This window comes from Phyllostomus hastatus, unplaced genomic scaffold (genome assembly GCF_019186645.2).
Source record: "Phyllostomus hastatus isolate PE091 unplaced genomic scaffold, TTU_PhHast_1.1 phas_contig_159, whole genome shotgun sequence".
Classification (NCBI taxonomy): Eukaryota; Metazoa; Chordata; class Mammalia; order Chiroptera; family Phyllostomidae; genus Phyllostomus; species Phyllostomus hastatus.
In genome coordinates, this window is record NW_025333640.1 from 6369808 (window position 1) to 6779970 (window position 410163).

Here is a 410163-nt window from a genome sequence, read left to right on the forward strand (position 1 = left end):
TTTGGTTAGTTCACGGAATCAGGGAGCTTTCCTGGCTTCCAGAATTTAAGTTACATGCCCACTCCTCTCATTCAGACATACCTGTATTACAGTCTTATTTTGATTGCCTGTGGAAAAAAATAATCTTTATTTTCAATATTCTGGCTCTGCATGTTTTACTACATTTGTTAAACTTGAACCTGATGTCCAAGCATTTCTTTGAATATTTTCTGGGGTTTGATAATGGGATATTCTGTAAGATAAAGCAGATAATCCTAGAGTGATTTAATTTATATTAACCATCTAGTTTTTCTCTTTCTCTACTCCCTCCCCCAGTTTTGAAAAGGAACTGTATAAATGTCTTCCTTCACTCCTTTATTCCTGCCTCAGATAATTTGCCCCCCAAACTACTCTTGTCAGCAGAAACATTTAATATGAAATAATTCTATATTTCTGAGACAAGAACAGCATAGTAGTTCTTTACATTATGTTGAGGTGAATATGTACTTGAAAATAATATATTTTCTTTATACGTGAACTTAAAATTATTTTTAAAAATTATAAAAATAACTCTGTGAAATTGTTAGTCTGGAAGTTCTCTTGTTATTGGTGCTATTTCTACCTTAGCTGTGAGTTATCGGAGTAAATCTGAATCCTTGTCTTTTTTTCTAACTTCAACTCTAAATTATCCCATTTCACATACACTTAACACTAACTTCAAACAACTGTTCTGCTTTTATTTTCAAATGCTAAATTGTATTTTTGAGAGTTTTATTCATTGATGTTTACTTGGGCATAATAAAGGATATCACCATCCCTCTCCCCCAGCCATAAAAAAAAATAATAATTTGACACTGAAAAGCTATTAAATTGTCTTATTTTTTGTTAATTGAAAGAGCTATGGAAGCTGTTTATTCTAATTTAAAATTTTTAATTAAAGAAAATACTAACTTTGCTATGTTTTAATTCGATAGTGAAATTGGGGGATTATTTATAGCAGTTTATATATCTACAGTTAATAGTAATCAGTGATTCCACTTTTTGTAATATGCAGTACCCACAGCTCACACATATTTAATGGGAGCTTATTTTAAAGATATAAACATGGATATTTACTTAGAGAATATAACAATTTTAAAGGCTGATAATCACAAAATCTCAAAAATATTATATGTGCATTAATGAAATGCCTGCCATACTTCTCTCTCTCTTTTTTTTTCAGCCTTTTTTTGTTTTGTCTTCTGTTCTTAATGCTGCACAGCATTGCACATGTTAGTTTGTCATCGTCATCTCAGCAGAAAGCTCCAGTACATGAACTGTTTTTTCTGAGAATCAGGCCAAGGAAATTCTTACTCCATGGTCATAGTTGGATAATATCATTCTGAATTATGTGAAATTGATGGTTTTGTTGGTTAAAAGTAATCAAATGATAGCAATTTTGCAATATATACTTAAGAAACAACCAAACAAAAGGTCTTTCAGAACAGATGTGTTGACTTCCCATCCCAGCTCTTCTTAGCAGCCTCTCAGAGGCTTTGTGAGGGACACTCAGACGACAGACAACCACAGGTCTACAAGAAAAGCTTCGTTTCATTGTTAGCTTGTCCAGTTTTCAAATTTATTTTATCAAAAAGACTTCAGTAATTGAAGCAAATGCCTTCTGGGCACACACACGGTACATAGCTTCCATGAAGTCTGTGTGCAGTTTTTAAGTTTCATCACCTGAGATATTGTCATATATCAATGAATTATTCTGTAAATATCATTTAAAGACAACCCTCCCCCACCTTGTATCTAATACGGACTCAAATTTTCCGAATTATAGATTTTCATCTTGGTAGGCATTCTAAAATAAAACTACCATGTTATGTAGTCAGTGTTTCCCTTAAAATGTCATTTAAAGATTTTTCTGTACCTGTATTTGTATTTCAGCTTACAAGCATAAAAGCATATAAGTATTATAAACGTATAGAAATATGAAGCTTCTACACTGGGAACCCCCAATTTTAGGTACAGCTATGATCTGAAAGGTAAATTAGCTTGTTTCAACTCAAATGTTGTTACATTTACTCATATAAACGATAATATGAATAGTAAGGGTAACAGGTTAGCTAACAAGAGCTGATCTAGTGCACTCCTGTGTGAGTCTAGGTGCCTTGGTTTTGGATAAATTTTTAAAGTGCAGAAAGCTTACTTTGATCCCTCAGTACCTACTTGGTACACTTCTTCCTGTGTGACACTGTGAGCCCTGCCCAGGTACACACCCTCTCCTTTGCATTCCCCTGATCTTCCTTTTGGCCTTCTATATCCAGTCTTCCTTATCAATACTTATCTCAAGTGCTAGGAAGAAGGAAATTTGCTTTAACTAATTCATATTAAAGTGTTAGTGACCACAGCCCTTTTACCTGTCTTAAAGAGAAATCTGCATTTAAGAACAAACACAATACTGTTAGCCCAAATTACTATCAATTAAGAGACTATTAAGCTTTAAAACAAAGTGAAAATAAGTTAATTAGTGTTGGTGGGACTATTGTGAGGCAAGAGAGATCATTAAATGACCTGACTTGGGAATGCACCCCTTTCACCAAACCCATGTGACGTCTAAAAGTGCTGTGTATTTTTAGTGACCTTGAAGGAGGGAGCTAGTCCTTTGTATTTATGGGTTATATAAAGTCAAGGCCTTGCTGATCCTGTGTTTTTCAGTTTAAGGGCTGTGTCTGGAGCATCCTAGATACCCATCACCCACACTGTTCTTCCGAGATGGGCTGTGTTTCCGTCCCGGACAACCCTGTCTTCCAGCTCTGCTCATTGATATCACAGATGAACACCGTCCATTCTTGTGAAAAATAATAATAAAGTCTTCATTTTACTGTTATTGACAACTACCACCTCTTTTTTTCAAGAGCTATAGAGGTAGAAAAGATATGCCTTTTTCATTATTAAAAAAAAAAAAACGATCATTTTTAAGTAGCCGGCACTTAGCAACTTAGTTTTCAAACCTATTTTGAATGAAATTGATGAGGTGATTCTAAAATTGATTCTTAAACTGGAATCTGGCTTTATCATATGAACCTCTAGATAGAAAGTGTTTATGCTAAAGACTTGTGTTCTGTGGCATTCGTCCTTCATGTCTCCTTACCTTGTGTCTAAGATCGCTCATTCGTTCCCCGGTGAGTGGGAGTTGCCGTTGTGGAGCCGTGTGCGGGCCTGCGCCCTTGACTAGAGCATGAACTGTATTTTCACATTAGCCGACGTGCTGTGCACTCTGCGCTCGTAGATTTATTTTGTTTACAGTAGACGACTGTCGGTTTTTGTAAATGTTTTTACTTAGCACTTTAACTGTGAGTGTACAAACTGATTTTCAATGTAGTGGTTGTATATTTTGGTTATAAATTGGAAATTTTTAATAAAAAGTAATTTGTTCTCCGTCTTGTCATTAGTACCTGATTGAATATAACTTTTAAAGCACCTTCTGGACTCTTTAAGGTATTACATGGCTACTTTTACATTAGGATATTCTTGTGATATTACTTTTTATTCAGAATAACATAGGCTTCACATTAACCTAAAACATAGAAATACATAAACGCATGCCACCCTGGAACACGTCTCTTTGTCTCACAGCTGTTGTCAGTGTGGGCGAGACCCACCTCTGTTGGTCGTCACGCCCTCGGGACCTGACACTATGGGGCACACAACAGGGGCCCAATAAATATCTGTTGCAAAAAAACGAGTACATTAAAGTGTCTCTGTAAATTTCCCAATAGCAGATCCTACCCACATAAGCAAGTCAGTTTTGGGGTTTTGGGGGGTGGGGTGGGGATTTCTTGTTTTGTTTGTTTCATAATTTTTTATTGACTGATTTTAGAGAAAAAAAGAAACATCCATTTGTTGTCTCAGTTATTTATGCATTCATGGGTTGATTCTTGTATGTGCCCTGGCCAGGGATTGAACCTGCAACCTTGGCGTGTCGGGATGAAGCTCTGACCAACCGAGCTACCCAGCCAGGGCTCTTGTTTTGTTTGTCCCCAGAAGGCAGACCAGGATTTAAACTACTATTAGAGTTTCTTGCCTGGATCATACAGATTTTAGTTAGAAGACACCTTAGAAATCATATGGTCCAGTGCAAAAATTCTGGAAAAGCCACAGGTTTCATAAACCTGTGCTTGAATGGCTTCAGTAGCAGGAAGCTCACTACTCTAAGGCCTTCCGTTCCATTTTGGGGCAGCTTAATTGTTATAAAAGGCTTTCCATATATTGAGTGGAAAATGTATTCCTTTGCTGTCTTCACACACTGGTACTGCTCTACAGATACACAGTAATGCCTTCACAGTACTATGTTCTATGCATTTAAAAAAAATTGCTATTTCCTCCATTTTTATCTTTGGGCAAAATATGTCCCATTCTCCATTTCATGTCTTATTTTCCAATTCTCATGATTTTCTGTTAGCTCCTAACTGTTCCCTTCCAAAAGAATCCAGTTGTGAATAGTGTCTTAAAATTTTTTCCACAGAACCGAGTATGTATCTCCAGATCCTATAAAACCAGTGAAGAATTCAGTGCACAGTATGTTCTGCACCTCACACTTCTGTTAAGTTCTATCACAGAACAGAGCTGGGTTTTTTTAACCGTCTTCTTCAGTCATTGAAAGGAGATGAAGATATGTATATATACATTGTCATTGATTGTTCAAACTCGAATGTTTACCAGTGAAAGTCAAACATTTCCTGGAGGCACCGACTGATCACTGTGCCAGGCAATCAACTACATAACGTCCTTCCTCTCCTGACAGTTCAGTTTAGGTGGAAAAATACCCTAACATACTGTTACGTGGTTGCTAAATTTAAGGAGTTCACATTCAAAGGGAAGGGAGGAATTTTTGCATGGTGTATTTTATGTTTATTATTAGCTAGCTTTGTAGATACACTGTCCTTAGCTGACTGTGTACTGAGCACAGTGTATGTGCTGGAGCTCGTAGACACACATGCACACAGTTTCTCCGCCAGTGGTTTTTAGCTATGGGATTCGTCATTGGAATAATACATTGAGTCTTAGCCTATAAACAAGCAACGACAGGCTGTGTAAAGAGAAAGTGCCTAAACTCCAACTGACTTGGCCTCGCCCGTCTCCCTCTTCACTACAGCATCCCTTGAGGGACCTGGGTGGAACTTTCCTTCTAAAAATTACAAAATTGTTCTGTGGTGGTCACACACATCTACAAGTGATCAAGTGCATAGAACCGCACACCCAGAGGAGTGAGTGTAAAACCGGTGAAACCTGAATCGAATAGAGGGCTTACATCCATGCCAGTGTCTTGGTTTTGGTACAGTACTGGGTGAGGGTAGTATTTCTTTAAACTGCATGTAAATCTGTGATTATCTCAAAATATGCTGCTGACTCCTGATCCAACCCAAGACACAATGAAACCGAGGCCCAGGTAGCTTGAAGGAAAGCTGGGACTAGGAAGCCACTTCCCCCGAATTTCAGAGGGCGCACAGATCCACAGGCGCACTCATCAGAGACTCAGATTCATTCATTAGGTCTGAGGTGGAACAGGGACTGATTTAAAAGCACATGTGACTGACTCTCATGCCCCAGTGTGGCCAAAGGACCACACTTGGAAAAACAGTAAATCCTCTGCATCACAGACGGGCAAATAAGCAGGGGGTGCTGAGTTGTTTCGAATACTTCATTAGATTCTTTCCCCTTCCCCTTTGTCACAGAGTCCCTTGCTCAGCCGCAACTCCCCTGTGCCACAGGGTGGGCGCATGGGAAGTGTGGAGGCACCGGCTGCTAGGCTAGTGTGCGAGGTGCTCCCCGAGGGAGGTGACGGGCGTTCTGAGTCAGCTCTACTAATGAGCATCACCTGTTGACTGACTCCAGGGCAGGAACCCATTATTCATTCCTGGCCCAGAGCCTTCTCTGGTAGGATTGCAAATGAATAGAGATGCTGTGGGGCTCCCATGTTCACCTCAGTGGGGAAAAAGTGGAAAGATCATCAAAGCAACAATTTAGTTCATGCTTCTCATTGGAAGGGTCAGCTTAGCTGGAAGGAAGCTCGTGAAGGCTGTTGGGGATCGCATTTTCACACTTGATCTGTTCCTTTCTTCCTCAGTGCATTACCCCCGCCCTTCCGTCCCACCTGATCCTTTGAATGGGGACATTGTTTGCTCCAAGCCATCTGAAAGAAAGCCTCTGTTCTTTGGAGCAATTCCTGCCCCCCAGCCCCCAGATGCTTAGGAAATATAACCCCTGTAAAAACAACAGGAGGTTGACAACATGATGTCAGGAGCCCCTATTCCTGTAAAGGGGCGGGCCTCTTCCGGAATCTTCGCTTCTTTTGTTAGCCCTGCTTCAGACTCCCTACAGTACCTTTCTCTGGTCGCTCTTCATCTCCTGGTAAGAACTCAAGAATGAAAACCCTAGAGCCAAGTGTATATATTTGGAGTTAAACATTAAGTTGGAAAAATAGGCTGGCATTTATGGAGCCCAAGTCCACAAGGCTTTCCTGGGCCATCCCCGCTGACTCTCCAAGGAAAGGGAAGCATCTCGGGCAGAGATCAGATTCAGACACTTGACATTGATGGTTGCAATGTGGATAGCCACCTTCTTTAATCCTCAGACCACTGGGTGCAGATGCGCGGACAGGGAGATCCCTCCCTCCCTCAGGAAGGGGAGGTTCCTGCCATCCCTTCCCCCGTACCCACAGCCCACAGGTACCTGAAGAGAGAGAAGGCTCAGCTTGCCCTTCTGACAGCCTTTGCTGCTCCTGCTTTCTGTGTCCTTGACGCCTAGGGCTTCCCCTGACCCCTGGACAGCTCTGTGCTGCTATCATAGGGATCGAAAATGTTTCCATCTGTGTGAATCCCTTCTTTGTAGGGATTCACACAAAGGAGAGGTGAAGGACCTGCTAAGGTGACACTGCCCAGCAGCGTGGGTGCCCTTGTGCTGTTGCTCTAGGATGGGCTGTGTCAGTACGCGTCAAGAGCACCATGCTCCCCTTTCACAAGGGGAGCGCATTTGGATGAGAGAAAAGACGGGCTGGGGAGATGAGCCGGCACCGAGGAATGCTCATCTTCGAAGGTTAGCCCAGGGTCAGCCGCGGTACATGGGCGGGGCCGGGGGTGTAAACATCCAGCCCCTCACTCTGCTCTCACTTCCTTTCCTTGGGGTGCTTTCTCTCCATCTCTCCATCTCTCCACCTCTCTGCACCCTTCTCCTTGCCCCACTCTTCTGTGGCCCTGTGTAGACCAGGGGTTCTCAACCTGGAGTTGGTGGGTCCCTGGAATACGATATACAAACATATCCACTTTATGGGGGAGGGCCTACAGTTTCTCACATTCTCAGAGTGGGCTGTGGTGAGAAAAACGTGAAGAACCGTTATTCTAGGCTTTCCCCCGCGTCTTCCCCCGTAGGACTCTGGCTGTAGTGTGGTATCACCTCTGTCCCCCTGCCGGTATCTTTCCTGTCTCCTTTCTCTTGCCTTCTCTCTTTCCCCTTCTCTTTGGTTTCTGGACCCATGCTATCTTTCTGGGTTTTTTTTTTCTTTCTGAAAACTGGCCATAATATCAAACTGAATACTAATACCTGGCATGTACTGAACCATGTTCAGTAAATAAAGGTTTAGGTTCTCTAGTTATGTTCCTAATTTTAAAAACCCCGAAGTTGGATATTTTATATTTTCCTCTCAAAAAATTTCATGAGGAGTAGTTGTTGGCTGCTTTTTAATGTATCTGTGGTAACTGATTTACCCCTCTATGAAGCCACCACTGGGAGTGAAGCCACGCTAGAGCTCACCGACCTGGGTCTAGTTAGACATCTGGAGCATCATTGCTCCCCCTAGTGTTGTATTTTGAGATTGCACACGGCGTGGATGAGGAAGGTTAAGCGGACGGGCAGGAAGCCTAATGGAGCTTGAGTCCACGGACAGGAACGATTCTCAGCGGCTTGCTGGGCCGTCAGAACGGGTGGCTGCAGAGAGACAGTAAAAACCAGGAAGGCCTGACACTGTCATCTGAGCCATGTGAGACTCTCTTGACTGACCTCAACAATTACAGCAGATCTTTGACCGTCAAGGGTATATAGATCGCAACTCCACTTTTTGGTGTTTTGATGTTGTGATATATTAACATTCCGGCATTTTGTTGGCAGAATGCTGAAATCATTTTTTTTTCATCTGAAACATTCACATCGTGAGAAGTATTTAGAAAGTTGGACACTACATTAATTCTCAAATGGAGTAAATGTTCTTTTATGCCTTCTTTGATGTGATCTATAATGTTCAAGAAGAGAAGAAAATAATTGATCAAGACTTGCTTGTAAGAATGAGTCTTAGTTTTCAAGACTTTTGAACAAGCAGAATGTGAACACTACACTGTTGAAATCAATATAGATAATTTTGTGTTAAGATCTCCAGCTGTCCTTGACAAAAGCGATGAAGATAAAGTAATTCAGACCAAAGCTGTGACTCAGAGTAAGTAAAATGATTAAGTGATTGCAGTCACTGAACAAGTACACAAGGAATTTTTCCTGAAGAGATTTTTAAAGAGATATAAAACAACCAAAAATTATGTAATTTGAAGATGGAGTGAGAGAAAAGTATGTGGAAACAGCTTGTAACTATTATTTTCTCTTCCCCTAAGAAGTGTCAAGTTAGAAGATGCTTTTTCAGCAACTGGGAAAATTTGTACAAAATATACGTGTAAGTGAATAATGATACTAGTGGAGCATTTTGTTTTTTTAATGTTTCATGTTTTAAAGCTGAAATGATATTATTTCATATTCAAGTTTTCATGATTATTTTAATTTTTATTATTTTAGAATAGTAAAATGCCACTTATAAGTATACATCCTCTAGTTGATAGTTATATGTTTAGAATTTTTTAAACTTGAAATGTGGGAAAGTTTTGTTCTACTGATATTTCATTTCATAAATGCTGGACTCTGAGAAAGCACTGTGCTAAATACTTGGACTGTATTGACTCATGTCATCCTCACAATTCTATTGTCATCTCCATCCCATAGACAGGGGACACAGAGGACGATTCAGTAAGATTCGTAAGGTTACAGCCTTGGTATTGTAGAGCTAGGGTTTGAACTTTGCAGGCTGGCTCCAAAGTCTGTGCTCTTAAACACTACATTATACTGTTTCTTCAAAAACCAGAACATTCGAAGCCCTGGCTGGCGTAGCTCAGTGGATTGAGCACAGGCTGCGAACCAAAGTGTTGCAGGTTCGATTCCCAGTCAAGATACATGCCTGGATTGCAGGCCATGACCCCCAGCAACCGCAAATTGATGTTTCTCTCTCTCTCTCTCTCTCCCTCCCTTCCCTCTCTAAAAATAAATAAATAAAATCTAAAAAAAACCCCACAAAAACCAAAACATACATATTTCAGTGTTACGTGAAAGAAATATCCATATTTTGCTTTGCACCAGAACTGTAATCAGCAATTCAAGAGAAATATATTCCAAAAGTTTCACAAATTCTCAAATTCTCAATTCACAACTTCATTTGAAATACAGTTTATAGATCATCAGTTCAATGCTTAAGAGATTCGCTTCTAGCATTTATAGGCCAGTAAATAAGGGCAGACAGAGTCATTGCAATCTTATCTATTTATTCTTCACAACCACCTGCCGATGAAGGAGTGATCATCCCGTCAGAAACAGTTCGCCAGGCAGCTCTCGGAGTCCAGAGGGTAAGTCTGAGGATGGCGCTTGGGTGGTATGTACCCGCCCTGTGTTCACTGGCTGGGCATCTGCGTTCTCGCTGTGTTCAGTGAATGTGGGAAGAAGAAAGGGGGAGCTGTGCCCAAGGGGCACGGTCTCCAGAGAAGCCTCTTCCCCATTCTGCCTGCAGGTATCGGCCAGATGTTACCCTAGCATTCAGAGGTGGGGTGACGACCCAAGGCAGGGGTGCCTCTTGTCTGTTTGCCCACGGACAGTCTCTATGCCAGAGATAAAAATGTCCGCTTCACTTCACATTTCACATTTCACATGGTTTCTCCTTCATTTCTCTGACCCTGAACACTGTCCCCTTTCCTCCACCCTAGTCACCTCCATCCCTCTTTCCCAGGTAAGAGCCCGAGTCTGCTGACCCCTGGACCCTCCTTCTCTCCACGGGCTCTCCTCCCGCACACAGTTCCCTTTGCCTTTCTCACCCGTCTCTCTTCGGTGTCAGAGGTTCTGTCTGAGATATGAAACTGCTCCTGAGGACTTGGGATTTGGGATCTTTGTTCTAAAAGTCCTGGCACTCCCTGGGCCTGAAGATCCAAGTGAGACTGGTGCGAATGCCGGGGGAGGAGGAGGCTCAGAGGTTTGCCCCTGGTCCTCGGAGCCCCAACTCTGACCTCTGCCCCCCCAGGAGTAGTTTAGCTCACTCCGAAGTGCTGTCTGTACTCCGCCCTATATCCTGCACTCAGAAATGAGGTTCGGCTTTCCCCTCTGTGGACACCTAAAACCTACTTACAGGGGGCATTTGTGGGAGGAGCAGACTTGACTGAGTGGTCAAGGGTGGGGGGTGGTCAGAACGCTCCAAGGCAAACAGCTTCAGATGCACATCAGACATTTCTGGGTTTGAGAGCAGATCGATGGTTGCCGGGGGTGTGGGGGGTTGATGGGTGAAGGTGGTCAAAAGGGTACGAGCTTCCGGTTATCAGATAAATGACATACAGCAGGGTGACCACGGTTAACAATAGTGTATCATGTATGTGAAAGCTGCTGAGAGAGTAGATCTTAAAAGTTCTCACCACACACACACACACACACGGTAACTGGGAGACGAAGTCCGTGTTCACCTTATTGTGTACCCTTTCCACAGTGTACGCACGTATCGAAGTGTCGCACTGTGCGCCTCACACTGGCACAGTGTTGTATGTCAGTCACATGTCGACAAAGCCTGAGAGAGAAAAACTCTGTTTTTAGAAGTCCCTCAGCCAGGCTGTCTGCCAGTGACTCTTGGCCGTTTCACCTCCTCTCCCCCTTTTATCTGGCCTCAGGACAGCGTCCCTGCTCTTCTCTCGTCCCGTCTCATTCCTCAACTCTTCTTCACATGCTTGCCCCGGAGCTACTGATTTCTTTTCCCGGTTTCAGCCAGTGCTCCAGCATTCCGGCCCGCTGGTTTTCAGACCGTCATCACCCATTCGTGGGCCATAGAATCACTCCAGAGGGCCACAACCAGATCTCATGTTAAATGAAATAGAATAGAAAATATGAGTGTGTGCATGGCAAGAATAAATATTACTTTGAGAATATGTTTTGGTCATACTATTATATAAGTAATACAGGTTGTGGGGTGGTTGTTTTCAAAGAAGCAAACACAGCACAAACAACAACATTAGTCTGTAAGCACTCGCTGGCTCTAATGGGTACACGTAGCTCTAGTGGCCACCTTTGCTTGGCCATCACCACCAAATAGCTCAGCCGGTTAAAAGGACCTGCCTTTGAACATGACCCGTTCTTCCTGAAGGCTGTTGGAAGACAGTTTAAAAATACACCCTACACAGGACCCCCGTGCTCTGAAGCAGTGACAACTCTGCCAGTCTCTAAATGTGACTGTGATAAAGCAGCAGAAACTGTGGTCACACCTATTTTGCAGCTGATTGGATGTTGCTGTTTGCCTGAGGGACCTTGTAACATAATTCAGCAGTGTCCAAACGTAAAGTTGTTGTTGGCTTGTCTGCCTGTCTTGTTACTGAGGACCTTGCAGAACGGACACCCGTCCGGGGATGGGAGGTGAGACCCACCCACGGGAGTCTCAGGGCAGCAGGGAGACTGTCTTCCTCACAGTATTTCGTGATGTTTCTTGAGGCATTAAAAAACAAAGATGCTCCTACATCAAAATGCTCTTCCATCAAAGCAGCTGTGCCAAATTGTCAAAAAACTAATAGAATATGGAGGTACAGACAGGCCACCAGGCCTCAGCCAAGGTGGCCCTGCCCACGAGGGGGCAACATGTCCTGATTGCTGGCCAGGTGGTCTGGGGGAAATACACTGACCAGTGCATGGTGTTTAAGGGCTGTGGGCTGGGGTGGGGTGGGGTGGGCGTGGGAAGAAACCAGTATTCACTGAGCACTTGTGTCTGGCACTGTGTCTCACTGAGCCCTCCAGACAGCCCTGCTGGTAGGTACTACCACACCTAATTTTGAAGATCTGGTAACTGAGAATCAGGTTAAATGGCATGATTTGTTCTGTGTTCCTATCGTGGATTTTCTGAGTGGCCCGACAACAATTCCCTGCAGAGCAGAATCAGAGGCGGGGCCATTGCAGTTGTGTAGACACCAGCTGTAAAGAGTGCCTATACCTTGCTGGCAAGGTGTGAGATGGAGGGTGTTGGATTCCCAGCACTTCTCGGCGGGGGCGGGGGGGGGGGCAATAAATAACTGGAAGAAATATTAGTTGATGGGCTGCTGGGCATGGGGTAGAGTTATGAACCCCCACCCCACCCCTCGCTTCTAGATGGCCTTCCGGAGTGTGGGGCACGGTCTGGTTAACACGGGCTTCTGGTTGGTGTGCAAAGTTAAAGCTCGAGCTGAATCTTCAGGACAGCAGAGGAAAGGCTGAGCAGCTGCCACCAGAGGGCGCCCTTCCCTTCCTCCCTGCGGCCCGACCGCTCCGCCGCCTGCCTCACTTCCCAGGATTGGACAGGTAGTTCACGACTGACAGTTCGAGCTCTTCCCGTTTCGGGACCTGCCGGATCCAGTGCAAACATAGCCAAGTTCAAGGGCACACTACGTACAACCAGTTCCGAAAATGGCACAGAAATGGCATCAAGAAACCCCAATCACAAAGATACAAAACTGTTAGGGATGGACCCCAGGTTCCTGAAGAACACGCACTTGCCGAGAAGCGCAACAAGAAGAGCCTGAAGAAGGCGCAGGCCAACGACGCCAAGGCCATGAACGCAAGTGCAAGTGCCGGGGCCATCAAGTCCCTTGTAAAGCCCAAGGAGGTCAAGTCCCAAAATCCCAAAGGGCAACAGCCTCAAGCTCAATCAACTTGCCTGTACCACTCCCTGCGAGCTTGCGAAACGCGCCTGTGCCACATCGCCAAGGGTCTCAGGCTCTGCTACCCAAAGTCCAAGGCCAAGGCTCCAGTTGCAGCTCAGGCTCAGGCTCCCATAGGTGCCCAGGGACCCACGAAGACTCCAAAGTAGAGGCCTCTGCCTGCTGGTGTGACCCCTGGGCTGCAGTCTGCGTGGGGCTGATGTCCTCTTGTGCTGTTTGTACAAATAAACCCGAGGCAGGATCTGTTAAACACACACACACACACACACACACACACACTATGGGCTTGAAGGCGAGGCAATGACTAGCCCCCTGCCATCCTGCAGCCCAGTCTCCACGCACATCCTTTCCGTTCGGTTCGTCCCGTCCAGCCCTCCCCCAGGGAAGCTCGCCCTCCCTCCGCCCGCACCCTCCCACGACTCTCTCCTGTGGGTCATACCCAGAGTGTAAGGGAAACAAATCTCCCGCAACGCGTTCCTACTACTGTGTACAGAAATTACTGGGTATGTAAATTGAGGTCACTTAGAAACTTTAGGTGACTTTCACTTTGAGTAAATCTTTTCAGAACTCGATAACAGTGTTGCTGGAAGTGGTTTTCCCGAGGAGAAATCAGCAGAAATCAGCAAGCCCACCTTACAATTCCCACGGGCTTTGTTTTCATAACTTTTAGAGCGAGAGCCATGCAGTTTTAAAAATCAGATTTCTATGTAATAATGTGCACATGAGTTTATCTTAATGGGAAAGCTGTTTTCTAAAAGAAAAACCAGTTTTTCTCCAAATTCCTTTAAAAAATTAATCCAAAATGCTGTAGACAATTCTTAGATCACTCTTGACTATTCTAGATGAAAGAAATGAGTGAGAAGAGTGGGGGGAGAGAGGGGATCACAGAGAGGCGTGGGGCCAGGAAGAGAAGTGGAAAGCGCACCAGGAGGACATGGAGGAGGATGTGAGAAGAGGGTCGCCCCGGTGAGGAAGAGGAAGAGGCCGGGGCAGGTGCAGAGGCGTGATGGGAGCTGCACCCCAGGCCCTTAGCGAGCTGCACGGGGAGAAGGAAGTCAGCATCGCGTGTTGGAGCTTTGAGGGGGCGTTTTCCTGGACTCTGAGATCGAATGTGGGGGTGAAATCGGGGAGAAACTCTTTATTCCACCGTCTTCCACAGGCGCATCTTCCACGTCCGCAAACGGAAGGTCCAGACTGACTGCTCTCAGGAGGCGAGGACGTTTCCACCTGCCGAGCTGTCCGCCGGCTCCGCACGTTGCCTCCCTCCCGTGCTGGGCTGACGGCAGCCGGCACGCTGCGGGGGTGGGGGTGGGGGGGCCGCAGGGCCGAGGGAGGCAGAGGAATCAGATGGGGCGGGGAGAAGAGCAGAGCTTGCTTGCTGTTTTGCACTTTGTGGTAACACATGGGCTACTTTATTTCTTACATTTTAATCTATTTCCTTACATTTGATTTGAGGTATAACTTACATAAAGTGCATTAACTCGACAACTCTTTACATTGCGTCTGGACCGTGTAACCACAAACCCTGTTCAGGAAGCATCCCTCATGCTGTCTCCCAGTTAGAGCCCCCCAAAAGTAACCACCTTTCCAGCCTCTAGCACCATACAGTAGCTTGGCCTGTTTGATTTGCACACATGGAGAAATAAATAGATAGGTACTTGTTTGTTTGGCTTCCTTGTCTCATCACTGGCTTTGAGATTCAGCCAGGTATCCTGTTCAATAGGGTGGTAATTCATTCTTTTCCTTTGTTGTGTACCATTCCATTATGTGATATATCACAATTTATCCATTTTGTTGTTAACGGGAGTTTGGTTGTTTCCAGCTTTTGCTTATTATGAACAAAGCTGCTGTGAACATTCTTAGACAAGTCTTGTCTCGGCTGGACACTTGTTCCTCTGCTGTCCGTACCCAGGAGCGGAACTGCTGAGTCAGAGGGTATGTGTGTGTTTCGTGCTAGTAGGTACCAAATCCACTGACCCCTGGTCACTTGAATCCGAAACGCCTTGGAGGGAGAAGAACCCTCTGTGGAGATTCTGGTCTGTGGTTTGTGGAAGGCCCAGGAAGTTGCCGGAGGGTGGGAAGCAGTGGGGGACAAGAAACTGCAAAGGAAAGGAAACGAAGAAGGGAAGACGGAAGGGTCCCGCACTGGGAGGGAAGACTCGGCCGGGGGAGGGTGAGGGCTAGGAAACGCGGGTGCTGGGGAGGAGGCTGGCTGTTGGAGGGTGGCTCTTCAGATCTGAATATTCTCTAACTGATCTCAAGAGAGAGAAAATGGAGAAGACGGCACTCTTACAAAAGGTTAACATCTTTTATTTTTTTCCTTTGTATTGAATTTGTTGGGGTGACGCTGGTCAACAAGACTGTACAGGTTTGGGGCGCACCATTCCACAACACATCATCTGCACACTGCTTTGTGTGTTCCCCACCCCGATGAAACCTTCCAGAGCAATGCCATTTGCCCATAGAAATGAGTAAATCCATTGTCCCGAAGACAAGGCTCTTCTGTCTCCACATACCTCCCCCAACTCCTTTTCTCTCACATCTTTTTTAATCCTCACCTGAGGATCTGTGCGTTGATTTTAGAGAGAAAGCCGGGGTTGTGGGGGGGAGAGAGAGAAACATCAGTCGGTTGCCTCTCACGCCTGCCTTGGTAGGGGGTGAAACTGTGGTCTTTGGTGAGCGGGATGATGCTCCATCCAACGGTGAGCCTCCTGGCCAGCACTGCAGTTATTGATATTTTTCTCTTCTGTATTTTATTTTGTTTTCTAAAGTGTTGTTCTATTAGAGTTGTCCCAATCTTCCCCTGTTGTTCTCCCCTGTCCCGCCTCTCCCCCACCCCTCCACAGTCAATCCGCACCATGTGCTGGGCGCATTCATACCAGTTCCTTGATTAGCCCCTTCCCCTTCCTTCTCCCCTCATGCCTCTCCCCCCCGCCCCTCTGGTCCCTGTCAGTCTGCTCCTTGTCTCCATGCCTCTGGTTCTGTCTGCTCATTTGTTTTGTTCATTAGGTTCCTCTTATCGGCCTACATTCATTGATTTTTGATTTGTTACCCTGACCCCAGCCTTTGTAGACATAAACACAGAATAAGCAAATTTCACTGAATTTACCAGCTGGGAAGGATTCCAAAATACCAGATAATACCAGTTCATAATGCCCTATTTCTTGGATGGAAAAATTGACTGTAGGTGGATTTAGTTTTATGCTTCTCGGTGACAGAGGCAAACACTCAGTCCACTTCGGGTGCTCCTGTGCGGGGCGGCCAACCCCGAGGCACCAGAGCACACCCAGTGGCTCTCCCATCGCCGAGGCGACCGGATGCCTGCAGGTACACTGCCTGCTGCTGCCGCCATTGGGACCAGAGCGAAGAGTGAGAGCAGGGGTTTCTGAGCCCAGGCATTGAGGGCTGCTCCGACACTGGAAACCAGAGGAAAAGAAAATAATTATTGAGCAGTTTTGTGTGGCAAGAACACGCTTTGTAGGTTATTGATCTTAATTCCCACACTGGTCCTGAGCAATGGTTTTTACCACCCCCACTGTCCGGATGCAGAAGGAGGGGCTCAGACTGGTGACATGTCCTCTTCACGTCTGGCGCCAAGCCCAGGTCCTGCATTGCCTCTCCCGTCCTGTGACCTCTCGGGCCCGGAGGGTTCCACTGGTTAAGTGGGATGTGGAAAAAGTCATTGTTATGACCTCAGCTAGCTCTCATATTCTGGATACTAAGTGCATTTAATTGGGTTTAATTTTTCAGTTTTCTAAGCGAGAGTTTTGAATCATACTGTACTGAAATGCCAGAGTGTGATGTTCACCCCTTCGTGGCGAGAGACGATAATGACCTTGTGTTTAGAATGCCTGGCACAAAGGGATTTGTGACGCTGACCCCAGAAGTGAAAGACCACTTAGAAACAGAAAGGATACTGTCATAGCTTCTTTATTCCCTTGTTTCCAGCTCTTGATTTCTTCCTTTCTTTCTTTACCTCTGGAAAAGGCTTCTCATTTTCTAAATCTGTATGCTTTGAAGACTTATCTGCCAAAAAAAAAAAAAAGTCAAAAGAGCCACAGGGTTAAATACAGAAGTGATTCTGTTCCCTTCTAGCTGCACAAGTCTGCCACTGTCACCCCAGACCTCATTGTCCTGCCTCCATGGTGAGGGCACCGTCTTGGCATCCCAGGGTCATCACACCCTTGGACTTGGCCTGCAGCGGAGGGCAAAGGGCTCTTTCTGAATTGCTGTTTGCCTGCCTGGGCCCAAAAGAGCATTCTGACGGCAGAAAGAAAAAGCGGCACCAGTCTAGGGGCATGTTTTGGTCAAAACCTATCTTCAGTGCCGAAGTTATTGGGTGTTTTAATCTTATATTATACCCTTTTGATAGTTGTCCATTTATAACATGTTTTTAAAACTAGTAAGGAGAGTCTTCGCTCAGTATTCTTGACCAACTATTTACCCGGGTGAAATTTATTATCTGATTGATTTTTTTTATTCATTTACTTTTTATTTAAGAGAAAGACTGGGGAAGGGAGGGTGAGGATCATCTTAATGTGTGTGAGATACATGGTTGCCTCCCTCATGTGCCCAACTGGGGGCCTGGACCGAAACCCAGGCATGCACCTTGGCTGGGAATCGAACCAGCAACCTTTGGGTTTGCAGGCTGGTGCTCAATTCACTGAGCCACAACAACCAGCACCTGATTGACTTTTTACAACAGATTCTACATGAATTTTAAAAATCATGAATGGGTGTTGGATGTTGTCAAATACTTTTTCTGCATTTATTGATATGATCATACGATTTTTCATCTTTAGCCTGTTACTACACTGGATTACATTGACTTTTGAATGTTGAAGTAGCCTTGGCCCTGGAGTATAATTCTTTTTATACATTGTTGGATTCAATTTGTTAATAATTAGTTAAGGATTAATGATATTTTATTCTATGTTTATGAAAGATAATTGGTTTGTAGTTTTCTTGTAATGTCTTTGCTGATTTGGGTAGTAGGAAAATGCTGTGCTCACAGAATGAGTTAAGAAGTGTTACCTTAGCCTCTACTTTCTGGAAGGGATGGTAGAGAATCAGTATAATTTCTTCCTTAAATATGTGTTAGGAGTCACCAGTAAAACCAATCTGAGCCTGGCGCTGTCAGTTATAGAAGGCTATTAATTACTGATTCAATTTTTTAATAGAAAAAGGCCAACTCAGATTATATGTTTCTCCTTGTGTGAGTTTTTATAGAAATGAATTTGGCAGAAAGACTTGTGTCTTTCAAGAATTTGATCCATTTCGTCTGAGTTGTCAAATTTGTGGGCATAGAACTATCCATAATATTCCATCATTGTCTTTTTAATGTCCCTAGGATCAGTGTTTGTATTTTTAGTATATTTATGTATATAAATATACATATTTAAATATATAATATTAATATATAATATATACTTAAATAATATATTTATGTGTTTTTAATGTACATCAAATCTTTCATTTCTGATGTTAGCAACTCATATCTTTTCTCTCTTCTTGGTTATCCTGACCAGAGGTTTATCTATTTTATTGATTTTTTAAAATCAGCTTTTGGTTTTGTTGATTTTCTCTATTGATTTGCTATTTTCAATTTTATTGATTCCACTCCAATTTTTGTCATTTCTTGTCTTCTGCTTACTTGGGATTTAACTTGCTCCTCTTTTGGGGTTTCCTAAGGTACAAGTTTATATTATTAGTTTTAGATCTTTTTTCTTTCCTAAAATACGCATTTCAATATTATAAATTCCCTCTAGCACTGCTTTCACTGCATTCTACAAATTCTAAGTTGTATTTTTGTTTTCATTTAGTTCAAAATATCTTTAAATCCCCCCTGAGACTTCTCTGATCCACGTGTTGTTTAGAAGTATGTTGTGTAACTTCCAAATATTTCAGAATTTCCCAGCTCTCTTTTTTGTTACTGATTTCTAGTTTAACTTCATTGTGCTTGGAGAGCATACTGCATGTGGTTTCAATTTTTTAAAATTGTTGAGGAGTGTTTATGGCCCAGAATGTGGTCTACATTGGTGAATGTTTCATGTGGGAGCTTGAGAAGAATGTGTATTCTGTTGTTGAGTGAAATAGCCAATAGCTGTCGCTTATGTCCAGTTGGTTGACAGTAGTGTTGAGTTCAACTGTGGTGTGTCCTGCTGATGTTCTGCTCACTGTGTCTGTCCATTTCTGATAGATGGCCATTGAAGTATTTGACTAAAATAGTGGATTCGTCTATTTCTCTTCAAAGTTCTATCAATTTTGCCTCATATTTTGACATTCTCTTGTGAAGTGTATAAACATTAAGGATTATTAAGTCTTCTCGAAGAATTGACCACTTGCCCTGGCTGGCATAGCTCAGTGGATTGAGCACGGGCTGCGAACCAAAGCATCGCAGGTTCGATTCCCAGTCAGGGCACATGCCTGGGTTGCAGGCCATGGCCCTCAGCAACCACACATTGATGTTTCTCTCTCTCTTTTTCTCCCTCCCTTCCCTCTCTAAAAATAAATAAATAAAATCTTTTTAAAATTAAAAAAAAAAGAATTGACCACTTTATCAATGTGTTTATCATCATGCAATGGCCCTCTTTATCCCTGATAATTTTTTTCCTCTGAAGTCCATTTTGTCTGAAAGTCATGTAGCTATACCAGTATTGTCTTGATTAGTATTAACATGGTATATCTTTCTCAATGTCCCAGATTTAAAAAATATTACATTGGATTATTGATGAAATTTTTACTGCTAAATAATTACTGATGAAATTATTACTTTGGAAAATGTAACTACTCTTGCAAAAGTCAGTATAATGAGCTATTTTCAATCATTCATACCTTTGTATGAATTAGTATATAAGATCCTTTTTAAAATTGATTTGAGAGAGAGAGGAAGGGAAAGAAAGAGAGAGAAAGAAGTACTGATTTGTTGTTCCATTTTTTTCATGCATTCATTAGTTGGTTCTTTATGTGCCCTGACCTGGGATAGAACCTGCAACCTTGGTGTATTGGGATGACGCTCTAACCAGCTGAGCTACTCGGCCAGGGCTAAGATCCTTTCAGTAAACAGGTAAAGATAATTTTATATGGAAGCAACTGGGGAAGTTGTAAGAGATTAAGAGTCAGTAACTGAGGCAGGAGATGGAATCCCCACAGAGAGGAAGGAGAGGCACTCAGATGTAAAAGGCAGATCCTATGCTCTCCGAGACTTCTGCACAAGGCTAACGGTGTCTGGATGCTTTGGTGCTTTCCTTTCTAAGTGAATTCGTTAGCAGCCGTGCACTGTGTGTGGACCTGGACGTGCAGGGGGAATCAGGAATACACAAGGGCTCCCAGGAACGACCCAGGGACCACAGCACGTAGTGGCTCCTCATAGTCTATCTTAGAACGTGCTATGGTTTCTCTCGCTAGGCTGAGGAAATTGAGGGGAAGACAAAATTGATTTCCAGGCGTATTCTCCAGGGCTCCTCTTTGCTTCCTTCTTTTAGCTACTTCCACTTTTATCATCTCCAACCCTTTTTACTCAGGCTGCATCAAGATAGCACCACATGCCTGGCCGGCACAACCCCAGGAAGCGGAACATTCTTTCAAAGCCCACATCCCATCAGAGTGTGTCAGTCTTGAGAGAATCTGTCCAGGCAGGACTGGCCTGTCAGCCAAGCTGAGTATGTGGTGTGCCCTGATGGCATGACTTGAGGAGTGGCAAGGCTGCCACATCCAAAAATGTGCTTTTCCACGCATGCCTAAAATTCTACCCTTAATGATTCATATCTGCTGTTAACACTTGGTGCCTGGAGGAGAAGACACAGAAAGAAGGTGCTGGCTCTTTACTTGATAATTTTGCTTGGGGACAGCCCAGGACTAGAGTCGTACAGGGACTTCAGAGTGTGCAAATTGGAATGTCTGACAACTTCTGAGTAAATGCTAACAGAATTCAATACAAGGCCTCACAGCTTCGGGGCGGGGAGAGGAGACCACAGAGGCCTTCGGTGACTACTCCTTAGGAGGTAGACTGGCAGCAATGAGCTGTGTTTGGCCAAGTCAGGCCAGACCGTGGTGTTTCACACATGCTCAACTGCTCACCCTGGTTCGTGTTCAGGATGCTATATCACTTGTGCTCACTTAAAAGCAAGTGAAAGAAACTTGCACGCTAGCATCCCCACCTCTCTGCTTTGTCTTTGTTTGACCAAATGTATTGTTGTTGTAGTGATTTGCCAGCTTGTCTAAAGTTCTGCTGTGTGTTCACGTGACCCCTTACTAACATCTCTCTTCTTCCCATCTTCCTCCCATTCTTTCTACTCTCCTCCCACCCACCAGTCTGCCTATGCACGCTCCACAGCAACCCGCGCTTGCCGTTTCTTCCTGAGAATGGCTGCGTGTGGACATTTATGAGTATCAAATGCGGGTCCGTTTGTAACCCCCTTTGCCCAGCCCTGTCTCTAACTGGCCTCTTCAGGCTCCGCCACCCTCAACACTCTCACTTGCTCACACAGCCCATGCGAAAAAGCCTGTAATTCAGATACATTCCTGGACACAGATTTGAGTTTGGGCTCCTGTCCCACTATTTCCTACTTACAAAGGGTTCTCTAAGGTAAATAGAAGGTAGCCGAGCTACAATAGAAATAAGCTCTTACCATGTGGAGGGGAAACACTTGTGACGTGTATAACATTTGGGGCGGAATTATTCAAGGTAGCCCAAAAGTGGACACAACCTAAGTGTCCATCAATAGATGAATGGATACACAAAATAATGGTATAGCCATACAATGGAATATTATTCAGCCATGAAAAGGAGGTAAATTCTCATGTGTGCTAAGTAGAAAAAGTCAGATGTGAAAGGGCAAATATTGCATGATTTCATTTATATAAAATATCTAGAATAGGCAAACTCACAGGGACACAAAGTAGATTAGATATCACCAGGGGCTGGGTGAAGTGGAAAGTAGGGAGTTATTTCTCAATAGGTACAGAGTTTCTGTTTAAGGTGATAAAAAATATGGAAGAGTAGCGAGGGTTACACAGCATGGTGAATGTGATTAATGCCACTAAATTCTATACTTAGAATAGTTAAAATAGCAAGTTTTATGTGGTATGTATTTTGCCACAGTAAAAATATAGTAAAAAAAAGTAACCTAGGTGTCTAATAATAAAACTATGCATGTGGCTGAAGATGCCAGACCTGGAAATAACCCCACAGAGCCTGGAAAAGAGGACAAACTCAGAGGAAAACCAAATAAGAAGGCACAGAGTCGAGCAAACACAGCTTGTTTGGGAAGGGCAACCTCGATAAAGTGAAGTGACCAGCAGCAGAGTAGCAAATAAAGATGGAGAGATGAGGAGAGGTCAGATCAGGAAAATAACTGTCTCCTGTGCGAAAGAGGGAACTCTACCCAGGGAGGGGCTTTAAACAAGAAGGAACACATGTATAACTAGGTTTGCCTGTGAGAAAAATCACTCTGGCAAGTGTGGTGGACATACTGTCCAAGACCAATATGGAAAGCAGAACTCGGGTGGGGCAGGCTGTGCAAGAAGTGCGGCAGTGCCCTCCCCTTGTCCGAGGTTTCACCTCCTCTGGTTGCAGTTACCCGAGGTCAACACATCATCACAAGAAGTGTGAGTAAGTGCAGTAAGATATTTTGAGAGAGAGACCACATTCACATAAGTGTATATATATATATACATATATTTTATTGATTATGCTATTACAGTTGTCCCATTTTTTTCTCCCCTTTATTCCCCTCTGCCCTGCACCCCACCTCCCACCAGCATTCCCCCACCTTAGTTCATGTCCATGGGTCGTACATGTAAGTTCTTTGGTTTCTCCATCTCCCGTACTATTATGGTTATAATTGTTCTACTTTATTATTAGTTCCTGTTGTTAACCTCTTTATTGTGCCTAATTTATTAATTAAACACTATCTTAGGTATGTGTGTGTAGGGGAAAAACATCATATATAATAGGGTTCAGTACTATCTGTAGTCTCAGGCATCCACTGGGGGTCTTGAAATGCGTCCCACCCATTGAGGGAGACAGGACACCACCAAGTTGCCTTGGCTTTGTCACCTGCCTTCGCACAAGCTGGACCTGTTCCAACGGGAGCCCACCTTGTCCTCCAGTGCGCTCAGCCTGCCACCGCATCCCTAGCCTGGGAGCGAGTCCAGGTGGGATTTAGCTCAGTGACAAGAATCGTCTGTGCGAAACCTGGGAGCGCTGAGCTAACTGTCCCTCCTCCTAGCAAGGTCCTCTCAGGAGAATTCCTGTTCTCGGGAGAATGCCCTAATAAGGGAAATGAGAACAGGATGCCGCCATCCAGTCTGAGAACATCCTGATTGACTCACCTGTTCTCGTCCCCAGGCTGCCTGAGCTTCTCTGAGCTCTGGAAGAATCCACTTCCTTCTGCCCGGTCCCCACCCCGACTGCCCTGGAGGCTGCGTGTGGGCCCTGCTTCTGCCGGGGTCACCCCACGGCCAAGCTCCCCACTAACACTGCCGCCTACCCAGCACATGCCCCTTCTGTCTGCTGCTCACGGTGCTCCCAGCTGTGGCTCCCTGCCCGCAGCCCGCTGAGCTGAGACTGTGAAGCCGTTTGCCTAGGGTTGGTGGCGTCCTGGAGCTCTGACTCAGACTCCAGTGACCTCTTGTCCGTAGAGTGAGGTCAGCCACGAGGGGAGTGTTGACACCACAGAAATCTGCAAACATCACCGATCAGAGCTCTTCTTTCTGGAGAGCCAGTGGTGGTTTTGTCAGTACACTGCCATCTGCACTCCTTGCTCCTCCAGAAGAAAAACAAAACTGATCTGAAGTATTAGGCAGGACTTAGTTCATTTCTCTCAGAGATCCTCTGGGTCCCCGTCAGAAGGCAGGAGGCAAGGCTCAGTAAAGATCTAAAGCTTCTCATCCCACCCATGTGGCATGGCTAACTAGCAGAGGCTTGCTCAGGTCCAGAAGACTGGATTTCGCCTTGGTAGGGCACCCCGCCGCGCCCCCCGACCCCCGCCCAGCTGGGAGGGCTCTTATCAGCCCCTTGAACTAGAGCTGAGCTCTTCAGCCAAAGGGTATTTGTGTGTGCCCCCTAGTGATGGGGATCCTGCTTCTTATAATTGTCAGCCCAACGTCCCTTATCTGTCTGTCTATCTATCTATCTATCTATCTATCTATCTATCTGAAAGATTTTATTTATTTTTAGAGAGAGGGAGAGGGAAGGAGAAAGAGAGGGACAGAAACATCAATCAGTTGCCTCTTGCACGCCCCACACTGGGATCCTGGCTCGCAACCCAGGCATGTGCCCTGACCCAGAATGGAACTGGCAACTTGTCAGTTTATGGGACAATGTCCTGCTGACTGAGCCACACCAGTTAGATCCCATGTCCCATATTTAAATGCAGGAAGTGCCACCCTGCTCCCAAGCATTCGGACATGTCTTTTCAGCACCTCCTGCAGGAAGCCAGACGCAGCAGATGTAGACTCGTAAGTATGTGACTCATATGAAGCCTCTGAGCTACCTTATCTCATCCCTGATTTCAACTGGAAAGGCCTGGAAGGTGTTAAAGGACAGAAAGAAGAAAACTGTAATCAATTTGGTTTTACTGTGTTTAAGTTGTTAGTATTTTGATATATTTGAGATTATATAATGTACCTGATTATTATCTTTGTCACCCAGTGGGTGCAATTTTCGTAAGAGTACACTTCGACTCCCAAGCTCCTGTTCCCTGTTATGGGCTGAACTGTTACTCCCCTCTTCCCCCTCCAGATTCATAGGCTGAAGTCCCAACCCCCAGTACCTCAGAATGTGACTTTATTTGGAAATAGGGTTGTTGCGGGTGTGATTAGGTAAGATGAGGCTGTACTGGAGTAGAGTGGGCCCCTGATCCAATATGACTGATGCCCTTATAAAAGAGGCACTAACCCAGGGCGAACACCCTGTGAACGTGAAGGTGGCCATCGGCCAGCCAAGAGAGCAGCACTTCTGGAACACTTCTTTCTTCACAGGCTTAGGAAACAGCCAGTTTTATCAACCTGTTGATCTCAGACGTCTAGCCTCCAGAACTGCAGGACGATAAATTTCTGTTGCTAGACTGCACCCACTCTGTAGTACTTTGTTGCATTAGCTCCAGCAAACGAATACACTGCCCCGTAAATATACTTTTCTCTTGCGCCCCGCACTAGCATTTGCAGACAAGCAAGACTGTCATGATTCCCTAAATCCCCAGAACTTTTTTTAGGTAAAACTTTTAATTGTTTGTTTCTTATTATTTATTTTTTGAAGTTTTTTATTTTATTTATTTGTTTTCTTTTAAAAATATTTATTTATTTATTTATTTATTTATTTATTTATTTATTTACGAGATGGGAAGGGAGGAAGAAAGGGAGAGTAACATGGATGTGAGAGAGAAACATCACTTGGTAGGCACCCTCACCCGGGTCCAAACTGGAAACGTAGGACTGTGTCCTGACCTGAAATCGATCCGGCGACCTTGCGCTTTGTGGAATGCGCCCAGCCAACTGAGCCACGCCAGTCAGGGCATAACTTTTTTTAGTACTTGGAGTGAGGGGTAGCTGAAATATTGCAATGTCACCCAAAATTAGAAATGGTCCCAATGACTTAAAAATGTTGGAAAAGTTATTTAATAAAAAATAAGAGAATCTTAAGACTCATTAAACTCTATTTCCATTGCTCCAGTTTCATTTTACATTTGCTAGCACACATACTTTCACATAGTTGGTGTCATCGGCCACGTGCAGTCTGGTGTCCTGTGTCTTTCATTTAATGTAATAGAAATATTTCTGCATGGTGGTAGTGTTCATAGTGTTAGTTAAATAGCTACTATACATATTTCTGTGCCTTTCACATATTATTCATCATTTGTTATTTTCCAGTTTTCACTGTGAATATTTTTGCATAACGTATCTTTTTTTAACTCCTTTTGAACTATTTCCTTGAGGTATGTATCCAGAAGAGAAAGCTCTGGATTACACAGTTTTGTAGTTCCTGTTAAATATTAGCCATTATTCTTAAGACAAATTGAACCCACCTGTGGTCTCCCTAGAACTAAAACTGTGCAGATTTGTCCATAACCTTGACATTATTCAGTCTTACAGTTTTCCCTGGTCTTAAAGTTGCTTTAATATTTTACTTATGTAGGAGGTGGTCCCAGACACTTTTAAGAGAATACGGTTTATTTTTTATTTAAATATTATTTATTTATTTTTAGAGAGAGGGGAAGGAAAGGAGAGAAATATCATTTTGTGGTTGCCTCTCAAGAGCCCCCTACTGGGGGCCTGACTTGCAAACCACACATATGCTCTGACTGGGAATTGAACCAATAACCCTTTGCTTTGGAAGTCAGCACTCAGTCCATTGAGCCATATCAGCCAGAGCAGCATACAGTTTATTTTTATATCTTACTAAGATATGGGCGTTTTGCAACAAATGATATAGGTTTCTGAAGTAGCCCTAAGTGGTCAACCCTTCTTAGCTGCAACTTTTCACAGTTCCCGGGCGCGGCGTCCGCGTTCCCTTTGGAACTGCGCCCACTAGGGGTCAGCGCAGGCTCAGTTTTGGGCTTGTCTTCCCACAATGCACCGGGCTCTGTAGTCGCGGCTTGGGTTGTTGACGGAGCTGCGGCGTGGACCGCGGAGCCCTGAAGGTGCACGAGGCGGCGACAGGGCGGGCGGGGGGCGGGGCTGAATGGGGGCGTGGTCAGAATCTGCAGCCGCCGCCGCCGCCGCCTTGCTAGTCCTTGGTGCGGGCTGCCGCAGGGGCTTAGGTCGCGCCCTCCCCAGCTCTGGAGACTTCTCCACCTGGCGCAGTGACAAGGTAGGGAAGTGGGGGTGGGGCCGGTATATGAAGTCTTTTTTAGTTGTGCAAACAGGAGAAGTCTTAAGTTGCTAACATTCAGAGCTGGAGCAACCAGGTTGGTTCGGAGGGAATCTTATTTTAAAACTCTTTTGTCTGCGTCCCTTTGTCCCTGTTCCTCCAGTCTCTGCTGGGCTCAGGGGAGTCTGATTTTGGGAGTTAGTGCCAGGGTAATTTCAAGCTCTTGGTTCATCCCTTCTAATGTACGGATGCAAGCTCCGGGGTGGGGTTAGAATGTGTGAGAACTTGTGTAGGTGTGGGCTGGATTTCTTCAGGTGTGTATGTATATGTGAGGATTCATGAAAAATTAGAGGTAGGTCTGGATCTAGTTCACCGTCTGGGTGAGGGTCCTGAGTCCAGCTGTTTCAGGTACTTAAGTGAGTGGCGTCTGTCAGTGTCCCACCTGCGCCAGCATATCAGGTGTTGGCTATCCTGTGATTTAAGCTAGTGGGTGCCCTCAAGTTCTAGTAGACCCAAACACACCGCACCCAAGACTACTCTCCAGGACACTGCTTACCAAAAATCCCTGCTGCCACCCTCCAGAGCGCCTCACAGCACAGCTGACCCTAGTTTGGGGATCCCACACCTAGGGCTTTTCAAAAAGTAAAGTTTGACAGGTAGAAGCACTGGAATACGGGGCCTCTGGGATAGCCTAAGGTTATTGGTGCCTGTGCTCCTCAGCCTGTTTCTGGGTCACAGTGCACGGCTCCTTCTATTCAGTCTGCTTTCTGTTACCCTAGCACCCCTTGGCAATAACACCCATCTGTAGTAATCCCAACCTGAAAGCTCCAGGCTGCAGTTCTAAGGTAACTCCACCTTTGTCCACTTCCAAAGGCTCAGGAAAGCACTTTAGTCCTCTGATCCCTATCCCCAGTGTAGAATACATTATATTTTTTTAAGATATATTTTTCTTTAAAACCCTCATCTTGTCAATGCCCATTCCAATAAAATTGGTAGATTTTACTTGTGAAATCTAAGTAGTTTCTTTTATTGTTAAGTACTAAAGGTTATAATTAGGAAAACTACCTAAACAGTATATTCTTCAGGTGAACATGATCCTGATGATCACATTAGCTGATAGTAAAAGGCAGCAGATGGGAAATCAGGCAAGCTTGTTCCAAAACATTTCTGCTGTTAAGAAGAGGTTGGACAATTAAATTAGCTTTATTGTTCCTTTCAAATGTAAAATGTTATGAATAACACAGAATCCTTTTTTTGCTGGTCACACCTCTTGAACTTCAGATAACAATAAAATATAAGAACATTCTTTCAAATTATTTCAAAATAGGTATTACCACCTCACCTATGCCCAAGGAAAGAATCTAGGAGTTGTTAGGATTCTAAATCTTTGTTAAATAGAATTTCTTAATTATCCTGAACTCTATCTCTGGGCACTTTCCTTCAGAAGTGTCAGTTCTCTATCAAAGTACGAAATTATAAATTGCTCTTTATGTATAATCTCTATTTGGAAAGTTTCCACATCTGACATTAATATTCATTCAAAAGCATTGTGTATTTGTGAGTAAAAAGGTACAGGCCTTTAAAAGATTAAAAGCAAAAAGAAAAAAAATTGTCTTAGCTACTAGACATCCTCAGTTAGTGGCAATAGACACAAAAGATAAAACCAAAATCTAGTAAGTCATTAAAAGTCAGCAACACCCATGAGAGCTAGAGGGCACTGTCTGAAGCTTAAAAGAAGCAGTGTAAAGACATGTCCGCGATAACTTTGCAGAGTAGCTAGAAAACATCAGTAAGCTCGCAGCCTCAAGAGAGTCACGTGGAAACACACTGACACCCATATAAAAAAATTTATAAACAAGTTCTTGGACTCCCCCAAAATAAGCAGGTCAGGTGTTTCCCACATTAACCATAAGTACTACGCACATTAGGTTAATTTAAACAGTTGGCCCATTGCTTTTATAACCTTCCATTGCCTTTATTATTTCAAAGAAGGCACAGCTGACATAGTTCTTGCTTCCAAAAGAAGTAAATTAAAAAAAAAAAAAAAGCTGACCTCTAGCCACAGACTGGGGTTTGCAGGAGTTAGCACAAACAAGCAACTCATAATTTACTCAATTCTTGAGCAGATATTTGTCAAGTACCTAGTTAAGTACGAGACCCATTTCTTCAGCCCATTCCTAATGAAAAAGAGCCACCGGTATGATTTCTTATTGGGGGCTGTGTCACCAGGACCATACGAGTAGGGTCCTCGGAGATTTCTCAGACGCCGAGGAACAAAAGCATCTCTCGGAAGAACCATGGAGACATGAGGAGCTCAGTTGAAAAACACACAACTTATTTTGGAGGGAAAAAGGAATAAAGTACCTCAAAATAGTTCCTTTTGGCTTTCATCTTTGTGGTACCAATTTTTGAAAAGCTGTTTGTTATATTATGATACTAATTGTAACATTAACTAATGATAGCATTAACAAAATCGTGGAGGTAAAGTGGCAAGATGTGAGGCCCGGGAAGATAAGAAATAAGAGTGAGGAGAAAGGTAGGGGTCAGGTCGCAGAAGGTCGTGCACGGGTGAGGGGTGTGACTGAAAACGAGGAGAGTGACAGGGTCACAGCTGCTGTGGATAGTTCACTCTGAAGCCTGAGTGGAGGACAGAGATCAGAGGCCAGGATGCTGTAGCAGTGACTAGGAAAGAAATGATTATGAGGGCCTATTTATAGAATGTACTACCAGTTGCAGCTTTCTCATACGTTATTTCATTTGGTTTTCACAACAGTCCTTTGCAGTCAGTAAGATTCACATCATCATTTTGTAGGTGCTTACCTCAGTGCTTTGTGTACACCATCCCTAACCTTTACAAAAACCCTATAAATTAGGTGTGATTAGCCCACTTTACAGAAGTTGATACTGAGGCAGGGTAAGGAGCAGCCCCAGGTCCAGTGTCTAGTGCAAAGCTCATTTTGAATAGCAGGTGAGTCCTGCTTCTTTAGAGAATAAAGCACGACAACCCTTCCAGGCAAACCTATACCCTGGAAACACCTCTCAGGACTCAGAATGGCAATAAGACTGCAGTGCCCAGCTTCTTAAGCATTTCTGTCTCTGCAAGAGTCCCATTGAACAGAACAGTGTGGCAGTTCCTCAAAATGGTAAACACAGAATTACCATGTGATCCAACAATCCTGCTTCTAGGTGTGTACCCAGAAGAAGTAAAAACAGGATCTCAAACACATAGCACCCTTATGTTCATGGCAGCGTTACTCTAATACCCAAAAGGTGAACACAACTGAAGTGTCCATTGACGGAAGAACGAATAAACAGAATGTGGTTTGTGCCTGCAATGAAACAGTATTCAGCTCACAAAGGAAGGAAATTCTGACTCAGGCTACAGCACAGATGAACTTGGAGGACATCTAAGTAAAATCAGCCTGTCATAAAGGACAAACTGTAATTACACTTGCAATAGTCAAATTCATAGAAATGAACAGGAGAGTGGGGTTGCCGGGGGCTGGGAGGGGAAAGGATGGGAGGTTGCTGTTTCAAGGGTAGAGAAGTTCAGTCTGGAAAGATGAAAAAAGTTGTGGAGGTGGATGGTGGTGATTTTTGCGTAACAATGTTTATGTGCTTGATGCCTCTGAACGGTACATTTTAAAATGGTTAAAAAGGTAAACTGTATGTTATGTGTATTTCACCTTCAAAGCCAAAAATCATGTTGAGTGTCATGTTATGAACAGATGACCAAAGTACTGGTACATGTGATAGATTAGTGATAAGGAAGACTAGGAAATGCACTTCCAAAAGTAAAACAGACATCTTGTAAAGCCCGGCCCAAGAAAAGAATGCTAGCTAGATTTCTAGAGACAGGTCACAGAAGTGTAAGACTGGAAAGTACCCAAGACACCATTGAGTGCAATCTTCATTCTTCACAGATGCAAACTGCAAGGCCCAGAGCTATCAGGTGATTTCCCCAGAGTCACTGAGCAAGTTCAGGCAAGGGGAGAATGCAGAGCGAAAACCTGGCCTCTGCCAGATACTCATACCTGAGAGGGACAAGGACCCACTTGCAGCTGACAGACAGAGGTGTGCTCTGGATTTCTCACGTAAGCAGAAAGAGAAACCAAGTTTTCCATCTTTATCAGCCTTGCTGTAGCAAATTCATAGGATTACAATTACTGAAGAAATTTAGGTGCTTAGCTTTTGGTCATTCATTTGTTCTCAAATATTTGAGGGGCTGTTGTGCCAAATATCCTCTCCAGTTTCCAATTTTTCTATCCAGTAACAACTATCTGCCCACTTTATTCTAGCTGCTCTGCCAGTCACCCTTGGACATAAACTCCTAAGTCATGTAAACCTGCATTGGCTTCTGGAAAGGTGCTGGGAGAACAGGTAGCGTTGAAGGGGAGGTGATGGGAGATGAAGTGGCAGGGTGTCAGATGCCAAAGAGAGCTGTGATTCCAGTGAGGAAGCTACCCAGAGCTAGAGGGTTCTCAGTAGGACAGGTGTCCAGGGCTACAGGTGCAGAAAGATCGGGGTCCTGCTCATGGAGCTCACCCTGGGCACAGTCCCAGCATGGGGACTGCCTGGGGTTGTTGACGCCTGCATGGAGGATCAGAGTGATACACGGAGACAAGCAGAGGTGCAAAGGAAGGGGAAGGGATGTACAAGATAGTGCAATCTGGAAAAACCCTGATTTTCATGGAATAACATCCCCATCCTGTAGGCTCTAAGGATAAAGCCAGATTGGTGCTGTACAACTATATGCATAAGTGAGAATAGAACCCCTTTTTAGCTATGGCTGGTGTGTCTCAGTAGATTGAGGGCCAACCTGCAAACCAAAGGGTCGCTGGTTCGATTCCCAGTCGGGGCACAGGCCTGGGTTGTGGACCAGGTCCCCCAAGAGGGGGCATGTGAGAGGCAACCACACATTGATGTTTCTCTCCCTCTCTTTCTCCTTCCTTTCCCCTCTCTCTAAAAAATAAATAAATAAAATCTTTTTTTTTAAAAGAACCCCTTTAAAAAAATTAAATATAGGGACCTGACTACTTCCAGGAGAACTGAGGTATAGGATATAAGTAAAACAACTTACAAGATAAGGCATTAGGGTAATTTAGTAAAACAAGCACCATATTTGAAACCACTTAAGAAGGGAGGGCACAGCAGGACAGGCACAGAGCCTGGCATATAGGAGGCACACACTACTGGCTATTTTTAAAATTGTTCAACAGAAAATGGTCATAGCAGTGAAGCAGAAATAGATCCTACCAGGTACCTGAGATGAGACATTTTGTCGTGGAACTTGGCTTTACATTTCTTTCGAAGCCATGATATAAAAAGGAAACAGGTTGGGTTACATCATTTTCTTATTCTGGCAAGGTAAAATACACAGATTCAATTATAGAGACTTTTTTTTCCCCCGGAGCTAAATTCAGAGAAGGATTTATCACATGGGCTCCTTCGAATATAATTTTGAAGCTGTGTACAATGTCTTCAACAACATTTTATGGACAACTCTGAAAATGTCATGTAGATGAATGGCTTTTATGCAGCGACACTCTTCGTACCTTTCGTGGCAGCTATCTGGAGTTACCATGAATGTGTGAAGTGTTTTTCTGCCAGAATACTGCAGCGGCAGGATTCTAAGAGTGTCGCCTTCAGAAAGCTACCTAAGGCTGAGTCATCAGGAGAACCTGGAGATTGGGCAGAATTGGACATCTGAGTGGGGAAAGGTCCAGTTGTCTGTGGAGCTCCGCCATCATTACTGTTCTCTCGGGTGGAGGGTCCCTTGGCGGGAAACAAGAGCGAAGTGGTCCAACAGACTTTTAAGCTTTGGAGCAAGAGTGGATTAAGCCCTATGCTGCTCTCGACACAGATGGCAGGCCCTAGGGACATAAACAACTGCGGCTGGTGGGTAGACCAGCGGTCAGCCGCCAGCCGGTGAACATACTTCGGGTAGAGGGGAGGTTGCATGGGAGTGGGGAGGCCGTGGACTTTGAAGTCAGCTACGTCTGGTTCAGCTCCCAGCTCTGCAACGCATTAGATATGTGATTTCACAGATGACTTAATTTTCCTGGTCCTCAATGGGATATTTACATCTACCTGGTGTGAGTCATTTTACTGATCAGAGATAAGATATATAAACAGTAATAAAAAGTAGTAGCCAACAATTATTGATGCTTAACTCGGTTGAAGTAGTCTGTTAAGTGCTTTACATGCATTATTTCATTTAATCTTCAAAGCAGCTCTCTCTGGTACCTACTGCCTGGTACTTAGTAGGTGTTCAACACATGATATTTATTAGTATTAGTAGTATCAGCTATAATAATAAATCGATCAGGTAAAAAAGGCCATCTTTGCCCTGGAAATTAGCAGCTGGAACAGGAGTCAGCAAACTCCTGGTCAGAGGCCACATCTGGCCAATGTGTGTTTTTGTACAGTTGGTGAGCTAAGCATGGTTTTTCCATATTGAAACAGTTGAAAAAAATTGAGTGCTGCCTGGTGTGACTTAGTGGATTGAGTGCTGACCTGCGAATCAAAGTGCTGCCGGTTCGATTCTCGGGCAGGGCACAGGCCTGGGTTGCGGGACAGATCCCTGGTTGGGGGTGTAGGAGAGGCAACCAGTGGATGTATCTCTTACACATTGATGTTTCTCTCCCTGTCTTTCCTCCTACCTTCCCATCTGTCTCAAAATAAATAAATAAAATCTTTTTTTTTAAGAAAAGGATTGAAAGAAGAATAACATTTCATGACATGTGAAAATGATACAAAATTCAAATTTTAGTGTCCATAAAAATTTTTTTACTGGAACACAGCCATATCCTTCTGTTCACATACTGTCTGTGGCTGCTTTCATGATACAGTAGCTGGGTTGAGTAGTTGTGACAGAACTGTAAGTGGCCCACATTGCCTAGGATACTGACTGCGTGGCCCTTTATAGAACGCATTTGCTGACCCCTGACCTGGAACAGACCTCCTGGGGCCAGGACGGCTGCAGAGCAGGAACTAAGACAGCCTCAGGATAAGCAGGACTGCCCCAGGGTGAGTGGTAAGCGATGGGATCCAGAAGGAGCAAAACTCCCATTGGCCTCAGTTTTGGGCCCGTGGACAAAAGATGCGGTCGCTGCTGTAGGGCCAACGTGGGCAAGCTGAGGAGCGAAAGGGGGCTTGGGCCGGGCCATCTCTCTGCAGGTTCTCCAAGCTCAGCCAGCCTGGGACTAGAACCAAGTAAGAAGCAGACAAAGAAATCTGGGATCTGTGAGCTGCTCTTTTTTTTTTTTTTTTAATGTTATGGGTCACCATCACAATAAAATCACATGATGAAAGCATAACCTGGGTCTCCGTGTAGCCACATTAGCCGTTTCCAGACACCACGAATAATACTGTCCATTTTCATGTAGGCTGAGGCTTGTGAGTCGTTCATTTTTATGCTTTGGTATGTTCGCTTTTCCCTTTGTGTTTTAGCGAAAATTCCCTTTCACATATTCTAATCTCATTTAAGCTGGCTAGGGGAAAAACGATTGATTCACACCTGGGCCAGGATAAAGTCCAAACTTCTTAGCTGTTCTTAGCCGTATGGTGTCTGGTCTGGCCCCTCCTCACTTGTCTAGACTCATCTTCCGACCACTCCCTACACACCCTGTGCCCCTGGAAGGAAGCCTGTTCCACAGCTCAAGTTGTTTTTTTTATGCTCGGCTGCTCCCTCTGCTTTCCAGCTTTGTACGTCTTCCCTGTCCGCAGAAGTGTCCTCCTCCTCCAGGACTGCTGCAGTGTCCCTGCCTGTCCTGGAGGGGAGGGTCGCGTCTGCCTCTCTGCCCTCCGCCTGCTGTCACAGCACCTGTCCCTGCCATTGGCATCCGTTGCTGAATCCTTCCGGATTAGGAATGATGAAATCTTAGCACATCCCCTTGCTTCCGGGACGTGGTACCCTAAGTGTGTGAAGGAGAATCAGCGTGCCCTGAAGGGCCAGGAGCAACGGACTTTTCTGGCCAAGTTCCTGCCTGGGTTTTTGTTTTTGATTTTGTTTGCTTTTCTCTTAAGAAGAATATTGAATAATTCAAGAGGAGACACCCTCTACTTTAAAAGACAACACTATTCAGAGTGTTTGTGTTGTGCCTCTCTCAAGATAGGTTTCACACGACTGCATTGCAGTTCAGAGAAGACACATCGGGAAGGGCTGAGACGATATGGTCCCAAATCCTTGTTGCTGATGAAAGTAAATGTAAGGACAGAACTTGAAAATACAGGGTTGGGCAACAGTACGGTTGCAGACGAGCACATGAAACATAGTTTGTCCTCGTATTATTATTTAGTAACTATTATATTCTTCATATGGAGCGCTGTAAACCTACTTTTGCCCCACACTGCATAGGCGGCTGACATGGCCACGTCCCATGGGGACTCTTATCGCCCTCAACTGACAGTTGAGAGTCTTGGCGCTGTGAAGGGCCTTGTGGAGTGGCCTCTTGGTGTTTGGTGTTTGCTCAACCCAAGGGTTGTATCTGCACTTGAGGGTTTGTTGCTGGTGACTTTGATCTCTTAACTGAGTGACCACTATGATATCAAAACATGATTTCCCAGGCACAGTTTGAGTCTTGTCTTGGGTTGTTTTTTGGTTTTTTTTTTGCTTTTTGTTTTTTTTTTAAACCCAGATTCATTATCACCTTCTGGCCTGCTGAATCTTATCGGCCAGTTCGGGCTGTCACACCATTTGTGCGATCTTCTCTGTGCGGCCCATCTGCATCAGGCCGGCAGTTTGCGGTGCGGAAAGGCCGAGAGTCCTATCAGCAAACCCCAAAGTTCCTCTTTGAGAGCACTAATGAAAACCACCCCAGCACTAACAGTTTTCATTTACGAAAGAGACCTTTTAGAGACCAATGGTCTCACTCTAATCAAACATTTACTTTCTGATTCTGTCCTTCCTTCAACTCACCAAATTTTGCTAAGGTGGTGGGATGGTTTCTGCCGTCAGGTGTGCCCTTGTGGCCTCCAGCCAGTTCTGTTTTTTCCTACTCTCTCTCCTATCCTGCACAGCAGTCTTTCAAACAGCCTCCATTCTCTCCAAAACTCCCACCCTTGGGTTCTCCTCACTCTGAGCAAATGACCCTGCCTGCAAGTTTATGGAAATGATAGAGGCTGTGAGGCAGTGACACCTTCAAGTTTCTGCCTCTGTGCTAAGAAATCCAGCATTCATCTGCGTGCATTCCTTCTGCAGGCATTCCTGTCTGTCCTGTTCCCACCGAAGAGGTAGCCTTCCCTTGCCTTAGGACCGGCCTTTAAATCCGTGCCTTGACCTCCTCCACCTCGCTTCTCGGGGACTTCTCCCAACTAATTATTCCATCTCCTGCATCCTCATTAGCTTTACAAATTCTCCTCTCATCCACCTGAAAACATCTCCCTGTGGCAGCCTCCCCCTCCACAACACAGCTCCTTGACTTAGAATTGTTTCTACTCCCTGACTGCGCTTCCTCACCTCCTCAACCTTCTTCAGTCGGTCTCCATGCCCATCCCTCCACTGAAACCTTCCTCACAAAGGCTGCCAGCCACCGCCTTGTTGCTAAAGCCAGTGCCTGAGTCTCAGTGACTGTCCCACTGATCTGGCAGTGGCATCTGACTTCGCCAACCACGCGCTTCTCTTTGAAAATCCTCCTTTGTCGGCGCTGCTCTTTCCCAGGTTCCTCCTCTTGCTTTCTCCTGGGGCTCACCTTCCTCAGTGTCACCTCTTCAGTGCTGGTTGTACCCTGGGCTCTGCTCTCACTGTCCCTGCTCTTCCCACAGAACACAATGACAGAACCCATACTCTTATTGAACTAAGTGACCAACCCACCAAACTACCACCAGCAAAAGCCACAGCGAAGGAAATGCAGGATTCTGGTGCCTGAGAAGTGCAGGGGTGGGTCTGGGAGAGCGGGTCCCGAGACGTGACCCGAGGCTGTCACAAACAGCCTCACTCTGTCTCTTAGCTTTGCTTTCCTCTGTGTTGGCTCCATTCTCAGGCAGTCTCTTTCTAAATGATGGCAAAATGCCTCCTGGCGACTGTAGACATGTAGCTGATCCTCTCAGCAAACACAGTGGAAAATTTTCTACTCAATTTCTTAATCTGGAAGTTGGGGAATCATTTTTGACTCCTCTCTCCCAACATCTGCTCAATCACCAAGTCCTATACAAACTTCTAAATAACTCTCCACCACTGCTGTTCATGTTCAAGTTCAGGTCCCCCCCTTCCATCCAGATTCCTGCAATAGCCTCCCAGTGATGTTCTGTCTTGGGTCTTGCTTTCCTACAATCTATTCTTCACAGCACAGCCCGTGTAATCTTTTGGAAATGTTTGTCTGATCCCATTACTTGCTTACACAAAGCTTTGCTGGAAAGCTAAAGGCAAAACTCCTTGTTCTTATGTAAGGTATTGCGCGATATAGCTGCTGTTTTCTTCTCTTTCCTCTCTCTCTTTTCATCTTCACCCGAGATCATGTCTTTTGACTTCGGAGAGAAGGGAAGGGAGGGAGAAAGAGAGGGAGAGAAACCTCAGTTTGGAAAACTTCGGTCAGTTGCCTCTCCTATGCACCCCGACTGGAGACTGAACCTGCCACCTGCTGGGGGCCAAACCTACAACCTAGGCATGTGCCCTGACCAGGAATCGAACTTGCTACCTTTTGGTGCACAGGACCATGCCCAACCAGCAGAACCACGTCAGCCAGGGCCTCCCTGCTCTTTTCACTTCTCCTCCCCTGCCTGGTTTTGGACAGTTCAGCCACACGTGCTGGGTTAGCCGGCTCTGCCCCTTTTGACATAGTGCTCCCCTTCCTGGACCCTGTCCCCCTGTCCCCCTTCCCAAGGAGCTGCTCCGTGTCCTTTCAGGTCTCAGGTTGGACAGAGCCGCACCGAGAAAAGCCTCCCATACTGCAGTATGTACACACTCTTCCTGTTGGACGTTCTCCTTTTTCCACGTTAGCACTCAACACACAATGTATTGTGGTTGCTAATTAAACGTAGCAAGGTCTGCGAAGGCAGGTATTTCCCTTGTTTTGTGAAATGTCCCTAGCATCACAGAGTAGATACTCAATGAATATGTGTTGAATTGTAAAATAAAGTGAGATGTGGCTGTACTAGGTAATTTTCCCATTCTCTTCCAGACTGATTCGATTAGCTACTGGAACATCTAAAAATATAGTGCCTCTTACTCCTCTTTTTTTACCTGCTTGTGGGTCCTCCTTAGAGAATAGTCAAGTTTTAGAATCAAAGAAGATCTTAGTAATCATCTAGCACTCACTCACTTCATTCAACAGACTAGGTAGAGGGAGCTCAGAGGAGCTCAGTAACTTGCACAACCCACGCAGCCATGTCCAGCTGCGTCATTGGACCAGAACTCAGAGCTCGTGACTTCCAGTCCAGAGTGGCTTATGGTATCAGCACTTTCACCAGACTCGTGCTGTGTGATTTTGATATTAATTCAAAGGAGTCTTACTGCCTGTAGCCTCACATGTTTTACTCTTTAAAATGTGCTTCTAGATCCTGTACAGGACAATTGGTTCCATCAGTTTTTTAGGGTGAAAAGTACTCACTGGTCCAGAGATGCCTCGAGCATCCCCCAGAGCCTGTCCTCGCAGGCAGGGTCAGTGCTGAGTGCCGTGGGCTCTCGGATACCGCCGCGGAAACTGGGAGTTGCACCTCTGATTTATTTGTTCCACCCTTCACCTCAGGAGGGTCGTTACTAAGGAGATGCCATCTGGATTCGATCTGAGGGACACTCATGTTGTGTAAGAGAAGTAACAGACTTCCCTGTTTAGCTCTTTGTGTGAACTGGCCTCCGGGCCTTCTGGGAGGCTGGCTGACGGATGTGCTTCACGAGCTAGGATGTCCTTCACTCTCCTTTACAGAAGAGAATCACTTCTGTAACAGCCTTGTTGATGTTTGGAAAAGACTGGATAGAGGCGATTTTCTAAAACTAATTATAATAGAACTGGGTATGGGGGAGAAAACAAATACTGGGAACATTCATTCATTCATTCATTCATTCATTCATTCATTTATTTTTACAGAGGGAAGGGAGGGAGATGGAGAGAGAGAAACATCAATGTGTGGTTGCTGGGGGCCGTGGCCTGCAACCCAGGCGTGTGCCTTGACTGGGAATCGAACCTGCGATGCTTTGGTTCGCAGCCCGTGCTCAATCCACTGAGCCATGCCAGCCAGGGCCATTTTTTGATTTTCAAAGAAATTTTATTTTTAAATTTAACTTGTTAAAAATTAAAAAATACATTTTAGGAAAATCCAAAATGGAACCTCTTGACCAAAGCGTTCAATTAATGGACCTATTCTAAAGAACATTCCTTGAAAATTCAGAGGTTATACATAAGTGTCCTTCAAGCATTCGTTTACAATAAAATGTCCAATGTATCTTTTCATTATGACTCCTTGCTCGAACTGATTATTTCAGTTAACTGAGTTCCCTACCGTTTTACCTGCTGTATGTGGACTTGTTATGTGCTTCTGAGTCTTCTTGTGTAGTTATGATTTTGCTTTTGAACGAAAATGTAAGCTTCCGTAGGGCTAGGACTAGACCTACGTACTTTATTTCTTCCAGATCTTACCATGGGGCCTCGTCAGTGTTCTGTTCATGCCTCCGATGATGGAATTTTACTTCCCTAGATATCGGTGGGGGCAGCCAGTCTTTTCCACTCAGGGTCAACATTATTGTTTTGTTTTCATCTTTTCTCCTTCCTTCTTCTTAACTCAGGGACTTATTTTTTTTCCCTGAAAGGAGAGAGAAAGGGGTCCGTTTCTCATATAAAGAGATACTCAATCACCAGTCTCTCCTGGGGGCTTGTGTGCATTTGGCATTGTTCTTGTTACTTAAAAAGAAACTAAAAATGAAGTGAAACACAAGTTAAAAATACATTTAAAACAGATGTTTGTGCTTAAATTAAAAAATTCCACATACAGCCCTTTGACCCAGCAAGTCTACTTCTGGAAATCTGTCCCATGGCAGTAATTAAACACAGGCGAAAAGGTTTAGCTCTAACGTACTCCTCTCAGCCTTGTTTATAATGGGGAAGAGTTAGAAACAGCTCGAATTTTCATCCGTGGGGACCTCACATAGGAATACAATGGAACTCCTCAGTTAAAAACAATGTGTTTACTGACATAAAGACAGTTACAATTTATTAATTGGAAAGCTTAAGCTATAAAATTGTACAGTTTTATCCCACTTTTGTAAAAGAAAATATACCAAAATGACTAGGAGGATACACACGTAGATTATGTGGTGATGATAAAATTAATGTTTTTCTCACCAGCGTTTAAAATTTTTCTACAGTAAACTTTTATGAAGTTATTTTTAAGGTTATAAACTACTCCAGCCAAAATGGTTTCTATTAGTGTCATTATTTTGTATGGCTTTTTCTTCAGAGGTAGTGGGTTGTAAACGAATATGCTAACAGTTGAGGGCGGTCTCAGGGACAGGGAGACATTGCCTCCACTCCCTCGTCTCCATGCCATGTTTTCCTCTGTGCCGTGGGCCACGCCAGTCGGGGCGGCCACGCAGCGCTCTCAGCTGCTGCGAGCATGCACTAAACCGTCAAGTTCATGCCCAGTGATGGCTTATTAATTGATTCAACAAATATCTGAAAACTGACAAACTGGATTTGAATTCTGGCTCTCCCATTTAACTCAGTGAGCTTGGGGTAGTCAGTTAACTTCTCTGGGCCTCGGTTTTCTCATTTTTAAAATGAGTACTATCATGCATTGTTGTTATAAGGATTAAATGAGATACAAAATGTATAATTCCCAGAAATGAATAGTATAATAAATACATTGTTATTACAAGGATTAAATGAGGTACAAAATACATACATGCCCAGCACAGAGCACACTCCCCATAAAAGTAACTTTTAGATGCCCAGTGTGTACCAAATACTGAGATTCATGTTCACTCCATTCACAAACATTTATTGAGTGCTTAGCACGGGCCAGACATGTACACAGACCAGTGTGGTGATAGCCAGAGGGAAAGGGGGTGTGAGGTAGTTGGCGGTAGGCAAAGGGGGAGAGAGTGGGGATGGAGAGAGACTTCACTTGGGTGCACAGTGCAGTGTGCAGATGATGTTTTATTGAGTTGTGCATTTGAAACCTGTATGGTTTTGTGAACCAATGTCACTCCAATAAATTCAATTAAAAAATACGCCCCTTCCCAAAAAAGAAACAAGTGGAGAAGCTGGACGTGCAAATCCAGGTGTCTGACTCTGAAGTTCACTGCACCACCAAACCTCCCTGCCTTCACTTGCTGAGTCATTGGTTTTAATTTTTTTATTATTCATTAATTTTTCTACTTCTGCTTATGCTTTTTATTGACATTCTTGCCCACACTTTTTGCTCTGCAGCAGGAGCAGCGAAGGAAATAAAATTTGAGTCTCCTTATTTTGCATGAAAATACTTAATTATCTCTGCAGGAGGCGACCCGAGAAGGAACACAGGACAGCTCTGCTTGGAGTGTGTCTTTGAATCGGTGAGGAGTCACAGCTGACTCTCCTCCCTGTGCAGGAACGAGGTCGCAGTTGGGGGCAGGGGTCGGATGCAGCCTTGAAGGAGGCACGCCCAGAGGGCAGGGGGAGGCTCCCAGGGGGAATTCCTTGCACTGGCCATCCTCCTGCTCAGGTGAAGGAAACAGTTGATGCCTCCTGTATACATCTCGTGGTGCTGTATCTTTGTTTCCTGGCTCAGGGTCTTTGGGAAAGAAACGGTTGCCCCAGCCCAACCCATCCCTCTCCCTCTGCTGGCCCACAGTTGCCCAACCGTCTGGAATGTTCGTGTCTTCAAAGTAATGCTGGATAAGTACTGCTGGAATTTGAAAAATTATTATGAAATTTTTCAAGTATTCAAAAAAGTACAAAGAATATCATGACTTACAACTTAGTTTTGTCAAATCTCAATGTCTCGTTTTTGTGCTCCTGTTCCTTTTTTACAATAAAAAATACAGATATAAGTCACACAGAGAAAAAACAAATACCATGTGATTTCACTTATATGTGGAATCTGAAAAACAAAACAAGAAAAACCAAAATGAAACAAACTCCTAGATACAGAAAACAAACTGACAGTTGCCAGAGTGTCGGGGTGGGGGATGGGTGGGAAAAGGGAGAGGGATTAAGAAGGGCAAACTTTCAGTTACAAAGTAAGTAAGGTAGTGATGCACCTCGGGGAGAATATAGTCAACAATAATACAAAAACTGTAACGTGACAAATGGTTATTAGACTTGTAATAGTTGTGATCATTTCACAGGGTGTTAGATTTTGAATCACTGTGTCGTACAGCTGAAACTAATAAACTATGATATGTCAACTATGTTTTTAAAAAATTAGAAGTAAGTGTATCAGAAACCATCCGTGAACCCCTCCCCAGTTTCACTGCTCTCCCTCCCTCCTTCCCAGAGCTGCCACGGCCCAGAATTTCCATCTCTGTGCGTGCTTTCCTCCTGTCACTTGCTACGGAGACATGCATGGACCAATACCCTCACACAGGATGCCCTAAGGCACACCCTTGCACCTGCGTCCTCGTACACAGGTGCAGGAGTTTCTCTGGGATGCTGACCTAGAGCTACAATTGCTGGGTCATAGTGAATGCACACTGATGTGGCCACACTTCTGTCCACAGTGGTGGTACCAGTTGGCGGTGTGTATGACAGCTTCAAGCTTCTGCCTGCCTCAGTCATGCTTGCTGCCGTCTGACTTAAGTTTTTTTGCCAGTCTGATCCATGTGAAATGGTGTCTCAGAGATGTTTGTACTTTCCTCATTACTGATGAGGTTGAGCGTTTCTTCGTGTGTTTGTTGGCCATTCGCATCCCCTCTTTGTTATCTGTTCATAGACTTTGCTTTTCCTGGTTATTGTGTTGTCCTTTTTTTCTTCATGGTTGAAGCAGTTCATTGTTTTATCAGGTTGCTACTCTCTTACCAGTCATATACCGTGCCGAGTTCTTAATGCCTCTTGTCTTTCTTTGACTTCGTTTGTGGTGTATTTTGAGTATAGACAAGTTTGATTTTGATGTAGTCAACTATTTCACAATCTTTTCTTTACTATTTGTGCTTTCAAGTTTTAGTTTTAAAAATTCCCCTATCTCACAATCATATGTATATTTTCCTATATTTTCTCCCTAAAAGCTTTTAAAATTTTGCTTTTTCACATTAAGCATGCAATCCATCTAGAATTTATTCTGCAATTGGTGGAATGTAGGGGTTCGTTTTTTTCTTCCATACAGATAATCAGTCGGTCCAGCACGTTTATTGGATAGTCTGTTCTTTCTGCACTGACTTCGTGTCTGTTTGCTGCCCAGTTTCCATAAGTCAGGGCTTGACTGACCTGGGTCTCTGTTCCTGGGCTAACATCGCACTGCCTAAATACCGCAACTTTTTTTTAAAATACATCTTGACATCTCATAGGGAGTGGTGACTGACCTTGTTTTTCTTTTTTCAGATTATGTTTTGTTATTCTTAGTTCTTTGTTCTTCCATGTGGATTTTAGAATCTGCTTACTTGTGCTTTAAAAACTAAGAGGTACTCGATCTCGACTTCTTGGAGACCACCATGCTTCTGCTGGCACCGACATTATAACGTTATCTTTCTTAATAAACTTGCGTAACTGTTTGTAATTGCTGTGTTCATAGGTCCGTTAGCATAGGTTACTTTTTTCTTTTTAAAAATAGTGGTGATAAAATTATGTAACGCAAACTTTGCCATTTTAACTCTTTTTATGTGTTTATCTGAGCAGCACGGGACACGTTTATAATGTGCAAGCGTCAGTGCCGCGGCGGAACTCCGCAGTCACGGAGCTGCAGCTCCCCATCCCCCCTCTCCAGCCCCGGCAACCACAGCTCTGCTTTCTGTTATGGATCCGCCTCTTTCCGGTAGTTCGTATCCTGGAATCATGCCGTTTGTGTGATCATACACTTGGTGTCTGGCTTCTTTCACTCAGTATGATGTCTTCAGGGTTTATCCGGGTCATATCGCGTGTGAGAATGTCACTCCTTTTTAAGGGCGAGTGACACTCCATTGTGTGTGTTCACCTCACTCTGCTTCTCCCTTCGCCCCACGTCGGACACTCGCGCTGCGCCCCCTTTGACTGCTGCGAGCAGCGCTACCGTGAACGTGGTGCACGAGTGTCTGTCTGGTCCCCGTTCTCAGTCGTGGTGTGTGTGTGCGTTCCCAGAAGAGGAATCGGTGGGTCATGTGACAACTCTGTGTTTAACTTCTGTAGGGATGGCCAAACTGCTTTCCACAGCTGCCGCACCACTCGACATCCCACCAGCAACGCCTGAGGGGCCCAGTTTCTCGGCACCCTTCCCAATGTGTTCTTTTCCATAGTTTTAAAATAGCCACCTTAGGTGTGAAGTGGTACCTCACTGTGGTTTTGATTTGCATTTCCCTGATGACTAATGATGCTAACCATCTTTTCCCGTGCTTATTGGCCTTTTATTTTTCTTCTTTAGAAAAATGTCTGTTCAAGTTCTTTGCCCTCCCGACTGCCCCCCCTTCAACTTTATTATTTTTGAGATCAGTTTTAAGTTCACAGCAACTTGAGTAGAAAGTGCAGAGAATTCCCTTATACCCCCAACACGTGCAGACTCCCTCACAATCAGCAACCCACGGACCTGCACGAACACACCGTTGCCACCTAAAGTCCAGCTCATGTTAGGGCTTATCCTTGGTGTCCACGCTGTGGGTTTTGAGAAATGTACAATGGCACGTGTCCACCATTATAGGGGCTCGATCATATAACTTTACTGTCCTAAAAATCCTCTGTGCCCGGGCTCTTTATCCCTCCCTCCCCTCCGGCTCCTCCTCACGCCTGTTTTTAAACTGGGCTGCTTGTTTTCCTGCTGCTGAGATTCAGGGGTTCTTTACGTACTCTGGGTGTCAACCCTTTATTGCGTGTATGGTGTGCGGGCATGTCCTTCATTCTCTGTGTTGTCTTTTCACTCCTTTTATGGTGTCCTTCGATGCACAGGAGGCTCTAATTCTTTAGGAAGTCCAGTTTAACTGTTTTTTTTCCTTATGTTGCCTGTGTTTTTGGTGTCACATCTAAGAAACCATCGCCAAATCCAAGGTCATGCAGATTTGCCCCTATGTTTCCTTATAAGAGATTTGCAGTATTAGCTCCGAAATTTAGTTCTTTGATTCATTTTCAGTTAATTTCTATTTATGGTGTAAGGTTAAGAGTCAACTTTTTTTTTCCGTGTAGATATCCGGTTTTCCCAGGGCCATTTTTTGAAGAGATTGTTTTTCCCCTATTGAGTGGTTCTGGCACCCTTGTCGAAGTCATTTGGCTATAGATGTGCAGGTGTATTTCTGAGCTCCAAATTCTATTCTGTTGGTCTGTATGTGCATTCTTATCCCAGTACCACAACTTTGGTTACTGTAGCTTTGTCATAAGTTTTAAAATCACGTGTGAGTCCTCCAACTTTGTTCCTCTTTTTCACGATTATTTTCAGTATTCCAGGTTCCTCGAAATTTCATGAGTTTTAGGATGGATTTATCATTTCTACAAAAAACACCCCTGAGATTATGATAGAGATTGCATTGCTTTGGGTACTATTACTTAACAACATCTAATCTTCCAATCCATGAACACAGGCTGTCTCCTCATTAATTTAGACCTTTTAGAATTTATTTCAGCCATGTTTTATATTTTTTCAATGACCACATTTTATATTGGTTGTTTGCTGATCCTCTAGGAAGGCAGAAGCATGTCTCCAGAATACAATATAAGAGGGTTTTTTCCTCAGATGTAGAGTCTTATAAATTTCACCCATAAAGGAAGAAAGCGACGTAGTATTTTTAGTACTAGAATCGATTTCCATAGTCATGATCTTTTAGCCATGATCATTTCCTTGAACAAGGAGAAAGATAAACGCTCCTTGGGTTGACGCCCTCATGCTCAGTAGGTCACAATGAGGTTCATTTAACCTATGCTGAAGTTGACTCAAAAAAATTGTTTTAGGAAGATTTCATTGTGGAACCTGTGTTCAGTATTGTACTGTCTTCTCTAGTTCAATCTCCTATCATCATGTTTCTGCTACAGTCTGTACCCCATAATAGCAGTGGACAAAATGCATCAGGTTTTGGCCTCCTGGAGCCCTCCCTTCTCTGTCATACCCCAGTTCAATCACCGTTTTCCAGACAGCCAGCTCTGCCGGAGTACGCAACACACCTTTGCCCTCCTTGTTAAGTTTAATGATATGTTGTGAGGATGCCTTACGTTACTGACATTTTCCTAAGTGTTCAGGGAATTAGCATTCCCAAAGTTTTCTCTCTCCTTAAATACAGAGTCTGGCTATACCCAGTCCCAAGAAAGAATGACTCCAAAACTTCCCTCATAATGTTCCGCATAGAAACAGTGCTTAACAAGGAGAATGAGAACTGTTCCTTAGTCAGCACTTTCCGGCTTATTGGGAAAAAATGGCCGATCTTTGTTTGGGCGTCTAAGCAAGACAGCAGGAGGGGGCAGAGTTAGTCTTCTGGTTCTCTGCACTCCACTTGCGCTTGTCAGCTGGCCTTTGTGAGGTCAGCACAAGCCCTCTAATATTAGCAGCATATGTGGGACATTTTCTTAATATTCTGGGCACTTTAAAATCTGTCACCTGCTGGTATGCCAAGGGTGTGGGTTCCATCCCCTGTAAAAATCCATGTAAGAATCAACCAGGGAGGCGGCCATGAGTAGAACAGATCAATGTTTCTCTCTCTCTCTCTCTCTCTCTCAAATCAATAAAGATATTTTTTAATCTGTCACCTGATTTAATCTTCATAGTAAGTCTGCAAGACAAATGTTATGCATATTATATAAGAAAATCAGCCTCACAAAGGACCTGAATAGAGACTTCTCCTAAGAGGGCATACAGGTGGCCCATAGATGTATGAAAAGATGCCCGATGTCCCTAATCATCAGAGAGATGCAGATTAAAACCACAATGAGGCATCACCTCACTGGTCAGAATGGCTGTATTCAATAATCCACAAACAACAAGTGCTGGTGAGGATGTGGAGAAGAGGGAATGCAGACTGGTGACTCCACTGTGGAAAACAGTATGGAGTTTCCTCAAAAAAATAAAAAATAAAAAATGGAACTGCCGTTTGACCCAGTGATCCCAATTTGGGAATATATCCTAAGAATCCTGAAACACTAATCAGAAAGAATATAAGCACCCCTGTTTTCATAGCAGCATTATTTACAAATGCCAATGCCTGGAAAGAGCCCAAGTGCCCACCAGCATATGAGTGGTTAAAAAAGCTGTGGTACACTTTCACAATAGAATTATACACAGCTGTAAAAGAGAAGGAACTGTTACCCTCTGCAGAACATGGACCTGGAGAATATTATGCTAAGCATGGATGGACCTGGAGAATATTATACAAAGCAAAATAAGCCAGTCAGAGAAAAACAAATACCATATGATCTCACTCATATGGGGACTCTAATAGCAAAATAAACTGAGGAACAAAATAAAACCTGAGGCATGGATACATGGATCAGACTGATAGATCTCAGAGGGGTTTGGGGGGGCTGGAGATATTAGCCAAAGAACACACATGCCTAGCCCGGGGGTACAGGCAGTGTGTGGGGGTGGGGGTGGGGTAAGGAAAAGGGGAAACGGGGGACATTTGTAATAGTGTCAAAAATAAATAAATGAATGAATAAATAAATATTTTTTTAAAGGAAAAAAGTCCTTAATTGTTTTTTTCTGAAAGAAGAAGAAAGTTCAGGTTATAAATTACAAGTCATGTGTGCTCTTTTTCCTCTTTCCTAAAATACTCTAATTTTCAGAGCATAAAGACAATATGTGGTGTTTCAGATAACCATCTTGATTCATAAGGTACAACTTTCCCATTTTGCATTAAATGAGTCCTACTGGAAAAAGAAAAGGAAATCAGCCTCAGAGAGACTGAGCAATTCACCGTGGCCATGCAGCAAGCGAGTGCCAGGGCTGGTGTCAACCCAGAACGTCCTGGTTCCCAAACCCATGCTCTGTGCTGGTCACTTTCTTAGTCTGGGCTTCGTTAGTCTTGTGCTTTGGGACTAAAGTAAGATATTTCATTCCTCAACAAGTATTTGGCAAATAAGGACCAAGGATATTTCCCTTTCTACCATTATGTACAGAATAAGTCAACCTGGTCATAATGGGGGCCCTCGTGTCCTAAAGGGGGACAGAGATAGGCAGAGGGTGGGGACTAAATGGCGAGTTGTTGTTGATGCAGGAACAAGAGGAGTTCGTGGGTGACTGAGGGGATGGGAAGGAGCAGGTGGCCAAGATGAGTCAGGATGCAGGCTTACCAAGATCCATTCTCCTTTTTATATATAAACTTATTCATTTTTAGAGAAGCACCTGCCATTAAAAATGCTTTTCTCTGAGGCATTCTAGACCCTGGTTATTTATAATTTACCAGCTGTGAGCAATCGGAAGGCCATGGCACAACAGTTTGGACTTTGCTAAGGTGGAATGACCTTGAACTGCATGTGCTGTGAGGTAGGTGTATAGGAAGGAAGCACCAGCCTGTTCATCTCACTGCATAAAAAATTTAAAAATCACTCTCATAAAGGTCCAAAATGTCCTTTACATTCTTCACTCTTACTTGCTCCTTGTTTCTGTTTTTGGTCCCTCCAGCACCTGCCTTGTTCTGAGAACTGCTGCTGGTTCACTTGAACCATGTGGTTCCAACAGGAACTGTCCTAACAGCTGATTGGTCCTGGGTGGACGCTTGATCTTCATGGGCCAATCAAAGACTCTTCTCAGGACTTTTGTGCTTACAAGCAGAAAAAGCTTGAGGAAATCCTTGCCAGTGGTGATTCTTGACCTCCCCATGGCCACATTTCCTGCCTTTGGAGAAGACAATGAAAAGGCTGGCAGTGAGATCCGTAAGGGAGAGATGGACAGGGCCCTTCCTGGTGCTGCATGTGTCCCTGGGTTCCATTTCCAAGGAAGCCACTGCACCTGTCTTTTCCTAAGTTTGGCTGTCTACCCAGTCTGTGAATTCTGTTCTCTAATACACCCCCCTTTCTGCCATGTAAGTTCCTGTCATTTCTATCAAGAGTCCAACTCAGCCCTGGACAGTGTGGCTCAGTTGGTTGGATCGTCGTCCCACCCTGTAACCTGAAAGGTGGCAGGTTTGATTCCCGGTCAGGGCACATGCCTTGGTTGTGGGTTCAGTCCCCAGTTGGAGCTTGTGGGAGAGACAACTGATGATGCTTTTCTCCCTCCCTTTCCGTCTCTCTAAAATCAGTAAGCATGTCCTCTGGTGAGGATTTGAAAAAAAAAATCCTGATTAATAAAGGAGGAAGTTTTGTGCAGTAGTGTCATGCCACCTTTGGGATTCAGGGAGGTTTTAGGGTCGGTCCCTTGCAAGGATTGGGGGTCCACTGTATGTTTTTCAAGCATCGGGGGGCTGGATTTTGCTTCTAACTTTACCGACTTTCCTTTAAATAAAACATTTGTTAAGTGGTAAGAAACTGTTAGCCTCAGCTATGCCCAACCCTACTCAAGTAATTGAGATGCTAGCTTAGTTCTCCCATGATTGCAAAAGAGCTGAGGAAAAGACTGGCCAAGTTTCAAAATGTGGTTGTTAAATTTCTGAGACGAATAGGACCATCATCATTATTTGGGTTTAGAGCGAGTGGAGGGAGCAAAGTGGTTTGGAGTGGTGGATATCAAGTTTCAAACCCAGTGGGAGGAAGGCTGTGGGGAGGCCTGGCTCCTGGCCTGTGCAGGCATCCCTTTCATGACTGCCCTTTTCTGCCCTCGAACCAGGGACACTTCCACTCTGCCTGGCCTGCCTAGGCAGGTCGCCCTGACCTACAGTCAGGTCATATTGTCAGCATTAAAGAAACTTTTTGAAAGTATAGTGTTTTGCCCTGGCTGGTGTAGCTGAGTGGATTGAGCGCAGGCCTACAGACTAAAGGGTTGTTGGCTCAATTCCCGTTCAGGACACAGGCCTGGGTTGCAGGCCAGGTCCCCAGTAGGGGGCGCTCGAGAGGCAGCCACACATTGATGTTTCTCTCCCTCTCTTTCTCCTTCCCACCCCATGTCTCTAAAAATAAGTAAATAAAACTTTAAAAAATATAGTATTCTGATTTTTATTGTTTACAATGTAAAAGTTTTATGCTACCTATCTGAGCTTCCTCTTTCAGTTTCTGTACTATGTAAAAATAGTGGTTTGATTTTATAACTTTCACATTGTATGCAATATGTTTTGGTTTTGAAGAGTAACCTATAGTCATTAACATTTTTTATTGGAAAGCACATCAAGGCACACACACCAGGGGAAAAAAAAATCACCCATGATTGTACAACTTGAAGCCAGAAGCTTTCACATTTGGGCAGATTTCGCTGTGCTATCTTTGGGGAGTGTTTTCCAAGCCTGACTTGGCCACCGGCCAGACATCTGTCCCAGGCTCTTTGACCTCCTGTGCTCCACCACTCCTTTCATAGAAGTTACTTAATCGACCCTGCCCTCCCACAGTAAAAATTAAAGCCAGCTGCTTGTGGATTTCGGTAACTGGTGCGCATGGCTGGTCATGAGCATCCTGGCGACAGGGAAGGAATGGTCTGGTGAAGCAGAGGCACCTGGTGGGGAGGCGTTTCAGCTGGGCAGTGGCTCAGAAACCCTGGCACGTGTCGCCCCGTAGAAACAGCCCAGTGCAGCCAGTGCAGACACCATGCTCTCCTCGCTCCTTTCCCACTGTTCACGGAGCCCACCAGAGCTGCGGGCCTGCCCCACGCCGTGGCGGCCAGACGGAGTCCCACAGGAACCAGCTTCCTCCTCATTATGCTAGGCCTCCTGGGGCCATGCCTTAAAAAAAAATCGTTCTCTTCCTAATTGTTTTGAATAGGAAGACATTCATGTGACTCACAATATATCCATGCATCTTAGAGAGCTGAAGTCCCCCTCCCTGCCCCTTCCTCTCCTACCCTGTTTTCACCCGCCGACAGGCACTTCAGGTAACCAGTGTTTAGGAGTTGTGTGTATTCCTCTACGGTTTACTTATGAATATTCGAGCAAATGCAATTATGTTCTGTAGTTCTGTTTTTCCCTCCTTGTAAACAAAAGGATGCCTTGTATACACAGTTTCTACATCTTGTCGGATTGTTTCTTTCCCACTTAATATATTTTGGAAACTTTGTTGTTGTTTTTTAGTCAATATCTGTGTACATCCCTGTGTTCATTTAAAAAAAGAAACAAACCACCCTTCTCTTTTCTCTCTTCCTTAAACCCTTACCTGAGGGTGTGTTCATTGATTTGAGAGAGAGAGGAAGGGTGACAGACATCAATGCATGAAAAAAACATCAGTCGGTTGTTCTCCGTTCATGCTCATGCTGTGCCTGCCGGGATGGAACCGGCAACCTTTCGGTGTCTGGGGGCGGTGCTCCAGCCAGCTGAGCCACCCAGCCAGGGCCACCTTGGAGACTTTTAAACATATCTGTGCATTGAAAGCTTCCTCGTGTACTTTTAAACTTTTCAAAATACTCCATTATATATATAATGATTTCTTTAACTAGTCCCCTATTCAAGGGTATTTGAGTTCTTTGCAATTTTTTGTTATTTTGAATAATGCTGCAATGAGTAACTTTGTATATATGTTATTTCTTAAGTATCACAGAAGGATAAATTCCGGAAGTTAAATTTCTGGGTCAGAGGAGATTTTTAGTTCTAATTTTGATCTTTGTGCCTGAATTCTTTCCACAGGGGGTTGTGTTAATTTATACTTCCACCCAGAAGGAATGAGAACACTTGTTTCTCTTGGGAATTAGAACATACATCTTACATGTTGCTTTGAATTGTTCTAAAGTTGTTTTAATTTGGAAGTTGTCCTCGCGTTTAGAAGGCAAATTTATGGAGAGCAAGGGCCAAGCACTTTACTGCTTTTGAATTATCTGCATTTATGAATAATATAACATGGCACCCTAGGAGCACAGTCGATTTATTTCCGATGCAATTTGGGAGAATAAGCCAATTAAACCTTAATGATAAGAAGTCCTTATACTTGGTTAGAGTTCTGCTGAGCCGATTTCTCCCCTGGAGGAGGTGTGAGGGGCCTTGTGTCAAGCAGCTGCTGGTGAGCGCTGAGAGGAGGCGCTGCGACTCGGCCTGCAGGGACTGTCTCGCCCACGTGCGGGTGCTCTCCCCTTCAGTGCAGCGGCTCTGCGTCAGCAGGTCTCATCGCCTGCCTGTCCCGTCACTCCTTTTCCACAGCACGTGCCAGCACCTGCCCCGTGCTGAGCAGGGGAACAAAGAGCTGCTTTGAAACCTCTTCTCTCTGCCACGTATGCAAACATTCCGTCACTGTGATTTAGTTTGCCTATATCCTCATAGCAAAAAAGGGACTAATTGCAGCTTTATTTTCTCAGTTTCTACTGAAATGTCAAGTTCCAAATGTCCTTTAAAGGGACCTGGGTAGAGGTTGCTGGAAATAATGGATTTAATGAAATATAAACAAAAGCAGGAAACAGGTGACTTAGAAAGACATTTTTGTCCAGTGCTGTGTTAGCGAGGAATCTCATGCGAAACAGAGCCAGCAGATATGTACATAGACATATACGTATGTGTGTATATGTTCTATAAATACATACACGCAGTCCCCAACTAATGATGGTTTGTTTGACTTAGGATTTTTCGACTTTACAATTTTGACCTTTCCCTGGCCAGCCGTATGTGGTACCATATTCTCTCACGATGCTGGGCAAGTGACTATGAGATGCTTTTGCCCAACAGGAGGCCAATGTCAGTGTTCTGAGCATATTTAAGGTAGAATAGGCTCAGCTGTGGTATTTGGCAGGTTGGGGGCATTAAATGCATTTTTGACTTGCGATATTTTCAAATTACAATGGGTTTATTGGGATGTCACCCCCTCATACGTTGGAGAGCATCTGTATATACATGTATGTAAAGAGAGTTATTATAAGGCTTGACTCGTGCAGTTATGGAGGTTGAGAAGCCCTAAGATCTGCAGCCAGAGACCGAGGAGAGCTGATGATCCCAAATCCTATAGGCTTGAGATCAAAAGAGAGTCATTGTTTCAGTTTGAGTCTGCAGGCAGAGGAAAGGCCAGTGTGCCAGCTCAAGGCAGGCAGAAAGACTTCTCCGTAACTGAGCTGTTTTGTTACATTCAGGTCGATCTTCGACTGATGGATGAGGCCCACCCACGTAGGGAAAGGCAGTCTGCTTTACTTAGTCCGCAGATTCAACTGTGATCCAAAAAGACCCTCACAGACACACCTGGAATCATGTTTGACCAAATATCTGGGCCCTATGTCCCCTTGACCCAGTCAAATTGACACGTATAATTAACCATCACAAGTGCCTCCTCCTCTGTATTATTTTGGTATTTAACGGTATTTAATTCCCTTCACCTTTCAGAAATGTACACCTGGAGGGCACAGTGTGAGAGCAAATCCTTAATTCTTTTCCTGACAGCGCCACAGCTCCTGCCTCAGATGTCGGTTGGGTTCTTTACTCAGACTCACCGATGTTAACGCAGCAGTCACTGAGGTGGGGTAGGAGTCGCGGTCACTCAGATCTTCTTCCCACTGGAACCCCAGGACAGTGGGGGCTGCGGGAGGGGTTTGTTTGTATGTGACGTGTGGTCCTCCTGTGCTGCAGTTACTTTTCAGAGAACAGAATCCAGAGTGTCAGAACCTGGGTTCCTCCTGTTTTTCCAACACACAGTTTTTACATAGTGTTAGGGGAAAGCCCCAAAAGTCTAAAATCAGGAGCTATTCTGAAGAACTGACATGTAGCCTTATTAAATTCATAAGAGCTTTAGTAGGAGAAACTTACACACACGGGCAAAGCAGCAACTTGGTCCCAGTGGCAGCCTCTGGGAGTAAATCCACACCCTTCCAGGACAGGGTTTCTTTTTTATTGGGGGTGGGGGGAGGGGGGAAGGGTTAAAAGTAAAACCATGTACTGGGGAGTCACGTACACCACCAGAAAGAAAACAATGCCTTTCTAAGTTAACAGATAACATCAGGCAGTTATCCAGGCTCCATACTTTCATTAACCTCCTTCCTGAGGGCATGACGTTTATCTTTAGACAGCATTCGGCTCTCTGGGTAGTCAGCCAAGCCTGGGGCCGCAGAGAGTCACAAAGTCACAGAAGGTTAAACAGAGTCCAGGGTTTCCCAGATGAGTTTGCTGCTGGAGCCATATCGCTAACTTTCCCTACATGCACCTGGCTGACATTTTCCTCCCTTAAGTAGCTCGGTGGGGGTGGAGGCTGTCGAAGTAGCTTTCCTTACGATCTGGTTTTCTTCAGGCAGGTCAGATTAGTCCCTCTCGGTGGTAAAGATTGTCTGGTTCTCAAAATGTAGAGCCTGGTCCAGCAGCCTCAGCATCACCTGGGGAATGGTCAGAACTAGAGAAATCTCAGCACCACCCCACAAACCTACTGAATCAGAGCCTCCAGCCGTGGGACCCAGAAATCTGCATTATTACAAGCATCCTGGGTGATTCTGATGCCTTCTCAAAACTTGAGAACTGCGGGGTCTAGTCCCTTTGCAGTTAAGATGGTTGGTGGTGATGCATTATCTTGAAATTCAGCAAAAAGCAAAAAAGGCCGCAAACCGTAATCCCAGAGAACGTCGACGCCCTTTAGTGGTGTATTGAAGAAGATCAGAACCAGACTGCCGAATAATTGAAACACAGGTTGTACTGAGGTTCAACTGCTGTGACGTGGAGGAGGGAGGAGAGACGGGTGCATGTCAACTAGCTATTGCGGTTGTGCTGTTCAGCATTTAGCATTGGCTGACAGAGCTTCTCAAGGTTAGGCTACAGAAGCTCATGAAGTGTGACAGTGTCTGAACCCACTCATTGCTAGTGTCAGCAGCCAAAGGACTTACTGCTTCCTTGGCTCTGTTTTTAAAAAAACTTCGAGGGGCTTCTGCTCACCTGCATAGTGGAGGAAATCATGTGGAGAAAGTTATTTTCATGTTTTTCCTTCTCAGAATCAAGTAGAGGGAGGCAGATTTACTGTGGGCCAGGTGCCCAGTTGGGGGCCTATAGGAAGCAACAGAGCAACTGGTCCCTGCTTCTCTCACACATGGAGATGTTTCTCTCTCACATTGATGTTTCTCTCCCTCTCTTTCTCCCTCCCTTTCCCTCTCCCTAAAATAAATAAATAAAATCTTAAAAAATAAAAGCCAACAAAAAATCCAAAGCCCCTTGGAGTAAGATGATTTTCTTGTAGCTTCTCCCTCTGCGTTTTTAAAACTGGCAATAACAACAATTTGATATTGTGATATTCTTTAAAAATACAGGTGACAATGTTTTCTTGCAGATCCAAAGACTCTGCCTGTATTAACAAAGTCACAATACGATTGCTCAAAACTGGATTAGGTGTCCCTCCATGTAATTCCCTACGCTTATCCTTGTCACACAAGTAAGCATGCTGTAAAAATCATCTGTCTACTTGTTAGTTTTCTGATTAGACGATAAACTCTTGGAGGGCAGAGCTTTCTCATTATATCCACAATGCTTCTCACACAAGACGTGTTCAGTAAATGGTGGTCGAGTGATTGAATTTTGTGAGCCCTTCAAGGTGTCAGGGCCTATTCCTGGTGCTGGCTGTACAAAAGCAAATGAGGCAGGCCCCGGCCAGCAAGATATCACAGTCTTACAGGAGAGAGAGATGCAGTACGTACTCTATAGTGTAAGGACAACTTCTTGGAGGAACTGATGTCAGTGAGATTGTGAAGGACAATTCAAAGTTTGCTGGGAAGACCAGCTGAAGTGGGAAGGAGTGTGGAAGGAAGGGCATGTTGGAATCAGGCACCGGCGTGTGCCAAGATGCGAAGTTGTGAAACAGCACGCACTGTTCCAAGAACTGGAGGAAGCCAACATGACTGAAAGACTGTCAGCTGTGTGCTCAAGGAGGAGGGGAAGGGAGGGGGTACATTTGGAGTTGAGTCCAGGTTCAGGGGCTCAGGAATTATCACATAAACAGTGGGGATTTGGGAAAGGGATTTTAACCAAGGGGTGATGAAGTGGCAGCAGGAAGGATGAAGTGGTCAGGAAAGGTGAGAGTTGACAGGGCCAACCCCGGGGCAGTGGTGGCCGCAGGACTGTTGGTACTTGGAGACCCGGCCGAGTGGGCGTGGAGAAGAAGGTTGCTAGGGGTTGAAGGTGGCTGCGTGGGTGGCAGTGCTGCCCTGCAGCCCAGATCGTTCAAACAGATGCAGGGCAGGGGTGGGAAGAGACAGTGGGTTGATTTTAGACATACCGAGTTAATAAAACTGCAGTATTTTAGCAGAAAGGTCCAGAAAGCAACTGGACATTCTGGGGGCTCGGAGAAGAGGCCAGGGAAGGAGCGATTCTCGACTTCAGCATACCCATGTTTAAACAAACAAACCACCAAACCACCAAACCCACCTTTGTGTGGCTGAGATCGCTCAGAGAGAGGCCCCGGCTCCAGAAAAGAGGAGGCCCGGCCGAGCCTGGGGAAGCCGGCACTGAAGGGACGGAGGACGAGGCCTGGGTCCCAGCGGCTCTTCCCCAGTCTGCATGCCTCGGAATCGCTGGAGAGCAGCTGGAGACAGAGATCAGGCCCCCACCCACAGAGATTCCGATTCAGTGGGTCTGGGGTGGGCTGAGAATTGCCTTTCAGATGCACTGCCACGCAACGCTGATGCTGCTGGCCCATGGCCACACTCTGGGGGACACTGGCATAGGCCAGAGAGTGGTCACTGGAGGGTAGTTTGCAGCTTTTGTGGGTATAAAGCCCTTGGGCGCGTGTGCAGGTTGAGGTGAAGGGGGAAGCAGACACACGCAGAACCGGGACATCATGCGGAGAAAAGGGATGATTAGTGAGGGCAGTGCACAGGCAAGGTGAGAGGAACAGCGCAAAGGGAGAGGGAGTACCGGGGTGGTCACAGTAGAAATATTAAAGGGCTATAGAGTCAACTTTAAAAGCCCACACCCTGACTGGTATGGCTTAGTGGGTTGGGCGTCTTCCCATGAACTGAAAGGTCAAAAGGTCAAAAGATCATCAGTTCCATTCGTGGCCAGGGCACATATCTGTGTTGCTAGGCTGTGGGCCAGGTGCCCAGTTGGGGGCCTATAGGAAGCAACAGAGCAACTGGTCCCTGCTTCTCTCACACATGGAGATGTTTCTCTCTCACACTGATGTTTCTCTCCCTCTCTTTCTCCCTCCCTTTCCCTCTCCCTAAAATAAATAAATAAAATCTTAAAAAATAAAAGCCAACAAAAATCCAAAGCCCCTTGGAGTAAGATGATTTTCTTGTAGCTTCTCCCTCTGCGTTTTTATGTCCTGCCTCCTCCAGCTGCCGTTTACTTCACCTTTGGACTTCCCCACGGGGCCCAGCAGCCTTTGTCCCCGCCAGGATGCTCCAGAGCTGTCACCTCCGTGTTCAGGCACATAAAGAGATGACTTGCCACAGATGAATGATCGGTAATGAATAGGCTTTCAGCAACACAAGGCATTTCAAGGATAAAGGAAAATTTCAAAAGAGATGTTTGATCATTATTGCTAAAATTGTGTTTCTGCCTCCTTCCTGCTAGAATTGCTGTCAAGCTGTTTGACAGCTCCCCTGGGACATCACTCCCTGGCATAGCAGTCATGGAAGGAACAAAGACACAGCTCTCTCTCCTTTGCTCACCAAAGCCTGCCTCCTTGTAGCCTCAGAGCCCTCAGACAAAGTGGAGAAGCTTCAAAAATCACTTTGTATGATTAAAAAAAAAAACCCACCACAAAGATGATGGCCGTGAGCAGCTCTTTGTCTGTGTGTGAGACACTGAGTGAGCTTGACACAGCAGAACTTTATGGAGGGCTATTGTAGAACAAGCACCCAGGAGGCACCGAGACCTAGAGCTTAGTAAAACACTGTTGGGATTCTGAGGTGTCCTTCCTGTCCCTGTCTTTTCTGAGTCCTGCACCAGATGATAGAGTTAGAGGAAACGGTCCAGGATTAATATGTCATCTTTCTTGCTGCTTAAAGCTGAACTGGAGAATGTAGCTTGGACCTGAGGCCCAAATAGGCTTCCATGCATTTCTTTCTCCATGAATTAAACTTTCTCCCCCTGGACACAGATGCAGTCACTGGAAACTGTCTTATCCATTACTGCACGAAGGAGAGAAGAAAACACGTGGCCAGTTGTACAGACATCTCCGAAAGAGAAATTCACAAGCAGCCGGGGCACTGAGTGTATAATGACCGTGTGCATCCTCTCATCAATTCTATAAGTAATTTTTTTCTTCCTTGAGGAGGAGAGAGGAAGAGAAGTGGCAGAGAGAAGGATAGAAGCTATTTCAAAGCTGTGGAGCGAGAACACTTTCTATATTTTTTATCAGGGCAAGAAGCGCATCGTTTCTTCTATGTTGTCCAACTGTTTGATCTCTTAACCCGTGGGTTTTTATAATCAGACCTCTGGCCAATGGAGGATGGTACCACCCTCCTGTGATACGTGTGTTGGAAGTGATGAGATAGATGTCAGGGGGTTGAATTCCAGACGTTAGGAGCTATTTGGTTCCAACTTGCATGACAGCTCACTCTCTTCAACGTAACACCTTCCTGTATCTGCCTGAGGCCAGTGGTGGGTTTTCAGCTTTGCCTGAAGAAGGTTCCATAAAGGGACAGGATGGTATGTGGCTTAAATAAACTCCAGCACTACACCATGTTCCAAATCACAGGTTCATTTCTGTTCTGGTTCTCATTTCAAGATGTCCAGCCCTGTTTGGCTGTGAGCTCGAATTAGAGCAGCAAAGTGTTCCAGCCATATTGAACCATGCCAGCAACATTAAGTTGCCCTGAATTAGAATACCCCTCCCATTTTTAAATCCCAAAAGGCAATTCAGGTTCCTGCCTGAAGAAGCTCTCAACCTGATAGAATAAGACAAACACTTAAACAAATAATTACAACCTGCCCTGGCTGGTGTAGCTCAGTGGATTGAGCTTGGGCTGCAAACTAAAGCATCGCAGGTTCAATTCCCAGTCAGGGCACATGCCTGGGTTGCAGGCCAGGTCCCCAGTGGGGGCCACATGAGAGGCAACCACACAATGATGTTTCTCTCTCTTTCTCCCTCCCTTCCCCTCTCTAAAAATAAATAAACAAAATCTTAAAAAAAATAATTACAACCCAATATGAGCATTTGAGGGTAAAATTTAAAACACAGCAGCTTAGAGAAGGCAACATTAATTCTATTTGGGAGAGTGAGAAAGGTTTCACATAAGTAAAAGATATATTTTTTAATTTATTTATTTTTAGAGAGGGGAAGGGAGGGAGAAATAGAGTGAGAGAAGTATCAATGTGCGGTTGCCTCTCACGTGGCCCCCACTGGGGACCTGGTTTACATCCCAGGCATGTGCCCTGACTGGGAATCGAACTGGCAACACTTTGGTTCACAGCCTGCACTCAATCCACTGAGCTATGCCAGCCAGGGCGTAAGTAAAAGATTTTTAAGAAACATTTTATTTTGAAAAATTTCAAACTTACAGAAAAATTGCAAGAATGGTAAACTAACTCAGATTGTCAGTATTTTGCTATATTCTTTATCTCTCTAGATACACATTATTATTGTTGTTAATTTTGCTGAAACATTTTAAAGTTGCACACATCATAACTCTTTGCCCCTAAATACCTCAGGATGTATTTCTTAATAGTGAGGACATTCTCTTACATATAGCCTAGTGCAGTTTTTAAATTCAGAACATTTAATATTGCTATAATGCTCTTCAGTAATAAAGAGTCCATTTCCGAATGTCACCACTTGTTTCAGTGATGTATTTTAGAACAGATCCTCCCCCTGACCCCCCGTAGAAATCTAACATCCAACCCAGGGCCACACACTGCATTTAGTTGTCATGTTCCTTTTCTTTTTCTCCTTCCCTTCCTCCCCCCTCCTTCCTTCCCTCCCTCTCTTCCTTCTTTCCTTCCTGCCTCTCTGTTATTTGAGCCAAAAGTGACAATTGCCAGGAAGCAAGATCTCAAATTCTCCCAGTTGTCATGTTTCTTTAGTCTCCTTTGATCTTGGACATTCCCTCAGCCTGTCCCTCCCACCGTCCTTCCCTCCCTCCTAATGTTTTTTTCATGACTTTGACATTTTTAGAGTATAGGCCAGTTTGGTAAAATTCCTCAACTTGGGTTTGTTTGTTACCTCGTGGTTACATTGCCTCATACATTCTTTTCCTTTTGAAATAATTTTAAACTTACATAAAGCCAGAATTCTATAGTTTTGCAACTTATTTTGTGATTTTCAAATGATTCTTCCCTATATTCACCAATTTTTAACATCTTGCCACATCCACATTAATTACATTGTTCTCTTCCCCTCTCCCTTTTTGTGTGTGTATAGAATAGCTTTTTTAAAAATCCAAACCAGTTAAGTATCACCCTTTAAGTAATAGCATAAAATTAAATAAAATTTTGAAAAACGAAAACTGTATCTATACCTGAGGTGTACATGATTTAATATGCATATACATGCCGGAACGATTGCTGCAATCAGGCTAATTAACATATCCATTTCCTCAACCCAAAATAGTTACCCTTTTTTCTTTTTTTTCCTATGGTGAGAGCACCTGAAATCCAGCCTCTTAGCAAATTTCCAGTATTAAATCCAGTATTATTACCTGTTGTCATCATGTTGTCAGAGCTCTCGACTACTCACCCCACACAACTGCACCTGTGTCCCCTTTGGCCAGTGTCTCCCACCCCCTCCTCCACGCCCCTGGCAACCACCGTTCCACGCTCTGCTCCTGTGTATTTGACTTTTCTAGATTTCACATATTAGTGACATCATACATTAAAAATTTTTTTTTTTATCTGGCTTAATTCACTTAGTATAATGTCCTTCAGGTTCATCCCTGTTGCCACAAATGGCAGAGTATTCTTTTTTAAGACTGAATAATAAATGTTCTATTGTCTATATTTACATATATATAATACTACCATTTCTTTACCTATTTATCCATCGATAGATGACTAGTTTATGGTAGTTCTGTTTTCATTTTTCTGAGGCACCGAACCTGCAGACTGTTTTGCACAGAGGCCGCACCGGTTTGCAGTCCCGCTGACAGCCTCCAGGGGCTCCCTTTCCTCCACATCCTCAGTGCTCTATGTCATCTCGTGCCTTTTTGATAACAGCCCCCCTAACAAGTGTGAGCTGGCGTGTCACGGGTGGTTTTGGGTGCATTTCCCTGATGGTTAGTAATGTCTATGTAGGTGTTTCCCTATTTTTTAAATTGGATTGTTTGTTTTTTGACACTGAGATGTAGTTCTTTATATACTTTGGATATTAATCCCTATCAGATATATATGGTTTGTAAATATTTTTTCCTAATCTGTAGGAAAAAATCCTTTTCATTTTATCAACTGTTTTCTCTGCCACACAGAGGCTTTTTAGCTTGTCTTTGCTTTTGCTGCCTGAGCTTTTGTTGCCATAGAAGTGACAGCTTTTGAATTGGGGCTTTAGGGGGATGAAAAAGCTTGCCAGTTGGACAAAAGAACTTGGGTGTGGGGAGGGAATTACAACCAGAGGGATCAGCATGTGTGAGATGCAAGCCAGTAAGTTCATGAAGGGGCTGGGGAATGGCCACTTTTTTGGAGTAACTAGGCTGGGGCAGATGGGACCAGAAAGGCTGTCGGAACTTACCATGTTAAGGAATTTGAACTTTGTTCCATAGATAAAAGGAAAATGTTGAAGATTTTACAGCAAAGAGATGATAGAACCACATTTTGTTTTCCTAGAAAAATTAAGTCTAGAGCAACTTGGAGGTGAAAGGGCCGGAGAGCCCTGCCCGGCGACCGTCGGGTCACACAGGGCAATGCAGACCTGAAGGGCGGGGCGCGGGGCAGTGTGTGCCGAATTCCTGCTGTGTGCCTTCCATTTTGCACTTGATCTCTCATTTAATGATCCCCAAAACCTGAGGTCAGAGAGGTTAAGGAATTTGGCCAAGAACAGTCACAGTAAGCGTGTTGCACAGTTACTGTTCGAATCCAGACCCACGTGACTCTAAAGCCCGCTGTGAGTCCCAGTGGAGTCATGGGGGCCAGAGCAGGACTGGGAGGGAGCCGGAGGGTCCCAGAGGCAGCATCGTCCGATAGCCACTTGGACACTGCGAGCAAGGGCGACAGGAAGGATAACAGCTGACGTTCGTTAATGATGCAAATGATTTCCAGGGGAAGGAAGGACTTGGGGAAAGTAGAGAAAATAATGATTTTGTTAACAGGCTCTGTGAATTTGGTTTGGTTGGCTGGGTGTGTGAAACACCCAGGACAAGATATCCAGTGGGCAGTGTGGCTCCAGAGTTCAGAGGAAACGGCTGAGTTCAAGTTCAAGACTGGGCTGCTGAAGGCGTGCATATGTTTACCCACGAGTGCCTAATGAGAACAGAAGTGGCTAGGGCAGAATCCCGGGCACACTGTAACACTGAAAGGACGATGGAGAGAGGAGAGTTTGTGAAAAAAGGAGAAAGAGTGGTGAGAAAGCAGTGTCATGGGAAGCCAAGGTTGGACCATTTCAAGGCGAGCGACTAGAACTACCAAGCACTGCATCAGAGTTCCAGAAGGAGGCCTGTAAACATTCCCTGGGAATAATGAATGAGGTTACTTTAATGACAGCAATTTCCCTGGATTGGCAAGAGCCAACCTTCTGGGGATTAACGAGTGAATGGTGGGAAAGGAAGTAGACATAGAATAGAGATTATTCTCTCATGAATTTTAACCCTGGCCGGGTAGCTCAGTTGGTTAGAGCATAGTCCCGATATGCCAAGGTTGCATATCTCTGGTCAGGACACATACAAGAATCAACCAATGAATGCATAAATAAGTAGAACAACAAATTGATGTTTCTCCCCCTCCCTCTCTCTAAAATCAATAAAAATAATTATGAAAAAAAGAATTTTAGTGAATGAAGATGGTAGCAGTTAACATTAACAAGGGCTTACTATTTGCCAGGCACTGGGCTAACAGTTTACACTCACTATCTAGAATGATCCTTGCAATGCTCCTGTGATGTTGGTACTATTATTATCCCCATTTTCTGATGAGGAAATTATAGCCAAGAGAGTATAGAATAGTTAAGTAATGTGTCCAAGGCTACACCACGAATAAATAATAGAACCAGGACTCTTGAGTCCTCCTGAGCTCAAAGCTGGGATTGTTAGGGGGCTGTGGTTTGGTCTGAGCCTGTGGATAAGCAGTGCGGGGGCTGGGGGGGGACCCTTGCAGTGAGGAGGGTATGACTCACACTGCCTCTCCATATCAAAGAGAATAATTGATGGAGTGGGATCTAAAGGATGGATATTAGATCACATTTAAAAAAAAAAGAGTGCCTTGTTTAGAACATTCCTTTGTCAAAGGCCAGAACTCGGGAGAGAAGGATCCATGAATCTGGACCCAGGTGTCAGCTAATGTAGTGTCTTTTGAGCTGTAAGTGAAATGGGCTTAAGTCTCCCTTTCACATCAGTTTGGGAATTTCAATGCCAAGATTTTTGTTAATTCCTGGAAGCTCATCTTATGGTGTCTTTGGTTTTTGAATATCTGCTTCCCCTAAATTCTTCCTCTCCGTTGTAACTCAATTCTTATTCCTTGGTTCCATGCTGACCCAGCTGTAAAACCCAGACCTGCCTCCTCCCCCAACTTTCCCTCTTGATTTTACCCCAGACCACTCACGTTAGGCATTCATGCATGTGTCGGATATCACTGAAGGCTTAGGGGTTTTCTGATCCTTAGCAACACAAACAACGTTAAGTCCAGTGACAGATATTTCTGTTTCAAACATGCTTGCAGCTCCCCCATCGCTGGGACTCTGTCCTCGAGCTCTAACCTCCCACGCTGTTATTTGAGCCGCATCTCTCTTGACCACCCCCTCCCATTTCCTCTCCTCTCTGCTGTCTTTCAGTGCTCATATTCTTGGTCTCTCTCTTTTTTTTTAATGTGAAGTGTTTAGCTATTTCTTTGTTTCACAGTTTTATTGTAAGTCAAACTTTCTTCTATACTTCAACTGTCATATCAAGGTAGTTTCCTCAATAAGGCATTTTCTATCCCTAAGAGGAGCTCTGGCATCTGCCACTAAAATAATAATTATTCGCCCCAGTACTTATAAATAGGTGTAAAGGTAGGAAGAGGGAATTGAAGAGATCGTGTCTGTGGCATTTGTTTTCTCAATGTACATGAGATGTGCTCCTCTACTGAGGTAGGGGTGGTTCTGGTGAAGATGTGACAGCTAAGGGGAGGGATTCTGTCAATGGAAATTTACCAGATTTCTAAAATATCATAAAATACCATATTTACATAGAATGATTCCTTTAAGTCAACTACTGTGTAGAATGGACTCCTTTGCTAGAGATGGATTATTCAGTTTTCTGAGTATTCTAGTCAACGTGAAGAAAGAAGAAAAAGCAAGGAGAAGGACAAAATCAGTGCCCATAAAGCCAGGGAACTGGAGGTCACGGCTCTTGCTAATCCCCCCTCCCAACCTAAGCAGGGATACAGGCACCCGGGTTAGAGAGCTGTGCGTCTGCAACTGAAAAAGGATAGAGAGTTGCGTTAGTTATTTCTTGTTCCATAACAAATACCTTACACTTAGTCATTCAAACACAACCCTTGGTTATCTCCCGATGCCTATAGGTCAGGAATTCAGGGGTGGCTTAGCTGGGTGGCTCCGGCTCAGGGTCTTTGTGAGGCTGTGGGCCTCTGTGGGCTGCTCTAGAGCTTGAGGATCTGTCTCCACTCTCACCCCTGTGGTTGTTGGCAAGAAGACCCAGTTCCCCACCACATGGGCCTCTGGAGTGTGGCTCGTGGCATGGCAGCTGGCTCCTTCCAGCGCGAGTGATCGAAGGGAGATATTTATATTTATACAGAGAGAGAAATTTTAGCATGATTACTTTTGGAATTATGATTACTTTCAGTTTTGATTTTACAGCTTAATTGTCTAAGAAGTTAATTGACGTTCTTTAAGCAGTGCTACAACATCTAGCCAGTTCTCAGTTGCATGCCTTCTTTACACGAGACATTTTGATTTCTGGTGCAGGGGCCGTCCTGGAGTCGGGGAGCTGCCTATAACCATGGCCTCAGAACTCAGCCATCAACATTCTGCATACATTTTCTTCTTTTCCCTAGTTACAGCTCTCGTTATGCTGAGTTCTTCAAACAGACTGACAGCCCACGTTGTGCCATCTTTTGTTGAATCGAACACATTTTCGCTCCTCACCGGCATAATGTAGGTGAATGTTAGGTGCCTCTATGTTTGTCTCTGGGGACCTTTGAGCCTTTATTTGGAACTTCCAGGAGCAAGTTTAGGAAATTTTGGTAACATTTTAATAACTACCGATCATCAAATATGACTGCCTCTGCAAAGCTGTGCTGACGTGGTGGGTGGAGAATAGAAACTCATGGGGGAGACGGCTCTAGGAGGAAGAAGGGGCCTTAGAGACAGATACATTACATTTTAGGGACAACAGCTGATTTTTAGAATCTTAATTGGTCATTACCAATTAGGTGTCTTATGTAGATAACAGGTTTGAGTCAGGCTAAGCTTCCAATGTGGAAACTAGTACAAAAATTTTTTCCACAGCCACATGCAAGGTAGTTAGTACTATGACATGAAGCGATGAGTTAACAAATCTGTTTTTGATAATAATATGTGCTTTGGAGCTGATGTTAACTCAGTGTTTTTTTTTTAAATCCTCACCCAAGGACATGCTTATTGATTTGAGAGAGAAGGGTAGGGAGGGACAGAGAGAGGGAGAGAACATGGATGTGAGAGAGAAACATCGATTGGTTGCCTCTTATATGCACCTTGATCAGGAATCAAACCCACAACCTAGATATGAGCCCTGATTGGGAATCAAACCCATAACCTTTCAGTTTATAGGACTTGAGTTCCAACTAATTGAGCCATACCAGCCAGGGCTCACTCAGTCTTCTTACTACAAATTATGTGCATACCACCCAAACTGTATGTTCTTTTGCCAGCTAAAACACAGCCTCTTTTATTTTTTATTGTATTTTTTCCCATTACTATATATATCCACCCCTTAGAAGCCCCAGCCTCTTTCCTTTAGAGGGTAACATGAAAGCCAGGACTTTCAGGATGAGCCTCTTGGCAGGCTAGGAAGTGCTATCTGTGGGGCCTTGGAAGATGACCTTCTGTCTTTTTGGTATTGATGGACCAAAGAGAAGAGTAACCTTGGAACTCTAATCTACAAATTGTCATGCGTTGTTCTAATTATAAACCACAAAACTGCTCAGTCATTTATATATAGAAAAAATTTAGCTGAGTGGCTGTCAGCACTTTTGTTTTAACATCAAAGCATTACAGATAGACAAGTTCTCATCTGACTTGAACTCGCTGATAATTCCTGAATCATACTTTCTGAAGGTTGCTGGGGGTCACCAATGGCTTGGCTGTGATTGATGTAGAAAGACAGGCTGAGTGGACTGTGGGTCTGGTAGCTGTCACCATGGAAAGTGACCACTGGCACCTCCCTTCTTAGGACCCGAAGTAACTTTTGTCATCAGTTTCTGCTTCCAAAGGACTGAAATCCCTTCTCCTGGATAGTCCCACTTCAGGAAGAAATGACAATCAGTGGGGACCCCCTAAGAGAGGGTTTTGCTTAAATCTATAAAGTGAACAATTTCCTGGTATAAGAACAGTCTTCTTTAATATATTTTGTCACACTACATGCATTTTATATTTCTTTAACATCTCTAACTCAAACTTATGAAAGAAAGAAATGCTTACCAACTTATTGAGGCAATCTTTTAACCTTTTCTATATTTGATCTCATTTCAAACAAAATCAGGTGCCAAATCCATGCATCCATGTGTCCATGGATGTAACATATAATTCACATGGCCACTCAGCATTTCTCTTGCTTTGCAGTGTAGTATAGTTGTTGAAATTTCAGGCTGTACAGTCAGACTGCTTGTGCCCAAATCCTGACACCATCACTTCTCAGGTCTGTGATTTTGGCAAGTTACTTGTTACTGCTCTGGGCCTTGGTTCAGTGAAACCTGGAACCAAGGTGAAATGGGAGTGTGTGAAATGGGAGTCATTGCTGTGTAGGGTGATTAGAAGGACTAAATGAAATAATGCATGCCACAAACAGAAACCTATTCATACTAGCATAAATATGTAAGGTTTTAAAAACAATTATTTATGTACGTGTTCATAATTGTAAGGTTGCATGAGCGATCTTGTGAACCCGCCCCCCCCGCCCCCCGTGGCAGCTGGAACACGTGTTCAGGAACTGGAAGGGCAGCGGCCTTTGAGGCCTCTCCTCCATCTCCCACAGCTTCGTTTGCTTCTTTCTGTGTGTTGGCTCTGCTTCCTGGAGACCGGTTTTCTTGGCTTATTATCATTGTGCGTATGTCCAGAAATTCTCTGCAACTTATTAGATGAACCCCTCTCTATCACCTGACTCAGCTGCACAGTGTCCTGCTCCCAAGGGTCCCAGTGAGAGAAAGTCCAGTCAGCTGGGGCTGGAGGGGGTGAGGCCATGCGGTAAGAATGGAGGCTCTTTCCAAAGACCCCCGGTGGCTTAGGGTCTTTAACTAGGAGGTGTAATGGTGGGGGTGGGCATGGCAATAATTGGCAACTCTAGGTTAATCATGGGACAATGATTAAGGACAATGTTTAAGGGTGATTAAAAGCTCTTTGCTTTGGTCATTAATTACTTATTTTTAAAAATCTTTTTATTGAAGGATCATATATATATATATATATATATATATATATATATATATATGAAAGGACATATATGGTAAGTGTATAGCTTGGTGAATTTTGACAAACTGAACACACCTGTGTAACCAGCACCCAGCTCAAGATACAGAAGCACTGGCCCCCACAGGGCTCCTTTTGCTCCCCTCAAGTTACCACTCTTAAGGGTCAATTAGTTTTGCCTGTTTTTATGTTTTATATTAATGGAATCATAACCTATATACTTTTTTGGGTCTGGCTTCTTTTGCTTCACATTATTTGTAAGATTCATCAGTATTGTATATATTTGTGGAACATTCATTTTCATTGCTGTATCCCGCTGTGTGAATACACTCTTCTTGATCCTGTCTACTGCTGATAGACATGGGGCAGTTTCTGTGTTTGTCTGTTCCCAATGGTGCTGCTGTGAACTTGCTGTTGAACATGTATGCATTCCTACTAATTACTTTTACCAGCTCAGGCTCGTGTAGGATGTGGTGAATTACCTTTCATCACATGTAACTAAACTGATGGTCTTTTATGGATGAGTTTTGATTGTTATGCTTTTTATCTGGTGATTTTTTATCATTTTATGTTGTGACTTTCGTGATATGAGGGCAGGGTATTATTCTGGACATTTTGCATACCTGAAAGAACCCTGACATATTTTGATAGGTGCTCAACTGTTTGTTGATGGAAAGAATGAACAAACAGATGCATGGCGTATGCCGCTGCCTTCTTCTGGGAACAAGCCCTGAGTACAGGAGAGGTTCCAACTGCCATGTTCAGAAAAGGTCGACCTGCTGTTTAGCCAAAACTCATTGTATGAGGGATGGACAAGGGACCAAAGCCAGGCCAATCATGTCTTTTTTGGGGGAATTTAAAAGCTGTAACTAAAAGAAAGAGACTGCGTACTGCTGAGTTCCTTTGACTGTTCCTGGAGAGGAGCCCCCATAGGCTCCAGCTGTTTGGTGCCAAAGGTATGCCAGTGTCTACTCTTTTCTGCTTCCTTGAAGCAGATACGTGTCTACATATATGACTGTTCAAAAACAGTGCAAGACTATTTTGATGAAGTTGCAAAATGTAAAGTAGAGACGGTAAGTGTTGTAACAGGTCAGTATGGAGAGACCGGTGAAGACTAGCTTCATCGTGTATTTGCCTTGGCTTGCTTTCCTGAGAAGAGCTATTGTAAATGTGATTGTAGTTTGTGAGCCAGAAATTGCAATATTAAGGCAACAGTTCAGGAGGGGAGTAATGAGGACTAGAGCTAGGGAAGCAGTTTGGAACTGCAGAGGAGGGATGGTAGAACCCTTCCAAGTAAAGGCTTTCTAAGTGTTAGAAACAGATTTAATGTGGGGGTAAAGAGAGAAGTAGGAGATGACGCTAGGTTGTGAGTTTCTGTGTGAGGAAGGACAATGGCAACACTACTAGAAATCAGGGCACTTGAGGGAGCAGACGGAGAAGGGATAAAGATGAGTTCAGTGTGGGATACAGTAAGGTCCTGGTGAGACAACCAGATTTTTCTGGTCAAGACTATTGCCCTTGGAGTTAGGAAGGCTTGGAGTTCCATCTGTACTTTACACCTTGCTCTGTGATCTTGGGCACCTGATTTATTTAGCTTCGTTAGGTCTCAGTTCCCCATCTATAAGCTGATACCTTGCTGAAAGGATTAAAGTGGGGCAATGCCTATAAAGGGTTTTGCTTATTGTCTGGCAACTAAGTATTCATAAAATATGTATTAATAGGATGATGATGGAATGATGTCTGGAGTGCAGTTGAAGAACAGGGACTGGAGTACAGCAATGAGGGATCTGCTTAGAGGTGATGATGATGGTACAAAGAAGCTAATTGAAGTTGGCAAGGAAGAGAGTGTGGAGAGGAAAAAGAAGGTAGACCAAGTCACGTCTGGTTAGAAATATGAACTGTTTGAGCTAGAGCTGTTTGAGAGGAAGGAGAAGCAGGAGAGGACAGGCACAAAGGAGGAGGTCAACAGCAACCAGGGCTCCTGTGAAGTTAAGGATACATCCAATTTCAGTTGGGTGTCCTTTTTCTTTCTAAAGTTTGACTATCATTAGAATCAAATAGGTTGCCCTGGCTGGAGTGGCTCAGTGGATTGAGTGCCGACCGAGAACCAAAGGGTCGCCAGTTCGAGTCCCAGTTTAGAGAACATGCCTGGGTTGCAGGCGGGTCCCCAGTGCGGGGTGCAGGAGAGGCAACCACACATTGATGTTTCTCTCCCTTGCTTTCTCCCTCCCTTCCATTCTCTAAAAACAAACAAAATCTTAAAAAAAAAAGAATCAGATAAATTGACATAAGGGGCAGCACTGTGTTAAGTCACTCGGAAATACAAGAAGACTTAGGCTGGGTGCTCTAGGGAGCAGCTGCTGTCTGCAGGCCCTCTCTTGCACAGGGTGGAGATGATCCAACACCTGGTCATTCTCCCTGTGGCTTCTGGGCTTCTGTTGCATCTCCTCCCACACTGTTAAATTTCTGTCTGCTGCACAGATCTCTGGAGGAGAGCCAAGAAGATGAACTGTAGAGAGAGACAGACATTCAGACAAAAGGACAACTTAGGCCATTCATGATACTGGTAACAGTTTTCCCCATTTTCATTTCTCGGAATGCTTTTGATTTTTAAAATGTGCTTCCCTCTCTCTAATGTTCCTCAACAAAATTTGTAAAGGTTAGACAGGGGTCGTTTTGTACATATGTGGTGACGGTAGGACTTTGTTTAAGTTACATCATAGAAATAAAGGGGAAAGGAGAGAAGAGAATGAGGAGGAGGGGAAAGAAATTAGGAGAGGGGACATGTCAGGAAAAAAGCAAAAGGAGGATCAGAAAGAGGAGGGGCTGATGGGGGTGGAGAGGTAGAGAGGGTGCTCTGGAAAACAGGTTAGTAGGTTTTCTAAAGTTTTGTTTTGCAAACGGAATCCATTGTCCAAACTGTCCCCTGTGGGAAACTAAGCAATCTTCAGTATTTTGCCGGCCTTTTAGCTAGAGCATGGGCCTGGGATCCACTAAGAACAGCGTGTAGATGGAAACTGGCAGCTGTGGAGCCAGGCTCATGGGTGCACTGTGTCTGAAGCACCAGACCGCCCATACCTAGGGATAGGAGCCAGCTGGTGGCCTGGGCCCTCCCCAGTTTCTCCAGGTCCTGGTGTGGTTTGAGTTCCCTGGTTACAAAACCCTCCAGCAGAAGCCCTGCCTTTTGGGGATTAAAAACAGGTAAAAAACAACACATTGAAGCAAAGTTGATCTTAGATTATATTGCAGTTATAGATTTTAAATAATGGTTTTAACTCATTTCCGAATTAACAATAATGACCAGGTGTGTCTTTAGGATAGGTCGTGTTCCTTCACCCATCCCCATTCGTTCAGTTACCCAAAAAGTCTTCTCCTGGCTTTACAAGTGTGGAAGTAGACAGCCACATGTCTCTGAGAACTGTAGAATATGTGCATTTTTTGGTTCACAGGGGTTGGCTCTAAGAATTTCAAATGGTATTCCTTCTTCCTCCCAGTTTTGGTTGATTATTGCTACGCGTCTGGATTAAACTCTTGTTTTTGCAAAGCCCTGGGATATTTCCCTAAGCATTCACACCGAGCAGTTTTTTTTTTCTTTTTTTTTTTTGTTAAGTATTCAAAGTGTTGCAAAACTCCAGACCATTGCTGGAGACCAGTCAGCTCATTTAGGAAGCCCTTTTCCATGGGAATGGGTTTATTTTTAGACTTGATTTTCACAGGCTGGCTCCCAGCAGCGGAGGCTCTGGAGTGGGAACCTGTTCCAGAATAGCCGGGGGCTTTCTCTCTGTATTCCCTGGAGAGGGTTTTCAGAAAGGGCGAGGTGCGTTGGGAGGACTCTGCGGCCCCTGCCCCTCGCTGCCTTTCCCAGGCTCACCCGCTAGTGCCCCCGCTTTCCGCCGTGTTTCCCACAATCCCTGGCGCTGCCGCTGCTCCCGGGCCGGCCGGGCCAGACCCGCGTCGGAGTCCAGGCCTCGCCGGTCCTTCGGGCGCCGTCCGGAAAGTCTCGAACGCGCGCCCCGCTCCTCGGCTCCCGAGCCCGGGTTCGGCCATTTCCGGCCCGCGCGCTTCGGCAAGTTCCGCAGTCACTTGTCGGAAATGGCTGGCCGCCGGCAGGGGGAGCGGGGGATCCGGCGCGGCCTGGAAGGCGGGCGGCAGGCGACTGGAGCGGCTTTTGGGAGCCCGAGTTTCGCACAGCCGGCGGTGGCAGCGGCTTGTTCCTGAACTGAAAGCCGGTAGGACTCCTGGCGGCAGCGGTGGCTGGAGCCCAGAGAAGCCGGGGGCGGAGGCTCGGAAGGGGCTCGCGGTAAGGATCTCATGGCTGGCCCCCAGCTCAGGGCACCGGGCGGGCAGGCGGACCGGGTCTGGCAGTACTGGGGCTGCTGGAGCCCGCGGGAGGCTCCTGCCCGCCGCGGCGGAGGCATGCAGCCTTGAAGTAGGCCTTCCTAGACGTCCTGGGCACCCAGGGAGGGGACCTCTAGGGCCTTAGCCACAGACGAGAAGGGTTATCGGGTGTCTGTGGGGCTTTAAATACGAACTCCCCACCCCCACACGCCCCCTACAGCCCCGGTTCTGTTGCGTCGCACCCACTTCCACTCCTTTTTCTGAAAGCTCGGCTTCTGCTGTGCTGCCTCTTCTGCGCCTTAAAGCCCTACACCCTTCCTTTACCCTCACTCCCGCTCTGTATTTGTCCATCGGCTTGTGTAAAGCATCTGCTGTCGATGAAGCGGCTTCCCCCACAGCCCCCCCCCTACTTTCCCTGTGCACACACTCCCACATCTGCTTTGCACTGCTTTCAGACACAGTCGCCTGCAGCTGCTCTTCCTTTGGCTCGTTTTGCCGGGCTCACCTCCTTTCATGATGAACCCTCAGTCAGAATAGCCACTTCCTGTCCAAGGGTCCAGGTGCCGCTGTTTTGTGCATCTGGGGATCTGGTGCCCAGGCCCAGGCTCTGTGGCGATCGGCCTAGCGCTGCTAGGGCAGGAGAGGGGCTTCTGAGGGTACGTCTATGGTACCGAAATCCTAGGCGAGACCGGACCCACGCCGCGGGAGATAGTACAAATCCGGAGCCCTTTGGAGATAGGCAGGGCTGCCAGACTGCAGCTAGGGTGTTAATCTCTTCTCCACATTCAGTGGTTCAGTTCCTTTTTAGATATCTGTGGCGATCCCAGGACTTGAATTGGGTAGATTTCTTACCCTAACATGGACTTTATCTTCTTTCCTTTCCAAAAATTCTAAGCGCTTCAGCAGGTCCTCTTCTTTGGACTCCGGAGGGGGAGGAAACACAGAATAGCACATGTCCATTTCTTCCCCCACATATGATTTAAGAGGCGTTTTTAGCATTTCTTCTGACTTTGTCTTATTCTTCCAATTTAGTAGCTTCATTTTGAAGGCTGGGCTCGCCATGCGTTCTTTTGTTTTTAAAAAGCCTTTGTGTGTTTACAGTCATGCAGACTGCACTTTCCCATGTTTTGCTCAACAATTAGGTTTTTAGTTAGTCAATTAGTCTCAACAGTCAGAGTGCCTGGGATAGTAACCTGTGGGGCCTTGATAGTCTTGAGTGAAGCTAAGCATTCTCAACAACTTACTTAGCAGGGGAACTTTTAAATATTTTATAATGAAGGAAGAGCCATCTTCTTAAACTCTTATTTGCTGTGTTAAAAATATCTTATCCTGTGGGGAGCATGAGGAATCCTCAAAGTACTCATAAGTTTGTGGGGAAACGAGCTTAAATGCTTTCTGGAAGAGAATTGGAATCATGGAGATATGGTTGATGCTTTCCATTTTGCTGAAGTCTCTGCAGGCTTTACTCATTTACTTCACTTGTAGGGCCTTTGTAGTCATTGAGCTAACCCTCCTTTTCCTAGGCCTTCTGTTCTTTAGGCTAAATATTCCTGTCTCCTACAGATGTTTCTTACTTGACAGTTTCAGATCCCCTTCATCAACTTGTTAGTCCTCTGCCCTCCATTCACTTTATTATGCCCCTGAGCACAGCATACAGTATTCAGTATGTGCAGTCCCACTAAGAGTACAGAGGAGACAGTAACCTTAACTCCTTCATTTTTGAAACTATGTTAAAAAAATAAGGTCATAGTTTCTGTACTATTCAGTCATTTATTCTTCACTCACTGAAACCCTAGTCCACTAAAAACACAACTCTGTGTGTGTGCATGCTGCTGTTAAACTCAATCATTTCCACGTAAGCAGTGTGGGGATCTAAGTGCCGAACTTTGCCTCTCTCGATGACTTTTATCTATTCAGATATTCCAGATTCCAAAAATGTTTTGTACCCTGGGTTTTCCCAGCCTTGACTTATCCTTCCTAGCATTACTTCTTTTGTCTATTTCTGAAGTAGAGCTGTAAAATACAATATAAAAAACACTGAGAAGGGAAAAAATGGAAAGCTAAGGGGTACTTTCGAGGAAGGCACTATGCTTGGAATCTCAGAGGTGGAACAACAGGTCTTAGGAATGACCTTGCTGCCCTGAGTTGATATGTTGGCAGTATTTCCCCCCAGAAAGCAAATCTGCGTGTGCTTTCTGTGTGCAAAGCAGTTGTAAGTTGGTGGGGTCCTAGAATCTAAAAGGATTTGGGGACCGTCTAATCCAACCCTTTAATTTATGAGTTCAAAAAGGGTAAGGAGCATTTGAGTTAAGAAGGAGAAGGAATTGTGAAGTTACAGGATCTGATGAATCAGAGGTAATGATAAAGGATGGCAAAACTGAAGCCTTAAGATGAATTCACCCATGAAGGTTGAAGCAGTGTGCCTGAGTCATGATGCTGATTTATGTATGCCTTAGCAAACTTTTACTTCATTTTTTTGTCTCATATAGAGGGAGTGGCCTCGGGCACCAGTGCCTCCGTGGCATAAAATAAAAATCATATCTTCTTGAGAAACAGGAATCTTAGAGAAGTTAGTTCACTCTCTAAGCACTTGCACATCAAATTGACTATTCCCAATATGGTAGCACAATCCATCTGAAGACATTTAAAGGTGTTTATCATTCGGGCCTCTGCTTTTTAATCTCCTGTTTATTTCCTTTGACCACTGTTGTATTGCCTTTACTTTTCTTAAAGCAAGGTCATGTTGCAAATGCTTCCCCTACTTTTTAATTGCTTCTAAACTTTTAAAAATTTTATTAATTAAAAAAATTATATTTTATTGATTATTTTATTAAAGATGTCCTGATTTTCCCCCTTTGCCCCCCTCCACCCAGCATGCCCCACTCCCTCATGCTATCCCCCCACCATTGTTCATGTCCATGGGTCATGAGTATAAGTTTTTTGGCTACTCAATTTCCTATACTGTACTTTACATCCCCATGGCTGTTCTGTAACTACCTATTTGTACTTCTTAATTCCTTTGCCTCTTCACCCATTCTCCCCCCAATGTCCCTCCTATCTGGCATCAGAGACCATCAAAATGCTCTCTGTATCCACGATTCTATCTCTGTTCTTCCTGTTTGCTTAGTTTGTTTTTTAGATTCAATTGTTGATAGATTTTTTTTTGCCATTTTATTGTTCATAGTTTTGATCTTATTTTTCTTAAATAAGCCCCATTAATATTTCATATAATGATAGTTTGGTGATGATGAAGTTCTTTAATTTTTTCTTGTCTGGGAAGCTCTTTTTATGCCTTTCCATTCTAAATGATAGCTTAACTGAGTTGAGCAATCTTGTCCGTAGGTCCCTGTTTTCCTGACTTTGACTATTTCTTGCCAATCCCTTCTTGTCTGCAAAGCTTCTTTTGAGAAATCAGCTGACAGTCTTATGGGAACTCCCCTAGTAGGTAACTAACTGCTTTTCTCTTGCTGCTTTCAAGATTCTCTCCTTATTTTTAAACTTTGGCATTTTAATTATGATGTGTCTTGGAGTGGGCCTCTTTGCCTCCATCTTGTTTGGGACTCTCTGTGCTTCCCAAACTTGCATGTCTATTTCTTTCCCCAGACTAGGGAAGGTTTTTTTACTATTTTTTTTCAAATAGATTTCCAATTCCTTCCTCTTTCTCTTCTTCTGGACCCCTATGAAGTGAATATTGGATTTCTTGATGTTGTCCCAGAGGTTGCTTATACTTTCCCCATACTTTACTTTTTTTAGATTTTTTCTTATTCTGATTGGTTGTTTTTTGCTTCTTTATGTTCCACATCATTGATTTGATTCTTCATCCACTCTACTGTTATTTCCCTGTAAATTGTTCTTTATTTCAATTAGTGGACCCTTCATTTCTGACTGGATCTTTTTAATGCTGCTGAGGTCCTCACTGACTTCCTTGAGCATCCTTATGACCAGTGTTTTGAACTTTACATCTGATAGACTCCTTATCTCCATTTCATTTAGCTCTTTTTCTGGAGTTTTGATCTATTCTTTCATTTGGGCCATGTTTCTTTGTCTCCTCATTTTGGCATTCTCCTTGTGTTTGTTTCTATATATACTAGAGCTGCTTTCATTTTGTGTCTTGGTAGTGTGGCCTAATGTAGTGGGTGTCTTGTAGGGTCCAGTGGCACAACCTCCCCTATCAAGGTACACCCTTCTTGTGGGCTGAGTACACCCTCCTCTTGTAGTTGTGCCTTGGTTGCTATTGGCAGATCAATGGGAGGGATTTACCCAGGCCAGTCAGCTGCAAGGATTGGCTGTGATCACTGACCACTAACCTCTGCCCTCTGTGGAGAATCAGCTGTGCAGGGGCAGAGTGGTGGTGCTCTGAAGTGGTCTGTAGCTGGGTATGCTGGCCCTGGGGTTTCCCAGGTAATACAGGCAAAGTCAGCCCCTACCTGTGTTTTGCCTGGGTCACCTGCCTGAGCTGTAAAGCAATCTGAGATGACTGCTACTTGTGTTGGAGTTGGAGATTCCCAGGTGAAGCCAAGCTGTGAATTTAGGCTGGCTGCTGCTAGTGCTGGGCTTGGGGCTCACGGAGGCTAGCTATGGCTTGTTTGATAAGATTTAGGAAGTTGTGCAGCATGAGCCAAGACCAGGCATTCATATGGAAAAGCACTTGGGTGGGCTTCTAAGTAGGGTGGGGCGGAGTCTCTGAGGATGTCTAGGGTGGGTCAAACAGGGTTACCCAGGTTGATGGAGTCTCTGATATGGCACCAGCTTGCCAGCTCTGTGGGGGGAGTGTTTAGAAAACGGGCAATGGCCTCTAGTGGCCTTGATGCCAGACACTTCAGTTTCTCCCTATATGCACTGGTGCCTTTCTAGCTGCTATGCTGGTGCTGAAGCTTGGAGGGAATGAGTCTGAGTAGGTGAGTCTGTGTGTGGGTTCTTGAAGAGGAACTGCTTGGAGTTCCAGGAATTTCTTCCAGCAACTCAATCCCCACTGGTTTTTGCAGCCAGCAGTTGTGAGGACTTACCTTCTTGACACTGGAACCCTGGGCTGGCTGTTTGGTATAGGATTCCTCTCTCCCAAGATATCCTTCCTGAATTTTTATCCACCACACGTGGGTGAGAGACCAGCCTGTCCTGTGTCTGTGCTCCTCCTACCAGTCTGGATGGATGTGGTTTCTTTAATTCTGTAGTTGTCAGACTTCCATTCAACATGATTTCCGATGGTTCTGAGTGGTGGTAGTTCTATATTTTAGTTGTAATTTTGATGTGGTTGTGCAAAGAGGTGAGCCCTGTCTGCCTACGCCCCCATCTTGACCGGAAGTCCTAAACTTTTTCTTTTATATAGAAGCCTTTGATATTTATGTAGTCAATCTGTTTTTTCCCACTGGGGTTCTGCTTCTGCTTGGATTGCTATAAAAGCAGCTGTACTTTTCTTGAGATCAAATTACTTGTATGTTTTCTTTTTGTTCTTTTTATGGTTTAATTTATTATAGTTACCGCTTGAATCCATCTGGGACTTAGTTTTGGATTTGTTTTTTCCTGTAGGAATCTGACTTTATTTTTTCTCCAGGAGCTAATTGTCACCTTATTTATCGAAAAATCTAGTGTGCTGTACTTAATTATTTTTCCCATTTTTGTAACTTTTTATTTTCACATAATTTAACACTTATTAAATTGTAAGTTGTAAGAGTATTCAATGCCAACAGGAATCCCCAGTCTGGGGTGTGGTGATGAGGGAAACTTTATTCAGTGCAAACAGCTCAGTTGTGAGACAGCACAGCTGTGAGAACAGCACAGCTGTGGAGCAGCTCAGTAGTCTTACAGCTCAATTACGGAGCCGCACAGCTGCCAGGCAGCACTGCAGCCCGGCCCCTCTCTGGCTAGACCGCTCTGCTCTGCCCTGCTTGCCCCACTCCGCCTGCTCTTCTTTGCTCCGGTTCAGCAGGATATCTTTTGTGTTGCATCTCCAGTGCTTCAGTTCAGCCAGGTAAAGGCAGTCTTCTGTGGAAAGGGAAAATGTGGTCTCTGAGCCAGAGAGGAGCTGGCTTATATACAGGGTCTGGCACAAATAATGCCCCTAATAAGCGTGTAATATTTAATAATTATTTAATAAATAGAGAAAAACAAATGTGTATACTATTACAAATGTGTATATTTATTTATGACATGTTAGGTGAAATGTTCAAATTGCTGTCCATTTTGTGCGAGACAGTCACGTACCCTACCAACCACACTCAGTGATGTTACTTCTGCCAGGCCCTGTAGATAAAAGGCCCTGTCCATGGCCCCTGATTGGTTTGTTCTCATGCAGATGAGGACTTAAAATCCTCACAGTTTGGTCCATAAGGCAGTGTCCTAATTGGTCAGAATGGAGCCACTCTGCTTGGTTGGTGAAGATGCCCATAGGGTATATAGCTTTGCAGCTCCAATTGGATAGTGAAAGTCTCAGTCCTGCAGGTTGAAATATAATTCCAGGAGCTCCTGTATAAGGGCTGTTGCAGATATGGAGCACACAGTGCAGGCGGGCAGTCCAGTGCAGGTTTCTCTCGGAAGTGCGCTTGATGTGAGAGGCCCTTGTTCAGAATCAGCAGCTGGGCTCTGGTTTTAACTTGGAGACCAGTGAGCCACTAGGAGCCTTTCTCAGTAGGCGTCTTCTTTCTCGGGGTTCACAATAGATAATCTTTATTCCCTTTTTCTCATCAGCGTTGTACCAATGAATCTTAGCGTTCATTGCTGAATCTTTCTTGAAACAGTTATTAATTTGATTGTCACTAAATGGCAGTTTTAAAAAATCTCCATCATTCTGTCATTCCGGTATATTTATTTGGGAAAATTGTACTCCAAATGAATAATTTTTCCTTCTCCCTCATTACATAGTTAATCATTTATTTAAATATGAATACATGGTTTCAACATGTATTGGGTGAAAATTTTTTGGTATTGGTATTTGTTGGGAGATAATTTTTTGGTATTATTTATTTATTTAGATAGCCATAGTGTCCCAGATTTATCCAGTGGGAGCTGGAGCTCTTCAGACTGGATTCTCTGTCTTTTTTTTTTTTTTTTTTTTAATATACCCTACTTTTCTTTGAGTACATCTTCTTTCTGCAAAAGAAGATTTTCCACCCTGGCTGGCGTAGCTCAGTGGATTGAACACGAGATGTGAGCCAAAGCATCGCAGGTTCAATTCCCAGTCAGGGCGCATGCCTGGGTTGCAGGCCACGGCCCCCAGCAACCAACCGCACATTAATGTGTCTCTCTCTCTCTTTCTCCCTCCCTTCCCTCTCTAAAAATAAATAATAAATTAAAAAAAGATTTTCCAGGCTCACTTTTACTTTACTTGTCCAGTCCTGAAATCAGCTGATAATTAAATTATTCAAGGAGCCACCTTAGGTCATGAATCCAGACTGATACCTCCCGTTCCAGTGGAACACCCTGGGTGTTATTCTAGCCTTTCCTCATTTCTATATCTGTAAGACATTATTTTAGTGGTGTGAAAGCCAGTTAGATCTTCTCTCTGTATCACTAAAACTCGGAATCAGCAGTGAGGCTGTTTTACTTTCTTATCGTTCATATGTTTGCTGGAGCACAGTGTGCTGCACTTTAAAAGTGACTGCAGTGAGATAATATTTTTCTTAACTACAAAAATTATACATGCTTATTGTAAATTGAAGACAAAGTTAGTCTTTTAAGTAAATAAGTAGTAAATATATGTGAGTAGCAGAGTACAGGTCAGACAGACTTGGATTCGTATCTGGGCACCTCAGTTGAGCTTGCTGTGTGTACGGCCTTGAACAAGCTTTACCTGCCTCAGTGATTCACACTTCTTTATCCGTCAGTGAAATAACAATACCTACCCCCCCCCATGGTTGATGGAGGATTAAATGAGATAACATATGTACAGTGTGTTACCTCGAGTACAATATAAATATAAACATAGTTATAACAAGTGGAAAGTTCCTCCTACCCTCCACATTTTCCAAAGGTGTATGGTATAGTCTGTAGACTTCATGTGTGAAATAGATATATTGTTGTTTGTCTTATTTAGTTGTAATTACATTGATTCAGATGTTATCAGTCAGGGGGTTGTCATTAGTTCTTTGTTAGACCAATGCTTTTATGTTAGAGTTGTGTGCTCTGCTTAAAATCACCTGAGAGCTTTGTCAAAATACAGGCACCTGGGCCCCATACTTAGGAATTCTGAATCGGTTAATGTTGGGTGGGTCTGCCTGGGTTTACCATTTGAAAAAATTTTAGTTGAGTTGTGCATCTGAATTGTAACTCTAGTTGAAAACTGACTGATGAGACAGTATGATTTGGATTTGTGGGATGTTATCAAACTGATGGAAGGGGAAAACAGAAGATGGGTCCTTATAGGATCTATCCTGGGAGGTGAGATGTCCAGGTTCAGGTTTATTGCTGAAGAAACATGACCTAGGTTAATCAGTAGTCTTGATTTACTTTTTACTACCTGTACACAGCTGAGCAGTGGAAAGAATGCTTAAAACTTACTGATGAGTTCCTTTTGTGTATTTTACAGTGATTTGCTTGCTAGTGACATTTGGAACGTCTTTGTACTTAGAAATGTGCTCTTGAGCCCAAAGAATACTGGTTTTTCCCTTTCTAAACGCCTTGTAATAATTAGGGTGGCTCAACTCTTGTGGTTCTGTGATTGTATCGCAGTCTTCACTCTCAGCTCAGTATGTCGGTGTGTAGTCCGCTTTCTCCCTGGTTCCTGGGTTTAATTGCTGAAGGTTTTGTACAGACATACCTTGTTTTATTGAGCTTTGATTTATTGTATTTCACAGATGTTGTGGGTTTTTTTGTTATTTATTATTCATTCATTCATTCATTCATTTATTTATTACAAATTAAAGCAAGACCCTCCACCAGCAAAAAAGATTACAACTTGCTTTATTCTGGAGGTCTGGAATCAAACCGGCAGTATCTCTGAAGTATGGCTGTATTTCCCTTATTTTAAAACTAGGTTAAATTTATTCAGTAAAGAGTGGTTATTGTATTTTGAAAAACACATGGCTTTGGTCTCTTATAATTGTAAATTGCCTAAATACAGTTCTTACAAGTTATTCTTTATCTGCTGTTTTAGCTTCCTTTGAAAGTATAGTCTGTTATTTTGAATAGAAGAGAGAAATCAGAGTCTTAAGGATAGTATAGTGTTGGGAATTTTGTTTTAGTGCTTCCAGGTTTTTGAACTAGGTACTACTTTGCCAAAACAGGCTGTTTGTCATGCTTATGCTTAGTAAGGAATCAGGAAATGATGTTCTTTTGGGATGTCTGCATTTAAAAACAAAACCAAACATCTGAAATACTGCTTTCAGCAACCTTGCTGAAATGATTTTCTGTACAGAACTGTCTTTACCCAACTTGAAGGGCTTGTGGGCAGTGGAGTAACAGTTACAGTGCACATACAGTTCTGTAGAACCTGCACCTGGGTTGTAATGGAATTGTGCCTGTTTGATGGGCCAATTTTGGCTTAAATGAAAAAGAGAAGATAGTATCACACATGCACAGTTGCACAGGTAGGTCATAGGAACACAGGCAGAGATACTTACCTCTGAGTATTTTGTTGTTTAGCAGATGTCAACGTAAGAAACGTTCAAAACTGTAGGGAATTTTTATGAGTTCATTTGGGCCAAACTGATGACAATTACTGGGAAGCAAAATCTTAACTGATTGAGAAAATACCCTTAAGGAGGGTTGTATGAAATCCACTGGCAGTAGATTTAAGGAGGCGGGAGAAAGCAAAGCAGAGAAATTTCTGGGATTGGATGACAGCAAAATGGAGAAACATGTACTTTCGCACTGATGGGTACAGGATAGTTAATAAACATTGACAGCACTTAGAGATGGTCTCTGGGGAACAAGATAATGATGACGGTTCTGTGGTCTTGTGCTCTGGCGCAGCGGTTGTGCCCTGAGGGGTCTGGGAAAGAAGATTACTCTTATATTTCAAAAGCATGTTCCTACTACATTTCAGAGGTATGTTATCTTAGATGCAACAGGACAATAGACGGGCTTACTTACAGTAAAGACTGACCTCTGTCAAGGAAGCTACGGGCCTGGGACATGACTGTCTGCCATGACCTGCTTTTAGTTAGGAGTTTTCGTGTTCAGACCATCCCATGTGGGTGCTTCCAGTCTCTGAGTTTGTAAGGCCACCACGCAGGCCTCCCCTGGTTTAGTATAGAGCCCTTTTTTTGTCCACATAGATAAATATTTTAATTATGATTATAGTGGCAGCTTTAGGTTTTAGAGTAGTATTACTATGTGCTTTAATTTTAACTACTCGTTGTCCGTGGCTGCAGTGGGGCAGCAGTAACATGGATAATCTGAAGTAATCTTGGTGTGATGTGCGTGTGCGCTGTGTTCCTTGAGTTAATATCACAGGCTACCACAATGATTAAGACACTGGAAGTGTGGGCCTTAGAGATAGAGGGGCTTTGATTTGAATCTAACTTTTACCCAATATGGATGACTTTGGGCACATCACCTAAGCTCTGTGTTTTGGTTTCTTTATGTACAAAATGGGAATAGTAGCAGTGCCTACTTCACAAGATTGCTGTGAAGATTTAACTAGCGATGTTCAGGTGTATGATAGGTTTAACCTGACACACAGTAAAAATTCAATAACTTTAGCTATTATAATTGTTTAAAATATTAAAGTCAGCCCTGGCTGGTGTAGCTCAGTGGATTGAGCACCAGACTGCAAAGCAAAGGGTTGCTGGTTCGATTCCCAGTCAGGGCACATGCCTGGGTTGCGGACCAGGTCCCAAGTAGGGGGTGCACAAGAGGCAACTACACATTGATGTTTCTCTCCCTCTCTTTCTCCTTCCCTTCTCTCTCTAAAAATAAATAAGATCTTAAAACATAAAATAAAATAAAATATTAAAGTCAGTCAGTTTCATTTCGGAACATCTGGAAAGTGTCTAGCTTCTCTCTTTTTCTCCCCATTTTCCCTTCTAGTCTTTCAGATGTAATGTGTAACAGCAACTCCCTTATTTCTTCCCTCTGCTCTTTTTCTCTTCCATAGAATGCTTTACTTCAGGTCAGTTTAGTTTTGCTTTTGTGTGAAGAAAATTATACAACTTTTTTGAAAGGCATTAACCCCTAAGTTAACAGAAAAATATCTCAAGTCCATGAAAGGAAGTTTCAGTGTCAGAGTGAAAAGTCAGTAGAATGGCTGTTATGTCAAAAAACTCTTGAAAGCAAGGTCCTGACCACAGGTAATGCTCCCGTGATACAGAGTTTGCCTTTGTGATAAGGAATATGAGAAGATTCTGCAGAGTAGAGGAGATGGCAGAGGACCTTGGTGCGCTGAGAAGATGAAGGGGGAATGTGGTATACGCAGAATTCTGAACTGCAGCTCTTCTCCAGCTGACTTCTCAGCTTACTGCTTGGACTTCTGAGTTATTTACCATTTTAACTTTACAGGAACACAGTGTGTTTTCAGCCTTTAAGTGAGTGGGTAGCAGATCAAGAATTCTGCTTTCCATTTATGAGGAAACATTACTTTTGACTAGGGAAAGAGTAAAGAGGAGTGCATCAGCCATGATCTGAATGATGAATCTCTAACTGTGGATAAACATTTTGAAAATGTTTTTCCTCTCTGCTGGGAGAAGACACTACTGTAACTGAAGTGGGGAGAGTTGGCATTTGTGCTGCCTGTCACTACTGGAACCGATAAACAGAGACTGGGTTCTAGCTCTACAGGCACTTCACATGGCCAGCAATCTGAGAGGACAGTAGATTATGTATCATCTGTATCTAAAAGACCATCTTTTCATTTCAAGCTGACCTTTTTTATAAGGAGAAAAAGAGTGTAAGTAAGGGGTCTGGAATCCAGGAAAAAGGTAGGTAAGGAGTTTGGAATTCAGAGAAAAGGTTAATCAGATAAAAGCTGCAGTTCAGTTTCCCTAGCATTCTTTTGTTGGCTGACCACAGATTCTTTTTTTTTTTATGACTTTATTTAGAGAGAGAGAGAGAGAGAGAGAGAGAGAGAAACATCAATGCGCGGTTGCTGGGGGCCGTGGCCTGCAACCCAGGAATGTGCCCTGACTGGGAATCGAACCTGTGATGCTTTCGTTCACAGCCCGTGCTCAATCCACTGAGCTACGCCAGCCAGGGCTTGACTACAGATTCTTTATCTGTGTCCTGGGCAGCTGCCACCTTGATTGCTTGCAGGCCTCCTGGGGCACAACAGTTGGATTGCTTGTGGTCTACAGGGTGGGTCATTCCTTCAGGTCCTGAAACAGTAGCTTTTTACATGTATTACGTACCTTTGTTGCCATTGGGGCACTAAGGTGTGGATGTTTGTATTGCTCATCATTGTAAGAGATAGCTCAGGAGGGAGGTCCAGGTTAGAGAGGTAAATTTGAGTTTCCATTTAGGGCAGCTAATTGAAGCTAATTGGCAAGCTCTAGTAGTGAAAACAGAGAAAGAGGAAGGCGAAGGACAAGCCCATGAGAAACAACTGTATTTAAGAAGTGGTGAAAGGAACTGGAGACAGAGCTGTTGGGATGGACAACCAAGAGAATGGGTGAGAAAAAAATATAAGATACAAATTAACTTAATATGGGATGTGGGGTGGAGTGAATGACAAAACACTGGTAGGAGAAATAAAGGAAGGTATGCATGAATGGAGAGACCTTTCATGCTTCTGGATAAGATTAACTACATTAAAAAAGCATTTTCCTATTTAGCACTCCTCTCTTAGAGGCAGTGTAATTTAATTCTCTTTATATGTTATTGAATTTTGTTCATTAATTTGTTAGGTATTTTTATGCCTATATTTATGAGAGATAGTTGCATATAGTTGGGTGTTTTGTTTTGTTTTTATCTGGTACTGCCTTAGTATGGTTTTTGTATCACAGTAATGCTAGGTTTATAAAGTGAACTTGGAAGTGTTCCTTCTCTGGAAGAGATTGTATAGAATAGGTGTTTATTCTTGAAACATTTAGTAGAGTTCTCCATTGAAAACATCTGGGACTGGAGATTTCTGGGAATTGTAAAATTATGAGATCAATTCATTGAATAGCTACAGGCCAAATTATATAATTTATATTGTGGGAATTATGATAGTTTACATTTTTTAAGGAATTGGTCCATTTCATTTAAGTTGTTAAATTTGGGTGGGGTTATTCATAGTGTTCCCATATTATCTTTTTAATGCCTGTATTGGGGAAGAACAAACTTTCCTCTACCCTCAAGTTTCCTTTGGCTGTTCTAATAATCAAATAGACTTGAAGGAGGTTAACAAGAGAAAATAATCAAATTTAATACATACATTTGTAATGCAAACCTGTATGCACCAGAGAGCCAGAGGCCCTACATGCAGGAGAGGTTCAAAGATAGAAAGGGAAAGTAGTTACAGAAGACATCGAGAGCTGGGGATGAGGTAATGCGCCTTGGGGGCTTCAAAGGATAATCCCAGGGTGGTAAGAAGAACGTGTTTAGTAAATAGAAGTTCCACCCTGCCCTATAGGTAGATCAAAAGAGGTCATCTCTGATAATCTCTATTATGGGCAAGGCTCTTAATTAAAGTTCTTATAGGTGGTTAAGGGAGGGGCAGAAGTTACTCTTGAGCCTGAAGCTAAAATTGCCCTTAGCTCAGAAGGACTGGCATGCCACAGAGGCATATCTTGGGGTGACTGGTTCTGAGCCCGCACATCTGCAGGGGCTGTAGTGATAGTCCTTGTTTCATTCCTGGTGTTGGTAATTTGTGTCTTTTCCCTTTTCTTTTTCTGTGTCAGTCTTGCAGGTTTGTCAGAACTCTTTCTCTCTTTCTTTATTTTGTATTGTATTTTTTTTCCATTACCATTTATCCTCTTCCACCTCCACCCACCTCCTCTCCCCAGCAATCACCACACTGCTGTCCACGTCCATGAGTCCTTTTTCTTTTGTGCTGGACCCCTCCATCCCCTGCGCCCAGAGCTGTCAGCCTGTTCTCTGTCTCCGAGTCTGTCTCTATTTTGCATGTTAGTTGAGTTTGTTCATCAGATTCTACATATGAGACCATACGGTATTTGTCTTTCTCTGACTGGCTTATTTCACTTAGCATAATGTTCCCCAGGTCCATCCATGCTGTTGCAAAGGGTAAAATTATCTTTGTTACAGATGAGTAGAATTCCATTGTGTAAACATACCATAGTTGTTTTACCCACTTATCTACTGATGGACACTTGGGGTGTTTCTAAGTCTTGGCTATTGTGAATAACATTGCAGTGAATTTAGAGGTGCTTATATTCTTTTGAGTTAGTGGTTCAGGTTCCCTCAGATAAATTCCCAAAAGGAGAATCTCTGGGTCATAAGGCAGTTTCGTTTTTAATTTTTTGGGTAACTCCATACTGCTTTCCACAATTTCTTTAACTGATTTTTCTCTCTCTTTTTTTAATTTCATTGATTTCTGCTCTTTATTGTTTCTTTGCTTCTGCTTTATTCTTTTTTACATTCTTGAAGTAGGAGCTAGCCTATAACTCAGTAATCCTATAGCAGGGTTATTGTAGTAGAACTAAGGTAGAATTTCTACTATGATAACTCTAGAGTAGTAGGGTTGTTGATTTGAGACTTTGTTTTTATTTTTTATTGTAAGTGTTTCATATGTTGATTTCCCTGTCAGCACTGCTTAGCTGTAGTCCACACATTTTTGTACTATGTCCTATTCAGTCCCCAAATAACCCTGGATGTAGGTAGGGATTTTCTTTCTTTCTTTTTTTTTTTTAAGATTTTATTTATTTTATTTTTGGAGAGGGAAGGGAGAGAGAAAGAGAGAAACATCAATGTGCGGTTACTGGGGGTCATGGCCTGCAACCCAGGCATGTGCCCTGACTGGGAATCGAACCTGCGATGCTTTGGTTCGCAGCCCATGCTCAATCCACTGAGCTACACCAGACAGGGCAGGGATTTTCTTTTTTTTTTTTAAAGATTTTATTTATTTATTTTTAGAGAGGGAAGGGAGAGAGAGAAAGAGAGAGAGAGATATCAATGTGCGGTTGCTGGGGGTTATGGCCTGCAACCCAGACATGTGCCCTGGCTGGGAATCGAACCTGGGACACTTTGATTCCCAGCCCGCGCTCAATCCACTGAGCTATGCCAGCCAGGGCTGGCAGGGATTTTCAATATCATTAATAGGAAGAAATGATGCAACATTCTTAAATTCTCAAGGTTGTGTCCTGAGCCAGAAAGTCTAGCTGTATGTCCAGTGGCCTTCAAACCTCTTCTTAGATGTGGAATTCTTTTTATTTTACAATGTTTACTTTTCTTGAACCAAGACTATATAGACTCCAAATCTCAAACTTGATTGAGAACGCAAATGCAAACTGAGACTTTCAACAATCGTTATGTGTTGGGCAGTTACCTGGTACCCAGAACTCTGCGGTATTCTGTAGAGGGATTTCAAAAGTGGTGATAAAAATAGTATTTTCCTGTAAGGAGTTTTTAATCTAACTGGAGAGAAATAAATTCTTTAAATGAAACTAATGAACAACGAAGTTCTGCATTCCCTGATACTGGGGGTTTAGAGAGTTGAAAAATCCAGTGTAGCTGCAGCAGGCTTTATGACAGAGGTAGGGCTTTAAATGGCCCCTTAGAGTAAGTGGGTGAGTGGAAAGGAGGAGGAATGTCATTCCACGTGTCGGTCAGTGAGGCTGCTGTGGAGCGCTATGGGAAGACTGGAGGAGGCCCCGCTTGAGCCAGCTCCTTTCATGCATGGGGTAGTGCTTGAAAAGTGTCACGATTTGAATGTGCACGGCCCAGTTCGCACAGAGCGGACGGGTGGAGCAAACCTGGAGGATCTTGAAAGTAAGGCAGAAGACTGATGTAATCAGGGGACTAATGCGGTAGAGAGCAGTTTTAAAAATAGAAAAATTGGCAGAACATGTGAACTGGTAGTACATAAAAAAGGGAAATACAGATGATCAATGAACAAAAATTGTTTGACCTCCAGTAATAAAGAAGGTAAATGAAAACATAGAATGACATTTTATCAATAAACTGTCAAGTTAAAAAATGGCATTCAGCCCTTGCTGTTGGCTCAGTTGGTTCAGCACTGTCCAGTGCACCAAAAGGTTGCAGTTTGTTCCCTGGTCAGGCACATGCCTAGGTTGTGGGTTCGAGCCCCGATCTGGGCACTTGCAGGAGGCAACTGATTGATGTCTCTCTCTCACATTGGTGTTCCCTCCCCCCCCCACATCCCCCTCCGTCTCTGTGTAAAAATCAGTGAACATATATACCCTCGAGTGAGGATTTTTAAAATATGACATTCAGTTGGATTAAGTTAATTAATGCTTAACCTTAGCAGTAGACTCAGAAATCTTGGTGACTTAACATAAAAGTTTATTTCTCTCTCACTTCACAATTTGATGTGGGGTGGTGGCTGTCCTCTCACGGTGACTCAGGGGTATGAGTGGTTTCTCTCTTGCCACTTCAAGTTTTAGAATTTTTTGCTTTTAGTCTCTCCAGTGGTGGGAAGAAGAGTCCTTACTTGTTTTTAGCTGCCTTGTACTAGAAGTGACACGTGACTTGTGCTCACATTTCTTTTGGTGAGAACTAGTGTCATGACTCCAACCAAAGTACACGGCAGAGTGAATGAGAAATACAGGGGAGCAAATGGATTCATGGGGAGTAAGAACCGTTTTTGTCACACTGTGACTGGCGCACTGTTGGGCAATGGACGCTCTCTGGATTGTTGGTGGGAGGATGAATGGTCATCTTTCTAGTAGACAGTAATTTTAAAGATGGTAAGATCTTCTTGCTCTGACCCAGCATTTCACGTTAAAAAATTCTAAGGAAATAAGCAGGGGTATCTGCAAAGATAGCTGCAAGAATAGTTGTTACAGCATTGACTACAATGAAAAATTGGAAAAAACTTAAATGTCTAACAAAAGGGGATTGGTTAGGTAAATTATGGTCTTTTGTGGGATGATGCACAACTATTAGTGATCATGTAGTAGACTGTCTAATGATGTGGGATGTTAGACTGTTCTTAATGCGAGTGAAAAAATCAGATTACAAAAAAGGACAGCAGATACATAGTCATGCATAGACAAAAGACTGGAGGAGATCTCTGGTTTTGGCAAAACAGCAGACTAGATAAATACATATAAAAATCCCCTGCTACAACATGCACATTGTGCTCTCAAGGAGCTCGTTAAAATAAAAACAAGTAAGGTGGGGTCAGGGGAGCCTGGGGGTTGCGACGCTGAAGAGCAGTCTGATGAAGAGCATTCTGATGCGACAGCCTCAGAGGGTGTTTGCCAGTCTCAAGTGACTTGCGATTTAGTTTTCCCGGAGGCAGGAACAAAAGCCTTGGGCCTGTGAGTGTTAGTGCTGAGGCGCCAGAGAAGAGGGTGGCCTTTCAAAGGGCTAAACCTTCACTGAAGGAGTAGACGGGCCAGAAACACATTTGGCCGTGAGCACGCACAGATGGTTTTCTTCTCGTGCATTCGGAACTGGTTGTTGAAACGAATAACCATTGAGAACTCATGACTGTGAGTTTCCCTTCATAGGGGTTTTGTTCAAATTTATAAATTGTACAGTACTGGTAGGGTTGGGACAAGCAAAGTGGTCTAAGGTGGGTGACGGCGCAGAAGTGACTGGAAAACACAAACTGTTCCAGAGGGACAGATCCCCAACCCAGACCACATAGGTTTCCCAGAAATAGAAGCGCTGCCCAAAGTGAACTTAATGCAGAATTAGCAACCATGCGAGGAAACACTCTACCACTCCTTCTAAGTAAGAATCAGCTGGTTAAACAACCTACACACGTGAAGAGAAGGGATAAAAAAACATGAGAATAGGTGCCATCATAAAAATAGGGCATTTAAAAAAAAAAGAGCCAGTAGAGCCTCTGCAAATATAAAACAGTCACTGACATTAAAACCCAGTGGGCAGGGTAAACAGCAGCTTAGATACAGAAGAAGAATTAATGAAGTAGATCAGGAGTTTCAAACTGTGGCTTGTGGGGTGAATCTGGGTTGTGGCTTGTTTTTTATAGCCTGCATGGTAAGAATGGTTTTTACATTTTTAAAGGGTTGTTAAGAAAAAACAGACAAAAGAAAATATTCCACATGTACTGTATGTGATCCCTAAAACCTGAAATACTTATTTTCTGTTTACTGAAGAATCTCCTGACCTCTAAACTGGATAGATCTGAGGGAGTTTCCAGAAGATAGCACAGAAGACAAAGAGAAAATGTAAAACACAGGTTTAAAGGCATGGAGAATGGAAAGAGGAGATGGGACTGATATCTGGTCATCTCCTAGGAGTTCAAGAAGAAGAGAATGAGGGACGTAGATATTTGAAGAGACAGTGGCTGAGAATTTTCTAGATTAGTGGGAAACATGAATCAGAAAGCACTCAAGAATCAAAGTACAATGAGAGCTGAGTGTCTCTGCTCCCCCCCCGCCCCAAATTCCACATGTAGACAGGTGCAGAACTCCGAAGATGAGAAGATCTTAATGAAGAGCAAGAATGAAAAGTTAGATTATCGACAAGGCACACTACTTAGACTGACATCTCATTTCTCAGCAGCAGTGATGGAATCCAGAGGATTCTGCAGTGTCGGTCTAAGAAAAGAATTGAATTGTTAACTTAGAATTGTATATTCTGGTAGATCATTATTGAAGATTTACTGATAAAATAGAGAGGTTAGCACCAACAGACTCTCACTGAGGGAACTAGGTCAGGGAAAATGCAACAACCAGAGGGAAGGAATGAAATACAAAAGGAGTGGAATTCTGAGCAAGGAAATTGGTAAATATATGGGTGAATCTAAACAAGCATGAATTCTGTTAATAATAAGGGTTAATACTCAGCATAAAAGCAAGGTGGAGTTAAAATGTCAGTCAACAATGACATAAAAGCCAGGAGATAGGTCATATTACTATTATATATAAATATATATTTATATAATTACACATATATTAATATATTTATATAACTACACATATGTATTAACCTGCATTGTATTAGATGCTGTGTAGAGTATGTTTTATTTACTGTTTCTAATTTTTATAGCAATCCTGAACACGAGTGTTATCTTTTTACTGATGAAAAAGCGGCATCTCAGAAAGGTTAATCGACCATCTAATAGCTTACAGACCTGGGATTTGGTTCAGGTCTGGTTAGTTCTGGGGTCTATACTCTTTCCCATGTATCATATTGTTTCTAGTTTATGAGACTGCAAGAGTGTAGTATTGCGGGCGGAACTGAAAGTTATTGGAAAGAGGAAGCTTTTGCAGTCGTCACAGAGTAACCATGATATATCCTTGGAGAAGTATCCTTCAGACGTTGGCAATACTGGTCTACTAGGGCAAAGCAGAAAAACTTTGGAGTAGTAGCTTTGGTAGCTGAAGCCATTTACGTGATTGGGTTCATTACTGGATGATGATGAAAGCCTCGGGAGCACTTTCTATATGAGACAGGAGGAAGACTGGGTACCAGCAAAGCACAACAGGAGAGTAGGTCAAGGAAATAGGTTAAACACCAGGAAGTAGAGTTTTGTGGGAAGTCAAGGGAAGAAAAGCAGAGAGCTTGTAGAACGAAGATGTGACCCGCGATATAACTCATTCATGTACCAGGTATTTACGGAGCACTCACAGTGTGGCAGGCCCTGCACTTGGATGCAGCGGTGATCCACCCAGACAGTTTCCTGCCCTCAAGGATTAGGTTTTGGTGAGGAAGGTAGGTAATAAATAAATAAATGAAAAGATAGTACTCTAAAGAAAATCAATAGATTGATGCTAGAAAGTGTTTTTTAGTGCACGCAGACCCAGGGAAAAGCCATGAGAGCGAAAGTCTACCTCTGTAAATGGAGGGCAGCGAGGGAGTGAAAGAGGCTGGCTACTCCAGTCTGGTAATTCATTGACGTCATTGAGAGAAAGTTACAGACCAGATGTGTCTTGGGCAGCTGCAAGATGCAATGGATCCCTGCGCTGCTTGGCAGGTGCCAAAGAGTTATATAGGTGAAGGGGGGAATAGTCACAGGTACTAGTACATGATGCTGCAGGGTACAGAAATTACTTCAGTTGCTTGACCAGGTCAGGACAACAACCTGTTCCAGGAAGCAGCAAGGGAAGGAGGCAAGGGAAGGGTGCTGATTTGTGTCAGAGTGAACATCAGTTACCATCAGACAGCCTCTCAGGGGGTTTGTGGAAACCGGCCTCTGTGCTGGACCAGGTCCAGCTTGCGAGACAGATGGTGAATCCACCATGCAGCAGTATCCCTCCGTAGCGTCGGCGAGGAAGAAAGGCTACTTTAAATGGGAATATCAAGAAAGCTAAGGTCAGAAGGATGAGAGTAACCAGAGAAAAGTCTAGGGAAGAGCATTTGAGACTGGAAGAACGGTAAGTATAAAGGTTCTGAGGCAGTTAAGAGCTGGTATTGTGGAGCAATTGAAAGGAGGCCCATGTAGCTAGAGTTGAGGGAGCAAGTGGAACAGTGATCGCAAATGAGATTAGCGGGGTGGGCGGCGAGGGGCTGGTTATGAAGAGCCTGGGAGTACAATGGGTGCCTTTGAAAGATTTAAGGAGGGGAGAGTTGTGGTCTAATTCATGTTTTGAGAGGATGATTCTGGTTGCTGTGTGTGGAATGCAATGCAGGGGCAGGCTGACAAGTTAGGCATTCAGTGCTGCGGCAGATGACTGAGGGTAAGGTGTTACGTTGCTTTAGAAGTAAAAATCTAGCGATCGCTCCTTATCAGTGCTCCAGTGACATTTATTCCTACATCCTGTTACCTTCACTGTCATTTTCCGGAGAATGACAAAAGAGATACTGAGGGTTTTCTTTTTCTTTTTTTCTTAAAAAAGTATTTATTATTTTTAATAAGCATTCCATTTTATTTTTTAAAACTCTTTTTTAAGGTTTTATTTATTTAAAGAGGGGAAGGAAGGGAGAAACAGAAACATCAATGTGTGGTTGCCTCTCGTGTGGCCCCCACTGGGGACCTGGCCTGCAACCCAGGCATGTGCCCTGACTGGGAATCGAACCTGCGACCCTTTGGTTCACAGCCCAAGCTCAATCTACTGAGCTACACCAGCCAGGGCTCTTCTTTTTCTTTTGTGCTTGAACTAATTTAATTAGCTGTTTAGAAAAGAGAGTTCATACTATTGGATGTTAATGACACTTTCATCTTGTTTTGGTAAAATCTTGTTTGGGAATCTGGTGGGGATAAATTCTTTCAATCACTATTGAAATACTGGTTTCCATTAGAATATTTGTTTCTACTTCTAGCTGTTTATATACAAGTTGGTGGCACTAGCAGTATGAGATGAAATATAGTCTGTTTCCAAATGACTTTTTAAAAACGTTTTGTTTAGACCCTGTGTAATATACCTTTGAGCCTTCAACAAGAGAAACTCAGACATCTCCACAGCAGAGAGCGCAGTATGGAATGCACCCTCACGGACCCCCACCCGCCAGTGCCCCAGCAGTTCCCAGCTGGCTGGCTTCCTCTGCACCTCCAGCACTTCCCACCCCTGCCCTGTGGATTTCAAAGCCCATTCCTGCTAAATCATTTCTTCTGTAAATGTCTCAGTGTATACTTCTTTATTTTAGTGTTTTGACTTATTCCCTCTTAGAGCACAGAAATAGATAACCACATTTGTGGATGGTTTGCCTTTGAGAGTGCCAGTTTATGCCTGTTGTCCCAGTGTGTTTATTAATCATGTGCCTTCTCACTTAAGTGTCTGTCTTTCTTTGGACATTAATATTGTCACCTTGTATACATAAGGGAAGCCTTTTCATAGTGGACACAAAATAAATTCTTTAATAGAACCTTGGTTATTAAGTATTTTTCTAATAGCATGCCATTTTTTATTTTCTGTCAGGACAGCAAGACCTGGAGTTTACTATGTCAAGAAATTACATGCTAAAATGTAACGCAACATGAGTCAGAGAAAGGAAGGATCCTGAAACTTGTGGTAAGAAGGGGGTGACTCAGTTGAACTGCTTGATTATACCTTTCCTGTTTTCTTCCAGTCCACTCTGTCTTTGTTATGATTTGATCATAAATGCAGAGAATATTCTTTTAGAGAGAGATTTTAACACCTGAATTAAAAGGACAGTGCTTTTTGGTTAATATTTCCACATTATTAACCAATTTGGTTAATACTAAACCAATATTAAATGTGGAACCAATGTGGAAATATTAACCTACAGTCTTTGGGATATTTGGTCAGCTATTAGTTATCCAAGTTTAGATCATCCAAATTTAGCTTTTTCCATGACTTATATTGTTTGGTTTTTGCTGTCTTTATCTCTTGCTCAACTTACTCAAGCCTTCTAGTAATATTGTCATCAACTTCTAATTTTTATTTGAAGGGAGAGAAAACTATCAAACCTTTCATAGCTATTTATCCTCAACAAAGGTAGAAGCCGGAGCCAGTGAGTGCTGGTGAAGTACTACTTACTTTATGCTGCCTTCTGGTGGTGCCCTGCTCTTGTCTGTGTCTCATCTCTCAGGCTAAAGGAAGTGCGTGAGATCAAGGAGGACGTTAGAGTGTCCCACAGTTATATGTGTTTTACACATGTTAAGGGTATGAAATTGGAAGTATTCTTTGGCACAGAATATTGTGAATTCAGTTCTAGATATGTTGAGTTGGAGGTGAAAGTACATGCAAAAGCTTCTGTAGCTTGCGATAGTGAAGTTCGGTAAGAGAACAGGACTGGGAACGTTGTTCCCTTGTTTATTACCCCGAAGTACCCTCACATCCTCTGTCCTTTATTTTCATAGCAACACAATGTATTGTCGTTATCTTCATGCACTTATCTCCATTTTGGGAGTTCAGGAAACTGAGGCCTAAGGTCTGATAGCAAATCTGCCTCTGAAGGATAAGAAATAGTGCCCTTCATTTCTAAGTATAATGTTCTTTCTAAAAGACAAAGTTACTATTTATATTCTAAGAAGGAGCACATGATGTCTACTAACAGATGATAAATGAGAAGCAAACTGGGAAATACATTTGTCTTTGGATTACTGCATCTACTACTGGGTAAAGCTCTAAGGAGTTCTCAATTCTTTTCATCTCTGAACATAACAAATGGAGCTCATGAAGAGGTTTTTTTTTTAATTTTTGGGTTTTTTTTTTGTTTTTAAGTAGTTCAGTAGGAGACTTTCATGTTAAGAATGAATGTAGCTACCAAGGCTGGATAAGAAGGTGTTTCTTGTCAACTAAAGATGCTGCCTGAGTCTAAAATAATGCACTGTTGCGGCCATGTCGGCCTGCTGTCGAATGTAGTTGACCGTGATTTTATAGGGTTCTAATACTGCTGTACGTCCAGTTAAACAGGAAGAAGGGTGTGTGAGGGTGTGTGAGAGTGTGTGTATGTGTGTGTAAAAACTGAAGCTGGTTTTGGACTTATCCTTATCCATTTCTTATTAACCACATGTAAAAATATCCATATTAAGCAAAACCTACAGTGGACTTAAAATGTTCTGTGAGACACATGCTAATATTCCATCTTACAAGATTTAAGTATTTTCTAGAAATGCACTGGGGGAGGGCAGGGTTGTTGAACATAATCTCTTCAAGACTGACGTGCTTCTCTTTCTTTTGCAGGCCTGATTGTGGGCGACGACATCGACAACAGGCTGGCAGGCTGGCATTTATTTCCGTCCTGACCAGCTACTTCATAACTGTGAATAGTGACTATGCATAGTCGTTGGTCAGCAAAACCAAGGAACAAGAGCTATGGCCGTTGAAAAAGTCTGTCCGATTCCAGGATGTGTTTCCTGGGGTTCTGCATCAGGGACTTCCTCCTTTTCATCTCATAAGCTATGCGGTACCTTTTACCATTTGACAAAGATTAAGGACATGTTCTTTGATCAACAACCAGAACTTAACATCTGCTGGAATAGGGTCAGAGACCATTTCAATTACAGCTGAGAAAAATGAAATTTCCATTTTATTTGGTGCCTTGTACAGGGAGCACACTCACTCTTATGGAAACGTGTGAGTAAAAAGAGATTGAGTTTTGTCTAATACAAACTCACGGTTATGGCGAGTGACCCAACGTGATCAGAGGGGGCAGGAGCCACAGAGGAACTCATGACAGGTTATACCATGTTGCGGAATGGGGGAGTGGGGAATGGAGGTCAAACCTGGATGTTACGGTGGTCCAACCGTATCCGACTCACGTGGCTCAGTTTTACGCTCTTCATCATTCTGGTTTTCTTCCCTCTCATTGCTCACTATTATCTCACCACCCTGGATGAGGCCGATGAGGCCGGCAAGCGGATTTTTGGCCCACGGGCTGGTAATGAGCTATGCGAGGTAAAGCACGTGCTGGATCTCTGCCGAATTCGTGAGTCTGTAAGTGAAGAGCTCTTGCAGCTGGAAGCCAAGAGGCAAGAGCTGAACAGTGAAATTGCCAAGCTGAACTTGAAGATCGAAGCCTGTAAGAAGAGTATTGAGAATGCCAAACAGGACCTCCTTCAGCTTAAGAATGTCATTAGCCAGACTGAGCATTCTTACAAGGAGCTGATGGCCCAAAATCAGCCCAAACTTTCTCTGCCCATCCGATTGCTCCCAGAGAAGGATGATGCTGGCCTTCCTCCCCCAAAGGTCTTACGAGGTTGCCGGCTGCACAATTGTTTTGATTATTCTCGCTGCCCTCTCACCTCCGGATTTCCAGTCTATGTTTATGACAGTGACCAGTTTGCCTTTGGCAGCTACCTGGATCCCTTGGTCAAGCAGGCTTTTCAGGCCACAGTACGAGCCAACGTCTATGTTACGGAAAATGCGGACATTGCCTGCCTCTACGTGGTATTGGTGGGAGAGATGCAGGAGCCAGTAGTTCTGCGGCCTGCTGAACTGGAGAAGCAGCTGTATTCTCTACCACACTGGCGGACAGATGGACACAACCATGTCGTCATCAGCCTGTCTCGGAAGTCAGACACACAGAACTTACTGTATAATGTCAGTACAGGCCGTGCCATGGTGGCCCAGTCCACGTTCTATGCTGCCCAGTACAGACCTGGCTTTGACTTGGTAGTATCGCCACTAGTCCATGCCATGTCGGAGCCCAACTTCATGGAAATCCCACCACAGGTGCCAGTTAAGCGCAAATATCTCTTCACCTTCCAGGGTGAGAAGATTGAATCACTGAGATCCAGCCTTCAGGAGGCCCGCTCCTTTGAAGAAGAAATGGAGGGTGACCCCCCGGCTGACTATGATGATCGTATCATTGCCACCCTAAAGGCTGTGCAGGACAGCAAGCTGGATCAGGTCCTGGTAGAATTTACCTGCAAAAACCAGCCTAAACCCAGTCTGCCTACTGAGTGGGCACTGTGTGGGGAGCGGGAAGACCGCTTGGAGTTACTGAAGCTTTCCACTTTTGCCCTCATTATCACTCCCGGGGATCCTCACTTGGTGATTTCATCCGGGTGTGCAACACGGCTCTTCGAAGCCCTGGAGGTCGGTGCTGTCCCAGTTGTGCTGGGGGAGCAAGTACAGCTTCCTTACCAGGACATGCTGCAGTGGAATGAGGCAGCCCTGGTGGTGCCCAAGCCACGTGTTACCGAGGTCCACTTCCTGTTACGAAGTCTCTCTGACAGTGACCTGCTGGCTATGAGGCGGCAAGGCCGCTTTCTCTGGGAGACTTACTTCTCGACTGCTGACAGTATTTTCAGTACCGTGCTGGCTATGATTAGGACTCGCATACAGATCCCAGCCGCTCCCATCCGGGAAGAGGCAGCAGCTGAGATCCCCCACCGGTCAGGCAAGGCGGCTGGGACTGACCCCAACATGGCTGACAATGGGGACCTGGACCTGGGGCCAGTGGAGACTGAGCCTCCGTACGCCTCACCCAAATACCTCCGCAACTTTACTTTGACTGTCACTGACTTTTACCGCAGCTGGAACTCTGCCCCAGGGCCTTTCCATCTTTTCCCCCACACACCCTTTGACCCGGTGTTACCCTCCGAGGCCAAATTCTTGGGCTCAGGGACTGGCTTTCGGCCGATTGGTGGCGGAGCTGGGGGTTCCGGCAAGGAGTTTCAGGCGGCACTTGGAGGCAACGTTCCACGGGAGCAGTTCACAGTGGTGATGTTGACTTATGAGCGGGAGGAAGTGCTGATGAACTCTTTAGAGAGATTGAATGGCCTCCCTTACCTGAACAAGGTAGTGGTGGTGTGGAATTCTCCCAAGCTACCGTCAGAAGACCTTCTGTGGCCTGACATTGGCGTCCCCATCATGGTAACAAAAATGAGCAGCTTGTTTTATTGCATGAGATGGTATTTCACTCTTACTCCCTTGTCTATACGTATATAGGTATATATACACTTTTTTAACCTATCCAGTTTCTTTCCCAGTGAAATTTGTTTGCTTCCTTTTCAGTCCTTTCAGGCCTTGCCCATTCCATCTCTGCTACTCCCTAAATCTTCTAAGACTCTCCAGAACGGAAATTGATACTGGCTTCTTCTGTGTGATAACAAAGGTGATGATGAGATTGATGACGAAAGGCCAGCATTTAAGAAGCACTTGTGATCCAGGCACTGTAATTTAGCATTTCTAGAACTTATATCATTACTTGTGATTTCTTTATATGTATTCAAACCGAGGGATAGCGAGGTTAATTATTTTGCTTAAAGTCATGATCAGTAGCTGGGGGATGGAGGAGCTGAGCTTTAGTATGTCTGATTCCAGAAGCTGCAGTTTTAATCACATCCCAGAGGATTTAGGAAGAGAACCCGTGTCATTCACCAGGATATTATGGAAGTCTTTTGGAAGACCAGAGGTGGGGTTTTTATGTTGCGGGGTTGGAGATCCTGAACCTTTACTGTAGTTTCTTTTAGATTCTTTCTCAACCTTTATTTGTCATGATGAGGATGCTGTGTTTTACAGGAAAAATAGAGCTGAATATGCAGGATAGGGCTTTAGTTCTGAGTACTTTGTTTATCCACCTTCTGATGTAAATTTGACAGTCTACAAGTTTGCCCATTTCTGTTAAATGTGAGGTCTTAGAGCAAGTCTTAAGAAAACTGCTAATTATTTACCCTACAATACAGGTACTTTCCAGAAAAAGATAACAAGGAAGGGCAGGAATTCTGGTGGGTCATATATTGCTAGAAGCTTGCTTAAGAAAATTAGTGTAGTTTTTAGGAAGAATTTGTCTGGAAGGGAAACATTTGGGTTTGATCAATTTTTTAAAAATTTATTTCATTGAGGAATTAATTCATGTGAAATATTGGGTTAGCCAAAAAGGTCCCCCTGCCCACCACCCCCACCCTTGGCTAAGATGGCTCTAGTAGCGCTTAATTGTCTTTAACTTCATTCGAAACAGTTTTGTTAGATTGTATTGTGACAGCTGTCCTCAGTGTGCATTTAAAAAAACTTAACCAAAATTGGCGAATTTTTGTGTAGCCATTTTAATATTGAAGATGGAAGAAAGTATGCAACATTTTTGACATATTATGCTTTATTCTTTCAAGGAAAGTGAAAACACAACTGAAACACAAAAAAAATTTGTGTGGTCTGTGGAGAAGGTGCTGTGAGTGATGGAGTGTGTCAAACATGGTTTGCGAAGTGTCTTGCTAGAGTGTTCTTGCTGGATGATACTCCACGGTCGGGTAGACCAGTTAGAGTCGATAGCAATCAAATCAAGACATTAACTGAGAACAATCAACATTATACCATGTGAGAAATAGCTGACATACTTAAAATATCCAAATTAAACAAAGTTATTGATGAAAAATATGTTTCATCATATTTTATTTTATGGAAAAAACGAAATGGACTTTTTGTCCAACCCAGTATTTTCTAAACAGCAGCATATTATAATAGAAAAGTATGGGTTTTGACCTGGGATTAAGTAGTCATTTTGTGACCTGGGTAAAGTAATGAACTTTGATGTCAGGATTAAAGAGGAATCCAAAATAATACAACTATGGGATCTAGAAAGACACCCAATTATTGGTTCCTACTTACTCCTTCACGTTGAAGGAGTATGTGTATGTTGCCTGTATTGCGGACAACTTTAACTCACTTCACCGATCAAGGCTTCTGGTATCCTTTTCTCTTGGCGTCATAGCTGTGGCTGCCTACTTTTTTCCATGCAAATCTTTATTTTAAGTTTTCTTTCGTACTACTGCTGCTATTTGCTTAATACTGCTGCTAGTCTTTTCTTGTATTTTATTTAATTGAATTTAAAATCCAAGTCTATTCAAGACTATGTAGGGTTCTAAAAATATTTGATCCCAGAACTCATCTTGTATATCAAGAGAAGTATTATGAGATTTCTTTATAGACTTCTTCCTGATTTCACTTTTTTAACTTTCTCAGTTACAACTTTTTGAACGTCGTTGCAATTAAAAAAAAATTGTTCTGTGAAAGGTAGACACTGCTCAAGTAGAATGATAAAGCAGCCTTTGTTTTTCATTTCTCCTGAGTTTTCTTTGAATTTGATAGGGATGCAGAGGAGCTGATGCCACCCCCGTTAACAATGACTGAAATTCGTCAGGGAACTTACCAGAACTAATCCTTTCTTTTAACTCTGGTGGGAAATAAGTAGACCTCTCTGATTACTGGCCAGCTCATTGCAATAATATAATACAATACAATACAATACAATACAATACAATACCTAGTGGGAAATGCCAGACACTTTCTAAACGGACACCATTCTGAATAGCTTGCTCATATTAGAGGTACAAGTTTTTTCTAGTTCCTTGAAAAACAGGAAACAGTTTCAAACTAGAGAATTTTAGTTCATTCTCTAAATATTTTGACTATGTTTTCTATTAAAGAGAGGCAGGTGTTTGGGGCAGCAGTTGAATTGCTGACCTCTTGGGCATAGAGCCAGCACTACCCAGGTATCAGGGCTAAGAGGGAATGGCAACTCTCTCCCCTGTGGAAAAGTGGTGTTATTATGAGACATCTCAGACTGATTTTCCTACCTAGGATGCAGACGTACCCTATCCGTTACATTATAGTTAACAGATCTTTACAAAATTTCCAGCAGGGTGGTTCCCAGGCAATCTCTCAGATTTCAGTCCTTCAGGAAAAATAATTTTTTTTAAATTTATTTTATTTATTTTTAGAGAGGGAAGGGAGGGAGAAAGAGAAAGAGAAACATCAGTGTGCGGTTACTGGGGGTCATGGCCTGCAACCCAGACATGTGCCCTGACTGGGAATCGAACCTGCAACACTTCAGGAAAAATAATTTGAAATGAGCATATTGGCTGAATGAATCAACTCAGGAACCTACATGTCATTTCAGAAAATGCTGGGCCATTTGTGCTTCTCTTATGCTCAGATTCCCATGTAAGCAGTGGGAATAAATGCTATTATATGTTGGGTAGAAATCTATTGAGTCTTAGGTGTTCGAGTAGAGGGAGATTATCTTAGGGTTACCTACTGAGATTTATATGTTAAAATTCCCCATTCTTTACCATAATTTGCATAACAAAGGGGATACTTAATCAGATCTGGCTTGGAGTAAATGTGATATTCACTGACACCATTCTTGGACACTCTTGCTCTAAATGTTTTGTGTAAAGACAGTTTCAGTTCAAATGGGATGGGGCCTGGGCAAGGTGACAGGATTCCACCCAGAGAGATGGAGGTAGTGTCACCAGTTGAAGTGAATCTCTCTGAATGGTGTGGGGCTTCTGAGCAGAGGTGGTATTGGTGGGTGACTGCTCTTTCTATCCCATGCCTGTTTTGTAAACAGTCGAGTCAGGTTCCTTAACTCCTGGAGTGTAACAACAAAGCCTATCTAACAGAAGTCAAATGGAGAGTAGTATTGTGTCAAGGGATTTGAAGGCTAGCCTCGAAAAAACCCCTTAATTGCCTGGGGACCAGCACTCTCATACATCTTGAAGTTCCACTGTTTCCAGGCCACCATTGTTTCTGATTATATGTCAGTGGATTTCAAATCTTTGTTTCCCTGTGTTTCTCTGGTTGTTTTCAAGAATTCTTTTTCTTACGTTTGGTTTTTAGCAGTGTGAGTATGATGTGCCTTGGCATGGTTCTCTTTGATTTTTATTCTGATTGGGGTGCACTAAGCTTCTTGAATCTTTCAATTTATGTTTTTCATCATATTTTGGGAAAATTGTATGCATTATTTATTTAGATTTTTTTCTACCCCATTCTTTTCCTCCTCTCCTTCGGGGACTCCATTATATACATGTGAATGACATTTTGATCTCCCCCAGTTCTCAGTGTCTCTGTTCATTTCTTTAAAATATTTTTTCTCTTTTTTAGTTTTGATAATTTCTGCTAACCCATCATCAAGGGCACTGACTTTTGTGTCCACTGTTAATCTAGTCAATTAAAATAGTCCAATAAAGTATAAATGTCAGATATTTATTTTCCAGTTCCCAAACTTCAGAGCTTTTAAATTAATAGTTTCTTTTTTCTGCTGAGATTTCCTGTCATTTTTTTCCATTCTGAGTATGCTTTTTACTTCATCAAGCATAGTTAGTGATAGCTACTTTAACATTTTTGTCTACTTTAACAACTAATTTTAATGTATGGGTTACTTGGGTATTTGTTTCAATTGATTTTCTTTTTTCTTGAGGTCTGTGTCATATTTTTCTGGTTCTTTGTGCATCAAACAACTTTATGTTAAACCTTACATGGTATGAATATTATGTTGTGAAGACTTTGGATTTTGTTTTATTTCTCTGAAAAGTGTTGATATTTTAATTTAGTAGGCAATTAATTTAGACTTCAGGTGCTCTGCTTACAAACAGCACCAAGCATGCCTGGTCTAGGTGGGCCAAAGACTGGGCAGTTTGTACACAGTTGGAGCTCCTTCTGTCTGGCTCTCTCCTTTCTGGAACCTTCTTTCTTCCAGGGTCTGTGGTTGCCCCAAACTCTTCCCTCTTATATTCTTTAGACTAGAAAGACTTGTCCTGCATGGTGACAATTCTGGCCTACTCTCAGGGTAAAAGCAATAGTGATTCCCCCCAGGGTTGGTAATTTCTTCTGAAATTTCAGCTCCCCTTTATATAATTTGCCACCTCTGTTCACTATTTAGTACCTTCAGGTAATTGTTTTTTTTTGGTATTTTTTCCCAGAGTTTGTGGTTAGCATTGTAGGAGGATTGGGTCTGGTAGGAGCTTATCTCTTGTTGAGTCTTGGTCCCATCCAAAATTCTGCTTCGAGTTACTATTTTATTCTGATCAGCTAACACGTCTTCCAGACTCTGCTTGGTATTCTGGAAAATAGTCACAAATAGAGTGGCCTTGTGGAAATGAGAACATCAGAATCTGTCCTCTTAGAGTTTTAAAACTTGCACTGTATGAAGCAGACATCTTTCAGTTCCTAACAGTGTAGCCCTGCTCACTGAAAACATTGCTCATCTTCACACTGTGTACTCGTTTCTCAGTTTTGTGACAGCCAGTCCCTTGATTCTTAATTTTTATTTCTTTTCTGCATAGAGGTTACAGCTGATTTACACAGGGTGCCTGGGAAGGCCTCTTTGAGGAGGTGACATTTGAGTGAAGCTTGAATAAAGTGAGAGAATGGGCCACGTAAATTCTGGAGGAGCACACAGAGAATGGCAGGCGCAAGAAGCTTGTGATGTGCAAGACACGGCAAGAATACCTAGTGTGCCCGGGGTAGAGGGGAGAGTTTGGGAGAAGGGTGGAGAAAGCAGAAGCTGGCACACGTAGGACCACATAGGCCATGGTAAGGGGTCTAGATTTTATTTCATGTGTGTTAGGGCGCCACTGGATGTTTTTGCGCAGGGAGTAACAAGATGTGTGTGGGGCTCTGGGGAAAAGAGCAGGAACAGTTCAAAGGCTATTGCATTGGCCTAGGTGAGGGGTGCTGGTGGCTCGGATCAGGGTAGTGTTGGTAGAGATGGTGAGTTCAGAGACGAGCAGATCACACCTCCTAGCAGACTCCAAGGCCTCTGTGGATGTGTTAAGACCATAGTGCACCGTTGTTTTCCAAATGAAAACATTAGGTCCAAGATTATTTTTCACTGCCGTTTTCCCTCCCTTTTGTCCCTTAATGTTAGAATTTAAAAAGGAGAGTTCATTTGGGGAACTTAATGTCAAGCCAGGGTAGTGATTTTTGTACTATTTCCCTCATAGTCTACTAAGGGAGAGAGAAGGAAGACTGAAGGGAAAGAGACTATGTAGTAAACTTTGTGTTGTTCATATTCAGGCTTGGGCCTCTGCCAGCTGGGCTGTGAAAGGCTTTACCTCTGGCTGGGCCTCAGGCAAGAGGGAAGACTTCTAAAGGCTTATTCCTTAGAAAGGTGATATGCATTTTTTTTACATGTGTCCGCTCTACTTTTAAAAATATTATTTGAATATATCAGATGATAATTTGTTAAAATTGTGATTTTTAAGTAAATCTAAGAGGAAAAGCCTTGACCAGTTTCTTGGGTCCAAGATTGTGCAAGGTTCAGTAGACCTCATTAAATATTGGTGTATTGGGTGGGGTGGGGGTTTGTGACAATATTTTACTTAATAGCTTGGTGACCAGTGCTATGTTTGTTTTTCTGTTGGAGAATGGGCTGCATATAAAGTAAAGCTACGCTGAATTCTAAATTGATAGCAAAAACTCTAGATGTATAAAGGAATCACCAAAGTCATGTTACATAAATGATTTACTGATCGCAGCAAATCAGTTCTTTAGAGAATGTCTGCCTCTTAGTTTATGGTACTCTTTTTACTAATTCAGAGTTAGGATTCTGGGCCGGAGGATTTTATTGCTTTAGATCACTCGACTAGTTAATACCTGAATTAGAACTTAGGTGTTAGGACTTCTGACCATACTTCAGTGGATGGTTTTCTTTTTTAACCAAATCTAAGTTTCTTGGAAAGGCACTGTGTGTGTGAGAGAGAATATATATATATATATATATATATATATATATATATATGGATAGATTGATGTACACATGTACATAAATACACACATACATATACAGATATAAATAAACTGATCACAGTTTAGGAGGAGGTGGCACTAATCTCATGTCACAGGAGCTCCCGTTTCCGAGCACTTCCTGTGTGCCGGGCGGGCACTGTGTCTCGGGCTCTCCCCTATGATGGTGGGCCTAGAACGTGGGCCGTTTTACCTACAGCGTCACAGGGCTCTTTGGCACCTTCTTCTCTTGTAGGTTAAGCAGACATAACTTACAATGCGCTATTTTTTTTTTTTTTTTGCATTAGACCCAAATCTAAACTAAGTTATAAATGAAAAGCCATTTCACTGTGTTCCCTTATCCCTTTCCCTTCTGTCTTTGCATTTCCTAACGTTTGCCCCCACTGCTTGATTGAATGAATGGGTCCCTTGAAAAATTAAGAGGTTTTATGCTCCTTTTTCAGTTGTCTTTTCTCTGTGGGTCACCTTTCCAGCCAGTCACCTCAAGCTCTGTTTCTTTCTTTCTTCTTTTTTTTTGAACATTTAGATGACTGATATGGCGTTGTGGAACTTAGAATTTTTTTTTTAAGATTTTATTTATTTGCCCTGGCTGGCGTAGCTCAGTGGATCGAGTGCAGACTGGGAACCAAAGTGTCCCAGGTTCAATTCCCAGCCTGGGTTGTAGGCCATAACCCCCAGCAACCGCACATTGATGTTTATCTCTCTCTGTCTATCTCCCTCCCTTCCCCCTCTAAAAATAAACAAATAAAATCTTTAAAAAATAAGTAAATAAAATCTTAAAAAGATTTTATTTATTTATTTTTAGAGAGGGAAGGGAGGGAGAAAGAGAGAAACATCAGTGTGAGGTTGCTGGGGGCCCTGGCCTGCAACCCAGGCTTGTGCCCTGACTGGGAATCGAACCGGCGGTGCTTTGGTTCGCAGCCCGTGCTCAATCCACTGAGCTACGCCAGCCAGGGCTCAAGGTCTGTTTCACACACCTTACAAGTAGGTACATGGGATGGTGTGCTTTTACCTGGAGCTCATTTCTTGATTCCTAAGCTCTATGATGGGTTACTAATTTCGAAAGGGTAGGATGGAAGACAAAAGTTAGTGGCTGTCTCTCTGCATTCCTGTGTGATGCTTGATATGAGGTGGATTCATTACCATTATGCACGTGCATGCATTGCTGGAGACTGAGACTGTTGTGTCTGGTTGGGCAAAATCTGATCACAGAAAGAAAAAGGACTATTAAGTGTATTTAAATTGCTGAATTTAGTAGGTGGCATTTGTGTTTGTATGGCTTTATATTGTCCACATATATTTCCTAATCTTATTACCTTTCAGGTATGTTCCACATTTTTGTGTTTTCTGTGTTTGGTCTACTTTTTGACTAGGGTTAATTCACTTAATTGCTTCATGTCCTATTTTTCTAGCCTACCTAGACCTGCTTATGACTAATCATGAGCTGCATTCATAAAAGATTTCTTTTTTAAAGTATAAATGCCTATTTTATTTTTATATGTTTCCAAATTATATAAAAGATTTCTTATTTAGGTGGTTCCTCCATTTGAATCCAGATTCATTATTCTGCTTCACTTGAGCAACTACCACTTACTGAATTGTTGAAATGTTCCTTTGTTCCTTGTTAAGAGCAATAACTACTTACATTTCCAATCCCTTAGATATTAAGAGACATTTGTTAAGTAATTGGGAATCAGATTTTTCATGGTAGTTAGTTTATGATGTGAATTGATACTTGGCTAGTTAATGTGAATTTGCTGATTCTGCTTGGGTTTAGAAGCCAAATACCATGTTAACATACTAGGAGAAAGGACCCGATAACAGTAGTTCTTTTATTATTCATCAACTCCAGAATCCCTCAAGAACCAAAATGAATGTTAACTGAAGTTGCTAATTCTGTTTGGATCCTGGATACACTTGAATGCATTTGCATATGGTAGGGTGCTTGGCTGTGATTGGTGTACCGGTCCATGGTGATGAGAAGAGGGATACAGTGAGAAAGTCAAGGCTTTCATGAATGATGGTTTAACAGAACTAATGAAGCAGGATCGGGGAGCATTGTATGTGAACAAAAAAAATGAATTGCTCCTGATTGTTGCAGGTTGATGGAATTTTTTTTTTTTGCTATAGAAAACTAGATTTAATTCTAAGACATGTCAGTATATTGAATACTTAAGAGTTTTTATATATAAACTTTTCAAGTCTTTAGTCCATATTTGAAAATAGAATGAGCAGGGCCGAATCAGATACTGCTTCCTACTCATTTACTCATTGACTTATGAAACATTTGTTGGACAGCTATGCTGGGCATTGTGCTCTCTACGTTCTCATCGATGTTATACCAGTAGTTAGGTCAATACATTGAAGATAAGTCTTCATGTTCACACGTTACTAAAGTGTCATCAAAAGGCATGAAAAAATAGCCATCATTAAGGAAGGAGGACCATTGTTTTAATCAGAAACAAAATGTCATCAAACAATGAGAATATTACTAGACATGAAATACTACTCTGGCTGACTCATTTCTTTAACTTTCAGATCTGCCGATTCTCAAACACTTAGCCACCAATGCTGATTGGCATGTCTGCATTACAAATATTTGTGCCTTTTGTCCTTTTAATTTTGGTGCCAGAATGGGTAATGGGTGGCTTGTTGGTCTTTTTCTAGCCTTTAAGCAGTATAGCATTGAAGTAAAACTGCTCGCAGAAAGCTTCCCCTCACCTTCATCCTAGTGTGTGTTTGCAGAGTTGGTGAGGCTGGAAGTCTCCCCGGTTGTGGGGAAGAGGTGGTTTTCCTTAACTAATGAACTGCGTTTACTCCGGGAAGTTCGCTTTACTGTCTCCTGGTGGTTGACTGTAAACCATGGTCTCAGCAGTGGTACCTGTGACATTTTGGGTTGGATCCTTCTTTGCTGTGAGGGGCTGTCCTGTGCTTTGTAGGATTTAGCAGCCGCTCTGGCCTCTGCCTGCTAAATGTAAGTAGTTCACTTCCCATCCCCCAACCCCTGAAACCAAAAATGTTCGAAGATATTATCACATGTCTCCTGGGGGGCGAAAACCACTTCTGGCCAAGAACCACTGCTCTAAATTTTTAAAACAGACTCACTGACCGCAGTTATTTGTGAGCGGACCACATGTAAGCCGCTGCGTGCTGGGCGCTGTGTTTCTGTGAATCCAGAAAGCTTTTTTTTTTTTCTCTGATGGCTGTTGCTTCACTTCCCTAATCCTGAAAATCTTGCTGTCATCCAGCCCAGATGGGCTGTTCCAGGGCAAGCAGAGGCAGTGCGCACACTCTGCTTATTCCTGGAACCCGGAGTAGTTGCTGTTCTTAATGGACTTTAATAAGCTTGCTCAATGAACTGGATATGAAATCTAGGCCAGAACACATTTGGTATTTGACCTTTTGGTCTGTCTAAGTCTTCAAAGGACAAGCAGGTCCTCTTGATTTTTATTTTCATTGTAAATTGGACAAAAATTTTTGGATACATTCTAGGCACCACATGATCATTTTAGGTTTTTGTTGCTGTTTCTTGTTTTTAGATTAGAGTTAGGTTGTTTATAGGATTGTCAGGTTTGGTTGATAAGCAGCTTCAGCTTTTGCATAGGACATGGTGCTGTGCTGATTTAGCAAGACCTTGCTACTCAGACATTCACACCTCTAGTGAGTGGTGGACTTGGGGTGTGAACTCAAGCTTTTCTCATTGACTTCAAAGCCAGGCTTTTAAAATCCTCCCTACCAGCGCCTCTCAGAATTTTGTGTGCATAGGAATCACCTGGGGATCTTGTTAAACTGGCTTCTGACTTGGTAGTTTTGGAGATAGGCCTGCAGGTATGCATTTTAAGAGCCCCCGGGGATGCCCGCATTGCTCCTCTTTGAGTCACTCGGAGTCCTGAAGCTCTGTGCTCTGTTCCTGGGTTACTAATTTTGCTGTAGCCAATCCTCCTGGAAATTGACCCACGACATTGGTAACCCACAGTGGAATACTCAAGAATTGAAGTTTTTAGTTATTCTTTCCTTCATTTTAAGCTGTGTGTATTCACTACTGGATTTTAAGTGTGTGCCTTCACAGTTGGAGTCGAGGGGCACCTTTGCCCACCCGAACCCGCAGAATGGCAGTTCTGTATGAAATGCATGCTAGGCATTGCTGGTGAAGCAAAATGGATGCTCCGGGGCTCGATTGTTGGGGGCGTTTGAGTGAACAGCTGACGCTAAGGTGGACATTGTTTTACATTTTAACCTCCTGAAGTCGGTATGTCTTAAGATACATGGCCTTTTACCATTGCTGCGGTTGGCTTTTGGCTTCTACCACGTCTGGCCACCCTCCCACTCCCTGGGGAAGGGAGCCTGGTAGCTGCTGCAGTGTGTGCTTGGCCGCCTGCCCCTGCTCTCTCCCCTGGCCCAGGCTCAGTGCCTTCATTCTGTGACTGCTGCACCTGAGCCTGGGAGACCTGGGCCGCCAGCTCAGGGGCTCTTAAATGGGGCAGACAGGCTGAGGGCAAGATGGATTTCTGTGTCTACTGCTTGGCTCTGACGTGTGTTCTGTGTGTGAGCAAATCTATTACAGATCCTTCCTTGTCTTGATTTGGGAGGAACTCCTCGGGGCTGAGGCAAAGTCTTTAAAAGCTCTTTAACAAAGTAAACATTGTAAGTGATAAACTATTTCATGAGTTTTCTTATTTAACAGTATTTTTCTTCCTTGATGCTACACAAATTAATCATGCATTTGCCATGGGGCTTTGGTTTAATGAGATTTATAAATATAAGATTAGCAGAAAAAAAAAGAGTGATTTGAAGTTAGAAGACAAGAATTAAGCCTAGCTTTGCCGCTTGCTAGTTGTCGGTGTATAAAGCATAAAGTGAGAGGTGGACCAGAGGATCCCTGAGGCCCTTCTGCCTCTTGACTCACTGGATTTGGAGTGTGCTAGAATGATTTAATTGAACTAATTCAAGTAGGACCCTGTTTGAAGAACATAGAAGTGATTAACTTTAACAAGGGGCAAGTAGTGGCAGGGAGCCTCCGAGCTGGGTCTCCAGGGAGAGGATAATTTTGGTAGAAAAACAGGAGAAAGAGTATGTTAAGTTGCAGAAACAATCCTCATGAAGTCATGGAAGTGCCTTTGAAATCACTCAAACTTCTGACCCCAAATATAATTACATTCATAATGCTAGGTAGAGGTTATCCTCAGCTCAAGTAAAACATTCCGTTGAAAGTAAGGTGACCCATCCTGGCTTTCCAAAAGACCACTCCGCTCTTTGTTTCTGGTTTTTGAGAATACTGTGACAGTTCCTCATTAGCTGGATTCGTTAGCTGTGGAGCCTGTGCGAGGGAGAGGAGCCGTCAGAGTCCCGAGGGTGGTCGCCCTCGCTGACCTGAGAGCTGGGGAGCAAGGTGGGCGACGAAGCTGCTACCTACTCTGTAGGAAACTATGCTTATTTGAGATGTGGCTTCAATACAGTTTTAAAGAATTATAATCTAGTTCTATTTGGGCAGTAATCTTTGTTTTATGAAGAAAATACTGCATATTTTTTGCATATACAGGTTAATTTGGGTAGAGATTCTTTGAATTGGGATATGCTATCGACGCAGAAACTGTCAGTTTTATTGAATTTGGGTGCACCCTGAAAGAAAAAGCTTTTTATGTGTAGTCAGTACAGTAGGGCGAAATTGCAAATGTGAAGTAATTAACCTCAATAGAATAGGCAACCTTTTAAAAAACACACACACGCACAAAATAAAAGCTGTAAAATTGGTCAGAAATGACACAGACTCCAGAGATCTCTGAGTTTGGTTTTAAACTGCATGAGCACACGGGGGACCCCAGAGCAGGGGCCACCGTTTCAGCGCGTCTCCGCCACCCTGTGTTCCCCTGGGGACAGCGGTTTGTAACCTCCCCAGGCTGTGTTAATCCACGTGTAACGTGATCTGCAGCTTTAGCTTGTCTCACAAGAAAATCAGTCAGCAAATGAATAAGGCTTAAAATGGGAATCCTCATTCATGCTGAATTCTATGGCAGTGTTTGTTCCAGAAAGTCACGTGCTAGATTTTACAAGTGGTGGGTGACCAGGCACAATTATTCCGTGCAGTTAGCTGCAGTCTCTTCTGCCCTGAAGGCGGTTTCCGTTTGCGTTTTACAACGTAGCACTGACCTTGAGTGTTTTTCCTTCTCCCAGGTGGTGCGCACTGAGAAGAACAGCTTGAATAATCGATTCTTGCCCTGGAATGAGATCGAGACAGAGGCCATCCTGTCTATTGATGACGATGCCCACCTCCGCCATGACGAGATCATGTTTGGGTTTCGGTGAGGAGCTGGTTTTGAACTGAGAAACACTTTCATTCGCAAGTGACAGAAAACCAAGTCAAACCTGAATCAGGCAGCCAAATGAACTTCTTGGCTGATAGTAACTGGCTGAGGAATCCTCAGAGGCAGGGAGGGCTGACTTCAGACAGGCTGGATCCAGGGTCTCAGGTGATGTCGGAGAACTCCACTCCTCTTCGTCTCAAGGTTCTGTTTCCTCTGTGTTGCCTTTGCTTTCAGACCGGCTCTCCCTCTGAGGCCAGGGAGCTGGAATCTGTGATGGGGGTTAGCTGCCTGCCCCTGGTGTGGATCCTTCTCTAAGCGAAAATCACACGGGCTGAGAGTGGAGGCAGAGGGTAGTTTCCTAAAGGAGGCACTGCAAGGGTTTTGTGTTTACAGGAACGGGGATTCAGTCCCCGGCAGGCAGAAGCAACATGTTGCTGCGTACTGGGCAGTGGGGCCGTGCCAGATACCTGGGGCCTGATGAGTTTGAGGAATGCTGGGGTTGGATGCAAAGATCCAGGAGGGAAAGGAAGGGGAGGGGGAGGTGGCTGGGATGACTGACATTTGTTGACTCGGTACTTTGTGCCAGAGACTGGCTAGCATTTCGGTATATCTCACTCATCCCCCAGAACTTGGTGATGTAAGTTGTTGTCGTCTCCACTTTACTCGGGAATAAAGTGAGATCTGAGAGACTAAAACCATGAAACTAGAAAGTAAGTGGCAGAGCTGGGATTCTAACACAGGCTTGTCTACTCCAAAACTTCCACTCAACCACTAAACTGTACCCTTTACTAAAAATGGTAAAGGGCACAGTTTACCATTGGTTTGTTCTTGGGCTTAACTACTCCCCTGAGGGAACGTTACAGGGAGGAGAGTGGACTGGTGCGCCGGCCCCTGGGCAGCATATTGCCTGTCACTCAGTTTTGGGTGACTCCAAAACTGTGGGTCAGCGTTTAAAAACTTTTGAAACAGTTTGACAGTTATTGTGACATCCAAGTGATCATTTATGTTGCAATTCACTATTGGGTAACATTTACTGCATTCATACATCCTATAATTCACTCATTTAAATATAGCATTCAGTGGTTTTCAGTACATTTACAAAGTTGTGCAACCAGCTTCCCAATCTATTTTGGAAATCTTCATTATCACCAAGGGAAACCCTGCACCCATTGGCATTTCCCTGCAACCCCTCTGTTGTGGACATTTCATGTAGATGGCACCACAAAATACGAGCCCTTTCGTTAGTGGTTTCTCTCATTTAACACAGTGTTGTCGGGGTTCATTCATCTTACGGTGTGTGCCAGTCCTTCGCTCACTGTGCGCGGATAGACACAGCGTGACCGCTGGTCCATCGATGCACACCGGGTCGTTTCTGCTGCTTGGGCATTGTGAATAATGCTGCTCGGACGTGCACGTACAGGTTTTTGTGTGAGCGTTTTCTTTCCCTCGGGCATACACTTAGGAACGGACTCGCTGGGTCTCACGGCCACTCCTTGTTTACCACGTTGAGGAACTGCCGGGCTGTTTTCAGAGTGGCCGCATCGTTTTATGTTGCCATCAGCAGTGCACAACGGCTCCGTTTGTTCACATTCCAGTCCGCACTTATTTTGTGTGTTTTATTCATAGCCATCCTACGAGGTGCGAAGGGGCATTTCAGTGCAGTTTTGATTTGCATTTCCCTGGTGTAAACGATGTGGAGCCTTTCTTCATGTGCTCAGTGACCATTTGTGTGTCTTTGGAGCAATGTCTCTGCAGATCCTTGGCCCACCATTACTTGTCTTTTATTCCTGAGCTGTAAGAGTTCTTTACATATTCGAGACACACGTCGCTTATCCTCGGTGAGATTTGCAGATATTTTCTTCCATTCTTTGGGTTGTCTTTTCACCTTGATGGCACAGAAGTGTTTTTTTTTAATGAAAGTTTATCTGTTTTCTTTGGTTGGTTGTACTTTTGGTGTCATCTTTGAGAAACCATGCAATTCATTTTTTACTGTATCTTACAAAAGTGTTAATCCAGAATAAAAGGGAGAAAATCGCTTCTGCACCGCAGCGAGTTTGAGAAGCACCGGAGTAGCTTTCCTTGGGTGGCTTGTTCAGATTCAGAATGGGCCTGGGACGGGGAGCCCCTCTCGGGGTGTGTTCCCCGCACTACAAACCCGGCCTCCCAGCTTGCAGGCTTCCTTCGGTTCACGTTGGTAAGTGCAGGTGCTTGGGTGGAAGGAGCAGTAGCTCCAGGTGTTTGCCTCAGTGCATCTGTAAACACTGATTTGACACATTGCTGAAAAATTAGAACATCTGTTCTTTCTCTCCCTACCCAACTCTCACAGTACCTTTGACCTTATCTTCCTATATTATCGAGGCAAGAGTCTGTTGTTAGCTCTGATAAAAACCCCGCTGAACTGGAGTGTGTTCCTTCGTACCTCCATGATATATAGCCAGCTCTCCTTCCGTTGTTGTGAAAGGAGGAATGCCGTGTGGTGATTGTAGACATGGTCTTTGTCGTTGTTGCTCGTGGTTTGGGTGGGGAGGCGGTGTATTTGTGGTCGAGTGTGTGCAGTTTAGATCGCACTGAAGGACTGGGAGCAGTGAACAGTGTTGTGGGAGGTTAGCATGAGACCTGCCATTCACCCCTAGATCCCAAGAATGGTTAAGATAAGGGTCTTGCTTTCATGGGTTTGCAGCTTATTAAGATAGCTGGCACCATCAGCTGTGTACTTTGCCTCTTGATTTGGGAAGACTTTTGACCTTTTCTGTTTGTTAACATTTCCAAGTGGTGAGAGAATAAGAGGAATCCTTTCAATGGCTCTCTTAATGAGCATTGGAAATTTGAGGTTTAGCCTCCAGTGATGGAACTGGCAGATTATCTCTGGCTGCACAGTCAAGCCTTTCCTCACCCTGACTTTTCTCATTTTTCTGGGCATCTTTTGATCTAAAAGCTCTCTCTTATTAATCTCCCCATTTCACCTGAATGGGATGAAACCTCTCCTAGGTTCAAAAGGAAAGGGCAGGTATAACAAGAATTCTTCCCTCTGGCAAAAGGTCTTATGGATCTTGACTGACTTCAGCTCACATAGCAAAGAAAGAGGTGAACGTGTTCTTAGGGGACATGAAACAAAGGGGCCCAACAGAACTGAAAACACATGTCCCTACAAAAAGCAGGGCATGAATGTCCATTATTCGTAATAACCAACATGTGTAAACAACGCAAGAGGACTGATTTTACTTCCACAGGGCACCCGGCGCCATCAGGTTCAGAGACAGAAAGTGGGGTGGTGGGTGCCAGGGACGGGGGGACGACAGGAGTGGGGAATCAGTGTGTAATGGGGACGGAGTGTCAGTTTGGGGAGATGGGAGGTTCTGGCGGTGGGTGGTGGTGATGGCCATGCACCAGTGTGAGTGCGCTTAACGACACTGAGCTATGCGCTTAATGTGGTTAAAATGGTAAGTTTTATGTTACATACATTTTGCCACACAAGAAAAGTCAGTTGTCAACGAAACAAAAACAAAGTGTAAACAACCCAAATATTCATCAGCTGATGAGTGGATGACCAGCATATGATAATATATCCATGCAATAGAATGTTATTTAGCAAGAAAAAGGAGTGAGTGCTGAACCATACTGTGACATGGGTGAGCCTTTAAAATGGGCTCCGTGAAGAAGCCAGGCACGAAAGGCCCCCTGTTGTATGATTCCATTTATGTGAAGTGCTCATAATACGCAAATCCATGGAGACAAAGCACATTAGTGCTTGCCGTGAACTGGGGAGATGGGGGTGACTGCTAGCGGTTACGGAGTTTCTTTGTGGAGTGGTAAAAACGTTCTAAAGTCAGATAGCGGTACCCATGAGGTGAACGTTTTTAAATGAGTGAATGTTATGGTATGCGACTTATGGCTTAATGAATTTTATTTAAAAAAAAAAAGACATTGTGAGCTGAAGAGATGGGGTGGGGTTGTGGACTAGAAGGTGGGTTCCCTTTTTGGATCCAAGTATCTGTTATCTTGAACCTAGAATTTTTGCGTTTCACAACTGGATCCGACAGTGATCTCTTTCTTTCCACTTCATGGCTCTGTTTTATGAGTTTCATTTTCCAAAAAGAGTTAACAAAAACATTTTTCTATAACATGGTTTGGTGTAGGTTTTTAAAATATTTTGGGTAGGAGAAAAGGGCTTATATGTTATCATAATGTAAGAGACATGGGATTTGGAAAAGAGACTTATTTTAGATAGTCAGGAAACAAAACAATCGCACTTTACATTTTTAAATACATTCTTTGATTATTAGTTGATTGTACACCATATTTTCTTGCATTTCAAATTATTTGGTTCTTACTGGACCAAAGGGAGGAACATGGAAGTATAATGAGCAAGGATAATGAACAAAGAATGTCTCTTTGTATGGTAACGTCCACATTACTTTAATGTCCTGTAATATCTTAAGTAGTTAGTGATCTTTACTCCCATTTTGCCTGTTTGATGATCAGAAAATTAGTTTTAAATTAAAGATAAATAGTAACGTGACCTTTTGCTTCAGTCAGGTAACTCATTAAAAAATTGTTTTGACACAGACTTGCACAAAAATATTTAGTACTTAGGCTGTCAATATACGTATATACATTTACTTAACCATATTACTTTTATTTATACGGTAAATAATGTTCCAGGGTTCATACCATGAAAAGGCTGAATTGATGCACTTATTTTGAAGGTGGTAGTATTTAAATTTGAAATGTTAACAGAAGGATATTTGTCGGGATTCAGATTCTTCAGTGAAATCTTAATTTCATTCATTTAAAAAATTTTCTTTACTAGTTTGGTGAAGTTGTGTAAACCCAGTGAATTTTCTGTTTTTAAGTTTGAACTATGGAATTATCTCTGAAACTTTTCCCCCTCACACAATGTACAGGTAGTTATTATTCTTTTAACACACTGAGAGAATAATTCATTAAAGGGAAGGTTTGCCAAAGCATGATCTGTGCTATAGCATATCGATTAAAAATATTTAGTGCAGCATAGGTTTGAATATCACGTTAGGGAACTCATTGTGTACAACACTCTCACATGTAAATTGGGAGCATTACATACGATCACCGTTTTTAATGCTGGGCTTCCGCATGCCCACTGAGACCAGACTACCTAACACTCTCGATGCGCTGTCCCAGGAATTTACTTAAGCCTTTGAGTTGAGTTTGCTTCATGTCAGTGTTTCAAGTTGATTTTTTGTTTATATTTTGTTTATTATTTAATAGAAAATTAACACCTGATCAGTCATGGTTGACAGCCTTTAACAAATGAGGTATGTTACCTTTTGATATTGTGTAGCAAATGAGGTTGTGCTTTATTAAGAGCTGTCTACATTATTGACTGAAATCAGCCAAATCAGATGACTGAAATACTCAGTTTCCCATTCTTCCTTCTGGTGATATTTCAGGACTGGTAGGAGCAATAGGCATTGGAAGAGATCAGAATTTTTAGGAGTATGGATCTAACATTTGGTTATGCTAGTGGTTCTCAATAGCAGTCCTTAAATCCTGGATATGTCAAATTATATCACAAAAATGTAGCTTTCAGGTGAGTAACTTGGAGTCTGTTTTAGGAGATAAATTAGGGTAGAGGTAGGGACTTTGGTAGGAGGTGGCCGAAAGCCCACCTAAAATACCTTTACGTTGTGATAGAAGTGTGGTTTCTCATCTATTGGACTAGATTACTTGCTTTTGAACTTAATGGGAGAGAAATTCTTTTGAGATGAAATCTGTGTGTTTTAGGAATTGAAGTTCCATGTAAGTGATGAGGGAGTTTCTCAGGCAGTTTAAGCCCCCGTCTGGGGGCGAGGTGCAGTAAGACCCCTGAAGCACTCTGAAGGGCCGCTGGGACTTCTGGGTCCCGTGGAGCAGAAGTGCTTTCAGCTCTACGATCTCACCCTGGGAGACTGGGGAGCTGGTTTTGTTCTTTTTCGCCTATAAATTTGTGGGTGATGTAAAGTTTTTCCTGGAAACACTGAATTTTCAGTTTATTTCTTGCATGTATGAAGTTAGTCACTTACGTGGCCCTGCAGACCACTTCTTGTTATGGGGCAGGTCTCTCCCTCAGTTCTGCCCAGATCAGGAATCAGGGCCGGCGGACCTCACTCCAGGTGGCAGCCTCCTGTGCTCACGCCAGCGGCCCCTAGGCTTCTACCGTGTGCCCTCTCAGTAAAGGAGAGTGTGCGCTGTGCCTCAGTTCTGTGCAAGTTGTAGTGTGCTAATGCAGCGTGCTCACTAACAACGAAACTTCCTTTTAGAAATTAAAGATGAAAATAAATAGAAGTAGAAATTGATATCATCTTCCTGCTTTTTAGCAAATTCCTGTGCACAACCCACTCTGGAGCCCCCTGCCATAGTTCCCATGTTATTCCAGGCTGGAGGGACACTGGCCGTCAGGAACTAGAGGAGCAATAATGATACACAGGTGCTTGATCAGGAGGTTACATGTGATGCTCTATTTGTTTTTATACTGCTTGGTTTGTGACTGATGTTATTTAAGAAAAAAAAAAAGCAACAGCCTAAGAACCAGAGCCTGCAAGGTAGAGGTAGTCATTTTAAGTGTCTAGGATAATCTTGGAGCTTTGTACTTAAGTGTGTGCATATCCTTGTGGTTTTTCCAGGGTGTGGAGGGAAGCACGGGACCGCATTGTGGGTTTTCCTGGCCGGTACCATGCGTGGGACATCCCTCACCAGTCCTGGCTCTACAACTCCAACTACTCCTGTGAGCTGTCCATGGTGCTGACAGGTGCTGCCTTCTTTCACAAGGTGAGAAACGGTTTGGTAAGGATGGCGTGCGCTTGGTAAGACTTGAGCCTCTGTGTGGTAGTGAAATGCTGCCCTCAAGACGGCTTTCCTAGTGCTTCTTATATGTCTCTCCTCTTCTAGAATTAAGTTATTTCTGTTTTTAAAGACTGATCAAGATGCTTAGAGCAACTCTGGAATAAGAAGTCAGGATGAGAAAGCTGTCTGCACAATTGCATGTAGGCCGCTAGGAAAGTACGTCCGTCTTTCTGGGCCTCGCCCCTCCCTCTGTAGAAATTGGGGGCACAGTGCTAAACTGCCATTCAGTGTCGACATTGCCGTTCCAGATGGGGCCTGGCCCACAGAGGGCCAGTTTGGCCCTCTGACGCAGGCTGGCCACCGGCATGCCAAGCCTGCTAGCAGCTTCTGTGTACTGTGGGTCGAGTGCTGCTTCACTCCTCAGCAGTTAAAGCTCTCCCCGTGCCTCACACCCCGGTTTTCACTGCATGTCCAAAATGCAAAACCTCCAGTTCTTGCTCCTCTCCTGCACTGTTACCACTAACCTGTTCTTTTTTTCTTTTTTTTTTTTTTTTGCTCCTGACTCTCTTCTTTCCGCTTCTTGTCTATTCTGTAAAGTAGCCCCCAGCCACATGTGGCTGTTGAGCACTTGGAATGTGACTGGTCAGCACTGAGATGTGCTGTGAGCGTAAAGCGCACACAGATTTTGGAAACTTAGGGTGAAAGAAGGCAAACCATCTCAATAACTTTTTATATCATTGTATGCTAAAATGTAGTTATTTATTTTACTGTTTCTTTTTGCTTTTAAAAATGTGGCTACTGGAAAATTTGAAACAACAAATGTGACTCACATTATATTTCTACTGGACAGCGCTGCTCTTACCTTCCCTCCCAGACCCTTCCTCCAGGCCCCGAAGAACCCTGTTCTGAGATAACAAAACCGCCGGCACCCCCACGGAGCACCTGCTCTGTCTCCCTGACCTGACTGAACTTGGCTTTTCTGAGGACAGAGCTGCCCCTTTAGCCAGTTCCTGTGTTTCTTCCATGAACAGGGATGGAGGCTACGTGTGTCCCCAGTTTGTGCTTCAGAGCAGGGGAAGTGTAGAGAACTATTGTCACTGCTTACCAATGACACTCCTAGACAATTCTCAGCTGTCACATAACGCCTCATTTGAGGCTCACAGCATCTGTCTTGTTGCTGCCACCCTCCAACCTCGTAATCCTTCCCTCACGGTCATCAAGGATGTTGGCACCTGGCTTGTCATCTAACCTCCACTCCATGCTGTCTGTCATTCTGGGTGACTTCATTGCCTGTAAGGGAGACCCACCCTCTACCTTGCCCTCCCCATAAATGTTGAAGTAGCTCCGGGGTCTAGCTTCACCTAGTGCCCTCCTTACTGTGTGTTTTCCTGCGACGTTCTCTCATCCTCTCAAAGTCTTGCGGCTTTTCTTAGCACCTCTAAGCAGATGATTTCTGTATCTGTGTTCCAGCCTTGGCCCTTCCTTGAGGTCTGTACTCATGTATTTGTTTTCAGGACATTCCCTGTGTGTCCCTCTGGTACTTCAAACTGACACTTTTCCAAAAACCCCTCATCCTCTCTCCCCCTCCCTTACTGTCCTTCAGATCTTGTGTCCCTCATGGATTGCATATCTGAGATGATGGTATTTTGCAAGTCATCTTAAATAGAACCGTGAAAGTCATCTTACTAGGGACATTTTGAACCAGCCAAAGAAGTCACTAAATTTTAGCTCTTTTTTTTTCCTTTTTAAAATGTAATGTGAAGCCGATGTGCTCATCTGATTTTTGAACCTTGCCCTTATTCTTATTTTCCAAATGAGGGTGGGCCTTGGTTGGGCTGGGGATGGCAAGTACGGTTAGAGAACCTCTGGCTGGACAACCATACCTACTTGGGGGTCACTTGTTTTCACGCTGGTCATCTGAGAAAGCCAGTCATTTTAGCAGGGTCTGCTCCTGCCTTGAGAATTGGTCTGCCTCTCAAATTCTCTGATCACTCTTTAAAAGTTACAGTAGTCAGCCCTGACTGGTGTGGCTCAGTGGGCTGGGTGTTGTCTCATGGACAAAGGGCCACTGGTTCAATCTTGCTTAGGGTACATGCCTGGTTTGCAGGCCAGGTCCCTGGTTGGGAGTGTTCTAGAAGGAACTGATTGATGTTTCTCTCCCTCTCTTTCTCATTCCCTTTCCCTCTGTTTAAAAATAAAGAAATACAGTCTTTAAAAAAAGTTATAGTACTCAGATCCTTCTACATTTAAGTAATAAATGAACAATGAAACTTGAGGGTTTTTTTCTGTTTGAAAACCTCAAGTATAGTGGTTACAAACTAGCATCTTCGGTGGCTGACAGAAGTATTTATGTAGCCCTCCACCCCCATGCTGTCTCACACACTTCCAGGGTTTAAGAATCGGAGGAGCTGACACAAGGACCTGGACCTTAACGGAAGTGAAGGTGGGGCCACACCAGCCATGTGTCTGCCCGGCACCGCCGGGCTGGAGCTGCGTGGCCGTGGTTCCCCGTGTGCGGGCGTGTGTGTACTGATTGGCCCCGTGGCTCTGTCTTACACCTGTTTCGTCACTCCTTTATTTGCCCTACTTGTTTGATCCTTGAGAGCAATTAAGTTGTTCATTCCCTAATCTGGAACAACTTTTTTTTCAACTACAGTCGACAGTCAATATAATAGTAGTTTCAAGTGTACAACATAGTGGTTAGAAATTTATGTGCCCCCCCCCACCCATAAGTCTAGTACCCAGCTGGCACCATCCATAGATATTACAGTATTATTGACTGTCTTCCCTGTACTGTTCTTTGCATCCCCACGACTGTTTTGTAACTGCCAATTAGAATTTCTTAATCCCTTCCCTTTGTTCACCCAGCCCCCAACACCCCACCCATTTGGCAACTGTCCGCTTGTTCTCTGTGTATATGAGTCTGTTTCTGTTTTGTTTAGTTTGTTTTTCTAGATTCCACATATTAGTGAAATCATATGGTGTTTGTCTTTCTCTGTCCACTAATTTCACTCAGCATAATGCCCTCTAGTGGACAATCGTTTTTTGATTGTAAGTGCTGATCAATAAAGTTTTGAACCTGCACCTCACAAATAGGTATATTTATTTATGAAGTATATCAATATTTATATGTGTGTACTATCATACTTACAGGAATTTTGTAAGGTTGAGATAAAAATGAAATAAAGTTTCAAAGTATTGTCACTAAATTCTCACATTTTAGTGAAGGCAGTGTGATTGAATATGCCTTATTGCTTCTGGAAACCTTGATGTGACCCTGCGTCACGGTGAGTGAGAGGTCGGTTTCCAAGCTGAGCATATTTCTGATGCTTGGTTTGAATCACTGTCCTTGGGAGAAACGCCTGTTTCTGGGCTCGCTGAGTCACGACCTTCGTCTGCCAGTTTGGGAGCGTTTTGCTGGAATTGACTAGGCTTTCCATCGTCTATGATGCCATTCAGCTTTTTTGCAAAATAATGAGAAGGTTTTATGTTTTTTATATTTTAGAGTAGGCTCTAACTTTATTGCAGCTTTTCATTTAGGAGATTTTTAAACAGGTTACAGACGTTTCTTCTATTTTTTAAAATATGTTTTTTAATAGACTTTCATAAATTATTTTTGGCATCAAAATTACATCATAGTGAAAATACTTCTAAACATTTGTTTTCTTTTGAGTTCACCATTTCTTAAGTACCATAGTTTGCCACCAAACCAGCAAACTCCTGTGTGCTACAAAAATTTTATGGTCAGTTTTTTCACTATGTACATTCTACATTTATGGTAATAAAATACACAAGTCTGTTTTCTTGGGCACCTCACCTGTTCATTCCTCATCACCATACTGCAGCGCATCACAGTTCACACGTGCCCTGCTCCACAGCACTTGCCCATTGCCGTGGTGTAAACATTCCTACTGTGGCTGGTTTCAGGTTACTCCGTGAGTCACTGAACATGGATTTGGGAAGGGATGGGCATTTGCACATCTTGTATAGTGGTTTCACCATATAGCTGTGATAGACATAAATAACATCAAGCTAACAGTAAAGTTTAATGAGTAATAGTAAAATAGAACAAATTAATTAAGAAGTGATGAGCTTTAGGTTTTTATCGTTTTTAAGTATAACTTATTTAACTGTGCAATTATATTTTTAATAATGGCTATTTTTCATAATGAGCTCACAAAAATTCCTGAGTAGTCTCACATATTTCTGAAAACTCAGCAGTCCACATTCGTGAGCAGGTGTGGTCACGAGTGCAGGTCCTGAATGCAGGGCATTCAGAACTTAGGCTCTTGGTCTGAAGGAGACGGGAAGCCGCGGAGGGTTCAGCAGTCATGTTCACTTGCCCACCTCACGGCACACAGAGACTGACTGCTAAAATTGGGCGGTGCACCAAAAATATGTTTTTTGCCGATCTGACAGAAAAATAGGTATAATTTTGATTGTTCCACACTGGATGGCTGTTGTAGTATTGGCTGTTGTCATTTCTTTTTTAAATTTGACAATCTAAGGAAAACGAGGTCAGCACCCCTGACTAAATGGTCAGCTATTGCATGTTTAAAAAATTTTTTTTCAAGTGATATTCTTATATTTTTAAAATATTTTATTTATTTTGAGAGAGAGGGGAAGGGAGGGAGAAAAACATCAATGTGTGGTTGCCTCTCGCCGTGCCCCCCACTGGAGACCTGGCCTGCAACCCAGGCATGTGCCCTGGCTGGGCATCGAAACAGCCACCCTTGGGTTCGCAGGCTGGCACACCAGCCAGGGCTGTTTTAAAAATTTTTGCGGCACATGGTTGGAAATCTCTGGTGTAGCATAGAGGAGTGACGGGACTCGTGTTTTAACATGATCACAGTGCTGTGCTGAGAACGGACCGCAGGGAGGAAAACAGGGCAGTGGGGAGACTGCTTAGACAGCAGGAGTGCTCCAGGGAAGGTGGCGGCCCGGAGCAGGGAAGCCACGGCACTTGGAGAGAAGTGAGCAGGTTCTAGAATCTGTGAGTGAGGCACGGGGAGATGGGCAGTTCATGGCTCAGCGACTTACCGAGCACCCTGATGGGTAACCAGGCTCTCGCCCTCACGTATCCCCCATTGCCATGGTCAGAGGGAGAATGCTGTCCAGTGGAACCAGTGTCTGACCTAAGTACCAAGGAGATAAAACTGAAATTGTGACTCTCAGAGGGGGTTATAATGGCAATTTGGAAGGGGTAATTAATTATTCACCGTAAAAGATCTGCCTTGCAGGATGTTAAGCATCCCTGGCCCCAACTCCCTAAATGCCAGTGATTGCTCCCTCCCTCCCCCCACTTCCTACCAGCCTACCTGCACATTTTTGATGAAAGCCAAGAGAAGTGTGGCCTGTAACAGAGTGTGTGATTGTTTTTCCATCCCCAACAGTATTATGCCTACCTGTATTCTTACGTGATGCCCCAGGCCATCCGAGATATGGTGGATGAGTACATCAACTGTGAGGACATCGCCATGAACTTCCTTGTCTCCCACATCACTCGGAAACCTCCCATCAAGGTGAGGGTCCCGCTGCGGAAGGGGCTGGGGTGCATGTGGACATAAGTGACTCAGTTTGCAGTAGCGCAGTGTGTGGCCCCATCTGGGAGTCCTCCCCTGTAAGTGGGGGTGACGGTGCTGCCCCCTTGAGAGTAAGTGAGCGGTGAACAGCAGCTCCTCACCCCTAGGGCGTGAAATGGACAGAACTCGGAGAGTTGGAAACTTGGGGAAATGTTACACCTTCAGTTTTTACTGATCTCTAACTGGAATCTAGCATTTTCATCAGTTAGGAAACGGGCTACAATTCATGAGAGCATTTGCAGTAACTGATTTGTCACCGGTAGAACTCACATTTTCATACCACATTTGCTGCCATATCTCAAAGTATCACCTGTGTTAATCACTGCTTTGGAATTTTGGTAGTTATTGTTAAATCTCCTTAATTTATTACTAAATTATTATCTCCTTACTAAAGGCATTTATTAAAAAGCCTTTATATTACTGTATCTTAGTATAGCTTGTTTCCTTTGTAACCTCATGTGGTCATTTTATGCATTTAAAGGCATTTCAGGGTGGAGCCTACAGACTTTGACAGATTGCCAAACCAGCGTGGAGGGGAGTCCATGGCACAAACATTTAAGAATTTCTGAGTTAGTTTATGTAAAGCTCCTAGAATAGTGCCTGGCACATAAAAAAGTACTATATATGAGGTGTTTACTTAAAAACCAAAAGAAAAGTGCTCTCAGAATTCTCTAAATTTGAGTTTTGTTTCTGAGTTCTGAATATATTTGACCAGAATACCAATTTCATGCTCAACGCACAGAAAGACCAGTTCTGTCACCCGTTCTCGGCCATCATTGCAGGGGAGGGTTCCGTGGGCCGGGCAGGCCGTGCAACCATGAGCACCAGAGAGCCTCTGTGTCCATTCAGATCAGTGGTACTTATGACTATGCTCGTCGGGGTTTCTGCTGTAGAATCACAGCTGGTGTCCTCAGGAACAAACTAATCAGGTCTTTTTTTTAATCCTTACCCAAGGACATTGTTTCATTGCTTTTTAGAGAAAGAAAGAGATTAAGGTCTTATTTTTATTACTGTTTAAAAGGCAGATTATTTAATATTATGAAATGATAAATTGCCTTTATGGATATCATTAGTGCTCCGAGCAGGTAGTAATTGGGTGTGTATTTTTTTTTTTTACATTGTGAAGGTAAATTCTAGACTAAGCAGCCAGCAGCATCCTAACAGTGGTGATCACACCCTGCCTCTGGCGGGAAGCATGTAGTCACCAAAGGCAGCGGGTGCATGCAGCAGAGGGGAGCAGAGGGGCCGACAGCACTGGGGCCCTGCACCCAGCGCCCGTCTGCACCCTGGAGGCCTTCTCCAAGCCAGGCTCAGGGACTTAAGGTTGCTCCTGACTACCCCATAGTTTTCTGTATCCCCAGCTTTCTGCCAAAGTCTCACAAAAGGATAATTAGCAAAATAATGCGTTCAATTGTATGGGTTTAAAAAAAAAAACAGTTGAGAATGATAATAGCCACAATTATGTCAGTAAAAGTAGTATGATTGCCAAGTACAGTGGTAGATCTGCTATAAAACAATGAAAAACATGCTTCTTTGTAAACTTTAAGGTTAGGGAGGCAAAAGTCTTATAAAGAAATGAATGATTGGTGAAATTTTTATTCTTTATTTCCTTTCTTATGTAGCCAGGGACTGGACTTCGGCCAATACACATGCTTCTCTTAATACCTCCTGAGTAGCTTAGAGACATCTATGAAAACTTAAAGTCTCTGAGTGATGAGGTGATGAGGCACCTCATGCTGTCATAGGTCACCTGGAGCTCTGACAGACATGATGAATTTTTCACCTTCGTTAAAGTGTGTTTCTTTTACTATGTCATCAGGCCCATGTTTCATTAGCTAAACCATTTCTTTAGTGTAGAGACAGAAGTAACTTGCACTTGCGATACATGCTTCTCACCAAGTGGAAAGTTAAAAGTGAAGTATTCTGTGAATTTTCTCAGTCTTACGGGAGTATAATAGGAGTTCAATTCAAGATTAGGATACCTTTTTAAATCAAAGGCTTAGTAAGTTAAGGATGTCTTCAAATTCTGAGTTAATTTCTTCAAATTCCAAGTCCAGTTATGTAGTTCATAGTATAAAACCAGTTTGTACTACATTTTTATGAACTTACCTAATTTTTTAAAAAGATTTCATTATTATTTTTGGAGAGATGGGAAAGGAGGGAGAAAGAGAGGGAAAGCAACACTGATGTGAGAGCGAAACACTTATCAGTTGCTTCTGGTATGCCCCCATCTGGGGACTGAACCCACAACCCAGGCATGTGCCCTGACCGGGAATCGAACCTGCAAACTTTTGTTTTGCAGAGTGATGCTGAACCAACTGAGCCACACCAGTCAGGGCAACTTACCTAATTTTTAATTTAATTTTTTATTTTTTAAAAAAGATTTTATTTATCTTTAGAGAGAGGGGAAGGGAGAGAAAGAGTGGCAGAGAAACATCAGTGTGTGGCTGCCTCTCGCCGTGCCCCATACTGGGGACCTGGCCTGCAACCCAGGCATGTGCCCTGACTGGGAATCGAACCAGTGACCCTTTGGTTCACAGGCCAGCACTTAGTCCACTGAACTACACCAGCCAGGCCTGTATTAACATTTTATATCAAAAGGGCACATTGATCCCAGTTAATGAGCCAATATTGATATACTGTATTACTGAAGTCCATTCTTTGTTTGGATTTCCTTAGTTTTTTCTCAGGTTTTTTAAAAACCTAGAACGATTATGTAGCAGAATAGTATAAAGCACAGTAAAGAGCCCTATGTGAGCAAACTGTGTGCCCTAAAGTCTGAGTTGCCACATTCTTGGAGCACATTCCATGATACCCTGGGCAGAAAGGCTGGCTGGAGCACAAGGAGCCGACTCCATATCACCAGTCTGCATCCAGGGCACATGGAGTGAGGCCAGACAGGTGACACCTGCTCCCCTAGTGGACCCCAGAGGAGAGGCTCTGGGCCTGGCAGGGACCGCCAGACCCCAGAGAGTCCGCAGCAGACGCATGAGCCCCCAGGGATCTATTCCCTACAGTTCCCTTGTCCACATCGCCACTAACCGGGGAGGTTAGAGGAGTGACACATGAGCTGCCGTCAAGCCAACGCTCGGCCTCTCGGTCAGCAGGGATAAACACCAAATGAGGCTGCAGGTGAGCTTAGACAGAAGCGAGCATAGCAGGTGAAGGGTCCCAGAGGCCCTTAGCACCCAGCACAGCAGGAGGGAGCGGGAGATGTGTGGGTTCCCCCGTGTCACTGTGTCCAAGTGACTGTGTCCAAGTGTCAGATCCTCTTCTGCTGTCCTGGCACGACTGCTACAGTTGCCGCCACCTCCAAACCTCAGATTCCCAGACACCTCAGACTCCCCCCCTCCCCCGGACGCCGGGGTCAGGGTCTGGGCCCAGAGCCAGCTGGGCCCGGGAGGCAGAAGGCGTGGCTCTGAGAGGAGGAAGGAGATGGCTGGGAAGTCAGTGTCTTTATCTGCTCCAGGATCACTTGCCTGTTTCGGATTTTACATAAATGGAATCAAAAAGTATCACTTCTCCATGTTTCTTAATCTTGCTTTCATGTTTTTTAAAGGTTTTCCTCAGTATTTTCCATTTTGGATAATTCTAGTATACTTTTTCATCGCTAACACTTTCTTTGTACCTGTCAATTGAGTGTCTGATTTAATTCAATATACTTTTCATTTCTGTTGTTCTGTTTGGTTCCTTTTCATATCTGTTGGGACTTTCTGATAGTCCCTTGTTTCTTATATTGAACTTTGAGAAAGCTTTCAAAATTTCATTGTAGTAGTACACACATTTATTGTTATGGCCACTGTCTGATCATCCCGCTAGTTTGCAGTGTTCTGGGGTCTGATTCTGTTGTTTCTGCAGATTTTTCCCGCATGTAGCTCATTCCCTTCTTGTGACTTTTGACTGTGAGATCATATTCTGTGGGATTTTATTTATGGTGTTTTTTTGAGATCTAAATTGCACCCGAGAAGATATGCACTCACTCTTTCTATGTGCCTGGGCCGCTGTCTGCCTGGGGCCTGTGTGAGGGATCGGCATCCGGGGCTCTGCAGGGCTCTGTGAGGCTCTGTGGGGCACACCGCAGCTCAGCTGCAGCCTCAGGTGTGCTCGGCCGCTTGTGCCGTGCATTCTCGGAGCTGCAGTTTCCTTCTCCACTCAGAGCTGAGACCGAGAAGGAAGCATTTCCTGCTGCTGCTCTTTGTGGGGCTGCCTCCCTCCCACGCGTGTCACGTGTGTATAGGGCCCAGTGGTTCAAAAAGTCTCTGGTCTGATCTCACGGCTCTTGCCTCCCGAGCCTGATAAAGACCCGCACTCCTGGCCATTTCACTGGACTCAGGCCTTTTCATTACTTTGGCCTCTAAGTGTTTTATTTTTCATTACAAGCTCAAATGTATATTTAAAGAAGTGGTTTATATATGTTGTTCTGCTTTTTCAGGTGTCCTGTGCTGAGGGGGTTCATGTTATCTGGGCTGCCACATGGTTGACAGTGAAACTGTTACCTTATTCTTCACACTTTTCTAATTGCTTGAAATTTCATGATAATAACTACTAACCTGTAATATGCCCACTTTCCTGTGTCTTTAGATGCAACTTTCTTAAACATTTTAAAAAATAGATATGTAGTATTTTATAATTATCTAGTCCCTTTTTGGTGGGTAGTTTTCCAGTGTTTTGCTATTAAAAACATTGGTGAAACAAACAACTTTATTCCTACCTTCTGCTGTGCCACCATGATGAATACTGAAGTCAGGTTACTGACACAGGTAACACAAAACATTTTCAGGCTTCTGGTGCCTACTAAGTACAGGCGTTTGGAAAGAGCACCTTCACTACTGACGTGGGTATGTCCATGTCAGGCAGATGGCCCCGGGCACTGGCCCGGCTCCCTCTGTGCGTGAACGTGGCCGTCGTGGCTTCTCCGTGGGAACGGAAGCGGCGCATCGGTGATGCTGCAGGGTTTCTGCCGGGTTCAGCCCCTTGAATCTCACTCTGCTCCTCCCTCCTCGTTCCCAGGTGACCTCACGGTGGACTTTCCGATGCCCAGGATGCCCTCAAGCCCTGTCCCATGACGATTCCCACTTTCACGAGCGGCACAAATGTATCAACTTCTTTGTCAAGGTGTACGGCTACATGCCCCTGCTGTACACTCAGTTCAGGGTGGACTCTGTGCTCTTCAAGACCCGCCTGCCCCACGACAAGACCAAGTGCTTCAAGTTCATCTAGGGGCACGGCCGGTTCTGGGGAGAGGAGGAGCAGAGTGGGGGGCGGGTACTCCTAAGGTTCCTAATCACTGAAGGACCTCAGGGACGCCCACTGCGTGGGTGGCCCAGACCCTCTGCTAGGAGAGGCGGCAGGAAGAGCGGAAAGGAAGTGGCTGCCTTTCCCTACAAGCTGGCCACACTGGGCCTGGAACCCTGGCCAGAGGGTGCTGGGGTCCCCACACAGGGCACTGGCTGATAGCTGACACTGAGGGTTGGGGGCTCCGGACAGTCACTCACACGGCTCATGAGCCCAGGACCGCTGGCTTGTGGTTTTTAAATTCAGTAACAACTATTATTATTTAAAAAGAAAAAGTTTCAGATTTGCCATTCAAGGTTTATTTATATATGTGTGCATATATATGTGTGTATATATATATGCACACACACTCACATATACATATATATATATATATTTGGGGGAATTTGGAATTTCTGCCTATCTCATGAAATGAGGGGCCACCGAAGCCCCTGATGCTCTGTCTTTGGTGGAGCTGGATCCTGGCCCTGTGGTATTCAGCTCGTCCTTCCCTATCACCTCCACCCTCCCCGGGGCGTCCTTGTGCAGAAACCAGGAAGGACCGGGCTGGACCTCTCATGGGGGCCTGGGCGGGATAAAGCCTGTGGGTTTGTTCCTTCCTCCGATCCGCCGCCAGCCGGCGGTCTGTACCTCACGTGTCCTCTCCCGGGTCCCCGGGGGCCCTGCGTCTTCGGGAGGTTGAGCTTCCTCGGGCGGGGTCAGTGGTGTCTGAGGAGTCGTCGTCAAGTCCTGCGTCCAGGACTCGTTCCTGCTGTCCTGCCCTCCTCCCCGCTGGAGCCAGAGGGAGGGAGGAAGGAGGCCCACAGGCAGCACCCCCACAGGCTCTTTCTGCTCAGCCCTCCCAAATGGGCTTCACCCCTCGTGGACGAGAATGGACACCTGGCAGGCTGCCCTCCCAGGGGTGGTCTCATGTGGTTTGCGGGTCGGCTTTCTCTCCGGGATGGGGAACAGGTGAGCATCCTCTGCGCCTCCTGACCCGGCTGGCCGGTGGGTCTTACACAAGGCACCTGCCTTGGCATGAATACCTTGGTGAAATTCACCTTCCCCTCCACCTTTGTCTGGACCTGCACCGTGTGTTACCTGTCGTTCTTGGGTCCCTAATGCCTGGTTGGTGCCAGGACCCCCTGAGGTTGGGTGTGTGCCAGAAGAGCGGGAGGGCGGGACCTGCTGTGCTCAGCTCAGATGCAGCCCGACCGTTTCACAGGCATTTTCACCCCATGTTACCTCTCGGGCTTCAGCTTCTATTTCCTGGGCTGAAATGGAATTAGGCTCGTTTTTCTTTTGGTGGTGGTGGCAGTAGGAGAACCGAAGAGGGTGTCAGTGGCGTGTGGCAGGGATGTAGCCCATGACCTCCACCATTTTTCTGGACCCCACTTCCTTCCAGCGAAGCTGAGTGTGGCTGGTTTTCTGCAGCTGGACAGAAGCTCAGGTCTGCCCCAGTCATGCACTTGCCTTAAGCCAGTTCCGTCTTCCCCAGACCCGGCACCCTGTGCTTCTGTTTCTCGGGGGCACGTTCTCCTGTGACCTGCCCGTTCCAGTGGCTCTCTTCCAGTGTCATTTTGAAGCCAGGCTCTGTACTGCAGATCCTGCCCAGCTGCAGGGCTTGCCTGGCCGCGGGGCCGAGCCCTGGGCAAAGAGGACCAGGGCCACCGTGCCCAGGACCTGTGGGCCTCCCACGGTGCGCACTGGCATCTCCGGTAGCCCTCCTGCTGAGGCAGCCGCCTGGGAAATGGAGTTGTGCTTCCCGGCAACCCGGCAAAGAGGCCCAGACTCCCTGCATCCCAACTTTCTAACACCCTGTCCTTGACTTCTGACTTCCTTCTTTTTAGCAGTAGCCTTCTTCCCTCTGGGAAGCCAAAGAGTGTGGTGTTTTGAGCTATGTACGTGGCTGCTATTTTTATCTTGTTTATTTTCATGTGAGGAACTCATGAACTGCCCTTCAGAGGGACCTGGTGAGGAAGGAGTGGTCTTTGTCCAGACCCCTGTAGTGGAGCCAGATCATCGCATCCCGAATGCTGCTGGCAGACCCAGGAGTAGCGGCATGGTCTGAGGTTACGGAGGGTGTCAGCGTGTGCTGTGGGGAAGGTTGGGATGCCGGGCTGCAGACAAGGACAGCACTACGCGGGCCTGAATGGACACGGACACAAAGGACCCCGAACAGAAGGCTCTGGTGGACACTTCACGGAAACAGCCGTGTTCTGAAGGGACACTCCTGGAAGCAGGAATCAGGGCAGTCAGTTCTTTGAGGTTGGGGTTAGGAGCTCTTGGAGCATGGCCCCTGGGTTTTGCAAGATGGCTTGGGGCCAGGCCCAGCTCTGTGCTAAGAATGCCTTTGATGCTGATCAGTCACCTTGGGATCCCAGATGCCACCTACGTAGTGGAACACGAAAACAGCTCTGACGATTCACCAGGGTTTTGTTGGCCGTCCGAAGGTAGCACCTGGTCACCTGGTCTCTGCTCCCAGGGCCAATGTCTTTGCTCTCCAGCTGGTTGGTCAGCTCTTCCCTGTGAGAGGCATCCCTCTAAGTGAGTGCCTCCCAAGGTGCTTGGCAGGCCATTCCGAGCTCCTGCACCTCGGGCAGTGTCCTGTGTGTGGCCGAGTCTCCAGCAGGGCCTGCGCCCCAAGCCAGTGGGGCCCTGCCCGCAGGGATAGGGCGGCCGAGTCTCCCGTAGCTGCCTGCCATGTGCTCAGGGAGCTTGGGGTTGAAATGATGGGGTCACCAAGGGGGAAGCCCTCCGACATCCCCGCCATGTCCACCTCCCCACTCCTTGCCAGTCCTGAGCACAATGGTCTGACATTGGACTTTTGTAAAAAAGAAAAAAAAATAGTAAATAAATAAATGGAGACTAACTCAAGCGGCTTGGAGGTCTTTTGTGATTTTCCTCTGTGAGGAAGAGCGACCTGAGAGGAAGCGCCTGCCTGAAACCAGGGAGCCACCAGCGTGCGGCTGGCCGGGGCCCCGCCCAGGCGATGCTGTGGACGCACGTGGGCGTGGCAGCTTGCCTGCATCAGTTTCTGGGGTTAGCCGTTTGGTTACCAGGAGAGGAACTTAGGTGTCATTTAACCGGTGTGAGTGGGATGGGGGACGGCATGTGGCACGTATGCCGCCTTTATTTCTCATGGCAGTTGTGGGAAGCGTGGGTGCGGCGCAGCGCTGTGGGCTCCTGTGTGCGTGTTCCCGGCGCAGGGGAGCGGGCTTGCTGAGAACCGCCTGGGTGGGCCTCGTCTAGCAGCTGCTCTGTTGACATACAAGGAGTCACCCAAGGGCCTGCCTCTCGGTGGTGCTTCCGAACTGTCGGAGCCCACTCCTTCTGGTGCCTGTGGCCCTGGGCTGCTGCTTGGCTGTGCGACCAGAGCCATCTCAGGGAGAAGATGCCGTCACAGCGAGGGAGAGGGATGGAGACAGGGAAGAGGACGGGAAGCTGAGGACAGACTGAGTTGGGGGAGCTTCTCCCCTGGGCTCTGCAGCTGGGAGTCTGGTCACACTGACCATCCAAAGCATGCGTGGGACCTGAAAGCGTCACCCACAAGTAGTGGTGACAGTTATTGGCAGGTGAGGCAGGGCGATGATGCCTCGTAGGGTGGGAATGCCTGCTTGGGTCTGGAGTTTGACTGCCAAGTTCCTCATCTTCCAACTGTCCATCCTGTTATACTTTGTCCTGGGACCAGAGACCTGAGACCTTGCATGAGGCTGTAGAAACAGGTGTTTCAGCTTTACATGAGATGGCATGTCTACGTAGGTTCCTGTCAGTTCCTGCTTGGACTTAACAAGGCAAGCGAGGTGGCCAGCGTCAGCGGTTGATATTTATTGTCAGTGAAATCAAGGGCTCCGAAACATTTACAAAAATGTGGTTGGAAAGGACAGTGTTGCCATGAAGGCTATGGGCTCTGGACTAGATAATGTGGGTTCAAATCCTAGGTCGCCCGCTAAACTGGTGGGGAGCAAGTTATCCCAAACTGGAATCTCATCTGTAAAATGGCAAAAACTGTGCCATGTCTTAAAGACACGTTGAAAGTTCACACAGATGCGAAGACTCCACTGTGTGGCACACAGCAGAAAGGAACTGTTTCTGGGTAACGTATTATAAACCTCTTGGTGCCTTTTTTCCTGTATGCCCTTTGCTTAACGCCAGTTCGTTGTCTGAGACTGAGAAGCATGTCCTTCAGGGAAGCTTCCCTTCTCAGTCGCTGCTCCGCGCCCCCAGCCCCCCGCCTCTATTGGGCGGTCTGACCTGGCTTCTCCCTCACTGTGCCCTGTGGCGAACGCAGCTTTGCTTCCCACACCAAACTGTAAGCCCCTTAAGACTTGAGCACATACTAAGTGCCGAATAGTTTTTCTGATGAGTGAATGATTTGATGCACTGAAGAGGGTCATGTAGAAATCACAGTTGGCAACAAGCTCAGTAGTAACCAGCACTGCAGTGTTTCTGGAATACTGATAGCTGAGGTGGTGTTACCCAGAGTGTTCAAGGAGGCCTGGCACAGGATGGCGGAGAAATCGCACAGTCACGACTTCCACTGTTTAAATCACTGACGAAGGGGATAAGGGAGCGTGCCGAGAAACACACAGACACAGGATGGATTCCAGAAGAGCTCACTAAGGTGGGAAGCCTCACCCTAGGGCCAGGTTTGGTTTGCTATTTTAATTTCACCTGCTTTTTGGCCTGTTTTACTTTTAAAAAATAATTTAAAAATTTTTAGAGATGGGAAGGGAGGGAGAAAAAGAGGGAGAGAAACATCAGTGTGTGGTTGCCTCTCACACACTCCCCACTGGGGACCTGGCCTGCAACCCAGACATGTGCCCTGACTGGGAATCGAACAAGTGACCCTTTGGTTCACAAGCCAGTGCTCAATCCACTGAGCCACACCAGCCAGGGCTGGCCTGTTTTTATTAGACAAATTGTTTTACCTTTCTGTCCTTCTTACAAACCCTGGTCATATTGTATGGTTGTTCATGTTAGAATTTAAATTTAGATTCTATTTACTTAAATTGTTGGTTCCAATATTTCATTATGGAACATTTCAAATGCACAGGACAGTTTAAATAGTTTCTCTAGTATGAACCTGTATACCTAACCACCATCTCACTGCACTTGCTTCATAGCTCTCTCTACATCTATCCCTCTATTCATCCTTCCATCCAGCCTTTCTTGGTGTATTTCTGAGTAAACCGCATCAGTGCATTTGCTTCTGAATACTAGCACACACATCTTTAACTGGAGTTCAGTATTTCTGTGTGTTTAATGTAAAATTTACATATTAAATTTACACCCTGAAATGCACAAATCTTAGGTACACTGAGTTCTGACAAACGTAGACACCTATGTAACTCAACCCCCTATCAAGTAGAACATCACGGTCAACCCCAGAAAGTTTCCTTAGTTGCCTCCTAGTGAATCTCTACCTCCACCCTCCTAGCACCAACATTCTGATCTTTTAAAATCCTGGATTCGTTTTCCCTATTCTAGGGTTTCCTATAAATGGTGTCACACAGTTTTTACTCTTTAGAGCGAGGTGTGTAGGGGCTCCGAGTACTGTTTTGGAGAGTCAGCCCACAGGGCACTAGTGATGTGCCCCCTGCACTGCTGACCGGTACCCCCAATGCAGCCTGACAGCTCTGGCCCGCTCTGGCGAGAGGCACTCAGTTTTATTACGGATAGAGCTGTGCTGAAGTTTGTTTTTCTCTCTGGTAAGTATGTACCTCGGAGTGGAACTGTTGTGTGATAAGGTAGGTATTTTCATATTCTTTTTAAAAATTTTATCTTTCAATCACAGTTTGCATGCAACACTATTTTGTATTAGTTTCGAGTGTACAGCATATTAGCTGGACAATCATATCCTTTATAAAGTGTTCCCCCAGTGATTTCAAGCACCCCCCGTACGTGGTTATTACAGTATTATTGATCTGGGGGTGGGCGAGGCAGGGGGAAGTGGTGGCAGGAAAATGGAGACAACTGTACTTGAACAATAAAGTGAAACAGTATTATTGACTATATTCCCTCTGCTGTACTTTATATCTCTGACTGTTTCGTTACTGCCGATTTGTAGTTCTTAATCCCTTTACCTCACTCATCCCAAGTCCCCCTCCCTTCTGGCAACCTCCAGTCTGTTCTCTGTAAGTCTCACACGTGTTTGTAAGAGTCTGCCAGGCCTTTCCCAGAGCGTTCGTGCCTGTTCTGTGCTCCCACAGACAGCTCCGAGTTCCAGTTCCACAGCCTCCCCCTGTGGTGTGGTCGGTCCCCAGTCTGTGCCATTCTGGTGGGTGAGCAACGCATTTCCCTGATGACTAATGACGTGCTTAAGTCCTTAATATATATTTCCTTTATGAAGTATCTGCACAAATCTTTTTCCCATTAAAAAATCTGGTTTGTCTTTCTAAAAAAAGTACATTGACGACAGACATTACAGAACAGTTTTAGGTTTACAAAAAGTTGAGCAGAAAGTAGAGTTCCTCCTCCCCCATTTCCCCTGTGGTTACTGTCTTGCATCAGTGTGGCACATTTGTTACAGTTGAGAAGCCCATACTGACATATTGACTGAAGTCATAGCTCCTACTACATATACAGTTCACTCTTTGTGAAGCATATTCTTTGTGTAGCATGTTCTGTGGGTTTTGACAGAAGTATAAGGACACACATCCACTGTTGTATTCCATGGGTCAGTTTCACTTTCCTGAAACTCCGTTATGCCCCGCCTGTCCATCCTGCCCGCTCCCCACTCAGCCCTGGCCTTTTCACTGTCCCCACAGTGTTGCCTTTTCCGGAACACCGTGTAGTTGGAGTCATACGGAAGGTAGCCCTTCAAACTGGCTTTTCACTTAGCAATATGCATTTAAAGTTCCTCCATCTTTTTTGTAATTTGATGGCTCCTTTTTATTGCTGAGTAATATGCCAGCATATGGATGTGCTGTTGGTGTTTTTACTGTTGAGTCACAGAAATTCTCTGTCCTGGATACTAGTCCATTGCCAGAGAAGGGCTTTTGTAAGTGTCTCCTGAGTTGTGGCTTGCTTACCCATTTTCTTTATGGTATCATCTGATACGCAGATATTTTTAATTTTGATGAAGTCTAATTTGTAACCTTTTTGTTGTTGTTTTCTGTGACTCAAGAAACCTGTGCCTTACCCCGGTCATGAAGATATTCTCTCAGTGCTTTCCGCTGAAAGGATTATGGTGTCACCTTTCACCCTCAGGTCTAGGATCCACCTCCAAGTTAGTACTTGTGGATGGCATGTGATAGTGGTCAAGCTTCTAATTCTTTTTTCTAAATGACTATCCAGTCATTCAGCACCATTTGTTAAAAAGGCTTTGTGTTCTCCACGGAATTGCGGTAGGTGGGGCCTTTGTTGAAAGGTAAGGACTGAGTGAGTGGTGGTTTCTGAGCTCTCATCTTGTTAGGCTGGCTTGTTGCTGGTGCCCTGCTGTGAGATCAGTGTCGCTTTCTAGCTGGTCTTCAAACATGTAGTATAAATCTTCCTACTTGTTCATTTTTTCTCAAGAATGCTTTGCTATTATAGTTACTTTGTATTTGTATACATAAATTTCAGGATTAGTTTTTCAATTTCTTTTTAAAAACGTGTTAGAATTAAAATTTGTTTATTCTCATAAAATATACCTAACTAAAAATGGTTATTGAACTACAAAGGACTTGAGCCATTTTTAGGCATGCAGTTACTTCAATGGCATTCACCATTAGGTACTGCCAGAACTTTCTCATCTTCTCAGACGGAAACTCTGTGCCCATTAAACACTAACTCCCGTTGCCCCCTCCCATCACCCTGAGAACCTTTATTCTTCTCTATTATTTGTTCTGTTCTGGACATTCATGTAAATTGGATTTACACAATAGTGAATCTTCTGTGTTCAGCTAATTTTACTCAGCACGTTTTTAAGACTCATCTGTGTTGTAACAGGTATCAGAACTCCATTCCTTCTTGTGGCTGGATGCCTCTTCACTTTGCTGATGGTTTCCTGTGCTGTGCAGGAGCCTTCTGGTCTGCTGCAGTCCTGCTTTTTGATTTCTGCTTTTGTTGCCTGCACTTTCGGTGGCATTAAAAAATTGTCAAGGCCAACGTCAAGGAATGTTCCCCTTGTTTTCTTCCAGTAGTTTTGGGTGTTTAAGTACTTAATCCTTTTTAATTTTTGTGAGTGGTGTAAGATAGTGGTCCAGTTTCATTCTTTTGCATGTGTTTCCCACCACCATTCATAGCAAACACTGTCCTTTCTTCATTGGGTCTTACTGGCTCCCTTGTCAAATGTTACCTGACTTGATGTATCCAAGTGGGTTTATTTCTAGCGCCTCAATTCAACTCCATTGTTCTGTGTGCATTTTTATAACAATACCACACTGTTTTGACTACTATAGCTTTGTAATATAGCTTGAAGTCAGGGAGCATGATGCCTCCAGCTTTGTTCTTTCTCCAGAGTGCTATGGCTGTTCAGGGTCTTTTGTGGTCCCATACAAATTTTAGGGTTTTTTTCTATTACTGTGAAAAGTGCCATTGGAACTTTGATAAGGATTGCATTGAATCTGTGGATGGTAAAATAATGTTTTCATGACTAAAACCTACAATGGGTTACCAAGAAGCAGTGGAGGCTGTGGCACTTAATCTTTAGAGAAAAACTCATGACCAGTGTTGGCTCCGAGCTCCACCAAGATTAGACATTTTTGGCTCAGCTCTGTACTGCCTATTCTGCAGGATTCAGTTGTGATTTCCTTCAGAATTATAGTTGGTTATTACTCCCATCTCATTCTAGGTTCAAATAAGTGTCTCGTTATTTGCACACAGTTCTACTGCAGCGAATCTGAGACCACCTGCTCTCCGCTGCCTCCCCACCATGTGGCATGAAGTGGTGAGACAACAGTCAGCCATCCTGTGGGACTGGAGGGAAACGACTCAGGGCCAAAGGAGCGTCTACGCTGCCTTTCCTACCCACCACTTTCCTGGGCTCACGTGGATGTGTGGTTGCGTAACTTTGCAGGCTTCTTCACTCTTACTTCTGTTGACACTTTCTTATAGTTTGGGAAAGCCAACTCCTGCCGTGACGGGACACTGAGGGGGCCAAAAGTTCCCAGCTCCGCAGGGACCACGGAGAGGCGGCTTGTGGCCTCACTGGACACGAAATGGCCTGGCAGGCAGGTCTCCCCCCGGCAGCTCCAGCCCCTGACACGCACAAACAGGATGTTATGTGAGGCAACAGCCACTTACTGGCTCTGTGCTTTGGGAAACTTAGTAACCTCAGTTTCCCCATCCAGCACCGTGACTGCAGCCCAGTGGAGAGCCCTGAGCCAGCTGCACTCGGCTGAACCACACCAGACTCCCGGCACACAGGGATGGTGAGGTCCTGTTTGCTGTTTCAAGGCACTATGTTTTGGGGTAATTTGTTACATAATAGATACATCACTACTTAGAAAGATTAAAAGAAATAGAAAAATCAAGTTCCTCCTCACTGTTTGTAGCTTTAATTTAATCAAGGTTTTGTTGGGTTGAACCGAAATTTTCCTGGTGTCCGACTCTTCGCCAGGTCAGCAGCGATGGTCAGCGAGCTGCGTCTGCATCAGGGCAGTGGCAGCGCCTGGAGGCGGGCCTGCCGTTTCTCCTGCATCTCCCACTAGCCCCCCGGTGTGCGCCCAAGCCCTGGGCGGGTAGTAGCTGCTCTTGTAAAGGCTGGCTCCAGCCTTTCTCTCCGCCCCAATCTCTCTCCTCTAATGCGTGTTCTTTGTCCTTCCTCCCTCTGGCTTCTACCACTAAGTAGGAGGGGAGAGCTTGATTAAAACCATCATAATTTCTAGGCTATTCCCTGTTAGTTTATTGACTAATTTACAAATAAATGCTATTTTTCTTCAGTCATCACTTCTCAAGGGGTCAGCACCTTGTGCTCTCTGATCACGCAGTTGAACAGAAGTCAGACTCAGATGTGTCCAAGTCATTCCAGAGTGTATCATCATGAGGACATTTAAGTAAAATAACCATTTGGATTTATTTTGAGCTCTGTTTTGTATTTTCATGATTTAAAAAAACTTAATTCTCTCAAAAGTTGTATTAGGAAGTGTACCTTCATCTGATGCTGTTTAAAATCTTCCCCGCTCGGGACCCTCCCAGAAGGGTAAGGCTGGTGTTTTCACCGTACATGCGGTTCAGGTAAAGTTACGTACCTTTTCACACAATTTTAAGAAAAATACAAGTTTTATATTAAAAAACAGAAGCCAGGTTATATGGTTGAACAGATCAAACTAAAATTTGCTGTGGTATTTCCTAAGTTTATGCTCTTCTATATATTTTCGTATTTTTTTCAGATACTCTATAAGTATAAATTGTAGGTTCAACAATTTAGCCTGCAATTTGCATAGGCTGAATTTGCAACAAAGCATAGATAGATACTTATATAAAAAATAAGTTTTATTAACAAAATGGGCCCACAATATAAAATACAGGTAAGTAGGTTCATTTTACTAATTTTGGAGATCGTCTGTCTTACTAGGTGCAACACTGTAGACAGGCAGGTAGAACAGTCACTAGGTCCCCGCCTGAGGCCTCTGAGGACGGGAAACACACCCGCTCTGGCCACGAGGACAACAGGTCAGTCGCCTGCTCACTGCCCTGCCCACCCGGCCTCTCGGAAAGCTGCTCCCGTCACTGGTGCTGCTCGGTCACCGGCTCGCCGTCCAGGCTGCCTGAGCGCGGGGCCTGGGAAGGAAGAGTCTAAAGCTTAAAGCAGAAGTTCTTGCCTGAAACAGCACTGGCGTCCCCATCCGGGAGGTTCCGGCCATCACTCCTGACGACGTCCCTCCAGGTCCCTCACCCTTCGGCCGGAGGACGACGGGCTGCCTGAGGGAGAAGGACGGGGGCTCCCTCTAGAACTTCTGCAGGAATTTGAGGACGAGGTCCCGCAGCCGCACCCTGAGTGTCTCGTCATTGTCACAGATGATATGGGTGGAATCTTCCTCAATCTGGATGAGTGTCTCAGCTTCTTGGAGCAGGACGATGTGGCCCTTGGCTGTGTCTTCCACTTTAATGTCACTGAAACCATGCTGCTCCCAAAGGAAAGAGAAGGCGGTTGGCGGGGGCCCTCCCGCGCACTGACTCGGCCTGCCAGGGTGGCCCTTCAGAGCAGGCCTCCTACGGCAGCAGAACTCAACCGCAGCCCCGCAGACAGCCCTCCCTTTGGGGAAAATTAAATGCCTGACGGAGAAAAGCCCCAATAGAAAGCCACTGAGATCCTCGGTGTGGACAGAAAGAAGGCAGTAACTAATAGTTTAAAAGGAGAAAATCTCTTCCTGGAACTTTTTACTAGAGTTAGTGGCTGTTCTTATAAGCAGCAGCATGAATAATACTTTTAACTAATTCCTTCTTTATAGCAAGGTTCTGTAATTCTAATGCTAAAACAGTGATCTCCAAAGTTCTGTGATAAGCCAAAATTCTAAAGACCTTAGAAAATTTTTTTCCTCACAATTACAGTCAAGAACTCTATTCCATGGGAGGAGTGGCCACTGGGGTGAGGGGGCAGGACAGCTGCTGTGATGGAGAAGGACCGTTTCTCCAAGATGAACGCCTTTCCTCCCCCCGCCGCCCCGACCCTGCCAGGGAGCAGCTGGGCCTGGCTTCCCGGACCAGGGACCCAGCAACGCTGCTGCCCTCTGTCCCTGCTGCCTCCTGCCCGACACTTATGCCCTGTGGTGTGGCCACGCCAGCTCTGCCAACAGCGAGGGGCTGCGTAGGAAAGTGAGGCTCTCGAGGGCGCAGACCCCTCTTTACCCCGGCCTCCCCCACCCTGCCCAACGGTCTCCCGGCTGCCCATACTTGATGGGAAGGAAGGGGACGGCTGAGAAAGAATTGGGGGAACGTGGGGAAGGGGGGCACACTCTTCTCTCACCGCTCTGTAACTGTCCCCTGCTTCTGTCCTCCAGCATGACCTTGGGCCAAGCAGATGCTACAGGGACAGTAGCTCAGACCGAGGAGACTACATGGAAAGCAGTGCGCTCCCTGAAGCAGCAGGAGGCCACCCTGAGCCGGAAAGACGGCCCAGGCGGGTTGGGTCAGGCAGGCTCACCTTCTCCAGGGTCTGCACGAACTGCTCCACCGGGATGCAGCCGCTCAGCAAGGGCTTTGGGCCCTTGCAGTCCGGGATGTCATCACTCGCCCGCTTCCTCTTCTTACCGCCTGTGGGCTGGGTGGGCCTGGGCAGGGGCTGGGCGGGAGGGGACACAGTGGCATCAGGAACCTCCCTGGGGGGCAGAAGAGGACCTGTGGCCCCCTGTCTCTGCGTAGTCGTTTCTCTTCCCTTTCCTCGTATGTGGCCAGAGAAATAAACAGTGGAGAGATTACTCGAGGTGCCCTCTTTGTCTCACACTGAGTCCATGGAGAAGTCTGACCTCTTGCGTTTGCTGGTTTGGGAGGTAGTGTCCCCATAGCTGGCTGGCATGCTAGGACCTTCTTCAGGGGAGGGTTCTGGTCGTCACCGGGCCGGGGTTCCCACAGGTTTGTGCCCCCGCCCCCCATGGTACCTGGAGGACATGCTTGTTATCCTTAGTGTGCAGCACAGCCGAGACGGTTGCCAAGGAAATGCCGGGCTTCATCTCCACGGGCACCAGCGAGTCGGCCAGCTGGAAGCAAATGGGGTTTCGGTCAGGTGCACCCCGTTTGGGGGGTGTGGGGGGGACGTGCAGCCTGTTGGGGAAGGTGCCAGTCTCCCAGTGTCACACAGCTGGGCCTAAAGAGATCACCAGTGTTTCTCTTCTTTTGAATTTGGTTTACCTTATTGCAATCTAAAATGACCAGCTAACTTTAAGGAAGAAGGTAAAAAAATTAAAAATTTAATGAGAAATACATCACACAAATTATGCATCATCAACCTAGTACCTCCTGCGATAAAGGAGGAGAGAGAAGACAGAGGGGAAGGGCTGGTGGTGCGTGACCTGGGCCAAGGAGGGAGAGAGCCGCCTGGTGGCCCCAAGGCCTCCCGAGACCCTCCTGCACGAGCACACGCCATCGATCACGGCCAAGGGCTCAGCCCCGACCGCTGCCACCTCATCTCCATCCTTCAGGGCTTCTCGGTGGTGCCTCTCTTTTCTGGCTGCTCTCAAAACCTGTGGGGCTCCCAGGGGTGTGCAGCACAGGGCTCTGCGAATGCGCAGTGGCCCCCCTCTTCTCATTACCTTTGTTCTAACATGTTTTTCATAAAAGATATTTTAAACATCTAATGGGTTTATGTTATTTTAAAATACCTTAACACGTATTTTTAAATGTCTCAGTTTTAGCTTGTAGTACAACAAACATCTATCAATACTACCCATATAAACAAAAGCTTTTCAGGGTTATAATCTTTAACAAGTCTGGACAGCAGAAGGTTGGAGGACTGCCGGCTCAGTGTGTTGAAGTGCAAACCTGACCCTTCAGCCCCACCGCCTGACACTAAGTGAGAAAGTACATACCAGACGGAGACAGGCCGAGGGCACTGGGTGTCTCTCACTTTGAGACGAGCAAAATGCAGAGGAAACGAAAAGCAAAATCTTACACGTTAGACTTCCGGCAAGATGGAGGCATAGATGGATGCACCGTACCTCCACGCACAACCAAGATTAGAACAACAGTAATTTACAGCCAGCATAACATCCAGAACTGACAGAATTTATCTGAATGGAAGTCGGACAACCAAGAAGTTGAAGTAGACCTGTTCATTCAGACCGGTAGGAGGGGCGGAGAGGAGCAGCCGGGCGTGGGTCATGGCTTGCGGAGAACAGGGAGAACTGGGCGCATAAGGCAACTGGGAGTGCATAAGGCAACTGGGAGTGCGTAAGCCATCTGGGGTGTGCAAGATTGCAGCGGGTGGACCCTGAGTACGCAAGCTGCAGCTGGCGGACCCAGTGAGGCGAAGATTGTGGACCAGAGCAGAGCGCGCAACCCAGGATCTCAGGGAAGGGACTGAGGTCCCAGGAGAACGGAGCTATCGCCATTGTTCCCTCTGCCCCCGCCCCCACATACATCACAATCTAGCGACTGGGGTGCCCAGCCCCGGTGAACACCTAAGGCTCCGCCCATCACCCTAACAGGAGCGACCAGACCAAAAAGAGAGAGAGAGACATGTCTCACACAGAAGAACATATCAATGCCCCAGGACTCATCCTTTTGAGCAACCAAGAGATAGCCAATCTATCAGATGCACAGTTCAAAACACTGGTGATCAGGACGCTCACAGAATTGGTTGATTTTGGGCACAAATTACATGAAAAAATGCAGGTTACCATAAAAGAGATGAAGGAAGATGCACGGAGAACCAATAGTGATGGAAAGGAAACTGGGACTCAAAACAATAGAATGGACCAGAAGGAAGAAAAAAACAACCAAACAGGAAAGAATGGAGAAATAAGAATTCAAAAAAATGAGGAGAAGCTTAGGAACCTCCAGGACATCTTTAAATGTTCCAACATCCGAATTATAGGGGTACTAGAAGGGGAAGAGGAAAAGCAACAGATTGAACACGTATTTGAACAAGTAATAAAGGAGAACTTCCCCATTCTGGCAAAGAAAATCAACTTCCAGGAAGCTCAGAGAGCCCCAGAGAAGTTGGACCAAAGAAGAAACACACCAAGGCACATCAATAATTACATTAGCCAAGGTAAAAATGAAGGAGAGAATCCTAGAAGAAGCAAGAGAGAAGGGGACAGTAACCTACAAAGGAATTCCCATCAGACTGTCAGCTGATTTCTCCAAAGAGACTTTACAGGCAAGAAGGGGCTGGAAAGAAGTATTCCAAGTCATAAAAGACAAGGCCCTATTCCCAGATTACTCTATCCAGCAAAGCTTTAATTTAGAATGGAAGGGCAGATAAAGTGCTTCTCAGATAAAAGTTAAAGGAGTTCATCATCACCAAGCCCTTATTTTATGAAATGTTAAAGGAACTTATCTAAGAAAAGAAGATAAAAAAAACATGTATAGTAAAAGGACAGGAAACTCACAATTATTAACTGCCACACCTAAAGCAAAACCAAAAGAAACTAAGCAAACAACTAGAACAGGAACAGAACCACAGAAATGGAGATCACATGGAGTTAGCAACAGGGGAGTGGGAGGAGGAGAGAGGGGGAAAAGGTACAGAGAATAAGTAGCATAGATGGTAGGTAGAAAATAGACAGGGAGGGCAAGAATAGTACGGGAAATGTGGAAGCTAAAGAACATATGACACATGGACATGACTAAAGGGGGCGATATGGGTGGGAGAGGGTATATAGGATAGAGGGGAGTGAAGGGGGGAAAATGGGACAACTGTAATAGCATAATCAATAAAATATATTTTTAAAAAAATCTCACACATTAAACCACCTTAACATCTAGACACACAGATGATTAGCTCCACCTTGTGTTACAAACGACGACACAAAAACTAGGCCCCTTTCTGGAGGGGGAACTTGCTTTCATCTCTCCCTGTCAAAAAGAAAATCACCATCAATGCCAAATTACGGAAACAAAACAAGTCCAACACCAGCAATATTAACCTAATGCGTCAGGCAGCTGGAAGTCTGAGAGCAGTTCTTCCCAAGCTCTGGCCGAAGGTGAACTCGGCCCTCCTGTGGGAGGTGCAGCTAGTTACCCAGGACCTGCAGCGGCCCAGGGGGGACAGGGCGGGTCTCAGGGTCAAAGCTGCTAGTCTGCGCCTGTTGGGTTTGAGGGAGGGGCTTTGTGAAGGACAGAATGGGGTGCTGTGTCCCCGACCTGTCTCCAAAGCCAATCCCTTCTCCAGCTCAATGTCAGAAGGTGTAACAGGCAGATTTATTCTTTTCTTTTGATGAGTTAAAATGGAAATAGACAAGCTGACATGATTACTTAACCATGGATAAACTCTGGAGTGGGAAACGCCAGAAATTAACTAGGAGGATGGTTTCTTTGTAGATGTCTTAATGTTTTCATTTTTGTCCTGAAAACAATGTTCTGGCTTCCTTTTGCCTCTAGTACTGAAAGCTGGGACAGGTCTCTGACACTGGAGCTCGACCCTGCAGTTCCGACAGGTCCCCAGAGCAGGCCGCCACTGCTGCAGGTGCAGGGGTCCGCTCTGAGCACTCGACAAAGATCTGGGGACACTGCTTGTAACAAGTTTTTCTGCCTCTTTTTACTGTCTGTTGAACACATGTTTAAGCTATCTGAAAAGGCAAGAGGAACCCAGAAGCGCTTCCTGCAGGCTTTCCACTCCGCCCGGCATTACGGGAGCTGCGTTTCGCTCCCGCTGCCCGCCTGCCTTCCCCTCAGACCAGCCACTCTGGCAGCACACCTGACTTCTTCCCTATTAAAACAGGCCCAGAGTCCATGTCACTGAAATATTTAGGCTTCGATAGAGCCCATCAATGGATCAACAAAATCCTTATGTTATGCTGGAATACATCATCATCATCATCATCATCATCATCATCATCGTCTTATATTTCTTATTTTTGGTCATATTTATCTCCTCCATTTATCCCTGAACTTGGTGAAACCTGGCTCTCACTCATAAATGAGGTCCAGGAAGCAGGGAAAACCCCCACAACCCTAAGGGGGTTGAGGCACCAGCATTTCTGGTCTTGGAGGCCCTGGCCTGGTCCCTGGCCTCCTGGGTCGCAAACACGTTCATCAGAGCAGCAGGCCAGCGGGGCCGATGTTGACAGCTCTTGCCTCATTACTTGAAAACTCAGAATGAAACAGTGAAAAGCCCCCCTCTCTTGGGTCTAAGGGATTCTTTGGTTCATCCACATCTGACCCAGACCCAAAAGCAAGCTACTGTCTTCTTCCAGAGACTCAGGCGACAGAACCTGAGTGCAACCTTGAGAAGGAGAGCAGCTCACCTCCGGCATGATTTCGATCTTCTCGTACCGCCGCTTGAAGGGCAGGGTGAGGACCTCGGCCCGCCGGTAGGACATGGGTGGCGGCTGGCAGTCGATCATCAGGTCCATCCTGTGGGGCTGTGCGGGGGGCGGCTGCGTGTACTGCTCAGGACAGACCACGTGCAGGGGCTGAGGGACAGACGGGCGGGGAGGGAGCAGGCTGTGAGGCAGAGCCCTGTTCCTTACCTAATCCTACCGTCCTGGATGCCTAGGCTCAGCATGTCCAGGCCGTTTTGAACTTTCCTCCCAAACCCAAGTAATCAGGGGAGAGACGGGCACAGTGGGGGAAAGTACGAATCTACGGCGAGGCCCTGAACTGCCGGCCGTGCTGACAAGCGAGGGATTCGGGCCTCCGTTTGTATTTGTTTTTGCTTTTTCTACAAGACCTGAGTTGCTGTGATGGTGACTACTCCCAAGTGGTCCCTGAGCCCCTTGTCCGGCCACCATGGCCCGGGCTTGCTCTTGGCTGATGGGCCAGACTGTGACTTTTCGTGCCGGTCTGGTGTCTCCGGTGTCTGCCGGGCCACAGGTGGTGGGCTGCGGGCAACGGTCAGGTCACACACTTAACTGCAGGACAGACTGAATCAGACAGAACTCTTTCCTACAAACTCTTTTCTGCAAAGCCATGTTCACTTAGGACAAACATCACCCAACTGAAAACTGATCCTGGCAGCCGACGGAGTCATTGCATTGTCACCGCTTTTGCTTGATTTGGACTGAGCCTCAAGTTCCTGGAAGAATAAGACTTCCCAATAGGCCGCACTGGTTGCATTTAAAACAGCGCTGATTCCTCAGGGCTCCTGCTCCTTTTGTTTTTCTTCCTACCCTGGCGGGTATCTTGTAACTGTCTGAAAGCCACCCGACTCCAGTGTTGGCCCGAGGACCTTCCCTGCATTTTGCTCTCACACCGGACACCAGGGGGCCGGCTGAGCACACCGCTGGCTTGAGGAACGCGGTGTGAAGTTACCCAGTCCTGAAAACAACAGGCTTTTGACCGTCTCTTCCAGTACGCGGAGTAGACAGTGGGCTATCAAATCACTCCACGCAGGCCAAAGCTGGCTGCCTGCTCTCACCACATCTAGGGAAAGTCTGCCCTCTTTCCGTGCAAGGCAGGGCCGCAGGCTGGCGATCACCGCGGTCCATCACCCCCGAGTTCACCACCCCCCCTCCCCCGTGCTTAGGTCCTGCAGCTTTCCCTGCCTTCGAGTTCTGTGCTGGCGCCGCTCACCCCGAGGTCAAAGACTCTGTGAAGAGGACGAAAGCGAACTTCTGACCTCGGCCAAGACATGAGGGCTAGTGGCACCTTGCCAAACCACAGCTGAAGCCAAGAGAAGAGCTGGGGCACCTGGCCCTGGCTGAGGGTCCTGGGCACACCGAGGCGACGGGGAATCAGACATGTCCCTCTGGCCCGTGCCGTGGAGATGCTGCCTTTCTCGACAAGTCTGACCAGCCTCCTGTGGCCTCCTCCACAATCAGACATGTGCCCCCGAGCGGTAGCTGACCCAGGACGGTGGGTTATCTTCCCCTGCCCTCCCTCTGTATTCTCCTTCTGTCCACATTTCTTCCTCTTACCTTCCATGTTTCCCCAACTACTTACCCTCCTCTGTGGCAGAAAATGCAAAATGAAAAAACCCAAAAAACAAAAGCAGGAAGAAACCAACTTCTGACAAAAAGCAACCACCACCTTGGTGACTACCCAAATGTGCAACGAGGGCCCGGGAGGTGTTTCGGCTGTCGGGCAGCTGCACGGAGAGGGCTTTCTGTGGGGGAGGGGGCAAGCAGCTTGCCACTGGGCACAGGGGCCCTCATCGAGCACAGTAGTGTTCATGCCTCCTTGTCCTCCCAATTCTGATTTCTTTAGAATGGAAACTTCTTTCAGGAGGTAAAGCTCCGCACTTGGAGGCTGAACGAGTAGCCAGCACATGTCCTGGTGCTCTGCAGTCCTTGAGCAGTGAGGAAGGCAGGAAAGGCGGCCAGACGCCCCGCCCCTCGGCACAGCTCCACCCCAGGGAGTCACTAGCCCCGTTTCCATGGTTACCTGCACTTCTTTGAGCAGCTTTGACACCTGGATGAAGTTCAGTCGTGTGTCGATGGGGCAGTAAATGCATTTCATGGCCAAGGGCTGGTAGGGAGCCAGTGCCTCCAGGTACGAGAAGTCCGGCTCTGAGGGAGCACAGATGAGACAGTGTAAGACACAGGCGACAGAGGGGCCGCTGGCGTGAGGAGCCACTCAGAAGCAGGGACAGGAGAGCTGAGCAGACAGCTGCAGGACGGAGGTGGCATGCAGGGGGAGGTGGGCGTGAGGGTCCGACAGAAAGGGAAGGAGGTGAGATCAATGAGGGATGAGTAAGAGGGGAGAGCTCTTCTGTGCAACAAAATGGCGACTGATGACTAAAAGAAATGACGCAATTAAAAAAAATCACCATTTGGCAACCATCATAGCAAGAACTTATTCAGCCCAGAAGCATTAACAGATGCTAAAAAAAATTAGATAAAAACCCAGGGAAGACCAGGGGCATGGACTCAGTGTCCCCACAACAGACAAAATTCAAGACTGTGATTTGAGAGGGAAGGCCCTGCCACGGACCACTCGGGTGAAATGCTCCCAGCTAGCGCCCGGGTTTGAGACACGCTGCACACCATCTGCTTGTCTGCACGGCCCTGGAAGACACTGGAAAAGACCTTGACCCACATCAGCAAAGTGTTTCTGCTGAGACTGCTGTACTCCTGTCAGCAGAGCCAGTGCATCAGGATGGAACCCGTCCTTGTCCTCAGGCCAACCTGCTCTCTCCAGAGCGGCTCTCACCACCTGCTTGGGCAGGGACTGTTCTCGCCACTCGAGGACGCCGTCCACCCTGCGCCAAAGCACTGGCTGCTTCCCAGGACGAAGGAGGACTCCCCGGCTCCAACATAGCCTGCAGGCGGCTCTCACCTGCCACGTCAACGTGGTCAGGGCAGTGGCCAGACTAGATTAACACCCTCCCGTGGAGGGGACACACAGCTGACCCCCTTTCCATGTGCAGTGCGAGCTGCAGTCCCACCGCCGTTGCGCACCTTTGGAGGAAACGGCCGAGACGTCTGACACTAGCAGACATCACGGATGACGCAACATCCGCTCTGGACACCCCGCAGACCGGCTTGAATTTAAGTTCATTGCCCAGAGATGTTACGGACAATGGCGGAGTCCTTGATTTCGTGGAGCTGGCTGAAGAAAAGTCCCTTCTATGGTGGTGGCCTCTGTGCCTATGTGAGTACCGGACCCAATGTCGTGGCCGAGTCCGCGCCGCCTCAGGAAGGACAAGCGAGACCGCCGCAGTCCTGCTACACCTACGTTCCCCCGACCACCTCCTGCTTGGCCACACTAGACAACGGTGAGGCTCTGGGGGTCATGAGTCAGTGTTTCTGGCTGACTTCCTCGGCCTCTGGCTGAAAGGGGACCCGGGAAAGAAGGAAAGCAGCCCGAGAGCTGCTTTCCTGAGCTCTGGAACTCGCAGCCGGCCAGGGTGTGGGACATAAACGGTTTCACAAACAACCAGAAAAGGCCACTCAGTGACCACACTGGGCCCAAACAAAAACAAGACCTCTCCATAATCATGCCTGAACCCAAACCCACAGCACTGTCCAAACCACGAGATGCGCCTCCATCGCCCTGTCCTGGCTCCAGTCCACCTGCCTGCCAGCAACAGATCTTTCGGAGACCCACTCACAGAGCTGCTCCTGCCTCCCGACAGCACTCAGCCCAGGGTGGTGAACCCACCTCAAAGTCACCAGCACAGCCCACAGCCACATGAATTCGTTTTTGAAATGCTCCGAGATGCCTCTCGCTTCCCCGTGGCCTTGCGTGCTCCCTCACTGCGACGAGTCCATGAACCCAGCTAGTACCGCGGTGCCCCAGCCGTCTCTGGCTGGGGGCACTGTTACTCCTCCTCAGCAGGCTGAGCACAGGGAGGACCCAAGTGTCCCTGACCCTGAAGATGGGGCACACCTAGACTGCTCCATTGCTTAAGTCTCAACAGTAGTTAGAAAACTCTGAGACAGCAACTGACCCACAGCTTCACGTGCAGGCACGGTATGAAGTGCTTCCTCTCAGCGACCACCAATGCACAGGGCTGCCCAAGGAGAGAGCCGCCAACCACCTGTGGTCCAAGGAGGAAAGGGAGGCTCAGAGAGCTGAGGTCACTCAGCTGAGTTACAGGAAGCTGGGCCAGACTTCAGAGCAGGGGTTTTCCTGCATAGCTTGTAAGATGTTTAAATCCCAAGGCTACCTGAAGATGTTAAACTGATTAAATATATAGTGATTAAATAAAACCCTTACTTGATCTCATAAAAGGATTTATTTTACTCTGAGGGGTTCATTCTCCAGAAAAACCCCGCAAGCCGGAGTGAATGTTAACCAGAGGAGAAAGACCCAGTGCGGGAGGTGACTCCTACAGCGTCCAACAAACAAGGCCGGTGAGCCGTCAGCGGGCAGGTCTGGAAGAGCTCACAGAGCCCCGCCCAAGGCAGCGTGGTGAGCTCCGCTCGCTCAGGGAAGACTCTGCAAAACCAGACGCGCAAGTTTTGGCTGGTACAGCCAGTTAACAAGACAGTTTGCTTTATCCGAGTCTTTCCATGTGGCTTCTGTATCCTTTGGTGTTTATGGCCAAAGAATGTTCACACTTATGCCTTATTTTAGAACTGTCCCTAGGTCTCCCCTGGTAGGCGCATCAGTGACGGTCCCAGTGGGAAGGGCAGGGGCTGGAATTACCTGTGAATATGACAGTGTTGAGACTGGACTTTCCCCAGAGCTCCATGAAGTGGACCACATCCCCGAACCGGAGGGAAGGGTGCCCCGTGAAGACCACGCACGGCTGCCTGAAGTCATTGCTGAAGTCGCCGTGGATGCTGGGGTAGTGCTTCAGCTTGTTGGTCTGAATGAGCTACAACACACAAAAGATAGCACTCGAGGACATGTTAGCCTCGTGTCTCAGCAGAAGGAAGACCCACACCATCGGGGGGAGCCAGAAGTAAATTAAAAATACAAACATATCTTATTATAATTGGCCAAAGATTGAAATGTCTTATCTACAATGTAACTTTTTAACAGATGGGGCCTTTTGATACTGTTAATGTGCTCAGTGGGAACTTTCCAGGTGGCTACGACCTGATGCCGTCCGAGTCTCCCTTTATGGCTTCCCGACACTCCACGCCCTGACCGGAGTCCACCACACCCAACACACACCCACCCCAGAGCAACTCTGTACCGACGCAGGGCCTCCTCGAGGAGTTGCAGCTGGAAGTCACTGTGGTGACTTAACAAAGACAGAGGCCAAACTGGCCTCCCGAGATCTGGGCTGTGTGATGTCCTCGTGGCACAGAGAGCCACGGTAAGAAGCACCCTGTGCACAGGCTCAAACCCGTCTCAAGAGTTTATGTTTCAGCGCTGGCCGGTGGCTTGGCTGGCTGGAGCGTTGTCCTGTACACCAAAAAGATTGCAGGTTCGATCCTTGGTCGGGGCACATGCCAGAGGCAACTGATAGATGTCTCCCCCGCCACACCCCCAACTTCCTCTCTCTCTCAAATTAATAAACGCATCCCCGGGTGAGGATTAAAAAGGTCTCTTTCGAACCAAAACGGTCCCCCTCCCAGCCCAAACTTACAACACCCTCCCACCGTCAGGCCCGACCCAGCATCGCCAAGGACAGCCACAGCCACAGCCACAGCCGGCAGCTAAGGACCTGGCTCGGACCCTCTGCCTGCTTCCTCTACCTGGCCCCACCTCCCCACTCCAGTATTGGACGGCCAGACGGCAAAACCCAGACATCAGAGACCCGAAACACCAACTAAGCCACGGGGACTGTCATCCAGAGAAGCTGTTTAGTGGACAATGACATGACCTGCGACCCAGCTTCATCCTGCAGCAGCCCTAATGCAGAAGAGGGGAGCCCCGTCAACACCTCCAGACCAACTAAAGCCACCCCCGGTAGTGAGAATGTGGCCAGAATGGGACAGTCTCCAAATTTAGAGATACGTCTTTAATGCACAGAGAACTGCTTTTCTGTGTGAGACAGCACAACTAGCCTGGGGACCTCTGTCAGGTGTTGCCGTCAGGTGCTGTGGTCGAGGGGCTGGGGGTGTGCACAGCAGATGGCGAGCACTGAACCCCACTTTCCTTCTGAGTTCCATGCAAACAAAACCAGCTGGCCGAAATCTTGCCTGGCCCCAGGTAAACGGGTGAGCGGTTGCCTAAAAGACTAGGAAGTCCGCTGTACCTGGAGCCACTGAGGGGCCGAACAGGCTTCTGGGAGCAGCAGGAGGTCTGCGCAAGTGACTTAAGTCACTTTTCAGGTGTCACCTACAGTTCCTGCATTTCTCCTGGTCAACGCATGGAAACTAAGATACAGTCACCTCTCTCTTCGTCGACCGGACCGAGCTGTCCAGCTGACTCACTACATTCGACCAGCAGAACTACCTCATGCTTTGGCAGAGACTGTCGGTTTTCTGAAGCAGTTACACACCACTTTAAACATCTTTAAAATGCACACGTGTATAGATTCCATAATACATGCGGACATAAAACACGTAAGACAAACCGGGGAGCAGCCCCACTGGCCGACGGCAGGAAACGGCCAGGTGCATGGCAGTTGTTCCCGCAGGTGCTGTGGGCTGCCAGGCGGCAGCAGCCGTGCCGTGAGGCTCACGACTGCACACAAACGCCCCAGTTCTGCAAGGGAGGGCATTTCCCGTGCCACACCGAGGACAGCTGGCGCGTGACACTGGTGTCGCTGCAGTAAGTCTGGCTGACATCTGTCCCCATGCGGTCACAGCCGTTTTCTTCCTTGTGACAGGAACGTCACGATCTGTGCTCTTAGCGATGCCCAGATATGCAGGGCGGCACATCTCCTTGACTCCCTGTTTTATAACTGGGGGTTCGTGCCTTTTGACCCCTATCATTAAACTGAAAGGTGGTTATTTCCACCATTAAAACCTACCTCTATGATTAACAGAATTAACTGGAAAGAAGACTTCACAATAAAAACCTGTTATGCAAAGCAGTCAGTAGTAGGTGTGAGGCCAGGATCCCTCAGCCGGCCGGCAGGGCCGAGATCAGCCGTGAGGCATGAGGCGTGAGCGCACACTGGGGACATGCTGCCCTAGCACGAGGGGGAAGCAGGGAGTCCCATCTCTCGTCTCATACGGGAAACAAAGGGTTGAGTGAGGTTGTGCAAAGGTTTTAAAGAAATACAACCAGAGACACTAAAATGAAGAACAATCTGACAGTAACCAGAGGGGAGGCGGGAGGGGTTTTCAGGAACAACTACAGAGGACACATGGACAAAACCAAGGGCGGGGTGGAAGCAGGGGAGGGAGGTGGGAATGGCTGGGGTGCGGGGAGTGGCGGGTGGGGTAAATGAAGACAACTGTACTTGAACAACAATAAAATAATTTTAAAGAATCTAATGGCCTGCTCTCTCCGCCACATCTATTAATCTATACTTCTCTCTTTCTCTGATCCCAGTAGACCATTTTCTTACCTCTGCGTGAGGAAAAGGTGGTTCTGGGAGATACACCTTAGTCTGTTTGTTGTGACAAAGCCTTGAGGAGAAACAGAGAAGCAAGTCAGGTAGGGCACACGGGGTCATTTGCTGCCACCTAGTGGTAGCAGCGCAAATAACAAGTACTGAAGTTAAAATTTTCCTGCCACTCATCTCACTGTTAATAAAACCCAGCGATTACAGAGCACTCAGGACAGAAATCTCTTGTGAACATTTTTTTTAACCTTTAAAACCCTCAGTACATTTTTTCTTAAGAGGCAACCTTGTTATTTTGGAATAATTTTGGAGGTACAGGGAAGGTGCAGAAACAGTACCGAGTGCCCCTCCCCCAGGGCCCGCCCCGATGTCAGATGTCGGTGCCATGCCTAACCACCACGACAAGCATGTTACACTGAAAGAGTGACCTCAGTGCGTCACAACTAACTAAATTCCAGACTGTACCGCTGTTCTGCCAGTTTTCCACTCGTGTCCTTTTTCTGCTCCAGGATCTAACTAATCAAAGATATCCTGCTGCATTAGCAGGGTTCAACACTGAGGCGAGTACCATGCCTTTTTCAGAGACTCAGCTTTCTGTTTCTCTCCCCACCAAGCACCAGCGGTAGCGCAAACTGGAGAGTGACTGAGAGACACCTCCACCTGGAGACGCCGCGACGTCTCAGGTGGCGTGTGCGTACAGTCCTCCTGACAACCACGGGCAGTGCGCACGTGGGGCGGGTGTGGAAGTCCAGAGACAAGATCTTGGCCACGACTAAGAGTGGGGGGAGCCTTGAGAGAGTGATGAAGGGCGGACAGAACGGTGTTCACACCCTTTTGATGAGAAACTCAGGAGAACACTGTACGTCAGGCCACCACACCACTAAAGGGGTCAAACACACCCAAGTATGTGTGTTTTCACACCTGAGTGTCTGGAAACACGTCTGAGGCACGGCTGGGTCCAGTGTAAAAGTCAGCCCATTGCCTCCAGCCCTCCCCTCTGGCCTGGCGAGTCAGGTTCAAAGAGGCGTCTACACGATCCTGACAGGCTCACTGCCTTCCTGTGTTCGCTTCGGCAGCACACGCACTACATGAGAATGATAGAGATTAGCATGGCCCCCGCGTAAGGGTGATAGGAAGTTCGAGAAGTGTTCCCTATTTTTATGACCAGAGATGCTGAAATACAGAACAAACTGACAGTGACTGGAGGAGCGGGGGGTGGGAGATAAGGGGGGGAAAGAAGGGCAAGGGTCATCAAGGAACATGGACAAAGGACTCCTGGACTGAGGGTGGGGGTGGGCGGGGCTGGGGAAAGTGTGGTGGGAAAATGGAGACAACTATACTTGAACAAAAATAAAAAAAAGATTAAAAAAAGGTTCACTGACTTCAGACTGTTCAGTAATTCACTCACTCTAGATTTGATCAAGCAATTTCCTGCTGTAATAAAACTTAATTTTGTCAAATAGTGTGCTATTTAATGAAAAATATATATAGTTTTTCTTTCAGGTTTGGTATTATAAATTTAGACAACATGGGCTTGGGCTTTAAAATCTGTTTCCATTTTTGACGCAATTTTACTTTTAAGAGGCAGAAGATACAGCATGTGAGAAGATAAAAATACAACATTTTCGTTACTAATTTGGAAAGTGCTGGCTATGCTAAGTCTTTATCTTCCAGGCTTCCTCCTCTGATAACTATTCTGAACCTCAGCAACGTGGCACAAGTGCCTTTCATCACCACCGCCTTCACCCTGCAGGTGCGGAGAAGCTGCAGCATGGAAGTTTCACGGTGGACCCGGGGTGGCGAACGCACAATTCAGTATACAAATGATGTATTACAGACTCGTACGCATGAAGCCTATAGAATTTCATCAACCAAGATCACTCCAATAAACTCAATAAAAAGAAACAAGGAGTTCCACAGCAACGTGAGGATGAAGCAGGATCACTTCTGTTCTTACTGCCTGAATGCAGTGCCTCCACCAAAGGGAACTCTGCACGGAGAACACGGACATACCACTCGGCGAAGATCTGGGAGAACTCCAGGGAGCTGTTGGCCACGGGCGAGATGAAGTAGAAGGGCAGGCTGGAGAGGCCGGCCGAGTCGATGTACTGGTACAGGCACTCCAGGAGGTCGTAGATCACCCCCGAGGGGTAGCAGGGCACCAGCACATTGCCTCCGTTCCGCACAGTCAGCGCTGCAAGGGGGGCAGCCGGGAGGGGACAACGGCATCAGAAGAGCAGTTTCATAGAAGTAGGATGAAACTGTTATTTTTTCAAGTTTATTTCTTTGTTTTTGTTTTTTTTTCCTAGAATGGAACTTTTAAAAAATAATGTTTGGGTTTCTTTCACTTCCCCACTCTCTGTCGGCACGACCCACTTCACAGCCACAATGACCTGCCGGCTCTGAGGGGCAGCCCGGCTCTGTCCCTGTCTCAGGCCCCAGGCGCAGGGTGGGCAATGCAGGGTTTGGGCTGTGAAGGCCACCAACAGCAGCCGAGCTGCAGGACAGAAGACCCTCCGGGCTCCTCTCTTTAGCACCTGCTCAGAACCTCACTGGGTCTGTCTCCGTTTGGCCTCTGACTACTGCTGAATGGCCGACGACAAAATAGCCTATACCGCCACCGCCCCCCGCCCCCCCCCCCCCCCGGCCCATTCTAGTGGCATGCTCTTTTAGGAACGTTTGTAAGATAATGCTCCCTACTTTAGATACCCTCATCACACAAGGCATTATTGCAGCTTAGGGATATACTTGTATTAGAAGTTACAAGCAGCTTTAAAAAGTCTAAGTGCCCACTCAGGCTTGGTTTTTGCTGGCTTTTCTCGCAAAACCGAAACAGGCAGCAGTGCCCTGAGTGGGGGCAGGCTTGCTCTCACTGGAGTGCAGTGCCCTGGAGAAACTGCAATCAGGGGGTCAGGACCCTGAGGGCCGACTCCAGTCCTGCCTTTGCCACAAGCCACAGGACTCGGGGAGGCCCCGGCAGCCAAGCGAGGCCTCTGTTTCCTCATTGGTTATATGAGGGAGTGAGCTGGGTCAGTGGTTTTTAAGCTTTAGTTTGTGTGAAGATGTCCAGGGAACTTGCTGAAAATTCAACTTTTCTTCTGGGTCTTTCCCTTCCCCAGGCCAGTGGCCGGGCCCCCATAGTTGCATTTTTGATGAGGGGTCCCCTTGAAGCAAGTGGTTACTGGGCCTGGCTCTGAGAGCCAGTTGAATTAGAAGGTGCTGTGTAGACCTAAAGTTCTTTGTGTTTGATTCTAGATTATAAGCCAACACACAAACCAAAGATTCTGTTTGAGACCAGTCCAATGAATTTTTCAAGTAAGAATAAATTCCTTTGGTTTAGTATCAGCGAAGAACAAAAAAAGATGATGCTTGCTGGCTCAGCCAAGGGAGACTTGGAAGGACAACTCTTCCGTAGGAGAAGACCCTTTCTCTCGCCCGGAGCAGCAGCAGGACCACTTACAGTGCTGCAGGGGGAGGGCTGAGCGCGCCAACTCCCCTTGGCTAACTGTTATGGACTGAACGGTGTGCCCCCAAGTCACACAGCGAAGCCCCTACATGATGGTGTGAAGGGCGGGGGCTTTGGGAGGTCCAGAGGTTTAGATGGGGGTGGAGCCCCCATGATGGGATTAGTGCCCCTACAAGTGGAGGAAGAGACACCACAGTGGCTCCTCTCTGTGACAGGAGGACACGGGAGAAGGTGGCTGTCTGCCGGGGAGGAGGAGGGGGACCGATCACGGTGGCTCCCTACTCCCAGCCTCCCGACTGTGAGAAATAAACGTCTGTTGTGTGTGAGTCCACGATATTTTGTTACAGTAGGCTGAGCTAAGACATCAATCAACCTGCACTTTTCTAGAAGAAAGGTAGGATTTCTAGATTTTATTCTTGACAATTAAGTTCAAAGAAAAATAAATTTCTTCCAGGTAGCAAATGCCCCACGTCTCTCAATTTAGTTTTCTCCCAGAAGAAGGAAAAAAATAACACCAACCAAACATTAGGGAAAAAATACACCTGTTCAGTGGTACCGCTGCTGTGAAGTCACAGTATGTACACAGGGAGCCGTCAGTGAAGGTTGTTGCATGGGCTCTGCCACTTTAAGCAAAACAATGTATAATGAAGCCAATTTTACCACAGGCTAATCAACAGAAACAAGAGTTACCATATTGCCCCGGATATAATGGGCACCCACATTTTTTGTGTGCATGATACACAGGATTATTATACCCGTGGTATTTAATCATTATACCCATGTGTATACAATGTGCATCCTTATTTTTCCCTCAAAAATTTGGGCAAAAAAGTGCGCACTATACACAGCAAAATGGGTAAGTTCCTACAGTAGGCATCTCAGTGACCTATACTGAAAACAACATTGAACGAAGACATTGTTTGAAGACTTCTGCACCGTCTTTTTTGTGCTATTATTTGCACTGGTGTGGTTCTTCCCTGGTCTGACTGCTGTCACCTGTGAGCACCTCGGCTCCGTCACCAAATCCCACCCCACAGCAAGAAGCAGATTAAATAAGAATTTTCTATATAAATAAGCGAGAGAACGTTGAGTGTTTGTTGTGTAACATGCTAAAAATTCGAATTTACCGTTATAATAACCGTTATTATGGCACCTTCAGACTTCGGTTGCTTACGAACTGCTGTGTTTGACTTCAGGTTTTGAAGGATGAGCAAAAGCGGGTGGGAGTCAATGGGGATGAGGCCGCAAAAGGGGCATCGGAGGGCGTGACTGTGACGGGAAGGGGCACAGATACTGCAGAAGCAGAGTGTAGAAAAACACACGAAAAAGCTGCCCAAGCCAAGACTGGCGTGGCTCACGTACCCAGGTTGCTGAAGAACTCGCCCACCATGCCGTCCGGGTTCGCGGTGGGGATCTGGGTGAGGCCTGTCAGAATAAGAACGTCGCTGTTTTTGAGAGATGCTTGGTCCATGGGCTGAAAAACCAGAGAACTACAGTTAGTAATTTAAAAAGAGATGTTATGCACAAGTAGTAAAGGGAAAAGAGAATACTGATGCTGCTCTTTCTATGTGCAGCTCATCACCAGTCCTCAGGGGTGATAGAAAGTATGTCTGGACTGGGGTGGTGAGCACATGGTATCAGAATTCACGGACTTGTACACTTAAGATCTTAGGGTTTCACTATATACCAACTCTACCTCAATGAAAAAAGCAGAGTTCTATAATGCTTTTATTCTTTTCAAAATATCTCACGTTATCACAGGCAGTTCTCAAACTCGAGGGTGCATGGGAATCGCCTGGAGAGTTTGCTGAACTCAGGTCTGCAGTGGGCTCGAGAATATGCATTTCTAACAAGCTCCCAGGAGCCGTCCCTGGTGCCCGTGTGGGGGTCATGCCTCGGGAACGACTGTGCAGTATAATGTGATTCTCAGATCGGGTCTGCAAAGTATGAAATCAGTGTTTGTTCTGAAAAAACAGAAGCTGGGGCTCAAGGCGCTGAGGTGACTTTCTGTGAGTCTCGGTGGCAGAGGAAGCGGGCAGAGCACCAGGTCGGGAATCAGAAACATCAAGCTTCCTCCCAAGTCCGTCAGTAGCCACGTGACCTCAGCCAAGGCTCTGGGCTGGGTTTCTTGTAAAATGGGCATATTTCTGGACTCATCTCCCTCGAATGACCTCTGAGAGTCTCACAAGCTAATATTCACGACATCCTTGTGAACTGGGAAATCCTGTGGCACAGTGTTATGGGACCCTCAGGAGGCGGGGTTTTTATTTTTACCTGCACAATCTGAATTTTTTATTTGTTTGTAAATAAATCCAGATTCAGACTGGAAACAAAGCTGAAGGCCCACAATCGAGATGCTGGAGAGCCGACTCATATTTTCATTTGGTAACAAACACACCTTTTCCTCAGTGTCATTCAATATCTCATTGGAATGTTAGAAGGAGAAAGCCAGAAACACAGTTCACTAGGAGGCCTCACCCCTCCTTTCCCTGTTCCACCCAGATTTAAAAAAAAAAAAAAAAAAAAAATCCAAACTGTAACCCAGCAAAAACCCACCATCTGCACTGTTATCTCTGAGTATATGTGGCTTTCGATGTATTTTCTTTCTTTTTTTTTAAAGATTTTATTTTTTAGAGAGGGAAGTGGTGGGGGGGGGGGAGAGAGAGAGAGAGAGAGAGGAACATCAATGTGCGGTTGCTGGGGGTTATGGCCTGCAACCCAGGAATGTACCCTGGCTGGGAATCGAACCTGGGACACTTTAGTTCCCAGCCCGTGCTCAATCCACTGAGCTACGCCAGCCAGGATGATGTATTTTCTTTTAGCATTTTATACAGCCTGGATATAAAGGTTTCATTATTTTTTTTAAATAACATGACTGTTGTTATATAAGCTGCGTTATAACCCGAAAAACATTTCTTTAATAAGAATACAGAAAAAGTATGGCTATAATTAGACTGAATAGCTTCTAATTCCTATTTGCAGATGTATGCTGATGTGTATAAAAGCTTCTCTGGTGTGTGGGAGAACTGATAGATCCATTTGTGCTTCTCCAACACACGCAGACCCGTTCATGGTGTCCACAGAAGGAAGGGAGGGGCAGTGAGTGCAGTGGTTTACAGCAGCACATGTGTAACGAGACTGGGAATGTTGACTGTGTGTGTCATGTGGCAAACACAAGGAAACTAGAATGGTGACAAAAGGGACCAAGTTTCATTGGGTACCATTTTCAGCTTAAAATGGTAATAATTTTATATGCATCTTATTAGAACAAGCCACTAATGATCCCCAGGGCGGATGGGAGGTGGGGGAATTCAGACGGCGCAGAAAGGCCCTGAAATGGTACACAAATTCTGTGTGTGCCTGCATACATTTTTCTACAGATTTCATTGGATTGTCTCATGGGCCATGGGTCCAAAAAGTTAAGAACTACTGATCTAAATGAAAACATATAATGGAGAACAAATTCTGGCCCTTAAAACATTACCTCTGAACCTCAGCCATCACCACTGCCTTCCTTTGAAAATTAAACACCCACATTAAAAAACAAACAACAACAACAACAACAACAAAAGCAGTCCTATAATATGGTTCCCATGTACCTAATACACAGAACAAACACAGGGAGGCTGCCAAAATGAGGAGACAAAAGAAGTATGCCCCAAATCAAAGAACAGAACAAAACCCCAGAAAAAGAATTAAATGAAATGGAGATAAGCAAGCTACCAGATACGGAGCTCAAAACATTGCTCAGGATGCTCAAAGAACTCACTGGGTACTGAAATAGCATAAAAAAGACCCAGGCAGAAATAAAAGTTGCATTAAATGAAATAAAGAAAAATCTACAGGGAACCAACGGTGTAGGGGATGAAGCCGAGAATCAAATCAACGATTTGGAACACAGGAAGAAAAAAGCATTCCATCAGAACAGCAAAAAGAAAAAAGAATTGAAAAATATGAGGAGAGGCTTAGGAACCTCCGAGACATCTTTAAATGTACCAACATCCAAATCACAGGGGTGCCAGAAGGAGAAGAGTAAGAGTAAGAAACTGAAAACTCATTTGAAAGACTAATGAAAGAAAACTTCCCTAATTTGGTGAAGGAAATAGACATGCAAGTCCAGGAAGCACAGAGAGTCCCAAACAGGTTGGACGGAAAGAGGGCCACACCAAGACACATCGTAATTAAAATGCCAAAGTTAAAGAGAAAATCGTAAAAGCAGCAAAAGCAGACGGTTACCTACACAGGAGTTCCCACAAGACTGTCAGCTGATTTCTCAAAAGAAACTTTGCAGGCAGAAGGGACTGTCAAGAAGCATTCAAAGCAATGAAAAGCAAGGCCCTAAAACCTAGGGCCTCTATCAGCAAAACTATCATTTAGAATGGAAGGGCAGATAAAGTGCTTCCCAGACAAGGTAAAGCTAAAGGAGTCATCAACACCAAGCCATTATTATATGAAATGTTAAAGGGGATTATATAAGAAAAAGAAGATCAAAACAGTGAACATTAAGATGGCAATAAATTCAAAACTATCAATAACTGAATTCAAATAACTAGGCAAACAAGCAGAACAGGAATAGAATCATAGATATGGAGATCATTTGGAGGGTTATCAGTGGGGAGGGGGAAGGGGAAAAAGGTGCAGGGAATAAGAGGCACATATTGGTAGGTACAAAATAGACAGGGGGAGGTTAAGAACAGTATAGGGAACAGAGAAGCCAAAGAACTTATATGCATGACCCATGGACATGAACTAAGGAGGAGGGGCATGCCTGGAGGGAATGGGGGTTACTGGGTGGAGGGGGACATGGGGGAAAAAATTGGGACAACTGTAATAGCACAAGCAATAAAATGTATTTACAAAAGAAAATAAAATTTAAAAGAAAAATATAATTATACACAGAAAATTTAACAAAATAAAAGGGTAAAGTATGCAATTCCATGTGTTGCGGCAATTTTATGTTTTGAAAACCTTGGCAAAACGAATAAATTTGACAAACTTGGCAAATTTTTGACTCACAAAATATAGCTCAACAACCATGCAAAAAATGAAAATGGTTATTCCTGGCCTAGACAGTTTGATGGGGAATTTGACTTTTAAGAAAAGATAACCCTTACTTTATATATTTATGGCATTAGAAAAAGGCGAAGAGGAGCCCGAATCACTTAATGAGACTAATTAATATAATTTGCTTCCAAACAGAGATAGCAGAAGAAAATAATACATGGGTTCATTTTTCACTTATGAATATGATAACTTCAATAAAATACTGACCAACTGATTCCAGGTGGGCATTTTATAAAGAACAAATTGTACCCTGATTTGTGTGGCTCAGTAGGTTGAAAGGTCACTGGTTTGATTCCCGATCAGGGCACACGCCTGGGTTGTGGGTCAGGTCCGTGGCCAGGGGCATGCAAGGGGCAACCAACTGATGTTTCTCTTCCTCTCTTTCTCCCTCCCTTCCCCTCTTTCCAAAAATAAGTAAATTCTTTAAAAAAAGAAAAATAATAAATTGTGATCACGTAACATTTATCCAAGGGATGCAAGGATGGTTAAATGTAAGAAAAGATAACATTATAATTCACTCTATTAATGTTCTAATTGAAAGAAATCACATGATTGTCTCACAGACTCAGAAAAAAAATTTGTTAAGGTACAACATCTATATTTGATTTTTAAAAATCAGAAAATTAAGATTAGAGGAGAAGCTCCTTTAACTGATAAATACAAACGTATAGTAAGCATGTAGTTAGAAGAAACTACAAAAGCATTTCCTTTACAATCTGGTACAAAACAAGGATGCCACTCTCATCACTTCTGCTGACATGGGATTTCTCTTTCCCCTCTTGCAAGAGCCTACTTGCAAGAGGGGAAAAAGAAGTAAAAGATATAAGGACTGGAAGGGAGGAGACAAAACTGGTACTTCTTTGCAGATATGGTCATCAGTAATAAATACTAGAATTAATGTGAGAATTTGGCATGGGTGCGGAATATCAGATAATTAAGAAATTAATGCCGAGGCCCTGTGCTCAGTCAAGGCTGGTTCTCCTCCTCGTCCACCTGGGGTGCTGCACTTTCTTTGGCCTCATCTCCTCCAACTCTCCTAACTTTTTTATTCAGGACTATTCTTCTACCCCGCACTGTCTACTGGTAAGTGTTCCCTGCAGCCTAGCCTTTCTCCCCAGCCCTTTATGCTTTCAAAACCTGAAGACTCTCCAATCTGCCTCCAGGCTTGCCTGCACATCCATGCTCCAGCTCGGTGTTTCTCCCAAAATCCTGTTCATCACACCAGGAACCCTTTCCAAAACTAGCACCCCCCGCCCACTCCTCCTTGTCAACTGGATTAGTGCCACCGTAACCATTCTCAATGTCACCCTAGGGCGTGAAATCTTTGACTCGCATTCTTCTTTCCCCAGAGACAGTGAGCATTCAATATATACTTGTTGAATGGCAGAACTGCCAATGTTTTCTTTAACTATCTCTCCATTCCTGCCACCTCAGGTTCAGTCACAGCCTCACCCCCCGGGCTGATCAAATCACCAAAGCAGCCTGCCCGACTCTCCCCCTGGCTGGTGGGGGCTCCGCTCACGTCGACCAGTGCTGGCCTTTTCCCGTCACACCTGAGGCACCACTGCCACAGTGGTGTGTAACAGCTGCTCACAATCCGTAAACACATGTGTGTAGCTGTATTCCGGCAAAACATGGTTTACAAAAACAGGTGTGGGGGTCAAATTTGGTCCATGGGCCAGAGTTTGCTGACCTCTGAAGTAGACTATATTTCTTGAACCCAAACTTTTCTTATCCCTGCTAATTCAATATAGAATCCAATTATCTGGGTAAAAGAAAATCTAATTTATTTTCTTTTTTTTACATACAATACTGATTGCCAGGTAAGAATTAAAATTAATTACTTAAGTATGTTGCTCATTACTTTCAAAACCTTATTTTCCCTTTAAATTTATGAACCTTGTAAGAATAATTTACTGGAAATTACATCAGTGGTACTGTAAAGGCTTTGATGTAAGCAGGACAAATAGGAAGACTTGGCAGTCAAGTAATCTTTCTGTCTTTTGTGGAGGAATAGATCAAGAATGATAGAAGCTGCCAATAAAAAATTTGATTCAATGAAGCTGATTACGATGACATTGATGGGTTTTTGATTTCAATAAGCGGGAAAAGGCCCAGAATTCTGCTAGCTATAGGAAAAAATTACAGCTTGTCCCCTCTAGACCTTGAGATGAAACTTAATTATAAAAGAAGGAATAAAAAACCAGAGCAGAGTGGCAGCTCAGGAGCACCCCACTGTTCCAGACTTCCAGCAGCCACTCTCCTCCCCACAGCAAAACGGGGCCTGGACTTCCCCAAGTCACCGCCGTGCAGCCGTCCATCCACCCACTTTCTAAAACTATACCCCGCCCTCCTTCACAAACATGGAAAGGACCAAGATTTTTAAAATGAACAGTAAACTCTACAAATACCTAGGATGGAATAAATAATACATTTATAACAATGTTTATGTACTTAGCTTCTTGCTAAAATGACTATTTTTTTTAAAAGTTGAGTTTTTTTAAGATTTATTTATTTTTAGAGAGAGGAGAAGGGAAGGAGAAAGAGAGGGACAGAAACATCAATGTGTGGTTGCTTCTCAAGCGCCCCCCACTGGGGACCTGGCCTTCAACCTAGGCATGTGCCCTAGACTGGGAATCCCACACTCAATCCACCGAGCTACACCAGCCAGGGCCAAAATGACTGTTAATGAATGACGAATTTAAAATCTTCCAACAGCTTCTCTCTACACACTAAGATAGAACCCAAACTTCTCATCGTGGCAAGTGCTACATGACCCGGCCTCTCTGCTGACGAAGCCATTCGAGTACTGAGGGTGCTGCAGTCACAACGGTCTTCCCTGCTCTGCAAACACACCCATGTCCCTGCGCTGGGGGCCCTTCACCGGCCGGGTCTCTGTGAGGGGGCGCCTTCACAGCCTTGCATGGCTCACTGCTTCAGGCCTCGGTTCCAATGAGAGCTCCCCCCGAAGCTTTCCCCAACCTGCTGATCTAAACTAGTCTCTAACCCTCTACACATAACCCCACTCGGCTGGTTTCAGTAATTATAACACAGTCTGAAATTACCTCGCTCATTTATTTTCTGCATACCATCCTCTTTCCACACAGCAACTGAGCCTAGATCCCTGGGCGAGGACTTTGCCTGTGGGTCATCCCTGACTCTCTAACAGCTAGAGGGGCTCCTGGCACAGGGTAGGCCGTTAGCAAATAGTAAGTAGGTAATGTCTGCTGAGTAAACAAGTGTCCGTCTCTCTCCTACGTCAGGCTGTGATTATTAGAAATATGGGAAATCTCAAAACCTTAGAGGTGCCCCTAGAGGCGGCAGGATCTTACCAAGGAACCTGAGATTCTAAAGGTTGGGACACACGTAACCTAACGTTGCTGAAGAGTATCTGTAGAATATGAGGTTTCCGCTCAGCAAGCTGAGCAAGCTCTGGAGACCTTCTGTACAACACTACACCTGTAGTCCATGATAATGTATGAGACAGTTACAAATTTATTAAGAGGATAGGTCTCATGTTAAATGCTCTTACTACAATTTTTTAAAGTGTCTACAGAAATAAAAAGTAGGAAGATTATAAAACTGCTGATTGCACTTTGAATAAATTCTGAATTTGGGCTAAATAACCAAAAACCTGAGCTGTTGAGTGAGGGTTTAGTTACCTGGGGATGTGTGGTAAGCAAGGAGGACCCCGAGACGTATGACACTTTCTCGTAATGGGACTGAATGATCCAGTTGGAGCTCCCGAGGGCGTAGCCAGAGCTCAGAGGGGTCACCTGGACTGCACCAAAAAGCTCCTGGAAAGGAACCACAGTGAGAGGGAGGGTGAGCTTCCAGCAGTGCTGTTTGTCGCGCCGACACGTTTGCAGGAGAAAACAACAGAAATATCCTTCCCCACTTAGAAACGGTTTCAAAGGAAACCAGAGAGTCTGCAGTAAAACAGCAGAGACTGTGTGGCAGACACTGAAAGCAATGCCCGAGTTGTTAGATGTCACCTGTCTGAGAGTTCCAGCTCATCCACATGTCACCAGGCACTCAGGCCTCACTCACCAAAAGGCAGAGGTGGTATGTTACCAAATAAACCAAAGAGACAATACTTCAGTTTTCTTTTTTCTTTTCAGGTTAGGTGTTATTCTCATGGTTCTTGTGTTACTGAATGGGTCTGGGCACAAGTTGACAGAAATGGGAACCTTGTCACTGCCAGTTCAGAGCTCAAGTTATATTTTCCAAACTGCTTCTTGATCTCTTTTATGCTCTCCATTTCCTATTTCACTTGTCCGAAGTGTGTAAAACAGCACCCACTATTCTAAAGTGAATAGAAGGAGATGGCTTTGTCTTGACTTACTGCACACTGGCCAATCAAATGCTAGCTAGTGACGGGAACGTAACAGTGAGGAACAGGCACCAAAAAGAACCTGGGAGGGATGGAGGAAAGAGACAGACACTGTTCTTCTTTTCAATGTGTACTGGTACAAGATTCTTAGTGATCAAATGTCTCGTAAAAGGGAACTATGGAATCCTACCAAAAAACGATACGAATCAAAAGCATTCATTAATCACTTAAAATCACATCAACACTCACAATTTTCTGAGAATATCCCACCAGCTGGATTTTACTGAGGGCGGAGTTCACCTCCTGCATGGTATAGCATCTTCTCCAGGTCGACACTTCCACCGCATCCTTGAGAGGCGACGGCAGCAGCCTGTGAATGCGCCACAATGTCGATTCTTTATGTTACAGAGATTCTTGCAATTTGTCCTTTTCATCTAAGTTGTCTAACTTATTGGCATGTAACTGCTCACAGTATTCGTCTGTGGTGGTTTCTGATTCTGGGGGTCATCCTGTCCCCACTGTCATTTCCGGCTCCAGTAATCTGAGTGTTCTCCTTCTCTTTGCTTTCTGCTGGTCCGTCTCACTAAAGGTTCGTTAGTCTTGGTCTTTCCAAAGAACCAACTTTTGGTTCATTAATTTTCTCTGTTTTCTTATTCTTTGTTTATCCAGCATATAACTGGATCTTTTTATTTGTTATCCAGTGTGATAATCTGTTATTTGATTGAATTGTTTAAGCCATTTACATTTAATATTATTATTGATATAGATGCTTTATGTCTGCTAATTTTTGTTTCCTATATGCCATGTCTTCTTCTCCTCTATTCTCCCTTTACCATTTTTTAAATAGTAACTGCATATTTTCTGATGTAGCTTTTTAAAACTTTCATTATTTTTCACTTTTTTTAAAGTTATTTATTTCCTTAAAAATGGTTAAAAAGGCCTGGTTGTTCTAGGCTTTACCATATTTACATCTTAATATAGAGCATTTCTGTATGACCTCTCACATTCTCTTCCCTGTTCACAACAGGATAAGTGAAATAAACTTTACCACGGGCCTGCAAAGCTATAGCAATGGGCTGGGTTAAAAACAAATGAGGCTTGGCAGGAAAGAGGATAGTAAAACATGATCTGTGATCTTTCAGACTGGCATCAGGAGCACCCATTCAAACAAGCAAACAAACAACAATGTGTCATTAGAAGACATTTCAGCCCTGGCTGGCGTAGCTCAGTGGATTGAGTGTGGCAGGCTGCGAACCAAAATGTTGCAGGTTCAATTCCCAGTCAGGGCACATGCCTGGGTTGCAGGCTACAACCCCCGGCAACCGCACATTGATGTTTCTCTCTCTCTCTCTCTCTCTCCCTCCCTTCCCTCTCTAAAAATAAAGAAACAAAATCTTAAAAAAACAAAACAAAACACATTTCATCATTTACTCTAACGTCACCAAGAACAGAGCTGAACAGTGACTTCTCTGAGACGCGCAGTGCGGTACAGGGAAGGGACGCCCGGCGGACTGAACGTGTGCATCAGCTCTGCTCTCTCCTGAGCGCTCCCTGAACACGAACAGTGAAGGGCTGCACACCCCCTTCAAGACAAAGACAAGGAGAGAAGAGGCGACAGCAACAGCATTTTGGGAAGTAGAAAGTAGGACAAATGATAACTGACTTAGACCCAGGAAAATTCAATTCAAGTAACTTAATTTACACTGCAGAACCCACAGAAAGCTCAGCAACTGGAAACAATGGGTACCTATGGAAATGAAGTTGAAGGTGGACCTAAAAACAAGAGGATTTGTTGAAAAAAACTGATTAAGAAATAGAACCTTCCGGTCTCCTCACCTATTCCATACAGCTCAGCAATTGCCACCCCCCACCCCCCCACAGGCATGTCCCAGAGGTTATGCTCTGGAGAGAGTGAAATTGAGAGTCTGCACAGGGGGAAACCATCAACAACTGAAGGAAGCTTTTTTAAGCAAAAGTTTACATACTGCCAGTAAAAATGTTCTCATCATACAGCTCCCCAAACACTCAGTTAGGCTTACACCCTCCAGGGTAAGAGACTGGTCAACTTTCTCTGAAAAATTTGATCAGCACCAAGGAAAATTCAACCCAAATACACTGACACTGAGGGTTTCACAACGCAGTCGCCCCACCAGACTCTGTTCTGACAAAGCCTGGAATTTAACCAGACCTACTCACAGCACATGGACATGCTAATCAGTTTTTATTGTCTAACTTGTAAACATGTGCACCAAACCAAGGATATCCATGCATTTGAGGAAAGTGTCTAAAGTGATAAAGGCCAGAACAAATGCAGGGAGGAGGAGGAGAGGAAGACAGAGAACATAAATTAGGCAGCTGGAATATTACTATCCTTAGAGAGATAAGATAGGGTGCCTGGGAAATGAGGAGATAATTCTACTAAAAAGAGGTGAGGCCTTAAGAAAATAAAAAGAGCTCTTGGAAATAGCAATGTGACAGCATATAGACGATGAAAACATGCCAACAGAGCATGTCAAGATTTTAAAATAAGTTAAAAACATTAAAAATTCTACAAGATGCGAAAGACCCACATAAATGAAAAATCAGAAGAGCTTAAAAATAAAGTGAAAACTCACTAAAATATTAGAAATCTTAAAAATCAGAAATGAAGATTAAACTGATACACAAAAGTGAAGGCACACAACAAATAATGGTGTTAAGTAAAATATAGGAAAGAAAAAAAGCACTAAAGAGAAATGAAGAGATAAAAAGACTTTGAAAGAAAGTGGCAATGTGGCCTGAAGACAGGTGAGAAGTTGTAACACAGAGACAATCGGAGTCTCTGATAGAAAGCCAAGCAAGGCACCAGAACACGTACTGCAAACCATCGTTGCTAAACTGAAAAGAGGCCTGAACCTCCATTCTAAAGAAACACACTGCACACCCAGCAATACCAACCCCGAATAACACCAGCTATATTCTGGGGAAATATTTAGACTGTACAAAAAAACAAATAAAACTTTGAGTGTATAGGCAAAAAGAGAAAGTGACTTATAAAAGAAAATATTAGATGCGATCAGAATTTTCAACAGTAATGTTTTTACTAGGAGAAAACACAGTGACATATTTAAGACACTCAAGGAAAGAAAATACAAGCCAAGAATTGCATATCTAGGAAAACTGACTTCAAGGTCATATAGCACAGATAAACAAACAAACAAACAAAACTTGTAAGAACTTTGGGTATATTGCTCTTGCAACCCCATCCTGAGATCTTTTGAAGAATGAGTTTCAGACAGCCAAATTAATGATAGATGTATCAATACGTGTGTTGGTAGTGAGCATTAAATATGTAGGTACTTGTAGAAGACCAAATGAAGGTTGGAAGGAAGAGAGGGTAATATGTAATGCTGTATGTTCTGACAATATACAAGGTCTGTCCGGAAAAAGTCCAACCGTTGTTAATATAAGGAGAACAGTTTGCATGGCATTGATGTAACCTGACAACCAAGAACAGTGGACTGGAATGTACATGCACGAACAATGACAACTTCCTGTACTAGTCAGTGTGGGCAGCAGATGCTGTTGAGGGAACATGTGTACTGTGTGGCCATCACATTCAAAATGACTGAGCAGGTAGACCAATGAATCCGTGTCAAATTTTGTGTTAAGTTTGAACATTCCTCCATGGAAACTAGTTGGGTGATTCAGAAGGCTGCAGCTATGGGCCACTGGTGATTGGCAGCTTTATCAGGACAATGCACCTGCTCATGCAACATGTCTCATGTAGAGCTTTTTGGTGAAACATCAATCACCCTGGTGACTTAGTCCACCTACAGCCTAGATTTGGTGTCCTGCAACTTCTGTCTTGTTCCAAAACTAAAATCACCTTTGACACGGATGAGATTTCAGACCATCAGTGAGATTCAGGAAAATGGGACAGGGCAGTTGATGGCAACTAAGAGAATGTGAAGAGAATATAGTCCCAAGGTGACTATATTTCTTGTATCTTCTTCAATAAAGGCTTCAATTTTTCATAGTACCTGGCTGGATAATTTCTGAACGACTTCGTAGAGTAAAAGTATATTTTTAAAAAAGGAAGAAAATATATAAGATCTGTCTCCCAATGAGGCCTATTAGCGATGACCAATTCAAAAGCAAAGAACATTGTTAGCAACCAGAATGGGAGCTAAAAATTTCATTTCCCACTAAAAGAATCCAGAGTTTATTGGAGAAATGGGTGATTCCAGACTTAGGGCAGGGAATGTACAAGAGGACTTTTAAATGTCCTGCTACACCAGACAGCAGAAAACCCCCAAGACTACACAGGTCATACTAAAAGGACAGAAGACTTGAGGATGCACTGCGCTGCCCGAAGCTTGAACGAGGACAGTCCTGCCATGGCTTGGAGTCCATGACATGCGTCTGAAGAGTGGGTTGTAATTAGCCTGGGTCACGTGGAGGGCTTGAGTTACTGGAAAACTTCTGCTCCTTGACCTGGGTAGTATTTGTAAGAGTGGTAGCTGTATAATAATTTATTTTATATATATATAAAATGTGTTTTTTTTGTTATGTGCATTTTATAACAGAAAAGTTAATATAAAAAACTCATAGTAAGGTCTGGAGATAAAAGAATATCCCAGACAAGACAACAAACAAAAAGAGAGAAAAGAGGAGAGAAAAATGTGAATGCCAGTCCAGGGGGCTCACCTTCTAAATAACAAGAGTTGCAGAAAAAAACACACAAAAAAGAAGAAAACTTAAACGATAACAGGAAAAAAACATTTTAAAACCAGAACTAAAGTTCTTGATTTTCTAGATTGGGGGCCAGCAAACCTGTTCTCTCAAGAGCCACGGATGTGTTAAGCTCTGCAGACCACATACAGTCTCTGTCAAGTCATGCAGCCACTGGATGCCACCGACCATGGAAATGAGTGACTGTGCCAACAAAACCCCACAGAAACAGGGGCAGGTCGGGTCTGGCCCACAAAACAGGGGCTTGGTCATGGCTGCCGCCCCTGTTCTAAATAGAAAGGGCCCTCCAAGTACTCAGCACATGAATAAAAACTGTCCTTTAGGAAGACATCGCCAACTCAAAGAACGAAGAGAAGAATCTAAGTTTCCACAGAGGAATCAAAAGGATACATATAAAAAATGTAAACTCAATAGCACTGGACTTCTCAACAGCATTTCTAGGAGCCAGAAGAAAATAGAGAAATGGTTTCAAAATTCTAAAAAAAAAAAAAAAAAAAAAAAAAATCACATCTTATCTGCATTTATACCAGTGTGTGAGGGTAGAACAAAGGCATTTTAGATGTGCAGGGTCTCAGATAATTTACCTCCCAAGTGTGCTTTCTCAGGAAGTTATTGGAGGATGTGCCCTGCAAAATGAAGGTGTAAGCAAGAAGAAAAAAAAAAAAACAGGAAAAGAGAAAGGGCCCAGAAAACAGGGCTGCTAGCAGCAGAAAGAGGAGCAGAGATCTTCAGGATCACGGCAAAGGTAATCCTAAATTGAAGACGGTGCAGCAGGCTCGGGGGCAGCTAAAATCAGACTTGGGGATCAGAGAGAAAGCTCTGCAAGAGCGTTTCTAAGGAGATAAAACAGTTAAAATCCCGAGTCTGAACGTACTGAGGACAGACTTCTGTAAGTGTGGGAGAGGTCAGAAATAAATTAGTAATAAGTACTCAGAAATCTATGCAAATAAGCAAACAAGATAATTACTAACTCAAGGGGAAACAAAAAGTTGTACAGAAAGAAAAAATCATCCTAATAAATGTTATATGGCCTGTGAATTGCATTTATGCACTCATTATAATGTAAACACTAGAGATGTAGACAAAATAGCTATAGATTATGTTGTTCCAATTCCCTTTACCTCTGTTTCTCCAGCAACAAAAGATCAAGAAGCCTTCTCTTCACTTTCTATATAAACACAGGAAGGTTTTCTTTTCACTCATCTGGCCTATGTAAATGGACTGCTTTAGGCTTACTTAGCCCTGACAGTGGCCACAGCATTTAAGCCCTGTAAGGGATATAACAGGCACAGCATAAAGGCCTCTTTGCTCATAAGGAGCTTAGGTCTAAGGAAAATTTCGTAACAATACAAGGAAATAAATGAGATGTCAAAAGCTATGAGCCATTCTTGACTGTATACTTGCCTTCCCTTACAGAAGGGCAAGAATATACTAAAAATGCAAATCTTTATCACACACTTGCCCTCTTCCACTTTAATGGCTTGCCTTTACACTCAGGATAAAATCCAAGGCTCTTAGCATAACTTTTCTAAGTTCCTTCTTTCTCTAGGTCCCGCCTCAGCTGCATTCTATATACAGTTAGTCTTTCTGCGACAGGATAGTTAGATGCTAGAAAAAGTCCTGGGCAAGTGGAAGAGGGAAACTGACAAGAAAATTAAACAGGGTCAAACAATTTGAACAACTTACAGCCAGCTAATGAATTACAAGACCTTATCTTCCCCAACCAAGGTCACCTGAGAGCAAAGGGTCACTCCCTCTTCCTCCCTGACCCTGTTCGGGAGAGAGAGGACAGACACCCAGGGAATGCCACTTGTGCAGCCAAACCCAAGGACGATGAAGTCAGGGGAACAAATAGCAAAGACCGGATTACAGCCAGAGGACCCAAGACAAAAGGAAAACAGAAAAGCAGACCAAGAACAACCCCCATCTGCCCTACACGCTCACTCTGATGCACCTGGGAAGCTAAGGAACATTCTGCCCAAACCCTCCCCCAAGACTCTCACCTGCAGGAGAGAGAGAGAAAGGCCCTCAAGACACAGGCCCTGGGCGGCTGGCTGTGGGGCAGCCCCATGCCCCTTGCTGGGCATGGGCTCTTAATTTCTTCCCAACCTCTAAGTGTCACTCGGAGACCTGCAACCAGGGGAGTGGCGGGCCGTGGCAGCTTGTCCCGGGATGAGCCTACTGGCAGGGGACGAGGCTACTGCTTTCTCTTTTCCTTCCATGTCCCTGTACCCCTCTGCCAACCTCGTTGAGGAAGGAAAAGCTGCTCTCAGAGGCACTGTGCCACAACAGAAAAAAACAGGCCTCTTCCTCTCGGTTACCTCGTAGCCTCTGGGCCCCAGTTTCCTCATTGGTAAGACAGAGAGAGTATTGCCTTCCTTTCCAAGTTGTTCTGTGAGGGGTAAACGACACAACACCCGTCTCTGGCACAGAACAGGTGCTGAATGAGGGTGACCTCTAAGCCCCTCCAACACGCAAGCCTTCACAGCCCCAGGAGCACATGCATCATCCAACAACACTGTAGGGGACTCCTCTCCAGGGTGATTTACTTAGATGAGAAGCAATGACTATGAACTTGACTGGCCCAGGCACTTCTTCAGAGGGTCTCAGGGGAGAACCTGAGTTACTCCCCTGCTTTAGCCCCTACTTTAAATTCCTCAGGATTAGAGAATCCCATGGTTGGGGCCTCGTAGGGCTGCCCTTCATAAAAAAAATAAAGGCTTTTTGTATTGGGCTGAGGAGGAGCAGAAGGGATCCTTAATTTTACACCAGAGCTGAGAGGCTATTGTGGGAGTAGCTAGAGAGTGGGAAGCATGATAAATAACACTTGTAATCGAACCACATCTCTCAACCCAAGTGAATTTGTTTTACGTTGCCCTCAGCTCTGCCATGGCCCTGCCACGGTCCTGCCACTGAGCTGCCTGAGAGGCTGAGCTGGAAAAGCCACATGCGAGGGTGGGCGAGACCTGCTTTCTGCATGCTGCGCTGCCTATCCCATCTGACAGCTGTTCCTGTCATTACCCAGAACACCACCTGGGCTTTGCCTTCTTCCCCTGGTGGCCTTTCCAGCATCCTCTACCCTTCCTATCTTGGACAATGTTCTTCGAAAATGAAGCAGATTAAGATCTGGAACAGTCTCTCTCAAGAGGAGGAATTTGGTTACTTGAATGTTTCCGCTCTCTGCTGGAGATTAAACAATCATCTATTTAGCCTCCAGAGTAAGCTTGCAAATGATCTAAGCCCTTGGTAACAGAAAGAGGGAAGACAGAAAATTCAGGCATATTTCAGCGTGGATCTTTTCCCATTTTCTCCTTTCAGGATAAATGATATAGAACCATAAACTTATGTTTTACAGAAACTGAAGAAAGCATTTGTTTATACACAAACAGCCATCATGATTTTTGGTAACTAGTTTAGTAGAGCATTGTTGGAAGAAGAGTCTCATTAAATGCAGTAACAAAAATAATATAACATCTTTTTACTCCATTATATTATTCACATAGTAGGATCTTTCAAATGTTTGTGTCCTCAGCACTGACTATAGTGCCCCACATAAAAGCACTCAAAAGACAAAATGTCCTTTACCTTGTTACAGGCTCAGGAAAGGTAAGAAGCAGTGAGTCAATTATTAATGAGTCCTATCGAAAGTACACCAGTAAGTTTGGGCAGAAGTGCGCCCTATGACGGTGTGCAAGGTGCTGACAACAGCAGGGAGCCGCCGACCAGTGAGCTAGAAGAGGGAGGCTAAGCAGGTCCCAACGACTGTGGTCTTGTCCGAACGGCTCAATTTAGGGCTTTGGGGCAGGCGGCTCCTGACACAGCCCCCCATGATCCCACTTTTGTATTCATCCCGTGTCAATCACCTGAGTATGGTCTGCACACTACTGTCTCACTTCAGGATGTCACCCCCAAGATTAGGTGACAAAAGACTCACTTCCACCTTGCCCACACTCTCGGCTGGGCCCTCTTGTCAGCTTTGGTTTAATCAGCTGTCGTGTCGTGAGATGCTCTGCGGCGAGGCCCACGTTAGCAAGGGCCTGAGGGAGGCTCCATTCCAGTGGCCTTGAGGAACTGAGTCCTGCCCATACCCACGGGAGTGAGCCAAGAAGGGGTCCTCCCCAGGGGAGCTTGCGGTCCCTGTGGCCCGTGGGAGATCCAGTGTCACTAGTACATTACATGGCTTTCTGGGGCCTGTTCCAGTGCAGGGACAATGTCTCGATCCCCGGAGTCCGAGCTTCTCTCAGGTCTCCTCAGTGACATTCTTACCGACTCTGTACGGAACTTCTGTAGGAGGCTGATGTCCCTATCCAATCTAATGCTGAGCTTTGCGTCTTTTTCTGTGTGTTGCAATATCAAGCAATTTACTTTTCTCCCCTTCATGTTTCTAAAATGAGGGTAAAATACTTCCCTCACAAACTGTTCTGAGCACTACAGCAAATAAGTAATAAAATACATATATCCATAAGTAAACAAATATATATATGATATCTAGTAATATTAATTCTTCAGTTCTTTGGGTGAAACTTACACAGACTACACCTTTCAGATCTGAAACTACTTATTTGCCACCTCTCTATGTAGAAATGTCTAGGTTTCCTTTTTCATATACATTTGGTGACAGTAGTTTCACAAATATACAATTTGGATAAATTTTCTCTCAGCTACATGAAAGACTTAAACTAAGAATGTATTAGTCAAATGTATTGTTGGTGTTTTCAAAAGTACAAAGTTTCATTCTGGTTTTGTATAATGTGGTATTTCAGTCGTTTCCCTTCTTCCTGGTGTGCAGTGGCTGGTTTTAACCACGCCAGTCACCTCTCAATCAAGCCTTTCTACCACGTTTCTCCCCACTCTGCTCCTTTCTCTGAGACTAATCCCTGTCCTCATTCAAACCCTACTCCACCTGCCAAGCCTAGCCTAAGTCTTGCCACTTGGAACCTAATCTTTGCTTGATAAACCTCTTGAGTACAGGGACTGTCTTATACTTTTTTGGGCATCTCTCTACAAAATTACTAGAATGCCAGGCACTTGGTAGTTAATCAACACATAAGTTTGAAGTTCTCTGAATTCTATACTAATCCTGACAAACTCCTTTTGCTGATACCTCTTTTTACTCTTTTGAGATATTTAGTCACTTGGTCATTCCTTCCTTCTGTCCCTGAACATGCTGTAACTCAGCGTGCCCTACACTCTCCTGGCACTCACTGCGGCAGGACCACAGAGGCTTTTAGAGAGCAGCTCAGAGCCATCAGGGTGATTGGCTGATAAGCTGGATAAGGAAATACAGAGGGAACAAGTTCTGTTTTTTTTTTGGCTTTCTAATTTATCAAAGTCAAGTTCTCAGAGTCTAAATGTTTCATAAGTACTTTCCGAAAGATTTCATTGTTTTGTTCTTATCACACTTGAGTTCTTAATAAACATTTTTTCCCTGCGCCCTGACATCAGGCCAGAGCTTCGATGCCTCTGCTTCCACCCCACCAGCACAAGCAGCACCAGATCATGTTTTTGTGAAGAAGGAAGACTTCAAAATCCACTGGGACCACTTAGCAGCTTATAAATAAAACACTGGTTGGGCTTTTTCTAAGTGTTTGATGAATGAATGAACAAAACACAAAGCAAGTTATCAGAGCAAAATACAAAGAACACAAGGAGCAGAAAAGCTGTTTTCCTGTTTACAGGAAACTGTGCGTAACACAGATGCTGCTGTGGTGGAGTGATGCTGTGTTAGCAGAGGATGATCTAGATAGTTTACTAAATGTGGAGTTTTAAAATCGTGCATTTAATATTAACCCGAAACTAGATTATAATCCAGGAGTTTTGTTTAAGATCAATTTATCTCTGAAAAGGATAAAGGCAATTGTTTAGGCCACCACAGAGTAATAGAAACAATTCCTGAGAGTACCTAAATTATCTCTGCTTTAATTCTCATCGATGCTCATGGAAAAAAAAACCTCTTTATCTATAATTTGATCTTGTAAGTGGACTTGCTGACCAAAACAGACCATCCTAGAGAGATGAACCATTCTAAATTCTGAAGCCAGGCAGCTGTCTCAGGATAATGTGATTAAACGGAATTTCTGTTTGTTAGTCAATATCCTGGGAGTTCGGTTAGCCTCAGGCCGGCCCTCGGAGGTGAACCCACTTCGAGGGAAGTGGAGGGGTTCAGTTTGGGGTGGCGATGCTGAAAAACAGGCTGTGAGGGCTCCATCAGGGCACTGCCACCCCGAGGGTCTGCTTCTGGGGCCTCTACCTTGGACGTCTTTAGAGAAACTGTAAGGTAAGTGGCCCTAGGGACCACTTAAACTCAGTTCTTCTACTTTACAGAACAGGAGATTTAGTCCTGGAATCTGAATGACAGTACTGAATAACTAGAAGCAATACAGGGATTAGAAAACGGTTTCAGAGACTTGACTTTGGATGGTGAACACAGAATATAATATACAGATGATGTACTGTAGAATTGTACACTTGAAACCTATTTAATTTTACTAAGAAATGGACCCCAATGAATAAAAATTAAAAATAAATAAATATATAGAAAAATAAAGAGAGAAATAAAAGTTTCTCTTCTACTATGCTACTTGCTTTCATCAGGAAGGGCGGAGTCTAAGGATGAGTTAGGCTGTGGGGAGGCAGGTGTGTTCCGGTAACTGATAGGGAGCCACGTGAGTCGAGTGTGTTACCAAAGGGGCTAGGACACGGGCGTTTACTGAGCACCTTCTATGTGCCAGGTACCGTAAAAAGACTTCACTCATATGAACTCATTTAATCCTCCCAAGAACCCTGTGAAGTTTGCTAACAATTTGTAAATGAGGAAACAGCCTAGAAATTAAATTGCTGCAGCTACTAAGAAGCAGATCTGAAGTCCAGACCCTAGTCTACTTAACCTCTAAGCCCTTTAGCTTTCTTCCCACTAGATAGTTAGATCCAGTAAATTCCTTTCTCAACACCCAGCTACAAGCATATTGTTGTTGAAGAGGAACCACAACGATGCCCTTGCTTTCTCTTTCTAGCTCCTATGAGGCATGAACCCACGTTTTAGGCTGAGTAGTGGAACTGCCATAACATTTCGGCTAGGAATACAATGCGTAATTTCTTAATGCCTGTGAGGACTGTAGCAGTATTATTATTATTTTTATTTTACTTTGTTGTTCAAGTACAGTTTTCTGCCTTTTACTCCCACCCCAGCCCACCGCCCCCAGCCCTCCCCCCTCCCTCCCATTTCCACTCCTCCTTATTTTTGTCCATGTGTCCTTTATACTTGTAACAATATTCTTAATTAGAATTGCAGATTTCTAGTCTTACACACAAAAAAAGCCAGCCTTAAACAAAAAAATACTGGAGGCAGGGTTAGTTTCTTAAGTGAAATATTTTGCTTTGAATTTTCCCATTAAAAACGCTCAACTTTGAAGTGGGTATGGGAAAGTCAGAAATTCAAAAATTACAATGCAAGGAAGTCTCCTTTTCCTACCCTTCAAAATCTTTTTTTTTTTCCAAGAAGAGTAAACTGCAATGTCAAAACGAGAAAGAAGGATGGTTAACTTCTAAATAAATCTCAGGAGAAGTGTCAACTGAGGCAGGGAGTCAGACAGCTGCCAAAAAAGCAAGAGTAATAGTTTTTTTTGGTATACATACTAATACTAAATCAAATGCTAATTCAAACTATGATTTAAGGGAAATGACTTAAGGAAATTTGTCAAAATCTTTTGACCAATGAGTTGGTAAGATTTTAATTTATTGTCTCCTTTAGTGATGGTATCTTGTTAGTAACTTACGCTACTAAGATGCATTAATTCTAGGCACTTAATCAAGAGATCGCTTGCACACGGTAGAAGTCAAAAACTGGGGGCTCAAACCTCAAAGCCCACTCACAGAGGTGTTTTCACCTGGACCATACAGGATTTTATTTTCACGTGTGAGCCAACATTTTAAAAAGGTTTTTAAAAATGACACTTAAAACATCTGAATTATGAGCTTCTCTTAAAAAAAATAAAAAGGAAAACTCGGAGGTGAGACAGGCTCCCACTCTCACACGGCCACAGCCGGCTGAGGCTGCACGCCAGCCGCTCCTGGAGAGAGGCAAGGTCGCAGGCCCACACTCCCCGGATCCCCGTCTCACTCACCCACTTACCCTCCCCATTGCTGGAGGCATCTGAGTTTACGATGCCCACCACCCACCCTACAGTAGAGGAATTGGATAAGGAGAGTGCAGGAATTAAAAGAAAAAAAAAAGATAAAGAGAAGACACAGCCCATATCACTTGGGGAAAATGTCAATGTATATTGAGCAGAGAGCAAAAAGCAGTGTTTCTCAATATCGTCTGCCATAGTACTCTGGGGCACTACAGATCAACTGGCAGGTGACAGAGAAATTTTAAAGTGACAAATATTTTAGCACATATGTTGCCCACACGAAGCACTTTTAGTATTCTGGCTCAAGGTTAAATTCTAGGTCCATATTTCAAAAGAACTCTTTTGTCTGATGTCAAGTACGAAACCGCTCTTTAAACTCTTCCACCACTTCCAATACGTATGTTGAGTTTATCCAGAAAAAAAAAGACAGCTTTCTCGGTTTGTCTTTCTAACACCTCAGCATACTCTTTCTAATAACTAGACTCTTCCTGTCAATAAGTATTGCTCATCTCATGCTCAAAAGCCAAAACAAATTATGTAACCAGGATCAGAAGTATAGTCATGATATATAAGACAGTGACATTCAGTCTTTAATAGTACAAGCTATTCTTGCTCCTTTACCAAATTAGTTTTCAAGTCTCTAAGTTTTGCCCACCAGGTGGCGACATAGCAAAAATCAAGATTTTATTTTGGCTAGCACCTTTTTAAAAAAGATTTCCAAAGATTCTTAGGATATAGCTTTCAAGCCCCCTCCCTAGCCTTCTGCTCCTGCAAGTCCAGTTCACCCCTTGCCCCCATACACAATGGCACTTCTTTTGTGAACCAGTTATCTTGCATTTTATAAAGAATGGGAGGCAAAGGAAAATTGCCAAGGACTCTGTCCAAGGTCACAGAAGAAAAGGCAAAATAAGGACTTGGAACTTCCTAAGACTTGGCCCAGGGTTTGGGAGTCAGGAAACAGTGACCTTTGAACGTCATTTCTGGTGTGCCAAAATTATTTGTGGCAGAATATTATACCGGGTATAAATTTAAAAGGAGGAAGTAAGGGAAGCCAAGGCATACATGTTCCATGGGGAAAGAAAACAAGGTCCTAAGGTTTCTAAGCGGGGGGATGTAGAGAAGTGGGTCTGATGCAGCCCAGGAAGCATGTGGGGAAGAGAAGGAAAAGGGGAAGAAGGCAGAACAACGGCCGGGGGAAAGGGAGCTGAGAACAGGGGAAAATGAGGAGGGAAGCGGGTCCCTGTACTGAGCAGGTGGGTGGGCAGATCAAGGAAACCATTGAAAGATTCAGATGTGTGCGTCCAGACAATGTTTCCTAATGTGAAGCCAGACAGACACCAACTGGGGACAGAGACAAACATAACCCTTTCATGAAGTGGGGAAAAGAGCCTCTTTAGCTCTAATGGTGTACGTACACATTAAGTAGAAAACAAAGGGGGCTGTTTGGTAAAGCCTAAGGCTCTACTGTGAAGGACAGACAGGCCTTTGCTCACCGCTGAATATCCTTGTTCTTCCACAGGGAGGCCGACTGCGCTTTAGGCACCCTTTCAATGAAATTCACCAGCTCTTCCATGAGAAGCCTGAGTTTAAAGAAACGAAAAATACTGATGAGCATTCATGCCGCATTCTAACACTGTAGCCGAGAGCAAGGGGCTTGTCTGCTTCCCCTACCCAGTCATCCTTGTCTTCGCTGCACACGTACCTGTGGGCACTACTTTACATGAAGGTGAGCACAAACCTCCCACTGAATTTCCACGTTAAAAATTTAGGACATAAAACAGGCTGCTATGTTCCTGTCTCTAAACACTAAAACACATAGGCCTATGGTTTACTTCTCACTGTAAGATTTCTGCTTTTACCTAACTAAAAACAGAAAAGGAGAAAAAGTTAACTGACCGAAGTACCTGATGTTGGCGGCAGTAGACGGTGGGTGTAGGCTATTTAAAATGATATTAAATGAACAATTTAAACTGCTAGAGTAGATTTTTCTTGAAGTGTATTTTAGGGATTAACGAAATTCCACATGAAAGAGCATTCTAAAGACTAACTCTAAAAACCTAACTCAAGGACCTGCAAAAGGGCAGGCTACACAGATTGCAAGAAGGATTACCACAGAATCACACTGAGGCAGTACAAGAAAGGCCTCACCCCATGGGGTAGTGATCTGCATGCTGAGGGACCCACGATCCAGAGAACTCTCAGAACCCTGGATAACTACAGGATGACCAGAAAGCAAGAAGCAGATTTTCAGCACCCAGAAACCCCTTTCATAATCCAGTAGAGACGATCAATATTGACTTCAGTACTCTCCCGATCAACATATAGTTGTGACAGGCCATCAATTTATTGGCATTTGAATGCTGAACAACTTCATTTCCATTTATCCATTTATTCCTAATACCACCCCCTGCTTTCATCTCGAAGGAGCAGCTGGAGTTCCTGCACTCTGAGATCTGGGATTCAGGCTCATTACCATTCCGGTTACAGCTCTCAGGAGAACAGTGGCTGTGTCCATCCTCACTTTCACTGTCAGACCAGAGTCCAACGTTGTCAGCATATCCCTCCCCGAAACCGATTCATCACCTTTAATGCCTGTAACGCTTCTTCCTCAGATCCCTCATGCTTTACTGTACACGCTGCAGGTAATGTGATTTGACACAAAAACAAGGACATGCTGTTTTATTCGTGGCAATTCCATCTTGTTGGACTTTGGTAAGACCCTAGAACCCGTATTTTCGGTCTTGATAGTTGCGCCTTATACCACACTTGTTAGTTTGCTTCAACGCAATTCTTCTCCTGGGTAAGTGCCTTCACATGACTCCCTTCTTGCTAAGTGATGCTACCATTGCTTGCAGCCACCACGAAGGCTTGGGAGGGGCAGAGAAAGAGACAGCAGAGCGTTCTGAGTCAAAGGCAGATCGGAGGTTTTTGTCTTACTCCTTAGAGTTCTGAGTTTCACTCTAATATCAGAACAGGTAACTTACCAATCTAATTATTTATCCTGCTGTCTACAAGCTATCTCCACTTAGAGTCTGCACTAATCCATAAAAGGGGGGGCATTTTGAATGCAGAGTAATAAAATTTCCTTTTTTTAAAAATGCTATGTTCCTTTCTCCTGAAGCTCTTTGCAGTCCATGTTCACAGCATCTTATTAAACGTTACCTCCCCTAATTAGTATCATCTGCACAGAGGAGCGGTCTCTGGGAACTCCTTCCAGTTTCGGTACAAAGAAAGAAGACAATGAAGACTAGACTACTGGCGGCAGCAGTCTCTAGGAGATTCCAGGGCACATCTGTTTCATCTAGAGAGCTGTCTATTCACGCCAGTTCTCTGGGGCAGCTGCTCAGAAGGAAGTAACAATCACTGCCGGCACAACTACCGGAGGAGGTCTCCGGCCCGAGGTCTCTGGCCACGTGCCAGTGGGAAAAGAATCGTCTCACCTGCCGATCTGAACGGTGGGCTCTGTGGCATACACCGTGCCTGTGAAACCGGTGTGCTCGGTGATGTAGGGCAGTGCCATCATGCAGTGATAGTTAGAGATGAGGATCACATCTACCGTAGACAGATCTATTAGCTCGGTCTGGAAAGAAAGGAGAGGGGATGATATATCTCTCTTCAGAGCACATAGATCAACATGATGGGACTAAATGATGATGCTGTCAGAATGCAGAGTAGTTTTTGTACCACGGAGTAATGATGGCTTTCCTGCAACACTTCTATTCTCATTTTAGGATGCTTCCTAGTATTAACATTAAGTAATAGGACAAGATGGCTAACAATGAGAATGCAACCAGTCCACCAGCAGCGGACTGATTTTGCTAAACCAGAGCTCTGGGTTAGACATATAAGGATAAAGGACAGCACTTCAGCCACTGCTGCCTGGCAAGTGAAACCAGGTGACACGAAGCAGACAGAGCCCAGTACAAGCTGTGGGGGAACTAGATCGTAGCACTGCTGCCACGGACGACAGGAGCAGAGGGAGTGCACACAGGAACCACTCTTCCAAAGTCAACTGTGGAACCAGTTTCTGTTTTAGTTTTTTTAGAGGTAACATTTAATCACTAGTGCTAGATATAGAGACCTCCCCACCTCCACAAAAAAAAAAAAAAAAAGTAGTGACAGAGTCACAAAAGGAAATGACATTCCTTATTCCACCTGAGTCTTAACCCCAAATCTACCTTTTCTCCTAGTAAGGTCATGTGAAAACGGAAGACAGGTTGGCAGGTGAGGGGACAATGCTACTGTGTTTAGTAAGTATGATGAAAATGCTCTTACGAGGGAAAGATTTTCCTGTAAATTTAAGTCTCCTACCTCTTCTAAAGCCCAGTTCTCTCCTTGCACTAAGCTTTCCTGATTTGCCCAGGTGGAAGAAACCACTTCGTTCTCAGGACACTAAGGCACTTTATGACATCCCTCTGATGGCAGTCACCACTCTGTGGGATGGGAACTCAAAGTGTCACTTTGTCCCTCAAATATTAAATGTCTCTAAGGTCAAGACCCCTGCTGACTTATTTCTGCCCCCTCCCTCCTCCGCGGGAGCAAGCAGACAGCAGGCCTACGGCACTGCTGTTGGAGAAGCGTGCTTATCAGCAGCACCTGCTGTGGGGGAAGGGAGATGCTGTGCTTCAGAGACCTCATTTCAGCCACTGAGTGCTGCGCCGCATGGAAGGTACCCCTGGGAAATTGCACGGCGCACCCGGGGCAGCACACAGTCAGTCAAGGAGGTCTTCCAAAGTGGGTCGTTGAGTTAGTATGTCCCCCACAGGGAAGTGGCAAGGTGGCTGTGCCATCTTTGCAAATGATAGCGGCAATGTACCATTTTGCTGTGGGTATTTTCTGGTTGAATGACTTTACATAGGAAATAAGTTAATTTAATAAAGTTGCCAAGGCATAATCAGCTCCTGAGAATGGCGTGTATTAATATATTCGAGGTCAAAAGCTACTCACTGCCTAGAGCAATGGGAATCTGTGTGACTACAATGCTTAATGAGAACAATATTCAATTGACATCGCCCTGAACCCCACATTATACACTACGCTTCCGAGACAAGATCCTCATCATGAAAGGCCACAGAGCGTTCTGCCGGTCCTGCCCCCACTGCCTCTCCAGGAGCCTTTTAAACGGACAAGGAAGCGAAGGCAGAGTAGCAGAGTGACCGATCCAGAAGAAGACAGGGAAGGGCAGTTGCAAAAACAGCAAAACTCAAAAGCTTCTCTACTTTCCCTCTCATGTATAGAAACTGGGTAAAAATACTTGAATTTCTCTTTAATATATAAGAACCCACAAAGTCTAGAATGATGAGAAATTTGGTGAGGGTAGCTGGAAGGGAAAAAACACATACACACATACATACATATATATGGTGTCTGTATATATATCAACAGTGTCTACATAAACGTTTTTTCCTGAGAAGTAAATTTAATATACACTCACATTTATGTATTTACTTATAGACTTTCTACTCAGTGAAATCCAATAAAGACTATTTTCATTTCAAACTCCTAGTATATGGACACTTGGGTTCTACAGACCAGGAGTTGGGTCAGACTACCCTCACTGGCTGCTTACTATGCTGTCCTGGACTCTACACGCAGTCCGCGGTGTAGACGTTAGGGGACATGAAGATGTTCAAGGGGTTGCACAAGAGTGGAAATGATAAATTCCGTGAGGTCCAGGATCAGGTCCGCCTGACTCGCCCACCTGTTAGTGAGGACGGGACAGCAGTAAGCACCTCTCCCCTGATTCTCTGACTCTCCTCTTTTCTCCTAATTGTACAAGGCCTTGGTTCCACCTTAAATCAGTAACGACTGCTAACTTGTTATAAACCTCAAGTTATGACAAAAGTTGAAAAAATTTATATAGTTGTAGAACAGCAATTTTCAAACTTTTCATCTCATGACACACATAAACTAATTACTAAAATTCTGAGGCACACCAAAAAATATACTTTTTGCCGATCTGACTAGACGGCCATTGTTGGATGGCTGTTGTCAGTTTTACAGTTGACACCCTGGGGAAGAGAGGTCGGTGCCCCCGACTAGTCAGGGACCGCATGTTCTAAAAATTCTTGCAGCGCACCTGTGTGCCTGCAGCCACACACCGGTTGGAAACCGCTGCTCTAGAACCCTAAATATATCAATATTCCTTTAGCACACCTAAAGCTGAACTGTGAAATGGCAAGTGCCCAATTTCAAAGTTTAGTACTCTGTGGAACAAGTCACAAAGTCATCAGAACACCAATTCACACATTCGGCATTGTGGCCCATAAATTGAAGGTTGCAGCAGTCAGCGCCATATGTAGAAAACTGAAAATGAATGTAGCCTCTGGGATTAGGAGTCTTCGAACAGATGGGCAACTGCCCCACCAATTCCTAAGTGACGAATGAAAATGACAAAAAGAGTAATTGCAGGTAGGGAGAGCTCAGGATTCTTGGTACCTGTCTACCTTTACCCTTCCTTATTCTTAGTGCTTTACCTCCAAACTTCTCCCTTTTCTGCTACCTTCAATTCCATAACTTTCTTTGTTTTCCTTCCTTTCTTTCACTCTAGTACCCCAAAGGGCACACACACAAATACTTTAAAGGGAGAAAAATGTTCATCTACAGGCAAAAAAGAAAGTGTAGAAATGAAAAGACAGGGAGGAAGAGGACAAAGAGGAGGAAAAGACACTGTAAATTTCTCCTCGGCACTGATCTGTGAAATACCTCCTACAGGCACCGTAATCCATTGGGTGCAGGGGAAAAACAAGACTGCAGCTTCTCATTGATTTCCTCAGGAACCCTGGACTAGCTACTGGCTTCCCTACCCTTCATCTGTCACTGAGAGCGCCACCTGGGGCACTCTGGGGATTAGGCCTGTCAGCTGAGATTAGTTTCCTTTAAAACTGATGGAAACTGAACTGTGTTTTCTGCAAAGGGTAAGACTGGCCCTGGACTCTCACAGCAAGTCACACTATGGTAATAGTATGTACATGACAGATATCCATAACTCAGTTCAGAACCTGTGAATGTCAAGCTATATTCAATATGATCTTTCAAGCCAACAGGAATTTTTACAGTTTATTGCACTGGCTGAATAACAGCAATTCCCAATTACCCACTCTATGAAAAGTATGGCTAATCTAAGTCACAGGTATTATAATTACAAAACTGAAAGGCCTGAGTTATTTCTTTACCTTGCTCAAAACTATGCCCCAGTACAAGTGTCAGTGAGGATTATGGAAAGAGCCAGAAACAGAAAGAAGAGAGTGATAAACTCCTAAATGATATCTTAGCTGTATAACAAACTGACTGGATTGTGAACCAATGTCACCCCAATAAATTCAATTTAAGAAAAGAGCTAAGTGACTGGAATAACGGATTCATTTCAACTTGAAAACAGGCAGCTAAGCCCCTTAAAATTATTTCTTGACTTCATTTTGAGAGATGACAAGATACGCTTTGTTTATACAGTAAGATTCACTTTAATCTTACCTCTGGTAAGCAAAATTCAGGCACAGAATCCACAAATACATGACCTGAGCACTCCTTGAGCTCCTAAAAGAAGTGAAAAGAAAAAAGTCTAGGAAGAAATATCCAATAAATACAACAACAAAGAAATTTCACCCCCAAACCAAACTTTCCGTGAAGAATCACAGGCTGCTAGAGTTGGAAGGAAGCTAGAAGGTTATTCAGGCTGACTGCTTCCGGGTTAGGGTCAGGGAGGTTAGGTGTCTTACTCGGGATAAAAAATGCTGGTAGGTGGCTGACTCAGGACCCAAATGCATATTTCTTGATGTCTCTTCAAGAAAGCCATGTGTGGACACATGCTGCTTCTTCCATAATTCATGATCCAATGCTTCCTGAATCATAGTTACGCAGACCATACCAGCACCATCAGAATATGACGGGAAGGCCAATGGAAGTCAGGATTCCTGGGCACTAAGACGTAAGGGGTCAGAAAGTCGGGGGATGAGGTCATGGAACCTGTATGTATAACAGGCACCCCCAGTGATCACAATCCGGTTGGGGTCCTGGCCCTAGAGCTTCTTCCTCCTTCTGGCGAGGGGCAAGTAAAGAAGGAGATGAAGAGTAGGGAACAGGGATTAAACTACTCCCATTCCCCATCATCTTCATGAATATATCTTGTCCTTGCAGAGCATACAATTTATTTGGGACTATAAACCAAATGTAATCATTCAAAAGAAAAAAGTATAGTACAGCTCCCTACTCTGCCATCACCTACCGCATTTGATAGGCCTGTCTTGGTTTGCATTCGCTCACAAACAGACCCTGAGAAAAGGGCGAATGCAAAGTTATACGGAAGGTGCTGAAAAAGAGGAGGCTGGCAAGTGACAAAGGGAAAGGAAGATGGCTGATAAGGGATGAGCCACACACCACTGTGGGCAAGTGGGATTTTAACCTTGGGGAAACTCTGGTGGATGAAACATACACCTTGGAGTTATCCTCCCGGGGCACAAAATCTGAGATATTTCTATAGCAACCCCTGTGTTTTACAGCTGCGGCAAAGCTCTCCCGCAAACCAAACTGGTGTTAGCAGCTGGAACCATGGCAGAGCACACTGAGGAGACGTGAGTGGTCCACCATGGGGCTGCTGCACTGCCTCCAGAAGGCCACTAGAGGTGCTGTCTTCCCTCACTGACCCTTGAAACTGAAATCTATGGAGAATTTTTTTGTTCTACTAAGGTGAAAGCTATCTATGACTATAAAAAATATATAGTTTGGTTGACAGTTTGCTCTTTCCAGAAGGAGAACACTACTGTTAGAATTTGTTTTATTATATCATTAGTTACTGAATATATATTTATATATATGTAACTATACTTACATTTGCATCTGAGTGATTTTACTCTCAATCTTTGTCTAAATTTGCCTTTTGAATTTTACAAGTCTCATATCAGAACCTTGATAGAATATTTCTTCCCCTTGCCTTTTGCTGTAAACTCTGACTCCTCTCCTTACAGGAATACCATTTAACCAATGCAAAGCTGAGCCAAAAGGAGACTACTAGCAGTTCTTAATTACAAGATATCTGCCAGCTAAAAACAAATAAGCAATTATGTTTAATGGGAGAAGACTCCCAACTCCCTTAGGATGAGGTTAAAAATGATGGCAGACAAATCATGGGAAATTTCAAAGCTCTGCCTGGCTTTAAATCGGCTGCGTAATCTTCCCCACAAGGCTACACATCGGGGCATGCCTTCCTCACGTGACAGAGCCTCCTCTGAGGCTCTCCTCCTTCCTGGCTGGAGAAGCACATTTGCCATTCTGGGCACTTACTGTGTCACTGTGTTTTATTCACACTCCCGTCTAATGAAATGCGCTCACATACACATGCAAGTCATTTTGCTCACAATGCACTGGTGATGGGATGCTTCTGGACCGTTCCCAGGGAACAATGATTTACAGCCAGCGGAAGAGTAAGGCTGAAATCAGGTGCATATATTCCTGAATGTCACCGAATTTTATGGATTAACTATAAGGGAAATCTCATTTCAAATTATGCACTTGGCTTGCATTTGAGGTTGGGGTGCAGTTCACAGGAATTAATTCTGTAAAAAAACCCACCTCTTTATTTAACAACATCTATTACAAGAAGGAAATGCCTTATTCAGATGAACCATTTTAAGGATCTTTAAATTTATTCACCCTTTCAATTGTGAGATGTGAGAAACAAAAATGATTTAGAAGAGTAAGAATGGAATAGATAAGCTTTGAAGTTTTCAACCTTTTACCTCTGATTTTGTTTTTAGTATGAAACTTGACTGGATTATACTTTTAACATTTTTGGTACCTTTGGTCTCTCATTTATAAGTTAACTGCCTAAATAATGATCTGAGGAAGAAATTACTGTGAAGATAATCTAATGTCAAAAACTTAATAGCCTAGAAAGAAGTAATTTAAGTCACTCACTTTAAGCCTTATTAGTCAGTGATTAAAGTCAACAGGATGCTGAATCTTAGATTCCCAGAACTACGTTCTCTTTTCCCCATCACCTGCGAGGCTGTCCATTCCAGGCCGCCAGGGAAGGCTGGAGTAAGGTCACAGGCCATAGTCTGGAGGGGCCTCAGTGAAAGTTAACCTACGAACGTGTTTGCACCCCACACGCTAAGAATGCACTGCCTGGGAAGCTGCACACCCAGCTCCTCAGTCTTACCCTCACACAGCGGCCAGAGTGATGCCATCAGATGGTGATCCCGCTCTCCCGCAACCTTTTGCGGCCTCCCATCCCCGCAGGGACCCAAACTTTACAGTGCCCCACTCACTCTGTCCCCTGACAGAATCAGTTCAAAACTCCCATATTCGAGGATTTCAAAGTTATTTGAAGAAAAAAAAAAGTTTATTTCTTCCAGTCACAGAGTTGGTGGAATTCTCTGGTAAGTATCACCTTTGAAAATCTCATTGCATTATAGAAATGATAGTTTTCTTTTTGTGGTGACAAAATATGGCTTGTAGCTGCAGCTCTTAGATTTTTTTTTTTCCACAGGAGAAACTGGACCTGATTCCCTAAAAGGTTCTTAAAAACAATAATCACCAAGTACTAAAGACCCTAAATGGATCTCAGGATATTTCAGGGAGAATACATGGGGGGAAATGAGCCCATCAATCACAATGCTGTTGGGTTCCTGGTATGACAAGAGGGTTTCCACTGGGTGTAGATACACTTCAGTTAATCATTACCTTGTCCAAGAAAACATTTCCATCCTTCAGGGACCAGCCCGGAAGATTAGACAGCCTGGCACTGCAAAAGAAAAGATTAAATTATCCTAAGTAGATTATAATCCTTAGAGATTTCAAGGTGACTGTGCTGTCTCCATAAAGGTAAAAGCTGCTTGAAATCATTGGCAGCAATGTTCACCCAAAATACTAATCAAAAAGATAAAAAAGAACCCTGTTGTATCACGCTTAAGAATTATGTGGCAATGCATCATTAAAGAGCCAAACAGTTTAGCACTAAATTGGAAAAATTAAAAGAACAATGTGCAGAACAATACAGAAAACAGAAAGATGAATCACTTTCCAGTCACTGCCCTCGACTTCACCTTGCTTGTGCTGAGGACAAGCCTGAGGGGCAGGCCAGATGGGGTCATCGTCTGCGGACGGACCAACTCAGAGAGCTAGCGCTCGGGGCTCTGACAAGCACACTGAGCCGCCCACCAGCCAGGATTCACTGCAAAGGAAAACACCCGAGTTCTAGTCAAACTCGCATTCTGGATTCATTGCTTTTAAGTGGATGTCACTTGTCCCCCCTGTGGCTCGAGTTTCCAATTCTGGAAAATGAAGCTTGTTTTCCTAGTGTTAAAAAATGATGCCATACCTAAGTGAATAATTTCTAGAAGAGGAAGTTAATTTCACACGTATGTATGATATATTAAAATAGTCTGGATTCAGAAATCATTCACTTCTGGCAATCTCAGAATTTATATGTGTGCTATTAGTTGATGAGGGGAATTATGTTGGTAGGCGAAATGCAAATAGTTAAAAAAATGCTGTAAAAAGAAAAACTTAATGATCAGGTGATATGTGAAGAAAAACCACCTCAGGAGTATAAGCTGAATGGCAAAAGGAATTTAGCATTTCACCACAAAATTAGTCTGTGAAGTAAAAATTAAGGGCAAAGTAAGGGTTGGGGGCTAAAAGACTGTGTAATTAGAAACCAAATGAATGTATAGTCCTTTATTCTCTTGCCAAAATGATTTGATCAGATTCTAATTTTTTAAGCAAGTGATACGTGTGAAAATCAAATAGAAACATAAATATATGAATATTTGTCAATCTAGGAAAGGTTAAAAAATGAAATATGCATTAATCTCTTTTAAAAAAGTGAAAAATTTTGGGGGTAACTTTTGACAGAATTCCAAGCTTACAGAAAAGTTGCAAGGATGTAAGTACAATGAAGTCCCACATACACTTTGACTAGATTCACAGTTTACATTTTGCTTTTATTAATCAAAAAGTAGGAGTTTTGGATTTTATACTTGAGAATGAAAATCACCACTAAGAGAATCAAATTTGGTTGGTATGAATTATAACCAATACATTTTAAAAAAGAACACAACTCTGGGAGTCTTCTGCTCTAATCTCACAGAGAAATAGTCTATTGTCGGACTTCCGGCAAGATGGAGGAATAGGTGGACGCACCGTACCTCCTCACATAACCAAGATTAGAACAACAATAATTTACAGATAGAATAACACTCAGAACTGGCAGAGGATTTATCTGAATGGAAGTCGGACAGCCAAGAAGTTGAAGTAGACCCGTACATCCAGACTGGTAGGGGACAACGAGCCGGGTGGGCGCGGGGCTGGCGTGGGGCTGGCGCGGGGCTGGCGCGGGGCTGGCGCATGGAGGTCGGGGAAAATTTGGCGCAAAATCAGCGTGACAGCCATCCGGGGTGCAAGAACGCAGCGGTGATCCCTGAGTATGCAAGCTGCGGCTGGGGAACCCAGTGAGGCAGCGATTGTGGACCAGGGCAGAGCTTGCAGCCCAGGAGCCCAGAGAAGGGTCTGAGCCCAGGAGAATGGAACTACCGCCATTGTTCCCTCCCATCCCTGCTCCTGCCCCCACATAAAACGTCACAATCTAGCGACTGGGGTGCCCCGCCCCGGTGAACACCTAAGGCTCCGCCCCCCACCGTAACAAGAGCAACCAGACTGGAGGAAAAGGAGAGACAGGGAAAGACATAAGACATGTTTCCAACAGAACAGATCAGTCCCCCAGGACTCATCCTTCTGAGTGACTAAGAAATAGCCAATCTATCAGATGCACAGTTCAAAACACTGGTGATCAGAAAGCTCACGGAATTGGTTGACTTTGGGCGCAATTTAGATGAAAGGATGCAGGTTACCATAAAAGAGATGCAAGAAGATACGCGGAGGAGAGCCAATAGTGAAAGGAAGGAATCTGAGTCTCAAAACAATACAGTGGACCAGAAGGAAGATAGAATCAACCAAGCAGGAAAGCATGATGAAAGAAGAATTCAAAAAATTGAGGAAAAGCTTAAGAGCATCCAGGACACCTTTAAACGTTCCAACATCCGAATTATAGGGGTACCAGAAGGGGAGGAGCAACAAGTGGAAAAGTTATTTGAACAAATAATAAAGGAGAACTTCCCCAATCTGGCAAAGGGAACAGTCTTCCAAGAAATCCAAGAAGCTCAGAGAGCCCCAAACAAGTTGGACCCAAGAAGAAACACACCAAGGCACATCATAATTACATTAGCCAAGGTAAAAACGAAGGAGAGAATCCTAGAAGCAGCAAGAGATAAGGGGACAGTCACCTACAAAGGAGTTCCCATCAGACTGTCAGCTGATTTCTCCAAAGAGACCTTACAGGCAAGAAGGGGCTGGAAAGAAATATTCCAAGTCATGAAAGACAAGGACCTACATCCCAGATTGCTCTATCCAGCAAAGCTCTCATTTAGAATGGAAGGGAAGATAAAGTGCTTTTCAGATAAGGTCAAGTTAAAGGAGTTCATCACCAAGCCCTTATTTTATGAAATGCTAAAGGGACTTATCTAAGAAAAGAAGATAAAGAAAAGACATGTATAGTAAAAGGACAGCAAACTCACAATTATTAACAACTACACCTAAAGCAAAACCAAAAGAAACTAAGTAAACAACTAGAACAGGAACAGAACCACAGAAATGGAGATCACATGGAGGGCTAGCAGCAAGGGGGTGGGAGGAGGAGAGAGGGGGAAAAGGTATAGAGAATAAGTAGCACAGAATGTAGGTTGAAAATAGATAGGGGGAGGGCAAGAATAGTACGGGAAATGTAGAAGCTAAAGAACTCATAAGTATGACACATGGACATGAACTAAAGGGGGGGAACGTGGGTGGGAGAGGGGGTACAGGGTGGAGGGGAGAGAAGGGGGGAAATGGGACAACTGTAATAGCATAATCAATAAAATATATATAAAAAAAGAAATATTCTATTGTCACTAGCTGTTAATTCCTATCTCATTTCATAGTCATATAGACTTCTTACTTCCTGACAAGTGTATTTACCACCAGATCAGGTAAAAATACTAAATATTCTAATGAGAGTGCACTGACAAGACGGTGTGAGTGCTGTTCTCATTTCACGTGCACTAACGCTTTAAAAGAAGGTTGTGAACATTCACTCCCCTTTACAAAGAAAACTGGTCCATGGGGTGCCCATTCTCTCTGCTCCCTGTCACACACATGTAAACCAGACTTCAAATCGAGGTGACTCAGATAGCTGTCATCAAATGATTAGAAGTGGTACTCTGCTTATTAGAGAATCATTATTTTTTAAAAAGTATTGTGGTTTTGTGGTTTTACTTTTGTTAGACATTTTTCATGTCACAGTCTTCTGCGAAGCACCTGTCGTTTCGAATTTGAGGAGCTGTCTGTGGGTGGGACGGAGAGCATGACCACGTTGCAACAACAACGCCAAAGGTGCAGAGACACAGCAGTGTGTCCCCCGATGGCAAGGGGACGCTGGCTACAAAAATGAAAATATTCGGTTACTGAGCTCCAATGAGCTAGCGACTAAAACATGGAAAAGTTAGTAAACTTTAAGCAATGAAAAGGGAAAGGGACTTATTATTCTGCTCTTAATGATTACAAAGTTTGACTGCAATTTTTTTAAACAAGAAAACAAAGAAGTCTCACCACAGAGATCTACTTTAATTTCTTAGGGAAAAAAAAAGAATGCCATTAAAAATGTTACCAGTCAAGAAAAATATGTATATAAAATGTACTTTAAAAAATTGATAAAATATTCCCAAAAGTAATAAATAAATAACCTAAGGCATTTAAAAGCAATCTATCACCTAGAAAATAGTGAAACAGAAAAAATATGGTATGCAATTCATTTTTTCTTTATACTTTTCATTTTTTCCAATTTCCCACTTTGAAATGCATTACTTCTATGATCAGAAAGCAAAGAAAGAGACATGACTACATGTATTCATTCAAAAATATTTATAAAACTTATTTTGAGCAAAGTATGCGAAGTACAGAAATATGACAACAAATAAAATAATCCTTGAGTAGTTTACACTCTAGGTATAGGGAGCTAGTAAGTAGCAATTACAATAGAATAAAATAAAAGCTATGGCAGGTAAGCAGATGTTATGGGCTCCCTCAGAAGGGCAATTCTGAGAGTGTGTGGTGGTGTGGGAGAGCAGGGAATAGGAGCTACAGGGTAAAGATGGAAGAGGTCTTGCCCTGGCTGGGTGGATCAGTTGGTTGGAGCATCAGCCACTATACCAAAAGGCCGTGGGTTTGATCCTTGGTCAGGGCACATTGCCTAGGTTGTCGGTTCAATCCCAGTTGGGGTGCACATGGGAGGCAACTGATCAATGTTTCTCTCTCACATCGGTGTTTCTCTTTCTTCTTCTCTCTTTCTCTCTAAGGTCAATAAACATATCCTTGGGTGAGGATTAAACAAAAATTAAAAAAAGAAAAGAAAAGATGGAGGAGGTCTTTCTAGAAAAAGGGAACAGCCTCATTGGTTGTAGTGTTGTAAGGAGAATGAGGAGTTCATCTTCACTTATTCATTAACCAATCTTTATTTACGTGTCAAGAATTCAGGTGATGGTGACGTGACCATGAACAAAGCACTCCTGTCCTCCCGGAGGACAGACATATCAAGTGTCACAACACAAACAGAGAACACGCTGTTAAAAATGATGAAGCAGTACAGTAGAAAGCATGATGACATTTGCTAATGATGACCTAGGCAACATCAAAGACTCGCTTGGCTCTGTGATGTTTGAGGTGAGGTCAGGACAGCAGTGCAGTCAAGGAGAAGCTGGGGCAAGGGGTAGGGTTTGGACAGAGCAGAGAAAGTGGGTAGCTACAATGTTCAGTGCTTTCCTCCCCTCATTCTCACCAGCCTTTGGCATGGACACCTTACACAAAAGGTTATTCAAGTGAAATTTCAAGGAGAGAAATTCCCTCCCTCCCCGTCATCCATGCCACCTCTATGTCCTTTCAGTATAGAAACTGGAGTCATAAGTAATCTGAGAGAGAAGCTCCTGCTAAGCAGGCTAAAAGAGGGTGGGAGGGATGGAGGAGGGAGAGAAGAGCCTTCCTGGCTGAAGGAACAATTGTGTGACTGTCCCGGGCAGGAGATAAGATTACTTTGAGACTGAAAGGAAACTAGAAGAACAGGCATAAAGCCTAATATACCAAGATCTAAGAGGAATGAAAGACCCTTGTTTTAAACGGGTAAGAGGCAAGATTAGATATGTAATTCTAAAACATAGTTCTGGAGAAAACGGACATCCTGTGCTTTCTGATAACATACATCATCATTTGTTTGGCATTCCTATAAAAAATAATCCCAATCTAATCAGGAAGAAACCTCAGACTTGCTCAAACTGTAAGATGCTATATAACACAATTGGCCTGCACTCCTAAAATGACAAGGTCGTAATAGACAGACTGTGAAACTCTTTCAGATTAAAGGAGACTAAAGACATGATAACTAAATGCAACATGATCCAGATTAGATCCTTGACCTGTGTCACTTTTTTCTTTTTTGCTATAAAAGACATTATAGTAAAAATATGAATTGGTGTAACTTGGGAAATATGAATAGGGCATAAAGCTTAGATACTTGTACAATATCAATATAAATTTCCTGTTTTGATTACTGTACTGAGATTAGATAGAGAATGTTCTTCTTAGAAAATAGGTACTCAAGTTTAGCTTATAAAGGAGTACCATGTCTGTATCTTTCAAATGGGTCAGAAAAAAATTACATGCATACATGCAAAGAGAACCTGACAAAGCAAGTGTAATAAAATGTTAACAATGGATAAGGATTCCTGAGAGCTGTCTGTACTATTCTTGCAACTCTTCTGTAAATCTGAAGTAAAAGTCACACAAGAGGATGGCTTTGGATTCAGGCAGGAGCAAGATCAGAACTGAAGTCAGTGGCTAGGAGGCTTTATTAATGATGCCATAGAACAGGATGATGAGGACAGCAGCATGGAAGAGATCTCACAGACACTAGAGCTCTTTGGAAGGTAGAATGACAAGGCTTAACAACAGACTCCATACAGGGTGAGGAAGAGGAAGTTAACTCCCAGTGTTTTGGCTGTGATAACAGGATGCCATTCACTAAGATAAGGCACTGTGGGGGAAAACAGGTCTGGGAGTATCTGCTCTCCTCTTCTGGACCAAGTCTAATAATGAACTTGATTTGAGGCACGTTGAGTTTGAAGTGCCTTCAAGAGCACATCCAATGAGAGACACTTCGGATATTTGCAGAGACAAACCTGGAGCTCAGAAGAGAATTATTAACTAAAGGTGCACATTTATAAGTTATTGTTTGGATAGTTATGGAAGCCCTGAGCACTTACTAAATTCCTTTGGTGGAGACTCTGATGGCCAAGCACTGGATATTAAAGAATTCTGGTATGTGATGGCCAGTTGGAGAAAGATGAATTTCCAAAGTAGATAGAAGAGGAAGTGCCAGAGATGTAAGAGGAAAACCAGGAATGCACGATCACGGAGGAGAACGTGCACCAGAGCTAATGACGTGAAAGTCATCGGAGACTTCAGGGAGAGGTGCTCTGGGGGGTGGTGTGGGGAAAACACAGATCAGAGAGTGGTAAGGGACGCTGAGGGTAAAGTAGAGTTGAAAGAAGGTGAAATTTTTTTTCTTAAATTTTAAGTTAGAAATGACCAAGAATAATTAAATGGGAAAAAATCAATTAAGATGGAAGGGCTCAAAGTAAAGAAAGATTACAATTAATAGTGAGATGACTAAGAAGGCAAGAAGGGTTGAAATCCAGGGAAGAAAGAGGACTCATTCATATGACAAATATTTACTGAGAAGCTATGACACGTCAAGAACTGTTTTAGGCACAGAGGATATTGTGCCTAAAGAGAACAGACAAAATCTCTGCCCTTATAAAACTTACCTTCTAGTGAAGGAGGACAATATATAAACCAGTATGTATATATAATGCAATCATAAGCACTCTGACAAAAAACAAAGCAGGATAAGGGAATGGAGGGAAACTGGGGATACTATTTTTAGCCAAGTATATCTTGAAGGTTTCTGAACAGGCAAAGGAAGATACCTTTTGGGCTGCCAATCATCCCACTAGTATAACCTCCCTCTGAGAGAAAACCAACCACAAGGGGTAGAGAGAATACAAGGGGATTCTAACGCTGAGCCACGGCGGTGAGAATTACAAGAATTAGGTAAAGACAAGAATAAACAAACAGGAAAGGGAAAACATGTAGCTAGGACTGCCTGCCCAGTTTAGGTTTTGAACACCTAAGTAATTCATGGCCCCACAGACAATGTAGGTCTCCTCACAGTATCTTGTCTGGCTGGAAAAAGTCCAGCCATTGCTAATATAATGAGAACAATTTGCACGGCATCAATATAACTTGGCAGCTAAGGAGAGTGAACAAATGACGACTTCACTGTACGAGTCAGTAAGGGTGGTAGATGAAGTTGAATGAGCATGTGTAATGTGTGGCTACTGCATTCAAGATGACTGAGTAAGTAGAGAAATGACTCTGTATCAAACTTTGCATCAAGTTCCAGGGAAGCTATCTGGATGATTCAGAAGGCTGCAGCTATGGGCATCTGGTGATTGACAGCTTCACCATGACAACATGCCTGCTCATACATTACGTCTTATGCAGAGATTTTGGAGAAACATCAAATCACCCAGGTAACTTGGCCCCACTATGGCCCAGATTTGGCTCCCTGTGACTTCTGGCTTTTCCCAAAACTAAAATCACCTTTAAAAGGGAAGAGATTTCAGGTGGGTGATGAGGTTCAGGAAAACACGACAGGGCAGCTGATGGCGAATGGGAGAATTATGTGAGGTCCCAAGGTGCCTACTGTGAAGGTGACTAGGGCATCACTGTGCTATCTACAGTGTTTCTTGTATCTTTTTAATAAATGCCTCTATTTTTTCTTAGTGCATGGCTGGATACTTTCTGGACAGACTTCATATAGATATTTTCTTAACACAAGTATGAAAGCTTCAACTGTGTAATTCTATTTCTCTGAAAGACTATAAGCTCCACAAGGAAAGGAAAGTTGTCTTGTTCACATCTATATCCCCTAGTTCGACACAGTGCAGATTCTCAGTAAACACCAAATGAATGAACATTTTAGTTTTGGGGGGAGGGGCAGAGACAGTAATTTCAGGCTACTTTAATAATAAATAACCTGTCAGTCATTTTTGTTGAGAAATATGTGATGCAATGCCTAAACCAATTCCCCCCCCATATATATACACATATATAATTATGTATACACATATTATATATGTATTCTTTCAGATATTTGTGTGTGCATGGTAAAAGAATTTCTAAGTGCTGGGTGTGATTATAACTGAATTTTACAAGCTTTGCATAAAATGTGAGCTGCAATTATCTCTGACCTTGTTCCTACCACTTTATTGTATCCCTTAGCTCAGGAAAAAAAAATCAATGGCTGATTTTTATTTTTACTTTTTCTATATGGTTCATAGGGTTATCATCATGAATAATCACTGCACACAGTGATATCTTCAGGAGTGAATGAGATGCATTAGATGGTTTACTTAGCTTGCTATATGCCATATGCTTTTGAGCTATTAAATTTGCTTTAGATAGCTTTCTGTTTCCCCTCTTGTAGGTTGTATCACTTTTTGCTACTAGGACTACATTTGCTTCTAAAAGTTACCACTTCTTTTATAAATGCTCCTTCTAAATAACAGCAAGCTTCCTAGACAAAGTCTTAGAAAAGTAAACAGTGCTGACTATGGGCCTGGAATAATCTACCTGCTTTAAGACATGGACTTTGGCTTCCTACAAGATTCCATGATATTTACAGCTGACGAGAATAAAAATAATGCATAGCTACCTATCTAACTGTCAGCTTCTATGATGTTAAGTCCCTGCAAAGGCAGTGAAATGATTTTAAAATTCAATTCTTGGGTTCATCAGTTGACCATTTATCAGCTCTTATATGAATTAGCAGGAAAGATGAAATATACATGACCTCACTTGCACTGAGCAATTGCAGGAACATTTTATAGAAGCTCAGAAGTTATAATAAAGAAGTCAATCAATAATTCAATATAACACTTTCCATCAACCTAGCCAAAGGAAATTATTTTGATGATGAACATTTTTTTAAGGGAACAAAGTAAACTTAGGACAACACACAAGGTACTGGTAATTTTTAAACAACTAAAGCTCGTTTGGTCTCATATGCACCAGCACATACCTTTGAACAAGAGGCAAAGGAAGGAAATTGAGGGTGGAAGTCATGTCCAGTCCACAGTCCAACATGATGGTGGTTGACTTGAATTTCAGTACATTGCATGGTAAGGTTGGATGACCTGACAAGCAATACTGAAGAAAAAAAAAATAACATCACTTTTATCAATAATCAATGACAAAAAAGGCTAAGAAGTACAGTAAGTTAAGTACAACTGGTCACCTTCTCTCGAAAGAACAGTGCATAATAAGTTCAGGTAACTTTCTATGCGGTTTCCTCCCTTTCACAGCTCTGACTCTCACTTCCCCGAGCAGTTCAAAATCCTCTAAGTCTCAGATCATACCCTATTTTCTGTAGGGTACCAAGTTATATCTCAAGCAAGTGCGGTTTTGGAGGGACTATAATTACCTGAAATAGACAGTTTCCAGGCTATAGTTACCTACTCCATCCTCCCATGACACTTCCGAATTCCCCCTATTTCACTGCACCCAAATACTGCCTAAGGCTGCAGAACTCGATTAAATTCTGAACCAGATCCTATAAGTGTGTTATAGATTTGCTTTTCTCCTCCTTTAAATAAATCATGATTTTCCTTCAAGAGGAAATGACTGGGAAGGGTTAACAAACAAGCTTCAGTCCTGAAGGATAGCTCAGCCTCTTCAGAAAAATGACTTAAAGGACCAGGGACTTCCCTGATGTGCAGATACTAAGCAGGAGAGAGGGACACCTACTCCCAACCAATCAAGAGTCTCTTGTCTGTGGCAGCAGACCTCAGAAGTCAAAGGGGCACGAGCCCCAGTGGAGTGTTCAGAGAAGAATGATGAGGCAAGACAAACACACTGACCTCAAACATTTCTCATGTCCTTCTCAATGGCGTGGGGATGACAGATAGGCCACATTGAAAATTATGTATGTGGGATGTACCCTGTGCCACCTTTCATAATTTGATTGCTGCTTGAAGAAAAGAAAGAAGAGGGGAAAGACCTTTCCCCTACTTTGAAAGTCATTACATACAGCAAAGCCCGGAAACTGGGGGAACCGCCACTCTCAACCCTGGACAGGCACATTCTTCCTTCCTGGCCGAGGTACGAGCCCCACGCAGGTCAGGGCACTGTGGCACCAACGCCTGGGCCTGCACAGCCACAGCAGCTCTGGCTGCGTTTTCCCAGGTATTTGTTGCTCTGTTGGTTCTGTGACAATAAATGCCCCACTTTTCTCCAAAGGACATTATAGGAACTGATGATTTTTAAAACCACATGTTCTTTTTTTTTTAAAGATTTTATTTATTTATTTTTAGAGAGGGGAAGGGAGGGAGAAAGAGAGAGAAACATCAGTGTGTGGTTGCTTCTCATGTGGCCCCCACTGGGGACCTGGCCAGCAACCCAGGCATGTGCCCTGACTGGGAATCGAACCTGCGATGCTTTGGTTCGCAGCCCATGTTCAATCCACTGAGCTATGCCAGCCAGGTAAAACCACATGTTCTTAAAAGGATAAGGCCAAGATCTAAAAAATTGTGGGTATTTTGCAAGCTTCTTGATTCCAAGTTTATGTATGATGATTATACTTTCCAAACCAAAACTCACAACTCATGGTATGAAAGAGTACAAAGTTACTAATAATGAAAACAACATAATTATTTAAGATTGTAATTGTCCTTAAAGAGTCTAGGAGGCATGATTTGGGTAATTGTACTTTGCATAAGTTCATTCTTTGACAGGTTATCAGAATTACAGAAAAACACTTCCCTACTCATCCCTCCCCATCCTCCCTCTGGTTCCCCATCACTAGCTTGGTCTTATCCCTACCTAAGAATTTTTTGTTAAAGATAAACTGTCTCAAAATGAACATAAAACATCATGTTAAATTTGTTCAAACCAATCAAATATTGTAATTGGAGCTTTCCTATATTTCTCCTTTGAGAAATATCTGATATTCAGAAAAACCTAAAAAAAAAAAAAAAGAAATGAAATGGTTATCACTGAGCACAAAGATACGGTGTAATTTTCTTCTTTCCACTTTCTGTATTTTCCAAATGTTCAACAGGAAGCATTTGCTACATTTGTATAATTAGAAAAATATGATTAAAACAAACCTGGAATTCTAGCCAGCCACACTGAATGACCAAATTTTTCTTACCATTTTAACTCTAAACTATGGATAATAAGTTATACCGGAAGACAGAAGATTGACATGTAAAAGCTGCTGCTGAAAAGATTAGAGGCAAAAGACTTTAGGTGAAAGACTGCCTTTGCTCCTGTCACACAAGGATAAAAAAAGATGAGGCACATTTTATAAGGGCCATAACCAAAAGGAAGATTTTCAGAGCATTCACTAAAAGAGTGCCAGGCCTCGATCTCGCTAGTTCCATTTTTATGGGTGAGGAAATTGAGCTTTACGCAGTTGAGTGGTTTGTCCAAAAAGAGCCTAAGACGCACAGCAAGGCCCCCTGACTCTAAAAATCCCACTATGTTTCCCGAATTGCACCGCTCACTTTGTGGGTCAAGCAAGTCTCCTGAGACACACAGAGAGACTCGACTGGTCCAGGTTTCCACCACCAGTAAAGGAGGCACCTCCAAAGTTCCCGGAGTTCGCCTGTCTCCAGTGATGTTCTCTGCATGCTTCCATTGTGTGGTCTGCAATCACCATGAGACTAACACACAAATGCATGAACCAATCATGGGTTTTAATTTTAAAATCAGAAATAAATCTGTATTACAAAAAGTCTGAAAAACAGCAGAAAGAAAAAACAGTACCCACAATCATTTTTCTATCTTTTTTTTTTTTGTATTTGTTAAAGCTGTAATGTCAGTGCACACAGTGCTCTACATGCGGCTTTTAACACACACGCCGACTATGTTCCCTTCGTCCGTGCCGCACCTCCTGTCTCCTGGCTGCCGGCGTAAATATGCCCTTGGTTGTTTCATTCCCCTATGTTTGGGGTGCCACTCATTCTATTACAAACATGGTGTGGTGATCACTTTTGTGCTTAAGGTTTTTTCCATATTGAACTATTTATTTAGAGGATTCCCAGAAGTGGCATTAACTAGGTCAAAAAAATATGAGCATTTTATGGCTCCTGAAATATGTGCCAAAATGCTTCCCAAAAAGGGCTCTGCCTATTTACAATGTCATCAGTAATATATCAGATGATCTGTTTCACTGCTTATTCCCATCAGCATTATGGTCAAAGCCATCTAGAATCTATACCAGACTGTAGCTGTAATGTTAGTAGTAGCTGTCTAGAAGCAATTAAAAGCCCTAAACAGGAAAGTCACCTACTTGATAAATGGCTCTAATTGTGAGAGGCAGTCTGGAGAAACGACTGAAAGCAGGAGTCTGAAGTAAGACTGCCTGTGCTCAAATCCTGGTTGCACTCATTGTCAACATGTGATTTTGGGAAAGTTACTTCACTTCACAAAGACACAGTTTTCTCATATGCAAGATGTAGTAATAGAAGCTACCCTCCTGAAAGTGTCAGGACTACATGAATGGATATAGCACCTGAAACAGAGTATGAGCTCACTATTAGTTTCCATAGTTACAGAATTATTAAGGTGTTGAAGAGGCCACCTAAATTTGGGGGAAATAATGTATAGCATTTTAGAGAAGCAATTCTATTCTAGAGTAGCATTCACTAATGTCTTAGATCAGGGGTGTCAAACTCATTTTCACTGGGGGCCACATCAGCCTTGTGGTTGCCTTTAAAGTGCTGAATGTAATTTTAGGACTATATAAATGTAACTACTCCTTAACTAGGGGTAAGGAGGTCAGTGCTGCCGCCAGGCTGGATAAAACAAGGTGGAGGGTGAGATTCGGCCCACGGGCCTTGTGTTTGCCACCTCTGTCTTAGATAGTTGTCTATCCCACAAGACTAGGTGAAGCAAACGCACAATTTTAGAAACACTGTCTGTTATTAGTTTGCCCTGCAGGAAGATCCAGTCATTACTGAGTACAGAGGGAATATTCTCGCCAACATAAGGTTTAGCAATTTTAATTTTTTTCTAGCTTAGCAAGCACATAGCAATGCTTTCACATTAATTTTATTTCTACTTAATAACAGACTTAAAATGAATCAAAGAGTTTTTACAAGAGAATAAATTTCACAGCCCCAGTATGAGGCAACTACTTTTTTAAATATTATTTTTACAACCCCAGTCTAATCACAAGAAAAACTTGAGGACCACTCTACAAAACACCTGACTAGTCCTCCTTGAAATGTGGAGGTCATCAAGCCAAGGAAAACTTTAGAACTGTCACAACCAGGAGGAACCTACAAAGATATGACAAGTACATGTAAAGTGATAATCTGGATGGATTTTAGAACAAAAAATGGAAAGAGAGGCGAGGAAGAGCAGGGGGGACCAAAACATCAATGCGCAATAGAGGCATCCACCGGTCACCTCCTGCACTCCCCCAACCAGGCACCTGGCCCACAACCCAAACATGTGACCCGAGTGGGAACTGAGCTGGTGACCCTCTAGTTTGCAGGATGGTGCCCGGCCCCCGAGCCACACCAGTCAGGGCAAACTATATAACAATTTAAGACATTAATCAATTATCATTATCTTGAACTTTCTAAGGGAAGAATAAGTTAAATAGCAAAGAAAAATATATTTTATTGAATTTTTGGGGTTATATGGATTAATACAATTACATGAGATGTCAAATGTACAATTCTATAACACATCATCTGTACATTGTGTGTTCACCACCCCAAGTGAAGTCTCCTTCCATCACCATTTATCCTCTTTACTTTCTCCTACCACCCACACCTCCTCTTCCTTTGGTAATCACCATACTGTTGTCTGTGTCCATGAGGAATTTTTTTTTTCTTAAGAAGGCAACTGCTTTGAACTCTTCTAGTTTTCCTTCTAGTTACCTCTGTATCTCTCCATAATATGGTTTACTCTTATTTCTTGATTTCTTGGGTTTTAGCTATTATGTATTTATTAATTTTTTTTCCTACTATGGAAGCTGTACAAAAGTTGATGACACTTTTGCTGTGTTTTGTAATCAAGATACGTACAAAAGGTTCCCTATCCCATTCAGATAAATGCACATGAAGGCGACTGCCAGATCGCCTGGATTAAACAAAAGAAACCTCAAAGTTAAGAGAAGTCAGTGTAACTAACTCCATAATGTCCTGATTATTACCACCATTACAGCACTGTGTATGGTTTAATTCTCAGTGTTGGTTTTACTCAGTGCTTTGTAAATGAAAGAAATATGTATCTTAAGAGTACTGTACAGTCAATGAATCATTGTACTCTATGTTTTATAGTTAATGATTATTTATCAACATTTAAAACATTTTGCTTGCTCACCAAACCTTCTTTAATTTCGTATCTTCTTCCTTTAGTAACCACCTGTTCGAAAGGTAGCCTCTTAGACATTGCTCCGGAAATTCTTAATTTTCACTTTACTCCTCAACAGTGATGGTGGTAGAATTATAAGGTAGCAAATTACTGCAAAACACTAAATATATTAATCCAACTGTCTTCTGGCATTTATTATTGCTTATGAGAAGCCTGCTGCCAGTCTAACAGATGTTCCAGGCTGTGGTGAAAACCTCTTTGTCATTGATGTTCTGATCTTAAAGATGTACACAGACATGACTGGCTTCCTCTCTTTTCTTTTGGTTAATGCTTCTCACATATGAGGACTCATCTTTCACAATGTGGGGGAAAAACCTGCCAGCCCTTGTCTTTTTGAATACTGTCTCCCATTCTTTCTAGTTTCTATTAGTAGAATGCCTATGTTATACATGTTGTAATGTCTATTTTACACTGTCTCCATGACTAAATTAGCAATTCATATTTTGCTTTTTAGCTCTGTGAAATGCATTCTGGATACCTTCTTCAGCTTTATCTTCCAGTTTGCTAATTCCTTCTTTAGTGGTGTCAAGTCTGCTGTTTAACTCATCTACTGAAAATTTCTTTTCAATGACTGCATTTCTAAAAGTTCTCTTTTTTAAAAATGCAGCACCTATTCCTTTCATTGGCTTATTAAGTTTTGACTCTCTAGCAGATTGTACAACTATCTCAAGTTCTTAGAGGAGCCTTGTAATGTCTGCTGATACTCATTGTGAATTTTCATTACTGTTCTTTTAAAATTTTGAATGGTAAGCTCATCTTTGGTGGGGTTATATCTGTAGGAATTCTATGCAGAATGGATTGGGGCAGGTCCCTAAGAATTAACACAATCTTGAAATCAAGTTTTATGTTGATTTCTCAGTTTGAATGTCCATTCTATCTATCTATCCCCACAAATCACTTTCGACATCCTCAAAGCACAGGCCCAAGCTCCTTGCAGAAACAATCTATTTCCGTAACTGACCTGATGAGCAAGTGAATGGCATTTTTCTAGTACTTCTTTCACTGAGGTACAGAGCCCTTGGGGGTTTCTGGTTACTGATTTTGAAATATGTTTTTATAAATATTACATCTATTACTAAGAAGACAACATTATGACCTCTAATACTTTTAAATGCTGCTATGAAGACAAAATGACAACCAGCCAATTTAACCTCACAGAAATCTTCAAAAGCAATACTAATTACTATAAACTTCATTAAAAAATACAGAAGAATTTGGCAAACTAGTACATTTGGTAAACCTGGCAAACTGAATTTTAGTAAATTAGTTCTGGGGAAGAAGTCTGTCTTTTCCAAAAAGAACTACGAACTAAAACATTGTATGTTCTCTATTTCCCAAGTCTTGCTTAAAATGATTTAATCTACATAGTTATTATAATATAGTGTTTATTAAATGGTGAATAAATGAAGACATGAAAGATGGCTGATATCACTAGAATTAGGGAAATGCAAAATGAGACAATAATGAGAAAACCTTAGATTGGCTAAAAAGAAACAGACTGTAATACTAAGTATTAGAAAGAATGCAATAAAAATAGAGTATAAACTGGTAGAACCACTTTGGAGAACAATTTGGCAATACCTAATAATGCTGAAAATATACATTCTTCCTGACCAGTGTAGCTCAGTGGATTGAGCGTGGGCTGCGAACAAAAGTGCCGCAGGCTCAATTCCCAGTCAGGGCACATTCCAGGGTTGCAGGCCACGGCCCCCAGCAACCGCACAATGATGTTTCTCTCTCTCTTTCTCCCTCCCTTCCCTCTCTAAAAATAAATAAAATCTTTAAAAAAATACATTCTTTAACATACACTAAACTAATACAACCATACATGGGTATGATACATAGCAATTTGAGGAAAGTAGGGAGGAAAAAACAAAGGTTGTTTTGTTTTTAGCTTTAGATACAACTCTGTCTTCAAAGGGTGGGGAAGGGAGGAAGGAGATCTGATTCTGCTCCACACTCTCCAAAAAGGGCAAACTATTACCACCTAATGTTAGCAGTGAGTAGAAGGGTGTCTTTTCTGTATTGTCGTTAGATACTTCCGCAGACAACAGAATTATATAACTATACCTTTCCTACTATTGTGAAAATCTGTAGTGCTATTTTCCTTATTACAAAAGTGTCGTGGTACAAAAATAAATCTAGAAGATCATAATAGACACATATTTTAGCATTAGGTATACTTGTTAATTTTCAAGGAACTGTGCTCAGGAGTGATAATGGTCTACAACTTTCATTTTGGCATCACACTTACCCTGACTCAAAGTGAGCAAGACTTAAAACTACTGACGTGGCAAATGGAAGAAAGTGAGAATGATACCCCATGAGAAGGATGATTCAACAAAATATGGTCTTGGGGGGAGGAAAGAAACAAAGGTAATTCCTAGATTTTTAAATTATTGAGATTATGTTGGTACTTTTAACGAACTCCTTGATGCTTCCTAGTCTTATGAAGTTTGGCAAAAACACTTCCCTAGTGAGACCCAGCAAGGCTTTATAATTTTATGATAAATTTTTCAGATGGTATATAGATAATTATCTAATTACCAGAAATGTCATATTAATATGATAGCTATATTTATAAAATATACATATTCATAAAAATACACATCAATGCTGACACTTGAAAAGGAATTCTAAAAATAAAAGTGGACCTTAGGTTAGAGAGGAATAGGAAATGGAAATTTCATTGTATGAATTACCTTCACTAACAATAAAAACTCTTGACAAATATTTTCTATCCAATATTTAATTGGCTCTTTCCCAACAACTGAAGTATGTATTATGAATACCAACTTGACTGTCAAGGCCCAAGATCACATCAGACTGAATTCACACCCAAATCCACACAAGCTCTAAATGCTTTCTCATAATCATTCCACTCATAGGAATAAAAAAATCTGTGATGGTACATTATGCTGCTAAGAGTGTACAGATTTAATATGGACGGGAGAGTTGGATGGAAAAAAATGAAAGAATCTTAGAAATAAAAGTGACTAGTTTTTTTCAGCCATCTTTTCTAACTGCTCCCTCAACACTGTTTCCCGATTGTACTGCTCTCAAATACCTGCTACATTACTTCCAAGGCAGACAGTGTGGGACAGACTGATAAGGCAGAGCATTTACTCACATAGTCATTTCCACGCCTTTGAGAAGCTGACACTAGCATATCTTAACATTTTTAAAATGTGGTGGTTCCTAATGATAAAATCCACACGTTTTTTTAATTTAGTTTTTTCCCTCCATAGACTGGCTTATGCTCATCAGACTCTTAGCTGTCAAAAAGATCACAAACTATTAGGGTTAAAGGGGCTTTGAATTAAAAATGGGCTGTATAACTAAAAGTAAGAGCTAAAACAATAAGACTTCTGGAAAAGCACTGTTCAATAGAAATACAATGCATGCCACACACGATTCTAAACCTTTTAGCAGCTAAACTAAAAAAGTGTTAACAATACATTTACATCACTTGTTTGTACTAAATCTTCAAAGTCTGGTGTGAACCTTATAGCGTATTTCAATTTGGATGCTAAATTTTCATCTGAGATACCTGATATGCATTTAGGTTTCGTAAAATTTACAGCTGTAAAAAGCAGACCCACATACCCAAGTTCTTATGAACATACTTAATTTTTTTCAATAACTAAATTGAATATCAACTTTTAATTTAAAAATATATTAATTAAAATGGAATACAATATAAACTGAATTCCTTTGTCATGCTAGTAACATTGTGAGTATTTAACAGCCACATGCAGTGAGTGGATACTGCACTGGAAAGTGTAACTCTAGAAAAAAAGGAGAATCTCTGTGCCTTGGGTTAAGCAAAAATTTCTAAGATTAGACACAACAAAACAAGAACCATAAAACAAAATCTAGAAATTTGACTTAATAAAAATTTAAAACTTTTGTTCTTCTAAAGATAGTCTTAAGAAAATGAAAGATAACTCACACACTAGGAGAAAATATTTACAAAACACTTATCTGATAAAGAACTTGAATACAGAAAATAAAAAGAATTCTTACAACCCAAGAGCACACATAATGCAATAGAAATAGGGAAAATATTTGAATAGGCACTCACTGAAGAAAACATAGATGGCAAATATAGAGATGTTAAACATTAGTCCTTAGAGAAATACAAATTAAAACCACAATAAGACACCACTACACTCTTCCTAGAAGGGTCAGAATAAGATTGACAAATTGGAAATCTCATGTACCACTAACACAATACTTTTGAGAATCATCCTTGTTTCTGTACATATCATTCCTTTTTATTACTAAGGATTATTCCATTGTACAGATACACCACAATATGCTTATCCATTCACAAGCTGATGGACATTTGGACTGTTATCTTTAGTTTTTGATTATTATGAATAAAGCTGGCATAAAAATTCACATATGGATCTTCGTAGGGACATATGATTTCATTTCCCTTCTTTAAATACTTAAAAGAGTGGGATTGCAGCCCTGGATGGGTGGCTCAGTTGGTTGGAGCAACACCCCCTACACGAAGAGGTTGTGGGTTCAATTTCCGGTTAGGGTGCGTATGGGTAGCACCTGATCAATGCTTCTTGCTCACATTGATGCTGTCCCCTCTCTCTCCCTCCCTCCTTCCCTCTCTCTAAAAATCAGTAAAAACACATCCTCAGGTGAGGATCTTTTTTTTAAAGAAGGAAAAACAAAGAGTGGGATTGCTGAATTATAAAAGTTTAACTCTGTAAGAAACTTTCAAACTATTTCCCCAAGTGGACAATTATTTTTAGCTTAAATAAACCAGGCAGATTTTGTTGCTGGACTGTGCACCACATCATCCACCATCTCTTTTAACCTAGGCATAACGTGTTAGTTCTAACTTTGTCTCTAAGATGGTATTGGTCCAGATGAATCCCTCAGTTCTTTGGACCTCAAATTTCTTCATGTGACAAAAGAAAAGACTACATTATTTTAAGTTCTCCTTTAACACAAAAAGGTTGCTTCCCATTATTCCATCATTCATTGGGTCATCCAAATCTACCTGGTCTTTTACACAACCTGTTGACAAAACATGCCTGTGCCACTGTATTCTGTTACAGTTGACTTCCTGAAAGTATCAGAAATCACACAGTTCATAAGCTGGAAGGATTTCTAGTATCATCTACTCCAAATACCTCTTTTAAAAATGAGGAACCTAGCTTTCCTAGGGCTTCTAAAGTCTCCGCTATACTAGCGATGTTCACACTGGTGTGCTGCATGATGTTTTAAAACACGCAATACCTGACTGTTTAGTCAGGGGCACTGACCTCTTTTCCCTTAGACTGCCAAATAAAAAATGTCCATAGCCAAACGTAATGGCCGTCCGATGTGAATGAATCAAAATAATACCAATTTTTTGTCAGATCAGCAAGAAATATATTTTTTGCATGCTGTAGAATTTTTGTAATTAGTTTACGTGTGCCATGAGATGAAAAAGGTTGAAAATTGCTCCTGTACACCAACACACCTGAGTATTCACATTTTCACTGCCATCCATATGTGTAGCTCACTAGGGGACACTCCATGCCCTAACAGGGTGTGTAAGATTCTTAGCATGTCGGGGAGAGGGGGGAGCACACGCTACTGAGACTCCCTGCCTGGTACCGCACCATCCTGAGTTAAACCGCTTCCACTGAGCTAAATTTGCCCAGTTTGAAACTATTTTCCCTGCTAAGAGATTTGGGCCAGGACCTGAAACACTCAGAGACTTCTATAAATACATTTCAATTTTATTTGGTAATCTTTCACTTTCTTCCACTTTATATCTTGATTCTATCTTGCAGGAGAGCTGTTAACTGTGCCAATCATACTCACTGTCAAACTGACTACACAGCTGGATAAAATAGAGGGATAATTTTCCACTTGAGCAGAAAATCCGTAGCATGCATGGTGAACACAGAGAAGTCGCTTTCTGGTTGGAGAGTGGCGAAATATCACGCACAGCTGGGTAACTGACACTCACGGCTGCTCCCTCCTGCGCATCCATCCTGTCCTCTGACTTGGCTTCTCATAAAGATGAGAAAAGCTGCAGAAAGTGGTCATAAAAAGCACCCTCCCCGCCACCCTCCACCCCCAACGCAGAGAAGCTCAGAAAGGCTGGAAATGTTGGCAGCAAACATCAAGGGTGAGTGAGAGAAAACAGGCAGGGGCTGACTTGGGAATAAACATTGCTGGCTGTCTGGCACCAGAACTTTAAAAATGTTAAAAAGTAATTATAGTTGATTTTAAAAAGTTCACAGAGCTATGTAAACGACATAAAAATATTTTTTACAATTGACTAGAAGCACATATACACTAAACTGGTAAAAGTGTTCACTGCTGGGGAGAGGGTGCTTATCATATTGAGAACTTCACTTTCTACTTTTAATACCCTGTAGTCTTATTTTTAAAAACATTAACCAGATTTTTTTAAAAGAGGATTTTTTTTTTCATTTCTTTGAATAAACAGTAATTACCACAGAAGTTTCTACTGGCAACAAAGTTTTAAAAGAGGCTGAGAGGAAGGAGGTAACAGTATTTGCAGGGAAGGAAATAAAGATATGGAAGATACAGGGTAAAGGGTAGAAATTGCTAACAATAATAAATTAATAAGTGCTACTCTAACCTAACCTTTCACTGAAACTATGAATGCATTCACGATCCAGAGCAAAAGCTGGACCCCACCCATCACTGAAAAGAAAGTGCATTAAAGGTCAATTATGATTGACCTACACACTGTTTTCTGCTTTTGTTCCATAGCCTTTGTTTTACTTGTGATTGGTTTTCAGGCGTTTAATGACCCACCAGGTCCTACAAGAACAAATACATACACTCATGCTGATAAAAGCTTATAAAAACAATGTATGATTATGATGAATGAAGGTAAAGATCATTTTAAAAGGAGAAAGAGGTATGGAAATAAGTATAATATTGGGATGAATTATTTAACAGTAAAGGCAATTTAAGAACGTTGGTATTGAAAATCTGCAGCAATGACAATTAGCAAGAAAGTAGAAGAAAGAATAACAAAATGCTATAAAACTGGTAAGTGGTCATGGGATCAGGCTAAGAGTACACCGAGTTAAAGAAGCCAGACACAACAATGTATGTGAATTCATAAATAGATAAAAATTCACCCAACTGTATGCGCACTTGAAGTTTATGCTAGTTTTACTGTATGGAACACCCCACTCCCCCCCCCCCCGGATGGTACCACACGTTCTAGTGATTGGTCTGTATTCAACCCATTCACGGGACTGAGAATATCCCATGTATTTATCAGTTCTACAGAAATGGGACCCTCTCCAACTCTTTCAATAAAGATGAAAGTCAAGGGATTCACTGAGTGTCTGTGTTCTCTTTTCTTACCTGGGCTCTCTTCTTACATGGTGCCCATCAGCTGCTTCCACTGATTCTCTCACTTTCTGACGCATTTATAAATTCTGTTACTACTTATGAGGTCCTCATAAAGTGCTTAGAAAAACCTTGCCCTAAGTAGGTAATTCTGACTTTGCATTTGCTTTGATGCATCTGCTAAGCTCACTGATTCTTCTTGTTTTGATTACATTTGTTTTAGGACGTATTTTCTGTAACTGCAATAAATTATACTTTCTGATTTCACATAAATGTGTAAAATATAGTTCTCCTAACTCCTATGTTCAGTTTCCAAAAGGGATGAATTTATAGGTCCCATGTGTTTTGAAATTCTCACTTTAAAGTCCTAAGCTTTCTGCTACTGTCCAAATTGCTAAGTTTCCTATTTAAAGCCACCACTGTGGCCTTCAGTCTACCCTTCAAACTTCCACTTCTGATACATTCAGGACATCTGCCCCCGGTGCCAACTTCTAGTGCTCCAGGATCCAGTGCTCCAATCACATGTACAAATCTTTTGTATGTTAATAACACATATTAAATGAAAATATTGATATTCTGAAATAATGAATTACAAGGATGTGAGAGGACAGAAAAATTCCTGTTTTTGTACACACTACTACAGAGCCCAATAAAGCAAAAAAACATAAAGTGTATGTGTGTATTATTGGGGGAATGGAACATCTCATTCCAAATCTTGTTTAAAACCACTTTATTAAAGTATGATCGACACGTAAAAATGTACTGAAATGTACTTAGTGCACATAACTTGATGACTTTGGGAATAAGTACGCAGCCATGAAACCATCACCACCATTAAGGCCATCCATCAACATACCCACCACCTCTCCAAGTTTCCTTGAACTTTGTGTGTGTGTGTGTGTGTGTGTGTGTGTGTAAGAACACATGACATAACCTAAAAGCTTTTTAATTTAACTGTTTCTTCTACCTGCAGTAAGATACTGAATTGGCCAAAAAATCCATTTAGTTTCTTCTGTAAAATAAAAGACATATTTCATTTTTACCAATAACTTTACTGATTTGGATATCTTGAGTATGTTGGCTGTCTCCTGCTATTGGCTTCTAATGGGTAGAGATCAAGGGTGCTGCTAAACATCCTCCAATGCATAAGACAGCCCACAGCAAAGAATTATTTGGCCAAAATATCAATAGTACCAAGAAACCACAAACCACTTTTGACACATTCGATCTGTGACAACACCTTCTCCAAATACTGCACAAATCATTTTTGCATTTCAGTTGTGTTTTTACCTTTCTTGAAATAATAAAGTATAATGCACTGAAAGTGTTTTCTTTCATCTGCAATACTAAAATGGCTACACAAAAATTCACCAACTTTGATAAGTTTTTTTTAAATGTATGCCTATATGACAGTTGTCACAATACAATCTAACAAAATTGTTTTGAATGAAGTTAAAGACAGCTAAGCACTACTACAGAGCCGTTGTATAAAAAAAATGGACTTTTAGGCCAATCCCATACAATGCTCTCTTTTTTCAATGTATTTGTCAGCCAAGGTACTTTATTTCTACTTTTTTAAAATCCTAAGCATATGCTTACAGATTTTAGAAAGAGGGGAAGGGAGGGAGGAAGGGGAAGAGAGAGGAAATGTCAGTGCAAGAGAAACATGAACCAAGAGAAACATGGTTTCATTGTCTTTCCTACACCATTTGGGTATGGAACCTGCAACCTAGGCATGTGCCCTGACTGGGAATCAAACCCGTGACCTTTTGGTTTACAGAAATGGACATTCCAGTGAATGTCCTTTCCAGTGAAATGAGCCACTTTGGCCTGGGCAGCCAAGGTAGTTTTCAAGGCCACCAAAACTTCAGTTCCTGAGGAAGCCTTGATTCTCTGGTTGAAATTAATCTTTCATAATTATAATCTTATATACTTCAATATTTTGCCTTTATTATGGCTATTACTAAGTCACATACACTCAGTCACATACATAAATAATATGTACAGTACATGGTATCTATGGTTTGTTAAATAGTTACTCATAGGCAGGATCTATGTGTTATTTATCTTTTATATGTCCCATAGCATTGAGGAGGTTTTGTACAAGGTAGGCATTTAATAACAATCGTTGAAGTTTTGTTATTCTTTCTCTTATCTTTTAACTATCACATAGTCATTCATAGATACATTCTTTCTATTGGCTCTACACAGCTTGAATCAAATTTAGCTTAAAATAAACAAGCTACTGTCTAGGGTTCTGAAACCCTTTTTGTTTCTATGGAGTTTTTTTTTATGGTGTGGTAATTATGTTTATTTTAACAGACTTATTTGTTTACATTTCTTGCCTTTATCAGGCCTGTCTCTTAAGTACAGAGAGGGAAACTATTTCTGGCTGTTCTGTTTTCCAAGGAAACCTTGTAATTTTCTTTTAAGGTCACAGAAGTCTTTTACTTCGATGAGTCTGCAATGCACCACCTAAGACTTTAAGTTATAAAAACCATTGTTTTCTCAAAAGTCTGGAAAGAGCTTACAAGATATAATTAACTGCCTAGAATAAACAATACAACATAAATAGATCTTCCCCTTAAAAAACACCTTACTGTTGGGCCATGTAAAAGAATCTCACTTTATTAGTGACTAGAAAATTCGGCAGTAAGAAAGCAGCTACAGTAGGTAAACTAAAATGACAAAAAGTTCAAGCCAGAAGTCAACATAACAGTGACATGGCGAGTTCCAGCAGCATGTCCACTCACGTCAGAAACCGAACCGAGAGGCCTGTCAGCGCCACAACCCCCAAGCTCTCCTGGAGGGGCGAGCCAGTGTAACCACATCAGGGAAGAGGAGGGTTAGGAAAATTATCTGCAAAGTTAAACACCTGGAAATCCCAAAAGAATTAGCTGGAAAATTACTAAAAATTAAAATAAGAAAATTTAGCAAGACATTGTATAGAGCATTTAAAAAAGCAATACCCTACCTATTTGTGAAATAAGATTTCAATTTCAATTCCAAAGATCAAAAAGATAAAGATGTTTTTTAAAAAGTTTAAATAAAGGAAAATTCATTTCCTGTTCTTAGACTCAATGATTAGTTGAAAAAAATAAGCCAATTCTCTCCTTTTGTAAATTTAACCCGATTACAATAAAAATATGAAAAGGATTTTACCGAGAACTAATAATTCTAAATTTTATATAATACTCAAATGTTTTAGAACAGTCTGGAAAATTCTGAAATAAAGAGTGATTTAATGGGAACAAATAGTACAAGATATTAAAATAAAATCTAAAGCTACCTAAGATAAAATAGTTTAGTGCTGTAATATTAATAGAGTAAGTGGTACAGATGAAAGTTGGGATGGAAAAAAAAGTACAGATTTTTCATAAACACAAAAACATGTCCCAAATCTTACACATGATAGAAAAATAAAGTACAATGACACCATTTTTTCACTTTTCAGTGAGAAGCAGCTATAGATATTGATTTGAAATAATCTGTGAGATGCATTTCTAACTTCCAAAAGAAAAAGGAATATGCAAAACCAGTTTGAGTAGTATCTCACCACTTATATAAAAACAGAAAGGATGGAAATTCACAATTGTGTAAAAGTTCCCAGAATGTCTCTGAAGGATACACAAGAAAATGATAAGACTGTTTTGGAAGGAAGATAAAGGTAGAAAGGATTTTCTCATTTTTTGGTAAACCTGTTGTACAGTTTTTTTCCCCCCAAAAGTTAAGCAAAACATGTGTACTATCTAGCTAAGAAGTACAAAAAGATGTTCAACATCACTAATCATTAGGGAAACGTAAGTCAAAACCACTGGGAGATACTGCTTCACACCCATCAGGATAGCTGTTATTAAAACAAACAGAAAATGACAAGCTGGGCCAGTGGTGGAGATGCGGAGAAATGAGAAGCCCTGTGTGCTGCTGGTGGGAACGTGAAATGGTGTAGGTCCAGATGCTGTGGAAAACAGCATATTCGTTCCTCAGTTAAACCGAGAATTGCTATGTGGTCTAGCAATTCTATTTCTTGGTATACAATTAGTCCCTCCTTACCTGTACAGGATACGTTCCAAGACCCCCAGTGGATGCTTGAAACAGTGGAAAGTAATGAAACCTATAGATACTATGTTTTTTCCTATACAAATATACCTATGATAATGTTTACCTTATAAATTAGGCACAGTAAGAGATTAATGACAATAACTAATGAAAAAGTAGAAGTTACAAAAATGCACTGTAATGAAAGGTATGTGAATGTGGCATTATTAAGTAAAATGAGGGTTACTGGAATGCAAGCATTGCAATACCTGGTAGTCGCTCTGATAACTGAGATGGCCACTAAGTGACAGGCAGGGAGAGTGCAGACAGTGTAGAGACATGGGGCAAAGGGATGAGTCATGTTCTGGGTGTGACAGAGCGCGGCGGCATAAGGTTTCATCACTCTACTCAGAATGGCACACAATTTAAAACTCAGGAATTGCTTATTTCTGGAATTTTCTATTGAATATATTTGGACCATGGTTGACCGTGGATAACTGAAACCACAGAAAGCACAACCATGTACACGGGGAGGGGGGACTACTGTATATCCAAAAGAACTGAGGCAGAGCCTGGAACAGATGCTTGTGCACCCGTGTTCATAGCAGCTTCATTCACAACAGCCAAAAGGTGGACACAGCCCAGGTAGGTGTCCGTGGACAGATGGATGGGTAAGCACTGTATTCATGTACAATGGAGTATAATTCAGCCTTAAAAAGGAAATTCTGACACATACTGCAACATGGATGAACCCTGAAGATGTCATGCTAAGTGACATCTGGAGATGGATGGTGGTGATGGCTGCACAACAATGTGGAAGTACCTAATGTCACTGACTGTACACTTAAAAATGGTTAAAATATAATAAATATTATCTTGTACGCATTTTACTGCAATTTTAAAAAGTGGAATGCACTAACAGGGAATCTGCAGAGACCCACTGCAAGTAAAGAAATTGAATTAGTCAATTAAGAATCTCTCCGCAAAGAAAAGCCCAGGACCACATAGCTTCACCGATGCATTCTATCACACATTTAAAGAAGAAATAATATCAATTCTCATGCACCTTCCAGAATATATGGGAGGAGGAACATTTCCCCTCATTTTGAGAACAGTATTTATCTGACACCAAAGCCAAAGACACCGTGAGAAAACTACAGACCAATCTTTCTCATGAATGTACCTGCAAAAATCCTCAACCAAATATTAGCAAACCAAATCCAGCAACATATATAAAGGATTATACATCATGAGCAAGTGGAAATTATCCCTAGCATGCAAGACTGATTTAGCATTCCAAATTCAATTAATGCAATAAAGGACAAAAACCATATGATCACCTTGATATCCAAAGGAAAAACACTTGATAAAATCCAAGCCTATTCATGATAAAAATGCTGAACAAGCTAGGGATGGAGGGGAACATCCTCTACTTGATAAGAAACTGACAGCTCACATCATATTCAGTAGTAAAAAGTTAAATGCTTCCCGCTAAGACTGGGAAAGGGAAAAGATTTGAAAAGGACATCTGCTTGCACCACCTCTACTCAGTATCATACTGGAGGGCCCAGCCAGTGCAATTATGCAAGAAGAAGAAATGAAAACATGAACATATTAGAATAAAAACTCATGTCTACACAATAAGAGAAGCCACAAAGTATAACAATCCAAACGTCTATCAACTGGTACATGGATACACAACACATGGTATGTTCATACAGTAGAATACTATTGAGCAATACATGCTACAACATGGGTAAACCTCAAAAATGTTATACTAAGTGAAAGAAGTCAGACACAAAAGACCACATGTTGCATGAGCCAATTTATATGAAATGACCAGAAAGGTCAAACCTACAGACAGAAAATAGATTAGTGGCTGCTTAAGCCTGGAGGTAGTAATGAGGATCAACTTCCAATGAGCACAAAGGCTCTTCATGGAGTTGTGGAAGAATTCTAAACTGAGCTGTGGTGATTGTTGCACAACTCTGTAAATTTTCTGGAAACCACTGCATTGTATCCACCAAATTCATGAATTTTGTGGTATATAAATTATACCTCAATAAGCGGCTTAAAAATGTAAAAAAGATAACAATTATAATAATAATACCCTTTATATTAATACTACTCCTTATTTACCCATATTTCCACACACTGAAAAACACTAAGGGAAGGAAGAATTAATTTAGAACATCCAGTTATGTCTCCCTCTATTAGAACAGAAAAATGCAGAAATACCGTATTTAGGAAAAGAGACCTTTTGCATAGGCCATAAATCTTGAGAAATGGATTACTTATTAATGAAGACATTTTATTATTTACCTCCCTTCATCCCTTCATAAACTAAGTGATGGAAAATAAACTGTACCTTTAAGGAAGAAAGGGTGCTTAGTTTTACATGTCCTAAAAAGAATCGCTTTCTTGAACATCATTTATCTGGTTATCTATGCTTGAGAAAGTTCACTCACTTGTGCTTTTAATACATTTAAATGTTTTAGACCTTTAATGCGTCTCCTTAGATATACAGTCAATCAGGGACAATTTAAACGTCCTGTTTTTCTCACAGTAAAGTTCTCACCACAAGGTTCTTCGTCTTGATCACTGGGCACCCTGGGGCTGTCAAGCGGACTCCTTTCTCCTACAGGTTTTCCTATCTCCCACTCAGCCATTGTGTTTGCACTCTTCCTTTTCTCGTGATTTCTGCAAATTCTAGCATCTACCTCTTTCCTAGCCTTCTTGATATGTCAACTCCTAGCTTCATCTCATTAGCCATCCCTTTTCTAGGGACTATTGAGAGATCGCCTCTGCCATTTACACACACTTGGAGCTGTTTCTCCAATTTGCTTGATAACTTAATAGTGTCATCTTAATTACTATACCCATGCAGCAGGATTTTCAAAGCAACACCACAGATTCTCTTTTTTTAAAAAGCTTTTTTTTTTTTTTAATCTGAAGAAATTTGGTTCCCTTCTGGCACATTCAATTTTACTAAATAAGGCTGAAGTCAGATATAAGGGTGTGAAGAGTAATGAAAGAAAAAAGTTACATTAGTAAGACAATAGGCAGAGTAAAGAAACAAAGAGCATTATTGGCAAGGATGGGGAAATGTAGCCTCACACATTACTGATACAATGTAAACCAGTGCACACATTGGCCGTGACTGTTAACATTTTAAGAAGGCATAGTCTTAGATACAGCTAAATACACTTTTTGGTCACTGCATTAAAAAAGACTGAGTCAGTGCCCAACATTATCTCTACATTAGAAAGTTCAATGTAACACTTTGAACTGCACAGTAAGCTCCCTAGACTTTAGTTTCCTAGAGGTGGGGAGTAAATCTGTTTGTCCTACTGCAATATATCCAGTGCCTTGAGCAATGCCTAGCACAGAGGAAAACGATGTTCAGGAAAATTTGCTGAATGAATAACTGGATGATGGAGATCTGAGGGGCAGCTTAAGCCTGGGCCTCTGTTGTTATTTAGCAAGCCAAGAGTAAATTTTCCACTCGGAATGCCAGGCTTTACCGAGTTCCATGGCTGTGCCGCACTCTTGGGCCTTGTCTGCCAAGTACACTTTGCTGATCATCAGAGCAAATGGCAGAGGGATTTGAGTACTCAGAGCAAACCAGTCACAAAACAAATGTGCTCCTACAGTTATAAGCAACAGTAATACTATCATGTTTATTTGGTTTTATACATATGTATATAAAATTTTCTTCAGTTCAACTATTATTATCCAAAAATGTATCATCAGTATATATTTTTACCTTAATAAATATAAAAGATTTAATCTTCAGGGCTTTGAAATGCCCAGGACTGCATTATCCATTGTTATCTCAGAACACTACTGAACGAGGTATGTGACTTGGCTTCATGTCACACATAGCTTTTTAGAGTTTGAGGAAATCATTTGAAAGGAGAAAAAATTTATCATACTGAGGTCATGGTAAAACATGACCATTGTAAAGCTTGAAATGATATTACACCATAAGGACACACGAGGGCACTCTAATCAACCAACAAACAAACACAGAAAATGAAATCAGGTTGACATTTTAACAATTGTACTGTAATAGGTGAATTAAGCACTGGTATAATTGTGAATGTTTTTAATTCACAGCAAGAGATTTTCTGTCCTTACTCTAAATTTTAAGAAGCCAAAAAGATTCTGCAATTCTGTAAACTGGAGAAAGAATCCATCACTTTCAGATCCAAGGTAAGGGTTAATCCCACCCCTTTCTAATGACTTGTTACATTGACCTTGGGGCAGGACTTGGCCCTTTCAAGCAAAGATCTTCTACATACTACAATTCCACTTGGTGTTTTCCTCCACTAGCAGCAATCCGTAAATCTACTTCTTTACTCCATCTCCCTCCCTAGGAGAAATGGCGAGTTAAAAGTTTGAGCCTTCTCCAAAGCTAGTAGTAAGGAGATGGCATTTTGTACAAAGGAGCATAGACCACTAAAGAATATATCTCATGGCTTATCTTGAGTTTTTATTTAAATTTTTAGAAGTGGTTTTTTAGAGAGAGGGGAAGCGAAGGGGAAAGAGGGAGAGAAACATCAATGTTGGTTGCCTCTCGAGCGCTCCCTACTGGGGAACCTTGCCCGCAATCCAGGCATGTGCCCTCACTGGGAACCAAACCGGTGATCCTTTGGTTCACAGGCCTGTGCTCAATACACTCAACTGCTCCAGCCAGGGCTTATCTTGAGTTTTTAAATGTGTACATACAACTACAGCATACCACTTCCTCCATCAAATTCAAAGTAGAGCATACCAAGCATTTCAGTGACCTTTCTTTCAGATCTTTAACAAGAGAGCAAGAATAACTGCGGAGAGCCGTGGATCCTGAGGCAAGTGGGCCCATCCACTAAGGACTATCATTAATCGTAAAGTCACATTCAAATTTTTGCTTCAGCAAAATTACAAATAACTCCTTGTCATCAATCTTTGGGGTCAAATTTAACAGTTAAGATGGAAAATATTAAATGTCAAGGATATACTGCACTTGCATCTTTGTTGACTGAATAAACTAGAAGGTTCTCTCCATCTCTGGATCTACAGGAAGCATGACACATGCTGCATTCTCGAACTTCTCATTATTTTATTCACTTTAATCTTCATCTATTTGAATGACTAAATTCCTGGTCATGATGTCTCAAAGTCAATTTCTGCTGATGCACTCAGTATTTTTTTTTCTGTTAAGTTCCCTGGTGAATTCTAGTTCCTATGCTTAGCTGAATTGGCCATCAGGGTGTACCCAATTAGGCTCAATCTATACTAAAACTGAACATACTCTAAAATGTGCTAATTTAGAGGATACATTTCTAATTTTCCTGCTCTGTTTAAAACAACTCTGGTTCATTGGAGGTACCAATGAATTTCTTCAGTTAAATAAAGTTGCCTGAATACTGCATAATATTACAGACAGTCATTAAAATCCTTTCAGTCAGTATCTCTACAAGGAGATATCCAAAAATTACATTATAATGACATCCACTGTCTTCCTTGGGTGAGTAAAAAGCCACTAAGTGTAAATCAGACAACTAAAATTGGTATCAGAGGCTAACTTGGGTAGTATAAAAACTAACGTGGGCACCCAGTTGGTATGGTCTGATATGGAGCTCTTTATATTATCAAGAAAGTTTCCAAACTTTAATTTTTTACCACTATTTTTTTAAGATCTTAATTTAACTAAACTCTCATTTAAAGCTAATTTAAACAATAGCCCAGAATAGCAGGTGAGAGGGAAGAGGGGAGGTGGGGGTGGGATGGGGGCAGGGGAGCTCCTTCTGTTTAGAGCATGAAGTTTCCCACTGCCTCCGCTCCAGAGGGCTCCCAGGTGCCAGACCTAAAAGGTTTTTTCCTACACGGATCCTCTGGTTATTTTTACTTTCCCTTGATCCACATGTTTTAACAGGATTTTTAACAAACTATACTTAAGAAAAATAAAAGCCCCAAATAAACTGTCTCTGAGTATACACTCTGGCTTCCTTTCTTTAAGAGAGAACCTAGCACATGCCAGGCACTGTGCAAGGCAAGGTGATGGAGCCCTTGCCCTTATTAAGCAACAGACTCTTGATGAAGGAATCTTGGGTTCAGATTTTGGCTCTAGCACTTTTCTCCTCTGTGGAACTTTGAGCCACTTCACTTCCCTGAGGCTCAGATGTTTTTTATCTGTAAATTGGGAATACTATCACTTAGATAAGGGGTGTCAAACTCATTTCCACTGGGAGCCACATCAGCTTCGTGGTTGCCTTCAAAGGGCCAAAACAGTTGTAGGACTGTATAAATGTAACCACTCCTTAACTGTTAAGGAGTTGAAATTACCTTCGGCCCTTTGAAGGCAACTGCAAGGCTGATGTGGCCCCTGGTGAAAATGAGTTTCACACCCTGACTTAGATCAAAGGGTTCAATGGGACACTAAAGAGCAAGCACCTTGCACAGTGTCTGGCACACAGTAATTGATACACAAAGGGTAGCACTTAGTTTTTTTAACTACAATGTTATAGCTTATCGTAATGTTTTAACTTTACCCCTTAGTCTCTTCTCAGTAATATGCCTTCAGAGATTATTTAACTACTATTTAGTGGTGTCACATGCTGTGGGGCCTTGGGAAGACACAAAGTGTATGAGAGGGCGGGCAGAAATGATCACACCAATGATCACAGATGCTACTAGAGGAAGTGTGCCACGGAAGCACATGAGAGGGGCACCTAATACGAGGAAACCTTGAAGAAGTGCTATTTACCTGAGACCTGAAATGTATAAAGCAATTGGGCAGGCAGAAGAGTGTTGTAGGCAATGGAACACGTGTAACATTCCAGAGGCAAAAGAGAGCAGGAAAGATCAAGGAACAGTATTAAGATGTGCAATATAACTGGGATAAGGAGAGCAAGGTTGACGAGGGCTAGACATGAGCCTACAGAGGCAGGCAGGACCAAGTAAGTCAAGTGAAAAATTGCAAAACTTTATCCTAAGGGCAAAAGGGTTTTATGTTACTCTTAAACTTAAAACAATTTCTGGGATGCAAAGTAGAAAATGGATTGGAGAAGGATAAGGCTGAATGTAGGGAGACCAGGTAGAAGGTGTTTTGAATTCCAAATGGCAAGTGCAAAGAGCCCCTGCAAAGCCGGTACTGGCAGCACTGGAGAGACACAGACCTGCTCACAAACAGAAGTAGACTGAAAAAGGTGTGGTCACAGACTGCACGTGGGAAAGGTATTGTGGCAAGTCATAATCTCAAAAACAGGAATGTGCTCAATAAAATGTATTTCTGTGTTTTGTGATATAAATGTAAAACATGACTTACTACATATTCCATACTACAAATTCCATAATTTTGTATGAAGAAGCACATAAAGTTAAACATCTTAGGCCACGGAAGGATTTATTCCAACTCAATGGGAGGTATGTCACACAAAAGAAGTCTAAGTTACTGAGTGTCAATGTTTCTGAAACCACTTTGCTATGTTGATAGAAATTCTGCATTACAGATCATTACCAAATGAGTTATAACTCTTCCTCCAAGGCATCTTTTGGTTCTTAAAAGAAAAAAAAATAAGTTTCTACTTTTTTCCCCATGTTTTCACATCTCTAAATAAACAGGATATTATGAGCAAACCAAAGTACAGGGGCGGGCAAAAGTAGATTTACAGTTGTTCATAGGGGAAAGAATGCAGGTTATGATTATTAAAAAATAAATAATACAAGAATAAACTCACAACTGTAAACCTACATTTGCCTACTCTTGTATATGTAATGTAAACCATGGCTCTCTGATAACCTTGGCAAATGAGTTTTTACAGAAAAACCGTTTCACACTTGCATGCCTTCTCACCAAGCACACCAAATGTAATTTATTCTGTATTGAAGACATGGTCTGGCTCCAATCATTTAGGCACAATGTCTTTTGCTCCTAAGCTGAACTCTCTTCACGGGAGGCGTAGCCTACTCATCCTTCTTATCAGTTCTGGAATTACCTTTCCAGGAAGCTGCCTCTCAATCACCTCAATTCTCCAAGCCCTAAACGTGCTCCAGTGTTATCAGGAATGCAGTGAGTTATACTTTTGGCTTACTTTTCTACCTTCATTACATTGCACACTTCTCTAGGGCTAGAGCAGTGACTTTCAATTCTGCACTCTTCAGTGTCTGGCACACTGACCCAGAACCAAATTGATATTCTCAAGGTTTACTGATCTGCACCCTATCCCTTACATAAACAGCTTTAAATGGAGGCAGTTTTGGAGTTCAGTCTACTTTTAGTACTTTTTCTGACTTCTCAGAAAACAGCTGATGCTTTGCTGAGTAAGTATACCTGTGCAATGATAATCACCAAGTGGGGGGATGAGGGGTAGGCGGGTGCTTTGGAAAAGCATGGTTCAAACAATTATATAAATGGAAAAGGAAAATAAACCTTTGGTTTTTATATAAAATTCACAGAAAGTAAAGCTTGACAATATTTGGCTACAGGAACACGATTTTAAAAGGTACAACATCCCACACAAGCTTTTCTACTCTCTTAATTATGCTATTATTCTAATTCCACACAGTTGGAATAAACTAGCTAGGTCTGTGTGCACACTGGTAGTAAAGTAGCTCAAAATAAAGGTGAGAAGTATTCCTGTAAGCCAGGTGTTCTGAGTTTTGTGATGCAAAGTCTCAAGGTATACTGGCATGTTCCACCTAACCTTGGTTCATGAAATCCCTACAGTCCTAGACTGTAATGTCTTTTTTTTTTTAAATTTGAAGATCTAATTGCCTTTATGAAGGGATTCACGAATCAGGCAGCATTCATTCCATCTAGCAACTAGAAGGGCGCTGCCACCTGTAATGTTTTAACAATTCCTCTCAACCACCCATATCCTATATATGGTTCAAGCCTCAAATCCTCCAAGAACACATCCTGACCTCGTCCTTCTTTGAATTCCAAGTGCAATTAGGGGTCTGTAACAGAAAATTTAATATGTCCAATATCTTCTAACCTCTGCTTATAAGTAACTAAAGACTTCTCCACAAGGGTAGGAAGAGACGCTAATGAACAGCCAACTGCGTGGAAAGAAGTTAACAACCTATTATAAACACTCACGTGGCAGCTGAGAAACAAGCCAAACCTAGTTCATAAAGTCCAACTTTAGTGCGCCGACGAAGAATGTTACAGTCAACCTCTCATCTAACCAAAAAGACCCAAGGACATGTACGCTCTCCTGGCAGTTGTGCGTAGGGTGGGGTAGGGAGGTGTGATTCTAACCCCCTTAACAACAAACAGAAGCTTCCCCTTTAGTCCATCCCAATTTCTAGTTTCCTAATTGCCACCCCTTTAGAGACGATTCCCTTCGCAAGATGGAAATGACTAAGTTCAAAGGATATGGCATAACCATTGCCTTCCAACTTAGGAGGGGAGACTCACCAGTTTCATACTGGACTTTTGATTCAACAGCAGTCACCGGAATCCTCAAACCCGGAAAGCGTCTTCCGGTTCAAGCTCCGCCGCTCGCAGGAGGAGAGCATCGCGGGACATGCAGTCTTTCTTCCCAGCGCCCCCTTTCCGGGACATCATGGGAAATGTAGTCGTCTCTCCATACAGCATGGGAACTGTAGTTATCTTTCCTTTTCCTCCCTTTTCTCTCTAAACACCTCCTTCCGTTAGCTCAAATTCTTCCCAGCCGCCAATTCATCCACCCTCTCCACCCCAGCATGATATCACGTCCCCTGCCTGGGCCTGGTACCCATGGTATTCTGGGATGTGTAGTCCCCACAGCTGTGGCGCTCCTTTACCCTCCTCCCTGTGGGAAGGCGGTTGAGCGCGAGACCTGCCGGGAGTTGTAGTTCTCTGCGGTCTCTGGCCGCTGAGCCCCGTGCTTTTACTCAAGGGAGTTAGGAACTACAACTCCCAGGGCCGCTCGGCGGCAGCAGGTGGGAGTGGGGCTGTTGATATCAATATGGCGGTTGTCAGCCAGACAAAGACAGTCAGTCTGATGTGATTGAGACAAGGGAGGTTTTCAGGGGGAGACTGGGAGATAGGGGCCTCCCCTCCCCCTTCTCCTCTTCCTGCGCGGACCTCAACCCCTCCCCAGGCCCCTCCCGCCTGGCGCCCCACGCGGAAGACACCCCTCCCCCTCCCGATTTCCCCTCCTCCCTATCTCAGCCCTTAGTACTGGGACGTTGGGGAGGGGGCTGTGCCGCGCGGAGACTACTCAGCTACGATACCGAGGTGAGTCTAGTGGTTTTCAAGCCGCGCCACCTCAAGTCTCTTTTCCCACTTCTTTCTCCTCACTTTCTTTCTTTTTCCTTTTTTGCGGGGTTTTGGGGAGAAACTGAGTGGTCTGGGGATGGGTCTCTTAAACGGCCCGATTGAGAGGAGAGAGGAAGTAGGGGGCTTCCGAGTGGGTGACCGGGACGCAGGGTACGGGGTGGGGCAGTTTGTGGGGGGCGGTAATTGAAAGGCGTCGCCTGCTGCCCAACTCCTCTGGTCTCCTCCACTAAGGGCGGAAGGTTTGAATCCTGGAGGTGGGGTCTCCTGTCTGGAGTTTGGGAAACTGTAAGGTGAATTGGAGGTGTGTGGGTTTTCGTGGTGTGTAACTGTGTTTTAAACTGTGTGACGTGTACTCTGTAACACGTTAGTCTTGAATACACGTCTAGCGATAGGAAGTTAGATAGCTGGAGTCATAGCTTTGAACTGGGCCTGGACAGGGGAGCGTGCGTGAGGTCCGGGACGTGGACCTCTGGGCTGGCGCCGTGCTGCGTGCGGGGTAGCTGGCGTTAGCAACTCGTCTGTGTCCCATTGCCCGATCACACTCGTCCTCCCCGCCTCCTCCCCCTCCCGCGACACATCTCCACCCCGAAACTCCAGGCAGGAGAACTGTAGGGATGGAGAGGAATTTTTTGCATCCTTAAGTCGTTAGATAAGGTGGGAAAGGAACAGTGTTCTTAATATTTTATTCCGGAACCGTGTTTTTGTTACACTATTGGGGCTACTTGGAAAGGAGTCCTCCACCCACCCTCACCCCGAAACAGCAGGTAGGGGTGTCTCATCGTCTTCGTGTTGAATACATTAAACATTACTTAAGATTAGGGGACGTGGGGTCGGGGTTGGGACTGCTGACATGCATACACATGCCAGCATTCTCTGTCTACTGAAGACACAGAATGACTGTTGTGTATCTTGAGACAGGGCGACTTATTTTCGTGATAGGAAAAACTGTTGGAAATTATTTGGAGGCAGGGGGAGTAGCTGAAAGGCTCCGTTTGTGTTTTTCTTCTACCCCACCCTTCTTCTATCGCATTTGTCTGAAGGCTGGTACGGAAGAGTGAGGACGCATTGGGTGAGTGAAGGGGAGAATGCAGTTGGCCTTAAAGATACTATGTAAAGTTGAATGGTATAAAATGATTGCTTTATAAATTTATCCTGAAGCTTTAAAAATCCTCATGTTTCCTATAGAGTGGAGTGATGTGACTAGTTCATTTCTCTGGGATCCTGCAGGTATACAGACCTCTGCTTTCCCTTCCTCCCTCCGTCCTTCCTTCCTTCCTTTCATTCTTTCCTTCCTCTCTTTCTTGGTATGGTACATTTCTCTCCTTGGATGGACATAGTGCTTCCTGTGCCCCTGGTGTTTTTTGGGGTGGGTTTTTGTTGTTTTTTTTTTTTTTGGTGCTAATACAGTTGTGCTTTTTGTAGTTCGGTGTAAAATACATTTTTAGATGAAAAAAACCCAAATTTGTTTTCATTTTGCATTTAGTCACAGGTAATCGTCACATCAAGTTTGCAGTGCCTTGCATTCAACTTATTTTAAAACTGTATAACTAAGTTGTTAGATCTAGTTGAATTATGTGTATAAGTTTGGAAAATTTGAATTCTGATTTTTTTCAAGTTTCAATTAGAGTTATAAAAGGAAGGGGATTGCAACATCTCGATTCTCACAGTCTTTAATATTTAATAACATCACACCAGGAGAATTTAAGATCATATATTTTGTGCTTCCTTCAGTCTGAAATATAAGTTTATCAGTAACCCTTCCCATGTGACAGATTTTTAGTGTAATAGACTTTTCAATAACTAAAGGAATTGACATAATGTCTCCTTCAACTACTGAGAATTCGATGTATTTACATATCTGGCTCCAAACTTATCAATTCTTGAACCTATCCGTAAATGACCTTAGATTTCATAAAACCGAAAGTCACGTAGCTACAGTTTGTAATTTTATGGTATGTTTTATAATCTTCTATTTGACATTTCTGCAGTTGGTCATTCACACAGATAAGCTGACTATACACATGAGTTAGCATATATATTTAGATTGACCTGAATAGAAACAAACTTGATGTTTTCTAAATTTCGAATTTAGAATATAGAATGTGTTGATACAAAGCCGAGCCTTTAATTTGTTATAGACTAGTATTTCCAGAATATTTTTGTTTTAACCTATCTTAATCTGAAATATTACTTTGTAAAAACTGGAGGAAAATCCTAAATTATTACTACATAATAGGATTTGTTTTTGGCTAAAAGATACTCTCTTAGACTTAGAGTATTAAAATGTTCAATAATTATTTTAGAAATAAAACCTAAAATGTTTGTTAAGAGTTGGAACAATGTAAGTATTTGCTCTTCACCCACCCTTACCTCAGATTTTCATTTTGTTTTCTTCTATGGAAATGCAAAGTTATTGGGAAAAGCTCTCATTGAACTTTCTCTGACTAGTAGTCTGGTTAAAATCATTATAGAGTAAACCAGATATATTCCTTGCATTCATTGGGGTGATTCTGTTGCATTTTAAGCACTGAACATTAAAATGATGTAAAGCCTTTACTGCAGGTTAAAGCATAAAACATTCTCAGCATGTGGAAGTCATATGGTTTACGAAAAAAGTAGAAAATCAGGGCATTGGTGCCTGTCCAGTTTAAGATTTCATCCTGTAACTGTGAAAGACACATTTATTGTAATATGATTGCTTCTGAAAATGTTGCCTATATTATGGAAATTGGAAAGCTAAACTGTTTTAAACTAATCTGTTGATGGTTTAGTGTACTGTTCCCGTGAATGCCGTGGTAGCAAACTATGCATCAAGGAGCCTTTAGGGCTCAGCTTTATGTCGAATGTCTAGTGAGGCTTCATTTCACTCTTGTGCTAACAGATTTCAGTCTTAGCACAGCACACGTCTTCGGGTGGAGCATATAAATTTAATAGCTCAATATTGGTAAGTTACAAAATGTATTGCAACATCTCTTCTTGGTTCCTTATTTAAAAAATAGAAGTAGCTAATTTATGGCAACTTTTGTGGCAGGTATTAATTGGAATGGCATTGCTTCTTTCAGTAGATATTGAACACATTGGGAATATTTATGCCTAATTCCTTAATTTTTAGGTCTTTTATTACATTTAGTCCATCCCACTTTTAATGTTTCCTGTAACACCATGTTTGCTTTTTCTGTTCATTTTATTGCAGCTCTTGCTTCTATTGTTTTTATATGCAGACCTTTAAACTTTAATTATTTCTTTTTTGAATTAGAAATTTATCCTGTGATGTCATTTTTCATAAATGTAAGTGTACCACTCAACTTTTTAAAAGCGAGAACATTTACAGATAAACTTAAAGATGCTCAGTAAAAATATGTTGGCTTTGTTTGTTTTGTGAACCTGCTAGTTAATTTTATAGCTCCCTTGGCTATTTAGCTAGATTTTTCTTACAACCACTGGCCTTTACTTCTCAATTTAGTAGAACTTTAATTTCTAAATCAGTTGTTAGGAGCAGAAATCCCAGTTCATCTAGAGTGCTATGTGTGTGCATTCACATGTGCACTCACACATATAAAACACCTTTAAGTTTGTTTATATGTGAAATTGGTATATACCTACCAGACATGCAAACCATAAAGAAGGAATTTGAACCACAGATAACAGGAGACTTAGAGTGGCTCAAGCTAGAAACCAAAATGTAACCACCCCCACGTGCTGTCCACACTGTAGAAGCTATGGAGATTTTCCGTATTGTTGTAAACTATTACTTTAACAGATTCTGCCAAAATCTAGTTCTCTAAAATGGAAGCTACTGGTATTGAAATTTTTCTCAAAATAATATTAAGTAATGTGACTTAGATTCCTGGGTGCAGCTATCCCCCCAATTGACCCTTAACGGACTTAGGGCTCATCATAGGTATAGTGAAAAGATTTTTTCTGAGTGATTATTTGACACAAAACTTTTAGTTAGAGTCTATTTAAACATAATCCAGTGCTTTAGATAACTTGTTTTTCTTGATCTTAGATGAAACAAGTTGGAAATTTACTATAACATTGTCTTGGATACCTTCCAAGAGCATTTAGTTACTGGAAGTTCCTGGCATTCACATAGTTTCCCCCCCCCACCCCCCACTGGTAATAAGGTTGAAGTTACAGTAAGTTTTTCCAATGATTATTATAATGTTAGTGCAATATTTTACAGGTCTTTGATTTAAACTATAAGGGCAGGGGTTTTTTTTTAACATTTACAAACAGAAGGAGAAAAAAGAACAATAGTTGATTTAGCTTTGAAGTTACATTATTTTACATTTTTTGAATCCTAAAATAGGTGGTCACAGACCTCTCCTTATAAGTGATCAAATTAGAATCAAATCAATTCAAAGAGCATTTAGATTTTTTTTCTTACAGTTAAAAGTGCTGATAATGATCAGAATGTTTACTCATTTCCACATACTGAATATATTCTCTGTAGATTCTCTGTCCATTTTGTTTTTTAATCCTCACCTGAAGACATATTTACTGGTTTTAGAGAGAGGGAGAGAAACATTGTTGTGGGAGAGAGAGGGAGGTATCATTCAGTCGCCTCTTCTTTGTGCCTGACCAAGGACCCAGCGGACAACCTGGGCATATGCCCTGGTCAGGAATTGAACCTTTGATCTTCCAGTTTATGGGACAATGCTCCAACTACATGAGCCACACTGCCCAGGGTACTGCTCTGTCTATCTTTTGTTCAGTTCTTTCTCAGTGGTCTGCATGTGGTTTATCGAAAATGTATAATAACTCTCTTTACTGTATGCACATTAAACAATTTGTATGGAATTGCCAGGCAGCAGTAGATTTAATATATATATAATCACTTTTTTCAAAGAGGAAATATCAAGTGCTGAGGCTGTAGCTGAAATGAGGATGACTTAAGACTGAACCTATCTGCTTAAAGATTGTCATAAAGTAATCATATGATTAAAATATGAAGCTATTGGGTTGGGCCTAGTCAGTCAAGCTATGGAATCATTTTTTACTCTCTCCATCCAGTCATGAAGTCAAGTTGATTTTGCATCCTTTGTACTTATCTATTATTCTCTTATTTTCATTCTGTTGCTATTCCCTTGATTCAGGCCTTCATCATCTGGCTTGCCAGAAATATCCCATCAGTCTCTTAACTAATCTCCCTGCTTTTAGTGTTTTCCCTGAGTCATTCTCCAACCCTACTGTGGGATATTGCTAAAATAAAACACAAGTTTAATTTTCAGCTATACTTTGCCTATAATCCATAGTGGCTCACTAGTGTTTGAATAAATCCAAACTATCATTCCATCTGTGTCCAGATCCTGGCTCTGCCACTTACTATGTGACCTTGGGCAAGCCATTTAATTTGTCTCTGCCTCAATTACCTCATCTACGGAATGGGAATAAATACTCCTTCATAGGATTATTGTGAACCCTTAGAATGCTTTTGGCATGTCTTAGTGAGATTAGTTAACTAGTGAAATTATTGTGTTATACCAGCTAATGTTATGTTCTGGTACCTGCCTTACATTTTATCATTACGTATCCCAGACCCTTAGCCATGCCAAACTACTGGTAGGCTGAACAAATACCCTGTAGCATGGATACAGAGGGTTGGGTGTTAGTCTGTGAGGGTTGCATTTGTTAGTAGTGTCTTCAAAAGTCAATAATTAATTGTGAACTTTAAAGCATATTGCTGTGTAAAGAATGATGATATATTTTGTTGTTCTGGCTTTTTTTTGTCTCTCCCCAAATAAAGAGTAATACTAGTTAACTTGTTGACTTACTTCAGGCTACAATTTGAAAAAATCACTTTCCTAGCCCTGTTAATACATTTTTTTTCTGGGTTTCTAATTTAGATTTTCCCTTGATACTAAAACTTTTCATATCTTCTCACCTAATTCCACAAAAGATCTATTAACTGTGTAGTTGCTCCCACCACCCCCGCTCTCCTGCCCAACAGATCTGACTTCTCACTCCAGATCAAGTAATGTGTTTTCTCTAAGTTGCTCTTGGGACAATTGGATAGTTGTATTATGTGATCTGAAAGCCACTTTAGATAGGCATCTGTTTTATTTACATACTAATGTTTGTATTTGATGCTTATGTACTGCTTCAGTTGGTTTTCCAAGAGTGGTAGTTGATTCACGTATGGTGATTTATATCTGTGTCTCATTCCTTTCAAGGAGGATAAAGTCCTGTTTTTACCACACTGAACATCACAAGGATACATGTTACCCAAAACTATTTTATAGGGGTGGCAGGATGATAGCTAAGGCACAAGTTTAGACTTCAGAATGTAATTTTTATAGGATGCTGTATTATGACTGTGGTTTGCAGCCATGGATTTAGCCAGCATTTGCCTTCCTGGAACATAATTGTTTATTGTGGAGAACTTGAAAGTAGCTATTCTGAATATTATCTTTATTTGGTTGAAAATGCATTTTTTGGAGTCAAAGACAGCCTGTATTTAGTTTTACATAGTAGCAGTTTAGAACCACTCAGGACAAGAATGGTTGCTGCACACTCTTATCCAAGGAAGACCTCTCTGAAAAGATGGCATAGTCTTCCTTATTCACTGTAGAATACTGTATCATGCTTTCAATAAGATGTCACTCTCCCCCAAGGTGATAGGTCTATGATTAAATATAAATTTCTTCAAGGGTTTTTTCCTCAAAAGAAGTTTCTTCTTTTAAATAAAATACAATAATTTAAAAAACATATACGTATTGCTTGCTTTACTGTATATTACAGGCATCAAATGACCTGGTCTTCTTTCCTAAAACAAGGAGTTGTTTAATCTGCACAAGTTCCTGGTTACTTCCAATTTTAAGTTCCATTTTCTGAAACAGAATGTTTTGTTGACAGCATGTCAATTAGGTGTCTTTACTTTGTTATTGACCACATAAGTTTATGTATATTACCTGGTTAGGTTTCAGTTCTAGTTTGCTAAACAGGGAGGGTATTTAGATTAATTTGTTTTTTATATGTACTATTTTTGTTATTAAGTGAATTCACCAGTTGTTTGCTTATTTTTTACTTGTAATTTTGAAATAGCTACACATTCATAAGAAGTTGCAAAAATAGTAGAGAGGGCCCTGTACTTTTCACCTAGTTTCCCTCATGGTTCTATCTTATATAACTTTAGTACAATATTAAATCCAGGAAATGGGCATTGGTACAGCGCGTGCCATTTTATCATGTGTGGATTCTGTAACCCCCACCACAGTCAAGATACAGAACTGTTCTGTCACCACAGAGATTGACTAATCCTCCTCTTAGTCATAATTCTGTTTTATCAGTATTAAGAGAAAAATAGCAATTATTGGGTCAATAATTTCACTCTTTTGCTTTTTGTAGTAGTTTAGAAATTCCTTTGACACATTATGCAAGTTTTTATGGAAAATTCCAATTAAACTTTCTTGTTTTGGGAATTTAAAAATTGGCAAGCTTTACTTGAGGACTTTTTAGTACCCATTAAGCTTTTTAAATATGTTAACAGTAATTTAAAAAGTTCCTGTAAGTAAAATGTGATTCAAATAAATTTAAGGTTTAAATGATATATTTCTTGCCAGAGAGGAAGTGTGTTAGCATCTGTATTAGATAACCAGAATTACAGTTATTATGACATTAGTTTGGTCTTTTGACAGTGTTGAAGCAAACTTGTCAGATTAATTAATTGTGAGCTTATGTTAAGTTCTATTTTGAATTTGTTGTAAGGGAACTCACTTCAAAGTCAGTTCAAAGATCATTTTCAGAGAAAAGGCTCTTTAGAGGAAAAAAGGGTATCTTAAGACTTTTCTTCATCTAAGTACAAGAAGGGACCATCAAGTTAAAGGCTGGTTACAGGGCTGATGATACTCTGTCTTTCCTTTATTATTTGTATGAGTTATAAAGCCTGTCAAAGATGAGGCTGTTAATGCAACACACTGCTTATTACAAACATCAAACAACAAAGGTAGCAGCTAACAAAATATTTTCAAGTATATTAACAGGAAAGGTATATCGTGGTTTTGTCTCCACCAGGTTTGAGACAATTCTTTGTCAACACCGATAATTTACTTTGAAAAGATCAATTAAATTTTGATTTTTTAAAAAGATTTTATTTATTTATTTTTAGAGAGGGAAGGGAGGGAGAAAAAGAGAGAGAGAGAAACATCAATGTGCGGTTGCTGGGGGGCCATGGCCTACAACCCAGGCATGTGCCCTGACTGGGAATCGAACCTGCAACACTTTGGTTTGCAGCCTGTGCTCAATCCACTGAGCTACGCCATCCAGGGCTTTGGTGTGTTTTATTGACCAGAATATGATAAACATTGGTGGTGCTTCTGGATAAGTCAGATTCATATATAGAGAGCTCTTACAGCTACCTGAGATTTTACTTTCTAGTGGTACAATTCTTTTTTTTCCGCTTTGGGTTTTTCTGTTGGTTTTTTATATGTATTGGTGTACATTCTTTTTTCTTTTTTAAAGAGGGCTTCAACCAGGAATTGCTTGGCTTTGAGGAATGGTGGTTGTAGGGACCCTGCTCTTTTGGGCTGATACAGAAGAACTAGAGCTCATGCAAATGGGAGGACTGTCGAATTCAGAGAAACTGGTCTCTGTCTCTCATTTTAGGGACGTATGGTTTCTGGTCTTGCCTTGTTTTTCCATGTCTGCTTTATTGACCTTTCTTGCTTCTCCCTTCCATTTTTATTTGCTTTGCTATAGTTTTTTATAGTTTCTATTTCTCCATAACTTTGACTGGCATGGGATTTGGAACTGCTCTTTAAACTAAATCTTACCTCTCAGTGGCAAGTGTGCTTTCATTAGTTCAGTTAGCCAGAGAGAAATCCGAATGCATGGCATGAGCATGTGTTAGATGTCTGTTCCTCTTCCATGACGTTGGCGGTAAGGCACAGGGGCAAGTCATCTTGTATGTAAAGCCATTGCTTTGGGGTGCTCTACCTAAGGAGGTTCTCTTGTCAGGGATAAAGGGGGCACACTCAGTTAAAACATGTCAGGTCTAGCAGTGCATGTTTAGGGACTCTGGGATACAAAAGTGGGTTGGATTTCACCCTTTTCTTCAAGGATCAGATAATTTGTAGGAAATGGCAAAAGTCTCCTGGTATAATTTATTGTTAGTGGTTATGTTAGTCATCTCAGGCAAACCAGAAAGATGACAAACTGGGAATGTAGTGCTAGCCAGGATTAAGAAAAGAGAACCACAGGTAGCACTAGAGACAGGGATATTCTGTCTCTACAAGTGTCTTACAGATCTGCTAAAGCATGAAAGAACGTAGAAGCCATTCTTGTAGGTTCCTAGTTGCTATCAAGGAGGTTCCCTGGTTGAGCGAAAAAGCTTTTTTTGTTGTTGTTCTGCCTCATATCAAGTAGACAACCTTTTGGCCACCATTTTTTTCATTTTGGGAATCAAGAGACATCTTAGTTTCCTAGCTGGATAACTCTCAGTTGGTTAGAGCATCGTCATGATACGCCAGAGTTCATGATACGCCAGAGTTGCAGGTTTGATTCCTGGTCAGGGCACATAAAAGAATCAGCCAATGAGTGTATAAATAAGTGAGACAACAAATTGATGTTTCTCTCTTTCTCTCAATCAATAAATTTTAAAAAGTTTTTTATAAAGAGACATCTTAGAAAAACTCACTCCTTCACTAGTCCAGATCTGTAATATTTTCATAGACGCTGTCTCTGATGCCAACTATTGTGATAGAAAATGTCTTTCATCTTGGACAAGTTCTCCATAAACCTGGCAATGTAAGAATTGACATACTGAGTCGGTTGAATGTCCAGGCAACACCATATGTTATGCTTAACAGAAGCTCTGTGATGGCAGGAAAGGAATTGGAACTTTTCCTCCACGTCAATATTAGAGTTGGTGAGCATTTTGGAGCTAAAGCCTCCAAAGCCAAGTCTTGATTATGGTACCAAACCAGGACTGAGATTTTAGAAATAAGCGCAAGTCAAGAATAGGCAACTAAAGAACCCAGAAGATCAGAGTCAGATTACAAAGCCACAGGAGATGAGATAAACAGTTGGGGAGCCACAGAATTCTCACACTTAGGCTCAACAGAGGAAGGAAGTGCATCTCAACTTTTGTGCAAAAGAATTGCCTGGAAAAAATATTAAAGTTTGAGTTTTTTGAGCTCCACTCTCAGATTCTTAAAATCTTAGATGAGTTGAGGAATATGCATCTTTCATAAGCATATTAGGTAATTGATGTGGCCCTCAGAATATTTGGAAAATGCACAGATGTGGCATAATACCTACTGAGATACTGTGTGCTTGGTTCTATGGTGGAGGGCTTGGTAATCTTAAAATACCTATTTGTAACATGGGATATATCTTGACACATGCCTGGCTTATTATGTTAAACATCCTTTGTAATTGCTTATGCCACTAAATTGTGCAGTGGGCTATGTTTGGTTAGGTGTGGCTCTTTTTCTAGATGTTATACTTATGGTTAGTATTATACCCCAAACATCTAGTCTGTAATGGTGTGTCATCAGTTCATTTTCTTAAGCTTTAATATTTTTACATATCAACTCTTAGGGAGTCCTTTCCACCCCTGTGTTAGTAAGTTCTCCATCACTCTAGTTTTCTGGATCTGTTGCACAAGATTTTTTTCAATGTATGCATTTCTGGTATTCAACCATCTCTTGAATCTTTGCCCTCACAAATTAATTCTCTACTTTTTTTTTTTTTTTAGGTCTGTCATCCTTTTCAGAGTCATCACTAATCCTAGAATATTGAGCTGGTTGAGAACATGGAATTTGGAGTCAGACTAGGTGCAAATCTGACCTCCACAACTTACTCTGTAACTTTGGGCAAATTATGCTGTGCCTCAGTTTCTCCATCTATGAATTGGAATAAATAATAGTATCCATATCATAGGGTTGTTGTGAGAATATGAAGCAGTAGTAGTAAAGTGCTTAAAACAGCGGTTGGCACCGATCAGGGCACACCTTTTTTTTAATCTTATTATTAGTTGGCCTGTCCTTCTGTTTCTAAGGTATATTTACTCCCCTGCTGAGTCATTAGAATTTTTATACATTGCATGCAGTCCTTTCCTAGGTACTTATTTTTTTTTTGTTTGTTTGCTGATTTTTTCCCCTCAGTTTTACTCTTGTCGGCCCTACTTGCCTTTGATGCAAATGCATATTTCCTCAGTTAAAATTCTTTTCTATCAAGGTCTTCCTTCCATTATTATCCTTTTACTTTCTTACTAAGAATTACCTCTAGTCTTGAAGTTCCTAGATTTAAAAGCTTTAAATTACCCTTTTAGTAATTTCCTTTTGTACTTCTCTCCCTCCTTTCCCATCTAACTCATCATCAGTGTTCTGCTGATTCCTTCTCCATCACACCTCTTGGATGCTGCTCTTCCTTTTTACATCTGTAGTTGCCATCCTCATCACTTCTTGCTGAGATGATTGCAGCAGTGAAACCGGCCTTGCTGCCTCTTTCCTAGTCTATTCCACAGGGCGCAGCACTGCTAGAATCATTTTCATGAACACTTTTCATCCAGTCAGTTCGAATTGTGTTAGATTCCAGTTTTTAATTCCTGTGCACTTTAAAGTTTCTCTAACATTTTCTCCTGTACCTAGCATCCTACTTTCTTATTCCTAAAGACGTTTTCTCTGTTATATTCAAGTGAATTTTCTTCCCATTATATATTTTTAGCCTTTATTTCTTGATGTTTGCTATTTTCTCCACTTAATATGCTTGTATATCCTTATCATGCCTGTTAAAATCTTCTTAATAAAACCTATTTAAAGTCTTCTCTCTCTGAGGAGACATTTTCCAGTGAACCCTGTCACATTTGGGCCATTTACTCCATATATAGGCTGCATTTATGTACTCAGTTACAAGTATACATGATTTTTTTGGTATTTATTTGCAAGGTGTATCACATTTGAAATATTTTAGTTTTCATTTCATGTGTATGAATTGGAGTCTTAGTTGAAATGTAAGGTCCTTGAGTCTCCTTTTGGCTTATTCCCCCCTCTGTTCTTTGCCCTTCCCCTGAAATTTTAAGTTCATTTATTAATTCTTATTTGTGTAACCGATATTGATTACATATTATATGAGTAAGACACAGGCCTAGACTTTAAGAAGCTCACAGCTTGATTTTGATAGGATCAGAAAGAAGACTCAACCCTGAGGTGTACATCTCAATACTGTATCTGAGTTACTCTTGGTTCAGTAATTCCTCTGATCCACCATCAAAAAGTAGTATTTGGCACTAGGTAGATTTCGAGGTCTAAGTTCCTGACAAATATGTTTTGCTGTAAAGTGCTGGTACCAATGGCAGTGGTAAAGAATGGTCAGTGTAGAGAATAGGTAGAAATTTTAGGTTCATTGTCTCCTGAGGATAAGCCCAGTTTTTGCCTGTTTACCAAGACAGCAGGAGATCTAGAGACTTAAAAAATTGCAATTATAAAGTTATTGCAGAGAAAAGAATCCAAGCAGTAAAGAAATATATATAAAATAAATATAGCTACCCCCTCCTCTCCTGACATGTTCTACTTGTGTTGTTATCTGTTGCTCATAAAAACTACCCGCAAAGCTAGTAGACTAAAACTACAATCATTTCATTCTTTCTCACGGTTCTGGGGGTTGACTTTGTTAAGAGGTTCTCCCTTGGGATCGCTCAGCTGGAGTTATCTGAAGCCTAGCTTACTCACGTGTCTGATGCCCAGGTTGGGAGAATTCAAACAACTGCAGGCTGGGTCAGCTGCGGCTTCATGGTTACCTCTCTCTGTCTCTGTGTGGTCACTAGTATGGTGGCTTAAGGATACCTGGACTTCTTACATGGCACCTCAGGGCTCCAGAGGAAGGTGTCCCAAAAGAGAAAGAAGGCTAGACATACCACTTTTTATGACCTAGCTTTGGAAATCAGAGCGTTACTTTTGCTGCATTCTGTTTGCTGAGACGGTCCTGCTGGACTGCCCATGTTCAAGAGCAGAGAACACAGGCTCTGTCTACCTTTTGATAGGGGAAGTGGCAAGGTTCTAGAAGAGCATGTATGAAGAAAATATTGTGGCAATTATGGAAAATACTTTCTCAAAAAGAAAGAAGAAACCCCTGCCTTTTGCCACAGCATGGATGGAACTGGAGGATGCTATACTAAGTGAAATAAGCCAGTCTGTGAAAGACAAATACCATATAGTCTCATTTATAAGAGGAATCTAATGAACAAAATGCACTAACAAGCAAAATAGAACCAGAGGCATGGAAGCATGGAACAGATTGATCGCAGCCAGAAGGGAGAGGGAGGGAGATAATGATGAAAAGAAGGGGAAGGAACTAGTCAAAGAACATGTATGAATGATCCATGGACATGGACGACAGTGTGGGGACTGACTGTGGGAGTAAGGGGGTGGGTTGGGTGGAGGAGTGCAAAGGGGGGGAAATTGGTACAACTGTAGTAGAAAATAAAAAAAAATACATTCTGAAACCTGAGGGATAAATGCTATTAATAATTTGGTTTACTATCTAATATTTTCCTTTGCATGTATAAATCATATTTCCAATGCCTCCTTATATAATTATATCACACTCCAACTTTTATTTAACAATATATAATGGTGTCAGTACATAAAGACTCACCTAATTTTTTTGAGCATCTTAAATGAGTGAATCATAATTTTGTTATTAAATATTCATCCATTATTAGACAGTTAAGCTTTCTGGAGTGTATGTGTAGGACCCTCTCTTACTCATGTTGAATGGGCCTGCAGTGAATGTTGCAATGATTAGGACTATGTAGGCAAAAGATCATGTTTCCTTCCTATGTTGCTCCTCCAACTACCTGGAAATTTTTTCTTTCTTTTTAAAATGTATTTTATTGATTATGCTATTACAGTTGTCCCAGTTTTTCACTCTTTGCACCCCTCCACCCAGTACTCCTATTTCCTCCAGCAATGCCCTCCCTCCTTAGTTCATGTCCGTGGATAATGCATGTAAGTTCTTTGGCTACTGTTCTTAACATGCCCCTGTTTATTTTGTACCTACCAATTTGTGCTTCTTAATCCCTGCAACTTTTCCCCCTTTCTCCCTCCTCCCCCTCCTTGCTGATAACCCTCCAAATGATCTCCATATCTGTGACTCTTTTCCTGTTCTGCTTGTTTGGTTAGTTTGTTTTTTAGATTCAGTTGTTGATAGTTGTGAATTTATTGCCATTTTAATGTTCATAGTTTTGATCTTTTTCTTATATAATTTCCTTTAACATTCCATGTAATAATGGCTTAGTGATGATGAACTTTAGGTTTACCTTGTCTGGGAAACACTTTATCTGCCCTTCCATTCTAAATGATAGTTTTGCTGGATAGGGGAATCTAGGTCGTAGGTCCTTGCTTTTCATCATTTTGAATACTTGCCATTCCCTTCTAGCCTGCAAAGTTCCTTTTGAGAAATCAGCTGACAGTGTTATGGGAACTCCTTTGTAGGTAACTCTCTGCTTTTCTTTTGCTGCTTTTAAGATTTTCTCTTTTCTTTAACTTTGGCATTTTAATTGCAATGTGTCTTGGTGTGGCCCTCTTTGGGTCCAACCTGTTTGGGATTCTCTGTGCTTCCTGGACTTGCATGTCTATTTCCTTCACCAAATTAGGGAAGTTTTCTTTCATTATTTTTTAAAAAAATATTTTATTTATTTATTTTTAGAGATGGGAAGGGAGGGAGAAAGAGAGAGAGAGAAACATCAATGTGTGGTTGCCTCTCATGTGGCCCCGACTGGGGACCTGGCCCGCAACCCAGGCATGTGCCCTGACTGGGAATCGAACCTGCGATGCTTTGGTTCACAGCCTGCGCTCAATCACTGAGCTGCACCAGCCAGGGCCTCATTATTTTTTTCAAACAAGTTTTCAGTTTCTTGCTCTTCCTCTTCTCCTACTGGTATCCCTGTGATTTGGATGTTGCTACATTTGGAGATGTCTCAGAGGGTCCTTAGTCTGTCCTCGTTTTTTTGAATTATTATTTCCTGAATGCTTTTTTTCTTCCTTGTGTTCCAAATTGTTGATTTGATTCTCGGCTTCATCCCCTCCACTGTTGGTTCCTTGTAGATTTTTCTTTAGTTCACTTAATGTAACCTTCATTTCTGCCTGGGTCTTTTTTATGCTGTTGCAGTACCCAGTAGGTTCTATGAGCATCACAATAACCAGTGTTTTGAACTCCACATTTGATAGGTTGCTTATCTCCATTTCATTTAGTTCTTTTTCTGGAGTTTTGTTCTGTTCTTTGCTTTGGGCATATTTCTTTGTCTCCTCATTTTGGCAGCCTCCCTGTGTTTGTTTCTATGTATTAGGTAGAGCTGCTTTGACTCCCTGTTTTAATAGTGTGCCTTATTGTAGAAGAGTGCACCTGTAAGTTGTATGGGATGAGTTGTAAGCTTTAGGTAACTGCCAGGGTGGAGCAACCTAAGTCACTGCTGTGGCTGTGTGGGGAAGGGCTCATAGAGGGGACAATACTGCTGCTGGCCTCTGGAGTTTTGCCTGGGAGGACTCTGTCTCTCAGCACTCGCCCTGTGACTGGCAAGTCACTTCACTTTCTCCCCATGTGCCACTAGTGCCCTTCCAGCTGTTGACCTGGTGTTGTATCCCAGAGGGAGTGAAAGTCCTAAGTCTGTTGAGGGTGATACAAGGGCTGGCCTTAGAAAGAGAATAATAATAATCACTCTTGATTTACAGGATTTGGTGATAGGATTTTAGTAACCTTTGATTATTTGGGATAATCAGGATGCCCCTTCTATCTAGAAATTATTAAATTATTTTGCTGGGTTCCAGTTTCTCTCATGAATATATTTAATCAATTTTAGTTTTTCAAAGACTGCTACCAGCTGGACTTATCCTATTTAACAAGTCTCTATTTTAAACAGGCTAACTTTTCTGAATGTTTGCTGTAATTCTGGATTACCTTCATCTGGACCTTTGCATATTAAACCCCATCACCAGTCTCTCACCTTTTACCAAAACATTTCTTATACTTCTTTAAAATACTTATACTCAGCTCCTTAGTTTTCACTAGTTAAATGAAGACTTGACTCTAACACATTTGCAATCTTTGTATGACTAGCACATTTTTTGCTTTGATTATATGAATTTTCAGAATATATGCATAATTTTGGCTACAGGAATTTGTGCAAGCTAACTCACCGCCTAATAGAAATGGTATTATTTAGAACTTAATCAGAGAATAATCAGAGATATCCAGAAACTGGCAATTTAGATATTTTATTGAATTATCTAGTAACCAACACCCAATGGGAAATGTAATCTGAATAGACAGTTAATATTTTCAGAGCTAGAGGATTAAGCTGAGTTAATACAGGGTTGTTAAAGTTGTTAATTTCTGTTTCTGTAGTTGGGGGAAAATGTTAGTTCTCCCCTGCACTTTCTGTTAATGATGTTTCTTCCTCCCTCCCTCCCTTCCTTCCTTCCTGTTTCTTTTCCTTTTTTAATTAAAAAAATTTATTGCTTCATAAAATTATATAGATTTCAAGTGTATAGTTCTATATCATCCGTGCATTGCATTGTGTATTTACCACCCAGAGTCAAATCTTCTGTCACTGTGTTTGACTCCCTTTGCACCTTACTATGCCCCCGGCCTTTCCCCTCTGGTAAGCACCACGCTGCTGTCTGTGTCTGAGTGTTTGTTTGTTTGTCTTGTTTGTTCATTTGTTCTCAGTTTTATATCCCACATATGAGTGAAATCATGTGGTTCTTAAAGATTTTTTATTTAGTTTTAGAGGGGGGAAGGGTGGAAGATAGAGAGGGAGAGAAACATCAATGTGTGGTTGCTTCTTGTGTGCCCCCTACTGGGGACCTGGCCTGTAACCCAGGCATGTGCCCCATGCATGGGAATGAACCAGTGACCCTTTGGTTCACAGGCAGGTGCTCATTCCATTGAGCCACACCAGCCAGGCCTGGTTCTTGCCTTTTTCTGACTTATTTCACTTAGGATGATAGTCTCAAGATCCATCCATGTTGTCATAAATGGCAATATTTCATCTTTTCTTTTGGCTGGGTTGTATTCCATTGTATGTATGTAGCTATATATACACACAAACACATATATGTGGTCATCTTTAACCAGTCATTTATCAAAGGACATTTTAATTTTCATGTCTTGGCCATCATGAATAATGCTGCAATGAACATAGGAGTACATGTATCGAGGGACCTAAAAAACCCTGGAGTTTATTTATTAAAAATTTTTGTGTTTATTCTTACATGTTTAAATTTCAGTCACCTTCAAAGCACTCTCCATTTGATGGAATACACCTATCAAGACTTTTTTTCACTGCTCAAAACAGTTTTTGAAATTGTCGATTTTAATGCCTTTTAGTGCTTTTGTGAGTTTTTGTTTCACCTCTTCCACATTAGCAGAACATTTCCCTTTGAGTACGTTTTTCTTCTGGGGAAACACAAAAAAAAATCTCTGGGGGAGAGATCAGGTGAATAGGGAGGGTGGGGCACAGGGGTCATGCCATTTTTGGTCAAAAACTGCTGAACATTCAGTGAGGTGTGGGCAGGTGTGCTTGTAAATCCCCCATCGTGAAATGGGCAAACATGTTGAGAGAGTCTTCAAAAAAATCCACTGAAGCTGAATGCAGTCTGTCACAACAACTGATGCAGATGGGTTCCTAGAACACTCATGTAGTGGGGGAAGCCTGTGCTACAAGGTCCCCACCATCCAGAAGATAATTGTGGTTTTTTGGAGGGTCTCCCTTCTTATCTTTATGAATTAATGTTTTCAAATTTGGGGGGTAGATAACCTAAAAGAAGGGTTGTTGGTGATTTCTTTATCTAGAGGAACTGTGAGAAAAGGATAAGAGTTTACTTAGAGCAGCATGACAGCGTTAACTTTTAGCTGGTGAGATTTTTAAAAGTAACCATTCCATTGAAGCTTACATGAAGACAAAATTCACTGTCTAAAAAATTATTTTGTATTTACTTAGTTGTCTTAGATGACAGTTATAAAATACATTACATTTATAAAATACACAGTATCTGAACATTTTAACTTTGCATATCCATTTTCTCTCCATTTTCAAACATATTGGCATAAGTAGAGATTTGTGGAAAAAACTTTTTGAAAATGATGTTTTTGAATGGGCTATCAAATTAATAATTGTGAACTGACCGAGATAGTAAATTTAAAGTGATATGTGTTGGAAATATTATGAGAATTATTTGCAAAATAATTAAATGGTTTTTGGGGGGAAACATTTAATTTCTTTTAAATGAAAGGTTACATTCCAAATGAACCATATGTATGTAGGGTTCTATTTAGAAGTGGCAAAATGCATTTTAAAGCAGTTTATTGCATGTATGTGATGATGTTTTGCATTGGTAGTACTTGTATCAGCAAGCTGTAATGGAGAAGAATCCTTGACAGAAAGAGACCAGAAATAATCTGGTTTATCACTTGTGTCCAATAAGGAAACGAAGAGAGAAAGACAGCCCTGTCCAAAGTCTTATTGCTGAGTCAGAACTCAAATCTCTTACCTCCTTCACCATCACCGTTATATTAGTCACCAAAGGCAACTGAACTCTAATTCACTGGGCTCAAGTTCTGCAAATTTGTGATGGACTCTTAAGGGATTTAAATAACTTGCTTTTTATTGATATTTCTATATTTTTTAACAGTGATTCAGTTTCTCTTGTTTTCATTATCACCTTACTGTATATTATACATTATCTAAACGGTCTAATCCAGGTGGTGTAAAAATGATTTGTACAGTCATTAATTGTTAATATGCCTCTGCACCATGTATTTTTGGAGGCCTACTAGCTGCTCAACATCTTTCTGGGATCTTAGGCAGCTTCTCTTACACTTTTGTCCTGAGTCTTGCAGGCATTTGCTGGCCCTCAGGTTATAAAGCCCCTCCGCTGGAGGACTCCTAGGTAACATAGGTATGCTTGGTCATTGTATTGCCTGATTTTATTCATTGACACACATTTGGGACATCATGTTGTGCTATGGGTAGGTAATGGTTTATGATTTAAATATAATTTTTTGCAAACAAACATAGGAACATGTTGTATGTTTTGGTTTGTACTTTTATTTTAAAGTAAAAATGTAATCAGCTTGTCTTGTTTTGATTTAAAGGATTTTTCCTAGGACTATAATTTATCTGAGTTCAAAGACTAGATTTCTTTTTATTCAAATTCAAATCTTATGTAATTTGAATTTTTATCTTGAAATTATAAACTTGAAAATCTAGAAAAACAGAAAAATAGATGAGTGTTGTTAAAATCTGGGTTATGCATAAGTCCTTAAATTTTGGCATTGATAAATACAACACCAGAGTAATGGATCATTTGAAAGCATTTAAAAAATTTTTTTTTAGTTTCACCTACCTTGGTAAGTATGATAGCCAATTGTAGGAGAGTGGAAAAGCCATGTAAATAGTTTCCTCAAACCATCTGTGGCAACACATTGATGTTTGAGTTTCCAATTACTAGCTGAATGATGCTTTTGTTAAATACAATAAAAATAAATGAGTAAGAAAAATTTAATGTTATCAGAATTATTTGGGGAAATAATTATACTGGACTTTTTAACTTTGCATCTTCTTATTTTACATATATATCTTTTTATCAGATGTATGATTATCAGCTATGTGGTCTTCTCCTAATCTTTGGCTTACATTTTCCTTCCGTTACTGTTATGTTTTGAAGTAGGAGTCTTTCAATTCTTGGTAAAAGTGTTGCTTATCTTAACCACAAGGCCTAATGAAATAGGAGACCAGTGCTGGGTACCTTATTCTTGTCTTCAGCCCTACTTCATAAGGTGCTTTTATAATCCTAGACTTTGCTTGCTGAGTGCTAAATAATTGAGTCACTATTTAAAACCAGATATCTTAGTATGTGTGTTGGGGGACATGTTTTGTCACCATATCATTAGCACTTGAGATAGGAGAGTTTAATGTCCTAGACCTAGATTAATCTATTTAAAAATACCTAGAATTTTATAAACCTAAATTGTCAAAGTGGATATTAGAAAGTTATTGGAGCTTATATGGTAAAATTTATGTTTAGAAACTTAATTCATAACTGTAGGCTCAATATATAACCTATTAAATAAAGAATGGTTAACAGGAATTTCAGCTTACTAAAGGTTAAAAAAATTAACCCCCATCAAAATCATTTTTCCCATTTTTAACTATGCAGAAGCATTGTTTTGTGGGAGAGGCACATATCTGAACACATGCCTTCACTCTTTTTATCTCAGCAAACATCTTTATCAAGTTCAGCCAGCATCCTTTGAACCACAGCACCATGACAGATGATGTTGCAGTGAAACCTGTTTAACATCTGTAGCCTAAGTAGGGGCTCAGTAGTGTTTGAATTAATAAATGAATATATGGTTTTCATTTCAGTAAGAATTCCTTTATTCTCTATTATTATTTCTGTGTTTGCCTGCTTATTTGCTTAGAATTTATTCCCTTTTATTTGAAAACAGTGTTATGCTTTTAATATCTATAATGGAAATGAACTGTTTTATAAAAGCCAGTAGGTGCATTATAAACATATACAAATAGAGTAAGAGAACTACAAAGAAAATTACTACAGGAACATATTTGTATTTCTTCAAAAGTGGCAAAAGAAAAATACAAGATTAGAATATGAGTTAGGATACTTTCTTTGCAAAATTACAAAATCTACCAAAGCTAACTTAAACTATAAAAGGAATTTATTCATGAATGTCTTTGAAAAATCCCAAGTCAAAGCAAAAAGTTGATCCGGAGATTCCAAGATGTCATCAGTAATCTTGTTGGTGTTGTGCTGTTTGACTTTGCATTCTCAATTTCCTAGAGCAGCTCTGTCCAATAGAAATAAAATGCAAGTCACTTGTGTAAATTTAAATATTCTAGTAACTATGTCTCAAAAGGTAAAAAGATGACAATTTTAATATCTTTCATTTAACTCAGCACATACAAAATGTTGCCACTTCAACATATATTCAGTATAGAAATTATTTAATAAGATATTTTAGATTCTTTTTCATGCTAAGCCTTCAAAATTATTATGCCATATTTTGCCGTGTATACTACACAGCCATGTTTTTGGCCCAGACTTTTAGGAAAAAACCTTCCATTTAAATTTTTTAATTCAGTTGTTTATTTGTGCTTAGAACAAAACCAATTATCGTATTCCAGGGTATAATTTTGGATATGGATATCGTTATTGCCTTCTAGAGTTAAACTTTTAATACATAAGCATCAATAAAAGAAGTAAAAACATTTATGTAGATATAGAATTAGTACTACTTATATACAATGTGCATCCTTATTTTTTCCCTCAAAAATTTGGGCAAAAAAGTGCTCATTATACACAGCAAAAGTACAACATAACACATCTCTGTTTGGATTAATGACATTTCAAGGGCTCAGGAACTATATATGGCTGGTGACTGCTATAGTAAACAGTACCGTTCTGCTTTGTCTTAATGCTGTCTCTCTGTTATCTCAGGTTGGCTTGCTGCAGTCAGTGAAACCATCCAGGCCTGGAGTTTTCTTTGCTGGAATATTTTAAAACTATGAACCCAATTTCTTTAATAGCTGTTAGACTGTTCAGGTTATTTTCTTTTGATAGTTTAAGTATTTCAAGGAGTTGGCCTGTTTCATCTGAATTCCTGAACTTTTTAACATAGAGTTGTTTTTACTTTATTCTTTTACTCTCTGTAGAGTCTTTAGTGATGTCCTCTCTCTCATTATCAAAACTCATGTCTGATTAAATGTGCTTTAGATGAGTGTTATAAACAAACATCATTTTAATACCAGCACATCAAATTTAAATACTTCCAGGCTTTCATTTAGCATAAGTGTGCAAAAGTAGTAGAATCCAGATTACTCAAAAACATAGTCATTTTCTGAGACATGAGTGAACAAATAACTAAAAAATAGTCTGCTGGTAGTGGTTCTGATGTTTATTGAAGTCATTTACGTACCTGAATTCAGTGAAGACTACTAAAGTCATAATCCAGTTTTGTAATTAGACAGCAAGAACTTCTTCTGAAGACATTACCCAAACATTGTAGCAACTTTTAAAGCATTTCTTATAGTACTAATTCTCAATTGAAAAATTAGGAAATTAAAAACCAAAGTTATTTATTCAAAATACCAACAAAGAGATAAGTGACAGATGGACTATTGGTTGCTAAATGTTCCTGTCACAGCTAACTTTACTTTTACAGTGAAGGACTAACCCTGATAGAAGATATATGCAGAAGGAATATTACAGTGTTGGAAGTAATTTAATATTTTTATATGTATATTTACCACACACCATGTTTATGTGCCCTCGAAATGACATAGTGATGTTATAAACAAAGAGGGAGGATGGTTTAAGTACACCCTATTCTTCGTACTTGAAAAATGTGTTAGGGATTAAGTTATTTTGGCACTTCTTGAAATTTATCCTATCACTATTTTGTGCTGACATAATGGAAGACAAGATATTTGTTAAGATATTATATGGTTGGATTGTTCTGAGCTTTACCTTATGTAATGGTTCTGTGCAAGCATGTATTCATGCCCTCACACCTGAATATTTCCTCAAAGGAAACATAGTGAGCACACAGTAGACTGCTGAGATTTCGGGGGGTGGGGGTGGGGAATGAACGAAACACAGTCCCCTAACCTTATAAAGTTTACTGCTGATGAGTAGGAATAAATGAAGCAAGTGTGATTTCTGCCATGATAGAAATAGTACCAAGGTGGTATTAGAAGCAAAAAGAAGGAAGGCTTTTATTTTGGCTTTGATTTTTGAGAGGAGTCTCAGAAAAGGCTTCATCTGTCTATTTTTAAAAAGACTAGCAAGTTGTATAAAATAATGTGTAGATAAAGTAGTAATATGGATAACCTAGGGTGAATCAGTTGCTGACCTAACTGGAGATTTATTATTTCAATTCCTATATTGAGCTAAGAATAACTTATTCTTAAAGAAACTAGACTAAACATAGAAGAAAACTCTTTATGGATTCTAGTGTAATTTATCACAATTGAGTAGCTCTGAATTCCTTATATTATTGTGATGGCAGAAAAAACTCTTTAAAATGATCATTTCATAAACATTTAAATCAAATGTATTTTCATAGTTCCTTTGTCATTTAATATCAAAATGATGGATTATGACCTTTCATTCTTTGTCACACAGTGAATTGTGTAAAGGAAAACTAAGATTTTGGAAAGATTAAAACTAGTTTTTTTCAAAAAATTTTTAAAATTTATTTTTAGAGAGACAAAGGAAGGGAGAAGGAGAGGGAGAGAAACAGCGATTGGTTGCCTCTCAAGTGCACCCTGACCAGGACCTAACCTGCAACCCAGGCATGTGCCCATATTAGAATAGAATCTGTGACTCTTTGCAGGACAGGGCCCAACCTACTGAGCCACACTGGCCAGGGCTGGAAAGATTTTAACATGTTTCTCTACCTGTAGTAAAATAGGCATTCATGCATAATACTAACAGTGCGATGAAACATTTGTGTGTATAGTTGACCAAATGAAACAACATGGCAGGAGTTACTTTAATGACGACTTTGATAACTGGATGTTTCATTCATTATTCAGTATTAGTACTGCAGAATTACTTCATTTAAAATATAGAAGATGTCACATAATAAAACATGCTTATAGTTAATTTTAAAGGGTGTATATGTGGAACTTATAAAATAAAATGACTATATGTTACTTTTCATATTCTAGGTGACTAAATAAGTAAAAACAAACCTCTGTGTTTGGTTGCACAACAATAAGTTGTGAAGCTTGAGCCAAGACCAGCCATTCATATGAAAAAGCCACTGGTAACAGCTGTAGCTTAGGGACAGAGCCTCCAGGGTGGGGCATACAGTGTTAGCCAGGTTGATGGAGTCTCAGATATGGCACCTGCTGCTGGCTCTGTGGCTCTGGGGGCGGGGGTGTGTTTCAGAAAAGGGACAGTGGTGTCTGCCCAGCTCTCTGTGACAGGTAACTGTCCCCAAGCTCTTTGCCTTGAGCCATATACTTTTTTTGTTCCCTGTATGTCTCTGGCGCCTTTCAAGCTGCTACCTTGGTCCTGGAGCTCAGAAGGAGTGAGTCTGAGTAAGTCTGTGTGTGGATTCTTTAAGGGGAACTGCTGGGGGCTCCAGAGGCTTTTTCCACCAACTCAATCCCCACTGGTTTCTGCAGCCAGAAGTTGTGGGGACATACCCTCCCAATATTGAAACCCTGGGCTGTGGGGACCTGTTGTGGAGCTGGGACTTCTTGCTCCCAAGATATCCCTCCCGAATTTTTAATTTTTATTTATTTATTTTTAGAGAGAGGGAAAGGAGAGTGAAAGAAAGGGAGAGAAACATTGATGTGTGGTTGCCTGTTGCACACCCCCAACTGTCAACCCGGTCTGCAACCCAGGCATGTGTCCTGACTGGGAATTGAATGGTGACCCTTTGGTTCACAGGCCGGCACTCAATCCATTGAGCCACACCAGCTAGGGCTCCCTCCCGAATTTTTATCTACCACACATGGATGTAGGACCAGCCCATTCCGTATCTCTGCCCTCCTACCAGTCTGGGTGGGTATAGTTTCTTTAATTCTGTAGTAGTCAGACTTCCATTTATCTCAATTTTTGATGGTTCTGAGTGGCAGTGGTTCTGTATTTTAGTTGTAATTTTGGTGTGGTTGGGCAAGGAGGCGAGCTGTGTTTACTTATGCAGTCATCTTGACTGGAAGTCTCAAGAAGATTTCCTTAATCCTTATTTTATTCTTTTTAAACCAGAGCCATACAGTTACTATTAACTCTTTCTTTTGTTTCTTTATTGGCCACCACTATATGTATTGTTGCCTGCTTTCAACTATGTGGTAGTGATGGGAAAAAGGCTTTGAAAGTATGTGGGGTTCTGTAGGTGAAAATTAATGTGCTTCTTAGTAATGTTTTGCATGTCAAGCAACTGGATCCTGACTCAGGAATACTGACTCAGCCTTGAAGGTTTGACTCAAGTACCTATTACTATAGCAATCATATATGAAAATCCCTCTCATTATTTATTTTACAGGCATTCACGTATGCTGTTTCTTCCTCATTATGTTGCTTCTTTTTTTTTTTGCCTTTTTAATGAGAGACATTTTTATTTTAAAAACATCTTCGATCCTTTTAAAGTCAATTTTTCTATATTTTTAAAATAAGTATAATTTTAAAAATAAATTTAAAATAATTATAATTTTTAAAATAAGGTACATGTAACTAAGGGCTTTTCTCTGTACTGTTATTTTTGGTGACCTTGAATGCTACTTTTAGACACTTACGATAAACGAAAGCTTGGAAGGAGTTAAAGCCCAGTGCAAAGATGGTAAAAATGATGTGTACTCATTCAAATAAAGCATAAGCATTTCATTAGCGTTAGTGTTTTGATGTTGATCTTTCTGGTTATAATAAAGTGAATCTCAGTTTGTTACTTGCCTTCTAAAATATTTGGTAACACATATAAAGAATTTATATGTAAATATGAAAGAATTTTGTTAGTTTATTAGTGATTATACACACATACACCCCCCCAATACATACTAGTCATTTAAAAGGCTGATGGATTAAATATGTTAAATTTCTAGTGTTTGAATTTTACCTTTGAAAGGATATCTCTGCCATAAAATTATAATGCCTCTAACAACCTCAGGACTTACTCCAGATCTAGTTTAAGAGGTTAACTCTTAATTTACTGGAGTAGATATTGTAAGATAAGGCTTTATTGCTATGAATCCAAATATCTATTATAAGGTTTTTAATAGCAATCTTTACAAGGCAGAGACAGTCTTTAATAAGGTAACCCTTACAAAAGACCTACAATTGCCACTGATACTGCTGTGAAGAACTACTACTACTATTGCTATAAAGGAGAGTTGCATGGTGCTCTAAATGCCTGTGTGACCTAGTCTGGGAAGCCAACCAAGACATCTGTGGAAGTGAGATCTGAAGGATAAGTAGAAGTTAATCAGTCTGTGAGCAGAGAGAACATCCTTCAAAGCAGAAACCGTGTGGTGACTTGGCATTTGACAAGACTAAGTAAGGATCAGCCAGTATGGTTAGAAGCAAAATATCCCGTGTGTGTGATGCCAAATGAAGCTGGGAGGGTAGGATGGGGCCAGATTAACTGAGGCTTTTTGTTGCATGTCTGAAGGAAATAGTCTTTATCCTAAGAGTAAATGTTTTAAGCAAACCCAAGGGTATGTTTTGAAAAATCTCACTCTGGTTGTTCTGTAAATGATTGTGGGAAAAAGGGGAAGGGTTTTTAGGAACATCTATAAAGAACACACGGACAAAACCAAGGGCAGGGTGGGATCAGGGTGGAAGTGGGGATGGCTGAGGTTGGGGGAGTGTTGGAGGGAAAATGGAGATAATTGTACTTGAACAACAATAAAAAAGAAAGAATGATTGTGGGAAGAAAAGTGAGGAGGCAGGCTTGAATACAGACTAATTAAATAGAGGTGATGATAGTGGGCACCTGGATGGAACGATGGCGATGATGATGGCAATTGATGGAGATTAGTGACAGATTCTAGAAATATGTAGGTTAAACTGATAGGACTTTGAATAGGAAAATAAAAGACTGTTGGGTAACTTCAAGGTCTGGATTTACAGTCTTCAAGGAGGGCATTGTCATTTACTGAACTAGGACAGTTGTTTTTATTTGGCTTGTTTAGGATCAGGAGATTGGGGAGGGGGGAACATTCATTCCCTTTGGACCTGTTTGAGTTTCATGAGCTGTTGAATATTTATGTCTGGAGCTCAGAAGAAGGATCTGAGATGAAGAAATAAGTTCGTGAGGTCTCACTACCCATTTTATAGTGAACCATCCCTACCCCACACAGAGCTGCTTTTCCTTCATGGCATTTATTTTCTAACATACTATATCATATGATATACACGTGTCATGTATTGCCCATCTTTATTGTATATTATTTATAACCTCCCCCAAGCCCCGAAAGGGAAGCTGCAGGAGGGTGAGACTTTTTTTCTTTTCACTGTGCTTCCCATATGGAGATCAGTGCCTGGCACCTAGTAGGCCTTCAGTAAATATTGTTGAATGTGGAAGGAAGGGAGGGAGAAGGGGAGGGAAGGGGGGAGGGATAACTTGAGATAGGAAGAGGGATAGTTCATTGATTTTAAGAGATAAGAAGAAAGACTAGGAAGGGCACAGTTCCAGGTATATTTTGCATTTAATGGAAAGATGTTGGAGTTCTTGCCTGGTTCTGTTGCTTATTTTCTTTAAAGCTGGAGAAAAGGCCATTATCCCACAGCAAGGGAGAGGGATGTTGTTCAGAGGATCAAGGAAATTTGCAATACGAAGAAGGTGAAGTGTAGAAGAATGCACTAAGCAGAGAAATGTAGGGTTATTCCCTTGTGTGAAGGGCTCCTTTGAGATCTGTAAAGATGAGTTAATAATGGAACCAGTTTGCCCTTTTGGAGAACTTTCTCTCATAGTTGCTTGTCTGCTCAGGTGCAGTCATGAATGGTGAAAGTGGGTAATAATAGGGAATATGAGTTATTAATTTCAGTGGAAAAGCATTTTAAGTATATTTTATTGATTGTACTATTACAGTTGTCCCATTTTTTTTCTTCCCTTAATCCCCCTCTGTCCTGTACCTCCCCTCCCACCAGCATCCCCCACTCTTAGTTCATGTCCATAGGTCCTACATATAAATTCTTTGGCTTCTCCATTTCCTTTTGAAGGATTATCAGGGTCCAAGATTTTGCCTTGGCAGTGGATGGCTAAAGTGGTGTGAAGAATTTCACTGGAGATGACCCGAGGACACACTGTTGGGAAAGTAGTTCTCTTGGATTTGAAATTTATTATGACGACAGGGCTTAGTGGAAGGAGGCTGTAAGCTGGGTGCCGAAGTCTTAGGCAAATGAGGAGAGAACGAGCAGGAGTTTAGGAAAAGGACAGCAGTGAGGAGAGTGCCTGATGTCAAAGAAGTGGGTTTTGCTTGTGTTTTAATGTTGTGGTAGAAGAGTAGTTTCTGGAGGTTACCCTGAGACCAGGGAAACCCATTTTCCCCTCCTAGCCCTGAGGTGACTACCACGTGAGGAAAAAAACCAACAAAAATAAAACACACAAAAGCAGTCACCATGGCAGTAGGTTACAAGGAAGTATTGTACTCTAGGGAGAGCTGACTCTGTGTTAAAGTAAAGAGATAGAATTAGAAAAGTGGGAAGGTAAAATTTCCTGATTATTGCTGAGGACAATGTCAGAGGCATATGGAATGGTTTAGGAGGTGGGGAGACTGAATTGGCAGGAAAGTACAGGGCGTTCTGGGCACGATAGATCTTTAACAACACAAGGAAAGGTACTGTGGTCTTAGTTTCAGCTGCCTTTTACAAAAAAATTAAAATGGAATTCACATAATAAAAATTGACCATTTTAAAATGTACAATTCAGTGGCATTTAGTGTGTTCACATTGTTGCACAGCCATCACCCCCGTCTAGTTCCAAAGCATTTCCCTTATCCCCAGAGGACCCCCCTACCCATTAAGCAGTCACTCTTCGCTCCTCCATCCCGTATCAGCAACCTGTTTGAGGGTGATGGGCACTGGGCCGAATGGCAGAGAAACATGTCTCTCTTCGCTAGGTGATGGTGGACTTAAAATACACTTGTTGGAGTGTGTGATAAAGACTGTAGAAACTGGATGTGCTGCTGTTGCTTCAAACTCACATATTTCTGAAGCCAGGCTCTTGATTACTAAAACCAGCTCCTCTCCACCTGAACTTACATAATTTCTCTGAATTATGCCATCAATCTAGTAACTGAAGTATAAGCCCTGGCAGCCTTTTTACTTTCTTCCACAGTTACCACCATAGTCTTACAAATTTCTTCTGTCCTTTCTGTTCCCACTGCATTTTAGCCTGGGTCATTTTAGCCTGGGTCCTTATTAGCTTACACCTGAACTTCCATTACAATTCTCTGTGCCTCCGGTTTCTTTATCCTCTAAATGACGGAGTACTCCATCCTAGACACTGCTGCCAGATATTCATAACCCGACACTCAGGGCCTTCTGTAATCCACCCTTTCTTAGACAGTCGTTGTGGGGATCAAATGAGGTAAGTGACATATTGTACAAATATCAAGTATTACTGTAGTTATTAGACTTCATCCTTTTTCCTCACTTTTCCTTGAGCACACCTTGTATTTTTTTCTTCCATTACTGTCTTTTTTACAGAAGCCCATTTCCCTCTTTCCACTTACATAATTCATGCCTTCTTTATGAAGTCTTTATTTATTTGAGTCTTAGTGATCATTCACTTTTTGAATCAGTTGTAACGTATATTATTTGTACCAATCATTTGGCATTAGGCTGTTTTGCCTTAAGTTATTGTTTGTTTTTAACTGTATTTTAATTATCTTGACAATTAGGTTGTAAGTTTTGAGGGTAAGGAACATGTATTTATATTCAGTACCTATGTGGGTATTCTGAATATAAAATATTGACAAATGATTTATGATTATGATATAATACAATATTGAGAGAGTCACCAGAAATCCTTTCAGGAAATATTTAGCTACCCTTTTTCCTGAGCCCCTTTTTTTGTTTGTTTGGTTTTTATTAGTACATTGATTTTCAGCATGGTATTTTAACTAAAAGGAATTTTTTCCATTGAACTTAGTATTAATTTATACGTCTCATTTTAGGTGAGGAGATTTAAAGCTAGTTAGATTAGTTTTCAATATCAAATGTGTTTCATATGATTAAAAATGAAAATGTAGGAAGTTATACGGTGACAGAAGGTCTCTAAATTTGTCCCTCACTTACCAAGCTCCTTCCTATACCCTTTGTGTCTAACACTAATTTTAGATTGTTGCATCTCCTGACCGAATTTCTCTATATAAATGCATACTCTTACTTTCACTTTGTTTTTTGACAAAGGTAGCACATTATATATGCTTTCTTCATCTTATTTGACAATTATGTAGTGGAAAAATTTTCATACCTGTACATAGAAAATTTCCTCATTCTTATTTACATTTGAAGAGCACTGCATTGTATGGACTCATTACACATTGTTTTAAGTAGCCCTGTTTTGCCCATTCCATTCAAATTTGACTAGGATGATGATAACATCTCTTTTATAATTGTGCTTTTAATTACCTAAAAGAGCCATCATCAAGGTGATACCAATAGAGGAAATAACAATGACCATCAATGTTGTGTTTTTATGCAGTTGGCATAGCAGATTTAAATGAAATTTCAAGAAAAATTGTGTGTTGAATGCCTGCCAAGTACTGTAGAAGTGTTTATTCTCAGAAGTTATAACTTTTTAAAAAATTTTTATTGACTTTAGAGAGAGGAAGGAAGGGAGGGAAAGAGAGAGAGAGATTGATTTGTTGTTCTACTTATTTACATATTCATTGGTTGATTCTCATATGTGCCCTGTCTGGGGATCATACCCACAACCTTGGTGTATCGGGACAATGCTCTCACCAACTGAGCTACCTGGCCAAAGCAAAAGTTAGGACAACTTCTGAGAAATGGAGATCTTTGAATCTAAAAAAAAAAGAAAAAAATCTTTGAATCTGTCATATGTGTCTAAAATATTAATTTCTCTTTTCTCTAGTGAAAAATAACAAGTTTTGTTGAACATATTAAGTGGAGACTGTTCCATGATTGCTTCAGGAAATTGGTGTGAATTTAGTCATGAGAAACTCTAAAACAAGAAGGGCAGTGAATCCTCAGCTGGGTCCAAGTAATTAAAAGCTCCTAATAACCAGTATTGTTTTGAATGGCAAGGGCATGGTGTGCAAGATGTGGAGAAGAGCAGTTTTTAGTTGTGTCTCAGGCATTCCAGCTGAGAAGATCTCGAATTTGAAGTAGCTCTGTGTTGTTGGTGTGTAAACCAAGTTTAAACAAACTGCAGAGAGAGGGAAACCAGAAGTAGAAAAAGAAGGAAGGATGAAACAGAGAGAACTAAGATGGACACAGAGGTGACCCCCCATAATATTGAGGGTGGGCTAAAGCAGGAAACTGAGAGGAAAATTCAGATAAACTAGGAATCATTGGGAAAGGGGGAGCAAACTGAAAAAGAATTTTCAAAGGGGTATCCAGGAATTAATATAGATTTTGCCTATTTCTGAAAATATGCACAGTAGCAAGTACCTAAATATTTAAATGGTCTAGATTACAACATTCTTACTAAATGAAAGTATATTGACATAGTGTAGAAGGATAGTCAGTGATCAGTATAGCTACCATGGAATATTGTTTTCAAGTTAACTTTTAAGTAACCAAGTAAATTGTAAGGACCCATTACAATTTACTGTAAATAATTGTTAATGAGATCACATGAAAAACTTGAAATGATAACTAAATTTTTTTACTGAGCATTGAACCCTGGGTAATAGTATTTGGCTTAGCTACTCATAGTCTCCCTTCACTTTTTACTTGAGTAATTTCATATATTTGCATTTAATGATGATTACATTTTTGTGTTCAAAGTAGTAAGTTTCATTTACTGAGTGAATGCCTGTGTACCTGGATTCCATTCTTCATCCAGCTGCTAATTTGCCTGCCAAAAGCTATGTAATTATGTGAAGTTTTATGCATGCACTTATTTGGCCATTAAGTAATACTGAGTTCCACTTTGTGATAAGTACTGTAGTAAGATACAGAAAGTAAATACAGCTCTTGTGCTGCCCTGTGAACTTAACACAGAGCTTAAAAGTCCAGGATGTTACATTCCAGACAACCCTTGAGATTCTCAAAAATTACTTCAGGTTGCAGCATGAAATTTCTTCCCACCTGGAAGTATTGTATATAGCACATAGTGTTATAAAAATTACACAGTGCAACTTGAGATGTGCCAACGCCATCTTATAGCAGAGTTGTTCATTGTTTTCTACCTCTAATTGTTGTCACATTTAGTATATCCCCATGAGAATGGAACATCTCTCATTACAGAGCCCATCTGCCTCTCCTTTCATGATACAGTAATGATATACCTGGTGTTTCCTGTGGGCATAGTAGAAATCCTTCCTAAGGGACCAAAGTCGCCTAGGCTCCCTGACCCAGGAAATGGAGTGGGCCTTCTCTCCCAGTGGTATGGGAGAGCCCCCACAGATTTAATCTTAATTCCTGACACTGGCTTTCTTTGGAGAAAGTGACCTTTGATTATGCCACCCACCTCTTAATAAATAAACAAAAATGTGTTTTCACGTGGATTTCCTAGAGATCCTTTGACTTTGTTATTCCTGGGAGACGCCTTCTAAATGACCCTAAAAAGTTGAAACAGTTGCTTTGCTTTTGAGACCCAATGACTGGTAATTCAGACTCTAGTTTCAAATAAGGCATGTACCAGGAAATTTGTTTGTTTGTTTTTTAATGTAAGTATAGTTGGTATACAATATAGTGATTTGACATTTATATAACTTACAGTGTGATCAGCACACTAACTCGAGTAACCATCTGTCACTGTGCAAAGTTACCCAGTATTATTGACTATATTCTGCTTCACATTTTCCAGCCGCCCTCCAACCCCCTTCTCTCTGGCTTCAATTAGCTTAATCTCTGTTTCTCTGATTCTGGTTCGTTTTGTTTTGTTTTGTTTGTTTGTTTGTTTGTTTGTTTGTTTTTAGATTCCACATGTAAGTGAGATCATACAGTATTTACAGTATTTGTCTTCCTCTGCTTGGCTTATTTCACTTAGCATAACCCCCTCTAGGTCTATCCATGCTGTTACAAATGGCAAGACTTCATTCTTTTTTATTGCTGAGAGATATTCCATCATGCACCCCCCCCGCCCCCAGTCTCTTTACTGTTCATGTATGGATGGAATCAGTGGATACCTAGGTTGCTTCTATGTCTTAGCTGTTATGGACATTTTTTGCTTTTTTTTTTTAAATGGCTAATCTAGTTGTCATTACCTAATGAAGGCATATCCTTCTTATTAAAAAAAAGTAATGTTGGCATATAATTGTGATCTCTCTAATTGTTGGGATCTGTATGCACTATTTTTTTATTGAAAGATTGGATATTATTGAGACATTTGGTTTTAATGACTTTTTAAAATGAGCTTATTGTCAGCAATGTCATTTTCATGTGAAATGAGTTTGTACATCATTAGAGACACCATTCAGAATTACGAAATATATGTATGTGCAAAAATCAGTTTAAGAGTAATGTATAGATTAGTTTCCTAACAGTCACAGATCTAACATTAGAACAGCAGTCTATAAATACAACAAAATTAATGGTTTTACTCTTTAAGATTAGCACCTGACCTATAACTAACCTGGTTTTTGTTGTTTGTTACTCATTTGCACTTGTTCAGTAATCCTAAAGCATTTGGGACTCATGGTAACAATCAGAGTTGAAGGGGAGCACTGAAACGTGGTGACAGTCAGTCAAGCACCAAACCAGAAAGCCACAGTAGCCCTGTGAGTCTTGCACATCCTGGTATTTATTAATCAGCTAGCAGTGAGGGTGCGCTCCTTTGATCTGACCTTGATTTGTAGGTTCTGCCTTTGTGTCAAGACCTGTCAGTATACTTTAAATTACTGAAATGTTCGAGTGACTGTTTTACCTAATGGGGTATCAGTATTCTGTTGCTTTCTTCAAAATTTTTACAAAAAAACAGTGTCTATACACAGTTTTGTAGTCTCCTTATCATGAAATTTTCCATGTCATTAGGTATTAATTTCCAAATTTTTTTCTTAAGAGTGTATACTAATGAATTCTCTGTGTCATATTGTATTTATCTATTGTAGGACATGTGAGTTTCCAGTATTTCATTATTCTAAGTATTATCATAGCTGAGTATTTGCACATACCTATATGTATAGAGATATTCCAAATTTGAAAGTCTTAATATAAATATATAATCTTTTAAAATATTTGCTCCCAAATTTGAAAGTCTTACATAAATATATAACCATTTGAAATATTTGCTCTAATGCTACCTTCACATATATATTTATATGTATATATGTAAACCGCTTTGGTATGTCATCCAGTATAGATTTCAGTAAAAGTAATTGATTATCTTATGTCAAAGGGATAATTTAAAATGCCCCAAAATTTAAAAATAAAAACAAGAAGAAAAAAAACAAAATAATAAAACAAACAAAAAAGAATAAAATGCCACAAAATTATATGAGCCATACATGTAATGTCACTGAGGACTAGAGTACTCATGAAAGGAAATACCAGTATTTGTGATTGGGCCTTTGTATAATCACTTACTGTTTTTTGGCTAGTCAGTTGGTCTCTCTTTTTTCCTACTTTCAGAGCTCTGATTTTTTTTTTTTTTTGTATTGTGTAGGTTGGTGTATCTGCATATCACCCATTCTATAGCTTTAAACAAAATAAGCCATTATTTCTTATTGGGGATGGAAAGTTTTGGGGGGGGGTTCAGGTTCTTTGATAAAGATCATTGTTCTTCTCAATTATCTTATTCTAAAGCTACCTTTTCTTCCCACTTATATGAAATAGTAAATATCCTTGTAGTTTAAGCCATTTTGAATGGTACTGCCTATTACTGGCTCCTGAAAGCATATTGGTAAAATTTTAAGAGGTGGAATTGGTTTTGAAAAGGTGAAAAATTCTGCTTGCAACATTTCCAGTGGGAGAAATCGCATAAGCAAAAGTCAGATGATGTTCAAGGATTTATTAGACTGATAGACATGCATAAGTTCCTCATACCTTCCTCCAAAAAAGGGAGTTACCATATCAGACTGTTTTCAACAAAAGTGAAATCTGGTTTCTAAAGAATCTTTTAGGACTCTAGGGGTATCTTACTTTCATTTTCTGCAGAAAGCTTGAAACTTGGCTTTTAGATTTGTGTTCCCAGTTCTCCTAGGAAAAAAATTACAGTCTCCACTCTGTCATAGGAGCTAATTAGGAAATACCAGTTTGGTGTCAGGTGCTCATACGTAGCCCTGGCCTGTAGCATAGTGTGGGGGCTGTGCTGGCACATACTCTATATAGTTAAGGGTGACAACTTATTAATATTTAATACTTTTTGTCTTGTGACTTTCAAAATTCTCAGTTTTCCATTAATAGGGAGCTTGACCTTTTTCATCCTTTCACCAGTGAGAATGGGTTGAGAGTCCCAAACTAATACCTTATCTTTATGTAATTCATTCATTAAGAAAACAAGCATTTAAGCACCTGCTATGTGCCAGATACTTTTTAAGGTCCTGGGTATATAACTGTGAAATAGTCCTTACTTTGAGAAATGTGGGAGGACAGATATATAAATACACAGGTAAATAATTTTAGATGACAAATTCTAGAAGAATATAAGTCAAGGTTATGATAATGAATAGTATTTTAAATTGGTTGGCCAAGAAAGGTCTCTGAGGTGACATTTGAATTAGCACCTGAATACGAAATCACCTGTGAAAAGAACATGTTAGGCTGAGTGCAGTCAAAGACTAAAGAGTAATAAGCAGAGGGCATTACAGGATCAAAAAGAAGGAACTGCCCTGTGTTTAGGACATGGGGAGTGAAGGGCAGAGGCCAGCTCTTGTAAGGCAGTGTAGGTCATGATAAGGAATTTAAATTTTATTCTATGTACACTGGGAAGCCTCTTCAGGATTTTAAGTAGGGGATGTGACATGGTTTGAATTAGAATTTTAAAAGATCACTCTATCATTGAGAATAGATTGTAAGCTCTGTTTTCTAAAGGGAACAGAGATTAGCAGACACTGAGACAATGTAAAGCTAATGTATAAATTATGGAAGCTCTTATTTAGGTTTTTGTACCTCATACTCCTTTTTATTTTTATTTTTTTTACTGTGGTTTTTAAAGAGTATGTTTAGCAGTATTTCAATTGACTTTAATTCTCTTATGTTTTCCCCTTATTCTCAGGTCCTTAAATGGGAAAATCTTTTCATCAATTTTTCTATCAGTACTCAGTAGTTTAAGTTAATTACAGACTAACTAGCCACTTCAAAACTTAGTAACTAAAAACAATCAGGATTTATTATTTCTCATGATTTTAAGGTTTGGTTGGGTTGCTCCTCTGTTGGTTTTGCCTGGGCTTATTCATGTGGCTCTGTTAGGTGGAGCTAGGCTGAAAGTCCAAGATGGCCTTACCTGCATATCTGACTCTCAGTTGGTGTGGCTTGGTTCTCCTCTGTATGGCCTCTCAACTTCGGTACTCTAGATCATCTTCACAGGGTAATCTCAGGGCAGCTCTCCAAGAAAATGACAAGCAGAAGTTACCAGAGACTCAGGGTTCAGTTTTGGAAACTGTATAACCTCACTTTCATCACACTCTTCTGGCCAAAGAAATTCCCAGTCCAGTCAGATTCCAGTCCTCTCTCTTGCTAGGAATCAGGGCAAAGTCACCTTACAGAGAAGCAATTATTATGACCATCCATGAAAGTAATCAACCACAGTCTACTCTCTAGCTGCTATAATTTATGTTTCTGTAACATGCAAGATATATTCATTCTCCAAATTTCCAAAAGTCTTACCTGATTGCAGCCTTACTCTCCAACTCCAGGATCTCTTGATCTGCTTCAGGTCCAGATGTGAATAAGCTCCTCAAGTTCAGTTTCTCTGGTGCAGGAACTCTTGATTCAGAGAGCTATGAACTAAAAAGGGTACCAAGCCAAATTTTATTTAAGCTAAGTTTCTAGCTTAAAAAACTAGGTAAGGATGAGCAAATTAAGCCCAAAAGAAGCAGAAGAAAAGAAATAATCAAGAATGATAATCAATGAAATAGGAAAGAAACAAGAAAATTAATGAAGCTAGTAACTGGTTCTTTGAAAGGATCCATAAAATTGATAGACCTCTAGACAGATTAAACAAGAAAGAAAGAAAAGACAAAATTACCAGTTATCTGAAATAGAAAATATCACTGCAGACCTTAGAAACATTAAAATACAAATAGACTATTAACTTGTGACAACTTAATGAACAACTTTGTGCCAGGACATTTGAAACTTAGATAATCAGGTTCTTTGTTGGACACAAACTGTTAAAGCTCACACAGGTAAAGATAGATAACCAGAAAACACCCATGTCTATTAAAGAAATTAGATTTGTAGTTAAAAACCTCCCCACAAAGGAAACTCCAAGTCCGGTAGCACCACAGTGAATTCTCCCTAACATTTAAGGAAGAAATAGTGCCAATTCCACATAAGCTTTTTCAGAAAATAGAAGAGGAGCACTTTTCAATTCATTTTATGCCAGTATTACTCTGATACCAACTTAAATAAGATAAAACGTTACAGGAAAAGAAATCTATAAACCAGCACCCCTCAGGAATATATGGAGAGTTTCTTATTAAAATATTAGGAAATGATAAAGTAACAAATTGGATCTAGCAATATGATAAAATGTTTACGTCACGACTAATGTAATGTCAAAAAATGTAAAATGTTGGTTTAACATTCTAAAATCAATGTGATTCACTATCACATTGAAAGAAACGATAATCATTTACTGAAAAATGGAAAGGAAAACTGCAGTCAATTCAATAGATGCAGAAAAACACCATGATTTAACACTTCTGTTAAACGATGTACTGGTGCTGCAGTACATGTTTAGTACTGCATAGTACATAGCCCATGTAGTAAGGTAGGAAAATAAGTAAAAGGGATGTAGACTGAAAAAAAAAAGCAAAACTGTCATTATTCACAGAACGCCTGATTGCGTTTGTAGAAAATCCCAAAGAGTCTTTTTTTTAAATCCCCTGGAACTTATTAAGTCAGCTTATTTAGCAAAATCAGAGGATATATGGTCAATATACCAAAATCATTTTTAGTTCTGTATACTCTTATGTATGTTGTACTAGCCGTGAACAACTGGAAAGTGGAAGTGTAGTAACAGTGGAAAAGTGGAAGTGTAGTACAATAATATCACAAACTGAAATACTTAAGAATAATAAATGTCTACAAGACCTGATGCTGAAAACCACAAAACACTGCTGATGTAAATTATAGAAGACCTAACTAAATGGAGATGTTACTATGTTCATGAATCAGAAGACTCATTAATTTAAAATTTTCAGCTCTCCCCAAATTGATCCGTAGAGTCAATACAATCTCAATCAAAACCTTTGGAGGTTTTTTTGTGGAACTTGATAAGTGTAGTCTATAATTTATATGGAAATTAAGAAGACCTAAAACAACCCATTTAAAAAAAAAACTGGAGGAATTGTACTACTTGATTTTAAGATTTATCATAAAATTGTAATCAGGACTGTGTGGTATTAGCATAAGGATATGTCACTTTGTGGAACAGAACAAAGTCTAGAAGAACCTACACATTTATGGTCATTGATTTTTGACAAAGTTAGTTCCAAGGCAACTAACTCACTGAGCAAAAGGTGCTGAAGGAATTGTATATTCGTATGTGGCAGGGTAGGGGAAGGAGGGGAACTTGCCCCTTATCATATCCAGAAGTTAATGTGAATGGATTATAGCCCTAAACCTAAGCACTAAAACATATTATAAAACTTACAGAAGAAAATGTGACTTTACTAAGGCAAAGTTTCTTGGAGAAAACCCATGACAAGGCATGAATGATCAATTTTAATATTGATAAATTTCACCTCATGAAAATTAAAAACTTTATTTCTTTGAAAGACATGGTTAAAAAGCAGTAAGTTCATTACACACAGACATGCATCCTGAGATGGGTGTAATTTGTAGCTTTACTTAGTAGTCCATCACTCCAGCATAGTGTAAAAGAAGGGAGACCGAGTTTAGAGTCAGGACCTTCTATGTAATGCTAACTCTGGCAGTTGTCAAATGTGTTGTTTACTGAATTACTTAGTGTTTTGTTACATCTTCTGAGCCATGGTTTTCTCATGAAATGACAATATTTATACCTCCCATATAGGATTGCAATGATGGTCAAATAAAAAATAGATATGAAAAATTATAGAGTGTAATTGCTCCTCTAACTTAATGTCTCATCATTATCATCATCAGTTTTTTTTATTAGAAGTCCTTAATCCTTAATTTCTCTGCTTGAAGAAAGGACCTCTCTTTTTCACATAACCAACTATAATTTTCTTTGAGACACTAAAATTTTTTAAAATTATACTTTATTGATTATGCTGTTATAGTTGTCTCAACTTTTCCTCCTTTATCCCCCCTCCACCCAGTATCCCCCACTGTGTCAGGCAATCCCCACACCCTTGCTCATATCCATGGGTCATACATGTAAGTTCTTTGGCTACTCCATTTCCTACACTGTACTTTATATCCCCATGGCTATTCTGTGACTACCAATTTGTACTTCTTAATCCCCTCACCTCTTCGTCCATTTTCCCACACCCTCCTTGCATTTGGTAACCATCAAAATGCTCTCCATATCCATGATTCTGTCTCTCTCCTTGTTTGCATACTTTGTTTTTTAGATTCAATTGTTGATCATGTATTTTTTGCCATTTTATTGTTCATAATTTTAATCTTTTTCTTAAATAAGTTCCTTACACATTTCATATAATGATGATGATGAACTCCTTTAGTTTTTTTTTTTTTTGTCTGGGACGCTCTTTATCTGCCCTTCAATTCTAAACGATATCTTTGCTGGGGAGAGCAGTCTTGGCTGTAGGTCCCTGCTTTTCACGACTTTGAATATTTCTTGAAGATCTCTTCTAGCCTGCAAAGTTTCTTTTGAGAAATCAGCTGATTGTGTTATGGGAACTCCCCTATAGGTAACTAACTTCTTTTCTCTTGCTGTGTTTAAGATTCTCTCTTTATCTTTAGCCTTTGGCATTTTAATTATGATGTGTCTTGGAGTGGGCCTCTTTCCCTCCATCTTGTTTGGAACTCTCTGTGCTTCCCAAACTTGCATGTCTATTCCCTTCAACAAATTAGGGAAGTTTTCTTTCATTACTTTTATCAAATAGATTTCCAATTCCTTGCTCTTTCTCTTCTCCTTCTGGCACCCCTACGATGTGAATGTTGGACCTCTTGAAGTTGTCCCAGAAGCTGCTTATTCTCTCCCCATTCTTTTGGATTCCTTTTTCTTCTTCTTGTTCTAATTGGTTGTTTTTTGTTTCCTTATGTTCCAAACTATTGATTTGATTCTCAGCTTCATCTGCTGTACTATTGTTTCCCTGTAAATTGTTCTTCATTTCAATTAGTGTATCCTTCATTTCTGATTGGATCTTTTTTATGCCGTTGAGGGCCTCACTAAGTTCCTTGAACGTTCTTATAACCAGTGTTTTGAACTCTGCATCTGATAGGTTGCTTATCTCCATTTGTTTAGCTCTTTTTCTGGAGTTTTGATCTATTCTTTCATTTGGGCCTTGTTTCTTTGCCTCCTCATTTTGGCAGCCTCCCTGCGTTTGTTTCTATGTATTAGGTAGAGCTGCTTTGACTACATGTCTCGGTAATGTGGCCTAATGTAGGAGGTGTCCTGTAGGGTCCAGTGTCAGCCTCCCCTATCATCCAAGCTGGCTACTTGAGGTGCACCCTTCTTGTGGGCTGAGCACACCATCCTCTTTTAGTTGACCTGTGGTTGCTGTTGGCAGATCGTTGGAGGTATTTACCCAGGCCAGTCAGCTGCAAGGACTGGCTGTGACCACAGACCACCAATCTTCACCCTCTGTGGAGGATAAGCTGTGCAGAGGCAGGGTGGTGGTCTGTAGCTGTCCACTGGGTGTGATGGCCCTGGGGGTTCCCAGGTAGTGTAGGCCAAGGTCAGCCCCCACCTGTGTTTTGCCCAGGGCCACCCTGCCTGAGCTATAAAGCAGTCTGAGAGGGCTGCTACTTGTACTGGGCTTGGAGATTCCCAGCCAAAGCCAGGCTGTGAACAAGGCTGGGTGCTGCTGCTAGTGCTGGGCCTGGGGCCACTTAGCAATGGGTATGGGGGCTGAGGCCTCACCAAGGATTTGAGAAGTTGTGAAACATAAGCCAAGACCTGCCATTCATATAGAAAAGTCAGTTTGGGTGGGCCTGTGAGTTGGATGGGACAGAGAGTCTCAGGGCATCTCCAGGGAGGGGTCAACAGTGTTAGGCAGGTTGGTGGAGTCTCAGATATGGCACCCTCCTGCTGGTTCTATGGCTGTGTGGTAGGATGGCTCTGCTTGCCTTTCTGTCTGGTAGAAAGCTGTCTCCCAGCTCTGCCTTGATGCCAGACACTTCAGTTTCTCCCTAAATGCCTCTGCTTCTTTCAAGCTGCTACCTTGGTCCTGGAGCTCAGAAGGAGTGAGTCTGAGTAAGCCTGTGTGTGGATTCTTTAAGGGGAACTGCTGGGGGCTCCAGAGGTTTCTTCCACCAACTCAATCCCCACTGGTTTTTGCAGCCAGAAGTTACAGGGATTTATCTTTCTGGTACTGGAACCCTGGGCTGAAGCCTATTGTGGGGCTGGGACTCCTTGCTCCTGAGATATCCCTCCTGAATTTGTATCCACTACACATGGATGTGGGACCAGCCTGTTCCATGTCTCTGCCCCTCCTGCCAGTCTGGGTGCATGTGGTTTCTTTAATTCTGTAGTTGTCAAGACCTCTATTCGTCTCAACTTCTGATGGTTTTGAGTGATGGTTGTTCTAAATTTTAGTTGTAATTTTTCTGTGGTTGTGTGAGGAGGTGAGCTGTGTTTATGCCGCCATCTTGACTGGAAGTTTCTAAAAAAAATCTTATTGTTTCAATAGATATGTGAACAGATCTATAGACTCCAGTTTATCCTTTTGATCCTTGTTGACTATAGAAATATTAGTATAGTCACTTTTTTTTCATTTTTTCTTAAGGCAGTAACTGCTCATGTTACTTTTGTTATATTGTCTATAATTTTATGCCAAGCCAATTTTTTAAATCAGCATTACTCTGAGAAGCAATTAAAAAATTCTCAAGAGGTATAAAGATCATAAGTAATAATAATGTATTATTATATGAATAGATACCATAACACTCTAAAGATATACTGTGTGTTATATATTGGAAATATGATAGTAATAGAACTCATTGGTTATCAGTGTACTTTTGCCTGGAAACTTCCTCCATGTATTTTTTTTAGTGTAGCAAGATTCAGCTGTACACTAAAACATATAATCCACTGTGAGAAAGGAAAGATAGTTAAGTGGTTCCCAAGAACATATTAGGCACTTTGAGCTAAAAAGAATGACTTCATGGCAAATGAGAAAAACTCTATTGCTTTATAAAAGCACTTGTCTTTGGCACAGAGAAAATTAGTTTTGGTGTTTTTTTTTTTTAACATCTGAAAGTTAGATTGTACAGACTCATCTATGACTCATCCTTTATGAACGTAAGCTGTATTACAGAGGTTAAGAACCTTTTTTCTATTAAAGACCACTCAATCAGAAGGTTAAAAAATAACAGCAACCAAAGCTACTTTTAAAAAAACCCAAATTAAGGGATTTGTGGGCAAGAAAAATAGAAAACATTATCATTATGTTTTCGGTCATCCTGACTCTCTCACTGAGGCCAGGTGAGAGAGAGACAAGAGGAAGGATATAAGATTGGTAGTGAGGGTGGTGTAGCTGAGATGGTAAAGCAGATTTACAAATGGTTCTGAGAGCTTTGGAAGTAGGTATCGGTATTTCTCTACAGATATCTTAAGTCCTCTGAATTGTCGTAATAAGTTATTACTGTTTGTTATTCATACTCTTTGACATTCTTTTTATTTTTCTTATTAGCACTTAATTATTCTAAACCTTGGTTCTTTCTAAAGGGAAAACTATTACTTACATCATGTAGGGTCCTCCATGTGTTAGAATAGCATGGATTTCCAGAGTGATCAAGAATTTTATTGAAGGCAACCTGGGAGAAAACTGAAAAATTACTTAAAAATCAGAAAGTGCTGTTTGAAGGTGAAGCATGACACCTGTATCTGTTGCTGCTTATTAGTTTTATCTTGTCTCCTCCTCACCCCCTTTCCCTGCTTTGAGCCCCTTATCCACATTTTTTTTATACCTCAGTTACTAGGTCTCATCAGGGGTGATTCATTTTAGTCTCTCTCTTTTCTCTGTCATTTTCTCCTTTCAGTATCTGAGAAAACCACCTGCCTATTATATTACCCTCATTCAAATAAAGCAGGATAACTGACTTTTGCCTGAAATTATCATAGTAGAGTCCTTATGTATCTGGTATCCTACGCCTAGTCATTTCCCTATGTTTCAGATAAACTTGGGTATGTGTTCCACATCCCGATGATCATGAATCTATAATGTTAAAAAGGAAAGAGCAGTGTTGAAATGTGACCTTGCCCAAATCAACCTTTTTCAGCTGGCTTTCCTTATCTGCAAAATTAAGACAATTAGTGTGTACTCTTGAACCTAGTAGAATTTGTTGGGAGTATAAAATTAAACAAAGCTTTGTCAGTTGTAAGACCTCTGCAACTTCAAGATATTATGGGGATAATATTTCTGAAGTACCACTTAGGAAAGGCTACATTAAAATAAAATAGGTTCCTGTGAAAGCAGCAAGGGGTATCTTTTCAGTCTGTTTTCTTTATCTGTCATAGCCTCTTGATCCTCTCTGTGGAAATTCCATCCACCTCTAAAAGCCCAGAGCAGATGTCACCACCTTCATAAATTCTCTTGTTATGCCCTAAATTAAAAGTGATATAATTCCCTAGAATTTAGATAATTTAGCAACTTTTTAATAGACATAGCAGTTTCCTTATTTTTGCATTCCTTTTAATCTGCCCCCTGTTCCTGAGTAAAACATCTGGATATTATAAAACAATCATTAGTCTAGGGCATTAGTCACTCAAGCCTTAATGTTGTCTAAGGTCAAGGTCGCATAGGGAATACTGATGTCACCTTGGAAATTGGGGTCAGGCTTTCTTCAATCACACTGCCCTTTCTTCAAACACACTCGTGTTTTACACGGCCCCTGCCACAGTAGGCCTTTCGTACACGATGTTGCCTTCACTTAGAATTAGCGATTTCTTTCTTTGTATGATGCTGTCATCAGATCTGAGCTTTATCATGAACTCCTAAGAGAATCCTTCCCTGGCCTGTCACTAATTCCTAGTGACTCCTGTCCTAGCTCAACTTCTCCCACATATGTTCTCACAGTGCTGGATACCCCATCATAGCACTTAACACAAGTGAAGCTTTGCCATATATTTGTATAATTATTTAAATAATGACTCCCATTAAATGACACTCAGGGTAGAAATTGTGTATGTTCTTGGTCTCTTATTATACTCTTATTGTCTCTAGTGTATATGCCTATTGCTTATAGTACTTGGACACGGTTGTCACTTAATAAGGATTGAGTCCACAAATATCACTTTGACAAATATAAGACCAGAAGTTCTGGACCATTACATGGAATCCTTTGCTTAAAACTGACTTGTATCTTTTCTCTTAACCTTTCTGTGTATGTTTTGTTACCTAAAACTGAATGAAACTTGTCCTACTACCTTACCGGGTGTTGTGAACATCAAATGAGAAATGTGAAGGTACTTTGAAAAGTATGAAGTTGTATTCAAATATAAAACTACATCAAAAAGCTAGTCATATAAGAGGAAGAGACTGCCATGGATATAAAGTTCAGTTGACCCTTGAACCACACAAGGATGGGGGCGCTGACCCATGCACAGCTGAAAATCTGTGTATAATTTTTTATTCCCCCAAAACTTAACTACTAATAGTCTAATGTTGACCAGAATCCTTACCAGTAACATAAACAGTTGATTACCACATATTTTGTACATTACATGTATAATATACTGTATTCTTAAAATAAAGTAAGTTTAGGAAAGGAAAATGTTAAAATCATATGGAAGAGAAAATACATAGTATTTATTGAAAAATTGCATATTAGTGGACCTGCAGAGTTCAAACTCTTGTTTTTCAAGGGTGAACTGTAGCCCTGACTGATGTGACTCAGTGGATCAGGCATCATCCCATAATCTGAAAGGTTGCCAGTTTGATTCCCGGTCAGGGTACATGCCTGGGCTGTGAACCAGGTCCCCAGTTTGGGGCGTGTGACAGGCAACCAATCAGTGTTTCTCTCCCTCTCTTTCTCCCTCCCTTCCCCTCTCTCTAAAAATAAATAAGTAAAATCTATTTTTTTTAAATTAACTGTATAATACATGGATCATTTTATTGTTATTCTATAAACAATAGGAGTTGCATTTTGAGATGGAGTTGCATTTTGAGATGGATTTGACTTCTTATGTGAGAAATTATCTCTCACTGTCCATAGTTTAAGGTAGTATGAATATAATTTATTCCAATTGTGAAAAACATATGAACCAAAATTGCCTAAGACTAGACTTCTAATTCATTTTATGATTCAGCAAGCCCTGTGGTATTAGTACAAGCCCCATTTTTCACAAATATCGTATCTATGTATTTTTATTACCCTATTTTGCTGTGTATAATGTGCTCCTGTGTATAATACGCACCCATGGTTTTGGCCCAAAATTTCAGGAAAAGTCTTTTGTTTTAATTTTTTAATTCAAATTTTTATTTACATGTATTTAAATACTTGTTTTTTTATATATTATAAAGTAATTTTAACATTTATTTTTTAACATATTATGGTACAAGAAATTTTATGTAACATAATTACAAAGCACAAGGACATATACAAGGTGTTTCAGGTACTACCCATGTATAACATGCATCCATATATTTCCCCTCAAAAATTTGGGCAAAAAGTATGCATCATACATGGCAAAATACAGTACTTAACACTATGTGACTGGGAGGCATAAAAGATTTAATTGTATATGTTACTGTAACTCTGGATAAAATGGGATAGGAAAACATCAGTTAAATAAATTGAATTAATATTTTTTTGTATTTTTGGAGCAGAGCAAGGTATTCTCAACTTTTAAACCTCTGTATTTTGCCATTCCATAATTTTCTCCCTAGCTTATTAAAATATACTTATGTTTTCCCTTCCCTGTTTTTTGTTCCCAATTCTGCCTACCTTCACCCCTTTCATTCCTCTAATTTTTCTTCTTTTGAACTTCAGCAGTTTGAGTTGCAGGGGGAAAACCTGGCACTTAATCAAGAACATGATCTCATTGCTTTCAATGGCTTAGAAAAGAAACATTTTAAAGCAGTTGAAAGATTTCGCTTTGGAAAGTAGGTACTGCATAACTAAGTGTGTTGGTTCCCAGCAGAGCCTTGAGTAACCTCTTTCCAGCCATCCTCATGCTTTTTTCTCTTTTACATCCTGTTCAGTGAGCAATAGCCTAACTTTAAAAAAAAAAAAAAAGGTCCAGTGAGACTTTCCTTTTGGACATTTTGGCAGGGTGTTGTTTTCTCTTCTTTTACTCTCCTGCACAGTACTTTCATGTTTTTGTAGCATACTTGTTTCTATGCTCCAGCACCTATATGGAAATGGAGTAGAATGTTTAGTTCCCTCCTACTCACACAAACCCCAGCACTCTTCAGAGTTCCCTTAAGCATTTTTGGGAGTCCTCCAGTTGGATGTAACGTGTATTCAGGAACAGAAGTGAATATGCTGCCCTGGCTGGTGTGGCTCAGTGGATTAAGGGCCGGCCTGCAAACCAAAGGGTCGCCCGGCCGGCTTGATTCCCAGTCTGAGGCACATGCCTGGGTTGCGGTCCAGGTCCCCAGATGGGGGTGTGTGAGAGGCAACCACACACTGATGTTTCTTTCCCTCTCTCCCTCCCTCCCTCCCATTTCCTCTCTCCAAAAATAAATAAAATCTTTTTTTTTAAAGAAGTGAATAATCTTTTCCTACATCCTCCTTTGAAAGTCCATCCCCTTCAAGCCACTCCAGTATGGTGCGTTATCACTGCCACTGTTGCTGGGTCCAGTGCAAGGGATGGAAGTCGTGCCAGGAATGCTGTCTTTAGTGCTTTCAAAGCTGCCAATCTTCATGATACTCAGGAGGTGCAGGGCTGAGAATCCTGTTTCCCCTTCGCTCCTCCCATCCCTGTGTCTGTACCACACTTTGTCTCCAAGTCCCAAAGCAGCAGAGTTTGTGCTTACAGTTTCAGTCTTTTGAAAAGGTTTCTTATCTTTTAGATCTACCCTTTTACTCCTTTTGGGCTCAAAACCAGTTCAGAGAGCTAGATGGAAAAAGACACCATATCATTTCTTCCATTGTTCTTATATCATCTCACTCTCCTGCTCACCCCCTTAATTTCCCTAGGTTCCTGCTGAATTTTCCATCATCTGTAAACTAAAAGGTAGAATATTTTCTCTGTGGAGAGGGGTCACTGGCTCACTAGTTCTGATAGTTGAAGAATTTTTAATCATAATTGGAATCAGCTCAGCTAACTTGTTATATTTTTTAAAATTATTTTAAATATGTATTTACCTGGTACAAAATTTAAAAGATACAAAAATACATCCAGCACCTCCATCCCTCAATTATCAAGTTCCCCTCCCTGAGGGAATCATTATTACCAGTTTCTTCTGTATCCATCCAGAAATACTTTATGCATGTATAAACAAATCTATATATAGTTACTATGTATTCTTCCCCACTGGCCTCCTCCTCCCCTTTCACAACTGATATAGATACTCTGCTCTCCCTTGTTCTTTTCACTTGGAGTCTTTTTCATGTTAGCACATAAGGGATTTCTCAGTTTTTATGGCTGCATTGTATAGTTAGGTTATACCATAACTTATTTGTCTAGTCCCCTTAATGGTGGGCATTCAGGTTGTTTCTCATCTCTTCCTATTACAAATGCTACTGCAGAGAATAACACTGGACATATTATTTTGCTTGTGTATGAATATATATCTATGGAGTAGATTCCCAGAACTAAAATTGTTAGGTTAAAGGTTATATAATTTAGAACCTGCTACATTTTCAGCTACTAAATGCTGAGGAAGTTTTGTTTTGTTCTCAATGTCTAGCTTATATTCCAAACTTCTTTTCAGTAAAGAAGCTAGCTTTATCACTGCCCCATTTTACTTGTTGATTGCTCGCATAGTACACCAAAGACATGAAATAAGTAAGGAAAAAATGGATTTAGTTTTTGTTTTTCATGAAGACCTAAGTATAAAGAATTACTTCTCTGTCATGGAGCAAACCACAGTATATGCTGGGTGTTAAATGGCGGTTGCTACTTAGTGCCTAGAGGTAGGAGGGCCAGGTGAACTGGAGGGTACATTCCTCACACGAAAGGGGAAGTACAGGTCACCTCTCTCCAGTTGCTGGCACATGAGAGATTACAAACTCGGGTGACTCAGTGACAGATGAAATTTTTAAAATAAAAACAAAAGCCTTCATATCTATGTTTAGTCTCTTGACTTTTAAATACCTTGTACACCAAGCAAAATACATCCACAGGATTGATCCAACTCTCTAAACTTTCATTTTATGCTCTCTGCCAATTGCACATACAAAGGCAGCTCCTTGGTCTGCTACTTTAACTCTGACTCCCACATGTTTTAGTTCCTCATCATCTGCTCAGCTAGATGTTGACTCCAGATGTTCCACTGATTTCTAATACTCAGTTCTGTATATCATCATTATCCATTTTCCTAAATCTTTGTTTGAAATTTCCTTCACCTTGATGTTTTCCAGAAAAATGAGATATAGAAAAATGAGATTCTAGTACTACATTTCTATTCATTTAGTCTTCATATCCTATGCTTTCAGCAAGCATTTTTGTGTTTTAGACTGTTAGAATTTTATTTTTTTTTTATTTTTATTTTTTTTAAAGATTTTATTTATTTATTTTTAGGGAGGGAAGGGGGGGAGAGAGAGAGAGAGAGAGAGAGAGACATCAATGTGCGGTTGCTGAGGGTTATGGCCTGCAACCCAGGAATGTACCCTGGCTGGGAATCGAACCTGGGACACTTTGGTTCCCAGCCCGCGCTCAATCCACTGAGCTACGCCAGCCAGGGCTAGACTGTTAGAATTTTAACAGCCAGATACCAAAAATGTGGATGTTCATTATGTTCTCTCTATCTCTACCAGGATTCTTTCTAGATTTTGGTCATTGTTTGAAGAGGAAAGGGGAACATGATTATAGATATTGTAAGTATTAATGTAAAGCTTAGCAAGAAAGGTTTTTTCTGTCTGAATTCATTCATAGCATTCTTTGATTGTGCTTTGTTCTATGCGGTGTTGAAAAATGAATTAATAGCTTGCGCCAAAGCCTACACACATTTGATTACTATTCCCATTGGATCAAAAACTCTTACCTGGTAGATCTCCACTACTCCATTTTTTTTATTCCACTTTCCCCCAGAATTTCTCAGTGGTAAGGAGTATAGAGTTGTCAGCATCACCTCGTTCCTCTCTCGTCAGAGACTTGCATTGCCCCCACCACAATCCACACAGCTTCTGGGAGATGAATATAATTCCTTCAAATGGTTAGAAACTACTGCCTGAGATGCTTTTCCTCAAATAGTCACAGTCATTTATTCGTAATTAGAGTAATTAAAAGGTTAGTTATAGACACTATAAAAAACTGAATTTTGGAAAAGAAACTTGGGACAGTGTGTCCTTGCAGTTACTGGGGGTGGGGTGGGGTGGGGGGGGGTGGGGAGCAAGCGTTGTCCAAGAAGTTCTTGGCTGAGAGCTCTCTGCCTAACTCTGGATTTCTGCATACTCATGAAAATACTTTCTCATCATAGTTTAGTTTTCCAGATAAACTTCCCTCCTAGAAAGCAATATTCTCAGTTCCAGCCATTACATTGTTTTCCGATACTCTCCTTAAATGAGTTTTCCCTTAGGACGTGTTTTTGAAAAATTGTTGATTCAAACTTGCAAAAGGGCAAGGGAGCTAAACATTTCTCGGTGCCTTTTTTAAGGAGGCTTTTTTACTTTATCTTATTTAATCCTCTTATTAACACCTTGAGGTAGATATTGTCTACAATTCTCAGAGGAGGAAACCAGGCCTTAGCAAGATGAAGACATTTGTTTAAGGTAAAACTGCTAACAAGTGGAGGAACCTGATTTTTCAAACACAAAATAGTCTTGCTTCAGGTCTCTTACTCTTTGTATTATTCATTCCTACTCCCAGTTTGCATTTTAGAAAGATTATTTGGTTAACTATATGTAACAAAGAAGAATGGAGGTAGGTGAGGCAGTTGGAAACCATGACTTAATAAAGCAGCAGAAAGAGAAGGTCTTCAGTAAAATAGAGAAGGTCACACTGGAAACAACCTGCCAAGGAGTGTGATTGGTACCATTTGGTTTAGTATGTACTTGTGTTTTGTTTTAGTTTACCAAGAGAGTGCATTTTTCCAGCTGTAAATTTTAGTTTAAAATGACACCCTATTAGTTATATGTTGAAGTTATCTAACATTTACTATTTGGTGATACGGCATAAAATATAAACTCAGAATTTTAAGACTGAATCATTCTCTGCCTTTTATAGGGATTATCTTTAACCCGAATGAGCTTGGTAGATATTTAAATCTTTATTTTTACTCATATATTAACTGATACAAAAGAAGTAATAAAGAGCCTGATGTACAGATTTAGTATATTTTTCATGCTGGTTAGATATAATATAAAAAAAATTGAAACTGATTTGAGTCTGAAAATTATTCCAAAGATTAAAGAATGCTTGTTACCTATAATTAGATATCAATCTGTAGTACAGAGGATGCTTTTGATAGCTAGTTGTATTTGGTAACATACAATAAATAATTTAAAATATTAATACTGTGTGTATGGTACATTATACTTTATAATTGTCACTGTAGTTTGAGAACTCATGAGCTTGTTAGGAGATATCTGACAATAGTAATTTAGAGTAAGGGACCTGAAGTATATGGAGACTTTAACAGGTAAAATTGAGGTAAGCCATTGTGATTCTGGAGTACAATATATGACCTTGCTTGGAATGGGAAGGTCATGGGATATATAGAGGAACAAGAGAAATAGAGAAAAATGTGGTAGCTGTCTGTAGTCCCAGATTTTAAAGACAGGAGTGTGAGAAATCTGTGTGTTCCCCAGCTCTGGTTGAGAGAGCTCGGGAGAGCCTTTTCTCATGACTGCAGGTACTTTTTGTCTGTTCATTCAGGCAGTACAAAATGTGAGGTCCTAAAATAGCTGTAAGAGACTGTGGGGAATGTGGAAAATAAAAGAAACTATTGTTGTCCTTAGGATGCTTACAGTATTACAAGTATTGGGGTAAAGCATGAGTTGGCTCCCTGGAATTTGACTTCAACTTTTGTTGTAGAACATGGCCTGATTGGCTACCTCCTTATTTTGAATTATGTATTAGCATATCCTCCTGAGATATGGGAGGTAAAACACTTCTCCTCTTCTCTTTCAATGGAGAGCATATGAATTCCCTCATCCTCTGCCATCTTATCCTTGTTTCAGCACTTACTCCTAGTAAATTGATAAGATGGTACTTCAAAGCTAGTCTTAAGAGTAGTTGATAATGTTTTCTAAAGTACAATTTAATGGATTCTGGGAATGTCCAAAAATAACATCTCTACTAACATGTTGATGTCATAAATTCTACCATTAGCAGTTCAAGCTAAATTTCCTATTAAATTGGGACATTGCTAGTAAGACTCTTGATTTAATTCCTATAGCTAAGATAGTGTTTAGTATTTTCAGTAGAAATTTTCAACTAGAGGTTCCTCTCTGATGTGATCCTCCCAGTAGCCCTCACTGCTCTGATTTCATGTTCTAATACTATGTTATCCTTTGTTCATGCAACTCTAGCCATGTTGTTCTAGGTGCTATTCCTTCAACATGATAGATGATTTCTGCTTCAAGATCCTGATCTTGAATGCTCCATTCCCTATCTACATGGCTTGCTTCCTAACTTCATTCAGGTCTTACTCTAATTTAACTCCCTCACCAAAGCTTTCTCTGAACAGTGTTTTTTTTTTTTTTTAATTGTAACCCCATGACCCACAATCCTTAAACTCTTTCTCAGCTTTATTTTTTTCTGTTGTACCTATTATGATCTGAATACTGTATGTGTGACTTTTTTTTTTAAAGCCTGACTTTTATCACAAGAATGTAAGCTTTATGTGGTCAGGGATTTTGTTTTGTTCATTGCGTATTTGCCGGTGCCTAGCATGTAACAGGTGCCAGTGAATATTTATTGAAAGCATAAATGAATAAATATAAGATCATGCAGGATTGAGTCATAAAAAGATGTGCCTATAGAGAAAGTGGATACCAAACAATGATTTCATTGTATAGTTTTCCTTAATATGGTATTTCTCAACTTCTGACCAAGATGGAGACATAGGTAGATGTGCTTTGCTTTCTCACACAACCAAAGGAAGGACAACAACAAACATAAAAACAGAAAACAACCAGAACTGCCAGGAAATTGAACTGTATGGAAGTCCTACAACCAAGGAGTTAAAGAGGAAATATATAGACTGATAGGAGGGGTGGAGACAGGCAGCTGGGGTGAGAGGACGCACAGTAAGGCAGCAGCTGGCAGACTGGGTGGTCCCATGTTTGCATGTGGATAAACCAGGAGCAACAACTGGGGAGTGCAATAGACCACGTAACCCGGAGTTTCAGTGTGGGGAAATAAAGCCTCAAAACCTCTGGCTGTAAAATCCTGTGTGTGTGTGTGTGGGGGGGGGGGGGTGGTCAGTAGCAGGAGAAACTCCCAGCCTCACAGGAGAGTCTCTTGGAGGGACCCATGGGGTTGTAGAACGTACACAAACCCACCCACCCAGGAATCAACACCAGAAGGACCCAGTTCACTTGTGGATAATGGGGGAAGTGACTGATGTGGATAATGGGGGAAGTGACTGATAATGATGTGAGAGCCGAACAAGCAACATTGTCCCATCTGACCCCTCCCCTACTTACAGTGCAAGTGGGTTGCCCCACCCTGGCCAATACCTAAGTCTTTGCCCCTTACAATGTAACAAGTGTGCCAAAACCAAGAAATATTGCTCAAATGAAAGAACAGATCAAAACTCTAGAAAAAGAACTAAACTACAAGGAGATAGCCAGCCTATCAGATGCAGAGTTCAAAACACTGTTAATCAGGATCCTCACAGAAATGATTGAGTATGTCTGCAAAATAAAGGAAGAATTAAAGCTATACAAATTGAAATAACACAAAATATACAGGGAACCAATGGTGAAGGGAAGGAAACCAGGACTCAAATCAACGATTTGGAACAGAAGGAAGAAATAAACATTCAAATGGGACAGAATTTAGAAACAAGAGTTCAAAAAAAATGAGGAGAGGCTTAGGATCCTTCAGGACAACTTAAATGTTCCAATGTCTGAATCATAGGGGTGCCAGAAGGAGAAGAGGAAGACCAAGAAATTGAAAAATTATTTGAAAAAATAATGAAGGAAAACTTCCCTATTCTGGTGAAGGACATAGACGTGCAAGGCCAGAAAGCTCAGAGAGTCCCGAAGAAGTTGGACACCCGAGGAGGAACATACCAAGACACATCATAATTAAATCACCCAAAATTAAAGATAAGGAGAGACTCTTAAAAGCAAAAAGAGAAAAGGACACAGTTACCTACAAAGGAGTTCCCATAAAACTATCAGCTGGTTTCTCAAAAGAAATATTGCAGGCAAGAAGGGGCTGGAAAGAAGTATTCAAAGTCATGAAAGGCAAGAACCTACATACAAGATTACTCTATTCAACAAAACTTTAATTTAGAATGGAAGGACAGATAAAGCACTTCCCAGGTAAGGTCAAGTTAAAGGAGTTCGTCATCACCGATCCCTTATTATATGAAATGTTAAAGGACTTATGTAAGAAAAGAAGAAGATCAAAACTATGAACAGTAAACTGACAACAGACTCACAACTACCAAGAACTGAACCTAAAAACCAAAAACAATCTAAGCAAACAACTAGAACAGGAACAGAATCAGAGAAATGGAGATCACATGGAGGCTTATCAGTGGGGAGGGGGAAGGGGAAGAAAGGGGAAGAAGGTACAGGGAATAAGAAGCATAAATGGTAGGTACAAAATAGACAGGGGGAGGGTAAGAATAGTATAGAAAATGGAGAAGCCAAAGAACTTATATGTACGATGCATGGACTTGAACTAAGTAGGGGAATGCTGGAGGGAGGGGCTGTGGGGCAGAGGGTGATAAAGGAGAGAAAAAAAAGGAACAACTGTAATAGCATAATTAATAAAATATACTTTAAAAAATATGGTATTTCTCACAATATATTAAATTCTCTCTCTACAGGAAATACTTGTTAGATTCAACTATGGATAGCTTCTGTTTGCCATTTATAACTTTTCTGAACTTTTAATAAAACCTTTAAATGACATGCATTTAATTGACCCCAAGTTTCTGAATGATTGACAGGTGAATTAGTGTAAGCACTAACCTAGGAGTCAGAGTTTCTGGCTATTACCAGATTGTTTTTTTTTCATCTGTAAGCTGAGGTGATTGGAAAACATTGTTAACATCAATTCAAGCTTAATATAAGATTTTATGATTCACCTTAATGTAGCTTAATGAAATCTCTTACTCTAATCCTATAATTATTTCATTTATTATACATTGGGAAACTGCTGCATTAGGGGAAATGCAAAATGAGGAGGGAGATAGTGTATCTTCCAGAAACGTAAAAGCACAAGTTTTGCTCTGGTAATTGTTTATCAATGTATTATATATTCTACCTGCAAAAGAGAGTGGAGGCTTCAAAAGCCACACAAATGAGCAATAGATCAGGGCATCTGAACTGGTTCTGTGAATAAATTGTTAAAGTTTTACATCAAAACATTCTAGATATATGCCAATAGGAATATTTTTGTGTGTGTGTGTTTTAGTCCAAAGGATACTCCCTTTTTTTCAATGATAGTCACATAGACTTACAGAATTATTTATAAAGATGGTAGGAGATTGCCATTCAAATTTTAAGTTTTCCTGTTGTAGTAAACTCCAGAAAACTGTCATAGGTTAAGCAATGTGGAGTTGCTGAACTCGTGAATGCTCAGTTTAGTCATTTTAACTACCTGAGAGGCATCAAAAGTTCTAATAAGTTTGGCTCCAGGAGCTTTGTGATGTAGACTGTAAACCAACAACAGGATATCTCCTTAGTCCTGGGAACACTCACTCATGTACCCACCCAGCTATCAAGAGCAAAGTCCTTTTTTTCCCCTTAGCATTTGCATAGTGTTTAGCTTATAGCAGATACTTAAATGCTTATGCAAAATGTTTTAATTGCATTACTTTAAAATTTACTAACATAGAATCTTTTGGTGTTAATATTTTGGTTTTTAGGATCAGAACCTTAGAGATTATCATAGTTGATTGAGACTTGAAAATAGTTATTTTCTTTTATTTCTTCACTAAGCAAAAAATTATCTACTGCTTACAGTGTTGCTAGCACATTGGTAGGAACTAGAACTACAATTGATAAGAAACAAACCTTGCTCTTAAAAAGCTCACGTTCTAGGAGAGAAAGATTTGTGTATGAATTGTCATAATATAGTATAGCAAATATATTTATGATACTCTACTAGCACAGAGTTTGTAGAGGGGGGTTTACTGTCTTATTAATAGGAGTCACGGAGACTGGTAGAAAGAAAGGTGGAAAGAAGGCATTCCATTTCTAAAGGGCTGAGAGAACTCCTTGGCTAGGGGTAAGTACTTTCTATGTAGGATGAGGAGTAGAGGTTAGAGAAACTAGTTTGGGAATACTTATGAGTGGCTTTGCTATCAAATTTGCCTTCAGTTATGAATAATCAAGTTTATTTAGGTTGGAATGTTAGTATGGGAAAAATATGGGTTATTTTGGGTGATGGTATGCTCAAAATTGTCTTTATGCCTAGATATTGTATTTACACAAGAGATGTGGCATTGCATTACTAGGGTTCTTTCTTGTCCTCTAAACCAGTGATTTCCAAGTAGCATTACCTCAGGAGCTGTTTAAAAATATTTTTGGACTTCCACCTCCAGTTATTTGGATTCAGTAGGTCCAGAATTGGCTAGGGATTCTGTGCTTTCAAAAGACACCCATGTGATTCTGATGCACAGCACAGTTTGGGAACAACTGACTTACACTGACATGGAGAAAACATACTCTTTGCTGTGATATATTTGCACTGTAATTCCTTAAAAATGAAGTAGGATCATGTGTAATTTAACAGTAGCTACCCCATGGGAATAGAACACCCTGAGACTTTAATAGTAGGGGATGATAATTAAATACTGTAGTATAAACAGCAGCTGATCCATAGATGTGTTTTTAACTTAAGTGAATCAGAAAATCTGAAATCAAGCCACAGAGTATACAAGAACAACTCCAGAAGTAAGGAAGCTACAAGGGAAGCGGCCTCTAAAATGACTGAGGGATACAAGTGCTAATGATTGGTGTCAAGTACAAATGAGGCCACCTACAGAGGGAGGGAGAGATGGTGGCTCAGCCTCTGACATAAGGGTGAGTCTTTTCTAACATTTCACAAAATAGTCAATAAAGTTTACCAGCGACATGTTATTAACAGAGAAATGTGTGTTTTCATTTTCAGGTTATATAACTATGTTAGAATACAAAAAAAAGTAGGGAACATATTTAAGGTGATATCAAAAACCACCACATCTCTTAATCAAAACCTAGAATTCCTATATTAGACTACCATAGTAAATTCTAGAGAACATGTGGCAGTCAGTCATGTGGCTCTTCTGATTGATTGTGTCCATTAATAAAGCTTCAAGATCGTCTAGCAGTGAAGTATAGTAGTCTAGAGACTCCTTTCCAAAAGCCATAAAGAATATTAATATTCCACCTTTTTCTATCTATTCCTGAGTTAGTTCAACTAATAACAAAAATAGTGTCTTTTATGTTCCAGATACTACTGTAGGAGCTGGTACAGATAACAGACAATAATGGCACAGATTATAGACACATAAACACGTAACATAAACATGTCAACTAGTAATATTTGCTTAGAATAAAAATTAAAAATGAAGCTATTTTGCTGTTTTTCTTTTCTTTTTTAAAGCTGGGTTTAGGGAAGGGGACCCTGGGAAAGGAAAGCCTGGTTAAACATAGATGTTTAATTACTGCTTCTTGAATTAATGTGCAAGACTTTTTGTCTGCAGATTTAACACACACAAAAAATGACTTGGTGGTGGGAGAAAGTAATATGTAATTTTAGGTCCAGGACTGGAGAACTAATAGTTCCCTGTGTCCTGCTGTGGTTAGGTGCTCTGTAGGAGTCTTGTGTTGAATTTGGGGAGCCACTTTTTAGGAGAAGAAAGGATGATGACAAACCATGTCCAACTAGAAGAAGGACTGGTAATATTTATCATGGAAACTCTTTGCCAAGATTATGCAGATATTTAAAAGGCTGCTTTGTGAAAGAGAAAAGAAGTTTAAGTTTAGTCTTTATTGATTCAGCCAGATGAGTGGGTTGAAATTACAAAAAAGAGATTGAGAATCAAAAAAGGCAGATCTTTATCACAAATACTCTCCATTAAACTTTCCTGTCACTGGAAATGTAGGGGGAAGCTATATAAGTATCAATAGGTCTTTAGAAATTTGACAAGTAGTATATGTAATAAGGCGTTTGCAATAGAAATCTCCATGGAATGTGACATACTTAACCTTTAATCATGAAATATAATGAGTAAAACTTAATGTAAACATCCTTAGATATTTTTCTAAAAAATCATCAGATAGAAGTACCGTATTTTGCCATGTATAATGCATACTTTTTTGCCCAAATTTTTGAGAGAAAAAATAAGGATGTGCATTATACATGGCTAGTACTAAATCTGTGTCCATATATATGTTTTTAGTTCTTTTATGTTTGTGTGTCAAAAGTACAACTCTAGAAAGCAATAATGATATCTGTATGCAAAATAATACCCTGGGATATGATAATTGGTTTTGTTTCTAAATATAAATACATAAATAATTGAATTAAAAAATTAAAACATAAGATTTTTTTGCCTGAGAGTTTGGGCCAGAAACACGGGTGCAGTTATAGATGGGAATGCACACACGGTGAAACACAATGTGTCTGTTGCTCAATTTGCTGCACAGTATCTGTCATCATTAAACATTCGCTCCAGAGAATGAAAATAAATAGTGTACCTAATCTTGTATTTTGAAGAAAGATGAAACCTAACATAAGTACTTAAGCTACAGTTTTAGTAAGGAAGTTCATTAGCTGATTGACCTTGGGCAAGTAGTGTCTTGTCTTAATTACCCACCTCAGGGGATTGAGAAATTAAATGAGTTTGTGCACCTAAAGCACTTGCCCAGTGAGTGTCTGGCCCAGGGAAGTATTCTTTAATAGTGTTAGTGGTTGTTACTTACAGTTTTAAGCTATCTAGAGGCATTATTTGAGAGATTAGTATTTTAATCTGAGTTTTTAATTCCTAATATCTGTGGGTTGTTGTTTTTTTTCCCCACAATTGTCCGTGTGCTTCCCAGGTCATAGCTAACTGTGGTGAGGCCTCATTTATCTGGCATTGTTCAAGGGAAACTATGTTTGACTTTAAGTGAAACAACTTCTGATTAACTTCCTAAAATGTGAACTTTCAACCATTTCAAGTTTTAAAAACAAGTATGTCACTCACATAATTTTCTGCCCTTTTGAAACAAAGACCCTAAGCATCCCTCTTTGAGACGTGTCAGTGTTGTTGTGGGTAGGCACAGGGTGGGGCCAAGGTACAGTTCACCCCTGTCCGTAGGGAAAACAACACAGTGATCAGTGAAGAGCTAACACAAGAGTGAACTCTGTTTCTTGTGAACCTGCTTTTGCCCTACTCTGCATTTATAATTAAATAGATGTTTTCATTTATATTTTCCTTTTTAAGTAGCTATCACTTTTTTCCTTTAATAAAATCCTTTTTATGCATTTCCCAACCACTTTCTAAATTTTTATGTCTAATCTACCCTGGATTTGGAAACCAGCTATTAAAGCTTTCTAATAATTATATGTTTAGAATGATAAGATGTCTGGAATTTGCTTGAAAATATCCAGGGGAGCAGGGAAGGGAGTTGTTCATTATTCAGCCTGGATGATGGATACAATTTTTACTCTGTTCTTTCTGCCCTTGTATATGTTTGCAAATTTTCATAAAAAGTTTCTAAAAGCCCCAGGTCTATGTATATTTATTTCTTATCCTTGTAAGGATTCACAAGAAGCCTTGTAGTATTATCTTTGGACAGAAAGACTCAGAGGTAAGGGTGGAGATGTTCACTTTTTATTTGTTATGGTGGAGTTTTTTTTAACTGCCATGTATTAGGTTTATTTATATATTCATATGTATGTTTCTTTTTTTTAAATGATTGTTTTTTAAAGATTTTATTTATTTATTTTTAGAGAGGGAAGGGAGGGAGATAGACAGAGAGAGAGAGAAACATCAATGTGCGGTTGCTGGGGGTTATGGCCTGCAACCCAGGCATGTACCTTGGCTGGGAATCGAACCTGTGACACTTTGGTTCCCAGCCCACGCTCAATCCACTGAGCTATGCCAGCCAGGACTCATATGTATGTTTCTGATATATATCTAATCTGGAAGAAGGTTCACCTTCTTACCTGTAAATTGAAAGTACTAACAACATCAAACTTACGGGATCGTGAGGCTTATGTACCTCTGTATTTTAATGCATTTTTTGCTTTTGTTTTTAGATAGATATTTTAAGTGGATAACACTGGGTTCTGTGGGAGGTGCTGAAAGAACAGCGAAAGGGGCTCTGTAATGGTTGTTTGAAACATCTGAGAATTCTTTTTTGTACCAAAATCTGAGTTTAAGGGTCATGGTAATAAGTATTTGCAGTGATGGCTTGCTTGTCTTTTATGTCTTTATTTCTTGATTTAAATATTCTGCCCTTTCTGTGTTTACCATTATTGAGTGAAACAGAAACATGTCCAACTGCACAATGTAAATTCAATTGTAAATCACCACTGACATACTGGATTCACAATTAAGCGTTTCCCAAAGGTGGGAGTATAATTTGGTGCCTCTTTGGGAGGCAGTTTGATAAAATCTGTCTGTCATAGTTTACTGTGTATACTCTTTGCCATAACAATTCCTTTGCTGGAAATTTATCCTAAAGTTAACACTCATATGTATACAAAGATGTGTGAAGAAATTGTGTCTGCTGTCTGGGTAGAAGAGAAAAAAGGAGTGTGGAGTGGGAGGCAGACACCTTTATTGTATGCCTTTTGAAGTTCACCTTTTCTTTTACCTTACACAGTCACACTTTTTATATTAAAGAGAAAAGCTAGGGTAAAAAGAGCCTTCTTACCACCTGTGGGTAACACAGCATCTACAGGTCCTTGTTTCCAGGGAATTTTCTGGGTTATATTTTTCTTCAAGGGTCAGCAATGCTGATAGTAGGCTTTTCTTCATTGCTCAACCTGACTTTGTGTAGGATTTTGACAACTCTCAATTAATCATTTAATAATTGAGTCCAGTTCTGATAGTAGGAACTTTTATAATTTTATTGCAGAACTGTATGGATTTATCCTTCTGTACCTGTAATCCTTACACATACCCATCCTTCAACCCAACTTCATTACCTTTTGACTACCTGTTTTCTCTCCATATACTTAGATATATGTGTGTGGTTCTACTCTATTTTGTAAACATACCTCCTAATCTCTCTGTTCCTTCTCTCTGGAGTTTTTCTTCCAATGATTGTCACCTCCCTTCACACCTTGGTTTGGTGAAAGTCTTATTCTAATCTTCAGATAAAAGCTGAGATTTCACTTTAAGTTTTCCCAGTTCTTTGTATCCTAAATTCTTCTAAATTGTTACTCTCAGAAACTTTGTATTTTTAGTGTATTCACATCATGCCTTTTAGCAGAGATGTGTGTGTCTACTTGTTATTTGACTCTCTCCCACAGTTTAATAAGCTCCTACACTGCTGGTATCATATCTTACTCATGACCTTGTGCCAGTGCCAGGGTATGTAGCCACTTAGTATATTTTAACTGGATTTGAGCAAGAGTGAAAAATGTGTATTGACCAGTAATCAGCTTTGTGGCTTCGTGTTGCTATTTTGTCTTGGAAATGCAATCAGCAACATTTTCAGTAGATTTCTTTGTACTTTATATTTACTTTTTTCAATCCTCACCCGAGGACATTTATTTTTATTGCTTTTAGCAAGAGAGGAAAGGGAGTGGTGAGAGAGAGAGTGAGAACCATCGATTGGCCACCCGCTCCTACATGCCCCTGCTGGGGATCAAACCCTTGACCTTTCAGTCCATGGGACAATGCTCCAACCAAGTGAGCCAAACTGGCCAAAACAAGAAACTGTATCTACTTTTTTAGGGTAGATATTTCTCAAGTCAGCAAGAAAATTAAGTACAATAGGAAGTTCATTAAAGCTACAATTTTTAAGATATGCAAATGTGAAAGGTTTCTAACTGTACTCTATATTTTGCATATATCATTAGCCACTGTTAGACATTTTGATCTTGTTTAGTATAATTCAGTGCTGAATGTGTACTTTAATGGGAAGGTTTTTGACATCAACATTTTAAACTTTCATCTAATTTATAATCTTAACTTTAAATTAATGGAAATGTTTGCCTGTGTAGATTGTGGTTTGAAACTGCTAATAAGTTCAGTCGATGATACATGATCTTTAGCTCCTAAACCATGAATCGTAGATTTCATTTTTTGTTAACCTCTATTTCTAAATTGAAAGGGGTCAGAGTGAGTGGCAAATAAAGCAAGAGAATACAATCAGAAAGTAAAGTATTAACCTCAGTTTTTCCGTTATTAACTTACACTTGCTTAGTAACCTAAATACAATACTGATATTCTTCGTCTTTAAAATGGGTGGTAACAGCCTCTGATACTTGATAGTTTGTGAAGTGCTTTATCATTACCATTTTAAAAAATGATTTAACTTCTTGTAGTTTGTTGTAGTAGTTATCTACTATTCCTGTTTTGATTGATGAGGAAATTAATGCTTAGAGAAAGTAAGTTACTCAAGATTTGCCTAGAGAAATTAAGTCACTCAGGATTTGGCTAGCAGTGAAATAAGAAACATACTTGGAATGAGACCCTAAAATTTACCACACAGTTAAGGCCTTTAGCTACAATCATACTGGGGTGTATTTTTTGTTTGTAGAATTCTACATAAATGCACTGATGTTATTATCAAAGAGTTATCTTGAATGTCATATATGCACATATATTCCATTGCATGTTTAAATCTTTTTCTGTGGGTGGTGTCTGATAACAGATTAACATTCAGAGGGTTGGTTTTCATTACTTTTTCCAAGTGAATAATTTCTAAAACTATCACTAGTATTTTTCTGATTTTAAAATTTTCCTTCAAACCGATATTTCATTTTAAAATTACAGCATAATTTTAAAGATATAATTAGCTGATGCTAAAATGTCAATATCCTTGAGTTGTATAATTAAATTTTTTATGCAATACTTGATTAACAAATACAAAATTTCTGAATTTTCTGTCTTTATTCCACAGAATGGTAAATAACACCGGTCATCTCTAGAAAGGATATTGATTCACCTCATGTAAAGTATGCTCAGTTCCTTCCCAGTGGTGTAAGTATCCAGTCCTTCTCTTAGTTTTTATCTTCTTAATTGTTTTAGATACAGTGAAGAAGTCATGATGATGATGATTCAAAAATGAAAGCAGGCGTCTGTAGAGTTGGAAGAATTTTTTCATAATCGTGTGGTAATTTCTTTGATAAATTTTCAAATCTATCAACTTTCTCTTTTACCATTTCTGTTTTCAACTTTTAAGTCAGACATTAATTTTTAATTCAACATAAAATTACTTGTTATTTTAAATTGCTTCATAGCCTAGAAACATGTGAAATAGATGTTTAGCCATTTGAGAGAACTGGTGCTAGATCCCTTGTGACAAGCACACTTGTTGGAAGCATGTTACCTTAATACTGTCTTTTGTGTGCAAACTCCTAGCACCTTAGCTATTTTTCTTTAACCTACTGGGGATGATAATGTAGTTAAGTCTATTAGCTAATGTAGTTGTGAGCCTTCCTTTGGAGTCAGGCAAAAAACACAAATTGTGATGATGGTATTATGTTGAGAATTTTTGTGTGTGTGTGCTAGGATATGAACTGTAACCACTAGTTCATATTAAATAGGCCTCTGAGTAAAAGTATTCCCGTAATTTCAGATATTAGAGAAGATAGAGTATCTATTAGCTCATTAAGTGCATCTTTAGAGTCTAATGCAGAATGCCTTTAGCATAAGTATTTTCTAAAATTTGGTGCAGTCTCAGTTTCAATTAAATTCCTTCCGTTTTGGTTGACAGTTCTATAATCCAGTAAGTAGACACTAAGATAGGTTTTCCTTATTATCTAGGTTTTTCATTAAAGGTTTTCCCCCCCTCTCACTGATGTAGCCATTTATCGCAAACACTCTGGAATAGGCCCAGAAGATGTGAGGCGCAGCCTGTGCTGCTACTGAGTAGCTGTGTCCCTGGGAAGTGGAAGGCACTGCATGGCTTTGGACTGTAGTCCCCCACCCCTTCTTTTTTTTTTTTAAAGAATTTATTTAAGATGGCTATTCTTAATGGCCATTAGAATATAAACATCATTTGCCCTGGCTGGTGTGGCTCAGTGGATTGAGTACTGGCCTGAGAACCAAAGGGTCGCCTGTTCCATTCCCAGTCAGGGCACATGCCAGGGTTGCGGGCCAGGTCCTCAGTGAGGGGTACACAGGAGGCAACCACACATTGATGTTTCTCTCCCTCTCTCCCTCTCCCTTTAATAAATTTATTTATTAAAATAAATAAATAAATGAAATCTCTTTTTAAAAAGAATGTAAGCATCATGAGGTTAGGAGGTTAGGAATATTTGCCTGATTTGTTCCTTGTTGCATCCTCTGTGGTCTGACATGTAGGAAGCACTCAGTCTTAGTTGAATTAATGATTTTTGTCTAAATGGTCTCCAGTTCTCTGATTCCACACTTAATTTGTATCTCCCCTTCTATAAACTTGTTTTTACTTGGATTTTTTTTCCCAAACATGCATGAAGTAGCTACAGAGAAATTTCAATCTTAATCACTGGTGATTTAGAAATAACTATTAAAGAGTGATTGACACATTAGAATATAATGCTCTGTTTCTCCAAGTCTTTTTATTATGAAAAGAATATTTTTATATTGCTATCTACCATCATAGCCTCTATTATGCTCTTATCAGTTTTCCTATTGGTTTGAATTATGGAATTATTTTATCATACTGTCATGCTCCATCCCTAGTAAATCTTCATTTCTTACTTATTCTTACTTCTTGTAATTTTCTTACTTTAAGACTGCCACTTCTTTGATGGTAACATTAATTGTGAAAGACGGTGACGTGCCATAAATAGTAAGAAGGGCCTGTGTACACCTTCCGATGATGAATGTTATGATTGACTATAGAATGTGTTAAATCATCCTGCAGTACATACTGTGTAATCCAAACAAAACTAACGTATGACCAGGCCACCTTTTGCTGAGTCATTCCAGATAAAAAAATAGAGACAGCAGAATCAAGCTGAAGAAATGCCATATTATCCAATAAAATTTCATTAAGCATTGATGCTTTACTAGTAAGGAAGTAGTCTTTTTTTTTTGCATATGATTTCAAGATTAATCATTTGTGAGTATTCTAACCTTTTTTGCTCTACATGTGTGTAGAATTTAGTTTAAGAAAGTGTGTTCTGGACCTCATGCCATATCCAAGAAGAATTTACATACATATCCAACTAAGGGTAAATTTTCTTGTAAAATAGGCTTACTATTATGGTCTTTTATAACATTAGTTTTTGAACTGAACCATAATTCCTGAATTTGATTGTTCTTTTATCTTTTAAACACTGTCCGTGTTATTGCAGTGTCAGAATTCTTTTCACACATTTTCAATTATTGTTGGCCTGAGTCTGCATTCAGATTAGTGATTTAGAGTGGGAGATGCTCCTAATCCTGTGAGCAGTCTTCGTGCCATGCAAGAAAATTAATTCCATTCTTACATGTTATCTTTCTGCTATAAAAGAACTGCTGGTATCATAGACTTAGATGACCTTTGTAGGTCATTTATTGCCATAATTGCATGATTATGTGCCAAAATTAGGTAAATTATGAGAAATAAAATTTGGAAGTTACAGAATATGTACCTTTGTTTATAGTATGCACATTGGGATATTATTCTCAGTATTCAAGAAAGCTGCCAATCTTGGCATTTTCTCAGTAAAATATTGTTTCTCCAGTGTTATATGCATGATTGATCCTTCTCATTATGACATTATCATTCTACTAGATAGGGATCTGCAAGGTCTGTCCAGAAAGTATCCAGCCATGTACTATGAAAAATAGAGGCATTTATTGAAGAAGATACAAGATACATTGTACATAGGACAATGACCCTTCAGTCCCCTTCAAGGTAGGCACCTTGGGACCTCACGCAGTTCTTCCAGTCACCATCAGCTGCCCCGTTGTATTTTCTTGAATCTCATTGATGGTTGGAAATGTCTTCCCTTTCAAAGGAGATTTTAGTTTTGGGAAAAGCCAGAAGTCACAGGGGACCAAATCTGGGCTATAGAGGGGCTGAGTCACTTGGGTGATTTGATGTTATGCCAGAAATTTTTGCACAAGATGATGCATGAGCAGGCGTGTTGTTGTGATGAAGCTGTCAATTACCAGTTGCCCATAGCTGTGGACTTCTGAATCATTCGAATAGTTTCTGCAGAGGAATGTTCAAGTTTAATACAAAATTTCATGCAGATTCATTGCTCTACTTGCTCAGTTATATTGAATGTGATGTCACATAGTACACATGCTCACTCAGAAGGGTCTACCACAACGGCCCCCACCTCTACTAGTAAAGTGAAGTCATTGTTCACACATGCTCATCCCAGTCCGCTCTCCTTGGCTGCCAGGTTACATCAATGTTATGCAAACCAATGTTATACAAATGGTTGGAGTTTTTCTGAACATAACTTGTATATTCCATTCTAGTGGTTGTTGATGTTTTTACTTTAGATGTATCTTTTAGTATCAGGGACTTCTCTGTGCAAGACACAAACATCTGATTTAAACAAGGTGAAACAAAAAAGGGAAATTTATTCTCTTACATAATAATACAGCAAGAAGAGCAGGAATGTCGCAGGGATTTAGGAATTATTGGAACAAGGATTATGAGCATTGCAAAGCTTTCTCCTTTGCCCTGCATTTCTTGGTTGCATGCTTTAAGTCTCCTACTGTAGCATCCAGCAAACACAAGAACAAATATCGGAGACTTTCAGGGTATCAAAGATGTTACTTTATTGGCCAAGTTTAACCTGCGCAGGGGCGAACTCTCAAAGTGTCCAGCAACACAGTGCCCACAAGGAGCTGCAAACGAGAACCGCGCCAAGCGCTTACAACTACGTCCTTATATAGGGGCGGGCAAGCAAGCATTATACAGAAGCAGACATGGCAGTTAGCAATTCGCTTACAAAGACCACACGCGTGAGAATTTCAAACCAAGCATTCTTGCATAAGGCGGGAAGGCAGGATGTTTGTTCATTAACTTAGTAATCTCCTGGCTCTAGCTAGCTAGGTTCCTATTTTCTCATTAAAAACTACAAAGCATTGCTTATCTAGCCTACCCAGGGGAGAGCATCTGCTCGACACAGGATGTTTGCTTAGCTGCACTATGTCTCCCTTATCATTTCCTTTTAGCTACAATGTGGTTCTTGTTTACTAAGGTGAAATTTAGTTCTTAATTTCCTTATTCCCAGCACTACAAACTAGCTTCTTCCACATGGTGAGGAATGTACCAGATTAACATCTTCCTGCAGCTGAACACAGTTATAGTGACTGTCCGTTAGTCTATCCTGAGTATTTTGAAGAGAGCAAGGCATGGCTTCCTGTGTGCCCATCCCATTGGTCAGGGGGTAGAGTATTATCAGTAGCAGCCCAAGAACATGTGGTTGGAAACAATGAGGCATTCTGGGCAAACAAAATTAATTGGTCCTTTGTGTTATCTCCTTTTATGAGTTTTCAGGTAAAAAGTGTGTTCCATCATCAGTGAATCTGAAATGATGTAAAGGAGTTCATTGTTTCAGATACTGTGGAATCTTTAGTTCTATTACCAGCTTTAGGATGGATACTTTTTAATTATAGGTTCATATAATATAATGCATATAATATAATTCATATAATATACTTTAGTTTCATGCTAATATAAAGTACTGCTCTATACTGAGAGAGATTTGAAGTTATACAGATTACTCTCTGTTCTGACATAAATAAAACAGGAAAATATTGTGGGGCTATCAAAAAATTTTTTCTCATACCTTCTAAATTCTTCTAGTTGGGCTAATCAAATTAACAGATTAACAGGACAAAATTTATTATAGTTTATTATACAAATAAACAAGTTTATTATACAAGTTTATTATACAAATGTACATTTGGGGGTGTCATAGTGAGACCCAAAGAGGCATTCTGCAGTTGAGGTTTATATGCCATTTTAGACAAAGGAGAAGGGGTGGGGGCCTAGGTTTGTGATTTCAAGGGGAAATAGGCAGTTCGTAGGTAGCCAAGAAAGAATGGAACACATGAACAGCAAACTCACGCCAGGCAACGCAAAAACAGTGGAACTGAGGGGAGAATTGAGCAGAACAGGTTTTTGCATGGATCTTTCTTGTCTATCTTATTTAGCAGTTACTAGGCTAAGGCGAGAGTTCTAAAGTGAATATGTTAGGGCTCCCTTCCTGAAGCAGGACTTGCCATCTGACTTCCCTTAGACAGGAAAGGGGTGGGTCAAAGGTTTTTCTGAGCCTTTGTTTCTTAATAACCAGCTTCAAATCAGTGTCCCAAAAGATACATTTTGGGGTGGCAGAACTTTGGTCCCTGCAGTATTATGATAGGTGTTTTGTTTTGTTTTATTTTCCATATTAAAAAACAGTTCTTGAAGTCTCCTATTTAAAGTAAGGACATGTCAGCTTATGAAGTAGTTTGAGAATGTGAAGACTAAAGTTAGCAATGGACAGGCATTCATTTTAAAGGTAAAAGAATGATGTATAGAAACCTCAATTTACCAAAGTAATAAATTCAAAGTTAAATTATTTGGATTACTAAAGGGATTTGTCAACTACTTCAAAAAATAACTTCCTAGGATAAGGATTAATAAGCAGTATTCCCCCTTATCCACAGTGGGTATGTTCTAAGACTCCCAGTGGGTGACTGAAACCACAGATACTGAATGCTGTATATACTATATTTTTCCTGTATGTACATACTGGTGAAATACTTTATAAGTTAGGTAAGAGATTAACAATAACAACAATAATAAAATAGAACAATTGTAACTGTTATAATAACAGTTACGTGAATGTAGTCTCTCTTAGCAAATTAGCACAAATTTCTTTTACCTTCTTAATTTCACAGATAGAAAATTCATTGTTGTCCTGGATCTTAGCAACCTCAGCATACAATCTTTTTTCTTATTAAGTTGAGAACTTTCCCCTTTTCATTTTAAGGAAGCACTTTACAGCTTCTCTTTGGTATCTCCCAGTTGTCAGCATCACTATTGTGCTTTGGGGCCATTAGTAAGTAAAATAAGTGTTTCTTAAACACAAGCACTGCAGTATCACAGCAGTCCATCTGCTAATTAAGATGGATACTAAGTGACTAATGAGCGGGTAGCCTGTAAGTCTGGAGATGCTGGACAGAAAGGTGATTCACATCCCAGGCAGAGTGGAGCAGGATGGTGTGAGATTTCATCATGCTACTCAGAACAACGCACAGGTTAAAACTTACGAATGATTTATTTCTGGTATTTTTCATTTAATATTTTGGAGCCTTGGTTGACAGCAAAACCATGGTTGAGGGGGGATTGCTGTACTGTTCAGCACTTGGTAGAGCATGCAAAGGGCTGAGGATTAAAACAGAAACTAAAGTGTTGTTTCTTATAAGTCATTAGGAAAATACTCATGTAGTTTTTTTTTTTCAACAAACTTTTTAAGTGCAACATATCTACTGAAAAATGTGCAAATCAGTAGTGTACAACTTGGTGAATGGTCACAGCGAATGCACCTGTATAATATAACTAGCATAGATCATAGAACATTTGAATAACAGATCATTTGTGTTAAGTAATGGGTACTGTTCTTCTGAAACTGGTCAGGAGAAAAAGTAAATGAGTTACTCTGGTTGAAAGTTTTCTCACCCAACCAGGTAGGTGATGATATATTACAGGGGGATATATTAAGTTAACAAGAAAATTAGTAGAGTACAATTATAATAGCGAAAGCATTTAGAATAGCTAATAATTGGAAATAGTCTCAATGTCCTAAGTAGAATGGATAAACCTGTGGTATATTCCTACAATGAAGTACTACTCAGCAATAGAAGGGAACAAACTGTTGATAGACACAACATTATAGATGAATCCCAAAACCTTTATGCTCAGTGTAAGAAGCCTTACACAAGAGCACATAAAAATTCCATTTATATGATTTTTTAGACCAGGCAAAACTAATTTGTAGTGGGGAAAAATCTGAGCAGTGGTTGCCTCTGAGGGAAAGGGACATGGAAGGGACATGAGGGGACTGCCTGGGGTGATGGTAACATGCTGTATCTCCATAGGCATTTGAATTTCACATATGTACCTACTTCTCAAAACTCACAGAAAGGTAAACATATGTGTCTTTGCTTTTATGTAAAGTTGACCCCAAAAGAAAGAAAACCTGAACAAATACTGAGCTCTAGTCAGTGATACGCGTGCGGAAGTATTTAGGTGGAAGTGTACAGATGTCTGTAACTGACTTTGAAATGCATTGAAAAATTAGATGAGTAGAGGGATGGACACATATGGACTGGGTATATGTGTGATAAAGCAAGTAAGATGGTAATGGCAAAATCTGAGTGCTTAGTATATAGGTTCACTGTATATTTCCAGGTAATGTATTTCACTATATTTCACTGTGTATTTTACTATATGTTACCTGGACCATTTCCAGGTAAATATATTTCAGTTTTTTCTGTATGAAATTTTTTATTGCAAAGTGGCTGGAGGAGAAAGCCTAGGCCATCCAGAAAGAATGTAATGATTGTGAAAGGACAGACTGCTGTGGTGGCTGGTCATGCGCATTGGAAGGAAGCAGAAGATACTGGAGACTTAAAAGAGTACAGTAGCCTGCACTCCAAATCGTGCGTGTCCAGCAAGTCTTGCCTTTATTGGAAAGCAGAACAATGTATGATTTTGGAGTTAGTAAGATCTAGGTTTAAATCTTTTCTGCCTCTTAATCAGACTTTTTACAAGGTACAAAATCACTCTGAGCCTTAGTTTCTTCAATAATCAATCAATTAATACAAATTTTTAAAAAAAGAAAATCTACCACAGAAGGTCGCTGTGAGGATTAGGTGACATTATATTATATGAAACTCTTGCCCAGTGCCTTCTTAAATGTGAGTATTTAATAATTTTTAATGTAGAGGGTTGAAGAAACTTCTGGTGCTGACATTATTTCCATAAGCAAACACTTAATTGAGAACCTACTACATGCAATGCATACTATTTGGCATAGACCTATTAAAATAAAAATAGAAGAAATTGCAGTTCAAAATATGTTAAATAGGAAATTTGGGTTTTATAAAAATAGGAATTAAAGTAGTAAGAATTTTTATGTTTGACAACTCCCTTAAATTTAATACAGCTAAGCACCACTTAACGTGGGGATACATTCTGAGAAATGCATTGTTAGGTGATTTCGTTGTTAGGTGAATATTGTGGAGTGCATTTACACAAACCTAGATGGTACAGCTACTACACACCTAGGCTCTATGGTACAGCCTTTTACTCCTGGGTTACAAGTCTGTACAGCATGTTACTGTACAAAACAGCATAAGAGAAAGTGATGCAATCAAGAGATAAACACCACAGCAACACAGGCAGCTGCTGTGGTGACACTGCATGCTCTTTTACAGCATGTTTTTTTTTTATAAGTAGAAAGAGTACATTCTACAGTAACAGTAATAGTATAGTATAGTAAATGGATGAATCAGTAACATGGTTGTTTATTATCATTATCAAGCATTATGTACTATACATTATTGTATGTGCTATACTTTTAAATGACTGTCGGTGCAGTACGTTCGTTTGGCCCATCATCACAAACACAGGAGTAATGCATTGTGTCATGAGATTACAAAGGCTGTTAGGATGGCTAGGTGATGATCTTTTGGGACCACCTAGATTTGTTGTGTATGTGGTCTGTTGTTGACCAGTGTTGTATTGTCATTGACTCTGGAACCTTTTCTGATGTGCTGCAGTCTCTTGTGTTAGTTAAAGTAAACATAATGTAGAAGCAATTTTCTAAGACAAATAAATAGTTCACTTTGGCTACAACCATGAAAGATCCATTTCTCAGGATATCATTTAACAGAGAATGCATTACAGAAATGAAATATAAAATTGCTAAGTGGTAGACAAAATGGTGCTTAATACATTTTTTATGTATTTAAATAATTTTAAATTTAAACTCTCCTCTTTAAATAATTTTGCTAGTTACTAGTATTTGCTTTGGTTTAGTTTATTGAATCATTTGTTTACAATAAATGAAGTTATAGAGTTCCTAGTTCAGTTTTGCTGTTGTTATTTAGTAAAATAAGAAAATATGAAGTATTTTTTCAGCAACTGTTTATTGATACTCTAATGCAGAATAATAAATTTGAGATTAAAAAACACCTGTGAGTAATCATGTAGCCTGGACTTCATAGTGTATTTACTTAATCTGTTGTTTTGGTATTGCTGCCATAACTGAAATCTTGGATCATTATAATAGTAATGCCTCAGTCATTTTCACTGAAGAAGCTCAGCATCTTCTGCTGAGCATTCTGTATAATGATATGTTCTTTGGTAGATATTGTAAATAAAGGGACATTTTTTAATTTTAACTTTTAATTTTTTTTCAGTTTGTTGGAAACCATGTCTCACTATACAGATGAACCCAGATTTACCATAGAACAGATAGATCTGCTTCAGCGCCTTCGGCGTACTGGAATGACTAAACACGAAATTCTCCATGCCTTGGAAACTTTGGACCGACTTGATCAAGAGCATAGTGACAAGTTTGGAAGAAGGTCCAGCTATGGGGGAAGTTCATACGGGAATAGTACCAACAATGTTGCAGCATCTTCCTCTACAGCTACAGCCTCCACACAGACCCAGCATTCGGGAATGTCCCCATCGCCTAGCAACAGTTATGATACCTCCCCACAGCCTTGCACTACCAATCAAAATGGGAGGGAGAATAACGAGCGATTGTCCACGTCCAATGGAAAGATGTCACCAACTCGCTACCATGCAAACAGCATGGGTCAGAGGTCATACAGTTTTGAAGCCTCAGAAGAAGACCTTGATGTAGATGATAAAGTGGAGGAGTTAATGAGGTTGGTTCCTTTGCTTATTCAGAGTCCCCAGAATGTCTTTGTTCTTAGATTAGTTTTGAGTAATAAATTGTATTTCTGCTGCTTACCTATAAGAACTGTGATTTCCCCCTGCCCACTTTGGAGATGAAAGAAAAATTTTAAATTTTATGTTTTTAATTCTGATTTTCTCTTTTCAACTTCAGCTCTTTCACTTTGCTGTTTGATATGCCTTTTCCATTCTCTCTGTTTATCGAAGCAAAAGTTAGCCTTCTCTTTACGGCTCCAATTGCCCACATCTGAATGGTCAGCTTTGCTAATACACTCTATTCCTTAAATTATTGTAAGTAGTCTTCCTGAGGGTGAAGGTGATTTTATCATGATACAGAATATGTACAGGCTTACTTTTTCCCTCCAACATACCAACTAAAAAATAATTTTAAGCCCTTACGCTATAAAAAGTAGCGTTCTTAGGGAGAAAAATACATGGTTTCTGTTCTTAAGCAAAAGTTCTCCTTTTAGCAGTAGATGCCACATATATATGTGTGATGCTACCCATTCCAAGCTTGAGCGCTTAGGGTTTTAAACACTGAGAATATGAGGAGATGTTCACTTGCAGCAGAGGCAATTAGGAATGGCTTCACGTGGGACCGGGACACTTGGAGGGCAACAACCACGTGTTTCCGATTGTTGTGTCACTAGGATGTGCCAAGCCTTGGTACATGGTAAGGGCAACATTTTAAGTGAATGGGCAAATTTGAGCTAAACCTTAAAAGATAGCCTCTCCTTTGAAATATAAGGACTTTATTTAAAGGTAAGAGAATAGTAAAAGGTAGAAAAGACTAGACATGTTTCATCTTCAGAGGATTGCAGATGGGCTGGACTATGGTAATAAGAATAGTAAATTTGGAGGCAGTACAGGTTTTGGGAGATTTGAGTTCCATACAGATAGTTTATCATTCATTTGGTTGGAGATAAGGCATTTTTACAGATCTTTAGGAATATAGATGATAAAAGTATTGTTTTCAGTACGTCATCACTACAGGCATACCTCGTTTTATTGCACTTTGTGGATACTGGGTTTTCATCAACATCAAGGCTGGACCGTCCACCAGCAAAAAGATTATGAATCACTCAAGGCTCAGATGATGGTTAGCATTTTTTAACAGTAAAGCATTTTTTAATTAAGGTATGTATACTTAATAGACTATAGTATAGTGTAAATGTAACTTTTGTATGTACTGGGAAACCAAAACATTTGTGTGACTTGCTATAGTTTCTTCACTGTGTATTGCTATATTTGCTTCATTGTCGTGGTCTGGAACCGAGCCTGCAATATCTCTGAGGTACGCCTGTACTGTAGTAGGGAGGAGAGGCTGCAGATAGATTAGTTACTGTGCATAATGAAAGAAGCTGTGCAGGAACTTGTCAGAGATAAAATTAAACTCTGTAATTATGAGTTAAAATCCCTAAAGATTTTAAGACTTGAAGATAGTATAACTTGAAGATAGTATAATGGGGGCTTGATATTGCCATATGGAAGATCTATCCTGTAGTACCACAATGGTGTAATATCTTTTAAACAAACTATCCTGAATTTATTTTCAGGATGGAACTACCACTGTGGAATTCTGGGCTACAGAGACTATTGTATCTAGATTTCAGTGTAATTCTGGTTATGAACAGTTTCCTAGAACAACCACAGGACCCTATTATTTAGGCTTTTAAAACTTAAAAATATACAAGATCAATTTCTTATTAAAGATTTCATTTATTTTAGAGAGGGGAGGGAGAGAAAGAGACAGAGAGAAACATCAATGTGCAGTTGCCTGTCATTTGCCCCTTGTTGGGGACCTGGCCTGCAACCCAGGCATATGCCCTGACTGGGAATCAACCCAGTGACCCTTTGGTTCGCAGGCTGGTGCTGAGTCCACTGAGCCACACCAGCCAGGGCTCGAGATCAGTTTGACTTTGAATTCATTGTCATTTGTTAAAGCAGCAATCCAAAGTTCATATGTTCTTTTTGAACTTAACATATATGTCATCATCAAGATTAAGAGAACCATTTGGGCAAATAAAAGTTACTTTAGTTATTGAAATATAAGAATGTTAGCTTTTAATTATCCTGAGAGTAAGGATATTAACAATAAAATTTATTTGTTAGGATGCTAGCCTGTTTTTTGTTATTGCTGCTGCTGTTAATCAGTTTTAATAAACTTTTAACAAGTTAATTTCCAAGCGTGTATTAAACTAACAAGAAGTTTGAGAAAATTTTCTTTTTAACAGAAGGCTCTAAAAGATTGGCCAGGGTCTAAAACTTCAGTTAGCTCTTAGGTTGGCATAATACTGTAATTCAACTATGTCCTCAGAAAAACAAACAAAAAAACCCCAGAATACCTACTTAGCGATAACTGGGATTAGTACTTAAATTCTGCAGTTATGCACATTCAAGTTTTGTCATTAACTACATACCTGTTTATGTATTGTTATTAGTATTTAATTTACATACTTTGTAGTGAAGTTAGGATGCTTTATCATCTTCCTTTTCTCTGCGTCAGTTTCTTAGAACTGCTACTTTAGTGTCCTCTAATCATCTCAGGATTTCACTGGACTTTCTGGCTCTCTGGTGCTCTACCACTGTGCCCTTACCCATACCTACATTCTTCTTTTGTCCCCACCTCCCATTTTTCTTAAGCTTGCAGGTAATAACAATCCTGAGATTGGAGGGAGAAGTTTATTGCATGACTGTCCTCACTTTAATCATTACAACCATATTGTAAGTTGGAGCAGAGAAGTTGAAATTCACAAAACTTAAATAATTGGCTCAAGAAACTATAAATTTTAAGTGGCAGATCTTGAATTTTAACTTCATGTCTTTATTGCCAATGTGCCACTGTTACCTGTTGCCTTTGTAAATAAATTTTTGATGTCTGCAGATTCCGGTAAGATTTTAGGAACAGAGGTTAATGTAACTCAAGACAAAGTATGAATGCCTCAATGGGCTAAGCGCCTCCTCCCAACTCCCATGATATTTGCCACTTCAAGTCAGTCACTTAACTAACCAAATAACTTTTTATTTGGTAGAATGTTAGAGAAATTTTTGAGCAGTGGATCTTTCTGAGTGCCCTGTGCCCATGCAGAGCTATACTGTCCTTGATGATCGCTCAACACTGTGATGATACTGTAGTGGACTGGATTTGGTGGTTCCTAGGTGGGGAGAATGGGTTCTTGGTACCTGAATGCCTTCCTGCCTCTGTTTCTGCATGTATCATATACAGGCTGGGGGGAAAAAGGGGATTTACAGTTGTGAGTAAGCAAAGCACAGAGTTTATTCTTGCATTATTATTTATTATTATATTATTTTTCATACAAACAACTCTAAACCTACTTTTGCCCCACCCTGTATAATTTACCTTTTGCATGCTTACATTGCCCAACTTCCCTAGCACTCAATCATGAAATATATTTTTCAAATTTTATAACCCATTGCATCCATATACTTAACTTTTTTTTAAAGAAGATCTTATTTAGTTTTAGAGAGAGGAAAGGAGAAAGAGGGGGAGAGAAACATCAATGTGCAAGAGAAACAAACGTTGATCGGTTGCCTCTCATACATGCCCTGACCAGGGACCAAACCCACAACCCAGGCATGTGCCCTGACTGGAAATCGACCTAGTGGCCTTTAGCTTTGTGGGATAACACCCAACCAGCTGAGCCACACCGGTCAGGGCTTTACACTTAACTCTCGGTAATTTCAAGTTACATAAAGGATTTTTTTTTATAAATTGATTGTTATAATTATGTCTGATCAACCTATTAAAAAAGAATGAAAAGGAAAGTAACTGTTACTTTTTCCATTTTTTGATTGATCAGGGTAAAAAACATAAAAAGGAAACCAGAATATAATACTCAACAAATTGTTGAATACAACATTCTAGGAAGGACTTTAAAACTCTTAGCTTTAGAATGACGCCCATTCACGTGTTAATATTTTTTAAATGTGTCTATTAATATATATGTATATCTAGGTATATATATATGCTGACATCATAGTATACATTTATTAAAGTATCTGTTTTGTTCTGTGTATATTATAAAATAACAATTGAAATGAGGTAAGTGTTACAATATACATAATGTTAATATACAGGGTCCGGCAGAAGTAAGGCCTGCTTGAGTGTGGTTGGTAGGCTAATAATATAGGTGTAACAATTTATAGTGTTAATTGAACATTTCATCTAAAATGTCATATGGCGTGCTTGAGTGTGATATTATTATGTGCAGAATTATACATGCTTATGATTTTGTAATTAAAAAGGGGCGTTATTTGTGCCGGACTCAGTAATTAGCATTTTATATAAGATTCTAAGATTTTCTTTTTAGTTAGTTATCTGTAGCTCTAACAATAGGGTATTATTTACTTGTGTAGGTAGGGTACTTATGGTTCCATAAGTCATAATATTCAGTTACCATGTTGTTTATACATATAGAGTAGCTTTTCTTTTTAAAATTATCTTTTAAAAAATTTAAATTATGTTTTGTTTATCTCCATGTATGGAAATTAAAGGGATCAGGTTTTTATTCAAATATGAAAGAATTTGTATGCAATTGTATTTTTCCACCTGTGAAAGGTGGAAAGTCTTTGAGATAAAAGACTGCCTTTAATATCAACCAATGTCACCCAATAAATTTAATAAAAAAGAAAAAATAAGACTACCTTTTGGGGGGTCCTAAAGAATGTGTAGTGTATATCAACCAAAACGTTATGGAAGATCTGAAAGCATGCTACTTTTAAGTATGCATTCTTTAGTATTCTTTGTTCCAGAAAAGAAAGTATTGCCATTTTGAGCTAGCATAAATAATTCTTTTTTCATTCTGGTGTGGAAGTTGAAACATATATAAGAATAAGAATTTAGAGTTGTTTTATAAATTATCTAGATCAGGTTTTCTATTTTACCACCTTTTATCTCCAAACACTGATTTGTTCATTCATTGAACAAATTAAGCTCTATTTTATGCAAACCCCATGATGAATAAGATAGTGTTTATGTTAAAGGACTTTACAGACCAGCAAGAAAGATAACAAACAACTGTTACATAGAATAGCATGTAACATATTAGTGTGTAGGTAGTACAATTGAAATGTTCAAGTGCTGTTGGAAGAAAAGGTCTTTGTTAGCTTCCAGGATCAGGGAGAAGTTCCGTGAATAGATGACAATTAGATTCTGTCTTAAAACAGAATCATTTCACAAAGAGGCATTGCTGATTAATTCATCCAGATACTAAGAAAGGTCTGTTGATAACAATGGAAAGTTTAGCAAGTTATAAAAGTAATGGCAGTGTAGGGTGGAAAGGAAGAATTCCATCCACATGTGGAAATCACCAGATAGAGAATCCAACGTGGCTGGTTTGGAAAAGGCAGCAGGAAGGGATGATGACATGGACTCCAAGTGGTTAGCTGCAAACAGAGTGGTAGCTTCTCTGGGGAAGTAAGTTATGGGTCAAAGAAAGGTCAGCCTACATTTGACTTTAATTCCGTAAGACTTGAGGAGAAGAAATCCTGATGAGCGTGAGACTTTATAAGACATGGGAGGAAAAAGGGATTCCTTCTCTTTAAAGAGGATGTCAAATTTCAGAAGAGAAGAAATAAGGAGTGGGAGAAAATTATGTCTGGAGTAAATGAAAGAGTTTCTACACCAAGAAAGTGGTAATTTCACAGGGTACAATGTGTACAGTAGGAGAGGCAGGTTAAGAAGGCTGAATGAGGGGAGGATGAGGGGGATATGTGAAAGTTTAAAGAACAAAGGCAATGCAGTAGAATGGAAGTTTTTTAAATTCCTTAAGAGAATTGGACATGAAGAAAGTTGAATGGTGTTGCTGTTTTGAAGGTACCTATTAAGTCAACTGAATGCCACATCACTGTTTGTGTCTAAAGTGACTTTCTAGAAATGTTTTCATGGTGCCTTCAAGTACCCAATGCAGATGTTTAATTCAGTCTTATGTAGTTACAGCAGGTCATTTGTTTCTATTTTTCCCCAGGATTCTTTCTGGTATTTTATAAAATAACAGCCATTGTTTATGTAGTGCCTTTACAGTTTCAAAAATGTTTACATTGAAAAACATTCTATTTATGTTATATACACATTTAGTATTAACTTTCATTTAAGTTTAATTTCAGTGCTTGGAAAAACATTTCAAAAGCTGTGTGATGGTGGTATTAATGTTCTCATTTTACCAGATGATGAAACCAAAGCCCAGGCTTATTAAGTGACTTGCTCGAGCACAGCCTTTTCTTTCAAGTCTTAAATTTTTCTTCAATTCAAAAAAGATTCTCTCTGGTAAAGAAAGCAGTTGAGTAAAGAGGTTTTTTTGAAACTCACTGTGGGTACTTAGAAACTTGTCGAGTCTCCACAAGTGCAGCCCACGGGAGTGCAAGTGAACTGCTGTCTTGCTGCCGTCCTTGACTGTATCCCACTGCGAGACTGTGAATAATTCACGAACGGGGTGTTCCCTGTTGGAATAATTGAGGATTGCCTCCTCTCTCTGATTTAGTGTCTACTTCAGGTTAATTTGATTTAAAGTAAATTGATTTAAATTCCAGTTTATATCAGTGGTCAAGAAAATACTACCTAATCATTTTCTCCATACAAGGACATTTTTAAAAAATTTATCTTAATATTCAGGTTTTATTTTCTGAGGACACTCTATACATTGAAATGCAGTGCTTTCTTTAAGTTTTTTTTTTTTCATTTTAATTTTGCAGAAATCAAATGATTTGGTTGTTTATGTATATCAGCCAGTTGAAATAGATACTGCTTAAGTTATCTCTTGCTCAGCTGATTATTGATGGACATTTGTGAGCTGTTTAGTCTATATTGCCTGTATTTTACTCAGCAGTTTGTGGTTTTGTTTGACTTTAAAATGTACTTATTTGTGTCTTTTCTGTCAAAGACACAATTTTAAAAATAAAATGAGTGCATATTTTTAAGGAAATATTTTAAACATGAACAAGCATTTTGGAAGGAGTTTATCTATTATCTAGATCAGAAGCTAGACCAGTGTGAGAAATTTTAGATGTTGGATTAGGCAGCTATTTTCTTCCTTTGGGAATCTTTTTTTAATTAGGATTTCCAACCAGTAGATCGGGAATATGCTGTAGAGCTCCGACTGGAAGTTCTCCCTACTGTCACCTCTCTGTTCTCTTCCAGAATGACTGAAAGGGAGCGTGAAGTCCACTAACAGAATGTGTAGCCCCTCCTCCCTAGAGTGTGAAATCCACTAACAGAATGTGTAGCCCCTGCTGCTCAAGGGGCTAAAATATCTGCTCTAAATTAAGTTACAACTGATTCATTTTGGAAAGGGTATTTTTCTTTGTTTCTCCAAACAATCTGTAGAGAGACTTGAGCTCCTATAAAGAGTTCCTGGTTCATTCACAAAATGATTGATTGTAAGGATTTCATGATCCCTTTGTCGCAGATCAGGAATCAGCAAACTTTTTACATAAAGGGCTAGATGGTAAATTTTTTGGACAAGAGACAAAATTGAGTATATAATATAGACAACTTGCAAGAGAGAAAACAAATGGACACAAATTTTTATTAACAAAATTCAGTGTAGAATAATAATTAAATACAAGTTTAAAAATGCAAGCCTACTAGTGAGGAAAATAGAATTTGGGAGGGGATTATATTTTGCTTTAATTCACATTTAAAGATAGTGTTTCCTGCCACTAAGTTGATTGCAAATGTTCATCTGTGGAAACCATTCTTAGTTCATAGGGTGTATAAAAAAAAAGGTGGGAGTTTGCTGACCTCTGTAGTAGATTATGTTACCACTGTTCTGTTACTTTTGGGCTTCAACAAACATTAGTGCTCTATTTGTGTAATCTTTTCGTACATAAAACATTCAAAGAAAAATCGCTCAGTTTAAAGTATAATTTTTCTTTACGTATTCTTTTTGTTCTAGTGGAGAAACAGAAGTCTCACTGTTCATATTCGTCCTAGTGAATGTCTAGTCTTTTGAGAATTTGTTGAATTTTTAAATAAGTAAAAATTGTTAAGGCATCTCAGTGGAGGAAAAATTAGGTCTATAATATGTAATTCAAGGATTCAGAAAATAGTGTAGGTTTAAGTATTAAGTATTGTGTATAACACATGTAATAAATTAATAAGTGCCTTTTTATACTAAAATTTTATATTCAGCCCATCCCACTTACATTTTTTTGTTTACACAGGAAAATCAGGCAAATTAAAAGGCAAAGACCTTTTGAAATGACTAATATTCTAGCAGTTGTGAGAATGATGATGACTTCTGTTCTTCAACAAAGGTTTTAAAAGGAACTGCACCTTATTTATGCAGTGCATAGTGAACATGCAAACCCACGATCTACTCACAACTGATTTTTTTTGTTGTCGCTTCTATTTTCTAGGATTTCTGTCTGTGTAAGATACATTCATCCCACAGTAATGACACTTTGTGCATACCATATGGCAGCTTGTTCCTAATGTGAATTATTCACAGCATGCAGTTAGCCACCTCCTGGTATGAAAGTTAAACTACCGTGCTACATTCACTACAGCATCCGTCTGATGGTGTGGTGTTTTAGGACTTGAATATTTGGTGTTTCTTGGTTTCTTTTAATTTCATGTTTCACACAAGCTTGGTGTGTTTGCCTTTATTTTTGTGTCCTTCCTTTCTGTGTTCTCCCCACCTCTCTGCTTCACCTTTCTTAGCAAAGATGAGGATTTCTACCTTCAACATACATTGTTGGTCTTGTCTTCTGTTTTTGTTAGGAGGGACAGCAGTGTGATAAAAGAGGAAATCAAAGCCTTTCTTGCCAATCGGAGGATTTCCCAAGCAGTTGTTGCACAGGTAACAGGTAAGAGCTGAAGAGCCCTTTATTCTGGAATCATGTCTGATCTCTGCCTTCTGGTGCAGATGTTGGATTGTTGCTTGCATTTCTGCATTGCAGTGCAGATCTGTCAACTTGGGCATAATAATGTATGCCAGTGATTTAAAACCCATTGTCTCTGATATCATGGAACTTCCCCAGTGATTTTTCAAAACTTGTGCTAAAAAATTTTAATAGCATTTGTGAAAAAGCACAAAATTCCCTATTTTATGTCTAAAAAAGGGTTCTCTGGTTTTCTTGTAATTGTGACAGAGCTCATGACATGTGAATTATCCACCTGCTACCTACATGTCATATACGTGCAGTCCTCCAAATCTGATTCTCGCTTTTACCAATAAAGAATGATTCATGAGAATGAAGGAAGTTGTGTTTTTTAAACCACTTTTCTGTATGTGAAAGCTTTTCTCAAACCATTGCTGAGAAGATAAGAGTTACCATTGTCTTCTCTCTGTTTTTTATATCCCATCCCATTACCACCCCACCAAATCCCTATCCCAAGTATGTGGTGTAAATGTGTCATTCTCTATTCAGACTGCATTTTTATGAAGTTAAGTTGGGTAGCATGTCTTTTCTTTGTTGTTCTGTAGTGTTCCTTTTTTTGATATCAGTGATTTATAAAACCAGCTATGCCTTAGTCTTTAGAGGAACCAGAAACCCTCTCAACTACATTTTGTAGTTGATATGTCATCGTGCGTTGTCCCCGATAGATGTGAAAGTTAACTTGCTCCTCTCCCTTCTTTTTCTTTAATGTGTCAGTGGCAGCTGTATGACTTTGGCCCTTTTAGCCTCTGCGCCTCAGTTCCTTACCTCTCCAATGAAATAGTTGTATTTGATCTTCACTAGTACCTTCCAATTTTAAAATATTGTGTATGTTCACTAGACATTGATATGTATTGAGGACAATTTACCTAAAAAATTGTTATTGACCATTAATTTGATTAAAAATGAAACAAGATTTCAGAAGCCTTAACTTTTGTTTGAAGAATTCAGACCAGCCAGTCTTAATGTGTGTGTGTGTGTGTGATATTTTTGTAAATGACACTATTCATGGTAAAAGACTTTAAGTAAAGGCATGTCCTTTTGTATGGAGATCTTAAACAGAAGGGTGGTGTGTGAATTTAAGTTTTGTAATCTTCAGGTGCTTTCCAGTAGTATATTTCAAATAAACTATTACCTTTATTTTCAAGGGTTAAGATACAATGCTAAGGGCAGGTTAAGTGGGTTTTACCAAAACCCACTGATGCGCACTGCGAGCAGATGGAGGGCTGTCTTTCAGGGCTTTTACTTCAGCCCCAGGATTAGGAGCAATAGCACCTTTTAGTTTGCCAGCCTGAAAAGAATGACAAAATTACAGTGTTATAGAGCAGCATTCTAAAGTTGATTTTGTTCGGGCGGAAATAATTTGAGTATCTTGAATACCCTGAATGTTGAATCATCTTAGAATTTCAAAATAGTAGCTTTTGAAACTGATCCTGCATTGATGCAAATTATAATAAAATACATTTAAAAGGAATTTCTTAGGCATATGTAAAAGCATTAGACAAACCGTAATGGATTAAATGTAGTATATTAAATACTACCTTTTTGGAAAGGGAAACTGAGAGATATTTTAGCATCTTGCTACTCAAAATCTACTCCATGGAAAAGCAGTATTGGGAGCTTGTTGGAAATGTAAAAATAGAGAGCAATACCCTAAACCTGAATCAGAATTTACATTTTAGCCAGATCTCCAGGTGATTTGGGTCTGAGAAGTACTGTTCTAGGGTACTCTTAAGCTTTCCTGACTTGAACTTCAGTGGCCTGGCCTTGTTTAACTTTGAGCACTCAGTGGCAGTCATCATGGTGCAATCTCCTGTTTTTGAAAGCAAGAGTTGAAACACATTTATCATCTGTTATGTCACTTGGACCTTTGTTTTTCTACTGTTTTGATACTGTTAAAACTTTACCCCCCTTTTCAGCCTCACTCCAACTTTTATTCCTTCTATTCATTCCTAGTTTGAAAGCTTGGGTTCATTTTCCCTTGATCAGTTATCTTTCATGGTTCTCTGTTGACCAAAAAATGAGACTGCTCATAATTTGACTCCAGCCTTCTTTGTTTTTGTTTTTGTTTTTGTTTTAGGTGTGGTTGTTATAACTGTGAGCTTGTTGTCATTTTACTGTTCATATTTTTTACCTTCTTTTTCTTAAATAAGTCCCTTTAACATTTCATACAATAAGGGCTTGGTGAACTCTTTTAACTTGACCTTATTTGGGAAGCACTTTATCTGCCCTTCCATCCTAAATGAAAGCTTTGCTGGATAGAGTAATCTTGGATGTAGGTCCTTGCCTTTCATGGCTTGGAATACTTCTTTCCAGCCCCTTCTTGCCTGCAAGGTTTCTTTTGAGAAGTTAGCTGAGAGTCTAATGGGAACTCCTTTGTAGGTAACTCTCTCCTTTTCTCTTGCTGCTTCTAGGATTCTCTTCTTATCTTTAATCTTGGCTAATGTGATTATGATATGCCTTGGTGTGTTCCTCCTTGGGTCAGACTTCTTTGGGACTCTCTGAACCTTGGACTTCCTGGAAGTCTATTTCCTTTGCCAGACTGAGGAAATTCTCCTTCATTATTTGTTCAAATAAGTTTTCAATTTCTTGCTTTTCCTCTTCTCCTTCTGGCACCCCTATAATTTGGATGTTGGAACGTTTAAAGATGTCCTGGAGGTTCCTAAGCCTCTCCTCATTTTTTAAAATTCTTGTTTCTTCATTCTGTTCTTTGTGAATGTTTCTTTATTCCTTCTGCTGCAAATCGTTGATTTGAGTCCTGGTTTCCTTCCTGTCACTTTTAACTCCCTGTACATTTTCCTTTATTTCACTTAGCATAGCCTTCATTTCTTCATCTAATTTGCCACCAAATTCAACCAATTCTGTGAGCATCCTGATTACTAGTGTTTTGAACTGTGTATCTGATAGGTTGGCTATCTCTTCATTGTGTAGTTGTATTTTTTCTGGAGCTTTGGTCTGTTCTTCCATTTGGGCCCTTTTTTTTTTTTTTTGGTCTAGGTGTGCCTGTCACGTAGTAAGGGGCCTCCGACCTTCTTTTTATTGTCATCTTCTATTCAGTATAGTCCCTAGCTGAATTCAGCTACTCACCATTTCCAGAATTCTGTCTACCTGGATGTGAACAAATAGGTTGATCCTAGGATGCCTTTCACTTTGTCACCTCTGCCTTATCAATTCCTGTTTATTGAGGTTACTACCTCAGTTACTATCCTCATTCTGTCTTCTTTGATCACTTTAGCTCATATGGACATCTCTTTTTTCTGAAATTAATTAGTCTTAGTGCACCGCCCTGAGGTACTAAACCTCATTTCAGTTATACATTTTAAGGTTTGTTTGTTTTTTTAGAGAAGGGAGAGGGAGGGAGAAAGAGAGGGAGAGAAACATCAACTGGTTGCCTCTTGCACACCCGGAGCTGGGGACCTGGCCCACAACCCAGGCATGTGCATGTCTCCTGACCAGAAATCAAACAGTGACCTTTCAGTTCATAGGCCGACACTCAATTCACTGAGCCATGTCAGCCAGCCAGGGCAGTTACACATTTTAGAGTAACAATCTAAACGATTTCGTGCACATCCCCAAAGAGTCTAGCACTGTATATTCTCTTTGAAGATTCATGCTCACCTAGCTGCCTTGTAGGGTAAAATGAGTATTGCTGAAGCTAACACGGATATTCATGTGAAAATTTATCCAGTATGACTTTGTCCAATGATATTTCCTCTCCAGAAATAATTATTTATTTGCTCAATAAATGCTGTATGAATTTCTGCCCTTAGGAACTCATAATTTTCTTTTAATCTACTTTAATTGAATTATTTACATAAGGCTAGGGAATGAGGATGCTTTATAACCAGTTTGGTTAATTGCCCCATTGGTCAGCTGGGGCATTGGAGAATTAATGTATTTCTCATGCATTGTTGTGTTACATTTTCATCCAGCACATTCAGTCATCAAGCTAAACTCAGGGGCAGGGCTTTTCATTCCAGAAAAGAGATTGTGTTCATAAGAACTAATATAAAGCTGGGCCCTTGCAGTTGGCCCGCCTGGGACAGAGTGGCCTTCTGGGCACCCAGGGCTTACTCACTCCTGTGTGACCAGTACGTAGGCACATTTTTCTCTCTTGAAACAAATTAGTTCAGTGTGTCTTGGAAGAATATCGATATCAATACCCTAAAATAAAGTTGGGGTTTGTGGTTGTCCAGAATATCTGTCCTGTAATGAGTCTCTCGAAGTCAGTAAAGTTCAACTCTAATGTGTGAGATAATGAAAAAATCAACCCTGAGATAAAAAGGAGGAAAAGTAGTGCATAACAAAAGAAAATGCTAAATAAAAAAGTGTAGTGAGGTGCAAAATTACAACACATGGCTTGTTCCAGAAACAAATGCAGAGTCTTCTTTTTATAGATTCAGAGGATATCTATAATAAGATAAACAAGAAGTTCATGGGTGGGGTCTGTATAAATAATATCCTACTGATAGGAAAAATGACAGTATAAACAGGATATAATAGCAGTGCCTGCTGAATTTCCCAGCATGTTATTTGTAGCTGCTTTCACAGAGTCATAGCTGCTCTCACCAAGGGTGGGTGTTTTAACTCCGTGAGAGGTTGAACGAGAGTCTAAATTCTTACTAACAGTGGTCGGGTGGAGCATAGCTGTTGCTTTGGTAATAAACACATGTGTTTTATATTTACTTTCAGGGTAAAACATTTTCTTTGCTGTTAGAATTCTTAAAACATGATTTTCTTTTTAAACGACCTCTGGGAAAAACCAAGTGGGCAGAGTAAATGGGCAGAGCTTGAGTGAGTGAGTGTTCATCAGTCAAAGAAATCTGCTAATTGGATTCATGTCCTTTTCAAGAATAAGTAAATGGAAGAAGAAAAAGATAGCATCTCTGAATTTTAAGAACTTTATCACAATGCTGTTCTTTTGAATGGTAGTTGTATAATGGAAAAGCAGCCATTGAACTTTAGAATAGTCGAGTTCTGGTCCTGTTACTGAAAGGCCTTGTGACCAGAGGCAGACTTGTGGCTTCTCTGTGTGTCAGTTTCCTTATTTATAAGATGAGGGGCTTTGACCAGATATTTTCTAAGCATGTTTTCTGTCAAATTCTACTCTGTTTTTAAAGTGTTGAGTACATGTAAGAAGTGTGAAATACCCGTATATAGTGACTTGTTCCTAAAAGTAAGAATTTGTATAGACAGAAGTTCTGAGCCAGTTTTTAGAAATGTTCCAACGGTATGTACTCAGACCACTTCTCTTCATTTCTCTTTAAAACAACAGGTAAAAACACTACACAGTCAGTGTAATTATAATAATTTCTTTACAAAGGTGGGCATTCATTGATCCTTTCCCTAAGCAGACAACTTCAGACTGGATACTAAAAACCAACTGAAGTGTCGCTGTACCTTTTTTGAAAACACAGTTTATTTTTAGAGCAGTTTGAGGTTCCCAGTGAAAGCACAGAGAGCTCCCTTGTACCTCCTGTCCCCCACATGTGCACAGCCGCCCTGCCATCAGCACACGGCACCTGAATGGTGCGTTTGCTGTAATCTGTGATCCCCATGGGTCCATCGTCATCACCTGACGTCATATCTTACATTAGGTATGCTCGGTTTCATGCATTCCGGGGGGGTTGAAAAGTGTAAAATAACAGCTATCCATAAGTCACAGTAACGCAAGATGATACCATAGCTTCATTACCTAAAAAATCCTTTGTGCTCCTCTTCATCCGTCCTTTCCCCTCCCCCTGGCAACCACTCATCTTTCTACTGTCCTCATGTTTTGCCTTTCCCAGAATGTTGTTATACAGTATGCAGTCTTTTCAGGTTGGCTTCTTTTTATAGATTCAGAGGATCTCTGTAAGAGGATAAACAAGTTAATCCACTTAGTAATATGCATTTAAGGTTTCTAATGTCTTTTCATAGCTCAGTGGTTCATTTTGTTTTAGGGCTAAGTAATATTTCATTGTCTGGATGTACCACAGTGTATTTGTCCATTGACCTACTGAAGGTCATCTTGGTTTCTTTTAAGTTTTGGCAAGTATGAATAAAGTTACTATGCACAAGTAGAATTTATATCTATATTAGAAAAGAGATGTTGGTAGGGCATAAATCACAGACTGTGGAATTGTCCTTTCATGATACAACCAAATATAATTATGCTCATTTAACAAGATTTTATCAGTTCCTACCTAATGAATTTTACTAGTTTTATGTAGATCTCCAATTTGAAGGCTATTGTCTGTTCACAAAATGGGCATATTATTATTACATGTGAGTTACAACTTTTGTCTCCAAATTGGAAAGGTTTAGAGTTTTTGTTTCTGTTAGATGACTTCTTTTCAAGCCTTTGAATGGACTTCAGTTACCAACAGTATCAGTGTTTTTGCAGAGTACATTTTAGGGTTTTCTCTTGTTTTGCAGCCTCTGGAAAATAAGAACAGATGGTGTCCCATGGTTCAAAAATTTCTTACTTTTTATTTCATTTTTTTTCTGCCTTCTGCAGTTTGTTGGCAAACTACTTTCTTGTAAACACAACACATAAGTTTATTTCTTTTCCCCCGAGGAAAACATCCAGCCTATAAATCTGAATGCCCATATTTTCTCACTTTGGTTATGGCTCAGTGAAAAATTAAAGTGAAAATAATTCCAGAGTACACTTTTTGTCATTAGAATCTTTCTACAATTCTTGAAATTCATTGTTTTACCAGGGCTTTCATCATCTTGAATGCCATGTAAAGGATTGTACATTTTTAATGTAAAAGTTATGAAGGTTGGTTTTCAAGTATAAACCAAGGTTTCTCTTTCGCCTGTATTTAAAGTATGCACTATATTTAAAAGTTTTTTATCCTACCATAAGTTTTGACAAAAGTGACTTTAAAAGGTTAGGCACAGATGTGCTTTCCCCCCTCTTTAGTAATTTTTATTTTTGTTTCCCCCAGTTATTGTTTCCTAAGATTGTGGAAAAGTCTTTACTGAAGGTTTTATGTTCCCTTCTCAGCTTTATGAAATATTCCCTTATATTTAAAAAATAATGGGATAGGGATAAATGACAGAAAGAAATAATACCCTAGTAAGAAGGCAGAAGGTGTCTGTGTCTGATGAAATAGCAAAACCTATAGTTTAGCTGTAGTCCATGTGAGTTATTAGGCAATGTTATAAATAATTCCCTGCAGAAGAAGGCTTTGAAGGGAATAAATACCATTTTTTATAAACTATAGATATGGTCTCTTATGCATTAATGAATTAATCCTGTTAACTCTTGAAATTTACTGAGATCTTAAATCAAAGGATTTGACATCAGTTGCTACAAATAATTTGTTCTGTCAGAAAGATGTACTAGATTTAGTAATGTGTAATTACTAACTTTAGTTAGGTAAGGGGCTGAAGCTTGAATTCACCAAACTAACCAAGCTTGAGGGCCTTGATATCTGAGCAGTCTATAAAATTTTTAAAAATTGTTCAAATTTGTCGTCCTTTAAGAAATCTTCAGCTTTTAATATCAGCATGTGTCGGCTTCATGTAAATTTGACTATATCTTTTGATCCTTACAGAATTAATTTGAGATATGCAGGGGAAATGTGTCTTTTTCTTTGTTTTTAATCACCTTTATTGAAATAAATTTGCATAAGAATAGAATTATCTGAGTTTTACCAGATTTATTCAGAGGTATAACCATTACCAAAATCAAGATTTAGAATATTTTCAGTATTTCAACAAGTCCTCTCATGCCTCCTTGCAGTCACATATCTTTCTCCACTGGAAGTCCCTGGCACCCACTGATACGCATTCCCTCAGTATAGTTTTGCATTTTCTAGAATGTCATGTGACTAGAATGGTACATGTATACCTTTTGTATCTGACCTTTTCCACTTAGCATGATACTTTTGATATTCATTGGTGTTGTTACATGTATCAGTAGTTTGTAACTTTTAAATGTTGAGTGGATGTAACAGAATTTGTTCATTAATGAGTTGAGGGATATTTGAGTTATTTCCAGATATTAGCTATTATGAATGAAGCTGCTATGAACATTTGTCTGAACCTTTTGGTGTAGACATACATTTTCATTTCTTATACCTAGTAGTGGGATTGTAAGGTTATTGGTAAGTACATGCTTAACATTGTAAGATGGTACCAAACTGTTTTCCAAAGTGGCTATACAATTTTGCATTCCCACCAGCAATATATGAGATTTCCAGTTGCTTTGCATTCTCTTCAGCACTTGGTATTTGTACTTTTCTTTAAGTTTATCCATTTTAGTGCATATATAATGGCATCTCACTCTAGTTTTATTTGCAATTTTCTAATGACTAATTATGTTGAGCAGCTTGCAGATGCTCATTTGCTATTCTTGTATCTTCTTAGGTGAAATGCCTGTCAAATCTTTCGCCCATTGTTTTTTAATCAGGTTGTTTGCATTATTATTGATTACAAGAGTTGTATGTATATTCAGGATACAAGTCCTTAAATATGTGAATATACAGATATCCTAGTCTGAGGCTTGCATTTTTATTTTTTTAATATTGTCCTTGAAAGAACAAATGTTTTTAATTTTGATGAAGTTATATTTATCATTTTTCCTTTATGGTTCATGCTTTATGTGTCCTAAGAAAAATTGCCTAAGTGAAGTCTCAAAGATTTTTTTGTTTTCTTATAAAAGTTTTCTAGTTTCAGCTCATACATTTTAGGCTTATGAATTATTTCAAGCTAATTTTTGTATATGTGTGAGGTAAAGGTTAGGATTTTTTTCCCCCATATGGATGTCCAGTTGGTGGGGCACCATTTGTTGAAGTGGTCAGCAATGATCAAGAGACTAGTCTTTTTCCATTCAATTACATTGGCACCTTTATCAAAAATCAATCCAATATATAGGGTCCAGCAGAAGTAATGCCTGCTTGAGTGTGGCTGGTAGGATTCATGAATGTTTTGCATGAGATGGACAGCAATTTGAACATCTCACCTAAAATGTCATATGGTGTGCATGACTGTGATATTGTTGTTACAGATTTACATGCTTATGACTTTGTAGAAAAAGATTTTGTAATAAAAAAGGGGGCGTTATTTGTGCTGGACCCTGTGTATGTATGAGTATATTCTGAGCTCTCTATTGAGTTCCATTAGTTTTTATGCCTGTTCTTATACCAGATACAAACTGTAAATTACTGTAGACTTTTAGTAAGTCTCGAAATCAGAGAGTATAATTTCTCCCAACTTTGTTTCTCTTTTTCAAGATCACTGTTGAGCCCTGGCTGGTGTAGCTCAGTGGATTGAGCGCGGGCTGAGAACCAAAGTGTCACAGGTTCAATTCCCAGTCAGGGCACATGCCTGGGTTGCAGGCCAGGGTCCCCAGCAACTGCACATTGATGTTTCTTTCTCTCCCTCTCTTTCTCCTTCCCTTCCCTCTCTAAAAATAAATAAATAAAATCTTTAAAAAAAAAAAGATCACTGTTGAAAAGATCTAGGTCTTTTGCATTAAGATATAACTTTTAAAATCAGCTTCTCAATTTCAACAAACCAATCATATTTGTAGTGAGATTGTGACTGAGATTATATTGAATATATAGCTCAATCCAGCATCAAGAATTCATCTTAATCATAGTGAGTGTTCCCACTTAGATAGAGGGCATCTCTCTCTGTTTGTTTCGGTCTTTCTTATTTTCTCTCAGCCATGTTAGTAGTTTTCAGCATATAGGTCTTCTACATATTTTCTTAAAGTTATCTCTAAATATTTTATATTTTTGGTACTGTTATATTGGTGCTATCTTTGACTTCAATTTCCAGTTTGTTTTTTGTCATAGAATAATTGATTTTGGTATATTCACCCTCTATTCTATAACCTTGCTAAATTCTTTTTTTTTGTTCTAGTAGCTTTTTTTGATAAATTCTTAGGATTTCCTACATGCACAATCATCTTCCTTTTATCTTCCCTTTCTGTATGTATGTCTTTTATTTCTTTTTTTTTCTTGCCCTATTACACTGACTAGCACTGTGAATATGATGAGAACTGATATCCTTGTCTTTTTCCCAGTCCTAGGGAGCAAACATTTAATCTTTTGCCATTAAATATTATCTTAGCTGTAGGTTTTTCATAGATTCCCTTTATCAAGATGCCCTTAAAGGGACGTTTCCCTCTATTTCTAGTTTCTGACAATTTTTTATCATGAATGGATGATATACTTGGTCAAATGCTTTTTCTTTATCTATTGCAATGACACAGGGTTTTTCTTTCTAGTCTTATTAATGTTGTGACTTACACCGATTGGTTTTACATGTTAAATGAGCCTTGCATTCTTGGAAATACTCCACTAAATCATGACGTATTATCACTTATTATATGATTTATACAGTTTACTGATATTAAGAATCGTTGTACCTGTATCCATTAGGGACGTTATTCTGGGTTTATTTTGTTTGTTTTTTCTGTTCTTACATTGTTTTGTCTAGTTTAGTTACCATGATGATGTAGCCTCATAAAACAGGTTGGAAAGTGTTCCCTTCTCTTATATTTCTAGAAGAATTGGTGTAGAATTGGTATTATTTCTTCCTTAAATATCTTTTGTTTGAGACTGCTTCTTTTATTATAGCGAATTCCTTACACTTAGTCATAACTTACTACCTTGATCTAATCCTATAGGGGCTTGTACCTTGTACTGAGAGATCAACAGGACAAAATACAGAAGAGTAGACATTATTGGGTCTTTAATACCTCAAAAGTTGCCAGCACTTTTCTGCGTGATTTTACCCTTGTTAGAAATGTTCTTCTTTTACCAATTGCCTACAATAGTAGGATTACAAACCACAAACCAAATTGAATTTGCTTTACATACAGCAGTAGCCTTTCCCTGGTGCCCTGGTATGCCAGAGTAAAGAACATAGTTTTCACTTACTTAATCTATGAAATTTTGCTTCCTGTGGTGGTTTTAAAAATATTGAATGACCTATCTCTAAATCTGTTGCCAGACAGATCCGTGGATGACATCGTGGTTTTGAACATACTGGTTTTCATGTGCATGTCTGTTAACACTGTTCCTGATGAGAAACATAGGAAAAGGATTTTAGAAACCTTCTTAATATGATCTTTATTTAATATTTTGAATTTAAAGACATTTAAAGACTTACAATATGTTATTTGAATAAATAGGTTTTTTCTGCTTTCACTGTTTTAAACCTGTTTTGTTGGTTGTGCCCAAAAATTACAAAATATTTTTGAAGAACATTTATTACTAGTTTGTCTTCACTTTTTAGGGCATAATGAGTTTGAAATGTGTTAAAATATTAATAATAATAATAATTAGTACTTTATTTATTTTATAATAAATATTATTAATAAGATTTAGTAAGAACAGTATCTCTTTAACCATTTTTGCCCATGCTTTTGCTTAGTCTTTAGCTCAGCTACATCATCACGCTAAGTACCTGCCAGCACAGTGTTGCCCTCTGAGTGAGCTGTGGAGAACCAGTGGCTCTGCTTTCCATTCCTGTGCATCTTGCCGGCTAAACCTCTCTTTTTGGAGGGTTTTTATTTTTAGCTTTAATTTATTTTAACACTTACCAAGTGCTAGATGCTGTGCTAACTGTTTTATATATTTGAGAGTAAGGTGTTAACTTCTTCAGTTATAGACGAGAAAACTGAGGCTAAATGAGATTCAGTCATTTGCCCTTAGTCATGGAGCAAATTGCTGTTTGTTTTGCTGCAAAGCCTTTGTTCTCAACATAGCAGTTCAGAACATGGAGATGGTACAGTGCAGTGGTCAAGAGCATAACTTGGAGCATTCAAAATGTGGTTTCTGTCACTAGTTATGTAACTTTGAACAAGTTACTCGGCATCTTAAGCCTCAGTTTCCTGTTTTGGCAAATGAGAATAATAACAACAACAACTACTACTACTTATCAGGGTTGTTGAGTAGGTTATATGAATTCATTTATATAAAGTTTCTGGAACCCTGTAAATGCTATAGAATTTTTTTATTATCATTATTAACCATTATACTGCTTAATGTTTGGCCAGCAATCATTTCTCCTTTGTCTCTTAAAAGTTGACTTTTCTGAAGCTAAGCTTCCTGAAACTAAATTTTTTAACTATAATATTTCTAACTTTGGACCACTTAATTTAATAATAGACATTAAAAAATATATAGCGCCCCCATGTTTATAGCAGCATTTTACAATAGTCAAAACATGGAAATAACCAAAGTATCTAACACTGTATGAATGGATAAAGAAAATGTGTGTGTGTGTTAGTATATATATATATCTTTATCTGTATCTATATATATATAATGGAATATTGTTATTTGACATTAAAAAGAAAGAAATCTTGTCATTTGCAACAACTTGGATGGACCTTGTGGGTATTATGTTAAGTGAAATAAGTCAGACAGAGAAAGACAAATTTTTAAAAAATTCTCACCTAAAGGTGTATTTGTTGATTTTAGAGAGGGGGACAGAAGGAGAGAGGAAAGAAAAGAGAGAAATAGGGAGAAACACTGATGTGAAAGAGAAACATTGGTTGGTTGCTTCCTGTATGTGCCCTGAGCAGGGATCAAACCTGCAAGCTTTTGGTGTGTAGGATGATGCCCTAATCAACTGAGCCATTCGGCCAGGCTACTTTTTATATTAGGAAACATACTCATATGGTTCAAACTTCAGAAGTACATAAGGATATACACTGTGCTGAATCTAAATCTCTCTCCTACTCTGTCTCTTGGCCATAGTCCCTTTGCAGAAGAGACTGTTACCAGTTTCCTACATATTTTATGCATTTATAAGCAAATAAATATATCCATCCATAGTCCCTCCATCCTTTTTTTGCCAAGTAGGTGGTATGCTATATACACTGTTCTACACCAAGCTTTTCTAACTTGGAAATTATCCCACATTAGTATGTTTGTGTGAGGGGGGGCAGTTTTATTTTTTATTGTTATATAAAATAATGAAGCATTTTATAATGTCCTATAGATTTATGTTTATGTTTTCTTCTCTGAGTTTCATAATTTTAGTTCTTATACTTAGGTATCTGATCCACTCTGAATTAATTTTTGTATGTGATGAGAACCATGTACAAAAAATGAACCATCATTTTTTGTTTGTGGATATCTAGTTGTTTCAGCACCATTGATTGAGAAGACTGTTCTTTCCTTATTGACTTTTGTCACCCTTGTCAGAAGTCAATTGAGCATAAATGTATAGGCTTTTTTAAATTTTATTTTTCAGTTGCAGTTCAATACTGTTTTGTATTAAGTTCAGGTGTACAGTGTAGTGGTTAGACAATCATGTCCTTTACAAAGTGTTCTTGACTCTCAGTTCTATTCCATTGTTCTGTATGTCTGGCTTTATGCCAGCACCACACAGTCTTGATTACTGTAGTTTGACAGTAAGTTTTGAAATCAGGAAGTGTGAATCCTCCAACTTTGTTCTTTTCCGATTGTTTTGGTTATTCTGGGTCCCTTATATTTCCACAGGAATTTTAGGACCACTTTGTCAGCTTCTGCAAAAAAGCCAGCTAGAATTTTAATAGGAATTAACACTGAATCTGTAGATGAATTTGGGGAGTATTGTCATTCTAAAAATATTAAATCTTCTAGCCTATGAAGATGTGATGTCTTTCCATTTATTTAGGCGTTCTTCGGTTTCTTTCTACCATGTTTTATAGTTTGTGTTGTACAAGTTTTGCACTACTTTTGTTAGATTTATTCCTAAATATTTCATTCTTTTTGAAACTATTGTAAGTGGAATTGCATTCTGAATTTTAATTTTGGATTGTGCATTGCTCGTGGACAGCGATAAAATTTAATTTTGTGTGTTGATCTTGTATGCTGCATTTTCTATGTGCATGGGCTCTTGTGGATTCCTTCATATTTTGTGCATAGAAGATCATGCCATCTGCAGACAGGTAGTTTTACTTCTTTCTTTCCGATCTGGATGCCTTTTGTTTATTTATCATGCCCTATTGATGTGGCTAGAACCTCCAAAGCTAGTTGAATAGAAGTAGTGAGAGTGATCATCCTTGTGTTGTTTTTGATCTCAGTGGCAAAGCTCTCAGTCTTTAGTCACCAAGAATAATGTCAGCTGTGGGATTTTCAGGGATGTCATCCATCAACATAAGAAGGCTTGCTTCCATTTCTTGTTTGTTGAGTGTTTTATGGCATGAAAGGATGTTGGATTATCAAATGTTTTTTGTCTATTAAAATAATTTCATGAGTTTTGTCATTCATTAATATAGTATATTACATTGATTTTCATACATTGAATGCACCCTGTTTTCCTGAGATAAATCCTACTTGGTCATGGTGTATAATGCTTTTTATATATTGTTAGGTAGAGTTTGCAAGTGTTTGTTGAGGATTTTACATCTATATTCATAAGGGATATTGAATTGTATTTTTTTTCTTATAATATCTTTGTCTGGTTTTGGTATCAGAGTAATATAAGCCTCATAGAATGAGTTGGGAAGTATTTCCTTATTTTCTAGTTTTTGAAAGAGTGTGTAAATGAGTGTGTGTGTGTATTTTTTTGGAACATTTGGTAGAATTTACCAGTGAAGCTGTCTGACTTTCCTTTGTGGGAAGATTTTTGACCACTATTTCTGTCCTTACTTGCTATAGATCTATTCAGGTTTTCTGTTTCATCTTGAACCAGATTCATACGTTATTCTGGGAATTTGTCCATTTCTTCTTGGTTATGTAATTACTATGCAGTTGTTTATAGAATTCCCTTATAATCCTGTAAGTTCAGTAGTAATGTGTTCTCTGTCATTCCTGAGTTGAGTGATTTGAATTTTCTCACATTTTGCTTGATCAGTCTACCTAAAAATTTCTCAATTTTGTTAACCTTTTCAAAGAACCAATTTATTATTTTATTGATTTTTTTCTGTATTATGTTTCTATTTTCCATTTATTTCTGCTTTATATTATCTCCTTTCTTCTGCTTACCTTTATTTAATGTGCTCTTTTTCTAATCTTTTTTTTTTAAGATGGAAATCTAGTTTATTGATTTGAGGTCATTTTGATACAGGCATTTTCAACAATAAATTTTTCTTTAAGAACTTCCTTAGCTTCATCCCATACATTTTCGTATGTTGTATGTGTGTTTCTTAATCATCTCAAAGTATTTTTTATTTTTTCTCATGATTTCTTCTTTCACATATTGGTTAGAGATGTGTTAATTTTCATATATTTGTGAATTTCTCAACTTTTCTCTGTTACTGATTTCTCATTTCATTGAGCTAGTAGAACAAACTTTGTATGATATAAAAATCATTCAGAATTGTTTTATGGCCTAACATGTGGTCTACCCTGGAGAGTGTTCCACATAGACTTGAGAAAGTGTTCTGCTATTGAGTGGATTGCTCTTTAGATGTTTGTTGGGTTTAGGTGGTTTATAATGTTCACATTTTCTGTTTCCCTGTTAATTTTCTATCTATTAGTGAGAGTGGAGTATGGATGTCTCCAGCTACTACTGTTGAATTGTCTGTTTCTCCCTTCAGGTCTGTCAGTTTTCACCTCATGTGTTTTGAGGCTCTGTGGTTTGGTGTATGTTTTAAATTATGCCTTCCTCACCAGTTAATCCTTTATTGTTATAAAATGTCCTTCTTTTGTCTCTCAAAGTCTATTTTGTCTAACATTAGTATAGCCACTCAAATTTTGGTTTAATTACCATTTATATGGTGTATCTTTTTCCATTCTTTTACTTTCCACTTACCCATGTCTTTGAATCTAAAATATATCTCGTGTAAGCATTAAATTTGGATTGTGTTTTTTAGAATGGATTTTAAAAATCTGCAGTCTGTCTTGTTGGAGTGTTTAATCCATTTAAATGTAATTATGAGGGAAGATTTACATCTGCCATTTTGTTGTTTGTTTTCAGTCTTGTGTCTGCCTCGCTCTCCTATTACTTGATGACTTCCTTTTTTGTGTTTCATGGATATTTTCTGGTATACCAGTTTAAATCCCTTGTCATTTCCTTGTTATTTTTTTGTTACTGTCTAAGTGTTTTCCCTGGGAATTACCATTAACATCTTAATTTTAACAGTCTAGTTTGGATTAATGCAAACTTAATTTCAGTAGTATACAAAAAACTTTGCTCCTATATAGCTTAATTTCTCAACCCCCTTTGTGCTATTATTGTCATATAAATTATGTACTTATTCTTTGTGTGTCTATCAGCTTAGATTTACAAGTATAATTATTGCATTATCCAATTTTCTTTTAAATCAAATAGGAATAAAGGGAATTACAAGATGAAATACATTTATACTGTTTTTTTTTATATTTACCTATGCAGTTACTTTTACTGGCACTCTTTATTTCTTAATATACATTTGAGTTATTGTTTAGTGTCCTTCTGTTTCAGCTAAAAGAACTCTTTTCCTCAGAGGGCAAGTCTTCTGGTGTCAGAATTTTTCTGGTTTTGTTCATCTGGCAGTGTCTTGATGTCTCCATTTGGGAAAAATAGTTTGCCTGGATTAGAGTTCTTTCTTTTTTTAATATATTTTATTGATTATGCTATTACACTTGTCTCATTTCCCCCCTTCTCTCCCCTCCACCCCATACCCCCTCTCCCACCCACGTTCCCCCACTTTAGTTCATGTCCATGTGTCATACTTATGAGTTCTTTAGCTTCTACATTTTCCGTACTTTTCTTGCCCTCCCCCTATCTATTTTCAACCTACATTCTATGCTACTTATTCCTTTTCCCCCTCTCTCCTCCTCCCACCCCCCTGTTGCTAGCCCTTCATGTGACCTCCATTTCTGTGGTTCTGTTCCTGTTCTAGTTGTTTACTTAGTTTCTTTTGGTTTTGCTTTAGGTGTGGTTGTTAATAATTGTGAGTTTGCTGTCCTTTTACTATACATGTCTTTTCCTTTATCTTCTTTTCTTAGATAAGTCCCTTTAGCATTTCATAAAATAAGGGCTTGGTGATGATGAACTCCTTTAACTTGACCTTATCTGAAAAGCACTTTATCTTCCCTTCCATTCTAAATGAGAGCTTTGCTGGATAGAGCAATCTGGGATGTTGGTCCTTGTCTTTCATGACTTGCAATACTTCTTTCCAGCCCCTTCTTGCCTGTAAGGTCTCTCTGGAGAAATCAGCTGACAGTCTGATGGGAACTCCTTTGTAGGTTGCTGTCCCCTTATCTCTTGCTGCTTCTAGGATTCTCTCCTTCGTTTTTACCTTGGCTAATGTAATTATGATGTGCCTTGGTGTGTTTCTTCTTGGGTCCAACTTGTTTGGGGCTCTCTGAGCTTCTTGGATTTCTTGGAAGACTGTTCCCTTTGCCAGATTGGGGAAGTTCTCCTTTATTATTTGTTCAAATAACTTTTCCACTTGTTGCTCCTCCCCTTCTGGTACCCCTATAATTCGGATGTTGGAACGTTCAAAGGTGTCCTGGATGCTCTTAAGCTTTTCCTTGATTTTTTGAATTCTTCTTTCATCATGCTTTCCTGCTTGGTTGATTCTATCTTCCTTCTGGTCCACTGTATTGTTTTGAGACTCAGATTCCTTCCTTTCACTATTGGCTCTCCTCCGCGTATCTTCCTGCATCTGTTTTATGGTAACCTGCATCCTTTCATCTAAATTGCGCCCAAAGTCAACCAATTCCGTGAGCTTTCTGATCACCAGTGTTTTGAACTGTGCATCTGATAGATTGGCTATTTCTTGGTCGCTCAAAAGGATGAGTCCTGGGGGGACTGATCTGTTCTGTTGAAAACATGTCTTATGTCTTTCCCTGTCTCTCTCCTTTTTCTCCAGTCTGGTTGCTCTTGTTACGGTGGGGGGCGGAGCCTTAGGTGTTCACCGGGGCGGGGCACCCCAGTCGCTAGATTGTGACGATTTATGTGGGGGTGGGAGCGGGGGCGGGAGGGAACAATGGCGGTAGTTCCGTTCTCCTGGGCTCAGACCCTTCTCTGGGCTCCTGGGCTGCGAGCTCTGCCCTGGTCCACAATCACTGCCTCACTGGGTCCCCCAGCCGAAGCTTGCATACTCAGGGATCACCGCTGCATTCTTGCGCCCCAGATGGCTGTCGCGCTGATTTCGCGCCAAATTTTCCCTGACCTCCGTGCGCCGCCAACCCATGCCAGCCCCACGCCCGCCCGGCTCGTCGTCCCCTACCAGTCTGGATGTATGGGTCTACTTCAACTTCTTGACTGTCCGACTTCCATTCAGATAAATCCACTGTCAGTTCTGAGTGTTATTCTGTCTGTAAATTATTGTTGTTCTATTCTTGGTTGTGCGCGGAGGTACGGTGCCTGGATTAGAGTTCTTGTTTGATGCTCTTGCCCCCCCCCCCCAACACTTTGAATATATTATTCTACTGCCTTCTGACTTCTTGGTTTCTGATGAGAAAATTGCTATTAATCTTATTGAACACCTTCCTTGTACATAATGAATTATTTCTCTCTTGCTGCTTTCAAATTTTCATTTCCTTTGGTTTTCAACCATTATTGATGTTGGTGTGGCTCTCTCTGAGTTTACTCTACATTAAGATTACTGAGCTCCTTGGATGTGTAGATTGTTTTTCATTAAATTAGGAAATTATTTCACCATTAGTTTTCAAATATGCTTTTTTCACTTTTCTCTCTTTTCTCCCTAGGACTTCCATTGTGTGTATGTGGTATATACATAATGGGGCCCTACAGATTTGTGAGGCTCTGTTTTATTTCTTTTTTTTCTTTTCATTTTTTCTTATGTTTTTCATAATCGATCATTTTAACTGAACTGTATTCAAGTTTACTGATTATTTCTTCTGCCAGGTCACATCTGAAGTTGAGCCCCTTTAGTGAAATTTTCACTTCAAATTATTGTACTTTTCAACTACAGAATTTCTATGTGTTCTTTCTTAAATTCCTGTCTCCTTACTGATATTCTGCTTGGTGAGGCATTTTTCTCATACTTTCCTTTAGTTTTTTAGACATGTTTTCTTTAGTTCTTCGAATATCTTCAAAATAGCTGATTTAAATCTAGTCCAACATCTGGGTTTCTTTAAAAACACTTCTTTTTGACTGCTGCCTTTGCTACGTATGTGGCATACTTTCTTGTGCATTTGCACGGTTTTGTTTTGTTTTTTAAACTCGACAGTTTGAATAATATAATGGGGAAATTCTGGAAATCAGATTCCTCCTTACCCCTGACTTTGTTGTTACTGTTGTTTATTGTTGTCGCTCTTTTTTTTTTTAGTGACTTTCTTGAACTAATTCTTTAAATGTGTCTTTTCTTTGTTACTTTAGTGGTCAGCTAATTATTGGATAGAGATTTCTTAAATGCCTGGAACCAGTAAGGTTCCCAGTTTTGCAGAAGGACTCTGTGTGTGTATTGGGGTGTGTGTTTAATGCTTAGGAAGGCAGTCCATAATTCTGCCTTAGCCTTCATATTCTCTTTGCACCATTTGTCAAGGTTAACTAGAGGTAAGAGCTTAGGGCCTTCACAGTTTTTCATTGTGCGTGCATGTTGCCCTGGTCATGCACGTAGACCTAGGCATGTGCACAGCCCTCCTGTGGGCCTGGCTTTCTAGATTCCCAGAAATATGTCAAAGCTTTACAAAGACTCTCATAGACTTACCTTATCCCTTGGCTTTTAAAATATTTGGTCAGCTCCAAATTTGCCCAGGCACCAGCAGTATTAAATGATTGCCACTGATTGTTTTCAACAGACCACCTTCCTTCCTTCTCCCAGGGAAAATAATGTTTACATTGAATGAGATTTGAATCAGGTCAAATAAGGACAGGCCTTGTAAATTGGGAGTTTTCAGGGAATCCCCAGAAAGGCCAGATAATGGAAGTTCTCTAAGAATGGTGTTTTGGGGAACTCCAAACCTGTTATACCCCCCTCTAGTAGCTACCAGGACGCTCCTGGTTTCCACTCTGATTGCTTGAGTGTTGTTTTTCAAGTCTGCTGTGAGGCGGGGATGATGGGAATGGGTGCAGGTTAAGTTCAAAATGTCATAAAGCTGTTTTTACAAAAATTCGGCTTTTTTTTTAAAGCACTCCTTGGATTGTTACAAGCCTTTGGTTAATTTCTAGAGTTAGGAAAAAATGATTCTCATCATTTTTGCCAGCTCATTACGGTAAAGTAGCTTTTGTTGTCATTGCTTTTAGAGAGGACTGGTTTTTCAGAGCTCCTTACTCTGCTATTTTCACTGACATCAGTCCAATTTAATAGATTTTGAAAGAAAATCTAACCCAGAGAAATTTCCCCTGTAGAGTTGTCTTCAAAGTATAAACATGGAAGACAAACACAAACATACCTGACTAGGGGATATATGCACCAGTAAACCTGGACAGTCATGTAATGCTTAATGACAGTGATATACCCTGAGAAATGCATCACTGATGATTTTGTCATTGTGCAGACATCATGGAATGTACTTACACGAACCTACATGGTGTAGCATACTACACACTTCTGCTGCATGGTGTGCCATGGTCGTATACAGTCTGCATTCTGTTGTTGACTGAAACATCAGTATGAGGTGCTTGGCTGTGCTGATTAAAAACTGCTTGATGAAGAGATCTTACCAATCAAAACTTAAATTGAGAAAATAACATTGAGGCATTAACTAAAAAGGGAACAAGAAGAACCTTCTATGGAGTATGGAAACAATTTATGTCTTTATTTGAGCAACAGCCCTGTGTTGTGTGTATTATGTTAAAACTCATTATACAACTAAAAAGTAGTGCACTTCACAACATGTGAAATGTGCCTCAATTAAAAACAAAAACATAGCACTTAGGAATGGGAAACCTGGAAAACTGTATGGTAAATCTTGAGTTCATTTAAATTCAGAACTATGGGTAACAACTGTGGAAATTATGAATCCAGAACAGAGTGTAAGTATTGAGCATGCAAAAATACCTTCAAATGTCAGTAGTTCGGTGTGAAGGCTGGGAAAGGAGATGGGGAGAGTATAATATAGGCTGTACATGTGTATTAGTTATGTATTGTTATGTAAAAATTTACATCAGACCATAGCCACTTAAACCTGAATCTTTGTTTTCTCACTCAGTTTCTATGGGTCAGGAATCTAGGAGCAGCTGAGACAGGTCGTTGTGATTCAGGGTGTCTCAGGAGGTTGCAGTCATCAGCAGACTTAACTAGGGCTAAAGAACTCACTTCCCAGGTGACTCGCTTGCATAGCTGTTAGAATGCCTCAGTTCTTTGCCCCATGGACTTTCTCCATAGGTCAGATTGAGTGGTCTCACTACATGGCAGCTAGCTTCCCTCAGAACCAACTATCTCAGGGACCAGAGCAAGGCAGAAGTTGTAATGTTTTTCATGGCCTAGCTTCAGAGATCAGAGACCATTATTTCTGACCTATTCCAGTGGTTGTACAGACCAGTCCTGAGCAGTGCTGGAGGGGATTACACAGAGACAGGAAGGCCAGGAGGATTATTAGGGCTCATCCTGGAGGCTGGCTACCACGGTCCTCTAATTTTCCATGTTTTTTCAGCCAGGAGTCATTAGATACTGACCACAAGTTAGAAAATAATGATTCCAACCTTCTAATGTTTTTGTATAATTCTTTTTCCTTGCATTAGAGTACTCTTTTAGTAACCTAATTTCCTGTAGAGAAGTATTTACTAAACTTGAGATCTTACATATCACTCTAGTTTAAATTTTTATCTTGAGGTAAAATCAGATCAAACTAAATATTTTTAATTTTAAAGTTCTCTCTATAGTATGACCTCATTTTAGTAATTTCTCCCTCTTCTGTTTACTTTTATGCTTGGAGTGATTTTGTAATGGGTGTAGTTGTTTCTAAGTGGTAAGGCTTTAGATAGTTTTTTTACTAGCTTTACTCTGAATTTTTCTACTTTGAGTTGCTTAGAATTCCTTTTTATAATGAGCATGTGTTTTTTACAAAGAGAAAGTCAGACTTTCAAAATAAGTTGTATAATATTTAGTTATGGTGAGACTGAATCACAACGTAACTATTGGTTAGAATATAGAATTGGGTATAACCTTTGGGGGAAGTCTGGTAGTACCTGTAACAAACTGTAATGCTGCTCATGTGGTACGAATTAAAAATTACATTCCTGGGGATTGACCCTAGAGTATTTATTCATATGCATAAAGGTAGGCATAGAGTGTTTGTTGCATCATCATTTATAATAGTAAAACACTAGCAACAACTGAAATGTTCAATAATAGATAAATATTTAAGTGGGCTATTGTATAGAATACCATGTAGCCATTAGAATGGTGAAGATTCATAATGTACTACATGAAAAAAATTCCAAGACATTATGTAAGAAATGCAGGTTATTCATTATGTACAGAATAATTCCAAATGTGCTTTTAAAAAACAACTAGGTGTGTGTGCGCGCACATATTTGTGTATTAAAAGCATAGGAAAGATTCTGGAAGGATTCATGTCAAATAAACAAGAAATTAAATAATTAAAAATGGAACTGCCTTTTGACCCAGAAATTCCACTTCTGGGAATATATCCTAAGAAACCTGAAACACTAATTCAAAAAAATGTATGTTCATTGAAGCATTATTTACAATAGCCAAAATCTAGAAACAACCCAAGTATCCATCAGTAGATGAGTGAATAAAAAAGCTGTGGTACATTTACACAATGGAATACTACTCAGTTAGAGAGAGGGAGGGGGAGAGGGAGGAAATCTTTTGCAATAGCATGGATGGACCTGAAGATCTGAATATTATTATGCCAAGTGACTAAGCCAGTCAGAGAAAGACAAATACTATATGATCTCACTTACATGTGAATCTACTGAACAAAATTAAGTGACTTTTTTTTTTCAAAGAATAACTTTAGGATAGGGAGTAAGAGAAGGGTTGGGGATGGACTGTTTGTGAGTTATCTTGGGGGAAGATGTGTGCATGTGCTTTAACTTAAAAACTGTGGAAGGTGAATTGTAGAATGACTGCAGTTCTCAAGCAGAAAATTGCTTGAAGAAGCATGTTTCACTTTTTCAACTGTGAAATGATCTTCTAGTTAAAAAGCATCTGATCAGGAGAATTTTGGATCTTAGATGGCTCATTCTTTTAGTCAGTTATTTCAATTGTCCAGGAAAAAGAGGCTGAGATTCCAAGCTTCAGGAGTGAGGACTGGAGAGAATTTTAGGAAGGGAAAGCTTGGATTTAGTAAGCCTCTGAGAGTTGGGGGAAAAGAGTAGAGTAGAAGGTAAAATTGAGATGAGGGACACAGAATAAGAGATGATTAAAAGGAAAAGGTTAATGAATTAAATTTACTGTGTTGAAGACCTGTGGGAAATTCTCATGAAGCTAACTAGCAGATGGTTCAAAAAAAAAAAAAAGTCTGGTGCTCTGACATGTAGGTGATAATTTTAAATTATGATGGTTCAGATGACCAAGGAAGAGTGTATAGATTGAGAGAAGGTGCTTAAAGATGTAACCCTAGGGACACTAACATGTGTATGGAGCTAGCAAAGCAATTCCTAAAGTTGCATTGGAGAGTTGTCTCCAGCATTCATTCCATGGATGAAGATGATATGAGTGGTCAGTAGTGTCGTGTTCCACAGGAAGTAGAAAGAAGGAGATGCACTTAAATTTGTATTGAGACTTGGGCAAAAATGGGTAGTGGTGGGGAGCCCTCTAGTGGAAGGGAACACAGCATTTGAGAAACTGGAAGAAGCCTGGTGGGGCAGAAGCTCAGGAAAGAATGTGAATGAGGCTGGCAACGTCCTTTTGAATACAATGTGATCACTTTCTTGAAGGAAATCAAGCAGGGGTTAGTAATTTCTCAGTGTATGAAGGTTATATGTAAATTTTCTTTTCTTCTGCCTGTGAAAGGTAGAAAAGAGGCCTTGAAGAGCTAATACTTGTGGAGAATAATATTTTTTTCTGCAGTAGACAGTAAGAAGAGCGTTAGGAAAACTTTTCCCCAAGGAGAAATACAAAAACTGGTAGTGTAGGGAAGCTGCATGGCCCTTTGACACCAAGCTCACCCAAAGGTCCAAAAGCACGGAGCAGCCTCTTAAGGATGAGTTTAAAAGAACTTTACCTATCACTAAGCTGGTAATTGAGAAAAATCATTGGAAAAAATGTATTTTACATATTTAATTTTTATTGTGCTTCTTGTAGAAAAACTACTTGCAGAATTACTTCATTTTCTATATTTATTATATAAAAATGGATTAAGTTTACAAGGAAGTTCTTTTTTTATTTCCTTTCTTACAAAAGACTAGACAGAAGGATATTCTTTCTTTACTACCTTCTGTCCCTTTGCTTTCTTAAATTAATAATTACGCACAAAGAAAATTATGGAGTAACATATATTAACAGTTAAACATTGTTTACTGTTTACTGAGGGAAGGCCGAAATTAACTTCTTTTTTGTACTTTTGTTTAAACTTAATTGCTGTGTTTATAAAACAACCAGTAAAGTATGTAGTGTTTATAAGGGAAGGCTAAATATAAAATAAATTAATACCTATTTGTAGAATGATTAAGAAAACAGTAGAGGTATCCTGTGTAGGGAGTCTGCTACTCTACTGTCTTTGGCTATATGTAAGTGTTTGTTACTATACGAAACAGAATGTAGGTGATGTAAATATATATTTATAAAATTGTATACTTTGTCATTTATATCATGGGCATCATTTCATATTGATACATATCCATTTACTTTTTTAGAATACTACATAGAATTTTAAAAACTTCTTGGGGAAACTTCTGTAAATTGAAATATAAACAGAGAAATTGTTTAGCTTAGTGACGTTTACCAAGTGAAGCCATACGTATCCCCACCATCCGGATGAACATCAAGAATAGTGCCGCTCACTCCGTAAGCCTTCCTCACACTGCCTCCCAGTGCCTAACCTGCTCCGCCCAAGCCACAGGCAGCCCGACACTGTTCTGGTGGCCATTCACATAGGTAATTGTGTCTGTTTTTCAGTCTTATGTAACTGAATCATACAGCTGTGTGTGGCTTTTATATGTGTCTTATTTTGGGCAGGGCAGAGGCGGGGAGCAACATTGTTTTTGTAAGATGTATCCATGGGGTGTATGTAGCAGTAGTTCGTCCTTTTTCTATTTGGCATAGTAGTCTGTGGATAAATGCATAAGTATCCCAGTTTATGCATTCTGTTGGTGGGTGTTTGAATTGTTTCAAATCAGGGACTGTTATGGGTAATACTCATATAAACCTTCTTGTATATGTCTTTAGAACACCTTGCTGTTGAACACGTATTTCTTTGTGCTATACACTGAGGGAAGAAACTGCTAGGTCCCATGCTATGCTTATGTTTAGCTTTAGTAGGTATGGCCCACCCATTTCCCACAGTGGTCCTGACATTTTACCCTTCCATCAGGAGTATGAGGGTTCCATATATTCCATGTCCTTGCCAGAACTTGGTATTGATGGACTTCTGTTTGGTTGGTTTTGTTGTTGTGTTGTTGTTTGGTTTGGGTGGCTGATTTAGAACATTACTTTTAAAGTCTTCCTGGTTTTCTGTTATGTGAGTATGTCATCATTTAACTAACTTTCTTTTGATGGGCTTTTGCCCTCTTCCCCCCGAAGCACGGCCAGAACCTGGACAGCATAATGTCAAGTGGGCTCTGAGTTTGTTCTGTGTGATCTGACTGTGTAGGGGAGAGTTAACACTGAAAGTAACAGGAGTGATATAGTCCATTTTTTCTTAAAAGATTTTTCTCAAATTTTCTTTGTTTTTTAGTAGTATGCTACCAACATGAAGAATCCATATAAAATGTTTTATTTTTTGACATGAAAATCAATTTTGATTTCATGATAGTAAATGGTGGTTTTCTTCACTCTTGTTTAAAAGTAGTGTAATGTCTGAACCTAGACTTCTGGTGAAGGCATTGGTAAACACAGACAGTTTTCAGTAACGAGTGTTCACTTAGAACAAGCCTGCAGTGCTAGCTGCAGCACCTGCATCACATGGATCTTCAGTCCGTTGGAAAACCACTGTGTGGATTATTTGAGAATGCAGCTACTTAGGTGTTGGAAAACTAAATTTCACTCTTTGAACGTGAACTTTGTTTCCAATCAGAGAACCTTGCCTCACAACTCAATTTGTCTTTTAACAAAACTCCTCTCCAGATTCTCCTCTAACATAGATTTTTTAAAGTATGAAACTTTAGGGACTTGCTTAATGAGTTAAATATGATTACCAAGCCTCTTGCTTCTCATGTGAAGGGGTGTGATCACTTCACAATAACCACTCCTCCTGTTGCACATTATTGCTTTAAACAGGTGTTGGCACAAGTGGTATTCAGTACTATCCAGTTACCAGCAGAAATTCCTGGGGCGAGTTCAGATACTGTTAACCCTCTCTGATAGCTGGCTGGTCCTTTAGAAGTGCCCTTTGGACATATGTTTCATCTTTCCTATTTTTCTTTGCTTTTGCAAGTTTTGTGTTAAATTATTCATTTTTTAAATAGCTGTAATGACCAGAAGGAGTGTGTAATTTTCATACTAGTCAGTTTTAGATATCCTCTTTTACTTTCACGTGTAGAGGTTTTTCACAGTTCTAATTAATTGCTGTCAAGAACTTCTTAGTGATAGTTGAAAACTGCTTTATATTCTACTCGGTTTTTTGAAAAAATGTCTGTTAAAAGACTGTCTTTACCTCTTGAAAATTCTTAAGAGGTCATATTGCAGCAGAACTCTAAAAGTCTTCCAGTCCTTAGTTATCTCTGCTAATTGTGATGAATCTGAAATGCCTGAATGAATTAACAAATGAGCCAAGAACCTTATTGAAGAGAGTATTTTCAGTGACCTCCCCTTTCCCAGCCCCTAACTTTTTTTTATCAGCAGCAGTAATGAGTAGCAAAACTTGCCGTCTTGATTTTTTTTCTTCTCGATATCTAGTGAAAGTTCTAATATTCTAAACCCAGATTGGAGTAGAGGTGGTGGTGGTTAAAGGAGCACAAATCTAAACAACTTCTGAGAAATAGATATGACTTAGAAATCTCCTCATGTATCTCTCATATATTTGTGGAACAGGGTTGGAGGTTGATTTTAGAGACCACTTTCACATCTCAGCTGATACAATGCTATGAGCTCTAGTAGGTAATTCTGAATATATCCTAGCCCATTCAGTCAGCCTTTACAGAAACACCCAGTATGAAAGAGTGTTGAGGTTGCAGCTTCCTTATAGAGAAGAGTTTTAAAGAACTCACTAACCTAGAACCAACAGAACCCTCCCTAACTTCCCCATGATTTTGGTACTTGCAACAGCTGTTTCTCTTCCTACATAGGTATCAGTCAGAGCCGGATCTCTCACTGGCTGTTGCAGCAGGGATCAGACCTGAGTGAACAGAAGAAAAGGGCATTTTACCGATGGTATCAACTTGAGAAGACAAACCCTGGTAAATACAATTTTCATTTTTCATTGCATGTGAAACGAGACATATGTAATTAATTACTTTATTGAATGCATGTGCTGCCATGTCTTCACCAAGGTACAATAGTTTCAAATTTTACTGTCGTTCCTTTAAGCCAAAGAACACTCTTCATTGTAAAACACTCTTAACTGTAAAACCTAATGCCCAATTGTACAAATATTTAGTTTGGTGTCTAATATTATCTAGTCTTTTTCACTCCTTCCTCCAAGGTGCCTCTGTATGTCCAGGTAATATGATATTTCCAACTGAAGTCTGAACAAAAGGTACTGGTTGTCAGTGGGTGATATGTTTTTCCTCAACTAGAGGTACACACATAGGATTCCGTGTCTAGATTTCTTGTTTGTTTGGTAAATCTTGTTTTAGTTAGTGGTATAAATTCACACTTTTATTTGTTTGTGCTGCATCATAGTCAATGATCTCAGCTAATGATTTTCTGTTTACAGTTCTAATTACTTGAGTGATGAGTGTGTCTTTGGACTTAAGGGTGAAGCTCTCCTGATGACTTAGGGAATGGCAGTAGGTTGGAAAGCGGAATAAAATCTTAGGAAGAAGATCACAGAAACTTTGTCTCTGCGGTTGCCAGGAATCAGCAAATTCTATTGCAGGATATTTTTAACAAGTGGTGTATAAAAAATCTGAAGTTGTGCAACAGACTGTCTCAGTCTACACGTAACACAGACTGGTGGGGGTGGGCCTGATCTCAGGCTCATCTGGTGATTGAGCTGTCTTCTGTAATGCTACAGCATTGCAGCCTCTGCTTGCAGACTGAATTACCAGTTGTAATATTGCATATTGAAGAATCTTAGCTAATAATAACATTGGCTCTGAGGTAGAAATAAAGAATGTTATAGAAACATATTTTTGTGTGTGCCTATAGTAAGATATTTTTTCAAAGATCACATTCTTGACCTGAAAAGCCCAGGCAGGCCAAAGCAGAAGAGACCATATGCCCTCTCTGCAGTGAAGTTTTTATCTGTCCCCCACCCCCAATTTCTGTTTTGAAATGTTTCAATGCACTTTCTGAGAAAAGTTGAAAGACCAACACAGTAAACACCTGTTACCCTCTTCTTAGAATCAATAATTATTAACATTTTGCTGTATTTGCTTTATTTCTGTAAAATAAAGGAATAAATTGAAAATATATATGTGTGCATGTATATACACACACTCTCTTCAGCATTCGTCTCCAAAAATGACAGTCACCTCCATACCACAGTTTCTGTTACCACATCTAAGAAAATCAATAATAATTCCTTAATATCAACAAATACCCAATGCATATTCACATTTCTCTCTTTGTTGTAAGAATGTCTTTTGTAGCTTTTTAAAAATTGAATAGCCTCTGATTTAGGTTGACAAGTTGTAATTTGTTGTTGTCTTTTAAGACTCTTAGAATCACATATTACAGAATGTCCCATATTCTGGATTTTTAATTTTCTCTCAGTGTCAGTTAACTGATTCCTCTATAGCCCTGTATTTCCTGTAAACTGGAAGTTAGGATTAGAGGCTTGATTAGGTTCAGGTTAAACATTTTTGGCAAGAATATGTCATAGATTATTTAGGGATGGTGTGTACTATTGGCTGCAATTTACTTTGAAATGCATCAAAGTAAAATGGATAGGGAAATGGAAGGATATATGATAATGTTAGTACTGTGTAGTAAAATATTACATAGCATGAGTACAGATTTTTGCCATAAATTCTTCCATTGTGTTCTGTGTTTGAAAATTCTCAAAGTAAAACATTGGTTCAAAATTCCTTGTAGGTAATGTTTACCTTAATTTACCGCACATCAAGAGGCATGTAATGGCAAGTTGTAGCATTATTCATATGCTAAGTTTGACCATTTGTTAAAGTAGTTAAAGACCACCAGGTCCTGTGTTTGCAGTTTATAAATAATCTGCAGGGTGTAATTTTGCCACCAGTGGTTTTAGCATCTGTCGATGTTGCTTATTCCAGTGGAGATTGCAGAATAGTAATAATCTAACCCAACATTTCTTCAGCATTTGTTAGCTGGCATTTTTCTGCAAAGGAATTCACTTTTAAATATTTTCTAATGATAATCTAGATATACCCTTCTCTTAAAATAATGACTCTCGTTACTACCATTAGTTAAATGTTTTAAAGTAGTACAGTTCAGTAGCAATACAATGTAAATGGCATGTGCAATTTTAAATAATCTAGTAACCACATTTGAAAAGGTGAGAAGAAATAGCTGAACTTAACAGTATACTTTATTTAACAAATATGTATTATTCAGCATTTAATCTTTCCTTCTCCTTGTACTGATTCTTTCAAATACAATATGTATTTTACATGTAAAGCACCTGTTCCAATCAGCCACATTTCAGGTATTGAATACACATGTGGCTGGTGGCTACCATATAGGAAGGATAACACAGTCCTAAGACACGTCACAGTTGAAGCAACACTTCAAACCTCAGCTCAATGCAGTCTTCCCAAAGACATCATTTCTCCCATGATTCACAGCAGAGCAAATCACATGAAGAGGGACAAAACCTTGGCATTTGTCTAATAGAGCAGCTTAGGCTGGCTAATAGCAAGGGCTCTGCTAGGTAAATAAGGAACTTTGCTTAGGGGTTTCATGAGCCTGGTCACATTCCAGAAATTGGTTACCAGGAGAGCACTAAGAGGATTGTCAGGATGTCTCAAAATGAAGAGTTTAGAGGGTAAACACTACTCATCTGTATCAGGCAGTTACTTGTGTGTTTGGCACCGAGAACAGTGCCTAACATATAATCTCATCAGTTGATGGGGCCAAATTCCCACACTGGGATTTCAGGGCTGGGCTCCATTCCCAAGCAGGCACTCAGATCACCAGGAAAATGCATTCACTAGGAACAGGAAGGGGGGCCAAACTACAGCTTCTTTGCAGCTGATTCGATGGCGCTGCCCACCGCAGAATACTACTGTTGGAATTCAGTTTTTAGCACTGGGAGATAGTATTCTTCTTAAGCTGTTTTTTTAAAGAAAAAAATAGTTTTATTTTTGCTTTTTATCTTATCTCCTAATGTCACTTTATCTTGGAACCAGAGCTAGGTTCACCCATCATCAGGAACCTGGAGGGAGGTGGAACTAAGGCATTGAAACAGCAGAATGGGAAAGGACTGGCATCATTCATTCAGCTGCTGATTAGTAGCTGTTTTCTTTGTAGAGATTCTCCCTCCTTTTAAGAGTAAATTGCTTGAATCATATGCATTTACTGTTCAATAAAGGTGCATCACCAACTATCTCCATTTTTTTCTATTTCTTTTCCTTTTTAACTTGGAAATCAAATCCATACTGGTTCTGAGTTCTCTCTAGTCAAGTTTTCTGTAGGACATAATTTAAATGGAGGATAATTTCATAATTCAGTTGGTAGTTTTCCTTGCATCAACAGTAATTGGATGTTAGCAATTAAAGCTTAATTTTTTAAAGTTTTTATTTGCATTTCAACCTTTATTATAAGAGCTAATGTGGAATTCTTTCTAGATAAGTACAATTTTATTTTGTGTACTTTGACTTACAAAATTTTTTTTTATTTTTAAATTACAGTTGACAGAGAATATTAGTTTCAGATGTGTACACCCCCATGATTAGATATTATATAACTAGCTGATCATCCCGATAAATCGTGCACCCTTCTGACACCATACATAGTTATCAGGATAGTATTGACTATATTTCCTATGCTGTACTTTACATCACCATGACTATTCTGTTACTACCTATTTGTAGTTCTTAACCCCTTCATCTTTTCACCCAACCTCCCAGCCCCCATCCCATCTGGCAATCACCAAAATGTTCTCTGTATCTATCAGTCTGTTTCTGTTCTGCTTGTTCATTTATTCTTTTAGATTCAATTGTTGATAGATATGTGTTTATTGCCATTTTATCATTTATATTTTTTATCTCCTCTCTTCTTTCTCCTCCCCCCACTTCTCCTTATTTTTCTCCTCCTCTCCCTCCCTCCCTCCCTCCCTTTTGTACCTCCTCCTTCTTTCTTCTTCCCTTTAATATTTTATGTAATATTGGTTTGGTGATGATGAACTCCTGTAGCTTTTTCTTGTCTGGGAAGCTCTCTTATATATCCTTCCATTCTAAATGGTAGCTTTGCTGAGTAATCTTGCTTTTCATTACTTTGAATATTCCTTGCCAACCCCTCTGACCTGCAAAGTTTCTGTTGAGAAATCAGCTGCCAGTCTTACAGAAGCTCTCTCATAAGTAACTAACTGCTTTTCTCTTGCTGCTTTTAAGATTATCTCTTTGGCCCCTGCTGGTGTGGCTCAGTGGATTGAGTACCATCCTACAAATCAAAGGGTTGCTGGTTTGATTCCCAGTCAGGACACATGCCTGGGTTATGGGGTAGGTCCCCAGTAGGGGGTGAGCAAGAGGCAGCCATGCATCGATGTTTTTCTCCCATTCCTTCTCCCTCCATTCCCTTCTCTCTAAAAATAAATAAGTAAATAAAAGATTATCTCTTGGTTTTTAACCTTTTACATTTTACTTATCATGTGTCTTGGTGTGGGCCTCTTTCAGTTTAATCTTGTTTGGGACTTTCTGTGCTTCCTGGACTTGTATGTCCATTTTCTTTTTGTTTTTGGTATTTATAACATTTTATTCTTTTTTAAATGTATTTTATTGATTATGCTATTACAGTTGTCCCATTTTCTCCCTATTATTCCCCTCTGCCCTGCACACCCCCTCCCACCCACATTCCCTTACTTTAGTTCATGTCCATGGGTCATACATATAAGTTCTTTGGCTTCTACATTTTCTATACTATTCTTAACCGTCCCTGTCTATTTTCTACCTACCATTTGTGCTACTTATTCCCTGTACCTTTTCCTCCTCTCTCTCCCTCCCACTCCCCCACTGATAACCCTCCAAGTGATCTCCATTTCTATGATTCTGTTCCTGTTCTAGTTGTTTGCTTAGTTTGTTTTTGTTATTTTTAGTTTGGTTGTTAATACTTGTGAGCTTGTTGTCATTTTACTGTTAATATTTTTTATTTTCTTTTCCTTAGATAAGTCCCTTCAGCATTTCATATAATAAGGGCTTGGTGATGATGAACTCCTTTAACTTGACCTTACCTGGGAATCACTTTATCTGCCCTTCCATTCTAAATGAGAGCTTTGCTAAATGAGAGCTTTGCTCTCATTTAGACTAATCTTGGACATAGGTCCTTGCCTTTCATGGCTTGGAATACTTCTTTCCAGCTCCTTCTTGTCTGTAAGGTTTCTTTTGAGAAATCAGCTGATAGTCTAATGGGAACTCCTTTGTAGGTAACTCTCTCTTTTTTCTCTTACTGGTTTTAAGATTCTCTCCTTATCTGTAATCTTGGGTAATGTAATTATGATGTGCCTTGGTATGTGCTTCCTTGAGTCCAGCTTCTTTAGGACCCGCTGAGCTTCCTGGACTTCTGGACGTCTATTTTCTTTGCTAGATAGGTTTTGAGGCTTTATTTCCCTGCACTGGAACTCTGGGTAGCACGGTCTGTCTTGTTCCCCAGTTGTTCCTCCTAATTTATCTGCATGCAAATATGGGACCACCCTGTCTGCCAGCCTCAGCCTTGCCTACCCTGGTCCTCTAGCCACCCCACCTTGCCAAGAGTCCTCTCCACCCCAGCTGCCCATCTCTTCCCCTCCTACCAGTCTGGATGAATGTTTCTTCTTTAACTCCTTTGTTGTCAGACATCCATACAGTTTGATTTTCTGTCAATTCTGGTTGTTTTTGTTTTTTAAATTTGTTGTTGTCCTTCTTTTGGTTGTTTGAGGAGGCACAGTGTGCCTATCTATGCCTCCATCTTGGCTGGAAGTCTGTATGTCCATTTTCTTGACCAGGTTAGGGAAATTTCCTGTCATTTTTTAATAGATTTTTAATTTCTTTCTCTCTTCTTCTGGCACCCCACTCCCATGATGCAAATGTTGGTATACTTGAAGTTGTCCCAAAAATCTTCATGTTTTTGGATTTTTTTCTTTTGGGTGTTTTTTGCTTCCTTATATTCCAAATTGCTGATTTAATTCTTGGCTTTTTCTACTCTACTGTGGATTCCCTGTAAATTATTTTTCATTTCAGTTAGTGTATCCTTCCTTTCTTACTGGTTCTTTTTTTTGGTTTCAAGTCCTTTTTCATGCTGTTGAAGTTCTCTCTGAGTTCATCTACTCTTCCCCTAAGTTCACTGAGCATCCTTATAACCAGTGTTTTGAACTCTGCATCTAGTATATTGCTTGTCTCTGTTGTGATTTATTTTTTTCTGGAGTTTGGTTCTGTTCTCTCATTTGAGGCATGTTTCTTTGTCTCCTTATTTTTGGCAGTCTCTCTGTGTTTGTTTCTATGTATTCTGTAGAGCTGCTACATCACTTGGGATTGGTAGAGTGGCCTAATATAGTAGGTGTCCTATTGGGTCTAGTGGCACAGCCTTCCTGTTCACTTGAGCTGGGACTCTAGGTGTGTCCCCTCCCTGCTTCCCGTGTGGGCTGTGTACACCCTTGTGTTGTAGTTGAGCCTTGATTGCTGTTGGTATGTTAATGGGAGGATTTATCCCAAAGCCCATCAGCTGCAAGTACTGGCTTTGTCCACTCTGGAGGATCAGCTGTGCAGGTGCTCAATGCATGGAGTGGGACTTTAGCGGGGCTCTGGTGCCTGCTGAGTCCGCCCCTTGAGTGTGTCACTTGGGAAGATGGTTGGGTGATGCTTTCATATGGCCTGAAGTTGTCCACTGAATATGCTGGCTCTGGGGCCTCCCAGGAGGTATAGGTCAAGTTGAGCCACTGCCTGTGTTCTACCCAGAGCTGCCTGACGTGAGTGATCTGTAGATGGCTGCTACTAGTACCACGTTTGAAGGTGCCTGGTAGAAGCCAAACTGTGAGCCAAGGCTGGCTGCTGCTAGTGTCAGGCCTGGGGCAAGAGGTATGGGGCACACTGAGGCCAGATACTGCTTGTTTAAGAGATTTTAGGAAAGTCTGAAGCATAAGCCAAAACAAGCCATACATATGGAAAAGCCACTAGAAACAGCTTGGGTGGGCCCCTGTGAGCTGGTTAGGGTGGAGTCTCAGGAAATGTCCAGGGTAGAGTGAATGGTATGATTCAGGTTAATGGAGTCTCAGATATGGGACCTACCTGCTGGTTTGGTGAGGGTAGGAGGGTCTCAGAAAAGGAACAGTGGTCTCTGCCAGCACTTCTCTCTGGGAGGAGGCTATTCATCCAACTCTTGCCTTGATGACCAACACTTCAGGTCCTCCTGGTATGTCCCTGGTAGCTTTTGAGCTGCTGCCCACTGGAGCTCAGCAGGAGTGAGTCTGAGTAAGTTCATGCATAGGCCCTTTAAGAGGAATGCCTGGGACTCTAGAAGCCTTCCATCTCTCTCTGCCATAATCCCCGCTGGTTTTTACAGCCAGAAGCCATGGGCACTGCTCTTCCCTGCACTAGAACCTTGGGCTGGGGTGCCTGGTGTGGGCCTGGGACCCCTCGCTCCTCAGGAGGGACTTCTGCAGTCAAGATAGACCTCCCTATTTTTATCTGGTACATGGGAATTACCCATTCCAGGTCTCCACCCCTCCTACCAGTCTCGATGTGGCTTCTACATTATATCTTTAGTTGTAGGACTACTGTTGAACTACATTTCAGGCAGTTCTGACTGGTGGTTCTGTAGTTTAGTTGTATTTTGGGTGTAGTTGTGGGAGGATGTAAGTACTGCATTTACCTATGCTGCCATGTTGACCAAAAGCCTTGGATTTTAACTTTTGATTTTAGCTGAAGAATTATATTATTTCTTGTTACTCCATGGACACTTTGAAACTATTATTTTTTTGGATAAGATGAACTAAAATTATGTTAGCATCTAATAGCTAATCATCTACTGTATAGTTAGTAGTTGCTTATAATACATCAGACTCTGCATGTCATTGCAGAGATGATTGGAATCCACCTAAATGTCCCTAGTTAAAAACTGGTTACCTAAATTACTGTGGAGGCTAATAGCTATTTTTTTTCCAAAGAGTTGGCTTATATAAAGGTTTATTGGGTTTATATGTGGTAATATTCAATTCATAAGTTAATAAAGACACAAAACAGTGAATCTAGCATATTGCCATTTATATAGGGACACACACAGACCCAGACACACACACACACACACACACACACACACACACACACACACACACACACACGTATACTGAGGTAAACAGAGAACATCTCTGGAAGGCCATATTAGGAACTGATGAGTGGCTTTGTGGAATGGACCTGAGAGTTGTTAACAAATAACCTTTTGTGTCTTTCTAAATTTTGCACCATGTATTTGTACTATATATTCAAAAAGTAAATATACAGTATAATGAAAATGGAAGGAGAGAGGTGAAAAAATTAGTCTGGCTTGTTAATAGCTTTCAAGATATAAAAACTGAGATCCTAGGTTCATATAGTACAGACCTGCTTTTGAGAGGCTGTTAGGTAAAAAATATCACTAATTTTTACTGGTAGGTAGTTCTTTTATTTCATAAATTTTTCTTTGTCCAGAATAGAGAGCTCGTCAAAAGAAATATAAATGGTACTATCCCTTTGCATATATTCTGAGAAAAAAAATCAAATTTAAGGAAAAATCACAAAATGAAAAAGTACTTTATTTACGTAAATTTAAGCATTTTGAAAACAAAAAAATGTTTGAACATTCTCTATTCCTGGGCTTAGAATATTTCTCTCTCTATACTATGATTAAAGTTCTTCTCTTTTTCAGCCCTTTCATTCTGGATCCATTTGGAAAAAGGATTTTTGGTGGTGGGGGCGTTTTTTGTTGTTGTTGTTGTCGTTTTTCTCTCTTTAAGTGGACTCAGCAAGAAAAATAATAGAATGGATATTTAGGTTATTTTTACTGATAATCCAATACATATAGATGTAGTATAATTCTCTGATAAACAGTATCATCATCAGAATTTCCCAGCATAACCCAGAGCTTGCCAAGGCATATGAATAAAATAGTATGATGGAAAGTGATCACAAACATTTTATCTTGTTTCTTACAAAAACATTTACAAGAAAATGCCTAATTTTTAAAAAAGGAGTGAGTACTAAATTCAGCATGGTTGACATCAGAAGCTCCTTTATTTAATCAAATTAAGCCCCACAGTCTTTTCCCTTGTCTAATTTAAACATTACTATAGCAGACAGGATTTGCTGAGTTCTTCTTCTTGGCTCATGGCACAGATTCTGCATATTTTTAAACTAAACAATTAAATAAAGTTTGCCAAGAGGCTTATTCAGCAAGCACATGAAGTAAATTTGGAGAAAAGAAGTATTACTCTCCTCCCCTCACTGCTGCAGAGTGTCAGAGCCGCAAGGAAATCACGTGTGTAACATGGGGCAAGTTAAGGAATTACTTTGGGAGAAGCTGGTTTCTGTGAACGGAGTCGTAATGACATGCTTGCAGTCATACTTTAACAGCTGATTTGTGAAGGCTCACCCAGAAGTTACCTTCATAAGGCCCACCTAGAAACAGCCCTGATAAGAAATTACATATACAAAGAATACATTTATCAAAATTTAAAAACCTATCAGCAAATTAGGAAGAGGAGTTTTTTTTCCTCTTAGTTTGCTAGATAAATGTGTGATATTTTGTTTTAATGGGAGCCCAAATATAATATGGGGAAAAAATGTTTCTGTGTAGAAAATAGGTAACACACTTCCTCTAAGGTAAAAACAAAAAAGTTGATTGTTTAAAAAACACAGAACTCCTATATTTTATTTCAGAGGAGTTTAAAGTCTTATATACATTGTTCCTGCATTCTAGTATCTTTGTGCTTTTCTGTCAAAGTCAATAATTTTGAACAGCTTCTGGGGTTGTTCATTGCTCTCTACCCATTTTGACCAAAGCAAGATGAACTGAGTTTTCTAGAACAAATCTCTGTTTATTAGAGTGTTTCCAAAGTACTTCTTATGCTATTTTTAAATATTGCTACATTGAACAAAGAAAAAGAAGGGAAAACCCTCAAAAGTACAGGGGTAGCACTATGTTTCAAATGAAGTGTGTTTACAGGTTTGAAATTATCCAGAATTTCCACTTTTTGTGCATAAATTACCTTTGATTTCTTTTAAAGTAACCAGCCACTACTCACTTCTCTCTCTCCTCTTTTCCTCCTTCCTCTTTTCCCCTTTCTTTTCTTTCCTGACAAATTTTATTTCATTCAATTTCTTTATAAAACATCTGAACAACACAGAATATTATAAAAAAGCATAATTATATTACCAATTAACCCCAATACGAAGAAAGAACCATTATTATCAGTTGGCTTATTTCCTTCAACCTCACAATTTAGCCAAGCTTTTTGTATTCTTGGTTTTATTTGTACCCATTTATCACTCTACTTAGCTAAGAAGATGCTCTATGTATATGTGGCCTACTGTAATTCTTGGAATTCACTGACCTATTCCCTGTCCCCCACCCACTGAAGCCCCAGAGTTCTCCATCCTCTCTTCTTTTATCAGAGCCAGGACTTGGATGAGAGGACCTCCTGCCTTACCCAGCCCGTTTCTACCGCTGTCTCATAAACCATGATATTAGCTTGGCTCTGTTTTGGACCTTTTATCATGGCTCTAGAACAAAATGTATGTAGTCTGCTTAGATTCCAGTGCCCTTGTCAGGCTGTCATTCCTGTTCGTGTTCAGAAAGGTACCAAAACAAAGATTTTTAAACTTTCCAGCTCCCTAGTTCCTCTCATGAATAAACTTTGTTAACTTTGAATTAGGCCCAGACTGAATTGCCAAGTTATCTTGGCAGAATGGAACCCTCTTTCTTGAACTGTCTAAAAAAAAAGGTTTCAGCTTAGAGTTTCATAGTATGTGGGCCAGAAATTTTTTAAACCAGGGATCAGCAGCAAACTTTCTGTAAAAGGCCAGGTAGTAAATATTTTAAGTTTTGTGGGCTATGTGGTCTCTGTCACAGCTACTCAACTCTGCCATTGTAATGCAAAAAAAAAAAAAAAGGAAAAGAGAAGGAAGAAAGAAAATACGTACATTAATGAGTATGGCTACATTCAAGCAAAACTTTATTGATTTTAGAGAGAGGAAGGGGAAGACAGAGAGAGAGAGAAAGAAACATTGATTTTTATTGTTCCACTTATCCATGCATTCATACAGGGCTCAAGTAAAACTGTATTTCAACTATGGCAACATACCATAGTTTGCCCTATGTTTTAAGTCATAAATTTTTCTTTATTGATTTTTTTTTAGAGAGAGAGAAACATTGATTTGTTGTTCCACTTATTATGCATCTATTGGTTGATTCTTCTGTGGGTTGATTTTTGTATATGCCCTGAACCCACAACCTTGGCTTATTGGGATGACACTCTTAACCAGAACTGAGCTACCTGGCCAGGGCTGGAAAAGAGATAGATTTTAAGCTTTGTTTCAGAAAATGACACAGATAAAAGACAACCTGGAAAAAAAGACATTTAAAAATAATTAATGATTTTTTAAGGAAGAATTTTTGTTTCTTTGGATTTTTATTTTGGTCAAATAATTTTTTATTTTTTAAAAATATATACATATCAAATGTATTAGGCCTGCAAGTTTCAGTGGAGGGGCAAAAGTTTATTGTTGTTGATTTCATGATATATTTAGCATTGGTTTTAATTAATAAGTATTTGCTAAAAATACCTTGTTTATTTTAGGGGCTACGCTAAGTATGAGACCAGCCCCTATTCCAATAGAAGACCCCGAATGGAGACAAACACCTCCCCCAGTCTCTGCTACATCTGGCACCTTCCGACTGCGAAGAGGGAGTCGATTCACCTGGAGAAAGGAGTGCCTGGCTGTCATGGAAAGGTACGTGTCTCCTTTTGCTGTTAGCAGTCTTCTGAGGAGAGACACTTACGATATATTTGGACAGTTTTCATGTCAAACAAGTAATTTGGGATCTAGATTCTATCTCTAAAAGTATTTGTGAATTTTATAAGTGCTGCGTTATTGAAATAATATGTCCTTACATTGAGAATTCATAAAACTGGAGTTAACATCTCTCAATATAATTTAATAGTGTCTTCAATAATTTAAGAAACTTTAAAAGAAATTTTTTAACAACTAATAGTCAATTTATTAAAAAGGTTGATTTAAGTATCTGCCATGGTGATTCAGCCTTGACCCCTACCTAGCTCAATAATGATGGAAGGAGTCTGCTTAACAGTCTCAGAGGGCTGTGCAAGTCAATGAGTTGTCCATGTATCCTCATCTCAAACCAATCCCAAGTCTTAGAACTGTCCCCTCAGGGAGTTTTTCTTGCACTGATGATTCTCAGAGTCTTGGTAGGCATCGGAACTGGTCCTTTCACTCTGAGATTCTTTTCCTTTGAGCCTCTGATCAGGTCAGCTCACACCTTCCCCAAAGACTTTACATTGCAGCTGGTTAAAGTAACTGCAGTTTGGTGAACTGCCGCCTCTGGTTCCCCCAGTGTCTCCCTGGTATCTTTAAGCTATGCCTGTGGCACAGCCTCCTAAGGACTTGCTGCTCCTCAGCGAGAGTAGACAGCAGTGAGTCAGGAATAGGAGCCAGCCGACGGAGCTCAGTTGTAGCTGTGACTGTGTCTTTCTCAAAGAGCCAGAAGAATTTGTTTAAATTTAGATCTTCATATAATATTTTAAGAAAACTCTTTGGTATCTTAAATTCAACAAAATAATTGAATGATTAGGAAGCCACTGAGAAATTTTTTTAATGTAAAAAATTTTTCAGTTATGTACAATACTATATTAGTTTCAGGTATACGACATAGTGGTTAGAGTTTTATATAACTTAAAAAGCAATCCCCCAAAAGTCTGGTACCCACCTGGCACCATATACAGTTATGACAATGTTATTGACTGTATTTCCTGTGCTGTACTTTACATCCCTGTGTCTGCTTGTATAGCAGCAATTTGTACTTTTTAATCTCTTCACCGTTGTTGCCACTTATCTCTACAACCCCCCCTCATCTGGCAACCGTCAGTTTGTTTACTGAATCAATGGGTTGTTGCTGTTTTGTTTGCTTATTTTGGTTTTTTAGATTTCACATATAAGTGAAATCATATGGTATTTGTCTTTCTCTGCCTACTTACTGCATTTAGCGTAATACCTTCTTGGTCCATCCAAGTTGTTGCAAATTGCAAGATTTTGTTCTTTTCATGGCTGGGTAATATTCCATTGCATGTGTTCCGCTTTTACTTTACCCATTCAAATGTTGATGGACACTTAGGTTGCTTCTCTGTCTTGCCTATTGTAAATAACGCTGCAATGAACATGGGGTGCACATATTTTTTTAAATTAGTGTTTTGGTTTTCTTAAGATAAATACTCAAAAGTTGAATTGCTGGGTCCTATGATAGTTTTATTAAGTTTTTGAGAATCGTACTGTTTTTGATAGTGTCTGCACCAATTTACAATCCCACCAACAGTGCATGAGGGTTCCCTTTTCTCCACACTTCTTGACAATACTTGTTTGTTGATTTATTGATGGATAACCATTCTGACAGGTGTCAGGTGATATTTTATATTGGTTTTAATTTACATTTCTTTGATGATTAGTGATGTTGAGTGTCTTTTGATATGTCTGTTGACCATCTGTATGTCCTGTTGGGAGAAGACAGGTCTCTTCAGGTCTTCTGCCAACTTTTTAATTGGATTGTTTGTTTTTTGGTGTTGTATGAGTTCCTTACCAATTTTGGATATTAACCCCTTATTGGAGGTCTCATTGGCAAGTATCTTCTTCTAGTCAGTAAGTTTTTTGTTTTGCTGATGGTTTCCTTCGCTGTACAAAAATTCTTTAGTTTAAAGTAGTAGTTTAGTTTAAGGTAGTCCCATTTGTTCATTTTTTTGGTTTCTCTTGCTCAAGGAAGCATATCCAAAAAGAAATTTACTAAGAACAATGTCAGAGGGTTTACTACCTATGTTTTCCTCTAGAGTTTTATGGTTTCAAATGTTACAGTTAAGTCTTTAATCCATTTTGAGTTTAAGATAATGGCCAGTTTCATTCTTTTACATGTATTTGTCCAGTTTTCCCAACATCATTTGTTGAAGAGACTGTCTTTATCCCCTTCTATTCAATATTTTGTTGCCTCCCTTGCCATAGATATAGGCATGGGTTTATTTTGGGCTCTCTGTTCTCTTCCATTGATTTTTGTGTCTGTTTTAAGTGTCAGTGCCATGCTGTTTTTATTATTATAACCTTGTAGTATAGTTTGATAACAGGTAGCGTGATGCCTCCAATTTTGTCCTACTTTCTCAAGATTGCTTTGGCTTTTTGGAGTCTTTGTGGTTTTATATAAATTTTTGGATTGTTTTAGTTCTGTGAAAAATGCCATTGGTATTCTGATAGAGATTGCATGGAATCTGTAGATTGGTTTGTGTAATATGGAAATTTTAACAGTAGTAATTCTTTCACTTCATAAGCACAGTATGTCCTTTCACTTATTTGTATCTTTTAATTTCTTCCTTTAGTGTCTCATGCATTTTCACATATAGGTCTTTAACCTCCATGGTTTATTCCTAGGGATTTTATTCTTTTTGATGCAACTGTAAATGGGATTGTTTTCTTAAATTCTCTTTCTGATAGTTTGTTTTTGATAAAAATGCATCAGGTTTCTGAATATTAATGTGTCCTACTTTACTGAATTCATTTTATAAGTTTGAATAGTTTTTTGTAAAATCTTTAGGATTCTCTCTATATAGTGCCATGTAATCACAAATGATGACAGTTTGCCTTCTTCCTTTCCAATTTGCATGTCTTTTATGTCTTTTTTTTCCTCTTTGTTTGAGTACTGTGGCTAAGCCTTTCAACACTATATTGAATAAAAGTGTTGAAAGTGGACAGTGCTGTCTTGTTCCTGAACAAAAAGCTTTCAAATCTTCATTCTAGAGTATAATGTTAGCTGTGGGTTTGTGATATGTCCCTTTATTATGTCGAGGTATGCTGTCCTCAGTTTGCTGAGAGTTTTTAATCATAAATGCATGTTGGGTTTTGTCAAATGCTTTCTTCTCTGCGTCTATTGATATGATCATATTATTTTATCTTTCATTTTGTTCATGTGTTGTATCAGGTTAATTGATTTGTGGGTATAGAATCAACCTTGCACCTGGGAGTAAATCCCACTTAAGCATGGTGTGTGATCTTTTTAGTGTATTGCTATATGCAGTTTGCTCATATTTTGTTGAGGTTCTTTGCATCCATGCTCATCAAGGGTATTGGCCAATAATTTACTTTCATCTGGTTTTAGTGTCAGGGCAACACTGGGAGGCCACTGAGATTGAACTTTCCTTGATAAGACTAAGTGTGCTTAGTCTCAAAGGTCAGAAATACTTGTGTTTTTACTTTGACTTGGTAGTTAATTGTCTAACTGTAGCATCAGGACCTGATCCATAGTAGATACTCAGTGCTTTTTAAAGTTGAATTGACTTTGGATTCAGTTTTCCCATGTGAAATGGTATAAATTAATTACATATGATTACAAAGTGTTGAGTATATTTAGGGTGGATCTAAAGTAGAATTATCCTTTTAGTCTCAAGTAATGTTTATAGGATTTTGTTTTGATGGAGACTTTTATGTGGAATACTAATTTTCTGTTACAAAAATACTTCCTAAGATTAAATGAGGAGGAAAAGAATATATTAAGCAGAGGTAAAAACAAATGGGTTTTCATGTTGATACTTCTCAATAATTTCAATAATAAATTAAATTGAATGTATAAAACTAGTTTTAACTTCTCAGCTGATATAGAATAGATATTTACATCGAGAAAAAAGCTTCAGGTTTTTGAGATTTTTTTTCCAATTATCTAATCTGACCAGTCTAATGACATACTGGAAAAAGCATTTGAATCAGTCAGAAGACCTAAAATTTGGTTTTGGCTTTGCTATTAACCCAGCTGTGTAACTTTGTGCAGGTTATAAACTCTGAGCTGTAGCTTCTTCATCCTGTAAAATGAAGTTTTTCAATAGCCAGTAGCAAATTATATGTCATCTAGTACTTTGGCCATCTCTTTTCCTGCCTATTTCCTGATTATTTCCCAGCTTATTAACTTTGCTACCTGAAAGAGAAAGAGATTTAAAATGCTGGCGTTCAGGCCATGTGTCTGTTCTTGTGATAATGTGAAATGAAAAGGTTGCTTCAGGAAGAAGTTGGATCCAGTAGCCAGAATGAGACTATAGGTTATCATTGATGTCATCATCTGTTCCTTTCCTCACTCTCTTTATTATAGATAAGAGTAGAAGCCATTTATTGAATAAAACGAATCCTTATATGCTTGATTAAAGTGAAAGAATGAGATATATTGTCCCAGAGAACTGACATTTACAATCTGATTTTTCTCAAGAAATCTTGATTCCTTTAAAAATTGTCTTCAGAACTTACCATGTAACAGACATGAAGTTAAATAATAATAATGTTGAACTGATTTGAAATGTTATACATTTTTCTGTGTGTAACAAAATAAGTTCTGGTATTAGTTTCTAGTTGGTATAAGTTCTAATCGTGCTACTGCCTCATTTAATTTAATTTTTTTGTGACGATACCCATATACATTAATCACATAATGTCAGTGTGAGGAAGGATTAATTTAAAATTTGATAACATTAATAATGGTAGGTAATATTCCTAGTACGTTTTAAGACTTGAATGTCAAAGGCTTTGCAGTTCCTTTTATTTTTTTACAAGGGAACAAGAACTAGCCACAGTATCACAGTGATTCAGTTGCAGTTAAAAAGATACCAAGCACTTACCTGTATAAGGCTCCCATTTAATATTAATTTTCACTTTTTAACCCTAATTTTAATTAATAAGTGTCTTTAATCTATGCAACTGAAAAAAGGAATGAATTTTTCCTTTCTCTAAATAAAAACAATACTGTGACCTTCTGTACCATTGCAGTAGTTAATGTTTTGAAAGGCTTTTTTATTGCAGTTTTGCAACTTTGAGAATGAATAATTTTCTGTATACATTGATCTCCAGGATGTAATGTTATTTTCAAAAGGCAGTGTCAGTTGTATAAAGGAGGCTGTTGTTAATCTATTTGTGTATTTACTTACAATTTGTTTTAAAATGAAAGGAAAAAACTGTGAAATAAATAATGTGGTTACCAATAGAAGAGAAAAAGCAGGGACAAGGATAGAAGCTAGACTTCTGAATATACCTTGTTTTGATATTGTAATATAAATATTTTATGTAATTATAAAACAAAATTAAATTGAAATGAATGGAAGGTGATACCTAAAAAATAACTAAAATGAAAAAAAAACAAACCTATGTATAAGTTGGTGACTTAAACTCTCAGAACTATATCAAATAACTTTATAATACAGTATTTTGACTATGCTTCCCAGTTTAGAAATAAGAGCTACAACAAAAGTTCATACTGTTTTTAGTAATTTTTGTTAATATTTTTATTCAAGTACTATTATTATTTTTAGTTGTGTAGATATAGACGTAAATATAGATAAAATAGTAATGTTATTATAAACCAAGATTTTCCTTGTAAGAGAGATACAAAAAAAATTAAAAAGAATTAAATTAAAAACTGTAATCTTGTGTATGTGTATGCATAAAGGCAGAAATTTATTTGAAGTTTATTATTTTAATAACAGCCTTATTGAGGTACAGTTCACTTACCTAAAGTGTGCAATACATGCTTGTTAGAATATTTACAGTTACACAAATGTTCTTCACAATGTTACCATTGGGAACTGCCTAGTTATAGTCACTCTTTTCCCCCTACCCTTCTCCAGCCTGAGGAACTCTCTCTGTACGTAGATGTGCCTATTCTGGACTTCCCGTGTGAATGGAATCATGCAGTATATGGCCTTTTGTGACTCACTTTCATTTAGCATAATGTTTCAAGTTCCATCCATGTTGTAACATATATTGGTATTCCATTCCTTTTTCCTGTCAACTAATATTCCATTACATGGATGTGCCATATTTTTATTTATTAATCAGTTGATGGAATTTGGGGTTGTTTCCAGTTTTTAGCTATTATGAATAATACTGCCATGAACAAAATTTGTGTTCTAGTGGAACTGCTGTGTCATATGGTAACTGTGTTCAACCTTTTAAGGGACTGCCAGATGTTTTCCTAAGCCAATGCACCATTTTATATTTCATCCAGCATGATGGTTCTAGTTTCTCTCCAGCACTTGTTATTGTCTGTCTTACTGGTTGTAGCTCTTTGCAGGTGTGTGAAGTAGAATCTTGTTGTTCTTGTGTAGTCTCATTTGACTTGCATTTCCTTCACTAATTATGTTAAGCATCTTTTCATATGCTTATTGGCTATTCGTATCTTTTCCTTGAAGAAATATCTGTTCAGATCCTTTGACCATTTTTTAAATTATTTGTCTTTCATATTGAACTGCAAGACTTTTTTATGTATTCTAGGTTTAAATCCCTTTTCAGATATATGGTTTGCAAATATTTTCTCCCATTCTGTGGGTGGTCTTTTCACGTTCTTGATGGTGACCTTCAGAACGTGCACATTTTTAATTTTGATGAAGTCCAATTTATTTTTTTTGTCTGTTGTTTATGCCTTCACTGTCTCATCTAAGAAGCCTTTGCCTAAATCAAAGTCACAAAGATTTATTCTTATTTTCCAAGAGTTTTATACTTCAACTCGTACACCTAGGTCTTTGATGCATTTTGAGTTAATTTTTCAATGTGATGGGAGGAGCTCAATATTATTTTGCATGTGAATATCCAGTTGTCCTAGCACTGTTGAAAAAACGATTCTTTTCCCATCGATTAGCCTTGCATTCTTGTCAGAAATCAATTGACTGTGAATGTGACGGTGCATTTCTGAACCCTCAATCTGTTCCGTTGATGTACATACGTGTCTGTCCCTATGGCGCAGTGTACTGACATGATCACTGTCGCGTTGTAGTGAGTTTTGAAATCTGGAAGTATGAATTCTTTGCTTCCTTCTTTTTTAAAGATTGTTTCACCTATTCTCAGTCCCTTGGAATTTCCGTATGAACTTTAGGACCAACTTATTAATTTCTGCTACAAAGCCAGATATAACTTTGATGGGAAAATTCTGTGATACAGAATTTAAATTATAAACAGTGATATAATTGATTAGATTTTCTCTTGAAAATGCATGGGGGAACTTTTTAGCTCTACCTACTCAAAAGGCCTATAAACAGTGATCCACCTAGTAGAAATTAGCATGCCTATAGCCCAGGTTGTGATTATAAGTTCCATTACCACTTGTTTTTTTTTTTTTTTAAAGATTTTACTTATTTATTTTCAGAAGGGGGGGGAAGGGAGCAAGACATTGATGTGAGAGATAAACATCTAATGGATGCCTCTCAAACGCTCCTAATCAGGGTCCTGGCCCGCAACCCAGGCATGCTCCCTGACTGGGAATCGAACTGGTGATCCTTCAGTTCACAGGCCAGCGCTCACTCCTCTGAGCCGCACCAGCCAGAGCCCATCACCACTTCTTGAAGAAATGTCTCATTCCAAGCCTGAGGCAGGAAATGTACATGATGAGACTAGACATCTTGTTAAAGGAAGGCCATTCCAGATAAGTGATATCAAAAGGACTCAGGAGCCACCTTGAAGAGTCTCCCACTCTCTAAAGAAAGGGACAATTTGAATATTAGTAAAGATACCAATTGTAGTAGATTGAAGCACATCAAACTTATTAGAAATCCATGTATAATAATGATACTAAAAATTATTAGTCACACTTGGAGAATATTAGAGAACCAACTGAATATTTAAAAGTGGTAAAAGGGATGGATTGGAAGAATTAATATTATCAAAATGTCCATACTACCCAAAGCAATTTACACATTCAATGCAATTTCTATTAAAGTACCAATGGCATATTTCACAGACATAGAGCAACACTTCAAAATTTTATATGGAATCATAAATGACCCCGAATAGCTGCTACAATTTTGAGAAAGAAGAGTAAAGTAGGAGGGATCACAATACCTGACACTAAACTATACTACAAGACCACTGTAATCAAAACAGCCTGGTACTGGCATAAAAACAGGCACATAGACCAATGGAACAGAACAGAGAGCCCAGAAATAAACCCAAGTCTCTATGGTCAATTAATATTTGACAAAGGAGGAAGCAACATAAAATGGAGTAAAAATAGCTTCTTCAACAAATGGTGTTGGGAGAACTGGACAGCCACGTGCAAAAAAATGAAACTCGAGCACCAACTTATACCATATACAAAAATAAATTCAAGGTGGATAAAAGACTTAAATATAAAACGTGACACCATTAAAGTCCTAGAGGAGAACGTAGGGTAGGAAAATCTCAGATATTTCACGCAGAAACTTTTTTACTGATTTGTCCCCTAGAGCAAGGGACATAAAGGAAAGAATAAACAAATGGGACCTCATCAAAATTAAAAGCTTCTGCACAGCTAAAGACAGTATCAAAATTAAAAGAGAACCAACTGTATGGGAAAACATATTTGCCAATGATACCTCAGACAAGGGTTTAATCTCCAAAATATATAAAGAACTTACACAACTACACTCTAAGAAGACAAGGAATCCAATTAAAAAATGGGCAAAGGACTTGAACAGACACTTCTCCAAGGAGGACATACAGAAGATCCAAAGACACATGAAACGATGTTCAATATTGTTAGCTATCAGAGAGATGCAAATTAAAACCACAATGAGATACCACTTCACACCAGTCAGAATGGCCATCATAAACAAAGCAACAAACAACAAGTGTTGGAGAGGTTGTGGAGAAATGGGGTCCCTAGTGCACTGTTGGTGGGACTGCAGACTGCTACAGCCACTATGGAAAGCAGTATGGAACTTCCTCAGAAAACTTAAAATGGATCTACCTTTTGACCCAGCAATTCCACTGCTGAGACTCTATCCTAAGAATACTAAAACACCAATCCAAAAGAACCTATGCACCCCAATGTTCATAGCGGCACAATTTACAGTAGCTAGATGCTGGAAGCAACCTAGATGCCCATCAGTAAATGAATGGATTAAAAAACTATGGTACATTTACACAATGGAATTCTATGCAGCAGAAAGAAAGAAGGAGCTCCTACCCTTTGCAATAGCATGGATGGAGCTGGAAAGCATTATGCTAAGCGAAACAAGCCAGGCAGTGAAAGACAAATACCATATGATCTCACCTTTAACAGGAACCTAAACAACAAAACAAAGAAACAAGCAAAAATATAACCAAAGACACTGAAATAGAGGACAGGCTGACAGTGACCACAGGGGAGAGAAGAGGGAATTTCAGGGGACAATGGGAAGGGTTCACAGGAACAAATTTAAAGGACACATGGACAAAAACTAGGGGGAGGGTGGTAATGGGAGGGAGGTGGGGAGGGTTGGGAGGGTGGGCTGGATTGGGAGTAAAAGGGAGAAAACTCCACTTGAACAATGATTAAAATAAAATTTTTTTAAAAAGTGGTCAAAGGAAAGAACTGAGCATTTTACGGACCTTTCACATATGAACTTTATCTTCAATTAACCAGAGTTTTTCTCTGATGGATTCCAGCTAATAAATGGAAAAGGGGTAATATAATTAGAACATTATCATTTTACAAACACCTAAATAATAGATCTGACAATGATCATTAATAGCTGCTAACATCCCCAAAAGTCAGAAAACTAGGCATTGTGTACCTCTTGGGAGATGTACACAGCACCCCAGTAGAGTATTCTTTCCAACAAAATTGAATCAAATCAAGCCTTTAGACCCAGCTATAAGTTTATAGAAATATGAAAACAAATTTCTGTTAAATGATACTGTGGGGATTCAAGCCAACAAAGTCAATGATATGAGAGATCCTAAGAATAACAACTCTGTTTCTTCAAGTGTTAAAAAAAAATCCTTTGAACATTGGCTGGATAAATAATGATTCTTGTTTGAGTTATGATAATGGTTTCTTATGTATAAATGGTGCCACATGTTAAAAATAAGAGCTCTTAGTTTTAGAAATGTGTACTGAAATCTATAATAAAATGATATGATATCTGGGATTTACTTAAAATTTACACAGGGTGGAAAGACAGGGGCAAGGGTGTAGATAAACCAAGAGTAGTATCAGTTAGTTGATGATCTCTAGCTTGGTGATGTTTACCTGGGGTTTTATGGTACAGTTCTCTTTATTTTTGTATATATATATTATAAGTGTGTTAAAGGAGGATCTAAATTTTAGATCAAATCACATGGAACTATGAGAAATGAAAAGTCTTCATATACCATAAAACCTCAATTACACAATGTTATCTGATAATAACATTTACTTTAAATATTTGAGTGTCATTGTAGTAGGCCCAGTAACACACTGGTGACCGCAAGTAGTTCCTGCTCTCTTGGAGTTCACAGTCAGGTTGGAGACAGTCAGATGATCACACAGATGAAGGTAACATTGCAACTGTAACACAGGTGTTAAAAGAAAGGTACTTGGTGCTGGGAGATCTTATAACAGGGAATATGGTGAGAGTTAATTAGGTAAAAAGAAAGGAGAAAATGTTGCAGGTCGAAAGGAGAGGTGTAGTCATGTGCTCTACTTAAATTTATTTAAAATTAAATAAAATTCATAACATTTCAAGTGCCTAGAAGTTGTGCATGGCTACTGACAGCACAGTTATGGAACTACAGAAAATTTTACTGGACAGCTCTGATACAGAACAACTGTATCTCATCCCCAATAAGAAGATATGGTTATATTCACCTTCGATAATTTGTTTTGTTTTCCTCTTCATTCAAAATCTTAAGGTAAATACAAATATAAATTAAAAACCAAACATTAAGTCCACTGAAATATTCTGAAAAATTTTCTGTGACCATGACAGACACAGGTATTTCACTAATTCACATACCAAAATTAGTAGGCTTCTGCATCCTTTTCCTCATCTAGCCCTGCTTTTCAAAGTATAAGATTTAATACTCCATCATTTATCATGATTTGTCTTTTTTCTCTAATGAGCATTCATTCACTTACCAAGCATTTATTTTTACACACTGCATTTGGTGGATATGTCTCTTGAGTGTCTTAATTTGTGACAGTTCCTTACACACACAACTTTTTTCATGCTCTTTATTTGTTGAAGAGTCCAAAGATTTGTCCTGATGAATTTCCCACACTTTGGATTTGGCCAGTGACATCCGCATAGTGTCTCTTAACGTGACTACATATTTTCTGCACACAGGTAATCAGATCTAGGGTCTTGATTAGATTCTGGTTCAGTCCTTTTGGCACATAACTGGTGCATTGTTCTTTCTGTTACATCATATAAGGAGGCACATAGTGTCTGGGTGTCCCATTTTTAGTAACTCTTAAGATTAATCAGTAGATTCAGTGCTATCATCCCAATCTACTTCTTATAAAGTTCCCCCTCTACCAAATAGTTTTTAGAGCAGTGAGTCTTACTCCTGGCTGCATATTAGGATCACCTGGGAGCTTCTAACATTACCATTGAGTACTTACCCCTGACCAACTGAATCATAGTTTCTAGATGTGGGACCGAGGCAGAGGTGTATCTGCAAAGTCCCCTAGTGACTCTGAAGTACAGCCAGGATTGTAAACCACTGTGTCGTCATCTTCTGATGCTTTTTTTCTCTACCCAGTTGTTTCATACGGGGTTGCAAAATGGGTGTGTTGCAATTTTTTCATTTATTTTGCAGTAATCAGCTAGAATTCTCCTATTAAGAACAACTTCTCAACTCTTTAGTTACCTTGAAGTATATTACCTTTCACACTTGGAGGTGGGGGAGCCCTAGCATACAAGCAATTATGGCATTGAGGAATAAACACCATTATGAAAATTGGTAATAAGTTTGTGGGATCATGAGATGTGCACAAGCAGAAGAAAGTCAGGAAGACTTTACCAGAGTGGTGAGAGTTTGGCTGCACTCGAATGGATGGTGGATAGTTCACCAGTGAGAGAATCAGAGAAACCATACTGTAATGTTAGGAGATTATCAGGTCTTTGTGGCGAACATAGGGATTTTCATTAGTAGCATCTCTACTTTGAATCTTTAGGACTTTTTCATGCTATGCATGCTATAATTAAATAAGTGCCATGTTTAGTTACACTATAGCTTTGGTTTTCTGGATTCATCATTAAGGAGATTAAACCTGATCAGATTGGCCTATTGGATAATATAAGTGGGACTATAGAAGATGGGCAAGAAAGCCAACCAATCAGTGTATGTATGAGCATGTATCAGACACCTAGAATCAAGGGAAGGTAAAATATAAAATAAATGTGAGTTGTACTGTATCTGTCCTGTGTCACTTGAATAAGATTTTACAGTTTATGTATAATTATCGACCTTATTTATCATTATTCCATGAGACAATTGATCTTATTGAATCTTCACAATTCTATACTATAGATATTTTATTATTTACTGTTTATTTTTAAGAACTGCAGCGTCCTGGCTAGTGTGGCTCAGTTGGATGGAGCATTGGCCCATAACTGAAAGGTTGTGGGTTCTGTTCCATGCCACACACTGGGGTTGCAGGTTCAATCCCTATCCCAGTGCATATGGGAGACTACTGATAGATGTTTCTCCCTCACACTGATGTTTCTCTCTCCCTTCCTTTCTCTCTAAAAGCAGTGAAAGAAAGTGACTAGCCTATACACGTATGTAAATAGATTGGAGGAGGGATAGACTGAGGCCACCTAGGAGGCTGTCGTTAGAGTAACGAATGCGTAAGTGGTGAGGACTCAGACTGTATTATCAAAACAAAGGGAAAGAAAACTAATAGAAGGTCATAGATGCCAGAAAAAGAAATGAAGGTACAAACCAGCCTAGCCAGTTGCAGATTGAACACAGAGATGACAGCAAGAGTCTAAAGGAGAGTTCAGCCATGGAGATGCTCTCGGAGCGTTCATCTAGGAGGCAGTCTCAGAACTGTTAACAGTTCCACTTTGGGCAGGTATTATGGTATAGTGGAGAGTGGGTGGGCTGTAGAGTCATATAGATTTACCATTCAATTTCAGCTTTGCCTTATGTTAATCTTTAGGAATTTTCGATTTTCTGTAAAATGGGGATGGTTATTATGAGAAGTTAGGAGATTTGTGTGAAATAATAATATATATAAAGCACATATTAGAATGCCTTCCTCATAACCAACGTTAAACAATTTTCTTTAAATCTAAGTTCCCTTTATTTAAGAGCCTTCACTGTGAAGATATCTCAGAATTTCTGTTTTGGGAGATTTCAGTGGCATTAGAAATGAAGTAGAGCCATCAATATAGTAGATGGAAAGTCACTAGTATAAATGAACCCTAGTTAAACCCTGCTCTTCTCTTTCTGCCTATAAGTAGATTTTCTTATACTGTTTCTGCATTTTTGCAGCTAAACGTGGCTGGAGGAAAACTTAAAACCCTGCTGACTGATCTCATTTTAAATTCATGACTGTGAACCTCAAGTGGGTCTTTAATTCTGCCAGACAATCATACTCTATCTTCCTGGTTCATTCTTTCTCACTCTCCTACACAATTATTCCATACTTTGTTCTCTGCATACTTGCCGTCTTTGTTCTCATGATGACCTTGCTTCCCGTTTGAACGAGGAGAGTGAAGCACTTGGAGAGGAGCTCTGGCTAGCATATAGCACACACAGATTCTGTGTTCCTGCCTCTTACCATCCCCAAAGCACTCCAGCGACATTCCCTACCATGAAGAAAAATTTTTCTCCTACCGCATATTTTAGTACCTAGCTAACAGTAGATACTCGTTTTGTAAGTATATATATTCCCCCACTTTTTGTTTGCCGTTTTCACTTCTCTGACCTCATCGCATTATGTATACCATGTATTTGACTTTTAAAATACCTAGTTCCAGAAACATTTATTGTCACAAAGGACACTATTATGATTCTGTCTATATGAAATGTCCAGAATAGGCAAGCCTATAGGGACAGAAAGTAGATATGTGGTTGCCCAGGGCTGGAGGATGGAGGTATTTCGTGTGTGGGTCAGGGGAGGCTGAGGAGTGTTGGGTTTCTGTTTGTGGTGATGAAATTTCCAAAATTGATTGTGGTGATGCTCACACAACTCTGAGTATACTAAGAGGTATTGAATTGCACGCCTTAAATGGGTCAATTTTGGGTATGCAAATTATATCTCAATAAAGCTGTTTTCAAAAAGAAACCTTTAGTGCACTATTAGCGTCACATGGTATGGGCTGGGGAAGAGGTGGGTTCACAGTTGTTTGTATGGAAAATAATAAGTAATGACATAACTTTGTTTCATATACTCACAACTGAAAAGCTACTTTTGCTCCACCCTGTATTTATCATTCTCATTTAATCCTCACAGTGTCCCAGTTTCTCCTTTTTCTGATGAGGCAGTCAAGGCTTTATGAGGTTGAATAAATTCTCAGGGCCACAAACCAAACAAGGGGCTCAGCCACATGGAGACCTTTAGACAGTGCTGATGATGGATTGGAGTTGCTCTCACTAACCAAGAGGAGTGTTTTTTTTATTGGGGTGTACACTGACTGTTTTTAATATATGGATTTGGCCTTTGTTAACTCTGAAGTCTGGTGCCACTAGATAAACATGTGTTGCAACCTTCCCTCTGCTTAAAGAGCATATGGAGATTGTAATGAGGGATGAAAGACGAATGACAAAACGATTCCTAATTGTTGAAGCTGGGTAATAGGACATGGGGGCTCGTGGGTTTATTTTACTTTGAAGTTTTGAAATTTTCCATAATTAAAAAGATTTTTGTTGTCATTGTTCAAACAGGACCTGACCAGATTTTAATGAATAAAATAGATTTAAATAATTGACTAATATTTATTTTTTCAGTTATTATCAAGCATCTGCTGTGTGTTAGCACTGAGCTAACCTTCCCTCGAGTAGTTTACATGTCCACAAGTGGGAAGCAGCACCTGTATCATATATCTGAGATATCTTTGTGTACAAATGATGTAAGGCTCAAGTGTGATTTTTATTCTGCAAATCCAGCTGCCCCTTTGTTCATTCTTACAACAGTGTACTTACTAGGTATGAAGAAAAGTGCTAGGGAAGGGGAGAGAGTACATTTCAGGGGGAAAGGAATGAAGAGACGATGAGCCCAGTAGGCCTGAAAAGTCTTTAGAGTGTGTGTGTTCAGAAGTTTGGAGGCTTTGTGGCCTAGGAGCAAAGCTTCTGATGGGCTCTTTCCTTTTTAGCCTTTCAGCGTTTGGGGCTGGATATTCTTTTAGCTTTGGAGACCAGTGTGTCTCTGGAGTGTTGGCTGTGTGGCTGGGACACAGAAGAGTGAGATCTGGCTGTTGTACCTGTTTCTGGTCTCAAGGCAGAAAGAGAAAAGAAACCTTCAAATCCCCTTATACAGGTTTCCAGTTCTAATTCAGCAAGATAGAAAGAGAAGCAACAGCTTGGAAAGGGCTTTAAGTAGACACGGGAGTGAATGTAAGAGTATCTAGCTGTGACAGGCAGAAGCAATAGAACATAATGGTTAAGAATACCAGCTCTGGAGCCAGATTTGTGTGTATAGGTTATTTACTGCTCTTATTTTTCATCCAACTAGCTGAATGGTGAGCCTGTATCTGGGTGTGTTCAGGAAAAGGAAGGCAAAATGAATACCTCTGTGTGTGTTTGTAATTAAAATTATTGCATGTTTTATTTTTTTATGGACTATCATACCTGTAATATATTTGTGTTCCTCTCAGATTCTTTTCATGTTCATCTTCAGTGAACAATATAAAACCAAATCACTACTAAAACCCAGAATCCCATGAAATTATAAGTAAAACAGTTTTTGTTATTGTTTTAACCTTTGTCAATCTTCAAAACACAACTTTAAAAATTAACCCAAAATATTCTCCTGTTATGTCCTCCAGCAGGCAAAGAATCAGTATCAAAAACTTCAGCTAAGAGTGTCTCTTCCCTCCAAAATTTAAGCATCTAAAAATAGTTTCTTAGGATATAAGTACCTCTTTGTGAAGAAAAACAGCATCACCACCACAATATTATATATAACAAACCTAAATTAAAATTTGGTATCACTGCTGCTAACCTGACATGTTATCGAGGCTGAGTGTACCATCTGATTAGAGACGTGGGTCCAGTGTAAAGGCATTTTACTATGTCAGTGTGCTATGCATCCTGGGAGAACCCACGTAGGAGAGACAAATTGTATAGTGTGTTTCTAGAGTGTTGCTTGAGGTTTCTGTAATTTAATTCTCTTGGTATTTTCTGCATTTTGGAATTCTTCCCAGGACAGTTTATTAGTACTTGGATTTTGGTTTCAGTCTCTTTCCTTTCTCCTTTTACTTTTAATTTTTTCAGTGAATACTTGGACTGTGAAGGTTAAGACGACCATTAGTTCCAGAAACTAAATTCTATATTTAACTGCAGACTGGGTGTGGTTCAGACAAATGCAGTGCAAGCTTGCTAGGGTTTGCCAGTCATCAAAACCCTGACCTACAGGGAACCTTTCTTTTCCTAGTCTTCTGACTCTGAAATCTGCTGAATTATGATGATGTGATAATATATGTATGGTCGCATAGGTTCAAACTTGAAGAGGCTCTGGAAGATCTGTTTCTTTTGTCTTCTTTTATAGTAATCTCCAAATAATAATTAACCTGCCCTATTTTCATGGTGCTGCTTCCCATAATTCTTTTTACCTTTAATTACCACCATGCAATTTTTAAAATTTTTACACAAGAAGTCTTCTCCACTTCAGGTCTCATTTCACAAGGCCACATTTTCTTTTAATGTTTTCTCTTGTTTTTGCTTTATTAGTTTGATAAAATAATATTTACTTTCTTCATTACCATAAAAATGGAGAAATAAGTGCTTGTTCCTTCCCTTTTAAAAAAAGTCTCTTGAAGAAAATCCTGGTACTTTGTAAAATGGAAAAATAATCACCCTTTTCTTCCTTAGCAGTACATTTGTGTATTGTTTTGTGTCGTGTCCCAATATTATTTGGATAAACAGAGCTCCATGAGGTAAGAAATCCTGCTCATTTCAGTAAGATTCCACCTAGCCAGAAAAAAAATGAGAGGTGCTTTCCTGACATTATTCTTCTGGGAGATTGAGACCTACCCAGATGTTTCTTTGAATGACAGCTCATGTCATGTGAGCCATAAAATGACTGATTTGCCTTCCTTGTACAAAAGTATGTAAATTACACCTGCTGACAACTGATTCAAGTTTAAGCAGCATTTAAGCTAAGAACCTCCCTTCGATTTCATTTACCTATATTTGGTCACCATTTCTGCAGAGAATGAGAGGGACCTTAAAGATCACATAGTTCTAACAGTTTGTTTTTTAGACCAAGAACCTATACCCAGGAGGTTAATTAACTTGGCTAAACTCACAGAAAAAAGTAAGATTAAGTTGCCCATTTTGAATCCATAGCCATGTGACCCACAGAATATGATTTTTTAAAAAGTGTGTTCACTGAATTTCTCAGCCCATTCTCTTTATCATCTTTAATTTTTATTGGTAAACATTTATTGACTGTCGGCTATGTGCTAAGCTATATGCTGAGAATTGGGATTCAAAGATGATAAGAAAGACAACTTTATTATAGTTAATTGATTTGTTCTTGCTTGTGTTTCTGTATTCCTCTCGTACTCCTTCCAAATCCTCTTAATCTTTTTCCTTCCTGGATGTTTTTCTCTTTCTTTCTCTTCCTCACTTTCTGTTCTTTTATTTGCCAGAAAAACTAATAATTCATTTCTTTCTTCTTCCCTCTCACACTTTTCTTTTAAGCACAGCTCCTCTTCTACCAACTCTGTTCTTCTTAGTTGATTGAAATGTAAAGTGGAACATATTTTTTTAGCATCTTATGTACTTATGAATAAAGTATTATGCTCCCATTTTATTTAAAAAGCAAATTGGATAATCTAAATGTTTGTAAGATTTAGTAAATGTTACACAATTTACAAAGGTCCTTCCAGTTCTCAAAATTGTGTTCCGATTCTAAAGAATCATAGTTCTTTTGTGGAGCCTTCATTCCCTCTTAGACTTTTGATAGGAAAATACTTCCCACCCTAGAATTAAATCTTTAGAAAATAATTGGTGCTTAGCATAACAACATGAACAGACTAAGTTCAAAGAGCAAAATCAACTCCATGATAACTGAGTTCTACCGGAAGACCAGTTCTCTATGGCTGTATGTATATCCACATAACCTCAGTCCCTTGTTTGACGATCAGCTCATATTCTGATCCTTTGATTTCTCCGTTGGTATACGTGTTATAGTAATGACATACCTTGAGATATTGAAATTCCCAAAAATGAAATCATTGTTCACCCACTTTTTAACAGTCTAGATAGTAAGAAGTACTTCCTTCTTCCTTATAAAATGAAAAAACTAAAAACATTCTCACTGCTTAGAAGAAATTTATTTTTCATTTTATTTCTAAGAGTAAAATTTTCTTCAGTACTTTACAATTGCAAAGAAACTTATATCTCATTTTCTACTTTGTTACATTGCTGCTGAATTGAGTAGACTTTCTTGGGGAAAAAATGTCTTTTTCACATCTAGGATCAAAGAAACTATATGTCTGACCAGGGTAGTGATTTTGTTTGGATAGGAAATTCAGTGAATTTTTTTCCAGTTTCTTTACATTTGACCAAGATAGCATTTTAGCAAGAGGCTAAGTCAATGATGATGAGTCTATTAAGTGGAATGTCATGGTAAAATGACAGACGTGGCCTATGTAGATTTGAGGAAAAATGTAAATGAAATAGTATTAAGCAATATAAGAAAAACTGCATTGTTACAGTAATATAAAAAGTCATAGACATAAAAAGATAAAGATTGGCAGAGATAATAAACATTTTAAATAAGTGATTTGCCCTAAATGTTGAATAGTTGTACATTTTTATGTTACTTTCTGTCTTTTTTGTTTCTTTCTGATAATATAGTTGTAAAGAACAGAGATTGTTGACTTACAAAGTGTGGGGTTTCAGTCTCAACTATTTTACAAGGTATATATCTTTAGGCAAATTGCTTGCTGTAAGAGGAGTGCCGTGATTTAATACTGAACGACAATGCACGCAGAGTACTAAGCATGGTACATGATACACATAGTGGGTGTTTAGTAAAAATATTCCCCCTCCTACTATATAGTCAGTACAAAACTGTTAAATAAGAACTTTCAAAAAGAATGCTGGATTTCTTCAGATGGAATTTTCTGATGAGTTATTTTCTGTATTCCTAAGACTCAGCCAATAAAAGTCTCCTTAGCACTTTTTTTTTCTCAGAAGAGAGCCTCTTATCCCCAGTGCTGAAGCATATATAAAGATCAGGTTTTACCCTGGTAGGTCTCAGTCTGTCTGGAGTCAGGTTAAAAACCCCTCCTCCGTGCCCGGTGCAGCAGGACACAGGGAGAGGGGTGCGAGGACAGGCAGCACTGTGAGGGGACGTTCGAGCTGGGTGCTGTAGAGCAGGGATGGTTTTGATGAGCTGGGAAGAGAAAGAAAAGCATTTTTTGGCAGCAGAAGCAGGTACATGCAGAGACACCAGAGGCGTGAAAAATTAGGTGACTGGAGTGTGTGGTCAGTCAGGCAGGAAATGAGGCTGGGGAAGTAGGTTACATCCAGACTAAGGAAAACCTTTGTGTTGCCACCGGCGCAACCTGTGTCTTCCTCAGAGCATTTGTAGTTACATCCATGCTGAAGTATGGTTGTCTGATAATTGGGCAAAAAATTCTTAGTCCATTTTCTACGTTGTCTGTGCCACTTTTCTCCTGTTCTCTTATGCAAGGGACTCAGATTATTTTGGAAATCGATTTGGTGAAATCCTGGGAATTAAAAAATTGAAACTATTTTGAAAAAGCTTATCAGCCTTTATTTTTGAAGATAAGAGCCTAAATAATATTCCCTTTTCTATGTGTTCAGGGAAATATGTTGAAATTTCAACCGTTTTCAATTTTAAAAAATCTTTTGACATATTTTCCCCTTTCTGTCTTGTATTGTAAAGGTGAGTTGTTATAAAATCCAGTTTCCTACTGACTTCTGGTATAGCAGTGCATTGTTGGAAAGAGAAATTGAGTCATATATCTTTACTAGAATCGAATATTTCACTGTCTGTTAAGTAAATTTACCTGGCACTTAAGTGGCACAGTTTACGTGCCCCTGCAGGGTGAGGTTGGGTCACACTCGGGCGGCCCAGCGGCCCGCACGGTGCTGGACCAGAAGTCTGACGTCAGGGAGCGTTGCTTACACTTCAGTTGTTTAAGAAGGCACTGCAACTTGACCAAAATTAGAAAATTCTGTACCCCATCTTCCCTACCAGACACACTAGACTTGGGGTAGGGGTAAAGTAATGCAGTATTTTCTTATTTTGTTGAAGTTGTAAGGCCTTTAATTCAATGATAAATAATTTGATGATTTAAAGTGATCCAGTAAAAATGACTCAAAAACAGCAGACATTACTTTCAAATGCCTCAGTGTTGTTTTCCCTCTGCCTGATCACCGTGTACCTGCCCCCTACTGAAGACCACTTTATGGGAGTAGAATTGAACCCTGTAAACTCGAATGTCTGTCCTGGTCTGTGACAGGTGATGTCCCAGAATAGATGCACCCTGCCCTCCCTTAGGTTGTCTGGCTGTCACTGCAACCCTGGCAGGCTGGTCTTCCTTTCCCCTCTCTTCTGATGTCATCACCGTTGTAGGATAGAAAATGCTGCAAGAATACATTCTATAACCTTTGGAATTAAAGTATGCTGGAAGTTGAATTTTAAAAAGAGTTTATCCTCTTTCATACTCCTTATGGAATGACTCTGGTAGAACATAATTCTACCCGAGGAACTCCTCCTCCTGTATCTCTGCAAATAGGAGGAAGTTCTTAACATTTATATAAGACAGCAGGAGCCTGGATATGACCTCATTTCAATCCATTAGACTATTTGAGGAAAAAAACAACAAAACTTTCCCACTTATTGACAGGTAAAGTTATCCCAATCCATTTCTCATAGCCAGTAAGAAGATGAACTGTCCTTAAATGCATTTTTAAATTGGCAAATTATACTTCCTGGTTCCTTTTTGGTCAAACAGAAATAGCCGAAAGAGAAATTATCACAATGTTTTTGAGGCAGATTAAAAATTCTCCCCATCCTCTTAGAGAGGATCTGCCAGCAGTTTCATTTGGTACAAACAAAAGGCGTCTCATTTCTGTAGTTCTTGAGCCAATTAAGCAGAACTAAAGACTCCATGTTCCTCCTGCTGTTCCAGAGTTTACAAAGAGATGAAGTATATTTTGGTAAATATTGGTGCTGCGTGTAATGAGTCACCAGTGAAGATATGATTTATCCCAGAAACAGAATTATTATTTTTATCCTCATCTGAGGATTTTTCATTTTTTTTTTAGAGTGAGAGGAAGGGAAAGAGAGAAGCATCTATCAGTTGCCTCCCATACGTGCATGGATCAGGGACCATATGTACCATGACCCTGGTGCTCACGCCTGGGTTAGGGATTGAACCCACAGACCTAGGTGTGTGCCCTGACCGGGAACCGAACCTGCAATCTCCAGTTACCAGATAACACTTTGACCAGCTGAGCCACACTGGCCAGGGCACAGAAGAAGAATTATAAGTACCACATTATATAAACATTAATACTAACGGAGACCAACTTAAAGACTTAACTAGAGACCCCTTCACAGAAAACTAGTGAGTTTTTCTTTTGTAAACTCAACAAGTGCTTTCTGAGTTTCTACTCAGTACCACTCATTGTGGTAGACTCTGAGGGATTCAGTAATTAACAAGACAGAGCTGTTCCTGGCCCTTGTATTAGGAGACCACTATCGACACACTGAACACTCACAGCATGTGTCAAGGTTTGGATATGTGTTTGATGGTTGGAGATCTTGAGTTAGTAGAATATGAACTTGTTGGTAAATATCCTATTTCTGATACAGTTGCCTTTTGGTTGAGGAAGCCTGAATGGACTATGCAATTTCAGTGACAAAAAGAATCTAAAAATGGTCTTTGGTGTTTCAAAACCTGTGTGCCATAGAAATCCCAATCATAATAGTGCTTCATCCAAATATCCTATTTTATTGGTTTCAACTTTGACATGTCATCTGCTAAAAGGCCAGACTAACCTGTAGTTCTGTTTTAAGACAATCCTGTGCTTATCACCTTTGAAGAAATAGAAACCATAGTTTATAATCAAAATACTGTCCTTGGCCCTCGCTGCTGTGTCTCAGTGGACTGAGTGTGGACTGAGAACCAAAGGGTTGCTGGTTCAATTCCCAGTCAGGGCACATGCCTAGGTTGAGGGCCAGGTCCCCAGTGGGGGCCACATGAGAGGCAATCACCCACTGAAGTTTCCCTCCCTCTCTTTCTCCTTCCCTTCCTCCCCTCTCTCTAAAAATAAATCAATAAAATCTTTAAAAGAAATAATGTCCTTGGATCATGACTGTACCCCAGATTTGCTCTGTAGTATCACTGTGAAGAAACTCATTTACTTTTTTATACTATTAGTAAGAATACCTTTCAGCTTTGACAGTATTATGTTAGTATCATGTTTTTTTTGTGGACTGTTAAATCAGAATTTGCCTTTTAAAAAAGCATTTAAAGAGTCATTTATCCATATCCTGGGTAGTGTGATTGACTCCCACTAGAAACACCATCAAACCCAAGACTCATGAAGTAAAGACGTAGGTTTAAGAGAAAGTAGTAAGTACGCCTCTAAGCGCAGGGTGCTGTGTTTTCCCTTTTCGGGGAGCTGTCAGGATACTCCCCAGCCAGTGCACCTCTGGTTTTCCAGAGGACCTGTGCCTTTGTCAGTGGTTGGTTTGCTGTTTGTTGAGACGTTCCCCTGGGGGGGCGTGTTCTCATTTTAGATACAGACTGTGTATCCTCTCAGCAAGAGGTAGTCACTTTTCAGGAATACAGTATTGATCATAGGAAAAACCATATGGGAGACAATGGATTGATTTTATCAAACCTGTTCTGTTGGTCTTCAAGCATTATAGTAAATTTTTGGTCAGTGGTGTCAGATTGGTAAGTGGCCAGTTCATAATTCAGCACTTTATGTTTAAAAATAGGCTCCCTGCCTCAGGACAACTTGGACACCAACTATAAGAAACTTAGCAAATCCAGATCACCTTGTAAATCTCTTGCAAACCTACTTTCTCCCAGCAAAGGCTGACAAACCAGAGACAGGAAGATACAGCTGTCGTCCCCCCCACCCCACCCCGACCCACTCCAGGTGAAGAGAGGCAGCAAGGGGAGCACCACTAGCTTCAGTGCCTCAGTAGTGTGCTCCTTCCACTGTCACCGACATCGTGTTATTGTCACTCACCTTTGGTGGTTTCAGTAGGAAACAGCAAGTCCCTGGACCAGCAGAACCGAACACTGCCCTCTTGTGCATGTTGTTCTTCCTCCCTATTAAAATGAAGTGGAGGTTTGAACATTTAAAGAATTCAGTAGTATGCAATCAAGAGACATGTTTCAAAGGAAATACTTTTCTCAGTTGTTCTTCTTTAAAGTGCTTAGAATTTGTTAGTTTTATTTATTTATTTATTATTTATTTTTGCCTGACAACTCCAGAAAATTGTCTATGTTCTTCTTTTCATGGTTTTCATAGAAAGACTAATGACTGAATGCAATACATGTTTCAGAGGAAACTTGCTCTACAATTGTCATGTAGTAATAAAACTCACACCAGACCTCTGCTGTGGTCGCGCTTCATTTAGGGCTGTATGTTACTGGACAGGTGGTAATAAGCCTGTGCTGTGTTATGGAGTGTGATTAAAAACTTAGCTCCTGAGTTCACTGTTGCCCTTGTAACCTGTTGGCCAAGTAGGGTCGAGTGGCAGCATGCTGCAAGTAAAATATTTAAAAACTTGCAGTGAACCTTTTATGTTAGGGCACATTTCAGACAACTATAGTATCTACAGTTTTCTCATGTTTGGATTTTTCTTTTTTAAACATGTGAGGAAAGGCATCTTACCAACCTGATAAGAATTTGGAAGGCTTTTTGTGTGTGTGTGTGAAAGTGTCTGAGGAGTACTACTGACTTTTCTACAGTAGACTAACTGTACTATATACATAGACTTCAACCACATTGAGGGGTTTTGAGGGAGAAGCCCCAGGTTTTATTTAGTTCTCCTTTGCCCAGGGAAAAGGTTGGTCGGTATATGGCTATCTCCAGAGCAGTTCTTCCCCCAGGAGGATAAACCCCTGGGTGAGATGTAGCTGTGGTTCTGGGGCTGTCATCGGTTTCTTACTGATGCTGCCACGTCTTTGCTTCCAGAAGCTCTTGTGAAGTCTACAGGAGTTTGGTTGAAATGATTCATTGCTACAGAGATGTGCGTGTTACAGGAAATCTGAAACAGTGTCATGTCTTAGCTGAGTAACAGCTGCTCCCGTGAGGCCTGTGAGCCAGTGAACTGAGTCAGGAAACCTGAGTTCCAGGAAGTACGACCTCAAGCAAATCAAGTGTCCTCTCTGGCTCTTCATCTGTGAAGTTCATGTCCTCATCTGCAAAATAAAGAGGCTGATTTAGTAATGTTTCTTTCCAGTTTAAAGGTTTTAAACATTTCCCTAGATCATCTCTACTTGAATTTTTATGGAGGAGAAAGATGGACAATGCAAAACATTTTTATATTAAAACAATGCATATAATATTGAATAGAATGGAAAACATACATTATTTTTTGAGACAAAGTAAGAGACACCAGAGACATTTCAAGATAAGCTACTAATGAGCTTCAGGCTGTATTCCTAAACCCTGGGGGAGGAAGGAGACCCCTGTATGTTCACACTGATGTTATGGAGGATGCTGCTTTGACAGCGAAGTCTGAGAAGAGCCAACTTAGTGCTCACTCATCTGGCAACATCCTAGCTCAGTCCCTTGATGGCTCCATCTGTCTCTGTCTGTCTGTGGGTGCCATCATGGCATACACCGCCACTCAGGTGCTCCTGGGCTCCAGTCTCACCTTCTTGTCCCAGCCACATGTGTATGGGAAGGTGCTCATCTAGGCAGAGTATGAACCTCTTCCTCCAACATTATTAGGATGAAGTATTTTGGGGGCAGCAAGTATGTCGGCTTCCTGGTCTTTTTTGTTAGGCTCAGCACATTGCCAGCATCAGTGGGAAGCATGGGCTGTTCACAGGCCCAACTCCCAGATGGTGTTCAGGAGTTCTTGGCACTGTGATCCATGGTGAAGTTTTATAGCATTACCAGGAATGTGAAAAGGTCGAGGAATTACACCCTAAATATACAGAAGGAAGTCTCATCTTTCTTCAAAATAGTTACCAAGGAGACAGCACAAGAGATGATGCTTCTTTCTGCTGCTGCCCTCATTGTACATCTGTCACATGATCACTCTGAGATGCACAGTACATTCATGGCAGAGAGCCCAAGTGCTGTGGACTTTGTGACTCCATAGTAAACATCTATGGGAATAGGGCATACAGGATTTTTTGTGGGTCTTATTCCTTGCCTCCTAGGCGACGTCATTTCTTTGTGGCTCTCTAACTCACTGGCCCACCTCAGTAATATCCGTGTACTGGACAGAGGGGTTTCTGCAGTGAATGGGGAGTTGTTCCCAAGCTGTCACAGGAGATTTTTTGCCGGTATATTGACCTTTGTGCTTGTCTCTTAAGTTTCAAGTTCTCTGATTCTGTCAGTATCTGCTCTGGTCTATCGAAATCTGTTGCATTTATGAATTCGGGTTCCAAAATTCAGCTTTTCATATCTGAATCCTTTTATCTGTCCATAGGCCAGCACTAATTTTTCCACTTAAAAGTCGTCTCTTTTCTATTCTAAAACACTTAAGAAGCTGCAAAGCTGTGACAACTTAGAGCTTCACTTGAACCTTCCAAAAAGCTGATTTGGAGAGAGCCATCATTTCAGTCTGTAGAGTTAAAAATAAATGCTTATTTATTAAAAAACAAAACATTAGTGTAGAACATCTTTTCCTCATTGTACTATTGTGTGTTTGCAAAACAAGCTTTTAAAATGTAAGTTTGTTGCCAAAAGGCATTAAGATAAAAAGAAAAATTAAAAAAAAATAAACTTATGCAATTCCATTTTGCTCATGGTTTGAGACAGCAGACATCACTTTCAAATAATGCCTTTTTAATTACAAAATTAGCAGATACTAATATAAAATATGGCAAAGTGCAAAAAAACATAAAGGAGAAAATTCAAATACTCCTTTATACCACCCTTTAGAGATAATCATTAAATTTTGGTATATTTGTTTTCAGTTATTTTTCTGCTATGTATATATCTATATATCTTTTAAACTAAAGATTATACCAGCTGTGTGGCTTTATATTTAATATTATTTATAAACTCTTTGAAAACATGACTTTAGTGATTAAACCCACTTTAAGAATACCTGTAACTCACTACCCAGTGCCCGGCAGTCGGACATGGAGGTTGACAACTGTGTTTTACTTCAGACCCGAACTCCGTCTAACCTACTTCTAGTTTGTAGACAGACACAGGAATGGTGAAAGAGAGAAACATGTTTTGAAAAGCACTTGTAAAATTAATCAGAGGTAGGTTTTTGTAATCTCACATAACCCAATGTAGTTTTATTTTGGGTAATAAATAACATATATGGTTTTCTGACCTGCATTTTTCACTGACGTTGTCTCACGTCTTTTGGTGCTCTTTGAAAATATGATTTTTTTATTGGCTCCCTCTTTCTTCAAATGACTGTACCATAATTTATTTAACCATTATTTATTAGACGTTTAAATTTGTCCCAGTTTTGCCTTATTAAATAGTACTGACATGAATGACCTGGTACTTAACCTTTGTTCTTAAGAATAATGACACATTTGGTCACATTACTACCCCCTCCCTCCGGAAAGCTGGCCTCACCCGCATCACTGACAGTGGCCTTGAGCACACACAGCGGCTCCCCCCAGAGCCCTCCTGCCTTGCCCACTGTAGTCATCTTTTTGGTGAGGGAAAGTCAGCTTTGTAGGTGAAAAGCAGTGTTTTATTTTTGTCCACATACGATTCTAGTGAGGCTGAGCATTTGTACACATTTATTAACCATTCATACTTTCTGGTATTCTTTTCCCTCACGCATTTTTCCCTTGTATATTTATGTGTTCTTACCAATGCGTATGCATATATTAACTCCTTGTAAAATGAGATCATTAACTATTTCTGCTATACATTTGCATTTATTTGCAATTTATTTCATTTTCATTTAAATGTAGATAAATCCAGCGCTCTATTTTTGTGACTGCCTCCATCATTTATGCTTCCTCATTCAGGTATTTTCTTCTAGTTTGTTTGTTTTTTTCAGTGATTTCACTTTTACCTTTAACTCTCATATATTGGGTTTATGGGTTAGAATCTAATTGATCTTATTTTCCAGATAGCCAATTTTCCCTTCCTCCTTAGATTTAAGATTCTTCCTTGCATGTAAGGTTGGTTCTTGGTTCTATTGATCTTATCATTAATTCCTAAACCGCAGTTCTGATTATTACAACTTTATGACTTTGTAATATTTGACAAGATGGGGCCAATTTATTACCATTTATTCTCAAAATGTTTTATCTATTTTTATCTGGTTTTCCAGTTGACCTTGAAAATTATATTGTTGACTCATACCATTCCCACTAGAAAAAAATGAAAAAAAAATGTGTTTCAATTTTGTTGAAGTACATTAACCCTAACAATTTATCCAGGAAGAATGACATTGTCATATTATTCATTCTTATCTCAGAATGTGTTAGATGCCTCTTCATGTCTTATTTTTTATACATGTCATCAAAATGAGTAAAAATTTGTTTAGTTTTTTTATGTGGTTTATATTTATTTATTAGGTATTTTTAGTTCTCATTTTTCTTGCTATCATAACTATGTACCTTTTTTCTGTTGTTGATTATTACTTGTATGTGGGAAAGTTTTGATATTTTTGTTTGTGTATATAGTACCCAGTCACTGATTATTTCTGAGTTATTTTCAGTTTATCCCTTGATCTTCTTGGTATAGTATAATATGCAAATGATAGTTTTGTGGCCCTCCTTCTTAATTGTTTCTTAGTTCTGTTTCATGTCTTATTGTACTGACCAGGACTTTCTGAAAAAGGTTAATGTAGCAAGAGAAAAAGCTGCATTGGGGACAGTGGGCCTTGTTTCTTTGTTTCTGATTCAGTAGGGATGCTGTTAGAATTCCATCATTTTATGATTAATATTACCAGTTACTGTTTTCCCATTATTTTACTGTGAAATTTTCAAACATACAATCTGAATTTTATACTTACCACTGAGATTCTATCATTAATGTTTTACTAGTTTTTTAAAATAATTTTTAATTTTAAATTACAGTTGACATATATGACATGGTGAGGAGACATTTATGTAACTTTTGAAGTGGTCTTCCCAATAAATCTAATACCCATCTGACACCGCACATAGTTACTATAATATTATTGATATATTCCCTATGCTGTCCTTCACATCCCTGTGACTTTTTAATAATTTTTCTAACTTTTCAAGTAGTTGACATAAAACATTAGTTTCACGTGTGCGACACAGTGATTCGACGTTGATACATCTCATGAAGTGGCCACTCCGAGAAGTCCGGTACCCGCCTGACACCATGCACAGTTGCAGCATGTCGGTGTTCCCTGGGATGTACTTTACATCCCTGTGACTATTTTTATTGCTGGCAGTTTGTTAAAACCAGTGTTTTGAACTCTATACCTAATAGATTGCTTGCCTCCCATTCTGTTTAGTTCTTTTTTTAGAGTTTTGTCATGTTTTCCATTTGTGACATGTTTGTCTCCTCATTTGGCAGCCTCCCTGTGTTTGTTTCTACATATTACATAGACCTGCTACATCTCCTGTTCTTGAAAGGATGGCCTTTTGTGGTAGGTGTCCTGTGAGCTCAGTGGCACAGTCTCTCTAGTCACCTGAGCAAGTGTCCAAGTGGAATGCCTTGCGTGGGTTGTGTATGCTTTTCTATGGTGGTTGAGCTTTGAGTGCTGCGGGCACATTGTTTGGAGAGATTGACCCGCAGGCCGACTGACTTTGAGGGCCGACTGTGACTGCAGTGCACGACCTGTTGTGTGGGAGTGGCTTTAGTAGGGCTGGCTCTAAGGCCAGTGGAGCCTGCCCTCCTGGGAGGGGGCTCCAGTGAAGGTCAAGGTCAGCTACTGCTTGGGCCTGGCTTGGGCCTGTCTGGTAGGAGGTACACAGTTACCTGCTACTTGTGCTGGGCTTGGAGGCACTTGGGAGAGGCTATTCTGCAAAGCAAGCCCAGCTGCCACTAGAATCAGGTTTGGTGTCCTTTGATGGAGGCCAGCCACCATTTGTGTTGAGTTTATGGCCACTTAATTGAGGCTACTTTCCAAGCCAAGACTAGTCACTTCTTGTGCCAGGCTTGGGGCTAATTGTTGGGAGTTACAGTGTAAGCCGAGACTGGTTGCTGGTTTTGCTGAGCCTAGGGTAGCTTAGCGAGAGGTACCTGGCACATCAAGTCCAGCTACTGCTTGTTTGGGGTTTGTGGATCTTTGGGAGATTTTAGGAAAGTCCAATGCAGGCTCCTTGTGTGGAGGAACTGCTGGAAGATGTTCTGCTTGTGGCAGTTGGTGGGGTCTCGAGGAATCACCAGGGCAGGGTGCACAGTGTTAGCCAAGTGAAAGGAGAGCTCAGATGTGGGCCCACCCATGTCAGGACGACTGAGTTGCAGTTGCGTGAGGGTTCAGCAAAGGAACCAAAGCTAGCCAGCACTTTGTCCCCAGAGTGAACCGACTCAACCCCTTCTCCTCCAGCCCTTTCCCAGCAGCTAGTCATGTTACTTCCTTCCTGTGTGTCCTTGTGCTGGAGCTTAGGGGCGAGTGTTTGTCGGGCCCTTTTAGGGGATGCTTAGGTTTACAGCAGCCCGTCCTCTCATCCAGCCTAAGTCCCTGTTCATTTTCACAGCCAGCTGTTGAGAGGACCCCTTTCTCCAGGCGCTGGTGCTCCGGGCTGGGACCCTTTGCTGCTCAAGGGGAACCTCTGCAGCTGAGATATAGTTTCCAGCAATGTATAGTTTCCTAGGGCTGATGTAACAAATTTCCTCCTTATTCTTAACTGCCACCTATGGGATGGGCCCTGCCCATTCTGAGTCATCACCCTTCCCACCAGTCGAGGCTTCTCCCTGGTATCCCTAGTTACAGGGCTTCTGTCCAGCAAGTCTTCTGGTGCTGCTCAGTGATGGTGGTTTTATAATTTAATTGTAACTTCGATGTGGTTGTGGGAGGAGGCAAGCACATTTACCCACTCTGTATTCTTGACTAGAATGCCTTGCTATACTTGCTTTATTACATATCTTTTAGTGGAATTGTTGACTCATGCCACTATCAATAATCTTTGTGTTGTATAATATTTAACTGGACATAGTGTTACAATCTTTTTAAAAAATCAGCATTGCACTAATGCTGAAGATGAAGATGAGTACAGCAATCTCTTAGCATATTTGTTATCAAAAAGTTGCCAATCTAAAAAATTTCAAGAAAGCTTTGAAATGGGAGGTTATTATGAAAACTGTTCATCATCAAAAAAACACACACACACACACACACACACACACACACAAAAGAAAACAGCTAGCAGTCCAACTAGGATTACAGAAGGGAAAAGAATAAAGTTAGAATTTTTCGGTGTTTGACCAGACTTTCTAGAGAAGTTGCCTCACTCATCAGACAGGCTACCTATTTTCAGAAATAACTGCTTAGTCCAGGCTACTTGCCATGGAGCTACTGCAGTGAAATAAAGTCCATCAAGGCATGGCAGTTGGGTCACAGTATCTCTTAAGACCATTCCAGTCTTTGGACTCACACTGTTCACCCAGCATATAGTTTCCTGGGGCTGACATAACAAATTTCCATAAACCGGATGGGCTGGAACAACTGGAGTGTATTTTCTGTCAGTTCGAGGGGCTGGAATCTGAAATCAGGGTGTCATCAGAGTTGGTTCCATCTAGTAACTCTGAGGAAGGGACCTCCCTGCCTCTCTCCTGGCTGCCGGCAGGGGCCATCCCTCCTTGGCCTTCCCTGACCTCTAGTGCATGCTTTCATTTCCACACTGCCTTCTCTGTGTCCGTTCTTTTCTTTTTCTTATAAGGACACTCTCTTACAAGGATTTAGGGCCCAGTGCGGTAACTGCATCTACAAAGACCCTATTTCTAAATAAGATCACATTATGAAGTTCCAGGGGAACGTGAGTGCTCAGATGACAGCTCACTGCGCCCAGCAGCTTCCTTAGCAAGCAGCAGGAAAGCCCATGAACACAGAACCCAAGAGGCATGGCTCTGAGCCTAGCCAGCTCCGTAACTTGGGGGAAGTTGGTCACCTGTAAGCTCATCACTGACCCATTTCTCAAATGGGGAGGTTGATCAGTGAATAATGTTTCATGATAAGTGATGAAGAGTCATCTGCAGAGTTGATTTCTAGTCTGCCCCTCTTACTTCTCTCTGGCCCCCAATTGTTTCTGTGGGGCATTTTCAGGTATGATTAGTGTCAGCGGGGCTTTGACATTGTTGGATGAAATACAGAGTAGCACTGTCCTGTTCTGTAAATGAGCTAAAGGTACTCATTAGACCTTTGTGGACTAACAAAAGATAGTTGCTGCACTTAGAGAAGGCTCTCCCATCCCTTTTATCTCTGCCTTCACTCTGTTACTCAAAAACAAATACAAAAAAGGTGGGGGGGGGACATTTTAAATTATTCTGTTTGTTGCCGAAGATCATTTAACACATAGGCACTCTAAACAGGAAATGGGACAATTAGGTTCCAAAGTGTTTTCATGGTATTCTCTTTCCTGCCCACTGCCCAGTAATTTTACTAAGTGATGAAGAAAGGCACACTGATTGTAGATAGTGGGCAGTGTCTGACAATCCTGAAATCTTTGCATTACTGGAATGGTGAGGTTAAAATATCTCTTCAAGAGAGCTCACTCACAGAAAGGCACAGAAAAAAATGTCCGTTTACACGGCGTCATTCCTCGCTTAGACAGTCAGTCCCCATCTTTCCTATATGCTCACTAATCGTAAAAGGAGGAGTTTTCCGGCTGCAATTTTTATAGACTTCAGTGTTACTGAAATGAAAGTGCCTCAAGGACATTTCCATTTGTTACAAGCTTATGGTTTCTCATCTCATGTAAATTATTTTGCCACTTTTCATTTTAATTCTTTGCTGTCATTGGCAAAACGATCATTGGGTTTCTCTTAGTGAAGATATTGCGATTCCTCAGCTGACAGTATTCTTTGTCTAAAAAAAGTGTAGCAGCCTGTGGGTTTATTTTATCACCTTTCTATTGTCACCTGTAGGTTTCTGTTTATATTCCCTACCCACCCTCCCTTTTTTTGTCTTAGAAAACATCTAGGGATCTAAATAATTCTGCTACGGAACAGAAGTTTTGAATTCCAGTTCCGAAACAGGTCCTGTTAAGTCTTAGAGCCAAATCTACTACAATCTATCCACCTGGTAATGGTAGAACTATCTCTTTCTTCACCATAAAGGTTAAAATGCTCTAAGGTGAATAATAAATTGTGTGGACTATTTCTCAGGCTGTCTTGGGTTGGGGGAGGGGAGGCAGGTGCCTAAACCCAGGTATTGAGGCCGTCTTGAATGAGTTTTACTACCATTCTTAATATCTCGTGCATCTCACCTTTCTTCTCTTTCCATGCCTCAGCCTACTTCAGACCCTCTTCCCAGCTCTTGCCAGAGCTGCCTGACTGGCTTCTCTCTCTAGTATCACCAGCGATATTGCCCTAGAAAATCAGTTTGATCATATAATATCCCTACTTGAAAGCCTTTGCTCCCAGTTGCTAAAAGAGTTCATTGTAAACTGTATTGTACCCTTTAAAATGTGGACCAATGTTTTTCTTCATCTTGATCTCATGTACAATATATTCCAGGCACACCACACTCCTTCCCATCGCAGAACATTTTAAACTATTTCCTGACATCCCCCTTTCATTATTCGCGTTGCTTTCTCTGTCTCTTATTATTTCCCTGTGCCCAACCTCCCTGCTGTTTCTTTATGACTCTGCACTTATGCTGATTCCTCCCTGCTCTCATAAACTTATACTCATACCACTAATACAGGCTACCTTACAATACTCTGTAATTTGTTCATTACACATATCCCCTGGTGACTACACTGGGAGGCTTTGTCTGGTTCATCTTTGTGACCATTTAGCCAATTACCAGGTATAAACTAGGACTCAGTCCACATTTGGGGGTGACTAAGGGATTAATTAATTATGTCCAAACTCAAAACCATTACACCTATTTCCCAACTTCATTGATAGTGCATTGGTTATGACCTGTTCAAAAGTAAACCCTATGCTAATGTAATTATGTTCATTTATACCTTAGTGTAAAACCGTTAAATGTACCTGGCGAGGATAGTGTACAGTACACTATGATGAAATCCATCCTGGCTTTTTCCTGAAAGAAATACTGTTGGTTTCCCTAAGAGCCTTAACTGAAACCACTGTGTTCACCTTTGTGTTCTTTCATTCACTCATTCCTTCATGTATTCATTTATTCAAGCATCTATTGATGAAATAGTTACTTATTGACTATTAACAGGCCAAGCAGATTCCTTTGACTTAGGGAGCTCCTTTTGTGAGCAACTAGATAGAAACTGTAGTTATTGTTGTCTTTAATGCGTCATATTTTCTGAGCAGTTAACATGTTTTCCTTTACAGAGTATATGTGAAAAAGACATAGGGGATTTTTGTTGACATTCAGTTCAGATAAGTTAATGATGTGACATGGTCCTAGGGTGACCATATCATTTATTGCTTTAAATGGGATACTTTGGGAGAGTGGAAGGGAATTTGTTAATTATCCAAGAAAACAAATTTCAGGCAAACCAAGATGCATGATAACCCTATGGATAACCCCAGTAGCCGAATGAGATTGCATTACTAGTTGCCTTCTGTTTTCCAAACACATCTTAGGTTTTTATGCCTTTGTATCTTTGTCTTTGTTGTTAATTTTGCCCTTGCCTCTCCAGTGCCTGGCGTCTGTGAATCCCTCAGAAGTTTCCCTGATCAGCCTACTTTATACAGATCTCTCTCTGTCCTGAATTTATTCAATACTTAGCATGTTATTTATATACTTAATTAGCAACTAGATGTATTCTGGTTTGTCATAATTATGTTACTGTCTTGACTCTGTCTGTTTAACTTTTTCATATTTTCCTCCACTGAACTGTATGTTCTTAAAATCAAAGTTTATATTTTGAACTCAGATCTACTCCTCAAGTACAGTGTGTTATTCTTATTCAGGTAATACTTACTTGTTGAATATTTTATTCTCTAGCCTGTCTTTGTCTTTCCTAAAAACCCTTCCATCAATACTATGTGTCTGCCCGCCCCTGCCCCCCTAAAAAAAAGCTTTAAGAGCTTTCCAATGAAAATTTTTTACTATTACATTTTAAATAAATATTTACTGAGCTATATTAAAATATTTGATTTTGTCAGTTTAGATTATACTGTCCATCTTGAGTTAATATTTTAAACAAAAACATCACTGAACAAGAAAAACATGAAAGTGATACAGTCCAGTGTAAATACCTACTGTGTAGTAACACATTTTGATAAAAATTAATGTTTTCATTTCATAACAAATTAGCATTTGTTAGTTAAAAAAAAAGTCCTTAACAGAGAAAAAAGGGTTAATTGTCAGGCTTAAAGACATAATACTATAGTGCTGTGATTTTTAACTAGTGTGCTGCAGCACACCAAGAATTTTTAAAACATGTCTGGGTTGCAGGTTTAGTCCCCAGTTGGCAGCATGCAGGAGGCAACCAATCAATGTTTCTCTCCATTTCTTTCTCCCTTCCCCTCCCTCTAAAAATAAACAAAATCTTTTTGAAAAAATGTTGGAAGCAAGACAAGGATATCCATTGTCAACATTTTAATTCAACATGATATTGGAAGTTCTAGCCACGGCAATTGAACAAGAAAAAAAAGGCATCTGAGTTGGAGAGGAAGAAATAAAATTATCATTATTTGTGGATGACGTGACACTATGCAGAGAGAGCCTTGAAGATTCCACCAAAAAACTATTAGAATAATAAATGAATTCAGTCGAGTAGCAGGATATAAAATATTCAGAAACTGTTCACTAATAATGAACTATCAAAAGGAGAAACTAATAATCCCATTTACAATCGCATCAAAAAGAATACCTAGGAATAAATTTAACCAAGGAGGTAAAAAACCTGTGCTCTGAAACTGTAAGAAGAAAGAAATGGAAGAAGATACAAATAAATGAAAGGATATACCATGCTCAAGGATTGGAAGAATTAACATTGTTAACAATATCCATACGGACCAAAGCAATCTACAGATTTAATGTGATAGCTATCCAAATACCAATGGCATTTTTCACAAAATTAAACAAATAATCTAAAAATGTATATGGAACCAGCCAAAGCAATCTTGGAAAATAGAACAAAGTTGGAGGTATCATGCTAGTTGATACCAAACTACACTACAAAGCTATAGTAGTCAAAACAATAATACTGACATAAAAACAGACATACATCAGCGGAACTCAGAAACAGATCTGTGCCCATATGGTCAATTAGTCTATGACAGAGGAGGCAAGAATATACACTGGGGTAAAGACAGTCTCTTCAATAAATGGTGGTGGGGAAATGCAAAAAAAAAAAAAAGAGAGAGAGAGAAGGAAAGAAAGAAGGAAGGAACTATACCACTTTCTTAACACCACATACAAGAATAAGTTCAAAATGCATTAAAGACTTAAATGACCTGAAACCATAAAACTCCTAGGAGAAAACATAAGCATTAAACACTTTGAATTGCTCCAGGCAATTTTTTTCTTTTGTATATGTCTCCTTGCTCAAGGGAACAAAAAAAAAGGCAAATGGGACTACATCAGACTGTGAAGAGATTTTGCACAGTGAAGGAAACCATCAATAAAATGAAAAGATAAGCCACTGAATGGGAGAAAGATTTTTGCCAAGGATACATCCTATAGGTTTAATATCCAAAATTTATAAGGAACTCATACAACTTAACACTATAAAAAACAAACAATCCAATTTGAAAAATGGGCAGAGGACCTGAACAGACATTTCTCCCAAGAGGACATACATATGGCCAGTAGACATGAAAAGAGGCTCAACATCACTAATCATCAGGGAAATAAAAATTAAAACCACAATGAGATACCATCTCACACCTGTCAGAATGGCTACCGTCAATATATCAACAAACATTAAGTGTTGGCGAGGATTTGGAGAAAAGGGAACCCTCATGCACTGTTGGTAGGATTGTAAATTGGTACAGCCACTATGGAAAACATTATGGAGGTGCCTCAAAAAATTAAAACTAGAACTACTATATGACCCAGAAATTCCACTTCTGGGTATTTATGCAAAGAAACACAAAACACTAATTCAAAAAGAAATGTATATCCCTATGCTTAGTGAGACAGTATTTACAATAGCCAAGGTATGGTAGCAACTTAAGTGCCCTTCTAAGGACAAATCGAGAAAAATGTGGTACATATATACAATGGAATATTAACTCAGCTGTTAACAATAATGAAATCTTGCCATTTGTGACAACATAGATGGACTTAATAGGGTATTGTGCTAAGTGAAATAAGTCAAAGACAAATATCACAAGATTTCACTTCTATGTGGAATTTCAAAAACAAAATAAACAAAACGGAAACACACACAAAGAACAAAGTCATGGTTACCAGATAGGAGAGGGGTTGGGAGAACGGGTGAAATGGTGAAGGGGTTAAAGTGTACAAATTTCCAGCTATAAAAATAGACAGCATAGGGAATATAGTCAGTCATACTGTAACAATCATGTATGGTTTCAGCTGAGTACTAGACTTACCAGGGTGATCACTCCTTAAGTTATACAGACATCTAATCACTATGTTGTACTCCTGAAACTAATATAATATTGTAAGCCAACTGTAATTGAAAAATAAAAACAAATTTAAAAAGACTAATTCAGAATCAAATAAGGTGATGTTACTGAGACTCAGAGAATTTATGATGCACGAAGTTCTGAAGTTATGAAGACCATAAAAAAAAAGGACTAAAAGTCTTCTCAGCAGAAATGAGAAATTCCATTAAGGTTGAAAAGCATGGATTTTTAAAGAAACCAATTAGTTCTGTTTAATGACTTTGTCTAGGAACACTGGGTGCCCCGAGAGAAGGATGGAGGAGACCAAGTGGAAGGTGCTCTCTGCAGGGTAGGAGGTTGGCTGGCTAGGTGTGCTGGGGGACAGACAAGCTAATTAAGCTACGAAAGTTTCTCCTTAGAGGAATCGTTGGTTTGGCTCACCCTGGAGTACAGGCTAAAAGTGGGCGTTGAGGCTAGAAAAGTAATGAACAGATTTCTTTAAGTTTTTGGGCAGGGGGTCGAGTGGGTGTTAGGGACTAAAGATTATAAAGAACATGAATTATTTTGAAAAGGAGGAGCAGATAAGTAGAAAGTTGATTGGAGAATTTCAGAATTTAAGATTATGGAGGTAGAATTCTGAGGGTTGTGTCTGGAAAACACATTTATCTTTCAAAACACAGATGGAAACATACTTCTTGTGGCTTGAAAACCTCTGTTTCAGGGTGTAAGTCTTTACCCTTAAGGAACAAACAAGGCTTGTCACAAACTGGCCCCAACCTAGTTCTCCAGGCTTCTTGTAAACCCCATATGCTAACCACGCTCTATGTACAGAATCCTGGAGACTTCCACCTACTCTGCCTTTGCACATGCTGTTCCCTTTGTATGAAATACTCTTCCTCCTTTTCTCTGCCTTGCAAATTCCTGCCCATCTTCAAGACCTAACTCAGGCGGCTCTTTCCCTGCCAAGTCTTTCCAGGCTCCTGCAAAAAACACTGAGCACATTTTCCTCCTTGTTCCCACAGCACTCTCTTTGGACATCCCGTGGAATTTTACCACAAGTATATTGATTTATATGTCTCTGTATTCAATAAATTGTGAACTCCTTGAAGTCAGAACATACCCGACTCTCTTCTTTACCTATAGGGCAAGCACGTAATATTAGGTGCTTAATACTTGCTTTTGTTGTCTTTGCTGTTGAATTTTAAACCACTGAGTTAATCTGGTGCTTCTCAAACATGAATGTGTGTTCAAATCACCTGGAGATCTTGTTAAAATTTAGATTCTTACTTAATCTGAGATTCTGCCTTTCTAATAAGCTCCTGGGTGATGCCAGTGCTGCTGGTTTATGGAACTCATCCAGTGTGCCTTTGCCAGGTGAATAGAAGTATAGTAAATATTAAGTCCAGTAGAAATGTGGAAGTGGAGCAGTCATGGGGAAAGAGGCTTGACACATTCTCAATATGAACACTGGGGTCCTAAAAACAATAGCAGAAAGTCATGTGGGGAGAGAAACTTAAATCATGGAATACGGCAGGTGGGCCGAGTGGAGGACTGTAGTTGGAAAGTCTGGGGTGATACAGCTGTGTGCCTTACATTTTAGGAAAGGAGAGGCTGCATGTCGGGACAGCAGCGAAGGATGCTCCCCATGGAGGGGCTGGGGCAGGGGTGACTGTGTGAGAGGTCGGGTTAGGGGCTTCCAGCGTTTGTTCCCAGGAGAACGACGTTTCCACCTGTGCAGACAGGAGAGTGAGGAAAGGGGAAGCTGCATTCGAGGGAGAGGAAGGAAGCCCCTGAAGAAATGGGAGGTACTAGAATTTGACAAAGGATCATTTCCTAATTGAAGTTTCCAGGTTCGAAATATGAAAATTTTTTTTAAACTCATAATTGACAGAAAAAGTAGCACTAGTAAGCATTCTGTTCTCACGTGCAGCCTCACAGGTCTGATAATGCTAAGGACGGGTTCAGTCAGCCTAATTTCTTTCAAGTACTAACTGCACAGAAGGTGTAGTAAGTACCAGTGTACTGTTTAGCATAGGGGAAAAGGCAAAAATAAATGTTTACATCTACTCCCACTAACCCCTCCCCCCCACAGCGAATGAATATTTACAGCCTGATGTGTGCTCTTGCAGCTTTTATCCATGTAAATTCATGTGCACAGAGACAGGCATTTGTCAAATTTCATAATGATATTTTTGCATCACATTATTCTGCAGATTGTTTTTCTCTCTTAGGAATGTCAGAAACGTCCCTCCAGGTCAGTGGATAGAGCTCTAACTTCCTTTTTTCCCTAGTCATTGTTAAATAGCTGTGTATATATAGATGTCCCATAATTTGTCCTGCCATTCTCCCATTGATGGAAAATTGAGTAATTTCCAGTTTTTGCTACTACAAACAATGTAACACACAAAGAAAGTCCTATTGTCACCAGTGCCTCGATAACAGAACTCTGTGATTTCAGCCAGCCATGCATATCACAAGTAACTTTTATATCAAGGACATTTTTAAATGAAGCACAGCAGTGGCTAGGCCTATGCTATGCTGTCCAGTAGAGTAGCCACTGGTCACGTGTAGCTATTTAAATTTAAATTTGCTAAAATTAAATCAAATTACAAATTCACTTCCTTAGTCACAACAGCTTCATTTCAAGTGTTCAGCAGCCACATGTCGGTAGTGGCTGCCATATGAGACATGGCAGAACAGACCATTTCCAGCCCCTCCCAAAATGCCCCTGGATAGCCTGGGCCAGACGATGGGACAGCCTAAAGAAGGAGATCTGCTCCAGTAGGCTAGCGTTATAACGAGAGCACGTTCTAAAACGTACAAACTCTGTGTTTCAATTGGTTGCCTCTGCAGTTACTTCAATGAGAATCAATACCCAGATGAAGCAAAGAGAGAAGAAATTGCGAATGCTTGCAATGCAGTTATACAGAAGCCAGGTAAGGCGGCAGGCACCACTGCACTCTGTGGGCAGCTCTGGGCTTCAGGCATCACGCAGGAACCATCTCTTGCCCCCAGGTACTCTCGGGTTTATCTGTGCCGGCCTCTGGGGAGAGTCACTGCCCTGTCCTGTTCCAGTCTCACCTCCCAGGCACATGACGATGGTCACCAAACCAAACGTTCATGTGGCGAAGTTTCCAGGGAATATCCCTGATTAATGTCATGAGACTTTGACATTTTTTTAAAGACTGGATTTTCCCCCCAAAATAAAGCATCAGTATCTCAATTCCAAAATAATTTTAAATACTTAAGCAGGGTTTGTTAATGAAAAGATTGAGGTAGACTTTTTAAAACAATTGTAAATTGTATAGTTCTGTCATCTTGTTTGAAGAAAGAATTCTTTCCGGAGCTGGCATCTGTCTCCCTCCCACACTGGGACAGGCCCTGCTTGGGGAGGAAGAACCCAGGGTGATGCCAGTCCGGAGTCCTGCCGTTCCCACACACGTCAGCAGAGCCACTTAAACACGCGTGTCCCTTCTTCCGTGTGCCTGGATATTCCACATTTTACAGATTTTGTTACCAGAAGCCATTTTCAGTTAAAGTGACCGAGTTGATCTTTATTTGGCTGGTAAATTTGACTGGCTTAAAGGCTATCAATGAAAGTATAAATGCTTTATAATAATTAAATAGTAATCTACTTTCCCTTAGTCAGAAGCCAGACTGCTACCAATCCAGAGCCTGTACACTCAGCTCCCATAGACTGAAACCCTCATCTCACATTAGCCGAAGCCCCACACTAAAGCTGTAGGAACTCTGACTCCTCCTAGAAAACACATGGCCCTTGGTTCTGGTCTCCCCACCCACTGGGGAGTAAAAGCTGAAACGGAAGAGGACAGGGAGGAGGGAAAGGTGCAGGCAGGTCCTTGTTGGCAAGCATGGTGCCATCCATAAGAAGTCGCATCTGACAGCGAAGAAGATAATAAATCTAAAATGCCTGTGTGTGCTGCGTTTTAGCATAGTTACAATAATGGATGGTTAGAGTAGCTGTTAGTCTCCAAGAAAACTTGAGGGATATCCTCCATCTTAGGACAGGAAACTAGTTAATACAGGTCTTAAAGGTGTAAGTAAACTTCAGCTACCTGGAAACTTGCTAAAGAATAGCATATTCATCTAGAATGATGCTCATTAAACAAAGCCTCTGTGCGGTCATGCGAACTTCAAACCCAGCAAATTGACTTTGTGGAATCCTTTAAGATTGTATTTAATATTAAAATTATTTAAATTGTGTAGCTTTCTGAATTCAAGGATTTTATGTTACTAGTCATTATTTGTGTATTTATTCAGTAATAACTTCAGTGTAAACATTGTACTAGGTAATGCAAAAACAAACAAAAAAACCCCTGTATCTGTCATTCCAGCAATAAATGCAATCAAAAGAACTTTTTAAAAAGTATTATTCCTTAAAACTAGTCTCAGATATAGATGATCTGAATTTTATTGTATGCATTTACAGGCAAAAAACTGTCAGATCTGGAACGCGTTACCTCCCTGAAAGTATATAATTGGTTTGCTAACAGGCGGAAGGAGATCAAGAGAAGAGCCAACATCGGTAATGTATCAGAGAGGCTGCTGTCTCCACTCATGCAGCTGCCGATGTGGTGTTTATTGTTAAGAGTGACTTCAGTTTACAACCACGGGTCTCAGTTATCCTAAATTCTAAGCCTAGTCAGAATTGTCGTTATGTTTTTCTTCATTGTATTTTTAACAGCCCACAGATAGTCTTATTTAAACTATTTGTGTTATAAAAATAATGGCATTTTTATTTCTGAAACTCAATGTTCTTAAGTGTTCTAGAATCTAGAGTTAGGCATGGTCTGAGCAGAGATCCTGTGGTGCGTATTAAAGACACTTGCAAGAGAGGTTATGTGATACCCTAAGCTTCTTTGTTATTACTGGGCTATGACTCAATATTTAGAAACATCTTAATATTGTTAGGATTAGAATGATGGTTAGAATTAGAATGAAAGAATTGTAGTAGAGAGGGAGCATAGCAAAAGGCAGAGATTTGTTTTAAAAAGAGTGAAAGCATTTAAGAAATGTGAATGGATGAGGCTGGAGTGGGGGATTGGTTTTGAGCTTCTAAATCTGTATTTTGTGCATAAACGTACTTCCGCCTTCATCATCACAAATCTCGAACGCTTTTAGAACCCCAGGACAGGAGGTCTGTGTCACTGGTTGGTAAGTATTTACAAAGCACCTAACAGTCGACCACTCGGACTGCTGCGCACACACAGCAGCAGTGGCTCTGGACTGAATGGCAGGCGTGTTCCTCCCTGACCCATGTGCAGCTGGTTTCCTTCCCTCTGCAGTGTGAAGGAAACAAAACATGGGGAAATCTAGGTTCTTGTTGAGGGATGTCCTGATTCCTCAACACAGAAATTAATTCGGCACTCAGGCCATTGTGTTGAAATAACAGATAATTTAGGGATCCATTTGCTTTTTTCGAAGAAGCAGCAATCCTGGAGAGTCATGGGATAGACGTGCAGAGTCCAGGAGGCCACTCGAACAGCGACGACGTCGACGGGAATGACTACTCAGAGCAGGTGAGCAGCCGGGCAGAGTTCTCAGCTACGGCTACGAGCGGGTGGGACAGTGTGACAGCTCAGTTCCGCGGGTGCACTTGGTGTGGGGTGGGGGAGAGGAGACGATCTGACGTCCCTCCACTGTTCTCGTGTGTCTGCTTAGATTTTCATGTAATCAGGAAGGGGTGTGGTAAGACTCGGTTGTCCTGTTGAATTTGTGAGAAGTCGTTATTCACCCACACGGATTTATTGTCATACAACAGGATACTTGGCAAGTACGCAATGGGGAGGAGGAGGAGGGAAGAAGTTCAGAGGGAGGCAGAGAAGCAGAGAAGGTAGAAGAAGAGAGGAGGATCTGATCCAAACAAGCAAGTTACACCATTCACCACACACACACTCAATGTTTGAGAAATACTAGGGGCGCTGGGTAGCTGTACCCCACGCCTCAATGTGCACCAGCGCAGCACACGGTGGGAGACCCACCCACTGCGGCCCCTGCCGTGGGACCCTGGTGCTGACATGAGTGGTTCTTCCAGAGTCTCTGGCACATGGCACACACGTCCTCTCATACGTGCATGTCTTCTCACCTCACCCTGACATAGTCTTCATTGCTCGGGGGTGGGGGGGGATGCATTTAATTGTAGCCACTGGATGGAAAAACGCACTAAGAATCTGGGGGAATGCCCCCCCCACACACACACACACATATCTAGGCACATATTTATTGTCTAGATTTCATTAAAATTTTTATAGGATTTAAAATTAATATCCATTTGGAATATGGTCTCTTCTCCTGGACCCCAGAAAGGAAACTTTCCTATGGCAATACCCCCATTCCTTGCTCCTCAGCCAGCTCTTAAATACAGTCCACTCTGTTTCCCTCCTGCCGTTCACCTAACAGCCCTGCTTCCCAGCGTGAGCGCAGACACTGCAGGCCCTCCTGTTCAGTGCCTCCTGCGCAGACACTGTTTGGCCAGCAGTCCTAGGGTGACTCTCTGCAGCCCTGCGGCCAGTCCACGCAAACAAGAGACCACACGCCCATACTTCCCACAGGTCACCTTTTTCTCTTTGGGGCTCCAGATCGTAGCTCCTCATTTCACTCCAGACTGTTCTGGGCATGTTTCTAATTGGAAACATCCCTGTTACTTTCGATCTACCCACGTAGCCGGGTCATTTCCATTTTTCCCCAGATGCCCCAAAGGCAGCACTTCCCATGTTCTCTCTCTCTCTCTCTCCCTCCCTCTCTCTCCCTCTCTCTCCCTCTCTCTCCCTCTCTCTCCCTCTCTCTCCCTCTCTCTCCCTCTCTCTCCCTCTCTCTCCCTCTCTCTCCCTCTCTCCCTCTCTCCCTCCCTCTCTCTCCCTCTCTGTCCCTCTCCCTCCCTCTCTCTCTCTCTCTCTCTCTCTCTCTCTCTCTCTCTCACACACACACACACACACACACACACACACACACGTACCTTTCCAAAGTTTTCTGGTGCGGAGTCCCCTGAGGATGTGACAGGTGAGAAAGTTACCCCTTGTGTGTAACACTGTCTTCAGGGCCCTAGGAACATCCTGCAAGTCCAGCTTCCTTCTCAGCTCTGTTGTTTTGCACCTCAGCTGTGTGTGGAAGGAGAGCTTCGCCCTCCCTCCGAAGGAGACAGCTGCCACTTCGGCTCCTTGCTGCCCAGAGCACGCCCAGTTTCTCCCACAGCTGTTTCGGCAGTCACACGGTTGCCCTGTTGTAATTGAGAGGTGGTTCTTTTTTGGTGTTTGTTTGTTTGTTTGTTTGTTTTAAACAAAAGTGCATTTTTATCTGTACAATATTGGTGTCTGTCTAGCATTTTGTCTAGTTTTCTCAGTTCAGTGGAGACACCGTGAAGTGTAATTACCTGTTTGTAAGAGCACCAGTTACAGAATTGAATAGCCCACAAGTGTGGCCTTCACTGACTCGTGCTCTATTTTTTGCAAAACTAGAATGAGCTAGGTGGGATTATCGTCACCAGCAATCTTTCTGAAAGAAAGAATAAAATTCTCAGCAAGAAAAAACATTTCGGTGCTGCTTATTTGTTGAATCATAAGACGGTCAACCAGAAGTATCTGGGCATACATCCATCCAGTGTCTGCTTAAATACATCTCGCCCCCACTCTATCGCGAGCTCCTCCCCCACCGCCCCACCAGATGTTCTGCCTCCCCTCGCCCCAGCATGCCTTTCTGTGAGCCAGAGAATGGCGCCAGTCGCTAACATTTGTTTCTTGTCTCTGCACGTCTAGGACGACAACACTAGCCATAGTGACCACCAGGACCCCATCTCCTTAGCTGTGGAAATGGCAGCAGTCAACCACACTATCTTGGCCTTGGCTCGACAAGGAGCCAACGAAATCAAGACAGAGGCCCTGGATGATGACTGACCAGGGAGGGGTGGACATGAGGCGTTAACTTAGTTTAGACGTAGCACCTTAGCAGACTTTCCTTGGTCCTTAACATGTGTTCTTACAGTATAACTTGCAGTTTCTTGTATGTCAGTTAGCCGTTAGGGTCTTCTTGTTCTGTGAAGATGGCATGGTGCCCTCAGCCTTCGCATATACTCTCTCAGTATTAACTCCCAGTAAGTAATAAGCAACCGACCGACCAGACTTCCTCTCCCAGCCCCTGAGGCTAGAAAATCTTGCTGCTCTGTCTTAGCATTCCAAGAAAGTGCTTCCAGGTATTTAGATAGCCCTCAGTTCTCAAATATTAGGCTGTGTGTGAAACCTTGGGTACCTTCAGATTCCTGTAACACTAGTCTGTACCCCTTTCCTTCCTCGGGACTGACAGGGTGCAAGCTGAAGGGGTGTGGCCCGGGACTGACAGACCCCGTTCGGGCAGTGTCCGCAGAGTAGAAGAAACACTAGCGCCCCCACCTCTGAGTGGGAATAACTGGTTTCCAGCTGCAATAAGCCGTGCCTCGTCATAGTCACGCTGTGGCTAGATCACACTTCTTTGGGTGCTGTGCTAAGAGTGTCCGTGGAAAAACTGGATCTCAGATTTTGGTTGACGTTAACATGCCTGACACAGACATCCATTCCTCTCACAAGCTGTGCAGCTTAGTAGATAAAATACTGCCTACTGCCTTCTGCCTTTGGGACCACAATTAAAACAAACAGCAAAAGACACAAATAGAAGTCACTTAAAAAACACACCCTGGCTTGAGAGGCAGTGGAGGAAAGCCGGGCTGCGTGGGTCAAGGCACCGAGTCCGGCCCGCGGAGTCGCTGCCCGTCGTGGTGAGTGCCACAGGGCCTCCCGCAAGCTGCTTTGCCTCCTCCTGTCTGTGTCCCCTGTCCCTGCCGCCAGCAGAAGTCTTTCAAGGATGAAGCTAAGGTCAAAAATGAGTGAACGAACTTTCAGTCTTTGTATCCATTAACTGAAACCCCCTCAGTAGCAGAGGTTGTGGAGGACTTCATAGTGGGATTTTGCTGACTGACTATCACAAATGCAAATACTTCCTCAACAGGAGCAGAAAAAACGGGCATTTGCCACTTATGTGGTAGGTCTGTGAGATATGACGGGATGTGACTGCTTTGGTGTTCTTTTTACTCTGTCCTTGTAGAGGTGTGAAAAGCTATATTGCTACAGGCAATTTATTTAATAATTGGAAGCCATATTGATAATGGATGTGGTAATATTTGTAAAGTTTAATCTACTTTAAGCAGCAGTAACTAATGTAATTTTTTTCCTTGATCACATATGTAGCACTTTTGTTACTTTTTTAGAGATATTTATATTTGATAAATCTTTTTTTCATTTTGAGAACTCAAAATACCAAACAGTGAACTTGCGTTATAAAGTCACCCTGTGATCACCTTGTCATCCAGCAGCAAAATGATGAACTGTTCATGCATCAGAGAAAATTACATCTGCCGGCCTTGTATGGAAATTCTCTCTCGGCATCGCAATTAAATGACACACTGTCGCTGTGGGTGAGGGAAGCAGCCTAGGGTGTGTCTGAAACAGCAGGACTGCTGTGCGGTTTCCGCCTTTCTGCGCGGTGGAGCCTTGTTGAGGGGGCCCTGGGGCTGGCTGTGATGCAGCTTCAGTCTTCCCCGCGCGTTACCTGAAGGTTTTTAAGATAGAAGGAAGGCACCTTTCCTGGCCGCCTCCCCTGAATTGTGTTCAACTTAAAACCTTTGAGAGAGGGTGAGACTTACTGACCTTCTTCACTTTTCTTTCTTGTTAGTGAGACAAGAAAGTTTTCCGCCAGTTTTCGGCTGGCTGGACTCCACTGCAGGCACAGGCTGACGAGACGGCTCCGTGGCTGCCGGCCCTGCTTCGTCAGCGTCAGCGTGAGCGTCAGTGTGCGGGGCCTTTTGGAGGGCGTGGAGATGCCCCTGTGGGTGTGTCTGTGGCTCGAAAGAGCTGTCTGCAGGGCCAGGCCTGCCCTTGTCCGTGATTTCAGAGGGAAAGTGTATATACTTTTGCAGCTCCCAAGAACTGAAGTAGAATGAAGTAGCCTTTTCTGTTTTACTGAATTACTTGAACCAACAAATTCAAGAGTAGCATTTGTTATTCTCAGGAATGGCCTCCCAGTCATTTTCTTTCCTGGTGTGTCTGACTTATTTCCACTAGGAGATTGTGTTCTCTCTCTTTCCTTTTACACTACTTAGAAGAAATACAACATTGTATCTTTCCATCTTGGTGGAATTTTGTGGGCTCATTCTAGGCTGAATCAGAAAGAAAAGGAGAGAGAAAAATACACTGTCTGACAAGCCACATCCGTGATTTATTATTGTAAGGAGATTATTATAATTGATAGCTTCTTTATGATGGGATTGCTAGTATCATGTGTTCTTGCTGGTCTTTTTAAAGAAACAGACTCAAACTGTTAAGACAGCTGCAGTTTCTAAAGAACTACAATGATTGCTAGAGAAGAGCTAAAAGGTTTCATTGTTTTGAGACCTTTAGAGAAGGGAGAAACCCCCAGAGAACAAAGGGGAGTGAGCGTGCTGCAGCGGGCAGCCCCGGACCCTGGCTGTCTGCTGGAGGGAGGGGAAGAGCGTCCTGCTGAGTCTGAGCGTGAGGTGGAGGGAGGGGTCGTTCCCCGGGTTCTGTGATTCAAGCTGCCTCCTCAGACTCACTGCCTTCTGTACAGCTCCTGCTTTTTCACTGAGAGTAGACTTTCAGTTCTCTGGGGCCTGTATTTAAAACTACCATTGTTTTTTTGTTTGTTTCCAGGTTCAGTTCCACTATCTTGTCCAGGTTACCTTAGCTGTTATAATGGCATATGGAGTTGCCACTAATTTGAAATATCATTGGATGGCCATTTTTTTCCTTAAGCTTTTTTAGGTTTGAGAGAGATTAAAATGAGAAACCCCAAACTGCTCTCTTACTGAAGGGAAAAGGGCCAGGCTCTAAAAAGCCCCCTGCTGTGTTTTTTGGTCGTTCTGTCTCTCTCCTCTCTCTTCACCACATGCTGTTCCTCCTGAGCGAGGAAGACCACAGGGGCAGGGGGCGGGGCCTTGCCAGCGGTGGTAACTTGTCTGCTGCGTTTTCTAAGACTTCATTAAATTAGTGTGGTCACATGGGTATACTTCCTTCCTTTCCTGCCCTTCTTAAAGCACAGCCTTACAAAAGGACCTTTTAAAGATGGACCATCCTGATGAAATGTCTGCCTCTCCCTCCGTCTCTCTAGCGCTGAAGGCCAGGGAGAGAGCAGCACCGTGCAGTCTGCCCCGGGGCCTCCCGGTGTCCCAGCACCAGGTAGACACTCCTGCTTGTTTCCGCCAGGTCCGCCGTGCCAGAATACCCCTGGGGGCCCCGTTCTCTACGACCTCAGTCCCTTAGGTGGTAGTGAAGTGTGGTTACCTTCCATCTGCCTACCAAATCTGTACAGTTCCCACGCACTGTCACCTCTGGGGGACAGCCCCTGCCCTCACATTTCCAGATTCCTTCACAGAAACGGGAAGACCCCTTAAGGATACCTTTTACTTTCGCTCAGTAGAGGTGACCGCCTAAAACAATGTGACTAAGGAAGTGGTAAATGCTGAAGTGTGCAGATGCTGTACTCCAGCTCCCCGGATGGTGACGGCCGGCAGTCCAGCGAGCAGCAGGAGCTGTACTGGGTCCAGATACCCAAATAATTTTTTACCTCAAAGGGGCTACTTGAGCTCTCAGATACAGCTGTTCCATTTCTCCCTGTTCGGCCTTTGTTGCTGTGACCTTCCTTCTTGGAGTTCAGCTGTCAGGCCCAAGTGCAGACTGACTCTCGTCCCCTCCATCGGGGACCTGCAGTCACACCCTCTCCCTCCGTGACCAGCACCTCCCACTCCCTTGGGCCCCCCCACCAGGGCCTCCCCTCGAACCGCGTCCTTTGCTGGAGTGTGTTTTGCTCACTCTCCTCACACAAACACTCCTTCCTGTTCCACAGCCTGTTTTTTTGACCAGCTACATATTCCACTGACCAGCTACGTTATTTCTGCCCCTAACAGTGGAAATGACCCCTTTTTCATAAATGACCTCCCACCCTTCTCCTAAAAATGTGAACTTCAAGTCCTTACTCTCTCTCTGGTCTTAAGGGTCTCATCAGAAGCGGTTCCCCATCTCACCCACAGCCCTGCCTTTCCGTTGCCGCCGTCCTGTCATCCTTGTTGCAGAACCACCAGAGCGTCTCCCCAGGGATTCTCCGCAGGTCCTTAGGCAATAATCTTTCTTGTTGTTGGCGATCCTGTGCTCAGCGGCACTCTCCATTGGCTAGTCCTGACCCTGTACAGCGTGAGTTTTCTGTGTTGATCTCTAAAGGAGTGTGATTGAAACCCTGTCAGAGTGGTGGTGGGTTTTGTCACTTGGCGGTTGTGAGTGTTGGCAAAGTCTCACTGCTGCGTCTGCTGGGGCTGCGTTGAGACTGGCCAGACCCGTGTGTAGCCGTACTGAGCCGGGTTTGTCTGTTGGGATTTCCCAAGGGACGGCTGGGCCCACTGGCCGGCTCCAGCTGGGGGTGTGTGTGTGGGGTGTCGAGTGGGAGTGGGGCGGGGAATTCACCACATAATACATTCCTTCTCTGTGCTCCCTGAATAGCAAGGATGCTTACTCAGGATTTGGGGATCAGTAGTCAGCCATACTGCATTTGGCAAACAGCTGCATGCCCTGAAACCCTTCCACTGTTTCTTAATTTCCATGTGTCTAGTGCATGTCACCTGGCAGTGCCCACGTAGGCCACCTGAAAGGTGTCCCACCACAGTGAGGCTGGAAGGGGTTCTGGGAGGCACCTGTGAATGGCCAGGACATCCTAGAGGGTGTTCTGGGGGGCGTGCCGTCGAAGCGGAGGCCTTTTCCTTTGCACCGCGGTCTTGTTGAACGATGACCACCACTCATGAGGAGAGATGTCCTTACCGCTCTCGGGAGAGCTGCCACGCTAAGGTGGTGGGAAAGGCTTGTTAATACACCAGGCCTCAGAGTCTGTTCACCAAGTACGGAAGCCCCTCTCGCAAACAGGTCAGGTCGGGAAGGCTGTTTTTAGTTCCCTGCTGGTCAGCTGAAAGGGACAGGCCGCTGCTCTTGCCGTCCCCGTGGCTCAGGGCTGGCTCAGAGGGTCTCTGAGGGGCAGCTTCGTTCATGTCCAGGCACATTCAAAAGCTGGAAGTTTATAAATTGAGAAGGCTCCCTATCAGCATCGCTGTTCTTCCTTGGCAGGAGTGAGGAACAACAACACAAAGAAAGCAAACGACCTGAGAGGTCCAGCTCCCATGACATCGGTTTTCTTTTGTTCATCGAGGGGGGAAGGAACAGAGAGGGGAGAGGGGAAATGTCACTGCACCCAAAGCTCTCACATCCCCTTCTTGTCGCCACCCAGGAAGCTCGAGGGGCCACAGACACGTGGGGTTGCAAACACACAGGTTCCCGGGCTCCATTTTCGTCCTCCTTCCTGCGACACGGGGCCAGGCAGTGAACAGACTAACCCAGTGGCTGCCGTTCGAGCGAAAGCTGCCCAGCACCCTCCCACCCCTGAGTGTTTTCCACTGCACCTCACACCCTCGTCGCGCTGGCCAGCTCCCCAGGGACACAGGGAAGGGCTCTGCTGCGGGGTGCTATGCCTGCCCCTCCCTACGTCTGTTTTATCTGGGAAGTTTTCACATCTATTTGCTTCTCTGTTGTTCCCTCCCGTCCAGTGTGAGACAGCAGCCGAGTGTGCACTGTCATCAGGCCGCCACTTGCTGACCAGAGCAGGGCATGTGCACAGCTCAGCTGTCACTCCATACACTGCGTTTTCATCTTGTCTCTCTAAAAAAGTGGCTCTGTACAGCCACGGCTAGCGCTCACACTCACAATGGTGTGCTGTGATCGAGTGCAGGTCTGCCTGAACCCTTTCAAACTGTAACCATGGTGATTGAGGGGGTGGCACGGAGTATATAAAAATACGACGACAATTGTTCTGAATGACTGAGTGTCCTCCTGACATGTAATTAGCTGTTTTAGCGAGATATAGATTGGCATGGCCATAATTAAAGGGGTTTCAGTCCTTTATATGACTGAAAATGGCAGCTCTCCCGTCCCCTGTTCCCTTTAGCACGAATGCTCCCCAGAACGTCTGGAGGAGCAGCTCAACAGACTGCGACAATGACAGGGTGTTTGTGTCCCCTCCCGAGCGGGAGAGACGGGGTTGAAGTGGCCTCAGCCTCAGAACAGGAGCTTTCCGTCGTGTGCCCCACCTAACTTCTGAAGTGTCGGAACCCCGCCCCACGCCCTTCCCAGCCTGCCCCCCCCCCCCGCCACCCCTGCAGCGGGGCGGGGGGGGGCACCGGTGAGTGAGGCTCCCGGCCATGCCGCCCCACTTGCCAGCCCGCTGGGGTGTCATGCTGGCCTGACTTACAGCCATCTACTACTTCACAAGCGCCTGGAGTTTGACATTTTCCCATGGTTACATCTCCATTGCCATTACCACCAGGAAGTACTTATCAAAGAGGTGTCCGCTCACAGCTCAAATAGGGATTTCCTCATTGGATCGTGTGACACACAGAGACTGACACATGGGCCTTCGACAACTAGGAAGTATGAATGGAACCCTGATGTTTGCAATGTCTGAAAGTCACTGGAGCAAGAGGGCATGTGTACGTGCCACCCAGGTGTCCCCACGTCACTTAGCGTTACCAGCGTGCCCACGTGAGCAGCCTGCCACCGTCCTGAACTCGTCCCACACTGCGGCGCTGTCCAAGGGATGGCCCATGCAGCCCATCCAGATCCTCGCGCCCCCCACCGCCTCCCTCCCTCTTCCGTCCACCCGGCCCCCTAAGAGGCCTCATGCTGGGCCGGAGCCGCTGCCTTGCCACCTCGCCCTTCTCTGGGACACGCCGCACTGGCTCTTTGCCGTCACTCGCGGACGTCTTCATGCAGGTGTGAGGTCAAGAGTGAGTCTGCACAGACATCAGGACGCCGCATGGGGCCTGTGGCCCCTGGCCAGCTGCCTCCTTCCCCAGGGAGGTTAGGGACGACTGAAGAAAATTTGCCTCTTGCTTTTTGTTCATATTTTGCTGCTCATTCTTCTACAAATCTTTCCCCCTCTGCACACACCAGGAGGAACCTAACCCAGATGCTAACTAAGCTTTAGTTTCATGAAAATGCTGCAGTTGGCTGCCACCCCCCACCCCCAAACACAAAGTTTAGGGGAAAGTTTTGCTTTGGGTTTTGTTTGCTCCCCCTTGAAATACCTATAGTTGAGCTGGATCAGGAAAAACAAGGCCATGAAAGGTTTTACTCATTGCTTCTCTCCCTGTAAGATTTAAAAGCGACTGTCAGCCCCTCACCCCGCACTCAGTATGTGGGAGGTCACAGGAACTTTTCAGGGGGCTCCTGTCTGTTGACCGTGGGAAAGGTGGTGGATTTATGACCCCAAAGAGTATCCCATCCTCCTTTCCCCAGCTGGTAAAAGATAATGTGCTCTTGCAAGTGAGAATCTGTCTTGTGATTGGTGGTCCTGAAAACTGACTAGATGAGGACAACTCTGATTTGAGACATGCATTCAAACAGCCAGCCGAACATTCCAATTATCTGCTCACGTTCAAAGGAAATGGGATGATCACTACAGGGAAAACCTTACAGTCGACTATTTGAGGGATCGGCGTTTCAGACGTGCTGCCTAAGGGACGTGCTCCTTAGAAGGGCCTGGCGCTGGCGAGGCACTTCCCTTCCCAGAGGCCACCAGCGACTCGAGGACCATGCACCCGTGCTCCTTGACCATTGGCAGCCCCCACTCGAAAAACAAAAGGAAGCCAACTCACCAAAATCAGTGAAAATATAGGTGGTGCTTATTTATGAAACACATATTTTTGGGGGAGAAAAGACCGTAAGTGAGTTGTTCTTAAGAGAAACTAGAGTAGAGGGGCCGTCCTAGACCCTGGCATTACAGGAGGCAGACACCCAGGCCTCCCAGAGCACCGGCGCTCCTGGAACGTGATCTCTGCGCCCAGCGCTGTGCCGGGGTTTGCCTTGCCTCGCTGATGCTCGGAGACTCACCAGCCCTGCCTTGAGCTGTGCCACTTTCGCGGAGTCCGGTGAAACCTCGAGCTGTTCTCTTTCGTCTTAGCAGTACGTTAACCAAAGAACGGACAGCACAGCCCACCCGCCACTGCTCTGAGTAAAACCCCTGCATGTAACCTGTCTCTCACTCTGGGGACAGACTGGAAGGTCCCCACCACTGCACTGCTGCCACCTGTCTGCATTAATGCCCTCCAACAGCAGACCCTGACACTGTGGCGATCTAGGCAACGCAGAGCACCCCACCCCCAACCCCGGCCTCTCAGGGACAGTGACAGGAAAGCAGTGACAGGTTTCAAGTCACAGTCCTCCGTCTCCAGGAGGCAAATCTAAAGGTCTTGCCTTGCCTTTTCCTGGGAAGGCTGGCCTGTAGTCTGACCTCTGAAGGGGACTGGAATTGACCAGCTCGCTTGGGTGTAGCTCCCGTTAGTTGAGGCAGAGAAGATTAAGTTCTTTCTCACTTCCCATTTTCTCTCTTCAGCTCTTCTGGTGATTTCTTTGTGCCTGTTACTTGTAGGCACCCTGCTTGTCTAAGGTGTTCTGCTCAGCATTCCAGCTCCTGCTGCTGTCCCTTCCATCACAGTCCAGAGGGGCAGTGGGCTTGGCCAGAGCTCTGGCGAACTTGGGATCCGATGCTGTGTGGGTCGGTGTTGGCCCTGGGCTCTCGGACCAGCCAGTAGCAGGCCGTGCGGACTCACCCAGACTTTGGCTCCGCATAAAAGCTTTCCAATAGCCACCTCCAGCAAAAGGCCAGGCTGCCTCAGGGCTCTTGTGGCTGTTTCCAGGAACACGGGCTCCAGGCTGACCTGAGGACTCACTGACTACAGGCCCGTGTTTCTCCCCACCCCCAACTGCCCAGGTCATTCCCTAAGTGGTTCTCAGGGGCTGGCTCTGTCTCCCTCTTCTGATCTGCTCTGCCCTGGGTGTCCACCAAGTGCAAGAGTGGAAACCACCCCAGGAGCACGCTGGGGTGGCCCTGCAAAGGGCCACCAGGTCAGCTCCCTGGGACTGAAGGGCACCCTGTTCCATTAGCTAAGGAGGTTTTGACTGTCTGCTACCCCGCCCCCCCGCCCCCCCCCAGAAAAGGCCACCCTGTTACCATGAGGGGAGGGAGGTAGCGTGCTTGCCACTCGGGTGTTGATCCAGATTTGGCATCTGTCTCTGGTGGCATTTGGGTGCCACTGCAGTTTTGGGATGGAGACAGGAACTCCTCCCTCAGAAGGAGCCCTTGGCTCTCGGCAGCCAGGACGTCGCAAAACCATCCTTGCCTTAGAGCCCATTTCAACTTCCTGGCACTCCCAGGCCAAGGCTCTGGCTCCAGCTCATTGGAGCTCAGCAACCTCTCCCTCTCGGTCTGCCCTGCTGGCACTGAGAGCTCAGCGTGAACTTGTGAGGGTCATCTTTCCACTTCGTTATTCATGGAAGCTATTAAACTGGAAACAAAGCGACATTACTGCCGTATTAATGCAAGCAGCAGCCACTCAAGTGGACTCACGTTGGACTCTGTGCCAGATTCATGGGCGGGGGTAGGGGGCAGTGCACACGGTGGCAGAGTGGACTGAACAGGGGTGAGAGTGCTGCTGTGGGCGCCTTTCGAGAGCATTGCTGTTGGGCATTTACCTTGAAAACCACATCTCAATCCTGGATACGGGCGCCGCGACTCCGAAACCAAAGTTACAAGGGGTGGGGGCGCCCCCCGTCAGGCCTTCCAGCTCGACAAAGCCTCTCCACTGCTCGCTGGTCCTACCAGACACCCCCGCCTCGGTCCTCTGCCTTTCCCAGGGATCCTCACCCCGTGAGACAGAGCCAAGTCCGTGCAGCCCACGCTTCGCCCCCAGCTGCGCATCCGGGGCAGGCCGCCCCGACGTTGGCCTGTTCTGCAGAGCCCCAAGGGAGAGGCCCGCTGGGCCAGCCGCTGCTTCAGGTTCACCCAGGCTGCAGGAGGGACTCTGTCCCTCCCTCTATCCCTCCCACGACATCGTAGTTGCCTCTCCTGGAAGAGCCCACAGCCTTCTCTGACTCCCCATGGGCTCCCTCTACCCCCACGGCCGTGGCCACTTGGGCGTGCATCTTCTGAGGATAAACTTTCTGTTCATGTTTTTTTTAAGTGCCTAAGCAAGTTACAGACCTCTGGAGCCCGCCAGAGAGGGGGCCGGTGCCCCTCTGTCCAGGGTCCCCAGCGTTCTGCAGGCAGAACAACTGCCAGGGCGAGCCCGTGGGGCAGACGTCACTACCCAGTCAGGCTGGCTTTGTCGCTGTGTCTCGTGCTTTTTAGGGGTGTTTCTGTTGAAGGGGTTCTGGTCTCGGTTCAGAGAGAATGTTCAGGGGCCTGCGTGGCGAAGTCCGTGACTACTGAGCGAGGCGGGCAGGGGCGCCAGCCAGCCTCGGAGCCGCCGCCATCCCCCTGTGCCAGCAGCGCCCAGCGTGTCCCGATCCAAGGGGGCAGAGAGTCACGTGGGGACGTTAAAGACATGGTGACTCATTTCCCACCATTAGTCACTGGAACCCCGGCTGCCCCCTCGCCCCTTGGTGGAGGTTCAGGACATCTGCCGACCAGGGCCTAGGAGGGCCGTCATCGCTAGGGGTGATGTGGGATCAGGAGTGTCTTTGAAAATGAGTGTGAGAGTATTGGCTTCTCTTTTGAAGTACTTTTCGTCTGACCTAAGTCCAGGCCTTTATCCCGCGGTGGGTGTGGGTGTACAAGGTGCTAGTCGGTGACCGCTTGCTGTCCGGTCTGGCACTGAACGACCTTGAGAGGATGTGTCGGTGCGTTTGAAGGTTTTGCAAAAATGGAACAATCCACAGCCAGGCACTTTATTTTCATTAGTAATCCAGCATTTTCGTTCAGACAATGCCATGACCCCGACTCTGGGCATTCACATTTAACACGCCGGCCACATCTGCCAGAGGCACTCTGAGTTGGGCGGGGAAAGGAGGCAGGTTGATGAAGTGGTCAAACGAGGGTCTTGCCGTGGTGGCGTTGGCAGGAAGACTTTTCTGGAGCGGCACCAACCTGGACGCGGCGGCCACTGTCCCTCAGTTCTCCAGATGCTATTTTTACAGGTTCTACCAAGTGCTTGTCAATTACCTGGCTGTAATCGAGAGAGAGATGAGTGTGCGGGGGAGTGCAGCGAGCCGGGCAAGCGGCAGCGCAGTGCAATTAGAGGCAGGGCGAGAGGCCCCGGTTTCTTTCCACTTAACTGGACTTGAACTCCCCAGCGAGCGCAGAGGCTGGGGAGTAATTCCATTGCGGGTGATGGGCAGCTCTGTCTTACTGTCACTGTCGGGTGGGAGCTAGCTGGCACAGCAAGTTAAGAGAACAGAAAGCAAGCTTCGCAGTCGCAGTGTGATCAGATACCACGGCCCAGATGCCTTGGGGCTGCCTGAGTGTTCAGCATCCGCCAAATAACGCGGTGTCTGCGCGGGCTGGGGAGAGCCCTCCTGCCTCGGTGGTCGTGTGTCTTAGCCTTCGTGTCTCCCTCTGGCGTCTCCGGTCTTTGTCCCCGTCCTGTGCACCATGTGTCCCTGAGGGGAGTCACACCTGTGTCTGAGTCTGCTGTAAGGTGTTCAGTCTACCTCAAGGGGTCCTCATGGTCAGCTCTGTCCCACAGCAGTCCTTCCACTCGCCACACACACTGGAATGTCTACGTGCCCCTGGCCCTGCCTTCCCCGTCGGCAACTTCCCGATCCCTCTCCCCGCAGTCACCACAGACTCCTAGTGCAAATTGGATGCTGCTTTAAATGTGAAAACAATTGTTCAAAAGCTATAAAACCTGAATGAAAGCTAAAGCTGAATTTATAAGCCTTGTTGCATATGAGCCAAAAGTGCAAAAAGCTCTATATAATGAACTAACCTGCCACTCGTATAAATATAAATATATATAAATATATTAAAATCAGACTGTTCTACAAATTGTGTATTTGTATTTTTGTGTACGTACAATTTTCTGCTAAGCAGAAGGAGGATGTAGTATAGGATGCTGTGAGAAGAGATTTGGTTTAATCCTATTTCTTTGTTACTTATTTTTGTTAACATCAGATGCCTGTCTTCGTCTTACGTGTGGATGACACTGTTGGGACAGCTGCAGTATCTCTCTTCCTTCGGTCCAGAGTCCGTTAACTAATGAAATCTGGGGTTTAGAGAGTTCTTCAGGCCCCCAAACGCGGATAAGTGGGCAGAGAGGGCAGGGCCTCTGGGAAGCAAAATCCCGCTTCTAGAAATCAGCTTCCAAGGCAAAAGCCTGTCAGATCTCCCCCCACCGCAGACTGCCCAGGCTCACGGGGGGCGGGGGAGGGTGCGGGCTCTGCCTGGCCGGGGTGCCAGCGCTCTGGCCACCCAGGGCTCCCTGTCCCTCTGTGTAGCCGCTGCCTTTTTCAGATCAAGTTACCAAAATGCTTCCCCTCTGCCTGGCCGCTGGCCCTTCCCACTGGGACCTCCAGCCCAGTCCCCTGGAGCATCTCAGAACCCACCTTCCCGGTGCTAACACACAGAGGGGGCAGTGGCTGCCGGGGCGGCCAGGCTGGCAGACTGGCTCTGTGCGCGTCGTCCGTCTGGGGTAGGCAGCCCTTCTGCAAGGGAGGTGCCCAGCGGCCGGCCTGGCCCCGCTGCCCACCCACCTCTCAGCCCCACCATGGTCCCCCCGACTCGAACCTTGCCTAGGGAGAGCGATACTGCACCTTCCCCCATGGGACTCATATTTATGACAGTGTGTAATGACTGTAGCAAAAGCCCTTGTTTCTAGATGTAAATGGTCAAAGGAACAAGTGCTCTATCGTATTGATTAAAATAGTTCCAATGAGTCCTGTATCATTGTATCTCCTATTCTGGATTAGTGCCTTTTGGACAGTAGACTGTTCTGTAATTAAAATGTAGTATATACTGCTTTTTTGTACAGTTTTGTTTTAATAAAACTTTTTTTTAATTTGTGTTTATTTTAGTATTGTACCTATTAGAGAATAAAATGTATAACCGAACAAAGCCTGGCTGGGACTTCTTTGGGGAAGAAGGCAGCTTTGGGAGCTGCCCAGCATTAACGAGGGGCGGGGGCCTTCTGTTCTGAACATCAGTTCCGGGCTTCAAAAAAGGACTGGTGGCTCCAGGGACCGAGGACACATGGAGAGGTGAAGGTGACCATCACCACCTGGTTGAGGGACTCCCACCAGTGCTGCTTCTGGTCTGCCCTCCCCCCAGGCTCCTCACAGGCCAGCAGGGGCGGGCCTTTCCACAGCTCCCCTGGGCCGGCCCCACCCCCTCCCCAGCCTTTGCAGCTCCCTCCTTCCCTCCCACCCTCTGCCCCGTCTGGAAACCACTAGGGTCCCAGCAGTGTCTCCACTACTGTGCTGGGCACACACATCTTCGCTCTCCCGCTCCAACCGGACCCTGGGCACCTCATTTTCTTACAGAACCCTCTTTCCTGGGCTTCCCCTGTCACAGTCCAGAATAAAATGAAAGAAAGCGGAAGCTGTGTCATTTGTGCTTATTTAAAAGTGTCCAATGGTTGGGATCCAATGTTTAAGCAGCACTCAAGGACAAAGGAGAGTCCAAGCTCCCCGCCCATCCAGCAGATGGATCCGTTTACCTCCCCGCTTCTCAGAGAAAACGGTCTGCTTCCTCGTTCCACGAGGACTCGGCCGCCCCCAAACACTGTCTGAGTTCAAAGGGGAGGTAGGCAGGAGATGGGGGTGGGGGGCAACACGGAGGACTGTCACCACACCATACTCCTGTTTGGGCCAGCTTTTTTTTTCTTTTTGAAAAGATTTTACTTATTTTTAGAGAGAAGGGAAGGAGGGAGAGAGAGAGAGAAACATCAGTGTGTGGTTGACTCTCGGCAGGCCCCCTACTGGGGACCTGGCCTGGAACCCAGGCCTGTGCCCTGATTGGGAATCCAACTGCCAACCCTTCGGTTCGCAGGCCGGCACTCAATCCACTGACCCACACCAGCCAGGGCAAGATTGCTCTTTCTTGTTCTGCCCTTTATGCCCCCTGCAAGTCTCCCCCCACCCCCCAACACCACCCTCTGAGTCTCCACCTCCCAGCACAAACCCACTTCCCTAGAGGTGACCTCCTCAATCCCTAACACCTCTGCCCCCGCCCCTCACCCGGCATCGTCGTGCATTCTGGATCCCCCCAACCACAGACTCTTCAGGACAGACTGGCCTGCACTCTGCACCCTAAGGCCCAGCACAAGACACATGCAGTTCCCTGAGGGACTCGGTGAGTGAGTGAAATGTGACAAATCCACTGGAGTCCATTCTGGGGTCTGAGCAGCCATAGAGCCTCACAGCCCTACGCAGACAAGAGAGATCATACTGAGTTGCAAGAGAGGAAGTAGCAGCCCGGACAGTAAGATTTATCCTAGGAGGTAGATCAATTCCACGTTCAGACCCCTGCCTCCGAGCAGCGCAGCGCCCGGCAGCCAAACTCCCCTGGTTGTTGGGCAGTGCTCACCTCTGAGAACAACGCTCGGGCACTAGGAACACAAGACCCGCTGCGATGTGCTCTGACTGAGGGCCGCCTCTCCCAGCACATTTTATATCATCTGATGAAGGCGGGGTGAGTCACACACTCGGAAAGGAACAGCATTACACAGGGCCACCAGCGAGTAGGTGCCCTTGCGGAGCCGGCGCCCAGGGGCTGGCCGTGTCCCTCGCTGGTGATGGGCTGTGCTCCTGTGGCCAAGAGGAGGCCAGAGGGGTGGGGCCGCCCTCGCAGCTGCTGGGAAGGCGAACTGGGCGCCCGGACTTGGGGATGTCGGCACAGGAAGTAGGCCCAACAAGGAGCACAGCCTGCAGGGAAGGGCCCCATCAGACAGCCAACCCCTCTGCGCTTCCCCACATGCCTCGTTGAAGAAGCTTGCAGGGTCGGCCCACCCGTGCAGCAGCAGGAGGAAGTCCTCTGTCCCCTGGGATGGGGGTCTGCCATGGGGCCAGTTCTACGGTCAAGGCAGGCGGTGGGGCCATGTTCTGAGAGCGGGGACTTCCCTGCTCCCGAGAAGTGACCTGTCCCCAGCCCTCCACTCCTAGGCCAACTGTCTCCCCTTAGCCCAGTAGCTCCAACTGCCTTGGGTCTAAGGCCACCAGGAAGATTCTGTTGGCTTTTGGCTCCTGAAAAGTCTCACCGAAGGGGCAGAAGACCACCCACAGAACCAGCTGGGCCTCCCTGATGCTTTCATCCAAAGGCACAAGCGCAGGGGCTGGGGCTGCTGCTTCCCCGGACTGCCACTTCCCGGCTCCGTCGTGGAGAGCCCCACCTCACTCACGCAGAACCAGGTCCCCCCGTGCCTGTGGAACAGTCTAGAGGGGCCCAAACACCCCTATGCCAGGCGAGGGGAGGGAAAAGACTGACCTCAGTCAAGAAATCATCTGATTTTATTTAGAAGCGGCGGGTCACGTGGTGGAAAGGCATACAGGGCACAAAGTTACAGGGGTTCAGTTCATCATACAATACAGGTCATCGAGTCATTACAAGTCATCACAGTCTCTGGATGCTTTTAAACTCCCATGTCACGTGTGGCAAATCCACATCCTCCCCGAAGCAAAATCGCTTCTTCACACGTGAGCCCCTCGCACCCATAGAACTCTGCGCGCAGAGAAGGCGTCCCCAGACCACCCCACGCACACCGTGTCAGCGGCCAGCCAGGACGACGGGCTTCCTGGAGAGGAACACGCACGCGGGGACGGTCGCGTCTGTGTCCTGGGCGTGAACCAGGCCGCACTCCCGGCCCCAAAGGGAGGCATGGCAGGCAGGCAGTGGCCACCGTCTCAACACCGCCTGCCTGAGGCGGCCCCGGGAGCGGAGGGCACCATGACATGCGGCCCACGGGCGGCCTTGGGCCAGGACGATAAATCCCCGTGGACTCTGTCAGCTCTGTAAACAGGGAACGTTACGGCAGGGGCAGAAAATGTAAGCAAGGGGCATCTAAACACCTCCTAAGCCTCTCGGACTCTCTGATGGTTCTGCTTGGAGTGTGTTCCCTCACTAGACGTACAGTCCTTCACCAGCTGTGTCCTCCTGCTCCCCTGCCCCCTCCGGCCACCCTAAGCCCCCTGGGAGTGGGGGGTGGCAGTGCAGAGCGGGAGGCAGAGGCCAGGAGGTTTGCACCCAGTGTCTGCCTGGGGGTGCTCGTACGGCACCCCCAGCCTCAGACACGTCCTCGCCTGGCCCCCCACTTCCAAGCGGCATGGCCGTTCCCTCCTGCCGTCACACTGCGTCCAGAGCCTGGGCCCTGCAAGGCACCGCACGGCAAACCCCAATGCTGACACTGTCTGTAAAGTTAGGTCAGCTGATTAGTAGGTGGGAACAAGGGAGGATGAAGCAGAGCTCCCCCTCGGGCTCTGGTCCTCACAGGACTCTCCAGCCCGCATCTGAGGCCCAACGCCTGCTGGGCTGTGGGGCTGTGGGGCTGTAAGGGCTTGTGGCTTCAGTGACATCTGCATGGCACCGCTGTTCCAGCAACAAGTCAGGTCGGTCTGCACCATGACACAAGGGGAACCAGGAGAGGGCGGCAGGGCAGGCCTCCCTCCAGCACTCACGGCAAACCCCTGGGAGCAGGAGGGCTCAGCCCCCAGGAAGAGGGGGGCCATGATAGGGCGACAAGGGCACCAGTGTCCTGTGTGCACCCTGCGGGAGCCAGCAACACGCTGGCCCTGAAGGGATGTCCAGGGAGCGGAGCCAGCAGCAAGCGGGGGCCCAGAACCACAAGGCACTCCTGCGGGGAATCGGGGGGACAGGTCCAGCCGGGTGCTGACAGGGACCAGCATGGCCACTTCGAAAACGCCCTGCACAGCAGTGGCTCGCCAGGGGCGCCGACGGGACCCACACCTGCTCCCTGACACGCTCCCTTTCAGGCAGCCCCGCGAGCTGACAGCATCGGCGGCGCTTCCCTCCCTAGAGACAGGGCTGCTTTTGGAAACCGGCAGGAGCTGCTGAAAGCCATGAACACGCCGCTGTCCCGGCCAACCCCGCTTGGCTGCTCAGGGTCTCCGGGAGCCTCACTCCACGCCAGGCCGAGGGGCCCTCCTGGCTCCCCGGGAGGGTTCAGGCTGGAGGCAGGACGAGTGGGAGCACCGCAGGCTCAGGAGACCGAGTTGGGGGGAAGAAAGGAAGGGGTCCCGAAGCCTCCAGAGAACAGGGCTCCCTGATCACTCAGAGCTCACCCACTGGCTTGTGCTTCAGTTGACAAAAACCCATCTGAGCCCACAACTCCATCCCAGTCTGTCCCATTTTAATCAAAACAAAGGACAGACAGCATGACACCCCTCACTCCCCACTGACCTTCCCAGGACAGTTCTGGAAAACTGCTGAGGCAGCACAGTAAGAAGCTGGGAAACTTCCTGGGCAAGGAGAATGGGGAACAGACAAGATCATTAGACAAGACCAAACAATTTGAACAACTTGCAGCCAGCTAGTGAATTACAACACCTTATCTTCTCCAACCAAGGTCACCTGAGAGCAAAGGGTCACTCCCTCTCCTCCCTGACCAGAGAATGCACAGCTCACATCTCCCTGGTCGGGAGGGAGAGGACAGACACCCAGGGAATGCCACTTGTGCAGCCAAACCCAAGGACGATGAAGTCAGGGGAACAAATAGCAAAGACCGGATTAGAGCCAGAGGACCCAAGACAAAAGGAAAACAGAAAAGCAGACCAAGAACAACCCCCATCTGCCCTACACGATCACTCTGATGCACCTGGGAAGCTAAGGAACATTCTGCCCAAACCCTCCCCCAAGACTCTCACCTGCAGGAGAGAGAGAGAAAGGCCCTCAAGACACAGGCCCTGGGCGGCTGGCTGTGGGGCAGCCCACTGTGGGGCAGCCCCATGCACCTCGCTGGGCATGGGCTTTTAATTGCTTCCCAACCTCTAAGGCCCCCCGGAGACCTGCAACCAGGGGAATGGCGGGCCGTGGCTGCTTGTCCCGGGCTCCTCCGCCCCCCACCCTGTCTCCAAGGCCCCTTTTCTCTGACATCCCAGTGAGTTGACAGCAGCGTTGCCTGGGCTCACTCCTTCCCTGTGACTCTCCAGGGAAGTCAGAGCACAGCGCCGCCCGGGCTCTCTCCTGCGGCTGCTTCTACCCTAAGGCCTTCCTCCGTCTCACTGTGCCCAGCTCTAATCAACGTCCTCCCAGAATCACCTGGACTCTGTTGGGAAACCTGTCCCACACCAAGAGGGCCTGAGGCAGACCCGCCCTGGGCAGTCCCTGACTGGACCCACTGCCCCCACGTCACGTGGCAGACAGGCTCCAGTGAGCACCTGCCAAGTGAGGAAGGGCCACACACACCCAGCGACCTTCCCTCCCCTTTGTGTCTTCCCTACAGTGAGTGGGTCGTCTGCCCTGAGAAAGGGGGATGGGTGCTGGCCCCGCGGCCCACAGACCACGCTGATGGAGGCAGGGAGACACTCCAACTGACAGGGACTCTGGGGACCTGTGCTGGAGGTTCCGCAGAAACGCAGAGCACAGGACTGAGCACACCTCCCTCAGGGGCCCGGGCCCGGGCGCGGGCTGGAAGGCGCACGCAGGAAGGTGCACACAGCAGGCCCTCGGCCCCTGCCAGAGGAGACAGCGGAGCCTCCGGGCCAGCCCTTGTGGAGGGCAAACCTCCACCCATGGGTGCCCTCATGTCTAGTGGCCGGGACTAGAAAACCAGAGTCACCTACCTCCCAGGCCAGAGGTGACATGGGCAGGAGGACAGGACGCTGCAGGCAGCTGTCTCGGGGGAGCTGACTGCTCCAGCCTTCCAGGAAGCCGAGCTGGGGGCGGGGCCTGCAGATCCTCATTAAGAGGATGGCGGGTTAAACTACCAAAACCTGGCTGTGGCCCGTGAGCTCCCTACGCTGGGGCGGGGCGGGCTGACACCTAGGGGACCTGAGGCGGGACTGGCAGTATGCTTCGTGGGGACAGGGAGAGCCCAG

At 41.6% G+C, this 410163-nt stretch overlaps 3 protein-coding genes and 3 pseudogenes across 13 annotated transcripts; 5 read left to right on the top strand and 1 right to left on the bottom strand.

Moving 5' to 3' along the window:
* The first annotated feature begins 10268 nt into the window (after positions 1-10268).
* LOC123813925 lies at positions 10269-14263 on the top strand (annotated as a pseudogene).
* A 12450-nt stretch (positions 14264-26713) lies between these two features.
* On the top strand, positions 26714-131519 carry EXTL3 (exostosin like glycosyltransferase 3). 3 transcript variants are annotated; one of them, XM_045830988.1, is made up of 7 exons: positions 26714-26796; positions 93665-93757; positions 95396-98032; positions 110855-110982; positions 117627-117771; positions 123180-123308; positions 128379-131519. In XM_045830988.1, the coding sequence occupies exons 3-7, from the start codon at positions 95885-95887 to the stop codon at positions 128586-128588; spliced, it is 2760 nt and encodes a 919-aa protein (XP_045686944.1). In that variant the 5' UTR covers positions 26714-26796; positions 93665-93757; positions 95396-95884; the 3' UTR covers positions 128589-131519. The 3 variants fall into 3 exon arrangements, with proteins under 3 accessions (XP_045686944.1, XP_045686942.1, XP_045686943.1); XM_045830986.1 differs by lacking the exon at positions 26714-26796 and adding an exon at positions 71591-71802; XM_045830987.1 differs by lacking the exon at positions 26714-26796 and adding an exon at positions 71591-71802 and having other exon boundaries at positions 93670-93757.
* A 7572-nt stretch (positions 131520-139091) lies between these two features.
* On the bottom strand, positions 139092-225422 carry INTS9 (integrator complex subunit 9). The gene is made up of 17 exons (XM_045831786.1): positions 225147-225422; positions 198978-199105; positions 189434-189494; positions 186227-186289; positions 182194-182333; positions 180247-180333; positions 166137-166257; positions 165217-165351; positions 157853-157964; positions 155038-155218; positions 153028-153088; positions 150261-150432; positions 147552-147676; positions 145475-145642; positions 141167-141265; positions 140713-140850; positions 139092-139693 (listed from the first exon to the last, which is right to left on the bottom strand). Exons 1-17 carry the CDS (start codon positions 225153-225155, stop codon positions 139517-139519), a joined length of 1977 nt encoding a protein of 658 aa, XP_045687742.1. The 5' UTR covers positions 225156-225422; the 3' UTR covers positions 139092-139516.
* Positions 154085-154184, top strand: LOC123814240 (annotated as a pseudogene).
* A 246-nt stretch (positions 225423-225668) lies between the features above and the next one.
* Positions 225669-397466, top strand: HMBOX1 (homeobox containing 1). Of its 9 annotated transcripts, none has more exons than XM_045831008.1 (11): positions 225669-225950; positions 288227-288306; positions 297676-298152; positions 306921-307006; positions 334280-334390; positions 346093-346246; positions 386102-386184; positions 387699-387794; positions 388694-388788; positions 389031-389102; positions 391021-397466. In XM_045831008.1, the coding sequence occupies exons 2-11, from the start codon at positions 288284-288286 to the stop codon at positions 391156-391158; spliced, it is 1335 nt and encodes a 444-aa protein (XP_045686964.1). In that variant the 5' UTR covers positions 225669-225950; positions 288227-288283; the 3' UTR covers positions 391159-397466. The 9 variants fall into 9 exon arrangements, with proteins under 9 accessions (XP_045686964.1, XP_045686965.1, XP_045686966.1 ...); XM_045831009.1 differs by having other exon boundaries at positions 388697-388788; XM_045831010.1 differs by having other exon boundaries at positions 388700-388788.
* Positions 371272-371984, top strand: LOC123813881 (annotated as a pseudogene).
* Positions 397467-410163: the final 12697 nt, after the last annotated feature.

Bases quoted from the DNA above. Each gene is read 5' to 3' on its own strand.
- EXTL3 (XM_045830988.1), top strand. From the start codon at position 95,885: ATGACAGGTTATACCATGTTGCGGAATGGGGGAGTGGGGAATGGAGGT. The intron at 98,033-110,854 runs GTAACAAAAATG...TCCTTCTCCCAG, and splicing joins ACATTGGCGTCCCCATCATG to GTGGTGCGCACTGAGAAGAA. The intron at 110,983-117,626 runs GTGAGGAGCTGG...TGGTTTTTCCAG, and splicing joins GAGATCATGTTTGGGTTTCG to GGTGTGGAGGGAAGCACGGG.
- INTS9 (XM_045831786.1), bottom strand. The intron at 166,258-180,246 runs GTGAGCAAAGGC...GCGCATTCACAG, and splicing joins AAGAACAAGGATATTCAGCG to GCTGCTGCCGTCGCCTCTCA. The intron at 147,677-150,260 runs GTAATTCCAGCC...GTGCTCCCTCAG, and splicing joins CAACACTGTCATATTCACAG to AGCCGGACTTCTCGTACCTG.
- HMBOX1 (XM_045831008.1), top strand. From the start codon at position 288,284: ATGCTCAGTTCCTTCCCAGTGGT. The intron at 388,789-389,030 runs GTGAGCAGCCGG...GTCATACAACAG, and splicing joins GGAATGACTACTCAGAGCAG to GATACTTGGCAAGTACGCAA. The intron at 389,103-391,020 runs GTAGAAGAAGAG...CTGCACGTCTAG, and splicing joins GAGGCAGAGAAGCAGAGAAG to GACGACAACACTAGCCATAG.